The sequence below is a fragment of the Cupressus sempervirens genome, chromosome 6 (genome assembly GCF_028749045.1).
Source record: "Cupressus sempervirens isolate cs-2001-9-10 chromosome 6, ASM2874904v1, whole genome shotgun sequence".
In the NCBI taxonomy this organism is placed as follows: Eukaryota; Viridiplantae; Streptophyta; class Pinopsida; order Cupressales; family Cupressaceae; genus Cupressus; species Cupressus sempervirens.
In genome coordinates, this window is record NC_143123.1 from 292,182,976 (window position 1) to 292,759,691 (window position 576,716).

The following is a 576,716-nucleotide window of genomic DNA, read 5'->3' on the forward strand; positions in this document are numbered from 1 at the left end:
TTCATAAATGGCCCTTTAAAAGAACACTTTGTAGTTGTTCAAAGTTTATGTTGGAAATACAAGATGCATAACTAAGAGGGGAGGGGTGAATCAATTACTACAAAAATAAATCCTAGATCCCTTAGATGTCAATACAGAACATAAACTTCACTGAAAATAGTGATGCTCAGTAAACACATAGGCACTCGATTTACACTAGAAAATGTTGTAACTCAGTAAATGCTTAACATGCAAATCTTATGATATTTTCTATGATTATTCTTAATTAACTTAGTTACATACACATGAAAGAAATAGAATGAACATAAGTAACACCAAGATTTAATGTGAAAACCCAATTTGGGAAAAACCATCAATTGCGACTAGTTGTTGATTTTCACTCTGTTGAAGTGAGCCCTGTTAGGAGCCAACCCTGTTAATGTCTACAAAATGCATTGTTAGGTGTGACCTTGTTAGAAGGTTTAATCACCCTATTAGGAATGGCCTTGTTAGAGGTCTTTAGACACTTCAATCTAGAAATACTACCCTGTTAGAGGATTTACAAATAGTTGTTAAGCCAACTTAGTTAAGAGATTTAGATCACTGTTGCAATGGGTAGAGAGTAACAATGAGATGATCTAATTTCTAATGCAACTGAATTGTTGATTACAAAACTTAATTTTGGCTTGTATACTTGATCCTTTCTAATCAAATTTATCTTTGCAACTCCACAAGGATATTCTACTTATCCTTCTAATTCACTTCCTCTAAGCATCTTCAAATCTTCTATCAAATTGAACATTTTCAATCCTCTACTTGACCTTATATTTATATATTACACATTATCAAGTCAGCTTGAATACAACTTAGAATAATTAATATTCATCTCCTCAGTTGGCTACAACCAATAAACAAATCTATTACATTCAATATGCCAAAACAAGAAAATCCTTCATTGGTCAACCCTGCTTGGTAGATACTAACTTAGAAATAGTTTTCTTGTGTTAACCAAGTCAACTCGCTTAACACTACATCTTCAAAAAATTCCTTTGGTTATCAAGTGAGCTCGGTTAACACTAGTTCCATCCAACTTTTTCTTCATTAACTAAGTGAGCTCAGTTAACACTCAATCTTCTATGAATTTCTCTTTGTCACCAGAGTGAACTCGGTAGACATTGCCTTTTGAACTTGGCAAACTCTGGAATGCTCAAAAAACACAGGAAAGTTTCTTCATCACTCAAGTGAGCTTTGCATATGTTAATTGGCAATGATATGACATATTGTGTAACATCAAAGACAATATATAATTAACTAATTGTATTCAACAGTTTAATGCTAGCTAGACAAAACACCCCAAAGCCATTTTTGAAGAAACATTTTAAACCCCATCCATGTCCCTGTGAAAGATTGTTGATGAAGATGAAGAGGATTCTATGCTAAATCACTTTATGTCCATGATGGTCCAGATCCTTCATCCTATATTGTGGGTGTATTTTTTATTTTTCTCCCTTTTTTGTTGAATCGATACACAATTTCTTGATAGGTATTGAAAAGGAAAAGGTTGACCATCCATTTTAGTGGTATCTATGCTGATTTATATTTTTTTTCTCAAAGGTACATCTTATTTTGAAAAACAGGTGGAGTTGGCTAAAGAGAAGGATATGGAGGAGTTATCAGTGCAATTGTGGAGTGTAGATATATCCAAGGATAGGGAAGATGCTAGTTTTTTTAAATTTGATAGGTATTTTTCTTCTAACCCTGGAATCCCAAAGGTTCTCCTTGAATTTATCAGACCCAAGGAGTTTTCTATAGATTTGAAGATTGTGCACAATTTGGGGTGATATCATCCTTTATCCTATTTCTAGTATTTTTAGATTATATGGTTTTAGGGGAACTCCTCATGTGTTTCCGTATCAAGTTCCTATTAAGGTGGGCATCATAGAGATTTTATGGTAGATTCGTTGTTTGAAACAAGAGGGAATTGGCAACAAGAGGAAGAGGCATTATTTTCTTAGCCTTTACTCTAGAACATCAGTATGTAATCATCAACGGTGGGTAGGTAGAATCACTTGGATAAAATTTTGGATCCTTATGGGATAGAAACATCTGTGGCAAGATTTTTTAATCTTGAGAATTTTTTTGAGATATGTAGGGGAAGGGTTAAGTCTGGAGCTATAGCTCACCAATTCCATTATCTAGAGGATATTATTAGGAATGAATTCTCTCTATAAGAATAAGAGATTGAAAAGGAAATGTGGTTTGTTTAAAAGAATACTTTAGATTTTGTAAACTATTTAGATTAAAAAAATATAACCCGTTGGAATATTTTAAGCCTTTTGGTGAGAAAATTAGTAAATTAATGGCACATTTTAAAGAGATTATGAGTTCCTTGAATGAGAAGAAGACCATGGTCATGAATGCAAACCCTGACCAATCCAAAGTTGTAATAAATAAACTTGCACCTACTCATGTTATTACCCCAGGTCAGAACACTTTACAAAAGAAGATAGGGTATAGTGTGATGATAGCCAAAGAGGATGTCAGTAGGAAAGGTAAAGAGATAGAGAAAGGGCCCTCATCACCACATGTGGCAAGTGTAAACCTCCATGCTTAACACACAAGAGGCTTGTCTCTAAATATTTCCTGAAAAGATCCTCTCCTGAGAGGCAGAGGGTGGAGGAAAAAGTATTGCCAAGAGAAGAAACATATACTCTCTCTCAATCCCCATCCACTTTGAAAGTGAACATGCAGCAACAAAATAGTTAATGCAGTTGGTTAGCCTTGGGGATGTTGTATTGACATATACTAATTTGGAAGAAGGAGTGCCACAAGTACCTACTGCACCTGCCATGGACCTCACTATAGAGGATTTTAGAGGTAAGGAATTGGATTGTATCACAAAGTAGGTTGTGATAGATTTTTGGAGGATGAAAATTTTGTGAAGTGCAGGGATTTTGTTCAATTTTCTTGGAGAACCAATATTTTCTATTTTGAGAATAGATGTGAGAAAAGGCACACAAAGAAACCTGATAAATATTACTCTATCATTAGGGAAGAAATAAAGAGAGAAATACAAGAAGAATTCAACAATATTACCCTTGAGGAGGGAAGGAAAATGATGTAATAAGTAGGGGTTATGATTTTTCCTAAGTGGGAAATTATTTATGCAACGGTACTTTATGAGGTTAGAAAAGAGACCAAAGCTAAATATAGAATAGAGGAGAAGTCTCAATCATCTTCAAAGGGAATGGTGTATACTAATGATCATATTTCCCTTGTGATGTGATCAATTCAAAAGTGGGATAGATCTAAAAGGAATGAAGATTTTGGAAGAGATCTTACTGGGGGCTTGATGGTAAGAAGGGTAGGTGAAACTTCAAGGGTTAAGGTTACATATATGATCATTCAAGTTGTAGTTTTTGGTAAGGGTGAAACCTTAAAGGAAAAAAAAATTATGGATGAGGTTAGGCTTAAATATAAAAAGAGCATGGGAGTTTATGATGTAGAGAAGAAATGAAATAGTGAAAAACTAGGGAGACTTGCCCAATTTAAGAGTCAGCCAACTCGACGTATGCAAATGAGTGAGTCTTCTCAAGTATTAATTACATCATCTCATGCATCACCACTCCCCTAAAGACCCATTGATGAAATTCATCCATCCCTAATGATTTTGAATTGCAATTTGGTGAAGGATTATAAGAAGAAAAGGCCAAGCTCAAAGCCTTGGAGATAAATGGTGTCCAAAAATATGAGGAGAAAATCTAGGAAACAATGGTGTACCTCATTAGCACTACAAATACAAGAATTATTTATTATTGGGTATCAAAACTTGTTGATATCTCAAATTCTTTTAAATAGGATAAGATGTTACTCCCATAAACATCCATTTTCCCAATTAGTGCCAAAAATGTAGTAAAGAAGAAGTGAATGCTTAGTCAATAAAAATTGTCACTGAGTCACTATATTGATAGATCAAGGAAGGAAGATAAGTTTTAGTTGGCCAATTATTATCAAGTTCCAATTTATATTGAGTAATTCTATATTGAATGAGCACCTAAGTCACTGAGCATTTGCAAGCATAACCGAGTTCAGAGAATATCGAGTGACAACATATTTAGCTATCAAAAGTAGAGTGTACACCGAGTTATACAAAGGGTGCATATAAGTTTAAATTAGCACAAAATATGATGTGAAATGATCTTATTGAGAAGGAAACATGATTTTCATAGATCGAGGCAAAGGTTTGAAAATATTTATTGGTAAGTGTGAATTGATGATGCATAATTACAAGCCAAAGAAGGCCAATGAAATGTGGAGAGGAAAAGTATGGAATAAAAACTATTCTATATTGTTGATTGCAATCTATGATACATTCTAGAGGACTCCTAAACCCTAATTAGATCATAGATTGTAAGAGGAAAAAGTAAACTATTTAAGGACCTACAAATAAAAATTTATTATTGTTGCTAAGATGAGATATGTTGTTGTAGTAATATTATGAGGAGAGTTTAATACAAAAGGAAGAGAAGATATTTGAGAAACATAAGGACAAATATGATTTATCACTCACAAGAGTGGATATGTCAGTGATCATAAGAGGGATCTGAACTAGCAAAGTAAGTTGCATTATATAGATCAATTTACTACTATTCTCTAATAATTATAGAAGATTAAATCGTTTAACAAGGTAGACCAAATAGTCTTCTGTAAAATATCTTTATCAAGTACACACTAGTACAGTGTTGTAAAACCCTTTAAGAAGGTAGATACTAATATATCTAATTGTATACTATTAACAAAAAGTTACCAGAAGTGACACCACATTATAGCCCTAACAAGGTACCCTCTAACTATAGTAGTGATGGATTTTTTGGGTACCATCCCCACTGCATTTTCCCTCTTACTAATGGATTATGTGTGACCAAATGCTTGTGTTATGTGTAATGATCTTATGGTATATGTTTATTGTTTCATTCAAAACTAGATTAGATAAATTTACTCTCATTTACAAGTATTGTGATTACTATTATATGGTTATTGATTTGAGAAAAGGGATAAGGGAATTGTAAATTAGTTAATGAGTTAAAGTTTTAGAAGATATTGATTCACTGCCTACCCCCCCAAGCAACCAACCTTTCTATAATATTGAATAATTGGTATCATATCCTAGTTCTATTGTTGAGGTTTTTATCACCTGAGAGAAAAGATCCAAATAATGGAAAGGTACAATCTTGGCAAGGCCATTGAGAAATAGAAACTAAGGATTGCTTTGAAGCAAATCAATGACATGAAAGACAAGCTGAAGTAGTCACTAAGTAAAAGAAAGAAAATTGCTCAAAAAATGAATGATACAACATATCATGAAGATGTGATTGAGGAACTATTTGATGGAAACATAATTGATGAATCTGATGATGTCATAGCTGATCTATTGGAGAAAAATCACAACCTTACTGAGTATATAGAATCAAAGAAAGTAGGACAAGGGTTACAATCTACTAGGATGTGTAAAGTGTTGGAACAAAAAGAGACAAGTTGAAGATGAGAAAAGAATGATTAAAGAAGATAAGAAAAAAATGATTACAAGATTGGATGCTAAGGATGAAAAAATCATGAGGTTGACTCAAAACCACAATGATACGGTAAACCAACTAATTGGTGCAAATCATGAGATTGGCATAAAGATGGAAGAAATTGTTGAACTAAGATATAAGAATAAAAAGCTAAATAATAAACTAATATCAAAGAAAGATACCAATGGAAGGATGAAGAGATTAGAAGAAAGCATAAAAATACTAGATGAACAACTAAGAGGATAGAGGCAACTGAGAGACACATCTAGACTAGGATACAATGATCATTCCACTACCAAGAAAGGAGAATCATCTAAGAAATATTAACAAAGGAATGTCTATACAAATCCCAAGCCAAAGAATCCTAAATTTTATCATTATGGAAATTTTGGATACACAACAAATGTTTACAAGAGTAAAACTGGTGAGTCTAATGTTACTCCTAAATTTGATGTTTATTATTACAATTGCAAGAAGTATGATCACCAAGAATATGAATGATCCAATTTGAGTCAGTAACCTAAGAAGTATGCATTCAATGGTTATTTCCATACTTTTAATAAGTTTGGACACAAGTCACAAGACTACAAATCATAGAAGAAGCTTAACTGGACACCAAGAAAGAAAGGTAATATAGTCAATTGGGACTATGATAAATGGTATAGTTGTATTGCATGTGGAAAATATGGTCACGATGCTACTAATTGCATGAGGTTACACTTTGGAGGAAGATCTGGAAACTTGAGAAATTTTTGAATGACATGTTATCATTGTCACAAGATTGTCACTGAAGCAAGAACTTTAAGTATCGAGTATCAGCAACTAGAAAGGGAGATCCAAAAAGAAAAATAAAAGTCAATGTGGATGAATTTTGTAAACAGATAAACAAGAAGTGAATAATGAAGACAAAATAAAATGAGACATCAAATGCAACTGGTAGAGGAACCTCATCCAATGGATTAGGTAAAACCTCATCCAATGTGATTAACTTTAATATTAACTTAGTTGCATACACATAAATGAAATATCATGAACACAAGTGACACCAAGATTTAACGTGGAAACCCAATTTGGCAAAAACCACCAATTGTAACTAGTTACTAATTTTCACTCTTCTAAAGTGAGCTCTGTTAGGAGCCAAACCTATTAAAGGTTACAAAACATACTGTTTGGTCTAACCATGTTAGAGGATTTAATTAGCCTATTAGGAGTGGCCTTTTTAGAAGTCTTTAGACACTTCAATCTAGAAATTCCACCTTGTTAGAGGATTTACAAATAGTTGCTAAGCCAACTCTATTAAGAGATTTAGATCACTACTACAATGGTTAGAAAGTAACAATGAGATGACCTAATTTTTGATGCAACTAAATTGCTGATTACAAATCTCAATTCTGGCTTGAATACTTGATCCTTCCTGATTAAATGTATCTTTGTAACTCAACATGGATATTCTACTTATCCTTCTAATTTACTTCCTCTAAGTATCATCAAATCTTATGTAATATTCCACTTCTCATTCAATCCTCAACTTGACCTTATATTTATATCTTACACATTTTCAAGTCATCTTGAATAAAACTTAGAATACTTAATATCCATCTCCTTAGTTGGCTAGAACCAACAACTAAATAAATTGAACTCAATATGCAAAAACAAGAAAATCCTTCATTAGCCAACCATGCTCAGTAGACACTAACTCATAAATGATTTTCCTATGTTAACCAAGTGAACTCGGTTAACACTACATATTCACAAAGGTCCTTTAGTAACCAAGTGAGCTCGATTAACACTCATTCCATCCAACATTTTCTTCTTTAACTGAGTGAGCTCTGTTAACACTCAACTTCTACAAACTTTCCTTTAACAATTGAGTGAACTCTGTAGACATTGTCTTCTAAACTTTGAAAAATTCTAAAATTCTTGGCAAATACAAGAAATTGTCTTCATTACCTAAGTGAGCTCGGCATACACTAACTTGAAATGATATGACATTTTGTGTAACATCAAAGAAAATACACAATTAATCAATTATTTTCAACAATCTCCCTCTTTGGCATTGATGGCAATACAACATGTCATAATATAATGAATTTTTTAGAGCAAGAATAAAGTAAGGAACATATCCTTAGTTTCATTATGATTCTCATCCATGAGAACTCCCTCTATCAGTGTGAACTCCCTCTACCTTCAGTTTGTCCCTCTATCAACAAAACTCTGTATTCAACATCTTCTTCTGATAGAAAAATTTTCCTTCTTTGATATCAGACCAAGTTCTCCTTCTTTGACATCTCTAAAGTAATAAAACTTCTATGAAATATGACAACAAACTTCTCCCTCTTTGAAATCTCGTGTTGAAGACAATATTCAGTGAATATCAATGTACCTCATGTACTGATTCATTTTCAATGTCCCTTGTCAATACTGCATCAACTATTTGATCTTCAACATGCTTTGGTTGATGCATCACTAATCATTTAGTGAGCTTTAGATAGGGAATGACCCCTAACTTACCTCTTAGATACAAAAATGTATCCTTAGATAATGGCTAAGTGAATATATCTACAATTTTCTCTTTAGTATTCACATATTCCAATCTTACCTCTTTATCTTTTACCAATTCTCTCAAAAAATGATATTTTATAGCAATGTGATCGATTTTGGTATGCATCATAAGATTCATATATTAATTGCACTGGTGTTATCACAGAAGATAACCACTGGATCCTTGATCTCTATCTTTATACCTGCCAATAGTTATTTGAACCAAACAATATTGGAACAATTAACTACTACTACCACATATTTTTCTTCTATTGTGGACTAAGAAATACAATTATGTTTCTTGCTTTTCCAAGATACCAGTCTTTTACCAAGAAAGAATGCTCCACCACTTGAGCTCTTTCTATCATCAACACTTCCTACCCAATCAACATCTATGAATGCTTTCAAATCCAAATTTTGTCCTTTTTTGTACCATAATCCATATTCTTCAATACCTTTCAGATATCTCGTGATTCTCTTGATTTCCATCATGTGATTTTCTTTAAGATTTGTTGAGAATTTTGCCACCATACCAACTACTAATGCAATATTAGGCCTTGTGTGCACTACATACTACAATTTTTCAATCATTGATCTATATGTGGTTTGATCTACCTCTTTGGAATCATCATTTTTGGAAATCTTATGTTTAGTAGACATAGGTGTTCCAATAGGTTTTGAATCTTCCATTCAAAACTTCTTTAGTATCTCCTTGATATATTTGGATTGAGTAATATAGATGCCATCTTTCTTCTATTGGATCTGCAATCCAACAAAGAATTTTATCTCTCCAAACATGGACATCTCAAATTCTTTGCTCATCTCTTTTGAAAATGTCTTGCATACATCATCATTTCCTATAAATAAAGTGTCATTGACAAAGATTTCTGCCAATACAATCTTCTTGTCTAGTCCTTATTTGATATACAAATGGTTGTTATCATTTTTTCTTTGAAAACTAATCTTTATGAAGTAGTTATGAAGTCTTTCATACCAAGCTCTAGGAGCTTGCTTGAGACCATACAATTATTTGTGTAATTTGTAGACCATATCTCTTTTGCTAAGATCTACAAAACCTTCAGGTTGTTCTATGTAGACTTCCTCATCAAGAATTTCATTCAAAAATATAGATTTTACATCCATTTGATAAACTTTAAATTCTCTATGTGATGCATATGCTAGTAAAGTTCTAACACCTTCTGATCTTGCAACAAGAGAAAAAGTTTCACCATAATCAATACCTTCTTCTTGAGAATAACCTTTACAAACTAACCTTTCTTTGTTTCTTCAAACTTCTCCATCTTCATTTAACTTATTCCTGAATACCCACATTGTGCCAATTACATTTTTATCCTTAGGTCTAGGAATAAGAGTCCAATTCTTATTCTTCTTTATCTGTTCTATTTCTTCATTCATAGCTTCAATCCAAAGTTCATTATCCAAAGCATCTTTAACATTTTTAGGTTCAAATTCAATAAGCAAACATGTACCTTTCAATTTTTTTCTTGTCATTGTTCCATCTAATTTGTCTCCAATGATCTAATTAGGTACATGGTTCCTTCTGACACATCTTGCTAACACAGGTACTTTAGATTTAGAATATGTTCCACTTACCTCTTCACGATCTTCTATATTAAGCTCGGGTCTCACTATCTATGACTCAGGTCCATCTGACTCAATTTGTTAAGGCACTAGCTCGGTAGCTTTTGACTGTGACTTGGGTCCTTCAAACTATGACTTGGGTTGCACTAGTTGCAACTCGATAGCTTTTGGAGATTTTGGGGACTTAAGAGGTGAGCTCTCTTGACTTCCAAATAGATTTGGAAATGTATTAGGTTCATAGTAAACAAACCTTCTGCAATGCTTAGGTTCCTTGTTACTTTCCTCTTCACTCTTTACTACAAATTCATCAATTCTCACATGCGCACTTTCTATGATTTTATAAGTAGTTAGATTCAAACACATGTATGTTTTACTTCTACAACAGTATCCTAGGAATATTCCTTCATCACCTTTGACATCAAATTTACCTTTCCTAGATTCCTTCAAGATATAACATTTTCTACCAAATACTTTCCAGTAACTTACATTGGGTTTGTAGCCATACCATAGTTTATAAGGACTTTGATTTGAGTCTTTCTTCAACTATACTTTGTTCAAGGTATGCACTGCAATACTAATTACTTCCTTCCATTATTTGATTGCAACACTTTTTTCTATCATTAATGTTCTTGCACAATCCATGATGGATCTATTCCTTCTTTTAGCTATACCATTCTGCTGAGGTGTACCAAGGGTTGATACTTGTCTCTTAATTCCTCTTTCAATGTAGAATTAATTGAACTCATTGGAAATTAATTCACCACCTCTGTCTAATCTCAAACATTTCAGCTTATTTCCAGTTTCTTTTTCTACTCTTTCCAAATACCACTTAAACTTTTGAAAAGCTTCAAATTTTTCTTTTAGATACATTACAGTCATCATTCTAGAATAATCATCAAGAAATATAATAAAATATGTATCTCTGTTGTAGCTCTCTATTCCAATAGGTCCACATAAGTCTATATGAACTAGCTCCAAGACTTCTTCTGAAAGATAGTCTTTTCTTTTAAAACTTATCTTGCCCATATTACCAATTTGATAATTTTTGCATAGACCCATATCAGGTTTCCTTAAACTAGGAATACCTCTTACTCTTATGGTTTTTCTTATCTTCATTAGATTATAAAATTTCACATTACACAACATTTTATGCCATAACCAACTTTCTTCTACTTGAGAAATAAAACATAAACTCTCACTAAGATCTAGCTAGAATAGGTTACCTTTTGTTTGTTTGCTAGACCCCAACCAGATTACCTTTTCCATCCAGCAGCTTGGCCTTCCCATTCATGAATTCCACCTTGAATCTAATGTTATTCAATTGTGCCACACTCATTAGATTATGCTTTAGTCCTTCTACCCAATAAGCATTGTCACATATAAGTTTATTGGTTAATGAGATACAACCTTTTCCTTTATGCAACAAGGTTCACTATTTCCAAATATCACACTACCACCATCAAATGTTCCATGTGTTCAAAAAAAATTTATCACTAGTCATATGATGTGAGTAGTCACTATCAATAATCCATGTATCATTTTTTCTAACATGAGAGATAAGTGTCATTTTATCTCCTTCATCATCAGATTCATCTTTTATTAAAATATAAACCATCTCATCATCTTCACTGCTTTCTAAATCTTTAGCCATAAAACAAGATTTCTTACCTTTAACCTTGTAGTCCTTGAAGTTCTTAAAATCCTTCTTGCCTTTGTACTTTTTGTGCTTCTTTTCATCTTTTTCTTCTCTATTTGGGCACCTTGCAACAATGTGTCCAACTTCTTCACAAGAGAAATAGATTAGAGGAATCTTACCTTTATACTTTCCTTTGCCTTTGGGATACCTTCTTGCAAGAAATGATTCAATGGCTTCAAGATCACTATCAAAGTTGTCTTCCTCTTCACTTTTAGATTGTTTTCTTTTAGATATTTTAGGTTTCTTCTTGAGTGATAACTTGGCTTCAAATATAGACTCAAGATTGGTAGAACTAGGAGTATAGTTGTCATAGTTATCTAGTTCAAATGTTGACAATATTCCAACTAGAGCATCCAAAGTTATATTGTTATTTCGATCTCATCTCATCTCTTGAATAGAAGACACTCTAATTTCATAGATAGGAAGAAGGGATTTGAGTACCTTTCTTACCATTGTTACATCTTCAATTGTTCCTCCAGAGGCTTTGATAGCAATGGCATTGGCTTTGATTCTTTCAATATATTTTGCAATGTTTTCATCCTTTCTCATTTTCATCCGATCAAATTGTCCTCTAATAATTTTAACTTTGGCTCTTCTTACATTGTTATCTCCTCCATAGATGGCTTTTATCCTGATCCACATTTCATAAGTTGTTCCAAAGTCTTTGACCTCATCAAATTCAGCATAGTTGAGAGATGAAGCAATATCAATCATCACGACATTATGACTCTTCTTCTTTGCAATTTCTTCAATAGTCATAGTTCCACTAGGAGCCTTGTATTTTGCATCTAGATTCTTTAGCCTTGAATCTCCAATGGTTTCCAAGTGTAGCCTCATGAGTTCATGTCATGCATTGAAGTTATCTTTGTTCAGCTTTGGGATCTCCCTTTTGTAAGGCATCCATATCTTTAGCTTAGGTCCTTGAAACCTTTTCTATAAGCACCAAAAGCTCTGATACCAATTGCTGGAATATAAGAGGAGTAACTAAAAGGGGAGGGGTGAACCAGTTACTACAAAAATAAATCCTAGATCCTTATATATCAATACAAATCAAAACTCTAATTAAATTGTATTCTATTGTAACTCAAAAAACACACATGCACTTGGTTTACTCTAGCAAATATTATAACTCAGAAATAACTGAATATATTGAACTTAATGTGATTAACTTTAAGATTAACTTAGTTTCATACACATAAATGAAATAGCATGAACACAAGTGACACCAAGATTTAATGTGGAAACCCAATTTGGAAAAAAATATCAATTACAACTAGTTACTGATTTTCACTCTTCTAAAATGAGCCCTATTAGGAGCCAACCTTGTTAAAGTTTACAAAACACACTATTAGGTGTGACCCTGTTAGAGGATTTAATCACCTTATTAGGAATAGCCTCATTAGAGGTCTGTAGACACTTCAATCTAGAAATGCCACCTTGTTAGAGGATTTACAAATAGTAGTTAAGCCAACTTTGTTAAGAGATTTAGATCACTGCTCCAATGATTAGAAAGTAACAATAAGATGACCTAATTTTTTATGCAACTAAATTTCTAATTATAGATCTCACTTCTGGCTTGAATACTTGATCCTTCCTTATCGAACGTATCTTTGCAGCTCAACAAGGATATTTTTCTTATCCTTCTAATTCGCTTCCTCTAAGCATCATCAAATATTCTATTATATTCCACTTCTCATTCAATCCTCAACTTGACCTTATATTTATATTTTACACATTGTCAAGTCAACTTGAATACAACTTAGAATACTTAATATTCTTCTCCTCAGTTGGCTAGAACAACCAACAAAATCAATTGAACTCAATATGCCAAAACAAGAAAATCCTTCACTAGTTGACCATGCTCGGTAGACACTAACTCAAACATGATTTTTCTATGTTAACCAAGTGAACTCTATTAACACTCTATATTCACAAAGTTCCTTTGATAATTGAGTGAGCTTGGTTAACACTAGTTCCATCAAACATTTTCTTCATTAACCAAATGAGCTTAGTTAACTCTCAACTTCTACAAACTTTCCTTTGACAATCGAGTGAACTTGGTAGACATTGTCTTTTGAACTTTGGCAAACTCTAGAATGCTCAGCAAACACAAGAAACTATCTTCATCGCCCGAGTGAGCTTGACATACACTAACTGGTAATGATATGACATTTTGTGTAAAATCAAAGACAATACAAAATTAATCAATTGTTTTCAACAATATATTCTTTTAAATGCAAAAAATTTTCCCTACAATTATCAAAGTTAATTGGAAAAAAGATAAACCTGTCATATACCATATTAATGAGTACATTCAAAGGTTAGGTGGCAATTTTGAGAGCATCATGAATAAATATTTCACATCAAATTATATATAATTATACCGTCATTGGTTGAGAAGTGTGAGGAAGATATTTTTTTCTTGTTGATACTAATGACACTTTGATACAAGCAATCAAACCTACCTTTTGGCACATATGAAGCATCAAAGGAGAAAATTAAGATAGACATCACTACCCCCAGAATTGAGAAGAAAAATCAAAAGATGATAAGAAAGCTTGAGAAAAAATTGGTGAAGATGAGAAGGGGTCAGCCCTAATGCTTACTAAGGGCAAAAGTGAAGACTTTGAGTAGAAAGAAGGAAAAGGAAAACAAATTGTTCTTGTTGAACGTGAAAAGAAACTAGTGAAGAGAAAAGTATTAGCTACACCCTCTAGCCCTAAGAATACAAGGTCAAGGATATGTGTTCCTAATACCACAAAGTTCTTGTTGACATAATTGTTAAACCTATACCAAAGACATATCAAAAGAGAAAGAATGTCTCTAAACTTTCAAGCAAACTGACCAAGAGAAGAAGAAAGTTGATTCTTAAGGATGAAGAGGAAGATAGTGAGAAAATAGAATCAAATGATGTTAATCAATTCAGAGTTGTTGTACATAAAAGGCCAACAATAGTTGATGAAATGGAAGATTCACTGCGAGAACATGGAGGGTTTTCCACTTTTCAATATGTTAAGTATGATAAAATGAAATATGGAGACCAACAAAATATTGAAGATGCATTAATTGATATGATGGTAAAATTCAAAAACAATCCTATTGAAATTGCAAATTTGATTCCCAATGAAGTATAAAACAATATTGAGAATAGGTGCCAATATACCCTAATAACTAAGAATCAAATGAGAGAAATATCATTAGCTATAGTAATGTCCAAGCTTACTATTGAAGAAACAGGTGAAGCAATGAAAAGGAACAATCAAATATTTGTACCCAAACATAGAGCATTGAAATTTTTGAATTGAAATTACAAAATATTGATATAGAAGGCCAAAAAATTTGGAAACAAATATACAAAATCAAGGATGTTGAAGAAGAGTTGCAAAAAGAAACAAATACTGAGCACATTGAATTGGATAACAAATAAGATAAATATGATAAAATTTCCCCATAAATGTTGTTGATTCAATTCATGAAATGGTAGAAGATCTAATTAGGAAAAAGGAAATTTTTACTATTGAAGATCTAATAGGAGAAGATCTAGTAGAAGGTATAAAGAAATATGAAGATGTCATGATTGACACCGAGTAGCATAGTGAAGGTCTAGTATCTATTGAATTATTTCATGCTCATATACTAGGATTTGATCCTATTGTTGTTAAAATTAAAGAATAACCTAATTCTAAATTGAAAAATGTAAGTAACATTCCTAATGGTCCTTTACATACTTTAGCTAACACTATTCTAATGGACAGTGATGGAGAGCAGAGAGACATAGATGCAGTCATTGTTAGAGTGGGGTTGTCATTGCACCAATAAATCAATCATTCAAAGTATGATACAACCACTCAACTTATAGTACACAGGATGTAGTTAAGTCCTTGTCATGAATCCTAATGGGAGTGTTGAACAAATTACCAATAATCTCCCCTATAGTGTTACCCAAGCGTTTGAGGATTCAAACCTATGACCAAGCATGGATACCACTTGTTCGAGTGGAGTTTTCATTGCACCAAACTACTAATCTTTTGATGCCCAATATTATTGGAAATATAAGAGGAGTAACTAAGAGGGGAGGGGTGAATCAGTTACCACAAAAATAAATCCTTAATCCCTTATATGTTAATAAAAATTAAAACCAAACTCTATTAAAACTAAAAATACTATTGTAACTCGGTTAGCATTGAATCACTTGACAAACACTAAGAATTACTCTAACTCAGTAAGCATTGAAATATTAATTATTTAGATGTTTAATGTGATTAACCACAATTAACTTAGTTGTACAATAGAAAGAAAATAACATGAACACATATGACACCAAGATTTAACATGGAAATCCAATTTGGGAAAAACCACCAATTGCAACTAGTTACTATTTTCACTCTTCTGAAGTGAGCCTTGTTAGGAGCCAACCCTGTTAAAGGTTCCAAAACACACTATTAGGTGTAACCCTATCAAATTATTTAATCACCCTATTAGGAGTGGCCTTGTTAGAGGTCTTTAGACACTTCAATCTAGAAATGCCACCTTGTTAGAGGATTTGACAAATAGTTAATAAGATAACTCTGTTAAGAGATTTGATACACTATTACAATTATTATAGAATAACAATGATATGACCTAATTGTTGATCTACAACTATATTTTTGATTTTAGATCTCTATTCTAGCTTAAATACTTGATCCTCCTTGATTAGATAAAACTTTGCAGCTTAGTCAACTCAAGATACTCTATTATTCTTCCAATTCACTTCCTTGATTTATCTTTTCAATCCCATGCTTCTCTCTTTCAATCCCACAACTTGACCTTATACTTATATATTTTATATAGTCAAGTTGGCTTGAATACACTTACAAATATTCAATATTCATCCCTTAAGTCTGCTAAACTTAACAAATAAATTCATCAAACTAAATATACTAATTCAAGAAAATCCTTCATTAGCCGACCCAACTTGGTCAACACTAACTCAGAAAATACTTTCTTTAGACTTCCTTTATTGATCACATGAACTTAGTTAAAAATTCATCTTGAACTAAATTCCTTTGGTAATCGAGTGAGCTTGGTTAACACTAGTTCCATGCCATCTTTTCTTTGGTGCCTGAGTGAACTCAATAGACACTATCTTCCTGCAAACTTTCTTTGGTACCTGAGTGAAGCTTGACACATATTGTCTCTCAACTTGGTTTACTCTAGAATGCTTTGCAGACACTAGAAACTATCTTCATCACCTGAGTGAGCTTGGCAGACACTGACTGGTAAAGACTTGATATTTTGTGTAACATCAAAGAAAATATACAATTGATCAATTATTTTCAACAATCTCCCTCTTTGGCATTGATGGCAACACAACATGTCATAATACAATGAAATTTTAGAGAAAAATAAAATTCAAGATAATATCCTTAGTTTTATTTTGATTCTAATCCATGAGAACTCCCTTTTTTAATGTGAACTCCCTCTGATATCACTATCTAATTGTTGTGACTGCAATATCAAACTCTCCCTCTTTGATATTAACTCAAGTTCATTCTCCCTCTTTAACATATGTGACATATATAAAATTTCTCTGAACTGTGATAAAACTCTCATTTTTTGACATCTCATGCCAAAAATAACATTCAGTGAACTTTCATGTACCTGATGTACCGATTCATATGCAATATACCCTTTGCAATACTGCATCAACTTGACTGATCTTCAACATGCTTAGTTGATGCATCACTAAAATTTTATTAGTGAGCTTCAGATAGGGGAATGACCCCTAGCTTACCTCTTACATACAAGAATGCATCCTTAGGTAATGGATTGGTGAATATGTCTGCAATCTATTCTTTTATATTCACATATTCCAATATTACTGCTTTATCTTGCACCAATTATTTTAAGTAATGATACTTAATTGCAATGTGCTTGGTTTTGGTATGCATCATAGGATTCTTGGAAATTTTAATTATGCTGGTGTTATCATAGAAAATAATAGCTGGATCCTTGATCTCTTTCTTTATACTTGTCAATGATTGTTTGAACAAAATTATATTTGAATAATTGACTATTACAGCAACATATTCTACTTTTTTTGTTGATTGAGAGATATAGTTTTACTTCTTTCTTGTCTAAGATACTATCCTCTTTCCAAGAAAAAAATTTCCACCACTAGTGCTCTCCTATCATCAATGCTTCATGCCCAATCAACATCAGTGAATGCTTTCAATTCAAAGATGCCCCCTTTCTTACAAACTATAATCTTCAATACCTTTTAGATACATCATTATTCTTTTCATTGCCATCATATGATTTTCCTTTGGATTAGCATAGAATCTTGCCACCATTCCAATTGCTAATGCTATATCAGGTCTTTTATTCACCAAATATTGAATTTTTCCAATCATTGATTTGTATGTAGTCTGATCTACTTCTTTTGAGTCATCACCTTTAGAAAGCTTATGTCCAATAGACATAGGTGTTCCAACTGGTCTAGAATCTTCCATTCCAAACTTCTTTAGTATCTCATTGATGTATTTTGATTGAGTAATATAGATACCATCCTTCTTCTATTGAATTTGCAAGCTAGCAAAGAATTTGATATCTCCAAACATTGACATCTCAAATTCCTTACTTATTTCCTCACAAAAATATTTACACAAATCATCATTTCTAGTAAACAATGTATCATCGATAAAGATTTCTACCAACACAATCTTCTTATTTAGTCCTTGTTTGATGTATAGATTTTTATTATCATTAGTTCTTTGAAAACCAATCTTTATGAGATACTTGTGCAATCTCTCATACCAGGCTCTAGGGGCTTGTTTGAGACCATACAAATCTTTTTGTAGTCTATAAACCATGACCCTTTTGCTAGGATCAATAAAAGTTTCAGGTTTCTCAATGTAGACTTCCTCTTCTAATATTTGATTCAGGAATGTTGATTTCTCATCTATCTTATACACTTTGAATCCTTTGTGTGTTGCATATGCAAGGAATATTCTAACACCTTCAAGTCTACCAATAGGAGTAAAAGTTTCTCCATAGTCAATACCTTCCTTTTGAGTATAGCCCTTGCAAACTAGTCTTGCCTTGTTTCTTGATACTTCTCCATTCTCATTCAACTTATTTCTGAATACCCATTTTGTGCCAATTACATTCTTATCCTTGGGTCTAGGAACAAGAGTCCAGGTCTTGTTCCTTTCAACCTAATCAATTTTTTCATTTATAGCTTCAATCCAAGTTTCATTCTCTAATGCATCTTTTATAGATCTAGGTTCAAATTCAGTAAGCAAACATATACATTTTAACTTGTTCCTTGTTATTATACCAATTGACTAATCTCCAATTATTTTCTTGGGTGCATGATGCCTTCTAAAATATCCAGCAAGTCTCAGCTCCTTTTAAAATCACTAGGTTCACCATGATCTATTGTATCATGCTCGAGTCCCACTATCTATGACTTGGGTTTATCAAACTATGACTCAATTTCCTCTTCTTAAAATTTGGATCCTTCTGATTATGACTTGGATCCTTCTAATGACTTAGGTTACACTTGCTACAACTCAGGTTGAACAGGAGATTTTGGGGACTCGAGTGATGAAGGCTATTGATTTCCACTTGCTTGAACATTAGGAACAATATCAAGCTCATAGTAAATAAAATTTTTGTAGTCTTCAAGTTCCTTACTACTTTGTTCTTTTCTATTTTCTAGAAACTCATCAATCTTCACATGTGTACTTTCTATAACTTTATGATTATATAGATTCATACATTTGTATACTTTTCTCTTATTGGAATATCCCAAAAATATTCCTTCATTACTTTTGACATCAAATTTTGCTTTTCTAGACTCCTTCAAAATATACCATTTACTGCCAAATACTTTGAAGTAACATATATTAGGTTTATAGCCATACCATAATTCAAAAGCTATTTGATTTGAATCCCTCATCAACTAAACTCGATTCAATGAACTATAGTGTTGATTGCTTCTAGTATTTGGTAGAAATATTATTTTCTATCATATGGGTCCTTGCACAATCCATGATAGATCTATTCCTTCTTTCAGCAATGTCATTTTGCTAAGGTGTGCTAGGTGTAGAGACTTGTCTTTTGATTCCTCTCTCATTGAAGAATTCATAGAATTCATTAGAAATGAATTCTCCTCCTCTATTTGAACTTAAACATTTTAGTTTCTTTCCTATTTCTTTCTCCACTCTAGCCAAATACCATTTGAACTTTTAAAAAGCTTTTGATTTATTCTTCAAATACATAACAGTCATCATCCTAAAATAATCATCAACAAATAAAATAAATTATTTATCTCCTGTGTAGCTTTCTATGCTAATAGGTCCACAAAGGTCTGTATGGACCAACTCTAGCACTTCATTGGAATGATAGTTCTTTCTTTTAAAACTTGTCTTGCCCATCTTACCAATTTGACAATTCTTGCACATGCCCATGTTAGGTTTCTTTAGGCTTGGAATGCATCTAACCCTTTTGTTCTTACTTATGTTTACCAGGTTGTCAAAATTCACATGACATAACATCTTATGCCATAAGAATATTTCTTCTACTTGAGAAATGAAACATGAACTTCTATTAAGATCTAGGTAGAATAGATTACCTTTCTTTTGCTTGCTAGTCCCAATAAGATTTCCTTTCCCATCCAACAAATTGGCCTTTCCATTCATGAATTCTACCTTGAATCCAATGTTATTCAATTGAGCCACACTAAATAGATTATGCTTTAGTCCTTCAACCCAATAAGCATTATCATATTTGAGATCATTTTTTAGTGTAATGCAAACTTCACATTTCACATAACATGGTCCATCATTGCTAAATCTAACACGTCCACCATCATTGTGTACTAAGTTCTCAAATTGAGATTTGTAACGAATCATATGGTGAGAACAACCACTATCAATAATCCATGTATCATTCTTACAAATATGTGAGACAAGTGTCATTTTATTGTTATCATCATTTGATTCATCCTTAACAGCAATGTAAACCATTTCATCTTCTTCTTCACTATTTTCAAAATCTTTAGCAATGTAACAAGATTTCTTACCTTTGTCTTTGTAGTCCTTGTAGATTTTGAAGTCCTTCTTTCCCTTGTACTTGTCATTCTTATTTTCTTCTTTTCCTTCTTTGTTTGGACACCTTGCAACAATGTGACCAATTTCTTCACAAGAAAAGCAAGTCAAATGAATTTTTCCTTTTTACTTCCCTTTTCCCTTGGGAAATCTTCTTGAAAGTAATGCTTTAATGACTCAAGATCTTCATCAGAACCATCTCCATCCTCACTATTAGATTTCCTTTTATATTTTGTAGCTTCCTTCTTTAATGATAGCTTAGCTTGAAATATAGACTCAAGGTTGCTAGTGTTAGGAATATAATTGTCATAGTTATCTAACTCAAATGATGTCAATCTTCTCACTATTCCATCCATTGTTATATAATTCTTGGATTGTATTTCATCTCTTGAATTGTTGACACTCTATGCATATATAGGAAGAAGTGTTTAGAGAACCTTGCTTACCACTATCTCATCTTCAAACTTTCCTCCTAAAGCTTTGATTGCACACACATTGGCTTTTATTCTTTCATTGTATTTTGCAATATTCTCATCTTCTCTCATCCTTATTTGATCAAATTGACCTTTGAGGCTTTCTAACTTGGCTTTTCTTACATTATCATATCCTCCATAGATGGATTTCGGCTTGATTCACATCTCATAAGCAGTACCATAGTCTTTGACTTCATCAAATTCAGCATAGCTGAGAGTTGAAGCAATATTAATCATCATAATGTTATGATTCTTATTTTCTATAATTTATTCAACAATCATAGTTCTAGTGTGTGCCACATACTTGGATTCTAGATACTTTAGGCCTAAGTCTCCAATGGTTGCCACATGCAATCTCAGGAGTTCCTTCCATGCCTTGAAGTTATCTATGTTCATCTTAGGGATCTCCCTTCTATAAGACATCTTGATCTTTAGCTTAGGTCCTTGAAACCTTCTCTTCAAGTACCAAAAGATGTGATACCAATTGTTCGAAATATAAGAGGAGTAACTAAGAGGGGAGGGGCAAATTATTTACCACAAAAATAAATCAGTAATCTCTTAGATGTTAATAAAAATCAAAACCAAACTCTATTAAAACTAAAAATACTTTTGTAACTCGATTAGCACCAAATCACTCAGCAAACACTAAGAATTGTTGTAATTTGGTAAGCACTAAAATGTTACTTCTTTAGATGTTTAATGTGATTAACGACAATTAAACTAGTTGAAAAATAGAAAGAAGATAACAAGAACACATATGACACCAAAATTAAACTTGGAAACCCAATTTGGGAAAAACCACCAATTGTAACTAGTTATTGTTTTTCACTTTTCTAAAGTGATACCTATTAGGAGCCAACCTTATTAAAAGTTACAAAATACACTATTAGGTGTGACCCTGTTAAAGGATTTAATGACCATGTTAGGAATGGCCTTGTTAGAGGTCTTTAGACACTTCAATCTAGAAATGTCACCTTAGTAGAGATTTGGCAAATAACAGTTAAGCTTACTTTGTTAAGAGATTTGATACTCTGCTACAATTATTAGAAAGTAACAATGATACGACCTAATTGTTGATGTAACTGTATTCTTGATTTCATATCTATGTTTTGGCTTGAGTACTTGATCCTCCTTGATCAGATAAAACTTTTCAACTCACTCAACTCATGATACTCTGTTATCCTTCCAATTTGCTTCCTTGGTTTATCTTTTCAATCCATGGTTATCTCTTTCAATCCCACAACTTGACCTTATACGTATATCTTTTGCATAGTCAAGTCAACTTGAATACACTTATAAATATTCAATATTCATCCCTTAAGTTGGCTAGATTTAACAAATAAATTCATCAAACTAAATATACTGATTCAAGAAAATCCTTCATTAGCTGACCCAGCTTGGTCAACACTAACTCGTAAAAGAATTTATTCAAACTTCTTTTATTAACCACATGAACTCAGTTAATGCTACATCCTAAGCTAAATTCCTTTGGTAACTAAGTGAGCTTAGTTAACACTAGTTCCATGCCATCTTCTCTTTGGTTCCTAAGTGAACTTGGTAGACATTTTTTCTTGCAAACTTTCTTTGGTGCCTAAGTGAAGCTCGTCACGTACTATCTCTGAACTTGGTTTACTCTAGAATGCTTGGCAAACACTGGGAACTATCTTCATCACCTGAGTGAGCCTGATAGACACTGACTGGTAAAGACTTGACATTTTATGTAACATCAAAGATAATATAAAATTTGATCTATTGTTTTCAACAAAGACAACTGCTCAAATTATAGTGCATAAGAGACAGTTAAGCCCTTCTCATGAATCTCAAGGGGAGCACTGAACAAATTTCCAATAATGCAGTCAGACCAAGAATCAGAATCAGAATATGCAAGGGGGAGATAACATGGATAATGTAGAAATTGAGAAGAAGGATATTAATGCTAATGATGGAAACACACAAATAACTGAGGAAATAGCCAAATTTAAAGAAGATGATTCTTCTATAGGTGAAAGAGCACCAACACACAAACCTCTGAGTGAGGGAAATATTGAGAACGGATAATCAAATATTGAAAAGGAGAAAAAGAAAGAGGATTTTTCACAATCAAGATTTACACTAAAAATTGTGTATCATCCTATATTGATTGATCCAACTATCAAATGATGAGAAGAGGAGAATCAAAATAGATCAAACTAGTACTACACTAAAACAACCAAAGGATATTCCTCCTATAATATCATTGCAAATTATAATAATTTCAAGTGTTGATCAAAGTGAAAAGAAAGATGATGAGCATAAATAGATAAACTAGAACACCAAATCTCTATTTCTACCCCAAGTATCCATGAGTACAAGTACAGTTGACTCAAAAGGAAGGAAGTTGAAGAGAAAGAGGAAGGAGACTACACCAACCATCAGGTCCAATGTAGTCACATTACATGATGTAATAATAATACCTGAATGGAATCCAAAAAATTTCCATGTTGATGTCATTATGTGTAATAAATTTTGAGGAAGAAAGTATAAAGAAAGAGCACAAGTGAAAGAAAGTGCTCCATGATGTGAAAGACATATTGACGAAAGTTGTGCCAAATATTACATTGAATGAGAAGGCTCCAATCTTGGAGAAATTTGTGAAAATTATTGAGAATCTCAATGAGTCTGATATTGATACACAGTCTAAGCTAATGGAGAGAGATAAGAAGAAATTTGTGAAAGATATTGGAAAAGATTGCAAGTAAAATTGTCATACAAAAAGTGTGATTATCCACTATTGTTACCGTGATAGATATCATTATGTAAAATGTTTTAAAATTACTCAATAAGTTATGTGATATACCATTCCTCACAAAAGAAGTTAAAGAAAAGCTATAGAAATTGATTGAAGATATGAAAGCAAGTGTTAATGCACTAAAAGATTATCTTAGTTCCACATCATTTCTTTACTCCTGAGTAAAATTTCTTATAGGATTTCAACATGAATTGTTAAGAGAAGAGATAATATTTCTAGAGGAGATAAATGACATCCATTCACTACTACTACCTCATCTTAAGGTAATGCAAAAGCATGTTTATATTGCAAAGGACTTATTTTTTTGCTCCCATATTAGACATTGCAGATCATATGACTATTATGGCAGCTAAATTGCAGATAAGGAAGAAAAAAATTAAGTTAACAAAGAAAAATTAGGATTATGCAATGAACATTATGTTGAATCATCATAAAGATTTTGTTGATCACATTGAATTACATCCAAATTAAGTATTTCAATTTTTGAAGCTGTTTGACATAAGTGTCGAAAAAGGGTGATATTACATATTTTGTTTACTACATGAAGGGGGATATATGTTTGTATGTGTGTATATATAAATAAGGAGTTGTAAGAATAAGGATAGTTATAAGGATAAGGATATATAAGGAGGAGATATTACAGGTGAAAAAAATTAAAAATAAAGAGTTTTGAAAAAAATAAAATGAAAATCATAGGTTATATCGAGGAAGTATGTTTATAGGGGGAGTTGTACAAATTTCAAGTTATTTCTATGCATAATATAAAATTTCAAAGAGGGAGAGTGTTAATCCCATTAATATTCATGTTTCTAATTAGTATCAAAAAGACAGTGAAGGAGAAGTGAATGTGTTAGTCAGTGAATACTATCACCGAGTCACTATATTTCCTCAACAAGAAAGGAAGAGAAGTTTGAGTTGGTCACTTATTACCAAATTTTAATTTATACCGAGTAATTCTATATTAATTGAGTAGTGAAGTCACCAAGAATTTGCAAGCATAACCAAGTTTAGAGAACACTGAGTGACATCATATTTACCTAGCAGAGACAGAGTATACACCAAGTTGTAAAGAGGGTACATACAAGTTTGAATTGGTACAAAATCTTATGTGAAATGATCTTTTCAAGAGGGAAATGTGATTTTACACAAATTGAGGCAAAGCTTTGAAAATATTTATTGGTAAGTGTGAATTGACTATGCATTATTACAAGGAATATAAGGCTAATGAAATGTAGAGATCAAATGTATGGAACAAAGACTATTCTAGATCATTGATTTTGATCTATGATACATTCTAGAGGATTCCTAAACCCTAATTAGGTGGAATAGTTTATTGTTGTTGGTAAGATGAGATGTGTTTCTACAATTATGTTATGAGGAGGGTTCAATACATAAGGAAGATAAGGTATTTGAGAAGCATAAGAACCAATATGACTTATCAATCATAATAGGTGATATCAGTGAGTAGAAGAGGGACCTAAACTAGAAAAGTAAGTTGCATTACATAGATCAATTTACCATTATTCTCTAATTATTGTAGCAGATTAAATCCTTTTACAAGCTAGACCTAACACTCTTTTGTAAAATCTCTTTACTAAGTGCATGCTAGTATAGTGTTGTAGTATCCTTGAAGAAAGTATATACTAATCAATCTAATTGTATACTCTTAATAGAGTAAGTCATTGAAAGTGACAATACAGTGTAGCCCTAACAAGGCACCATCTTACTGCAATAGTGATAAATATGTGGGTACAATAACCACCACAATTTTCTCTTTTACCAATGGTTTATGCATGACCATATACTTGTGTCATGTGTGATGATCTTATGGTACATGTTTAATGTTTTATGCAAAATTAGATTAGATAAAGATAAGTTCATTTACAAGTATGGTGATTAATGTTATATGGCTACCAAGTAACAAAAAGGGACAAGGGAATTGTAAATTAGTTTATGAGTTAAACAAGTGGATTGGCCAAGAAAATGAGTTAGACATGATTTATTCAATGGCCAGGGAATATACAAAGGTATGAGCAAACATATAATTGTGTTATAGATTTGTTATAAATTGACATCAATTGAGAGTGTTGGTGTAAATAAGTACTTACTTATTACACTTACTTAAGTTTACTTAGGTTTATGCATTATTTAATTATTTTGCATTATTTTATTTGTGAGACACTTGGGAGTTTTTGCACTCTTGTGAGTTGTCATGATGGCATCATAGGGGTCTGCACCTCTTTCAAGCACATGTTGTCTACAACACAAGAATCTTCTACACACATATGACACTTTCTCATTCTTATCCATTCATCTAGAATGTTGGATCAGGTGTTTAGTTGTCTTATCTCCTGGTTGTTTCTAGAGACATTCTAGGTGCTTCTTGAGAGGCCTTTATATACAGGCACTCCTAGTGTACTCTTATCATGGCATATTGAATATATCATCATTCTGATCATACTCTCTCTCTCTCTCTCTCTCTCTCTCTCTCTCTCTCTCTCTCTCTCTCTCTTTGGTCTACTGTGTGCTTGTGTTTGAGTTCTTAGTTCTTGGGTGAATTTTCCCCTTAGAAAAATTCTTACATGGTATCAGAGCCAACCTATCTTCCAAGAGTTGCAAGGTACCAACACCTAGGCCTTGTACCTTCATTGGTTATGAAGATAATGTGAAGGCTTATAGACTGATGGATCTAGAGACTCATGAGATCTTTGTGGAGAAGGATGTACATTTTGAGGAAAGTTCTCCCAGCTTGTCCTCTACTCCTCTCCACACATCATATATAGTGGAAACTAATAGTGACAAAAGTGATGGTTCCTCAACAGGTTCAAACACGTGGGGTTCTGTCAACAGTTGCAGTGAGAGGTCACATCAGTCTAGTCCACATGCTTACATTGCCACAGTGAAAGGTCCATCACATAATGGTAGATCTCATCTTCTAGCTCCAGCTCCAGTTGACTTGGGAGACAGACTTGAGGACATATATCTTCTCATTAATGGAGGTGATCCTTCTACAGTTGTTGCGAGGGCTCACTCTGACCCTCATGTCCATTCTCTACATGATCAATCTTTATAGGTTGGCATGATTGTGGATCCTTATGAATAGCAATTAGTGGAGGTCTCTTTGTCATTTGAGGAGAAAAATGGTTCGGTGAAACAGGTTCAACAGACATCCTTGATAGATCTGCATTCATTCTTTTCAACATAGTTGGAAGGGGTGAACACCAGCATCAGCATAGGGATACTTCAGCAAGTTTCAGGGCCACAATACATCTTTAGGATTGTACCTTTTCCTTTGTTTCTTCCTAAGGGTAGGAACAACATTCTACATTCTTTTACCAGCTTCTACATCGGAGTGGCTTTCACTTGTTGGCATTCTTCTTATTCTTTTTTTGGGGTGGGGGGGAACCTATTCTATCTCTCTTCCTTCTCTCATTTTTCTCTTATGTATATACTAGATGTATGTCATAATGGGGGGGTCTTGATTACTCCATCCATCGATGCATCCCTATTTATCTCTCTTTTTGGGGGAGGGTTTTTTCCCATGAGGTTTTCCCTCTTTCTCCGCTTTATGAGAGATTGCATCTTTATTATGTACATAGGTACCTAATATGGCCTAGTAGTCGGGACCCATTATGCATCTTCATCCTAGTTTGTAAGCTTAAGGGCATTCCCCTAAGTTGCACTTAAGGGGGGGTGTTGGTGTAAATAAGTACTTACTTATTGCACTTACTTAAGTTTACTTAGATTTATGCATTATTTAATTATTTTGCATTATTTTATTTGTGAGACACTTAGGAGTTTGTGCACTCGTGTGAGTTGTCATGATGACATCACAGAGGTCCGCACCTCTTTCAAGCACATGTTGTCTACAACACAGGAATCTTCTACACACATATGACACTTTTTCATTCTTATCCATTCATCTAGAATGTTGGATAAGGTGCTTAGTTGTCTTATCTCCTGGTTGTTTCTAGAGACATTCTAGGTGCTTCCAGAGAGGCCTTTATATATAGGTACTCCTAGTGTAGTCTTATCATGGAATATTGAATATATCATCATTCTGATCATACTCTTTCTCTCTCTCTTTGGTCTACTGTGTACTTGTGTTTGAGTTCTTAGTTCTTGGGTGAATTTTGCCCTTAGGCAAATTCTTACAGAGAGTCTTTGTAGAGGAAAATAAAGTCTTTTCTCTCTGAGTATATCAATAAGAGCTTTGATTTGTTTCTTTGTATTTTAAAAAGTGCAAATATATTAAAAGCTCATGAAGAGTGGGTTGAAGGATTAGATGCCACCCTCAGCTCCAAAATCAACAATATCATAAGTAATGATAATAATTATTTGTTTACAAGGACTATTGAGGAGATTGTAAAAGCTGAAATATATTTTGATTCTTTTCGGGTAGAGTTAAAATAGTTGAAGGTAAAGTGGAAGGATATAATTCTAAAAAAAAAAGTAGTTCAGTCCCAATGGTCTGATGATATTGTGTTTAAGGAATGGGAAAAAAAATATGTTTCAAATGTTTTAAGTATATAGGTGGTTCTTGATGTTGAAGAGGAAGATAAAATTGAAGCTTTTGTACCACCACTTGAGGACAATTAAAGACAACGATGGATGATCAATATGAAAAGCCAATAAAGGAAGGACAAGTCAATTCAATAGGATGCTATACCTTTACAATTAATTTTCTATGAGCATGCCTATGTAACAAACCAAGACTAATCCTGAAGAATCTGGGCTGCCACCTATCTATTTTGGGAAACTATTTCCTTCTTCCTTTCTCTTTTTATGTTTATAAAGTTTTGATGTTGACACTTTGTCTCTTTTGTAAAAAATATTTTATATCCACTTGAAAAGTGACATGTGTCATTCTCCCATGTCTGAAGCTTGTTGCAATCCTTCTCTATGAAAGCATTACCAAGACTGGGATGAAACAGGGTCTAAATTCCTAGTTTTGTGAATGAGATTCCATATTTTTGGTTGGTCAACGTACAGTGTTATTGATATCATGTTTGTACTGAAAATGACAGATTAACAAAGAAAGAAATAATATCTTAATTTGTTGTTTCTATTTTGAATTTTGGTCATAATATGAGATGTACTGCATTTGAAGAAAGTTTAATACAAAGAAAGCATTATAAGGAGTTCTATCATTATGAATTTTGTCATCAAGTTGTTATTCTCAGATTTTTGTGTTTATGAAAAAAGAACATAAACTACAATTAAAATTTGTTTAAAATTTTATGTCATATTTTTCTATAATATTTATCTAAAAGATCAAGTAAATGCAATGTATGATTTGGCAAAATTGAAGGATTTTAGGATATAATTTCCCTAAGAAGAATATTCATTGTGATTTAATGAATTTCATTTGCAAAGTAAAAGAATGGATCATTTAACTATGATGTATGATCAAGTTTGGAGTAAATCAATAGATAAAGTACTAGTTATGAAGCTACAGTCAAGAAAAAGTCTAAGTCATTCTCATAGTCTTAAATCAAATTAAAATCATAGTTGTCTTATTATTTGTAGATCTAGAATATCAAACCTCACTTTTCTTATGGGTAGGTGACAACAAAGTAACTAGCTCTTATATTATGTGTTATCCCATATAAGTGCAAAATTCTTAAAGGGTTATTATCTACTAAATTAAGGATTAGAAGATAGAGGTTATTATAAGAAAAATTGATCTAATCTAAGGTATACCCACCTTGAATTTTGTAGAGTTTAAAAGTGTAGAAAGTCATATTGCTTTGTTAGTTGGTCCTTATACTTGTATAGATATGCTAAACATGAAAATTAGTTGCTTCCTAGGTATATTTGAAAACTTATAAGGGTTTTCAAAAGAAACAAAAAAAAATCTAATCAAAAGCCAAAAAACTCTCCTATCACTCCTAATCAAGGAAAGAAAATTGTGCTTCCACCTCCTAAGGTATTTGATCAACAAGAGTTGCATGTGTTGAACTTTACTCAAACTCATCCTTGGGTCCTATAAAAGGAGGCTCCTTAACCTTCATTTCTTATGTGCAATTTGAGAGTAAATGTTTAATGATAAATTTACTCTAGAGATAATGTGCATCACTTTTTATTGAGATCATTGTTATTACTAAGCTCATATATATTAATTGCATCATTATTTCAATCATCTATATTCATATATATTATTACATAGAAAACCCCAAGATAATTGACTAGATTGAATTCATAGTAAATATTTGTGTCAATAGAATCTATAGTCATCAAAAATGCTTGAAAATATAAGAGCATCATACTCCTATTGACTACAAGGTGATAGGTCACTTTATAATGATTTTATCCATATTGTTTGATTATTTGATTCTAATAACTATAAATCTAATGACTTAATGAGTATTTATAGTTGCAGATATAATTTTCATGCATACACAAGAAGGCAAGATAGCACCCAGGCCATTCATGACTTACTTCCTTGATAACTAGCCTATTATGTCATTGCAAATGCCACCTTTGGCTCCTTTACCTATTATTCCAACATTTCCTACTACTAGAAATCATGAAGTTTAGTTGTAGGTCCTTCTAATGAGCTGCAAGAACTCGAAAGTGATCAATAAAAGATAGAAAACATCTTGCAAACTATAAGGAGTGAGTTGATTAGCATCAAGAAATAGTGTCAAGGGCCTATGACAACATTTTGGCAATAGAACCAAGGGGTGAATCAATAGTATTAGGGTTAGTGGTATCAATATTAGCAAAGTAGATAGCCCTACCAAGGTGTTTATCAAGGAGCTATACAAAATGTCAGTAAAAGACCTTTTTGACCATACAATTCATCTCCTCTTAGTGTTGTTAGTCCAATAAAAGATATTGTTTCAACACAAAACAACCTAGTAGAAGAGTATGAATGGTGTTATCTATGCAATCAATCATATAACCAGGCTACATGTTTGAATGTAGTAATTAACTAGGAGCTCCTGGGCCAAAATGATGCAAGTTTTCAACCAAATATATCTTCGGATATATCTAAACAACAACAAGATGCACAAGCTAATAAGATTTTATTCCTTAATTGGAGAGGAGAGGAGTTTTATGGTGTAAATGGTGACTTAAAAATTGCAACCAATACATGGAAAAGAAAAGAACTCTATAAATAGAACAAACAACTAAAAAATATAAAGGGTCTCCAATTGCAGAGACATCATCTGCACCAATTTCAATTATACCAAGGAAAACACCTATTATTCCAACTAAAGAGAAGCCTCACAAGGATGTGGATCTAGTGATCGTTAAGGTCCACTAAAAGGTACATTCAACTATGAATTTCAACATTGTGCACAACATGAAGAAGATTAACATGACCATGACCATGTGGGATTCATTGGTTATCGCTAGACAAAATGACTTGCTATAGAAAGCTTTGTCTAAGGAGATTATTCCTAAGCTAGGCATTGATGAATCTCACAAGTTTCTCTTACAAAATTCATACTAGAAAGATCCTCCCCAAGGCAATAATAAATTCCAAGGTAAGAGTGAAAAAACCCCTCTATTTTACATTTCATTAATTATTCGTGATAAGTTAGTGCATAACTGTATGATAGATAATGGTGCTACCAACTTTTTAATACCAAAAAATATAGTTGGTTAGCTTGGTTTAGCATACAAGTCATTAGAAAAGGGGGTGGTTCAATTAGATGGTTCTACTATCAACACTATATGAGCCATTAAAGAGGATAATATGACTCCTCATGCTTGTCTTGACTTCTCCATACCTCAGAATATTTATGTGATCCAAATCTCCCCCCTTATTTTTCCCTTTATTTTTTGAGAGAATTTTCACCTAAGATTTGCAGTTATCTTTCCTGAGACTAGTATCAAATGCTGCTTAGGACCCATTATGGTACCAAGGTGACAGAATCTAAAGTCTTAGCAAAGGATCTTATTGATCCTTATACACCCAGTGCTATAACTTGACCTATGCGATGATTTATCCAAGTGATGACCCTATTGTTTTAGAACTTGACATCCAAATCAATGATATACCTGATGTTCTTCTAGATGACTGGGTAGCAAAGAATATTTCAAATGATGAAAACAACCTAGTTTTTGATCTTGGTTTGGGGAACCACATGTTTCAAGAGGATAATGTAGTGATGCCAAATTTGGTAAAAATGATATAAAATGGTTTTGAGTAGTAACAAGAGCCAAGAGATCTGGGAGATGCTTTTTGATGGTTCTAAGAGAAGACATGGTGTTGGTGGAGGTGTAATGTTAGTGCCTTGAAAGGTGAAAAGTATTATGCAACCTTTCATTTTGTTTTTTCATGCACTAACACTATGTATTTGAGGTCAATTTTTTACCTTTATTTTGGAGCAAAGCCTTTTTTGGCTTGTTTGATTTTTTAGTTTTTGTTTGTTTATGAGCTTGATTTGGTCAAAAATAAGACCAAATTAGGCTTTTAATGTTATGATCACAATTTGTTCAAAATTTTGACCAAATTAGGCTTATAATGTTTATGAGCTTGATTTGGTTGCATTTTTACCAATGTGGGCTCATTAAAAAAAAAGAGTCAATATAATCAAACGATATTATGGGTGGGAGAATTGGATGTCTGCGTATGTGAGAAAATTTGGAAGTGAGTGTGTTTTTATTCTTCATTTAGTCCATCATTTTCTTTCAATCATTTATTCTTCATTCATCCATTCCATCTTTAAAAATTCAATCATTTGTTGTCGGTTCTTACACTACATTGGCATCTTGCAAACATGTTTTTGGGCAACATTAATCCTTATATACCTATGCATTTTTTCTCCATTTGGTATGCACTCCTTATATACCTCTACTTTTTTTTTTATCTATTTGGTATATGACATCTCATTTTTGGGAAATATACTTATGCATTTTTGTCTTTCACATGGCTATGGTTCCATGACAACATTTTGTACCTCTGCATTTTTTGGGGTATTCTATTATAGAGTCATGACAATGGCTTTTCAAAACAAGAAGAATAATAAAGTTTGTAAATCTAGTGCATTGTTTTCACTTTCAAATTTTCTATATGTTTGTAATAATAATATATGATAAAGGAATAGGGGAGACTTAAATCATGAACAAGATGATCCTAAATCATATGACAATGACATATTGTAAATTATAAATTTTTGACTCAAAAACGGTGATAAATTTTATTGTTAATCAATATTGTATCAAAGTTTCAAACTAATTAGGTATTCAATTAAGATTGATAAACAACAAGCTGATACACAAACAAAAAATTGATATTAGAGAAGGTAAAATTTAATCATGAACACTATGATCATAAAATATAACAATGACATATTGAAAATTATAAACTTTTGACTTCAAATAATGATCCAACCATATTACAACTTATGTCATCATTTTCAACTTCAATATTTGCATCTTTAAGGTCTTCATCTTGTATAGTAGAGATGGATTATGCAACACTGCAATACTTTAATGTGTATGGAGATTGACGAGCCATACACTAGGGTGATTCTTCATTGACATTGATTGAGTTTCTTTGTAGGGGGTCATGAGTATATTTCTCATTTATATTATTTACTAGAGGCTAGACAAGTTTCCCATCCTTCCACTAAGTGCTATAAGGATAGTTTTGCAACCTAAATTTTCTATTAAAATTGTTACTATTAAAATGAAGTCTATCAATTGCAAAAATTTTGTCATTCATGGTATTTCCACTTTTCAAATCTTTTAAGATATTCAACACCTTTTCAAACTTTTCATCCTCCTATTTCTTCCCTCCTAGACTTTTGTCAAATTATTTCTTGTTTCCCTTGTTTCAAAATAGTTTGGGGTCCTCTCTTCTCCCCAACTTACTAAATTTCCTTATATTACTCTCAATATTTACTCCAATTTTGAAGGAATCCCTTAAGGTAGGTGGATTCTTATCCCTTAGTAAGTAAGCCATCTTACTATCGAAACCATTAAAGTAGGTGGTTAAACACACATTTTTATCCAATCTCATTACTTGGAACAACCTAGGCATACCTTTTTGAAATATGATATTTAAATCCAGTGTAGTTTTATTAGGTGTCTTCTTGATATTGTTAAATTGATTTAGCACAAAGATAGAATTGGTCTTATCCTCATACTATTCTGTGAAACAATTTTCAAAATCTTCCCAAGAACCAATGATATCATTTGGCACTACAACATTTGGGGTCAAATTGCGACGAAAATTTATGACAGTGGTGTAATTTGTTTTCAATTTCATGTGTTTTTTTTTTGCAATTATCCCCAATGTCATCACAATACCAATGTTTGCATCATAATTGCAACACCATCGTGATTATTAAATAAAAATAAGAAACATGACAATTATTTTCTATTTGTTTTGATGTTGGAGAGAGTTGCACGTGAAAGAGGTGAAGAGCTACGTGTGAAAGAGGTGGAGAGTTATGAACATTGTCATGGGCCTTGTGATTAGTGCATTTAGTTGTTGTGCCTTCATGATCTTTTTATTTTATTCCCTTGCTCTGCAATTTCATTATCATGCCATGCCCTTGCTCTGCGATTTCATTATCATGTCGTTCCCTTTCTCTACGATTTCATTATCATGCCATGTTCTTGTGATGTACATGCCTTGCTCTGTGATTTTCTTCAAGAAGAGGTATTTATGTAAATATTATTTTCTTTTCCTTGTAAACACGTATGTCTTTATATTTCCTTCTAAACATGTATCTCTTTATATATTCAAAGAGATCTTTTTCAAAGTGCTTATTACATATATGATCCAGCTTCATACGTATTCTAGAATCGAAATAATAAAACTCACTCAACCCATGCTAAATGACTTACATCAAGATCCTGCACAAAAATAATGCAGAGCACAAAAAATAGGCCGAGTTCACAAGAAATTTTACAAAAACATATCATAGCAGATATTTTTAGAAAGAAACAAGACATAACCAATTAAATAGGTCTAGTTCTTCATAAGCTAAGTTAATATATACATATATTTAACTAGGTTATAGCTTCTATAAGTGAATGAGCCTTTTAATTATGCATATGTGCTTGGTGCATTTCATTCCTATGATATATCTCTATATTTTGTTGTTGTGCCCTTACTCTACAATTTTTCTCTGTGATTTCATTGTCATGCCCTTGTGATATTTGTATTTCATTGTCATGCCCTTGCTCTACGGTTTCAGTGTCATGCCTTAGCTCTGTGATTTTTTTCAAGGGTATATAAATGTTGGTTTATTCTCCTTCTAAATGTGTATCTCTTTATATCTCCTTTTGAACATGTATATTTAGAGATATTTTTTAAGGTGCTTACTACATCTTTGCTACACAACAGAAAAATTGATCTAGCTACATACATATTCCAAAATCTTAAAAAAAAAAAAAAAAACTCACTCAACCTGTGCGAAGTGACTTACCTCAACATCCTGCACAAAGATAATATAGACTAGGAAAAATGGGCAGAATTCATAAGAAATTTTACAAAAACATATCATAGCAGATATTTTTAGAAAGAAACTAGTCATAACTAGTTAAATGGATCTAGTTGCTAATTAGCTAGGTTCATTACAATTTTTTGCAGAACTATCATCAGATTAGGTACAATCAAATGAACAATCATTTATTCCTAGCTAGTAGAATCAAATATAGTTTTCCAATGTGATAAAAATTGCATATGCAAGGAATTGAAGAATAACTTTAGTGAAGAGTTAAGTGTAAGGAGTTGAAGTAGCAAGTTTTGCTTCTATGTAAATGCCATAATTATGAGGCTCATTCCCTTGCAAAAGCCTCTACCACAATGACATTACCTCTAAACCATGCAAAGGATGTTGAAGTGGTTCCCAACCTTGAAACACTCTCATAAGCATTTGATACTTGGGATCATCAGAGGGAGATTGTGCCAATACTTGAAACACTCTTGTAAGAATTTGATATTTGGACTATAAATTCTCAAAGATACTTGCAAGTGATTGCAATGTCATAGTACCTACCACAACACTTTCCTGGATTCTATCTAGTGGCTCCCATAATATCCTCTATGTTGTCTAGTTGTTGTTTCTGTCGTGCAGTCTCTTTCTAAAGTCACTCCTTCTCATTCTCTTTCTAAAGCCACTTCATCTCCTTCTCTCTCCTACCTTAAATTTTGATTATCAGACTTTTGAATATCTACCTCTGCCTTATCTAAAATCAGCTTCACAGTGTGTTGTAACTCTAGCATAGGTGTTTGATCATCGATAGCTTTCATTTTAGCATTCAAGTTTTCAAGATTGGTCAATAACTTCACTTGTAGACCTCTCATGTCAAGCACTTTTTGTATTGTTTCAACACCATGTTCTTACTTCTGAGCTCACAATTCTTTAGATGCATTTTCTTGTAAAACGTTAATTTTGTTGAACGATTGTAAACTCTTAGAAAGTGCATTGTTGTTTTTATATATGTATGTATGTATGTATATGTATGTATGTATATGTATGTATGTATATATGTATGTATGTGTGTATGTATGTATGTATGTATGTATATGTATGTACATATGTATGTGTATGTATGTATTTATGTATGGATGGATGGATGTATGTATGTATAGAGAGAGATATTGTAGATTATGGATTATGGATTACAAACAAAAAAGAAAAGAAAACATGAAATTAATCATTCCCCATTTATTTTGGTTGATTGTGGAGAGTTGCATACGAAACAAGGTGGAAAGCTCTGAATGAGGGTGGAGAACTCTGAACGTTGGTGGAGATCAGTGGAGATCTAGGATTTTGTTGGCGTTCCCTTGTAATCTTTGTACCCTTGCTCTACGATTTTCTTCAAGGGGAGAAGAAATACCTATGTAAATGTTCTTTTCTTTTCCTTCTAAACATGTATCTCTTGTTCATATATAATAGCTTTGGTCAGATTCAATGATAACTAATTATGATGATTATATGCATATGTGCATGTATGTATGTAAATCAGTTCACTATGTGAACTTCTTTACATGCATACATACACACTTGAATAGTACTTGTGCTAAATTAAATTAATTATTGATGTCTTGAACTCACACAAGCAATTATCCTTACATTCAATCAAATTTATTCATACCAGACAAAGTATGCAAAAATTTGTCCTTATAAATTATATTATCTCTTGTTGATTGAGTAAAGATCACGTGCATAATATCATCCAAGTAATGATCAAATGCATTCACATTAAGTCATAATAGGATCGAACAAATGATCCATATTTGTTACTTCATACTTGTTTTATTGAACATTTTGTTTAATATAATTAGTAATACTAGAATTATATAGCTATAGTTAGTACTCTTGTTTATTTTATTTAATCATAAAGACTATTACTTTTCTTAAAATTAGATTGTATATTTGTTATCACTAAAACACAAATATATATCTTTGATAGTTATCTTTTTTAATTTCAAGATCTTCATATTTAACATTAAGAGTTTCCACTGCTAGACAGTGGAATAGCCACAATGTGGAGCCACATAGCTCATGGCTTTTTCCACCAAATTATATTTTTATTATATTTTTGTCCTTCAAAAATATTATAGGTGAATTTTCTTTTGATTTTCCATATATTTAATAGTTTGTCGCTTGTTGTCAGGTAATTTTCTATTATGAGATAGATACATCTATCATAAAGATGGACATGCCAATTTTGATCATCCTACTTTCAAAGATGATTCCCTTATCAAATTAATAAAACTACTTGCAATTAACACCCAGATTTTCTACAACTTGCTCAATCATCCATTCACAGAAACGAATCATCCCATATCCATAAACAACATCTAATCTTTTGTAAGTCTCTCTCCTCTAAAGACCCAATACAAGAGCCATTATCATCATGACTAGACTCACTCTCCTCAAATGAATTCAGTCAAAACTATTCATACCAAACTAAGTATACAGAAATATGTACTTACAAATTATATTATCTTTTGGTGATTGGGTAAAGATCAAATACAATTTTTCAAGGTGATAAAATTGCATATGCAGATGTATGTATGTATGTCTGTGTATATATGTATCTCTACATCTCATTGGTGTGCCCTTGTCATCTTTGTATATGTATTTTGTATGTATGTAGATACATATATACATATGTATATGTATATATATGTATATATACATGTTGCCCCACTTTTTACCATATAAAAATTTTGCAAAGTGGAAAACGAACTAATGTCATATTTTGTCTAGTCGGGTCAATAGTTCTTTCCTCTTTAGATTTTGAGTTTCTCAATTGGGTTTTCATCTTTCCCCTTCTCCTGTGTCACATATAGCCCGGGTGGGTATTTCTTGATTGTCGTGAGCCTTAAAGGGTAGTTTAGAACCATAATCAATGGGGATTCTCAAATTATGCTACATCAATTGATTTTCTTGCAGCTTGTTTGATCTGGAAATAGAGAAATTGAATTGGCAGAAAAACAGGTTCCGGCTTCTCCTTAGCAGGGTTTTCACACCCCAAAGGTGAAATTTTGCAAAGACTAGTGAATGCTATTGGAAAACTTTATTGAAGTAAGGTGAATCATGTTATGAAAAGATCATTCAAATGATGTCATGTTTTCATAGCGAGAATCATTTTGAAGTCCGAAAAATGATTAGAATAACGATTGGCGAAAAATTAGGAAAGAGCTTCTTTGTGGTAGATTCTGAAGTCAGAAATCAGTTTTTCGAAAAGATGTATGTAAAGGAATAAGGAGCGCCAGTGGGTCCCACCTCTCACTTGCGAAGCCGGTTTTTTTTTTTTCGAAGGCTTAAATTAAAGTGGATAGGTCAAAGGAAGTTAAAAGATGGGCATTGGCAGAAAATCAAATTTTTTCTTCTCCATAGCGAGTTTTCACACCCAGAAGGTGAAACTCTGTAGGGATCCATAGCTACTAATTATAGGCTGAAACAAGGATAGGTAAGCCACATTATGATTAAATCATTCAAATATCATCATGTTTTCATAGCAAAAATTACTCAGAACTCATTAAGATGATCAGGATAAGCATCTTCGGAAAACTCAGAAGTAGCTTCTCCTCAAACAGACTTCGAACCAAGAGGTAAATTTTTCGCAAAGGTCTAAATAGAAAGGAAAAGTTACTACCAGGCCCCATTTTTTTCTCGCGAAGCCTCTTTTATGTCTTTCGAGGGCTTGTAGTAGAGTGCTTAGGGTAGAAAAGGTAAAAATGAAAGCTTAAGAGGAAAATAAAAAATCAGCCTCTCTGCCGCGGGTTTTCTACCCTCGAAGGTCATTTTCCGCATTTGAAGAAAAATCATTCCTGCAAGCGTGGTAAGTATGTGAATTGATTGCAGATTATTTTGGGCAAGTAAATAGAAGCAAATCAATTAATTGATAAGGCTTTTGCAAGCAGAATTGAGTTAAGCGGATTTTTCCCTAGGAAGTTCTCCATTCTTATTTTTTTGAAAGCTGGATGAAATAGAAAGTAAACCAGTAATTAATGAGAGTTACTATTGAGCTGATGAAAATAGTGAAAAGACAAAGATAAATCCATTAGAACCTTTACATCCACCAATCCAACAGATTTACCCTTAATTTCGCTCGTGTGGCACAATTTATGAAATTCAACGGACAAATCTAGGGTTATTTTATAAAGAGGGAAGTAACAGATTTTCAAGCTACCATTTTACTATTATACTATTGTACTAGATAGTGCTTTCTATACACTAGAAAGTGTCCCAATCTAAACCCTTCTATCCAAATGATTCCATGAGTTTGAAATGCTTGGATGCCAGCTTAGAGCTCCCTATCCATGGAGTGCAAGAGAGTATATTTCAAGAATAAGAAGGCTCTTAGATGAGCCTTAGAGATACTCTTCTTGCTAGTAAACCATGCAATGGGAGGTTCCAAAGACAAGATGCAAGAATGCAAATGTCCCAAGGAGTTCCTCAAGAATGCAATGCAACTACAGATTAAACTAGAATAAATATGAAAAGTGCAGCTATTCTAAACATGTATGAGAGTGTTACAATATCATTATTAAGCTATGTGAGATTAAGCTACATGTAAAAATGAAAGCTAAGCTAAGCTAGAATGCCATGATGCCATGGATGAGAGAATGTAGACAAGAAATAGAAGTTCTCCACAAAGCTCCAAAGAAACCTGTTAGAAAACCTGCAACATAACAATATTCAGATGAGGGTTGGATTGAGGGGGAAAGCTCTCTCCCTTTTAAAGTCATACAGACGGTAGAGATCAAAATGGAGATGGTGGATGATCAACGGTGGAATTCAAAAAGAGGAGTGATCCATGTGTACACACAAGTCAACCAATAGAATATAAGTTGACTTGTCATATAAGACAAAAGTCACAAAGCCTTTTCTTTTAATTGCAAAATAGAAAAAGGACTTTATGTGTGCACTTTAAGTGAGTTAGAAGAATGGGGTCTTTTATTTAATTAAAAGGGGACATGTTATTTTAATCAAATAATGAACTTAGGATAGCATAGTCAAACTATAGGTTATAATCAAATAAATTGATTATTAGAAATTTGGTCTAGATAAATGATTAAATTAATTTAGCCAAAATGTTGAGAAGGGGGCTAATAGTCTAGATGACCATTTTTAGGTGATTACATTTGCCCCTTTTTGACTAATGCGTGATCGATCTGGGAACACATTATGTCAAAGAAAATCAAAGCCAAGTAGGCGATGATAGATATAGATATCTGATTTTAAAAAATGAAAGGCAGAAATAGATAGCAAGTCCTGAATGCACAGCCTGATATCGGTAGTACTAAACATTAGAAAGATGATGTTAGGATCTGAAAAGAATTCTAACATCTAGCAAAGCGAATAGATCAAGAGAAAGTGATAAGGTCAAACAAATGCTCCTAAGAAATAGATAACTGTAACAATCAGCAATAGAGTATTTCTGCCCTCTCGGGATCGAAATCGAAATGAGGTAAGGGGATGCAAAAATTGGCTAGACATGAGAAAATTAGAATATAGCAATGTCTGATATGATAGATAAATGATTAGAACCCAAGAATGACTATAAGAAACTGATAAAATGCCCCAGTTTGACAAGAGTTGACCTTGAAGGATATAGCATAAAAATTAGGTCAAAAATGAGTAGAAAGGTGATTTTAGACATGAAATGGTGAATTGAAGTAGATATGAAGCATAGAAATGATGAAGACGTGAAGAAATGAAGATGCCCTAGTGATGATTCAAAGATTAGACCTTAAACGATCAGCTAACTGCTCAGAAGAAGGTAAAATTTTAAAATGCAATTTTGACCATCAAGATGAACTCAAATGTGGATTTCGATCCCGAAAATGAATCTAAGACATTGAAATTATTTAAGAGGTCAAAACTTTATATAATGTGATGATAAGATAGAAAAGAGATGAAGTGAAATATTAAGAAGGTAAAGTACATGAGCAAGAAGAAAGTAAAGAAATATATGAAAGGAGTTAGTCGATATATCTATGAAAAGATGAAGAGAGAGCTCTCCCCATATGCAAGAATGCAAGACTAAGCTATAAAATGAACCGAAAATACAAGCTAATATGCAAAGTGGTTTACTAGCAAGAAGTGCATAACATTTAGACTCTTAATTTCATCATTGAGCATTTATTAGAGACATCATGAGATCATACAACCATCACTAGTATAACTATGAGGATATGAATATGATTGATATCAGATAGGTATGTGGAAATCCAATCTAAGCATCAAAGACATGTAAGTCAAGATAACTACGCGATTAGAATCCCTAAGTTTAATTTTGCAAGATTACACCTGTATCAAGGCATAAGTGCCAGGATAAACCCCAAGTGCAGTCTTGCGAAATAGTCAAGGATGATACATTTGTAAGTCAAAATGTTGAATAGGTCAAGAATAAATGCTTACAACACTATAGACAAACAAAGTATACCCACAAGTAGAAATCAAGAAAACATGTCCCATGCCCCCAGTCTTCTAGTCAACGACATCCTCGAAAGAATCTTCCAAGGGAGCAAAAGTTCTATTAGAAGTATGTCTAGAGTCCTTTTGTTGTTTCTCAAGTGAATGGTATACATCCATGTCTTTATCATTAGCTTGGTCAAAGATAGGTCCATCATGAAATTTTAGCATAGGCTCAAAGGAGGTATCACTTGCTTGTTCTCTTAAGAGGTCTTTAGATCTAGAAGATGAAGACATTTGATGTCTTGAAGTAGAGCATGTAGACCTAGAAGAAGAGGATGACCTCAAAGAAGGTGACTTACATGCATGTAAAGACCTTAAGGAAGATTCATGTAATGATGCAATCTTCTCCTCTAACCTTTTGTCAAGTTTAGACTTCATTTTTGTCATGGGCTTAGAGAAATGAAGGTAAGAAAGATCATTTGTCTCTTCTAGTTCTTTGTATTGTGCATATAGATCTTGAAACTCTTTATTGACATGAAGGATATCATGATCATCTAGATTTGGTTGAAGTTTGGTAGCACAAGCTTTGAATTCCATAGTGCTAGATAGATAATCAAGCATGAAGGAGACTAGAGGAAGCTAATAAGGTGACACAAGATAACTTGATGTCCAAACTAGAGAGGTAGATTATTCACTTGCCAATATAGTAATGATAGAGTAAAGTGACTTGTCAAGAAAGTGTCCAAGTTACTTATGACACTAGTGACTCAAGTCAAGAGCTAGGCAAGAAGCCAATAGATAAGTAGATAGAGCAAGTGGGGTGACAAGTGAACAACTTTCCCAACCTAAGAGTGCAGTCAAGAAATCAAGGTAACCATTTTAGCAAAAGGATGACTAGCAAGCGAACATAGACCATGAAGACAAAAAGACTAAGAGCACCAAGACCAAAGAGTCTTTTTAAGCATGTTCAAGAACTAGAGACATAGAAAATAAAAATCAAATGATGAGACTCCTCTTAGCAAGCAACACAAAAAAAAATTTGCATTTGATGTTTTGACTTGGTTGACAAAGTTTGACAATAGTTGATAGCATAGAAAGTTTGATGTTCAAAAGCAATTTCTTTCCAAGCAAGATAGTGACACATGGAGTAGTCTTCAAACAATCAAGCAAGGGACAAAGAAACTTTTCATGATACAAGCATATCTGAGGTCTCAAAAGAATTCCCTAGAATTATCATCATGTGTATGTTCAAAATATTTTCACAAGTATACCACATTTGAGAACACATCAAGCAATATCTACCTAAAGGACATGGTTCATTACTCAACAACTTGGCCCACGCTTGATGCTCCTTCGCCTCATAGCAAGTGGTTTCCCACAAGAGATATTGGCTTTGTCATGTAACTGCCATAAGCACAACCAAGGGAACACATATGGTGAGTGTAAAATCTTGGGGTGATCCGAGTAGTCCACTAGGATCAATCCTTGCACCAAGAAGTTGAGCAGCTAAAAAAGGGTAGTTACTAACTTAGGGTGTTTAGATAGGGATTCTGTTCATAGTGTTCCTCTTGCTCCCAATTACGGGACACCTCACCTTGCGATGAGTAACCAATCTCACGACCACAAGAGTACCTTAAGCATTCTTGCCTAGTGATCTCCCTATGGTCGAAATCTCATAAGTGATCACACTAGGCGAAGACAAACACTATGTCTACCAAAGTTTTGTGTCCTTGATAGCCTTGAGTTTATAGTGGGTTGGAAGAGCTGGGTAATCTTTGTGTCCCCACTTGGGTCATTCCTCTTAGGTTGTCCGAGAGCAGGCCCTCTAAAGGATTCTAACTACACAAAGAGTGGATCAACTTTCAAAAGTCAAGATTTTTGATTCACCACAAGGGTGAAGAGCATACTCTCCTATTCCAATCATTTTCTCCCAAACATGTTAGGAAGATTCAGTTGCCTCTTACTCTTGAAACCAAATGGTAAGTCAAGATTTTTAATTCACCACAAGGGTGAAGAGCATACTCTCCTATCACCAAAAGATTCCAATTGTAAGTTTTAATGTGCCTAAAAATAAACAATTAGTATATGCCACACATGTAAAAGTAAAGAACAAGAAAAATTGGGTTTTTATGCATAGGGCAGCCTTGCAAATAATCGTTAGTAGCCCTTGTGCATTTGAAGCTTTGACATGCGTTCTTTTTATGCAATGTTTCAATTTTTTTCACAATGATGGCAACCTGCAATCACAACTTGTTAGCACCACAAGTTAGTGTGAAATAACATAAAATACTACAATAAAAAGTGGTTAGTTGCTTCAAATATCCAAGTTATCTTCCAATCAAGTGTATACAAAGAAAGTGCAAACTAATCACAAATGCTCTCATTTTTACTCTTTGCTTTTGACCTAGTCAACAAGATTAGACTTTTTTGCTATTATTTTGAATCCAAAAATAGAAATGAAAACAAGAGACCCCTACTAAAAATTAGAGAGCTTTCCAAAAATGTAAGAAATTCAAAAAACTCTCTTCATTTGCGCCCTAGAGACCAATTTTGTCAAAACAGGCCAGATTTATCAAATTAGGTTTTTGATCCCTAATATGACCTCAAAAGTCAAAACAAAAAGATAATACCCCTCTTAGAATTCAAAAAAATTTCTGAAAATGTAAGTTTTTCTGAAAAATGCGCTAAGTTGTGATCAAAAATAGCTTTTTATAAAAAACAAAGAAAAAATCATAACTCTCGCAAATCACTTCAAAATGCTTTGAAAATCGGATTGAGACATTTTGAACACATAACCAACTTGTAAAAGAAAATTTAGAACCAAACTCCAAGCAGTTTAAAAGATATGATCAAATCTTTAAACCAACTAGATTTTTGACCTTCAAACCAATCTACTTATGGGTTGGCCTTAAAACCAAAGTGATAATTCTACAAAAGCACTTGATTAGATCCAATATGCTGCTGTAAAAAACTAGAGATAATAAATGAAAGAAAATGAAGCTAGAAACTTGATTGAAGCCCCACGGTGGGCGCCAAAAATGTACACTAGAAAGTGTCCCACTCTAAACCCTTCTATCCAAACGATTCCATGAGTTTGAAATGCTTGGATGCCGGCTTAGAGCTCCCTATCCACAGAGTGCAAGATAGTATATTTAAAAAATAAGAAGGCTCTTAGATGAGCCTTAGAGATACTTTTCTTGCTAGTAAACCATGCAATGGGAGGTTCCAAAGACAAGATGCAAGAATGCAAATGTCCCAAGGAGTTCCTCAAGAATGCAATGCAACTAAAGATTAAACTAGAATAAATATTAAAAGTGAAGCTATTCTAAGCATGAATGAGAGTGTTACAATATCATTATTAAGCTATGTGAGATTAAGCTACATGTAAAAATGAAAGCTAAGCTAAGCTAGAATGCCATGATGCCATGGATGAGAGAATGTAGACAAGAAATAGAAGTTCTCCACAAAGCTCCAAAGAAACCTGTTAGAAAACCTGCAACATAACAATATTCAAATGAGGGTTGGATTGAGGGGGAAAGCTCTCTCCCTTTTAAAGTCATATAGATGGTAGAGATCAAAATGGAGATGGTGGATGATCAACGGTGGAATTCAAAAAGAGGAGTGATCCATGTGCACACACAAGTCAACCAATAGAATATAAGTTGACTTGTCATATAAGACAAAAGTCACAAAGCCTTTTCTTTTAATTGTAAAATAGAAAAAGGACTTTATGTGTGCACTTTAAGTGAGTTAGAAGAATGGGGTCTTTTATTTAATTAAAAGGGGACATGTTATTTTAATCAAATAATGAACTTAGGATAGCATAGTCAAACTATAGGTTATAATCAAATAAATTGATTATTAGCAATTTGGTCTAGATAAATGATTAAATTAATTTAGCCAAAATGCTGAGAAGGAGGCTAATAGTCTAGATGACCATTTTTAGGTGATTACACTTTCAAGTAATTTTCAAAGTTACAGAGTTTGCTTCTTGTATCATCTGCAATCGTTTGAATTTTTGCTATCATAAATCAAATAAAATGGCAACAAGATTCGCGGGTTTTGATGGATTGGGTGGAATTAAGTCAGTGTGGTCGACTATCATAGATACTTCACTCTGTTTTTATGATATGCAAGATTTTTGAAGGAGATTAAGAGCAGAGCCAATTCATCCCATAACGAAAAATCTTTGGGGAAGTAGATTAGTAGAAGCAGTTGGCTTTCCTGTAGTAGTACAAGCCTCAGAGTTAATTTTGAAATGCATCAATCATTACAACTCAGATACAAAGCAAATTCTATTGCTTGACCAAATAGTGTTGATCTCAATTGATCGTCAAGCAGTAGTGAATTACTTGCGAATTCCAAAATGGGAGTACTTCTCTGATTTAACGATGAGTGGAGCCATGTCTGAGTACTCTTTGAAGAAGATGGTTTGGAGGAGGGAGATCATGCAGTCTTGGTTTCAAAAGCCAAGGGGAGCTAAGAGTAAATTCCCTAAAACTCTTTTTGGCATAGACCTCAAACTAGAAATTGTTGACATTTTGGTTCTGTTGCATCGACTCAAAGGTGAGGTAGAATCTTTTAATTTTGTAGAGCAGTACTTCTTTTTGGTACAATTTATTTTCTCAAACACACAGTATATTGATTGGGCATATGAGGTCAGTGAGCATCTTTCTAGAGCTCTCAGTGCAGCCAAGTTTTATAATTCATTTTATATGTCCTCTTTCTTGATATACATGTTGGCTTCTCTTCAATTGTGGCCGAGATTCCCTAGAATTGAGAATTTTCCTGATAATGTAAAAAGTTATGAGTTTTATCCATGCTTGCAATTACAGAATAGTTATGCAGAATACATTCGGGTAAATGATGCATTCACCATGAGGATTTGCAGGGAGCTCCAAGGGTGTCCAGAGTGGAGATTCAGTCCAGAAGCAATGGCGACCATCAGTCAATTTGGTAGTTATTTCATTCAGTTCTCATCATTTTCTTATTTGTGTCTTGCAGCGTTTGATGGATTTCCATTGAAGCTGCCTAGGTATCCAGATGATATGATCGTACTCGTGGAGATAGTGAGGCAAGAAATCCAAGTGAATGTGTTGAGAACCAGCTTGAGGAAGAAAGGGTATGAATTCCCTATAAAAGTTGGAGCATACAGTTGTGAAACTAGATCAGATGCAAAGAATATACTCAAAGCATTTGAGATTAAATAAAAATTAGAAGAGTATGAAGTAGTAAGGCCCCTATTTGATCCTAATGGATATGCCAGAGATGTGCTCCAAATTGGAAGCGTAATCAAACATGTGACAACCATGGAGGATTATTGGGCAGATTGTAAAAATGAATTGGAGAGTCGAGATCGTGCCTTTGCCAGATTTACAATTGATCAGGTAAAGACATATGGTATAAATTTAGATGTGGAGGGATTGGAAGATGATGGTCAAAATATGTACAGTAATACATATTTGACTAAGTTGAGGAATACTCCCATTAGTTTCAAACCATATGTTGACATAGAAGAAGACTTCGATGTCATGATGGCAAGAATTATCAAAAGTACTGGGAAGTGGGTTGAGTGGATAGCTAAGAAAGGCCAAAGAAAGAGTAAAACTACTCAAGCTTCTCTAATTGTAGCTACTCCTACTTCATCTCAAAGTGCCACACCCTGTGCTACTACTGCACCTGATCAAGGCCTAGCTCAATCTGCAGGTGGAGATGATCAACCCCTAGAGAAGAATGTTCCAATAGCCCCAACCTGTCAAGGCGGATCACTACCAGTCATTGGAGCTCAAGCTGAAGCTGAAAAAGAAATGGAAGAACAGAAAGATGGATCTCCTGCTCTAGTCTCACCTCCACATGCCACTCTACCCCCATCTCCTCAAGCTTCTCCAACTCCATCTCCTCATGTCACCCCTGTCTTATCCCCTCATCATATCCCTACACCATCTGTAAGTGCTCCTTTTCTAAAGCCCACTGGTTCTCCTATTCAAATAGTAGAGATCGAAGATGATAAAATTAGTAGTAGCGAATCCACTAAGTCTGATGAAGTTGCAAAGAAAACTCAAGAAGAGGAGAAAGCTCCAGGTACATCTAGGCTTCTTTCTCAAGATCCAAAGACCCCCTTTTTTGCAACTACAATGACAACAACTCCAGTGAAGAAGAAAATTTTCAGCATTGGATCACTTGGAACAACCTCCAAAGTGATTAGTACAGAGTCTTGGCTCGAGGATACTTTGGAGAAGAAGAGGAAAAGAAAAGATGAAAGTTTTCTTTCAAAGGATGTTGTACCTCAAGCGGTTTGCTCAAGATCTGCCATAGTAAAAGCTAAAAAGCAAAAGACCTAGTCAATATTGGGACAAGATCTAGAAATAGGGCACTTAACTATGGAGGTAGCAAAACCAAACAAGGTAGGGAGAATCGAAGATATGACACCAGAGGATTTCACTCTGCATTCAATTGATCTTGGAGAGGCTAGACATGATACAAAGTAGTAGGCCTATGGAAGTTGAGTAATGAGGTGATAGAAGAGCAACTAGAGAACCTCAAGTCATCAAAGATCAGAATGAAAGTTGAAATAGAAGAGTTAAGAAGGTTCATTAGGCAATTAGTTGTTCCATTGGCAACTATTGCTAGTGTGCTTGCCATTGAAAATCCTTTAGCAAAAGAGGTACAAGCCTTCAAATCACAGCTCCAGAAAGATAGGCATTTTGGTCAGATTGGAAAGGAATGGATCGAGAAACTCAATGTAGATGGAGTTTCCTAATTGATCAAATTGGGAATATTATCCTCTGGCTAAAAATTGAAAAGGATAATATTACGTCTAATAGTAATACCTTGGTTGGAGAAAGAGCGAGATGCATAGAATGTATTTCTCTCCTGATGATGGTTATTTAGATGAAAGCAAAGGATGCAATTGAAGCAAAGATTCTCAAGAAGGGAAATGAACCTCTGAATGAATGGCTCCAAAGTATGTAGTTCAAGATGAAAATGATTCAAGAGGCTGAGAAAGGACTCAGAGAAATAGGGGACAAAGTGAAGAAGGCCCAGGATAGAGCATTTGAGCTTACGTGAGGATTACACACTGAGTCACAAACCAATGGACAAGGGAAATCCTTTATTAATATAGAAGTGATGAAGAATAATTTTTCTATATATTTAAGTAACCTGTCTGGGATAACTTCAAGCAATCAAAACAGGGTACCAAAACTGCAAACACTTGGTGGATGTGTGCATGTGGTTGCTGAAGAAGTGGCAAGTCAGCTGAGTGAAATAAAAGAATTAGCTCTAGAGCATTTAAGGTGGCTTTTGAGATTCACCAATGTGCAAGTACCCAATCATGAAGAGTTGATTGCCATCATGGTGGCTACTAAAACATATAGGATGAAAATTGAAAAGGGGAAGAAGTCCAAGTGATTCAGATTCCCCCCTTTTCATTTTTTGTTGTAAATTTTGAAATCTTTGTTAATATTTTGATATGATAAATTGGCATCTTTCCATTTGTCATCAAGAGAAGATGAACCAATGAACATTTCCATTGTAATGGTCATCTCTCAAATCCTATATGTATGAAATTCAATGATTAATCAAAGGTCGGAAAATTTTTGGTGTGAAGTACTATTTGTTGCAGAGATAATTGAATGGCACTTTGTTTCAATCATTTTCTGTTCCAGTAGGTATTGTGATTAGTTAGTATTTCCTTTCTGTGTTACAGAGAACTAATGAAGAATAGAGTTTCGTTTCCTCTGTTTTACAGAACATGAACGAATGTAATAAGTATTGTTACAATTCATTTGATGAAAGGATGTTGTTAGTTTCTTTTTTTTTCCTATTCATCAGTTGTAGTTTAGATTTGATTTTCAACTTATTTTAGTTTTGTGCGAGTGGATTTATGAATTCGTAAGAAATGTGGATATGTGAATCCGTTTCAGTATTGTGAAGTATTCTTGCCTGAATTAAGTTCTAGTTAGGCTTAATTTGGTTTGCCTCTTCTGCTCTCGGGTTAAGAGCACATCCCAATTAGATAAGTAGGAGCAAACATAATTCATTGAGTATCATTCATAAAGGGAGCTATACCTACCAATTCAGAGAAAATCCAATAACTATAAAATGGTTTTTCAACTATTGTGAATAGATATTGTTCATAATCCAGGCATTGAGAGTCATATTTTCATAGAAAATAAAAGAACAAATCTATTTACCAACAATAGATACACACATATGTGTGTGTGTATACACCTACATATACATAAAGAGAAGCTTCTCTAATCACCTTATGGGAGAATACAAAGAGATACATTTTTGAAAGGAAAAGTTTAGAACATTTACATAGGTACCTCTTCTCCCCTTGAATAAAATCGTAGAGCAAGCACTACTACATTTAGGCCCGAACACCACAAATTACACCTTCATAGAAATTTGACCCCAAATGTTGTAGTGTTGCAAAGGGAAAAAAGATCACAAGGGCATGGCATGAAAATAAAATTGTAGAGAAAGTTCATGGAGATCAAAAGGGAATGACAATGAAATGCAGAGATCACAAGGGCACAACAACGAAATCCTAGATCTTTGTTGATCTTTGCCAAGGGCATGACAACGAAATGCAGAAATCATAAGGGCATGGAAATGAAATGAAGAAATCACAAGGGCATGGAAATGAAATATCCACCAATGTTTAGAGCTCTCCACCCTACTTTGGATCTCTCCACCCTCTTTCATACACAACTCTCCATAATCAAAACAAATGGGGAATGATTTATGTCATGTTTTTGTTGCAGGAACACCTAGGGTAAGGTAGGACCTAATCTAAAATATTGGTTTTTAGATGGTCTAACCAACCATTGGGGAATAAGTAGATATAAATTCCCCAGATGATTTTAGGTTGATTGGGTAGATAGGATGTGGAGTGTGAGTCAAATCTAGTCAATTAGGTCTTGATAGGCAAGATTTCTCAAAAGTTTCCCTAGGTAACAAAATGTGGTAAAATGATTCAATAAGGGGCACAAAGTGCATTATATGGATCCTTAGGTGTACTAAGGTCATTTTATGAGGTTTGGGAGCAAACTAGCCAAGTGTGAAGGTCTAATGAGCAAGATTGCAAAAGTTGTCAAAAAGTTGCATTGACAACTTTTCAATTTTGCAAAGTTGCTTAGCAACTTTTTGTGCAATTGTGGGAAAGCAACCTACTTGGGTAGTTATGGTTCAAAATTAAGGTAATAAGGGTGGGTGAATTTTATTTAAGCCTTTTCCAACTCATTTCCAAGGGTTGGATAGTTGGATATACGGACAACACCTATAGAGAGCAATTTTGTGGACTGGAACGAGGTTTTTGAGGATTGAGAAGAAGCATTGGATTGAAAAAGTGACTCTTTTTTTTAGAATAGAATCCTATGATCATTTTTTGAATATATTTACCACTATTTATTTTTAAGCTTTCATTTTTTAGGGTTTAGAAAATTAATTAGTTTCAAGGTTTATGTTGTCTAGTTTTGTAGTGCAAGCATGAAAATGGCTATGGCTTGAGTGTCCTTGGTCAAAAAATCATGGCTCTTGGACACCAAGTAATAGCCTATTTATATAGTGTAAATAATGTTTTTGGATTTTTTGGAAGGCCAAATGTTGTTTTTACAAGCGATCCCTAGGTAGGCAAGCAAGCTTTGTAAGGTGCAAGGGAATGCTTGTAATGGAGTTTTGTGGTGAATGGAGGATTGGAATGAGTCAATATTGAATTGTAAAATGTAGTGTGCCAAGGAATTAGAACTCAAAGGAGGAGGTTGGAGATGGAGTTTGACACCTGTGGTGAAGGATACATGAACATTGCCTTTGAAACCCTTAAAAGGAGGGTTTTTTGAAGTCGTACTGTATGATCAATCCTAGAGCCCAAGACCTAAAAAATATTCAAGGTTAGGTCATAGGAACAAAATTCCTGAATACCTGAAGGGGACTTTTTAAGGGTTTTTTTGATTTATTTCACATTCCTTGTTTCTAGGAAGGCAGATAAGGACTCTTAGGGCTACAAGGGCTTACTAGGTGATTTGGGGAAATATGAGTGGTAACTTGAAAAAATGATGCGTAATGGTAAGGAATACATCAAGAATCACATTATAATGGGTCAAGTGTGATTTTGACCCTTTGGGGTGTCTTTGGTGAAGATTTGGCAATCTAGGAAAAATAATACAAAATTGGTGTATTGAAGGTATAGTACTAAAACTTGAATTGTTGGGAGAGTTTCTTAGGGAAAGGGGATTAGAAAGGGATCCTCTAGGGTTAGGAGAAGTAACCCTAAGTAGGGTAGGTGTATCTTGGGAAGAGAAAGAAAGCTCTTAGTTGAAGAAACTCCCCATCAAAGTTGTATTAGATCCTTAAGATCAAGGCTTGTAGTGGTATGTTGTATTCCACATAGTCAAGTGGATCTTCAAAGATGGTTACCAATGTAGAGTTGGCAAAAGAAGTAGATGATAAAAAGAAGCTCCTAGAATAGAAGACCAGGATTCTTGATGAGGCCCTGGAAGAGGTGAAAGATAAATTGAAAGAGATAAAGGATGTAGCTCAAGCTAAGGAAGATGAAGACTTTGGCAAGGACAAAGAAAAGGTGAGTTTGGAGGATGAGATACCTGAACCAGATCCTCCACTTGGTGAGCAAGAATCATTCCTCAAAGCCCTCAAGGAATTTGGAGGAAAGATCCTAGAGAAAGTTTCCCTATTCCATGGAACTTGATGGATGCAGAGGTGATACTAGAATGGATTGAGAGCATTGAGAACTACTTCAAATGTAAAGGGACAATAAAGGCTCAAAAGGTGAGATTTGCAAAATCCAGATTGAAAGGTCAAGGTTTGACATGGTGGAAGTTTGTACATGAGGATTTAAGAGAAAGTGAAGGGAAGAAACTTATAGCTAATTGGAAGGCTATGGTGGAAAAAATAAAAGAAACCTATCTACCAGAAGACTATGAGATTCAAATTCACAAGCAGAGGCAAAATCTCAAGAAAAAGGATCTTGATGTGACTACCCATATTGACGAGTTTCAAAAATTGGCCTTAAGATCAAGGGTGCAAGAAGTAGAGAGAATCAAGGTGGCTAGATACCCAAATGGCCTTAAATGGTCTATCCAAGATGAGCTAAGCTTGCTTAGCCTCACCACTTTACAAAGTTGTTTTTAAATGTTTAGAAAGGTGGAAGATAAACTGAGGAAGAAAGGGAACTCGAGTTCCAAGAATAGGGGTAGAGGTAAAGACTTTAAAGGTGGCTCAAGAGGAGGTTCTAGTGGTAGGAATAATGAGCAAAAGATCTATGGGGATTCTAAGTGGAATAAGTAGGCTAGTGAGACTAGTCAAAGGGGAGGCTCTAGTAGGGGCAGAGGAGCCAACAATGGTGGGTAGATATGGAGACAATAGAAGAGGTTCACACTTTAGTAACATAAAGTGTTATAACTGTGGTAATTTGGGACACCCTACTTAAAGATGTCCAAAGAAGACATCATCATCCTATGGGGAAAATAAAATCACATACATCCAAGAGGAAGATAATCAGAAGGTAGGAGAAGTGGATCTTGATGTGGAAAAGGGGGAGAACCTCATGTTGAGGAGAGTATTGGTTAAGAAGCCAATCAAAGATGAGCCTAAAAAGAGAAGAGCATTATTTAGAACAACATGTAAAATATTAGGCAAGGTATGCAAAGTGATTATAGACTCAGGGTCTACTGATAATGTTTTTTCAGAGGAGGTTGTACAAAATCTTGGTTTGACCAAGTTTCCACATGTATGTCCTTATAGGGTAACTTGGTTGAATAAAGGGTAGAATATCCTAGTAAATGAACAAGTGTGGGAAAACATCACCATTGGAAAGTAACAAGATAAGATCTTGTGTGATGTGCTTCCCATGGATGCTTGTCACCTGTTGTTGGGGGGGAGACCTTGGCAACATGGTAGGGAGGCAATGCACCATGGGAAGGAAAAAAAGTATTCATTCAAGAAGGATGGAGTCACTTATAGGATCCACTCTATAATGGAAGAAGACAAGGTGGAAAAGACTACAGGAAAGAGTTCCTCAAGGACCTGTAGGAGGGTGAAGAAATTGGATATGTTATTATGGTGAAACCCAAGGAAGAGAAGACAACTTTACAAGCACTTATCCTTGCAGAGGAACAACACATATTAGACCAGTTCAAAGATATCATATGTGATGGAGCACCACCAACATTGCCACCTAAGAGAGCCATAAGTCATCAAATTAACTTCAAACCAGGAGCATCACTTCCAAAAAAAGTTTCATACAAGATGACTCTAGAGAAAAACAAGGAGACTGAAAGGTAATTCCAAGAGTTGCTTGATCAGGGACTAATTAGGAAGAGCATCAGTTCATGTGTCATACCAATGGTTCTAGCACACAAAAAGGAAGGTAAGTGGAGAATGTATATTTATTCTAGAGCAATTAATAGAATCATAATTAGGTAGACATTTCCTATTCCAAGGATAGAGGATTTAATGGATTTTCTAGGTGGGGCTAGGTACTTCTCCAAAATTGATCTCAAAAGTGGATACTATCAAATTAGGATGAAAGAAGGGGATAAATGGAAGTCTACATTTAAGACTATTGAGGGTCTCTATGAGTGGTTGCTAATGCCATTTGGCCTTACCAATGCACCAAGTACCTTCATGAGAGTCATGAATGAGGTCTGGAAAGACTACATATGGGTATGTGTTGTTGTATACTTAGATGAAATCCTCATATTTAGAAAGATAAAGGAGGAACATATGAAACACCTAGAATTGGTGTTGAGAAAGCTCCAAGAGGAGAAGTTGATACTAAACTTGGAAAAGAGTAAGTTCATGAAAGAGGAATTGGTGTATTTGGGGTTTGTAGTATCCCAAGGAAGTATTAAAATGGACAAAGACAAGGTAGTGGATATTTTGAATTGGCCTACCCCTAGATCTACTACTGAGGTCAAGATTTTTCATGGATTGGCATAATTTTATAGAAAGTTTGTAAGAAGGTTTAGTGAAATTTGTGCACCTATGGTGGATACCATTAAAGGGGGCATGAAAACCAAATTCATGTGGACCAAGTCTATAGATTAGAGTTTTGAGAGGTTGAAGAAAGAGATGGCAACACAATCTATAATTGTTTTGCCTAGTTTTGAGAATCCATTTGTGGTGGAGTGTGATGCTAGCAACATAGCAATTGGGGTAGTTTTGAGCCAAGAGGGCAGACTAGTAGCATTTTTTAGTGAGAGGCTTATTTAGACAAGACAAGGTACCTAAGGATTTTGTTGTCTTCACAGATAACCAAACCTTGAGTTTCATTAACTCATAGGAGAAGCTAAGTTTGAGAGGCATCAAGTGGATGGAGTTATTACAATCCTATACTTTCACAATCAAGCACAAGAAGGGGAAAAACAATAAGGTGGTAGATGCTTTGAGCAGGAGGTTGCTGATAGTACAAGAAGTCAAGTTGTAGAGAATGGATTGGAAGGGTTCAAATATCTATATGAGGAGGACATTGATTTCTTAGAGGCTTACAAGGTATGTACTAACTTTGATGATCATTTCCATAGTGATTTTATTGAATACAGCTTGTATAATGAATTTTTATTCAAAGGAAAATAGTTGTGCATCCCAAGAAGACCCATGAGGGAAAATATCATACAATAGAAGCACAATGGGAGCATAAGTGGGCACTTTGGTCTGAACAACCTTGTGGAGAGATTCTACTATTGGGCCAAAATGCAAAGGGATGTTAGGAGTTATGTGGTGCAGTGTAGCATATGTTAGAAGGCAAAAGGAACTTCATAAATGTAGGGATCTACCAACCTCTCCCCATTCCTAATAGGCATTGGCAATGCATTAACACAAACTTTATAGTGGGATTACCAAGGACTAGGACAGGGATGGATAGTGTGTTTGTGGTAGTAGATAGGTTCAGTAAAATGAGCCACCTCATACCGTGCAAGACAACACATGATGCAAGTAATGTTGACAAACTCTTCTTCAGAGAGGTGGTTAGGATACATGGCTTTCCAAGGAGCATAGTGGCTGACAGAGATGTCAAGTTTATGGAGCACTTTTGGAAGACCCTATGGAAGAGGCTTGGAAAAAACCAAGCACATAGCTCTGCCTACCATCTTCAAACCTATGGTTAGAAAGAGGTGATCAATAGGGTATTGGGAAACCTATTAAGGTGTCTCACTAAAGAGTATGGGAAAAGTTAGGAGCAATTCATTCCCCAAGCTAAATTTGCTTACAATAATAGCAAGAATAGGATAGTAGGGTTAAGCCCTTTTCAACTAGTGTATGGAACTCACCAAAGATGCATCATGGAGATAAGGGACCTACCTTCACAAGGAAAAATTAGTGGGCAAGCTGATAACTTTGTTCAATCAATGAAGGAGGTGCATGATCAAGTGAAGCAAACACTAATGGAGGCAAATCAAAAATTGAAGGAGAAGAAGGATAAGGGGAGAAGAGAGTTGTAGGTTCAATTTGGAGACTTGGTGATGGTGTATTTGAACAAGGCCAGGTTACAAAAAGGAATCCCTAGAAAGCTATAGATGAGGAGGATTGGGCCATGCAAAATCCTTGAGAAGTATGGACCCAATGCCTACAAGATAGATCTACCAAAGGACATGGCTCTCTCTCCAATTTTCAATGTTAAAGACCTAGTACCATATAAAGTTCCCACTATGGATGACATAGAGTATCAAGAAGAATAGAGCAAGGATATATTAGACCTAGAGGTACCTGAAAATAAGCAACCATAGGTTGAGCAAATTCTGGATTCTACGGTTAAGAATAATGCTTCAAGAAGGGGCAACAAGTGCATTAGAGGGGTTCTGAGGTGTACTAAGGTCATTTTAGGAGGTTTGGGAGCAAACTAGCCAAGTGTGGAGGTCTAATGAGAAAAATTGCAAAAGTTGTCAAAAAGTTTCTTCTGCGTAAATGCCATAATCATGAGGCTCATTCCCTTGTAGAAGGCATAACCCAATTAAATATACATATATATAAACCCAATTAATTAGAAACTAGACCCATTTAACTAGGTTATGGCTTATTTCTTTCTAAATATATTTGCTATGATATGTTTTTGTAAAATTTCCTGTGAACTCTACCCATTTTTCCTAGTCTGCATTATTCTTGTGGAGGATCTTGAGGTAAGTCACTTACAACCTTTAAAAATCTCTTTGTATATATATATATACACACGCGCGCACGCACACACACATACATACCTACATGTATGTATGTGTATATATATGTATGTATGCATGTATGTATGTATGTATATGTATGTATGTATGTATGCATTTGTATGTATGTATGTATTTATATGTATATATGTGCCATTGAGATTTTTTCATTTCCTTGTCGTGCCTTTGTGATCTCTACATCTCGTTGTTGTGCCCCTATGATCTTTGTATATGTATGTATGTATGTATATAAATAGAGAGATCTTGGCACAATAGAAAAATAATAAAACTCACTCAACATGTAGCATGACCACATATGCGATGGCAACAGCTATAGGTAAGTAGAGTCCTCTTTTTCTCTCTCATTTTTCACATGTTTATTTCACTTGAACTATTATTTCTTAAGGGGCATTTTCTAATATTGGACTCATTTTATGTAGGAGGCAATGAGGACATTCTTGGATGTACTTGTGTGATGAATTGCTTCTGAGCAATGAAGATGGACTTCCCCTGAGAGTAGCAAGAGGTAATGAGGACATTCTAGGTACTTTAAAGATTGATCATTTCTTAAAGATTAAATGTTAATGGGGAATTTACATTTGGGGGGGGGGGGGGGGGGGGGGATGAGCTTCCAACTTCACGTGGTTGGCCCTGATTAGTAGAGAATATTAAACTATTCTCGAAACTAAGTGAAGCTCAAAAATAACCTATGATTGTATGACAACTAATTTTGTGAATCTCTTGGTTTTAGGCAATGCAAAAGGATGTCATATTTCAATATGCAATGTCAATTCATATGCATACAACATTAGGCGGAGCTAAAAAGCATAACAGGTTTGCATTTTTGTTAGAGGTATTTAATTAGGTATTTTAAGTTATAGACCATCACGAACATTGATCATGATGATAGTCTATAATTTTAAAAACTTAATAGACCTATTAAATAAATGTAATTGTGTTTTTTTTTATCAGCTCCACCTATTGTCCATGCATTTGAATGCAGTTGCATATGCATTCTTGATTCAGAGTGGCAAAATCGTATATTGGATGCGATGGAAAAATGACATGCACCAAAAGATGAGAAAATAATGTCACTTTTGTAGGTCTGGAACCTTTTTTTGTACTTTAAATGTTGATCCTTTCTTAAATATTTTAGATGTTAATGGGGAATTTAGATGTTGGGGGGTGAGGGTGGAATGAGCTTACACCTTCACATAGTTGGCCCTACTTAGTAGAGAATATTAAACTATTCTCAAAACCAAATGAAGTTCAACATTAACCTATGATTGTATGACAACTAACTGTGTGAATCTATTAGTTTCAAGAAATGCAGAAGGATTCCATAGTTCAATATGCAATCTCAATTCATATGCATACAACATTAGGTGTAGCTTAAAAACCCATCAAGTTTTCATTTTTTTTAGATGTTTGCATAGACCTATTAAATAAATATAAATGTGTTGGGTTTTTTCAACTCCTTCTATTGTCTATGCATACAAAATGAAGCTGCATTTGCATTCTTGATTCAGAGTGGCAGAATCTTATTTTGGATGCAATGGAAAAATGGCACGCATTAGAAGATGGGACAATGATGTCACTTTTGTAGGTCTAGAACCTTTTATTGTACTTTAAACATGGATCATTTTTTAAAGATTTTATATGTTATCAAGGAATTTAGATGTTGGTTTGGGTGGGGGGGCACGAGAAAATGAGCTTCCACCTTCATGTGGTTGGCTTTGATTTCTCAAAACCAAGTGAAACTCAATATTAACCTATGATTGCATCATAGCTATTTGATGTTTGCCACCAATTTTTTTATTAATACAACACATCATCACAATTGCGTTGGATGGTCATCGACCCCACCGCATTCATGCCACATGCCCATCCCAATTGCAATGCATAGTTATGACAGCTTTCCATGGGGCCCATAGCATTTCTGCCACACAAACATCACAATTGTGGTGATGTCATCAACAAATTTTAGTTGCATTGTTACAATGAAAATGAACAATTTGCTAAAATGATAGCCCAATTTATGACACTTGTGGCCATCGCAACTTGCAACAACAAAAGTATGCACTGATGTTGGTTGGTCAATGGGTTATCATCGTAATTGTAACAGTCTGTAATCAAAATTTGAGCCCAAATGTAGTAGTGTGGTAGTCCTCTAAACCAAGCCCTCAAATCTTCAGCCAAATATCATATAAATATTTTCATGACAAAATATTTTTGCTTCACCTCATAGTCATTCAACATGTCAATGAAAGATCTAAGGTGTTCTTTACATGTTAGTGCATTGTTACCAACAAATTTGCTAGTCTTTTCTCTTAGCTTGTTTAGAACTACATTAGGATATCCATGGATTCCATCAAAGCATAATTTCCCATATCTTTTTAAGTGATATGTTTTCTCTTAAAATTATCTCCAATATTTCCACAAGATCCAATATTTGTGGCAACACCACTATATTGTTTGATATTCTCTTGATTCACTCCTTGAGATGAACTAGGACTACCCATACTAGTATTACCAAAAATTAGGATTGGTCCATTAATTCATAAGGATGAGGTAGTTCCCTACTCCACAACCCTTAATGTGGAATACATTAGTCCAAGTTGATCTTCTTAATTCTCATCTCTATGGATGAAAATTAATTTTCTATTCTCTCTAACGCCTTAGCAATATATTATCTCTCCCTCTTTTCCTTTTCTAATTCCAAATCTTCTTTGGATATTATTTTTGAAACTTTTAATGCCATGATAATTTCATTTATTTTGACATCTATAACCTTCTATTGTCCTTTATTATTTTCAACACTAGTGGCTTAGGTTACTCAATTTTCTTGTCTTGCATCCCCATATTGGGTGGGCTTCTCAAAATGATGCAACTATCTCACAACATGACCTTCCTTTTCAAACTCATTTTATTACATGAGGCGTTCCCTCTCTTGGCACTCACTTATTAAGTTTTTCAAATCTACCAACACCTCATAAATCAAATTCATAGGTCCTGCACTAGATTTCTAATTCCTTTCTTTACACACAATTATTCTCTTTAGAAGATTCTCTCTTTCAATGAGAGCATTGATGACTTCTTCTTCTCTTTATTTCTCCATCCTTTGTCTAATAGTCATAAACTCTTTTAGATCTCCTATAAGAGCATTCACATTTCCAAATAATTCATCAAGGTTGGGCAATGTTATCTCAGAGCTTTAAGAATCCTTAAGATTTATCAAATCTTTATTTTTTTGAACTCTTATCATAATATAAGGATAATTTAAAAACTTAGATACATGAGGATGTGTAGTATAAACACCTCTATGTTGACCTCTTCTACTATTTCTTCTAGCCCCATTATTTTCATTATATTGTACTTGTAATACACTCATATCCTACTTAGGAAATTCTCCCTGTACATGTGTGTTAAATAGACCATCAAAGAATCCTAGATTGTTAGATCTAGAATTCTTAGAAGATGAATTAGTCCCCTCAAGAATACAAAATATGTTTTTTCTTTACAAATATCCAAAAGAAATATTAATTGGGCTAACACTTATTTTCACAAAATACACATAAAAATAAGGTCTTTCAAAGTAGTCTCCACTAGAGCCTATATTGTTTTGGCTTTTGGCTCCTGATTTGACATGTTTTACACACGATCGATGCTACCAAGATCACAACATGAAATGCCTAAGGTATAGCTAATTGCTATGCTCAAAAAATTAAAGTATGCTTGGGCCAAATGACAAGGCTCTATGGTATGATACCTTATACTCATTTGGCTTTGCAAAACCAAGGTAGGTGTACCTACTTGACCTACAAAAATAACTTCAATTATTAGGTCAATTTATAGCGGATCATCTCACCATTCTTCTATGCTTATTGAAACAAAAATGATAAGTAGCTAACCTCCACTCTATCATAAGTCAACAATAAAGTATGAGATAACATTCAACTTACCTAACAACATAACAGAAAATGTAATAGATCTAGTTATTTTAAATGATGTTTATGCAAATATTGATGACCCTGATTGAAAAATCACTAGCTTAGATCAATGCCTTCTCCATGTGAAATAGAATCAAATTACCACTCATATAACGTAATGAAAAATTTAAAAGATCCATCCTACCACCTTGTAATAATATGTATCATTCATTTCTAAATTCTTCCTTGCTTATCAAATTCAATTCTCCTACCATATTTATATACTCTCTACCTTTGTCGATTTAATAAATTCTTTGAATTGAAGCTATGAATTAGACAATAAACACCATAACAATGCACTAAAGATAATTGAAAATTTTTTCAAATTACTCTACAACACACAAGTATGGAAATGAAAAGGAATAAAATAAAATAAAAAAATTGAGATTTTATTTTATATTCAATTAGTACATCAAATTTTCAACAATTGACTCATAGATCTGCAAGAAAATAAGATTAACATTCTAGAACAAAAATCATGGTCCTTTGTATTCACTATTAATAAATATGACATCATTTATCAATAATGGATAGACATAACCTAAGAAAATATGACTCATTTAATAAAATTATAAACCCTACACTCTGGTCTTGGATACTCTTTTATAGACTAAGGGTAACAACAAGCTTTAGACATAGAGGTAGTACACATGTCAAAATATAAATTACAAAACAATGACATACATAAATTAAAGTAAGTTACAACTACAATGACATATATTTGCTTGTACTTACATAGTCATATTCACCTTTTGATATTGACAATAAGGCCCTAGAAGCTCCAACTCATTTATCGTGTGGTACAATAAGGCCCTAGAAGCTCCAACTACATCATCACCACATTCAATCCCATCATGTGTAAAATAAGTTTTACTTGAGTCTCCAAATTTATACATAGCTTTGTCTTAGTGTCATACTCTTTGAATAAGTGTTGATCTCTCAACTTTAATTCTTCAATTTATTGGTTCTCCTTTGCTTCCTATTGCAGGAGCACCTAGGCTAACTCCTAGTCCTAGCTCTACACTTTAGTTTTTTGGCTTGTATTGACCTTAGCCAAGTCAGTTGATTATGTTTGGACCTTAGAAGATCATGTGTGTTTGCTCCTAGGTGGATTTGACTAGGCTCAATCCATTCTAGTTGTTTTGTTTACCTTGTGTTTAGGTTGTTAGGAAGCAAGACTATGGGTATGGGTCTTATGCCCTAGAAGCTTGAGGAAGATATGGTTTTGAATGTATTTTTTCCTCTATGATGTTTTTACATCCTTTTGCATAGGTTGGAGGTCATACGTTGTCATTTGGCAAAAATTTGAGAAAGATGTCAAAAAGATGTAAATTGTTGCAAAAAAGTTGTCAAATATGTCAAAATGGTCAAGATCATAAATGGGTCATAGTGGACCAATTTGGAAGTTCCCAAGTTATGGATATCAAAATTGCAAAGAAATGCAAAAGTTGTTAGCAACTTTGAAAAGTCGCTTGACAAAATGTTGCATTTTTGGGAGAATAATGTTGATAGTTAAGATACCTGTCTGAAACCTCTCAAGAAAAATATAAGACCATTAAGAAGATCCATTACAAGGTTTGGAAGTTGTAAGAAGTGAGTTTTGAAAATTGAAAGGCACAAGTTGTTGTTCCAGATTTGATAGTTTTGAGGTTTTTCATTGCAAGAGTGCTTCAATCAATTGAACCACTTCTATTTTAATTTGATCCTTGTATTTCAATATTTTACAATAATTTTTCCTTTATATTGAAAGTTTATAGGAGATCATTAGGTTACAATTTAAAAATCTTTTATTTCTAGCCAGTTTGCTAGTTTCATCTTGACAACTTTGTGAAAAATGACTCCCCCATGAATCCTCGCCATGGAATCATCATGAAATTGAGGGACATGGTATTGCATTCTTTTTATACTGTATATACAAAAGGAGTGGCGTGGACAAACTGGTTTTCCATATTTCAAGTGATGCCATAGGCAAGCTTTCTATGCATGGCTAGGCAATCACAATGCTAGCAAGTGGAATTTGGTGGATTGAATTTGTTAGATAATTCAATCTAAGAGTTTCAGAAGGAGGAGGGATGTGTGAGGAAACCATGTGCTAAAGGAGAAGGTTCCAAGACTATTTTTTCTATGTATTTCATCATACCCTAGTGAGGGCTATTTGGAAATGCTTAAAACCCTTGTTTTTAGGCATAAAATAACAAAGAAGTGTATGGATAGGTTGAAGACAAGAGACCCACAAAATATTATAGTATTTCCAAGAGGGTATCCATATATAGTATTTTTTTTCCACCTTGTTAAGAGAAATTTGGAGTTGTAGCCCAAAAACTAACTTTGGAGGCCTAATTCTACTAGGTATAATTAGGACATATTTGTCAAGTTTGAAGGAATCCATAAGGAGACCTATGGAATTTGAATCCAAAAGGATAGGGGTAGTATAAAAACCATCAATTTAAATCCCTCACTCTATGTTGAAGACAAAATGAATTTTGATGAAATTGTGAGTTTCAAGGACAAGGGAAGATGTCTCAAGGAAGGAAACAAGTTTTTACAACCTTGGTGTAGCTAGATGGGTAAGTGAAGACGATAAAATAGAAATCCTCTTGAGGTTAAGGTGACAAAGGATAACCCAAATAGGCTAGGAGAGAAGCCTAGCTAACTTAAGATAAATAATTTACATATGTAGGAAATTTAATACCTTTGACCAGGATCGTGCACACTAGCATGGATCGACCGGTATAAGTCAATAGACCCTATGGATACAATTTATTATTTCTATGTTGAATCTTTATTGTCCACATAAAATTTAGTCCTACTATGTCTCTCATTTGATGGATTTCAGGTATCACCAAATAGGTATTTGTCTGATTTGTCTTTCTCGAGTGAGGAAAATGCGCGAATAGAAGACAAAAGTGAGACATCTAGTATGTCTAAAAGAGGGAGATCAACTAGAGGTCAAAATATTAGAAGATAATTCAATAAATGAATGCAATTTTTTTGTTCCTAGAGGGGGGGGTGTCATGTTCTTATGACAATGAAACCAAAGGCAACAGGAAGGTTCCCTTAAGGTACACACATCTTTAGAAAGAATGGGTACCCAAGGAACTACCTCCAATTAACACTGATTTTTTTGTTAACGAAAGGATATATCACATTGCTCCATCTTCACTACATGGTTTTGGCTTATTTTCCATGGATGGCATAAAGGTCAGTTATAATAAAGGTATTGAATTGATGGAGTATGTAGGACCTTGTTGCAATTACAATAATTGGATGCGGATTGTGCAATATAAAAAAGTATGCATAGGTATGCATTGTCAACAAATTATATACAATGCAAAGAAAATGATCAAAGTAAAAGGCTCACTATGTATATTGATGGAAGGCCAAAAGCAACAAGGAATATTGAAAGTTTTATAAATAGTTATCAACCTATGTCAACTAATAAGTAGTTGAATTATATGTTCGTGCACACGAGGGAAATCACATTTTTGTATGTGCGATAAAATCAATATGTGCAGGGGAAGAGCTTCTAATAGATTACAATTTGAATCATGTAGATACAAAAAAAAACCACTATCATGGGACTGGTAAGTATAACATTTAAACCAATTGCCTCTAATTAATATTGACTCCAATATACAATCTATTATTTTATTAATATATTTTTTTGGTAAGTCTATTACTTTCATTTTATTGTTGATTCCTAAGAATTACTAATCTTTTTCATAGGGTGACATGGATCCACCACAAGGCATAGGCGGGGATGTTCCTCACACGCCTTCTTCAGCAAAGGCAAACCTTAATTAGTGTAATTGTATAAATTATATAGAAATAAATGTAATATTATTATGTTCTTTTCTTTATGGCTTTGGAGTTATTTTGATATAATGTTACCAATATTGATGTCACAACTTGATACTTATTGATGGGGAAAAGCAAAAATGATAGCAGATCAAATGCGATCTGAAATTGAGGCAGCATTTTTAGATGACATCACATATAATGTTGACCACGGCTTTATGGCTACTTTAATGATAAATAATTATAGTAAAGAAATTCTTACCCTTGTCCTAGAAAAAAATAGAACTGGGGACATAGAGGCACTCAAAGATGAATTGATACATAGAGTTAATTGTATAAAGGTAAGCATTAATTTATCTTAATCAATAGTAAAAGTTCAATAGATTTTTATAACTTATACTATCTTATGGATCATGATCTAAAATATGATGTGATCTTCTTACAGGAATTTTGGACACCTGTGAAATGTGGTCAACATGGTGAGGGTTGTAGTGCATAGCCTTCACGTAAATAATCCTTAAACCTTTAACCTTTCATTGAACCTTTGCATGCATTATTGACTCAACTTATGTTTGGGATGCTTCTAGTACCCCCATTTGATCTTTATCTATTGCAAATGTCTTTGTTAACAATGTATTCTTCAGCATGATGAAGTGTGGATGCCTCCTTCGATCACCACTCTAATACTGCCGAATGCATTGTTGACAACAAGGAGCATGCAGACATCTTCGTCTGTACCAACTACAATTGGTAAAACCTTGTTTTACTATTTTTTTAGTGTGCTAATCATGCATTGATTTATTTTTCTTGGGTGCATTTTATACTCATAGACCTATTTTGTGCACTAATACATACACCTATAACTAATACAAGAATAGAGACCAGTACTACTAAAGCTTAACCATTTCCTGGACCAGCCCATGTTACTAGTATTGGTTTGTTTGTGGGGTCATTATTTTTTAACAAGAAAACTATATTTCTGTTAAAAGTACCAAAGCTTCTAGGATCTTTAAAATTAGTATTATTTACATTGTAATTGTAGTTTACTTATACATGACTCATTTTGGATTGATAATCCCATGATGTTTTTGTAGGAAATAATATTTTTTATGATACTCTTTTTGAAATGACATTGAAGCTATTTGGGCCCACCATACATAAAAGGTACGTAGCTTTGTATCATTGGAACAATATTTTTCCTTTCTTCCATTTATTGTACTATATTAAAGTTATGTATCTAACAAAAAAAAAAATTCAAAAAAGGTGGAATGAACAAGGTCCTGAATTAAAAAATCAGCTCATTACATCTTTATAGGAATTCTTTGGGAAAAAAACATTTTTGACAATGCCCTACTTCTTAAAAGATCATCCAAACATATAAAGACTGCACGAGGGACCAATATAGAAGGGCTCTAAAGGATAGCCCAAAGTACAAGCATCCTCCTATAATTCCACTGATGGAATGGAATGAAATACTAGAAGATGCAAAAGAGGAAAGGCTATAGGGTAAAGGAATTGAACCAAAAGAGGGTAAAAGAAGGTATGTCATGATAGTATTAAGTAGAATGTAATCATGCACTAATTAGTGATCTTTGTAAATATATAATCTAACATGTTTAAAAAATTTCATAGATTGTAGGACACATGAAAAGCTATAGAAGTAGGAGTACAAAAGGTTGGCCAACACAAACTTGGCTTTGGTAGTTATATGAAACTTCACTCTTAACTTGTAAGTAGAAGAAATAGAATTTCATATCATTTTTTTCGTATAAGGTTGCAAACAATTTTATTTAATCAAATCATACATGCAAAACTGACGATATCAAGAAAAAAATATAGGGTACAAACTTTAAAAAATTGCCTTAAAGGAAGGCTATAAAGTTGTGGCTACATGCCTATGCCAAGTATCTAAAAGCCATACCAAAGAATCTGGTGCACCAGATGAGACATAGGTAAATTGGTCAAATGAAAAATAAATCAAATTGAATAGTTGAAAATTTTCATGTTTGGTGTTAATTTCCAACATAAATTGACTATTTTTATTTTATATATCAAACAATGATAACCATGCGCATGACATATCATTGCAACCCTCAAATCCTATCATAGAACTTGTGCATGATGAAGGCCATAATGTGCATTATAGTGGTGGAGGTATTAATTTCCAATTGGAAATAAATTATGTAATTATTAATAGAATTAAACATCTTCAATTACAATTGGTTGTGTGACCTTATTTTGAATATTTTAGAGCATCTTGAACATCATGGTGAATGAGTGAAGCATGTTCGAAGTGTTCAACATGTTGAGGTAGCAGCCGATCAAAATGTTACTATACATGATGTGACATTGTCGGGTAAAGAAAAATGCATGTTATGTTCTACTAGTTAATGAAATACTTGTAACGGTTAAAAAAAGTATGTGAATTTAACCCATTTGCTTGTTATTGGAACAAACCCCCCTTTAGTGAAGCAACCTCATGCTCCTCAAAGCATTAGGAAGTATCATAATCTGACATTATAGCCACAAGAGGAGGAGAATAAGGAAGATATCGATGCTCCTATCAGTCTTTTCCTTAATAAATCTAAGAAAAAAAGAAAAAAAATGATTTCTTAAAAATGCTCTTTGATAAAACCTTGTTTGATAAACTTTGTTGGATAATGAAAGAACATTGTTTTAAGTAGTTATTTGTGGATGTTGTGTATTAATATTGAACTTTATGTCATGTTAATTAATATTGTTATGTGTTAATGAATTCTTGATTACAGTTTAGTATTAATGAATGGTATGTGATTGTATTAATTGAATGTTATAGTTCATAAATGGATGAATGAATGAATGAAGTATGTAGTTAGATGTTAATGGAGAATTTAGTTTGATGTTAAGGGGAGGAGGGATGAGGCCAGATGAGCTTCCACCTTCACATGGTTGGCCTTGTTAAGTAGAGAATATTAAAGTATTCTTGAAACCAAGTGAAGCTCAAACTAACATACCTTCATTATTTAATCAATTTCATTTATTCTAGGTTTTTGCTAATAAACACATTTTGAATGTGTCATTGTCAAGTAACTATCAAATAACGAACTGTAAGGGCCAATACTCAACTTGTCTGGCATGATTTGGCTTCATTTTGTGTAAGTATTCTCTTCTTAAATGAGTCAAATCTTCTTCCACGTGAACTATTTAAGATCTTATTAGTCTATTTCACATTCCAGAACTCCCTTTGCTTTTAGAAAACTAACATTTAAACCATATTCGACTTTCAAATTATCTTTGATCAACTTCATCCCTAATTCATCTTGTTTAGTTATATCTAATTTAGAGATATATTATCATTATTTACTTCGGCATGAACTATTTGAGATCTTATTAGTCTATTTCATTTTTCAAAACTCCCTTTGCTTCTAAAAAAACTAACATTAAAATCATATTCTATTTCATATACAAATAAATTAGTATATGAACACATTGACAAGGCTTGCATATAGGGGTACTCTATGTTTAATCTTGAACAATTAATTTGTCCTTAGTAATGATGCTTGAGTTATTTTATCTAAATTTAACTATAAAAACATTTAAGTAAAAATATAAAATTGTATTTGAAAGGGTGATTGAAATACTCTATTCACACTTATGCTATATTGAACTAATTTTATTAGCAAATTATATACATGATGCAAACACCAATGTAATTTGATAGAGTTTTAGATTTGGGTAGATTAGTTTAGTAGCTATTTTGATGGTATGTTTGTTCAAAATGATTGAAAAGATCATGAGGGAGATTGTTGGAAATGATTGAAGAGATCATACATAAAAAGTAATGAAACTGGTAAAGAATGTTCTCAATCATTATTTTGTCATTGATGTCAAACTTGTTACTTGCAGGAATGACAATTGCTTTAGTGATCCAAATACTATCAATTGGTTGATTGACAAGAAGGAGGCAATCAATAAGATGTAACTAGAACACCTAGAGAAAGGTTGAACTTATGATGTTTCAATGAAGTACAAAGATCAGCTAAGTCATTGATGAAATAGTGTATTGATGACATACTCTAAGACACAGAGAATGGGCACACTAAAACACATCAAAGATGTAAGGTTTTAGCTAAGTCATTTGTAAAGCCTAACTAAGTTTATTAGAGAGAGAGTCGAGCAAGCTAGTTAGTGCCGAACAGATTCCTAGTTGAAGCTGAGCAAGTTCAACTTCAGTATGTGCCGAGTGAATATAAAGTGCCGAGTAAAGATCAAATGCCGAGCGAAGATCAGGTGCCGAGCAGGATTCAATTACCGAGTAACACAGAAGGTGCCAAGCATCAGTAAACCAATAATGCTAAGTTGTTGCATTATTTCAAAGATCGAAGATTCGCCAGATCTGAGCCGACAAGGTTGTTATCTAGAATTCTGTGAATCAAATAGAAGATAAGAGTAATGAGCTAGTGGCATGGAACACCATGTAAAACATTTTTGGAGAATACAACTGGACTCTAGACGAAGTTTCTAGATAAGAGCAAGATATGGGGTGGATACATTGTATCCTACCTAATCTATTTGAAACCCTAAAGTTGGAGAGGGAGAATCGAGCGGGTAAGGCAATCCAGATTTCTATGTAAGGAGTCATAAGGCTACGAAGCAAAAATAGGAGGAGGTCAAGCATGAAATCATAAAGTGCTGAAAGAGGTGCTAAGGAGTAAGAGAGAACAGTTACTCTACTTCAATAGATAACCACAAATATGGTTGCATTGGTATGATGAGTAAGAAGACTCAGGGAGACGAAGCTTGAGATGACAAGCTATCAGAGCTGAAGTGATTAAAAGCCAAGCAAAGGATTGAACTGAAGTGTGATCTAAAATTTGCAAGATATGTTGTAAGTTGTATCAGATCAAAAAGTTATTATTGTTACTCTCTAGCAATTGTAACAGTTAGTTTAAATCCTATGGACTTAGGTTGGTTTAATAGCCATGTTGTAAATCCTTTAACAAGGTGACATTCCAAGAGAATGTTCTAAAGTCCTTTGACCAGGCCCATTCCTAACAGTATGGTGAAATCCTCTAACAAGGTCACATTTAACAGTGTGTTGTAAGCCTTTAACAGGGCATCACTTTAGAAGAGTGAGAATTAAGTAGCATGTTACTGGTAGTTTTTCCCAAATTGGGTTTCCACGTAAATCACTGTGTCATGTGTTGATCTTGCATGTTTTATCCCTACATGTTGATTTGCTGTAACTTGCTAAGATTATTGATTTAAGCTTGGATGGATGAAAAGTTTATGTGGTCACTATAATAAGAGAGAAAGTATTATTAGGGCATTTAGACCTTGGATAATTGATTCACCCCCCTCTCAGTTATTCTAAAGAATTCTAACAATTGGTATCAGAGCTTTTTTGTTGACTTAGTTTAAAGGGACTAGAAGTAGAAAAAGATCAAAATGCCTAAGAGAGAAGTTCCCAAGCTCAACAAAGACAACTTTGTTGCATGGAAAAGTTTGATGAAGCTACATCTTGGATCTATAGGAGATTATGCCCAAAATTCATTCATTATTGAACATGTTGATCCAACTGGTACTCTTACTATAGAAGATTTGAAAAACAAAAAGGAACACAATCAGACAATGCTAGAGATTGCTTCAGCACTCAACTATGTTGAATTCTATGATATCAAAGGATGTGACACTGCATTCAAAATGTGGAAAGCCCTATCAGACATCTATGGAGGAGATCAGAATGTCCAAAGAGCAAAAAGAGAAAGCCTCAGAGAAAAGTTTGATGATATGAAAATGGGGGAAAGTGAGAATGTTGCTCAGTATGGCACTAGAATAAAGGAAGTGGTAAGTGCAATAAGATGTTTGAGTGGTTAATTGGATGAAGATATTGTTAATAGTAAGTTCTTAAGAACCTTGCTTCCTATCTATGCTATTAGAGTATCAACAATACAAGAACTAAGATGTGTACCAGGAAACAATCTAAGTTTTGAAGGTATAGTGGGTAGACTCACTGCATTTGATTTATCTAACTTTGACAACTACAGATCTTAGAATGTTGAATCTGCTTTCAAGGCCAAGCTATCATTGAAAGATGTTGAATAGGTGAAATCAAAGAAAGGAAGAAAAATGAAGCATGTATCTAGTGACAGTAGCATTGATGAGGAAGATGTGGAACAATTGGAAGCATTACTAGTTAGAAGATTTCACAGAGGCAAAGGGAAATTCAAAGGTAAGATGCCTATCATTTGTTTCAATTGCAATGAAGTAGGACATATTGCTGCTAGATGTACACAGAAAAAAGGATTACAAGGAAGGCAAGAATTACAAATATAGAAGAGAAGATGATAAGAGAGATTACAAAGACAAAGGCAAGAAGTGTTATATTGTTGAAGAGAACTCTGATGATAATGATGATGAAGTTGTTTATGTAGCCATGAAGGACCAATCTGATGAAGAAGAATCTACAGCATTGGTAACATGTATGAACAAGAATGACAGATGGATCATAGACAGTGGATGCTCACATCACATGACAGGAGACAAAAGTAAGTTTGTTAACTTTACATAGTATGATGGAAATAGTGTTAGATTTGGTAATGATTCTCCATGTCAAATAAAAGGAAAAGGCTCCATTAAGCTTATAGAGCAAATTTCATATGATAATGCATACTATGTTGAAGGATTAAGCTATAATTTGCTGAGTGTCTCACAGTTAGGCAATGTAGGATGCAAAGTAGAATTTGGAAACAAAATCGCAAAAATCTATGATACTGATGGTAAACTGATAGGAAAAGGAGATCAAACAAGAAGTAATCTATTTTACCTTGATATGGATGATGTTTCTTATTTTGTTGCAAAATTTGATGATGAATGGTTATGGCATAGAAGGCTATGTCATGTCAACTTTGACAATCTGGTCAATATCAATAAAATGAAGAAAGTCAGAAGTTTACCTAAATTGAAGAAGCCTGACAATATCATGTGCAAACAATGTCAGCTAGGAAAGATGACAAAGTCAAGTTTCAAAAGTAAAAACTACACATCTAAAGAAGTACTTGAGTTAGTCCATACTGACTTATGTGGTCCAATGGAAGTACAAAGCTACAAAGGAGATAAATATATAATGTTGTTTGTTGATGACTATTCTAGGATGATGATTGTTATGTTCTTAAAGAAAAAATCTAATGCTTTTCAAATGTTTAAGTGGTATGTGGCTAGAGTTGAAAAGGAAACAGGCAAGAGTTTGAAATGCCTGAGATCAGTTAGAGGTGGTGAATTCACATCAAATAAATTTGAGATATTTTGTAATGAAAAAGGAATCAAGAGACAAATATCAGCTCCTAGAACTCCCCCACAGAATCGAATTGCTGAAAGAAGAAATAGATCTATGATTGACTGTGCCAAAACATTAATGATGGAAAAGACTGTTGCTTTAAAATACTGGAGAGAAGTTGTAAGTGTAGTTGTTCATACACTAAACTGAGTACAAGCCAAGAAAGGTACAAATACAACACCTTTTGAATTATGGTATGGTCACTCACCCAATGTAAAACATTTCAAAGTATTTGGTTGCAAATGCTTTATCCTTAAAGACACTAGAAATGAAAATTTTGACCCAAAAAGTGATGAAGGCATATTCCTTGGTTACTCCACTAGAAGTAAAGCATATAAGTGTTTGAATACTAACACTAACAAAATTGTGGAAAGTGCAAATGTAAACTTTGATGAGCATACAGAAGTCCAAGTTGAAGAACCAAAGAGAATGAATGAATACAGAACCTTTGTGTATTCTTATGAAGGAATGTCTGTTGATGAGGATGATGTCAATCAAATTGGGATTCAACAACAAATTTTAGTTTTAGCCGAATCAAAACCAGTGAATGTCGAGTTACATTTAGAAGCCGAGTTGCAGAATGAAGAAAATGCATAATCTGATCCTGAAGTCAATACACATGAAAGAGATGAACAACAACCTAACAACTCAGTGCATAATGACCCTGAATTTGAAAGATCAAACATGGAAACAAGGACCAAACCAAGATTGTCCAAATATGTAAAAAGACGTCACCCTGCTGAATAGATAATTGGTGACAAAGATGCAAGACCAATGACAAGGAATAGATTAAGACATGAATCATGTCTGATCAGCAAAATCGAACCTAAGACAGTATATGGTGCGTTATAAGATGATGACTGGTATAAAGCTATGGAAGAAGAGATTGATCAAATAAAGAAGAACAAAACCTGGAGTTTGGTTCCCAAACTAGTTGACAAGAATGTGATTGGCACCAAGTGGGTATTCAGAAACAAGCTAGATGAGAATGGTGAGATTTCTAGAAATAAAGCTAGACTAGTATGCAAGGGTTATGCTCAAGAAGAAGGATTAGACTATGGGGGAACATTTGCTCCTGTTACTAGAATGGAAGGAGTAAGAACTTTACTTGCATATACTACATATAAAGGTTTTAAAGTCTATCAGATGAATGTAAAGTCTGCTTTTTTAAATGGTATATTGGAAGAGGAAGTCTATATAGAACAACCAAAGGGATTTGTTGATGAGAACAATAGGGATATGGTTTGTAAATTACATAAAGCACTCTATGGTCTGAAACAAGCACCCAGAGCATGGTATGAGAGACTTCACAAATATCTAGTGCAAATAGGATTTGAAAGAACTAATGATAACAACAACATGTACATCAAATCAGAAGAAGGTAAGGATATTATTGTATCTGAAATCTTTGTGGATGACATAGTTTTTGGAGGAAAGGAAGTGCTTTGCAAAGGCTTTGCTGACAAAATGAAACATGAATTTGAGATGTTTATGTTTGGAGAGATCAAATTTTTTGTTGGTTTGCAAGTACATCAACTAAAACATGGTATATTTGTGACACAATCAAAGTACATCAAAGAGATACTTAAAACATTTGGATTGGAGGAATCCAAACTAGTCAGCACACCAATGGCAACAGGAAATAAGCTATCCAAAAATGATGTATCAGCTGAAGTCAATCAAACAATGTACAGATCTATTATTGGAAAACTACAATATGTTGTACATAGCAGACCAGACATAGTATTAACAGTTGGAATAGTGGCTAGATTCTCTGCTAATCCCAAAGAAAATCATCTCATAGTAGTAAAAAGAATAATGAGGTATCTTAAAGGAACCGATAACTTTGGTTTATATTACAAAAAGAATGAGAAGTTTGAGCTCAATACATATACAGATGTAGATTGGGGAGGCAACATTGATGACAGAAAAAGCACAAGTGGAGGTGCATTATTTTTAGGTAAAAGGCTAGTTAGTTGGACTAGCAAGAAACAAACATGCACATCCCAGTCCACTGCAGAATCAGAATATGTGGCTGCAATAGTCAATTGCACAAACATTGTGTGGCTCACACATCTATTGAAAGGAGTGAAGGAAGAGGTAACCAAACCTGTGATATTGTATTGTGATAATACAAATGCTATAAACATATCCAAGAATCTAGTAATGCATGCAAAAACCAAGCATATTGCAATCAAGTATCACTATGTCAGAGAATTGGTAGAAGACGAACAAGTGAAATTGGAGTACATTCATACGAAGGAACAAACTGCAGATATCTTCAACAAACCATTGCCCAAGGATGCTTATGAATATCTTAGAGGCAAGTTGGGGGTAATGCCCCTAACTCAAGCAGTGTAAAGCAACAAGGAAGCTGCCCTGCATCAACAGGAACAAATCATTGAAATATTAGAAGAATGATGCAGAGGATGACAACAGGAGCAGAAACTCCAAATAAGTCAAAAGCATGGTGACAGAGGGAGAAGACATCAGAGCCAAAGCTTATATTTTGCATGCTAAAGACATCTTTGGCATTTATGTCAAAGAGGGAGATATATGTAGAAACTTGATCAATACAAAGCAAGAGGGAGATATATATGAAAGAGGGAGATATATGAGATCAGTAGCAAGAATGCAACAGTCAAGAAAGAAGCATAAAATGTATGTATATAATTTTGGTGGTAACTAAGTTGATGAATTGATCAGTTTGGTTTGCCATCAATGCCAAAGAGGGAGATTGTTGGAAATGATTGAAAAGATCATGAGGGAGATTGTTGGAAATGATTGAAGAGATCATACATAAAAAGTAATGGAACTGGTAAAGAATGTTCTCAATCATTGTTTTGTCATTGATGTCAAACTTGCTACTTGCAGGAATGACAATTGCTTTAGTGATCCAAATACTATCAATTGGTTGATTGACAAGAAGGAGGCAATCAATAAGATGTAACTAGAACACCTAGAGAAAGGTTGAACTTATGATGTTGCAATGAAGTACAAAGATCAGCTAAGCTATTGATGAAATAGTGTATTGATGACATACTCTAAGACACAGAGAATGGGCACACTAAAACACATCAAAGATGTAAGGTTTTAGCTAAGTCATTTGTAAAGCCTAACTAAGTTTATTAGAGAGAGAGTCGAGCAAGCTAGTTAGTGCCGAATAGATTCCTAGTTGAAGTCGAGCAAGTTCAACTTCAGTATGTGCCAAGTGAATATCAAGTGCCGAGTAAATATCAGGTGCCGAGTGAATATCAAGTGCCGAGTAAATATCAGGTGTCGAGTGAATATCAAGTGCCAAGTAAAGATCAGATGCCGAGCGAAGATCAGGTGCCGAGCATGATTCAAGTACCATGTAACACAGAAGGTGCCAAGCATCAGTAAACCAATAATGCCGAGTTGCTGGATTATTTCAAAGATCAAAGATTCGCCAGATCTGAGCCGACAAGGTTGTTATCTAGAATTCCATGAATCAAATAGAAGATAAGAGTAATGAGCTGGTGGCACAAAACACCATGTAAAACATTTTTGGAGAATACAATTGGACTCTAGACAAAGTTTCTAGATAAGAGCAAGATATGGGGTGGATACATTGTATCCTACCAAATCTATTTGAAACCCTAAAGTTGGAGAGGGAGAATTGAGCAGGTAAGGCAATCCAGATTTCTATTTAAGGAGTCATAAGGCTACGAAGCAAAAATAGGAGGAGGTCAAGCATGAAAGCATAAAGTGTTGAAAGAGGTGCTAAGGAGTAAGAGAGCACAGTTACTCTGCTTCAATAGATAACCACAGATATGGTTGCATTGGTATGATGAGTAAGAAGACTCAAGGAGACGAAGCTTGAGATGATAAGTTGTCAGAGTTGAAGTGATTAAAAGCCAAACAAAGGATTGAACTGAAGTGTGATATGAAATCTACAAGATATGTTGTCAGTTGTATCAGATCAAAAAGCTATTATTGTTACTCTCTAGCAATTGTAACAGTTAGTTTAAATCCTATGGACTTAGGTTGGTTTAATAGCCATGTTGTAAATCCTTTAACAAGGTGACATTCCAAGAGAATGTTCTAAAGTCCTTTGACCAGGCCCATTCCTAACAGTATGGTGAAATCCTCTAACAAGGTCACATTTAACAATTTGTTGTAAGCCTTTAACAAGGCAGGCTTTTAACAGGGCATCACTTTAGAAGAGTGAGAATTAAGTAGCATGTTACTGGTGGTTTTTTCCAAATTGGGTTTCCATGTAAATCATTGTGTCATGTGTTGATCTTGTATGTTTTATCCCTGCATGTTGATTTGCTGTAACTTGCTAAGATGATTGATTTAAGCTTGGATGGATGAAAAGTTCATGTGCTCACTATAATAAGAGAGAAAGTATAATTAGGGCATTTGGACCTTGGATAACTGATTCACCCCCCCCCCTCCTCTCAGTTATTCTAAAGAATTCTAACAATGTTTAGAAAAAATGTGGACATCAAATATTTTTTTGAAATTCATCTTATTCTCATTTTATAATCATATTGTTCCTTAACAAGATATCTGCTTGAAAAAATCTATTAAAAAAAAGGTTCTTTGTCTACAATTCCACATTTTTCATGATTTTCTACCACAAGATTTCCAACAATATTTTGTCACAAAAATATCCCTCCATTTTTCTTGGATGAATTTCCACACCCTATTCCAAAGCTCTTATGTTTGGCTTTATAAATTTCAATTGCTTTTGTTTAAAATTTTCATTCTTTTACATGTATTTTGTACAAAGCTTATGACCATTCAATTCCATGGGACAATATCTCTTTGACGCATTATACCATGCACCTTATTGATGCTTCTACATTTTGGATAGACATCTACAAAAACATTTGCAAAGGTGATACTTGACAAAAAATTCCACCTTCATCATGCTTTATGGATGTTCATACCTCTTTCTAAAGCTTCCCATTTTATTACTTGTAGGGAGGGCATTGTCAAAGGTCAATAAATCTAGCTTTATACAAATCACATAAATTTGCTATATTTTTCAAACCTTTTTCAACAAATACTTTTTTAAAAATATTCGGCAATCATTGCAATTGATCTTAATTTGAAAAGTTGTCAATTTGATTTCCTAAGTATTAAATTTTCAAAGGTCATTGTCAAAGGTCAATAAATCTAGCTTTATACAAATCACATAAATTTGCTATATTTTTCAAACCTTTTTCAACAAATACTTTTTTTTAAAATATTCGGCAATCATTGCAATTGATCTTAATTTGAAAAGTTGTCAATTTGATTTCCTAAGTATTAAATTTTCAAGTTTCCTCATAGATGATAAAAAAGATTAATTAAAATTTTAATTTTGAATAGATTAGTATACTAGTCATTTATATAATATAGTTGTGAAATAAATCAATCAATGCTTTGATGTTCTATAGAGCTTCCTTAAAAAACCATTCTCTGCACATTCTCTAGGAGCTCAGTGGGTTGCTAGAATTGAACAAGAATTGACATTTCTAACTTTGAAAATTTTGTAAACTGCAGTTTGAATGCACTAAATTGGAATTGGAATTTACATTAATTTGAATTTTGTATTCTCATTTACTCCAATACTAGAATTAAATCTTTCATTTAAACATGTGGAATTGGAAAAATTCTCCTTCTAAATCCAATTCCACGGAAATGAACATTAAAAAATTAAAATAAAATGAATAGTTTTTCAAGTCCATCTAGCTATTTTATCTATTTGGTTTTCATTTTTAGACAAAACCTGAGATTACCACCTTTACCAAGTTGCTCTGCTTGCTACTTACAACCTTACCTAATTGAATGTTTGCTTGCCCTTGCCACATAAGTTACACAAAATCAATCAGTGTACAAGGCAAAACTCAATGATACATTTTGACCTTTGAACACAAAAAAAAAGGATCATAAAGGATTACGATGTTTAAAAAAATCAATGACACGATGATCGACACATTTTTCATAAGTACCCTTGCAACATATGATAAATGTCAAGTAAAAAGAAGGAGAATTGATTGAAAGGTTGTTGCTACAAGCTCTCAAAAGATTCTCTACAGTCTCATTTCAGCTCAAATTCTCCACGAATAATATGAAATCTATGTCAGAGTGGAGGTCATGTAGTTAGGCAATGATTTTTGTGTGCAAATGATTTGTGTGTAATCAAGGTGGAAATAAGACTAATGGATGCATTGGCAGACCTATAGATTACCCAATAGATAAAGATTAATAATAGTGGACAAATGTATACACAAACAATATAAGAATGTTTATTCAGCTATTTAAAGCCTATTAGAGAATCATGTCCACGAGATCTAGAGGAAGAAGTACAATTCTACAATCAAAACACAAGGTACAATTTGAGTTTCTCCCAAAACCAAAACTGTTACATTACATTAACCTTCAAATCACCATCCTACCTCCCTCGTTGCTCTTCATTATAATGTATTGCATATACTATGCAATGAAAATGAATTTTCAACTTCCTAAAGACTCCTATCGAAGCATACAAGCTTGATGACCCTTCACATTCCAAAACTCTCATTTTGCAAGAAAATGTTGTTAGCAACATTTTTGACAACATTGCAACATTTTACAACTTTTTGCATTTTTGACATTTTATGCTACTACGTGCCTACTTGGAAACTTAAATAGGTCCAATGGCTTACAATGAACATATCCAATACAAATTTGAACATATCCAATACAAATTTGATGCATATGTGACCTTGCATAGCATTTTATATCTTAGGGGTATCTGACTCACTTTATACCTTAGGGGTCTCTGACTCAATAGAATTGTCCTGTTGCAATAGAGTTGGCCTTTCTTCAAATTATCCATGGCATCCGTTGTCATGCTATGGTATATCATTCTACACCATGTTTATTCGATTCTCTTATCTCAATTTAGCTACAAACAATTTTTTTTCAAAGGACTACATTTAAGTATTTATCTAGGCAATTAATTTACTTACTACTCACGTCTCTATTTGGAAATAATTTAGAAATATGGTACAATCAAAGCTTAGTTCTCATCTCAGGGCTATTGCCTAATCCAAAGGTTGCATTGGATTCTCTTTCAATTTGGTAATGCTATATATCCATAGTCTTAAATCTAAAGAAACTGTTCAATTGTCATGTTCTAAGCTCTCTTATATTATTGTATTTTTTAAATGTGTTGTTGTACCAACTCACAGGTCTAGAGATTTTACATTAATAAAAAAAAACAAGAGTAGAAGATTGTTCTTCATATAATTATGTGTTAGAGTAGAAGATTTATGTGTTTATAAAATAGTATAATGTGATTCTCCTCTTGTGCTTATTTCAACATAGAACTACTAGAGATTAAAAAAAGATCTCTCATACCATAATTAACTCAATTGTACTTGTTGGTGTGTGCAACATGACTTACTTGAACTGGGACATGCAAATAATATTGGGTATTAGCATTGCTGCATGGTTTGTATTTCTATAACCAAAGAAACTTTTGATTTCATCTAATCCAAACAAATAACCATCATCTCCAAGTTTATCAACAATTTGAAAATTTGAAAATCATATTTCTATCTTAATTCTTCTTTCCAGAAAAGATACCCAGTTTTTTATATAATACAAGTATGACTAAATATCTTTAAATACATATGTTAATCCAAAATGTTTATTCCAATGCAATTTGTAAGAACTCTCTGTGAATCGCATTAAAATAAATCATTTCATTTTGCACTTTCTTAGATGAGTTGAGGTTTTTACATTATTTTTTTGATTGTGTTGAGAAAATGCAACACAAGAGTTGGTAATGAGCTTGGAGGCAGGAAAGCCAAAGCTACATGTCTACAAAGCATGGCAATGTGAAAATGTAACACTCTTCAAACAAACCAACCTTCTTAAAATGTAAACTTTTGGAATATCTGATGGTTGTGTTCTACATGACCTTAATCAAACACACAATTGCACATAATTGAAATAAGATCTATTTCACTAATCTTATCATGACTCAAAACATACTAACATGACCCAAAATTCATTCGAGATGGTCAGGGTGCTCCTACACCATACTCCCTTTGTTGAAAAAACTCAAGTCCCTTGAGTTTTCTATAGGAACTTCCTTTGAGGGTGTAGAGATCATCATTTGATTGAAAAACATCATTCACCGCATCTTTAATGTTGCAGCATCCTATTGCTCTTATCAATTAAAAAATCTAAGGAGAGATAAAATATTTGAGATATTGTATGAATCTAGATCCGTTGAAGATGATATGGGAAATTCCAAAACTATATATGATCATCATCATGTTGGTATTAATAATTAGGTTGAGGCTAAAGACAAGAATGATGAGACTGACGAAATTGTAAAAGAGGTCTTCAAGACAACAGAAATTCTTACAAATCAAAAGGTACACCTTTCACTTCTTTCTAGGGTCAAACAAATTTTCCCTTGTGTTTATCATTTAGATTTGGGGATTCATTGTGATAGGTGTTCAATCTAGTTATTCTCACATAAAGCTTCTGGCACTTCAGCCAAACTCGAGCATCCATATTTCTCAAACATTGAAGGTTAGCAAATGAATTAGTCAGGTCTTGAAGGTAATTATTATCATGTAGGTCCAACTTTTGTAGAAAATACATTTGACAAAAACTTTGTGGGAACTCAATCTCATTCCATATACTTATTAATAACTCTCTTAGATTTTTCAAACACTCAAGGAGATGGGATCTTGACATGCCCAGGACCAAAAAATGATTTCAATTTCAATATTCTTATATCATATGCCAATAATCTATACTTCTAATGACTGCCACTGCCATCCTTCTTAGTTTACTTTATATCTTTGCAGATCCTGCATTGCATGTTATTGGACAAAAAAAAGAAATAATTGCTCAAGGAACCATCTTTGCAAAAGGGCTTATTCCTCAAATTTTTTCCTTTGATTTGATTTCTCCCTTGTAGAGATTTCCACTAGCTCAGAATACAGTGGCCCCTCTTGCTTATATTTTTGTAGCCACTTTTCTATTGTATCTTCTTCTAATTTGGGTAGTTGTTTACTAGCTTGGGTTTGGCCTGTTGGGAGCTTTATTAACCTTGAGCTTTTCATGGTGGATTCTCACCATTGCAACTCTTCTTTACATATTGTGGAGTCCAATTGTAAGGATACATGAAATGGCTTCTCATGGATTGGGTATTTAGAATGCAAAGTAACACCTGAAGATAAATATCCAGACTAGTCGCTGACCAGGATGTCGTTGGTCATTAGTCTGGATATTTATCTCTAGGTGTTACTTTTTTAAAACATTCTATATTCGTTAAACTTTCGACCAAACTTGGTTGAAACCTAACTAAGGTTGGTCAAACTTTCGATCTACCTTCATCAAAATTTTGACCAACTCATCGACAAGGGCACCGTTGTGGATTTGGCATCCTGGTCGAATGGGCTAAGCTTTTCGACCAACATTGGTTGACATTTCAACGACACAATGGCCAAATGTAAATGTTGATTTTGAAACATTAACCAAGGCTGGTCAAAATTTTGACCACCCTTGGTCAAAATTTTCACCAACTAACTAACTGGGATACCATCATGGGTTTGGCATCCTGAGAAGCCCACCCCATGCCTGAGTTGATTAGACAGTGTTGTCCTACCCCAACATTGTTGAGCAATGCACTCTGTTGAGAAATGACAACAAGGAAAGATCGCACACCTCTGCCTCTATAGCCTTTGTCTTTGTAGTCTCTGCTACTAGTCCTGGTTTCTGAATCTCCAATCTTATACCAGCATCCCCCTTGGTTCTTCAGTCGGGCCACACTTCTCGACCAACAATGGTCAATTTTTTGACAACCACAATGGCCAAATGTAGATGTCGATTTTGACTAGACTTGCATGGAAAGTTCAACCTCAACAAGGATTCATCGAAATTTCAACGGGAAAAATACCTACAAGACCATTTGTGGATCATTCGACCAATTTGGTAGAAAATTTAACCAATTTTTGTCAAAAATATAGGCCAATTCTACTAGTATAACAATAATGTTGTGTATGAAGGGTTGATTCAAGGATTGGATTGGGCTAGAAAAAGGTGAATCAAGTGTTTAAAGGTATTTAGCAATAATGATGCTGTGTTAGATCAAGTAAGAGGATTGAATATGGTAAAAAATGATGCCTTGAAGGTGTATAAACATAAAGCACAAGACATGATAGAGTATTTTGATGCTTTCAACCTAATTGTCATACCAAGAGATAAAAACTAGCATGTTGATAGGTTGGTTGTAGTAGGTGCTTGATTCAATATTCCTAACAACATTAAGAAGGGATGTGAGCTGTAGCATATTAATCAGGCCCTCAATTCCTAATAATAACCATAACTAGCAGGTATTTTAAAGTGATTATTACTAGAATTTCTATTGGAAGAAGATATTTTGCAACCTCCAATCAAGTAAAGATTAAGCAACAATATAATGATCAAATAATCCATATGAAATCAAATAAACTACCTAAGGGACTAGTCACCTTAGATTCCATGTATTTAATTCAAATGATCAAGTGAAAAAGAATAAACAACTTACTAGTTCAACAAGATCACTATAAGAATTTGGAAATCACATTAGGTAAGAATTTGAAGTTTAGCAAGATGAGTTCTCCTTTAGAAAAATAGTTTTATGTGTAGTTGTTTCAAGAGTTCAGTGATGTGTTTGCATGGAAATAAGGTGATCTTAAGGATTTTAACCTGCAACTAGCACAACATGCCATTGAGTTAGAACCTTATGCTAAATTCACAAGGCATAAACAGGGGCTTGTTAACCCCAAACTAGAGCCAAATTTTTAAAACTAATAGAACGTAGAATAATATTTCCTATCATTGGTAGATGGATTTGTCCTTCATAAAGAGATATAAAAAATGACTCAAAATGCTCAAATAGAAAAACAAAAGTCGCCAACAATTGGACAAGTTATCATTGGATTGATAACCCTCCTCTGAATTGTGAGGTACAACTCACTCCTAGAAAATATTCAATGATTTGAAAATAATTATGTCTTTTACCAGAAGACACGAAGGTTGTGCTAAGATTCACCCATCAACTATGGAATGAATACGATTATTAGATTTACAAACAAGACAAGGAGTGAAAAAATAGAAAGCAACGTCATGACCATTTATCAAGTCTTTCACATTACTGAGGGAATGAAAGGGATTAAATGACTTATTCTGCAAATGATGCTTTTGTGAACTGACTAGTTCACAATCACATAATCACTTGACATAATAATGCAGAATCCTATCTAAAATATAGAAAAGAAAATACCATAAGATCCCCTTTAACCTAAAAAATGAATGTTCAGACCTTACAATCTAACACATGCATATTTCTTTTTATTTGAAAAATGTAACAAAGCAATCCCAAGACTACTTTGGCCCTACTATTACAAATAGTTTGCAGAAAAATGAAAATAAATCCTCCTATTTCCCCATGTTACAATCAGTACGAATATGTTTTCCTTCCACTGCAGCGACAAGACCTGTGCGGAAAAAGAACAACCCCGCCCTTCTCTTTCTGGTGCACATTTATCATCTTTTCCCTCTGATAAACTTTTCTCAGTTTTAAGAACTGATTCTTTCCTTACCTAAAATGACCTTCATGTTCCTCTGCTTAATTCTTTTAAAGTTACTAAAGACCTTTTGATCTTCTAATGTTTTTGTGAAACATTAAGATTAGTAACCTCAATCTATAGCAGTGTAATTAATTGACGAGTGTTTGCATTTCTCAATTTAATAATCATCACCAGATAATTAATTTTGTGTATCCAGATTGACAATATATACTAGGCCAGTCCATGGTTCTGCCTTTGATGTTGGTCTTTGCAACGATTTCAAGAATTGTTTGGAGGTATGCTGGGTCTATGGTGTCCATTACTGGTCGACCATCTTTCATCCCTTTAACCATGAGACCATCTTCAAAACTGACATTGACAATGAATCTGAATCATGCACAATGGGTGCTCTGTTTCTTCTTCCTTGGTGCCATAGTGCTCTATTCAGGCTCGACTTTCTTCTAATATGGTTGACGAAGCTCTTCAACAGTGGCATGCCACTGTCATATGGATAATATGAGATTTCTGGACTGTCAAGACACTGCCAGAGGCAGATTTTAAAAACCGTCGAGCATCGACATGAGCCAATGTCTGTGACTTTGGCTATGAACTGGAAGTTCAAGCAGAGGTGGTTCAAAATCTTATGCTGAGGTGTTCAATTCGACCATGCAATTGTGAATCGAGGTATCACAACTCGTGACATTAGGAATTGCTAACAGTCATGACTATCAACACTAATTGTGTATAGAGTGCGCTTGGCTGACCCGATGGTATACATGGGCATTGCCACTTAGCAAGACTCTATGTCTAGTACACAAGAACTTTACACTTCGCCAACCATGCTCTGGCAACAACAATAAGACTGCCCTGACGTTTAGCTTCTTGGTATTACGTTATGAGGCATTCCATCAAACATTTGTCCTCCTTCCTAACTAACATGCGGTGGTCCATATGTGTTTCACGGGCTTTTTAGTTCCATTTCTCCGCGTATGCTCTAGTACTGGCTTTTTAGTGTGAACGATGCCATAGCTTGATGACACGCTACAGGATATATGGAACTCATTGGCAAATGAACATTAAACCTTGAACCTTGAACATTGGAATTGACAAACCTGCATTTTAAACTAACTACAAAGGTTTAAGCTCAACTTCAATATTTTGAACTCTGAACCTTGAACTACAAGGTTTAAGCTCAACTTCAATATTTCTTATCAATGACCCCTTTAAACAAAATATCAGCTTCACAACAACATTATTAACATAGATGAATACAAGATTTGAGAAAATTAAGAGAATTATTCTTTATGATTGGATCTTGAAAGTCTAAAAACTCAGGTGTAGAAAGCATGCTGACACCTATCAATTGCACCAGTTGGGTGACAAACCTTGTCCTTACTAGGAAGAAAATGGAGAGCTCAGATTGTGTGTATATTTTAGAGATCTAGATAAGGATTCCTTGAAATACAGTATCATCTCCCATCTATGGACTAGATACTACAAGTAACAATATATTTTTTGCTTCTAAGTGTTTCTCGCTCTTAGATGGTTATTTAGGTTTCAATCAAATTTTGGTAAGGGAGGAGGATCAATACAATACTTCTTTCACTACAAAATAGGGTACCAACACATACAGGAAGATGCCTTTTGGACTATCCAATACAAGGACAACCTTCTAGATAGTGATGAATTTGGCTTTCAACAATCTCATGGGCAAATTCATGTTGGTATACCTTGATGACATTATAGTATATTCTAGGAGTGCAATAGATCACCATGATCATCTCAGGCAAAATATTGAAAGATGTAGAGAATTTGGTGTCTCACTAAACTTGAAAAAAATGTATTTTTATTGTCCATATGGGCAAGCTATTGAGGCATGTGGTGTCCAAAGAAGATATCATAGTTGATCCTAAGAGAGTTGCAACCATTATGGAGATGCCTTTGCCACAACAAAAGAAGGGGCTACAAAGCTTCATTGATAGAATTAATTTTGTGAGGCATTTAATACCTGATATTGCCAATCTCCTAAAGTCTTTAGCAACCATGCTAAATAAAAATATTGTTTCCAGCTAGACTAAAGAAGAAAAGATTAGTTTCCAAGCTATTAAATAAACTTTAGCATCAACACTAATGCTAGTACACCTCGATTTTAACAACAACAACAAAATTGTATGCATATGGTAGTTATAAAACTATTTTAGCAATCTTGGTGCAGTGAATTTTTGAGGGCTTCGAGAATCCCATTATGTTCTTCAACAAAGGACTAGAGGAATAGGAACAAAGGTACAATTTTGTGGAAAAACATGTCTTTGTTGTTGTGAAAAGTTTGAAAAAGTTTAGGCATTTGTTATCTCATAATAAAGTTCATTTGATGGTAGCACACCCAAGTGTAAATGAGTTGTTATTGAGTAAAGAATTAAATGAGAAGAGCTTTGGGTGGATTATCAAGGGGATGGGGTATGATATGGATATCCATGTGACTAAATTGGTTAGAGGAAAGAATCTTTATGAGCATTTGGCTAAGGAACCTATCTCAGAAGATGAGGAAGTGACATAAACAATTTTAGTTAATAATGAGATAGTTGCAAGGGACCAACCAATAGATTGGTTGTAGGAAATGACACACTTCCTAAGGACCAAAGAGTGCCCTCCTAGTCTTGACCATGTAAAGAGAAGGTATTTCAAGCTCCAATCAATTCCTTTTGTTTTGATTGATACTATCTTGTTTAAGAGGGATCATAGTGGCATATTACCGAGATGCATTGATATTGATTAGATCAGCCAAGTGTTACATTAATTTCAAGATGAACCCTTCAAGAGGTCACTATGTTGTAAGGACAAAAACATTTAAGATCATGTAAGATGGTTATTACTGGCCCAACCTTTTCAAGGATGCATGTGCATATGTCAAAAAATGTGTTAAGTGTGCAATGTTTTTAGGTAAGGAAAAGTTGGTTGCATTGCCATTACAACCAATTTGAGTAGAACAACCCTTCATGAAATGGAGAATTGATTTCATGGGAGTGATTAATCCACCTTCAAGTGCAGACTATAAGTGGATAATCACTACCATAGATTATTTCACCCATTAGATAGAAGCTACAAAATTAAAGAAAGCTAATGTGTCCTATATTTTGAACTTTTATGAAGACATGATTTGTGGATTTGGGTTCTTGAATCTATCATATCAAATAATGCATTGAATTTTGCGAGATTTGGAGTGACTGATTGGGAATTGAAGCATGACGATCTATATGAATACAAGTTCCAACTATTATCCTCAGAGAAATGGATGGACATATTCCACAAATAAGAATCTAATTAAAATAATCAAAAGGACATTACAAGACATTAAAGGAATTGGCATTCTAAGCTAAAAGGTGTTTTATAGGAAGATAGGATAACTCGTAAGAAGGTTATTGGAACTTCACCTTATGTATTAGTTTATGGAAAGGAGACACAATCGTCAATATCATAGAGTTTTTAGCTTTGGACCTTGCCAGTAAGTTGGTTTTGTTTGAAGAAGGATCCCTTGCAGGTTGTAATGTCCCCTCTTTAGTTCGACATGGCATTGATCATGGATTTGCCTATTCCAGACTCTCGTAGGCAAATGATGTGGAAAGAGAGTCAATTCTGCGGATCAGATAGTCATATCTTGCTCTTGAAGAAGTGTTAAGAGGTTATATTTTATCATTATGTGATATTGGGGCCCACATGCTATAATTTTAATTTGAGTTGCACTTTTTATTTTATAAAATTACTTTATTATAAAAAAGTGCATTATAATGAGAAATTATAAAGGATGTTTCTAGAAGTTCTAGCAACTTCTTAGAAAAGTGAATAAATAGAGGGTTGGGCCTCTCATTTGGACATGCTTGGATTGGAGAACTCTTCTACTTCTTCATTGTGAAGACATTTGTGGACTTTGGATCTGCAAATTATTCGATCTTTGGGAACGAATCACTCCCTTGGATTGGCGACTTTGAGGGTGTGAAATATCACCTGAATTGTTGCATAATTGGAGTTGGTATTCAGCCATCTCATTGGAGCTTATTGAGAATTCGTTGTTAGGGTTTGTTTTTGGTTGGAATAAGGATTTCAGATTTTCCCTATCATTGGAGAAGCATTTGACAAGAGTTTGAAGACAGAATAAGTGCATTTTCAGAATTGGCAAAGCAGGGTTCGGAACCACATAATTGCTCATATCTCCTCAACCCCTTGGAGTTATTTTTTATGGTTTTACAGGGTTACTACCTAACCCTAGGCGCCCATTTTCCTTGCATTTGGGGGTCCCAAAACCCTAACATTATTTTATTTCAGCAGCCGTACAGGTACGGCCTGGTACGGCCCTGCTAGTTTGGGCAGCAGCAGCAAATTAAGGACAGTTTGGGGGTGCAGTTGGAGGTCTTCATCAACGATCTGCAGCAAAACGTGGTGTTCTTCCATAGTTCTTCAAACCAGGTTCTTGCATTCTGAAATATATGTCAATTTTGGGTAAATTTGCTGTCATACAGTCATTGTAATAATCAGTCCAGAATTGGTAATAAAATAATTTCAGAATTTATTGCATTGTAATTGAAATATAGTTCAATGGCTTTATATTTTGTAATTCTGTGATTATATTCTGAAAGTATCAAATCTGAAATTACCATATTCTGAATATTGTTACTGTTACACGCCAAGTGTTTGACAAAATTCCTAAGTTCAGTTTGAGGGTTTCTGTGGCCTTTATAGAGAGGGTCATTACAGTGGTATTAGAGCTATAAGTCCTGCCATCCTGTGGAGGTCTTATAGGGAATTTGGAACAGCTGGATAGGAGGGAAAGTGTTTGACGAAATGTCAAAACACTAAAATCAGAGCATGCGACAAAGGCCTTATAATTTCCGCAATACCAAAGCAAGACAAGATAGGATTTTTGACCTGCAGAGCGAACAATCTAGCTCATCTATCCAGGTGGACATAGAATCCAATCATACAGACACAGGGGAGGTATTTTTTGATCAAGACTACGACTACAATATGGATAGAGGCGGGAATGCCGGTCCAGATCCGCAAGAGGAAAGATTTTTACAGTTATTAGACACCCTGACACAGGGACAGCGATTAGCCGAACAAAGAGCACAAGAACAGAATCAGAGAATGGAGCTTATGATGCAGATGATGGCTCGACAAATGGGGTTGAACGCTAACATAGGTGGAGGAAATAATCAGAATGGTCACAATCAGAATGGGAATAATCAGGATGAGAGACATAATGTAGGCGAACAAATTGGGAACAATTTCGGTCATGCCCCCCAGCAAGCTCGGACAGTAAGTTCGAGGCCTATGATTCCTACGTTCCTTCCTAAAGCTCCAGAGCAGCTGGTACCAGAACCCCAGATCACTGACATACAGGATCAGCTGAGGAGAGATTGGGAAGCAGGAGGACCAGATTTTACAGCTGCAATCACCTTTAGAGAGTATATGGATGTGCAGATGAAGCATATGCCCCGTGGACAAGACAGGACTCAGAACTATGAGCTACGAAAGAAAGTAGGAAAACTACAGTTACCATATTATGATGGCTCGGGGAAGTCTACAGCAAGAGCTTGGGTTCAAAAGCTTGACACATACTTTCAATTGAATCCTATGTCTGAGGAAGAAGCTATTAAGTATGCAGCAATTCACCTGGATGGGTTAGCACACGAATGGTGGCATCATGGTATGATCACTATGGGTCATGCACACATTACCTCATATGTGGAGTTTACGGAGAGACTGATTGAACGTTTTGATAAGAAAGATCCAGAACTCCATTTCAAGGAATTAGCCCAGCTTAAACAGTGGGGCTCATTGGAAACATACATTTCAGAGTTTCAGAAACTTGCAGTGTTAGTAACAGATGTATCTGAACGAAGGCTATTGGTTTTATTTATGGATGGGTTAGTTGATCCGTTGAGAGGGTGGATTAAAGCTCTCAACCCTCCCACTTTGCAGGAAGCCATTAAGAAAGCTCGTGACATGGATTCCTCTTCAGCTTCTAAAAATAAATTTCAGGCAAAGAGTTTCCCTTCAGGAAAAGATAAGGACAGGAAACCCTTTCATAGAGAGGCACAGCTACCTAAGGAAGAAAGTAAGAGGCTGGACAAGGAGACACTTAATGACTTGCGTAGGAAGAAGCTATGCTTCTATTGCAAAGGCCCGTATGAGTACGGCCATGACTGTCCTATGAGGCCAAAAGGGAAGGCCAACCGGGCAATGTGGGCTTATTACGAAGGCTTAGATTCAGATGGTTCAGAACATCATGATGAGGATCCTGATGAAGCAGAGGGAGAGCAGGAGATAGACAGTGCAGGGCAAAGGCAGGAAACAGAGCTACATTTACAGGAAGCACGACTGTCTAGTATCCAGAGAGAGGGATCTTTCAGACTTCGGGGAGTCTTGGCTGGACAGAAGGTTATTACATTGTTGGACACAGGTGCCACGCATAATTTCATTGATGCACGATTTGTAGAGAAGCGTGGACTCATTACTGAGGAGTTCGAAGGACTAAGAGTCAAGGTAGTTGATGGATACACTCTTCGTTGTGACAGGATGGTACGAGACTTACCTTTGCGCTTGAACAACTATGAGTTTAAGGCGGATTATCATGTGGTCAACATGGGTGACATGGACATAGTACTTGGGATGCAGTGGCTACATTCATTGAAGGTGGTTACCCTGAGATTAGAGGATATGGAGATACAATTCGAAATGAATGGTAGGATTCATGTGCTAAAGGCTATCCGTAATGGAGACATCAGGACTATCTCATTTAGGCGGCTGGAGAGATTAACTAGGCATAATGATATAGAGTGGGCAGCAGTTTGTACTTTGATACCTACATAGGAGGAGCAACATAAGGCGGAATATCATCCTGATATTCAGAAGTTGAGGATTAAGTACGAAAAGGTATTCAGTGAGATTCCACCAGGCAGGCCACCGGACAGAGGTATTGAGCATATTATTGAACTGGAGGAAGGTGCTAAACCTATCATGATCACACCATATCGACATCCAAAGCGACTCAAGGATGAGATCGAAAGGACCATTGAGGAGTTGCTAGCTATGGGGCACATCCGACCTAGTAAGTCACCTTTTGCATCTTCTGTTGTTTTGGTAAAAAAGAAGGATGGAACGCTTCGGATGTGTATTGATTACAGGGCATTAAATAAGAGAACCATTAAGAACAGGTATCCTATTCCTCGCATTGATGAGTTGATAGATGAATTGCATGGGGCCTGTTATTTCACGAAAATTGGTTTGAGATCAGGATATCACCAGATCAGAGTCCGTGACCAGGATATTGAGAAAACTGCTTTCAGATGTCATTGTGGGCACTTTGAGTTTGTAGTCATGCCTTTCGGTCTGACCAATGCACCTGCCACTTTCTAGTCCACTATGAACAGAGTTTTCCACCATCAGTTGAGGAAATTCGTGCTGGTGTTTTTTGATGACATTTTGATCTATAGCTGATCATGGCAGGAGCATCTAGAGCATTTGGAGACGGTGTTGAGCATTCTACAGAAGGAGTCCTTGTATGCAAAGGAGTCCAAATGTGACTTAGGGATGACCGAGCTGTTATATTTAGGACACATCATTAGTGCAGAGGGAGTGCGGATGGATCCTGAAAAGATTCGCGCTATTGTTGATTGGCCTCCACCAGAGAACCTTACACAGTTGAGGGGGTTCCTTGGTTTATGTGGTTTTTATCGCAGGTTTGTCAGTGGCTACTCACGACATGCAGCTCCCATGACAAATTTACTGAAAAAAGGGGAATTTGTGTGGACTTAGAAGGCACAGGACTGTTTTATGAGATTTAAGGAGATAATGACTACGTGCCCAGTTCTAGCATTACCTGATTTCATGAAGCCATTTGAGCTTCAATGTGATGCATCTGGAGAGGGAGTAGGTGCTGTACTTATGCAGAATAAGCACCCCATAGCTTATGAGAGCAGGAAGCTCAGAGGCCCTGAGCGTTCATTCAGTATATATGATAAGGAGATGTTGGCCATCATGCATGCTTTGGCCAAATTCAGACAATATCTTGTGGGTAGCAAGTTTTGTATTAAAACTGATCATAACAGTCTGAGGCATTTCTTGGGACAGCAGGACCTGAATGATCGCCAACAAAAGTGGGTAAGTTGCAGGCATATGATTTTGACATCTCATATGTCAAGGGAACTCAGAATGTTGTTGCAGATGCTCTATCTTGAAGGCCACACCTCACTCTTATGGTTCAGATATCAGAGGATTGGCGACACTTGATTATAGCAGAGTATGCCAGGGATACATGGGCCTCCGATATAGTAGAGGGAATAGTGATTGATACCAGATACACACTTGTGGATGATTTGATCATTTACAAGAACATGATTTACCTGGTCCCAGGATCGAAGGTTAAGCAACTGATTATGAGAGCACTTCACGACTCACCGACAGCAGGCCATCCCGAGTACTTCAAGACTTACAAGTCAGTTCGAGAGCGATTCACTTGGAAAGGGTTGAAAGCTGATGTTTTGCAGTATGTTCGAGAGTGTCTTGTTTGCCAGCAAAACAAACAAGAACACAGCTATCCGGCAGGGCTCCTACAGCCACTTCCGATTCCCGACAGGAAGTGGGAATGCATCTCCATGGACTTTATCACAGGTTTGCCCAAGGTACAAGGACGAGATTGTATTTATGTGGTGGTAGATAGATTAACGAAATATGCTCATTTCTTTCCTATCACCACTACACATTCAGCAGCTCAGGTGGCAGAGGTTTTCTTTCGGGAGGTTTTCAGATTGCACGGCTTGCCTCAGAACATTGTGAGTGATAGGGATAGCCGTTTCATGAGTCACTTTTGGCAGGAGGTATTCCGGTTATGTGGCACGGAGCTTACACCTAGCACTAGCTATCACCCACAAACCGATGGTCAGACAGAAATTGTGAACAAATGGGTGGAAGGGTATTTAAGGAATTATGTGGCAGCTCAGCAGCGAGCTTGGGTCAGATGGATATATCTCTGCGAGTATTGTTACAATACTACATATCATATGACTATACAGATGACACCCTTCATGGCACTTTACGGTTATGAAGCACCTAGTTTCTTGGATTTGTTGTTGAGCGACAGCCAGGTACCCAGTGCAGGTGAATTATTACAGGAGAGTAAGGATATAGTTGCTACCCTCAAAGATAATATTACAAGAGCTCATAACCAGCAGAAGCAGTATGCAGACCAGAAGAGAACTGAGCGTAGTTTTGAGGTAGATGATATGGTTTACCTCATGTTGCAGCCATACAGGCAATCTACTCTTAAGAAGAGTGGGGCAGAGAAACTTAAGCCACGCTATTATGGACCATTCAGGATTATCAGGCGAGTTGGTGAAGTGGCTTATGAGTTGGAGCTTCCCGCAAACAGCAGAGTGCACAATGTGTTTCATGTGTCACGCCTCAAGAAGGCGTTGGGTCAGAATGTGGTGCCTTCTGCAGTATTACCTCCTTTAGACGATGAGGGAAAATTGATTTTAGTACCAGAATCCATCCTGGAGAGCAGAGAAAAGCAGCTTCGTAGAAGGGTGATCAGAGAATACTTGGTTAAGTGGAAAGATTTACCTGTTGAGGATGCTACTTGGGAGGGGGAGGCTATTTTGCAGCACCCGGCGTTGAGATTGCTTGAGGCCAAGCAATTTCAAGAGGGGCGGACTGTAATGTCCCCTCTTTAGTTCGACATGGCATTGATCATGGATTTGCCTATTCCAGACTCTCGTAGGCAAATGATGTGGAAAGAGAGTCAATTCTACGGATCAGATAGTCATATCTTGCTCTTGAAGAAGTGTTAAGAGGTTATATTTTATCATTATGTGATATTGGGGCCCACATGTTATAATTTTAATTTGAGTTGCACTTTTTATTTTATAAAATTACTTTATTATAAAAAAGTGCATTATAATGAGAAATTATAAAGGATGTTTCTAGAAGTTCTAGCAACTTCTTAGAAAAGTGAATAAATAGAGGGCTGGGCCTCTCATTTGGACATGCTTGGATTGGAGAACTCTTCTACTTCTTCATTGTGAAGACATTTGTGGACTTTGGATCTGCAAATTATTCGATCTTTGGGAACGAATCACTCCCTTGGATTGGCGACTTTGAGGGTGTGAAATATCACCTGAATTGTTGCATAATTGGAGTTGGTATTCAGCCATCTCATTGGAGCTTATTGAGAATTCGTTGTTAGGGTTTGTTTTTGGTTGGAATAAGGATTTCAGATTTGCCCTATCATTGGAGAAGCATTTGACAAGAGTTTGAAGACAGAATAAGTGCATTTTCAGAATTGGCAAAGCAGGGTTCGGAACCACATAATTGCTCATATCTCCTCAACCCCTTGGAGTTATTTTTTATGGTTTTACAGGGTTACTACCTAACCCTAGGCGCCCATTTTCCTTGCATTTGGGGGTCCCAAAACCCTAACATTATTTTATTTCAGCAGCCGTACAGGTACGGCCTGGTACGGCCCTGCTAGTTTGGGCAGCAGCAGCAAATTAAGGACAGTTTGGGGGTGCGGTTGGAGGTCTTCATCAACGATCTGCAGCAAAACGTGGTGTTCTTCCATAGTTCTTCAAACCAGGTTCTTGCATTCTGAAATATATGTCAATTTTGGGTAAATTTGCTGTCATACAGTCATTGTAATAATCAGTCCAGAATTGGTAATAAAATAATTTCAGAATTTATTGCATTGTAATTGATATATAGTTCAATGGCTTTATATTTTGTAATTCTGTGATTATATTCTGAAAGTATCAAATCTGAAATTACCATATTCTGAATATTGTTACTGTTACACGCCAAGTGTTTGACAAAATTCCTAAGTTCAGTTTGAGGGTTTCTGTGGCCTTTATAGAGAGGGTCATTACACAGGTTAGACATGCTCAACTCATGGAGTTAGACAAGACTAGAGACAAGGATATGAAGACTATAAAGTACCAGCATATGCAAATCAAAAGTACCTTTGGCAGAAAGGCAAGGTCAAGGAATTTTCAAGTTAGGGGCATGGTACTCAATTGAGGCAAGCTCAAAACCATGCCCAATAAGTATTCTAAGTTTGATGAATTTTGGAGTGGGTCATTCATGATTTCATGGTGCAAGGAGCATGATGCCTTTAAATTGACAACAATGGAAGGTGAAGTGATGCCTATGTCAATCAATGGGATACACCTCAAAGCCTTGCTTTGAGGTTTAATATATCTTTGTAAATAAGTTTAGCTTAGTTTTCCTACTTTCAAAAGTGTTGTTGCACATTTGGTTAGTGTTTTGGTGTTCCCCAAGTGTTGTTCCAGTACAAGTTTTCCTAGTTGTTATCCTAGTTTTGGCTTTCAACAAGGTTTTCAAGTTCTGTTGTCAAAATAAGTTGTTGTTGTACAATGCTTGGTTGTCAATTCATATTTGTTCAAGCAAATTTATGTGCATATCCTTTTGCTAAGAGTTCCCTTTCACTTCAAAAGGATACATACCCACTAGCTTTAGTGAAAAACAAACCAACACCCTCTTCATTGTGGTTTCCAATTATGTTTCAATGTTTTTTTGTCATAACAACTAGATATTCTATTATACTTGAACCTATGTCATTTCTATAATATATAATGATGTGTTTTGACTATATGCCACTACATATCATAAAGGACAAGTGAGTTCAAATGTAAGAAAATGCCTACTTTTTAGGAAGATTTAGTTGATAAGTAGGAGATAAGATAATTTCCACAGCTAGTCAAATTGTGATATGAATATCAGGATTTAACTGTGTGATTTTGAGTCAAACTCGATGACCCATGTTTCATGAGTAGTGATTTAACATGAATACATCTCTCATGAGAATAAATGGAACACTTAGCACTCATTGGATCTTCACCCCTGTGAGCATCACCTAGATCCAATGAGTGCTAAGTGTTCCATTTATTCTCATGAGAGATGGATTCATGTTGAATCACTACTCATGAAACATGGGTCATCGAGTTTGACTCAAAATCACACAGTTAAATCCTGATATTCATATCACAAGATTTAGTTGACTCAGCCCAATGGATGCTTTCTAGGCTACTAGTTATGTGTCTAGCAGAAAGAAGACTATCAAAGGTTGCCATAAATATTGCTAAAATTTTCACTACTTCTACAATTTTTTGCAATTTTTTGTAATGTTCTTATGTGAAACATTTAAGATTTCTTCATTAAACTCCTTAAAAACTCTATGCATATATATTTTTCTATCCTTTAAATCACATTCCTCCTAATACTTATATAGATTATTTTCCATTAGTTGCGACTCTTCATAATTTTAATCATTTATATAAATTTTATTAATATAGTTATTTATTAATATATTATCCCAATATAAAGATTAAATATTATATTATATCAATTTATATAAGTATTTTATTTATATTATATCTTTATTTATTACTATTTAATAGTAAACTTATTATTCTAGTATTATTTTGACTTTATTAGATTATTTATTATCTCAATTTTATTCTTCAATTTTTAATAAATTATATTATATATTATATATAATGACTTTATACTTCAATAACTTAGTATGTAATAATAATAATTATATAATCTTTTATATATTTATTAAAATAATTATTATAAGTATTTTATTGCTTCTTCTTCTTTTTATCCATATTTTCATAATTAGGGGACATGACAAGTCCACCCCTCTCAAATTTGCTTGTCCTCAAGCAACTAATGTGGTTCATAGCTCAAATTCATTCTTTTCCCTGCATATGCATTAAACATTTGCAAAGTATAGATGTTAGTATATGATGGTCTTATGCAAGAATATATTAGTGAAGATACAAAGTAGACACATGAATGCAGGAAGACACAAAGAAGACACGAAGCAACCATGTTAATACATGAAAACACAATGTAGACACATAGTATACATGTTAGAATATTGCTTACAAATTGAAATAAGAAAAGGTAAGGAAATGTTTTCCCACTTTGATTGTGAATGTCATGCTCCTTTCTCCTATCTCAAAATCAAAAGTTCTTGAAGATGCGCATTTTTAACAACTTTTCTATAGCTAGTACTATAATAGGGTGTATAATTCCATAGTGGATGGTAGATCTAGTGCTGCTCGAGTTTGGACACGCTCAGCTTGGGGCTCCCTCATATTTTTATCCATATTAGGATTCTCTTTCCCCAACATGACCAATTTACTCCTCCCCCTGTGCACACTCCCTACCCACTAGGAACATGTTTAATTTTGATGTTGATGGTAGATCTACTACTTCTCGAGGTTGGACATGCTCAACTTGGGGCTTCCTCAGATCTTTATCCATATTGGGATTTTATTGCCCCAACGCGACTGATTTACTCCTCCCCCTGTGCACACTCCCTATCCATTATGAAATGATACATAAAGAAATTTTCTTCTAGTTCACTAATACTTTTATCCTTCCAATTTATGCACAAAACCGATTAGACACATTTCACAAAACATTATATGCATATATCTATAATCATGATATACAATATATGCCATATTTATTTTTCCAAATTATCAATGACATTATTGATTAATCATCATACATTTCTAAAATATACATATAATTAAAGATTAGTGATGTTTACATATTTATCGTCTACCAAATCATAACACGTGTAATGTCAATATTTATTATAATATATGAAAATATATTGCATATATGCTTACCTCATATGAATTGGTGTCCCTTTACCATTCTTTGTGGTCACAATCACTACGCCTTTAATATTTCACCATATATGTTCTTTCACTTCCATAGTGGCAGTGTATAGTGTATTTTTAATTAATATAGAATCTTACATAGCTATCTAATATCTATATATCAACAAAAGTTAAACCAATTTTCCCCATTTAATAAATATATTGTGGAGTTTTGCACATAATGACCATATGTTACCCCTATACTAAGCAACATGGATGAAGAGTTCTTTGTTTTTCCTTGGATTCGTGCAACGGTTCCTGCTAATACTCTACAAGCTAATTATTCTCTTACTCCCCATATTTTTCATCATTTGTGGGATTTTATTGGTCACTACTTGCACTGATGAATATACCTTATCTACTTGCTTTAAATGCTTTAAATTTCTATTTTCATTCATTTCAACAACCTACATTATCTCCATAATTTCATATAATTCTTTTCTTAATTTATATATCTCCTTTACACTGCCTTTCATTCACTACCTCTACTTTTTTATGCCTATTCTTCTAACTGATCACCCTTATACTAAATTTGCTTTCAGTTACAATATATTGACAACCCTAATTAGGATATGCTCTTCCTTGTCACCTCAACGTATATTTCAAACTATGAGAGTTTCAAAAACTATTTAAAGATATTCATCAAACATTGCATGTCAAGAGACACATTTTACAAACAATCTATGCCATCATGTCCACCATGTGCAGAGAGAGAGATTGTTGGCAGAGGTGGTTTTGGCCATTGTATTTTCCTTCACCATGAATCTTTCAACTTGATGCTTTACTAGTACTTATTATAACTATTCTGTCCAACCCACCACAACGATAGAACATTTCACTTTGAGTGTTCTTCCCGTTCGTGGCCATCTAGGCACCTGCATTCATATAGAGAAATGCAGAGGGCTTCATGTCATTTTATATAGATAACTACATGTCGATGTTGGTCCTTTTACCAATGCATTTTCTCTGTGGTTTATAATGGCTCTGTGACTTCTAAACTTCTTGAATACTTCCTTGGTTCCGTATTGCTATTGCATTAAGTGTTGGACTAATTTTTTGGTTTTCTCGCCCTTTAATAGGTCAGTATTCTCAGTATATTTATGAATAATAGCAACCTTTTATAAGGTGAGGAGTTCTGATGTAAAATTCTATATACGTCACACAAATAACAATTTTCTTTCTCCAGTGCCAAGCACTATTAACTTCATTATATTTGTTTAGCATGGGCAGTAAGGTTGATCATATTGTCATAATGATAAGCCAAGCCGATGTCACGTATTGCCTCTACGACAAATTTCCTAATGAATTATATCTCATTACATCTGTTTATGTTTTGATAAATCTAAAATTGCCTGAGCTAATTGACTATTTTGCTGCTGATCTGTAATTTGTTTTGTTTGGTCATCATGAGATTCAATTTTTTTTCTTGTGTCCAATTCTTCCCATAGTATGGCAAGATTATGCTCTGATACCACTATAATATTCTTATGTGAAACATTTAAGATTTCTTTATTAAACTCCTTACAAACTCTATTCATATACACTTTTCTATCCTTTAAATGGCATTCCTCCTAATATAGATTATTCCCCATTAGTCACAACTCTTAATAATTTTAATCATTTATATTAATTTTATTAATATATTATCCCTTTATAAAAATTAAGTATTATGTTATATCAATTTATATAAGTATTTTATTTATATTATATCTTTATTTATTACTATTTAATATTAAACTTATTATTCTAGTATTATTTTGACTTTATTAGATTATTTATTATCTCAATTTTATTCTTCAATTTTTAATAAATTATATACTATACTATATATAATGACCTTATATTTCAATAACTTAGTATGTAATAATAATTATTATATATAATCTTTTATATATTTATTAAAATAATTATTATAAGTATTTTATTGCATTTTTCTTTTACTCGTATTTTTATAATTAGGGACATGACATTTTTACCCAAATAACAATAATGCAAGAAGGAAATGTATTTATCTTACAAACTATCATTAATTCTTAGATATTCAATTCAAACAAAGATTGTTGCAGTGAAAAGAGATCACATTTTTATTACATTGAATATGATATTGATATATTTATGATTATACATTCAAAAGACAAGAAAATGTATTGAATATGAAACATATTTCTCACACAAGTCATGAGATTAGCCTATCTATCTTTCATAAAAAATGTAGAACAAAAGGAAAGATAAAATAAGTAGAGTAAGGTGATCAAGAGTAACCAGTCATTGCTTTATGCTTTGATTGGTAGATGTCTTCTCATCTAGTCATATTTTCATAAATCTCTTGATAGCTCCTGACAACTCTTGAAACCTACACGAGTGTAAAAATTGGTATTAGATCCAATGGATCTAAGCGATGGTTGATTACTTCTAATTATCTATCTCTATGCCTTTGCTATCTATGCTTTCTCTAAATATAAATAAGGACTATGTAAGATTCACGAAAGAAATTAGAAATAGAATAGATATGAATAAGGTATATAAATGCAAAATAAAGTATTAAAGGGACATTTATTTGAACTATGAAACCTTTTACTTTGTAATCAACATTTAGAAAAGAAAAAATGATAGTGGATGAAGGGAGTAACTCAAGTCATAACATGCATGTGATGTTCAAAGGGACAAATCTTTCGAGGTTTGAATCTTGCATTGCATTCAAAGGTTTTAGGATTAGATAAAAGAGAAATCCAAACTAATAGAAGTCGGCTATATGAGGTAGTAATCTGCCAAGATGCATAAAGTGCAAGGATCAAGAATGCAACAAAGACATTAGAAATGCATCAATAGTGTATCAAGCTCATATAAAGTACAAGATGATTAGTAGTGCACAATAGATGGTTCAAGAAAAATAATTAAAATTCCATAACAAAGAACCAACATGAAGAGAGGAAAAATGTGTGCTACAAGAAGCAAAGGTACATATATGTGGTGTTGTTATAACAATAGAAGGGCAACAACACATGGTCTAATAATGACAGATACAAACATCTTCAAGGATGCCATAATATGTTGATCATAATGAGAAGGTCTATTGGTTATCAAAAGCTAAATGACAAGACATTTCTTTGTGAAACAATAAGGATAGCCAAGATGGGACCTACTCAGTTCTATTGCATGGTCTTGCTAAAGAGTAGGCATATCTTATTCAAAGCAGTGATATGAATTGATCACAATAATTGAATTAAAAGAATGGGTAATGTTAGAAGCATAAAGCTAATGGAATGGAAAGAGTCACATGTTGTTAAATACTTTTATGGCAGTGTAACAAAGCAATAAACAACCTTTTATGTTTGGAAAACTCTTCCTAGGATGCAAGCTTAAATTTTAGCATATGCATAAGAATATACATCAGCTAATAGATTTCTAAACTACTTATCATTACATCATGTCCATGGTCATTAAAATGTCCTCCTTGGAGTTCTATGTGCTAGTTGTGTGGTAGATTTTATCCCAAAATTCAATATAGGAGAGGTACGACAAAGATAGGTTGAGTTGTATCCTAGTGATAAACCAAATTTATAAAATGTTGTTACTATTTTAGAGGGGTCTCAATAGGGTATACCTAATTGAGTTCAATCTTACAAATAAATTAAAAATAGAAGCTCAAAAGGTTGTTGCATCAACAACACATAAATGGCCTCTTATGATGTGTATGTAATTAACACATCCTCACCCTATAAAAAATGAAAATGGAAAGAATAAAGGGTGTATCCTTTTAATTGCCATGGGATGACTTAGTTTCTATCAACCTTTTCAAATCTTCTTCATAGTGCAAGAAGATTGAGAATAGTTGGGAAACTTGTCTAGGGTTTTTTGTATTGTTAAGCAACATATGTAATTTTGCAAAGCAACAACAATATGGTAATATGCAAAGGAAAATACCAAAACATAAGCGAGGAGATGAATATTTGTACAATAGTAGCAATAGAAAAGCACCAGAGTTAGATTTTGAAGTTACCTTCTAGATGTAGGTATAACATTAGTGGTAGTTAATGCTTGAGCTTTGAGTTTCTTAGAGTTACATTCTAGTCATGATGGCACTAGTGGCAACACAAAATATCAAGCAATCAAGAAAGTACAAGAGGATTCCCATGTAAAATGATAAAGACTTTATCAAGATGACTTACCAACACTACATTTTGCAAATATCATAGTGAAAGATAGGGAAGATGTTGGTTCAAACTTGAAACCTTTGAGAGCCTTAATAGTAAAGCTTCAATGATGGCCAGATAGGGTTTCAAACCCCTTGAAATTCTCCTATTCAATTTGCAAATGTGAAAAATGCCAAGTGTTTTAGTGCTCACGATTTTCATAAATCCTTTAACCAAGTTAAGGTTTTTTTCCAAGTCTGTTGTCATTTAAATGCATTGACTTTATCATTTTCCTTTTATATTTTCTACTTAATATTATAGAAGTATTTATTAATATGTAGTACTATATTGTTAAGTAAAAATAATAAATTATTATTTTGTTTTCCATGCAATTAAATATTATTTAACTTAAGAATTATTAACAGATAAATATTATAAATCAATCAATATTTACTAAAATCTTTCAAAGGAAACAATTAATGATGTTTTTCCAAAGCAAATAAGGGTGTCTTTGAGTTCCAAGACTTCTTCTTGGAAGTTTAATTAGTTTGTGGACATTAGAGAGAATATAGGGAGGTCTAGTTTAACTTTCTCCTAAATCTTGGAGGTCATTTATGAGCATTTGGAGTGTTCTCAGAGGTAGTTTTCTTGAGTCACATGGTGATTTGTGGCATGGAGAGACTTTTCCATGTATTTGAATTCATTTGAGAGAGTGGAATGGCCTATTTTGGGGGTTATTTTCGTGCATCCAACTCTAGGAAGTTGAGGGCAATTTTTACTTAATGAATTTTCATAATAATTTTCAAGGAGTTATTTTTCATGTATGCAGAGTTCTTGAAATTTTCTTGAGTTATTTTCTCATCTTGCAGTTGAAACTCAATATTGGATATGTTGAGAATAATATCTTGTGATTTTGTATATAAATGAAGAGTTTTAAGATTCCTAACTAGTTTTCACTATATTGTATGCTTTCATTATGATTTAATGTAATATTTTTTGTCAATAATATTTGTTTAAATCCTGCAAGTTTATGTTTTAGGATTGTGTCTTTAAGTGAATAACCTTTTATATCTTGCATAGGTCATAGTTTGTGAGGCTGAGTCCATTAAGTTTGGTTGTTTGTGAAAGATTTCCTTTTTTCCTGTCATCTTGTATAAGTCCAATCCTCCTTTCAAAATTATTTAAATGTAAGTTATGCATGCACCAGTTTGTGTCACTTAATCACTGAAATTTTATTACGATTGCATTGCATACAAGATTCTATCATGTTCATATCAATTTGGTGTATCACCCAGTAATTAGTTTGATTTGAAGCATATAGTTTTATTTTTTTCATTTCTTCCCTTTTCCTTAAAAGTTTTTACAATTTTTTTTAAGCTTAGAAAGTGACCATCTAATGGGAACAAGCCTAGAAACTAGAATTTCACTCCTTTTTTGCATCTCCCACATTTGATGAAGTGTTTCCCATGTTATGTCATAATTTTTGAACTACTATAGTTCAGTCAAGGGTATAATTTTGGAGTATCACAATCCCATTATTACTTTGTTTTTTTTTCCAACATGATCCCCTTCCACCTAAAGAGAAAATAATCCTTCCAAGTCCCATTTTTAATCTACCTCCTAAGTGAGACCATCATGCCCTTTATACTTCATTCAATGATCCTCTTCCATGTAAAGATCAAAGTAATCTTCCATGTCCATCATAACATCTTATCAACTCTCCATCTCCATTTCATAGTCTTCTATGTCCACCACAAGATTCTATACACCCTCCATATCCTTGTCATAATCTTTTTGTGTTTACCTCAAGTCCCATCACCCTTATTTGGGTTAATAATGAGAATATTACAGATCAACTTAGTTCATCCACTTTATTCGGTCTAGTCTACTTTGTAATCCTACCATTCCTTACATGTCTTCACTACCTCAAAATGGACTAGAATATTATTTAAATAATAATTAGTATCCCTTTTCTAAGAAGATGTGTTAGAACATGTGGATTGCCAAGGAAAGGGGTTGGACCCAATGAACATAGAATATTAGAACCTCTTGATATTGTTAGGTTTAAACCTTAGACATAAATAACAATTACATTGCACAAATATAAACAATATTAGAAAATAATAGATCACACATAAAAGAACACAAGACACCAAGATTTAACGTGGTTTGCCCAAACCTTGGGCTATGTCCACCAAACAAAAGTCCAATATTATTACAATCTAGTGATTACAACTTGATTATAATCCGTAATCCCTTACAGTTCAATACCGCCGCAAGAACCAATTTTCGCATCACCTTATAGAACAATCCCTAACCCTAAGCCCTTTTATACAAGTATTTTTCCCACTTTAGGGTTAGAATTAGTTACAACATGTCAGGAATACATTGGCAAATATAAACAATAGCCAAAGAATTTATGATGTATGTACAATACTTTCTTGATCAATCACCACAAACTAACAAATATCATATAAAATCCATACTATTAGGACCCTGGCTATATAACTCATTGTCAAGATGTTGGTATCCCTCCTAAATCTGACATTCCTCCCATATAAACCCAAGAATAACACCTTACCCATCACCCATATCTATTTTGGGTCATCATATCCCACAGTCAAAGTATTATTTGCTTCCATCCATCTTAAGTCCTTATACTCCTCCATCAACTATGTATATCATCCCTAGTATACCATCCATTTATCCTTTCATAAATCAAGTTCAACAAAGGTACACATCCTTGAGAATCATCCAACTATCCATACATAAGAACTCCTTCAATAAACCTTGATCTCATCCCTATCCATCGATGAATTCCAATGTTCTTAGAAATGATTTGGATGCAGAGCATAAAATCTAGAATTTGAAAAATCCACATACATTCAAGGATCACCATTTCCCTTCTAAAATATATGTAAAAACAAGGAAAAAATTGATCTAGAATAAAATAAAAATAAAAAACCACATGGATTCCTAAGTCTCTCTTTGACATAATGCTTTCAAAGAACCACATAGGATACAAAGATAAAAAACCATGTGGATTTCCAAGTTACTCATAGAAGAGTTACATCCTAAAGAAAAATTAAATTGGCATCCATGCTTTCCATTTCAAAGACTTCCATCGATCCCCCACATAAATTTCTTCCATCTTCCAAATATATTTTGGGTCACTATGTCCCAAAATCCATTTCTTGTATACTTCATCACCCCCTTCATCCATTTTGGGTCCTTGTGTCCTAAAATCCATGTCCACTCCTCCATCTAAATCCCAAAATCCAAAATTCATTTTCCTTCCATCATCCAAATCTATTTTGGGTCACTATGTCCCAAAATCCATTTCCTTGTATACTTCATCACCCTCTTCATCCATTTTGGGTCCTTGTGTCCTAAAATCCATGTCCACTCCAACATCTAAATCCCAACATCCAAAATTTATTTTCCTTCCATCACTCCACCATCCCTCAAGGTGTGTGCTAATGTTGATCTCGCCAATATTTCCATGCACAAATACACAAGTATTCCAACACCCCATTCATTTTATAATAAAAAATTTCTATCCTTCCATCCCACCTACCCAATCCAATGCATAAACCCTTACCCTAGTCTATTTTATCACTCATTTAATCCATATTCTTCATAACCCTATACACATCTTTGAGTATGCTTTCAATATCTATGGTCCATTATAACACGCCCTTTGGGAGTACTATCCCAAGAGCAAGATGCTTGAGCCCTTTTGTCATATCACATCATACATCCATTGTCTTCAAAAAAGTCCCAAAAAAATTTTAAAAATTGCCTTGATGAAAACTTGGCAAATAGGTATCTTGTGTGACAAAAAAATAGAGATCAAGAGAAATAATTTGTCTAATGGTGAAAACCACTTCTTATGGCACCTTGGGCAAGTGTAATGATGAAGTCCTAACAAATAGGGGTCATGTGTAATACCATTCCCCTCTTGCAGTCTAACACTTGGGCGAAATTTTCATTCATGATATCTTACCTACCACATCCTTCATGATTGCACATCCATCCATATCCCTTTTTCCATTTTTTGATCTTGACAAGGCTTCATGCACTCTTTCCACTTCACTTTATCCACATCTTTCAGTTGCATGTCCTTTGTCGTTTCTATCCCTTACTCATGTCACTTATTATTCTACTTCATATTGCCTAATCCCAAATTCATTTCTTGGTCTTGATCAAGTTCAAGGACATAAACATAAAGACCATATTTTCATAAAACTCTTGATATGTCCTTTCTCATTTACCTCATGTCATTCAATTTGTTATGTCATTGTCTACATAGCCGCACATTTGATCCCTTAGCTTGCTGAACATGTTAACCCATTGTGAGATAGTTCCTGCATCCAAACTAACTCTGACTCCATAATATGCTACCCCTATCTTTCACCTATCCATTTTCATCCCATTTTCTCATTCATCCATTCATAAGATTCCATGACTTGCTAGACAACGAGGCAATTAAACACAATCATGTTTCATAATAAATCTTGACACATGCCTTTTAGCTTATTCAATGATTTAAAATATCCTTAAAAAATTGAAGAAATTAGAAGATACCCTAAAATGTCAATAAAAATAGGAAATATCCTAAAAAAAAAAAAAATGATGAAATGTCCTAAAAAATCAATAAAATTTTAAACATATCCTTAAAAGGTCCCTAAATGAGAAAAAAACCCAAAACAATTGATTCTCTTTCTCATCATTATCAATAGCATGATCCTTTTTCCATGGAAAATAGTTTGAGAAAACACAAGTAGTACATTAGATAAAAGATCAAGTTTAATAAATCATGTGTTAATAGGCAAACCTACCAAGCTAGTCTACAATCTAGTTATGATCAGTTGCCTATCAATTTTAAACATACCTATTAAAGTAATAAAAATAGATAAATTTGATAAAAATAGTAAGGATTAAATTTAGGTGTCTACAAATATTTTTATATATAACCTAAAACTCTACAAATACACTTATAATACAATGAGTATAACATTTACATTGTGTATAACACATTGATATTCACATGCATAAATAACATAACTTAAAACTCTATATATGCACTTACTTTACTGGCCAGAACTTTACATCACATAAAAACCTAACACTTAGAAGCGAATAAAATAATTTAAGACCTCATTATGCACTTACAACACACTAACTAGAACATTTACATCATATACAACATATTGACATTCACAATTTATTATATACCATGAGATATAACATAAACATCACATATAAACATAGATAGGCACATAGAATACATGTTATAATTGTAAAGTACTTGAAATAATGTGCAAATTACTTATGTTAATCTTCATTTGTCACCTCATCTTCTTGTGGGAATGCCTCCACTGAAATATAAGAAATGATAGAAAAACATGATGAAATTGGTGAGGGATTTAGATGAGAAATAAAAATGGATTGAACATTCATATGAATTAACAATATTAATGTTTCTTGAATGTTTTAGTATGGAGTCTAAAATCTTGTCCTCTTGTTTTGATTGTGCCACTTGTGGTTTGAAAATCTGAATTGTGCCACAAATTGCAAAGTTGCTTGTTTAGTTTGCATTTTCTTCTTTGGCGGATTCATTTGTGAATTTCACAATTTACTTATGTTGGATGTAGGTGGTAGTGACTAGTAGATGGACATTGAGTTTGTTGGATATGACACATGATATTGACTTTTGTTTGAAGAGAATTTTGCATTTAGAGAACTATGATATATGATGAATTGATATGACAATGTGATGACATATGAGCTTGGTTTATGTTGACATGGTAGTTATTTTTTTGACATTTTTGCATCTAGAATAGATGATTGAAGCACATGGAATTAAGAGTTTTATATTATTTTGTTAAATGTATGGATATAAAATTAAATGCAATCATTTAATTTACCTTTAAGATAAAATGTTCTAAAACATTTCATTTTAATGACAAATATAAATATATTACTAAACCCAAGATTGCTCATTTTGCTTGGTGCCTAGCTTTTCAAGGTCTTCCCCTTGGGCCTCAGCTTAAGCATATTAGGGTTCTACACCCTCGGTGTCCATTTTGTGGCCAACCAAAGTCTTTCCTGCATATTTTCTGGTTCTGTAGATGTGCCCAAAATTATCGGCACTAGATTCATGATTTTTTTTAAGTCGTTTCAGCCTAAACCATTTTCTTGGCATATGGCTATTTTGGTTGATTCTCCCAAGATCCCTAGAAAATTTACCAAGATCTGGCGTACCTTTAGAATTGAGATTTTGTTCACTCTGTAGAAAGATAGAAATGTTGTTATTTTCACTGACAATTTTCTTGATATAAATATTGCCATGTATACTAAAGTGTGCATTTGTAATAATGTAATGATGTAGATCCAAGTGCAAGCAAACAAGGTGGCCCACCTTCAAGGGCCTCTTAATCACTAGGGCAATGCCCCTTGTACTGTTGCCAGAGTACCTCCAGATACCTCAGTTGATACCACACCTCCCAGAGGCTCCCGTCAAGGGTGCAATTCCTTGGGCTGTCGCTCGCACATGCCGCGTTCACAGGCTTCCTGCCACATCTCTCCCAATGATGGTGATGGTGGTTGGTGACACTGCTTGGTTTCCCCGCACTATGGTGGCATAGGCTGGTCCCTGGATCCTCCTCCTGGTCCTCAGTGTGTGGTTTCTGAAAAGTGGCCCTTTTGCCTAGAATTGGCCATCTCACCTTCGTGGTTTGATATAAAGGATGCTGACCAGGCCCCTAATGATGTTGTTGATGACTGGACTATTCCTAGCCTGCCTGCCAATCTCAGGGATGACTGGGGATTTTATGACCGGGATGAACCACCCCCTCAACTAGCACTGCTTTAGCTGTCTGAAGGTTGCTTCTTATATGTTTTTTTTTTATGAATAGTTATTGATTCTGGCTTTGATCGTGTGAACTCTCGTAGGGTGATCTTGTATCCCCTGACCTTTTTTTGTGAATTGTAATCTTAGTATATTATTTATTAATATAAAAGGACTATTCATAAAAAATGTAATGAACACACCTTATACTCTAAATAAAAATGCAATTCCATTATTAAACTCATTTCTCCACTATAATAATCCACTCCTATAGCAATTGTCATTCTTATCCTCTATATATGCACTTACTTTACTGGCTAGATCTTTACATTGCATAAGAAACTAACACTTAGAATCAAATAAAATAATTTAAAACCTCATTATGCACTTACAACATACTAACTAGAACATTTACATCATATACAACATATTGACATTCACAATTTACAATATACCATGAGATATACCATAAACATCACATATAAAACATAGATAGGCACATTGGATACATGTTATAATTGTAAAGTACTTGGAATAATATGCAAATTACTTATGCTAATCTTCATTTGTCACCTCATCTTCGTGTGGGAATGCCTCCACTAAAATATAAAAAATGATATAAAACATATAAGATAAAATATGTTGAAATTGGTGAGGATTTAGATGAGAAAAAAAAATGGATTGAACAATGATATGAATTATTTATTGAATGCTTTGGTATGAGGTCCAAAATTTTGTCCTCTTGTTTTGATGAAGTGCCACTTCTGGTTTGGAAAATCTTAATTGTGCCATAAATTGAAAAGTTGCTTGTTCAGTTTGCATCTTCTTCTTTGGTGACTTCATTTGTAAACTTCACAATTTATTTGTCTTGGATGTAGCTGGTAGTAACTAGTGGACGAACATTGAGTTCGATAGATATGACACATGATGTTGACTTTTGTTTGAAGAGTATTTTTGTATTTAGAACACTATGATAAATGATGAATTAATAAGACAATGTGATGAGACATATGAACTTCATTTATGTTGACATGGTAGTTATTTTTTGACATTATTGTATCTAGAATAAATGATTGTAAAAAATGAAGTTAGAGTTTTAACTTACTTTGTTAAATATATAGATATAAAATTAAATACAATTGTTTACTTTACCTTTGAAAAAAATATGATCTAAAATATCTCATTTTAAGGACAAATATAAATATATTACTAAATTAATATAATGAACACACTTTATACTCAATTCCATTATTAGTTCCTGTGGAATCATTCAATTCAGTTTTTCAATTTAATTGACCAATCAACTCATAGGATTTAAAAGGTTAAAAGAAACTTCAAATGTTTATATCTTTTTAAAAAGTTTCATGGTTTTCTAAATCACATTTTCCATTGTTTTCTAAATCACATTTTCCATTCATTCTATTGGACTATACTATTTTTGGTAGGGAGAAAATTCAATTTTCTCCAACAAAAATACAAATATTTTCTAACAAGTCTATAGTGCATTAATGAATGCATTAATTACAACTTTATCTTTTCCACATTTGTAACAAGTGGATTAGCTTTTCAAGTTTTACATTCATATTTATTTTTGTCATTTGTAAGAAAATACAAATATTTTCTAATAAGTCTATCATGCATTAATTACAACTTTACCTTTTCCACATTTGTAACATGTGGATTAACTTAAAACAAAAAATCATTTTTATCTTCCACCTAACAAATGAATGTCTAATCAATATTAATTATCATTATATATTTTTCTAAATATAGAGTTAAATGTTTTATATTTTTTATTTTAAATATATTGATTAGTTTCACATTGATGTTTATTTTTGTCATTTATAAAATGTTATTTCCTTAAAATTTACACCATATTTTACTAGCTATTATTTTACCATTTTATTCTTATTTTTTTTATAGCATTTTACAAATTGTAAAACTAATATTACCCCTCAAACTAATTAGATATTTTGGTAATTTGAATTAAGTAATTAACAATTTTTTTTTTAAATCAAATATTTCAACTGAATTGGTAGAAATGACTAGTTAATTCATATAATATAATTTCTATTGTTATTTATATATATATTTAAAATAATATAATTATTAATATTTGAAAAATTCCTTTCAACTCTCTTTATCATTCTACTTTTAATTATCCATATAATAACATATTATTCTTTTTTTAAGCTTTTTCGTCATATCCTTCCTTTCTACCTATAAATTTTCATTTTCCTTTTTTTCTAATTATTGACAGAAACTTTGACGCATGACGTCTCTTGTTAAACTCATTTCTCCACTATTATAATCTACAACAATTGCCCTCTAAATTCCTTTCAACTCTCTCTATCATTCTACCTTTAATTGTCCATATAATAACATATCATTCTTTTTTTAAGTTCTTTCTTCATATCCTTCCTTTCTACCTATAAATCTTCATTTTCCTTCTTTTCAAATTATTGTCACGAACATTGAGGCATTGCACCTCTTGTTAAACTCATTTCTCCACTATTATAATCCACTCCTATAGCAATTGCCATCCTTATCAATATGATACAATGGATACAATGGACAAAGTGTTGTTGACTATGTAATATGCTCGCAAGAATATGTCACAAAGATAATTAACTTTGAGATAGATGACTGCCCCATGGAGCTAAAATCTGATTATAACCCCATTTTGATAAGGGTGGCCACTCACTTTAAAGATCAACATATTTTCCCAAAACCTTTACAAAAGAGGAAGAGGATTTCGATTGGCAAAGTTTTAATGACACAAGAAAACCATGCTACTTTCCAAAACTCTCTTCTGCGGCTATCTAGAGTTCCGGGAAACCATCCCGAGTCTGATAAACAACATTTCATGGACAAGGATAATCTTGTTCTTACTATTATTAAAGCATTGGAGGAGTGTAAAAGATCTAGAGCCACTAGAGAAGCCAAGAACACTTTACCAGCTAATCCGTAGTTTGATGAAGAATGCAAAACAACAAAAAGAAATTGGAAAAATAACATAAATAAAGAAAGTAGAAAGGAGTATGATCAGCTGATTAAAAAGAAGAAAGGAGAGTGTAAATAAGAGAAGAATCGAGTTGATTAATCTTGGTAAAAACAACTCCAGAAAGTTTTGGAAAGAACTTCAGCAGAGAAAAACTCAGATAGAGAACAACATAATAGGAACCAAATGGTTGGAATATGCCAAGACTCTCTACAAGTGTGATCTAGGAGAACGTAGAACCATGGAAACAGAGACTACAGGGGAGTTATTCAGCGAAAAGGATATTATCCAAGGCATAAGGAGGTTAGCTGTCGGTAAAACGCAAGATATAGATGGGCTTCAAGCTGAATATTTAAAATGGGGTGTTGAAATCCTCACACCACACATCACTAAAATTTTCAACAGTGTCAATAGAGAAGGTTTCCCTGTAAAATGGACAACAAGTGTGGTGATCCCACTCCACAAAAGTGGAGATATAAATAAAATGGACAACAAGTGTGGTGATCCCACTCCACAAAAGTGGAGATATAAATAATCCTTCTAATTACCAAACCATCATGATCAATCCACTTTTTGGCAAGTTATTTGGCAGCTTGGTAGAACAAAAAATCAGCAACTGGGCTGAAACAGAAGACAAACGTGCAATAGGGCAAGCAGGCTTTAGACCGAAGCACTCTACTATAGATCATGTCATCACTCTTAGATACTTGATTGAGAAAGTTTGGGACACTCTGGGGAACGAGGCTTTTTGTTGTTTCGTGGACTTTAAAAAAGCATTCGACACAGTGCCACGTAATAAATTATGGGATAGAATGGAAGAGTTGGAAGTTCCTAAAGAACTTAGGTCAGCAGCTTATAGATTATATGAGCAGGTCAAAGCTAAAATCAGAACGACAGAAGGGCTATTAGAAAATTTTGACTGCAACATCGGGGTTAAGCAAGGGTGTCCGCTATCTCCAACATTATTCGGGCTCTATATTGACAAGTTAGAAGAGTGGATAAACAAGACCAATGGTGAGGGGGTGCAGCTAGCCCACTTTGTGATAAGATTGCTCTTATATGCGGATGATCTCATAATTCTTGCTAGAACAGCTAAAGGTTTGAAAGAGCACTTGACAACGCTAAATTTTTTTTGTCATGAAGTAGGAATGCAAGTTAACACTAGTAAAACCAAAATTATGATCTTCTCGCTGAAGAAGAATAGGGGCATACAAGACGAGTTTCTATTGGAAAATAGCCCACTTGAGATTGTGGAAGAGTACAAATACTTGGGCATCGATTTTCATAACAAACTCAATTGGGATACTTGCAGATCAAAAAGGATCCAAGGGGGCTGGAAGACGTTATACTCTTTACAAAACAAGTGCAGAAATGCAGAATTATGGGATTGGACGACCATGAAAACTCTTTTTGGTTTGCTGGTCACTTCGGTTATTTTATACGGATGTGAAGTGTGGGGAGGTAGTATGTCCGAACAAAAATGGCAGCAAGTAGAAAGAATTTAAAAACACTTCATCACATGCAATCTTAAAGTCAAGACCACAGTTCCGTATGAGATCCTTTTGGCGAAGGTGGGTTCCTATCCATTAGAAGCTGTTGCTTTGGTCCGAATGATAAGCTACTTAAAGAAAACCCAAAGTCTGGAAACACATCGTTGGCCCAAGTTGATCATAGAGGAAAAACTTGTGAGGCGAAAAAACACATGGATGAACACAAAATGACAAATGGATGCGAAAATGAGATATCAACATCCAAACTTGCCCGGATAACATTACAGAAATAAAAAAGTTTGTCAATGAAAAATTTCACAATATTCTGTGGACAAGATGCATAGGGCGGAAAAAATCCTATTACATTAAAAAATTTAATCCCACTTATAGTCATGATGAAAAGGCCTATATAAGAGCACCTATTAATTGGAAAGCAAAAATGTTGATGGCACAACTTAGAACTAGTTCACATCAGCTGCGATGTGAAACTGGTAGGTGGCAAGTTTCAAAGGAAGAGTGGGCAGACAAAACATATTTATTTTGTAATATGGGAATAGTTGAGACAGAGTAGCACTTTGTCAAGGACTGCCTGGCTTACAATGACATCAGATCTGGTTATACAAAAATATTGCAGAACAAGGACTTCAACTATTTATTCGAAGAAGATCAAGTGAAGAGAGCTGCGGATTTGATTACCAAACTTTAGAGAAGGAGAGACAAGTTATCCAAAACTTTACAACTGACTAGTCCCGCTTCTGACTCGAGAGGGTGATTGCATGAGTCCCATAGACTACTTTAGTCTCGTAGACGTCATTAAAATCTATCATATCATATCATATCATATCCTACGGGACGTTTAAGTAATTTTCTGTTTTATTATCACACAAAATTGAGTGATTCAATGACATCATAGAGACGGAGACGAGAGCCTAAATTCTTGTGCGCTCTTGCTTAGGTTTGCTGGTTCTTGAGAATGGGCACAAGTGGGTCGAAGGCATGGGAGAAAAGTGGGACAGTAGGGGAGGGAGAGGAAGATATGCAGCTCTACGTTTCCCTAAACATGGAGTTGAAAGGAGTCAGAGATAGAGACAGAGACAGAGACCAGTCCTTTCTCATCCCACATGTCTATGGATCTCTTCCTCTTGTTGGTTCATGGGATCCATCCAAAGCTGTGAGTCAAGTCCTCCCCTTGCCAGCTACAATGACCCTCTCAATGCTATCTGCATTCTTTTTTGTTATATCAGCTTGCGTGGTTGGAGTTTCAGAATGACAGTCAATTTACGCCCTTCATTGTTATCGGATTAGAATCGCAAACTAATGTTAGTAACGGTTGCTAAAGTCTGCGATGTCATAACGGTTGTAAAAGTCTGCGAGCTCAATCCAAATTAAACGAAGTAATGCCAGTTTCCCCAGTTGTCTACGATAATTTAATGCTCGATTAAACCATTTAATTCGCTATAAATCTTGGTGAGGCCCCAATGGACTAAATATCCTTGTAAATGATTAAATTTGGGCTGCAAGACATGTTTCATTCGAATTCCAGGTGCCTTAACCTGCATACACCAAAAGCTGAAAAGTTCAATAACATAAAGCAATAAACTGAAATCAGGATAACTCTACGATTTTGGATTTATTTTTTATTATTTTAAAAGTTCGAGTGTAGAAAATATTGATGCCGAAGGTAAAAATTAGGACAAGTCTCCAAATTTAGATTTATTTTTATTATTTTGATAATTTGAGTGTAGAAAACAGGTTAATAAACAATCCATTAACTAACCACTGACAAAATCTGGCTTATTTTTAGATTATTTTAAACCCTAAATCAAACCAAGATGTCCAACCTCCAACCAATCGGTTTCACACTTGTGTGGAAGTGCCCGCTGTCCCAAAACAACTTACTAGATAGGACGCTTTACCCTAAAGATAACCTAGATAGCCTGAAGGTGACTTAGAATCCTGAAGTCACCAAAAGCGATTCAGGATTTGTAGGAAGCGACTTGGGATATCAAATGCGACTCAGGATCTCCCAGATGCAACTTTCTAACGTCTAACCTAAGAAACAAAGGTAAAAAGGTCAAAAAAGTAATTAACTCCACTCCCGGGAGCATCAGAAACATGTGGATCGAGGAGGTAGACACTCAAAATCAATACATAAATCACATCAAACAAAGCATCTAGATCATCTATCATTTCAATTACAAGTTGTAATCAATCTACAAGAGAAACTGCATCAAGAGTACAAGTACAATAATCAAGAGGACAATAGAGATAAGGAAGGTCAAGAAAGTCCTGCATCTGGACGAGAAGATTGTCCCTGTTCTCTGATCCCCAAGAGTGGTATACGTAGCAATGCTTCCCAACAATGTGGAACCCACAGGCCCACCCCACTATGCTCATGGAGATAATGAGCTGAACATAGTCACAAAAGACATGAACAACCAAAAGACTTACACACTAAACAATGCATGACACAAGTACACTTATAATCATGAATAATGCAGTACATCAGGTCATTAGTCAGAATAGTCTATAGGATAACTATTTAGGGACTCTAGTGGAGTGTAATTGCTTGGTTGTACTAGCCCAAGCTGTATATGGGTATGGTCACTCAACTCCCTCGGGAGGCCTCATACTGTGTCCCCGCACCAATTTTCATAGAGGACTTGCAACCGTACATACATCTCACCCTCGCATCGACTCCCTTGGGACGCTTGACAAACGTACAAATGTGTAGATCACTTATCTTATATTAAGTTTTATTATCCCATGTGTTTGATTATCAGATTTTAGAACCTCCTCACATTACCTTGTTGTCCACTTCCGCATCAGGATACTCGTGAGAGGCCATTCCGCCCATCCACCCTTCACACCCTTCTCATCATATGAGTGCCATAAGGCAATGCAAGTTCTTAAACCAACTCCCAAATGCACAAACACTCAATTGGCCTATATCTGGGAGTTTAGGTCTTGCAAGATCTTACCATAGGAACACTCATGTACATGTAGATGGGCATAGTCAACTCCGCATAAACAATGATAAACAATAATGCAAGGGTTGGATTCGAGAAAATGCAATCAAAAGATACAAGTATAAAATTCACTCAACTGGGCACTTTGCTGGGAGTATAGTTTTGCCAACGAATCTGAAAGCCATAAAGTAAATTCATGACATGGAGGACAATCCATTTCCATCATTCAAACTTACGCCAAGTAATCCCAGCTCAAATCTGGGCGACACACAAAACGAGACACAAGAAAAATGCCCAAAAATCAAATGTTATAGAATTCGATGAAATTGAAAATCCACTTCTAAAATATACTCAAAGTCTAAAAAATAAAATAAAAATCCTGTTTTGGACACATGGAAAATTTGACAGCATAACAACACAAAGACTTACATTTTAATTTCCAAAATCACATAAATGTTCATACCCGTCCAACCGGATTATGAAATTTCATGAAAACAAAGGGGAACACTAGTTCTCAACTTCCAAACATTTAGCGATAAAAAAATGCATTACAATGAAGTAAAACCAAAGAAATGAGAGAGCCCTACCTCACTTCGAAAGCGTGAAACCAGGAAATGAAGGAAATAATTGGAGAGAGCTCCGAATGCAATGAAAACACTAGGGAAGATGGAGAATCCCACTGCGAATCCAACCAGCCTACCCTTGGGATGATCTGACGAGCCAATCTCCCACAACAAATAAATCTCTAAAATCTCTAAAGAGGGTTTTCAAGCCAATTCACAATTTTCACAATAAAACTATAAGACGTTAGTGTAAAACCTCAGTTCTTGCCTAATATAAGTGTTCCATTTATTCTCATGAGAGATGGATTCATGTTGAATCACTACTCATGAAATATGGGTCATCGAGTTTGACTCAAAAATCACACAGTTAAATCCTGATATTCGCATCATAATTTGACTAGCTGTGGAAATCATGTCCTACTTATCAATTGATGAGCTTAAGGGGCTGTCTAATGAATGGTTCATAAGGCACAACACTTGGTGAAGGTTTTGCAAATGGGGTTGCAAGCTTTGGGTTTAACTGTGGAGGAAACTCCGTAGTTAAACGCGCTCAGGCTGGAGTAGTACTGGGATGGGTGACCTCCCGGGAAGTCCCGGTGCTTCACCCCTGTGAGCATCACCTAGATCCAATGAGTGCTAAGTGTTCCATTTATTCTCATGAGAGATGGATTCATGTTGAATCACTACTCATGAAATATGGGTCATCGAGTTTGACTCAAAAATCACACAGTTAAATCCTGATATTCACATCATAACTTTAAAAGTGACTTATAAATTATAGAATACTAGCCACCCTTTTCCCAAATTAATTAAAACAATTCCAGATATTTGGGATTCAACTCCAACAAGTCAGCTGGTAAATAAATAAACTAAATAAATAATTAAAATCCCCTAGCATTCAATTAAATCAACATTTTAAATAATATTATTCACAACTGTGGAACCCTAAATGGATAGGCACACTCACTAGTTTAATCACATAATGCATTATGAATCTGAATTTACCACGATAAGTAGAGGGTCAATAATAACAATAATATGGGTACGTCGCCCCATACAGGGACGACATTGACTGAGCATGAAAGGTCAATTATCACTATCTCCTGGTGCCATTGGCAGGGATATAGGTACACATTCAGATCCTGTAATCATTGTGAATATACCTGGTACTTGTTCAGTAAACAAGCAAACATCAAGTATAGATGCTCAATATATATAGCCGAAGCACAAACAAACACATAGTCATGTTGAAGGAGGTTGGGACAACGTGTAGATCTCGCAAGCAACTACCACTCCATTCCCACTTCGTACTAGCACCAACATGCAACAACACATAGTAGTAGTGCAATACAACATAGCAACATATCACATGATATAGCATTTAAATAATCATTTACAGTCACATGAGCATATATCTATTGAAGATAAAAGATAGATATCTGCAACATAAAAGCACACCAGCAATGAATCCAATAATATCCATCTGATACAAGTAAAAACCATAGTCCAAGTCTGGATAGAAAATAAACCAGGGATCATCATAAAGCATCATGTCACATTGCTAGCATCATCCTCTTGATATGATCAAACTGTACAGTAACATCATCTAGCATCTAATAGCTTTGATATTGGTTATCAAAGTAATGTACAGTCAGTGAAGCATCTCAACTTGCAAATAAGCAAGTAATAATAATCAAATCATCTCTCAAATCAAAATAGGCAAGGAATAGAATGCAAACACGGGAGGCACTACAAATGTGAATACCTCCTTGAAAAATATTAAACTTGTCTGGACCCTTCATTGTCTTGACAAGAAAGGTCAACCTCTTACATGCAAAGATGACATTACAAAGAAATTGAAGCGGCCTTAATGTGATGAATCAACTTCAGTAAAACAGAGATAATTATTTGAAATTAAGTGACACATCACAGAGACGACTCTATCAATTATTTATTTATTTTGAAAACATGAGAGAAAGATAACTTCTGCAGCTATAACATTCACACTCCCTCTTAGCTAGGGAGGTATCTTTCCAGATATTCATGTTATGGAGTATCTCAACATGACACCCACAAAGGCTACACCAATTTTTCTAAAATAGTTTATGACAGAATCTCTTATTGTCACTCAACATGACATCTACCATGACTACTCCCATGTGTGAAAAGAAGCGTGTGCACAAGTGTTCATCATGGAGGCATTCAACGGGGTGTCTTCATGGAGTCTCTCAATATGACATCCACCATGGCTATTCTCATGAGTGGAAAGAGCAACATCTCTATGTTGGCTTTCACCTCATATTTTTTTGTCTCAGAGAAATATGCATTTTAGCAAGTAGCAAGGAGCACTGATGTTGAGACTTCCTCTCAGTCAGCAAGGGCAATGATATCCATAATACCAAGCTTGTCGCAAAAATATCCGAATTTCACTTTGGATGGTCTTGGTGAGAATACTAGTTGTCTTGAGGCTTACCACAACTCCAGGGACGACCTCATGCTCGAGTCCTGACTACTCCTCCGTTGTATTCTTCGTAATAACAATAGTATGCACATTGTCATGCCTATTGAGTAGACTGGGAAGATTCACAGAGTGAACAAGCAATAGCTCCTTCCTGAGCTGCAAATTCAAGGAGCTAACGCCTCTACCTATAGGAGTATGAAGCCCGCTCTTGTGGCATATCTTGTTGTGCTTGATTGAATTGATAACCTCAACTGGGACTTTGTTCATGGTGCCCTTCATCTCGTAGTTCTTGAAGAAGATAGGGGCATGCATGGCCTCCATTACATTGACCACAACGCCTATAACTTGAGGGCCAATGCCTTTGCCTAAGGAGTTTCTTTTCCAGGCCCTGGCATGCATGGGTGTCTGGCAATTCTTTCAGGTTCTTCACGGCTTGTTGCACCATGGTGCCCAGCCCATTCCTTCACAGATTGCACGTTCAAATCTCAGGAATGATTTCTGCTTTATGCCATCACATGCTCTGATTTGGAGTCATTTCTCTTTTATACTCTCTTCCGTCTACTTTTCTCGTTCTAGAAAAGAATTTGACCGGAAGAATTCTAACCGTTGAGGCCGTCCTTGAACTTGCTGAGTAAAATTTGAACTTCGGACTGTAAACCATATCAGCAGGCCGTACTCTGATTCACTTCTTTTTCAGAATTCTTGTTGATCTGTGAAGGACAAAATCCTTGGACTTTTCTAGCCATTTCTAATCTCCGTCCATGCCATTGCTCAACCCTTTGTCATCAACTATGTAGGAGCACCCACCAACATTCAATAAATAAGTCAAGATTTTATTTACAACTCATAGGCAACCATCTCTTCTGCATTCTTTGGATCTTTGACTTTGATACCATGTTAATTTTATACCAGTAATGAAGATAAGCAGCAAAACAAAATAATGAACAATTAGACACAACAAATACCCTGGGAAAACTCTCCAACCTGAGGGAAAAAAGCCCAGCCACATATATATCTTTTATATATATAAAGAAAGAGCGGAAGACTGAATTATAATCTAGCCAACACTAGGCTGGACTGAAGCAATAATAATAACACCTCACTCTCAATATGAAAATGCAGACCATGATCAATTCTCCTTAATATTGACCTCCTTCAAGCAAAAGTATGAATCTGTGAATATTTGCGAATAACTTCTTGAAGAATATTAAACTTGTCTTGAACAGCCTCTTACGTGCAAAGATTATGTTACAAAGAAAAAGAAGTGACCTTAATGTGATGAACTGGCTTTAGTAAAATATAGATAAATATTTGAAATGAAGTGGCACATCACAGAAACGGCTCTATCAGTTATTATTATTTTTTGAATACAGGAGAGAGTTAACTCCTGCAGCTATAACATCAACAACACCAAGCTGAAACAAAACCTTGAAGTGCTCTTCGTAGTGCTAGCATCAGGTGCCCAATTGAAATGTACAAAACCATGCTACATTATCTTCTGATCTCCAATGTATTTTAACCCATATCATAGTATGTCCATATATCTGAACAAATATTTTGCAGTAGTTCATTGAACTTGCCTTGGCTCAATCATAAATTGAAAAAAAATATCAGGTTTTATATTTACTAAGTAAATTAGAGAACCAATTTTTTGCCTATATGCAAATAAGTACACCAAATCAGATTCTAAATCTGCAGTCGCCTTCAGATCTGGAATCATTGGAATACAAGAGGTTTACATTCCAATATCTGAAATCTTTTTAAAATTTTCTTCGTGTACTTTATCTTGATTTAGGAAAACCTCTCCTGCACTGTTAACTGCATTAAGCCAATATTTTTCATGTTAAATTCCGAGACCAATGCCCTCCTTTATTACGTTTTGAGCTTCTCATGACTGCATGTAAGAATAAGATCATATACACATGAGGCTGAAACCAATAGATCATAATTATCAAATAAATAATACAAAGTAGGATTTGTAGTAGTTTTAGTGAATGGAAGAATTCCACTATTAAATACCTATCAATCTGAGAGTACTAAACCCAAAGGGCTTGCTTCAGCTCATGCTGGGCTTTTTTCGGCTTGCATACATGAGTATCCTACCCATGCATCTCAAGTCTGTTAGGCTGATATTTTGTTAACTCTTCTTTTATGTTGACATTCAAAAACATTGTTTTGCACAGCATCTAATATTAACACCAACCAAATTGAGAAACAACATACTGTATACATGATTACTTGCTTAGAAGCTACGCTGCCGATTTGGGTGTGGATGCGGGAATCAGGTGCGTGTATGCGGAAATTAATTTTTTGGAGAATGCAGATGCATTTGGATGCTTATAATTGTGTGTGCAAAGAAATGCAAAAAACATACAAAATTAAATCATTTGATAGTATAATACTTCACTTATACCATTGATCAAGATATCTGATAGTTATCTGAGGCCCAAACGTAAATAAAAAATTTAAAAGGTGGTGTTATGGGAAATAAAGTAAACTTCTAAAAAGCTTGAAAGGTGATATAAAAAGGGGCTGCAAAGAGAAATTATATATCCCTTCGTGATTCTATTTTTTATTGTGTACTTTGGACATTTTGTTCAACTCAAATCCCTAGAATGAAAGCCTTAAAGATAATTGGCTCTGTAGAAGCATCTCTCCCTAGTCAATGCAGCGGTGGATTCAAACAGGATACACAGTTGTACTGAAATTTAGCAGTGAGATTGCCATACTAAAAAGGTTGTGGGTTTGCAGGTAACACATTTACTGAAATTTGTAATCAAAAGTAAGTTTGAAGGTGAGTTAATTGTTATGTTGGCTGTTCCGATTTATTCTCCTATTATTCCTACCACAGCCTTTCCTGGGCATTACCAGATCAAATACCTGTCGCAATAACCAGATCAAGTATTGCTGTACCATATGAAGTTAGATGGGGAGCATTTAAAAGTCATTGCAGTCTTTAGTAAGGAGTCTTAATGACAATAGAACTCTATTAAACTTGCTGTGACAGAGTACTGCAGCATATCTCTTTGAAGACGTGAGCTGTAGGGAGGATGTGGCATGGTACACAGAAGCCCAGGAACTTGGAAACCCAGGATGTGCTTCTGGAGGCATCCACAGGGCTTCTGTGCCTGCTTCCGCCTCCCCCAGCATCCGTGTCCGAATCCAGTACAGAACAGGCCACATCGGTATCTAAGCTAGAAGTATACTTGACAACTTGAGTAAAAGGCTTATCATAATCAACTCCCCCTTTCTAGCAGAGTCCATGTTTGCAACAAATATGGTCTTGAAATGTTTCCAACTGCCGCTTGCTTCACCTTGTACAAGTACTTTCATAAAATCATTGAAGTTCCTTCAGCTCTTTGCACAAATTCCAAAACATTAATTTTGAATAATGAATGAATGATTTTAATGATGTCCTCGAAACTGATCATCTACGGGACCAAGGGATCACAGCTATGAATCTTGACTAAGAAGATAGTAGTTTGGTTGATCTTATCCTCATCAAATAAACTGTGCATGTTTTCTGCCTTCAAGATGATTTCGTTTTGATCGTAGATGTCTTCAAGCTAGTATTCTGTGAGAGAATGAGCTATACACTTTTCCATGTTATCATGTCATTTTAAGAGGGAATTTGGAATGCCCTCTGGGTATGTTCTAAGGAATATATAAAACCCTTGAACAAAAAATCGTAAGGGAAATAAGTTTTGGTGGTGAAATATCTTCCCTAGCTGATTGTAGGTGGAATCATATAGGTTTCACACTTGGACTTAATGATTGAAGATTCTCAGAATTTGTGAAGGTCTATGGGCAAGATCAATTACTAGTTTATATGCATTGCTTTTAATAAGCATTGCAAGTATTTTTAATGAAGTTTTTTATGTTGTAGTTGGGCTTTTGAAGCTCGACCAAAACCATTCATTGTAACTTAAAGCATTCTAATGCTTGCAACTTGGTCCTAGAAGACTGACGTTACTGTTTTCCATGTCATATAAAATGCAAATGTTTTTAAAGGGGGCATTTTTCATATGTCATCGGGCTATAAAAGTCTGATCTCATTTGTTGTTTTTATTACAAAATGCTTGCAATCTCGAGCATAAAGCTTGATGTTGACACCGACGAAAGGTTTTACACAAGCACTTTATATGTGGCTGGGCTTGTAAAGCCTGACCATATGTATTAGCTTAATTTTAAAACACCAATGCTTTGTATTAAAACACAATCTCCCCTTGTAATCGTTGTTTTGTGTTGCAAGAAAATGTCTTTGAGTTGCAGCAATAATGATAAAGCTTGTTAGGGCATTGCTAAAACGTTTTTTTTACAAGAGCAAGTTCAAAGCTTGACCTTGGCCAAGATTAATTCATTCTTTTGCTTGAATTTACTTGAACAAAGCATGTTTTTTCCTTAGGTTGGCGTTTTCAGGAAAAATTGCAAGTCGGCTTGCAAAATCAATTTCAAGCCCCGATTTTTGGCGTTGAAAGAGTCTAGGGCGCTGCTATTTTCATTGCATTTCAGTTTTCATTCTTGGCAATTTGTCAAAAGATTCTCAAGGACTGAATATATTGATCGTAGAGGGGATTTGCTCAATTTTTATTGCCTGTATTGCCAAGATTTGAATTTCCTAGATTAAATCAGCAAGGATTTTGGGATTTCCTTCAAAGTTGAAGATGTCTTTCTTATTGCATTTTGGTTTTGCAAAAGAGGTATGGCTTTCTTTACTTGTATTTGTTCTTCATTTTTGAAGAGTATTTTATGAAGCCTTTTGCTTTGTTTGCAAAACGCCTAGGGATTTTGTATAGATAAGATAAGATAAATTTATTAATGTCCAACAAGAAACCAACAAGGGTCTAAGGGACTGAAAGTTTACAAACAAGGGAAACCACCCACAACAAGGACACCAAACAGTGCCCATGAAAGAACAAAGAACAAATAAACAAAGCAACAAAGAAGCAAAGGAAGACACCAAGGAAAAGGACTAGGGGTCCTTTCTTGGCCGGAATATATACATTTTGTATATATGTTTGTATCTTTGTTATTGCATTTGTAAAGGTTCTTATCTTTGAAAATTTGAATGTGTTGTTCTCACAACAATACAAGTTCTTTGCAAAACATGATGCAAGAATAGATGCAATTCATTCCCCCAAAGCAAAAGCTTCAAAAATGCATGTTCGTCCCCACTTGCAATCTGATTTAAAATCCCTGATTGTGAGGTCATTTTCCCAAAGAAAAGCTAAGTTCTGCTCCCCTACTTGCAGTCACACTTTAGAAACCTGATTGCAAGTGTTTCCCAAGCATAAATAAAAACTCTTTCCTACTTGCAGTTGGACTTAAAAACTTGGCTGCAAGAAAAATACCTTCCCAAATGCACTTGTAATCGGACTTTGAAACCCTGACTATAAGTGAAAAAGACCTCCATTGTATATATAGTATATACACATTTGCACGCAAAAGCTTCTCATTTTGATACCCAAGAATACCAGAGAATCACCAACTGAGCAAAATTCATGCAAGTGAAATTTGCTAATTGTTAGCTTCTCAATAGGCTGGCAAGACCAACAGCTCTGTTACCACTTTAATAAATCACCCAACATTTTGTTTTTGAGTTTTTTTGGAAATAAAATGCATATGCAATACCTCCATAGATCTGGAAGCGGGCAAGGTGAGAGTATATAGTTTTTTGAGCACAGTGCTATCTATAAATTGTTTGCAAACAAAATAAAAGGGTGGTAAACGGACCATATCATGCAGGCAGCACAACTGATATCAGTCAACACCTTTTCAATGAACTAACGTGTGCTAGTGCAAGCCACTGGTAGAATGTCTTTGTTGATTCAACCTAAATGGTTGTTTACACCAGTTTGTTCAATGCCAAAATGAGGTAATGAAATACATTGGGTCTAGTGGTCAACCAATCAAGGTATGCCAGCATGAACTGGCAAACTGTCCAACTTCACAAAATAAGATGTATACAAATATATTCCTTGGATCGTACTACCATCTAAGGCTTACAAGGTGGACGTGAAATGCATTATAATAGGCCATAAAAATGAAGTACACTGCTAAAACCAAGCTGATTTACTATTTTGGTCAGAGCTATGAACTACTGCAAGTACATATATTAACTCAATAAACCTATAAAACATAGATGACTCGTTGCTCACCAATCATAGGCTGAAAATGCATTGACATACAGTTTGTCCAGACTCCTAAATTCAAATTCCATGTGGTAAACTGTCCCTATGTTTGGAAACACTGAAAATCAGATCTGATCAGAAAATTTTTAACACTTAAGAAACTAGCACAGATGTACTCAACAGTGAACACACATCCGACAAGTATGAACTAATGTACTTCCCAACATCATGAATAAATTGAGTCCCCAACACATGAAACAAGTTTATGTCAGACTGAGTCAATCTAATGGCAAATATGAGACATGGATTAACATTGTTGGTACAACAGGTACAAATTCCATAAAAACTCACTAAAGTTGCCAATGTTCAACTAGTCGGTTCAGTGACACCAAAATCTTACTATCAAATCTTCTGAAAGCTCAAGTAAATATTACCAAGAAAACAAACAACAAATCCATGTTAAAACACACCAAAAAGTGTTGATCCCCAACACTGACTGGTACAAACTCTATAATTTTTACAAAGGTGATTTTTCGATGAAAGCTAGCTAGGAGGGTTATTGTCCCCAAAATTGGAATCACCAAAAGGTTTTGTCTCTAACCAAATAGGAGGACTCACTGTATTTCACTCAAGCTAATGAAATGAATAAGCAATAACCCTTCTCAAAACCCTGCCTCATTTTATAACCTTTTTAGAACAATCTTAGGAAAATTCTCTTTTGTATTGGCTGCTTTTAAAAAGCTTGGTTTTATTTCTTTCTTGCTTTTCTGAAAAAATACTTTGTACTATTCCATTGCTTTTTGTTGGAAAAAGTGATTTTCTGTAATAAAATAATATAAAGTGCCCTTATGACCTCTTTTCAACACCTTGAGCCTGGGGACACTTTATTTTGCACACTTAAAACGTTTTTAAAATATAATTACATATAAGTTGTCATTTAATTTTACTTTTTTGACAAGTTCAATAATTAATTATTTAACAACCTAGTTATTTTCTTCACAACTACCAAATTTATAAAAAATATTTAAGTAGTCTAACATTTGAATTCTAACTGCACCACCAATACCTTAAATGCATAGGATATCAGTGAATACAAAAGTTGGCACTCTCCCAAGATGACAAATTTTTCCAAGAAGTGTGGAGTACTCCTGGAATGTCATATTTGCAGACAGAATGTTCTAGCGTTCATGTTTTGTCTCTAGGAACTTGTTAGCAATGTGAGAACTTGCTTTCAAAAAGCTAAAACTCTCCAAGAAAGTTGGAGTTTCCAAGAATGTTGGAATGGATTAGAAATGGTGACATTATATAACCATCTTTAATCATCAAGCCAACATCCATTAGAATGCCACAGTGGATCAAAGTGCATACATGATATTGAATAACAGCAAGAGGATTACAAGTCCAAAATTTATGCTTAGGGCTCCAGAAATCTTCCTTAAACCAGCATCTCAACATCTTACTCAAATGGTGAAAACAAGAGTACATCATGGATCAATGACTATTCAACATTTATAGCACAAGGGATTTTTTCAAAGCTCAAGCCATATAAATATACAAGGAAAATGAAGCCCTTAATCTAGCATCTCTTCAATGTGTCTTAAAATCAGCAGATACATACTTTGTCCTCAAACATCTTCTTCCAAGTTTATCCTGTAGATCGCTACTTTAGTAATGTTTTGTTGTGAATTTTCTTTGTTGGCACTATATAGTAATAACTTCTCAATGTTCAATTGTTGATGGTTGTACCAACAATTTTTAGTATCGCCATTTCTAAGACAAGTCCATGTTTGGGAAGGTAGGGAGTTTTGGACCCTCTTTGCACCACATAATTGTAAAAACACTACTTATATGAAAAAATTCTGGTTATCTGGCATTCACTGTGATGTTGTTACTCCTGTTATCATTTATATTGCTGCAATTTGGTCTTGAAGAATTAATAGCAGAGATTCTGCTGTCATTGCCTTTGTAAAATTGGGTCATGAAAATGTGGGTCAGAGGGCACATCAATCAATATTATTGACAAAGACAATAGAAAGCTGGAAAATTAAATGATTCATATGTTTGACAAAGTAGTTAGTAAATCAATAAGGGGGTCTCAAGCTAGCTTGACTACAAGACAATAGAAAACAATTTATCTATTGATTATAACACACCTATCTTGAACATCTTTCACCCAATAGCATTTGAAGCTGCTATATTCATGTCCACATTAATCTTTTGATCTTATATTTTGGTCAGTTATTCAGAATTCTCAATCAATACTCATCCTTTCACATACTGTTTAACTCGAGCACAATCTTTTTCCCTTTTTTTTGTATACTCCTTTTAATTGTCTAGATTGAAGGAACCATCAATTCCAGGCTACCAAGAATAGTATTTTTAGTGCATATTCTTTTGCATAATGATTTCAGCTCTTCACATCGGAATTATTTGTTTTGATTAGGGTAAATGCTTTTGAATGGAGCTATGAACTGGATTACAGAAATGGTCGTGGAGGCAAAAGACAGCCAAGGAGGAAGGCAAAACAAGTCCCACAAGGAGCAAGACAGAGACCAACAAAATACAATAGAACTAGAAGAGCAAGGCCATGACCGCTACGATCAACAAACCAAAGGCCAGGTAGACAAATAAAAATACAACCAAAAGCACTTCTGACTGGAGCTATGAACGGAGTCCAGGTTTTGAAAGGATCCCAGAAACCTTTTACAGTACGATACACATGGAAACAGAATGAAGAAAGATAAAGACCATGCCCTCCTAACAAAGGTAACAGGAAAATAGGCTAACCACCCAGAAAAAACCAAACCTGCAGAAAGATATTTGAAATCAAATTTTAATGAACTGACTCTGAAAGGCATGACCAGAAGGGCTTCCACATTTTCTTTTCCAATGCTCCAGCTGTTAGACGTCCATAACAAAAATATTAGCTAGAGATCAAAGCAATCCAGCATAAGATCTGACCACAATACTTTCAGGGATCCTAAAAGAAGCAAAAGATAAATACAACTTAAAGCATGGCACAGAAGGGGAGTAATCCCCACAGCACTTTGAAACACCAAGGGGAGAAGGAACTCCATGTCCTCAGCAGGGAGAAACTCAGATGTATTCACCTCAGCAGTAAGAGACCTCTTCCACAGACTAATAACAGAGGAATGCATATCATTCACTCCTGTCCAATGTAGAGTCAGCAATGTTCACGAGAATAGAGTCCAACACAAGAGAAGCATGAGTCATTTGTTAATAGGAAATGCTTGATTTGCTTTGAATTGCTATCTTTGTTGTTTTAGATTTATTCATTTTAGCGTGGAGGATAAAATTCCTCACGAAAATAATGTTTTTTATGAAATTTTTATTTAGTTCCTAGAATATTACTAAGTACATACTATGCTATTTTAGCTTGTTTGATAAAGAAGCTTTGTGTTTCTAAGCTGTGTCGATATTCATGAATGGGTCAATGCAAACATGAGACATGGTATGACCTTCTAGTTACATTGGTGGGGGCTACCAGACATCAAGGGCCACTATCCACTAATCATCGTTATAAACATTGTATGCTTTATTAAATCTTCAAGTCCATACGGTGCAAAATATCTATAATAGACAGTTCAGGGCTACCAAGCACTAAGGATCATCATCCAATACACCTCCCTTTATTTTGTATAAAATCGGTAAGTTTTTGTGGTGCAGAATAACATAGCCTATTTTTAGATATATAAATGATCCATATCTGGTAGCTAATGCATTACTAAACTTCTCCAGGCTTCATGGTTCTTGCACATTTTTATGGACCTCTCCGTTCTTTCTGTTCATATAATTTGTTTTTATTATGTCTTATATCAAGTAGCTTTCTTCACAGATTGAACTATTTCTGTATTATTAATATCTCATGGACTTTAAAAGCACTGTACAGGCTACCATGCTTTATGGACTTTATGAATGTTTATATAAATGATCATTGCATTTCATAATTATTACGTAATTAGACATTGTCCAGCAATTACTTTAGAGGTACGCAGCTCCTCTGTGAAGAATTTTGTTGGTTTCAAAGCTCTTTGGGGGATGAAATTGGCAGAACGAGCTGGATCCAAAACAAAGCAAACCAAGTCTAAGTGCCCAATCTTCAAATTATTATCTCTACAGAACTGAATGTGTATTTAGAACTAAAATATTCAGCTTTAATGGTACGTGACATACATGCAAGAATCAATGTTTATTCTTAGGAGAAATTTTCCAGGCTTTGTGACCAAAATGTGCTAAGACTTTATGTAACTTCTGACTGTGATCACAGTTCTGTCTTGTAGTTGACCATGGAGCGTGAATCAACATTTAGGTGGGAGATAAGTTTTGTTGTCCCTCCTAATCATGGTAATATGTTTTTTTCACAATCTTGAAATATAGTCTGCTTTTTCCTCTAAGGACAAAAACCATATCGACCCATTTTGCAAAATTTCACTTAATCTAGAGTGTATAATTAAATTTCTTCTTCATAGTTTTCAAAGGTGATAAAATACATGCAACCCTTATTAACATAAAGTTTACAATTAGAAATTGCGTGAGTCAAGTTCAGAATCATTCAGAAATTTGTGCCTACATAAAATATTATGTTTAAAATTGTTGTGTTGCAGAAACCCTGGATTTCAAATTTCTACTCAAGACAAAGCATAGTAGTTCATCCTGTGTCATTGAAGAGGGAATAAATCGGCTTCTTAGTGGAGGGGCACTCCATGGAGATGCTGAGTCAGCCTTTTTTAGATTGCCTGAAAATAATGTGGTGTTAGAGTATCATGTCTACATCAAGGCAGAAAAAGTGTCTCCATTTGATCTTGCAGCTAGTTGGAGAGCATACCAGAAAATATTGAAGCAATCAATTGTGCGCAGAATACCTGATGTTAGTATTGATGCTATTCCTGTCACTGGCTTGGAGGTATGGATGTTATACTTTAAGCTCTGCCTGGAGTGGTTACACTTTTCTGCAATATTTTGATCTTCAAGACAATATGTAAAGTTAAAAATAATTTTATTTTTTCCATTATAAACATAGTTTGTTGTTTTAGGATATGTCATTGTTGGCTTCAATTATACGTATTTAATGGTATGTTGGATCACTTTCATTACTCAGGCTACTTTGTTAATCCTTAATGTGAAGTGAGCATTATTTTTATATCATTAGTTAGTGTTAACTGGCTCTGACATCAAACGGTTGGATAAATATAAACTGCTAAATAATATTTTCACATCAAACAATGTGATACAACATTTGTATTTTTGAGAAAATGGGTAGCTACAAACAAATTCAAGAACTATTTGGTAAATGCAATAAAATATTGCATTATATTCTGCAATGGTCAGACAATTTAGAGGTTGCTATGCAATAATTTTGAAAAATAGAATATTAGCCATCAAGTGTGATGCTTTGGAATATATAAGGCATAGTTAAAAAAGTTGGACTCAGCAATAACTTGCCAACCCAAATTTTTTGGAAAACTCGGAATTGTCAAAAACTTAAAACTATTAGATTTCCACAATCCACAATCTTACACAATCGAATCCAAAAACTATAAAACATTGTGAAAAACTTGGTGTAAAAACTGTCATGTCCTCTCTTTAGTCTGACTAGTAGAGTTATGTGAGTTAGCCTATCATGGGGGTCTCGTAGGCTAGCAGTTGTGGATAGAGACTCATACAGGATATTCAGTGTCCGGGCTTGACTTTATAGGGAGTTGGGAGCCAATTGGGTGCCAGTTGGGTGCAGTTCTTTGATTTTTGGGGGTATCCCTACTTTTTAGGAGGATGTGGCAGTTTCCAAATGTGAGATTCCACGGGACCATTCCATGGTTTCAGTTTCAGGATGATAGGGTGTGTTCCCTAGTTTCTAGGAGCATGCCTAGATTATAGAGAAGGGACTGCTAGTTTACCCATCTCGTCCGGTATTAGTCACAACATGGTCAGTTTCATGTTTATTTGGTTGCTTTGGGCTTTTAGAGGCAAAATGGGGAATATTTTAATATGTTTAAATATTTCCTAAGTTAGCATTTAAATAATTTATAATAAGGCTATTTATATAGCCATTTCAGAGTAATAAGGGGAATATGGCTTCGTTTGGTCAGATGTGCCCTTGTGTTATAGCTCATTGGAAAGGTCTTGGATTTTTATAAACTATTTTCACTATGCGAGACTTTTTGGCGCTTTGAGTTATGACATTTTAATAAAGTAATTTTTTCCTACAGCCTGGACGCCTTTATTTGGGAAAATGTTATTTTATTATAAAGTGCAAAGTGTAATTCTCATTTAGGGTTCGATTTTCACTTGGGAGGAGTTATAAGGAGATGAAGACCTAATTGTGGAGTATCTTTTGACATTTGAAACTTGTGAGATTGGAAATTTCTCTAGTGGAGCAATTTAGAGGCTTAAGATGAAAATCCTAAGTTTGGAGTGTTGGGACGCAAACCTCGACAAGGATTTGGTGATTCTGTATTGGAGTTGGAAGGTACTATTCTCTATGGCAAGGATCGATAGTCTTCATAGCACCATTTATCAGAAGGAAACATCACATTCAGCTAGGCGGCCAGCCTATTCCAGCTTGGGCATTTCTTCCAAAGGCAGCTCGGGCTTGTATTGTGAGCGCCATTCCTTGTTAGCAGCCACGTTTTGCAGTTTGGAGATCATACAGGGGTTTGTGACAGCAAGCGTTCCATCTTTTGTGATTGTAAAACCCTTTTACAGCTGGTGTCAGGTTCAATGTAGACATCAGCAAATCCATTTGATATATTTATTTCTTTGACTGCAAAAATCTAAATACTATGCCTGGTATGATATGAATCATTTTCAGATTGTTAAATGTTTTCAATATATGAATGCTGCTCATCATTCTTAGTTCGAAGTTATTTGTTATTGTCATTTACTTGCATATATCTTCGAAAACACCTAAAAGCTTGAAAACGAGAAAAAACCAAAAGAAATCAGAATTCTATAAAGTCTATTCAAAGGTACAAAATTTTGGTCAAAGTCTCAAATTTTGAAACAAACATCAATTTCCAAGGTCACTGGGATTGGTGATCTTTTAGTGGTATTAGAGCTTTGATCTTGCCAACCTGTGAATTTTATTGATACTTCTATGCATCCGGTTAGAGCTGAGGTAATTAAATTTTACACATGCAGAAGAGCTCAATTCGAGCAAGGGTTTGGAATTGAACAAGAAACTGTTATGACAGATGAACAGAGAGGTGCTAGACAGAACCAAATGAAGGAGGAAGAGAGGGAGATGATGTGAACCCTCATCACTACACAGCCCAGGATAGTTCAGACCTTGGAACGAATGGAGTTGGGTAGACATGGAGGTAGGCATGAGAGACAGGGGCAGAGTAGATTAGTTTCAGTCGCAGGAAGTCCTGATAGTTATAGATCCCCCACATCAGTTGGGAGCTTCCTTCATTCCAACAAATAGGCACGCCCTTGTACACCAGTTAGGGATAGACCCCTACTTCCGTTGTTTGTACCGGGTGAGTAGCCGACACAGGTAGAGCCACCTGAGGTGGGATTCCACGATTCAGTTATGGTAGCCACGAATGAGTGGAGAGCCCTACCTCCGGAGGTGAGGGGCGCTTTTCCTCTTCCTTGGTATTGTGCACAGTGGAGAGATGCTGCCAGGTTTAGAGGAGACAGGGGCCATAGGCCACAACAAAACAATGACCTCAGTTGAGGTTCTGGGAAGATCACATTGGCTACGTATGATGGTACTAGTGGGATGAGTACACAAGCTTGGGTGCACAAGTTGGACATATATCTATCTTTGAGGCCCATGCCTAATTGTGATGCTATTCAGTTTGCGGTTTTGCATTTAGATGGGGTTGCCTATGACTAGTGGCACCATGGATTGGTCACCTAGGATCACACCATGGTTCACTCCTATGTAGAGTTCACTGAGCGTCTCATTACCCAGTTTGACCGTAAGGACACAAAATTCTACTATAGGGAGTTGGCACATCTTAGACAATCTGGACATGCAGAGGCGTATGTTAATGAGTTCTAACATATCGTAGTTACTGATATGCTTAAGAGGCGTAGCATGATGTTATTTATTGAGGGACTGCAGGATAGGACATGCTTTAAAGCCGATCACTCTTAAGGACACCATTGATGTGACATTGAGACTAGACACCACCCCTACTTATTATCAGATAGATAAGAAGCCATTCAGGGATTCTCAGCCTCTATAGAAGGCCAACACTTGCTAGGGTAGAGGTGGACTATCACCTCAACCTCCCAGGATGGACCAAGAGACGAGGAATGATTTGAGAAGGAGAAAGCTATGCTTCACTTGTAAGGAGCCATGGGAGCCCGGACACCTTTGCCTTGGTAAAGGCAAAGTTCATTTGATTGAGGTGACATTTGAGATGGGAAATGAGGATATTCCTGACACTGATACTGAGGATAGTCCGGAGGAGCATCCGTAGTTGGAGTCAGACACTTTTGAGCCCTTGACATCAGTTAAAGTGACTATGGTTGCTCTATCTAGTTATCCTAGATTTCACGCCTTTCGTTTGAAAGGAATACTTTAGGTCTAGTGGGTTATGAGCTTGGTAGACACAGGCGCCACACACAATTTTAGTGATAAGAAATTAGTGGATAGGCGTGGCTTGCAGTATGAGGTGTTTGCTGGGTTTGGGGTGAAGGTTGCAGATGGCGCAGTATTGGGCCGTATTAGGAGGATTCCTCAGCTTAGCATTCAGATGTGGGACTATACCTTGATAGATGATTTCTATGTACTCCCACTGGAGGGCATGCAGTGTTTATAGGGTATTGGACGGTACATTATTGACCACCACCGTATGCATTTAGAGTTCCTTTCTGGAGGGAAGAAGATTATCTTGAGGGCAACATCAGATGGTGGACCTAGGGAGGTGTCTTCTTTCAGGATGGAGACTATCATTAGACATGATGACGTGATTTGGGCTACACATTGTTATGTGAAACCCAAGACACTTACACCTTAGGATGGCAGGGCATTTCGTGTTAATATACAGTCAATGATGGATCGACATGGTCAAGTGTTGGTTGATATACCCTCGGGTGTAACTCTTGACAGAGGATTTGAGCATGGGATAGAGATCATGGATGGATTGGTATAGGATAATAAATACAGGTGATTGATGATGTCATCTACTACAAAAACAGAGTTTATCTTGTTCCTGAATCACAGTTAAAGCGACAAATTTTGCATGCCCTCCATGATACTCCTATAGCAGGGCACCCCAGTTATGGTAAGACATATAGAGCGGTATGGGAGAGATTCTCTTGGAAGGGTCTCAAGGACGATGTCTTACGCCATGTTCGTGAATGCATTACTTGCCAGCAGAACAAGACATAGCATACTTTCCCGGATGGTTTGCTGTAGCCCTTGCCTATACTAGAACAAAAGTGGACGGGACTCTCTATGGACTTTATTACAAGTCTTCCTTGAGTGTAGGGGAAGGATTGTATTTATGTTGTGGTGAACAGGTTGACTAAATATGCCCACTTCTTTTCAATTGTAGTTGATTTCACAACATCCTAGGTAGCTGAGCTGTTCTTCAAGGAGGTGTTCAGACTCCATGGTCTCCCTAAGAGCATAGTGAGTGACAAGGACAATATATTCTTTTTGGCAGGAACCTCTTCAGGCTCGTGAACACAGAGTTGACATTGAGTACCAGCTACCACCCTTAGATGGATGGGTAGACAGAGATAGTTAATAAGTGGATTGAGGGGTATCTATGTAACTATGTGTCGGGGCAGCAGAAGGCATGGGTGCATTGGTTGTATTTGGGCGAGTATTCTTATAATACTGTGCAACACATGTCCATTGATATGTCTCCTTTTAGAGCTCTTTATGGCTACTACGCATTATCTTTTGTTGATCTGGCTTTGAGTGACAATAGAGCTCCTTTGGCGCAGGATTGGTTATAGGACAATCAAGATATCACGAGTTCTCTTAGGTAGAGCTTACAACATGCACAAAATCAACAGAAGATGTACGATGATCGGCATAGGACCAAGAGGGTATTTGAGGTGGATAACATGGTTTTCCTATGCTTACAGCCCTACTGACAAAGCATCCTTAAGGCGGGGGGGAGAGCTAAGAAGCTCAAACCTCATTTTTACGGACCTTACATAGTTCTCAGGCGAGTTGGAGAGGTTGTTTATGAGGTTGAGTTACCACCTAATAGTAGGATTCATAATGTGTTCCACGTATCATGCTCGAAGAAGGCACTATGGCAGCATATTATAGCATCGCCCGATTTATTTCCCTTGGATGAGGAAGGTAAGTTGACTTTGGTTCCTGAGGAGATTCTTGAGGTCAGGGAACAACGACTGAGAAGCAGGGTGATTCGTGAGTATTTGGTATGCTGGAGAGGTCTACCCATAGAGGATACCACTTGGGAGGGTGAATCAATTTTGCAGCATCCAACATTGTAGTTGCTTATCGGCAAGCATCTCTGAGAAGGGAGGACTGTCATGTCCCCTCTTTAGTCTGACTAGCAAAGTTATGTGAGTTAGCCTATCATGGGGGGTCTTGTAGGCTAGTAGTTGTGGATAGAGACTCATACAGGATATTCAGTGACCGGACTTGACTTTACAGGCAGTTGGGAGCCAGTTGAGTGCCAATTGGGTGCAGTTCCTTGATTTTAGGGGGTATCCCTACATTTTAGGAGGATGTGGCAGTTTCCAGATGTGAGGTTCCACGAGACCATTCAATGGTTTCAGTTTCTGGATGACAGGGTGTGTTCCCTAGTTTCTAGGAGCGTCCCTAGAGTATAGGGATGTAATGTCCCCACTTTAGCAATCGACCAAGTGTGCATGCATTAGTTTAGTTCTACATGGTCCCGAGGGCTAACGAAGGCGCTAAAGGGATCTTAGAGTGTTTTGGCCTAGTCATCTCCAATTCGGGCCAAAACAGAGTTGATTTACTTCGTCTCAAGCATACTTACTATTTTTAGGAAGTCAGTAGGATACAGGGGAGGCTAGTTTTGGGGATTGAATTTGATACTACTTGGGAAAAGCTTTCTGACGAGCTATCACTCGTGCTATTCGGAGTCCAATAGCTAATATATTTTTATGCTTGAAGTATTATTAAAGTAGCATTTAATTTAGTTGTAAAATATTAAAGTGTTACTTTAATATTAAATTTTATGGGAATGTGTGCAAATCAAAAAGGGGTGCCTAAGGGAGACATAAGTGATTATTTTTATATGTTTTATATTGCACATCTTTTATCCTACATTGCTCATGTGAGTTGAATCGACTCTTGGAGAAAGAATAAAAGGGAGCGTTAGTGGTTTCATTCGGTAGGTGGAATATGAGAAGAAAATTGATGTGTGAGTTGCAGATCCGTTCTTGGCATTAGAGGACGTCTATCCTCTCTTGTGACATTTTAGACGTCATTCCCTTGGGGTTTGGCCTTTGAAATTCATTGCTATCAACTTTATTAACAAACAGATTGGGTGCATTTCCAGCTACAGGTGGATTGGGTGTTTGCTCATATCATTCTCGCTTCTTGTCCAATGCTTATGCCATTATGAAGGGATGACTTTATGAGGGCTTTGGACTGATTAAAGGCAGATTTTACTGTAGCAGCACTGTAGCGCAACACTATTCACATTACTGTAGCATGGCACTATTCCCATCACTGTAGCATGATACTATTCATGTTACTGTAGCAACAAGATGGGAAGTCATTACTAGAACATTGTGTTATAATGCGGGAGTAATTAGTGAGTTGAAAAGTCTGCTATGTATCTGATTTCATTAGTTTGAAAATCAATATTATTTCAGCAGTAGTTCAATCTTCAATATGTATATTATTATAAATTCCTTCTTGTTCATGTTATGTGGTTTCAAATCTATGCAAAGACATTAAAACAAACAAACATTTTATTTCCGGAGCCATAAAGAGGGTTTAACATTTAACGGAGAAATTAAGAGTTGGATGCAAATTATTTGACTAAATTCCTATCAGCAGTTGGTTTAGTTTTTGGGCATTCCTAGGGTCCCATTTCCTAGGTATCAGAGCTTTAAGTCCTGCCATCCTATGGAAGCCCTACAGGGAATTTGGAACAACCAGATAAAGGGAAAAGTGTTTGATGAAATTTCAGAACACTAAAGTCAGAAATAAAAATAGGTTTAGAATGTATGCTTGTGCATACCGCAGAGGCCATTAACTTCCACCATACTAGAGCAAGACAACAAAGATTCAGACTCACAGAGCGAGCAGTCTAGTTCATCCATGCAAGTGGACATAGAATTCTTTCATATAGATGCAGAGGAGATATTCTTTGAACAAAACAGTAGTATGGGTGAACAAGATGATAGGAATATAGGACTAGGCAGAGGTAGGAATGCTGGTCTAGATCAGGAGGAGGTAATGTTCAGCTGGTTTTACTTGGTACGTAATAGGAGGGGCAACATTTGCAACAGGAGTAGAATAGGCGAATGGATATGATGTTGTAGCTTATGGCTAGACAAATGGGCGTCAATATTAATCCAGGTGATGAAAACAATGGAAATGGGGGCAATGATAATAATGGAGGCTGAGGCAACAACAATGGTCCTAAGAATAACATTAATGGTAATAATAATCGACATGGCAACAATGAGAATGAGGTTGATAACTTTAGACATGTTGCATGCCCAACTTGAATAGCGAGCTCGAAACCTCTTCTACCCACCTTCCCACCTAGAGATCCGGTTCAACCAGTAAACGAACCGTAGATTACCGAGTTATAGGATTAATTCAGGAGGGATTGGGAGGCTAGTGGACAAGAGTTTCAGGCGGATATTTTCCTCAGAGATTATATGGACTTGAGGATGAGACACATGCCTAAAGCAGGAGGGAGAAATCAAAACCACAAGCTTGGGTGCAGAAGGTAGATACATACTTCTAGTTGAATTTGATGCTTGAGGAGGAGGCTATCAAGTATGCAACTATTCATTTGGATGACATAGCGCATGAGTGGTGGCACCATGGCATGGTAACCTTGGGGCATAATTAGATCACATCTTACGAGGAGTTCATTGAGAGACCCATAGAGAGATTTGATACCAAAGATCTTGAGTTACAGTTTAAAGAGTTGGCACAACTCAAGCAGTGGGGATCAGTTGAGACATACATCAGTGAATTTCAGAGGTTAGCTGTGTTGGTTACAGATATTTTAGAGAGGAAATTAGTAGTGTTATTTATGGATGGACTCTCAGATCCCTTGAGGGGTTGGGTCAAGGGGCATGACCTAGCTACATTAATGGAGGCCACTAAGAAGGCTCATGACTTAACACCTTCTTTTAAGAGAAAATTTCAGTCTAGGGATTCATATACGAAGAAGGATAAGGATAAGGACAAAAAACCTTTTTACTAGGATGTACAACCAAAAGGGGATAATAGGAAGTTAGATAATGGCACCCTGAATGAGTTGAGGAGGAAGAAGTTGTGTTTTCATTGTAGAGAGCCTTAGGACTTATCTCATAAGTGCCCTCTCAAGGCTAAGGCAAATCAAATGGAGTATTTTTCAGCGGAGGAGTCACAGTCAGAGGGGGAGGATCAACACTCTGATTTAGATGAGAGTAGCACTCCAGAGGAGAACATCATTCCTAAGGATGATAGGTCATTGGCACAATTGATAGGGGCTCAAAAGGCGATCACATTTAGGGTTAGGGGTACTATCTAGGGGCAGAAAGTGATCTCTCTCATTGATACTAGCGCTACACATAACTTCATAGATGCACGGTTAGTAGCCACGAGAGGTTTACAAACTGAGGAGCATGCTGGGTTTAGTCATGGTAGCTAATGGTGATAAATTATAATGCACTGGAAATATATCTAATCTTCACATCAGGTTTGGAGATGGCTATGAGTTGGAGGATGAGTTCTATGTAGTAGACATGGCAGACTATGATGTCATCCTCGACATGACATGGATGGCCTTGCTAGTTAAGTTCACACTCAACCTAGCAAAACTAGAGATGAGATTCCAACATGAGGGAAGAAGTGTTGTACTCATAGGACTTTTGGATGGGAGTTGCAGAGTAGTCTCCCTAAGGAGAATGCAAAAACTTTTTCGGCATAATGACAGAGAGTGGGTAGTAGAATGTTTCATTATTGCCAGCCCCACAGGAGCCACAGGTAAAGAGTCATCCACTGGATATCTAGGAGATACTTGACAGGCATGCCAAAGTATTTGGCAATATTCCACATGGGGTTCCTCCTAATAAGGGAATAGAGCATGTTATTGAACTCAAGGAGGGAGCCAAATTGGTCATGATTACCCCATATCGTCATCCTAAGAAACACAAGGATGAGATAGAGAAGGCGATTAAGGAGCTATTGGAGATGGGGCACATTAGGTCTAGCAAAAGCCTTTTTGCTTTAATAGTAGTTCTAGTGAAGAAGGATGGGACGATGTGCATGTGCATCGATTACAAGACACTAAATAAGAAAACAATTAAAAATAGGTATCCCATTCCTAAGATTGATGAGCTGATTGATGAGTTGCATGGTGCACACTTTTTCACCAAAATTGATTTACGATCTGGATACCACCAGATCAGGATGAGAGCAGAGGACATTGAGAAGACAACCTTCCGATGTCACTATGGCCACTTTGAGTTTATGGTTATGCCATTTGGGCTAACCAATGCACTTGCCACATTTCAAAGTTGTATGGACCAGGTGTTTAGGGGGCAATCGAGGAGATTTGTCTTGGTCTTCAATAAGACTTGGGAGGAGCACTTGCAACATTTGGAGGAGGTGTTATCTATTCTAGATAGAGAGTCATTGTATGCCAAGGAATCAAAATGCGAGTTTGGCAAGATCGAGCTTCTTTAACTTGGGCATATCATTAGTGCTGATGGTGTTCAGGTTGATCCTGAAAAGATTAAAGCTATTGTGGATTGGCCTACTCCCACAAACCTCACACAGCTTAAGGGTTTCTTTGGTTTGTGATTTTTACAGGAGGTTCGTTAGAGGATTCTCACAAATTGCCGCACCTTTGACATATCTTACCAAGAAAGGAGCCTTCACATGGATAGAGGCAGCGGAGAGATGTTTTGACCACTTCAAACAGGTGATGTCATCTTGTCCGGTTCTAGCTCTACCTGATTTCACGAAGCCGTTTGAGCTTCAATGTGATGCTTCAAGAGACGGGATAGGAGTAGTATTGATACAAGAGAGACACCCCATTGCATTCGAGAGTAGGAAGCTCTGAGGAGTTATTCTATCTACGATAGGGAAATCTTGGCCATAATGCATGCATTGGCCAAATTCCGATCATATTTGGTAGGTGGACATTTTGTGATCAAAACTGATCACAATAGTATTAAATACTTCATGAGCCAACATGATCTTAATGATTGGCAGTAGAAATGGGTTACTAAATTGCAAGCTTATGACTTTGATATAGAATTTGTCAAAGGTAAGAAAAATGTGGTGGCTGATGCTTTATCTCGGAGACCTCACTTATATGCTCTTGCAGAGGTTTCAGGACATTGGAGAGATCGAATTGCAACGGAGTATGCAAAAGATGATTGGGCTTCTGGGATAGTTACGGGCATCATTCATGATGACAAGTATGTGGTGTTGGATGGGTTGATCAGATTTCAAGACAAGGTTTATTTGATCCCTATGTCACAGTTTAGAGAGGAGATTCTGAGGGCATTTCATGTTGCACCTACAACTGGGCATCTAGGGGTCTTCAAGACCTATAGGCAGATCCGAGAGCGGTTCTCATGGAGAGGGCTCAAGGATGATGTTCAGAGGTATGTCAGGGAGTGTGCAGTTTGTTAGCAGAATAAGGGAGAGCACACATTTCCTGCAGGTTTACTACAACCCTTGCCCATTCTGGACAGGAAATGGGAAAGTATTTCTATGCGCTTCATCATTGGTTTACCACGAGTGTAGGGAAGAGATTGTATTTATGTGGTGGTTGACAGATTAACAAAGTTCGCTCACTTCTTTGCTATTCCTTCTACTTTTACAGCAACACCGATTGCAGATTTATTCTTCAAAGAGGTCTTTAGGTTGCATGGGATACCAAGATTTATTGTTAGTGACAGGGATAGCAAGTTCATGAGTGCCTTTTGGCAGGAATTGTTTAGGCTGTGTAGTACAAATCTTACACCTAGTACGAGTTACCATCCTTTGACAGATGGGCAGATGGAAATAGTAAATAAATGGGTGGAAGGCTATTTGCGGAACCATGTGACTGTGCAACAAAGAGCATGGGTCAAGTGGTTATACATGGGGGAGTGTTGTTAAAATACCACATATCACATGACCATTAGGATGACTCCATTTATGGCATTGTATGGGTATGAAGCACCTAGCTTCATGGATTTAGTTTTGGAGAACAATCGAGTGCCCAAAGCCAAAGACCTGTTGCAGGATAGTTAGGATATCCTGAGAAAACTCAAGGAGAACATACAACAAGCTCAAAATCAGCAGCATAGGGTAGAGCACAGTTTCGAGAAAGGGGATACGGTATATTTGAAGCTATAGCTAAATAGGAAGTCATTGCCCAAGAGGAGCAGAGCAGATTGGCTGAAGCTTAGATTTTATGGTCTCTACAGGGTGATTCGCAAAGTGGGCGAAGTCGCCTATGAGCTTGAGCTTCCAGAGGACAGTCGAGTGCACAATGTATTTCATGTGTCGAGGCTTAAGAAAGCCATTGGTCAGGGTGTAGCTCCTATAGATTTACCCCCTTTGGATGAGGAGGGGAAGCTCGTGTCAATGCTTGAGGCGATTCTCGATACCCAAGAGAGGAAACTCAGACCCAGGATAGTGAAGGAGTATTTGCTTAGATGGAAAGACCTGTTGGAGGAGGATGTTACATGGGAGAGTGAGCAGGTTATTTTGCAGGCTGGACTGAGATTGCTTGAGGACAAGCAATTTCAAGGGGGGCGGATTGTAATGTCCCCACTTTAGCAGTCAACCAAGTCTGTGTGCGTTAGCCTAGTTTTACTTAGTCCCAAGGGCTAACGAAGGGTTTAAAGGGATCTTAGAGTGTTTTGGCTTAGTCATCTCCAGTTTGGGCCAAAACAGAGTTGATTTATTTAGTCTCAGGCATACTTACTATTTTTAGTAAGTCAGTAGGACACAGGGGAGGCTATTATTGGTGATTGAATTTGATACTACTCGGTGAAAGCTTTCCAACGAGCTATCACTCGTGCTATTTAGAGTCCAATAGCTAATATATTTTTATGCTTGAAGTATTATTAAAGTAACATTTAATTTAGTTGTAAAATATTAAAGTGTTACTTTAATATTAAATTTTATGGGAATGTGTGCAAATCAAAAAGGGGCACCTAAGGGAGACATAAGTGATTATTTTAATATGTTTTATATTGCACATCTTTTATCCCACATTGCTCATTTGAGTTGAATTGACTCTTGGAGAAAGAATAAACGGGAGCATTAGTGGCTTTATTTTTGGCAGGTGGAATATGAGAAGAAAATTGATGTGTGAGTTGTAGATCCGATCTTGGCATTAGAGGACATCTATCCTCTCTTGTGACATTCTAGACATTATTGCCTTGGGGTCTGGCCTTTGGAATTCATTGCTATCAGCTTTATTAACAAGCAGATTGGATGCATTTCCAGCTATAGGTGGATTGGGTGTTTGCTCATATCATTCCTGCTTCTTGTCTGATGCTTATACCATTTTGAAGGGATGATTTTATGAGGGTTTTGGACTGATTGAAGGCAGATTTTACTGTAGCAGCACTAGTCATGTTATTGTAGCGTGACACTATTCACGTCACTGTAGCACGACACTATTCATGTTATTGGAGCAGCAAGATGGGAAGTCATTATTGGAACATTGTGGTATAATGCTAGAGTAATTAGTGAGTTGAAAAGTCTGCTATGTATGTGATTTTATTAGTTTGAAAATCAATATTATTTCAGCAGTGGTTCAATCTTCAATTTGTATATTATTAAAAATTCCTTCGTGTTCATGTTATATGGTTTCAAATTTATGTAAAGACATTAAAACAAAGAAACATTTTATTTCCGGAGCCATAAAGAGGGTTTTACATGTAACAGAGAAATTAAGAGTTGGATGCAAATTATTTAACTAAATTCCTATCAGCAATTGGTTCAGTTTTTGAACATTCCTAGGGTGCCCATTTCAAGGGAAGGGACTGTCAATTGACCCATCTCGTTTGGTATCAGTCACAGACAGGTGACATGGTTAGTTTCACGTTTATTTGGTTCGTTTGGGCTTTCAGAGGCAAAATGGAGAATTTTTTAATATATTTAAATATTTCCTAAGTTAGCATTTAAATAATTTATAATAAGGCTATTTATATAGCCATTTCAGATTAATAAGGGGAATATGGCTTCGTTTGGTCAAATGTGCCTTTGTATTATAGCTCGTTGGAAAGGTCTTATAAACTATTTTCACTATCTGGAGACTTTTTGGCGCTTTGAGTTATGACATTTTAATAAAGTAATGTTTTTCCTACAACCTGGATGCCTTTATTTGGGAAATAATTATTTTATTATAAATTGCAAAGTGTAATTCTCATTTAGGGTTTGATTTGCACTTGGGAGGAGTTATAAGGAGATGAAGACCTAATTGTGGAGTATCTTTTGACATTTGAAACTTGTGAGATTGGAAATTGCTTTAGTGGAGCAATTCCGAGGCTTGGGACAAAAACCCTAAGTCTAGAGTGTCAGGACGCAAACCTCAACAAGGATTTGGTGTTTTAGTATTGGAGTTGGAAGGTACTATTCTCTGCAGCAAGGATCGACAGTCCTCATAGTACCATTTATCAGAAGGAAACATCACATTCAGCTAGGCGGCCAGCCTATTCCAGCTTGGGCGTTTCTTCCAAAGGTAGCTCAATCTCGTATTGTGGCCGCCATTCCTTATTAGCAGCCACATTTTTGTAGTTTGGAGATATACAGGGGTTTGTGACAGCAAGCGCTTCATCTTTTGTGATTGTAAAACTCTTCTATAGCTGGTGTCAGGTTCATTGTAGACAACGGCAAATCCATTTGATATATTTATTTCTTTGACTGCAAAAATCTGAATATTATGCTTGGTACGATTTGAATCATTTCCAGATTGTTAAATGTTTTGAATATATGAATGCTGCTTATCATTCTTAGTTTGAAGTTATTTGTTATTTGTCATTTACTTGCATATATCTTCAAAAACACCTAAAAGCTTGAAAACGAAAAAAAACCAAAGAGAAATCAGAATTCTATAGTCTATTTAGAGGTACAAAATTTTGGTAGAAGTTTCAAATTTTCAAACAAACATCAATTTCCAAGGTCACCGGGATGGGCATCTTTCAAAATTGACAATTTTATCGAACTTATAAAAAAATATAATTTCTTAACGTATTCTTAAAATTACACACTCATACACTAAATTAGATATACATTATAATTTACCCTTTTATACTATAATAATGTTATAATTTATAATTCATAATATAGTATTATAATATTATAATACATAATTTCTAATTTATAATAAATTATATATTATAATGGTATATTATAATAGTACATTTATAGTATAATATTATAATTCATAAATTATAGTATAGTATAGTATTATAATATTATATTATGTATTATGGTAAAAAAATGAATGTGTTATTAAACGAAGATCGTGAATGATCTATATATACAAGATACAAGAGAATGTTTCTATAACGAACAGGAGAGAGGAAATAGAAACATTCTTGTAGAGTGAAAAAGAAAGTTTCCATAACGAACAAAAGGAGTTCATGGAAACACTACAAAAAGAGTGACCATTAGAAAAAGACGCAAGAGAGAGAAAATAGAAACTATCTAATATCGTAATACCCTCCCTTAATGGTCAATCTATCTTCAAAAAAACAGAAATTTGCATGTCCTCAAAAAGCGTAAAAGGCAGCCTCGGGTTGATCAGAGAGGTTTGCATGTTCTGCAATGTTGGCTTGTGGTTGGGACCCACCCTACTTCTGCTAATCAGAAGCAATGCGAGTCTTGTATTCTTGGATCACGTGACCAAATTTGTGGCAATAGTTGCACCGGATTTGCTTCTTCTTGGAGCTATTATGAGACTGAGTAGATGACTGAGATGAGCCTTTATCCTTATGAAAGGATTGGGCTGAAAACGCTTGTTCAGAGGGGGGCAAAGGAGCACTGCTATTGAACTATTGTTTCCAATGATCCTGCTATAGACGTTCGGTGCACAGATCTGAGAACTTTAGGTCAACATTAGTTGCAGTAATGTTGAGCGTCTCAATAAAGTGCTCATAGGATGGTGGTAGGCTTTTTAGAATAATGATCACCACATCCTCTTCCTCCATAGTACGGCCAATGGCCTCAAGTTGATTGCTGATATCCTTAATCTTTAGAAGATGTTCTTGTAAGGACATGTGCTCATCTTAATAATAGAGAATAGCTGATTCTTCAGAAAGAATGCCTTTCTTTTATTTGATGTCTTGTGGAGATCCTTTAGTGTTGTCCAAATCTCTACAGTTGTCTTGCCAGACGACACTTGAGGCAGCTAATCATCAGTAACTGAAAGTTTAATAAGCATAACTGCTTCATGATTACGCTCATCAAACTTGTCTTGAGTAGCATCGATTATGGTAGGACGAGTCTCGGTACCCAGAACAAGCACCTCAAGGCAATACTCGAAGATCGTCGTCATTCTCTGCTTCCAGGTGTTGTAGTTCTTTTTGTTGAAACACTGTCTGCCTTCCCGAATAAGATTGGTGAGAGATGTGATTGCACATTTTTCAATGAAAAAATGTGAAAAAATTGAGATGGCACAAACTTCAAGGCAGATTGATGGAAGACCAAAAAATTTAAAGAGACCCAAATAAGAGCTCAAAAAACGCAGTTTGAATCTGTTGTTAGATTTTGATTCTGTTGGGTCAATAATTGAGGCATGGGAAAGGATGCACCTAGGAAAAAGCTGAGATCGATCCAGTTGAGATCTACAAAAACCCACAAGGAATCTACAATAAGTTTTTAAAAAACCGGCATGTAAAAGAGAGTTTCAAAAGAGACCCTAGCCATTTGTAAATAAAAAGGGCAGATTTGACTGTTAAAATGATGGTGAAAAATGAAACTGTTGGAGAAAAATAAGGGACAAAGGGTTTAAAACACCCTAGACGCTGCCCTTTGCAGAAGATGTGTAGAAAAGGTCAGCCCGAAATGCCCAAAAAGAAGGCCACGAAATTGCAGTAAAAAATTGGATGTCGAATCCCTAGTCAGGTTTGGAGGAAAAAAAGGATGCAAATTTTGAACACACGTAGGCAAATTTTTCGAAAAATTTTGAACCAATAATTTCAAAAAAGAAATTAAATTTTTTCGAAGAGGCTAGGAAGTTGCTCAGATGCCATATTATGGTAAAAACTTCAAACTTTAAGGCAGATTGATGGAAGACCAAAAAATTTAAAGAGACCCAAACAAGAGCTCAAAAAATGCAGTTTGAATCTGTTGTTAGATTTTGATTCTGTTGGGTCAATAATTGAGGCATGGGAAAGGATGCACCTAGGAAAAACTGATATCGATCCAGTTGAGATCTACAAAAACCCACAAGGAATCTACAATAAGTTTTTTAGAAACCGGCATGTAAAAGAGAGTTTCAAAAGAGACCCTAGCCATTTGTAAATAAAAAGGGCAGATTTGACTGTTAAAACGATGGTGAAAAATGAAACTGTTGGAGAAAAATAAGGGTCAAAGGGTTTAAAACACCCTAGACGCTGCCCTTTGCAGAAGATGTGTAGAAAAGGTCAGCCCGAAAATGCCCAAAAAGAAGGCCACGAAATTGCAGTAAAAAATTGGATGTTGAATCCCTAGTCAGGTTTGGAGGAAAAAAAGGATGCAAATTTTGAACACACGTAGGCAAATTTTTCGAAAAATTTTGAACCAATAATTTCGAAAAAGAAATTAAATTTTTTCGAAGAGGCTAGGAAGTTGCTCAGATGCCATATTATGGTAAAATAATGAATGTGTTATTAAACAAAGATCATGAATGATCTATATATACAAGATACATGAGAATCTTTCTATAATGAACACAAGAGAGGAAATAGAAACATTATTGTAGAGTGACAATGAAAGTTTCCATAACGAACAGAAGGAGTTTATGGAAATATTACAAAAAGATTGACCATTACAAAAAGACAGAAGAGAGAGAAAATAGAAACTATCTAATATCGTAATATTATGATAGTATTATATATAATAATATTATAATTTATTGTATAGTATTATAAGATTATAATTTATATTATATAGTCAAATATTTTATAACTGGGTTTTGCTTGGTTCTACATTTTTTTAATGACCTCAAAGCATTTATTAGCTTGTTCAGATTTACTGAGGTTTAACTTTTTGCCAATTCCAAGTCAAAAATCTGTCTTCCATGTTTTGCTGAGTCGCGAGTTTTGAAATTATAGTTTTAAGTCTTAACTATAAACTATCAATTCATTGAATGAAACTTTAATTTATAATCACTGTTTCTGAATTAACAATGTTGCAGCTTCTATGCTTAACAATGGTGGCACAGCTTCAGTGCCCAAGTATAATCTGACTTTCAATGGTGGATGACTTCCTTCTCAGCCGTCACATTTTTCATTCTCAGCCCTTTCCTTAGCTGTCTCAAGAAATACATTGCACAATGCAAAATGATAAAACCCTAATCGATATTGAAAACTTTATTGTTTCTAATGTTGACACTGATTAACGATTTTTTGACAAAAATATCACAGCAAGCCATGATTTTATCTGCCAAAAACTGCTGCAATTTTTTCAATGTATCATTCACAAGCTATTCAGCAATTATATTGCCTTGGTGTTTGTCTCGCGATATTGCGAGATTAGCAGTATATCGCTATTTTCAACCATTATAAGTATCATAATGTATATCAACTTAATATGCTTGGATCGCTGAAATCTATGTTGTACAGAACATGTACTAGAGATGATTTGGTGTGTAGTTATAGCTACCATTATATCTTTTTGAATCAGTAATATTATTCTCAAATAAATATATAGGCATTTGGATGGCTTAGTTAGGGTTGATCCTTGATAGGGATTGGTTCATCTTTTTTACTTGATAGGGTTTCATTGGCTTTCAATGCTACAAGTTGGTTTTAATAACAGGGTGTCTATTTTTCGTGTGTTATTGTGTATATAATGCCATTATACGTAGAAAATCTTATCTGCCCTGTTATCTTGGCTTGTGTATCTTTTGTTACCACCTTAAGCGTAATACTCACATTCATATTTATTGGATTACCGTTTGGTTATCGGCTACTTTCTAGTAAGTTATGCCACATATATGCTAAGGAATACTTTTAAAGGCTCTTAGCTTTGAAGATATCAATCGAGTAGTTTGCAATGAAATTAATATTTTTTCAAACCATCACCTGTGCTCAGATGAGAGAATCTTGAGCTTATGAAACAAAAGACGACAAAGAGGAATTTTCTCTTACATTGAGCTGATTTTAATTTGTTGTTGAATTTTTATTGTGGAATCAGGTTTTTTTAGATTATGAATATCCAAAGGGGCATTGATTTGTTTAAGTTAATTGTTTATAATATATATACAGTATTTGCTGAGATTTTCCCATCAAGTTGTTTTCCATATTATTCTCATTTTGTCATTTATATTTTGTAATACTAGCTAAGCTATGTCAGGATGTTAGAACTTTGTCAATAAATTTGTGGGTGTAATGGTAACTCTAATAATGAAGTAGGCATATAAACCTAGGTCTATGATTAGTTGATTGACGGTCAGAGATGCGATTGTAGCCATGTTATTATTTTGCTGCTATTTGACTTAAAATCAAGATCTGGCTTGAACTGGATCTGAGATCCAAGTTGATCTTGCCATAATTTCAGACTTGGGCATAAAAAACTGTAAAATCTCTGAATAAATTTTTCCTGAAAATTTTATGCTTGTCTTCTATTACAAATGAGGGAGTAGCGCATTTGTCAGTAGTTTTTTCTCAGATTCTGTGTAACATCTGCTGTATCTTTCTGTGAATGTCGCTTGGAGTTTATTGTAATCAAGTGCTCTCAAAGTACATCTATATTTAATCTTAATATGCATCAATGAAATCATACCACTATGCAGTGATAAAAACTCCTTAATAATAAACTGATATAACATAAAAGAGAGCAAAGAACCTTATGAATATCAAGTCTGAGATGCAATAATGTTTATTACAAGAATGCAAGTATTGGCAGGTTATGAAGGGATATTTATATAAATTTCTGACCTGCAGATCTTTGCAAACTTTAAATACAGTGCCTAGGAAAAGACCATGTTCAAGGTTCACCTCTCTTCTCCCTTCACGGCAGCCGAAAGACACTTGCCTTAATCTCTGACAAGTACAAAGATTCACATGCCCAATGAAGAGGGCATTTTCCCAGCCAACATGGTATCAATCTCCAGCAGTCATTGAGACCAAAGGATAAGCGTTCAGCAACTTACTATTATGGCATGGATTTATTTTCAGGAAAACCAACTTGTAAAGGTGTCTATTGACCTACTATATCTTTCTAATGGCGTCCAGTGAAATGCCAAGAAATACAATATAGACCACCTGAAAATTATTGCCCAACAGTTAAAATTGCTTGTCAATACATGGCTATCTCCTTCAGCACCTAGCCTGAAAAGCTAAAAATGGTATCCCAGAGTCTCTTGCCTGAAACTTTCCAGATTGACTTTTCAAAAAACTTCACATTTCAATCTTCACATGTTTAATGAAATGCGAAACCTAAGTGGCTCCATTGCTACAGCTACGGTGTATAGTTGCAGTCCCGTAACTGTATGCCCTTGGGGTTTCGGCTCCTCAAGAAGCTCCCCAAAATGTTGGAATGAGAAAATAGGCTTAAACATGAAGAAATGAGCTCCAAAATCAATTTTTATAAAAAACCATAAAATATTCTCGAAAACATTTTCAGACTCCTGCGTTAATATAATAGCCTCCCCTATTTTGTTTTCTGAGTTAAGCAACAACTGAACAAGTTCTCATAAATTAAAATAAACATGCATGCAATACGTAACACATTTTATTGTGCTGAACAGGAAAGCACTGTTATTATTGTATTACGCAAGACTCAACTAAAACACTTCTCAAACTTCTTCAAACACTCCCTGCACATTAACCAGCTATACAGATAACAACAATAAGTGAGAGGGATTTAAGTTTCAGAGCACACCAGCCTGTGGATTCTTCCTGCCATCGTGGCCACGACTGATCAAATTCTCCTAACTGACTCCATGTGGTCAAGATAGTTCTGTTTGATGCACTGGCTTCTTCTGTACTGGTTTGACAAGCTGTGACTAGTGTTGCTGTTTCTCTATTATCTCCCTGTGGTCGCTCAGCATATCTAAAATCTCATGCTCGCTGCTTCATTATTTGCTCCATGCAACTCCTGTGATCACCCGATTTGTGACTGGTGTTATATATCAAGTGTTCGCTACCCATCCTCAATGGTATCCGAGCCTACTCTAAGTTCTTTCACAGCAATCAGAAACACTGTTTCTCTCTTTCTACCAAACCCATACCTTTCCGATAGTTCTGAGTATCATTTTTCAAGTCGAGGGATTCCTGCTACACGTTTGCATATCAAAGCACAGTGTTGTGGCTCATGCAGATCTGCTTTAATAGCAGCTTCCTACCCGTAGATGCTCACTTCACTAATGCTGAGTCACCATTACTGTAGGATATTGCCTGAAGTATTGCAAAAGGCTCCCTTTGAATTTGACACACCTTCAATGGTCTACTAGTGTTCTACTCACTGTTGTCGGTAAATTCTATATTGTAGCCGACAGGTAGAATTGTATCCGAACGGGCGTGTGACGGTTAAAGCACGCCTTCGGGAAAGTATATGTACACCGTCCGGAAGGGACTTTGGGATCATCATTATAATCATCAGAATAATTGTAATGAGCATAATCAGATTATAAGCAGTGAAGTGCATATGGCGTATATGAATAAAGTATCAATTCTGTGTCATATCTTGCTATGCTACATATGATAAGTATCCTTTTACCTTGTAAGGTAAACACTCACCTCCACATCCTCCATCGATATGGATTCAACAGGGACTCTACGACTGCTCTTACTCTAATTAGCTACTCCCTAAATGTTATTTCGACCGGTCCTGGGTGTGTCTTCCAACATTGAAGACTGGAATCCTGCTGCTGATGAAGTGCTGTCACTACAGCAGTCCGACTCCAAAATTGGTAAACAACTACTATCCTGAACTTTTTTCTGATTCTCTCCTAACTCCCATTGATGAAAGCCATCTCTTTTATCCCCCACCAAATCCCAATGGCACAACTTCTTGTATTCTCTGAAGTTTCTCCCCACGTAGCCTGAGCCTTCCATCTGCTGAAGGTAACAGCTGAGCTCATGAACGCGATATTCAATTCCACATGTTCCTCCCAAACCATGGCCATGTTCGCCTCTCTTTTGCTTATTCAAGTATATTTTTGTCCTTACACAGCATGTTAGCAAAATATACTTATATATTGGTTCTATTTATTAAATTCTAAAAAGAGGGAATAGAAAAAACATTTAATAAATTTATGCTTCTAAATATCTTCAAGTAATGAGGGGGACATTACATTTAAATAATTCCTTAAAGTCCAGTTAATAATGTGACTTCAATAATTCCCCTTTAATATTTCACGTAAGTCGTTTTATGTTGCTTTATCAAATTAATTAAATAAATTGCCCTTAAAATGCACTTTATTAGACAATATAAAATAACTAATTTAATTTATTCCTTTATGGGAACTAAATAGGTAAGTGGTCAGTCCTGACTACTCCCCAAAAGGGGACATTATTGTAATGACCCTTAACTATTAAGGCCACTAAAACCCTCAAACTGGACTGAGACAATTTGTCAAACACTTGGCATGTAACTGAATAGAGCTGTGAATAAGGCTAATTGTTGTGCAATGAAACCACAAAGTACAATGCCAATGAACAATAACAGTACCAATAACAATATTCAGATTATGGCAAATTTCAGCTTGCTATTACTGACATTTATGGAATGTGGTGCAAATGTATATGATTATAGATGGAAGACCATATGTAACCCTCATAAATGCAGTCCTAATCTGATTACAACAAAGGACTGATCTGGATCGCTGCCTTAATTTGCTGATGACGGCTGATGAAGTCGACACCCCAAATCTGCCCAAACCGCCCTCCAACTGTGACAAATCTGCAACCCTGTGTTGGCCGTACCAGGTAGCTGGGAGACTGCGATTTCAATATCTGATTTTTTTTGTATTTTTACTGCTGACGAAAATGCCCTAATTGGGGTCGCCTAGGGTCATATTGTGCCCTCCCAAAAGCATAGAATAGTTCCCCAATAGGTTGAGGAGATATGAGCAAATATTTGATTCCAAACCTTGGAGTTGCAATTCTGAAAATGTGCCAATTATGACTTCAAACCCTTGCCAAAATGATCCACCAATGCTATGATGAATTCAAGCCCTTATTCCAACCACGGACAAACCCTACAACGGATTCTTGATGAAGTACCAATGAGATGGTTGAATACCAACTCCAATTATGCAACCCTTCAGTAGATATTTCACTACCTCAGTTATGCCAATCTAGGGGAGTGATTCGTTCCCAAAGATCGAATAATATTTGCAGACCCAAGAGACTACAAATTTGCTCCTCAATGGAAGAAGTAGAAGAAATCTCAAATCCAAGCCCGTCCAAAATGAGAGGCCCAGCCCTCTATTTATTCACTTTTCTAAGAAGTTGCTAGAACTTCTAGAAACATCCTTTATAAAATCTCATTATAATGCACTTTTTATAATAAAGTAATTTTATAAAATAAAAAGTGCAACTCAACTTAAAATTATAACATGTAGGCCCCAATAACACATAATAATAAAATATAACCTCTTAACACTTCTTCAAGAGCAAGATATGACCATCTGATCCGTAGAATTGACTCTCTCTCCACACCATTTGCCTACGAGAGTCTGGAATAGGCAAAATCCATGATCAATGTCATGTCGAACTAAAGAGGGGACATTACAATTATATTCCTCCCTTCCCAAATAGCTTGCCCTCAAGTAATTGTAGATTATGATGCTACTGAATTTGTTGTCCTTCCCAAGTGGCATCCTCAATGAGCAAGTCTCTGCATCCAATGATATACTCCTTGACTACTTTGTTCCTCAGTCTTCTCTCTTTGGCATCGAGAGTCTCATAAGGAATTAGAACCAATCTGCCCTCCTCATCCAATGGTTGAATGTAATGTCCCTTCTTTGGGGACATTAGAAATATTAATAAGGGACAAATTTACAATATTAAATTTGACTATGTAAGCTGGAAATTTATTATTAAAGGTCAAATTAATATTCCATGTGGTCACAAGAGGACGAGGAGAGATAAGGCGAAAAACCCAGAAAGGAAGTTGAAGGGTCACTGTTGTGAGAATAAAAGGAGAAGAGACCCCTTTCTTTTGGTATGCTTGATTTTATTATTCAGTTCAGTTTCCTCTCTTGTGAGAGTCTCAGAAAGCTTCAGCTTTCAGCTAGTTGGAGGACATAGCCCCTCGTGCTAGCAGACAGTGGACGCAAACCTATTGTCCCAGGAAACATCATTTTAGGTGTTTCATTCGCGCTTACAAGTTCTTATCCTAGCATTCCAATCTAACTGTTAAATCTGTATTTAGGATTGGGTTTTTGTGTATTGGTTTTTGTATTGCTGTTGTCTAATACAATAACGTATTTGCAGAGTTGTATGGAAGTTTCTGGTTTTAACATTATAAGTCTGTAATGCATTTCTATATGCTCGGAACTCTGAATTTTATTTTGAAAGGAACTAGTTATTAATTTATGAAGAATCTCCTGGTTTAAACATCATATTGTATTCCAATTGCCTATTTCTGAGTTTTGAATATTATTATTAAGAAGAACTGGTTAAACTTTTGTCGGCTATTATACTGGATTTGTTGTGCTGGAAGCTATTTGCAATGTTTTATTTTTGAGTGTATTGTTGAAAAGAAAAATCAGCAAATCCGGTTAGGGGATATTACATTGAAGCTTAGGTGCTGATGTGACCTGCTACCCAAGTGCCTTCTTAAGGAAAGAAACATGAAATATATTGTGAATTGTACTATCTTTCGGCAGATCTAGCTTGTAATCTACATTTCCAATTGTTTGAATAATCCTATAAGGGCCATAGAAGCAAACCTTCAACTTCTTTGCCCCAATTTTCTTCAAGGAAGACTATTTATACAGTGAAAGACACAAGAAATATCTTTTGTTAATTGTGGGCACTCTGAAGAGTATCATTACGTGGCTATAGGATGTCTTGATTCCTTTGAATCCAACCCTTAGCCTTTCAGCTCCATTGTAACCAAAAGATGAATCTACAAATGATGGAACATCATATAAATACAATGCTCTAAAAGGATCGATCCCAAATGACATTTGATAGGTGGTTTTGTAAAATTGCTCACCCAAATGCAACTACCTAATGCCTCCTGTCATGCTACATAGTTACACAAGTATCCCTCCACCCATTTGTTCACAAACTTTGTTTGACCTTTGATCTGAGGGTGATAATTGATACCCGAGGTCAATTCCATGCCTACCAACTTCAATAACTCTTGCCAAGAAGCATTGAGAAACCTACTATCCCACTGTCTATAATCTTAGGCAATCCATGGAGTTTGAACACTTCATTGAATATTTTATCGCAACATGTGGTGCCTTAAAAATTGATGAATGCCATAGAAGTTGCAAGCATGGTCAATTAATTAGACGTTACAATTGTACAATCTCTGGTCTAGACCTTTGGTGGACCTATTATAAAATCCATGGATATACTCTCCTACTTTTTCTCAGGAATGGGGCAATTGCTTTAACAATCTTGCGGGGAACGTGTGTTTCAACTTGTTCTACTGACAATTCAAACACTTACGCACATGTTACAAGACATCATCCCTGAGAACCTTCCATGATAATCTTTCTCTATTTGCTTATAGGTTTTGAAGTATCCTAGATGGCTTATTAGTGTGTATCATGAATGGCTATTAAGATCTCCTTGAGCTTCATTAAGAATCAAGTAGATTCTATCTTTGTGGTAAATGATATCATCCACCACTTTTACTTGTCATCGTGAATCTCACCATCCATCAACTTGCTTGCAAAAGTATGATGCTTCATCCTATTCCTAACCAATCAAGCTTAAGAAACATATTTTGGGTCTATGTGTAGCAGGCCTAGGACATCTTCAAGTTACATAGTCACGGAATTAATAATTATACATAGCAGAAACAATAAGTGAACTTAGCAAGTATAGCAGAATAATAAGTTATGACACAAAGATAATCTGTATTATGGACCATGTAAGTGATCAACAATGATAAGTGGACCCAGCAAGTATAGAAGCGTAATAGGTTGGAAGACAAAGATACTCTGTATTATGGACCATGTAAGTGATAAACAACAAGAATGACTTGAAAGACATCAAGGGAATCACCATGAAAGTTGAAGTGATATCACAACATGGAAAATCGTTTTACCTATAAGACATTGCAATTTCTTATAAGAAATCTTCATAAGGAAGCAATGGGAAGGCTATATATATATATAGGCAGCAAACCATATATATTATAACAATTATATATAGAAGATTGCATACAACATGTTACAAAAGAGATCTATATATCAATAAAAATTTTCCTTAATTTTTGCCAAGAAGTATAATTAACTAATTATTAATATCAATTAGTTACTCAAATGATGTGTAATTGCATCTTGAGATGCAACCTCTCACATTCATATCTCTTCACGACGTATTAAAAGAAACATTTGTCACTCCTCCAAAAGCATCATTCAGCTCTTTTCTTACTTACATTGCAGACTTACGTGCTCAAGGAGCCTTATAGCAGCCAAGAAGGGTGGAATTAATCCACCATTTGCAAGAGACAAAGATAGCATGTGCATATCACATCAATCAGAGACAGCATCATTAGAAGATCATCACATAAACAAGATAGACAAGGATCAGGAACATTGATAATCATATCTATCGCAACTCGCTATAATAGTGATTATATTTGTTATTCAGCGGATCCAAGAAAGAGTAATTGATAAACTCATCAGGCATCCATGTTGCTGGATCAGATTTTCACATCTGATTCATAAGGATCGGTCCTCAATTATATCAGAACTCTTGGTACTTTCAGATCAGTCATTATAACAAGTTATCATTCAAATCAAAATTTGCACTCATCGATCTCTAAGACCAATTTTAACAACATATTAGATTCATTGCCATCATAAATTTGATTTGTTATTCCAAGAATATTATCCATTTGTTCAAATAGTCGATATGGTTGTATAGATGTTTGCAGCATTTTTGATTTAGCAATTATCATCATTGATCTTATTTGGTTGATCTATCAAACCCGTGATATAATCAATTAATTCAGAAGAGTTGGCTATTGAATTTAGATCAGATATTTAATCAGTCTGAAAACCAACTTAGTACTAATTGATATAAATGACTGTGACATTATACATACTCAACATTCATATCAAATAAAAGGAATGTGTAAGTTATATAAAACGAATCTATTGCAGTTTGAATCAGAACAAATTAGACCAGATCGTAAGCAAATCTCGTAAGGGGACATTACAAAAAATGTTCGTTGAATACTTAACTAATAAATGAGTCTTCCAATAAACCAAAATTTCTATAGATAGAGCATCTTCATCAATATTGTTTTTCCTCTCAACATACTTAAGTCAAAATCATATTCTTGTACCTTACCAACCCACTTTATATGCTTTTCATTCATATGTTCTAACAACGATTTTTTCACCTACCAAATATTGCTTGAACTTCACCAATGCATGCATGATGGAAAGTATTTCCTTATCATAGGTGGAATACAGTTTCATTGCATCTCAAATCATCTGGCTCTCATAGGCAATAGATTGTCTGTTCTACATCAACAATACTCCAATTACCTCAACTGTGAAAAGCTAAGGTAGGGTCAACACATAAAAATCAAGGGTTTGTTGAGAGAACAAGTTGTATGGTCATGGGTTGAAAGTTTTCCTTTGCATAGCTTTGGTAGCAAAATAGTAAATATGCCCCAATTCAATATTTGAACTTTGAGCCTTATCTAGTTTGTATGATATCAAGATACAATAGATGTAAATACAAATCTTTTGTGGGCTACATGGAGAAGAAGGTCCACATCATATATCTAACCTTTAATCTTTAAGAATGTTTTGTTGTACCATATGCTTAAATATCAATGTAGAAACCCACTAACTACATCTACACTAAAGAAAAAAATGATATTGTTCCTTATATAGGATTAATCAAACCAACTTAGAGATTGTGAAGATGTAGGCCAAGGGGAATAGAGGGTTAGAAAAGCAATACCCAGTCTTAGAAGAATTAATTTGTATAATGGATGTTATTTGAAGTAGTTTGATTGGTGTTATTAAAATAATATTGTAATATTGCTATAATGGTCATTTTAGTTGATATTTGGGAACATCCTATTATGTCTTCCATTTTTAGTTACATTTAGGAAGTTTCTATTTTGTCTTTTGTGTTTCTATTCTTGATCTCTCCATTATGGTAAGATTGTTTTGTATTCACTTATTTAAGGAGCCTTTGTTTCCTTTGTAAATACATTTAATATCAATCGATTATCATTTCATAGTATCATAGTTGGTTAAGTAGTTTGATGAATTTTCTTTAAAAATCAATCGTGTGTACTAGGAATTTATTTCCATAAGTTTTTTTTATTTGATTTTTTCAAGGTTGCATAGGTAAGCATACCCAGACCCATAGTACACGTACTGGGTATTGGTATGCCTATCTTGTACTAGGTACTTGCCTGGGTACGTGCCCTGCACCCAGGAATACCACATCAGCTAACAAAATTCTTCCCCCTTGCAAAATGTTAAAAAACTGCCACATAGATTAAGATGTCTGATTTTTATTTCAGTTTTTCATTTGCACGTCAGCTTGCTGTTTATCAAGCTTAATTTGATACGTAATCAGTTTGAAACTTTGATATAATATTGATTAACAGTAAACTACTAAACTTTTTTCTATTCTCACTATTCAACTTAGAACTAGAGGTTTATCATTTGCAAAATGTCGTTATATGATTTATGATCTTGTTCATATTTAAAGTGTCTTCTTTGTTATGGATTAAAATTTTAAACATTAAGCATATATATTATGACTCATGACTCATATTTTCAGATTTCTTGTTTTTAAAAGCTCAATGTCGTGGCTCACGACTCATATTTTCAGATTTTCTATAAAACATCAAAATTATATTAAATTGTTTTTAGGCCCACCCATACCCCCATCCCCTGTTTTGATAAATGGCCCTAGCTGTAGCCGTGCAGCCTTCATTTTTTTTAATGAAAAAATTGTGAGTTTCCTTTTGTCAAATTCAAAGGGGTTTTTGCTGAATTTTTCAACTGAATCGTGGTAGATTGTGTTGGTTCTTAAAACCGCAGATTGGAATCCTACGAGCCTTGCCTGCTTGATGCTGGGATATCCAACTGGTCAACGCCAACATGATGAGATCGATAAATGCAATCCAAATCCCTTGCGCTTCCAGCTCTGCAAAATCGAGGCGGGTGTACTTGATCCTAGACAACAACCTTATATCCAAGATGCTTAAAGCAGATCAATTAGAACGCAAATGTATTGAAAGTTTCCCAGAGGGCAAGGATTATAGAAAACCTCAAATTTGCAAATTACGAATTAAGAATAATAAAAGAATATATGAGAGTTTTTTAAATAAAAGTGATTATTATAGATGATTGCAACAAATGAATATATTACTTCCTCGATGAAAAGAAATGAAATAGTTGCCAGCATATGGATTATGAATCAAGAATAAAAGACCAGTGCTTAATTAAATGGGCAATCAAAGTCAATATTATAAGTTGACACGCACAACTTTATAAAGTCTAATATATTTAAACTATAAACAATTTTAACAATTCAGACATGACAGATCAATTATATAAATGCATTTTAAACTAGTCTAGGATGCACTTTAACTCCCGCGGAGACAACCTAGACATAAATACAGAAACAATTAAATATTTCACAATATTTATGTTTATCAAATTTAAAATGCAATAATGACCTAGTCCACTTATCCGAATATTAAAATATTTATAGAAAATAATAAAAAACATTTATAAAAGACAGCTTAATAATAATTTAAAACTCCAAAATTTTAAATAAATAATTATGCTGAAAATAAAATTGCAAATAAAGACACTCCTTATAGAGGATCTATCTACTGCGCTTCAATTCCAGAATCGCATATAAATTTGCTCACTAATCTAGAATCCACAAGGTTAGTTCAAAAATTCATTTCTCCATCAATAAAAAAAATAAAATATCATTGAGCATAGGATAGGTAAAATTTTAAAATATAAATAATGAATTGTCTCCCTATTGTGTCTTTTACATCTCATATTTATAAGAGGGCAAGAGACGTCGGTTGCTTTCCCAAACTTTGCACCTCTTCATAAAAAACTTACTAGTTAATAACAATTAATATGATTTTAATTATATTGGAATATAACCAATGGTTTAATCTTTTCTGTAGCTTGTAACATCGGATGCCATCTCATTTATTCTCATGAATGTTTCTCTGTGCAATCTTCTATCCACTGAACAACTTTCTCCAAATCGTAATCTGTAACATTCCACTTTCTTTTCCACGCAATATTCAAATCATATACAGTTTAGAGCCACCGTGGTTATGACTTGGAACGGGTAGTGTAACTGCTTTCTTAAACATTCTAGTAAAATCATTGGCTCCTTTTGAAGAAGTCAAACCATCTGCACTAGAATTTCCACTAGCCCTATCTTTAATCAACACGTTAGGTTTTGAGCAATTGCTAAATTTCAGCTCTTCCTTTTGAAAAGATGATTTGAACACTAATCGTTTCCTGCTATATTTTTTGCCCAGCTTCCCTATTTCAGCAGTGTTACAAGTTGGGGGTGAGGTACTAGCAGAAATCTGTGGATTACTGGCATGAAGGTTTGAATCCTGCTCTGCCACAAATTTTCTACAATAATCTTGTTCATGTTCTGTATCATGTCCATTGACAAGGAACTCTGAATGATAAGGATCTAAATGTGGTGTGTCAATAGAATTTGAGGTCATCTACAAGGTAATTGGTCTCTGCAAAGATCCATCACATCCATTTTCCTTCAATGAAGATTCATCCAATCTACTTTCCTTTGTAGAATATTTGTCACATGTGGTTTCCTTTAGCAATTAATTCACCGAGGGAAGGCATGCTGTTCTGATCCTCGTCTGCAATCAGGCTGCCCTTTTTAGTCACAAAATTTTCTCCTCTCTCGAGCTTCCACTTGCCACTCTCCCCATCTACAGGGGTCACAGATTTGTGAAAAAAGAATTTCGTCAGTCCAATTCATTATGACTGGAAACTTTATCTCAACCTTATATACTAATAAGTGCCGCTTCATTCCTTGAAACTCAATCTAGTATTCTTCACAAGAAGAAACTCCATCAATTTTACTAACAACAATGAAAGCTTTATCAAGTCTCCAAAAAATGTTTTATCACAAATGGAGGCCACATTTTAGGGCTCCATCAGATTGCAAGGGGTTTTTTGGTAGTTTTTCTGCCTTAATCACGTAAAGGTTTTTGTGGTCCGTTGAAGGTTCTACCATGTGAAGTCTATGGTTTTGCAGATTCTTTTTGCACACTTCACAAAAATCGTAGGAATTTTCTATGTTCTGTATGACATGTTTTTGGTTTCACCATGCACTGAAGGGCTTTGGCTGCAATGCAAGGATTTTTCTGTTTTCTAGTGTTTTGCACAATTTTTAAAAGAAATTGTGGGCTCTTTCTTTGCTAGAGGTTTTTCTAATCTTCTTCCACAAAAAATCATGGGGATATTTTCGAATTTCTTCCACAAAAAAATAATGAAGGGTTTTTTGACTTTTTTCCACAATATTATGGAGGGTTTTCTATTTCTTTTCCACAAAAATCATTGAGGGTTTTCTGATTTTTGTCTACAAAAAATTCATGGAGGGTTTTTGATTTTTCACAAAAAATGATGGTAGAGTTTTGCCCAAATTTCCAAAATTGTGTTATTTCATGGGTTTTGTACTATTTTTTCCACAAAAATCATGGTGTTTTGCCTTGCCCTATGGGAACAGTGTTCTAGAAAAGTTTTTGACAATTTTTGAAGCAGATCTTGGTCCATCTAGATATAGGGAGGGATAGCTCTATTCTCCGAACTCATGTTGGAAGGATTGTGGTAAACTTGGTCATAGGTAGCAGTTTTATTGCAGCAGGGAGGGTCTCAACATCAAGCTCATGTCGTAGAGTGTTCTGAAGAGAAGGGGGCAGTGGGGCAGCCTTCAATGTATTAATGCCCTAATAACCTACAAATTACATCAAGTCTTCTGTAGGGTAGTTAGAAGGATGCCATTAATGGAGGGCCTTAAAATAATATTGAAATATTGTTATAATTGTCATCTTAGTTGATACTTATGAACTTCCTTTTGTTAAGGAATTAACCTAATAATCTACAGGTCTACGGGTATAGGTTGTGCCTAACTCTCATTTGCATATACTCCATTAAGAGGGCATGGTAATTACTTATACCTACTCTAGAGGTGCCGGCGATCAGAAAGAACAGGTTTTAGTATTACCTAACTAACCGTAGTTAATACTAACTAATGTTATCCTAAGGACACCGACTTTGAGTATTTTAATTACCTGTTAATGCTAAGGGTGATGTCCCTTAAGGGACACACCCTATGATATGGGTATATAGGTGGGGTTGAGAAGGCAGTCTGGGGACACGCAAAAAAAAAAAAAGCATCTACAGTCTGATCTCTAGGTCTTCCAGTCCTCACGTGTTATCTATTGAATTTCAGAACTTCATTCCAGTTATATATCAGGATCCTCAGTTGTATCTTCAGCATAACAAATCCTGAATATCAGTTTCATTGTCTGGGTAATTTTGTGCCTATTTTTCTCTGCATTAGAAGTCTGATTTGTCATCAGAATCTGTAGAAGTTTACATGGTATCAAAGCCAGGTTATTAGATCTAGGGCTCTGCAGATTGTCACATATCAGACCTGTTCATATCCAGTAGTTATTCTTCTTTTCCAATGGCATATACAATCAAGCCCGAGGACAAATTTGATGGAAAAGAACATTTTGAAGCATGGAAATTTAGAATCTTGATGATTTTCGAAGAAAATAATGTTAGATAGTTTGTTGATGGAGCATCCACACAGCCACCTGTTGAACCTTACAAATCCATATGGTCTAATGGAAACAGGAAAGCCATTCAAATCATCTTGGATGGAGTTAAGAATGACATAGTACCTATGCTTACAAAACACTTAACTACCTACGATATGATGAATGCATTATGAAATGCATTTGAAGTAAATAATGCAACGAGGGTCCTTGCACTAAAGAGGCAACTAAATCACATCCAAATAAAAAAGGGAGAATCAATAAACTCCTACTTTCTAAGAGTTACTGGTATTAGAGATGAATTGGCAAGCATAGGAACCATCATAAATGACACTGAATTAACGCTCATGGCTTTAGATGGACTGCCAGAATCATGGGAAACATTTGCACAAGGAATAAGTGCTAGAGATCAGCTTCCAGATTTTAATAGACTTAAGAATGATTGTCTTCAAGAAGAATCAAGAAAACCAAAGAAGGGAGGAAATCCTAAAATGGAAGATGAAGAACATCATGTTCTTAATGCCAACTCTTAGAAAGGCAAGAAAAAACATTTCAAGAAAAATAAAGGAAATCAGAAGAATGGAAAGTCCAAGAAAGACCTATCTAAAATAAAATGTTTTAAATGTGAAAAATTTGGATACTTTAGATCAAATTGTCTAGAAAACTCCAAACAACAAGTGAATTGCACAAACATTGTTAGAGAAGAAGAAAATTATGATCCAGAGAATCGGGTTTTGTATTCTTCCTTATCAAATGAAATCTCCAATAAGGCATGGGTAATAGATAGTGGATCCTCCAGGCATATAACAGGATACAAAGAAACTCTAGATTTCTTGTCCGAGAAAGTTAACGATGAAGTTACTATTGGTGATAACTTAGCACATTCAGTCAAAGGAATTGGTAGCTGCACTTTGAAGCTAAAAACAAGAAATACTCTCCTTCTGAAAGATGTACTATATGTACTAGGAATAAAAAGGAACCTAATATCAATTACAGCGTTAGAAGATGATGGACACAATGTTGCATTCATGGATGGCAAAGTATAAACTTGGGCTAAGAATTCTCCCATCAAGAAAGCTCAAGTAATTGGTCAAAGAAAGGGATATTTGTATGAACTAAATATAGAACCCATTCAAGCCCTTGTTCATAAAGCAGAAGATTCAAATGAAATATGGAATAGAAGATTAGGGCACCTAAACTTTAAAACACTATCTACTATGGAGAAGATGGTTACCAGATTACCAAAATTAGAACAAGATCACCCTAGTATTTGCAACGGGTGTGCCCTAGGTAAAAGTACTAGAAGACCTTTTCATGATAGTACCAGAAAAACAAATAATGTACTAGAATTAATTCATTCAGATTTATGTGGACCCATGTCCATTCCCTCCCTTGGAGGATTTTGGTATTATGTTTGTTCATAGATGGCTTCTCTAGAAAAACATGGATTTATTTTTTAAAATGCAAAGAATCAGAAGAAATCTTACAAAGATTTAAGGAATTCAAAGCATTAACTGAAAATCTTTCAGGACATAAAATTAAAACCCTTAGAACAGATAATGGAGGAGAATATACCTCAGATTTGTTTAAACTTTTTTTAAAGAATCAGGGATCAAGAGGGAGTATACTGTTACTTATAACCTTGAACAAAATGGGGTAGTTGAAAGGAAAAACAGGACAATTATAGAAGCTGCTAGGGCTATGATTTTTGACCAAAACCTAGAAACCTATCTTTTGGCAGAAGCCTCTTGTACTGTTGTATACATCCAAAACAAAAGCCCACACTCCTATCTTAAAGATCTTGAAGAAGTATTTACTAAAATAAAACCTAATATAAGTCATCTCAGAATCTTTGGATGTTCTATATATATTCATGTGCCAAAAGAAAAAAGAACCAAATTGGAACTATCTGGAAGGAAGGGTATTTTTGTAGGGTATAGTGAAACTTCTAAAGCATATAGGATTTTCATACCTGGATAGAAAACTATTGAACTTAGCAGGGATGTAGTCTTTGAGGAAGATCTTGCATTTAAAAAGGCAATAAATTCTCATGAACCCTCTTCTTCACCTGATTCTGAAAGCTTAAGTGAGTCTGAATCCCAGAGGGAGAACTTAAAAGAGGTCGAAGATGAAGTAAACCTTGAAGAAAGTTCAAAGAAAAGACCACTTTGGGCCATAAAAATAGTTGAAGCAGCTCAAGATTTTGCTGCACCTTCAGGATCAGTCAGAGAAAGTAAAAGACCTAAAAGATTCTCTGGTTATATAGCAAATATGATTGATTTATCCAAAATAGAGCCTACCAATCCTCTGATGCTAGTAAACATCCTGCCTGGAAAGAAGCTATGACAGAAGAATATTAATCAATTATGAAAAATGATGTTTGGGAAATAGTTCCAAGGCCAAAAGGAAAATCCATTGGTTCTTCTAAATGGTTATCCAAAATAAAGCATGCCACTGATGGAAGCGTTGAGAAATACAAAGCTAGATTTGTAGCTAGAGGTTTTTCTCAAAAAGAAGGAATCGATTATGAAGAAACCTTTGCTCCTGTAGCCAGATATACAACTGTTAGAGCTGTCTTAGCTATAGCCGCCTCTAAGGGATGGAAGGTACATCAGATGGATGTGAAGACAACATTTCTCAACGGGAAGATTTATGAAGAAGTCTTTATAGAGCAGCTAGAAGGATTTGAAACCCATGATCCAAATGCCTTTGTTTGCCGACTCAAGAAAGCTCTTTATGGGTTTAAACAGGCACCCAGGGCCCAGTATGAAAGGATTGATAAATATCTCACTGGCTTAGGATTCTCTAAGAATGAAGCTGATCCAAACTTGTATTATAAAAAGGACAAAGACGGTATGGTAATATTGATATTGTATGTTGATGATTTATTAATCACAGGTGATGATCACTTTATAGATTAGTGCAAGAAAGATTTTATCAGAGAATTCGAGATGAAAGACTTGGGTCTTCTTCATTACTTTCTAGGATTGGAAGTGCAATAGAATGCTGATAGTATCATACTGAATCAAAGAAAGTACACTTTAGATATCTTGAAGGAATTTAGAATGTGGAACTGCAAGTTCATGTCCTCTCCAATGGAGACCAATTTGCATAAACTTAAAGAAGCAGCTGCAGAATCACCTCCAATAGATTCTACTCTCTACAGGCAGATGATTGGGTCTCTGATGTACTTAGTAAATACAAGACCTGATATTTGCTATGCGGTTCATGCTTTAAGTCAGTTTATGTGTGAACCTAAGGAGATTCACCTAGTTGCTGTTAAACGCATTATGAGATACCTACAAGGTACTCTTAATTATGGACTCAAGTATGAAAGAATTGCTTTAGATTTGCATGGATTCACTGATTCAGATTGGGGTGGAAGTGTTAAAGACAGGAAAAGTACTTTAGGATGCTGTTTCAGTTTAGGATCGGCTATGATTTCATGGATATGTAGAAAGCAGTCTTCAGTAGCTCAAAGCTCCACAGAAGCTGAATACATTGCTGAAGCAATGGCCTTTTGAGAAGTGGTATGGTTGAGGAAGTTGCTTGTGGGATTATTTGGACAAGTCATGAATCCTACGATCATTCATTGTGATAATCAGAGTTCCATCAAGCTCTCAGTGAATCCAGTTTTCCATGATAGATCCAAGCATATTGAAATTCCTTACCATTATGTAAGAGATATGGTAGAGAGGAATTCTGTGAAATTGGAATACATTTGTACTACAGATCAGACAACAGATATACTCACCAAACCTCTATCTAGAGTAAAGATAGAACATTTCAGAAAGAGACTTGGTATGGTTGAGTTGTAATTCATTTGTGTACTATTTGATTATTGATAAAATTTTTAAATTTTATTTTGTCAGGCTATTGACTGTTATGGGCTCCACCATATGTAATCATTATTTAAGAGGTGACGATCTCTGAAATAATGAATACTTGTGCAATAGGCATTATGAGAGGTGACGATCTCTTAGATAGTGTCCTAATAGTAGATTTTATTGTAAGAACTAGGTGAATTTAAGATCGTCTTGTGACATTGACTTGTTCATGGGTCACAAATTGGATAAAGTAAGAATTTTGAAAATTCTTCAGGTTTATCCTGTATAATGGTAGATCTTAAATTCAGGATCTAGTTGTGATTTAGAAGTACCAGGTTCTATGAGTCTCAACATGTGTTTTATCACTAGTAGCAATGATTTGTCATATCACAGGTTTAGTAATATGACTTTGTATCATAACTGTTATGATACTATGTGGAGTTAGATAGATATAGAGTATTAATTCTTGCTTAACATCTACATTGATGTTACTAGTTATAATATCTCTCTGTAGGATTATTAGGTTAAGAGGGAGTGTTAAGGAATTAACCTAATAATCTATAGGTCTACGGGTGCAGATTGTGCCTAACTCTCATTTGCATATACTCCATTAAGAGGGCATGGTAATTACTTATACCTACTCTATAGAGGTGTCGGTGATCAAAAGGAACAAATTTTAGTATTACCTAACTAACCTTAGTTACTGCTAACTAATATTATCCTAAGGACGCCGACTTTGAGTATTTTAATTACTTGTTAATGCTAAGGGTGATGTCCTTTAAGGGACACACCCTATGATATGGGTATATAGGCGGGGTTGAGAAGGCAGTCTGGGGACACAAAAAAAAAAAAAGCATCTATAGTCTGATCTCCAGGTCTTCCAGTCCTCACGTGTTATCTACTGAATTTCAGAACTTTATTCCAGTTATATATCAGGATCCTCAGTTGTATCTTCAGCATAGTAAATCTTGAATATCAGTTTCACTGTCTGGGTTATTTTGTTCCTATTTTTCTCTGCATTAGAAGTCTTATTTGTCATCAGACTCTGTAGAAGTTTACACCTTTTAGGCTTTCATGTTTCTATTTTGAATTGTTTTAGTTATGGAAAGATCATCTTGTCTTCACTTAGTTAAGGAGCCTTTGTCTCCTTTGTAAATACATTTAATATTAATCATCATTTCAAGGGCTACATGTGTGTCCAACATTTGTATTGATGATAAATTCAATGATTGGGGTAAGCAAGGGGAAGCTTTTGATTGGAGAGAGTTGTTTGCTTGAAATTTACAAACTTATCTCCTTGAAAAAGCCTTTTTGATTTGGGCTGTTTTCAGATTTAAGGAACAATTAGGAAGTACTCGATGGTGACCTACAAGCATATACTTCGTATGACTTGAATTGGCCATCTATTTATAGATGAAGATTACTAGGAGTGCAATGTGTGAATGTCAAGGGCAAAGAAGAACCTACAGGGAACAATTAAAGTTTTACTAATTTGTTATTTAAATAGGTAGTAGAGGACACAACTTTCAAGAGGTTTAATTGCCTGTTGGTCAACACCCTATAAGTTGAAGGCTGGGGGCTACAAGATGGGTTACCTCAGTTTCTTCAACGTCTCCTCTAGAAGAACATTCACCTAGACCCGCCATCCACAATGGTGTCCTCAAAATGGTTCCAAGGATACCTATTTCTACGACTGCAGGGTGTCAACTATTATTCACTGCCAATAACATAGGGTGCATTCTCGACCCGCCAAGAGCATGCATTGGCTATACAGTGGCATCTTGTGCGGTGATGCTAGGTTGTAGGGAGAAGGTACTTAGTAATAATGTCCTCAAATGAGGCATCGTCTTAAAGAGGTCTTGGATTTTGAATGGTACCTTCGTTTGTAACATCTACTGTAATATATTATTTTCTGCTTCTGTTCATCCAAAAGTACTAGCCTTGTCGTGTGTATCTTTCCGAATCTTCATTGCTTTCTCAACCTCCTCTCGAGCCTTCCATACCGTCTATTTCTCCGTATAGGGTTAGGGTATGTGGCCTATATAGCTTGGTTCCCAGTGACGTTAAGCACTTTTTCTTCCTTGATGTTGAGAAGGTTTATGTTGGGTTTCAGATAGTTAGTGTCCTCACGATCTCTAGGGCCACACCATTGACACAACTTCTGTGGTGTCGCCCTTTTGGCAATCACGAGCAAAGTGGCCCCATTGGCCGCATGCACGATATTGAATCAACGGTTGTGTTGGGTGGATTTTTTGCAACCAATAGTTTTGGGTAAAATCCAGTCGCAAAATAGGTAGACTAGCCACAACATGTGAGATAGTCTCTCCTACCTTAAAGGGAAGGCTCCATCTTCCATTGACACAACTTCTGTGATGTCGCCCTTTTGGCAGTCATGAGCAAAGTTGCCCCACTAGCCACATGCACGATATTGAATCAACGGTTGTGTTGGGTGGATATTTTGCAACTGATAGTTTTGGGTAAAATCCAGTGGCAAAATAGGTAGATCAGCTACAACATGTGAGACATAGTCTCTCCTACCTTAAAGGGAAGGCTCCCCCTTCTCACCGTTCCTTGGATCAACTCAAGGTAAGCAAGAAGTTGAAAGATTTTAAAGGGTATTACCAATATTCTTTCCTCTTAGCTTTCAGGAAAGAATCCATTTATCCGCGAAGCGAGTAATGGGCAAGATGAAACCTTGAACTACACTTCTATCTAGAGTTGTAAACGGTGATACTGATAAACTAACATTAATTGAAAGGCTAGCTGAAAGCATACCAGTTTGGCTCTAAGTCCAGTCTTAATTTATGCTATAAGAATAACCTTTACTATTGGGGCACAAAGACTTCCAGAAGTAAAGAATTTTAACTATTTTGTGAATTAAGAAAGAGATACAAGCTATAGTTAAAGCTCCTCGTCTATATATCTCCACAACCACTCCCAATCAAAGCTTCGGTTCCAATTGCTTCCTAACTCTTTATACTCAATTGTCAAGAGTTCAAAAATACATGAATCAAAGATAACAAATGCAAATCACAGTCAAAGCTTCCAACTTGCACAAGTAACAATTGCATTCAATCAAAGTTCAGCTTCAATTGTTTCTTTGTATTCACTTTTCTTTCAAAATAGAACTACACAATCAAAGTTATGCTTGCACAATTTCTTCAGAGTTCTCTTGCATACAATAAAAGATGTTTTTTACAATGAGAGAACACCCCTTTATATAGGCAAAGGAGTTGAGGAAAAGGAGGAAAAAGTTGTTGAGAACGTAACCTGAATAATGCTACAGGTCTGTTAGTATGGGCTGTACATTCTTTTATGGATAATATATATCCAATGATTGATAATTAACACATTTATATCTTTCCTAGAGAAGCTGGCGATTTCCAAAGGGTGTTCTTGTTTACCATTTAACTTAACTAATGGTTAGTTTGTTAATTATATTTAGGCTCCTTGAAATTGGCGACTTAGGAATAATTTTGTGTTATTGCCATAACTAATGGTCGTGTCCCTTGAGGAACATACCCTCTAGATGGGATATATGTAGGGTTGAGAATGTAGTTTGGAGAACACACAAAATGCAAGTAGTTTGATCTACAAGCATTCTCCTTCCCGCAGATACATAGCAAAGTTGTTTAATCACACAAGTTCGAATTTAGAGGACTGGACATAAGGACATAAGGACATCTGCCTCTCAAATCTGAATATACATATTGCTGGAAAGATCATTCTCAGCATCTCTGAGTCTAGTTTAAGGCTCACGAATTTCCAAATCTGTACATGGTATCAGAGCCAAGTTACTAGATCTAGGGCTTTGCAAATTTTTCAATAATCAGAACTTTTATATATTTAGTAGTTGTCTTCCATTTCCAATGGCATATATAATCAGGCCTAAGGACAAATTCGATGGGAAGGAACACTTTGAAGCATGGAAATTCAGAATCTTGATGATTCTTGAAGAAAACAATGTTAAACAATTTGTTGATGGAGCATCCAACCAGCCACCAGTTGAACCTCACAAATCCATATGGACCAATGGAAATAGAAAGCCATTCAATCATCTTGGATGGAGTTAAGAATGATATTGTACCTATGCTTACGAAACACCAAACTGCCTACAATATGATGAACGCATTACGAAATGCATTTGAACTAAACAATGCAACCAGGGTCCTTGCATTAATAAGACAACTGAATCACATCCAAATAAAGAAAGGAGAATCAATAAACTCTTATTTCCTAAGAGTTGCTGGCATTAGAGATGAATTGTCAAGCATAGGAACCATCATTAATGACACCGAACTAACACTCATGGCCATAGATGGATTGCTAGAATCATGGGAAACTTTTGCTAAAGGAATAAGTGCTAGAGATCAACTTCCAGACTTTAACAGGCTCAAGAATGATTGTCTTCAAGAAGAGTCAAGAAAGCTAAAGAAAGGAGGAAAACCAAAAGTAGAAGATGAAGAACTTCACGTTCTTAATGCTGTCATGCCCAAAATACGAGGGCAAAAACACACAATTTTTTTAATTTAATTTAATTTTAATAATGATAAGGTTCACTACAATTCATCTTAGGTCTATAACCATGAGTAGGAATAAAACGATAAAATTTATACTCGTTATAAAATCGATATTGACATTTGTTTCGTTATTACATAATTTTTACTATATATATATATATATATATATAAAATTATTGGATAACAATTTTAATGAGTACGGGTCTAATTAAATAGAAATTTCTTAATCGAGAACCAATTTAAGAAATATCACATCTAGACATACACAAAATTATACTTTATCTAACTTGATTTAATTAAAATCTAAATTTAAAAATTACTAACAAACTTCTCTATTAATGCTAACTTAAAAAAAAACAAGGTCATAACTAACACTAAGTGCATAAAACTTATAAATATATTAATTAAATTTACTATTCAATTTAAAACTAATTTCCAAATTACTTTACAATCTAAACACTTATAATGAATTCTATTGAATAATTCAACTATCTTAAATTTAAAAAAAAACTTTACACAAATAAAACACACTAACACTAATATATTAACAAAAATCTAAATTAACTACATACTTAATAATAATAAATCATAACTAAACTGAAACTAACTATACTTATTAAAAGAAAACTAAATACATTTAAAATTTAAGATTTATTCTAAAATAATGATAACATTAATAATATAACTAAAATTTAATAAATCGAAATCTAACTAAATTTTCATTAGTAAAACTTTACTAAAACTAAAACTACTAAAACATGAACCATTTACTAACTAGTCCTAACTAAATTCCACCTCCTAACACAAATCTTCCTCAAAACTACCACTCAACCCAAAATAAATTTACTGCCCAAGATATAGCGCACTAACCAATGCTGATTGGGCATACCAAAAAGGTGGGTGTGCCCTCCCATCAAATACTGTGCATGACTTATATGGTGGCGCGCCAAGTCAAGGATGGAATTTGTTTAAATGTCAATGCAAGTTCATGGTTTGGGCATTAATGCCAAATCACATCTGCCCTTCCTTCATTCAAAAACGCAGGCCAATGTTATGATTCGACCCACTTGCCAAGGACATGTTTTTTGTATTAAAAAATGAAAAAAAAGAACAACAACAATCTAGACAGCCTGCGCCTAGGAAGAGATGGGGGGGGGGGGGGGGGGGGGAGGGTAGTTAATGTAAAAAGTTAAGTTGGTAAGAAAAGATATTTGCCTATGCTTTCATATTAATTTATTTATCTATTTAGTTTATTTAGTTATTCAAAATATGTTTATTTATTTATTTCAAGGATATTAAAGATTCCTTTAAGATTCTCTGTCACAAGGGGGAGAATTTAATTTGTTTCCCATACAAAAACCAGAGAGAGTTTTTACTCTTGGGGGGAAATATTTTTTCAAGTCCTTATTTTTCTAACTATAGATTTTCAATTTGACTAAATTGCCAAGGGGATTATGAATTGTTTTTTTTTTTAAAAGTTAGATTAATCATTGAGTGTAATGGTTTGCTATCATAATAAAGCAAGAGCAAATTTTTCTCCTAATAAGCACAAAGCCAAATCAAGTTCCCAACATGACAAAATTTTTGTCTTAACATTTTTTTAAAAGGTGAATTTTTTTGCATAATTCAACATCATCATTTATATCATTTTGATATTCATTCCTAAAACTGAAAAGAAAATACGAAAATCTCAAGAGAAGCGATATTACTCAATCACTATTTTATTTACAACCTGATTCAAAGGCTCCGCCAGGAAAGAACCAGAAAGAAAACCCGGCGTTGTTGCCATTACAAGAAGGTTTTTAAATACAATTTACATAGGATTCCAATCCCAAAATTACAACAATCAAATTAAATTTCTTTCATGGCCCTTAACAAGAGACCCATTTCATTTTCTGTAATACATTGCTGAGGTTGTGGAAGGAACGAAACTGTCCAAGTGACAAAACAACATAACAAGAAACTAAATAAGACATTCATATCCATACTAGGTTTTCACAATAGGATTCAACATTGAATCAAAACTAGGGAAAGGTGGATTCTTCCAACAGGAGATGTCAGACACAACACCAAAATAGGTGCCCAATTGGGGCTATAACTCAAGAACTTCCGTTCTTCCATTCTTACATGCCAAAACTCTTATGTGATTTGTGCTGATAGGTAGGGGCCCATAACTCCCTACCCTCTCTCCCTCTTCTCGTCCTGAGAAGAGACTCTACACTGTTGGAGTTCAACTGAATACTTTTCCCGCAATTGGCCACTTCTGCCCTATCTAAGGGTGACTAATGCCAAAACACCTATACAAGAAAACTTCGAAATTCAAACAAAAACATGAAAGAAAAACATTCAAGAAAACATGGTTTCAATCCTTCCCAAGCATACCCAACATACATACAAGCATACCAATAAACAACACAATAGCATAAGCATGAACCAAACATGAAACATCATGAAAAACATGAACAACATGAACAAAGAGATGAAGAACTCCTAACTTCACAAAGAGGTTATGGTAAAATGAACAAATTGAGAAGAGCTTTTCCTTCCTTGCCTTCAATCTTCCAAGACTTCTCTCTAAAAGTAGAGATTGGGTAACAACCAAAACTATTCAAAAAAGCCTCTAAATAAGATCCAAACTCAACCACCAAAAAGGGCAATAACTTTCTCCACTCACCTAAAAATCTAGAAGTTTCTAATTCAACCAAACCTAAGGTTAACCTCTAAGTGGAGTTGTGGTTATTCAACTCATGGTAACAACTTTCAATTTTCGCACTAAGGCAAAAATAGACTTTTTGAGTGACCTCAAAAGTCAACAAAAGGGGCTTGGGGGGTGGAAAATGCCCCCAACCCATACCCATACCCCTTGGGTATAAAGATTTTATGTTTTAAGGCCTTAGGAATTGATTTGGGACCGAACAAATGCTAGGAATATTTAGGACCATTTAAAAACTCCAAAATGCAGATTAAGCACTAATCCGGATTAGGGTTAACTAATCTCGATTAAAAACAAATTAGCGAAAATGACACTAACTTAGTGTTGTGAAGTTTTCACACCATCGCCCCAAAATTTTTGGGGACTCCCTTTTTTCAAATCGCCTTGGCAAATTTTTGGATTGTCCAACAATTTTGAGTTTTGAAAATTTTGAGCCTTGGACACCTTTAAGGCCAGTGGGGAGAAGGTTAGATTTATTTTCACCCGGTTTCAACTTGATTTTCTAGAGCCACCAATTTCATCCTTGAGCCAAACAAATTTTAAAGAGCAACACTTGGTAGGATAAAATTGTAAATTTTGTACTTAGACATTTTTCTTTTGAAAATTTGGATATAATTGTGTAAATTTGGATAATTTTCAAAAATGAAATTTTTTAAAAATTTGGTATTTTGGAAAATCTTGATTATTTTTGGTGAAAAAATTAATTTTTGTGATGGTGAAATAAAATTGCAAAAATCGATTTTTGGCTTTAAAAGAAATTTTATTTTATTTTTGTCAAAAAAAAAAAAAAAAAAAAAAAAAAAATTATTGGCATAGCAAAATCGATTTGGGTAAGAAATTGCAAAAAATTGATTTTAATAGATTAAAATTGTCTTGAAAACTTTTTGCCTTTAATGAAATTGGTAATTTAATATTGAAAAATGGCTTTTGGTTAGCCAAAATCCTATTTTAATGACGTATTAATTACTAAATCCTTATTAAATGGAAATATTTAACATCTTCAAGGCACCATTTAATTTCTTTTTGCAATTTAGAACTAATTGGCAATTTTAAAAGTTAATTTTCATCATGGCAAAATTAATTTTTGGATAAGTATTTAATTGTGGGCCATAATTTTGCATTAATTATTTGTTTTTCTTTCTCCCAGGGTCCAAGAAGAAAGTTGGGTATAAGAGGAGGCCTCTCTCCCATTTCTTCCTTACTTCTCACTTCTCCTTCTCAAGGCGTTGGTGATTTTGCAAGAGTAGATCTGCACTTTTCTTGCTTGGCGAATTTTGTGGAGGGCGAAATTTGTGGGAGCCGAAATTTGTGGAGGCCGAATTTTGTGGGAGCTGAAATTTGTGGGAGATAAAATTCTGATTTTTGCAAGTGGCTGCGATTTTTGCCCTAGGTTGGGAAATTTTATTTCGAGGTGAATTGCATGATAAATTTCTAATTTGCAAAGGGATTTGAACTTCTTGAAACTCATATCCTAGGTTCCGAAAAGTCGCTGTAAGTTTACTGGTTAAGGTGAATTTTCATCATCTAGAGTTGCAAGGAGTGCGTAAGCTGACATCCATCTTTCGTTCTAGTCTAAGGATTGCTCCACTTGGTTCTTCTTGCCTTTTGGTCCACCACTCTACCGTCTCGTAATAGGGTGACGAGCATAGAGGATGATAGTGCAAGTAAGAATCCCAAGCGGGCGAACACTAAGAAAGACGAAGAGGATATGACGCCCAAAACTTCCTTCTTCTTGAAAATGAAGTGAATAACCAACACCAATATTTGTACAGTGGACATGATACGGATGAGGGACAGATTGAAGGAAGGACAATCCCCCTTGGCAAAGAAGATGTCAACGAGACATATTTTGGATTGAAGTTGGATGAGTTGGGAAAGGTTGCTATGAAGAAAAAGTATTTAGGCACCCTTTCCTCTCTCAATGCTTTTATTGGATTTGAGAAAGAATATGAGAAGGATCACGAAAGCATACTACAAGCAGCAAGTGGCGTGGCGAAGTCAGCGAAACTAAGGGCAAAGCACACACCTTGTCCTCCTATGGAAGAAGTTAATGAAAGGCTAGCAAAGTTCATTGCCTTAGCTAAGAAAATGAAAGAAAAGGGAAGATTTATATTAGAAGATCATTTGATGTAAGCCCAAGTGGCAATTTCTCTTTCTTGTAAAATAGGACAAGTGTCTATTTCTGATTGGCCACCATTTTGGTGCCTTCTCATTGGTTGCCACTTTTTGCACTTTTTTCATTGGTCCATTGATGAGGTGGCAGCTTCTCATTGGCCAATGGGGTGGCAACCCTAATTAGGGTTTTGAGGATCCAATCTGGATCGTTGATCTTGTTTTGATCTCCACCGTCCATTGTATTTTTGGCCCCTATAAAAGGCCATTTGCTCTCATTTGTAAAGGGTCGGAGAAATTGTTGCGAAGATAATACCAAAATTGCTCTCTTTTTCATTGTTGCGATTTGCATGTTGATTAAGAACATTGGGTGTTATTGCATGTTTTCTACTTCCACATAGTTAGATTTTCTTTCAAGTTGTTTTAAGTTGGTTGCATTTGAAGTTGTTTAATTGAAGTTAAAGCAGATGGATAGTTGTATGGTAGCATTGGTAAATGTTTGATAGGGATCAATATTAGACCACTAGCATCCTAGCGGCTGGTTGGGAAGCTTTGTGTGGTAAACTAGTTTATTATTCCTTTGAATCATTGCACTAGTGGAAGTGAGGCCGCTAGTCAGCTCTCATTATGTTCGATCCCCGTCTGTTTGCTAACCTTCCATTCATAGGAGTAGGAGTAGAATAGTGAGTAGCTGGGTAGTCGAAGCTTAGAGAAGCAAGTTAAAGAAGTAAGTCAAATATCAGAACTCATCCATTCACCTCCCATAACCATCGCTTTCCCATCAACATCATCCTTGGCAGACACATCCTCCATCACCACCACCATCAACATTATCTGCCTCCGCACATTTCATAAACCGAGTCGTCATCTCCATCATTCCACCAAAGTCCAAGTCATCCTTGAATGAATAGTGTAAGGCCTCCTATGTGATTACCAGCAAATCACATCGATAAAACTGAGTGAGTATCCAACGGTGTAAGGAACATTGGAGCTATTGCTTATGTCTTAATGAGTAATAACTTTTCAAGAGAGGAGTTGCATGTTTGATATCCCATATTGAATATTCAAATCCTAATATGTTATGTAAGTGATACAAAACTCGCATCAACACTTAGTCCGACTTAGGTCCAAAGGTTACATAGTTAACCCTAACTAGCATGCTGAAATGCATATACAAATTCCCGAGTGTCAAGTGACACTATAAGAACACAGTAACTAAACATTAACATTTACTGATCACAGAAAGATACATTCATACATCTCACAGTACAATAAGATACAAACAACATGGTTTCCATGAATGGCACATAGGGATCAATTTCGTTCCTCCGTCGGGTCTCTCGGCTAAAATATCTTGCACACTCATTGCACACATCAGTAGCCCCATAAAATCACATGCACATATGTATATACGTATCAGGAAATCACATAAATTAAAACATACATCTTTCAAATCAATCAAGGTTTCTCTCGTCCTGCTCATATTCTTAATCATTACAATTTCATAATTAAAGTGTTAATCCTGCATTTACTTATTTCATCAACATACATGTTCATAAAACATTAAATGACGAACTCAAATATCTGAAAGTAAACATCACACAACATGAAATAATATAATATGTTCAAGTATCCGATAATGTCTCGACACCTCGAGTCGTGAGTATCAAAATAATAATAATGTATCACTATGCTACGATTGGTCGGGGCGAGGCCTCACAAATGCAAACTCCTATAAAGGCAAGAAAAAGCACTTCAAGAAGAAAGGGGAAAATTAGAAGAATGGAAAGCCCAAGAAAGATCTATCTAAAATAAAGTGTTTCAAATGTGAAAAATTTGGACACTATAGATCTAATTGTCCGGAAAACTCCAAACAACAGGCAAATTGTACAAATGTTATTAGAGAAGAAGAGACTTATGATCTGGAGAATCATGTTTTGTATTCCTCTCTATCAAATGAAATCTCAAATAAGGCATGGGTAATAGATAGTGGATCGTCCAGACATATAACGGGATACAAAGAAACTCTAGATTCCTTATCAGAGAAAGTAAATGGTGAAGTTACTATTGGTGATAACTCTGCACACTCAGTTGAAGGAATTGGGAGCTGTACTTTAAAACTAAAATCAGGAAATACTCTTCTTCTTAAAGGTGTACTCTATGTACTAGAGATTAAAAGAAACCTAATCTCAATAACAACACTTGAAGATGATGGACACAATGTTGCGTTCGTGGATGGCAAAGTATTAACTTGGGCTAAAAACTCTTCCATCAAGAAAGCTAAATTAATTGGTCAAAGAAAGGGATATTTGTATGAATTGAATACAAAATCCAGTTGATCCATTCAAGCCCTAGTTCACGAAGCTAAAGATTCAAACGAAATATGTCACCGAAGATTAGGGCACCTAAACTTTAAAATTTTATCAACTATGGAAAAGATGGTTACCGATTACCAAAATTAAATAAAGATCACCCTAGTATTTGCAAAGGGTGCTCCTTGGGTAAAAGTACTAGAAGTCCTTTCCATGATAGTATTAGAAAAACAAATAATGTACTAGAATTAATTCATTCAAATTTATGTGGACCTATGTGTGTTCCCTCCCTTGGAGGATTTTGGTATTATGTCTTGTTCATAGATGACTTCTCTAGGAAAACATGGATTTATTTCTTAAAATGCAAAGAATCAAAAGAAATCCTACAAAGATTTAAAGAATTGAAAGCATTAATTGAAAAATTTTCAAGATATAAAATTAAAACCCTTAGAATAGATAATGGAGGAGAATATACCTTAGACTTGTTTAAAAGGTTTTGTAAAGAATCAGGGATCAAGAGGGAGTACACTGTTCCCTATAACTCAGAACAAAACGGGGTAGCTAAAAGAAAGAACAAGACAATTATAGAAGCTGATAGAGCCATGATTTTTGACCAAAATCTAGAATACTATCTTTGGGCAGAAGCCTCTTGTACTGCTGTATACATTCAAAACATAAGCCCTCACTCCTATCTTAAAGATAAGACCCTTGAAGAAGTATTTACTAAAGTAAAACCCAATATAAGTTACCTCAGAATTTTTGAATGTCCTGTATACATTCATGTTCCAAAAGAAAAGAGAACCAAATTAGAACCATCTGGGAGGAAAGGTATCCTTGTAGGGTATAGTGAAACTTCTAAAGCATATAGAATTTTCATACTTGGACAGAAAACAATTGAACTTAGCAGAGATGTAATCTTTGAGGAAGATCTTGCATTCAAAAGAGCCTTAAGTTCCAATGAACTTTCTCTTTTATCAAATTCTGAAAGAATTAGTGAATCTGAATCCCAGAGGGAGAACCTAGAAGAGGTCGAAAATGAAAATATGAACCTGGAGGAAAATTCAAAGAAAAGACCACTTTGGGCCATAAAAACACTTGAAGCAGCTCAAGATTTTGTTGCACCTTCAGGATCAGTCAGAGAAATTAAAAGACCTAAAAGATTCTTTGGTTATATAGCAAATATGATTGATTTATCCAAAATAGAGCCAACCAATCCTTTTGATGCTATTAAACATCCAGCTTGGAAAGAAGCTATGATAGAAGAATAACAATCAATTGTGAAAAACGATGTTTGGGAAATAGTTCCAAGGCCAAAAGGAAAATCCGTTGTTTCTTCCAAATGAATATTCAAGATAAAGCATGCTGCTGATGGAAGTATTGAGAAATATAAAGTCAGATTTGTAGCCAGAGGTTTTTCTCAAAAAGAAGGGATTGGTTATGAAAAAATCTTTGCTCTTGTTGCCAGATATACTACCGTTCAAGCTGTCTTTTAGCAATTGCCGCATCTAAGGAATGGAAGGTACATTAGATGGATGTAAAGACAACATTTCTCAATGGAAAGATTTCAAAAGAAGTCTATCTAGAGCAACTAGAAGGATTTGAAACCCATGATCCTAATGCCTTTGTTTGCAGACTCAAGAAAGCTCTTTATGGGCTTAAATAGGCTCCCAGGGCTTGGTATGAAAGGATTCATAAATATCTCACCGGCTTAGGATTCTCTAAGAATGAAGCCGATCCAAACTTATATTATAAAAAAGATAAAAATGTTACGGTAATATTGATATTGTATGTTGATGATTTATTAATCACAGGTGATGATCATCTTATAGATCAGTGCAAGAAAGATCTAACTAGAGAATTCGAGATGAAAGACTTAGGTCTTCTCCATTACTTCCTAGAATTGGAAGTACGATAGAATGCTGATAGTATCATACTGAATCAAGGAAATTACACTTCAGATATCTTGAAGAAATTTGGAATGTGGAATTGCAAGTCTATGTCTTCTCCAATGGAGACCAATTTGCATAAACTTAAAGAAGCAACTGCAGAATCACCTCCAGTAGAGTCTACTCTCTACAGGTAGATGATTGGGTTCCTGATGTACCTAGTAAATACAAGACCTGATATTTGCTATGCTGTTCATGTCTTAAGTCAGTTTATGTGTGAACCTAAGGAGATTCATCTAGTTGCTGTTAAACATATTATGAGATACTTACAAGGCACTCTTAATTATGGACTCAAATATTGGAAAGTTGCTTTAGATTTGCATGGATTCACCGATTCAGATTGGGGTGGAAGTGTTAAAGACAGGAAAAACACTTTAGGATGCTGTTTCAGTTTAGGATTAGCTATGATTTCATGGATATGTCAAAAGCAGTCTTCAGTAGTTCAGAACTCCACAGAAGCCGAATACATTGCAGCAGCGATGGCCTCTCGAGAAGCAGTATGGCTGAGGAAGTTATTTGTGGGATTGTTTGGGCAAGCCATGAATCCTACAATTATTCATTGTGATAATCAGAGTTCCATCAAGCTCTCAGTGAATCCAGTTTTCCATGACAGATCCAAGCATATTGAAATTTCTTAACATTATGTAAGAGATATGGGAGACAGGAATTCTGTTAAATTGCAATACATTTGTACTGCAGATCAGACAACATACATACTCACCAAACCTCAATCTAGAGTAAAGATAGAACATTTCAGAAAGAGACTTGGTATGGTTGAGTTGTAATTCATTTGTACTCTTTTGATTATTAATAAAATAATAAATTTAATTTTGTCAAGCTATTGACTGTTATGGGCTCCGCCATGTGTAATCATTATTTGAGAGGTGACGATTTTTGAAATAATGAATACGTGTGTAAAAGGCACTATGAGAGATGACGATCTCTTAGATAATGTATTAAACAATAGATTTTACTGTAAGATTCAGATGAGTTTTAGATCGTCTTGTGACATTGACATTGCTATGTTCATGGCTCACAAATTGGATAAAGGAAGAATTTTAGAAATTCTCCAGGTTTATCCTGTATTCTGGTAGATCTTAAACTCAGGATCTCGTTGTGATATAAAAATACCAGTTTCTATGAGTTACAACATGTATCTTATCACTAGTAGCAGTGATTTGTCATATCACAGGTTTAGTAATATGACTTTGTATCATGTGTTCTATGATACAACGTAGTAAGAAGAGACAAATTTAGGTATCGAGTATTAATTCTTGCTTAACATCTGTATTGATGTTGCTAGATATGATATCTATCTGTAGAATTATTAGGTTAAGAGGGAGTGTGGAGAATGTAACCTGAATAATGCTACAGGTCTGTTAGTACGGGCTGTACATTCTTTTATGGATAATATATTTCCAATGATTGATAATTAACACATTTATATCTTTCCTAGAGAAGCCGGCGATTTCCAAAGGGTGTTCTTGTTTAGCATTTAACTTAACTAATGCTTAGTTTGTTAATTATATTCAGACTCCTTGAAATCAGCGACTTAGGAATAATTTTGTGTTATTGCCATAACTAATGGTCATGTCCCTTGAGGAACATACCCTCTAGATGGGATATATGTAGGGTTGAGAATGTAGTTTGGAGAACACACAAAATACAAGTAGTCTGATCTACAAGCATTCTCCTTCCCACGAATACATAGCAAAGTCGTTCAATCACACAAGTTCGAATTTAGAGTACTAGACTTGCAGTAAGCACATAAGAATATCTATCTCTCAAATTTGAATATACATATTGTTGGAAAGATCATTCTCAGCAACTCTGAGTTTGTTTTAAGGCTCACGAATTTGCAGATCTGTACAAAAGTGGGAGCAACTCAACCAACTTTGACCCCGTCTAACTAACAAAAGAATTTATTGGATTACATGTCATTATACATGTAAATTGTAACACATGTAAATTATATTACATGAAGTACACATTTTCATGTAATACATCCTCTTCAATCTACAAACATGAAAAAGGAAACAAATAAACAATCTTAAAGATTATTCTTTAGTGCCTTGAATTTGATGATGACATCATGCACTATAGGAAGATCTAAAATCTCCATTGTCTTTGGTATAGCTTTTATTCTTACTGTATCGACATATGCTGATTTCAAAACCTTGGAATTTGGTGCGAGAGAATCTTGCAAGTGCTTTGCTAGGGATTTGTACAAAGAAAACTTGTAAAATCTTCACAATCTAAATCGGCATTTACCCTGATTGTATTTTTTGAAGTCATCTCTTTAATTGCAACTAAGTAATCATGTTCATCAAGAACTTGACATTTCCATTTGTTCCATGTTGCACATGATTCAGTCTCTATTGTTTGACAATCTTTTAAGATTTCTTGTATTTTTGTTACAAGTTTTCTTGGTCTCTTCTTTTTAACCCATGAGTCCATGGCATCTGTAGAACATTTCACAAGATGGAACAATGTCACATGTGACCATGCCGTCCAAATCAAATTTGGCGATCACATCCTAGTCACTCAGAATTTCTTTTAGAGTGCTAGCTTCTTGATTCAAAGATGCTATCAAGTCATGAAGCATTTCTTCCATACATCTGATACATGCAAGGACTTTGACCGTATCTGCAATGGTCTGCACTCCTTTAGAAATGACTTCCCCAAAGCAAGACTTTGTGGCTTCTACTATTCTCTTTTCTCTAGGCGTCTGGGATGCAACGTGTATTTTGTGAAGATTGTTGTCAAATGACCTCATTTAAGCAAGCAACCTCTTTTATAAGCTGATTTTTCTTCTCCCATAATTCGTGATTACTCTTTGATACATTGGCAAGTGCATCCTGAGCATTTTGTAAACAACTCAGTCGTGATTGCTTTCCAATTTCAACTTTGGTGAACTTGTAATCAGAACGGTTAAGTTCTTCAACTGGTTTGTCCACCAATGGTTCAACAACTTCTACAAACTTAGTCTTTTCAGAATCAACTACGATCCTAGAAACAATCTTATCTTTTAAAGATTTAGACTTAGTTTTCTTAACAGGAAGGTTATCTTGGGGTACCATACCCTTTCTTCTCTTCATTGTAATCTTGCTCAACCATGTAGGCAAACTGAAACTTTCATTTGTAGAAACAGGTGCAGTGGTGATCATAGACATTGATCTTGATTGTATCTCTGTTGTGACTGAGTATGACTCAGTTTGCATAGCTGAATTCATGAGTGTATAATAGGAATATTCTGTCATAAACAACTCAAAACCAGTGATGAAAGTATCAAGTTGGGAAACTTGACCTTTTGTGAGGGTTGGAAAATCCTTAAACACATTCTCCAAATTTTCACATTGCTCAGTTTTAAAATGAGAGGAGCTGTTAAAGATATAGGAAGTGCCAATGTATTTACTTCTGATGTAGGGATAAAAGGTGTGAGGACAATGGAGAATGAATCTACATCATCATCTATTACACCCAAGAAAGGTGTTCCCTGTATAGATGGTCTTTGAGTATGTGTAGGCCACAAAGGAGATATGATCACGACTTCCCCTTCTTCCTCCTCGTCTTCTTTATCAAGTTCTTGATTGGATTCTCCTTCTAATTCTTTAGCTTGTTCAGGTGTCTGAGATGATTTAAATCCTTTTCCACCTTTCAATTTGAATTTGAGGGATTTCTTTATGTCCGAGGAAGATGCACTATCTTTGCCTACAACCTCTAATTGTGACTTCCTTCCAAGCGGACTAAAACTTCCACAATCCACCCCTGGGATTCACCCTTTTGAGACCTTTCATCTTCAACCATTTATTGGTGTTTGCCAAGTTGAATTGAAATCGATCAAGCATAAAAGTACCTTCGTTTTGTTGCTATTGTATGGAAAAAGGGCATTGTTTATCAAAACCAGCTTGATGATATTCTGGATTGAGAATATTACCATCATCTTCAATTTGAAGATAAGATGGAATTTCAAGCATATTAAAATCAATAATTTGCTGCAATGTTAGCCTGCAGTAGTCCATCTTCATAATATCTAGCTCTGCCCGCATATCAATCCAAATGCCTTCTATACAATGAACATGAGCGAATGCTCTCTTAGTTCTTGAATTCATCCCTCGGAAATCAAAATCATATCTGGCTTCGAACTTCTTTAATATAATCAAATGAAGTTCTGCTTCCATGGCCTTCGCTTTGTATACTGAACTGATCACATAATGACCAATTACTAAAGGTTTGGCAGAGGTGATACCAAAACCTGGCCTATGCATAGTGTTTTGATTAGACTGTACCTCATGAGTTGTCGAGCCAACTCCATTCGAATGATTCTGTCGGTAGCATACTTAGGTAAGCTATATGGTTCTCCTTTGAAGTACCCAACTCTCAAATAGGTAAAGGTCGAAAACTGAATAAAGATGCAACCGTATTGATTAACCTTATCCCAGGCCTCATTAGACACCCTTTTGATAGACAACTGTTTATCAAATAAACACTTGAAATGTCAAAAAATTGCATCTTGTACTCTCCTATAGTGATATTTATTATGTGTCAAGGTAATTTGATCATAGTGCTCCCAGACTAGAACTTGAAGACAATCTCCTTTGGTTGAAAGTCCTAAAAAAGACCCCATAGCAGCAGCGATGTATACAAGGTAGGAATTCATGTAGAATGGTGCTGAAGTCCCTAGATTGAGTAGCTGCTCACAAAGCGTAGTGCTGATAAAATCTCCCCAAAAGATATGTTTTTTAGTATTAATGATTTGAAAAATGAACTTATACATGCATGGTTCAAAATCACTGGAATCCTTGAGACTGCATATTTTGCTGAGGAGGGTAATCAAGTCTTTGTATTTCGGATTGAAACTGGAACTGTGAATGGTTTTAGGCCATCTTGAGAAATTGCTTCTCTTGGAGAAATTAACATATTTTTGATAAGGTCCCTTGTTTTCATTCCATATTTCCAAAGATGCTTCCTTTGTCAAATCTACACATTCTGCATTTTGTGGTACTTTGAAAATTTGTTCAATAACCTCAGGGTCAAGGATAATAATGATGTTACCATTTGCATTTTGATCGTTTTAGACTTTGGACTGCAACACTTTGGACATCCTAGAACAAATTCTAGTTCCAAGGCTTCATTTGCACGAAAACAAGCTGCAAGGGCAAGCTTCATATAAAGAACTTGGCATGGATGACATTGATCCATATTCAATAGATTGGATTGCTCCTCATGATGGTGAGGATGTAGATGCACATGTAGGTGATCCTTTATTGACTGATGAGCAGTTAGCTAAGTTTGAGAAGCCAGATGATTGGGATGCAGAAGTAGCAACACATGAGGAGGAACATGAGCCTGGTCATCCATTAGAGGCTTCTGTTGAGCTTGAGGCACCTATTTAGGCATTTGCTAAGGATTTTTCAACTGCAACTATTGTAACACCACCCACGCAACAACAACGATCTCTTTTGTGCTTTACTCGTAGAGGCAATTTATGATTTCTACTTCTAGTTTTCATTGATACCAAAACTTGAATTTAATATGTATTCAAAATTTGTAGTTTCATGGAGTTTGCCTTCTATATGTATTGAACTTATTTTTATTTAGATGTTGTACTTGTTGTTTGGTATATGGTTCTATCACTATGTTAATCTACTAAGTTTTATTTGGTATGAATTTCTATTTAACTCAAAACTTCGATCAATATATGGTGGATATCTCAAATCATTAAATGTTCTACAAATTTGGTGTGTATGTGTGTGTTTAAGAATATTTTAATAAAATGTATATTTTCAAATGTTCGATAAAATTTATTACTAAATTTTTTGCCGAATGTTTGGTGATTCCAAGATTTTCAATTTTTTTGGGTTGGCCGAGATATTGTTGAAACCTAGTTTTTCAACTATGGGTTAATATAGAATTCCAATAGTTTACATAGTGGCTCAATATTTGATTTAGTTTTTTGGAATCCTTCGGATAATATAATTTTTGGCATAGTTACGGGACTTTGCGAGTCTGAGTAGTCCGAGGTAGAGTCAACCTTTTCGAAGCAAATGACCTCTAGACTCGAACTTGGTCGAGTCCTGGCAGAGTCCACGTGGACTTGCCGAGTCCCAAGGTTAGGACTCTCGCCAGCGGGTGTAGCAAAAAAGAGCAAAAATGAAGAAGATTGACTTACTTTTTTTTGTTATGTATAACATCCACTTGACCTAAAAAGGTCATTCCACTCTCTGCTAATGCTTGTGATAGAGAGGAAAGAGTTAGAGAAGAGTATTGGGGTTTTGAGAGAGAAATTAGTGTCGTCGGTAGAAATTGTGTATCGGCCGACGGGTTCCTTCGGGAAAGTTCTTTGTATCGGCCGACGGGTTCCTTCGGGAAAGTTCTTTGTATCGGCCGACGGGTTCCTTCGGGAAAGTTCTTGTTATGTAGCCGACGGTGAATAGTTTGTAACGGGTATAATGTACTTAGTCGACGGATACCTTCGGGTACCTTCGGGAAGGTTCGTCGGAAAGTATTTATAACCCCTTCGGGAAGCATTGTAAGCATCTTATCATTATCATATCATATGAGAAAAGCATAATGTACTGTTGGCATATGCGAATAATAATAGAAGTTCTGCTATTTGTTGTTCAGTGTTCGTATCGGTTTTCAGTGTGCGTTGCTTAATTAATCCATACGGTAAACATTTGGCGCCGTTGCCCGATGGATCTGGCACGCAGGCAGGCGGAGATGAATTAAATGCCGAATCAGTTGAACAAAGACAAGAGTAGGCTAAAGGAAAAAGATGACATACGCGTTGCGCAGGAAAATTTAATTTTGGCTCAGCAGATAGAGCGTCGAAGGAGGTTTCAGAAGATTTCCGACAGAAGCAAAAGTGCGGAAGGATTGTTGAAAGAGACTCGACAACGGCTTGATTTGGTGGAAGAAGCGAGGGAGGAGTTTTTGAACCTGCATACGCCACGGGAAGAGAATCCTGACGGAAGCAGATCGACTCGCACGGCTCGGAGTGCAGAAGGAGCACGAGCGTGGAGTGACCTCTTCGTCCGAGATATACTTCCGGAACGGACAGCTACGGTTGACAAACCCTCTTCTTCACCAAACAGCGCGGAAGCAGAAAACAGCGCGGGTGTTGAAAATAGCGCGGAAGCAGAAAACAGCGCGGGTGTTGAAAACAGCGCGGAAGCAGAAAACAGCGCGGACGCAGAAAACAGCGCGGGTGTGCAAAACAGCGCGGGTGTCCAGAACAGCGCGGGTGTTCACAACAGCGCGGGTGCTCAAAACAGCGCGGGAGTGCAAAACAGCGCAGGTACACAACAAAACCCTGGACATACAGTAATAATGGCAGGTCCGAAGGAAAAATTGCCTAAATTTGATGGTGATGAAGCAGCTGATCCCATTCGACATTGTAAAACATGTGAAACGATCTGGAGGGCGAATGGCATAACAGATACAAACGAATGGATCCGACAATTTCCCGCAACCCTACGAGGTGTTGCCATTGATTGGTTTACTGATGCCGATCCCCAGAAATTGACTAGTTGGGATAACATTAAGAAGGAGTTCATCGCAGAATTTCAACTTTTGCGGGATGACAATGAAATTGTCGCAGAGATATTCAATACCAAGCAAAAGAAGAATGAAACTGTACGGGTCTTTGCCAGGAGGTTGAAGGACTTAATCAGTAAGATGGAGAATAAACCAGCTGACGGGTTACAGAAACGATGGTTCATTGAAGGCCTTCACCCGAAGCTGCGGAAAAAGATGAAGATCGTGCCGCCATCTACATACAATGAAGCTTACACCCGAGCACTGAACCTCGAAAGTGATCAGAAGACAAAGAAGCAGAAGAAGACCAGCTCGTCCGATTCAGATGACGATGCATCCTCCGGAAATGATAGCAGCGATGACGAAGGAAGCAACAAGAAGGTTCGTGCCCTTCAGAAAGACATGCTTCGGATGATGAAGGAATTCAAGAACATGAACAAGGAACCTAAGGGTAATGACTTATGGTGTACGGAATGTAAGAAAGAAGGCCATACGAAGGGATCTTGCCCAAAAGAGCAATTTTGCGAGATCTGCCAGATTATGGGACACTCAATAAAGGACTGCCCTTTCAATTTGAAAACAAGAACACCACAGCAGGTGTTCCTGACACAGGAGGCCTCTCCGTCCGGAGGGAATGGGAACACTAGTACGGAAGGTGCCACATCAGGCGGATATAGAAACAACCGGCGCGGTCCAAACAACAACAGCACTAACAACAATGCTGGCACCAGCAACAATGGAGGAAGGAGTCGCATTCAGTACGATGCAAATGGTCGGCCAATTGTTCAATGCCGCGCATGCAATTTGTGGGGTCACTTCGCCCGGGAGTGCACAACACCAAATACACCGAAGTTACTATGCCGCTGGTGTGGACCTGGTGATCATGATGATACCAAGTGCCCAAAGTCCGGAGTAAATCTGATTACTGTAGGAACGGAGGAGGAAGAAGTTCTGGCCATCACTCGGAAGCAAGCAAAGCTTTATCCTGACCCAGCAGAAGAAAAGAGGAGACTGGAGGAAGCAAGGGCAGAAATCCAGAAAGCAACACAGGCAGAAACGACACACCTGAAGGACACGCCGAGTACTTCCGTACGGAACTGCGCAGAACAGAACATTGTTCGGCAAATTTTGCAAGCCGAGATACCTGTCAGGATAAGTGATCTGTTGCTCACTATGCCTCAGCTCCGCTCGGCACTCACAAACATGGTTCCCGCTGCTCAACTACCAGGAGAACATGGAAGGAAGCAAGAAAGTGGAGCAAGTACAGTACACAAAAAGGAGAAGGAAAGTGGCGCAAGTGCAGAAGATCCAATGTTGTTGGCCCTCTCATCCGGACGCTACCCAGCAGTCGTCGAAATGGGCATTCTCGGGACTGTATTGACGGAAACAATTGTGGACGGAGGGTCCGGTGTTAATGTGTTGCCTGAAGACATTTGGAAAAAGTTGGGACAGCCGACATTATGGCCGCCTACATTCCAGCTACTAACGGCCGATCAACATGGAATCAAGCCATTGGGAGTCCTGACAGCACAACCAGTGACGATTGGAACACAACCGTTCCTGTTGGACTTTGTCGTGATCCCACTGAAGCGGAGGGGATATGATGCCATTCTGGGCCGGGGGTGGCTGATACAAGCCAAGGCAAAGCACGATTGGAAGAAAAATACTTTATCACTAGAAAGCAAAGGCCGAAAGTATGTCATCGATCTACACACTCAGATGGTTGGAGAAGAAGCTCTATCATCAGATTCCGAAGGAGAAGATGATGAGAGGGGGCAGAGTATGGAACCCGATCAGGAGGGAGTCCTACGATTGGAAGGAGATGACGATTTGGATTCAGTACATGGTCTGTACCATTGGCAGATAGAGGATTATGAATTGTTTCCAACCTGCAATATACTAACAATAGAAGAAAACAAGATCAATGCCTTCCCAAAAGAGTTTACTCAAATAAAGGAAGGAGATGCGTCACTCGATGTCACCCCGGCACATCAGTTCCCGGAAGGAGAACCCATCAAGTATAATGAAGTCGCCTTGCAGACCATGAATTTGGGAGATGACGCTGAACCAAGGACCATATTAGTAGGGGACAATTGGGACCCCGTACTAAAAGCAGCTGCCTTCAAAATATTTTTAGAATATAAGGATGTCTTTGCATGGACATATAAGGACCTGAAGGGCGTACCACCCGAATTATGTGTGCACCGCATTCCATTGATCGACGGAGCAATACCTGTACGGAAACGGCCTTACAGAATGAACAAAAATTATGCGGCCCAGGTTACGGAAGAAATCAATCGGATGTTAGAAGCTGGAATTATTTTCAAGGTACAAACCAGTGAATGGGTCTCTCCGATTGTGATCTCCCTAAAGAAGGACTCCATTCAGATACGCATATGTGTTGATTTCCGATGTCTCAATGCGGTCACCATCAAGGATCCATTCCCGATCCCATTCACGGATAGCATTCTGGAGGAGGTAGCAGGACATGAGATCTACTCATTTATGGATGGGTTTTCCGGCTACAATCAAATATCAATCGCAGAAGAGGATAAACTGAAGACGACATTTGTCGTAGAAGATGGAGTCTATGCCTACAATCGGATGCCGTTCGGCCTATGCAATGCGCCTGCTACATTTCAGCGGATCATACTACACATTTTTAACAAGATGTCCGTCGGAAACTTTGAGGCATTCCTGGATGACTGGTCCGTATTCAGTACGGAGGACAAACATCTGGCAGCCCTAGGCGAATGTTTGGAAAGGTGCCGTCGTGCACGGTTGGCCCTGAATCCGAAAAAGTGCCGATTTATGGTCCCACACGGAAGGTTACTCGGACACATCGTCTGTAAGGAGGGCCTAAAGACAGATCCGGACAAAGTACGGGTCATATTAGAGATGCAACCGTCCACCAATGTGACAGAGGTAAAATCTTTCCTTGGACATATCGGGTATTACAGACGGTTCATCAAAAATTTTGCCAAAATAGCATATCCATTGGATAGATTAACTTGCAAGACAGCATCATTCCGATGGGACAAGGAGCAGGATGAAGCCTTTGAAGGACTTAAAGTACGGCTGGCTACAGCGCCTATCCTAATATATCCAGATTGGAAGAAGGAGTTTCACGTGCATGTGGATGCATCGAACTATGCAATTGGAGCAACCCTCGCACAGACGGGAAGCCATGGCTTGGATCAGCCGATCTATTTCGCCAGTCGGTTACTATCAAAAGCTGAACAAAATTATAGCACCACCGAACGGGAAGCCTTGGGGATGGTCTATGCTGTACAGAAATTCCGACATTACTTGCTGGCCACTCCATTTGTGTTCTATGTAGATCATCAGGCCCTATTGTATATGATCAACAAACCAGTCATTCAAGGCCGAATCAGCCGATGGCTACTTCTGTTGCAGGAGTTTACTTTCAAAATCATTGTCCGCCCCGGAAGCAAACATGTAAGCGCAGATCATTTATCCCGTCTCCGCACAGGGGAACCGGCAGACGGTGTAAACGATGACTTCCCTGACGCACAGCTATTTCAGATTGCTGCACTCCCAGAATGGTATACAAGCATCGGCGAATACTTGTCCACAGGACAGTTTCCAAATACTATGCCACCTAATGAAAAACGAAAGTTGGTGATCCGAAGTGGAACATTTCAGCTGATTAATGGATTGTTGTATAAAATGGGACCCGATCAGATCCTGAGGCGTTGTGTTCTGAAGGAGGAGATTGCACGGATACTGCAGGAAGCGCACGAAGGACCGGCAGGAGGACACATGGGACCGGACACAACTGCCCGAAAAATACTTTTAGCAGGCTTATGGTGGCCAACCGTATACAATGACGCCAGGGAATGGGTTGTCGCATGCGATACATGCCAGCGAGCTGGAAAACCCTTGAAACGAGATTTCATGCCTTTGAATCCTTCTCATGCTCAGGAGCTTTTTGAACGATGGGGTTTGGACTTTATAGGACCCCTGAAGACCAGCCGAACCAGAAGATGCCATTACATTGTGGTTGCCACGGAATACTTGACTAAATGGGTAGAGGCGCGTGCACTACCAGACAACTCGGCGGTAAGTACAGCACAGTTTATTTATGAGCAGATTATTACTAGGTACGGCATTCCGTTACAATTAACCAGCGATAGAGGAGGGCATTTTGTAAACCATGTGATCCGGCTGCTCACCACGGAGTTCAAAATTTACCACTCACTGTCCAGTCCGTACTACCCAAGGGCAAACGGACAAGCCGAAGCTACCAACAAAATCCTGGTATCAATTATATACAAATCCTGCGCCATCGAAGGGGAAGATTGGGAAGAGAAATTACCTTCTGCTCTGTGGGCTTACCGCACGGCATACAAAGTCACAACCGGCCACACGCCGTTCCAACTGATGTTTGGACAGGAGGCCGTCGTACCAGCGGAATTTATGATACCAAGCTTGCGGATAGCACTAGCCAACAAGTTGGGCGACATGGAAAGCTTAAGAGAGCGGTTGTATAAACTGAACAAGTTAGAGGAAAAGCGATTATTGGCACAGTGGGCGACTGAAGTAACACAGAATAGGCGAAAGGCATGGCACGATAAGCACCTGAAGCTAAACAAGTTTCAGCCCGGACAGTGGGTATTAAAGTACGACGGTCGAAATGAGATCAAACCGGGTAAGTTCAAGGTTAAGTGGGTCGGGCCGTACCAAATTCGAGAGGTAGGGGATAATGGAGCAATCAAATTATGGACTTTAGATGGACATGAAGTGCCTCAAGCAGTGAATGGGTCAAAGTTGAAAATCTATTACGCCCGAAAGCCTTCTGCATCACAAAACGGCCTTCGCCAGACCCCTCCGTCACTGCAGACTAATGGTGACGATGGTCGAACGGCAAATTAAAAAAAAAAAAAAAAAAAAAAAAAAATTAAAAAAAAAAAAAAAAAAAAAAAAAAAACAAAAAAAAAAAAAAAAAAAAAAAAAAAGAGAGGACCGTACGGTTTTTACACCGTACGGATTTCTTGAAGGGAGTACGGGTTTTAAAAGGTACCGTACGGATTGCTTGAAGGGAGTACGGATTTTAAAAGGTACCGTACGGATTTCTTACCGTACGGATTTCTGGTGGATTAAAAGAGACCGTACGGTTTTTGGCATCATGCGGATTTTCCAGAGGAACACAAGTGTGAAAGACGTACGGTTTCTAAAAGCTGGGGAATGGTACGGTTTTTAAGAAACCGTACGGATTTCCTAAAGTGAAGTACGGTTCACAAAACGCCTTAATTCTCACCGTACGGACTTCTCTTGCACTGTACGGTTTATAACTTTTGTATGCACGGGCATTTCCACAGTTTGAACAATTTTCAGGCAGTGCGGATTTCATTAGAAATACAGTCTGTGGTGTACGGCTTTCAGGAAGAGAGGAACTGAAGGGATTCTGCATTTTTTCACAGGCAGGTAATGAAACCAACCACCGTACGGACTTGAGGAGGGAAACTTTGGTACGGATTTGGGAGGTACGGCTTCTTATTTTATTTATTTTTCTTCCAACTTCTACCTTGAGCAGATTTTTTCCTGCGTGTACGGATGGGGATTTGCCATACATATTTTTGAAGGACCTCTTCACCGTACGGCCTCATTTCTCACTGTACGGATTTGGGGAGACCATTACAAAGAGATAATGGAGTCTGCAGGTAAACGGCAGTGGAAAAAACAATTAGCGCAGGCCAGACTTGAGGAAGCCAGGAGGAGCATGGCAGGTACAGGCAAATTGAATATGGGTTCGAGTAGCAACAAGGAGAAGCGTAAGCCGGTAGCACCTCCAGCAGCAGAAGTCACACCACAGACTATACAATTTGAGGGATTAAATGGCACAGATTGCCGGAAATGGTGGCAAGAAACCCCTGAGGACCATCCGGTTAAAGCAAGCATCAGAAAAGCGCAGGTGGAATGGGCCATTCAGATGCCTGTTTTTTGCATTCGAGATTATGAAGGGTATCTGCGTACCATGATTGAAACATATGACAGAACCTCTTGCAGAAGCACATTTCAGTATCTGGGACGGAACTTAGTAGTATCATTCAAAGCAACAGATTTCACACGGGTTTTTGGCATTCCAGGGCAGCAGGGCAGAAAGATTCAGCCGAAAAAAATTCCAAAGGATGGGAAGCTATTTTTAATCAGGTTAGTTTGTGGGGATTTGACTGAAGCAGAACAGGCGGCATTAGCCGAGACATCCAAGGGAAGGGGTTTAAAGAAAACTGACATTCAAGAAGGGCCATGGCGATGTTTAATGGACTTGGTTAAAAGCAGGCTTACGGGATCCTCTAGGGCATCGGATATTACATTTCCGCAAGTATCTATGATGAACGGCATAATGACTGGAAAAGTGTATAATTGGGCGTCTGTACTAGCTGAGCGAATGCATGAATTCATGACTCTCCAGCACAAGACATTCTATATGCCTCATTACGCCATTGGTCTATTTTTGGATGCTATAGCACGGGTGATTCCATCAGAAGAGTTAGAGGCGAAGTCTGGACCATTGGTTCCAGGAGAACCTCCTATCATGCAATGGAAGCACTTGGACACAATCCCTGGGCAGAAGGGTTCAGCAGGTCAAAAGAGGCCACGGGTAGACAGGGCAGGAGATAGTGATAGTGGCCGACAGGAGACATCTTCTGAGCAAGACAGTATGGAAGAAGACGAGGGGGAGGGCGAGGATGATGAAGAGGTTCAGATCGTCACGGCTACTCCCTTGCTTTTTCCGCGTACTACAGTCCCTCTGACTCCCGCATTGACACCTCGGGGTCTGCACATCGCTCACATTCCAGCGTTTGGACAAACTCGGCAACCGATATTGATGACTGCAGGATCCCACCAGGCAGCTACACTAGCCGTACCATGGCAACATGGGGTACGGCCTTCTCCTGTCCGACCAGGGGCAGGATTTGCGGTCGGCTTCGCCCACCTGGCCGCACCTGTAGACCGTGAGACTTCGTCAGCTCCTGAAGCTCTTCCGGTAGCACCATCCGGGGCGTCTGCCCTAAGTCAGCCAGCAGCAGTTGTTACAGTAGCACCGTCAGCAGAAACCCAGATACCCCCAGTAGAGAACGTATCAGATGGAGGAGCACAGAACTGTACGGATCCAGCACAGCCAGAGGTTATGGATAGAGCCAGTATTTTTCTGAGGCAGCAGTTCCAACTCGTCCCTAACAAGCGTGGCCCATCCATTCAGTCTCCCAGCTATTCTGAAGTAACACCTCTTTCACAGCCCCAGTCTCAGGAGGAGGAAACGCCACATGCCGGGATTGCACCAACAGCAGCAGAGGTGGCACCAGATGTGGGCGTGACTCCCGCCGATAAGGGAGACAATAGTGACTCCGAGTGGTCATTCGAGGACTTCGCCAAGGAGGATTATGGGTCGGATGAGGACAGGTGCAGGGACTACCTCAGGACCATGAAGTCTGCATTGAAGAAGGGGCATGATGTGGCCATTCAGGCTCTCACTCGGCGAAGGGAGTGGCATTTAATTCGAACGTATATTCGTAGGATTTGTCCTGAACGATTTCAAACTTGTTTTGGAGATAGAGGGTGGCCGACCATTGAGACACCCGAGATGTTGGCAGACTGGGCCACTGAACCAGAGCTGGGACCGAGTGACACTCCAATGATGAAGCTGGCACATGAGATCGTGGGACTGTACAAAGAAGTTTACTATGCACGGCAGCGTGCGGAGGCGGATAGGGCCGCAGACAGTGTTGCAGCTCAGAGATCCCTCGCAGTTGAAAAAGAGGCCAGAGAAAAGTTAGCCACTGATTTTGCCGACCAGCAGGCAGCCTGGGTAGCAGAGCGGGCAAAATTCTTGAAGGATATGGCTGCAGTGGTACAGGAGAAGGACGCAGCTATCCGGGATAAAGAGGCAGCAGAGCATGCCTTACAGTTGGCCAAGAGACAAGCTATGGATGCTGCGCTTCTCCTGAAGGAGGCCGTAGAAGTTAATTCACAGATTCAGACAGATCTGCGCCTCCGGACTGACCAGGTGTATGAGTTGCGTCGTCAACTACACTCTTCTGGGACTCCTCCTTCTCTCTAGTATTTCTTCTCTTCTTTAGTATGGATTGTCTCGTAATTTTGCTAGTCGTCAGGAGACGACTTTTCTTTTTGGGGGGGATGATGTCGTCGGTAGAAATTGTGTATCGGCCGACGGGTTCCTTCGGGAAAGTTCTTTGTATCGGCCGACGGGTTCCTTCGGGAAAGTTCTTTGTATCGGCCGACGGGTTCCTTCGGGAAAGTTCTTGTTATGTAGCCGATGGTGAATAGTTTGTAACGGGTATAATGTACTTAGTCGACGGATACCTTCGGGTACCTTCGGGAAGGTTCGTCGGAAAGTATTTATAACCCCTTCAGGAAGCATTGTAAGCATCTTATCATTATCATATCATATGAGAAAAGCATAATGTACTGTTGGCATATGCGAATAATAATAGAAGTTCTGCTATTTGTTGTTCAGTGTTCGTATCGGTTTTCAGTGTGCGTTGCTTAATTAATCCATACGGTAAACAATTAGCAAACCAGTTGGCTCTCCCATATCGATTGCTGATGGTTTGTGAAACTTTGTAGCTTGCACTTAAGCATTTAGAGGAGCTTAAGGAAGCATTTGGAGGAGGCTTGTACAAACTTACTTGCATTTCCATTGTTTGTGTAAATTTGAAGAGGTAAGCAACAAGTTGCATTTCTTTGTGTTGAGAGACAAATTAGCAAATTGGTTGGCTCTCCCATATCGATTGCTGATGGTTTGTGCAACTTTGTAGCTTGCACTTAAGCATTTAGAAGAGCTTAATGAAGCATTTGGAGGAGGCTTCTACAAAATTATTTGCATTTCCATTATTTGTGCAAATTTGAAGAGGTAAGCAACAAGTTGCATTTCTTTGTGTTGTTTTCTAAATTGTTTTACATTCATATTTTTTACTTTCCATTTTGTTTACATTTGTTTTAGTCTCTACTTTTAGTATCTATTATTTAGATTTATTCTAATTTATCTCAATGACAAACTTGATAAGTAAGAACTAGAAGGACTTCAAGTTTAAAAATCTGATTTGATACTAAATTTTTTCTATTTATAAAATATTCATATTGCAGCAGCATCCACATTGACATCATGCTTCAGGGTGAGCCTTGTGGAAGTGGAACTAGGGCTGCATGTAACCATGATGCAGACCCAATTGCAATAACAAGAGATAGGGCTTGAAAACATGCCATCTTGTGTCACAAAAAGGGAGTTGTTACATGTTGGCATTGCGGTGTAATATATAATGGGGAAGGCATAAATAGATTGAAGTATCACCTAGCACATATACCTAGGCGTGAAGCTAAAAAATGCAAAGAAGTACTCTAGGATGTTATGCGAGACATGCAAGCTCTTCTAGAGGAAAAAATAGAGAAAAAAGAATTGAAAAAGAAGCAACAAGAAGAAATGACAAAATTAGCTCAATAGGGATTTTATAGTTTTTGCTCTCCATTATCCCCTATTCCACCTACTACTGTTATTGCTTCTATGAGTGTAACCATTGGGGTTCACATTCGTAAGCAAAGATCGACACTTGATTCCATCATTGTTTCACACACAGCTCCACGTGCACAACCAATGCTTGAGAGCATATGTTGGAACAAGGAGAAGCATGATAATGCAAAATTAGCACTTGGAGACTTCTTCATCTATAACGTTTCATTCAATACAGCAAGGTACTTATTTATTTAAATTTTAATTTATGTCTTATTTCTCTTGCTTTCAAGTTTCAAGAGACAATAATATGCTTATTTTGTTTATTTTAATTTGTTTTCAAATTTAATAATAAAATAATATATTAATTTGTTTAACTTTAAATTTTATTTTATTTGTTTTAGGTCCCCTTGTTGGCAAATTGCAATCAATGCTGTTACTGTTTGTGGTCCAGGGTTCAAAGCCCCTAGTGCTGATGAGCTAGGAGGCCCTATTTTGACCTAAAGGGTGGTTGATGTAGAAGGTGCAATTAAGGAGCAGCGTGAGGTGTGGAAGATGAAGGGTTGCACCATCATGATTGATAGGAGTAGAACACTCCTCAACTTTCTTGTCTCCTCATTAGGTAATTGTAGACATTAAAAATTTAGAAGTAGAACTTGTACTTACAAATTTAGAATCTTGATTAAGTGATTAAGTTTATAAATTATGAATTTATGATTGATCATTGATTATGATTCAAATTTTTTTCTTTTCTTTAGGTGCCATGTTTTTTTTGGAATCAATTGATACTTCAAGAAAAACAAAGAATGCTGAATATTTTTGTGAGGTAATGGATGAAGTGATAAAGGATGTAGGTGAGGAGAATGTGGTGCAGATAGTTATAGATAAAGTAGCAAATTATGTTGCTTCAGGAAAACTTCTTATGGAGAAACACCCTCACTTATTTTGGACCTCTTGTGCTGCTCACTACATTGACCTCATGTTAGAGGATCTTGGTAGACTCCTTTGGATAAAAACAATTATAGAGCAAGGAAGGAGTGTATGCAAATTCATATATAATCATACATGCGTCCTCAATCTCATGAGGAAATACATAGAACAAAATGAGTTGTGTCGTCTAGTGGTCACTAGATTTACAACCAATTTTCTCACATTGCAATCCTTGCTTGATTGAAAGGAGGTTTGAGAGGGATGTATGCAAGTGAGGAGTGAATCGCATCATCATATGCAAAGACCACTGCAGCGACTGATATAGCTGATCACATTTTTGATGAGGCTTCCTTTTGGACACTGATCGCTGAGATTGTGAAGGTAATTGTCCTTTTGTCCTCATTTCAACATTTTTGTTTATGAAATTATGTTATAAATTATTGTTCATCTTTTAAAGAAAAACTTAAAGGTGATTGTTTCTCTTTCAACTTTCATAATGAATGCAGTTCATAAAACCGCTTGTTCTCCTACAAATTGCTAATGGAGGGAAGCTCTCAATGAGCTACATTTATGAGGGCATGGATACGGTGAAGGAGGCCATTTGCTCCTTTTTTTTTTTGCAGGGAATTGAGATAGGTATGGGCCTATATGGGATGTCATTGACAGACGTTGGCACAATCTACTTCAAAGGCCTATACATGTAGCGGCCTACTTCCTTAGTCCAACATACCAATTTAGCCCACATTTCAAGGTTGTTGATGAGGTGTGGAGTGGCCTCTATGATGTTGTAGAGAGTGTCACCTGATTGAAGAGTTGGAACAATTGTAGTCCATGAGATTGAGTTATTTAAGAAAGTTCAAGGGGACTTATTTGCACGAGAGTTGTGCAAGAAAAATAGGACAGAATTGGTGCTTGGTAAAAAATTAAAATCTATGATTCTACATCCTCATTTTTAATTCTATTACCATTTTAATTTGATCAAGTCAAAGTTATTGAATTGATTTAAATTTTTCTTATTTCAAATCGATGGTGGGAGATGTTTGGCACTACGGTGCCAAATTTATAGAGGATTGTGATTCGCATCTTGAGCTAGCCATTTAGTGCATCAGGATGTGAACGGAATTGGATTTTATTCGAGCATATACACTCAAAGAAGCGCAATAGGTTGGCAATGCAAAAATTGAATGATATTGTCTTTGTTCACTATAACCTTCGCCTTCACCATAGATAGATCCTTGGCACTGATACATCATCAATTGTATTAGAGATTGTTGATCCACATGCAGAGTGGAACACAAAGATTGCTGATCCTGTCTTCAACGATGAAGACGTGGAGTGGGTTGATCAGGTGGATTGGGAGGTTGAGGCAGTCGAGGAGGCTAGAGCGTGAGGAGACAAAGTGCAAGACCCTAAGGCTAGGAGTAATGGATCTGAGTCTGATGATGAGGATTATGTGGGTAAGGGTGAGGATGGGGATGAGGATGAGGATGAGGTTCGGCCGTAGATAGAGGGAGAGAGGATGGCTCTACAGTCTTCCATGACTTATCTTAGGCATACTCGTAGAAGTACATAGGCTACTATGAGCCTTAGTCTTCTACTGTTCTACACTCTAGTTGTTATTTTGATATACGTTTTGAACTTTTGATACCATGGATTTCATAATCCATGAATATTCTAGATATTTGACACTGCAGTGACATTGTTTATTACTTTATATTGTGTTAGTTTTTTTCCTTCAAAAATTCACTTTTATACTTATGTGATCTATGCAAAATTGTGTACGTGTATTAATAAGCTTCTATTTATCTCAATTATTGTGTATTTGATATTAATTGACTAAAAGATGCATTAAAAAATCTTAAAATCTTTAAAAATATTTGAATTTCATGGGTTTTTCAATTTTCCGAGTCCTTGCCGAGTCCGGTTGCCAAGTTTGAGTCCGTGTCAGATTTTGACTTTCTGAGTCAGGCTAGTCTGAGTCCCATAACACTGATTTTTGGAACCCTTTTAATTATGTTTGTTTCTATTATATCCTTATTTCTCTTTATTAGTAGGCGTCTCTTATTAAGCATTCATTAACAAATGGCATTATCCAACAAAAGTATAATGAATAGCATAATGCAACAAAGTTAATAAGTATCAAATGGATCCACAATATCCGATTTTTTTACATGACAGACTACAATATGCTAAAGACTTACACCTAGATCATTAAAGGAAGAGTTGATTTTAACAGAACAACATTTTTCATGACTAGAAATAAATTTTCAGGTAAATAGGAAATAAACCTGTAGAAAGAAGTGGTACAGCTCAATAGTTATACATGAAATGAGATGTCCCATGATATGTACAAAATTTTGTAGGAAAAGGAAAAGGAAGAATTTGAAATAGTTCTCTGATCTTTTTCTTTGATTGTGAAGCCACCTCAAGGCTCATGTACTATATGACATGGTTTGTTGTTGGGCATAATTTGTTTTATCAAATATCTGGTCTATCACTTTAAGTATGCCTTGGACCTAAAGAACTTACTTTTACTCCTTGAATATTTGACACAGGACACAGATGTGCCACTTTCACACTCACAATGTGCATTTAAGTGAAGTGGCTGAGTACAAGTCTGTAGGCACAGATTCCAGTGCATTTAGACACAACAGTCAACAGGCATTACTTGCAGACAGGGGTGTTGGGAATTCCCCAAAAACTGTACAGTCAGTAAGTAATGTTATTTTTCAGCACATGAAGTTATAGTTGAATACAGAAAACAAGGTTGGTTATTGCTTGCATGGAGTGGATTGTCTATGCTTAAATTGTTCTCTGTTGAATCATCTATCTGCTTTTGATATTAACTAACAAAGACATCTTTTCTGGCTCCATGGAGTCTTCACATTTCATTATGCTACTTTTGTATTTCTTGGGGAATATTATTAACTAGATTCCAAACAATTATTCCAGTTGCTCTTATAAATAGATTTAGAGCATTCCTTACTGTCTGCCTTCCCAACTACCGCATTTACATTCATATATAAAGCAACTGCTTCACTATTATAGATGCAAGAGAACTACTTGCCATTTTCTCTTCTACTTTTACCTTTAGTATTTTTCTTAATGAAAATGCTGATTTTATGCTTGGCTTATCCGTGATTCTGAAATTCACTCTGTAATTATAACATATAGAATGCCATGCCAGAAGCGGCCGGAGCTGTTGCAGCTGCAGCTGTTGCAGATCGGATGCTTGGGCCAAAAGAGCACCAACAAATGGCTATCGTTTTGGTAGGTTGGAGATATTTCTCTTACTCAAGCTTGTCTAAGATAGAATTGAAAGATTATTATTGTTTGACATTGGAGGAAAGGAATATTTCAACATGAAGGAAGTACATCATATCACAATTCTCTCCAATTTTGTTTAGCCATTATTCTAGTTCTGTTATATCAAATGTCCTTGGGGTCTTTAATTTAGATAGATATCTGAGCATGGAACCGGCTTCTAGAGTTCTCATATTTGATGCAAAGGCATATAATATAAGAAGAAACATGTTAGGCCAGACAAAGCTGTAGAGAGAAGAAAACCATTTTATTATATCAAAGGTATTATATAGACATGTATTTTGTAATTAGTCCACCCAATCGATCTTTGGAATACACAATTTTTTGTAGATCTATGGGATCTGTACCTGCTGACATGGATTATGGTTGTGTATTTCAATGTTTTAAGTCTCAGCATGAAATCTGGTTTTGGTCAGATACGTGATTTTTTCGAGTCTTTAACAAAACAATATATGAGGATGACCTTGTAAATAACCAAGTTTACCAAACACTCTACATAGCCTGCTGTGTCTTTTGGTGCAAGACATGTTCCTTTATATTGAATTAATTTATATGATAAAGCAGATGTTGTTTATTTCTGACTGGTCTATGAAATGTTACGAGCTGCAACAAAGGAATCATATTAGTTCTTGATGCCACTTGAGAAGGAAATGCATCAATTTTCCTTTCATGATGAAAACGTCTTCATTGTCTGCAAAAAAATCCATTAAAAAACTGCCAAAAACCACTCATCACGATTCTTTTATCTTTTAATCATTGCCATTATTATTATTATGGTACAAAGCTAGTAATAGATTTAGATACCTGTTAGCTGTCATACATTTTAATAATTACCTATGTTCAAAGTTTAAACAATAAATAATCCTCTCTTGTTCATTGTGAAATTCTCATACCATGTATAAATTTTTACAATCATCTTCAGAGTTACAAGAACACTAATTCAGGTGCAATGTTTCTTAATTTGCTTCTCTTGCCTACATGAATCAGAGCTATGACTGTGTTCCATAACTTTTATTGATCTAGGTTGGGTTGCCTGCAAGAGGAAAGACATTTACTGCTGCAAAGTTGACCAGATATCTTCGCTGGCTTGGACATGAGACAAAACACTTTAATGTTGGAAAGGTGCGTCTTATGTACGTCTTAGCATTCTATATCATTTATATTGTCAGTCTAAGGTGTTGGGCTGTATGCATGGTTCTGTATTATTAGTAATGTTATCATGTTATTACTAAGATGGCTTTGTTTTTATTTTTCTGATCTACAGTATCGTCGCCTGAAGGTTGGTTTAAATCAGGTATTGGTTCATTTCAAATATACCTTTTTTTTCCTTCCAGAAAGTCTATTTTCATTTTCATTATTAAAGGATCACAACTTTTCAATCAACAGCTCATCATTAATGAGGTAAACATTGCTTTTATTATTAACCTTATACATAATTTATAATACTAAATAGAGATAGCTAAAAGCTGTTCTACTTGATTAATTAAATGAACATGCAAAAGTGATGCTGAATATGGTATGGCATTGGTTTTGTTGAAAAAGTTTTAGCTTTCTTCCTAATGTGTGCCTGTAGTCTCCAAAATGGTTTCAGTTTATTTCTTTCATATAAACCTAATGTTAATTACTAATGACAGAAAATTCCTTTTCTTTCTGAGTGAGGCTTTAATTTAAACCATAGTTTGCAAACTGGGACTCGGCAAGGCTGACTCGACTCATGACTTGGCTACGACTTTGCAAAATGTAAAAACCATTGAAATTTAGAGATTTTAACGAGTTAAAACTTATTTCATACACCCTTATTTGAATATAACTTCGAAACACTATAACATCATCATATAGAAGCTAACATACATAAACAAGAAACAAAAACGATAAATCCATTACATACGCAAAATGTAAATTTTCGCTGAAGTAAACAGAAAACATAGTGCCACAGTCACATATTTCCATTCTCTCAAGGTTTATGAGACCACTAATACACCTGACACTCTTCCATATATCACAAGAGAATGTTCATAGATTGTTGAGTGAAACTGGTAGGACTTCAGACAATGAAGATAGCATTTCACAGCCTGATAAATGTAGGTCTCTCAGGTGTAGCTGACTGAATGAAACAGGCCACATGCCAACCGCTTGCAGTAACTCAGAAATATGCTTTTCAAGCTTGATAAATTGATAAAATTATCTGGTAGTGAAGATAGCATTTCACAGTCTTATATGTGTAGAATTTCCAACTGGATCAGCTGACTGAAAGAATCAGGCAACATGCTCAACTAGTTGCAACTGCTCAGATTTATTTTCCTCAAGCTTCTTAAATTACCACAATTATTTAGTAGTGAATATAAAATTTCACAATCTGATAATTTTTGAATTTCCAAGTGTATTTACTATTAGCTGACTACGAGAATGAGGCAACATGCTCAACTGTATGCAACTATTCCAATTTAAATTCTTTAAACTTGTTAAATTGCCAAAACCATCAAGTAGATAAGATAACATGTCACGCCATGATAGATTTAGATCTGCTAGATGTATCATCTGGCTGAAAGAATCAGGCAACATGCTCAAATGTCTGCAACTCCCCAGATCTAAATTCCTCAAGCTTGTTAAACTGCCGAAACCGTCAGGAAGAAAATATAACATTTCACACCATGATATATTTAGATCTGTCATGGCAACTACCCAGGCTTTCCTCATTTATTGAATTGCTGATTTATGCCCCTGATCAATGGCAATTTTAGGCGATTAATGTTGTGTTGGGTGGATATTTTGCAACTGATAGTTTTGGGTAAAAATCCAGTCGCAAAATAGATGAGAGATTTTGTAAAATGGGTGTTACCAATATCCTTTCTTCTTATCTTTCAAGAAAGAATCCACTTACCCATGGAGCGAGTAATGGGCAGGGTGAATCTCTAACTACACTTCTATCAAGAGTTGGAAATAGTGATACTGATAAACCTTCACTAACTCAAAGGTTAGCTGAAAATGTACCAGTTTGGCTCTAAGTCCGGTTGTACTTTTATATGGAAAAACTTTACGATTAGGGCACAAAGACTCCTATAAGTAAAAGTAACTTAACTATTTTGCGAATTAAGAAGAAAATATAAGCTACAAACAAAGCTTTTAGCTATATATTTCCACAATTGCTCTTGGTCAAAGCTCTGGCTCCATTTGCTCCTTAACTCTTTTTTATTCAATTCACAAGATACAATTACCAAGAACACAAGATAACATGAATCAAAGATAAATGAATTATAGACAAAGCTTATAACTCATGCAAGTAACAATCTCACTTAATCAAAGTTAAGTCTCAAATGCTCCTTTGTATTCACTTTCTCTCAAAATAGTGCTTATGCAAACAAGGTTTTGTTGGCACAATTTCTCCAAAGCCTTGCATAAAGATAATGATGATTTTACAATGAGGGGGCACTCCTTTATATAGGCACAGGAGTTGAAAAAAAGGTGGAGGAAAAAGTGGGAGCAACTCAACCAACTTTGACCTAGTCTAACTACAGGAGAAAATAAAGGGTTACATGAAACTGCACATGCAACTCGCATTACATCCTTTTACATGCATGCAACTTGCATTACATGTAATTACACTTTTTCATATAATGCATCCTTTACAACTACTAACATGAAATAAAAACAAAACAACAATCTTAGAGATTGTTTCTTATTGCCTTGAATTTGACAACGATGTTACGCACTATGGGAAGATCAACAATTTCCATGGTCTTCGATATGGCTTCTACTCTCATTGCATTTGCATATGCTGATTGCACAACTTTGGAATTTGTTGCTGTAGTATCTAACAAGTGTTTTGTCAAGGATTTATACAAGAAAAACTTGTTCATTGTGTGCGAACCAAAGTCTTCAGAATCTACATCAGTATTGATCCTGATTGTATATTCTGAGTTTACTCTTTCTACTGCAATAAGATTACCAAAGTTATCAGTAACACGACATCCCATCTGTTCCAAATCACAAGTAACACTTGTTTCAACTGCTTGACAATCTCCAAAAACCACTTGCAACTTTGTGATCAGCTTCCTCAATGTCTCCTCTTTGTAACCAATGAGTCCTTGAAATCTGAAGAACATTTCACATGACTAAATAATGTCACATGAGACTAAGGCATCTAGATTCACCTTCACCTGTTCATCCCCATCATGAAGGATTTCCTTCAAGTTATCTTCTTCTTGAGTCAAAGAAGAGATTAAGTATCGCTCCATTTCATTCATCTCTTTGACACACCTAAGAACTGCAAATGTCTCCGTGATGGCTCGAACTCCTTCAAAAATGATTTCCTGTATCCAAGACTTAGCGGCTTTAATCAACTTTCTCTCCTTAGATGCTTGAGACATAACAACAACAGTCTGAGAAGATTGTTTCTGAATGACCTCTTTTAGACGAGAGACCTCCTGTTTCACTTGATTTTGCTTGTGCTTGTACTGTAACACAAAAATCCCAAAATATAAATACATCATTAGATAGAATTGCCATACAAGTTGATTTGTGATCAACAAAGCTTTGGAAACAAATTGGAGACTTGGTAGATCCAATGAAATGATCTCGAAGAAATCATATGCATATACAATGGATGAAAAATGAAATGAACGGAATGTGGAATGAAGTGTTATGAAAGTGAAAATATGGAAGATGGAATGAAACGGAATGAAATGAGAATTTGTGATGGGAATTCGTGCAAATGAAGATTGCTGATTTCAAAATGACTTAGTGTTTTCAAAGTAGTATTGCATGAAAAATGAGTACATGTAAGTGCAACATGTAACAGGAGATGGAAGGTGAGATGAGATGCGATTGCGGATGGAGGATGCACTTCACATGTAAGTGTGAATGGAGGATGAGATGGAAAGCATGGAAAACTGGGGAAACATGTATTTCCTCATGGAGGCGCAAATGTATATGGAGGGACGAAAACAGAAAGTGGAAGAGAGATAATGAGTTTTATAGTCACTTTTGGTGAAAAGGGGAAGTCAAAGTACATGGGAGATGAAAATGACATCTTTTTGACTTTTCAAAATGTGACTTTTAATCAAAATCGGATCTTTTGGATGCAATTACACATAAGACATTTCGTGTAGTCATGTCATGCGAATGGATGCAAAAAGTGAGATGAGTGAAAAATAGAAGCGGAAAATGAGATTACATGCATGTGCGGATGGTGAATGAGGTGGAAAACATGTAATCGGATTTGTTGAGTGAGAGATGAGGTGTTGTGACACGAAAACGGAAAGTGGAACGTGATGATGCTTTTGCATGAAATGAAGCAAGGACAAGTTCTTGGGAAAGAACTTGCAATTTCTCCAAGTGGAGAAAATTGGCAAGCAATCGCAAAGCACAAAACACAAGAAAAAAATGTACCTTTGGAAAGTGACTCAAACATGCCAAAATGCAATGCACTTCAACACAAATTTGAAATTGGGACTTGGGGAAGAACCAAAAACATAAAAAAGAACAAAAACTTCATTTTTAAAGGAAAATGCACTTTCCATGGCAATGATTTCAACAAGTGGCAATCATCAAGCAATTACGTGCATAAAATCAGCAAGATAAGCATGAATTAAAAACAAGAAAGAGTCCACTTACATGTGCCAAAAATGAAGGGAAAAGATGCTCCAATGTTTGAAAAATTCTTCATAAATGTTTGAACCTTTCAAACTTTCACAAATTCGAATGGGAGAAGGCAGCAGTCAAGGAGAAGTTGGTAAAAGATACCAAAACATGCCCTAAAAACACTCCAAGATCCAACATTTGTAAGAACATATGCTTGGGACGTTTTTAGCAAAAAACGTGTTTCTCCATGATGTAAGATCAAAATGTTTTGGTGTTTAAACACCAAAATATGCATCAATATGTAATGCAATCCCAAAAAGAAGCAAAATCAATTCGCTTTGGAGTCAAAACATGGAGCAAAAATGGATTTATTTGCTGATTTCTCCAAAAACGCACCCTAGATGGGAGCTTCCAAAAACATTTTTTAGCTTGTTGAATCCATTTTATGCAAGAAAACTCATTGCCAATAAAAAACGCCTCCAATAGAAGAAATCTTATGCAAATCCATTGAGAAAATCTCTGCTTCTGATCAAAATCGGGTTCTTGGAAGGCAAAAACATGTTTTTCAAAATCGGACTTTTTGAGTGTCATTGCATATACTAAAACATGTTTTTGGTCAAAATCGAACCTTTTTGGTTCACTTGCATGTTTTCAAATATGTATCTCATCAAGATCGCACCTTTTGGGTGTTGCATGTTTTAAAATATGCACACAAGCAAAATCAAACCTTTTGGGGGAGGATGCATGTTTTAAAATACATCTCACTTTTTAGATGTAAAAGCATAAAAACTTCACTTTTAATGCAGTAGCATAAAAAAGGTCCACTTATGATAGACTTTTGATGTAATGACATCAAAAAAGCCCACCAAAGTGAACTTTATATGTAGTGACATGTAAAATGTCCACTTTCGAAGACTTTAAGTCATTTAGTTCACTTAAAATTATAAAAATGTTACAAAATGGGCCATAAACAATATTTGTCTATCATATTTATAAATATAACATATAAACATCATTTAAAAAGTAACATTTAAATAAGCATTTGATTTAAAAACCAAAAATTAAATTGGAACTATATAGTGATATAGTTACTTTAAGTGAAAAATTAAAAAGTAACTCAACTTAAAATTATAACATAAAGTGCACTATATTCACATTAAGTTAAAAATTTAAAGTTAAAGTAACTTAAAAACATAACAAAAAGTGAATATAAGTTATATTTATCAAAAAGTGAAAGTCAAATTAAAAATATAACATTATATTTTTAATTTGTGTTGTTGCACCAAAAAGGTCCACTTTTGAGGCATTAAAACAGACATATCTTTTGACTAACAACTCCCATTGAGCTCTAGGTTAGACCGAATCGAAGGGAAAAGCGAAAGGCATGACTTGAGCAAAACCAAAGGACAAAAAACCAACAAATGCAAACTGAAAAGCAAAGAATGGATGATGAAGGCTTCAAAAATCAAGCAAAGGCTCGACAAAACGAAAAAGACTTGATGAAGGCCTTAAATAAAAAGATTTGATATGCGAATTAGAATGGATTGATCGATCAACATTAAGCGATTGAATATCAACTTCAAGCTTAGAGAAATGCGAAACTAGCTTGAAAAAGTTTCGAGCTGTTACCAACATTTTGAGGTGACAAAATGCAGGACAAGAGCTGGCTTTGTTTGGGGATGTTACTCGTTTGTTCTTGGAAACAAAAATTGAAATAGAACCCAGTTTTCTAAGTGTCTTTATCCACTCCATTGGGCAATAGAGTCAGGTGACAAAAGAAAACAAGAGCTAAACTACAACTCGAAAACCAAAACAATGTACAAGGGGTACTTATCTGATAATTACTGAAAGTAATGTTTCAGATGCTATCTAGTGTAGGGTAGTGGCATTGGTGTTCCATCACGATATGCAAGCCAAAAACTGTTTTCACCTACAATTTGATGAATTGTAAAAGGACCTCGCCAATGAGAATCAAATTTTCCATGCATTCCTTTTCATTCTCGCCCCTTGTCCCAGAGGAGGACAAGATCACCAATTTGAAATTCTTTATACTTGGCTTTCTTGTCAAAAAGAACTTTAACTTGTTGTTGATGAGCAAAAAGCGTGTCAACCACTTCTTTTCTTCGTTCCTCCAACTGCTAAAGAAACATAATCCTCTTATCCTATGCATCAGAATTAGTTTCATCTTCAATAGCACGAACCACCTTGAGAGCAGGAAGCTCTAAAGTTATTGGAAACTCAGTATTGATCCCGTATAACAATTGGAAAGGTGACATTCCAATTGCTCGCTTTGGAGTGATCTGATTTGCCCACGAAGTATCAAATAAAGCCTTGTGCCAGGTTCGCTGATTTGAGTCAATCAACTTCTTCATGATGTTCACCAAAGTTTTGTTGCTTGATTCCGCTTGACCATTACCTTGAGGTTAATAATTAGATGTATGTGCCAAGGTAACTCAATGATTGAAACAAAATTCAATAACCTCCTTGGAAGAGAAAGCAATTGCATTATCTGCAACAATCTTATTTGGAACACCAAAACATGAAATGATCTTTTGCTTCAAAAAGTCACAAATAATCTCTAATGTAGATCCTTTCACCAGAATTGCTTTAACCCATTTGGTGAAGTAATCTGTTGCTGTTATTATATGAGTATGACCATTGCTCGAAGGTTGATTAATAGCACCAATGAAATCAATTCCCCATTGTTGAAATGGCTTATCAATTACAACTGGCTTCAATGGAAGGGCAACAAGTTTTTGCTTACCAACAAACTGTTGGCATAACTCGCATTTCTTTACCCACTGATAAGCATCTTGAAAAAGTGTGGCCCAATAATACTGTTCTCTCAAAATCTTGTGTGTAGTGACAGGTGCTGAGAAATGTCCACCACATACTTGATTATGAACAGAATCCAAAAGTTGGACTTGCTGACTGTTGTCCACACACCTTAAAAAATGTTCCATCCAGTGCTCGCTTGTAGAGACCGTTTTCCCAAAGAACAAAATTAGAAGCTTTCAACTTGAGAGTCCTTCATTCTTTGTATGTCAAGTGTGGAGGACATTCACCATAACTTAAATAGTAAGCCATGTCGGAAAACCAATCATCTATAGTACTGATGAACAATACTGTAGGAAGTGAGGAAGAATTCTCATCTTCTATCTGCAATGGTTATTTTTCAGCTACAAGTTGACAAAGTCCCTTACCATGAACTAACTTGGTAGGGTGTATCTCCATATCATATTCCTGAATCTTGGCAATCCAATTCCCTCTTTTAGTACCAAAATCCTACTGAGTCAGGATAGTTTTCACTATAGTATCCAGAACTAGAGCAATGATATGAGAATTCAAAATGTAGAATTTGAAATGCTTCACTGCCTTGACAACAACATAAGCATGTTTCTCCATTTGACTGTATTTCAACTCATGAGCCTTCAGAGGACAACTCAATAATGAAATAGGTGTTTCAACACCTTCATTATTTTTCTGCATCAGAATCAGAATAGTAGAAAGAGTATGCTTTGAAGCATAGCTGTATATTATGAAGCTTTTAGTATAACAGGACATACCAACATTGGAGCATGTGCTATAGCATCCTTGATTTTTGCAATTGCTTTCTTTACTTTTTGGTTCCAATGGAAAGCTATCTTGCCTTTCATCATCTCAACAATATGACGAGTTTGTTCAGCAAAATCTGGTACAAATCTTCTTGGAAAATTCACCTTTTCAAAGAAAGAATGAATTGCTGTCTTACTTGATGACAGAGATAGGCTTTGAATTGCCAATACCCTTTTAGGATCAATCATAATACCTTCCTTTGACACAATGTGCCCTAGGAGTTTTCCCTCCATCAAACCAAAAATTGACTTTTTGGTATCCAAATACGCCATGTTGTCTGCACCTTTCTAAAACTTGTCATAGATGAAAGAAATGATTTTGACATTTCTTGGAATAAACAATCAAGTCATCCAAGTACATGACAATATTGTCGTTGATCAAACCATAAAAAGCAAGATCCATTGCCCATTGAAAATTTTCTCCAGCATTGATAAGACCGAAAGGCATCTGCCTATATGCAAAAGTTCCCCCTGGGGTAGTAAATGCCGTCTTATACTGATCATCTCTGCGGACCTCAATTTGATTATACCTAGAAAAGCCGTCTAACATAGACAACATCTCGAAACCTGTAACAGCTTGCAAAACTTTACTCATGATAGGCAATGGATGATTATCCTTAAGAGATGCTTGATTGAGATTACGAAAATCCACACATATGTGAATTTCCCCATTTTTCTTTCTGATAGGAACGATATTGGCTACCCAAGATGAATGATGAATAGGAAAAATGATACCTGCTTCAAGCATCTTTTGAATTTCAGCCAAAATAGTACCTGAAATCTTAGGATTATATTGCCTATGCTAGCAGAAAGGAGCTGCACCAAACTTTAGAGGAATATCATGTTGTACTTCTTTAGGACGGAAAGACTTAAGATCTTCATAAGAATAAGCTAGGACATCTTTGTATTCACGAAGAAGAGTAATAAACTTTTCTTTCTCTTTCTCTCTTTGGGTCCTCATCCGTTCCAAAATTGTGTTTCTCGTACTATTCCATAGACTTGGTCCTTGTCTTTTGCTGTTCTTTAATATACCTATCATGTTTGTCAAACAACTTTTCCAAAGAAATCAATCCTTTTGGAATCTTATTCCCTTTAAATTGAATGACTTCATGACCAATTTCCGGATCTATTTCAAAGAGAACTTCATTTGGGTCATATTCGCCTCCTTCAAAGTACATTTCATCAAAACCTTCCTTTGTTTCAAGAGAGTTGATGATCTGAGTATCATTGTTGAGCACTTGCCAATGTTCACAATTATCTGGAATAGTTGGTCAATAGACCAACTGTATTTCATATATGTTGTCTTCAAAATCCTGATGTGAAAGTAGAAGGGTGGCTGAAACAACAAGTGCATCAGCTCTATCATTCAATTCTCTAAGTATCATTGAAATATTGAAGGCATCAAATAGCTTGATGTAAGCCTAAGCTAAATCACGGTAGTGTTTAAGTCAGTCATTTTTGGCTTGATATTGACCCTTAACTTGGCACATTACCAATTCAACATCTCCTTTAACATGCAAGTTTTGAATTCCTCTAGCTTGCGCCTTGTTCAATCCCAATATCAAGGCTTCATATTCAGCCGTGTTATTGGTGTTAGGAAATTGCAACTTGTAAGAAAAAGGGAAGAATTCACCATCAGGAGAAATGAAAACAACTCCAACACCGAATCCCATAGAGGCATAACTACCATCAAATTCCATAACCCAAACAGTAGTAGAGCTACTTGTACTTGCACCAGAATCATTCGGAATAATTCTTCCTTCAAGAGAATCAGTAGAATAACCTTTAGAATGCATCTCTTCATCTTTAAAACAATTAATAGGATCATCTTTAAGAATAGCTTTTTCATTGGGAATGGCATCTTCCTCTATGGCATCAACAAATCTCTCAATGTCTGATGGTAGTGAAGAACTTTTAGAATCAGTCCAGTCTTTGGAAAATTCAGACACTTCATTAGCATGTAGATAATAGTTTCCCATCCTTGCTAATTCAAAAAGAATTTGAGCATGTGGATCATTGGACTTAACTACCACATACTTTGTTTCTCTTTTAGGATACAATTTTTGCATATCACCTTTAACAATTATTCTAGCTTCAATCATATCCATGTTGAGTTCTCCTCCTACATCTTTATAGAAATTGTGACCAAGTAATATACCAGAGGAGGCTGGTACATCAGCAACTAAGACCCTCATTTTGATCGTTTTGTCCGGGAAAGACGCAAACTGAGCAGCTTTGATTTTCCTTTTCAGAGGCACTTGTTTGTTCTCCATAGAATAGTAGCTACCAAAAGACTTAGTTAAGGTCAAACCTCAGGCATTTGCAACCTTTGCAGGCATGACATTATCGGAGGCACTTGAATCTATAATGCTGTTGCTTAACTTGAAACCATTGATCAAAAGAGAAAGATAGAAAGGCTCAATCTTTTCTGGAACAGAGGATGGAATGGTTACTAAGTTATTCGGCATATTCTTGACTTCAGGAGAAATCAAATGAGTTTGGGTAGACTAGGATTCTTTAACAAATTTAGCAAGTTTATCTAGTGGATCCAGATAAGCTTGTAGGTATTCTACCTCACACATTTTGAATTTTGGTCTTCTTACCATCACTTGGCAGCCTTTAATCAACTCGTAGAATCGCCTAAATCACGGTGATTCTGGGATCTTTGATTTAAACCATAAGTACATTTAGTTATTAGGGGCTCATTTTTGATTGTCTGCATCTTACTTTATTTGATAGTCTATTGTAGAATCCATATGAAAATTTTGTATTTGTGGTTGTGCCACTGTGGGATAAGATGGTTCTTGTAGCAGTCCATTTTCTTTACAATTTTAGTGCTGGGAAGCATATATTAAGTAGTTTATGAGAAAACTTTGTTTCATCAGCTTTGTAAAGCTTGAAAACTTCTCTTTCTAGTACATTGTGTTAGAAAACATGGATCGGTTTCTGCAAATGTAATTACACTGCCATTGTTATAGGTATTTTCCAAATGCAGATCCCAATCCCTTATAAATATAAGAGTAGGAGACATGTCTATAATTAATCATTATTAGTTAATATATATTAGCAATATAAATCACAATATATGTATTATATATAATATATATGTATAATATATAATATAATATATATAAATATTATATCAACATTGTATCTTATGATTAAATCAATCCGACTGTAGCTATAATCTTAATACTCTCTCTTAGTTAGGGAGGATTTGTTATGGAACACATTATGCTCTCAAGCATATGGAGATATATCATCTCAATGTGATATTCCTGGTACAACATAGTTAAGGATATCAACATAAATCCATCAACACACACACACACACATATATTTATTATTAACATATATTACATATGGAATTGGCTTCAATTCACTATGAGGCTAAATTTCTCAACACTCCCTCTTTAGCAAAGAGAGAATTAAAACAATTATAATACAAGATTTGAACACCACCTTAAGTGTGGTGTATGATAGATTTAAGTTATGGTATCTGGCAAGATCCGGCCTAAAGAACCATAAGAAATTGATTTTCATGGTGTCTGGCAAAATCCAGCCCGAAGATCCATGATGAGTTGATTATCAAGGTGTCTGGCAAAATCCCGCCCAAAGAATTATGATAAGTTGGTTATCAAGTGTCCGGCAAAATCCGGCCTAAAGAACCATGATAACACTTTCTCCTAGACATTCAACACATTTAGGTGCTACAAGTTAATGTAGTGTATCTAGGAGATAGGTCAAAGTTTCAAACAATTGATAAGGTCGTCACCTTACAATAGTTACCTTTTGGTTCATACATTTATTATCATAACTTTCAACACTTTGGGACAACAACTTAATGAAGTTCGTCATGGATCATTTATAAGATCGTCTTCTTACAGTGGTTACCTTTTGTTTATCTATGTCAATGAAAGATCGTCACCATTTATTACATATCATATGTGAAATAGTAACCACCATGAACCCAGTCATAGAGTGGTACAAAGGCGTTCACCTTAATTTTCTCTCATAGAGAAGAATGCATTACAAGGAGTTCCACTTAGAACTTCTCCTCATAGAGAAGATATCATTCACAAAAGGATTGCACCTCAAGAATTCTCCCTCTGAACAATGATCCTGGGAAGTGAGGTCTAGTAGTTACTCCCTTAGAGGCTCTCTTCCCGAAAGATTCTTGTTAGACTCACTTTGAATTTGATATTTGGTGATAAGTCTTCAATTCCTTGTGATATACATAGGACTAGGCCCATCAAATTCATGCAGTCATGCACACATATTTCTAGACTCCCCCCGAGTATCAATCTTCTAAGCTCCTATGTTGCTTTAGAAGAAGTGTCATACTCTCTCTTAATGTAGAAGACTCTCATAATCTCAATCATCAAAGATGTTTGCTTCAAGAGCCTCATTTTATCCATCTTGATCATCAAGGTCTTTGGAGCTACTATCATTAGATTGAGTCTGCACAATATTAGGTAGCATATGTAAAGTACCAACTTTCTTTTCTTATAAGAATATCCACAAACATAAAGGAAAAGATCAAGGCAAATAACCCTTATAGTATGTATAGAATTACAAATAAGAGAGAGACTACAAAGAGTAGATAAATGTAAAAGATAAGAATCCTTATCTGCACATGAAGATTCAAAAATTGTCTTTTTCGATTATTTGAGAATGGAACATCTCCCCTCTAAATAAGGTTCAAGTGGGAATAGAATATTGATTATTATTCCCCCCACAATGTAAAATTTCCACACATTGTTATATTGTTGAACAATTTTGTATCAAATATGACAACTCCTTTCTAAGTTCCAACTTGCTCTTTTCGTCCATTGAAGGTCCAAACATTCGTTTAGCTTAACAGTAGAAGCGAACATGTCCTTCCATTTTCTCAAACTCCTCCACAATACGCCAATATTTTGATTGAGTATAATTGTGCCACATGTATGAAACCACAACTCATACGTCGAGTTTCATTCATCAAAGAGAGACTCGTAGATGGTTCAAATAAATCTTGAAAGCTTCATTAATGTCTCACAAAAACTCAAATTTCCTTTGTTCATGCAAAGGTATTTGTTTGATCTTTTGATTAAACCTATATTATGCACATCTTGCAATCTGTGTATTCCAAATTTATATCATTAGTGAATCTGTCACAACGTCGTCTACTGCCTCTGAATTAATATGACCAAGATCACCAAAGGTTGACTAAATCATATCCTCTATATGCTTCCTCTCTTTTAAGGTTGCCTCAAATGTCAGTCTCCCTCTGAATCTCCCTCTTTTTCTTTTTTACGAACCGATCAATCTATTTGTCCAACAATGCCCCTAATTGTCTTGATACCTCCACATAATTGATATAATCTATGGGCATTAAAGGTGATGAGCATTAACCTTTTATTTATCTCGTAGTCCAACATCCTCATGAGTGGGATAAGGCACTTGTACAAACAACGTTCAAGGTTTGGACAATGTGGCAGGTGGATTTGGGAGTTCTCTCTTTATTGTCCGATCCACTAGACACAATGTCATGGCATAAGATCTTTCTCATTTGAGTACAATTTCTTATACTTCTTAATCCATCCTAAAAGTATTTCATTTGAAGAGATTACAAATAGTTCATAGAACCAAACTATCTGGAAGGAAAATATCAATGATGCAAGAATACAATATTTTATCATCCCATTATTATAACATGAATTAATTGTTACAAGCTAGAGTTGCTGTTGCACCAAAAGATCAACCTGTTAATGCCCAATAGAACCACTAGACTTATAGAACACAGGAGGCGATTAAGCCATGTCATGAATCCTGAAGGGGAAGGCTGGTGGTTAGTCCGACAATTCCCCCCTCAACGCTACCCGAGGAGATTCGAACCTGTGACCAAGCTCTGATACCACTTGTTACAAGCTAGAGGTGCCGTTGCACCAAAAGATTGACCTATTAATGCCCGATACAACCACTAGACTTATAGAACACAGGAGGCGGTTAAGCCATGTCATGAATCTCGAAGGGGAAAGTTGGCGGTTAGTCCAACATTATCTACATAAAATTCATGACTAGTAATCAAAGGTATAATCATAAAATACTTATCTCTTGTGGTCAAAGATTAATATACTCCAGATGATACTTGAATGGCTTTGACTAGGAATCTCAATATCTCCTCATTGCGGGTTTCCTCTCTTTCCTCCTTTTCAATGTATATCCTTTGATGTTACCAAAAGTACAACTTGATGCTACCTCACAAAGTTTTTCCGCAGCAACACATCTTTTTATATTTTTGGAAACGTTAGGATCCAAAAATCCTTTCTACAGATATTTGCAGGGATTTGCAAGATATATGATTCTTACATTCTGTTTGAAAGGACTACACAATCAAGCAACATATGCTAGATGATTGAAATAATTCCCAGGCTTGACTTTCTTCCGAAGGTAAGGTTTGCAATACCAAAGAATCTTCCCTCATCAATCCTTGCGACGATAAATCATTTTCTTTTCCCAAATCACTATGGGCCCCAACTACAAAAACTTTTGATGATGATCGAAGCCAAATTGCCCGAGTTAAGGATGTTGTTGTTCAAGGACAATCCGTCCCTTCTTTCTATTCAAGAAGACAACAACTAAGCACAAGGAGTTCACAAGTTGATATAACACCTTTTAGTAATATCACTCCCAGTTCTTGTTGTTTCAAATATACACTTGCTATAACTGCGACTCTAACTATTTCTAGCTCGGTGAAAACAAGGAACATGGACTCATGAAATAATCAGATACTGCTTAAGATCGTTGTACAACACTTTTAGAATCCCATTGATTGTCAAAATTTCTTGTCCCACATGAGTTCCTTCTCCCTTTCAATCAATACATGAACAGTGAGGACCACTCAAGGAGTTTAAGCTATCTCTAGCTTTTACCAATTCAATCGTTAATTTTCTCTCAAAGGTAATGATAATGCCGTCCCCGTCTTCGAAAGACTACGCACACTAATATCCTTTATGGGATGAATGATATTTAAAGCCATTCTACACAAATTTGGATATATTCTTCCACATCATGCTCAATTAATTTCCATCCATGTTGGAGGTATTACATCCTGATTGCATTGGTTCAATTAGTGACATTTGTCATCGGTAGAAATTGTGTATCAGCCGACGGGTCCCTTCGGAAAGGAAATTGTGTATCGGTCGATGGGTCCCTTCGGAAACGAAATTGTGTATCAGCCGACGGGTAAATAGGTTGTAGCGGACATAATGTATCTAGCCGACGGATACCTTCGAGAAGGTTCCTCGAAAAGTATTTATAACCCCTTCGGAAAGCATTGTAATCATCATAGGATATCTTATCATGGAAGCATAATGTTTAGTTGGTATATGCGAATAATAATAATAGTTCTGTTGTTGCTGTTTGGTGTTTGTGTCTATTTCCTGTGCGTTGCTTAATTAATCCATACGGTAAACATTTGGCGCTGTTGCCCGATGGATCTGGCACGCAGGCAGGCGGAGATGAATTAAATGTTGAATCAGTTGAACAAAGACAAGAGTAAGCTGAAGGAAAAAGATGACATACGCGTTGCGCAGGAAAATTTAATTTTGGCTTAGCAGATAGAGCGTTGAAGGAGGTTTCAGAAGATTTCCGACGGAAGCAAGAGCGCGGAAGGATTGTTGAAGGAAACTCGACAATGGCTTGATTTGGTGGAAGAAGTGAGGGAGGAGTTTCTGAACCTACATACGCCACGGGAAGAGAATCCTGACGGAAGCAGATCGACTCGCACGGCTCGGAGTGCCGAAGGAGCACGAGCGTGGAGTGACCTCTTCGTCCGAGATATACTTCCGGAACGGATAGCTACGGTTGACAAACCCTCTTCTTCACCAAACAGCGCGGGTGTCCAGAACAACGCGGGTGTCCAGAACACCGTGGGTGTACAGAACAGCGCAGGTGTCCAGAACAGCGCGGGTGTTCAGAACAGCCCGGGTGCTCAAAATAGCGCGGGAGTGCAAAACAGTGCAGGTACACAACAAAATAGCGCGGGAGTGCAAAACAGCGCAGGTGCACAACAAAACCTCCAACATACAGTAATAATGGCAGGTCCGAAGGAAAAATTACCTAAATTTGATGGTGATGAAGCAGCTGATCCCATTCGACATTGTAAAACATGTGAAACGATCTAGAGGGCGAATGGCATAATAGATACAAACGAATGGATCCGACAATTTCCCGCAACCCTATGGGGTGTTGCCATTGATTGGTTTACTGATGCCGATCCACAGAAATTAAATAATTGGGATAACATTAAGAAGGAGTTCATCGCAGAATTTCAACTTTTGCGTGATGACAATGAAATTGTCGCAGAGATATTCAATACCAAGCAAAAGAAGAATGAAACTGTACGGGTCTTTGCCAGGAGGTTGAAGGACTTAATCAGTAAGATGGAGAATAAGCCAGCCGATGGGTTACAGAAACGATGGTTCATTGAAGGCCTTCACCCGAAGCTACGGAAGAAGATGAAGATCGTGCCACCATCGACATACAATGAAGCGTACAATCGGGCAATGAACCTCGAAAGTGACCAGAAGACAAAGAAGAAGAAGAAGACCAGCTTGTCCGATTCAGATGACGATGCATCCTCAGGAGATGATAGCAGCGATGACGAAGGAAGCAACAAGAAGGTCCGTGCCCTCCAGAAGGACATGATGCGGATGATGAAGGAATTCAAAAACATGAACAAGGAGACTAAGGCCAATGACCTATGGTGCACAGAGTGTAAGAAAGAAGGCCATACAAAGGGATCCTGCCCGAAAGATCAATTTTGTGAAATCTGCCAGATTCTGGGACACTCGGTAAAGGAATGCCCTTTCAATCTGAAAGTAAGAACACCGCAACAAGTGTTCCTGTCACAGGAGGCATCCCCGTCAGGAGGGAACGGGAACACCAGTACGGAAGGTGCCACATCAGGTGGATACAAAAACAACCGGCACGGTCCAAACAACAGCAGCAATAACAACAATGGTGGCAACAACAACAATGGAGGAAGGAGTCGAATTCAGTACGATATGAATGGTCGGCCAATTTTTCAATGCCGTGCATGCAATCTGTGGGGTCACTTCGCCTGAGAGTGCACAACGACGAACACACCGAAGTTGCTATGCCGTTGGTGTGGACCTGGAGATCATGAAGATGCTAGGTGTTCGAAGTCGGGAGTAAACTTGATCACCGTCGGGACGAACGAAGAAGTTTTGGCCATCACACGGAAGCAAGTGAAAGTGTACCCCGACCCGACGGAAGAAAAAATGTTTACCGTATGGATTAATTAAGCAACACACACAGGAAATAGGCACGAACACCGAACAACAAACAGCAAAACTCTTATTATTATTCGCATATACCAACAGTACATCATGCTTCGATGATAAGATATGATGATATGTGTTCCTTACAATGCTTCCCGAAGGGGTTATAAATACTTTCCGACGAACCTTCCCGAAGGTATCCGTCAGCCAGATACATCATGTCCACTACAAATTATTTACCGTCGGCTACATAACAAGAACTTTTCCGAAGGGACTCGTCGGCTGATACACAATTTCCTTTCCGAAGGGACCCGTCGGCCGATACACAATTTCTACCGAGGACATCATCCCCCCCAAAAAAGAAAAGTCGTCTCCTGACAACTACAGAACAAAACTCAAACAACTAATACAACAATATTGATCTGCCATATTACTTTCACATTCATCCCGTTGCATCTATAGCCTTTGCTAAAACAATACTGACTCCTCAAGCTGACCTTGATAGCCACCTGTGCTGCTTCCTCTGCTTCCAACTCCTCGGAACCTTGAGCCAAGTGTCGCTACACTGCCTCCAACTGGATGATCAGCTCCTCTCGAGCTCTCTACGCATCCACCAAGACAGCCTCACGGCCAACACCTACTCTCAGTGCCTCTGGTAGACAGACACTCCATGCCTGCCACAGCTCCAAGTCTTCTCAACTGGTTAGATTGCCACGACTGATATCCGCAACGACTGGGGGTCTAGGGGGCAATGCCCCCGGCGGGGTCGAGGGGCAGTGCCCCTCGCCGCCAAGACCAAATTAGCACTTCGCAACCCACACAGAATTGCACGAAACACACCATTTCTGTCATTTTCTGCCGATTCTACACTCTTTCTGGCAATCGCTGATGCTTCCCCTTCCCTATGGCATCATCTGATACTCATTCTGAACAACTGGATTCTGTCGTCGTTTTTCTTTTTTTTTATTTTTTATTTTTTTAGAAAACCTCCTGTCACCCTTCTATGATGAAATCCGTACGGCTTCCAACTTGACACAATCTGGATTCCAATCTGCTTAAAAAAACCATACTGCAATATCCCACCGTCTTGGAAAATCCGTACAATGAAAATTAACAAATTTTGGCTCTAGAAACCGTACGTTAATCTTCTGAGGCATAGAGCAACTTTGAAGGTGGAAACTGTACTTGCTGTTTGAAACCCGTACCTTGTCTGAAAAAAGCCGTACTACACAAACCGTATTGCAAAATTGTACACCATTCTTCAATTGTTAAAACCGTACGGTATTCCTCCTTTACTATGAAATCCGTATGGTGGTGCTCCTTGTTTCATGTACTAAATACCGTACAGTGCTCTTTGCTGATATCAATAAAGACCGTATTCTGGCAATGAATTCCGTACGGTATCACTGAAATCCGTACTTTTAACAATGAAAATCCGTACGATACTATGCAATCCGTACCTTACAAATGGAAAACTGTAAGGTGCTGAAAAATCCGTACCTTGCTTATGAAAAACCATATGGCACTATGAAATCCGTACCTTGCTTATGAAAAACCGTACGGCACTATGAAATCCGTACTTTACTTATAAAAACCGTACGGTGCTTCAGAATCCGTACTTCACTTATGGAGTGTCTGTCTACCAGAGGCACTGAGAGTAGGTGTTGGCCGTGAGGCTGTCTTGGTGGATGCATAGAGAGCTTGGGAGGAGTTGATCATCTAGTTGGAGGCAGTGTAGCGACACTTGGCTCAAGGTTCTGAGGAGTTGGAAGCAGAGGAAGCAGCACAGGTGGCTATCAAGGTCAGCTTGAGGAGTCAGTATTGTGTTAGCAAAGGCTATAGATGCAACAGGATGAATGTGAAAGTAATATGGAAGATCAATATTGTTGTATTAGTTGTTTGAGTTTTGTTCTGTAGTCGTCAGGAGACGACTTTTCTTTTTTGGGGGGGATGACGTCGTCGGTAGAAATTGTGTATCAGCCGACGGGTCCCTTCGGAAAGGAAATTGTGTATCGGTCGATGGGTCCCTTCGGAAAAGAAATTGTGTATCAGCCAACGGGTAAATAGGTTGTAGTGGACATAATGTATCTGGCCGATGGATACCTTCGGGAAGGTTCCTCGGAAAGTATTTATAACCCCTTCGGAAAGCATTGTAATCATCATAGGATATCTTATCATGGAAGCATAATGTACTGTTGGTATATGCGAATAATAATCATAGTTCTGCTGTTGCTGTTTGGTGTTTGTGTCTATTTCCTGTGTGCGTTGCTTAATTAATCCATACGGTAAACAACATTGTACCACTCTTTCATCAATGATTTAAAAAAAAAAAAATTTCCCCCTCCATTCCCAATTGTCAACGTATTGACATGTCTTTATCTCCCATTATGATCGACTTTGTAGCTGTCCTTTCTTGAACTAATTGTATGAACTGTAATGATTTACCCTTTTCAAAGGATCGCATATATCTTAACTGGCATTTAGATCTGGAAACATCGCATATACAGATGTTAGCTATGTCTCTGTAATGGTAAAAACTCCTGCTATATGGAATTGAAAACACAGTAAACCATGGCACATAGATAAGCAAAATTATCAACTTTTCTAATGTCGATTCAGATCGAATAGTGGTTTGATCATGGATTGACATTAAAGACCGATTGCCGCCCAACTCATTCCGTATTTTCGCACTACTCCTTTTCTACCGTTGGGTGAATTTGAGTTAAAGTTATCCTTACAAATAAAAAATTAAATACAGATGTCAATTAAATATATTGCAGTTGATGGCTTTAGACTCTCAGTAATTTGTCTGGTCCTCCATTGCCTTCAAACACTTGCTTACAATTTCCAGCCTTGCTCTGATACCATGTTAGAGAATAGGGATCGGTTTTTGCAAATGTAATTGCACTGCCATTGTTATAGGTATTTTCCAAATGCAGATCACAATCTCTTATAAATATAAGAGTAGGAGATATGTCTCATGAAAAGACATGTCTCTATGATTAATCATTATTAGTTAATATATATTAACAATATAAATCACAATATAACATATGTAGTATATATAATATATATGTATAATATTTAAGATATATATAATATAAGATATATATGTAGTATAATTGTAATATTATTTATATATGATATATTATATCAACATTGTATCTTATGATTAAATCAATCCGACTGTAGCTATAATCCTAACACACTGGAAGTATTTTCAATTTGAAGAAGTTTAAAGCAGCCCATAGCTAACTCCCACCAAGGCTTGCCTTTGCAAGTCAGAGTCAGCTAAAATATGAAGAAACCACAATCTACATTACACCTACAAATATATATGATTGCTTGTGACTTTTTCAGGACACTTTAGGGTAAAGTTGCAGAGCAAGCTGCTTGGTAAAGATGCATCTACGTCAATCTGCTGGTTACCAATGCGTAATATCTATGAGACAACCAGATGGAAATCTCTAATTATAATATTAGACAAGCAGACTGCGTACAGCTGCTCAGATAGAGTTTTTAAAGCCTCCTGTACAATACAAAGGCCATTGAACAAATCTGTGACGACAAGGGAGGAAGAAAGCTTTCTAACATTAGTTAGACAATATGCGGAAATGTAACGAGCCCTGCTGGCTAGCCTCACATTTCAATTTTGCTTGCTTGAAATTTCGTCAGCAGTTGGAAAACAAAGTCAAGTTCTGATTTTTGTGTAAATGCAAGAGTTTGTTTTTGTTATTTCCGAAACTAATGAAATGATTAAATGCAGATGACAAAATAATGACTAACTCGGAACACCAATTCAACAAATATTCAGATTTGCAAATATTTACAATGCACAACACATATGCAATAAACTTAAATAGCTAAGAACCTGGTATTGATAAGTGACATTGGGAATTTGATGGAGACATAATTTGCAGTAGATGTTCAAACCCATGCCAATGATCTCTACCAATTGCAGCCTTAATACAGAGTTAACTGCCACTATTTGGTAAAGAAATGCTGCTGTAGACGAAACACGTATGTGTTTGTCTTACCCGCAACCCTCAGATTAGCCACACCACCAAATATGATTAATAGCAGATGATAATTGGCAAATGCTGCTTCAGCAGTTTTAAATGCAGCATCATATAGATGCCTCCCAATGGCAGTAACATCAATGATTTTTCAGAGAAAGTAGATGCCAAACTTAATTCTCTTCCTTACTCCAAATCGTAGCAATGCTAATTGATTAACCCTCAGCAAAAGCCTTCAAATTCAGCTTGGAAACGTAGATCAGAATTCAGTAAAGGCACAATTGATTGGCATTGATGGGCAATTCAAAGTGCAGACCACTAATGAGGAAATCTCAATTCATCCAAACCCCACATTGAAACCCTTAAGCATTTCAATTTCTTAAAAACATAAGCAATATGAATGAATCACTTTCTCACAAAGCATTGCTTTTATAATAATTAAAGATGCTTTCTTCAAGACACCAAAAGTAAGCGACTTCTCTCGCACACTTTTCACTGAAGAGGCTTCATCAATACAGTTTTCATTAATAATAATTTAATAAATAACTACCAAGCTAAAAGCTTCATGAAGACACTTTTCACTTAAAAGGCTTCTTCCACACACCTTTCTCTTAAGACTTAGGATTATATTCCATATGAATTAAAGATTAATACCCCCACTAGGTGCCCAAAAGCAATTTATAAAACTTTAACTCAATATATACCATTGAAAGTGTCAATATCATCACTGACTGAATATAGCTCCTAGGTGTTTGCCAGAAATGAAAACCACCATCACTGACTTACTAAAAATAGTAAATCGATTGCCATGGCATGGACCCTCTAAACATCCTGCCAGATCACAAGGATCACTATGATGGATTGACCTCACTGACTACCTATCAACTGCTAAAATTAGGGGACATTACAACTGTTCAGATTGAGTTTTCAAAGCCTCTTGTACAATTCAAAGGCCATTGATAAATCAGCGATGACAAGGGAGGAAGGAAGCTTTCTTGACATTAGTTAGAGAATGTGCAAAAACTACTTTCTAAAATAGTTATCAGAATGTCTAGATAACCTTCAATGGGGAAATGTAATGCTAATCCGAGTTTTTAATGTGAAGAGGAAGCTGCTGGTTGGAATTGTAACTCTGCTGCATATGATTGTCGAAATTCTGCCATCCACACTCATCAAATTGCACAACACCATTGCTCTCATGCTTGACCAGGAACGCAAAGAAATGCTTTCTATACTTATATAGTTGTAAATGCTATATATGTTAAATGATAAATCAATGCTGCAAGTCTTTGTAGTGTTTATTTTTATTGTCTTAAATCTCTTCTCTGCTTCTTAGCTTGCAATTGCCTTCTAATAGACCTATTGTGGTCTGAGCAGATGCATTGTTTTAATACTGTTTATTCTAGTGTTTTAATGCAATCTGTTCAAGTACAACAACGTCTTGTTTTATCAAAAACAAATCTGACTCATTCCTTTAAAATTAATGCATTGAATTTTGCTTTGATTTCTTATCAACGATCATCATGATAGACAAAGAGTGTAATTTATATCTTGCACGCAGCCATGTTTGAACCATTTTCATGTACCATTTTCTGGGTGTCTTAATATCAATGAAAAACTTCTTTAATTTCTAAATAAAAGGATCCCTTTTATCCAAACTGCTATCAATTTTCATGTGGCATGATTATTATTTCTATAGTTTCTTGTTGCAATTACAATAACTTTTGCTTCATTTGCATTCTTTGACATATCTCTTTATTATAATTTTAGACTGCAGATTTCTTTCGAGCTGACAATCAAGAGGGTGTTGATGCACGGAATGAGGTAGCTTGCATTGTATATAATTGCTTCTTTTTATGTTTTTACTGTTATTGGATGCAATCCTTCTGCAGAAGCCATTTTGAGATGAAGGACTTGGTGACAAATACATGCTAGTATAACTTATATTCCTTTTCAGAGTGAACTAGATACCCTTATTTGTGATGCAAGACTTTCTTTTGAACTGTTGCTAAAAGTACTATCTTTTTAGAATGACAATGATGTTTGAGCAAGATCTGTGAATCTGTTGCTGTTGAAGTTACCACTTGATCTCTGATATATGCTCAGGTGGCAGTCCTGGCAATGGAAGATATGCTGTCATGGATGATGGAAGGAGGGCAGGTAAATAATTGATGTTGTTTGAGGATTCTTAGGGTTCACCTGAATTTTTTACCTTATGTTTTCTTGCTTTCTGGTATATTTGTAGGTAGGCATTTTTGATGCAACAAATAGCACAAGAAAGCGACGGAACGTGCTAATGCAAATGGCTGAAGGAAAATGCAAGGTAATTTTTGCCTGCAATTTACTTTTCTAAAAGTGCATTGTGGTGAACATTCTTATGGACCCAAATATAATACCAATATTTAGAGGTAGATAGAAAATGTGGATTTCAAATATGTTGTGTGTTTTTCGTAATATGCTACCAGCCAACCATTGATGAGCATGAGAGTCATGATCCCACTGAAATTTTAAAAACTGTTTCAAACTCTGTAGTTTAACTAAGAACTTTATTATAATTTGATAACATCTGATCTACATGGCGGAGTGTGAATAATGTGCATTGATCTTTGTGTGAAAGAAAATTGTGTAGATTGGGAAGACAACAAAACTGGATCTTTCCTTTGGTAATGTATTATGATGTTATGGTTTTCAATCATAGTCCTCTTTAGCAATATTTTGGTACACTCCATGTGAGGGGCATGGTATTGTTGAATATGTATTTGTGTATCTCAACTGGTGTTGTGTGTTGTCTCATGCTTGCAAATGAATCATACATTTTCTCATATTCTAAATGACATGATCTGTTTTCTGATGCTCGCCGTTCTGTAATTTAGTGAAATAAATAAGGTTTACTAGAGACTTGTAAAATGATCCATATTTTGGATCAGCTTCTTTGTTTAGTAGACTGATCAAGTTAGTATCTGAACCAAACTACTTATCCTGTCGTTATCATGTTGATTTCTCTATTGGCATAACCAAATTAATCTTTTTGAATGCCCAGTCAAAATTCATGGACTTTTTTCCAATCAAGATTTGGATAAAAACCCTCAAATTTGTGGAAATTGGGGCTTTTGATGTCAGTATTTACAATATCATTCCTGAGATAAACAATAAATCATAATATGTAATGTCCCTGTTTTACGCCATCTAGTTCTGTGAGCGTTTGCTAGCTTTTAGGATTTTCCATAGGTTTCTAGATGCATTGGGAGAGTTCCAATGTTTTTTAAGATCCCCAAAAGGAATCTTGTCCAAATTAATACATGGCCTGTCATATCCTTCACTGTTATCTTCTAATTTAGACTCTTTCACTGAACTCTCAATGATTTAGTATTCGAGTATCTTATCAAACAGTTGGCAAGTTGAACATGATAACAAACAGTTTGCACACACTGATATGGTTACTTTGTGAAGCATGTTGATGTAGAGCATCTTAAAATCAACCAATCAGTGGGATACATTCTGATTCCTTCAAAATCTATGAAATAATTTTATTAATTAGAGGCATCTTATGAGGTAAAACACAACATATTTTAATACAAAAACATCAACCCTTCTCCATTTAGATATCCTGATTTCTATATTTGATTCCATTATTCAGAACTTTTAATCCTTAATGTTTCTTGCCAAACCCTTTGGTGAAATTGTTCCACATTATCCCTTTTAACTCATATCCAAATATGATAGCCATCCAATAAACCAATTACAAGTTATGGTCTTTGTATCAAGACCCATTTTCTATGTCATAAACCAGAAACAAAATTGGTAACCCTTCCTAGGGCATCAAATAACTTGCTCAAAATGACTCCAAATGAAACCAAACCAATTTAAGATTGATCCTATATAAATCTAGTTTCATACTCTGTAAGCCATTAATTTATCCAATACATAAATCATTTTATAAGATCAAATCTTTGTCTGCGCATTCAATGGAGATCCTTAAAAACCAGTCTTCACCCAGATATCCATAACTTACACAAATCTAAATGAAAATGATTCAAACCAATTGGAAATGAAAGCTAGTTCACATATCTTTCCAATGAATATAAATAGAGTTCCTGTTTCATCCAAATGTGTCCGAACCAAACATTTCAATCTAACCATAGTTGGGCATCCTCAAATCTGCAATTTACAAGCTTTGCCAAAACTTGCATAACTTCTTCATTTCTGCATGAAATAAATCTAAACGAAATCCAAAAGAAAGTTTATTCACAATTGTATCCACATATACAAATTTTACATGGTTTCCAAGCTGTACATGGCTGTATAAAACCTGGAACCAACACTAAAACTGAAAAACTAATCAAAATAACAACTCAGAATATTACCAAATTTGTTTCAAAATGTATCACTTCCTTTCATTAATGCTTTGGTTCAACCATACGTCCATTTTTATAGCTTTTGTGGTTGGTTATAACTTCCAAACCACCCTTTAAACCAACCCATTACATTCTTTTAACCAATTTGCATTTTGACAACATTTTATGCATTTTTGCATTACAACTTTCATACAAACCCAACCTATACCAAAATTATGACTCAAATGACTTTAGATGGATAGCATTAGATCCATTCACCTAATATATATATTATAGTAACGAGAATCGGAATCGGATCAGAATCCGCAAGGCTGAATCGAATCGTGAATCGGCCATGAATTGCCCATGAATCTGCTATGAATTGACAAATTTTAAAAAACCCTTTAAATTTAGAGATTTTAACAATCTAAAATTTATTTCATACATCCTTTATTGAATAAAACTTAAACACACTATAACATCATCAAATAGAAGTTAACATACATAAACATGGAACATAAATAATAAATCCATCACATACGTAACTATGTTACACGTAAAATGTAAATTGTAGGCTATAGCTGAAGTAAATAGAAATCATATGATCATAATGATTCAAAGTTGAAAAGCTCAAAAATCCTTGCTCTGAATGGCCCCATAAATGACACTTTTGAAATATTAGATACACAATAAATTACTCGACATTCTTATTACTTTGCTAACGCAATAGGTTTGACTTTTATCGCTGCATAGACATATACACACAAAAACTCGGGTCTTTTTATAGCTATTGATTAAACTTGGGAGATTTTATTGTTTTCGCTGATTACTTTATAACTTTTATTGCCACATCCTTAGATTTATCAAGTTCCATGTGTATGTCTCTGCTTGTATATTGAATTGTTCATATTAATCGTTGAGTATCTTATTGATTTCATCCTCTTATTTTGTTCCATATTAATAGTGCAAAACTAGTTGTTGTACATGGCATGATGTGTATCTAGTATTACGTTTTTCCACTAATACTTCATGATATGCTCATTGGAATATTTGTCTTGCTACAATATTTATATTGTGTACATTATATCTTTCAATGCTTCTTTAATACTGGGCAATATTCCATCACCCATATGCTTACAAAAAGAATGCAATACATATACCATCAGCACTGCATTTATTAGTTATAAGTCTCCAGCAATGAAGTTCCTGTTCTGAATCTGGTAAGTGAAGTATATATATAGTAATATACACAATGCCATGGATGTTATTTTTGTTCTGTCCATGTTTTCATGAATCTCCTGCAAGTCTGCTCAAACATACTATGAATGACGAATCTTTAATCCTTTGTATGTTTCTTTAATTGCTTTATGCCTTGCCTTGCCAATTCAGGTGATTTTTTCCATGAATTGCATGAATTGGCGATTCATGAGAAAAAATCGGCTGATCTAATTCACGACTCATGAAAAATTGCCCAAGTTGAATCCAATCACCAAACCGCCGATTCAGGCGATTCTCAGAACTTTGATATATACAATAATATGTATTATTTAACATGAATAAGTATATATAGGAAATGATGATTTACCAATAACAATAATGTATATCAGATCAAATCAATCTGACTGATGCTAGAACCTTAACAATTCAAACTTGGCAAATATGATATGATATATTTGTTTCTATCCCAATTATGCAGTAACGAATAGTAACGTACTTTCCAACTAAAAATGAGCATAACAATTTACCTAACATAAAACAATAGCTTCAAACCTAACCTATACATAGGCTGTAGATCTAAGACAATGCCATCCAGTGTAATGTTCCTTGTTATCAGTTTGAATTTTGCAGAGAAGAAAATCGATGGTTATGTGACTAGGATTGGTCTCGTACGGATGAGGAAGTGCCTGGAGTGCAGTGACAGAAGCTGCACGGTGACTATATGTTGCTTGTAGCAGTCCGTACGAGAGTTAACAAGAGTGCAAGATTCTTAGTAGGAAACTAAGTCCGTACGATGAGTAGGTGGGCCACAGAAGACCGTACGGTCTATTGCTGTACGGTGGTATGTTTGCCGAAGGGAATGAGAAGGTGTCTGTATGGTAGATCACAAATGACCGTACGGGAACCACATATCTAGCCGTACACTGCACCATTATTATATTATGAATTATGAATTATGAAGCGGGGCCAAATACAACACAGAGGAGCCATACGGGCATGAGGAGAAAGAGTGAATGATGGAGGCCATATAGTAACATTCCAGGAGGCAATTATCAATGCAAACTAATTGATAATCAATAGTTCAGTTGCAAGAATACTTACACAATTTGCACATGCAGAGACTAAGCATTCACCAACAGGAACAGAGATGAAATTTAGCCTTCAGATTGCTCGAAATAGACCAGGGACACAATTGAAATAGGGTGAGGGTTTTGTTCCCACCGAAACTGAGCGAGCCAAATAGGAAAGGTCTTTCACTTCCGAAATGGCGAACAAATTCCGAACTCCAACAGGAATCCACAGTACAGAGAAAATATGATCCAAAAACATACCTATCGACTACTACAAGCCGTGCTTAAATACCCATCGGAAAAAGCTTTCCGAGGGTGTACAAAGATTAGCTGACGGCGACACAAACTACTGAAAAAATTAAATTTGGGTTCGAGTTAATTTAAACAATCGGTCCGTTACACAAAAAAATAATTAAAAACATTTATTTCTGTTTGGGAACATTATAGTCCTCCCGTCCCGAAATTTGCTTGTCCTCAAAGAAAATGTAGTGCCGGATGCTGAAGGATGTGTTCGCCTTCCCATGTTGCATCGTCCAGCGATAGATGTCGCCAACGTACCAGGTATTCTCTTATTGTTTGGTTACGCAAGACTTTTTTGTGTACTTAAAAAATCTCAGCAGGTTCCAAGATGAGTTTCCCCTCCTCATTGAGTGGTGGAAGATTTGTAGTGATGGAGATGTTTTGCCCAGTAGCCTTCTTTAGACAAGAAATGTGGAAGACATTATGAATGCGACTACCTTCGGGAAGCTCCAGTTCGTACGCTACCTCACCAATGCGACGGATCACGCGGTAGGGACCATAAAACCGGGGCTCTAGTTTCTCCTTCCCTGTTCCCTTCAGTGATGACTGTCGATAAGGTTGTAGTCGGAGATAGACCAAATCCCCCACTTCAAAACTCCTCTCTAATCGATGTCTGTCGACATATACCTTTTGTTGGTTTTGTGCTTGCTGTAGGTTTTCTTTCAAACTCTTTAGAATGTCTTGTCCTTCTTGAAGTCAATCCTTTGCCTTTGGAGCGCGACTGTCACTCAACACTGTATCGAGGAAGGAGAGTGGTTCATGCCCGTACAGAGCCTTGAACGACGTCATTCCGATCGACATGTGATAAGTGGTATTGTAGCAATATTCTCCGAGGTGGATCCATTTTACCCACGCGTGTTGTCGCGCCGAGACGTAGTTCCGTAAATAACCTTCAAGCCATTTGTTCACAATTTCAGTTTGGCCATCTGTCTATGGGTGGTAACTTGTGCTTGGTGATAGTTCACTTCTTGCCATCCGAAATAGTTCTGTCCAGAAGATATTGATGAAGCGTCTATCCTGGTCGCTAACGATGTTTCGGGGTAACCCGTGTAGGCAGAAGACTTCTCTGAAAAACAGATCAGCAATCTATGTAGCTTGAAGGTCCGAAGGGATGGCAAAGAAGTGAGTGTACTTTGTCAATCGGTCAAGTACCACGAAGATGCAATCCCTTCCGTTCACCTTGGGAAGACCTGTTATGAAATCCATTGATATACTTTCCCACTTATATTTGGGAATCGGCAGAGGCTGTAGCAGTCCAGCAGGAAGAGTGTGTTCGGATTTGTTTTGTTGGCAAACAATACATGCTCTGACATGCTGCAATACATCCCCTTTCAATCCCTTCCATGAGAACCTCTCCCACGTACTTCTATAAGTTTTTAGGAAGCCTGGATGACCAGCCAGAGGGGAGTCGTGCACTTGCTTCAGGATCTTTTTCTTCAACTTTGATTCAGGCACTAGGTAGATCCGATCCTTATAATAAATGATATCATTCACCACCTTATAACGATCATCGTGGATGGGACCATCCATTATCTCACAGGCGAAAGTATTCTTGGAATATTTCACCAGCAATTGTGCCTTCCAATCAGTTGAGATCTACTCTAGTGAGCACATGGTGGGTCTTTGGGACAAGGCATCTGCAACAACATTGTTTTTCCCCTTTACATATTCAATATCAAAATCAAAAGATTGAACCTTGCTTACCTATTTTTGTTGCCATTCATTCAGATCCCGCTGCTCTAGGAAATATTTCAGACTGTTGTGATCCGTACAAACGACAAACTTGGCACCAAGCCAACATTTCCTTATCATAGATGGAATACAGGCGCTTGGCTGGTGTAAGCTTCCTGCTCTCATAGGCGATGGGGTGTTTGTCTTGCATCAAAACTGCTCCAATGCCTTCCCCTGATGCGTCGCATTCCAAAATGAATGGTCAAGTGAAGTCGGGCAATGCCAACACCGGACAAGTGCTCATGGCCTCTTTTAACCTATCAAATGTGAGTTGCGCTTCTTCATTCCACTGGAAAGCCCCTTTCTTTGTCAGATCTGTTAAAGGTGCGCTGAGATGAGAAAAACCCTTGACAAATCTCCCGTAGTAGCTACACAATCCGAAGAACCCTCGCAGGTCCGTGAGTGATTTCAGGGGAGGCCAATTGAGGATAGCTTGGATCTTCTCCTGATGCACTTGAACCCCATATTGACTGACAACATGCCCCAAGTACAATATCTCCGTCATTCTGAACTCACATTTGGATTGTTTGGCGAACAAGGACTGTTCTTCCATGATACTTAGAACCTCGTTCAAATGTTTCAGGTGCTCCTCCCACGTCTTGCTATAAATGAGAAGATCATCAAAGAACACCAACAAATACTTACGCAACTGCTTGTTAAAGATGCGTTTCATGCATGACTGGAATGTAGCAGGTGTGTTGGTCAGACTGAACGCCATGACCAGGAACTCATAGTGTCCGTAATGGCAACGAAAGGCCGTTTTCTCCACATCCTCTTCCCTCATTCGAATCTAATGGTATCCAGAACGGAGATCTATTTTTGAGAAAGACTGCACCATATAGTTCATCCAGCAGCTCATCTATCCTCGGAATGGGGTACTTGTTCTTTATTGTCCTCTTGTTTAGTGCGCGATAGTCCACACAGATACGCAACGTTTCTTCCTTGTTGATGAACACCACTGATGATGCGAACGGGCTAGAACTGGGACGGATCCATCCCTTATCAAGTAACTCTTGGATCGTCCTTTTGATTTCATATTTGAACTTCTTCGGGTGGCGGTACAGTGTGGTTATAATAGGTTTCACTCCTGGTTCCAACTCTATTGTATATTCAAATCCTCGATGCGGCAGTATGCCAGGAGGAATATCCATGAAAACCCTTTCATGCTTACTTAAAATATCCTGAAGCTCTTTATCCTGTGGAGGTGTTTGGTGCCCCTTAATAGGTTCTGCCAAGATGAAACATTGTGCAACCCACGCAACATCATCATGCCGTAGGATTGCCTCCATCCGATGCGCAAACACTTACTTCGGTCCGTCATTTGCCATCCCTCGGAGGACCACCTTCTTCCTGTCAGCCACGAAAGTGAAGTCCATTCGCTTGAAACTCTGAGTGTATTCATAAAGCGTCTCCATCCACTGTATGCCGAGGATGACCTCCATGTCGGCCAGATCCACTATGAAAAAGTCCTCTGTCACCGTGTGATTTGCTATTGTGATGCTCAGCTGAGGAACTAGGTGCATGCAGGGCAGGAAAGTCCCTTCGACAACTTTGACCTGAAAGCCCACGTGTGCTTCTGTTGGAAGATTTCTTCGCTGTACTAAAGATGAATTTATGAAATTGAATGTAGCTCCGCTATCCAGCATCACTGTGACCCTTTGTCCCTGAAGGGTACCTCGCACACGGAAAATTGTGCACCTGGGACTACTAGCCAAGGCAATGGATCCTCCACGTTTTATTAAAGTGGCAATCCTCTCCGTATGGTTGAAGTTGGCCATGTCAATGTTATCGCTAGGTTGGATGTCTTCCACTGGCGTTTCCTCTCGATCCTGCTCATCTTCTTCATCAGACATTACTTCGATGTAATGAATTTTCCCTTTCCCGAGGCATTGGTGGCCAGGTTCCCAAGGCCCCTTGCAATTAAAACATGACTTCTTTCTTCAGAGTTCTTGTCGGGATGCTTCATCCAGTGATGGCTTCTTGAGCGGAGGTTTGTCCCTCGGGAACGTTGGCGGTTTTAGATGTGAATGAATTCGAGAGGATGAGGATGAGGATGATACTGACAACGACGCCATGCTTCGTGCCTTACTGATTGCTTCTGTCAAGGTTGATGGGTTGAATCCTTTCACCCAACCTTTCAATGGTTTTGCCAGTCCATCCATAAAGAGAACGACCCGCCTTCATTCAGAGATGTCTGTCACCAACACAGAAAGTCTCTGAAACTCCGCGATGAACTGATCTACTGATCCCGTTTGCCTCAGCTGTGCCAGATCTTTGAAATTGAGCTCGGGGTCTTTTCCATCAAATCGTTCAATTAGTCTCTTCGTGAACTCAGCATAAGTCTTTATTTGATCATGCCCAAGAGTGATAGTGCTGTGGTGCCACCATTCGTGCGCAACGCCGTCCAAGTGTAATGCGGCAAATTTGATCGCTTCTTCTTCGAGCATAGGATTTAGTTGGAAGTAGGTGTCGGCTTTCATTACCCATGCCTGCGTTGAAATGGAGCCTGAACCGTCAAATGGAGACAGGTTCACCTTACTCAATTTTCTCCTTAGGTCATCGTTAAAAATTCCTCCTCTGTTTCCACCTCCTGTGTATCTCATTCTTAGATCTGCGTAATCCTTGTAGGAGATGTCTTCTTCAAGATTTGCATTCCGCCAATCCTCCCGTATTTCCTCGAAGGTTGGAAGTCTCTCTTCGTGATGTGTCTCAGTCCGTGGTGGGAAAGTCGGCATGGATGGTCGAGAGTGTGCAGTATGAGGGTGTGATCTGCCTATCACCGAATCTGCGCTATGTCCATTCGGTTCTCCAGAAATTTTGTTTTTCGCCAACTTTTTCAGAGTTTCTTCCATAAGCCGCTGAGTATCAGTGATTTGTGCCTGGTTCCGTGCAAGATCCCTCAGAAGTGCAATGAGTTCAGCACCTGTCAGTTCCCGTTCCCGGTCCTGTTCTTCAGCCATTCGATCAACAAAATGTGTCCTTCTCTTCCGGCTATAAACTTGCATTCACCGATCACAGGCTGGCAGGATCGATTGCTCTGATACCATTGTAATGTTCCCTGTTATCAGTTTGAATTTTGCAGAGAAGAAAATCGATGGTTATGTGCCTAGGATTGGTCTCATACAGATGAGGAAGTGCCTAAAGTGCAGTGATAGAAGCTGTACGGTGACTATATGTTGCTTGTAGCAGTTCGTACGGGAGTTAACAAGAGTGCAAGATTCTCAGTAGGAAACTAAGTCTGTATGGTGAGTAGGTGGGCCACAGAAGACCGTACGGTCTATTGCCGTATGGTGGTATGTTTGCCGAAGGGAATGAGGAGGTGGCCATACGGTAGATCACAAATGACCGTATGGGAACCACAGATCTAGCCGTACGCTGCACTATTATTATATTATGAATTGTGAATTATGAAGCGGGGCCAAATACAACACAGAGGAGCCATACGGGCATGAGGAGAAAGAGTGAATGATGGAGGCCGTATGGTAACATTCCAGGAGGCAATTATCAATGCAAACTAATTGATAATCAATAGTTTAGTTGCAAGAAAACTTACACAATTCGCACATGCAGAGACTAAGCATTCACCAACAGGAACAGAGATGAAATTTAGCCTTCAGATTGCCCGAAAGAGACCAGGGACACAATCGGAATAGGGTGAGGGTTTTTTTCCCACCGAAACCAAGTGAGCCAAATAGGGAAGGTCTTTCACTTCCGAAATGGCGAACAAATTCCGAACTCCAACAGGAATCCGTAGTATAGAGAAAATATGATCCAAAAACATACCTATCGACTACTACGAGCCGTGCTTAAATACCCATCGAAAAAAGCTTTCCGAGGGTGTACAAAGATTATCCGACGGCGACACAAACTACTATGACAATTAAATTTGGGTTCGAGTTAATTTAAAAAATCGGCCCGTTACACAAAAAAAAATTAAATACATTTATTTCTGTTTGGGAACATTACATCCAGAAATTAGCAACTTTATTCATACACAAATGGTTGATTCTTATGCATCAAACTAAACTCTGGCATTCAGAATATACTCAGCAGCAACAAGAGAGGACACAATAGCTATACTCAAAGCAGAATCAACTCCATTTACAAGTAACATTCTCAGGAGATGTGTAACCATGCTGAACAGGAACTATGGTGCATTCAGTGTAAGAATTTTGATGTCGTTAGTTTAACATTTCATGCCTTATGCACTACTAAAGCACTCCACAAATATTATGAGCTGCTCAGGAACAAATATCATCTCCAGTATGATTCACGCAAAATTGAGGATGCTGTGCTAGCTCCTGTCTTGTGCACTAATGAGTTTGACTCTGGCGTGATATGAAGGCCTCATAGAGTAAAAAGTATGAGTTGAGTACAACTCAGACTAACAATTATTTTTGTAACAGCAATGTAATGTCCCAAATTTAGCAGGTCCCAGCAGCTTGACGGTGTCAATTCATCATTGCGGCCCTCATGAGTTGACACTGTGTTTTGAGGGTCTTAGTTGAGTGACTTGCTATTTTTAGTAAGTTAGTACAAGCACAACTACTATTTATAGCATTGTAGTTGAGGCATTCGGTGGCTCGACTTTTTTAATGGTTGATTGGGTTTTATTGTTAAATAATGTATTGTAAGTAATTATATTAAGTTATGCTTAATGAATAACTTAGGAGACTTTATAATTTGATGGTGTGTGGTTGAAGACTCTTAAGTGAAAAATGTAGCCAAGAAGATATTAGGCATTGGGTGCGAATGAAAAGTTAAGTTTCATTTTATATTTTAAAGAGGTCTTCATGAGGAAATTGAGCCATCTCTTGTTATATTTCTTTTATTGAATTTGGTGAAGTTTTGAGGGTTTCAGCATTGGAAATTGGGAGAGGGATTAATTCCTCCATCTTGGTTGCACTTTGAGCCGTTGAAACATACAATGAATTGTATTTAGATTATGATTATGATTAGCCACCAAATTGATGCTGTTGTATATCAATTTGGAATTCATATGATCTGAAATTAGCTTTCAAAGAGAAGGGATTTTCATACTGCTGTAGCTGCGATTAAGGTGAAGGGAATTATAATAAGTTTGGGCGTTTCTTCCTTTCTGCCCTTTTCTATTGTTGTTACCACTAGACGATAAGTTTAAGTTTGGGCGTTTCTTCCTTTCTGCCCTTTTCTATTGTTGTTACCACTAGACTATAAGTTTAAGGACTGGTATTTTCTCAAAAGCAGTGTTATAAATAACTGAAGGAGCGATCTGTCATCAGCTTGATGTGGAGATATTTAAGGCAGTGTTTTAACTGGTATTGGCTGCTTAACATCATTGAAGGCTGCGGTGCATTGAATTGGAGTGGAAATTCACCATTCCTCTGCTGCAATATATCCAAAGCCACATACATTTACAGGTTCTATAAATTGGATTTTATCTATAGTTCATGTTTGTAAGAATTGAATATATTTCATAATTGAAATTGGAGTTTACATTGGTATCCATTTTCAGTTTGAATTTCATTTCTCGTGTAAGCATTATTATTATTCTAAAAAAGCAAAAAAAAACATATTTATTTCAATTTTTTTTTAAAAGTTAAAAAAAGCTTTGAAAAACAAAAGTGTTTATCCAACACGGTCAAGGGTGAGCTAGTAGAGCTCTTACGGTGGTATCAGAGCTTGCATAATAGGTGTTTGACAAAATGTCAAACCACTAGAATTGGAGTTGGACCTATTTGGGGTTCTTTATAGTGGTAACAGAGTGATACCCTACCAACTTGTAGGGAAATTGGGTCCAATATGGCACAAAGATTCGTACCTGGTATGCATTACACTTGCAGAGGTTGGAATTCTCCACTTGATGATGGAGAACTTGAGATGCAATTTGGCAGCATAGGTGGCAGGGGTGCTGGCAGTTCTAGTGGTACATGTTACAGGGATGCTGGCACTGGTTCTGATATTGATAGGGAGGATAGGGAGACACCGAGAGACCTTGCACATGTTCAAAACCATATTGCCAATGTGCTACAACAACTGTCTGAGACTTTGCATCCAATTTAACTCCCTAGAGGTTGGCTGATGGAATAAAGGATCCGTGACTTGCCCCATTTCTGTGTCTAATTGCTTGCTGCATCTTTTGGGTTTATGCATTGCTTTGCTGGTTACGTCTTTGATACTATGCATGCTTTAAGATTACCTTGGCTGAATTTTAATTCCGCATGGTTTTGGGAAGGTGTAGTCTATACTAAGTCTTGACATATTGAGCTTTAGAGGCAGTACGGCATGGGGGTTTACTCTAACCTCGTGGATCACAAATTGGGCAAGCAAGAGGATGATTTAGTAATGCAGTCCATCACTCCTTCACTTGCCTTCTTTTCCAATGGAGTAATTGTCTTTATTTTCATACCTGGAAGTGCAGGCATTACATAAGATGCAACAGGTTTGGAGGTTTTTTTTCCACTTCAGCAAGACAAATTCTGCAATTTCCTGCAATGAAGAGACATTTTTGGTAACATAAGCGTGGAGATGGGTATGGTAACATAAGCTAGCTTAAAAAAATCCACTCTTGCTCCAACAGGTTTGGTTGCCGCAACTTCAATCTGCACATTCACCTAGTTGCATTCATATTTTTGCTGTTGCCATGAATCAGATTGGGCATCCAGGTCAGCATTTTGTCTTTGCCGATGGTTGCAAGAAACATAGCTGACAGTTACATGGTATGGAGGAGGACCTATTGGTTCCCAAAACTGCACATTGGAAATGCAAGAGCTTGTCACTTCTCCAGTAGGATTCCACAATCAATTTTGGTCAACAAACAAGAATGACGTTGATTCCCCGGCACTTTAGGCTCCACTACACCTAGGCGGGTAGAGCTTCACCTCAAACCTGATCACCTAGTTCAAAGTTTTTATCTAGCGAATTTAAGCATGGTGAGTTCCTCAGTTGGAAAGGTCCTCGAACTTTGTCAAAATGGAATTGAATGATGAGTGCTTAAAACAGCTAGATGTTTTGTATAATGTTTTTTAATGGATTTGATGCTTGTAAGAAGGAACAAATAGATTTTCCGACTTCAATAATAAAAAGACCAGTGCCTCTACTCATCCGGGCAACAAAGTCAACTATAACGAAGATTTTCACAAACAATTTTATAAAATTCTACCCACTTATACTGTCAACAATTTAGTAATCGAGACGCGACGGATCAAATTAATATACACAATTTTAAACTAGTCCAGATTGCGCTTTTACTCTAAGGAAGGGAGACAAACTGAACATAGATATGGAAATGATTCAATATTTCACTATGTGTAGGATGATAAAGTTTAAAATGCCATAAATGACCCAGTCCACTTTTCTGATATTTAAATTGCTTATGGAATTTAAAGATGATTATAAAGGACAAATCAACTGCAGTTTAAATCTCCATGCCTTTTAAATAAACAAAATAACAAAAAGGCTTTTAGTTATCATTAATATATAATAAATAAATTTATATTACAAAGTCATCTTAAAGGCCGTTATTCCTTTGTACAAATGAATATGAAATACTTTTTCTTCAAGTGCTTTTGTCGAATGTCCAATATGTCTTCTTTCTTCTAAATCATCCATATTTATATCTTAAATATAGGACGTGACTTTTTAAATTGAAATAATGGTCTTCTAAACTCTTAATCACACCCTTTGAACAAATCAATCTCCTTAATGAAGAAAGCATATCTTATTACTGAATGAGCAACTTTTGTCTTTTGTAAAAATAATAAATATACAGGTCTTTTAATAATAATGTGTATCTTCCAATATTAAACCATTGCTAAATGCCTCTATTATTTTTATAAACATAGCACTTTATAATAGACTCACAACTCCAATTTTTCTGATTTTCGAGCTTCCTTTTCAAGGCGTTTTAGTCTATAGTTTTTCTTTTCATAAATCCATAAAAATCCATGATGGTATGAACAGAATCACTCTCGATGCCTGAGATCGCATGATGACTTCCTCTGTGTAGAACTGTAGTTGTCTGCTCTATTATCGTATTTTATTTTTATTGTAAATTCCACAGCCTTTGTGTCAACACCATCACTGTTTGTGATTCCTCTAGACGACATTTTGAAACAAAAAATGACTTGGAATCTTTATTTCTTTTTACCATTATGCCGAATGTGATGTGTGTTGTACACCTATAAAAGGTTGTCTCCAGGCTATGCGTTGTAAATTTACGTTCAACACTTCTCGTCAAAGGATAATTGACGACTCTGTATTTTGTAGCTTTCCTTATACAATTTATCCAAACAAATTTGATCAGAGAGATTTGTTGTTGCTTTGTCTTTAATATTTATTGCATATGTTCTGATTGGTTATCTCAAATATAAATCTTTGGAATTGAAACTCCCAAGAATATTTTCATCCTATAAAGGTATCACCTGCACAAGACAAATGATATTGCCATAGTGCCTTGTTGATCACTACCATATTCATACGATGATACTGCTCATAATTGTCTTTACCTCTGCAACATCCTTGTTTTTTGATGTACTCTAGAACATACTAATTCAGTATATTTGTATTTCATGACTCCTATAGACGGATCTATTACAACCTCACCATTTATTAGAGATGCATGATAAGGAGCCCTGTAAGTTAGATGCTTTCAATGGTATTCTTGTTTACAGTGAGACATGCCCTTCAATTTTGTAATCATGTTCTCTCATAATTTGGTTATAAAATTGTTTTTCTGCCTGTGTATCAACACCGCTTGTCTATGGGTCCATATGCTTTATATGCATACACCATTCAACATGTAGTGTCAAATGAGTTCATTTGTACAAAAATACTGGGTCATTTAGGATTATTTTTTATTTGCAAACAAGGTAAACATGTGTGTCCTTGAAATTTCAACATTTGGTATATACTTCAAAGCTAACTGTAGGAGTTTCAAAATGAGCGAACACGTTTATCTACTGGTGACGAACATGATGACATGAATATTTTTCTCATTTGGCATAGGATTCCAAAGGCTGCAAATAAGATTTTTTGTTTATATGGGGCTCTAGTTTATGCTAAAATTTAGAGTCCCAATTGGACCGACATACATAAACCGCATGTGTAATGTCCCCTTGTCAGATTCTTTGGATCGAGGGACAACTAACTTAAATTCCTTATATACCAATTTGAACTTCCATGCTATGTAATTGAAAATACATAATATTGATATTATGAGAGGATGTTATCTCTCATTGGATAACATGTTAATGCATGTAGCTTTGGTCTGACATTATTGTGGTAAGCACATATGTATGTATATATGTACAACAACATGATGCACACGCTGTTATACATATATGCATACATACATGCTGTTGTATCTTCCACAGTCTGAAACCGATGAGATATATATATGTTCCGGGATCATTAAGGTATGATCGAGATTATTTTTGGTTCCTTTGATGTTTAGATCATGATCGATCTATCCTTTATATTGGGCCGCTGATGTAATGATTGGTTATACATTTAATCACTGTGTTTATGACAATAACTAATCATGAGTAATAGTTAACAATGAATGGGTGTGAGAATGAATGTCCATGTCTCCAATTGGAGATAGGGCCGTTCATCACCACACCCCTTCCGTTGATATGTATCCAATCTGCTCGATGTAATCTTGGCATCAAAATATATTAATGCAAGCACTCCAAAAGGATCGAAGATAATGCTGAGTTTGATAATACTTCATTTCTGTTATTATTGCACTAACATTTGCAGATTCTGGAAGCAATTCAAAACATTGGTGTTATTGTTTGTACTTGTAACAAAAATTCTGCAGTCAATTAAATATGGTAATAAACTTTACATGGTATTAGAGCTTGGCTAAGGAAAGGTCACACTAAGTTTATAAGGATCAGACTTACTTCAAATAACAGTCCTCCCTCTTTCTACAAAGATGACAAACACAATGAGATTTGAATATCACCTTGGAAGTGTTGATAACTTCGAATCTTGGAAACTTTGATTAATGATGTTGTTAAAAGAAAAAAAATGGGAATCATTTGTAAGAGAGGAAAAGAGGAACCTAAAGATGATCCTGAGAAATCAGAATAGATTGAGAAAAATGAAAAGGCTATGAAGATAATTGTGGATGCTGTTCGAGACCACATAGTACCTATTGTGGCAAAACATATTGTATGTTTCGAGCTCTTGAAAATGCATTTATAATAAATAATATAGGTATAAAACTTGCTCTTAAAAGGCAGATGAATAATGTAAGCATGAATAAAGGAGAAACTATAAATGCTTTCTTTATGAGAATCACAGATTTTTTGCACTTGGTTATGAGATTGAAAATCAAGAATTATCCTTAATAGCATTAGGAGGACTTCCAAACTCCTGGGAATCCTTTTTACAAGGTATAAGTGCTAGGTCTAAAATCCCTAAACTAGATCGTTTAAGATCAGATTGTCTTCAAGAAGAATCGAGATTAGTGATTAAGGGAAAACCCAAAACCCTAGATGAAGATGTTCAAGTTCTTAATACAAATGCTCATAAGAAGGGAAAGAAGAACAACAAAAAGAAAAGAAATTTTCATGGAAAAGGACAATGCAAACAGAAGAAAGACTTGTCCAAAATCCAATGCTTCAGATGTCATCTATATGGACATTATGCAATAAATTGTACCAATAGATCTAAACCTCAAGCATCTTTTGCAAAATTTGAGAAGTCAAATGAAGGCAGTGAATATGAGAAATATGTCTTCTATAAAGCTCGTTTTGTGGCTAGATGTTTTTCTCAAAAGGAAGGAATTGACTTTGAAAAAACCTTTGCACCAGTCGCTAGGTACACTTCTGTTAGAGCTGTAATAGCCATGGCAGCAGCCAAAGGTTGGAAAATTCATGAAATGGATGTAAAAATTGGTTTTCTTAATGGAGAAATAGAGGAAGAAGTATACTTGGAACAACCATAAGGGTTTGTAACTCATGATGTTGCCTGTCATGTTTGTAAATTGAAGAGGGCTCTATATGGACTGCAACAGGCTCCTCGGGCCTAGTATGAAAGGATTGACAAATACCTTTTAAGTCTTGGATTCACCAAGAATGTGGCTGATCCAAATCTCTACTTCAAGGTAAAAGGTGATATGCTAATTCTAATTCTTTATGTTGATGATCTTCTGATTACAGGGGAAGAACATCTTATTAATCAGTGTTGGCTTCTAAATTCAAAATGAAGGATTTAGGAAATCTTAATTATTTTCTTGGTTTGGAAGTACATTAGAAGTCTGGTAATCTTTCTACATCAAAAGAAGTATACTATTGATATTTTGAAAAGATTTGGAATGTGGGATTGTCGATCTATGTCTACACCTATGGAAATCAACCATCACAAGCTAAAGGAAGCAAGTGCTGAACCCAGACTAGTTGATCCCACCTTATGCAAATAGATAATTGGGTCCTTGATGTATCTTGTAAATACTCGACCTGATATTTGCTATGCAGTGAATGCATTAAGTCAGTTCATGTGTGAACCTCGTGAGATTCATCTTGTTGCTTTAAAGCATATATTGAGGTATCTCCAAGGTACTATTGGGTATGAACTTAAATATAAGAATACTAGCCTGGAGTTACATGGATATACTGATTCCGATTGGGCCGGAAGTGTAAAAGACTGGAAAAGCACATCAGGATGTTGTTTCAGTTTAGGATCAACCATGATTTCTTGGATCTGTAGAAAGCAAGCTTCTGTTACTCAAAGTTCTACTGAGGTAGAGTATATTGCAGCAGCTATGGGAGCTAGAGAAATAGTGTGGCTTTGGAAGATGCTTTCTAACTTGTTTGGTGAACCTATGAAACCTACCACTATTCACTGTGATAACCAAAGTTGCATCAAGTGATGTGTGAATGCGGTATTTCATTATAGATCTAAGCATATAGAAATTCCTTACCACTACGTAAAAGACATGGTGGAAAGCTGAGCTATTCAATTAGAATATATTAATATAGGTGATCAAACAGCTAACATTCTCACCAAGGCTCTCCCTGAAGTGAAGGTTGATCATTTCAGAAAGAAACTTGGCTTGATTAAAATGTAAGTTTATGAGATTGAAAATAAAGATGTTTAAAGTGTAAACTCTTTTGTCATATGTGTGACGATATGACTCATGGGTCTACCCTGTGTTTATTATTTAAGGGGATAATATTTTATAATGAGATATTGATTCTGATAATATAAGGTGAGAACTTTATAATTATTAGATTACTATCATGTGACTTGATATTCAAGGAAAAATCATGATAGTTAAAAGAGCATGTTGATGGATACCATGTGACTTGATAGCTATTGAAGATCAATATGTTCAAATTCATGGTGGATATTATGTGATTTAATATCTATGGATGTACTATGATCTTTTATGGTGGATATCATGTGACTTGATATCTGTATACACACCATAACTAGAAAGAATATCATGAGACTTGATTTTCTTATATATATCTCGAGGATATTACTTTTCATATAAAGAACTCATATATATGTGTACTTTGTCTTCCCTAGCTAAGAGAGAGTGTGAATGTATGTAGCTTTAGTCTGACATTACTCTGGTAAGCACATACGTATGTATATATGTACAACAATATGATGCACACGCTGTTATACATATATGCATACGTACATGCTGTTGTATCTTCCACAGTCTGAAACCGATGAGATACATATATTTTCCGAGATCATTAAGGCATGATTGAGATTATTTTTGGTTCTTTTGATGTTTAGATCATGATCGATCTATCCTTTATATTGGGCCACAAATGTAATGATTGGTTATACATTTAATCATTGTGTTTATGACAGTAACTAATCATGAGTATTAGTTAACAATGGATGGGTGTGAAAATGAATGTCATGTCTCCAATTGGACACATGGCCATTCATCACCACACCCCTTCCGTTGATATTTATCCAATCTGCCCGATGTAATCTTGGCATCAAAATCTATTAATGCAAGCACTCCAAAAGGATCGAAGATAATTTTGAGTTTGATAATACTTCATTTCTATTATTACTGCACTAACGTTTGTAGATTTTGGAAGCAATTCAAAACATTGGTATTATTGTTTGTACCTGCAACGAATTTTTTGCAATCAATTAGATCTGGTAAGAAACTTTACATAACATTATGAAGAAATAAGATATTGTCATCTTGATATATTACTTGATTATATACAAGGATGGATCTGGTTGTGATTTGTGCAGTCGATTTATTTGATCAATGCTGATGGCTCTCTTAGATATGGCTCTTAAGTTGATACTATCTGTTGGGAATGGTGCTTGATAAACAAATAATCTTCACCACCCAAATGCTTTATGAGATAGATTCTGATATGACTATGGTGTATGGTCATGTGTTATCATCTATGTCACACATTCACAAGCTGATATGTATGTAGCTGGCATTGAAACATTCATTATGCTTGGAATCTTATCTAATCACTTCCTCTTTCCATGAGTATTCAGTCTAGCTATCAAGTACATTTTGGTCTTCATCTTAATCATTCCCCTTTGCTAAATCTATGTTTTAGTTGTCACAGATTGGGTATGCCCATTAGTATTATAAGATCCCGTGACGATAATTTATTCCTTTTTCCAACATAGTTGCTTGATATCCATTAGTGCCCCGTTCTTCATTTATATATAGTTCTTTGAAAGAATTCGAATTCCAACTCACCCTTCTCAAAATCTCCATGACTGGCTCACTTTGTGACCGAGTAACCTTTTAATTTATCTGTGTCCTGTGTTTTCCATTAAGACAAGGGAGAAATTCTTTCATGAATATTCGAAAACATGTTTCCATTCTCCTTCCTTGCTATTCGATGTCATAGGATGCCGAATTGGATTTCAATTAGTACATGCATGCTGATTAATACTCTTATTTGTTGGATTCATCTTCTCCCACATCGCATATTGGTTATGTCTATTAATTCTATTATGAAAGGATTTGAAATGAATATACATAAGCGTCCACAAATACTCAATTAAGTTTTCTGAATTGCCATTTTTTGTTCCAGTGTATCCTATTAGACCTACAAACATTAATTGAGATTCTAATTTGCTCAGTAGACCTTTGTTCATATGTCTCTAGTTTCAATGTTTAGTTGTTGTGTGTCTTGGCAAGTGATTTTTAATTTCTACTATCTCTTTCTTCATAAGCTCAAGCAAGGTTAATGTATTCTTTTCTCTTCATGGGCATCGTGGGTTCTTCCTGATGATGTAATCTTGCTAACACTGACTGTATCCTCTACAGTTGTTGATTGTATCCGTTAATCTCCTCATAGGCGACATACCCCTCACTGGCTAGGTATGCCTCTTCTGCTTTCTTAGTGTTGATGCATGATATAGTGGTTTGTCAGAATAGAAATTGAACTTCCAAAGCAAATCTGAATCTTCCGTGCCCTTGGGAGAGTGAATTAACCCTCATATTATACTTGTGAATCATGATTGAAACAATGGAGTGAATAGACGTGTCTTTTAATATAGTGTATCCCTTATAATGACAATTTCCTTCAATGACGTATCACACTTAATTAGGGAAATACAATAATAGGGTCTATTAGACCTCCATCTCCGTTTTTAATTATTCTAGCCTATGATAATATACTTATAATGATGTAAGATTCAATACTTATATTCTTATGCATTTATTTGTTAAAATTATTTATGATAATATTTCAATTTCATTATTTACTTATAATATTATATTTATTATAACTACAATTATCATTATATTCTATTATTTATTTAGTTGTTACTTTTATTACATGTTTATTTGATATATATATATATATATTGTATTATTGTATTCTAATAATATTCTCCTTATTATATTTATTAATATAATAGTAAATTACATTATAATTTTCTATTATTTATTCTACTATTAATTAATTTATCATTAAATCTTATAAATATGGGGACATGACAGTATGTCATGTTGGGAAGTGCATGCTTGGGGGGAATAGTCTACACGCAAGTGAGGCTCATGCGTGGATTCCACCTCACCTTGGTTACGAGCTGTAGAATGATGAGCTATGCTCGCTTTCTACTATCTGCTTTTATTAGCACTCTGCCGATCAATTTCTTGTGAATGGACATGGGCAAATTCCCCAGTCTGATCAATCTCATGATCATTATATATCACATCTCGAAACTTTGTGTTGATATGATTTCCACCAAACAATTTGTGTTTCCCCTTCTCAAACAAGCCAGAGCAGTCTGCTACTCTTCTTGTCCCAATACTGTCCGTGTCTCTTTCTCCTTCTGACAAAGGCATCCATCTAGACTATCGTTTCTTGTCACTATAAGGACATGTATCATGTCCCACAAGCATCTCATTTATTAAGTTCTCATCCTTCAACATCGCAACATGGTTGTCCTGGTCAACCCTATTTTCCAAATCATTGGGCACATTAAACCCTGCACTAATAGGAAACAATGTGAAAGAGTATGTCATTGCAGACCGACTTGGATTGTAGTCGACATGTTGCTCCATGTCTTTGGTGCGATTTGACTTTCCATTGTCTTGTGTTTCACTTCCAAAACCAATAACATTATCTCTGAAAATAACAAAGTGCAAAGAATGGTTTTGTTATCCATGGAGCCCAATGCTATCCACTGTGATGATTCTTGGTGCTGATTCTTTCTAGCTTGTTTGATGCCAAGTATGGAGAGAAAAATGTTTGTTACCCCTCAATATGGTAGTGTGAGGCAGGCTATCCACATCCATGGATACCAAATCATGCCAAGGTTGGACGACTTTGTCCACCACAATTTATAATTGTGTGGCAGGGAATGTGTTGGGTAAACTGCCGTAATCAATTGTGTTTGGTGTCAACCATGGTCTATTGCAAGAGAATAAATCTCCAACTCACTACATATTACGTGTCTATCCCTTCAACAAATTATCTTCTCCTTTGTTTGCCCTTTCACCTTCTTCCATAGTGAACTTTTTGGTTGTCCCTTCATTTGCTTCTATAGAGAACTTCTTGTCCATCCAAGACTTTTGTTCTCTAGGGACATATGTATAGTTTCCCAACTGCATCATTTTGTGCACTTTGAATGCAAAGATATTTGATCAAGTCTGAAGCTAGAAAAAAGAGAAGCCATGCAATAAAAGGCCAACACCAATTGTTTTACAAAGTTGTCAATCTTGTCCTCCTTTGCTGTCTTTCACAATTCTTTCATGACAAATTTCTTATGTTGTGCATCACCATCTCCCGTGCGCTAAAGAATTGCATTAAGCTCAAATTTTGGAGCTTTAAAATCTTCTTCCACTTCGGCTTCCAACTTATCAACCCAACCATCCCACTGATGCACATGACATATTCTTTTGTTCTTTTCTTGCACAACCTCACTCTCTACCAAGTTTAAGTTCACAAGAAATTCATTAATGACGTAATAGACTTCATCCTCATCCATCTCTGCTATAACTTTAGCTCTAAGACCAATTGTAACTTTTAAAGGAGCAAAGAAATGGAATAAAATAGTAAGCCAAGAATACGAACACAATGACTCAATGTTTATCGTAGTTTGACAAATCTTGCCTACATCCACACTCCAGTAGGGAACCACTTATACTAAACAATATCTGATATATCACATAGGGTGCATACAACCATTATAAACAACTCTTTGAATGTGAAGAGTTAAGGGAATGAACAGTCATGTGACTGTTGGGCTTCATACCCAACAAGATCATATGTATAGCTCTTCTCTTCCTGATATATCATTGTAAACTATGCGATGAACTTACTTTTATTGGTGTTAGCAATATTGGTATATGACATTGTGTCTGATATATAATCCTGCAAACATGAATGCTGTGGTATTTCTGATAGGAATAGGCTATAATGTTCCTGACCTGATATGTTGACAGTGCACTTGAAGGAGTGGAGAAGTTAGATTGTGTGATTGAGTTGAGGTGAAGTCCATACGAGTGACTTGTACGTATGGTAGGCAATGGAAGGAAATGAATTGTTTGAGAGGCTGTACAAATGGAAAGAATAAGATGTCCATATGGTGTTTGGGGTGTTGTATGTGGTAGTGTCCTTAGAAGGCCGATAGTTGTAAGGTGTGAGGTAGAAGGAGGGGAATGTTGTACAAGTGGAGGGGGAGGCTATACGGTTGTACAAGTGGAGAAGGATGCTGTATATGGTCTAAGTGGAGGGTGTTTGTTTAGTGGAAGGATTTCATAGATGGAGTGTGCCAAATGGAGGGTTTTAGGATTGTACGCAGTGAGTATGGGGTAAATACAGACTTCTGATTTCACTGTGACCTACGGTGATGTGTTGCTTGAAGGTGCAGTATAGGAATTAATAATATTATTGCACAAGTCCAAGTGTCAAATAATGCCAAGCACCAATGAACGCAGACAAAAAAACTCGAGATAATCATGAAAATGCCACTAACACAAATATATTAATCTCCAAGCGATAGTACTTGATCACATATGATGTGCATCGGACAAGATCCGAGCAGATACAAAGAAGTTTCGAAATGACAATTAGTATATCTAACGCATAGAGTGAGATATCCGAATGATATCTCCAACAATAGAATAGGGTGGTGTTGAACCACCAAAATTGCAACAGGTAGAGTAGGGAGGGTCTTCCACCTCCAAAACTGTGCACAAGTTGCTCAGCCTTCAGCCTTCGAAAATATAAAGAGAAATCAAATGTAGTCCATGATCCATTACAATGCCCAACCATCTTTTTACAAAGGCCTCCAAGAATCATCTAGAGTTTTACAATAGGCTAACAATATTAATTATTTTATTACTTTATTAATTTGGGTTCCGCGTTTATTAACTAATCAAATGCCCTTTATTATTTTATTTAATTTCTAGGACCAATTAATTGATTAAATTATTACATTAAAATTGGGGACATCACAAATGCTTGCTGCCCAAGAATTGCTTGCCCTCAAGCAATCCGTAATTAGACGAAAGGCCATCAGCTCTAAGGTCCCAAACCAAATGCATAGGTGGAACGAGTGAATTAACATCAAACCTTTGTTGTGTCACATTGTTGACAAACTTACGCTACGCCACTTTGATATAAACATTTTCATGTGTGTAGCAACCAAAATCCCAAAGACCTCACTCTTGAAATTTATCAATGTAATCCTTCATGATCTGAAATTTATTAATGTAATCCATCATGATCTAAAATTCATCGATGAAATCCTTCATTAGCACCACCGGAGGATAGACTTCATAATCAAATAATGGTAGTAATTGTTCCTGTAAATGTTTGTCAGTAATGCCTCTATCTCTAGGTTCATGATGCCATTTATGTGACTCTTGATCATTACTCATACACTCCAAAAGATTTGTGGTCTTCTTCTCCTTCCACACTTTGACATTATTATGAGGGTCCACTTCGACAGTGGCTTAGTTGTCATCTTGTTTTAGATCTTCTATTTTGTCTTGTTTGCTGACCTCAAATATTTTCTTCATCATCAACCTTGTTTGAATCATCATAGATTTCGCCATCTTCAATCTTCTGATTGACTTGAGATTTTGTTGTTCTCCATATAAAGGGGCAATTAAAGTTTTTTGTTTGTCCATATCCTTTGGTGTCTGTATGACTTCATCTTGTAACCACTTATCAATCTCTCGCTTCCATCCACCAATCGCCCAATCTTGTTTGATTTTCTTCAACCACTCAACAAAAGTTGGTGTTTGTAATTCCTGACGCTTGACCCTAGGAGTGAAAGTCACCATCAATGACCTTGTGCCCACCAAGAGATTGAATGCTTCCTTTGTTCGTTCATGGAGCTTCTGTTGAATTCTTCTCAACTCTCTCAACATTTCACTCCAAGCATTACTCGACACCATAATTCAATCTCAATACGCAACAAGATGGCAAGATCAACATCACTGATACGACTGTAATGTTCTTGACCTAGTATGTTGACGGTGCACTCGGAGGAGTGGATGAATTAGATCATACAACTAAGTTGATGTGATGTCCATACAAGTGGCTTGCATGTACAATAGGCAATGGAGGGGGCTGAATGGTTTGAGAGGCCGTATGAATGGTAAGAGTAAGATGGTTGTATGACAGCTGGGGTGTCATATGTGGGAGTTTCCGTATGAAGGCAGATAACTGTAGAGTGTGAGGTAGATAGAGGGGAATGTTGGATGGGTGGAGAAGGATGCGGTACATGGTCTAAGTGGTGGGTGTTCGTTTGGTGGAAGGATTTCATGGATGGAGGGTGCCGATGGAGGTTTTTAAGATTGTACACAGTGAATATGGGGTATACACAAACTTTCTATTTAAGTGTGACAACGATGTGTTGCTTGAAGGTGTTGTTGGTTCCCAAAACCGCAAATTGGAATCCTACGAGTCTTGCCAATTCGATGCTCAGATATCCAATCAGTTGTGGCCAACTTGATAGAACTGAACAGTGTGGTCCGAGTTCCTTGCACTTTTGGCTTTGCAAAACCAAGGCGGGTGTATCTAACCCTAAACAAAACACTTAAGTCTAGGATGCTTATAGTAGATTTGTTAGAATGCAAATATAATGAAAGCTTTCAAAATGGCAAAAATTATAGAAAGCTTTTAACTTGCAAATTATGAACTCAGAACAAAATTAGATGATTGTGTAAATGTGATAATGTTTTAAATAAAGAATAAATATAGATTAATGCAACAAATGAATATATTAATTCCCCAAAGAAAAGAAAAGAAATTATTGCTAGCATATGGATTGCGAATTATGAAAAATATAAAGACCAATGCCGAAGGGCAATAGATTTAGTATTATAAGTTTAAAACTTACAACTTTATAAAATTTTACGCACATCAATTATAAACAATTTAGTAATCAAGATGTGAAGGATCAAATATTTGGACGCAATTTTAAAATAGTCTAGAATTGTACTTTAACTCCTGTGGTTTGGAGACAAACCAAACATAGATTTGGAAACAATTAAATATTTCTCAATATCTGTGATGTTCAATTTTAAAATGCTATAATTGATCCTATCCACTTATTTGTCATATAGATTATTTATAAAATTAAAATAATAATTATAAAGGACAAAACTATATAATATTTCAACTTTAAAGCTTCATGCAAATAAAGTAAAATAAATCTCTTACTGATCATGCCGGAAATAAAATTGCATTGGAGACACTCCTTACGGATGATCCATCCGATACAATTTGACTCCAGAATCGCACAAGAATTTATTTGATAATCCACAATCCACAGGCTTAGTTCAAAAAATCATTTCTTTACCACTGAAAGAATAAAATATATCAAAGTGTATATATATATAACTTGGGTATGTAAATCTTTTAATATGAATATGAATTGTATTGTATCTTTGCTTGATTTACAATCTCCTATTTATAAAAGATGAAAGGGCATTAATTTAACCTTTGCACCTTTTTGAAGCTAATAGCCAACCAATATTTAATATACAATTTTATTTTGGTATAAGCCGCAATTATGATTATGTGCCTTATACTCTGAAGCGGTGGCCAAAACATGTTTTATGTAATGCACACATCTTACACTCCCTATTAACATAAGTAAATGCTCCTCCTTGTACCTTTATTAACGATATTATTTCTGTCCAGGTTCTTCTTTTTCTGTTCGATGCTACTTGGATATTAAACATTTCCAAGCGAATATTTGATTGGCATTTGTTCTTATAATGTGGCAGATTCACATGCCCCTCCTCGTTCGTTTGGATACAATAACTCCTCTATTCACAAGCTTCAAATTGTGCAATATACCTAAGAAAATGGTGTGGCCAAGTGCACCTTAGACTCACGAGAGAAATGGTGATGATGGATAAGTTTCGAGTCACCCTTGGCTTCATTCAAATCCTCCCATTATTCAGACACTTGCAACAAACATGACATGATAGATATTAGTAATTAAACCAAAACAAATAAATTGATTTGTGTTTGTATCTTTTTAAATTCTTCTTCTACGGCATCTGTTCCTGTACAGATTTATTTGGCTCACGATGATGTCATTAGAAGGCTCTCCTCTCTAAAATCTTCAACACCAGAACTGCACCTGAACCTTGCTCGAATATGGTCTTATTATGTTTGATGGTAACATTCATTGCAATATGGGCTATGCTGCATATTTTGTTATTAGAAATTATCTTACTCTTCGTCTTAGTAGTAGTTTCCTCAACTCTACAATGATGCCTCTGTATTAAGAATAACCATAATCTCCCATCGAAAACTCTAAAGTAACTCATTGGAATTCACCTGGGCATGCAGCCTACTTTTGGTGCCATATATACTATATACTCATTGCTCTTCAGTGATGATCTGTTTTGAATGATGGTATTATTAATGAGTTTTCTTTCTATGTTTGATAGCAGATTCCCTTGTCTCACCTTCATATTCTATTTCCTGTGTGCTATTCAAATAAATTTATCCTGTCATCTTGACCTGATCTGAAACAGGTATATATATCTCTAGTCATAGAAAAGTAATACACCAGAAAATAAATGCACAAAAAATCTGAAATACCAGTGCCATGATAGTTCCTTTTGAAATTTATGAATTTGACTTCATTAAATCCATTTTAGTCACCATATTATCATTTAATTTTTGTATACCCTCACAAAGAATTGCTGTTACAAAACACAAGTTTATGTGTCTCTTATTCCTCCATATTACAAATATGTCCTTTTTGTCATATATCTTTACTATATCTCATCCTTTGTTTATTTCAATTTCATGGTTGTTGGCAGCCATCATTAACAGAAAGGCCATCCCATGTCAATCGCTTGCTCATATAGCTTGAAGAAGATGTATGTTCACTGATTATTACTTACATGATTACTTTAATTCCCAGTGGTGTTGTACAGATATTTTATACTTGACCATTTTGCTAAACTTTACCCAATCCTGTTATATGCTGCTAGCACTGTATTTTCTGTAGTATATTTTTGTAACCATTCCTTTGCACATTTAGCATGGTGAATAACATCAGATCAATAACAATACTATCAAAGTCTTCAACATTATTATTCAAATGGAAGCCTCAAATTTTACAAAAAATTGTGGCACCATCAGGTGCAATATAGGAATTAATTATATTATTGCACAAGTCCAAGTGTCAATCATTGCCAAGCACCAATGAATGCACATACAATAGAACTCGAGATAGTCACGAAAATGCTAGTGACACAAATATATTAATCTCGAAGTGATAGTGCTTGATTGCATATGACATGTGCATTAGACAAGATTTGAGCAGATAGAAAGAAGTCTCTAGATGACGATTAGCAGATCTGGTGTACAGAGTGAGATATCCAAATTATATCTTTAACTACAGAATAGGGTGATGTTGAAACACTGAAACGACAACAGGCAGAGTAGGGATGGTCTTCCATCCCTGAACTTGCACACAAGTTCCTCAGCCTCCACCCTCCAAAAATACAAAAAGAAATTAAATCTAATCCGTGATCCATTACAATGCCCAAATATCTCCTTGTAAAGGCCTCTAAGAATCATCTAGAGTTTTACAACAAGCTGATAATATTAATTATTTTATTAATTTATTAATTTGGGTCCCACAATTATTAATTAATTAAAGGCCCTTTATTATTTAATTTTTGGGACCAATTAATTAATTAAATTATTACGTTAAAATTGGGGACATCACAGAGGCTGCTATATCTTATGCCCATATGTATATGCAGGGATGAATTGATTTTATCGCTTAAAGTGATAGAGTTTCTGTTTCAGATATATAGATGTATTCATGCAACAATAATATGATGTTGTTTCTAATCCGATATCTTGACTTCTGCAATTATGGTGCCTTCTCTAATTCATATTTAATTGATTGCAACTAGTTTATGCTAACTAGGCAAATGCTCTATCAAGCATATCCAAAATTGATACGTAAGATACTAAGAAGTTTTTGTAATATTCCTGTCAAAATAAGATCTATAAAATTATAATATAAATGAATAATTAATAAATAATAAATACATAAAACGATTACAATTTGTAATCATATTATAATATTGCATAATATACTACATTAATGTTAAAGTATGAGAATTAAATCCTAATATAGAAAATGATAAAATATGATATTATATAATGATTAGATTAATAATCATAATATATAAAGTGAATTGTATATATTATCTTACAGATAAAAAATTATTAATATCAATATCAATAATAGATTATTAATAAATAATATAATTAATTGGTAAAACACCTTTTCTTATAAGTTTTGGATTAATCTAAAAACAGGTTTTGAGGGTACCCAAAACCCCATATAGTAATTAACCAAGATAGAGCATTATGTCGAAAGTACCAGCATAAAAAACAAGTTTTACAAGAACCTGAAACCTCACAGATAATACATTACAATTCAGATCAAAATCCCCAAAGCGAAACACCTTACTACTACTGGAAAGAACAAAAACCAGCAAGCACAACCAAAACCAAAGATTAGAACCAACGACCAGAACCAAAGACCTGAACCACAAGAGCTCGATGAGCAACCAAAGAAACAAAAAGAGCAAAAAAGAAGCAGCACCACACTGTAAAGACCCCAACTTGGCCCAAACCATTATTATATTGATGCACAAATTGATATTTTGTATGCTTGATGATTTTCTGATTTTTAATAAAATATATACTTTGAAATTCTTTTTCAGATATAAATGGTAGACAAGAAAGAATATTGCAAAATAAGACACTTCCAAAATTTTGTAGAATTTACTCACTAAGGGAAGACAACAAATAAACTCAATTTTCCAACAGCAATGAACCTGATTATGATTTTGGATGCTGCTGATATAATTAACATGAAAATGTGGAACTCCAAGAATCGTGAGTCACAACTAGAAGAGATTTGCTGCGCTTCCAACTCGAAATGGCTGTGCAGCTAACAAGAATGTGCCACCCATTTGGTAAATGTTTGACCAAGCATAGACGTGTCCCAACAATCGATGAATTTCGGAGACCTGTTTTTAATTTGCAGATTGGTTATCACACCTAGGCCTGTCTACACTTCCTATGGCTGCTGTCCTTATATCAATGCCGAAATTGCCATGAAAGGCTAGCCACTGATGGTATTTGTAGGCTCTCCAATTACTAATGCAAGCCGTCTATCCAATGCCACAGTTACCTCAATTCAAGCTGCAACCCTTCAAACTCTACCCAGCAGTAACCCTGCGATTTGCAGATAATGATATCACAGGAGTTTAGGATATATCCGCCCAGTCTTGTATTGATTGGCACATGCAATTAAGGTACCAACCACTTCCTGTGGAATCCAAATGACATTCCCACAACCAATTCGATTCTAAATTGCAGTCTTACCGTATGAAGGAAGAACTCCTTCGATTTTCTCCACAATTCAGCCAACATCTCAATTTCCAAACTCCAATATCCAGTCTCTTCTAGACAAAACAATCATAGAGGAGGAGAAATGCAAATTATATAACTCAACATTATTTGCAGGACACCAACTCAGAATTCTCAGAATTATGATACCAATCTCCCAGTCATAGGTAATCATAGTTAGGAGATTTAACCAGTGAAACCATCGTACATCAATAGTGACTTCAAACAATATTTAGAAACTTAGAAACTCTTATACCTCGGCAAGGGCATAAAAAATTAGAACCTCAAAAAAAGCCACCAAGACAAAAAAAGCAAATAAATATCCAAGCATGCTTTTCCTAATGAAATGAGCTCCCATTTATAATCTTTCGTTGGCCAAAGTTTCCTAAAAAACTCCACTTTAGAAATTTTGGAAGTTTCCCAAAAGAACTCAAGACTTGAAACTTTCCAACATTTTTCTTAGAAATATCTCTAAATGTCATTATTATAATAATATAAATATCATTATAATAATGCAACTTAATAATTATTGAATAAATAAGAGCTCATGCAATTATTAACCTTATTTACTGTAGGTGACGACCAACTGCCAGAGCCATCCACTGCACTGCCAAAAATGACTACCAAAAATAGACTTACTAAAAATAGTAAGTTCACAACTGGGACCCCCAAAACACCCTGTCAACTCACGAGGGTCGCTATGATGAGCTAACTCCAACAACTGGACAGACCCGCCAAAAACGGGGACATTACACACACTCAGACAAGATCCTTTACAGCTTTAGCCAACTTCTTCTCAAGAGGAGCCACCTCCTCAATAGAATCTTTAGCATTCACACCCGGACCTGCCTCAATAGCCTTCTTAGTGCTCAACCTAGTACGCTTATTGGGACCCCCACTCAAAGAAGGGACCACTGGGGAAACTATCTCATCCGCACTTTTCCTTCCCAGGCTGGCAGCAACCGCACATAAACTAGAAGTAAATATATCCATGTTTAGCTCACTATTCTTGACACGCTGTCGTAATTTAGCGTCATAGTTAAGGAGTTTACCACGAATGCCCCAAACCTTTGCTTCCAACTGCATCCTTTTGTTTTTTTTTGCCTGAACACTGGCTTGCAAATACCTAACAAGCTTCTTAATAAATTTATCTCATTATATATCTACGTATCAGCCATTAGGGAAATGTTCGCCCGCATCTTAGCCTTATGGAGAAATTCAAGATTTGCACCATGCTCCTCCCCAACCATTTCATTAGGTTCATCAATAGTGTAATTACCATCCACATTGTCTTGACGCCTTTTAAGCTCTTCAGGCCTAGTGTCACTAGGCCTCTCAATCATGGTCTTCTCATTTTCAACACCAAAATTATCACCCAACTCTTCCATATTCTAGTCAGCATTTTGCACATTCTCTACGGAATTTTCCAATGGGCTGATCTGGGCTTCATTCAACTCATCCTTCTTTTCCTCAAGGGGATCCTTTTCCTCCTTATTTGTAATAACCCCAACCGGTTATAACTTCGTCAAACACCAAATTCTATTATAATTCAGTTGTTTGACATTTTGCCAAACACTTTGCAAGCAAGGTTTGATACCACTGTAATAACCCTAGCTAGGTTATAACTCCAAAATACAAATTTTATTTAGATGTTTGACAATTTGTCAAACACTTGGCAAGTGAACTCGAAACTCAAGCAAATGAATTAGAGATGGAGATGCACATAACTATATATAATACCAATATGAGAATTGATTCTCCACTCTTTCAATAATTTGATATATTCACAATTTGACTAGAAATTGATATCAGTATATTGACAAACAATTATTGAGAAACTTCCCACTTTATTAAATGCCTTAGCACAATTTCACTTATTGGACATGACACAATAGTGTTGTAGGTAGACACAATAAATCTGGAAATGAAATATACAATAACTAACCAGCTTCCTCATCAAATGCAACCTAGAATGTAATGCCAGGATGGATGCCAATCTCTTCAAATTCTAATCTTAGCATAGCCAAATGAATTGCAGCCTCCCAATTCTGCAAATCTGAAACTTATCTAACCAAATGCTGCTTGTAGGCTTCAATAATCAACCAATCCCTTCGAATAGAAAATGTAGGTGCAAATTTAATAATTTTTTCCAATGCCAATGAAATTCTTCAACACAAACTCTCCTTAGCTACAGTCAAAACAGTAGGAGAAATGGCGAATTGTACACCTCAGCACAATTGCCAATGCCAACAAAGAACAAAATCTCAGATTTGAATCTGCAATACTTCAGCTGTAGATCCAATGGAACAACTCAAAATTTAGACCCTTCTACTTGTGCAAGTGTAATATCCCTTCGAACCTCAACTTGTTGATTTGTAGATCAAGGAAAATTGTCAAACACTTCCAATACAATCTCTATGCTCGCTGTTTTTGAGTTTCAGACTGATTATGCTTGCTTGAAATGATATCAAAGGGAATCTAAAAGCCTGTAATTGATTACTACTATATTTAAGAAAAGAATTAAATGCACATGCAATTCTCTTTTGGCTTTTCAAATTCATATAGATGAATTCTAAATAAAAAATGTGCACTTACAGCCAATTGGTATTTTGTCAAACACTTGGCATGCATACTATTATGTCAATCATGAAAGATATAAATATGCACATTAGATCAAATATATAGATCTGCAACTTATCACTCCTTTAGTGAGATATTTTCTAATTCAATGCTTAAGATAATATTCGAAGGCTCTTGGCTTTGCAACCCCAAAAGAAACTGAGTAGAAATGACACTATAAATCTGATATAAAATGTGCATCTACAACTATTTATGAAAAGCATCTTTACAATGTCAAATGACAACTTTGAATGATGCAAATTGATTGTAGAACCTGATATAGAAATCACCCAATGAAGGAGATGAAATTGCAATCATAATCAAGACAAGCACTGTAGCGCGGGTACCATTCATGACACTGTTCACGACACTATTCACGTCACTATTCACGACACTGTAACAACTAACAATAAATGTATTCTCCAATTTAAGCACAAATAGAACTCTAGAATGAAGCTCTCCTGAATGCCAAATTTAGTGGGTATTTCACCACCTCAAATGGTTGCAACATTGAAGAATTGACGCTCTCCAATGGCTAACTAAAATTAGAAACCCTTAGTTTCTTCTCTCAAGTTTATATCAAATGCAATTGACAATAACTGAATGCCTAACAATGAAACTCTCATCTCTATTTATTATTTTCCTTAACCCTTCTAGAAGGAAATAAAATATTATTTAATCGCGCTCTCTAGAAGCTTCCCCCTTTCCACTACAATAATTAGTTGTGCTTCTAGAAAATTAAATTAATTAAAAATAAAGTCACCTTTAGAATTATTTATTTATTGACTTTAATTTAATTTTTTCTCCTTATTCTCTACTTAGCCTTTGGAGAATGAAAAGCTAAGAACTCCATTGAGGGTCTAAAAGATGGGGAATATTACAGCAAGGACACAAAAATCAGAACTCAGGAAAAGCCACAAAGGCAGCAAAAACAAATAAATATTCAAGCATGCTTTTCCTAATGAAATGAGCTCCTATTTATAATCCTTTGTTGGTCAAAGTTTCCTAAAAAACTCCACTTCAGAAATTGTTGAAGTTTTCCAAAAGAACTCAACACTTGAAACTTTCCAACACGCCTTTTAGGAATATCTTTTAATGTCATTATAATAACATAAATATTATTATAATAATGCAACTTAATAATTAATAAATAAATAAGAGCTCATGCAATTATTAACCTTATTTACTGCAGGTGACGACCAACTGTCAAAACCACCTGCTGCATTGCAAAAAATAGTAAGTTGACAACTGGGACCCTTCAAAACACCCTGTAAGCTCACGAAGGTTGCTATGATGAGCTAAACTCCATCAGCTGCATAGACTTGCCAAAAATGGGGACATTACATTATTATCATGCTCCGGAATAGTCTCTTTCATAGGAGTCTCTCTAGTCTTTAATAGGTTAACATCTTGAAACCCATTTTGAATCCTCTTCTCAGAATTTGTGGTTTCATCAATATTGGTCTTGTTTTCAGATTTTCATAGAAGCCTTCATCATGGCCTTGTTAACAAGATTTTAGTAAGGTGACTTTACTAGCTTGGTTAAGCAAGTTTCCTTTCCAACCAACCAACTTCATATTGAACTTATTCACAAGCGATTCCCAAAATGACTTAGGTGGCTTTAGTCCTAGGAGAAGGCCAAGATAAGTTCTAGGCAAAGAAGCAATAGAACAACCCATAATATTGGCAATCTTTACCTCTCTATGAATTGGAGTATTGATAAAAAATATGGAACTTTTTTCCCAATTTACCTTCTAACCAGAAGCATTAGAATAGAGATTAAGGGCCTTCTTAAAGTTTCTAGCTTCTCTAATAGATCCTATACCCATAAAAATTGTGTCATCAACAAATTGTTCATGGGAACATGATAGGGGGTTGGATGAAGGCATTATACCATGAATAGTTCCCTTATTCAGAAGCCCCCCAATATGTCTCCCTAGATATTCCACCATCATAGTGAACAAAATAGGGGAAATTGGATCCCCCTGCCTCAATCCCCTAGTAGGTTTAAAAAAGAGGGATGAGGCCTCGTTAACAAGGACCGCCAAAGAAGTAGTAGTAACCAATTGGGAAATGAGATGGATGCACCTTTCACCAAATCCAAAGGCCCTAAGAACTTTGAAGAGGAAACTCCATTCCACCCAATCATAATCTCTAGATACATCAACCTTCATCACAAAACCCTAAGAGTTAGAAGTAACCATAGAGTGGATGTTCTTATGAACAACAATGATTGAATCCAGGATCTACAAATCAGGGACAAGCCCATTCTGTTGCTCAGAGATAAGATTAGGGAGAATCTTAAAGATCCTTAGAGTCAACACTTTAGAGATGATCTTATGGATTGAGTCATTCGAAATAACTTTATAATTAACCTTCAGTTTGGAAATTCTATTCCCTGCCCTATGCTTCATAGTAGTTAAATGGAAGTACTTAGAATTTCTATTTCCTTCCTTTAACGAATGTCCCTTGATCTTTGTCTCTAAAAAACCTCTTCCCTGGCAACATTATCATGATACTTGACCAACTTAGCATTTTCTTCCTCAACAAGAGCAGCAGTATACCCTTCCACTTTAATTCTATCTTGTATCTCTTTGACGTCTTCTTTCAGAGAGGTCTTTTGCTGAAAAAATCCCCAAAGGAAGTCTTATTCGAGACTTTTACCATATCTTTAACCTATGTCACAAGTTTCGGCGGATTTCATGAATGAAATTCGAAATCTTGCGAATTTTTAAAAACCCCAAAAAATTCGTTTTTGTTCGCCATAAATTCGTCGCTGCAACAACTCGATCTGTTGTCAGTGGCTCTGGTTCTATCGTTGCCCCCTATGCAAATAATACTACTCGATAGAAGCTTAAAAATTGTTCTTTTTCGAACAGGGTTGAAAACTGGTACGCCCACACCTCTGCCTATGCGGCTTCCGCTTCTGTTCCGTCAGTTTGTGACTCTGAATGTGGCGGACGCATATAGAGTTTAATTTTTTGGGTTGTTTTTCAAAAATATTTAAGAGTATATTCTATGTTTATAATGATATAATTTATAATATTTTATTTATTTTGTATTAATGTTTAATATAACCATTTCATTATCAAATATTACTGTTAACTTTTCATTATCAAATATTAATGTTAACATTTCATTATTAAATTTTAATATTTTGTTATATGTCTATACATTAGTTAATAATGTATGAAATTAACAACATTTGAATTTAAATTAAAATAATTATCTAGTCAATTTATAAATATTTTAAAATTTGTTTAGTTTATTTAATTTTAAAACCGAATTTAATTTAGTAGTTTTATTTTATCTAAAATTATGCTTAATTTTAAATTTAGTTTAATTAAATATTTGTAATTGCAATTTCTTGTGTGCGTTGTGGTTTATATTTATATTCTTGTATACATGTAACAATTTCTAATCTATTTAGCTATGTTTAATTATTTGATAATTTGGTAGATATATTATTTATATTTTAAAATAAATAAATTATACAAAGGCGAATTTAGTGTCGAATTTTTTTCGAATTTCTTACCTTGTCGAACTTCATCCGAATTTTATAGTTCCCGAATTCGAACTCGAATTCGAACCTTGTGACTTAGTCTTTAACATATCTCAACTTCTTTGCCACTCTAAACAGAGTTGACTCCACCTTAATATTTCACCAATTTCAAAATCATGCAAGAAGTTCGGGTGCTAGGCTCACATTTTTTCAAATCTAAAGGGGAAATTCTTCTCCCTAAATAGGAATCAGCAACAAAAACCAAAGGAAAATGACCAGAAGCCACCTTAGGAATGTAGGAGAAAGAAAAAGCAAAATTTTGAATACAATCACGAGAAATGAGGACTCGATCCAGACGAGCTTGAATACAGTTCTCCCCCACTCTTTTATTACTCCAAGTGAAGTTAATTCCTTGGAGATTCATATCCACTAAAGTTTTATGATTTATAAAGTCAATAAGATCAAGTCTACCTTCCAAGTGACTCGGATTACCTCCCATCTTTTCATTATCAGAGAGGGGAACATTAAAATCCCTAACCAAAATCTAGCTACTAGCATCAACCTTACTCTTTAATGTAGTTAACTATTCCCAAAATTTTCTTCTAGTATTTTTATTATTTGGCGCATAGATATTAACTAGAATCCAGCTTACATCTAACTTTGAGTGGTGAAGCTTAAGAGCCAACAAATGCTTACTAGAATCAATGATTTGACCATTCAACAAAGACTGGTTCCAAAGCACCAACGTACCTCCAGAAACCCCTTGAGAACTACTCACCATCATCCGACAATTTTTAAATAGCCTAATCTTTTCCGCCTTTTCCTTATCCATCTTAGTCTCCCGAAGCACAAGAATATATGGCTTGTGGTCACGAACCAAATTTCTAACCACATCAACTTTATGGTGGCTATTCAGCCTCCTTATGTTCCAGGATATGATTTTCATTTCTTTCTTGGAGTAAATTGCAGACTAGTAGCATACTTTCCATCAGCTATATTCTGCATACTTTCTTGTTCTCTCTTGTTTTTTAGGCTCTTCCTTCCTACTTTACCTGGAAAATCGACATTTGCTTTGACAATAGGGGATAGCAAATCAGTTTTCTTCTTCTGGTTGACACCCGTACCATAGAGGACGAGGAAGATCCTTCCTTCTTTGTCTTTTTCTTGTTTCCACTTTTCTGCTTTTTTTCTTCCATTGCAACTAAGTTCCCTTTCTTAGTTGGTAAACTATCTTAAGAATCCTTAGTTCTAACAGAGTCTTCTGGATTGGTTAATTTCACATATTCAACTGAGGGGGAATCAAAACCCAAAGTTCCAACTATTTGTTCCTCAAGGAAGGGTTCTAAATCTAGAGGGTCACCTCCATCCAGAGAACCTTCCACTCTATTCATCAGCAATTGATCTTCATTGATATTGTCTTGGATGTCTCCTTCCTTAATACCTTTTTCCTGGCTAAGCACATCCCATTTATTCTGATTGTTTTGAAATTGCACATCCTTCAAGGTCTACTCATCCACCACATCATCCTTACCAGTAATCCCTTCCAAGGGAGGAGGGATGACCCCATTCTCAACTTCAACATTAACCTCTTTCTAGGCAACCGAGTCCTCTCCAGGTTTTGTGTCACCATTAGCAGCAACCTTAGTGGCTTTACCCTAGAACTCCTTTATAGATACAATCTTATCATCTTTAGCCTGCATAGACTTCAGTTTCCAAACCATTTTTTCCGCTTGGGCTTTCATCTTTTTTGAAACTTCCTTCTTGCTAGCCTTTGGTTTTTTCGGACATTTCTTCGCCCAATGCCCCACCTTTTTGCAGGAAAAGCAAGGACTGGGGAGGTCCTCAAACTCCACTTGCTGAGACCATTTTCCTAGTTTAGAAATAATATCAATCTTCTGGGGAATATCCTTAAGTTGATGTACCTTAACAAAAATCCTTGCAAACACCAATCTTGACCTAACAACTGTCTTATTATCAATGGCCAATAGTTCTCGAAAAGACCCAACCAGCCCCTTAAAAACATCTTCATGCCAAAACTCCAATGAAAGACTCGAGAGTTTGACCCATAAAGGGGTAGTTAAGAAAAAGACATCTGACAAATCCATATTAGGTTCCCATTTCTTCATAGTTAGAGAACTTTTTCCAAACGACCATGGACCACCACATCATACCATATTCAAATCTTCTTTGCAGGTGAAAAGAAATGAGAAAACCCTTTGGTCATGGCCGCAATGTCAACTTGACCATGAAGGGCCCATTTCCTTTTGACTAAGGACCTCAGATTTTCAATGTCAGGCCTCATCCCTAGAAATTTACGAACTAAGGTAAATTCCATCGAAGATATCGAATGGTCCACAATGGGATTTGGGACAAAAATTTGAAACTTGCCTTTTTCCCAACAAGAATTTGAAGTGACTGGTCGAAACGAAGACTTACCTGTAGGCTTTATCCCAAATAAAGAAGACCATAAGGGACCATTTTCCAAATCACACTGATCCACCTCACTAGATTCACATGGAACATTTGACTCTCGCGAAATATTATCCACATGTGAAGGCCCTTCCCCACTAGATTTTCCTTGTGGGGCCCTTGGAACCGCAAAAGCTGCAACATCTTTGACAGGAACCACCAGATCATCCGTGTTGCCATCATCCTCCGCCTGCTTCCCATCATAGTTGTAGTTCGAAACTCCATGACCGTTATCTGCTTCCAATTTCCTGCTCATTATTCCTGCCTTTCTAATCACCTTTTCTTATAAGTTATATCAATGTATATAAATACATATTCAAACGTCGAAAAAGGGATAGAAGGGAAAATTAGAATTGGTCTGCAAAAAGTTTAATGGAGAAATATAATAATTATTTAAGGTCCTAACAAGGGACATGAAAGTTTCAATTTGATCCTTGAAAGAATGAATGCTTGTTTAGCTAAACCTCTTCTAAATATATTCAACCTCTTCTAATCGTCTATGGACGGCATGAAGACTCCTTGATAGTGGGCGGCGAAGATGAATTAAAATATAAGATTTTGAAGAAAACCTATACAAGTTGGATATTGGCAGGAATGTGAAATAAAACACATTAGCAATCGTTAGTGAGGGACATTACATTAGCAACAAGGTCTGTCACTAATAATTATATTAATAAAGAAAGTATAATTAGCTGCTCATTAAGAGGGCACCTAGTCATGAAGAGACACAACAATCTAATTAATTTAATGACAAACCAATAAGATAGTTGATGGTAAAAATAATAGAGATGAAAAGGAAAGAAAGAAAGTAGCAATACCATTATAGTAATTAGGGCAATAATGACAAAACCAGTATATGCATTGAGTCACATTCAAATGCTGAGAGTAGATTTTTCACCCAACATATATGCAAAATTGAAAGAAAAGAAATCAATTACATATATCATTTGTAAAATTGTAAGTTAAATAGAGTCAAATCTCTTATACAGTTAGGGAACATCATTAGACAAGTAGGGAAGATACTCAGATTATTAAACATAGCTTCATACAACTCTATGTCTGGTACATACAATATTGTTTATTTTGATTATGCATAATAATAAATTATTTAAACATACATGCTTAAGACTAGTTGTTATTTCCAAGTCCGAAAAGAAATGAAGAGATACATTTAGGGAGAGGCTGCGTAAATCTAGCCAATTGGCTGTTCGCATGACAGAGTAGAGATCAGCAACCTTGAGCACCTTGCAGACATGTCCAAGAAAGGTTTAAGGGCTTGGATTCGTAAAACCTTGAGAGAAATTGTTGAGTTTGGTGTCTAAGCAACCTGGTGCATCTCAATAGTCTCATAAACTTTAATAGTAACCAAGATGGCATGAACTTTTCAATTCACATATAGTTTATTACTAATTTACCTATAAGGGTAGTCTTAGGAGAGACAACAAAGGTTTGTTTAGGGAGAGTCTAGTGTAAATCCAACCACTCAATTATTTCCAAGATAGGGTAGCGATCAATGACCCTGAGTGCCTTGTGGGCAAACCTTAAGAAAGGCTTAAGGGATTGGATCTGTAAACTTTGAGGAAAACGATTGAGTTTGGTGCCTAAGTAATCTATCTACATCCAAAGTGTTCTTCTCCACTAAGAATAATAATAAGAGAAAAATAAAACAAGCATCCCACTTAGTAGGCCACCTCGTGAGGATGCTTAACACCTGCACCAAGGCTAAGCGGGCCAAAGTTCCGCTCTTGGACATAGTATGGGATAGGCTTGGAGTAATTTATCATGACTCAACATACAAATATGTACTAATGATCACTTGTAGGTGCAAGATTCTATTGAAGAAGTAAATTTTGTAAATCATTTTCTTGGCTTTAGCTCATTTCTAATTGTGTTCATGCATTCATGTGTCTGCTTTGTGTTTTCATGCATTCATATGTCTACTTCGTGTATTCATGCATTGCTTTGTCTACTTTGCATTTTCATGTACTTGTGTTTACTTCATGTATGGTTTGTGTTTTTCAAGCATTAGGATGTATAATCCATGAATCCCTTACGTCTTCTTCCTTGCAATTGAATGTTTCGTATGTTGGCTCTACAAGAAAAGTTATGTATAAATGATTTTTGCTTGAGGACTGTAGTCTAAAATTTTTGTAAGCCATTGTGACCACAACTTACAAAATGGGAACTTTTGGGCAAGGGTGTAGTGAGATAAATCTCTCCTCTCAGCAATAGTGGAGGCTCCCTTCTTACTGTAGATAGCTACAACAAGGGCCTAATTGGAAATGACAAATGGATGGTTCATTGAATCAATTTCTCTTTTTTTAGAAATGATTTTCTCTTACCAACTACTACTTGCAATTTAAACAAAAGGAATCTATTGCTACGGTAATACCGGTGGCTTAAGTATTGACGTAAGAATGACCTTAAGACAGCAGTTATACTTGTGTGATTAATAGTAAGAACCCAAAGTCTCCTACAAACAACCTTCTTGAAAAAGGGCGAACAGCTAACAAAGGTCAAAGTGTTTGTTCAACTATCTAGATATGAAATATGAAATAATATACTAAGGAATCAAGCTCAAAGTCTTCACATCTTAGTACTTGTTGCCACTAACAAACTAGATTAATCTCATTCAAGGAAGCTCAAAGTCTTTCAAAAGCAACATCACACATTCAAATGCCTTAAAAAAGGGAGAAGTAATAAAGACAAATAAATCAAAGTAACATAAGAAATGATGATCAATTCCAAGTATCTCAAATTCTCAACACAAAGTTTGGGAAAACTTGCTTCTTTATTTACTTTAGAGATTTGCAACAAGAAATACAAAGCCTTCAAGTTTCAAGCCCAACCTTCTCTAATGAAGCAAAATATAGATTAGTTACAATGAACTCTCTCCTTTATATAGGAAAAATGAAGAGAGAAAGGTAAAGGAAAATGTGAAACAACCTCAACGACCGATACTTTTCCTAACTAATTATTTTGACTTTATTCAAAGTTGCATACCTAATGCAATTCCAACTTAACTACATGAGCAGATTGCATAGGTACATGTTATCCTCTACTTACAACAAATATGCTTTTTACATGTAGACTTCCTATCACTAATCTACTTAAGGCATGTTAAATATTATTTGGAGTTTTCACATGGAATCAACGAACTCTCCAAACTTTCGTAGGGACTCTTGTACAACCCCAACATCTGGTTCTCCAGTGTATTGTAAAATCATGGTAGCTTTCCTGAGTATGTTTGCTGCCCTAGATGTTTCCTTGTTAGAATCCTCCACTTGATTGTGCAAATTCTTCAATGAAAACTTTCAATTTGCAAATGTGTCAAGTACACGAATGTTGAAGTCATCCAACTCAAGTTGTAGGTTAATGGCTTTTGCAAACTCTATGAGAACTTCTTGTTGACTTCTTACTTTGTTGTCCTCATTAATGATTTCACATGGCAATTCTTTCAAAGCTCCTTTGATCTTATCTTCTTGAGTAGAAATTATGAGTACCACTGCCTTTATCTTTTGAATGAGCTTTTGGGGAACTTGTTACTTGTTTTCAATCACATGCATGAAGTCATGGTACATTTCAACAAATGTAATATTATTATACTCACATAAGAAGTCTAAATCAACTTCCATCATGCTGTTCCAAGCACCAAAATCACCGTCTATGAGCTCAAATTGATGTTTAAGTGATTCCAACATGTCATTGAGTTTAGTAGAGGTTTCATCCTCTTTCTTCAACTCTTGGTACACTTCTAGAATCACTCGGATTTCCCTTTTTTCAATTTTTCTGCCCCACTTGTCGAGACCATATGCCTTCTGCCTCTCCCTCTCTATGTATACAATTGAAACAGGTTCACTGGCAACAGAAGACCTCTTCGTCTCTGCAATGATCCCCAACAAATGAGCATTCTCTTCTATGAGCTTCACTTTCTTTTCCCACAATTCATCATTGTTTCGATAAAAAAGGTTTACTGCCTTATGTGCATCCTATTGATAATTTAGCCTTGTTTGCTTACCAAGTTCTGCCCTCGTGATTCTGTAATCAGCAGGATGCATATCTTCGGTAGATTTCTCCACAAGCAGTTCAACTACTTTTGCATACTTGATATGATTATCATCAACCACCACTCGAGAAACTGTTTTAGCTTTCTTGTTCTTTGAAACCCTTGGCTTGCTTATTTTTCTGTCATCTTCTTCAAAAGGAATTTCTTCTTTCTTTATTTTCTATGGAACAACACACAACCATGGAGGAAGACTGAAGGAAGATGCACTTGCTGAAGCAGTAGTTACCATAATCAATTCAGGATCACCTTGCATTATAGTAGTAACTATAGTTGGCATCTCAGTTTGAATGGCCACATGAGAAGTGCTATGTGTGACCTCAGTCATAAATTGTTCAAACTAAGCTGAAGTTACATTCAACAATATTGTAGACTGAACAGTAGAAGAAGGAATAGACAAAGAATATGCATCAAATATGTTTTCAAAATTATACTGATCTCCTTGTGCCTTTAATGTAGGAGCGACTGAGGATACAAGCATAGCAGGAGGAGTGCTATGTGTGACCTCAATTATAAATTGTTCAAACTAAGTTGAAGTTACATCCAACAATGCTGTAGACCGAATAGTGGCAAAAGGAATAGACAAAGAATATGCATGAAATACATTTTCAAAATCATACTGATCACCTTGTGCCTCTAATGTAAAAGCAACTGAGGATACAAGTATTGCTGGTGTAATAGTCATAGAATCTTCAAAAGACGAATGCTTAATGGAGAATACACCCATAGCAATGCCTAAGGGGGAATCATGAGATTCATCTGAAATTGGAGTTGAATCCGGAAAAGAGGTTGCAGCAAGAACTTCCAAAGGTTGTGAAGAAGAGGTGATGACTTCTTTGATTTCCTTGCTTCATCATCATTTGAGTCAATTTGAATTGATTGCGATCCAATCTCTTTCACTTCAAGTATTCTTGAATCTTTTCCTCCTTTGATAGACAGTTTAGACAAACTTTGAATAGGGGGTTCAAATGTAGATGAGGATGTACCATCTTTTCCTTTACCCTTTATCTCTGATCTCAAACCAATTAGACTAGTAGGATCAAAATCTTTGCTAGGCTTTATCTTTATACATTTAAGACCCCTTCTCTTCATCCATATGTTGGTATTAGCGAGAATAGACTGAAATCTATCCCAAATGGATGTATTTTCTTTGCATGACCATGTAGAAGGAAGAATGGGTAACTTCTCGACATCATGCTTAAAATATTCAAGATCCAGAATTTGATCATCTTCAAAACTACGGGGAATTGATGCCAAGTTGAAATCTACAATTTGCTTCACAGTTAACCAGGTATAATCCATATGTCGTATTTCTACCCCAGTATGTACATCGATCAAGAGATCTTCTAGACTATGTATGTGCAAGAATTGCTTCCTCATCTTGTTATGTAGTCCTCTCCAATAAAAACAACTTCTGGCTGCAAACTTTTTCAGCATAATCCTTTGGAGTTCAAACTCCATATTCTTGGCCTTAGTAACAGTCTCTATTTTATATCCTCCAATGTTTGAAGGGTTTCTAGATCACTCTGGGCCAGTGCAAACTAGACTGATAAGCCTGGACTTCCATAATCTATCTTGCCAATTCCATCAGTATAATTCTTTGAGTAGGATACCTTGGTAATGTTTATGGTTCTCCCTTGAAGCACCCAATTCACAAATATGTAAAGTTGGGGAATTGTAAAAACATGCAACCATACTCATTAATCTTGTTCCATGCCTCGTCAGATACTCACTCATTAGGGAGCTCTTTATCAAACAAGCACATAAAATGCCCAAAGAAGGCATCCTAGACTCTTCTGAAGTGTACCCAACTTTGTTTCAAAGGCAGTTGTTCATAGTATTCCCACACATGAACTATAGACCTATCATGCTTAATTGATAACCCAGAAAAGGTACCTAGAGCAGCAAGAATGTATACGATGTAGGTGTTCATGTTGAACACACTAGTTGATAGAACATTCACCAATTGTTTGCATATTGAATCACTTACCAATTCAACCCAAAACATGTTCTTTTTGGACTGTATTATGAGTGAGATGTACTTGTACATCTAGGGTTCGAAGGTGTTTGAATCCTTGAGCCCTGCAAGCGGCTGAGAAGTGTGATGAGGTCATTGATTTCCTCTTTAAAATCATCAGTGAACTCCCTTGACCGACCATGTGACAAGATTCAGTCTCTTAGTAATCAACTAGTTATCATGCATAAACTTGGTTCAAGATGAAGTATCCTCATTCCATCGCTACATAGCCTTCTTTCTTGTGATATTTGTAACAACTGGAGTGTGAGGAACATGAAATACACGATCAATAGTCTTGGGATCAAGACTAATGATAGTATTTCCGTCTTGACCTTTGATGGTCTGTGAAGCCACATCAAAATGTCTTGCACATGCAAGGATGAATTCCGATTGATGAGCTGCCAAGGGGAAGGTAGTCGAATGATGAATATGATTCTATTTGATCCATACAATCTCTTCGTTAGCTGAAGCCTCAACTCTTGCAAGAAAGTCTTTAATGTTCATATGAATAAAGTATCAGTATCTTGTACTTCATCATAGTATGAGGTTACTTGTGATGAAGGGACGAAGTTATGATATTGATCATATTGGTACTTCATCTTCTTTTTGTCTTTGTCCTTCGCTGGAGTAGATTCTCTTGACATTGCAAAATGGTACGCCTATGTAACTATTACATGAAAATCCCATAAAATGAGAACATCATCATGTGAAGGATCCATAACAAGATTTTGATGGATTTTGAACAAGGTATAAGTTGATAAATGGATGGAATGAACAAGGATAGATAATGAACAAATGGGTCGAACTCAGAATGGCTAAATTGTGAGTAAATTTGCGTCAAATGGGTTTTTTAGCATGAATTGCATATGCGACCAGCAAACTTGGTATTTAGTGAGCAAGGAGAAAAGTGAATAATACATTGAACACCTCATGTTTAAATAAGTGCAAAACGTGAGATACTATCTGGCAAGCATATGGGAATGACTTTATCCGTAGGGCAGCCATATGGAGATACATGAACTATGTAATGGTGGGATTTTAACTCGCATTTGCATGTAAGGGAAAAACAAACTTATCTTTCTTTTTAGAATGAAATTTTACACCCTACTGCATATGCAAGTAAGATGAGATCTTGCATATGGAACTTGGAGAAGAAGACAGAAGTTAGAAGGAACAACTTCAAGAATGAAAGTCATACAAATCTGAAAATGGAAATGTTAGTGACTTGTATGAACATTCAAACAAAAATATATACAAATGCCTTAGAGAAAATAAGCAAGAAAAATTATCTCCATTTCACCAAAACTGAGAAAGACGAAAACCTTGTCCAAACCTTGAGCCAAACTGAAAAAATTCAAGAGATGTTCGAATTTTAGAGTTGCCCAAACCAAGACTTAAATAGATTTCGAAATCCTCATTACATGGTTTGAATTTGGACATGTGGCTATGGTTAGAGAAATGCAATGCCCAAAATGTGGAACAACTTTTGACCTAGCAACTCCAAATGCAAGATCAATAAAAACGATGTCCTAGGGTAAAGATTAACTTTCAAACGCATGAATAACAAGCTTAGAATCGATTTTACTTATCCTAGATAGCCTCTTGAAGGTGTTTGATGCAAAAACGCCTTGAAATCACAAGGTATTTTGATAAAATCAAGACCCAAAATGGGTCGTTTTTGTCTAAACACATGGAGAATCATTTGCATTTTTTCCAACAATCTCCACCTATGTCTTGTAGAAGGGAAACACAAGTTACAATTGGCTTTTAGGAAGATACAAACATGTTATGGAAAATATGCAATCCTACCCTAAATCATTGCTTGTAAGAGATCGAAGTGTTTGCTAGTGTAAAACACACTTTTGATATGGTAATGCATCAACATAACTCATGCATTTTGGCCAAAATCACCACGTGCCTTGGATAGGGTAAACACATTTTCGAAAGATGAATACATGTGTTAAAATATGTTAATCCACCCAAAATTGCCACCATTAAAAACTTGCCTTCAAATGCGCTTTTGATATGTCAATACATAACTCTAAATGCATGCAATGGCATGAAAAATCACCACTTTTGACCTTATAGAGGAAGACACACATTTGAAGTTAAGTAACATATGTTTAAAACATAGTTTTGAGAATCGCTTGGCGATTCGATTTAGGCTAGGTAATTTTTTTGGAGCCGTATTTTTTGCCATAAATCGCCTGAATCAGCAACAAAAATCGGTACAATGGAATTTTGTCAAGCAATTCACATGCTTTGTAGTCGATTTAGGCGATTCATGGCGAAAATCGCCTGAATCAGCAGCAAAAATTGGTACAACGGAATTTTTTTCAAGCAGTTCACATGCTTTGTAGTCCTTGTTATATTAATACTCAGAGCAACCCTCACAGATTTGAAACACCAAATTCATTGCAGGCACGAATTACCAATCTCTAAAACAATGTAATGTCCACATGTGCCAAAGATGGGAGTGTTAAATGTCGAAGATGATTCCCCAATGCATGGAATACCAACTTCATTCTTGATATGGGTATCCAATCTTCTAACTCTGTGTGATGACTTCGAGCTAGAGACAAGTATGGGTCATTCCATATGTTCACCGAGACTTCCAGCTTTTCCAGCAAATGCTTGGAGATTGTCATATACAGATGAACATTATATCAAACAAATACCATGCATGTGCCCCCTGTATTGAGGATGTACTTGTCTTCATGGAATCTTATATATCTGTGGTTTGTATTTCTCCTTTTTAAGATGGTGTTCCCCCATTTCAGAGCCTACAACAAGCATTTGATTTCCCTCCTTTGAATGGCACTTTCCAAACAGATTATGTCAAATAGTTGGCAGGATCATGAATCACCACTATCACATGTAGATATGATCATCTATGTTTTCACCAGGTTACTTCAAGCAATGATATCCTATCAGAGATGTTACTTCGACCCTGATGTCTTATGGATCTTTATTTTACATACATTCTATGATTTGAATCATTATGATCATATGATTTCTATTTACTTCAGCTACAACCTACAATTTACATTTTACGTAGTTACGTATGTGATGGATTTATTATTTATGTTCCATGTTTATGTATGTTAGCTTCTATTTGATGATGTTATAGTGTGTTTAAGTTATATTCAATAAAGGGTGCATGAAATAAGTTTTAAATTGTTAAAATCTTTAAATTTAAAGGGTTTTTTTAAATTTGCTGATTCATAGCCGATTCATTGGCGATTCATGGCCGATTCACGATTTGATTCGGCCTTGCCTATTCCGATTCTCGTTACTTTGGTTTAAAATATGCAAAATGATAGAAAATCGGTGGATTTTACAAGGCAAAATGCACTTCTTTTAAGCATTTACATGTCCAAAACATATGTAGTTGGCTTGAAAAACACCACTTTAGCTTGAGCTTTAAAAGAAAACACATTTTATAATTAAAAACATATGTATTTGGGTCCAAAATCACTACTTGAAATTAAAATGAATAAAGAACTCTTTTCAATTTAACATTTACATGTAAATGAGTTTCAAAAACCCACTTTAAATGATGATTAAAAACACATGCATTTAATTATTAAAATGAACTTTAAGCACAATCACACCTGCAATCATATTTAAAAAGCACACTTTTAATGATGTTGGGACTTAGATTTTATTGAAAGTGGATTTTCGTGAAGTAATTTGCATGTGGATATATGCAAAATGAAATAAAAATCCCACTTTATGCACTTAAGCGGTCTCGTGTAATTATATTTAATATTTATCACTAGTTTTTGATAAAGTGACATGAAAAATAACCTAGAAAAAGGCTATTTTCGTAAAACATAAAAAACAATGGTCAAATCAACTCAGAATGAGCTGAAATTTTAAAATGAATCACAAAATCCACTTTAAGTATCAAATATAACTTTATATCGTGCAATTGCCAATAAAAACCCACTTATATTGGGTTTTAAATAAAAAATATGCAGTTGCCTTGAAAAACTCCACTCTTTCCCCTATAACTTGAGCTAGACAACTCCAATTTTAAGGGCTATTGACCTAAGGTAAAAAAAAAGAACAAAAACTATTTACAACACAAAGAAAAACAAAGAAAAGACATGAAAGTTAACCAAAAATCTAGTGTTTGAAGTGCAAGAAGGAAAACTGTTACATACAAACAATTGAGGATAATCTCGACAAAAAACTCTCAAAAGAACGCATAAATAAGATTACACAAAGAACAACTCATGGATAATGAACCGGTTTCATGATGTCTCATTAATGCATTGAAACAAAGAGGATGCACCTACTAATCCATGAGATAATTCTGTAGGGTTGCCTCAATTTTGTGATGTCAAAATTGGGGACAACTATTGGGTCTAATTGGGGAAGATACCTTGTTTTTTCTTAGAAACAACGAGGGATGTAGAATCCAGACCTCTAAGTGCCTTTATCTACTCTATTGGGCTATAGAGTCAGGCGACTTAAAACAAAACAAAAAATCCTAAGCTAAAACGACTTGGACATTATGTACAAGGGTACTTAGCTGGAGCTTATTTGAAATAATGCTTCAGATACTGTGTACTGTATGGAAGTGCTAATGGAGTTCCATCACGGTACGACAAGAAAATGTTTTCTCCTGCAATCGAGTGAATAGTGAAAGGACCGTGCCAAATAGAATCAAACTTGCCATGCATGCCTTTTGGTTGTCGTCATTTATCACAGAGTAAAACCTGGTCTCCAACTTGAAACTCTTTATGTTTAGGTTTTTTATCAAACAAGCTTTAACTTGTTAATGTGCAACAAGCCTATTTACCACCTGCATTCTTTGTTCTTCAAGCTATTGAATATACATGATTCTTTTATCCAAAGAACTTTCAAAAGTTCCATCCTCAATTGCTTTTACTAACTTGAGAGTGGGAAGCTCTAAAGTTATGGGAATTTCTACATTCAAACCATAAAGAAGCTGAAATGGTGATATCCCAATAGCTCTTTTTGGTGTGATTTAATTTGCCCACAAAGCATCTAACGTTGCTTTGTACCAAGTTCTCTTATTATCATCCATGAGTTTACTAATGATTGTAATCAAGTTTTTGTTATTGGTCTCAACCTGTCCATTACCTTGTGGATGATAATCAGAGGCATGATCCACAATAATACTATGTTCAAAACAAAATTGTGTAATCTTGGATTATGAAAATACTGAAGCATTGTCTAAAACAATCTTATTAGGTATTTCAAATCGAAAAATAATTATCTCTTTTAGAAACGGATACACCACTGATGATGTTGCATTCTTCACAGAAATTGCTTCTACCCACTTAGTGAAGTAGTTAGTAGCAGTCAAAACATAAGTATGTCCTGCACTGGATGTTGGATTAATTGCACCATTGAAATCTAGACCCCATTGCTGGAATGGTTCTTCAATTACTACAACTTTGATGGAAGTGCTGCTAACTTTTGTTTGCCCACAAAATGTTGGCATCTTTCACATTTCCGTACCCATTCATAAGCATCTTGAAAAAGAGTTGGCCAGTAATACTTTGCTTGTAAGATCTTGTGAGCAGTCACTGGTGCTGAAAAATGACCTCCACAAGTTGAATCATGAAAAGATTCCAATAATCTAAGTTGTGCTTTATCAACACAACGAAGGAAAGTGCCATCAATTGCACACTTATACAAACCATTGTCCCAAAGTACAAAACGAGCTGCTCTAAGCTTTAAACTCCTTTACTTATAATAAAAATGCGAAGGACATTCACCATAAGTAAGATAATATGCTATATCAGAATACCATTCATCAGTCGTGTTGCCAGACAAAACCTTTGGTAGTTCTTCGGGTACTTCTTCCTGCTCTAATTCATTTTCGGCCATTAGCTGACATAAGCCTTTACCTCGGACCAACTTTGTAGGCTTAATTTCAATATCACATTCTTGAAATTTAGCAATCCAATTGCCTCTTTTAGTTCCGAACTCCTGCTGTGTCAAAATGGATTTGACAGTTATATTAGGAACAAGAGCCACCACATGTGAATTCAATATATAAAATTTAAACGAGTTAACTGCTTTCACCACTGCAAAGGCATTCTTTTCCATCAATGAATATTTCAGCTCATGTGATTTGAGCAGACAACTCATAAACACAATAGTAGATTCTATATCTTCAGCATTCTTTTGCACAAGAAGAGGTGACATAGTATGCTCTGATGCATAACTGTACAAGATAAAATCCTTGGAAAAATTAGGACAAACTAGTACTGGTACATGTGCAATTGTTTCTTTAATCTCTTTAAAGGCTACCTTTCCTTCAGGACTCCAACAAAACATTGCTGATCCTTTCATCATATTTGAAATATGACAAGTCTTTTCTGCAAAATTTGGAATGAATCTTCTCAGAAAATTTACCTTCCCAAAGAAAGAATGAATAGCTATTTTATTAGTTGGTAGTGAAAGACTTTGAATAGATTTCACCCTTTCAGGATCAATCTTAATTCCTTCTTCAGACACAATTTGTCCTAGAAGTTTTCCTTTTGTAAGTCCAAACACAGAGTTCTTAGGATTAAGAGAGATCCCATGTCTCCGACAATTCTCTAATGCTTGATGTAGATGATGATCTTGTCTTTGTTTAGAATACACAATAAGATCATGCAGATACACCACAATAATTTTGTCCTTGATATCACAGAAAGCAAAATCCATTAAATGTTGAAAACTAGCACCAACGTTAATCATAAAATAGTAGATGCAAGAGCAGATTGATTTTAATGGATTGCTTGATATTTACAATGAGCAACATGCTCATATATACAACACTAGCTATTTGCAAAATAGCAAGTATCTAATATTAGACTGCTACAATATAGGAACAAAATAGAAAGTATCTAATATTAGACTACTAAAATACGGGAATCTATCTTGAGCATTAAAGGAAACATTCAAAATATTATAATACCCTCCCATAATGCTCAATCTATCAACAACACCAATAGATTCCCTAAATTTTACAAATTTATCAGAACTGAGGGACTTGGTGAAGATATCTGCGGGCTGCTCCAATGTAGGAACATACAACAATTGGATGGATTTGTCTTCAACCAGCTGATGAATGTAATGACAATGACTTTCAACATGCTTGGTAGTTTCATGGAAGACTAGATTCTTTGCTAGTTTAAGCACGCCTTGATTATCACAGAATTGGGGAATCAATCTTGTCGGAGGAACATGCATATCTGCAAGCATCTGCCGAAGCCAAACCGCCTCACAAGCTGCCTTAACTTCTCCCCGATAATCTGCTTCAGTCGAAGACAGAGCCACCGCCTGCTGCTTTGTATTCGTCCATCTGATAGCACTAGATCCCAAATTAAACACATATCCAGGGGTAGACTTATGGTCATCAACAGAACCGACGTAGTCTGAATTTGTATAGCCACATAGTGTAGGGTTAGGACTCTGAGTGTACAAAAGGCCATAATCAGAAGTACCGCTTACATAGTGCTGAACACGCTTTGCTATTGTCCAGTGATCATCCTTGCGAGTTGTCATAAAGCGGGATATGTAGCTTATTGCAAAGCTAATGTCGGGTCTAGTGGCAGTAAGATAAATGAGATTGCCTACTAGTTGTCTAAACAAAGATTCATCCACAACAGGTGAAGCGAACTGAGCTGATAATTTGAGCCCGGGTTCCATAGGAGTGAAGGCAAGTTTGCAATCCTGCATTCTGAACCTGTCCACAAGATTTCTGGCATACTTGGACTGAGAAAGGAAGATATTGTGCTCAGTCTGCCAAACCTCAACTCTGAGACAATAGTGCAAGAGTCCCAAATTTGTCATATCAAAGGTGCGGCACAAATCTTGTTTGATTTCAGTGATCAAATGTTCTGAACTGCCAGTAATGATCAAATCATCCACATAGACAACTATAAACAATATATCATCACCTACATGTTTGATATACAAATTCAAATCCGATGGACTCTGCTGAAAACCCTGATTGGTTAAGTATTTATCAATCTTCATGTACCAAGCCGAGGTGCTTGTTTCAGACCATAGAGAGCTTTGACAAGTTTACAGACATTGTGTTCCTGACCAACAACCTTAAATCCAAGGGGTTGCATCAGTAGACCTCTTCCTGCAAGTCAACATTCAAAAAAAAACTTTTAACATCCATTTGATGGACTTTCCAACCAAACTGAGCGGCTAAGGCAAGGACAAGCCATACGGTACTCATTTTGGCTATAGGAGCAAAGGTCTCCTCATAGTCAATGGCTTTTTTCTGTGAAAACCCACGAGTAACAAGACAAGCTTTATATTTGTCTAAGGTTCCATCAGCTTTGTATTTCACCTTGTACACCCATTTGCAGCTAATGGGCTTCTTCCTTGAAGGAAGATCAGAGATAGGTGTGATTTTTCTGAAGACTTTGGAACTCTACTTTCATAGCCTGTTCCCACTCAGGGATACCTTTAGCCTCAGAATAAGTCTGGGGCTCATAGACACTATGAATGTTAGCCATAAGAGCAAAATTAATTGTAGGTTGTTGTTTTCTCTTATTTAAGGAAGCTCTACCCTCAATGAGCTCATCATCCCTGAGATCACTAATAGTTTTAGCCCACCATTTAGGCCGGAGAGTGGAGGGTGTAATAACCCCAATAGGTTATAATTTCTTCAAACACCAAAAATCTTTATACTTTAGTTGTTTGACATTTCGTCAATCACTTTGCAGGCAAGCTCTGATACCACTGTAATAACCCCAATAGGTTATAACTTCTTCAAACACCAAAATCTTTATACTTCAGTGGTTTGACATTCCATCAAACACTTTGCAAGCAAGCTCTAATACCACTGTAATGACCCCAGCAGGTTACAACTTCTTCAAACACCAAAAATCTTTATACTTCAGTTGTTAGACATTTCGTCAAACACTTTGCAAGCAAGCTCTGATACCACTGTAATAACCCTCCTCAAATCTGCTCTCAAAGATGCTGATTGAAGGCTCAAAGAATTTTGTCAAACAATTCACATGCAAGAGACATATGACTGATATAGTATTTCAGCTTGCTTTAAATGACTTTTTTCCAATTTGCATCAATGAGAATCTAGTGATAGAAGATTACAATGAACTACACAATGACCTAACATGAGTGTGCTCCTAATTTTGACAATATTCAGTGCATATATTATGATCTAAGGATGAGAAAAGAACACCTACAGCCAACTGACATTTTTGCAAACAGTTGGTATGCAAACTATCTAGTTGATAAATAATGAGATTGAATTGCTTAAATGACACCAGCAACTATTATCTTTTTGATTGCAATCAAATTTCTAATACAATGCTCATGAAATATGGCGAAGACTTTGGCATTTACATGGATTACCAAAATGACAATGCTGGTATAATGCACACTTACAGCTGAAACTTATAATACCCTAAAAAAACAATACTAACAAGGGAACCTGGTTGTAGATGGCTGTAATAATTTTCCTTCAATGCTGCCCCTTCTGCTTTACTTTTTCGAATTGCTTTTTCGGCCTGCTTTTTCGATTCCGCTTTTTCCGTTTGCTTTTTCGATTCCGCTTTTTCTGCTTGCTTTTTCAATTCCGCTTTTTCTGCTTGCTTTTTCGATTTTGCTTTTTCCGCCTGCTTTTTTGGTTCCGCTTTTTCAGACTGCTTTTTCGGATTGCTACCCTGTTGAATCTCAAGACCATATCTTTCAATGGCGTCAAGATTTTCAGCTTGAAGGGATTTCGTCCTTCAAACTATTGAGACATAACCTCCAGAAAATTCTCCAATTTTATTGATATTTCCAACCATGCTTAAAAGCAGCTCTTCCATTTCTTTTATAGTGTTCTCACAAGAGCTCCATTCTTCGTTTTCTCAATGTGGGATAAAACATAACTCCCTTTATGTAACTTATGTCTCCAATGTGTTATAAAATAAAAGGGACTCTTTTAATTTTAATATTTCCCACAAACTATAGTCTATGTATTAATAAAGTTAAATATTTAAATTTAACTTTATAAAATAGCTTTATCAATGCAAAACAAATCTTATCAATGATAAGCAAGTCTTCTTGCTGATTTTAAACAATTACCATCGACATACCGCTGCCACTAGATGTCCACCCATGCCCAAGATGACTTACTATAAATAGTAAGTATGCCCAAAGTTGCCTCAAAACCCCTCAGAAAGACCTGCAACTGAAACTATCTAGGCTAAATGGCCTCTAAGCCCTTTTGATGTCCTAGTTAGCCTACGGGACTATGGGGAAATAGGCTAACGACAACATCATGCTATGAATGCTAAAAAGGGGATATTACAGTCCACCCTTCCCAAAATTGCTTGTCCCCAAGCAATGGTCGAACAACAACCCAATCAATCCACCTGGATCCCAAATGTAGTCATGAACTATAGTGCTGTTAGTCAACTTAGGCTCCTGCAACAGCCTGTGAAAATTAACCAAGAGGAATCCATAAATGAATCGTGAATCACAGTGCAACTGAACTCCAAATCCACTAGTGCCACAGTCAGGAACCCATGAGGCACAAACTCTCAAAATATTAGACCCCAAGTAGAGTAGATCACCCAAACTGTCAACATAATAAACACCATCCACACAGCCCACCGTGTTATGTGGAATGCACACTCCAACTCTGCTACAATAGTGACCACTCCCACATGAAACTGCACCAAATACAGAGAATCCACACACTGTACATTTTCTGCAGTTAACACAACTCTGCAGATTACCGGCCACTGTCTAATAACCATAACACCCATGCACTGCTGATGGTGAATAGTCATTACACGGTAGATAGCAAAAATGAGAGCCCAGTCCAAACCTGTCTGCCATCAACTCCTCAACACATGGATCAAAAGCAAACCGATGAACATATCCTTTAGTATAATGCCGGTAAAAAGAACCAATCTCAGTCAAAGACTCATCTTGCAGACGTGATATGACCAACTGTGACTGATCATTAGCTAAGTTAGAGGATGATATAGCCAAGAGTGCAGAATCAACAACATCACTAGTCTCTGTGCCCTCCAAGTCAAACATATCACAATGCTCAGCTGCAGTGCCTAACTCAGTTGAACCTGCCTCCAGTGGAAATGGACCAAATATGCCAATAGTAGTGTCGTGGACAGATATATCCTCATCTCCACTACCTCTATCAACCTCGACCATGGACATCCGCGGATCACTAGACACCACAGTCCATGATTGTACAGAATTTGGTAAAGACTGAAGTCGCTCTAACTCCATGGTCACTTTAGCCAAATGAAACTGTGACTCCTCGAAAGCCAACTGTGTACTCTCAAGAATCTCAGAAGTCACCTCGAGCTGCTGAGTAAGCTCACTCACCTCATCTTCCTTGGCCACTAATGCATCGTATGCTGTACTCCCCCACTCCATAAGATAATCTCTGTCGGCTACCAACTGCATATAATTTTGTCTCAGAATCCGGATAGCCTCCCATAAAGAGTGGATCTCTGTCAAGGAAAGATAATTGCCTCCCTGCTCATCACTAGTAGGAGAACCCCATCCATAAATTGCTAACAACTGACGAGCAGCATCGAAATGCTTGCAAGTGATAGAAATGTCTCGCTCGTCAACTCTCAGCTGACTAGACACATGATTGTGCCGACTGGTCGAACTTCTATACTCTATCCTTGGTACACTGTCCAAAGGAGTAACCTCGGAATAGCTATCATCTGTAATACTCAGATCCTGGGACTCTTCTGTAGACTCTATCATCTCTGAGAGATCATCAACCCATTCCAACAAGAATGGTCGACTGGATATATGAACAATGCCCAACACAGGTGTGTAAAAACTAAATCCAACATCAAACAAGTTGCTGACATGGATGAGAACTACACCTGGCAAACTACTAATCAAGTCCATGATGGTGCAATAGATACTACTACCAAGGAATGATAGATATCTCTGGTCAAAATGATCCCAAGTACTAAGATAAGGATCCCAACATCTAATCCATGAATGGAAACCAGCTGGCAATTCAAGTAAACTTCTCACCTGAGTAATGTGAACAATACCAACTGACTTCACGCACCTGTCTACAATGTTTGAATCCGGAGTGTGAATGCTAGACATACTCATATCATCATCATGTGACTCCACTGTAAAAGAAAATTGAGTCCCCGCTATACGCGCTAACTGAAATCACGTCAAGACAAAGCTCATCCACGTGTCTCTCAGAATCCTGGAGAGCCAACCGAGTACACACCAAAGAATTTCGAGTATCCTCCAGGTCATGAAAAAGCCAGTCAACCTCCTTCTCCTCCTTCACTGCATCTTCCTTGATCTGTGGTAAGTCGTCACAAGAAGAACCTGTTGTGACTCCTTTCTGTCTTTCCTCTATCTCATGTGAAAAAGCATCCAACTGTGCTTGGTACTCATTTTCTGCAAAGTCCTGAATGCTCACTTTTGGATCAACTGTACTATCCTCAAACATGATAGTATCCTCAACTGTTGTAACTTCATCTAGCCCAACTGTACTGGAGTCACTATCTGTGTCAATCGCACAATCCGGTGTGCCTGTGATATCACCTTCTGGCTCAACCTGCACAACCTCTGTAACCCTTTCTACCTGTGAAGATGATGCAAATAAACCATTACCTGAAGATGTGCTAATGTCTCCTTGTATTGAATCAGCATGTCTGTTAAACTCTTCATACAAATTTCTGGCTGTCATAGGGAAGGTACGATCCTTAGGCCTATCAAAACGTTCAATCAGTCTCTCCTTTAACTCCACATAGGAGGTAATGTGTGCATGACCCATAGTGACCATACCATGATGCCACCACTTGTGTGCTAACCCATCCAGGTGAATTGCTGCATACTTAATAGCTTCTTCCTCAGGCATAGGGTTCATTTGAAAATATGTGTCAAGCTTTTGAACCCAAGCTCTTGCTGTAGACATCCCCGAGCCATCATAATATGGTAACTGAAGTTTCCCCACTTTCTTTTGTAGCTCATAGCTCTGGTTCTTGTCATGTCCACATGGCATATTCTTCATCCGCACATCTATATATTCCCTAAAGGTAATTGCAGCTATAAAATCTGGACCTCCGGCTTCCCAATCTCTCCTCAGCTGGTCCTGTATATCAGTGATCTGGGGCTCTAGTACGGGCTGCTTTGGAGCTCTAGGAGGAAATGTTGGAACCATGGGCCTCGAACTCACTGTCCTAGTTTGCTGGGGTGCATGACCGAAATTGTTCTCAACTTGTTCACCTCCATTATGTGCCCCATCCTGATTATTACCATTCTGATTATTTCCTCCAACCACATTAGCATTCAACCCCATTTGACGAGCCATCACCTACATCATAAGTTCAAATCTCTGACTCTGTTCCTGTGCTCTTTGCTCTGCTGATTGTTGTCCCTGTGCTAAGGTGTCTAATAATTGTAAGAATCTTTCCTTTCCCTGATCTGGACCGGCATTCATTTTGTCAAACATTTTTCTCTCTCTGGCTAATCCAAATTCCCTATAAGACCTCCACAAGATGGCAGGACTTATAGCTCTGATACCACTGTAATAACCCCAATAGGTTATAATTTCTTCAAACACCAAAAATCTTTATACTTCAGTTGTTTGACATTTCGTCAAACACTTTGCAAGCAAGCTCTGATACCACTATAATAATCCTCATCAAATCTGCTCTCAAAGATGCTGATTGAAGGCTCAAAGAATTTTGTCAAACAATTCACATGCAAGAGACATATGACTGATATAGTATTTCAGCTTGCTTTAAATGACTTTTTTCCAATTTGCATCAATGAGAATCTAGTGATAGAAGATTACAATGAACTACACAATGACCTAACATGAGTTTGCTCCTAATTTTGACAATATTCAGTGCATATATTATGATCTAAGCATGAGAAAAGAACACCTACAGCCAACTGGCATTTTTGCAAACAATTGGTATGCAAACTATCTAGCTAATAAATAATGAGATTGAATTGCTTAAATGACACCAACAACTATTATCTTTTTGATTGCAATCAAATTTCTAATACAATTCTCATGAAATATGGCCAAGACTTTGGCATTTACATGGATTACCAAAATGACAATGCTGGTATAATGCACACTTACAGTTGAAACTTATAATACCCTAAAAAAAACAATACTAACAAGGGAACCTGGTTGTAGATGGCTGTAATAATTTTCCTTCAATGCTGCCCCTTCTGCTTTACTTTTTTGAACTGCTTTTTCGGCCTGCTTTTTTGGTTCCGCTTTTTCCGCTTGCTTTTTCGATTCCGCTTTTTCACCTGCTTTTTCAGTTCCGCTTCTTCCGCTTGCTTTTTCGATTCTGTTTTTTCCACCTGCTTTTTCGGTTCCGCTTTTTCGGACTGCTTTTTTGTTTCTGCTTTTTCGGATTGCTACCCTGTTGAATCTCAAGACCATATCTTTCAATGGCGTCAAGATTTTCAGCTTGAAGGGATTTCGTCCTTCAAACTATTGAGACATAACCTCCAGAAAATTCTCCAATTTCTTTGATATTTCCAACCATGCTTAAAAGAAGCTCTTCCATTTCTTTTATAGTGTTCTCACAAGAGCTCCATCCTTCGTTTTCTCAATGTGGGCTAAAACATAACTCCCTTTATGTAACTTATGTCTCCAATGTGTTATAAAATAAAAGGGACTCTTTTAATTTAAATATTTCCCACAAACTATAGTCTATATATTAATAAAGTTAAATATTTAAATTTAACTTTATAAAATAGCTTTATCAATGCAAAACAAATCTTATCAATGATAAACAAGTCTTCTTGCCGATTTTAAACAATTACCATCGACATACTGCTGCCACTGGACCTCCACCCACGCCCAAGATGACTTACTATAAATAGTAAGTATGCCCAAAGTTGCCTCAAAACCCCTCAAAAAGACCTGGAACTGAAACTCTCTAGGCCAAATGGCCTCTAAACCCTTTTGATGTCTTGGTTAGCCTACAGGACCGTGGGGAAATAGGCTAACGACAACATCATGCTATGAATGCTAAAAAGGGGACATTGCAGAGGGGCCAATGTCTGGAGGGGCTGGATGAGGATTAAAAGCAGCAACAGGAGCAGGAAGAGGATTATGTTTCGGAGCCTCAATAGGATCAGCGATAGGAGCCTCATGACAGGGTAATATTCTTTGCTTAATCTGATTAGAAAAATCTTAAATTTGGACTTGTGAATTTTATCAAACAGTTGGTGTGTAGCCCAATGTCAAATTATGATATCACTGAAATTAAATAAACTCTCCATAATACTATATTAAGTTTAGTTTGAACCTTAGCATACAATCGGATTTTTAGATTTCTCATCTACTATTAATTACACATAACATTTTACTATTGAACCAAACTTAATGGACATAATACGGTTGTTTCACATTTAATATCAAACACATATGTAATACATAACAAGAACCTGGTATGCCATCAGCAAATGGATGTTGTTGAATTGCGGAATAGACTACTGTAGTACTCACGCCCACATGAACTCAACGTAATGGTGGTTATCCAGCTCCTGGTCTACTATGTTTCACCTGGTAAGTCGACTATTGTTCATGAGTGTCTTTTAACCTTGTTGCTGTGATCAATGCTTCTGTCCGCAACCTTCAGATATTCCCCCGTACACCTTAGTGAATCATCCGAATGGCCAAACTCAGCTCAAACCACTTGCAGACTTATATTGGATTGCAACTCAAACACCTCTTATTGTTGTTGCTCAAATAACGTCTGTATATGTGACTCATGGAATTTTTGTTCACTGTATCTCAGATAGTCTTCTTACTCATGGTAGTCTAACCTCCACGGCTTAACTTCAGACTTGCTTCTAGGCAGTTTGAAAGTGATGACAGACGTCTCTGCAAGCTGATAATTAAGATACATCTACCCAAACTTGAACACAATCTACATAATCCAAATCCAATTTGAGCAGATAGGGGCTACGTCCCACTACTCCGATGCCTTAGGGGTTTCATCCTTTGGCAACCAGTCACAACTAGGCAACTGTTTTCAATAGTATTATATTGTTATTCTTTTTCATCCCTCTAATCCCAATGTAAAAGCCTTCTTTTATAACCTCAAGTTGTGGAGAGATATAGACATCTTAGCAATGTGGGATAAAAGACTATTTTGTCTTTTAGTCACTTAAGTAACTTTATAACTATATAACATTAAAGTATTCAAATAAATCACTTAAGTCGCTTGAACTTTAATATTTCTTGAAATACTTGTTTGATTGTCATGCCATTTGAAATAGGAATCTCTCCTCATTTTTCCCCATGTGACCAAATACACTTTCTAAAAATAGAAAGGGTTAATCTCTATTACCCCTGACTTACTATATATAGTAAGTATGGCAGATGGAGTCCAAATGACATTGAACGAATGCCAAATCCATAAATCGCTGAATGTTGGAGATGAATCAATCCTTAGAAGACCCTCTAACCATTCTCATTAGCCTACGAGGATCCAATATTAGGCTAATCCCTGAAATTATGATGCTAGCAACCAATCGGGACATTACAGCCAAGCATCTCTGCATCATCCCTCCCATTAGGTGAAGCTAGAGGAAGAGGAACATTGTGAAGCTGATCCTCAGAACACTGCACAAGAGAAGAAAGAAAAGGTCCGTGAGATTCATCAAAAACAACATCAGGACTGAAGATAGGACGATCAGTGTCGACATCTATGAGTCTATAGGCCTTATGATTGTCACTGTACCCTGTCATCATGAGTCTCTAACTTTTGGAATCCAACTTCGAGTGCTTAGCATCAGGAATCCAGACATATGCAAGAGAGCCAAAAGTCTTCAGATGACTGAAATCCTCTCTCCTTCATTAAAGAATGTGTGACCTGTCCATGGGTGGAGTAAAATATGGGGACATTACAGAATCCTTAGCATATTCTCTGAAATTAAATCTGTCCAGTCAGTAATAACCTCCGTTAAAGAAAATAAGTTAGGCTTAGTACAAAGTTCGTGAGCTATTACATTGTTTTTCCCTTTGACATACAATATCAAAATCATATGCCTATAGCCTACTGACCCACTTTGGCTACTTGTCATTAAGATCCTTTTAGTTTGTAAGGTACATGATGTTGTTGTGGTCTATTTTGATAGTTAACTTACCCTGTACTAGGTATGAGCTGAATTTGGCCAAGGCATGCATGATGGCCAACATGTCCTTATTATAGATAAACTCCTCTCCATGCCTCTCGGTTTCTTGCTCTCAAACACTATGGGGTGCTTATCTTGCATCAAAAGACTTACAATCCCCTATCATAAACAATCACACTCCAACTAAAAAGTTTTAGAGAAATTTAGTATTGCTAACATGGGATGTGATGATATCAACTATTTGAAGTGCTCAAAACTCAAGTGCACGAAACACTTTTATGCTGAATCAGAGCACTTAAAAGTTTCCTTCCTTGTCAAGTCTATAAATTGTGCTGTAATTTGTGAGAAAGCCTTAACAAACCTCCTATCAAAACTGCACAGACTAAGAAACTCCTTAAGCAAAGTGAGATTCGTAGGGGTAGGCCACTCAACAATAGTCTTGATCAATTCAGGATCAACTCTCACCCATTCTGCATTCATGATCTGACCAAGCTAGAGAAGCTATGTCATATCAAAGTCAGATTTAGGCTCCTTAGCATTTAGGGACTCACTCTCTAATTTGATTAAGACCTCCTCAAGATGTCTCATGTTCTCTTCCTAGGCTTTATAGAAGAGTAAGATGTCATAAAAAAATACCAAAACAAATTTCCTCAACTGTTGTATGACTGCCTGATATATATGACTCTGAATAATGGTTGGTGTATTTGTTCAACCAAAGGGCATAAACTATAAAAGGAACTCTAGGTGTTTGCATGTTTCCTAAAATTTTAAAAAGCACATAAACCATAAAAGGAACTCTAGGTGGTTGCATGTTTCCTAAAATTTAAAAAAGCACATAAACTATGAAAGGAACTCTAGGCTGTTGCATGTTTGCTAAAATTTAAAAAGAATGTAAGCTATAAAAGGAACTCTAAGTGGTTGCATGTTTCCAAGCTTCATCGAAAACCTCTGCCAGCTACGAAAGGGAACAGGATCTCTGTAAAACATGAACCTTATGCTGCTTTCCGCTGACTCTGCCTTGACTAGAGTTGTCCTGTCAAGAGTCTATCTACATCTTTCACATTTATCTCAATGGACAATTCATCACTTTTATCACCTAGTGAGACCCATATCCCATGCCTTATTGAGTGCAGTTTATACTTGAATGCGTCTTACGTAAAAGGTCAAAATTCAGACTATTAAATATTTAAGTCCTCTTTTTCCTGGGTGTCATATCATACTTCATCAAATGGATGAATGGTTAATTTTGACAAAATAGAAACAGAAGATATGATTGGTACTGATTGAGAAACAGTCAAGTTGTCTTTAGCATTGTGTCAAGATTATTTATAATCCATTGAAGTTGAAAGTTCAAGAAATCATGTTGGTTTCCTTGAGGATGAAAATTCAGTAGTTTTAGAAAGAAAAGTCATGATTTGACATGAAACATCAACAAACTATACTAAATACTACTGATCCATATGTCTCAGGAAGTGAAGTGTTATAGGAATCCTTGTTGACAAAGGCGATGTCTACTTGGTAATAAATTTTACATTCTTTTTCAATTGCATAGTCACAGTAAAAGAGGTCTATCTTTAGAATTAATGACTCATCAGCATCTGGATCTGAATGTAGAGGTGTAGTAATGTTGTGTTATTTCTGGATTGGTGTCATTAGGTTTTGCCAGCCCTAGTTATAGTGTTTGGCTAAATAGAATGTTTCTGCCAATTGCAAGGAAAATTAATTTCAGCTTGATATGATTAGTCTTATCTTTTGATGTACAGTTTGACTACATTAAATGTACAGACATTCAACTAATGTATTTGTAAATGGGATGAAACAGATTATATTTTTAGAGACCATATGTAATGATCAGGCTATAATTGAGCAGAACATTCGTTTAAAAACCTGCCAGAGTCCAGACTATGCAAATCAGTGAGTTGTCTCATACTTATTCAGTACAATTTGTACATTTTGTTTTCCTTATGTTTCAGGCTTAAGATTTTACAGTCATAAAATAAGTCCATTCAATACTTTTGAGTAAACTAACATCCAATATTTTCTTAGCAGACCTGATTTGGAGGCAGGAATGCAAGATTTCAAAAATCGACTTTCTCACTATGAGAAGGTTTGCTTCTCGAAAAGTTCTATGACTTCTGATTTTTCTGATGGTTTATTGTTCTGTGTTATATTTCTATTGTTACATGTTGCAACATTGCTTTGCTTGTATAGTGAACTTTTTGTAACTTTCAGGTCTATGAGCCTGTTGAAGAAGGTTCTTATATTAAAATGATAGACACAGTTAGTGGCAACGGAGGACAGATGCAAGTAAGTGGCAGATATTAGAATATTATTCTTGTATTACTTTAGTGGTCATATTTTTATATAATATGATTAGTTAGATAAGATCGATTACTTGATTTTCCTAAAGTTTCTTATTAGAAACTTTCTATTTTGTACATTTGTAGATTCTGTATGATAATCGTCTTGATCATTTGTTAATACATCAAGTATTTTACACATTACTTTGCATAATATGGTATCAGAGAAAAAGTTTATTTCTCAAAGAAACTTTAAAGTTTCATTTTCAAAATTATAATTTCATTGATTTTTTTTTTTGAATTTTTTCTGAGAATCACTCCTTGTTCCTCAAACCCAACTGGGGTTTCCGCTGGTATTTCTCTGCAGAATTGCATTTTAGGTTGGCAAATCCTGTTTGTAGTACTTTATTTTTAGGGGTGTTTTGCTGCAAATTATGTGTCGTTCCTTTTGCAAATCACATGTGGTTGTTTTTGGTCTGCAAATTATTTTATCTGCCAATGCAATGATATTTTATGCCCACATGATGTTAGTTGAGAACCAAATTTTTTTTGCAGACACCATTTTCGGACTGTGCGTGTTGGTCAATCTATCTTGTTTGTGTTTGTGATACTCATAGAGGACATAAGATTAATTTAGTTTCATCCCATGATGAACCTACACTTAATAATTTTTATCTATTGAAAGGAATATGCTTATCAATAATTCTATCTAGAATATGAATCAAGCTTATAATTGCTTAAATAATTTATGGTCAATGGTATAAACATTCTCCAAGATCGCCACCAAAGATATTTTTCAATGTCACATGCTGAGATTCAATGTTAATATTTAACACTTTTTGATTAAAATCCTTCAATAAGCATTATGCAAAATGAAATATAGCCTTAAATCTATGCCCGAATAAGCATTTAATAGATAATAAGAGCAATTGGTAAAAGCTACTAGGATGGAGACCATTGTGTGTAAATGTCGTAAAAAGGAATATATTGGTAATAGGGAACCAAATCTTCTACTTTCAATTCCTGTAGCATCTCTTTTGAAGCTTTTATGGTTCTCGTAGTATTTGTTTTGCATAATAAATATTATTACAAGAAATTTGATGCCTCATTTAGGTTTATTGTTACACCATGTTCTAATTATGCAAGATATATTACACCATTGATAAGTAGGAGATTTTTCATGGCAAGTCAAATTGTGATGTTTGTTGGGTGGATGTTTTGCAACCAACAGTTTTGTTAAAATCCAATTGCAAAATAGGTAGACCAGCCACAGCAAATGAGATAGAACTCTCCTACCTTTAAGGTAAGGCTCCCCCTTCCCACCGTTCCTTGGATCAACTCAAGGTAAACAAAAAATTGAGAGATTTTGTAAGGGGTGTTACGAATATTATTTTCCTCTTATCTTTTAGGGATAGTAACATGGGGAAACATCCCCCCCCCCCCCTTTTGCCCCACGCACCAGCAATAGGGATGCACCGGAGACTTTGGGACTCTGTTCCCCCATCCCTAGTGGCGCCACCAAATTCCACCACCTCCGCCGAGGATATGGGGATGTCCCAATGTTAACTATTTGCTGATTTGACTATTTATGTTCAATGTTCAATATTCGATGTTCCAATTCAATGGAATGTTCAAGTATTTACTCTTTTACATCTTGATATCTTATATTACAATACATCTTTTCATAACTAGTATTTTAAGTACCATATGTATAGTATATACAACCCCCCGCCGTCCCTGTGTTGTCCCCAAATTAAGGCCCCTTTGTCCCCTCGTCCCAAAAACTTGTTCCCCATTCCCTTGTCCCCCTATTCCCTAGGGCGGTGTAACTATGCTTTTAGGAAAGAATCCACTTACCCATGGAGCGAGTAATGGGCAAGATGAAATCTCTAACTACACTTTTATCTAATGACTCGAAATGGTGATATCGATGCCAAACACCAACTCAAAGGCTAGTTGAAAGTGTACCAATTTAGCTTTAAGTCCTATTTTACACGATTCTATAAGAATAACCTCTAATATTGGGGCACAAAGACTTCCAGAAGTACGGAGATGGTAATATAAGCTACAATCAAAGATTTTAGTTTATGTATCACCACAATCACTCGAGTCAAAGCTTCGGCTCCGATTGCCTCTTAACTTGTTATGCTCTATTATTTAAACGTACAACAACAACATGAATCAAATATAACAAACACAAATTACAGTCAAAGCTTCTAATTTGTGCTATCACAATTGCTCTCAATCACAGTTTTAGCTCCAGTTGTTTCTTTGTATTCACTTTTCTTCAAAACAATACTACACAATCAAAGTTATGCTTGCACAATTTTGTTAGAGCTTTTTTGTATACAATAAAAGATGATTTTTACAATGAGGTGGGGACACTGCTTATATAGGGAAAAGAAGTGAGAGGGAAGGAGAAAAAGGTGGGAGGAACTCAACCAGCTTGACCTAGTCAAACTAGGTGAGAAGAATTATTGGATTATGTGTTATGAGGACATGCAATCAAATTACTTGCAATTGGATTACATGCAATTCATATTCTCCAACTACAAGAATATGAAGAAAATAATGGAACTATTGAATCAATTCTGTAGATTGTCAATAAAAGCCTTTATACTTGGTGATGGAAACATGGATGATCACCGGATTGGAAGTTTTTGTATTTCATGCTATTGCAGTTTCTTTGATGAATTGCCTAAAAACCTTCTCAATGATGTCCGGATGTAAACTTGGAACAACTTTCCCATTAACATCTTCAATTGATTTTTTTTTTTTCATTTTTTTTATAAAGTGCTTCAGCGCATTTCCACATGAACTCAAGTTCTAGGCCAGCCACTAAGAAAGTGGAAACCAAATGAATTATTTCTTTCCCTGATTCAAAGCATTTCCTTGTTAGCAGGAGCTTCGATTCTGTGCAAGAAATCAACCATGTCTACATGCTCAATCTCTATATTTGATACATGATCTAGATGAGAGGAAACGAGCGATGTAGTTGTGTGGACCAGCTCATTATCATACTGGTATTTCATCTTTCCTTTGGGTTTTGATGATGTGGACATATCTTGTGCTATAACATGAAAATTCCAAAGAGTAAATACATCATATGAAGTGATTGCACCCACGAAGGCATTAGACATTGATTGGCAATGATAGAGCTAATGAAGAACAATGTTTTTGTAGTATTGATTAGACACTCATGGAACACATGTGATGGCTGGAAATGAACCGGAGAGCATATTTTTTGGACAAAAAGGGCCACAATTAGACTTAGAAGGATGGATTGCATGTAGGCAAAGATGGACTTTTGTTTGTATGGCCAAGAATGCAAGTTGGATGCATAAGAATGTGTTCAAAAGACAACTTTGGTATTAAAAATGTGACCTTTTACCAATATGGGTTTTGTAGAAGCAGTTACATGTAAAAATGAATCATCTTTACTTGAGTTTAACATGTAACTGGGTTCAGAGGATGTACTTGCATGTTTTGGAGAATGAATGAAGTATAGATTGGCATGGAAAGTGAAAGCATGTATGTGCACTTGCATAAAAACAAACAACAAACAAACAAGAAAAACTAAGAACAGAACAAAAACATACCTCTTGCTATTGACTTAGACGTGACAAACTTCAAGATATCCCTGTACATGCAATTTTTTGTTTTTGAAGTTTGAATGAGTTTTAGCATTTGCAAATGAGGAGATTTCACACCTTTTTAAAGACAAAATGCAAAAGACATAGGTTGTATTTGAAGAAATGGACAAAAACGAGCCAAAAAATGCAATAATGTACCAAAGCAAGTAAGAAATACAAGCAAAGTCTCAATGAGCCAAAAATGAAGGAAAAAGAAGTTTAAATGAAGAAGTCATCTCCAAAATCAGGTTCTCCAAGTGCAAATGCATGCAACATCTAAGAGCCAATTGGTTCCCAAAATCACAAATTGAAATCCTACGAGTCTTGCCAACTCAATGCTGGGATATCCAATCGGTTATGGCCAACTTGACGAAACTGAACAATGTAGTCTGAGTTCCCTGCACTTCTAGCTTTGTAAGGCCAATGTGGGTGCACCTGATCCTGGACAACAACTTAGATCCAAGATCTTTATAGCAGATTCATTAGAATACGAATATAATGAAAGCTTCCAAAATGGCAAGAATTATAGAAAGCTTTTAACTTGCAAATTATGAACTGAGAATATTAACTGAATATATGAATGTTTTTTAAATAAGAAGTACAGATTGATGCAACAAATGAATTTATTAATTCTTTAAAGGAATGATATGAAATAATTGCCAGCATATGGATCATGAATCAAGAGTAATAAAAAGACCAGTGCTTAATTAAATGGGCAAACAGAGTCAATATTATAAGTTGAAACTTGAAACCTACAACTTTATAAAGTTCAATGTACTTAAACTATAAACAAATTAATAATCTAGACGCAACAGATCAATTATACAGACACAATCTTGAACTAGTCTAGAATGCGCTTTAACTCTTGTTATATGGAGACAAACTAGACATAAATATAGAAACAATTAAATATTTCACAATATCTATGTTTATCAAGTTTAAAATGCAATAACAATTCAATCTACTTGTCCAAATATTTAAATATTTATAGAAATTAATACAAATATTTATAAAGGACACAACTTAATAATAATTTAAACTCTAAAAACTTTATGGAAATTTGATAAAATAAATATTTCTTACTAATCATGCCGGAAATAAAATTGCACTACTAACTCTCCTTACAGATGATCCATCTAATGCAGTTTGACTCTAGAATTGCATATAAATATATTTACCAATAATCTAGAATTCACGAGTTTAGTTAAAAAATCCATCTCTTTACTAATGAAAGAATAAAATATATCAAAGTGCATATAACTGGAATATGTAAAAATTGTATGAAAAAATGTTAATTGTGTCTTTGATTTTCTTTTTATTTTATATTTATAAGAGGCGTAGAGATGCAAGTCTTTTCTCAAAACAACATGCCTCTTCGTAAAAGACTAATCATTTTTTATTTGTATCTTATTCTATGGGAATATAATAATCTCATTATTCTCGATAACCATCTATCTGCTATTACCGAGTTCTGATTCTCGCATTAATCTTGAAACAACATTTTGGGTGCAATACTCCATCATGTTTGTAGCTGCTATAGCAATTCATATTAGGCGAATATTTTTTAATGCAAATTCAAAGATTTGTGGCCCATGTAGCCTTCAATATCACTTTGTTTTAGGTGCAAAGATTCATCCTCTGCTGACATTCGTACTCCCCCATACCTGCAAGGAACAATAAAGCACCATTAGAATTCCTGACTAATGCTCTTGGACTTAGCCATGGCAAGAATTATTCTCGAAGCATGAAGAAACTAAGGTGAAGCATCTATTCATTGGTGTGTGTCTTTAGGGGCTATCATTGGAGTGATGGAAGCGAGCGGCTGAGGTCATATCAGTTGCTTTTCTTAGAATAGAGTCTCCTACACAAATATCTTCATTCGTGTTCTACTTTCTTCTATGACATGCAGCTTCTTTACTTTGCTCCAACCATCGTTTCTTTGAGATTTGATGCTGTATAGCAACTTGACGCCATTCATGCTTTTTATGTAAACTTCAAATTTTGGAATTTCGAACACATTAGACTCTTATTGTTTCTTAACTCTCCATCGATATGTGTATTTGGTTGCCACTTCAATATGATTCTAACGCGGATATTTACCCCTGTATATTTTGCAGTCATAAAGCGGAGACCTCTTTTTAAACATGAATGCTAGACGAAAACACACTCGTGTTTATCTCAACATCGATGTAGCCATGATCTGAATTTTAGTTAAGCTTGATGAGCGACTACCTCTGAAGGAAGATGGTATATCTGAGATGAAACCCCCAATTTTTCAAGCTTCTTGGATGAATACATAATAACTCTGATAATTTCATATGCATGTGACAGCTCTTCATTTGTCTGGTCAAGTAAATTGTAACCAGTGAACAATATTTCAACATGTCTGGCACCGCTGTGTATGGTATTACTTCTAAGTAATATGTGTGACCCACTTGATACTCACTACATTTTTTTATTGCTGTTTGAAACTGTCATTGTTCACATAAATCTGATAACTCTACAACAATGGTGATATTGCCCTTAAAATCAATCTTGGTCAAGATGCTGCCACATGTCAATATTTGCAGTAGTTTGTTATGAATTCCTATTTATTCCGTCAATGATCTGCGAACTATATACACCTTCACTGGAATCATCCTCTATTCATCACTATTGACTGCTACTGCTGCTCCCTTACTATATATATGTGTGTGTGTGTGTGTGTGTGTGTGTGTGTGTGTGTATGATATGACTGACTGCTTTATTTTTCATCAATCCGACTTATGAACTATTCCCTTGTTACTGCAAATATAAGAAACATTGTGTCACTCCATTGCTCCAAGTGTGTGCCAATCAAAGGTAAGAATCTTCATGACTTGTGTCACAAGTTCATAGATGGCTTAGTGTCCAACTGAATCTGAATCAGCCATGTCTCTATCTACATGTCTGCTGCACATCATTGCTTGGTCTATGCCATATGTGACTCAATCATTCTATCCAATTTTATGACTATATCCTCTAATGGGCTCTCACAAAGAAGTAACTCCTGATCCTTGTGAAGAATACAAACATAAATTTCTGTACCATACCCTTTTTTATGTCTGCACAAATCTGCATGTTATCTTTCCTTGATCAACTTAGAAGGATTATCACCTAGATGCTTAATCTCCATGTATCTTTCCTTTGGAGGAAATAATGGGCAAGGCTATACACCTCTTGTAGCTTGGATCCTTAAAAGTAGAGTTTCATGTTTTATTTTCAAATATCATGCCTTTATGAAGATCCTAATTGCCTCTCCTTTCATGAGCGAATGGTCATCAACTGTTGGTTCACATTCTTATAAGAATTTCTATCAATCTTTGGCATCAATGATTTCCCAAGTCTTCAGCATTATAAATGGACACCCTACTCTTGCCAAAATTTGGGGTTCCATTAGAGCCTTTGACAAATTCAAAGTTGCAAATCGTGATCCCCAAGGTCAAATGCATGGATGTTTTTGCATGTAGATGCCAAAATGTGGTGTTCAATCTTCTGTAAATGTAAAACGTTTTTGAAAAACACATGTTCTTGCCCATTTTTGGAGAAAAATGTGCCCTTCAGATGCAAATACATGAGCCATTTTTGCTTGAAATGGTAAAAGCGTGGACTTCAACTGCATTTATATGCATTGAAATGCTAAAATGTGCCCTCCAAATGCAAATTGATGAGCGAAAATGATTGTCTTTGGGTGTTTTTGGAAAACATCATGCCCTTTTGCTGCCTTAACATGAGATGTTTGGGCATGAAATGGTCAAACCGTGGATTTCAATGGTGTATGCATGCATCTAAATACAAAATCACATTCTGTTGGTGGCATTGCATGTTTTATTTTTTCCTCAAACTCCAACGTTTTTGCTTGGAGAGCAAAATCGGACCTTCAACATGCCAACGCATATTTAAAATAAGTATGTATTTGAGTTGGAACTACAAATCTCACTGTTGGGGAGTTATTACATGCAACACCCAGCATGTAGAAGACGCTTTTCATGCAAATCAGAGTGTAGGAAGGGCAACACATGGTTAGAATGACTTAGCAATTTCATTTTTGGAAACTCTTGGTGTAAATCACACTCTCCAAGTCATTTGCATGTGACGTTTTTGCATGTAAAAGGCAATTATTATGCAAATTGAACTCTTGGAAGCCTTTGCATATTTAAAATGACTTGCTTTTTCATTTGCCTTAGTCAATCTTTCCATTCAAGTGCAAAATCGCACTCTTGAGGTGCATTTGCATGAAACGTTTTTGGCTTCAAGTGCAGGTCGCACTCTCCATGTGCATTTGCATTTGTTGAAATAGACTTTGACTTTACATGAATTTGGGTTTGCAAAGCAAAATCACACTCTGTGGATGCAATTGCATGAAGCATATTTGGAAAAAGACATGTTGTTGGGTTGAACAACTTAAACTCCCTATTTAGCACATGTCTAGTTGATTATTGAGAAAAAAACACTTTAAATGGGTCAACATAGAATATATACACTATATAGTTTACATATTGTGTAAATATTTATTTAAAAATATCATTTTCCTTAGATGTTTTCAATAAAACATTAAAAAAAATTCAACATTAAATTAGACTATATGGTGCACTATAGTCACTTAAGTGAAAAATTAATAAGCAACTCAACATGAAAATATAACATTAAGTGATAAAGTAACCTAAAAACACAACATAAAGTCATTTTAAGTTATATTTTTCAAAAAGTGAAACTCAACATAAGAATATAACATCCATATTTTAAATATGTGATTGCACCTCGAGAGTCCACGTTTTGGGTACTTAAATGGTCAAATTTTTTGACTAAGAAGTCTGATTAAGTCCCAAGATATACTGAATCGAAGGGAAAATCGAATGCAAGAGATTGAACAAAACAATTTTTTTAAAGAAAACTATACAAACACTTGAAAACGCAAATAAGGACTTTGAAGGCTTCAAAAATCAAACATAGGCTTAATAAAATGAAAAATGAAAAGGACTTGATAAAAGCTTTCAGTGAAGGATTCACTATAGGAATTGGGGACAATCGGTTGATCAACGTTGGCCAATTAAATAGTGAATTACTTCAGAGATAAGTGAAATTTAATTGAAAAAGTTTCGTACTGTTACCTCCATTTTGTGATGACAAAGTGGAGGACAACATCTAGTTCATCCAGGGAATGTCATTCATTTGATCTTGAAAACAAAGACTGGCATAAAATCCAGTTTCTCTAATTGCCTTTATAAACTCAATTGGGTTGTATTGTTAGGCGACCAATAAAAACAAAACTAAAAACAAAAAATCCTATGACGAAAAAAAATAAATAAAAACTATGTACATGGAAAACTTATCTGATAATTACTCCAAGTAATGTTTCAAATGTCCACTGTATGGAAGTGGCATTGGAGTGCCATCATAGTATGCAAGCAAGAAACTGTTTTCACCTGCAATCGTGTGAATTGTAAAAGGTCCTCGCCAAACAGAGTCAAATTTGCCATGCATTTCTTTTGGTTCCCGCATTTTCTCCAAGAGTGAAACAAGATCCCCAACTTTGAATTCTTTTGATTTGTCCTTTTTATCAAAGAGAACTTTGCCTTGCTGTTGATGAGTAGCAAGTCGATCCACCACTTCATTTTCTTGTTCCTCTAGCTGTTGAAGAAATATAATTCGGTTATCCAATGAACTTGAATAAGTTTCATCCTCAATCGACTGCATCAACTGGAGAGTGGAAAGCTCTAAAGTTATAGGAATCTCAATGATTCCATACAACGACTGAAAAGGTGACATTCCAATAGCCCGCTTCAGAGTAATCCGGTCAGCCCACCAAGCTTCGAACAACGCCTTGTGCTAGGTTCTTTGGTTTGCTTCCACAAGCTTCTTGATGATGGTCACAATGTTTTTATTGCTTGATTCCACTTGACCATTACCTTGTTGGTAATAGTCTGATGCATGTGCCAGAGTTATCTTGTGATTGAAACCGAATTCAGTTACTTCCTTGGAAGAGAAAGAAGCGATGTTGTCCCTGAAAACCTTATTTGGAACACCAAAATGTGAAATTATGATCTACTTCAGGAAGCCACAAATTATTTTTGACATAGAGCCCTTGATAGGGATTGCCTCCGCTTACTTGGTGAAGTAATCCATTGTCATGAGGATATGAGTGTGGCCTTTGGTGGAAGGCAAATTAATGGTACTAATGAAATCAATTCCCCATTGTTAAAATGGTTGCTTGATCACTACTGGCTTGAATGGAAGAGCAACAATCTTTTGTTTACCTACGAATTGTTGGCACAATTTGCATTTTCTTACCCACTGATGAGCATCGTTGACCAATGTGGGCCAATAATACTGGGCTCTTAGGACGTTGTGCGTTGTAATAGGTGCTGAGAAGTGTGCTCCACAGGCTTGATTATGGAAGCACTCGAGAATCCAAACTTGTTGAACTTTATCCGTGCAGCGTAGAAAAGCTCCATCAATCCCCTCCTTGTAAAGACAATTCTCCCAAAAATAAAATCAACAATCGTTAACTTTAGGGTCCTTTGTTCTTTGTATGACATATGTGGGGGCGCATTCACCAGAAGTTAGGTAATGAGTCATATAAGAATACCATTCATCCATTCTATTGAAAAATAGAACAGTAAGTAGAGAAGGGGAATTCTCATTCTCTACTTGCAAAAATACATTTTCAGCTGTAAGCTGACAAAGTTCCTTGCCATGAACTAGCTTGGTCGTATCTCGGTCTTATATTCCTGGATCTTGGCAATCGAGTTTCCTCTCTTCATACTGAACACTTGTGTCAAGATGGTCTTGACAATAGTAGCCAGAACTAGAGCAATGATATGCAAATTGAAATGTATAACCTGAAATGGTTCACTACTTTGACAACATAAGTATTCTTCTCCATTTGACTGTATTTCAACTCATAAGCCTTCAAAGGGCGAGTCACGAATGAAACGGGTGATTCAATACATTCATCATTCCACAACATCAAGATGGCAAACATAGTATGCTTGGAAGCATAACTATACATGATGAAGCTCTTTATGTAATCATGACACACTAGTACGTGTGCATGTGCTATTGCATTTTTTATTTCTGCAAATGCTGTCCTCCCTTCTTGACTCTAGTGGAAGGCATCTTTTCCTTTCATCATATAAACGATATGACGAGTCTTCTCAGCAAAATCTGGCACAAACATTCTCAAAAAATTCACCTTCCCGAAGAAAGAATGAGCTTTTGTCTTGTTTGATAGAAAAGATTGGCTCTAAATTGCTTGCACCTTGTTTGGATGAATTTTAATACCTTCTTTGGACGCAATGTACTTCAATGGGCTGAACTATACACTATGAAAAATGTTCAATACATCAATTTTTTTCATCTAGCAACCAATTGTCTTTCATCGAATCAATGTAGCAGGATTGATTAATTAGTGCTTGTATTAGAAGACAAGCTTTTCCATAATATCATCCAAACTATAGTTGCAAATAATAGAGTTGCCAAATTTCCTCCCAACAATCGAATTTCTCCTTCCAAGAGCATCTCACAAGAAATTTGTGACTAATATTTTGAATGGTGCCTCATATTCATTCCAGAATTTCCTTGAATCCATTACTATTGACACTCACAATATTTGACTAGATATCCTTCATAGAAGCTGGTAACATATGTTTCATAAAGTTTTAAAACTTCATTTAGATTTTGGAACATGAGCTTTTTTTATTTTGGCATTTCTCTTGAGTGAGTTTTCTGCTCAGAGCAGCTCCTTAGAGGCAAAATCCAAATGGGAAGAGTTCAACAGGTAACACTTTTGGGCACGTCCTCCTCGTTGCACAATTGCAACAAATATATGACATCATTAGACCCAAATTTTTCTAAGAAAAACCTTCGATTGATGATTGGAAAAAGAAAACGCAAGAACTCTTGTAGTCTTTACACTCTAGATCCGCATGGGCTTCTCCAACCTGCAACAAATACACAATAATGTTAGATGGATGATGATTTGCGATAAATAATATAAATCCTTTGTTTCAGGAGACCATGTTGTGCGCAAGGATTATCTGACATGGGAGATGTTTTATATCATCGTTCTATTGCTTTGTCTTTCTGATTACTGTTGCCATATGCAAACTATCACTGTGTAATATTGCCATAATTCATTTTGCAATTAATTTCATACTTTGTCCATTTAATCATAAAATAACGACATGCTTTCTTGTGTCGTTATGCTATATCTCCATCGCACGTCTTCTCTATCATCATTTGACCTCCTGAAGCCGATATACCTCTTTCAACGTTGTCCTTCTATTCACTATTGATATTGGTGATCTTTCAATATTGTGCTTTCCTAGCCTTTTGACTCTCATAAAACGGTGTCTATCGATACTTATCTTTGACGTTCCTTGTCTTTGCCATGTGATGAAGATTTCACTCTAAAGGTAATCTACACCTTCTCTTAATACATGTAGCTGCATATAATGTGTGACCTTTTGAAACACGTATTCCATAGACTTGTAAGATTCAAAATTTGGATTAAATCTTATACACCTTGTTGGGTGGATATTTTGCAACCGATAGTTTTTGGTAAAAATTTAGTCACAAAATAGGATGACCAGCCACAACGTGTGAGACAGAGTCTCTCCTACCTTAAAGGGAAGACTCCCCCTTCTCACTGTTCTTTGGATCAACTCAAGGTAAGCAAGAAATTGAGAGATTTATAAACTGGGTGTTACTATTATCCTTTCTTCTTAACTTTCAAGAAAGGATCCACTTATTCGTAAGGTGAATAATGGGCAAGGTGAATCTCTAATTACACTTCTATCATGAGCTGGAAATAGTGATACCGATAAATTTTAACTAACTCAAAGGCTAGCCAAAACATACCAGTTTGGCTCTAAGTCCTATTGTACTTCTATGTGGTAAAATGTTTACAATTAGGACACAAAGACTCCTAAAAGTAACAACAATCTAACTATTTTGCGAATTAAGACGAAAATACAAGCCACAGACAAAGTTTCTAGCTATGGATTTTCATAATTGTTCTTGGTCAAAGCTCGGGATTCAATTGTTTCTTAACTCTTTTCTATCAATCACAAGATACAATATCAATAACAAAAGATATTACGAATCAAAGGTAACTTGAATGAATTATAGAGACAACTTACAATTCACACAAATAGCAATTTCACTTAATCAAAATTAAGTCTCAAATGCTCCTTTGTATTCACTTTCGCTCAAAATAGTGCTACACAAACAAAGTTCTACTGGCACAATTTCTCAAGAGCTCTCTTGTATAAAGATAATGATGATTTTACAATGAGGGGGGCACTCCTTTATATAGGGAAAGAAGTTGAGGAAAAGAGGGAGGAAAAAGTGGGAGCAACTTAAACCAAGTTTGACCAAGTCTAACTACAGAAACTAAAGGGTTACATGCAACTGCACATGCAACTCGCATTACATTTTTTACATATATGCAATTCACATTACATTCAATTACACTTTATCATGTAATGCATCTTAAACAACTATGAAGTAGAAATTACATAACAATCTTAAAGATTGCTTCTTAATGCTTTGAATTTCACAATGACGTTACGCACTGTAGGAAGATCAGCAATCTCCATTGTCTTTGATGTGGCTTCGATCCTCACTGCATTCTCATATGCTGATTGAATAACTTTAAAATTTGCTACTGTATTATCCAACAAGTGTTTTGTCAAGGATTTGTACAAAACAAACTTGTTCATTGTGTGAGAACCAAATTCTTCAGAATCTACATCAGCATTGATTCTGATTGTATATTCTGAATTCACTCTCTCTGCTGCCAAAAGATTACCAAGATTATTAGTAACACGGCATTTCCAATTCCTCCAAATCACAAGTAAGGCTTGTTTCAATTGCTTGACAATCTTCAAGAGCCACTTGCAATTTTGTGATCAACTTTCTTAAGGTCTCTTCCTTGTAACCAATGAGTCCTTGAAATCTAAAGAACATTTCACATGACGGAATAACGTCACATGAGACCATAGCATTTAGATCAAATTTTATCATTTCATCCCAATCCTCAAGGATTTCCTTCAGGTTGTCTGCTTCTTGAGTCAAAGAAGAAATTAAGCTTATTTCCATTTTGTTCATCTCTTTGATATGCTTTAGAAGTGCAAGTGTTTCTGTGATAGCTCGAACTCCTTCAACAATGATTTCCTGTATCCAAGACTTAGCAGCTTCAATCAACCTTTTTTCTTTAGATGTTTGTGATGCAACAACATTCTAAGAAGATTGCTTTTGGATGACCTCATTCAAACGAGCTATTTCCTGTTTCAATTGATTCTTCTTTTCCCAAAGCTCATGACTTCTTTCTGATACATTTGCCAATGCATCATGAGCATCTTGCAAAGAACTCAAACGAGATTGCCTTCCAACTTCAACCTTAGTAAATTTATAATCAGAGGTTCTGAGTTCTTCAACAGGTTTATCTACTAAAGGCTCAACAACCTCAACATACTTGGTTTTGTCAGAATCAACCAAAATTCTAGAAACAATCTTGTCCTTCAGAGATTTGGATTTAGTCTTCTTTATAGGAAGATTGTCAGGAGGAACAACCACCTTCCTTGTCTTCGTTGATATTCGACTCAACCATGCAGGTAGGTTGAAACTTTCATCTGTAGAAGCAAGCACAGTGGAGACCATTGGCATTGATCCAGATTGTATATGTGTAGTGACTGAACAAGATTCAGTTTGCACTACTGTAGGCATAGGAACATGTTGTGAAGATTCTGTCATGAAAAGTTCAAATCTTGTCAAAGATGTATCAAGTTGGAAAACTTGACCACTAGTAAGAGTCGAAAAATCTTCAAACACATTTGCTAAGTGTTCAAATTGATCATCTGCAGGAACACAAGGAGCAGCAGATGAAATTGGAAGAGCCATGGTATTAACTTCTAAGACAGGAATAGAGTGAGTGAAAATAGTAGAAAATGAATCTACATCATCATCAACCTCATGCAAAAAGGGCTCTTCATGTGGAGAAGATGTGCAAGCTTGTGCAGGCTTGGGAGAAGATATGATTCTTATTTCTCCTTCATTTGAATCTTCTTTCTCAGATTCTGTTTCCAATTCTTCTTCTGATTTTGTCATTGATTCTTGAATTGGTTCAGGAACTTCGGATGATTTAGTCCCTTTTTCGCCCTTTAATTTGATTTTGAGAGTATTCTTGACATTTGAAGATGAAGCACCATCTTTCCCTGTAATTTCCAGATGTGACTTCCTGCCAAGAGGACCAAAGCTTCCACAATCCAGACCCATTTTAGGATTTACTCTTTTTAGGCCTTTACTTTTCAACCACTTGTTAGTGTTTGCTAAGATGGATTGAAACCTGTCCATAGTAGATGTACCTTCTTTTTGTTGCCATTGAATAGGAAAAGGACACATTTTATCAAAACTAACTTGATGAAATTCCGGATCAAGGATGTTGTCGTCATCTTCAACTTGGAAATCTGGAGGGATTTTCAACATATTAAGATCGATTATTTGTTGCAAGGTTAACCTGCAATAATCCATCTTCATAATATCAAGCTCTATTCTCATGTCAATCCAAATGTCTTCAATGTGATGAACATGAGTATAAGCCCTCTTTATCTGAGAGTTCATCTCTCGATAATCAAAGTCAAATCTAGCCTTGAACCTCTTCAATGTAATCAATTGCAACTCTGCTTCCATATTCTTCGCTTTAGGCATAGAAACAATTGAATAATTGCCAATAGATAAAGGCCTAGCTGAGGTGATGCCAAATCCGGGCCTATGTGACGCATGCTGAACATTCTGCACGTCCATGAGTTGTCTTGCTAACTCCATTAGAATAATTCGATCTGTAGCATACCTAGGTAAGGTATACGGCTCTCCTCTTAAATATCCAACTCTCAAGTATGTGAAAGTGGAAAATTGAAGAAAAATGCAGTCGTACTGGTTTACCTTTTCCCATGCTGCATTAGATACTCTTCTGATACACAACTATTTGTCGAACAGACACCTGTAATGTCCAAAGAAAGCATCTTGGACTCTTCTGTAATGATATTTACTGTTAGCCAAAGTAATTTGGTCATAGTATTCCCAAACATGTACTTGAAGACGATCACCTTTGGTGGAAAGCCCCGAAAAAGACCCCATAGCAGCAGCAATGTAAACTGAAAATGAATTCATGTAAAAAGGTACTGATGTTCCTACATTGCATATCTGCTGACAGAGTGCAGTACTAATAAGCTCTCCCCAAAAGATATGTTCTTTGTTCTCTATGATTTGAAACATAAATTTGTACATTTATGGCTCAAAGTTGGAAGAATCCTTAAGACCACAGACTCTGCTGAAAAGGATGATGAGGTCCTTGTATTCTTGTTTAAAATTGGACCAATGAAGAGTCTTTGGCCACCTGGAAAAATTACTTCTTTTGTTGTCTAACCAGTAAAGGTTGACATACTTCTGATAGTTACTTTTTTGTTCATTCCAACAAGCCAATGAGGAATCTTTGGTCAAATCAACACATTTTGATTTATGAGGAACTTTGAAGACTTGTCCAATCACTTCAGGGTCAAAGCTAATAGTAACCTTGCCGTTAGCATCTTTGATATTCCTTGTCTTAGGAGTGAAGCGCCGAGGACATCCGTAGACAAAATCAGGTTCTATGGCCGCAATGGAAAATGTAGAAACCAAATGGATGTTGCTTTTTTTAATACGTTTCATCTCATGTGTAGCTAGAGCTTCAATCCTTTGTAGAGAATCGGCTACATCTACTTGACCAATCTTGGTGTCTAGTATGTTATCCAGAACAGATGTAACTGAAGAAAGAACTGCATGAGCCAATTCTTTGTCATATTGGTATTTCATCTTGCCCTTGGATTTTGAAGGCGAGGACATTTCTTGTGCTCGTACTGTAATACAAAAATTTCAAAACACAAATACATCGTCAGAAGGAATCTCCATGTAAGTGGATTCCAGAGTAGCAGTGAAGATTCGAAAATGAGTGACTTTCGAAGAGAAAGCGTATGCATATGCAACAGAATGTGAAATGAAAGTATGAATATGGAAAATGGAATGAAAAGGAATGGAATGAAAATGCGCGAAGGTGAAACACATGGGAATGCGTGCAAAGTGAAAGTTGCTGATTTCAAAAGTGACTTAAATGTTTTCAAAGCTTTATTGAATGAAGCATGCATATATGTAAATGCAATATGTAACAGAAAGTGAAAAAAATGAAATGAGGTGTAAGTGCGAATGTGTATACTTTACATTTATGTGCGGATGTGGATGGAGGGTAACATGTAAAATATTTTATGAGGTGGAAACATGTATTTATTCATGTAAGTGCAAATGCGTATACGAAGATGGAACTGAAACAATGGAGGTGAAATAATGAATTATATAGTCACTTTTGGAGGAAGAAAGAAGTTCAAATTCATGGAAAGCGAAAATAACACCTTTTTTTGTCTTTTCAAAATATGACTTTTGATCAAAATCGGACCTTTTGGATGCAAGTACACGTAAGACATTTCGTGTAATCGTGTCTTGCAAATGGAAGTGAAAAATGAGATGGATGAAAATGGAAACGGAAAATGGGATTACATGCATGTGCAGATGGCGAATGAAGTGAAAAACATGTAATCGCATTTGTCGGATGAAATGTGAGATGTAATAACATGGAAACGAAATGTGAAATGAAATGATAATGCTTTCGCATGTAGTGAAGGAAAAGCAAGTTTTTGGGAACAAACTTGCAACTTCTCCAAAATGGAGAAAAACTGGCAACAAGCACACAAAACCAAAACAAAAGAAAAACATACCTTTGAAAACAACTCAAAACATGCCAAGATGTAATGCACTCCCAAAGATGAAATTCGAATTTCGAACTTGGGGAAGAACCAAAGACATCAAAATGAAGAAGAAATTCATATTTAAAGAAAAAATGCGCATTCTAAGGCAAAGATTTTCACAAATGGCATCCATCCAATGATTTCAAGCATCAAATCAGCAAGGATAAGCATGAATTAAAACACAAGAAAGAAAAAGTCCACTTGATGAATATGTGCCAAAAATGAAGGAAAAGATGCTCTTTCTTTGAATTTTTTTTTTAAAATGATGAGAATTTGTCAAATCTCCAAAATCCGAATGATAGAGGGCAGCAAACAAGGAGATTATTATGCAAGATCACAAAACGTACCCTAAATTAGCTCCTCATTGCCACATTTTAAAGATTGAAAATTCTTGAGCCGTTTTTGTCAAAACAAGCAAAAAACGTGATCTTCAAAGTAAAGTATTTTGATGATTTAACACCAAAATAATGATCCTCAAACAATGTAACCACCTAAAAAGGTAAAAACGACTTGATCTCATGCAAAAACGTGATCAAACTTGGCAGATTTATGAATTTTTATGCAAAAAAATGCCCTAGCTTGAAGTTTCAAACACGTTTTTGGGTGCAATAACTTGATTTTTGATGAGGGCAAAATGATCACCTCTCCAAAACATGATGAATGCAATTGATTTCATTCAAATCCATGAAGAGAATCAAAAGTTATGATCAAAATAGGAGGTTTTTGGAGCAAGAACATGTTTTCTTCACATAATAGGACATTTTTGTGTTCATTGCATATTTTAAAACATGTAATAAGGTAAAATAGGACCTTTTTGATGCAATTGCAAGTTTTAAAATATGTCTTTGGTTATAATCTTACTTTTTGAAACTCATTACATATTTTAAAATATGCAAGTCTCCAAAATCTCACTTTTTGGAGTCACTTACATATTTTATAAACATATCTCACATTTTTCATGCACAAGCATGAAAACTCAACTTTTCATGTCATTGCATCAAAAAGGTCCACTTTTACAAGCTTTTGATGTAATGACTTGAAAAAGGTCCTCAAAATGAGTTTCCGTATGCATTAACATGAAAAGTTTCCACTTTTCATAGTTTTTTACATGCATATGCACATAAAATGTCCACTTTTAGACTTTTAAGTTATGCATTTCACTTATTTTTATAAAAATGTCAACAATATGGGTCAAAAATAATATTTATGTATTATATTAATCAATATAAGTCATAAACATTAAGTTAAAGTGACATTTATATAAGTATTTGATTTAAAAATCAAAAATTTAAAAAGTAACTATATAGTTCTATAGTCACTTTAAGTGAAAAATTAAAAAGTAACTCAACTTAAAATTATAACTTAAAGTGCATTATAGTCACTTTAAGTTATAAATTTAAATGAAAAGTAACTTTAAAACATAACAAAAAGTGAGTAAAATGTTATATTTTCAAAAAGTGAATGTCAAAATGAAAATATAACATCATATTTTTAATTCGTGCTGTTGTACCTAAAATGTCCACTTTTGAGGCACTAAAATGACCATATCTCTTGACTGACAACTCCGATTGTCCTCTAGGTTAGACCGAATCGAAAGGGAAAACGAAAGGCATAAGATGAGCGAATTCAAAGGACCAAAGACAAGCAAAGAATGGACTCTGAAGGCTTCAAAAATCGAACAAAGGCTCGATAGAAAGAAAAACAAAAACGACTTTACAAAGGCCTTCATTAAAACAATTTGATATTCGTATTGAAATGGATCAATCGATCAACATTAAGCAATTGCATATCAAATTCAAGCTTAGAGAGACACGAAACTAGCTTGGAAAAGTTTCGTGCTGTTACCAACATTTTGTGGTGACAAAATGCAGGACAACACACCTATACTCGATTGCTCCTCACTAATTTTATACATACAGTGGCTTTCTTCCAATTAACAATTGCTTTTGGGATTTTACAAAATAAATGGTAATTTGACATGCAATGCAATTTTAAGAGTGTTTGCTTCATCATCCATTATTATCTTGATACTGTATTTCCTGCCCAGATTACAAAGGTATTGAAATTATTTTCCAAATATGCTTTCAGACTTATGATTTTTTATCAGACACCACTGGCAGTTCAGAGAATATTTCGAAAGTACTTTGTAGAGTATATTTTTCGGTTCTTGTCTTTCAAGTTTTCACCAATCAAGTATAATCTGCATGCTGAGTGTGAAGTTAAAACTCCTATATTTCGAACTTGTACTTTTGCTGGAGCACTTGTGTTTGAGAAGCTTGAAATTTGTATACAACTGGCAACGTTCTTGTCCAGATAATATCCTAGATAACTCTGAAAAGGGTGCTTATGCCTATTTTATATCGGATCATTTGTCTGCATGTATAAGCTATGGTTTTATTGTAACAACATTGCTTCATTGTGCATGATATCATTGCCTGAGTTATTTTACATATTGAAAAACACCATTCACATGTTGGAAAGTAATGTAGCATTTTTCACTTTTTGTATCTCACAATTTGTCTATCCATCTAGTTCTCATTCAAAAGTATCGTGACTACATGCTCCTTTTATCTCACATTCTATCACTTCTGCTTGAGGATGAACCACTGTTTACATATGCAACTAACATCAAAATTTTCAAGCCTATAAGTGGCACTTTGTCTGTTGCCTGATTCCAAAAGCTTGTTGTGAAGATGCACCTATAATAATTAAATAACAACAAAATAAAGATAAAAATGATGACAGTGAATAATATCAAAGTGGAGGATCAATACACAGATCTTGCAAAGTTTTATATGCAAAATAAAACAACCATATGAATCATAGAGTGAAAATATTAAGGATAGTGCATAAAATGGAGCCCCTAAAAATAGGGGTCCATTAGTGGCACTTGTTGGGGACACATTGCACTTGCGCGCATGATGAGTATCCTAGCTGTCTTTGGATGAAGTAGACCTGCAAAAGAATAACAAAAAGCAACAATTAGTCCATGTAATAATACCAAAGAAATCTCAAATATATATGAAAAAGAAAATGGAAAAAGGAAAGAAAACTCCCTGAATGTCTTTATTGGAAGAATGGCTTCAATTATTGTCTATGGACCAGAAAGTACATAATGTGTCTTTCCGTATCCTGCAAAAAATAAGTGTGCTGTCCTGCATTTTCTAGAATAATGAATGGTCCTAACCACAAAGCCTTATATTTACCATGTTTACCTTTATCTTGATCCTTGACGTTTGATTTCAGAACTCAATCACCTATCTTGAAAGATCTGTTTTGAGCCCTATTGTCATGGAGGAATTTGACTTCTTTTGTTTGTCAATATTCTAGTTCTTGTGCGAACCTCCTAATCTCATCGAGCTCAACTAGCACATTTAACCTTTCCTCCATAAAGTTAATATCTTGCACTTTCTCTTCATTCATAAATTTATATATTGGTATTAAGTTATTGAGAGGAAGTCTTGCTTCCTTATCATAAACTAAATTGAAAGGAGAGAAGCTACTAGACTTCTTAACAGTAGTTCTGTCAGCCCATAACGCCAAGTTTAATTTAGAATCCCAACCATGCTTATTATTATCCAACATCCTTCTAATAATCTTCAAGATATTCTTGTTGTTGGATTCGGCTTGTTTGTTTCCTTTGGGTTGATATGGAGATGAATACAACACTGTTATGCTATACTTAGTGCAAAAATTAGAAGGTTCATTAGACCTGAAACACATACCATTGTCCGCAATAATTTTCCGTGGAACTCCAAATTCGGATAATATGTTTTCCGTGAGAAACTTAATCACAACCTTGCTCATGGATTGTCGGTTAGGTATGGCTTCTACCCATTTGGTGAAGTAATCAGTTGCCACCAAGATCCAGTTGTGACCTCCACTTGATTGATCGCTTATCCCTCATATAGAGTCAATCCCCACATCTGAAAAGGTTCCTTTGCTTGCAAGATTCTTAGGGTTAGAGCACCATTGTATTTTAGTTTCCCGAAAAACTTCTGGCACGCTTCACACTTTCTTACATACGTATGACACTCGTTAAAGTGCTGTGGCCAATAATACCCTGCATGTAAGCTTTTATGCAATAGCCTTTGTTGAAAAGTGACCGTTGCAAACTCCATGCATTTCTTTGAGAATAGTTTCAGATTGATACATATCTAAACAGAAAAGTAAAACACCCTTTTGATTTTTCCAGTTTAAGTCACCTTGATTCAAGACATATTACGTAGCTTGAAACTTAACGGTCCTTTTTTGGTTGTCATTGAAATTATCGTTACATTTCATGTGCCTTAAGTAGTAAACTATGTCGGTGCACCAAGGACATATTTCAATACTAACTTCAGTGAGCTCAAGATTGACCAGGTTAACCTGTGCAGCTTCCAAATTTGTCTTCACCATAAGTTTAGCTAAACCCTGTCCTCTGACCAATTTTGTAATTTGAATATCGATGTTGAATTCCTGAATCTGATTTATCCATCTGCATGTTCTTCTAGTAGTTTCAGATTGTCTAAAGATGTCTTTGATAGCCGCATTAGGTACATAAGCAACTATTTTCGCTCCAACTATGTAAGGCCTGAAAGATTTGATTGCTTCGACAAGAGCATAAGCCCATTTCTTGTTGATGTCGTAATTAAGCTTGGCGGCTTGAAAACTCTTGCTGAAGAAAGCAATTGGTTGTTCATGACCCTCTTCATTCTTATGCAGCATCGTTGCTGCTATAATGTGGTAAGATGCAAAAGAAAAAATCTGAAAGAGGTTCTTAAAATCAGGAGATTTAAGAACTAGAACTTTTTTAATAGACTTTTTTATTTCTACAAATGCAACTATAGCCTCAATGGTCCATGATAGCTTAGTCCCTTTTTTCAGCGTCTTAGCTATTGGTTGGATGATTTCAACAAAGTTAGAAACAAACCTTCTCATAAAATGGGTTTGCCTTGAAAATGATTGGATAGCCTAAACCGTTTTGGGTATCTGAACATTATCAATGGTGGCCACTCTTTCGGGATCTATTCTTTCACCCTCTTTATATACAATATGCCCTAAAAGCTTCCCTTCTGTGACCCCGAAACGACATTTTTGGGGATTAAGGAAAATTTCATATTCAAGGGCTCTTATAAATTTTTTCTCTAAGTGTCCACAATGGTCTTCATCTTTCTTAGAATAAGCGGTAATTTTATCTTGATAGACCACCAAAATGAAATCAATTAATCCCTCAAATGCAATGTTCATTGCTCTTTGAAAAGTAGCCCCTGCGTTAGTCAAACCAAAGGGCATCTTGGCATAGATGTAAGTCCCCAAGGAGTATTAGGTGCTATTTTATATTGTTTAAACTCCTTGACTTTAACTTTGTTATATCCCGAGAAACCATCCATCATGGATAGTAACTCATTTCTAGTTACTTTCTGTAATAAAATCTCCATGTTAGGCAGAGCATAATTATCTTTTAAGGATGATATATTTATGTTCCTAAAGTCTACATAAAATTTAATATCATGGTTTTTCTTCCTCACTGGAACAAGACTAGAGACCTAGGTTGAATGCCTTATAGGTTTAATAATTCCAGCATCTCTTAACTTAATTAATTCTTCCTTCATTTTGGGGTCTAAAGTTGGGTTGATAGGTCGTTGTCTTTGTCTAAAGGGTTTAGCATCAGCTTTAAAGGTATTTCGTGTTGGAACAAATCCTCTTTATCGGCTTTCAACTCATTGTAGCTCCAAGAGAATACATTCCTATACTTTCTTAACAGTGAAACCAAATCAAACCTTATTTTAGAGGATAATTTTTTTACCAATAAAAAAATTCTTGGGAGCATGCTCAATTCCTAGATTAATTTCCTTAATATCATTCTGAATTTTTGTAGACTTGTTTTTACTTTCTTGCTCATCGAAAATTCTTTCTAAAGCTGCTAAACCTTTAAGAATCTTATTTGTTTTATGCTTAACTATCTCTTTACCAAATAAGACTTCCTTACCATATTTTTCTTTCACGTACCCATTGTGTGCATAAAATGTGTCACACTTTTATAAACCATTATACTCAAGAATACCCATGAAAGAGGGCATCTCAAGAGGCGGCTTACAGCTCTCTATCTATGACGTGCAAAGGTGCAAGTAGTGAATTGGTGACTCTCAAATGAACCAAGCTATGCAACGCTTGCAAGGTGCACCATAGAATGAGAGATTTGAAGAGTAGAGACAATGAGTGCCAATATCCAAGAATTCTCAAATGGGTATGGAATGCAAGTTCAAAGTAAACCAAAATGAAATGCAAGATGTAAGATAACAAAATAAAGAGTTACAAGCCTTCTTACTTAAGCTGCGTGAGCTAAACTATGAGCATAAAGAAAGACTAAGCTAAAATGCCATAATGCAAGTAGAGCGAGAGCTAAGCTAAATGCCAAAATGAAAGAATGCTCCAAGTCTTCAAAAGCTTCAAAGTCACTTAGAAATTCTATAGCATAATGTTAGCATGAGAGTCTAATATTATAGAATGAGGAGAGAGACCTCCTTTTTAAAGAAAAATGGACGGTTGAGATCAAGAGACGAGAGGCATAATCAAGGGAGGAGAATGCCCGAGTGATTCATGTGCACAAGTATCTCCGCCAATGAGAAACAACAGTTGATTTTTGAGAGGGAAAGAAATGTGTGGAGGAGAATTAGAGTTATTTTAAAAATAGAAGATTCCTCTCACATAGAATGTTGTGCATTCATGTGTAGACAAAAATGTCTTTTCCTCTTATTTTAAAAATAAGAATAATGCTTTATGTGTGCACACTTAGGATAAGTGGGAAGTGGGGCTTTTAATTTAATTAAAAGGGAGCATGTTCTTTTAATTAATAAAAGACTTAGGATAAAGTGGTCAAACTATAGGTTATAATCGAATAAATAGATTTTTGATGATTCAATCAAAGATACGCAATGGATAAATTATGCACAATTGCTAGAAAGGGGCACATAGTCTAGATGACCATTTTTGGATGATTACAGTTATTAATTAACAATGTTAAATAAAAAGGATCCACTTGATTAGGGTTTTTATTTAATGTAGCCCCTAAATATACAATAGGAGTTTCTTCATTATCCCTTTTATTATTTTCATCATTTACTTCTTCTATGCTAGATATGATCTTCACGGTCTCTTCTTGTAATCAGGAAATTTCATCATTTCCATTAGCGGGACATTATCTTTCAATTGAGACAATGCATGATTCATAAAAGAGTGAGAATTAGAAACCCGCTTACCAATATTCCGCTTGGTCGATTTCTTGATCAATCTAGGAAGTTGAGAGGTATCTACTTGTCTACCTTGGTTGTTGATCTTTCTTGACACATCTCCTTGTTGTGGGGTCTTTGCAAGCATACCAACAAGACTACCTTGATCTTTACCTATGGGTTTATGCCTACATTGATACATATGTTTGGCTTAGTCAATGACTGCAATAGTATAGGCTTTTCTTTCCTCACTTGTCAACCTTTGAAGAGTACGTATTTCTTCTCCATCAAAAAAAACTTGCAGAACATGATGTTGCTGTTCATGTTTTTTAAAATACAAATCTGAAGCATGGCCTTCAGAATACTGTTCATCATCTCTACCCCACTAAGGTTCGGATGACAAGGCATTAATTGTATGTTGGTTCTTACTCTCTTGATTTTCTTCTTCTAAAATAGATTGTGCTACAACATAGTGATTGGGTGCATGAGGTAACCTGTAAATCTTGCACCATGACCCATCTTCGACTATGTTAACTTTCTTCAAGGGATCAGGAGTATCCTTAGCATGATTTGGTCTCTTTGGCTTTCCATCTTTCCAATTTTTTTATATGGCTTATCATGTAACCTCGATCTGTCATTTCTTTGAAATGTTAGTCTTTCATTTCTGTTTTGCCTATTCTTTATATCCTTTAGCATATCCATAATCTGTTTTAACTCATCCATTTGGGAGCACATCATCCCTGTTGTTTACTCTACCAGCTCTCTTTCCATCATTTTCTATTGTTGTGGCTATCTTGAAAGCTTGTGGCAGAGAATTGGGCCTATGAGACTTATCTCATAATGAGTCTTACTATCAAATGCACTTAGGTAGAAGTCAATCAAAAAAGGATCTTCCGGCCTGATCTTTCTTGGGATCCTATTTAATACCTTATAGAATCTTTTGTTGAATTCCAAAACCGATTCATTCATATTGTTTTTTTATGCTTGTTAGCTCATGTAAAGAAAAAGAGGTATCATTGTGGTCACCAAACTGCTCTATGAATTGATCGACAAAATCACACCATCCAGTTATGGATATGTTAGGAAGAGTCCTATACCACTCTGCTGCATCTTCTGTTAAAGATTGCACAAAAAGTTTCATGATAACGTCCTCGTGATCTTCTTCCAACTCCTCAATTGTATTTTTCAAATTAATGACATGCTGCTCAATAGAGTCAACTCCATTGCAAGAAAACTTTGGAATGGCTGTTCTTAAATCGTTAGAAATTCGGTTGGGGTATCCTCTTATCCAATCAAAATCAAGTTGTCTATATCTTTCAATAACCATAGGTTGTCTTATAATATGATTTCTCATCCCTTGATTTTGTGTTCCATAACCTTGGTTATTTTGGTTGATATTTCTATTGTGTTGACTGCCACCATAAGGCTGCCTTGAGTTTGTGTTAGTGTAGAATACCTCTAGCATGCTGCCCTGAAATTCCAGCATGTTGGTTGTTGCTATAAGGTCTTCCAAAACCCTAACTCTACTTTCTATTTTTCCCATTATCATACAAAGGGTTAACATGGGTAGTGGCGAAAGGTGGGTCTAAGTTTTTTTGTGAGGGGGGTTGTACTTAGACGTTCTATTTACCTCTTCTTGAACATGTTCTCTCCTTTCTTCCCTCCACCTTTCTTACCTTTGCCTTTCTTCGTTGTTTTCTTTACATCGTGGAGAGATAATATCCATTCTTGATATTCCTATTTTCTCTAGGATATCATCAAGGTACATCTTAAGTAGTCTTGCTAATATTGCGTTGTTATCTCTAGATGCTCTAGCCATTTTTCTAATGACTGCATCCCCCTGTTGTAACTCTTCCTTGTCTACTTGAGTTACTTCACATTGTGGTTCTTCATCAACTCCAAGGATTCAAAAGAATGGATTAAAATTCTCATCTTCCTTCTCGGGACTATTATGATTTGAATTACTCCTTTCGCTTTGCTTACTAGTCCTCTCATGGAAATCCTTGTGTCCTAATTAAATCTCTTTTGATTTTTGATTTTGACTTTTATTCTTTTTTAGTTTTCTTTGACAGATTAATTCTGTGAATTTATCTTTTCCTTGATTCACCGATCTCCTTCCCCACATAAACTTAAAAGATAGATGTCTAATTCCTTTATATTTTCTTATACAAATTAACTGATCATTCATGAACAATGTATATATGATAAGAGTCACCACCCCTTAAGGGAAATAAAATAAATCTTTAGGTTCTTCCTCAGCAGATATGCCACAAATGCTTGAATTTAAGATACAGATTCTTGAAATGTATAATTCTGAAAACAATAATCAGAGCTTTAACAACAATTAGAACCTTTATAGTTTGAGATTTAAGAAATTATAATCTTTATATTTCCAGATTAAGGTCTGATATTTATGTGTTCACTCTTATATGCTGAAAAAAATCAGAACTTAAAAAATCTGAATAATATCAAATGCTGAATTTGACATGCTTTCCTATGTTGTTATACTATATCTCTAGCGCACGATTTCTATATCATCATTTAACCTCCTAAAGCCGATATACCACTTTCAACATTGTCCTTCTATTCGCTATTGATATTGGTGATCTTTAAATATTGTGCTCTTCCTGGCTGTTTAACTATTATAAAACAGTGACTATTGATACTTATCGTTGATGTTCTATTGTCTGTGCCAGGTGTTGAAGATTTCACTGTAAAGGTAAACTACACCTTCTCTTAATACATGTAGCTGCAATTATGTGCGACCTTCGCAAATGTGTATTCGATAGACCTGTAGGATTCAAAATTTGGATTAAATCTTATACACCTATACTCGATGGCTCCTCACTAATTTTATACATACATCGGTTTTCTTCCAATTAACAATTTCTTTTGGCGTTTCACAAAATAAATAGTAATCTGAGATATGATGAAATTTTAAGAGCGTTTTCTTCATCATCCATTATTATCCTGATACTGTATTTCCTGCCCAGATTACAAAGATATCAAAATTATTTTCCAAATATGCTTTCAGACTTGATTTTATCGGACACCACTGGCGGATCAGAGAATATTTTGAAAGTACTTTGTAGAGTATATTTTGCAGTGTTTGTCTTTAAAATCTTCAACAATCAAGTATAATCTGTATGCTGAGCATGAACCTATGTACTGTTGCTGGAGCACTTGTGTTTGAGAAGCTTGAAATCTGTATACAACTGGCAATGTTCTTGTCTAGATAATATCTCAGATAATTTCCAAAGAGGGTGCTTAGGCCTATTTCATATTGGGCATTTGTCTGCATGTACAAGCTATTGTTTTATTGTAACGACATTTCTTCATTGTTCATGATATCATTGACTGAATTATTTCACATGTTGAAAAACACTTTTCACATGTTGCAAAGTATTGTAGCATTTTTCACTGTTTGTATCTCACAATCCGTCTATCCATCTGGTCGTTCTTGTTCAGAAGTATCATGACTACATGCTCCTTTTGTCTCACATTCATTCACTTCTGCTTGAGGATGAACCACTGTTTGCATATGCAGCTTACATTAAATTTTTAAATCCTGTAAGTGGCACTCTGTGTGTTGGCTGATTCCAAAAGTCTGTTGTGAAGATGCACCTATAATAAGCAAATAACAATGGAATAAAGATATTAATGAAGATAGTCTAGAATATCAAAATAGTTGATCAATTCACAGAGCTTGCAAAGTTTTATACACAAAATAAAACAACCATATTAACCATAGAGTGAAAAGATTAAGGATAGTGCATAAAATGGAACCCTTAAAAATAGGGGTCCATCAGAGGGCAAGAAGTTCGTTTCATATTTCTGAACTAGTGGATCAGTTGAACTTGATGAAGAAGATTCTGTATAGGAATTGTCCTTGAACCGGCTAGAATCATTATGGATTTTTCCTGCAAGTATCAGGTTATCTTCAATCTTATTTGCTAGAATTTGTACAAGAGCCAAAGTCGCAAGAGCAGCCCTTCTCAGGAAGAAACTGACCTTTGGAAGTTGAGTGTTAATGAAGAAACACTTCAAATTCGCAACAGTGGGTTGAGAAGCAATGGGAATCCGGTTGGCCAGTTTTTTGAATTTGGCAATGAACTCCCGCATTCCATCTTGTGCCTCCTTCATTTGTGTGAGCTGTGCTAGGAAAGCATATTTATATTCTGTTGGATTGATTCTGTCAAGAAACTTGGTCTTCAAAGAAGCCCAATTTGTGATAGGATTGGATTTTAAATTTTAGAACTAATCAACAGCTATACCTTGTAAAGTCTCAATGAAGAGCCTTATAGAGATATCTTTGGGCCCATTTGGTTGTTGGAATATGATTTGAGAATTGGCATTCAGAAACCTTGATTTGGGATTTTGCAACTTGAAATCCAGTTTACTGTTTTGAGGATTTTATTTGGGACCATTTGGTTCACCAAGAATTCATTATGAGAATACACATTTCAACCGTTTGGTTGCACATTTCTGGAATTGGAATACCGACCACAATAAGCAATTTTTATTTATTTTTAAATTTCAACATGAATGAAATTTTTTTTTAATCCATCATTTTAGCGCGATTTAAAATGTGATAAAAATGTATCTTACACTAAACATGATTTTAGAGTCATTTTTTCAATTGTCACTAAAACAGTGCTACACATGGAAAATATGTGCTACAAAAAAAAAACTTCATTATACATCACATAAAATTTGTCAAATGTCTGTATACAAAATTATGAGATTGAGGTAACTCATAAAACATGTAAACTTTTGTCTTTATTAAGCTCATTGTTGCATAATGCAAGGCCGAATAGGAGGCCAATAATTACACATAGAAGGCAGCATACAAGGCAATGCAAAAAGACTATTTCAGCCTCTCACACCTTATACATTTTACACTCATGTCGTGCCTTACACATTTGACACTCATGTCCATCATATTTTTTAGCTTTGGTCATTGAACCAATGTCAGCCTTGACCACCTCTCGTGTCTTACACATTTTCCACTCATCTCCTTCCTTATGTGTAGTTGTAGAGCAAACATCAACCCACATGAAATGTCCGCAACCATCGTTCCTCTACAATACAAAATATACATTAGTTCATGCTAAAGAGGTTACATGTCATTAATATGAAACATTCAATACATAACATGTCATTAATAATCTTTTTCCGCTCGGGACCACCAAAACTGGTGCCCAAGATTTTTCTTTGTGCGTGACACTTTTAAATGGCATGGCCTAGAACCACGTGCAATTATGAATTGCCACATCCGTCGAAGCCATGAATCCTGTATCGAAAAACAATGCATTGTGAAAACTTATCAGAATGGCATGCAAGAATGAATCTTGCATCAATAAAGAATAGCGAATTACATGTAAGAGGAGCAAATTGAAAAGTCAATAGCATATTTGTGTCATCTTATCAATTGTCTTCAATTAAACAACACAATAGTAAATACATGCAAACAACAACAAAGACTAAGAAGCATAAGTGAAAAGTGTATCAAGTGCACAACCACACTGGACAAAGAACACAGAATAAAACAGATCAAACGTCATAGTATAGAAAACCAATCAGGTTTTAAACAAAACCAGTCAGCAGCTCCAAGAAAACATTGTCATGATTGCCCCCCATTGTAATCAGATCATTAATGATAACATAAGTGTTCCTCAATAACAGTTTTGAACCTGTAGTTAGTGAAAAATCTGAAATTTCAAGTTCTGGATTTAAACTAAATCTCTAAACATATGCAATTGGCTGCTGTATAAAACTTTACCACATAAGGTTTTTGAAAAGACTTGCTACAACAATCTTTGTCATTTCAACACTATGCACCAATTCAAGATAGATGCTTAGCTTTTGAAATAAGTATACCATTTATCTTATAAAATGCAATTCCTGAATTATAGAAAGAAATAAACATCATCCACACAAAAAACTAATTGTATGACATACAGGCCTCATATTGCAGTTAGTCAAATTTATACAGCCAGTCACTCAATTTTTTTTAATACAGATACATAGGAGATCATAAAAGACAGTCAGCATATAAATTTTAGATTGATATTAATGATTATAATTTACTAATATAACTACAATATTCATCTGAAAATCCTTTCTCATATCCATCAAATGGGATGTGGTCAACCAAAATTAAACATGTAATAGCTATAAAATCGATCTCAAAAGTATGTGAACAACAATAAAGTTACTAAAGCCCTAGAAACTTTATCCGAACGTATTCTGCTCTCTCCTCTTCGTTCATTGTCAAGAACCCTTTGGCTCTATCAGGATCAGACACAAAGGTGTCAAATGCTGCAATCAAAGTACTAATACTGAGTTCACCTGTGGCTTTTAGTGTAGTATAGACCTCTTGTAAATCTTTTAGCTTACGCTCTTCATCCAATTCAATAAATTGAGGCTTAAGAAGGGTATCATTTAGCTAATCAATCAAATGAGACATCCCATCCATGGAACTAGCCATACTGGCCTTCTTCCTCTTTTGCCTCTTTATTGATGATGCCGAATGACCATGTTTTCCACTTGCTGCACTGCGTTGATTGGATGTGGGAATACTCATATCTTCATCATCTAAATCAACAGCAGCCCGAATTGGTGTATGAATGTCTTCATAATCATCATCAATATCTACAGTCGCTTCCATAACGTGCCCTTCTTCCGTATCTTGTGCTGTTGTAGATGTGACACCATCCGCCATGTCATTTCCCACAATCAAGGCTAAGTCATTATAGTATTGAAATGATTGCCTCTTAAACACTTTTGCATTTATGAATTCTCTCCTTTGCATATTGTCATAAAAATTGGATTACTCATTTGACTATCATTGCTAACTTAATAACTTGTTAAATAAATACTAAACATTTGAATGACCATGTTACCTTCAGTAGCTCTTCCCAAACATTGTCATCAGCATCCATTGATTGCGTTGACTCATTCCACGCAAGCCCAGTGGTATACTTCAGCTCTTTCGTTATTCTATATCCCTATTTCCAATTTTTCAGCTTGTTCTTGAAATTATCCTTAGTCAAGGTCATGTTCATCTCTCCATTGAACTTTCGTTCAATGGCTGTCTAGGCTTATTTTTTAAACCCTCCCTCACCTTTCCTACCAAAAATAACTTGTTCATGCAACAAGTCTAAAAACTTCTGCTCCATGCGTGCCTTCCAAAATACCTTCTTGGAAGGTGTATCAACGACTTGAACATTATTAGTGTCCATGCTCATCAAGAGCACTGTGTATGACATTAAGGATCTGTTTAAACAAAAATTATCTTGAAGGAACAACCGTTATATACTGTTGTCGAATAGCCAAATTAGTACACTTTAAAACAGAAATGATCATAATTTTATATACTGTTGTATAAACAGAAATGATCACTATAAACAGAAATTTATACATTCTAAAAGCCATACGATTTTACCATTTTATCTCACCTCACTTGAATACAAAGCATTTGACAGAGGATTCAACAGATAATAATAAAAAATAATCTAGGATATAATGATTACAGCAGAATTCCCAAAGCCTACAAGTGGTTGGAACTATGGTAATTATTCATTCTTGAACTCTACATTGTCAACAATGAAACAGAATACCAGGTGCAGTTTTAATGCACATAGTGGTGATATGGCATATGACAGAGTATGTTCAAAATAAATAGTTTCAATCTAGCACAAAATAAATAATAAGACTCTAGTTCAAGGATTTGCCTATCATCCATGTAACATTGCAGAGCACTTTAACATTCTAGTCCTCGTAAGTGCACAAACCCATATATCCAGCCTATGTAAAACTATTATTAGAAACACAGGAAACAACAGCCTCACTCAAGTGAGAAACATTACTAAAGTTCATGCTGTAAACTTCATTTTATATCATTGCTGTAAACTTTAGCTGAATGTGCATGCTGTAAACTTCATTTTATATCACTGCTCCAGCTTTTAGTGTGATAAGGAAAATAAAATAAAATTCAAAGGCTATTTATTTCCCATGGAAACAACAAAGACAAGCTTAACTTGTTGGTTTAAAAAGGATATTATAAAATTAATGATAGGTCAGTCATACTTTGTGATGCTGATAAAGGACCTCTCAACTACGTATATGATACATGTTTCCAGCAAGTACTTGTCATCAAATCATGTCCTAATATGTGTAGTAGTTTAATCTGAACTATCTATTGAAGTATCCAAGGCAGAATTTGATTATCATCAGTGTTATTGCTATGTTGAGCATGGGTAGTCATATTTTATAATTGAGAGAATTACAACATCAGTTGTCTGTAATAACAAAGATAACACAATCTCAGATATTTAAGATAGTTTGATGCATTACATCCAAGGGCAAAGGATAGAGTTCAATCACTGTAGACCTAATTGAAATGATCTTTGTCAAATCTACCATCGACCATTGGAGATCTAGAGTTCCTATTTTCTAATACTTCACATTGATAATGAGCTGAAAGACACAAAGCTGAGCACCAAAAAATAATTAAATATTCGCAACAACTTTTGCTTTATGCTTTCTTATTTTTCTTTTATTAAGCTGTGTTGTAGGGGATGTGTACACATTCTTTGGCTGTACTGGGGATGGTCAGTGGTACATTATGATATATTGCATTTTATTGAACGTCTTAAGTTCTTAACACATTTATAACAAGCAGAAAATTTATTATTTGTTCTTCCACATAGGGAACAATCTCATTAATTCATCATAATCTTTTATAGCTTCTTAGTTAAAAAGGACTGATAAACATTTACCAGCAAATAAGAATTTGAAACAAACACTACTGTTGGCAAGGGAGATTTCATATTTATGTAAAACAGATTTGTTTTTCTTGTAAATAAATGTAGACAAATATGGCATCAAGTAGCATTCGAAAAAAGCAAAGCTTTCCATATGGCATTAACTATAATACATTTGAATCATGTTTCCATATCATTGGCCATAATTTGTAACATCATCTTGCCATACCACAACTAAGATCGAGTTTTTTAATCATCCCACATCCTTTTGGCTATATCGTCTCTAAATTTCCCCTAATTATCTCTATCACGCTGAGTCATCCCATATGTCTCAAGTATGGTACATCTATCCCATCACGATCATCTTCCTCTTCAACATTAACTTCAGATGGAATGCCGTCTTCTATGGTAATGCAGTTGTGTAGTATGCAATACGCCAAAACAATCTTTATTTGGGTTATGATTTGATATGACATCGCATGTCTTAGGATAGGAATTCGCTGGTCGCTGCTTCAAAATGCCAAAGGTACGTTCAATTGTATTCCTCAGGGATGAGTGGCAGTGGTTAAACAACTCTTGTAGGCTGTTTATTGGGTTTGCCCTCGACAACTCTTTTAAGTGGTAATGTGTGCAACGATAAGGCACGAGAAATCCAGGTACATTGGGATATCTAGCATCTACTAAATAATATTTTCCTACATAAAAATAATAGTTTGTTAATATAACTTTTTAAGAAAGTCACATGTATCACTATATAAGCATACTAGACATACTAGGGGGAACTACCAATTGATCAGATCTTGACAAGGCCAAAGATAGAACATGACTATCTATAGCTGACCCTTCCTATCCAGCAAGGACATATTGAAACTTATAATCAAATGAAGCCACACCCATAACATTTTGAGATAAATTGCCTTTTCTATCACGATATGGAGCTTGCTTGTCGACATCGATTGTGACTGGAATATGAGTTCCATCAATTGCTCCCACACAATCCTACATTGGGAAAATTTATAATTAAAGGGACGAAATAAAAGAACTAAATTCAAGGAAAAAAAAGTGTACCAATGGGGTAAGTACCTTGAAGTACAGATCAAAATAGTTCTTCCAACTAATTTCTGGAGGAGTGTTTGGACTAAGTGGCAAAAGATAATTTCCATGAAGTGCCAAAATTGCTGTCAAAACTTTGTGGAAATATCGGCTGATTGTCTTCCCTGAGTGACCAAAGTTATGAGCAATCTCACGATTCCTCAAATTGTGGCCAAGAGTATGGAGAAACATGACCAATTGTTCTTCTTGCGGTAAGTGCATCGTATTTTTGATGCTTCCTTCTTGCCTAAGAATATCAGCTAGATGAAAGAAAGCTTGTTTACTCATTCGAATTTAATCATGACAATCAGTCTCATTTGAATAGATAATATGTTTATAAAAGGGAATCTCGCCTCTTTTGCGCTTACACATTGCTCTTCTACCTTCTTGTGCGGTCGCTGCTATAGATGGAGCAAAGGCTGCAAGACCAACTACAAGAGCACAAATGACTCTTGTCTTCCTAGCAATGTGCCCTAGAATGTTTTTATCTTTCATTAGATCCATCAGTAACCTAAAACTAATGTAGAGACATGTTTCATTAGTTTGATGGATTTGGTAAAAATATGATGATGAACAACTTTCTGAGAGTAAAGAGTAGAAATCAATGAAAGAGCAGACCAGTTGCACCATATGAGAGGGAGATATATAACAGATTCAGTGATAAGATAATACAATAGTTAAGGTTGCATCAGAAGGAAATAGCAACTATGGTGTGATTTATGGCTGAAACATCTATGAGCTTCAACGATTTACTACATAGACAAATACAACACTAACAGAGGAATTGTGTAACATGAGTATAATTTTGGAATTTGCTAGTTTATTGCAGACAGGAGTTATCATTGAATCCAATGTAGCACTAATAGAGGAATCATGTCACATACGAGCATTATCTTGGAATTTGCTAGTTTATTGCAGATTGAAATTTTCATTGAATCCAATACAGCAACGGATAAACATAGCGATCAGAAAGAGGACAAAATCACAAATGATACAAAGCAAGTAATAATGTGCTTGAACTGTGAGAGCTATGGAAAATCAGGCATGTAATGTCTCATATACAAAATCCTCAACTTCGAATTGACTCTGACATTATGCCATAAAAATGTTAACAAATTTAACAGCGACTTGTGAGAAACAACCATCCCATAAACGTGGGTGCTAAATTTGATATTATGCCTAGGATTATGTATTTATGGGCATTGTGCGATAAAACTTTCATTGTCATTTAGTAGCACTTTCCATTTACAATTTTGATCACAAAAAATGAAATCAATTGGCACCAAACACAAGTACTCAAAAATGTCTGGACCCTCTGTTACACATTCTTTTATGACAGGGAGAATCAGCAAACCAATGACAAAATCCCCAAAAACTTTCAAAGACTTCTAGCAGTAAGAGGGCTACTATTAACTTACCAACTACAACCCAAGTTGCCCCACACTAAGCTTGTAAGTCAGGTTTCTAACCTATAAACATTGCCTATGTCAATTAAAAGCTCAATCATCCAGTCTAGCCTAGGGGCAACCCTCAACTTTAGAGTTATTAATGATCATTTAATAAATTAATACACTTATCACATCTGACTTAAATCTTTATACCTACTAACTTGAAAGTTAATCATTTCTTGAAACTAACACTCTTTGGTAGCATTGTTGCACTTGCAGGATTTTGAAATGGTAAATCTGCTACGAGTTTGGTAAACTTAATGTTTGAACACTGAAAACTGTGCGAAGTGAAATCACATAAACCAATATAAGTCCACAAAGAAGTATGATCCCTCTAATAGATCCTCTTGGTGAGTATGCTAGTCAAGCTTTTGTATTGGCTAACATTGCTGGTGATGATTCTCAGTTGATTAACTCTGATGCATCATATTGGTACATGAATCCTCTTAGGGAGTGGTATTCCAAGTATAGAGAGTGTGATGAAGGACAAGTTTTCCTTGATTGCGACTCTTTTCAAATAGTTGGTTGAGGAAAGGTTAAATCATCTTTCATGGATGGGAGAGTGAGGACATTTTCTATGTTTTGTATATACCAGGTTTGGCTAGAAATCTGATTTTTTTCTCTAAGATGATTGATTGTAGAGAGTGTGTTATTTTCTATGGAAATGGTTGCAATTTGTCTATAGGCAATTTAGTGTTGGCTAAGGGAGTGTAGAATGGAACACTGTTTAGGTTGGATGCATCAAGTCCATGCAATTCAGTCTGATCCAAATTTGTGGTGGCACCACAAATTTGTTACATGGGAGAAGCCTGAAAAACATTGGTAGGTTAAAATATGGTGGGAATTTTTTTATTCTCTTGCGTTCGAATTTTCTCAACATTGTGTAATGGAAAGAAATATAGGGTGCAATTTGCTTCAAGAAGTGCTGGAAGAAAGAAGATATTTAAAGTGTTCACAATGGTGTCTTTGGTCCTATAGATATGCACTCAATTGGTAATCCCTAGTATACTCTATTTCGCTGATGATTCTCTAGACATGCTTGGGTGGATTTTCATTAATAAAAAAATCTGAAGTGTCACAAATTTGAGTAGTTGAAAGCATTTATTAAAAATTTGACTGATTAGAAGTTCAAAGGGAAAAATCTGAACTGCATCAGAAGAGTTCAAAGCATTTATAAAAAAAATAGATTGTTGGACTGATAAGAAGTTCAAATTGTTAAGATCAAATAATGGTGGGGAGTTTTACATAGAACATAATCTAGATACTGCAACACAATAGAATGGCTGAAGGGTTAAATGGAACCTTGTTGGATCAGTTAGAAGCCTAGTAAGCCATGTCAGTCTGGACAGGAATATTGGGCTGAGTTGTTTAACATTCTTTGTTACTCAAAAAAACTAAACTTCTTGTCATGCTCCCACATAGGGAGAGGGCTCTTATCAGTGACAGAGGAGGGAGAAAATAATATCATCACATGAGGAAGGTGCCAATCAGCTAATAAAGCAAAAATGATGATCAGACTACAGTAATAATAATAATCAAGCCACAGCAAACAGCAATGAAAGATTACTAGCCCTCGAGGCAATAACAAATAATAATTAGGTTGATTAGAAGATCCAAAGGGATGCAGGAAGGGCGAAATAAACAATTAGTTTGCATTTAATAAAGAGTCATGTCACCTCTCAAGGATCACCACTCACCAAGAAATAAATAGGATAGAAAAGGGATGAGGATAGTAGGAGACATTAGTAGAGAAATAAATACACTCAGCAGGTTATATCATCAGCAATCGAATAAATGTAGCAGACCTTTACATCTGCAACCAACTACCAAGAAGTATAAGGATGAGTCACCGTCACCACCCAAAAGGACACGATTATAAGATTGATCAACACTCAAATCCATGAATTTATCTGCAGATCAGCAGACCAATATTCTATCAGATCTATGATTTTCAGCATCCATCCTATTTACAAGTGATTGTGAGATATATATATACATGCATTTGTGAATAATAGGTAATGCTGAGACGAATATTCATAGTACAATATCGGATGTGTTCTCAACTGTCTGCAACCCACTTGTGGGAAGGGTTTAAGGTGGAAAAGGAAGGTAGAGAGGATCATGTAAGGAGGCCAAGAAAGCACTTACATCTTGTAAGGAGGCCAAAAGAGCACTTGCATCATGTAAGGAGGCTAAATAGGCATTCCTAGAGGAACTATGATGACATCTAAAAGATAATGGAAATCACCCTTAAGGTATTGTTGTACTAATGACAAAACAAAGTCTATAGTAGAAGCTCTCTCTTCAAAGTGTTTAATCCTCTCAATGAGGGAGTGGAGAGAAATACAACAAACATAAGAAATGGCTCAAGAAATGCAACAAATACTCTGAAGCTGGCTTTGATCCGCCATTTTCTAGCACAGTTGCAGAGTGTTAATAGGGAACAGTCTCACAAAATACAAGGAACCCTAGAAACAGCTCAAAAAAAGCCTTCAACAAGAAACAACTCAAAAGAAAAAAAGCCCCAAAAAACACATCGCCACTTACAGGAAGATGTTACCCAATGAAGAATGAAGAATGCAACCTCTGTAACCTCTTGACAATCAAACACACTCACCTCTGCAATAGGGAGAAACTGAACAATAAGGAAGAATAGAACATATATAAACCCTAGCAAATCCAAAATGATAACAAATAAATCCATACCTGTTTGCAGACCAACAATATTGAGTAACCAAAGAAAATAAAATGTTGAGCAAAAATGACAACGGCAATATATTTTAGTAGACCAAAAGTGAGCGCCAAAAAAAAAAGGTCTATGGCAGACATGAAATAAAAGTTTCTTTCATTAATTTGCAATGCTTTTTTTTCCAAAATTGGAATTAAAATAGGTATTTGAGCAATACCAACTATTTGGAAGGAAGACCAAATCCTCGAATTGGGGGATAAATGTGGATACGAAATTCAAATTTTTTCAAATACCAATTCTCGTTTCGCCGACCCAAACAGTGGATTATGATTTTTTTAGAATTGCGAATTCTAATTCCTGCTAATATCGACGATCGAAACAGGCCCTTCATGTTCCACACTAAAAATTCCTACAACAATGTAGAAAGCTTTAATGTGTTCATCTAGATGTTTTCCATCCTTGTTGAATTTGAAAAAATTCTTATGGGAACCTTGAGTTAGTGCATGTAATGGTGTTGCAAGATTCAGTGGGCCAAAAGCTTGTCCCCAGGGTCTAATAGCCATATTGTAATTAGGAATATGAGTTTGGGAAATATGACTAGCAGAAATCAATAGTGCAATAGGAACAAATGGTTTGAGGAAAAATAAGAATCTTCACTGGGTATCTCGGTCTTCTTTTTGGAAGGTGAGTAGCTTGTAATTCGAGAGAGAGATGGGATTTTAGTAAGTAAATCAAAACGAGCTTGTTGAGCCCAAAATGATCCAGTAGAACTTGAAGAACTTTCGGCTTTCTTTCTCGTTGAATATGTAATAGCCCCGTCATTAAATCAAATAAATTTATAACTTTGTTTGGGGTCTCGATTGATTTAAGTATATCTGGGGCTCGTCTTTAATTTTCTGTAGGTGTAGGTGTTCTCCGTATCATATGTCAGCACGTTTCTCCCTCGAGAGTTTTCCTTTGATGGAGTATATATGTCTGTTGGATTAGTTGTAGGAATGTGAATTTGGATTATTTAATTTGTATTGTGAATTCCAATTGGTGTTCTACTGTTCTCGTCATTTTGGAAGTGAAAGACCTTCCCTATTTGGCTCATGTGGTTTTAGTGGGATTCAACCCTCACTCTATTCCATTCTGTATTCTTAGCTCGAATCTGGCAAATCAGAGCGTTATCTCTGTTATCATTGCTTCCTGCAATATATATATATATTGATTCAGATAGTGCTTGTACGCTCTATGCTTGTATTGATATCTTTATATTCAGTTAATTGCATTGTTATAGAAGGAATCACAATCCCTTGGGCCCATTTCAATTCATTTCTTCGTGCTTGCAGTATGACCCTTTGGCAATCATCATTCCGCATAGTTTGCACTTCTGTACACCATCATTCCTCCATCTTGTACGACCAATAGTTTGTACACCACTCCCATTCGCCAATACATTCAATAACCCCGTATGGCATCCTTGCTGCACCATACAATATCCTTGCCATTGGACGACATCCCTACCTCCGTAAGGCATCCATCCCCTTTGGACTGAGTTCCTCTTTGGGTCAAGATCCCCTTCAGATCGAGTTCCCCTTCGGGTTGAGATCCCCTTTGGACCAAGTTTCCCTTCGGATTGAGATCCCCTTCAGACTAAAATTTTTTCTTGGATCAATTTCCCCCTCGGACCGACTTCCCCTTTAGATCGAGATTCCTTTCGGATTGAGTTCCCCTTCAGGTCAAGATCCCCTTTGGATTGAATTCCCCTTCGGATCGTGATCTCATTCGGACCAAGATTCCCTTAAGATCAAGTTCCCCAAAATAGGCTTCGAACAGAGATCGCCTATGATCGAGATCATTTTCGAAACATTACAGTGGTGCTAGAGCCAGTGATTTTGTTAGCTTGTAGAAGTGAATACAAGTTTATACCCAAAAGAAAAGGCAAAATCATCTTGTTGGTAGAATGGTGGATTCCCAAGATCCTATGGCAGAACTCATTAATCTTTTAAGAGAACTCAGAAACCAAATGCAAAACAACAAAACCCAAAGGCTTATGCAGGAAACATTACAAAAATTGGCAAAGAAAAAGACAATGGGAGAACAAAAGGGGCATAGCAACAACTCTGTTACGGCAAGGACAAACCCTCCACCCTCTTACTCTTGACCTTTCGATACCCCTCTTCCTTCCAAGGAAAAGAGAGCCCACTTTTTCAGGAAATGCAAGAACAACTTTGAGAAGATTGGAGGAACGCTAATATGGAAGGTGATATATTGTACAAAGACTATGTTGATCTAAGAATGAGATATTCAGGTGGGGGAAATCGTGGTTAATTTAATGATGATCTCAACGAAAGATTGGAAAGTAAACTTATCACCATTTGATGGATCTGGAGCCATCACTGCTCAGGCATGGGTTCTGAAGGTAGACACCTATTTTCAGCTCATCTCAATACCTGAAGATGAAGCAATCAAATTTGTAGCGCTCCATCTAGGAGTGGTGTGAGAGTGGTGGCACCAGGATTGATCACTCTCGATCACGACCAAGTGACCTCTTATGTCGAGTTCATTGAGCAACTCATTGACTCTTTCGATGGGAAGGATCCTGAACTAAACTTCTAAGATATGGCACAACTAAGGCAAATAGGCATAGTAGACAATTACATCACAAAGTTCCAAAGACTATCAGTACTAGTTATAGACATCTGTGAGAGATGTTGAATTGTGTTATTCATGCATGGACTGAGGGAGCCCTTGAGAGGTTGTATCAAAGGGTTCAACCTGTGCAGACTCAATGAAGCTATTAAGATGGTGCGTGACATGGCTGCATCTTCCTCGTAAGCCACATAACTACGCCAACACCTTCCCCACGAGAAGACAAAGACAAGTATCCAATTCAGAAAAAACCTCTGTTGAATGAAGACTCTTGACAAGAGTTCCGGAGGAAAAGCTTTGTTTCATGTGCAAGGAGCCATGCAGATCGAGTCATCGTTGCTTTGGGAAGGGAAAGATTCATTACATTGGGGTGTTTCCTGATGATGACAAAGGGCAGGTATCTAAAATAGCTGGTGAAGAAATTAACCAAGAAGATAGAATAAATGCCCTCATACAAAAAGGAGGTTCCATTGCTACACTCACTACAATGGTTGGAAGTAGTATCATTAGGGTTTGTGGCACACTTCACAGAAAACTAGTCACAATCATGATTGATAGTGGCATCACACTCAATTTCATCAATTCATCATTGGTCACTTGTAAGGGCTTGTACGCAGTAGAGTATGTGGAGGATTCAAGGTTAAGGTTGTTAGAGGAACCTTGTTACCCTACACTCAAGTGATCCCACAGCTCAACATTTCCATGGGAAACTATAGTTTGACAGATGATTTCTTTGTCATAGATTTGGTTGACACTAATATCATATCATATTGGGCATCCAATACTTAGAGACCCTAGATCAATACACCTAAAGCTTCAAGAGGATGGACTTTTCATTCGAGACAGATCGCAAGAAGGTGCTGCTAAGAGGAATGTCAAATAAAGGACCGAAGGAAGTCACAATCTAGAAGATGGAGACCATTTTAAAACATGATATGATCCATGAATTTAACTTCGATGTTGCACTGGCAAGTAAAACATGACAGTCAACGCTTTACCCCATTCCTTGGATGATTGGCGGGCCCATTTGTTGGTTGAGTACTCTAAGAACACTTTTGCATGTTAGCTGGTGGATGGCTGTATACATGATGAAGGATACGTGATTGATGATATCATTTACTATGACAATAAGATCTACTTGGTGCTTGACTCCAAACTGAAGAAGTTGATTATAGGAGATTCCCTAGAATCAAATTTACAATTACATGAGGACAAGCAATTTTTGGGACGGGAGGACTATGATATCGCCGTCATTAAATAAAATAAATTAATAACTTTTTTTGGGGTCCCAATTGATTTTTATATATCTCGAGCCCATCTTTAATTTTGTGTAGGTGTAGCTGTTTGTTGTGTCATGTATCAACATTTTGTTTCTCCCTTGGGAGTTTTCCTTTGATGGGGTATATATGTCCATAGAATTAGTTGTGTAGGTATGTGAATTTGGATTACTTAATTTGTACTGCAAAATCCGATTGGAGTTCTGCTCTTCTCATCATTTTGGAAGTGAAAGACCTTCCCTACTTGGCTCACATAGTTTCGGTGGGATTCAACCCTCACCCTATTTCGTTCTATATTCTTGGCTCAATTTTGGCAAATCAAAGTGTCATTTCTTTTATCATTGTTTCATGGAAAATATATATATTTATTCAGATAATGTGTGTACGCTTTGTGTTTGTATTGATATCTTTGTATTCTGTTAATTGCATTGTCATTGAAGGAAGCACAATCCCTCAAGTCCATTTCCATTCATTTCTTCATGCTCGTAGTATCACTCTTTGGAAATCATCATTCCGCATAGTTTGCACTTTTGTACGCCATCAACCCTCCAACCCGTATGGCCAATAGTCTATATGCCACCAATCCCTTCCACCCATATGATCAATAACCGTGTACGATAGCCTTGCTGCATCATACAATATCCTTGTCACCACACGACATCCCTATCTCTGAATGACATCCATCCCCTATAGGCCGAGATCTCCTTTGGATCGAGTTCCTCTTCAGGTCGAGATCCCTTTCGGGTCGAGTTCCCCCTTGGAGAAAATTTCCCTTTGGGTCGAGATCTCCTTCGGATCGAGTTCCCCTTCAGATTGAGATCCCCTATGAATCGAGATTCCCTTCAGATCAAGTTCCCCTTCGGATCAAGTTCTCCCTTGGATCAAGTTCCCCTTTGGACTGATATCCCCTTCGGGTAGAGATCTCCTTCGGATCGAGTTCCCCTTCGCGTCGAGATCCCCTTCGGACTGAGTTCCCCTTTAGACTAAGCTCCCCTATGGATCGAGACCTCCTTCGAATCGAGTTCCCCTTTAGATCGAGTTCCCCTTCAGATCAAGATTCCCTTCTGATCGAGATCCCCTTCGGACTGAAGATTCCCATCGGACTGATGTTGCCTTCAGACCAAGATAGCCTTTGGAAAGAGATCACCTATGACTAGGATATTCTTTAGAACATTACATAATATACATGCTCAAAGCTTGGTGATGTGATAGCGTGGAATTTTCCAAACACCAATTAGAACAAGCGTACAAAACTTCAAATGAAAGCAAGTGGCCTCCGAATGTGTCCGTCTCCCAAATAGTCGCTAAAAATTGTTGGGTGGATAATTTGCAATTGATAGTTTTGTTAAAATCCAATTGTAAAATAGGTAGAGCAGCTACAACGTATGAGACAAAGTCTCTCCTACCTATAAGTGAAGGCTTCTGCTTCTCACTGTTCCTTGGATCAACTCAATTTAAAAAAGAAGTTGAGATGAGAGGTTTTGTAAGAGGTGTTACCAATATACTTTTCCTCTTATCTTTCAAGAAAGAATCCACTTACTCACGAAGCGAAAAATGGGCAAGATGAAATCTCTAACTACACTTCTATCTAATAGCTAGAAACTTTGATTTCGATACCAAACACCAACTCAAAGGCTAGTTGAAAGTGTACCGGTTTGACTCTTAAGTCTTGTTATAATCTATTCGATAAGAATAATCTCTACCATTGGGCTGCAAAGACTTGCAAAAGTAGAGAATTCTAACTATTTTTGTGAATTGAGATGACAAATACAAGCTATAGTCAAAGCTTCTAGGCTATTTATCACTACAACTGCTCCTAGTCAAAGCTTTGGTTCTGATTGCTTCTTAACACATTATGCTCTATTATTACATACAACAACAACATGAATAAAAGATAATAGACATAAATTAAAGACAAAGCTTCGAATCTTTGCTATCACAATTGCTCTCAATTAAAGTTTCATCTCCAATTGTTTCTTTGTATTCACTTTTCTTCAAAACAATCCTACACAATCAAAGTTATGCTTGCACAATTTTATCAGACCTTTCTTGCATACAATAGAAGATGATTTTTCCAATGAAGGGGAGGGGGGCCAGGCGAGGCACTCCTAATATAGGGAAAAGAAGTGAGAGAAAGGAGAAAAAGTTGGGAGGAACTCAACCACTTTGACCTAGTCAAACAAAGTGAGAAGAATTATTGGATAATAAGTCATGAGGACATGCAGTCAAATTACATGCAATTCATCTTCCGCAACGGCAACAATATGAAGAAAAAGTTGGAATTGTTGAATCAATCCTGTAGATTGTCAGCAAAGCCTTTGTACTTGGTGATGGAAACATGGATGATTGCCAGATTGGAAGTCCTTGTATTCCGCTAGTGCACTCTGTTTGATGAATTGCCGAAATATCTTCTCAATGATGTTTGGATGTAAACCCGGAACAACTTTCCCTTCGGCGCATTCCCACGCGAACTTAGGTTCTAGGTTAGCCATTAGGAAAGTCGAGACCAAATGAATTATTGCTTCCTTGGATTTGAAGCATTTCTATTAGCAGGCTCTTTGATTCTTTACAAGAAATAAGCCATGTTTACATGCCCAATCTCCCTATTTGATACTTGATCAAGACGAGAGGAAACGAGTGATGCAGTTATGTGAGCGAACTCCTTATCATACTGGTATTTCATCATTCTTTTGGATTTTGATAATGCGGACATGTCTTGTGCTGCAACATGGAAATTCTAAAGAGTAAATATATTGTTTGAAGGACTTGGATCCATGAGAGCGTTAAACTTTGATTGGCAACGACAAATCTAATGAAGAAGGTGTTCAACGTATTAATTAGATACTCATGGAACACATGTGATGACTGGAAATGAATCGGAAAGCATATGTATTTGGACAAAAAGGGCCAAAATTGGTCTGAGAAGGATGGATTGCATGTGGGCAAAAATAGGCTTTCATTTGTATTGCCAAGAATGCAAGTTGGATGCATAAAAATTCGTGCAAAATGATAACTTTGGCATTTAAAAGTGTGACCTTTTACCAAAATTGGCTTTTCTAGAGGTAATTAGATGTGGTAAAAGTGAATCATCTTTACTTGAGGTAAATGTGTAATCAGGTTTGGAGGATGTAATTGCATGTGTTGGAGAATAAATGAAGTATGGATTGGCATGGAAAGTGAAAGCATGTAAACACACTTGCAGTCTTGGGTAGGAATTCTCAACTTTTTTCCAAAAGGAAAACAAAACAAGCAACAAACAAACAAAAAAGTGTAAGAAGAAAACAAAAACATACCTCTTGCCATTGACTCAGACATGACAGACTTCAAAATATCCCTCTACATGCAATTTTTTGTTTTTGGAGTTTGGAAGAGTTTTAACATTTGCAATTCAAAAGATTTCACACTTAGCTAAAGACAAAATGTAAAAGACATGGGCTATATTTGAACAAATGGACAAAAATGAGCCAAGGAAAGCAATTATGTATCAAAACAAGAAATACAAGTAAAGTGAAACCTTCTGCTTACGTGGAGCTCAATGAGCCAAAAATGGAGGAATGAGAAGTTTAAATGAACAAGTCATCTCCAAAACTGGGCTCTCCAAGTGCGAACACATGCAACAACTAATAGCGTTTGACAAATTCAAAGTTGCAAATCGTGATCCCCAAGGTCGAATGCATGGACGCTTTTGCATGTAGATGCCAACATGTGGTCTTCAATCTTCTTTAAATGCAAAATATTTTTGAAAAAAACATGCTCCTGGGTGTTTTTGGAAAAAAGTGTGCCCTTGGAATGCAAATGCATGAGCTATTTTTTCTTGAAATGGTATAAAACATGGACTTCCAATGCATTTACATGCATTCGAATGCTAAAATGTGCCCTCCAAATGCAAACACATGGGAAAAAAACGATTGTCTTTAGGCGTTTTTGGTGTAAAATGTGCTCTTTTGCTGCCTTTACATGAGACATTTGGGCATGAAATTGTCAAAAACACGGACTTGAATGGTGTTTGCATGCGTCTAAATGCAAAATCGCTTTATATTGGTGCCATTGCATGTTTTATTTCTTTGTCAAACTCCAACGTTTTTGTGTGGAGAGCAAAATCAGAAACTCAACATGCAAACACATATTTGAAATAAGCATGTATTTGAGTTGGAAGTGCAAATCGAACTCTTGGGGAGTCATTACATGTAATGCCCATCATGTAGAAGACACTTTTCATGCAAATCAGACTCTAGGAAGGGCAACACATGTTTAAAATGACTTAGTAGTATCATGTTTGGAGTCTTTTGGTGCAAATCACACTCTCTGAGTGCATTTGCATGGGACGTTTTTGCATGTAAGAGGCTTTTCTTATGCAAGCTGAACTCTTAGAAGCCCTTTGCATATTTAAAATGACTTGCTTTTCATTTACGTTAGTCAATCTTTCCGTTCAAGTGCAAAATCGCACTCTTGAGGTGCATTTGCATGAAAAGTTTTTGGCTTGAAGTGCAAATCACACTCTTCAAGCGCATTTGCATGTGTTAAAAATAGACTTTGACTTTACATGCATTTGGGTTTGCAAAGAAAAATCACGCTTTATGGATGCAATTACATGAAAGATTTTTGAAAAAAGACATGTTGAGTTGAACAAAATGGGCATATATGATCCACACCAATCCCAGATTTAGTTCAGCTCCACATTGTCGTGGTTGGTGGTGAGTTTACTTCTATGGTTGGGGATGAGGGATGTGATGATGTGGTAGTCACATTTGTCCAGGATATGGGTGTAGTAGGTAAGGAGGTGATAGCATTAGTGGAGACGAGCTCTCATGGTGATTTGCTTCCTTCTGCCAAGACCAAATCTATATTTTCATTTCATACAACTTTTAGCGTTGGACAGTTGGCAGTGCCACGTTTTCAAAGGGTTACAAGGCATGTCTTACCTATGAGTTCATGGATTAAAACTTATAATTTTTCTAGGTATTGTTGATTTTGATAATAGTGGATATTTTATCAATGGGTTGTTGGTATTTTGTGAAAATATTTAGTATCTAAGTTGATATTGAAATTCAGAATTTTTCAGTTGTTTATTCGGTATGTAACATAGTAATGAGAGTCGCCATAAAATCGCTCGAATTGCCGGTTTTGCAATTCGATTCACGGTTCTTGATTTTTTGCAAACTAGTGAATCAAATCAGCGATTTCATGGCATGAATTGCCAATTCATGCAAAAAATCACCTAAATCATCTTGGCGAATCGTGAAAAATCGGTTGTGTGGCTAGGGATGTTGTTCGCGAGCCCGTCTTACATGTAGGGGCTATGGCTTAGTAGTCCTCTAAGACCTACCTTAGACGCCTTTGTAGAAGGCAGACATGATACTCAAAGGTTGAGGCTGAGGCTGCGACCGAGCTTAAGGATGATGACGAGGCTTGAGCTAGAGTCTTGTTTTTTAATTTTGTTTAGAGATAGTGATAGACATCCGTTTAAAATAAAGGGTGCATGAAATAAGTTTTAAATTGTTAAAATCTCTAAATTTCAAGGGTTTTTTAAATTTGTTGATTCCTGATTGATTCAAATCCGATTCATGGACGATTCACGATTCAATTCAGCCTTGTCGATTCCGATCCGATTCGAGTTGTCGTTACTTTGGTATGTAAAATCAAAATATTTGAGTTGGAATTATTATTGCAATATCTTATATTTTGATGCTATATTGTTGTATCAAAAACAACAAAACCTCAAAAACAAAAAAAGAAACTAATTCCTCACACCCAAAACAGTTTATCAGAGGTTAGAGTTGGTGATAGTGATTCAGGTACTTATGGGTGTTATCATCTCCATAGTGCAATTGGGTGTGAGTGTTAGTTTGATAGGGACTCAGATGTTGACAAAGTTATTATTTCAATTGGATTGAGTTCTGATGAGTTGTTATCGCCTTTAATGCTTATAGTTAGTTTCCAAATGATTATGTCATTAATATCAGTTATTTGGGTGTCCATGCTACAGGAGTTGCTTATACACAGTAGGGATAATACACCATTATAGCCCTAGGATCTAGGTGGACTATCATGTTCACTTTGCTTCGGGATTGCTTGGGGACAAGCAATCTTAAGGAGGGAGGACTGTAATGTCCCCATTTTTGGTAGGTTTTGCAATTGTCTTAGTTAGTTCACTGTGCAACCCTCGTGAGCTGATTGTGGAATTTGGGGGTCTCAATTCTAGAGTTATAAGCTTTCCAACAGACTATGGTGTGTTTTAGCTCTGTTTGAAGGACTTGATATTTATAGTAAGTCCTTCCGTTGAGCTCAGTTGAGTTAGAGGAGTTGAGTGATTATTGTTGTTTTCATTTCAGGCTTCTTGTTAAGTTCCAAGAATCTTGGAGGGAGCGTCTATTTATAGTAAGGCACTCTATCAAGTTCAGTCATCATCTTTCTTCATCAGGATCACTTTGGTGTTGTTAGATTTTAATTATGATGCTTCTGCAGTTGCTTTTGCAAAACGGGTGAATTATTATTATTCATCTATATATGCCGAAGTTGCTATTTTTGTTGGTGTTTATGTTGGTCACCTCAGTATCATAGCTTGTTGAAACCGGGTCGAAAAGTTTTAATTCGTGGGCACAAGAAACAATGGCCTTGTGTGTCAGAATATTATGTTATGGTGGAAAAGGCGATTTTTTGGAGCCAAAAGCAATCAATGAATTATGTTTCAATGACACTTTATTATATTTTAATGTTGTGGAGTTTATTTGGGAAACTTGTGCCATTTGGAAATTATAAATATGAGCCCATTTGATGGAAAAATGTAATAACCCCAACCGGTTATAGCTTCATGAAACAACACATTTTTTTATAATTCAGTTGTTTGACATTTCATCAAACACTTTGCAAGCAAGCTATGATACCACTGTAATAACCCTATCTGGTTATAGCTAAATCAAGCATCAATTTCTTTTACTTTTTGATGGTTTGACATTTTGTCAAACACTTGGCAAGCAGCTCAATTAACACTGAATTTATGATGTCTTAAATTTTCAAACACAATATCAAGATGTACAGCAAATTGATCACAAATTTATTTAATTTTGGCCTTATAAGTTTTGCATAAATAAATACCAAACGCCAATAAACAATTCTAAAATGATTCACACCAGCCTCTGAATGCGTTCATCAAGAAACCATATAGCAATATAATGAAAAGGGAATTTAATTGTTGGCTGATTATAAATCAAAATTTGAAGCCATCCTATTTACTTTCAAACTATGTAATATAAATTGAATCATACAAATTAAGAACTTGGTCTTTGCCATAGAATGTAATTGCAAAGTCAAATTGAAAGCCACCTGGTCCAATTTCAATCTGGCGTTCATAGTCTACTCTTACAAATGCTGCCCAAAACGAACTCCAATATGTAGACTAAACCCTCATCCAGCAATTCAATTGTATAAATGCTCGTCAGCCACAATTAATACAGAAATAGGAGATGATAATAAAATTCAAAAGTCCACAATACCTCAGTTGTGGATTCTTAGAATTAAATCTAGGATACTTCAACTGTAGATTTCAAACCCCTATACTTCAGCAAGGGCACAAACTTCAGACTCAGGAATGTCACAAAGACAACCAGAGCAAAATAAGATAATCAAATAATTGGATGCTTTACTTATCAAATGGGCTCATATTTATAATCTCCAAATGGCACAAAGTTTCCCAAATGAACTTCACTTAAGAAGCTTCCCACACACAATATTAAAACATAATAAAATGCCATTATAAACTAATTTATTAATTGCTTTTGGCTCCAAAAATGACTTTTTCCATCATAAGTTCAAATTCTAACACGTAAGGCCAGTGTTTCTTGTTCTCATGATTGTGCTTTTTGTCCTAGTTCCAACAAGCTATGATATTGATGTGACCAACCAAAAACACTATAAAAAATAGCAACGTTAGTGTATTTATATGAATAATAGTAATAATTTGCCCGTCTTGTGAAAATAACTGAAGAGGCATCAGAATCAAAATCTGACAACACTGAAGTGATCTTGATGATGAAAGATGAATGAACCTGATGGGCGACTTACTATAAATAGACTCTCCCTCCAAGATTCTTGGAGCTCAAACCGGAAGCCCGAAATAAAAACTGAGGCATCCTCCAAATCTTTTAACTCAACTGAGCTTATCGAAACCAACAAATTGACTTACTATAAATAGTAAGTCCCTCAAACGGAGCTAAAACATACCATAGGCTAGTAGAAAGCTTGTAACCACACAATTGAGACCCTCAAATCCAACTATCAGCGCACAAGGGTCGCGATGGTGAACTGACCTGGCCAACTGCAAGAACTTGCTTAAAATAGGGACATTACAATCCTCCCTCCCTATGGTTGCTTGTCCCCAAGCAAACCCGAAGCAAAATGAATACACCATCCACCTGGATCCCAAAGGTAGAACTGTGTACCATCCCTGTTGTTTACACGCATTTGCTGTAGCACCAACATCCAAATAACGGACATCAACATCAGTATCATTTGAAAATTGACCTGAGGTGCTAATGAAGGCAACAACCCATTGGAGCTCAATGCAACTAAAATACCAACTCTATCCACACCTAAATTCCCATCAAACTGATAATCACACCCAACCGCACTATGGAGATGGTAACAACCATAGGTACCTGAATCACTAACACCAACTCCAACCTCTATCAAAATGTTCAGCGTGTGTAGATACTGCAAGCAGCTATCAATCCCATCTGCAAAAGATGGTGCTAACCCATCCCATAATGGATGGTATGAAACTAGAGCCAACCCACACAAACATGAAACCAAATCTTCTATCTCTAGGTCAAAAGAAAAATGATGAGCACTCCTCACAGTGTAATGCCAATAAAAACCCCCAATCACTGTTAAGGGCTCATCATCATCAAACTGGGAATCAGAAGATGACTCCAATCTCTAACTTCGAAGTATTGGTCAGGCAGGATCCTGGGCAACCCTCTCGGCAAACCAAACCTCAAAATCCTTATGGGGAAGCATACCAAATAGAGTCTCTACAATTACCAACCTCTGAATAACACGAGAGCCTTGGATGAGAGTACCCTCAGACAGTCTGTATGAATCCTCCCTCACATCTAAACTTTCCAATAAATACTCCATGAAGGACTCTGTGCAGTAGAAATTATGTGGAAGCATCAACCTGCTCCCTTGCGACCCACAATTGATCCCTTCGAAAATGTGGCACTACCATTTGTCTAATGGTACTAGTTGTATGAAATGAAGAAATAGATCCGCTTCGGGAAGAAGGAATCAAATCACCATGAGAGCTCATCTCCTCTGATGCTCTCACCTCCTCTGTACCTACTGCACCCATATGCTGGACGGATGTGTTGGCCACATCATTATGTCCCTCATCCCCAACCATGGAAGCAAACTCACCACCAACCACAATATGTAACTGAATAGGGTTTGGGGCTGATGTCAACTATACTTGCTCTAACTCCATAGTAACCTCATCCAATTGTGACTGTGAGTTTTGACGAGCCAACTGAGTAGCCTGAAGAGAGTCCACGGTCACCTCAAGCTCCTTGGTAAGCTCAGCTACCTCCTCCTCTTTCCCTAACAACATCTCATAATAGGTGCTACACCACTCTAGAAGGTAATCCCTATCAACAACTAACTGAGAGTAACTATGCTTCAAGATCCTGACAGCCTCTCGAAGCATATGAACCTCTCCTAGGGAAAGACTACTATCATCGTGCTCATCTAACATAGGAGCACCCCAACCAGATGTAGCTAGCATCTGACGAATAACATCATAATTCTCAAGAGCTGAAGAAATGTCACTATCACTCACCTTTAGCTGACAAGTCACATAATGCCTCTATAACCCTTGCCTCCTATGCAAGCTGTCTGTCTCACTAACTGCATTGTGATAGGCAACCAAATCAGAATTGCCCACCACTAGATCACTCACTACGTGTGTGCTATTTTGACCATGCACAACTCTACATCCAAGATACAACTACTATGTACCTCAATCAACTCCTCATCTGAAGAAATAGAAGCCTTCAATATCCCCACATGTCTTAGCTTCCACCTCAAAGGATAGATCCTATAAACACTGATCCTGGGACCCATCCAAAACCTCCTCAGGGTCATCAGTTGATACCTGGCAAGGGATGTTGTACTTGGTGCAACTCTTAGCATCATCAAATGTAACATCGGATTTGTCCATACTATCTGCATTGACATCTATTAACTCCGCTGTAGCATACAAATCACCAACATCACAACTGGATGACTCCATACATGCATTGGTCTCACCTGAGGAAGCAACTACCTCCTATACTGGAGCAACACTAGGATAACTCACATACAAATCTCCAATAATAATCCCCTCCTCAAGAGAGCTAGAAGTGTCAGTGGTTACAACTGCATCAACGGTCTCCGCACTAACTGCAACAACTTTGGGTGTCTCACCCTGCTGAAGCTTAATGCCACTATCCACCAAGGGTACTAACACATCTACTGATCTCTATGAAATGAGTCCATCATCAACACTGTGGATTGGGCTAGTAGGTGTCGTACTAAATATAGGTACATCAACATCATGGACACCTATCGGGGAAAGCTCAAGCTTCCTTCCCTACATACTCGATGTTGGCCTTCTAAAAGCGAAAACCATATACCTCGCTGCCCTCTCAACTATCGCAATCTGACAAGCTCTCAACCAACCTCTGTTTATGAAGCTTCAGTTTCTCCAAACTCTCCTGCAAGGCATTCATTTTTACGCTAACTTCCTCATTACCCCACTGACTTCTAGAACTGCCAGTCCTATGTCTGTCCACAGTTGGAGGAAATAAAGTGCTAGTCACTCTAGAAATCAGATCTGAAAATCTTCAAAGTTAGCCCCGAACAAAATAAAAACTGAGCCGAATTCCTGCAAGCTGGCAGGAAACCGCTCTGATACCACTGTAATAACCCCAACCGGTTATAGTTTCATCAAACACCACATTCTTTTATAATTTAGTTGTTTGACATCTCGTCAAACACTTTGCAAGCAAGATCTGATACCACTGTAATAACCTTGTCTAGTTATAGCTAAATCAAGCATCAATTTCTTTCACTTTTCAATGGTTTGACATTTTGTCAAACACTTGGAGAGCAGTCCAATTACCACTGAATCGATGATGTCTTAAATTTTCTAACACAATATCAAGATGTACAGCAAATTGATCACAAATTTACTTAATTTTGGCCTTATAAGTTTTGCATAAACAAATACCAAACGCCAGTAAACAATTCTGAAATGATTCACACCAGCCTCTAAATTCATTTATCAATAAACCATTTAGCAATATAATGAAAAGGGAATTTAAATGTTGGCTGATTATAAATTAGAATTTGAAGCCAACCTCTTTACTTTCAAACTATGTAATATAAATTGAATTATATAAATTAAGAACCTGGTCTTTGCCGTAGAATGTAATTGCATAGTCAAACTGAAAGCCGCTTTTTCCAATTTCAATCTGGCATTCACAGTCTACTCTTACAAATGTTGCCCAAAACAAACTCCAATCTGTAAACTAAACCCTCATCCAGCAACAGAGAAATTATAATATTCAATTATATAAATGCTCCTCAGCCACAATTAATACAGAAATAGGAGACGATAATAAAACTCAAAAATCCACAATACCTCCATTGTGGATTCTCAGAATTAAATCTACAATACTTCTGTTGTAGATCCCAAACCCTTATACTTCAGCAAGGGCACAAACTTCAGACTCAAAAATGTCACAAAGACAACAAGAAAAAAATAAGATAATCAAATAATTGGATGCTTTACTCATCAAATGGGCTTATATTTATAATTTCCAAATGACACAAAGTTTCCCAAATGAACTCTACTTAAGAAGCTTCCCACACACAACATTAAAACATAATAAAGTGCCATTATAAACTAATTTATTAATTGCTTTTGGCTTCGAAAATGACCTTTTCCATCATAACTTCAAATTCTAACTTGTAAGGCCACTGTTTCTTGTCCCCATGATTTAAAACTTTTTGTCTCGGTCCCAACAAGCTATGATATTGAGGTGACCAATCAAAAACACTATAATAATAATTCGCCCATCTTCCGAAAACAACTGAAGAGGCATCAAAATCAAAATCTGACAAGACTAAAGTGATCCTAATGATGAAAGATGGTGAATGAACCTGATGGGGTGACTTACTATAAATAGACGCTCCCTCCAAGATTCTTGGAGCTTAAACCAAAAGTCCGAAATAAAAACTGAGAGTATCCTCCAAATCCTCTAACTCAACTGAGCTTATTGGAACCAACAGATTGGCTTACTATAAATAGTAAGTCCCTCAAACGGAGCCAAAACATACCATAGGTTGCTGGAAAGCCTATAACCACACAACTGAGACCCTCAAATCCCACTATCAGCGCACGAGGGTCGCGATGGTGAACTGACTTGGCCAACTGCAGGAACCTACTAAAAATGAGGATATTACAGAAAAGCATCCCATTGTATTTTATTTTTTTTGTTGTTTTTTGACACCTCTGAAGTTGTGAATTTTTGTGCCCTTGTTGAAGTATAGGAGTTTGGGATGTACAGTTGAAGTATTGTAGATTCAATTTTTCCGAGTTTGCTTGGCAAAATGTGTTGAGGTATACAATTTTTCATTTCTCCTACTATATTAACTATTGCTAAGGAGAAGCTTAATTTTTTCTTGCTGCTCGAGGTTGTTCTAGAATTTTTGAAGGGATTCACTAGAACTATTATATCAAATTGTGTGCTTGTGTTAATTTAGAGTTGGTTGAGCCCCCATTTATATCTCCTATTGGGCGTTATGTTCTATCTGCACTTTGGGAGCAATGTTCTCCATATCTGCAGCTGCATTTGTTTGTTGAAGAATTATTTTGTTGTTGATAGTCTTCATTTCAGAGGGTTTCAAGGCATGCTTTACCTATTGTTTGAGAGCCAGCAGGGCTCATTACACAATTGATGATAGAAATTGTGCAATTCCTTTCACTTTGAAGTCGGCCAATATTCTTTCAACAAATGTTTTTTCTTTCAGCACTCCTTACACTTCTTCTATTATTCTGATTTTATATTGAAATCGTTTACAAATCTTGTGCTCATTCAAGCAACAACATGAGATTTACAAGCTTATTCAAACTCATTTCGAGCAACCACGCTAGAAACAACAATTGGAAGACCAAGAGTCACAACTTAGAATCCACCTTTTACAATGAGACAAATACAACCAAAGAAGACCAAGAATCACAACTTAGAATTCCACAAAGATGTCCCTGTTGGGATTTGAACCAAGGTCTCCACAATGAGAATTCATCGCTTCAACCAACTAAGGTAAACCCCTTGGACATCTATTATTCTGATTTAAATATATATCAGATTAAAATATCTGAATATATATTTCTTTTATTTGTCTTCTGCTTCTCTTTAAAACTGTTGACTTATTTTCTTTGCTTATTACACTTATATCTATTTTATTTTTAAAGAGGCGACTTTTCAAAAAGTCATAAATATGGTTTACCGCTTCTAAGATTAATTGCACCTTTTCATATTTTCTTTAACTTATGATTAACTTAATTCTTGTGCATTCAATCCTTTTGCAATCGAAAATTTCTGCCATTTAATATTTATCACAATCTGTTATTACAAAAACATTTTATAGTTGGCATAACCATCTGTAAGGTTTAGATGGGTATTCTTCATTAACCAGTGATGTGGCATGTGAAGCCTATTTTGTCATTCCACATATATATTTAATTCTTCAGCGTCTCTGTGAGACTTTTCTTTTCTCATATGTCATGATACGTTAGAGGTTTATACATATGAAATATGTTGCGATAATCATGAGTCCTGGAGGTCTTTATGTGAGTGCCTTGAGACTTCCTTGTAGCTACCCAGGACTGTAACATTTGCAAAGCTGAGCGAGTTTTTCAAACATCTTCAATCATTAATACGTTTTCCATTCTATTCTATTACTTTTATGATATTAACAGCCCGTTGCTCATGCCTTAATCGCATTTTACAGAGTGGATTCTTATATGACTGCCCTGCCGTATAGACTTGGTCTTCGTTTTGTATAATATGTATAATATGTATGGAGTATCTCACCCGCCAGATATCTTTGTGTTTGAACATGTTGCATAGGATTGACATTTTTGTATCTTATCAAACTATATAATTTTTTAACTTGGGAATATAATTATTTTCATCATGACCCTTATTGCTGCTTCTGAAAAACAAAAAAAATTTCAGACCATCCCAAATTGGACTGGGTAACTTACGTCAGATATAACATTCTTTGTCAACATGCCATTTTTATTTTTTTATTTGCTTCTTTAAACGCACAACCTCTGATGCATATGGAAGACTGACATATTATTTTGTTGTATTGCTGCATATCTTCCTTTTAATAATTTTGATTTGTCTTTACTATCACAGTTCAGGTGACTCGTAATATGCTCTTTCCCTGTTTGTCGTTGACTCAAGGTGACTTGGTGTTCAACACATTTATTGGCTTCATATATTCATTTTCTGCGTAACTCCCAACATTTGATGTTATCATTCAAGTCTTCTCATATGCTGTTTGCTACAGCCATACCTCTGGTTTTTAAACATTCTGTATATCCCTGCATTTTTTGTTGATGAATAACAGCTGAATAACTTTCTTATTCCATTTAAGCCCAACTTGCTATTACTGATTCAAACAACAATACTTTCTGATTGCTTTATTCCGTGTATGTTTTCTGATCTGATGATGGCTCATCTAGTGTCAAGCTTGACTGATGTGCCAAGATGTGTTTGATACATAGTCTTCATCTTTATTGATTGGTTTAATATGTAATCTTGATGGTGCAATACTCTTCTGTATATACATCTTGAAACTTACGAGAATAGAGCCTTTTCTTCACCCATATGGTGGGTAAATGACATCAATGACAATATCTCATCAAAGGATGCCTAATCAAGCTTAGTAAAGCATGGTAGATAATTGCAAATTTTTTGACAAATTGCCGATGAAAAAGGAATCGAGATATGATGACCGAATTGGGAGATGTATGCCTTATTGGTCTCGATTGTGTCTGCAGACCAATTTATTAGCAAAAATGGCCAAAACACATAGCCTTTGTTCTGTAAGAAGAATGTTGATGATGAAGACCCCAATAGCCTGATAATATTCAATATTATAGCAGCATCGAATACCAGTGCTCTTTTAGAACCTAGTGAAAATGAAGTTGAATGATAATCAGTTCGGACTGAGTTCCAGGCAGAAGAAACTTGGTACTCGTGTCTGCATATGAATGATCAGAATATTGAATGGGCAAAGGAAACAGAAAACAACCTTGATGTTGGGTGTCCTGAAGCTACTGTAGCACAAGACGATCTCAGAAGAATGTAGAGACCAAGTGAGGAATTGCAGTAATAGTTGAAAACTTGTGTAATTAACGTTGAAAGACTCCGCAGTTATGTGTCGGATCAGAATTACAATGAACTTATCCCTAAGTTCCGAAGAATAGCCGCAATCTCAAATTATTCCAAAGAACCCCTTCCTCCCTTTCTTGTGAACTCAATGCGAAGGGTGAATGTGAATCGTTTGACCAAATGCCATCGAAACCAAAGTCCATACAATATCCTGCTTGCAATTGGAACATTGGAGGTGGAGAGTCAAGATCTTATGTATTTGACACAGAGCTACTAAAATGCTATCTGTGACAAGAACCTCACTCAAGAGTATAATTGTATGACAACCATGCCCGAGCCAGACACATCGAAAGTAGTCGCAAAGTCCCTCAGTAGGGAGTATCAAGCTTGGAGCAAGGCGCAGGTTGGATCGTGTAAAAGGCACATTCCATGGAGTGTATGTTGAGCCACAGTCAAAGGACTATCCCTTGAGAAATATGGAAGCCAAGAAATCGATTATAGTATCTCCCAATTTGACTCCCCATGCAGGGAGATACACAGAGCATAAAGAGTTATAGAGATAAAGAAGCTCCTATAACCCTTCGAAGATATGTTTGCCAATGTGTGTGGTCTATATAAGGGAACAAAGAGTGAAAGGGAACCCAATTTGTTAGATGAGATATCTCGTTGAATGCAATGCAAATCAGGTTGTGTTGGCTACTAAGGCAGAGTCCAAGTTGGTAGTAATTACATGCTGCCCATGGCATCAAATTCATATCCGGATATTCTCGTCGACTCAGAAAGGAGGGGAAACAAATTCCACATGCAGAAAAGATGATGCAAGAGAGTTGGAACAGGTCACTGGCTGCAGATATAAAGGTATTGATGCAGACTGAAGTACTTGGATCGAAAGTCTCAACACGAGCACAGGAAGAGACTGAATTTGTGAGATATCTACATTCTAGATAAACTTTGCAAGAAGTCATTCAACTTACAATCGTATCAACATATGCCACCTGTTTGTTAAAGTCATATGCCAGTTGAACATGATATTCTAATCATAATATTTCTGGAAATGACATATATTACAAGTAAAGGGCCCAACGAAAGTGTTTTTCTGAATTGGAAGAAATCTGCATGTCCACTTGTCATCATAAATTATAACAGAAGGATAGTTGCCTCATCACTTCCAATGGAAAGGGGATTTTAATCCATTTTTTTGGTGAAATAAAATGCCAAGGAAGAAGGAACTTGATATTATATCAATTAATAATATCTTCTTACAAGAATTGGTTATGAGGAACTGAAAGGTCAAGAAATGGCTATTTAGGAGAGAATCTTGGAGGAAACGGGGGTTCTTCTTATTCCAGCAGTTAAGAGGCTACAGGAGGGGGTAGAATACATTTTTTCTGTGCTATCTGTGACAGGGGAAGGGGGAAATTATTGTATATTTTCTGCATCTTGATTGTAATGGCAGGGCTTAAGGTGATCGTGTGGTCATTTTGTCATATTCAGAAACAAAGAGGAGTTTATGTTACTAATCAGTCAGTCAATATATTTACTTTTCTGATTGGGATTAATTGGGTGGTTGTCTCTTTCGTGTTTCCAGATATCAACCTACATAATTGTATCAAGTATATGTTTGTATGTAAATTGGGTGGTTCACATACTCATGTTTTGCAGAATAAGATGTTGAATTCCTTTTATCTTCTCTGTAATATGAAAGATTGAATAAATGGTTTGTAAGCTGTTTGTTTGTTTTTCTCTCTTCATTCAAGGTTTGTAAATCAAGTAATCGCATTCACTTCATATTAATCGGCGAATGTTAGTTGCTTTTGTGTCTTCAGGTCAAAGACATAACACATACTTAATTCATTGGATATCTTCTTGGAGGGAGTTGTGCCTCTCAATTCAGAGGAAAGCTATCAATCTCATGATAGCCTTTCCAACTGTTGGTTACGTTTGTTCTTCTATTTGGGTGTTTTAGGTCATTCTTTTTGAAAGAAAAATTTGTTTACCAACAATATTAGCAAAAAAAGATGGCACTCTAGATGTGCTAGACCTGAAGCAAAGTAATACAGAGAATTGGAATAGGGCGAGGGTTGAATCCCACTGAAACCATAATAGCCAAGTTGGGAAGATGTTCCACTTTCGAAATGACAAACAATACTGAACTCCAATAGGAATTGACAGTACAATAAAATAATCCAAAATCAAATACTAACGACTTCCTATATGCCTCACATAAATACCCCTTTGGAGGAAATTCTTGAGGGTTTACAAAGAATGCCGACATGACAAACACCTACGGATAATAAAATTGGTCCTTCTTTTTGATTAAATCAATTAATTAAATAAATCCTTGTGATATTATTTGATTTTAGGACCATTTAATTTTTAGGACCTAACCAAAATATTTTATAAAAAATTGGGGACATTACAAATCTTCACTGCCCAAAGATCGCTTGACCTCAAGCAATCCATCATCAAATGGTTTGCCCACTGCAACTCCAGGATCCCAAACCAAGTGTGGACATTGATAGTTGTATCTACTGAAGCCTTTAATTCACATCATGATCATGTACACGCACTTGAATGTAGGCGAGAAAACTAAATATCCATCAAGCTTTCGCTGTGCCACTTTGATACAAACATGGCTATGTCTAGAGCCATTAGGATCCCATTGAGACAACTTGATGATCAGATCCAAAGCCTTCATATCATCATGCTCATAAATTTTATCAGGGGTCTCATAGCTCAAGTACAACTTGTAGTTTCCTTGAGGATGCCCCTTACATGAAAAGGTGGCAATCATGTATGCCTTAGGCCCGGCCAAAGGCTAAACTCCATATTCAACTAATTGTAAAGATTGCTTCTCCAAGCAATCCTTGATCAAGTCTGCATCATTAGGAAGATGAACAACTACCGGTAGAGCCTGCTTATTCAAAGGGTCACTGGTACAATTCTTATTTTCATCAGGTCGGTTGGTTAAACGATATTTGTGGAAGTGTCTTATTCTAGAATTCTTTCCTTCATCTTGGACTTGGGTACCAAATAGATTGTCTTCATAGTAAATAATGTCCCCAACCACCTTGTATCTATCATCTTGCACTTGAACATCCAATAGTTGGCATGCAAAAGTTTTCTTGGAGTAATTGACCAACAGATGTACCTTTTAATTGGCTCGAAACTAAGATAGAGACCATATGGAATCGCTGGGTGCCATAGTGTGATCAAAGTCCAAACTCTTAATTCTCCCAACAGGTTGGTATGATCACTAGCTTTCATACGATTGTAATGTTCTGAAGACAATCTTGGTCCGAGGGCGATCTATGTCCAAAGGACTATAATGTACCGAAGGCGATCTTGGCCTGGAGGTGACTTCTATTTGAAGGCAATCTCGGCCCAAAGGCAACCTCGACCAAAGGCTATCTCAGTCCAAAGGAAAAGGCTATCTTGATCTGAAGGCAAACTCAATCCGAAGGGGATCTTCGTCCGAAGGCAATCTTGGCCAAAGGGTATGTTAGTCCGAAGGCAATCTCAAAAATAATTGTAGGTGTAGGTCCAAGAAATGAAGATTGTGCTGCCCAAAACAAATGTGCACTATTAATTGGATGCCCAATATAAACAAGACATTCACCAATAGAGATATTCGGTAAGGAAAAGAAATGTATGCAAATTGTCACCAAACATGGAATTTATATTAGCAGACAAAGATGGCGCTCTAGATGTGGCAGACCTGAAAAAAAGTAATACAAAGAATTGGAATAGGGTGAGGGTTAAATCCCACCGAAACCGTAATAGCGAAGTAGGGAAGATCTTCCACTTCTAAAATGGAAAACAATACTGAACTCCAATAGGAATTTGTAGTACAATTAAAAATTCCAAAATCACATACTAACGACTTCCTACATGCTGCACATAAATACCCCTTGGGAGAAAACTCTTGAGGGTTTACAAAGAATGCCGACATGACAAACACTTATGGATAATTAATAAAAATTGGGCCCTTTTATTAATTAAATCAATTGATTAAATAAGTCCTTGTGATATTATTTAATTTTTAGGACCATTTAATTAACTAACCTAATTAAAATATTTAATTAAATATTGGGGACATTACAGTGACAGCAATGAAACCTTTCTTCAAAAAGAATTGAATAAAAATAACGACTTTACAAAATTTTAATTCTAAGCATGCACCTACAATCTCAGCAGTTTGCAAGAACAATTTGAGTCTTAGCTTTCTTAACTAAGAGAGGAGACTTTCTTTGTACAGGTTAAGAGGTAGTCTTCAAACAGCGAGCAGAGAAGTCTCTTCTTTTAAACAAAGCCTAAAGAACCAAGAAGAATAAACTCCTATTGCATGTGATAGCTACCAACTAGTTCTTGAAGAAATAACAACTTTCTTATTTCTTTCAGAACAATGAATTGCTATGCAATCCATTTCAAAATAAGTTTAACACAACTACGGAAGAGATGCAGAACGATCATCATGTGTCTGTGAGTCTCAAAAGGCTGAAGATGAAACTAGCTGAAGGTGGTCTTGTTTATGTGCCTCTCTCCAACCAAGAGCCTTAGAAAAGAAGTCTATTTTTCAAAGCAACTCTATATATATTTCCCCATGCTACTCGAGACTAAGAAAGTTCCATGTGTGTCTTTCTGTTACCAGATAAACAACGAGCTCTGTCTAGACCACCTTGTTTTTGGACGAACCAAGAAAACAAATGAATATCCCAAAAATTTGTCTTGCATTTGAGAAACCATTCCCTATATAATTGAGCAAATGCTTCCCACTAGGTGTCCAAGAGGCAGTTCTATACAATTACCAATCATCCGTTGTGGGTGATGGAAATATCAAATATATCCAAAGATGTTTGATAAAATCGCTGTAGAAGAAATAATATGAGTTTCCCGTAATGTTTTGACCATTTTGAATCCAAAATTTATATCTTCCCAATGTTTCCATGGTTCCATTTTCATAAGTTGGTGCTCACATTGTGAACCCTTGAATTAATTCCCATTTCAAAGTTTGTAGTAATGCTGGGTCAAAGCTAAGGTTGCGGTCAAGCCAATAATGATTTGATAATATTAATCAAATGGTTTAAAATAACATAATGAAGGATTATTATTATTATTTATTTTTAAAATACTCAAGTCTCCTTATATTATCAATTAAAAGCCCATAGTTCTGGCCATGAAACACTAACCCAATCAAGAGCATGGTAACAAAGAGGGTGAAAAAGAAGAAATGATGGATTTTCTAGATTTAGACCAACACTGTACTTTTCTTCAAAGGAAGAACAACCAGTAAGCAAAGAACCCACTTTAATCAATCTACAAGTTCAATGGCAACAAGATTGGATAAAGTAGGGGCGGGGGCCCTAGCTCGGTTGGCTAAATCTTCCCTGTTGCAGGGGGTTGGTCACGGGTTCTAGTCTCCCTTGTCCTCGTGGTACCGGTGGGCGTGTCGCGCCAGCACTACCGGTCATGTTAAAAAGTTTACCAGGCGCACTGTAGTTTATAGGGGGGCTGTGTTGCACCGATTCCTGCAGTCTAAAAAAAAAAAAAAAAAAAAAAACAAGATTGGATAAAGTGAGGTTTTCAACAATATATATCCTTGGAAGACTATGTAGAAGACTACTTAATTATCAACCTAGATTCGATTGGGCTTTGTAAACATACAGATAAATTATGTTAACACTTCTCAATGAGAGTTGATGCTATTTTTATGTTGCCGAAGTTATAATGCCAGCGACTATCTTCTTTGTTAGCATGTATGATAATTTCATTTAGTATTTCAAAGGCTTGAAAGGAAGTACATAGTAAAACCTTAATGTCAAGCTTTATATTGGGACTATTTATTTGTCTAGTCTGTAGCTTTGTATGTAACTTAGTTATTTTATTCTTGGAGTTGTGTTGTCATTCTTATTATTCTTCTAAGCATCAGCTATTTGTTTTTTTCCTTTTAGCCAATACGGAGTTTCTGTTGTATTTAGGGTTTGTTGCTTTTATTTTTAGAGTAGAATTTTTGAATCATAAAATCTATATAACTATAATTGGACCTGCAAGAAAATAAAATATTCAGATCTTATGCTTATTTGCGGTTTAGTTGGCTATTTCAAGCCCCCAAAAGAATATTCTACATAGTGTCAATAATCATACATATATTTTTTATAGCTTAGCATTTAGGGTTAGTATTAGTTTTCAAGGATATTACCTTTATAATTGGAAGATAGGTTTTGCCTCACATGCTATTCTAGTTGGAATTGTTTAAATGACAAACTAAAATGCTACCAAGTCTAAATATAAAAATTGAATTAAATATACTATAGCACCTATAGTTTGTAATACTTAATCCTCCTCTATCATAATTCAATCATATTAATAATGAATCTCTTGTAAGTAATCAATAATGGAAAATATTAGTATGGAATAAGTAGATTTTTTTTGTTGGTATATATAAACAATGATATACCTATTTGCTTCACATATTTGTATCATGTATCTCTATTATATCTTTTTCATTTTTCTTTTGTAAGTTCTTAAGTGACTTGATTTTTAATTGTCTAACCTCTAACATAGCTTTTTTAACTCTTAACGTCATTGGCCTAAAACAGGTTGTGTCTTATTGCAGATAAACAATATTAGTGGATACCTTCCAGGGCGGATAGTATTTTTTCTGGTACCTGTTTTAAACTTCTTTGGCTGAAGACTGTCTTTTCATCACTTGTTCAAGAAATGTGCTTTTTTGTTCAGCAGAGAAATATATTATCATATGTGAAATTGTTATTTTATACTAAGTTTTTTGTATAATTAGAAGTGATACTTGTATAATTAGAAGTGATACTTGATACTTGATACTAAGTGGATGTAGTCTGGAAGTGATTTATATCTATGTATCAGCATGAATGAATTAGAAGAGTGAAATACATTTTGTAGATGATTTCTTGATTTTCATTATAAAGCTTTATTTGGTATAAGTCGGATGTTTTTGTTGGATAAGTATTGAGTGGATGTAGTCTGGAAGTGATTAATATCCATGTATTAGCATGAACAAAATCTGTAATATCCCCTGCTGGTGATAGCTTAATCAAACACCACTTTTCCTTCACAAGTCATGAGTTTGACATTTCGTCAAACACTTGGTGCACAACTCTGCTATAACTGTATTTGATGTTTTCGTTTTGTGTTTTATTGTTTTTTTTTGTATGAAGTATAAAGCTGAAGCAATACTGAAATATAAGAATTTATTGCTACTGAACAAGCCCAAATTTGAAACTGAAAATCAAACATGTAATTCTGGATATATCAATAATAGTTGTTGCATCTAAACTGAAAATACAGTGAAGTCATAAACCTGTAGGATGCTTGACAAATCCAATTTGCAGCAAGATTGGCCGATTGATGTGGATAGGTCAAACTTCTCCTTTGTAAACGAATTTCTCCTCCAATTAGCTCACACCCTGGTCAGGAAATGGACACGATTTTGCACAAATTAATACCCATGCTAGAACTACCTGAACTTAGGTAATGTCACCTGGTATAGGCGTTTACAAGGGCAGAATTAGTGACACCAAGGTTAACATAAGTAGCAGGCATAGACGCCTAACAGTAGCATTCCATTTTGTAGCAAACACACCCCTGACTTTCAGATTCTGCTTATCCAATGCAGCTACCCAGGTATATGCAACAATGTCCAGCTATGAGGAAAGATTGGTCACCAAATTTATACCGATATGAGACACCATAATTGGGAGCCAGATGCTAGGAAAAAACAGGCCGAACGTTCACCTTAAATACAGTTAAAGAATTGCACCAACAAGCAAGAATCTTGTGTGGCCAATTTCCAGAATTATCTTCACACCAATACTCACCACAAACTTTTCCCAATTTGCAGATTGAAATGCATTTAAGTTCCCACACAACAATGTCTTCCAGCTACAGTCAATACAGAAGGAAGATCAGATATAATAACCAGTCACAATCCACCTTACTTCAGCAGTGAATTGGAGTTCACAACTCAATCTTCAGACACCTCAGATCAAAACCCTTATACCTCAGCAAGGGAATTGGAAATCATAAAACTCAAAACTCTCACACAAATCAACAAAAGCAAATTAGATTATCGGATGCTTTTTCCTTCACAAGAGCTTAATCTTTAGACACCTCAGATCAAAACTTTTATACCTCAGCAAGGGAATTGGAAATCAAAAAACTCAAAACTCTCACACAAGCAACAAAAGCAAACTAGATAATCGGATGCTTTTTCCTTCACAATAAGCTCATACTTGTAACTCCAAATGGCACTTAATTTCCCAAATGTAACTCCACTTAAGAAGCTTCACCCACACAACATCACTTTATAATAAAGTACCATATAATAATGTAAACTTTAATAATTATTTAATAAATATGAGCCCCATCCAGCGCAGTTGGTCACTAATTGCCAGTGCCACCAATTGCATTGCCAAATATGGCACTTGCCTGAATTATAGTCTTACTAAAAACAGTAAATTTACAATTGAGATCCTTATATCTCACTGTCAGCTCATGGGGGTCGTTATGATGAACTGATCCAACCAACTATAGGAGCTCGCCAAATATGAGAACATTAAAATCCTCCCTCCCCAAGATTGCTTGTCCTCAAGCAATCCAGTAACACACTGAAAACTCCACTAGGATCCCATAAGAAACTTGTGCAATGTCTGTCCTCTCTAGATGTCTCCTCCTCAAGTCCTTTGTAGATGTATCATCAAACTTGCCCGCTGACTTGCTCTTCTCCTCAACAACTGGCAAGGACTCCTCATCAGCAAGTAGAGGAACAGAAGATATCGAAGCAACCTGGCTTCGAAAGGGTGACTAAATCTTGCGCTTTCTTAATCACCTCCTGTAAAGATGGGTCCAATGACTTTACCCATCCACGGAGTGGCTCAACCAATCCCTCCATAAATAACATCACTCGTTTGTGCTTGGATATATCACAAACCATAACTGAGAGACTTTGGAACTCACTGATGTAACTCTCTAATCAAATAGGCAACTTCAGCTTAGCCAACTCACGAAAGTATACACCAGGATCCTTTCTATCAAACCTCTCGATCAAACAATCCACAAACTCCTGATAGGAAGTGATCTAATCATGCCACAAAGAAACAATCCTATTGTACCACCAGTCATGGGCAACTTTGTCCAGATGTAACACTGCAAACCTAATAGCATCCTCCTCAGACATAGGGCCCAAAACTAGATATGTGTCGAGCTTATGGATCCAAGCTCAAGCTCTAACTCTCCCACTGCCATCGAAGTGCTTTAGTGTCATCTTATTGGAAACCTCTCGCAAATAAGTCTATTGAGGTCTCTGTCTCAGGGGCACCAACCTCGTTCTTGAATGCTCCTACTTCTAAGTTAGGAACCTATCAAAATTCAGATGCTTCTTTATCACCTACGATTATCCACTCCGCAGAGTGTGCCGCCAAATCATCAGCAAAAGGAGTGGCCTTAACTTCAACATTTATCGCATCTACCTCGGGTCTCAAAAATGTGGGCCTCTGTGGCCTATCATATGTGCCTACATCTCTAGTCTTGTCAACCCTATCAACTAACCTGCCCCCATCCTTTGCTCTAGTCCTATCGTCAACTTTGTACCTATTATTTGCTTAGGATTGATGTGAACTGACAAAAGCATCACGAGCACCTTGCTCCCTACTCCAAGCTCTAGGGAGGGCAATCATCTGCAACATATTAGAAATATGTTGTAGCACCTCATAAACATGGTGCTAACCATGCGTAATATCCTTGAATGTGTGTCAAACCTCTCTATCAACCTTGGATCCTGTGTCGGCATATCTGTATCCCATACCAGCTGAATCAACCAGACTATTAACAGCCTTGTTGCTAACAGAACCAAACTGAATATCAGGCTTGTGATCTCTAGGCGGTGAAGTACGCCCTTTGCGAGTACAATGTCTACTTGGAAAGAATCTCCTGTCACCATCCATGTCACTGAATACCAATCAAATATTAAGAATCACAGAATTAAGCACTGATCAAAATAACTGAGCCCAATTCTTGCATGTCGGGAGGAAACCGCTGTGATACCACTTTACTATCCCCTATTGATGATAGCTTAATCAAACACCACTTTTCCTTCACAAGTCATGGGTTTGACATTTTGTCAAGCACTTGGTGCACATCTCGGCTATTATTGTATTTGATGTTTTCTTTTTTTCTTTTTTTGTTGTTTTTTGCATATAAGATATAAAGTTGAAACAATGCTGAAATATAAGATTTTTTTTGCTACTGAACAAGCCCAATTTTGAGACTCAAAATCAAGCATGTTATTATGGATAAATCAATTATAATTGTAGCATCTAAACTGAAAATACAATGAAGTAATTAACAAGTAGGATACGTAACAAATCCAATGTGCAGCAAGATCGGTCGACTGGCCTAGATAGGTCAAACTTCTCCTTTGCAAACAAGTTTCTCCTCTAATTAGCTCACTTCCTAGTCAAGAAATGGTTGTGATTTTGCACAAATTAATACCCACAGTAGAACTAGTTGAACTTAGGTAGTGTCGGTGGTATATGCATTTACAAGGGCACAAGAAGTGACATAAAGGTTGGCATAGTTTGTAGGCACAAATGCCTAATAGTAGCATTCTGTTTTGAAGCCAAACACACCCCTAACTTTCAGATTCCGCTCACTCAATGCATTTGCCTAGGTATATGCAGTAACGTCTAGCTACACGGGAAGTTTGATCACCAAATTTGCACCAATCTGAGACACTATAATTGGGAGCCATTAACTAGAAAAATACATGTTGAATGCTCACCTTAAATGTAGTTAATGAATTGCACCAACAAGCAGGAATTCTGTGTGGCCAATTTCCAAAATTATCCTCCCACCAATACTCACCACAAACTCTTCCCAATTCACATATTGAAATGCAATTAGGTGTCTACACAACAATGTCTTCCAACTACAGTCAATACAAAAGGAAGACCAGATATAATAAACAATCACAATCCACTTTACTTTAGCAGTGAATTGGAGTTCACAACTCAATCTTCAGACACCTCAGATCAAAACCCTTTTACCTTAGCAAGGGAATTGGAAATCAAGAAAATCAAAACTCTCATACAAAGCAACAAAAGTAAATTAGACAATCGGATGTCTTTTCCTTCACAATGAGCTCATATTTATAACCCCAAATGACACTTAGTATCCCAAATTTAACTCCACATGAGAAGCCTCGCCCATACAACATCACTTTACAATAGAGTGTCATATAATAATGTAAACTTTTTTAATTATTTAATAAATATTACCTCATGCAATAATTAGCCCCATCCAATGCAGGTGTGATCGACTGCACTAGCAAATATGGCAACTACCCAAATTAGACTTACTAAAATTAGTAAATCCACAACTAAGACCCTTAAATCGCACTGTCAGCTCACGAGGGTCGCTATGATGAACTGACCCAATCAACTGTAGGAGCTTGCAAAAAATGGGGACATTACAAAATCAAAAGAATTGCTTGCCTTTCATTACAAAGCTTATTTTGTAGACCTCAGATGTTTTGTTGGATTGGTATTATTTCTACATTGTGAAAAGTAAACATTATTAGAATTTTTCTGATTGTAGAAATGAATCAGATCATAGCAAAAAATATATAATCCAAATCTTATACACATATTTGAATTGAATGCATTGATGGTGGAAATTTTAATGGAGATTTGTTTGTGTCAATGCTTATAACTTGAAATGGAAAGTGTTGATAGAGGTTGTTTAGCAGCTTGCTAGACAAGGAAAGTTTTCCTTAGGTTAAATCCCTAGATAAACCAAGTTAGTGGACCAAGTTAATTGATTAGATGTAATGTTCCCAATCAATTTTTAAACAAAATTATTTTTTCTTTGGAAATGCAAGAATAATAATCAAATAGGGCTAGGGTTCTGGCTTGATTGTCAAGAGCTTCCTGTGGTAAAGCACAAGGTCACGTTGTCTAGTCTTTTGCTAGCCCAAGTATAAATTGAATGGATAAGAATAAAAGAAAATTTTAGCTGAAGAAAATAACACATAAAATATATAAATAGTGATAAGTAGGAGATAATTTCTACAACAAGTCAAATTGTGATATTGCTATCAGGATTTAACTGTGTGATTTTGAGTCAAACTCATCGACCCATGTTTCATGAGTAGTGATTCAACATGAATCCATCTCTCATGAGAATAAATGGACCACTTAGCACTCATTAGATCTAGGTGATGCTCACAGGGGTGAAGCATCGAGACTTCCCGAGAGGTCACCCATCCCAGTACTACTCCAGCTTGAGCGTGCTTAAGTACGGAGTTTCCTCCATGGTTAAACCCAAAACTTGCAACCCCATTTGCAAAACCTTCACCAAGTGTTGTGCCTTATGAAACATTCATTAGAAAGCCCCTCCGTAGTTAAGCGCACTCAGGCTGGAGTAGTATTGGGATAGGTGACCTCCCGGGAAGTCCCGGTGCTTCACCCCTATGAGCATCTCCTAGATCCAATGAGTGTTAAGTGTTCCATTTATTCTCATGAGAGATGGATTCATGTTGAATCACTACTCATGAAATTTGGGTCAATGAGTTTGACTCAAAATCACACAGTTAAGTCCTAATAGCAATATCGCTATATAAATAGTGTCAAATGTCTAGAAAACTCATGGAATAGGGACTATGAAAACAAATGTTAGAAATCTAGTTTTTAATATTACAGGCATAGTTTTGAGAATCGCTCGAAAATCACCTAAATCGCATGAATCGTGATTTGATTCAACCCAGGCGATTTTTTCTGCCTCGTGAATTGGCAAAGGCGATTTTTTGGCATGAATTGCCAATTCAGGCGATCTATGCCAAAAATCGCCTGAATTGGCCACGACAACCCATAAAGTTGCATTGAATTTTTTTTTTTAAAAATACATATTTTTATTCTTTTCTTTTTAGCCTTTCCTCTTTGTTTTAACCCTAAAGGGCCTTCTAATTGTTAGGCATGACTAGAAGAGAGAAAAATTGAGAGAGAAGAAGAGAAAAGAAAAACCACAGGTTTCCAACCGGCAAGAAGGAAGAGCACCAAAGAGATCAGAAGTTCATCTAGGGAGGCCATAAATTGCATTGGGAGCATTAAGGAGTCAATATCAACACTCAACTCATTTGCAAGAGGTAAGTGCTACTTTTTTTTTTTTTTTGGTATGTTAGTGTATTACGCATTTTTTGTTAAATTTTTTTAATTTTCATTTGCAAATCTTGAACGTTTTTAGTTTTACTAAATTGCAAACTAGGGTTTGTTGTTTTGTAGCTTTTTTTTATTAGTTTCAAACTTTGATATTTTACATGAATTTTTTAATTGTAGCAGCCCTTTGCTTTCATTTTCTGCAATGGGTAAAAAAGATGAATGTTGAAAATATAACGAAGAGTTTTCTAGAAGAAGCAAATTTCAAACGAAATGTATGTTTTGTAAAGAAATAAATTCTAGAGGTATTTATAGATTGAAATACTACATTGCTGCTATACCTAGACATGATGTTACAATTTGCACTCAACAAACTACTGAGGCAAAACGCAGTTGTTTAGTGGCATTAGAAAAAATTGAACAAGACAAATTGAATAAGAAAAGACAACTTGAAGGGTTAAGGGCTATTGGCTCCCATGCTCCCATAGTCGCATCTACATCTGCATCAGTTTCTGCATCCATAGGTTGTGTTGGAGAGGGTTCTTCTAGGCCTTCTTTTCGTCCTAGTTCTAGTGCTCATGCGAGTGCTAGTGCTAGTCGGTCTTATACTGAGACTGAGTCCAACTCCAACCTATTGCGGCCTAGAGTGTGAAAAAATAGAATGGATAGTTACTTTGTGGCCCGCATTACTCTTTGCTCCCAACCCACGCTTGAGGGCATGGGTTTGAACAAGGAGATTCATGATGCTGCCAGAAAAGAGATTTGTAAATATTGGTACTTTTGCAACATTCCATTTGTTGCAGCCAGGTAATTGATTCTTTTTTCTTTTTCTTTAAGGTTAAACTTAAAACTAAAAGTAAAACTTTAATTATATCTACTTGTTTTATGATTCATTGACTAATCATAGATTCGCTTTACAAGCTTACATAATGATTTGAGTCTTTGACATCTAAATTTCTAATCATTATCTATTTGTGACAGGGCTCCTTATTAGCAAAACATGATAGATGCAGTTGTTATTTGTGGTTCAGGGTTTAAAGCCCCAACTGAGGTTGAGTTGAGTGGATACCTCTTGGATGATATGGTAGAGGATATGAGGGTTGAGCTTGAGGAGAACCGAAAAGAGTGGATCAAAAAGGGTTGCACCATCATGACTAATGGTTGGACAGATAGGAGGACTAGAACACTCCTCAATTTTCTTGTATCCTGTGGAGGTGATTGATCATTCTACTTTCCTACATACATAATTGTGAATCGTAATTGAATATTTCAAATTTTGATTTGTTGATTGCTAATTTGTTGATGATCCATTATAATTCGTTGTGTTGTACAATATACCATGTTTCTCAAATCCATTGATGCTTCCGCTCATATAAAAAATGCCACATACTTATGTGAGGTTATTGAGGAAGTCATAGCAAAGGTGGGGGAACAACATGTGGTGCAGGGGGTGACGGATAATGTAGCAAGTTATGTTGCTGTAGGTAAACTTTTAACTTTTCAAGTTTTGAAAATAAATTTATTTGAATTTTGAATTTTCTAATTATAAGTTTCCTAAGTTCTAACATGTTTGAATTTCTAATTAACTTAAAATTGTTGTAGGTAAACTTTTGATGGAGAGGCACCCCACCATAATTTGGTCCCCTTGTGTGGCACACTGCATTGACCTCATGTTGGAGGAAATTGGCAAGCTTGAGTGGGTCAAATCATGTGTCGAAAGGGCAAAAAATATATGCAAGTTTATTTATAATCATTCATTTGTCTTTAGCACAATGAGGAAGTACACAAGGGGCAAGGAGTTAGCTCGTCTAGGCATCATGAGGTTTGCCTCAAATTTCATTACATTGCAGTCCTTGTTGACACCAAGGGACGATTTGAGGAGCATGTTTGTTGGGCAGGAGTGGATTTCATCTTCCTATGCTATGACCACTGCAGGGGTAGATATGGTGAATTGCATATTTGATGATGATGGTTTTTGGAAACCTGCTACAGAAATCCTTAAGGTAAATTTATTGCAATTTAACATTTAGTATTTTACAATTTACTATTTAGTATTTAATATTTAATATTTAATTGTTTAATGATTTAGTTTTACTTTAAGTTATATTATTTTATATTTAAGTTTTGACTCATTTTTGTTTTACTTTATATGTAGGTCACTGAGCCCCTTGTATCTCTCCTACGAACTGCTGATGGGGAGAAGCCCTCTATGGGCTACATATATGAGGGCATGGATAGGGCCAAAGACACCATTAGAGCCTAGTATGCAGGAGTGTAGGAGAAGTATGCCCCTATTTGTGATATCATTGATAGGAGATGGCAGAATCAGCTCCACCAACCCATCCATGCAACAACTTACTTTTTGAATCCGGCATTTCGTTTTTGTCCTGACTTGAAGGTGGATGAGGAGGTTCTCACTGGCTTATATACAGTGATCTAGAGGTTGAGTAGTGATGAGGATAGTGTAGCTACAATCATTGAGTTCGACAAGTTCAATAGTAAAGAAGGGCCACTTTTCTTTGGCAGGATGGCCATAGATGCTCAGGCAACAATACAGCTAGGTAAAAATTAAATAATATATTCATGAATTTAAAGTTTATGACTTATAACTTGTGCATTTTAAATTTTAATTGTTGATTATGTAATTTTAAAGTTGTAAATGAGACTAATTATATTTGTTTTCCCTTATTTCAGATAGATGGTGGAAAATGTTTGGGCCCACAACCCCATAACTTCAAAAAATTGCCATCTGTATTCTGAGTTAGCCAAGCAGCGCTTATGGATGTGAGCGAAGTTGGTCCATGTTCAAGCACATCCACTCGAAGAGGAGAAATAGGTTGACTGTGCAAAGGTTGAATGATCTTGTCTTTGTTCATTACAACCTTCATCTTAGGATCAGACAAATTTTGGGCACTGATTCCTCTCCGATCATTTTGGAGGAGATTGATCCAAAATCAGAGTGGCTCACAAAGGCTGTGGATCTAGTCTTCACCGAGGAAGACTATGTGTGGGTTGACTAGGTGGATATAGAGGTTGAGGCTGTGGCAATGGCAGAAGAGGCATCTAGAGCACATTTAGGCATTGGTAGATGCACACGCACATGCACAAACACAGGCCGTAGCGATGTTCGTGAGCCCAACTTATGTGCGGGGGATATGGCTCGGCGGTCCTCTAGGACCTACCTTCGACGCCTTTCTATTAGGTAGATTGGATACTTAGAGGTTGAGGCTGAGGCTGCGACCGAGCTTGAGGATGATGATGAGGCTTGAGCTGGAGCCCTATTTTTTCATTTTGCTTACAGATATTGATACTGTAGACATACTTTTCATGGATCATCTTAGAGTCTTACATACATTTATGATTTGATGTCTTATGGATCTTCATCTTACATACATTCTATGATTTGAATCATTATGATCATATGATTTCTATTTACTTAAGCTAGCCTACAATTTACATTTTAGTATTTTACATAACATAGTTACATATGTGATGGATTTTATGTTCCACGTTTATGTATGTTAAGTTTTAATTTCTATTTGATGATGTTATAGTGTGTTTAAGTTATATTCAATAAAGGGTGCATGAAATAAGTTTTAAATTGTTAAAATCTCTAAATTTAAAGGGTTTTTTCAAATTTGCCAATTCATGGCCGATTCACGATTTGATTCGGCCTTGCCGATTCTGATCTGATTTCATTCTCGTTACTTTGATTACAAGAGCCTATATTCACTCAGTACCCCAGTCTTCCTACGTCTACATCTTAAGATGAATCTTAGATGATGTTGCAGTTGTAATATTTGTTTGTGTCTTAGTCTCAAGCTTAATGACAAGATAATCCTTAGCGTTAACTATGAAGATGCAAAGATTTCCAACAAAGGGTATGTACCTTGTAGAATATATGATCATGACTCAGAATTGGCCTATTACTTGCTTAGACTTATATTTTGATGGAGGTTGGGCAGCAACACCAAAGTGAAGTTGACGATAGCCCCCCTTGTGGGAGTCTTGGGATGAGAGAGAGAGAGAGAGAGAGAGAGAGAGAGAGAGAGGGGATAGTGGAAGAGTGATAAGGAGAGGGATTGGTCCAAAGTTTAGGGAAGATGGAGAGAGTGAGAGAGAATGTTGATAACTTGATAGGAGCCTATTGATTACTGAAATTTGACTGTCTGAAAACTATTAGATCTTATAAGCCTATAATTTGCATCATAACTCATAGAGATCTGAACCCACCCTTAAATGTCCTTTCAATATATACATGATAAATATGTATTGAAATGTGACAAATATTGTACTTCACATATATATTCTAATTAAGAGAGTGAGACTAACTTGAAGGCAAATATGGGGAGAATCCTGAATGGGCATGTCAAAAACCAAACAAGCATTGACATGTTGTAATGAAAATGTCAAATAAATGCTTCACTATTTTTTTTTAACTCCCCACCCCCACTCCCAATCCTAGCCAATTCTGGCTTGCATCACTCTCCGAGTCTAACAAGTCTTGCAGGCTTGCCAAGTTTGCCAAGACTCAAAGAGTCCGAGTCTAGAGTCTCTAGGACTTGACAAAATTGACCTACCTTTAGATTCACAAATTCTAGGCAAGTCCAAGAGAGTTTGAGAATCTAATGTCCCCTTATATGAGATTTGAGACACCACAAAGATTTCCACAATACTATGATTATAACTTAATAGAATGCTTTATTTCAATAGCCGATTCCAATTTTATATGCCGAGTATAATAGAGATGAATGGAAATTCCAAATGCATATACTAAATTATAATGGAAATAGTAATTAATTCCAAATGAAGATGCTCCCAATAGTTATCAGTGTTTGTATCTGATATGACAATGAAATATATGCTTAATAACCTAAATGGTCATTTCTGATATGTGCTATTTATCCCCACTACATATATAGGTTGATATAATGGAAGCAATATCTTTAAAGGCAAAGATTATCAAGTACAATAATGAATGGATATTGTATAAGCTGTGTTCGATCAATGTTTATCACTGTGTTGTCGATGAAGCCGTCTCTAATATATCTTGAATTGATTATGGTTTTGGATGATGTCATCCATCATTAATATAAATGCTTGCACCTTCTATTATTGTTGGCGATCAGATTCTCTAGCTGTGTGATCCACAAGGGACTGTTATATATTTAAATCTGTATTCAATAATTCTTGCAATGACATGATCTCCCATACACATGTCTGATCCATGGAAGAGGCACAATGGAATAACTACCTCTCATCATCATAACTGTGTTAATGAAGAGGCACTATCTAATTAGTTTTCTTATCTAATTGCTCAGTTATGTTTATTCAATCGTTGACTGATGCATGATTTTAATAGCTCATCTTCCATGTCCTGGCCAGCACTTCTATTTGATGTCACAGGCATGAATAATCTCCAGCAATGCTTCAAATGGTAAATTGGCAACTTTTTATAATATCATACTAATGGTTATTGTGCCCTTTTGTTATTCATAACTTTGTATTCTTATGTTTCCGTGGGAAAATGTCATGAGTTTAGTTAAGTTGATTTCTAAAGTCAATAGAGACGGCTAAGCTCCCTATCTTTGATTGCTTCTTCATATCGTGTCGTCATGCTGACAATATTGTTTTGTGATGTCCCAATTATAGGCAAGCCCTTGCAGTTGATTGAGTCAGCTCATCATAGAAACCCTTGTGAGCTGATAGTGAGATTTGAGGGTCTCAGTTGTGGAGTTACTATTTTTAGTAAGTCAAATTTGGGCAGTTGCCATATTTGGTAAAGCAGATGGTGGCACTGGCAGTTGGTCATCACTTGCAGTGGATGGAGCTATTTATTACATGGGTTCATATTTATTAATTAATTATTAAAGTTTATATTATTATAATGGCACTTCATATTTTATGTTATAAAATGATGTTGTGTTGGTGAAGCTTCTTAAGTTTAATTACGTTTGGGAAACTTGTGCCATTTGGAGATTATAAATATGAGCCCATTTGATGAGAAAAGTATCCAATTGATTATTTGCTTTTGCCTGTGAAGAGTTCCTGAATTCGATTCTATGCTCTTGTTGAAGAATAAGGGTTTTGTTCTTAAGAAGTTCATATTGATTCATAGCTGCTGAGAATTTCCCAAGTAAATTGATGAGGTTTTCCCTTCTGTTTTTTTGTATCTGGTGATATTGAAATTGCTGGTGAAGGCTGTTATTGGGTCTTGTAAACTGATTTGGGAGTCTTCCATTACTGTTTCTTGCTGTGTGTGGAAGACCGTTTTGTTAAGGTTTGAACTGCATTTGTAGTGTCTGTCATTCATTGGCATTTGAATAGTATGGACACTGCTGGAGGTTTACATCCAAATTATCAGACCTGCAGCTTGTTCTAGAGCCTGCAATTTGTGATTGTGAGGCAAGCTAAAGAATTTGGGACCCCATGTGGGTAAACTTGGGCATTGGGATAAGATAAAGGAACAGCGTATGTTTTACTGAGGCTACGAATAAGTTCCAGAGGACTGCGTTCAAGAATTTGGTGCCCGCATTTTCCCATCAGAGAGCCACGCCACTGTATTTGGCCTGTGTTTGAGAAGGTAGTGTCTTCAAGGAGTTTAAGGGGTCCTGCGACCGTGTTTGGTGGACTGCAGTGAATGTTATTTACAAACACTTGTCACACTGAGTGCTGCAATTTATGTAAATATTCTGCAAATTCTGCAACTAATTCAAACTGATATAATACCTTCTAAGTGCTGGAGATTGTCTTGATCAATTTCAGATTGAATATTGGTCCTTCTTTCTGACATATTAGTTCTGCAATAATATGTATATCCTGCTATAATTCGTATGAGGTAATGTATGCTAAAGGAGCAGACTTCGATTTGTTGTGTGTCCTTTATCCACAAACATAACCTCCATAAATATGGCACCCAAGGGGCATGTCCCTAGAAGGCACATGTCCCTCTCTAGGTCGGCCAGAGTTGTTCTCTCAAAATTGGCGCCTATTAGGGAATACATTAATTAGTAATTAAACTAACTAGTTTTGTTCAAGGTTAAACTAAAACAAGATTACCCCAAGGGAGACGCCGATCATACTTGAGAACTAAACAATTATATTTATAGGCCTTTCTTTACAAAGGCATCTTATGCATAATCAGATCTGTATGATCTGTTCCATCAGACCAGTATGATTTCAATGTTACAGAATTAACAATTTAATGGGAGGCATCCCTTGTTGAATTGCTACCTAACATGGGAATTGATAATCAGATATGTTGTTGTCAAACGCCAGGATTCAAGTTGCATTGTTATAGGTTTGCACACTCATGTGGCTCTCTGCTGCAAAGCGACTTGGAGCTGGGAGTTAGAGGTTCTTTCATGACATTTGTAATTTTCTAATGTTGATATAGATCATTGAATTGCAGTTCTATTGCGGTCAAATAAACATTCAGTATTAGTTGTTAAAGGATACTTTTAATTCAGATTTAAGAATGCAAACACATAAGGAAGTGTTATATATCAGTTGTTTGGTATTCATCTATGCAAGAGTCTTGCAGTCTGATTTATCTGGTAAGTGTGAGTTGTTCATTACACATCTTATTGTGTTTGAATTTTAAAACATCATATATACAGTGATAACTGAATTGCTTGCCAAATGTTTGATCAAATGTCAAACCATTGAATTGTGAAAAGAATTGATGTTTGATTTAGCTATAACCAGTTGAGGGTTATTACATATTTAGATTTGTATATTAATACTCTTTCATCTTGGTATCCAGTTCAGGTTTAGCATCCAATCATTTAGACTTATCAATTCATTGCATCCTTATTCTTTTCTAATCATATACCTTAAGTTATAGATGGTGTTTGATTATTGCTGTCTTTTGGTATGTATGCTTCCTTATTAATCCTTAATCATTGTTGACTAATTCTGAAGGAATGATGGTTTTTGTTCACGTAATCTCTCCACTATTAATTCCAACTTTTATGCCAATACCAAGATCCATATGTCTCTATGCTTGTCCACGTTATCAATGTCTAGATTTTAAATTTAAACTTATTTAGTTATTTATTGATTATCTGTCTCTAGGTCTGTAGTGGGGACATTACAGTCTCCTCCTCTTGGACCTTCTCTTGCAAGATGCTTTGCCACAAGCATTCTTATATTGTCATGATGATTCTTGGATCCCAAGTAACTATGTAGAAAGATACAACAAATATATGTTCTGTGTCATTGAATTCATTGTGCCAGTCATTGAACACAGGGATTTTGATTTTTAAGTCTCAAGAGTTTAAGCACCAATGGTTCTCAAAGTAGTCTGCAGTTCATCTTGCTAAAGGTGAGTCATCTGTAGTGGCATGCACTTTAACTTCATTGAAAATATCCGTAGAATTAAATTCTTAACACTATTCCTCGCAAATTCAAGAGGATAGTTTCTATTGTTCCTACCTCTAATCATGAATGCCTTGGAAAGCTTGTAGCAATTGTTGTTTCTGCTATGTGATGTAGGAGTCCTAATTTGATTTGTAACATTTTGCATCTTAGGGACAGATTATATTGTGTTACTCCTATTAGGTTGTATCCTTGTACTCAAACCTTGTCCCTAAAATGATTGGTTAATGGAGTACCAGGGTCCCAAGCCTTGTGTCCATATCTCCCAAGAATAGATTCTTATTCTTTATGTGATCTGAAAGGACAATATTTCATGTTGTCATCCCTTCTTCTGTGACTAGGCTTCATGAGATGTTTAATTACCATGTTGTGTCTTCTAGGTAGCATTGTACCCCTTTCTTTGAAAGGCCTTGGGTTTTCATGACTTGTAAATATTCTTCTATACTAACCTTGCTATTTTACCTTTCCATGTTTTTAATGTCAACTCCCTTTGTTTATCAACTCTAATTTTATGAGACTTGATACATGAAGTGATTGAATTATTTGTATTAGAAATTTTACTTTCTTCATTATCAACCATGAATGCTATATCTTCTTTCACACTTCTTGACTTGGTAGAGGCTGGTATGTACCTACTTGGATGTATGGAACAACCATGGTTGCCATTCAGTCTTAAGCTATCCTTGATAGAAGATGGAATAGGAGTGTGATCTTCATGCATCCAAGTATCTTAATTGCAATGGAGTCCTATGTGTAATATCTCAGCCAGATATTGTTCCCAAAAACTGTAATGCAAGGTGAACTCCGCTGCGAATCCACTTTGAAGATGAACTGGGTTTGCGTCAGATTCACCCAAGAAGCTTGAAGGGTTCTGTCCTCAGATTTTGAAAATGAAAGCTGCAGACTTCCACATTTCTCAAAGAGAAATCTAAAAACAATTTGAATAACTGAGCATGCTGAAATGATCTCCTTGTTTTACTTTTAAGCACAACCTAGTGACTCTTCATATTCGCCTCCCTATCTCTTCATTTTAAATTGTCTTTTCCATTTTCCTCTTAAGAGAATAATATAGCCTTATAAAGATAAAGTGACTTATTAATTTGCCTTTTAATTATAAGTCACTTTATCAAAACAATATAATATCTAGGCATTAAACTAGATAATTAATCGGGCTCAGAAAACCCTGTGCAATAGCTTGTCGGAAAGATCTTAGCGAGATACTCCAAGTCCCACACTAAAAGGAAAAAAAAACAGGAACCCCTATTGACTTACAATAAATAGTAAGTATTTGGAGACCCCCACTATATCAACACTGATTAGCCCAAATCTGAAAGTGTCTTGGCCAAAAATCATACTAATCCTTGTAAAATCTTGGTTAGCCCACAGGGCCATGGCGCAAAGGGCTAAAACGCATCAAAAAATAATGGCTAGAAAAAAGGGACATTACTGTCCTCCCTTTCAAAAGATTGCTTGCCCTCATGCAATCTGTATTTGCATGTTGTGACCAAAATGCTTGGATCCCATATCAACTTCAAGGAAGCTACTCCACCAAATCTCTGTGCTGCTCTGATACAAACCACATTTCTAGAATTGTGAAGCCACTCATCAGTCGTCCACAACAACATTGCACCAATCATCTGAATACCAGAATCACAAATCACTCCATGTGCGTGGTCTTTTGAGTTGAACTGCCATGTGTTGCTACCGTATACAGGAGGATCCTCAATCCAACTGGGAACCTCACTCCAATTGAAGTCACAAGCACCATCAAGGTCAAATTATGGTGGGAGCTCAACATTATGCCTTTCCTCAACTGCTGTTACACAAATAGCTGATCCAAAAGATGCTTTATCATCTCTATTGTTATCAACCAAAGGACATGATTTCGTTATGCATGGAGAATCCTTTGAGTTCCATGGTTGTGTCTTTTTCAACCCCTTGGTTCCTAAAATTACCATCAGCTTCATCCCTACTAGGCTGTCCATATGACTGAATTTTGTCTTTCTTTTCATGACTCTGAATAAGCTTAAACAAACCTTTCTCCCTTTCTACCTCGATCTTGCCCCTTATTAAGAATGGTTGCAATTTCTGTGCACACAGTTTGACAATTTTGTTAACCAAACTACCAGCATCAGAAGAAGTAACATGTGTTTCTTCCAAATCAGCTGATATAGTAGATAAGAGGTGTAATGAATTATCATCACTTTCCTCAATGATCAAATACATAATGGACTGCATAAAAGATAAAACATTTCTCTTCTGGTCCCTGTTAATGGCAATCAAAACTGATGGAGCATATCAGGAATTAAGTCTTCTTAACCAAGATCTAATATAACCACACAAGCTCTAAGTTTCGCAACTGTTTCTAAAATTCTGATTGTCTTACTAAAGGATGGATTCTGGATATTACTCAATCCTTGAAAACCTTCTACGATCAATTGGAATACCTCTTTCAGAACTTTCCCTGCTGTAAGGATCATGTGGGGCTGTTATCCTTATAATATGTACAATACACTAACTGCAAGTCTTAGCTCTCTATCAGTATGTCTCAACAGCATTTGGCTTAACCAAAGGAAACACACCAAGAAGAATGTTCACTTATTTACTCTTAGAACCTAGCTGTTCTATTGTAGACAAACAAATCTCAATCGCATTCAAATCACAAAGTAATCTATGTTTTGATTGAGGCAGACATGCAAGTTTCTTTTCTATATTGAAGATCTTGTCGTGAAGAATTTGTCCACTATCCTTGGTGATAAGTTTAGGTAGCTGCCTAAACATGATGATGGTAGAAAAAGTAATTATGTTCTGTTATATGCCAGACTGTTCTCGTTTAATTTTTTGTTTGCCTTAAGGAGGATACCAAGTGTAATGCCTAGAACCTATCTCCAATCTTTAGGAAATAGGAGGCGTATAAACTTTTCTATCTTTGAACAACTCCAACAATAGTCAACAAATTGGTATGAAGGATTTTTAATCCGCTTCTTAATCAATCCCGGTGACTGCTACATGCATCCGCAACCAACTACATCTGCTTCACCTTTGCAAAAAATATTATATCAGGAGTCTTCAACTAACCACACTATGAATTGATTCCTCAATAATTGGAAGACAATTTTCCTCAATTCTGTCCAGAATAAGCCATCATCAACACTTTATTGATGTAACAGAAGCTCACTGACATGCACAGAAATCTTGCTTTCAGTCAAATATATTCTGGAAAATTCAGGTCTCAGCCTTGCAAAAAAGCACAACAAAAAATATAGGAAAAATTGAAACAAAGGCTCAAATATTTTCTCTGCTGCGAGTAGGAATTGACCACAAATGGGTTAACTGATATAATTGAATCTGGACAACGGTAACCAAACTCCGCCATTAGGTCATGACCATCCACAAAGCTTCTCAATGAAATCTTGTGCGCAAATTGAGGTTATTGTTTGAACCCCATTTAAAATATGGGAAATAGTTAAGGACTGCAAGAATAATGTGTGCCAACCATAGACGTGCCACAAACTACAGAATAGCTTAACCATATTTACAAGAATCTAATACAGGTTTGGCCTGCATATATTTGTGTATAATTTGTGCTTGTGTTGGTCATTTAATTCTTCACTGGAGGGATATTAAAACACACGATCAAACCAATTTCCTTAGCAATGTTAATTGCAGACTATTGATTTGAATCTCAATACACATCACTTCTTGAAGCTTTTGCAATGACAAATTTAATCCCCATTCCTGTGGTATTACTCTGGTAGATGCCTGTTCAAACTTTGTGACCTCTCTCAGACTTTCAAAAATGAATTTATCAACATAAACCTTTGTTTGCAACATATGTTCATTCATGCTTGTGTTTGAGGAAGAGACTGTTCTGAAAGCAAGAGTCTCATGGCTACCAGTCTTAGCACAGATGCTTCTTTAACATTAACCCCGCCTAGTATAATTTCCTCTTCAACTCTAGGCTTCTACTATATATTGTATATATGCTCTCTGTCTAGTGTAACTAATACATTCCTTGCGGAATGAATCAGAAACAACAAACCCTACAAAATTTTTAGACCATATAACTTTGCATCAAACTTCCTTCAACCGTCGTCCAACTCCTTACAGCATATTTCCAATATAGAGGAACCAATCAACCTCCCTAATTATGCTAATGTTTAGCATTACAAGCCCAATTAATTAGTCAGGCCCACGTGTTTAAATTTGATCCTTGTAAGTTTTTGAACCCATTTGAAGCTATTTTCTTTCACCAAACAATATGAAAATTTCCTTAACCATAGCCTGCCGCCTCCTAATACAATATTTTATTTTCAGCCTGGACCACTGCCATTGACATGATTAACCTTATGATAATACAGATAAGGAAGCTTTAATCTCCATCTTTGTCCAAAAGAGATATAAATATTTTCAGAGTCCTTAGCGTGAATGTGGCAATAATTTCCTTCTTATATATATTTTGTCTGCAATAATACTTGCTGATATCCAATGTTGCACCCAATTTGATAATTTTCATAAAAATATTCTTCCCAAACTATACTTCCGCAAATGTTATTGGAATCACAAGATTAATAGTTCCTTTGTATCCATGACAATGACAAATAATAATGATGGCCAGGCAAAATCAATGCTACAATATTTTAATCTTCGCACTGAATATAAAAAGTCATGCAGTTCAAATGTTTGATTAAGTTCTCTACGAAATATGCGATTTACGAAAACTCTAGACTTTGCAATTTTTAAGCTTGTGCCAAAATCAGAACAGAATAAAATACTATTTTCCAAACAAACTCAGGCCAAAAGTGGAACGCCAAAAATAATCAAACTGCACTTTTTTTATTCATAAAAACCTCACTGACTTAATACACTAGTTCTGATAAATCTTTTTTTGTAAAATATGTCCCACAAGCTGGCATGATACACGACTTTGATACCACTGTATATCCGAGCCGGATATTCTTCCCAAAAACTGTAATGCAAGGTGAACTCCATCACAAATCCAGTCTGCAGATGAACTGAGTTGTCCAACTCACCCAAGAAGCCTGAAGGGTTCTGTCCTCAGGTTCAAAAAATGAAAGCTGCAAGCTTCCTTATTATTTCTCAAAGAGAAATCTGACAACAATCTCAATAACCAAACATGCTGAAATGAGCTCATCTATTTTCTTTTAAGCACAACCTACTGACTTATCATATTCCCTTGCCCATCTCTTCATTTTTTATTCTCCTTTTCTTTTAATTGTCCATTTTCCACTTAAGAGAATAATATAGCCTTATAGATAAAGTGACTTATTAATTTGCCTTTTAATAAAGTCTCTTTATTAAAACAATTTAATCTTAAGGCATTAAAAATGATAATCAATCGGACTTCGAAAGCCTTGTGTGATAGCTTGTCGGAAAGATCTTGGTGAGACACTCCAATTCTCACATTGAAAAGCCATAAATAAGGAACCCCTACTGATGATAAATAGTAATTATCTAGAAACGCCCTCTCTATCAACTCCGATTGGCTTAAATCTGACAATACCTCGGCCAAAACTTGTACTAATCCCTATAAAGTCCTGGTTAGCCCATGGGACCATGATGAAAAGGGCTAACGATGTATTGAAAAATAATAGCTAGAAAAAGGAGACATGACTCTATGAGATTGATTTTTTCTTTTGAGGTTGGATATTCATTTTTTTCTTTGAACAATCTTAGGATCTTATAGTTTGTAATGGTGTATCTCCTTGTTTTGATGTAGTCACTTTTAGTGTCTTCATTAACAATCGTTGTGAGGAATGCAGGTGTAAAACTTGTATTGCAGTCATTCATCTTATGTTCTTCAAGATGTTCATGTGCTCTACTTTACCTTCTCAAGTACAAGAGATGACTTATTTGCTTCTTAGATGAATACTTGATGCTTATCTCTATGTTGCCCTCTAGGGATATATCATCTTGAATGTCGTAGGTCAATATTGTGTAGCCGACAGGGTATGTATCAAGATGTATGTCATCAGTATCAGGATGTATGTTGTCAGTATCAGGATGTATGTCGTCGGTATCGGGATTTATGTCGTCGGTATCAACCGACAACATGTGTATCGGGAAGGTTCTACGTCGGTATCGGGAAGGTTCTTATTATGTAGCCGACATGTTGTATGTGGCCGACGGACCCCTTCGGGAAGGTTCCTCGGGATGTATATATACCCCCTCTGGGTAATCATTGTAATCATTAGAATCATCATAAGCATAATGTAATATCCTTGGCATATGCGAATAAAAGAAGTTCTGCTTTTCCATCTATGGTCTGTGTGCATTGATCTCTTTACCCAATACAATAAACCTTTGGCGCCGTTGCCCAATGGACCTGGAAAGGCAGGCGAATGAAGAGTAATGCTGAATCAACTATACAAGAATAAGAATAAGTTGAAGGAAAAGGACGAAATACGTGCTGTGCAGGAAAATTTAATTTTGGCACAACAAGCTGAACGCAGACGAAGATTTCAGCAAGTTACCAACAGACATAGAAGCGCTGAAAAATTGTTGGAAGAGACTCGACAGCAACTTGATTTGGTGGAAGAAGCAAGGGAGGAATTTCTGAACCTGCATACACCGAGGGAAGAGAATCCAGACAGAAGGGGATTGACTCGCACGGCTCGGAGTGCTGAGGGAGCACGAGTGTGGAGTGAACTCTTCGTCCGAGATATACTTCCAGAACAGACAACTTCGGTTGACAAAAACCCTTCTTCACCAAATAGTGTGACTGTCGAAAACAGCATGGGTGTTGAAAACAACACGGGTGTGCAAAACAACGCAGGTATTCCGAACAGTTCGGGTGTGCAAAACAGTGTGGGAGTGCAAAACAACGCAGGTGCACAACAAAACCCTCAACATCCACTAATAATGGCAGGACCAAAAGAAAAGTTGCCTAAATTTGATGGTGAAGGAACCGTCGATCCGATTCGACATTATAAAACATGTGAAACCATCTGGAGGGCGAATGACATAACAGATACAAACAAATGGGTTCGACAGTTTCCGGCCACCCTACTGGGTGTTGCGATTGATTGGTTTACTGATACAAATCCACAAAAGTTAAACAGTTGGGATAACATTAAGAAGTTTAGCGCAGAATTTCAAATATTGTGCGACGATAGTGAGATTGTAGCGGAGATATTGAATACTAAGCAGAGGAAGAATGAAACAGTTTAAGTCTTTGCCAGGAAGTTGAAGGACTTGATCAATAAGATGGAGAATAAGCCAGCTGACGAGTTATAGAAAAGATGGTTTATTAAAAGCATTCAACTGAAGCTGTGAAAGAAGATGAAAATCGTGTCGCCATCAACATACACTGAAGCTTACAACTAGGCAATGAACCTAGAAAGTGAACAGAAGACCAAAAAGAAAAGGAAGAATAGTTCATCCGATTTAGATGACGACACGACTTCAGGAGAAGATAGCAGCGATGATGAAGGCAGCAGCAAGAAGGTCCGCACCCTCCAAAAAGACATGATTTAGATGATGAAGGAGTTCAAGAACATGAACAAGGAGACTAAGGGCAATGAGCTATGGTGCACAGAGTGCAAGAAAGAAGACCATACGAAGGGATCCTGCCCGAATGATCCATTTTGTGAGATTTGCCAGATTATGGGACATTCGATAAAGGAATGCCCTTTCAACTTGAAAACAAGAGCACCACAGCAAGTGTTCCTAACACAGGGGGCGTCTGCATCAGGAGGGAGCGGGAACACTAGTATAGAGGGTGCCATGTCGAGAGCATACAAAAATAATCGGCCCGGTCAAAACAACAACAACAATTGCAACAATAATAATGGCGGGAGGAGTCGAATTCAGTATGATGTGAATGGTCGGCTGATAGTTAAATGCCGCGCATGCAATTTGTGGGGCCACTTCGCCCGAGATTGTACAATGGCGAACACATCGAAATTGTTATGCAAATGGTGTGGACCCGGCAATCATGAAGATGCTAAGTGCCCAAAGTCGAGAGTTAATTTGATCATCGTCGGGACGGACGAAGAGGAGGTTCTGGCCATCACACGGAAGCAAGCAAAAGTGTACCCTGAGTCGACGAAAGAAAAGAAGAGACTGGAGGAAGCATGGATAGAGATTCGGAAGGCAATGCAGGCAGAGAAAGCACACCTGAAGGACACTACTGGTACCTCCACACAGAATTGCGTAGAAAAGAACATTGTATGGCAAATATTACAAACTGAGGTACCCATCAAGATAAATGATTTGTTGCTAACTATGCCTCAACTCCGTATGGCACTCACGAATATAGCTCCAATTGCTAAGTTACCAGCAGAGCAAGGACAAGAGAAAGAAGGTGGCGCAAGTGCAGAAGATCCAATGCTGTTAGCCCTCTCATCCGAACGCCATCCAATAGTTGTTGAAATGGAAATTCTTGGGACTGTGTTGACAGATATGATTGTGGACGGAGGATTCGGTGTCAATGTGTTACCAGAGGACACTTGGAAAAGGTTGGGACAACCGAAGTTGTGGCCACCTACGTTCCAATTATTAACAGCGTACCAGCACAGGATGAAACCGTTGGGAGTCCTCACGGCACAACCAGTGACGATTGGAATACAACCATTCCTGCTCGACTTCATCGTCATTTTGTTAAAGAGGAGAGGGTACAACACTATTCTGGGTCATGGATGGCTAGTGCAAGCAAGGGTTAAGCACGACTGGAAGAAGAATACTCTATCAATGGAGCGCGGAGGCAGAAGATTCACAATTGACTTGCACACACAAATGGTAGGTGAGGAGATAGCATCGTCAGATTCAAAAGGTGAAAGTGAGAATGATGACGAGGGGAAGAAGAGAATGGAAGCTGATAAAGAGGGAGTATTGAGACTGAAAGGAGGCTCGGATGAGGACAACCTAGACTCGTTGAATGGCCTTTTTCATTGGCAGATGGAGGATTGCGAGCTTTTTTCGAGCTGTAATATGTTAAGGGTCGACAAAGGTAAGAAAGAAGAAGGAAATGAATGTCCGAAGGAATACAGAGAAGTGGAAGAAGGAAAGGCGGTTACAGCTGAAGCTGAAGGGAATAACACAGTGCGAACCTAGAAGAAGGAAAGATTTCACCGTATGACTGCATAGAAAGAAAGTGTTACATCGAACCACGGATATAGCAGAAAGGTGCCGGCAGTATGGAAGACACATCATACGATTTGCACAAGAAACAAAGAGGAAGGGTTTCATAAAAGTTGTAGCAGTATGGAGTGGAGGTGTTATTGACGGCAAGAAGGGGCAGCTGACGGAGTCCATGGTACCGAGCTTCAGGAACAAACTGGGCGATATGGAAATTCGGATGGAGATATCATGTACCTTAAATAAACTGAATGAGCAATGATTGCAAGCACAAGGGGTCACAGAGGTGACACAGAACAGGCACAAAGCATGGCATGATAGACACCTGAAATTGAACAAGTTCCAACTAGGACGGTGTTGAAGCATGACGGACGAAACGAGATCAAACCAAGCAAGTTTTAAGTGAAATGGGTTGGGTTGCACCAGATTCAGGAAGTGGGTGATAATGGAGCAATAAAACTATGGATGCTAGACAAAGAGGAAGTGGCCGACACAGTGCATAGGTCGAATATGAATGTCTACCATGAAAGAAATAACGCACCTCTGTGGACGAACAATTGAGAAAAAACGACTGTAAGTATTGTATATATGTAAATATTGTACATATGTAAGATCAGTAAGGACAGAAAAACAAAAAACAAAAAAAAGAAGAGAGGAAGCAGTATCGTACGGTCAAGTTACCATACGGCATCAGGGAGTTGAGCACCGTACGGTGTTTTTAGTGATCACCGTATGGCTTGGAAGTGATAACTGTACGGTTTGTGGGCAAACTTAATTTTCACTGTATGGCTTTATATTGTACAGCATAAAGAGGTTTAAAAAACACATAATCCGTACGACCTGTTTGCAAGGTAAGGTATTACGAGCTTCACCACCATACAGACGCATAAGTAGTTTTGGACGCATTGTATTTCTGGAGGCACATTTACTCGGTGATCACTGTACGGCATATCTTGTAGTGTTGACAGTATTTACAAATTGCAACTGTACGACATTTGTTGACCACACCTTCACTAGGTACTGTACGGATGAAGGAGGTAGTATGAAGATGGCCACTGATCACCATACGGCGGGAGCAGTGTATCACCGTACGACTTTCCCAGGTAAAACACTGTACGGCTTTCCCAGTTAAAGCACCGTACGACATTCTCAATTACAACATCGTACGGCAATTTCGGCATATCTTTGCAAAGTTTTTAAGTGATTAGGCATTGAGCCCATACGACAACAAATCGCTCTTGGAGGCATCATTCTGCTAACCGTACGACAAGTTTTCTGGCTTGCTAATGCCACCGTACGGTCCCATATTACAAGTATGGAGCGTAATGAAAGTATCAAGTAGAACAGCCCAAAGCATTTCACTGTACCTCTGGGTTCATTCCACCGTATGACCAAGAAAGGAGTTGAGAGGCCGTACGGCTTGACAGCATAGAAGAAGGGTGACAGGAGTTTTTCAAAAAAAAAAGTCGACAAATCGAAAATGTTCAGAATGCATAACGGATGATAAAGGGGAAGGGAAAACATCAGCGGTTGGCAAAAAGAGTGTGGGATTAGAAGAAATTGCAAAATAGTGTGTTCCATGCATTTTTGTGTGGGTTTTGGAGTGCTAATTTTGATGCCCTAGGACCCCGCAGAGGTGCTACCCCTCAACCCTGTTGGGGGCGATGCCCCCTAGACCCCCAGTCGTGGAAGTTATTAGTCGTGGGAAGTCTGACTAGTTGATGAGACCTGGACCTACAGTTGGAGGCCATTTGATCGAACAACGAGGTAGTCGAGGTACCGACATCACCAGGGGTGGAGGATCAGAGTGCAGCAGCAACAGCAGAGAAAGTAGATGAAGGGGTGTAGGTGTCAGACCAGTGGCGGAGGAGAAGGATAAGGATATTCATTCTCGCCTTGCTATCATCGCAGAACAGAGCAAGTTCCTAGCAGAGTTGGTGCTTACAGAGCGAAGAAGGGCAGAGGCTGGGTAGCAAGCTCAGGAGACGACCGAGAAGGCTCGGGACGAGATGGCCGATCGACTTGCCACCCAAAAAATCGGATGGGAAGCAGAGCGGACAGCCCTGTTAGCACAGCTCAAGGAAAGTGCATGAGGGAAGCAGCAGGCGAAACAATAGGTAGCAACAACGGAGCAATGTTTGGTAGAAGCTCTTCAGGAGAAGGACTCACCGAAGAGGGCTCATGATCAGAAAGAAGCCGAGTGTCAGGAGGCTGCATTGATGTTGAAAGAAGTTGTGGAGGAGAACTCTCAAATCAGAGCTGATTTGAAGGTCTGGACAGAACAAGTGTATCAGCTTCGACGCAGTCGGTCTTTACAGTTTGAGACAGCCTTCGGGTTCATGATGTCTATGTCTATGTTGTTTTTTATGTATAAATGTAGCTAGTTGTTTTTTTGAGTTTTTTTGTGTGGTCATCCGAAGACGACTTTTCTTTTTGGGGGGGATGATGTCGTCGGTAAATACTGTATAACTGACAAGGTATGTATCAGGATTTATGTTGTCAGTATCAGGATGAATGTTGTCGATGTCAGGATGTATGTCGTTGGTCTCGGGATGTATGTCGTCGGTATTGGCCGACAGGGTGTGCATCGGGAAGGTTCTACGTCAATATCAAGAAGGTTCTTATTATGTAGCCGACATGTTGTATGTGGCCGATGGACCCCTTCGAAAAGGTTCCTCGGGATGTATATATACCCCCTCCAAGTAATCGTTGTTATCATCAGAATCATCATAAGCATAATGTAATATCTTTGGCGTATGCGAATAAAAGAAGTTTTGCTGTTCCATCTATGGTCTGTGTGCATTGGTCTCTTTACCCAGTACGGTAAACATTGAAGACCTTTCAACTAATCCTATTGGCATTGATCTTGTAGGTTGACTACAATGGATTCTTTTCTTTGATGTTTTTCTTCTTTTGGAAGGAAAGTAAGGAACATTAGTCTAAATCTAATGGAATGATTTTTTGAATATTTATCCTTTTCTCTTTTTTTTCCTTGTTTTTTGTGATCGTTATTGGTTGGTGTTAGTAATACCAACAATTGATCTAACTTATTCTATGTGTTTCTCAACCATGCATTGAAGCATGTGCTTGCAAGGTTATCTTCTTTTCCCTTATTTTGAAGCTTCTTATTAAACTTGTGCCTCAATTGCTTCCATTTTCTTCTAGTCTGATTTTTCAACTCAAAAGCTAGCAGATTCTTAGCTCTAATGCCAATTTGCAATGTCCCTCTTTATGAGATTTGAGACACTATAGACATTTCCACAATTCTATGATTATAACTTAATGAAATTCGTTATTTCAATTTCCAATTCCAATTGCAGATGCTATGTATAACATAATGAATGTTAATTCCAAATGTAAATGCTTCCAATAATTATCAATGTTGTATCTAATATGGCAATGAAATATAAACTTAATAACCTAAATGGTTGTCTCTGATATGTGCTATGCTGTTCACATAGGTTGATATAATGGCAATGATACCTCTAATGGAAGACATTTTTGAGAATAATAAATGGATATTGTACAGGTTGTGTTTGGACAATCTATCTCAATGTGCTGTCAATGAAGTTGTCTCTGATATATCTTGAATTGATTGTGCTTCTGGATGATGTCGTCTCTGATATTTGTAACAATGCTTGCACTTTCAATTTCTGCTTGCAAACAGTAGCTCTAGCCACATGATCCACAGGGGGCTACCATATATTCAAATCTATATGCAATAATTCTTGCAATGATATGATCTCCTATATGTACATGTTCGATCCAGGGAAGAGGCACAATGGAACAGTCACATCTCATCATTGTAACAATGTTAATGAAGAGGCACCGTCTAATTAATTTTCTTAACTAGTCACTAACTGTTTGTTTAGTCAATCATCAACCAATGCTTGACTTTAATAGCTTGTCTTCCATGTCCCTGCCAGAGCTTCTATTTGATGTTGCAGGCATGGATAATCTCTAGTAATGCATCAAATGGTAAATTGGCAACTCTCTATAATATTGTCTTAATGGTTATCATGCCCTTTTTAAAACCATAATTTGGTCTTAATATGTTGTTGCAGGAAATTGCCATGGGTTTGGTTTAGCTGACTTATGAAGTCAATAGAGACATCTAAACTCCATATCATTGATTGCTTTTTCATATTGATATCGATTGCTCTCTTTCTTGTAGTGTCATCACATTACCGATATCATTTAGATTTGCATATTCATACCATCTTTCATCTTGGTATCTAGGTCAGGTTTAGCATCCAATCATTTAGACTTAAGTATCCTCTACATCCCAATTCTTTTCTAATCATATATCTAATGTTATTGACAATGTTTGATTATTGTTGGGTTTTACTGCTGACTTCCAAAGTTGACGATTGTGGTGAGTCATTAATATGGAATTATAATACTGATCAAGTCATATTAGATAGCTTCTGCTAGTATACTCTTGCCTAATCACTGTTCCTAATCAATAGTTTCCTTGGGGAATTAATTGGTATCTTCATATCTTTAGAATAACATTACTATCTTGGCACATTGCTTTCGATGCCTTATTTTTACTCCTCTATCAATGCCAATACAGATGATAAACCTATGGCATGTATGCTTCTTGATAAATCCTTAGTCGCTGTTGAATAATTCTGAAGGAACGATGGTTTCTGTCCACATAATCTTTCCACTATGGTTCAACCTTTATTATTTTAATACCAAGATCCTTATGTTTCTATGCTTCCCCATGTTACTAGTAAGTTAATTTTTTTAATTTAAACTTATTTAGTTATTTATCGATTATTTTTCCCTAGGTCTGGAGTGGGAACATTACGGAGAACTATGCTTCAAACTATAATTGTTGGTAAACCTTCAACATCGGTGTCTACTTATAGAGTGAAGATAGCAATAATAGCATGAAACATAATGAGTTAATTCCAACCTGCTTCAGACTCAATGCATCCAATAGAAAAGGGGTGATTAGAAATATAAATTCAAACCCTTCGAAATAACCTCTAAAAACGCACTTCATACTGCCCAATCCAAACAAGAACATTTAAAGAGTACTACAAAACTATCTTATGCTTTTGATCAAGTCAACCAAAAGGGTGAGTATTTTCAATGTAGACCAGCTCAACAAAAATTGCTAAACAATATTTTACCTCCAATCTCAACTCAACAAACGACACTAGCAGGATAGTGTATCAAACTCTTTGGATGGATAGAGCACACCATCATTAAAGACCTTTATTCGCCCCAACAAGAAATCAAAACTAATGCCAAAGCTGTACAACTGAAAGGAAGGCTGCGGTTGATCCTCAATAATCATCAATTCTATTCATTACCACTTCCAAACTTATACCAAAACTTATTGTATTTAGAAAACTAAGTAAATCTTCATCTTCCAACACCTGATAGGATAAAGCTAAGTTATCAATACTGGTTTTGATATAGGTTTAGGTACATGGGTTTAACAACTTTTTCCTTTGGGTTTGGGTTCGAGTTTGGGTTCTTCTCTAACAAAAATACACACACACACACTTATATATATTGAAATATTATAAATTTACATATACATCATACATGTTTAAACATATCATGATAATAATAATAAATTCGAAGCCTGATACTCATAAATACAAAAATTATAAATAAAACGCCTCATGTATCACATTCATAATTTGCAAAAGTCTCAAGATGAATTTGCAAAAGGATTTTTAGGGTGAAAAGCTAAGTTATCAATACTGGATATGATATAGGTTTAGGCACACGGGTTTGACAATTTTTTCCCTTGGGTTTAGGTTCAAGTTTGGGTTCTTCCCTAACAAAAATACATATATACACACTCACACACTTGTACATATAGAAATTTTAAATTGAAATATTATAAATTTATATATACATAATACATGTTTAAACATATCATGATAATAATAATAAATTAGAAGCGTGATACTTATAAATCCATAATTGCCACAAAAATTATAAGTAAAACACCTCATGTATCACATTCATAATTTGCAAAAGTCTTAGGATGAATTTGCAAAAGGATTTTCAGGGTGAAAGATAGGTTTTGAGCCACGTAGGACCCATTTTTTGGCACTTACAGCCATAGGTGCACTAGAGCTTGATCGAGTGTTCCCTAAGCTTGGCCTAGGCACCCTGATTCCTACCAGAAGAACTCAGGTCAAACCCAAAGGAAATATAGATTAGAACCAAAGTCCGACTAGAATTGGAAACCAAATCCAGCCACAAACATCAAACTTAGTAACTTAGGAATACTTCCTTGAGAGCTTACATTTGAAGTAATTAATTGAAAATGGTTGGATCAAACCCTTTTGAATAAAACCCCTCAAATATCCAATCATACCTACTATAGAGCTTCCTTTGCGCCTATCAAAACATTTACAAAAAATACTTTTGCATTACCTTCTAACTGTACTCTAAGATAGTACAGGGCTTGCCCCCACCTTGGACCTTATTCTTGGGTGCTGGGCTATTTCCCACCTAGGAAGGACCTTTAGTCATCCTTCATGGGTCTTTTGCTTTCTTGATTGTTCCTTTTCCGATCACCATTTGGTGCTCCAGCCGTTGGTTGTTGCCTTCATTGTATGTTTTCAGTCCCTTGCACCCTTTTGTGGTCTCTTGTTGGACATTAATAATTTATCTTATTTTATCTTATCTAGGGGTTCAAATAAAGTCATTTAGAAGCTATGCTTCATAAGCATGTGGTCCTTACTATAAGCTTTCCAAAACATTTCATTTAAGGGAAAAGAAGGACAAATGTTGAAGCATAAAACACAAAAATAGATATTTGTACATGTTGGATCTCTACTCTACAAAGAAAACAGAAATTATATCAAAGAAAGGGATGATTGGACTGATCTTCAAAGAGCGAACAAGGTTTATGCTAGGAAAATTTGTCAATATATTCAAGGAGTTATAGTATGCTTTCAGTTGTTTCAATCATATACATATTGGACACCTGATGTTTCATTCATTTACAATAGTTATTAATGATTACTAGTTGTAAAGAGAACTATGCAATAGTCTTATAAGACATTGAAAGTTTTAGCATTTCCATACCTCTTAATTCAAGGTGTTTTAAGGTCATTTCTTTGATTATCACCCTAGGAGATTGTTTGAAGGTTGTACTTGTCATCAAGCAAAGGATGAATAGTTAAGGATTTAGATTTCTTTTGAGAATTTGTCATAGTTAGAATAGAGGTGGTATGTCAAGATTTTTGAAAGGAATTCTACCACTAGATCAACTATTTTTAGCCCCAACTATTTTTTGTCTTTATTTGTGGGCAAAAATGATTTGCAGATGATCTATTTGAGGTTCACTTGTTTTTAAAAAGGCATTTGAGAACACTTTGTATTTATGACTTTCTTTGTGTGCAAGAAAACCATTTTAAGTGTAGGAAGTTCTAGAATGTGTTTTTGGATATCTTCAATAAATCACATGCAAAAGCTTTGTAAGCACCAAAAAAAAATGCTATAGGTACTTTAATTAGCTAATGATGATAGATTTTCATATTTTCTTTTGAGATTATTGTTCAAGTTTTTTGTGGTTTTGTGTATGTTTAAATTATATAAACTAAGTTGTTTTCTAGAAGATTGTAGGCATTCCATTCTTACTAATTTCAGTGAAGTATGGTTGTTGCAACTTTGTATGCAATTCCCCTCATTTCGTTTGCTTAATCTTGTGTGTTCAATGCAATTTCAAGCTTCTAGTTGTACTCACGATTTTTAGATCTCTGCATTCAACTAAAAAATGGGAGTGTGGCTATAGCTGTTGTAAGTTCTTATTTAAAAAAACAGACAAACCTTTCTCTTCTTGAGTAGAAGTGATGCTAAGCCTTGCGCCCTTGCTCGAGAACTAAGAGCATAGACAATAGCTTTAGTTTTTTTGCAATGCATGCTCAAAACCTGATTTGTACATATTGTAAAATGGTAGAGGTTGTCTTCTTACAATTTAGTTTTTAGTTTAGTTTAAAGCTACAAGGAACCTTACCCTTCGAATTCAAAGAAAGGTTTTCTCTTACATGCTGTTATGTTTTGTATTGTGCTGAAAGGGGAAAATTAAAACACCGATGAGCATGTCCTAGTTTTTTTAAAAATATGTGCAAAGTATCATTTTAGGCCATTTGTAATCATTGGATATATGTAATTAGAAAATCTTGTAGTAGGACGAGTTTTGAAATTTTCAGGAGGGCAAGATTGGCATGCCCATCTCGCTATATTTCGTGAAAGCTTTGTCACTTGAAATCTAGTGTGTGTGAGATGCCAACTTACTATTTGTGGAAGCTATGCATGAAAGTGTATGATATGTCAACTTACTGATTTCGATGTATATGCTTATTAGTGAAGGAATATTGTGGATAACATTTACAATAATTGATAAGGTTTATCTAAGAACGAAGTAATTTTGTAGCTCTTATTCAATTTAATGACAATTTTTTGTTTAATTGCTCAGGTTAATACACATCTTACACCACGTCCAATTTTGCTGACACAACATGGGGAAAGTTGTGACAATGTAAGAGGACGGATTGGAGGAGACTCAATTTTGAGGTTGGGATCAAGTTCCTTTTGGCATTGTTGTAATTTCTTTTCATTGCAGTTTTCAACAGCTAACACTAGTCCATAAGGGTCAATTGGTTTGGGTGATTGGACGTATAATATGTTTTACTGGCATATTTTTTGGGCATTTTATTATTATACATTTGAGGCACATGTCATCCATTATGATATTATATGTATTATGGTGGAAATACAAATATGGAAAACTTGCATCGGCAATAATATTGGTTGACTTTATATTTTAATAAATAACCTTATTAGGCCTGTATATTTTCTATAAATTCACTAATGTTTAGTTAGGTAATTGAATAATTTAGTCAATGCTTGAAAGAGATTGTTGGTAGCTCTACAATATTATTGGGCAGAGAGCTACAATGACTTGAAATCAAAGGACACCATTGGAAAGAATAGTCAATTATTAACAATGTGCAATGTCCCCATTTTCTCTATTCAGGATTGACTATTATTTCAATATTCCCTACTTAATATGGCAAATAGGTATGAATTAAGTAATGGAAGAGAAATGTGAAATCTGATCTATTTATGAGTATATTCAATGGATAATATCTTGCGTTTATTATGATTCTTACTGTAATATATATTTGATGCAAACTGAAATGAATATATGATGACAATGTATGTTCTTGAATTGTAAGATTGATAATGACAATTGCAATATCTGATATGCAACTGTGGCTCATACAATGGAAAATATCTTTCAACGATTGTTAGTATATATTGTAAGAATCCCAACTGGTTCTACCTCCAACAAACACTGAATTTGTTTCAATTTTGGATGTTCGACATTTTGTCAAACACTTTACGTGAAATTTTTATCTTGCTGCCAAATATTTTCAGATTGCTTTTTCTTGCTTGAAATGGTTTCCAATGTAGTTTAGACACTTGCAAATGATTACTAGATATCCAAGCAAAGTATTAAGATACAAATGCAATCTTTTTTAATCCATTGAATGCAAACATATGATTTTTACATGTAAAATGTGCATCTACAACCAAATGACATTTTCACAAACACTTGGCATGTTAACTTCAAACTTTCTTAGATCGAAAGAGATGCAAGTAATAACAATGCAAATACTTGCATATATAAAGAATAAAAAACCTGGAATTATCTGAAAACTCTTACGACAGCAAACTTCGGAACTACAAACCGGCAATCAAAGTCCCATAAATATTCTCCAACAAGTATGTAATCTGCACTTGACAAACTTTAATCATTGCTTGATATAAACCCCACATGCCAAGAGGAAATTACTGTAGCAGCCACTGTCCAAAGTACTGTAGCATCACTGGCCATGGGTTTTATAGCAGCTATTAAATAGTTAAGTCTGATATAGAATGGCTTCGAAGAATGAATCTCTAAGTCTGCTGTAGATATAACTTCCAATCCTTCAAACTCTAGATGAAATACTTCACTTTTAAGCACAAATGGAACTCTTGAATGAATCTCACTCGAATGCCAAATTCACTGGATATTTCACCAACGCAAATGGCTGCAATAACATGGAAGAATTCTCAATTCTTGAAGAAAATCCTGAAACCCTTGGAAACTCCAAGTCTTCACAAGAACACAAGCAAGATTCATCAATTCATAGTGAAATCCTTTCCATGAAGAGGCTTTATATATTTTTTCCCACTTGGTTCTATTTCCTTCATGTGCACTTATAAATCATTTAAAATGATATAAATTCTGTTTTCTCAACTTCATTGAATGCTTTAATAATTGCCCCTCAAAAGTAATGTTTTTAATCTTTTAAAACAAATTATTTTCTTCTTAACTTTATAAAGTGCATCAATAAATGGGCTTTTAAATATTAAGATCATTAATTGCACTTTGAGTCACTTAAATGGTTGGTTTCGTCCTCATTGAATATAAAGTACACATAAAACTCTATATTATGCCGTTAAAGATTAATTATTAATAAAGTATTACTTTATTAATAATTAGCATAGCATAACTCCATATATACTTATTATTTCTCAATTCTGTCTAAACTAGGAAGTTGACCACTACATCCTTTGTCAGTATGATTGCCTTACTACAAATAGAAAGAGTCCTTTTCAATCAACTACATGCTTACTATAAATAGTAAGTATATGAAGTTGATCCCAAACAAAGTCCAATCTGAGCCAAACGAAGATTGAATTGGAACATATGGAATTCTGGAGAATATAAAAACCTCTATTTAGAAAATCTCTACCTTAGAAGACCCTCTATGCACAATAATTAGTCTACGAGGGAAACAATAATAGGCTGATTCCTCAAATTCCAATGCTCATGAAAATATGGACATTACATAAATCTATATGTATTAATGTGTGTGTGTGTAGTGTTGTGTATGATGAAGCACTTAATATATGCAAAATCTATTGTAATATCACTATGACGACCTAGTTTATGTCTTTGATATGTAACTGTGTACTTGCAATTGTATTGTTGGCTATGTCATATGTAACAATAAATATATGCACTAGAGATGTCATCTTTGAATAAATCTTTATATTCCTACATCAAACTTGTCATAAGGCAACACACTCTAAATAGAGCAACAGAAAGGATAAGATAAGATAAATGTATTAATATCCAACAAGAGACCACAAAAAGGGTCTAAGAGACTAAGAGCACACAACCAAGGAGGCTAACAACAAGAAGATCACCAAACGGTGTCCGCAAAGAGCAGAGCAAAAGAAAACAAGAAAGCAAAAGAGAAGTAAGAGCAAGAACAAGAAATGAACAAGAACACCACCAAGGCAAGGACTAGGGATCCTTCCTTGGTGTAAAGAAGTCCAAAATTGAAGGGTAAGGCCCAGGGAAACCAAGAATCCTAGTGTGTCTTTGAGTACTCCTGGACGGGTGACACTACCAAGTGAGATTGCTGCAAGGTCTCATGGATCTAGAATGATTGATGGTAGAAGTGTCTACTGTATGCTTCTCACACTGAGCAGGAGGAGGCAGGAGCGAGAAGAAGGCAATGATAAGTTGATCCGAAGCTTGGCTCTAGGGAAAAAGAAGTTGCAAAGTATGATCACGGAGCTGCATGGTCTGTCAAAGGTAAAGCGCGAGACATCTCTGGTCTGTATAACTAAAGAAGGTGGAGAGAGACCGATAATCTCTAAATAAGTAGTAATATCTCCCTCTAATCTCATAGTAGGTGGGGTACCGGAAAATGAAGTGGATTTCTGTCTGTGCCTCTGCCAAGGGACATAGTCGACAAATCTGATACTCCCTATCAATGTGCTGATCGGTCTGGATCTGAAGTCTATGAGAACCTACCCGAAAGGAACCTAGAGAGATACATAGAGCATGGCTCCAGCACCATGACAAATAACTCGGCCGTGTAATATTCCCATCTTGAATATCTAGAAACTGCTCAGCGTAGAAGGCCATTTGCAAACATAAACCCCCACTCCCCCGGGGGTGATTACTCCAAATCGTGGCAATGTACCGTCTATAGATATCAAGTTTAACATGCCTATTCAACTCCTTCTATGAAGGAAGGAGGTGAGTGGGAATATCCAACAAGAACTGGAAGGGGAGGAGGCTGTCAATCCGAAACCCAATCAAACCTAGCAAAGTAGTGGCCTAAGCGTACCAACAACAGGCCCTAGTGGCAAATTTGACGTCATCTATGGTAAAAAAAGAGCAATAGGCCAGATAAGAGTAGTAGTGCTTACTTTTCGTGGAGTCCACAAGGCCACAAAGACTATGGAGAAACCAAACCAAATCAAAGATAGCTTTAGCCTGAAGGGGATTGGCCCCAAACTCAGCAAGAATAATGTTGTGTTAAGTGAATTGATGGCATCTAATAATCCACCGAAGGAGAAGTGTTGAACTCGCTCAATCGAGGCCCACTCTGAATCAAGGAGGGAGGAGCCGACACCATAGAGCCATAGAGAACAGTCGGCCTAATTGAGGAGTCCAGAAGGGACAACTTAGACCTAGTGTCCCAAAAATGATGTCTAAAGCACTGTCTCTCCAACATGGCAAGGGAAGCCCATCCCTTTGCCGATCCTAGGCTGAATGGTTGGTCTTAAGCTAAAGCAAGGTCGAGAGAACTTAACCATGAGGTATAAGAGGAAGTAGTCTCAACCTCCTGATCTTGAAAGTAAAAATGCAGATGCGAAGTCTACAAGTAGTTGAAGACCATGACTCGAGTTTTGCTCAGGTTCAGAACAAGCTAACGTAAGTCACAGAAGGATGCAAGTCCATCAAGAAGCCTCCAAAGACCCTCCGGAGAGGAGGCCATAAGAATCACATCATCAACAAAGAGAAGGATGGAGATCATGACCTAATGCAAGTAGCATCCATCACTAGGGAGCGAAGAGTCCTTGAGAAAAACCTCAAGCTCATCGATATAGATGCCAAATAAGGTGGGCAAGAGAGGGAAACCCTACTTCGCACCAATGATGCTCCAAATAAGATCAGAGAAACCCTCTGGGGACCTAAATCTGCCCTCAACAGTCTCATAGAGCCTCATAATAGCTATCAATAACATCTTGTCCCAATATCTCTAAGTCTCTAGAAGGCTACCCGTAGGATGGAATTCAAAGTCTTACGAAAGTCCAAAAAACAGCAGTAGACTTTCGTCAAACAATGCCAAGCCTCCTCAATAATAGCATGCAAGGTCAAGATATTGTCCATAGTCTGATAATCTATGCGAAACCCAACCTGGCGCCTAGCCCAACCAAGTCTCCTGTGAAGCACTCTAGATAAGAAGTAATGCATAAAAAAGATTTGATGATCCCTATGGAGTGAGTTTGAAGTTGAACTCCATATTATATCTTGCAATTATTGAATGGTTGCATCTATTGATGATTGAAGAGATGTATCTTTGCACTTTATGCAAAATATGCATCTTTGTGTTATTAGTAAATTATACTAACCAACTTAATTATTCGGTCATGATAGTCGAATCATCAACTTAACTTTGATCTGATTTATGACTTTATAGCTGATCAGCTAATATGAAAGTGTAAAGATAAGTGTGTCATCGATAGAAATTGTGTATCGGCCAACGGGTCCTTTCGGAAAGGAAATTGTGTATCAGCCGACAGGTCCCTTCGGAAAGGAAATTATGTATCAGCCGATGGGTCCCTTCGGAAAAGAAATTGTGTATTAGCCGACGGGTCCCTTCGGAAAGGAAATTGTTATGTAGCCGATGGGTAAATAGTTTGTAGCGGACATAATGTATGTGGCCGACAGACTCCTTCGGGAAAGTTCTTCGGAAAGTATTTATAACCCCTTCGGAAAGCATTGTAATCATCATATCATACCATCGAGTATAATGTACTGGGCATATGCGAATAATAATAAGAGTTCTGCTGGTTCCTGTTCATGTTCGTATTCTTTGTCTGTGTGCGTTTCTTAATTAACTTATGCGGAAAACATTTGGCGCCGTTGCCTGATGGACCTGGTACGTAGGTAGGCGGATATGAATTAAATGCCGAATCAGTTGAACAAAGATAAGAATAAGCTGAAGGAAAAAGATGACATACGCGTTGCGCAGGAAAATTTAGTTTTGGCTCAGCAGACCGAGCGCCGAAGGAGATTCCAGAAGATTGCCGACGGGAACAAGAGTGCCGAAGGATTGTTGAAGGAGACTCGACAATGGCTTGATTTGGTGGAAGAAGCGAAGGAAGAGTTTCTGAACCTGCATACGCCACGGGAAGAGAATCCTGACGGAAGGAGATCGACTCGCACAGCTCGGAGTGCTGAAGGAGCATGAGCGTGGAGTGACCTCTTCGTCCGAAATATATTTCTGGAACAAACAGCTTTGGTTAACGAACCCTCTTCTTCACCAAACAGCGCGGGTGTTGAAAACAGCGCAGAAGTCCAAAATAGCGCAGGTGTTGCAAACAGCGCGGAAGCCGAAAACAGCGCAGGTGTGCAGAACAGCGCGGGTGTCCAAAACAGCGTGGGTGTGCAGAACAACGCGGGTGTGTAGAACAGCGTGGGTGTCCAGAACAGCGCGGGTGTTCAAAACAATGCGGGAGCTCAAAATAGCGCGGGTGCTCAAAACAGCACGAGAATGCAAAACAGCGCAGGTACATAACAAAACCCTCGACATACAGTGATAATGGCAGCTCCGAAGGAAAAATTGCCTAAATTTGATGGTGATGAAGCAGCTGATCCCATTCGACATTGTAAAACATGTGAAACGATCTGGAGGGAAAATGGCATAACAGATACAAACGAATGGATCCGACAATTTCTTGCTACCCTACAGGGTGTTGCGATTGATTGGTTTACTGATGCTGATCCACAGAAATTAAATAGTTGGGATAACATTAAGGAGTTCATCGCAAAATTTCAACTTTTGCGTGATGATAATGAAATTGTAGCCGAGATATTCAATACCAAGAAAAAGAAGAATGAAACAGTACGGGTCTTTTCTAGGAGATTGAAGGACTTAATCAGTAAAATGGAGAATAAGCCGGCAGATGGGCTGCAGAAAAGATGGTTCATTGAAGGCCTTCACCCGAAGCTACGGAAAAAGATGAAGATCGTGCCACCATCGACATACATTGAAGCGTACAATCGGGCAATGAACCTCGAAAGTGACCAGAAGACAAAGAAAAAAAAGAAGACCAGCTCATCAGATTCAGATGACGATGACCCTTCAAGAGAAGATAGCAGTGACGATGACGAGGGCAGCAACAAGAAGGTTCGTGCTCTCCAGAAGGACATGATTCAGATGATGAAGGAATTCAAAAACATGAACAAGGAGACTAAGGGCAACGACCTATAGTGCACGGAGTGCAAGAAAGAAGGCCATACGAAGGATCCTGCCCGAAAGATCAATTTTGTGAGATTTTCCAGATTTTGGGACACTCGGTAAAGGAATGCCCTTTCAATTTGAAAACAAGAACACCGCTGCAAGTGTTCCTGACACAGGAGGCATCCCCGTCTGGAGGGGACAGGAACACCAGTACGGAAGGTGCCACATCGGGCGGATACAGAAACATCCGGCATGGTCAAAATAACAACAATACCGGCAACAACAATAATGGCGGAAGGAGTCGAATTCAGTATGATGCGAATGGTCGGCCGATAGTTCAATGTCGCGCATGCAATCTGTGGGGTCAGTTCGCCCGAGAGTGTACAACGGCGAACACACCGAAGTTATGCAGATGGTGTGGACCTGGTGATCATGAAGATGCTAGGTGTCCAAAGTCGGGAGTAAACTTGATCACCGTCGGGACGAATGAAGAAGAGGTTTTGGCCATCACACGATAGCAAGTGAAAGTGTACCCCGACTCGGTGGAAGAAAAGAAGAGACTGGAGGAAGCACGGGTAGACATCCAGAAAGCAACACAGGCAGAAACGACACACCTGAAGGACACGCTGAGTACTTCCGTATGGAACTGCGCAGAACAGAACATTGTACGAAAAATTTTGCAAGCCGAGATACCCGTCAGGATAAGTGATCTATTGCTCACTATGCCTCAGCTCCGATTGGCACTCACAAACATCATTCCCATTGCCCAACTACCAAGAGAACGTGGAAGGAAGCAGGAAAGTGGAGCAAGTGCAACGGACAAAAAAGACAAGGAAAGTGGCGCAAGTGCAGAAGATCCGATGCTGTTAGCTCTTTCATTTGGACGCTATCCGATGGTTGTTGAAATGGGCATTCTCAGGACTGTATTGACGGAAACAATTGTGGACGGAGGGTCCGGTGTCAATGTGTTGCCTGAAGACACTTGGAAAAAGTTGGGACAGCCGACATTATGGCTGCCTACATTCCAGCTGCTAACGGCCGATCAACATGGAATCAAGCCATTGGGAGTCCTGACAGCACAACCAGTGATGATTGGAACATAGCCATTCCTGTTGGACTTTGTCGTGATCCCACTGAAGCAGAGAGGATATGATGCCATTCTGAGCCGAGGGTGGTTGATACAAGCCAAGGCAAAACACAATTGGAAGAAAAATACTTTATCACTTGAAAGAAAAGGCCGCAAGTATGTCATCGATCTACACACTCAGATGGTTGGAGAAGAAGCTCTCTCGTCAGATTCTGAAGGAGAAGACGATGAGAGGAGGCAGAGTATGGAACCCGATCAGGAGGGAGTCCTACGATTGGAAGGAGATGACGATCTGGATTCAGTAAATGGTCTTTACCACTAGCAGATAGAGGATTACGAGCTCTTTCCAAGTTGTAATATGCTAAGGATCGACGAAGGTAAGAAAGAAGAAGGAAATGAATGTCCGAAGGAACACAGAGAAGTCAAAGGAGGAAATGAATGTCCGAAGGAACACAGAGAAGCCGAAGAAGGAAACGCGGATATGACTGAAGCTGAAGGACAAAACATACAGTACGAACCCAAAAGAAGGAAAGATTCTACTGTACGACTGCGCAGGAAGAAAGTATTACGTCGAACCACAGATATAGCAGAAAGGTACCGGCGGCAAGGAAGACACACGATACGGTCTGCACAGGCAACAAAGAGGAAGGGTTCAATAAAAGTTGTAGCAGTAGAGAGTGAATGTGTTATTGACGGACAGAAGGGGCAGCTCACGAAGTCCATGGTAGCGAGCTTCCAGAACAAATTGAGCGATATGGAGATGCCACGGAACAAGTGTAGTAAGTTTCAACTCGGACAGTGGGTGTTGAAGTACGACGACTGGAATCAGATCAAACCAGGCAAGTTCAAAATTAAATGGGTCGGGCCGTACAAGATATGGGAAGTTGGTGATAATGGAGCAATGAAGTTATCGACAGTCGATGAAAATGAAGTGGCCGACGCAGTGAATCGGTTGAAGTTGAATGTCCACCATGGAAGAAGCAACACACCCCCGTGGACGAACAACTAAGAGAAGACTGTAAGTACTATATATATGTAAATATTGTACATAATTGTTCCAAAAGTGAGATTTTCAAAACAAAAAAAAAAATTTAAAAAAAGTACCATACGGATTTTGTTTGTTCAACGTACGGTTTTCACTTGGTTTTTGAGTTGTACGGTTTTTAGTTGGGAGTTGCTGTACGGTTTGAAATTAAAATCTGAAGCACCGTACGGATTTAACCTACTCATCGTACGGAGTTTGGAGGAAGAGTACGGTTTTGCAGGTTGTTGTACGGATTTCCAACAAATGTACAATTTTTTTTGGTGTACGGGAATTGATATATAAATATATTAAATATCCCTTTAAAGTTAATATAAATAAAATATACTAACACCTAAAATAATAATTGACCTTATAAATCATACTTCGAATAAATATGAGTCTACAATTTGTGATGCAACAAAAGATGGATTGTGGATGGGACTCAATCTTTGCTTTAGGACAAGCAATATTTGAGATGGGAGGATTGTGATATCCCAATTTTGGAATAGAATCTTAGTGAATAAAAATACTAATAATAAGTAAAAATGTGGTAATCTATTCTTTTAATAATAATGCAATATATAAATATAATAATATTTTTGAATAATATTATATTAATAAATAAGTAATGATAGTTACATTATTAATTAAAACTAATAGTAAATATAAAAATAAGAAATAGTAATATTATTGAAAAAGTAACTTAACTTTATTAATAGGATTTAATAAAAATAAATGGTAATAAACTTTAAATAAATAAATAAATAATATAATATAGAATAATACAAACTAACTAAATCTAATGAAAGGTCAAGAGATATTTAATAAAGAGGTGTGACTCCTAATAAGATGTAAAAGGGAGGAGAGTTTATTTAAAATAGGGAGAAGAGGAAAAGGTAGGAGTAAAAGAAGGAAGAATGGAAGAGGAAAGTAATTTGAATGAAATAAGGAAGTGACTTTTTAAAATGTATGAATGATTTTGAAAGGATGTGACTCTTTAAAAATGTTGTAGGCTGTAGCAGGAGTTTATCATCTTAGCCCCAACTCTCTCTCTCTCTCTCACACACACACAAACACACATAAATCTAGATACATATTGGAACTATGATTTAAGATGTGCTCTACAAAAGAGGGAAATAGTCTAAGGAGACAGTTTAAGTCATCTCTAAGAATACAATGTAAGTTACTTATGACTTACATATAGTAATGGAGATGAATGAGGTTTTTGAGCAATAGTTTATTGTTGGAAAACTTGGTTTCAACAAGCATAGATTTAAAAAAGAGAAATAAATCATTGTGCTGAATAGCTGATATCATTTAGCTCCCTTGGACATGCAAGAAAAGAAGTATCTCAAGAGTACAATAAATAATGACTGTTTGCCAATAATTTGTCAAGATCTATTGATATATGTGACATTTTCATGAAGTTGCAAACGCATTAGGGTTGATTCTTTTAAAATTATTTTTAAGAATTTCAAGATTATATGTAGATAGATGGAAATTTTGGGCCTTTGGCATTTGAAATCAGATATTGAGAACTCTATATTAGTATAATTGTCGTAAAGTACTAAATAGTTTTATAATACGGAAATAATATATGATGCATTAGGGTAGAGATTCTTTTGAATTCCTCTTTAGAAGTTGCAAAATTATATGTATAGATGGAAAGTTTGGGCCTTTAGCATTTGAACCAGACACTGACAACTTTATATTTATAGTGTGTCAAAAAATTATTTTATAGTACGGGAAAAATATATGATCTAGGGCATTGAATAATAATTGAAAAGGTATAATGATATAATATAAATGTGATTTGACTATAGAAATGCTAGAAAGAGAATCCTACAAAGAGAAACATAGATTTGATTGAATTTATCCAGATTTCGTGGACTTATTTTTAGTTCATAGAAATCAAAACAAGGTAGGTAGTATTCTTCTTAAAAGTGGTACTGGTTCTTTGAAATATTAAGCAAAGTAACGAGAAACGGAATCGGATCGGAATTGGCAAGGCCAAATTGAATTGTGAATTAGCCATGAATCGGAATCGAATTGGCCACAAATCAGAAAATTTAAAAAACCCTTGAAATTTAGTGAGTAACTTATTTCATAAACCCTTTATCACTGATTCAATTCACCAATTCACAAAAAAACGTTTGGCTTGAATCAAATCACCAAATCGCGTGAATCGTCGTGATTTTGAAATAACCCTCAATAGGTGATAGCTTGATTAAACATCAATTTTCCTTCACAAGATTAATGGTTTGACATTGCGCCAAACACTTTGCATGAAATTTCTATCTCACTGTCTTTTATCTTTAGGTTACTTCCGCTTACTTGTAATGTATCAAATTTAATTTAGACGCATGCAAATGGTTATTAGATGTCGAATGTTCAAACAAAGAAGCTGAAGTACAAATGCAATCCTTTTTGACCATTCAAATATATACATATGATTTCAGCCTATGAAATGTGCATCTACTGCCAATAGACATTTTTACAAACACTTGGCATGCAATCTAATGACTGAAACACATAACTACAACTCTCATGAAATTTGCAATTGAAGGAAGAACCTGTAGGTAACTGCTGTAGATATCAAATTGCAGCAGATTTTATGAGGAAAAATGTACAATAGTATGCTCCCTCCAACTTAAGGCAGATTGCAGTTAGCATGTAATAGATGCTGCCCCAATAAAAAAAACATCAAACTCCAAAGGAAACACAGGTCTGCAACTTATAATTTCTACCTCCAAATCCTTTCGAATCAAACCAATTCACTCACAAACATCAGCTTCTCGTGCACAATTGTTACAGTTTAGAAGACAAATCAAATTGCTATACTTACACATCAATTTGCACTAACAATTTTAGACAATCTTCCACTATACTTCTGCAGTGGATAACAAATCCTTAGAACGGACCCTTATACTTCAGCAAGGGCACAAACTTCAAAACCTCAAAAAAAGCCACAAAGGCATCCAAATAAAATAAAATATCCAAGCATGCTTTTCCCAATGAAATGAGCTCATATTTATAATGCCTTTGTTGACAACAGTTTCCAAAAGAATTAAACTTCTAAAATTGCGAAAGTTTCCCAAAAGAATTCAACTCTTGAAACTTTCCAACTTATTCTTTTGGCAACATTTAATACCTGACTTAGGCATAGTATTAATGAAATAAATGGCCTCTTGCAATGATGACTCACTGTCAACTTAAGTGATATTATAAAGTTAAATTATAACTTTATAATAAGTTATTTAATGATTCAATAATAATTTGGCCACTAAAAATATTGTAGCTCCCAAAATACTCATCATTTAAATATGTCGTCTGAAATAGGAGTCACTCCTAATTTTTCTCTATGTGACCAAATGCACTTTCCAAAAATAAAAAGGGTCCATCTCAATCAACACCCAACTTACCACAAATAGTAAGTACACAAAACTAACCCCAAATGAATTCCGACTTGAGCCAAACGAAGATCAACCTGTAACTTATTGAGTTGTAGGGAACATAAGACCATCCCAAGCCAAGCTACTACCTCAGAAGACCCTCTATCCACGATAAATAGCCTACAAGGATCACAATAATAGGCTAATCTCTCAAACTCTGATTATGGGAAAAATGGGGACATTACAAGTTCTTGTTACTATGATATTAAGACATGTAATTTGATTAATTTCCCTCAGTTGTTTGATGTTTTGTACCATCATAAATTGTTTTCCTCTTTTTGCTCCGTCAAACACAAAATCACAGGGTTCTGATAAAAAACAAGTGGTGTAAGTTAAATTTACAATTGGACTATTTCACATTCTTTAAAAATGTAAGGTGTCATTTTAGGACAGAGTAGCACATGAAATTTTACAGTACAGATGTACACAACTTTTTATTATAAAAACAATGGTTCTAACTTCTCACAATCCTTTCTATTGAAGGGTTTTCTGAAAATTTATTCTCAAGATGGAGGTTCTTCCTAACAGTGGCATTTATTAAATTAAGATGTTTGTCATAGTCTATAATGGTAGGAAGAAGATTTCTTATTTTTTAAACCTTCAGAGTTTTGTATATATTAGCTCATTTAGTTTGATATATGAGTGTCATCCATAAGTATTAACTTACCATTCCACAATTGTGTATATAACTTTCCAATATAGTTCAATTGAGGAATATACAAATCTAATATTGGTAATCTATTTGATGTGTTCAAAATGATTTTTACTTGTGATCTATTGGGATCTTATGCAGTGAAGCTGGGCAAGAGTATGCACTGAAACTGGCAGATTTTGTGAACAAGCGACTAAGAAATGAAAGAACTGCATGTGTAAGTTTCTATACCAATTTACTCATAATGCTTTTAGTATGTGTTTCTGTGTAAGTAACAAATTTACCGAATTACAAATAGGTAGTCTATCAGAAATTACTACTGACTTTATATGATTTGTCCCTACCGGTGCCAATATACTCATTTTGTATGGATGTGTTTTTATGTCATTTCTCTTGGCAAAACGATTTTGTTCAATGAATATCAGATATTAAGTTTAGTAGTGTGTTGATGTGGAAGCAAAGTCAAGATTTATTCACTGGTGTTGCAAAAATTAATTTTTGCAGATATGGACCAGTACATTGCAGAGAACAATATTGACAGCACAACATATTAGTGAATTTCCAAAGGTGAGTATTCAACTATTGACTCTTAAACAATGAAAGATTATACTGCTGGAATAATTGATCTGGAGGTGTCCCAATGTGACGACATCATTTTAGCAAAATCTACTGATATTAACTGAACCACAATCAATTTGGATCCAAGAACAATTTACCAATATGGCACGTCCTCATCCAATGTTCAAACTTTTATGATTAAGATGCACAATTCTGCAGTTTCATATTTGCTATTATGGCTGTCATCTACTTGTTGGATGCATTTTGCACTTTTACAGATTTGTATGCATGGTTGTATTGCTTATTAACCACATTTCCTACCCATTGTGCTACCATCTACATCTGACTCTCCCAAACCATAGTATGAGTGAAATCTGCTCCTTGCTGTCATAAACAAGAGCTATAGATGTAGTTAGTTGAACATGTCAAACATATACCTGCTCTAAGTGCTTGAATTAGTGACTTCATGCATATTTTGACAAACGATCCAAGCACACATGAAGAAAAATAATTATACAGTGTTAACCTTGATAAATCCAATTTGGAGGATCCTGGAGAAGTTAGAGTGTGCCTTCTCACCTCCACTCATCTTGTTTTAATTTTATAATTTTTTAAAAGTGCAAAATCTAAGTCTTCAAATGCATTGAAGGACTTTTCTGTCACTTGCATACTGCTCATGGGACATAGTGAATTTTCTGCAGAATTCATACTAAACTCTGCCCTTAAAATTTTCTAACAGATTATCTTGTTGTGGATTACATGCTTATAGTAAATGCATGACTGCTACTTTCGGTGTTATAGTTACGTTCCTCCCCAACAACTTTCTCAATCATTTTTCAATTCCTTTGTTGGGTGGATATTTTGCAACCAACGGTTTTCAAGGATCAATTGCAAAATAGTGGTTCTATCCACAATGTATGAGACATAGTCTCCGGAACTCCTACTTCTAAGGGAAGGCTCCCTCTTTTTATTGCTACTGGAATCAACAAAGCACTTAACTACTGTTTGCACTAAGCTAAATTAAGGCGAGGAATTCAACCTATTCTATTTTTTCATAACAGATGTTACCATTACAACACAATCCTTAATGAATGGTGTGATTAAAATAAAAAGTATTATTGGAGCAATAATTTTGATAAACAAAAGACCAAATATAAGAATAATCTCTAGTATACCAGCATTTTATGTGACCTAGAAACTCATGAAAGCTCAAAGTCTTTTCATGGCTCTTTATGAGATTTTTGAGAACAAGAATGAAACATGTTTGTGTCTCAAAGTCTCCAACACTTATTTTACCTTGTGTGCACAAGCGGCACAAAATATGCAAGCTATTCCCTTGCTTGAGTGTCCTATGTTAATTTCAGACTTAATAAGCAACTCAAATTCTGCAAGACCAAATCTTAAGCTGAATTATAATTTTAAATATAATATGCAACTCAAAGTCTGCAAGACTGAATTCAAATCCCTTGTGAATGAAAGCACAAAACTCACGGTCAACATCCAGAAAATGTTCTCACATAACACCTGGAATCAACACAAATTTTGAAAGAAAGTTATCTTTTTTATTGAAAGCAATTTAAATTACATCCAAACACAAAGTCTTATAGTGCATATATAAACTGGGAGAGTTTTCTTGCACTGAAAGATGATATTACAAAGAGTACCCTCCTTTATCTAGAGGTGAGGGGATAAGAGCAAAAAGTGAGAGAAATCCAAATAATCGAGACTTATTCAACAACTACCTGCAATTGACGTATCAAACATTGCAAATCTTGACATCTGTAATGTGATTACATGTTATAACTTTGTAGATTCTATCACATGCAAATACATCTTGTTTTTACATTAAATGTAATTTGGTTGGCTAAAAATTTTGTGCGTCACTAACTACGACTTACGAAATTGTGACCTTAGGCAACATTTTATGAGATTTCTCTGCTCTTAGCAATAGGGGAGGCTCCCTTACCGTAGGTGGCTTTAATATGAACTTAACTGAAATTTCAAAAATGATGGTTCTCTTGATCGATTCCTTTTTTTCAAGAATGATTTGCATACAACTCTAACTTCTCAGCTTAACAAAAAGTGCCTTATTGCTACGATAATACTAGTGACCCTGAAATTGACGTAAGAACAACACTAGGGACAATAGTTTTATTTATTTATTTTGTGAACCAAAAATAGGAACCCAAAGTCTCTTGTACTTGTCTCAAATGAAAATTCAAGTAGAATAAATAGTAAGGCACAAAGTCTCTTACTAGATACTCTCAAATTTAATAAAAACACTTAAAACTGAAGCCCAAAGTCTTCAGCTCTAAGTAATTGCAGCCTCTACTATGTATTACAATTTGTCCTCCTAGAGCACAAAGTCTTCAAAAGTTCAAATTGACTATGAATGCAAGAAGCAACTCAAAGTTTGCTCTATTTAATTCAAATCCCTCTTTGATCAAAGCTCCAAAACTCACAATCAATATCCAAAAAATGTCATCACATAACACCTTGAGTCAATACAAAGTTTGAAAGCAAGTTGCCTCTTTTATTGATAGCAATCTAAATTTACATTCAAGCACAAAGTCTTTGAGTGCACATATAAACTGGCAGAATTTTCTTGCCTTGCCAAAAGATTATTATTTACAATTAACTCCTTCCTTTATATAGGAAAATAGGAGAGAGAGAGAAAGGTGCAGGAAAAAGAGGAAATCTTCAACTAACTTGAGTTATTCTCTAACAAACTTCTAACTAACTAATTTGACTTATTCAAAGTTGCATGCCTAATGTGATTGCAACTTTATTACATGTTACAACTTTGCACGTGATACTATCGGGTATAGATAATTATGATTGGGGCTTACTTCATATTGTGAAAAGGGCTTCCCTTAGATGATTTTGTGTTTTTGTCGATTGTGTAATGCTAAGATAAATGTGTGCACAAAAGGTAATATGAACACTAAGAAGATAAACACCAAATACCAATGAATTCCGGGTGTAATTATTGAACTCAAACAATGTTAGTGCTTCAGATTTGCTAGATTTGAAGTGTTGTCCTACATTTTGTCATCACAAAATGAAGGTAACAGTATGAAACTTTTCCAATTGAGTTTCAAATTTCTCTAAGCTAACTCACTATTTGATTGGCAAAGATTGATCAATCAATCATTCTCAATTCATATAATGAGTCTTTTTACTGAAGGCTCTCATCAAATCCTTTTTGTTTTTCCAGTTTGTTAGCCTATATTTTTCAGGCCTCAAAGTCTTTTTGCATTTTTGAGTGTTTTTTTGCATTGTTTTTATCTTTTGGTTTCCTTCATTCACTTGCTTTCAATCATACTTTCAATTCGAGATATCTTGGGGCTAAATCAAAATTGTTAGTCAAAAGATATTAAGGATTAAGTGCCTAGAAATTGGGGTTTGCAACTTCCATTGCAAATTTAAATATTGACCTTATATTTTAATGTTGAGTTGCACTTTTTGGAAAATGACTTAAAATCACTTTATGTTATGTTTTTAAGTTACTTTTGACTTTTAATTTATAACTTAAGTGATTTAAGTCATTATAGTGCACTTTATGTTATATTTTGATGTTGAGTTGTTTTTTAATTTTTCACTTAAGTGATTTAAGCACTTTATAATCTACTTTGATGTTGAGATTTACTTTGTTCTAATTTAAAACGCTTACGTGAAATTTCACATTTTGAACATATTTACACTTAGTATGTAAAATATTAAAATTTGTTAGTGTAAATATGTAATAGACCCTTTAAAGCAAAGTAATGGGAATCAGAATCGGCAAGGTCGAATCGAATCGTAAATTGGCCATGAATTGAAATCGAATCAACAAATTTATAGAACCCTTGAAATTTCAAGATTTTAACAATTTAAAACTTATATCACGCACCCTTTATTGAATATAACTTAAAAACACTATAACATCATCAAATAGAAGTTAATATACATAGGCAAGGAACATAAATGATAAAACTATCATATACGTTACACGTAAAATATAAATTGTAGCTAAAGTAAATAGAAATCATAGGATCATAATGAGTCAAATTATAGAATGTAAGATGAAGATCTATAAAACATCAAATCATAAATGTATGTAAGATGAAGACCCATGAAATGTATGTCTATCAGTATCTATAAACAAAATGAAAAAACAAGGCTCTAGCTCAATCCTTATCATCATCCTCAAGCTTAGTCGCAGCCTCAACCTCAACTCCTGTCTGCTTTCTGCAAAGGCATCTAAGGTAGGTCCTAGAGGACTACTAAGCCATAGCGCCCGCATGTAAGATGGGTTCACAAACATCTCTAGGGTTTGTGTGTGGGTGTGTGCGTATGTCAGTGCCTAAACGTTCTCTGGTCACCTCCTCTGCCATGGCCATAGCCTCAACTTCTCTATCTACCTAGTCAACCCACTCTTGGTCTGCCTCAGTGAAGATCGGATCTATAGCCTCAGTGAGCCACTGTGACTTTGGATCAATCTCCTCTAGAATGATTAGAGAGGAGTCAATACCCAAAATCTACTTGATCCTAAGGCGGAGGTTGTAATGAACAAAGACAAGGTCATTTAACCTCTGCACATACAACCTATTTATCCTCTTTGAGTGGATATGCTCGAACATGGACCAATTGCACTCACATCTAGAAGTGTTGTTTGGCTGACTCTGAATACAGATATCAATTTTATGAAGTTTTGGGATTGTGGGCCCAAACATCGGCTACCATCTATCTGAAATAAAGGAAAGCAAATACAATTAGTCTCATTTACAACTTTAAAACCACAAAATTAAAAATTAAAATGCACAACTTATAAGCCATAAACTTAAGATTCAAGAATATATTATTTTTACCTAGTTGTATTGTTGTTCGAGCATCTATGGCCATCCTGCTAGAGAAAATTGGCCCTTCTTTACTATTGGATATGTCTAGCTCAATGGTTGCAAATGCGTTATCCTCATCACTACTCAACCTCTGGGATCACTGTATATAGGCCGGTGAGAACCTCCTCATTCACCTTGAAGTCAAGACGGAAATGAAATGTTGGATGCAGCTAATAAGCTGCTACATGGATGGGTCGATGGAGCTGATTCTACCATCTCCTATCAATGATCTCTCAAATAAGGGCATACTTCTCCTGCACTCTTGCATGTTAGGCTCTAATGGCCTCCTTGGTCCTATTCGTGCCCTCATATATGTAGCCCATAGAGGGCTTCTTCCCATCAGCAGTTCATAGGAGAGATACGAGGGGCTCAGTGACCTGCATATAATGTAAAAATAACATTTGCTAAAACTTAAATATAAAAGTAAAACTAAAACTAAATCATTAAACAATTAAATAATAAATACTAAATGTTAAATTGTAAGAAATTTACCTCAAGGATTTCTTTAGCAGGTTGCCAAAAACCATCATCATCAAAGACACAATTTGCCACATCTACCCCTGCAATGGTCATAGCATAGGAAGATGCAGTCCACTCCCGCCCAACAAACATGCTCCTCAAATCTGCCCTTAATGTCAGCAATGACTATAGTGTGATGAAATTCAAGACAAACCTTTTGATGCTCAAATGAGCTAACTCCCTGCCTCCTGTATAGTCCCTCATTGTGCTAAGGATGAATGCATGATTGTAGATAAACTTGCATATATTTTTGGCCCTTTCTACACATGATTTGACCTGCTCAAGCTTGTCAATTTCCTCCAACATGAGGTCAAGGCAATGTGCCACACAAGGAGACCAAAATATGGTGGGGTGCCTCTCCATCAAAAGTTTACCTATAACAAATTTTAAATTAATTAGAAATTTAAATATGTTAGAAAACTTAGAACTAGAAAAAGTTCAAATAATTTATTTTCAAAACTTGAAAAGTTAAAAGTTTACCTGTAGCAACATAACTTGTTGCATTTTCCATCACCACCTGCACCACATTTTCTTCCCCTACCTCTGCTATGACCTCCTCAATAACCTCACACAAGTATGTGGCTTTTTGACATGAACGGAAGTAACAATAGACTTGAGCTAAATTGCCAGTTCGGGTTCGATTCCAAGTTTGAAGTTCGAGAACCAGTTCGCAAGTTCAACAAAATTTTGGAAAGGGATTTGGGTTCGTTTGTACAAAAACATGTAAAAATTATTTTATATATATATATATATATATATTGTGAAGCATGAGTTAAAATTAGAATGTAGCATAGTAGCATAAACACATTTAAACAACAAACTTTAAAACACCAACCACACACCAACACAACCAAGAACCCAAACACACCCTAGAATTCATTGTTTTTATAAAGTTTTAAAGATATCCATCCTTTATTTTGCCATCTAGTTCCCTTTCCCTCTACTTCTTCGTCTCCACTAGTCCCTATCCTGCTGCATCCGGTCCCATATATCAAACATTTATTGAAAATGATATATGTAAAATTATACCTTTACAACAATAGCATTTACACAACTGAGTGACAAGAAAATCCAAATAGTCTTGTGAATCGGACTAATAGCATCATCAGAAGAATGATATATCATGTAAATTTTTTTTAAAAATACAAAAAAAACAATTATTAAGATTCAAAGCAGCATTAGAAATAGTTAAGTATAAAATTTTCTACCACAGTGATCCTTGTTCCATAAGCTATTATAAAAATCAAATCTACACTTGCTGCATTACATATAATATTGAAGCAAGCTGTGTACTATGAAGTATAAAATAGATAACAGAATGTGAAGAAACCTAAGTGTGTTAAGCAATAATTGAGAGTCTTGATATACAAACCTCATAAGTAAACCTTCATCACAATAATAATAGAATTGCATAAAAATGATTTAGTTTAGTTGTGGGTTCGAACTTGGTTTGAAAATTTCAAGGTAGTTCGCCTAGGCTTGAACCCAATTCGAACCAGATCAACCAAGAGTGCAAAAATCACACCCTAGTCAAACCAAGTTTGAACTGGATCCAAACTTCGTATCGGTTCGAACTTTCCTGGGTCCAGAGGGGGGGGGAGGTACCCGTGCAACTTAGGATTTGAGGAACATGGTATATCCTACAAAACAATGAATTATCATGGATCATCAACAAATTAGTAATCAACAAATCAAAATTTAAATTATTCAATCACGATTCACAATTCACAATGCATGTAGGAAAGTAGAATGATCAATCACCTCCACAAAAAATAAAAAAATTGAGGATTGTTCTATTCCTCCTACCCGTCCAACCATCTATCGTTATGGTGCAACCCTTTTTGGTACACTGCTTTCGGTGGTCCTCAAGCTCAACTTTCATATCCTCTACCATTTCATCTAAGAGGTATCCACTCAACTCAACCTTAGCTGGGGCTTTAAACCCTAGACCATAAATAGCAACCACATATATCATGTTTTGCCAATAAGGAGTCCTATCACAAATAGATCATGATTAAAAATTTAGATGACAAATCATTATGTAAAGTGAATAGATAATTAAACAAGTAGATATAATAAAAATTTAACTTTAAACTTAAAGAAAACAAACAAAAAAGTATCAATTACCTAACTGCAATAAATGGAATGTTGCAAAAGTACCAAAATTTGCAAATTTATTTTCTGGTAGCATCATGAATCTCTTTGTTTGAATCCATGCCCTCAAGCATGGGTTGTGAGTGAGGAGTAGTGCAAGGCACAAAGTAACTATCCAATTTGTTCTTCTGCACTCTAGGCTGCAATAGGCTAGACTCGATCTTAATATAAGAACGACTAGTACTAGCATGAGCATTAGTATTAGGACAAAAGGAGGCCTGAAAGAACCCTCTCCAATGCAACCTACAAATGTGGATGGGGATGCAAATGCAGCTGCAGGAGCATGGGAGCTAATAGCCCTTACCCTTCCAGATGCCTTTTCTTATTTAGTTTCTCTTATTATTTTTCTAGTGCCATGAAAAAAGTGTGTTTTGCCTCAACAGTTTATTGAGTGCAAATTGTAATATCATGTAAAAGTATGGCAGCAATGTGGTATTTGAATCTATAAATGCCATCAGAATCTATATCTTTACAAAACATACATTTCGTTTGAAATTTTACTCTTCTAAGAAAGTCTTTGGTATATTTCTAACATTCATCGTTTTTAGCCATTGTGGAAAATGAATGTTAAGGCTGCTGCAATAAGAAAATTCAAGTAAAACCTTAGAGTTTCAAACTAACAAATAAAACAGAAAAGACTATTTTGCAATTTAGTAAAAGTTAAAAACATTCAAGATTTGCAAATGAACACTAAAAAATTTTTAACAAAAAATGAATAATACACTAACATACAAAAACAAAATCAACACTTACCTCTTGCAAATGAGTTGAGTGTTGCTATTGACTCCTTAATGCTCCCAATGCAGTCTTATGGACTCCCCAAATGGACTTTTGATCTCTTTGGTGCTCTTCCTTCTGATTGGTTGCAAACCTATGGTTTTTCTTTTTTCTTCTTCTCTTTCACTTTTCCTCTCTTCTATTCATGCTAAACAATTAGAAGGCCCTTTAAGGTTAAAACAAAGAGGAAAGGCAAAAAAAACATTAAAAAAAGATGTGTTTTTTAAAAATTTGACTTGACTTTTTTTCAAGCTGCACGGGCCAATTTTTCATGATTTATGCAAGCGATTTTTCAAATGATTCACTGAATCGACAATTCATGCAATTCATGGTGATGAAATCGCTCATTTGGTTCAACAATTCAAAAAAAATCGGGAAGCTTGAATCGAATCGCCAAACTAGAGATTCATGCAATTTCTGGGCGATTCTCATTACGTTTGATTCACTTAAAACAGACATGTGCTAATTAGAAAACTTAAGTGATGCAAGTGCATTACACATTATTTTTTATTGAAAAAAAATGTAGGTGCCCTTCCAAACCACTAGTTTCTCAACAAGACAATTTGTTGGGAGGTTGTACATGCAATTTAAAACATGTAATGCATCTTGCAAACCACCATTTCGGTCTTTGCATGCAAAATGCTAATATGTATTGGCATCCAAGAATTGCAATTTGCCAAAGAGATGAAGTGCATGTGTTTTTAAAACATGCAATGCCTTTTTCAAACTACATTTGAGCTTTGAGAGAAAATGTCACATGTAATGCACCCCAAGAACACCAATTTTGGCTTAGACATGGAATGCATATTTTGTACATGCATTGGGCTTGCAAACCACGATTTGGGATTTCTATGCAAAAACATTGCATGTAATACGGTATTCAAACCACAATTTGCAGAAAATTTCATCATTTTGAATATGCAAGCAATTCAAGAACCACATTTTTCTTAGGCATTTGAAGGGATAGACATTTGCAACAAGCATTTGCATCATTTCATGCACATGTAATGCAAGTTTCAAACCATGATTTGCCTTGAGAAGACATTTTCAAACATGCAAATTACTCCAAGAAGTGTAATCTGCACTGAGGAAAGTGTTGGCAACATCATTTGCATCATATTGCACATGCATTTGCATCTACAAACCATGATTTGGAGCTAAGGTTTGAATTTTTCAAAGACATTCGATCCTTGCAAATATACTTGTGAATTTTGATTTTGGAGAGAACAAGTTCATTCCAACTTCTTCTTACTCCAAATTGTACTCTTTGCTCTCCAAGTAAGTGTAAGATTTCGGATTTGCTTGCACTTCTTGAACAAATTGCTTATTTGTTGCATTCTTTTCATCTTTATCAACCATTTGTTAGAATGCGGCCCTACAGTTTTGTTTCATGTTACTTAATAAGTTTAAAACTCTCATTTCTTGTAAATGCAAAAGGTTATTCATCTCAAAAACGAAATTGCATGCCAGAATGAAGTTTTGGAATTTGTCAAGTTGAGTCAAAGCAAAAGGTATCTTCTTTTTCATTTTTAGATTTTGTATATACTCTGTTGCTCATCTTTGTTTGTTTTTGGTTTGTTTATGAGGAAAAGTTGGAGATCTTCCCTCAAGGATTGCAAGTAACTTTCCATGCTTTCCTCTTCCATGGTCAAACCATCATCCAAATTCGTTCGAACTCCATACTCCTAAATATGTAATCGCATTCCTAAGACCCAATTACATATCTACATCAACTAAAACTGTTGAGTTTTTTACCACATGTAAATGCATCTTTAAAACCTGATTTGGTAAAAACTTAAATTTTCAAAACATTAAAAATCTCATCCTTCACACGTCCATATACTTCCAAATCGCATTCTTCTCCATTCAAAACAAAAGCCCCATTTTTTCTATATTCAATACACCTTTGAAAACCTTATTTTGGCCTTTACTGCCCAAAATACAAGCTGTCCCAATCATTTCCAGCCTTCCTAAGCATTCAATAAGTATTTAAATCACACCTAGAATACTTATCCTTCATGGATCTCTCATTATTGTCCAAATCTTGAAACACTCATGGATTTAATCCAATTGAAAAATGTTTTTACTCTTTGGAATTCTCATGTTGCAGTGAACTCTTTAAGTCAAGATATGTTAAAATTTCTTCAAAGAATAGAGACATCCTGTCGAGAAGACATGCTTTCATTATCAAGAAGCAATTATACATTTGGTCTCCACTTTCCAAATGGCTGCCCTAGAACCTGAGTTCGTAGGGGAATACGCCAATCACTCTGAAAAGAAATAAAAATAGTTAAAGATACTAATGGGAAAGTTGTTCTAAGTTTACATCTGAACATCACTGAGAGGGTCTTCAAAGTGTTGGAAAATTCAGAATTCACAAACTTGACAAAGGAGAATTCACAACAAATATGGAATGAGAAAAGCTTGATTACGTAAAGTTTTCAACTGACAATTGGCAATTCATCAAAAAGAATTAGAAGCTATCAAAAGATGCAACACCATGGTTATCAAGGTGAATACAGTGGCACAAAATACAGGAACTCTAGATCCTATGATCATCCACGATTGCATCATCAAGTACAAGGCCTTTGTTGATAATCTATAAGATTGATTCATTTAGAATCAATAGTTTCAACATTTTCATCAAGTGTATTTTCATCTTTGTAGTTTAAGAAGATAGATTACATGTAATCCATGTGCACGTAACTTGATTACACGAACCTTTAGTCATGTAATCCAATAAATCTTCTTTCTTATTTGACTTAGTCAAGGTGGTTGAGTTTCTCCACCCTTTTTCTCATCTTCTCTAACTCCCTTTTCCTATGTAAAGGAGTGCATACCATTGTAAATATCTTTCTTTTTTATATGCAAGAGAGCTCTGCCAAACTTGTGCAAGCATAATAGTGATTGTGTAGTACTAATTTAAAAGAAAAGTGAATATAAAGAGAGCATTTTGTTTCGAAGCCATGTCTGGAACAAATGTGGTAGATTCAAATCGAAAGATGTAACTGCAGTTTGAGTTTACTACCTTTTATTCATGTTAATCTTGTATGTGTTTTAGAATAAGAGTGCATACAAGAAGCAATTGAGTTCGAAGTTGTGAGTGGAAGCAATTGCAGTAGAATAAACTAGAAGCTGTGAATGTGGTTTATATTACTATCTTATATTGATGCAATTTATTAGAATTATAGGTTAGAAATCCTCTACTTTTGGAAGTCTGTACACCCCAATGATAAAGATTTACCCTTAAAAGAATTGCATAGAGGTCTATGAGCTTCATAGTTGTTCTTATAGATTAGAAAAACTAGATGTAGATCTAAACCGGCAAGCTTTCAATCAGCCTATGAGTTGGTCTTTGATATCGGTATCACTGTTTCCAACTATTAGATAGAAGTGTAATTATAGAGATTAATGTTGCCCATTACTCGCTCCACGAGTAAGTGGATTCTTTCTTGAAATAAGAGGAAAGAATATTGGTTACACCCCTTTACAATATGTCCTAATTTCTTTCTTACCTTGAGTTGATGCAAGGAATGGTGAGAAGGGGGTGCCTTCCCTTTAAGGTAGGAGAGACTTTATCTCACACGCTGTGTTTAGTAACCCTATTTTCTGATTGAGTTTGCACAAACTGTTAGTTGCAAAATATCCACCCAAACATTCATTTGAGAGTCTCATGCTTCATTTGAAACATTCTTGTGTCCTTTTCATAGTAAATATTCATCGTAATTGTTTTAAGCATTTACCAAGGGCATGTAAATCGTCCAAGGTCCTTGGGAAAATGTTTTTGGATCGTTGAATGTTGTTTAACCTCTACATGATCTTCATGATGGCTCATGAAAGAATTTTCCCAAATTCTTCAATGATGAACAATGTCGTGATGAACATATTGTTGCTTTCTACATTGCATGTGGTGTTTCTGGTGTTGGATATGAGGATATGTCTGTAAGATTGTTTGTAGAAACTCTCCAAGGCATGGTTGCTGATTGGTTTTACCATTTACCACCACGTACTATCACAAATTGGGCTGCTTTCATAGCGAAGTTTGAGAAAAGGTTCAAGCCTCCTAAAGATGCTCATGCATTGTTTGTTAGAAATAATAGTCCACCAAGATAATTAAGAAAGGGGGGGGGGGGGGGTGAATCAGTTATCTAACAATTAAAACAGTTATCTTCTTTAAACAAACTTAACCATTCAACCAAAGTAAATAGCAACCATAATAAAATGCACATAGACAATTACACTAGATATGTTGACTAGGGAAACCCTTGATTAGAGGGAAAACTCCGATGATGCCCACAAGATGATGTACTAATATAAATATTCCTTGTTAAAGGATGGACCCTATTAGGAGTCTATTACAACATTTAGACATAGAGTCCCTGTTAGGAGACTTTGAATCCCTATTAGGAGTTGTGCCAACCTTGTTAGGAGTCGTAGTACAATGTATGCAAGATGAGCCCACTGCCAAAACATGCAATTTCAACTACAAGAAGAGCTCACTGCTCAAACAAGTAATTTCCTATTATCTTCCTCTTTCATTTGTTCAGTCAACCAAACCAATCACTGTCAAACATTGTAGACAAGGTCACCAACCAGGGATCCAAATATTAAACCTCGGATCACTCAGCAAAACCTCGGCAATGAAGTTTCCTTCACTTCCGCACTGCTCTGCTCAACTTCGCATTCTACTCTCTCTGCTTACAATCTCTTTTCATCAATATAATTCAAGTCATACTTGATAAAGGAAAATTTCCTTCCTTTATACCAAGTCCTCAAAACAATTCCCTAAGTTGGTTGTTAGACCACCTCAATTAATTATCATAGGACCACACTAAGAATACATTAAACTTAGCGATAACATCAATCTTCCGCCTTGCAACTTGAATATCTTCTGTACACACAATATTATGATGAGCAAACCTAGCCACGTCATCACCAACATGTCTTCTTCATGTCCTTAACCTCGATCCTCAAAATATCAACTCTGCTAAGAGATATAACAAGTTTACCAAAACATGCCTCTGTAAACTCTATCTCAGAATAGACATCACCAAAACTTACATAATTTCTTCTAGACTTATCCTTTCTTCTTCCGACACTAACTACATATACCAAATACTCAGAAGTATCTCCCATAACCTCGGGTAGTTAGAATACTCAACTAACCGTCCGTACCAACATGATCTTTCCATTGTTCTTCTATCAGATACCACAGAAAACTACTATGTTGACATCAATGACGAACTCAGTCATGAATGTAACATATGTACAGTACTCCCCCATTGGAATATCATTAACATTCATGCTTCCAACCAATCTTCTAACAATCTCCCCCTTTGGCATTGATGGCAACATAGATGAAAAACATCTAGTTCCAAGAATACCAATAAAAGATTGTTCATCTTTTCATATCCTCTTCATCAATCATTCTCGTGATTGATATACCTCAGTGTGCTTTCTACCAATTGTCATTCCACGTTGTGCTTATGCCGAACATACTGTACTTATGTCGAACATCTTCCTCAGCATAATGTTTTTCATGCAATATTCTCCCCTATTGACATCAATGTCAAAGGTTGCAGCAGCCAACATCTCTACGTCAAACTTTGCAACAACTGATACTTAGCTCAAGTGTCAAGACACTGTTCAAAACAACATCCAACAAGAGTCCTAGATGACTCTGTCCATCACATATACTCCCCCATGGAGGAAGCATCAGCATTCAGTCCAGACAACAATGGTGCTTTGTTACACTGGACTAATGCACTCTTGTATCTTCTATTTTGATGTAGGAAGGGGCATAACCCCAAGCATACCTTGCAAATACTCAAAAATCTCTTTGGGAAGAGACAGTGAATATATCTGCAATCTGCTCTTCAGTGCTCACATACTTCAATCTGATTTCCTTTTCTGCAACTTTCTCTCTTAACATATGATATTTGATAGAAATGTGCTTGGTCTTAGAATGCAACATTGGATTCTTAGACATATTTTCCATGCTTGTTGTCACAATGTATGACAACATGTTCATTGATTTCTATCCTTATATCCTTTAGCATCTACTTCATCCAAATGACTTGATTGCAACTATTTGTTGTTGCAACATACTCTGCTTCCGTTGTACTTTGTGATGTACAATCCTGCTTCTTGCTTAACCAAGAAACCAATCTTCCTCCAAGAAAGAAGGCTCCACCACTGGTGTTTTTCTGTCATCCATACTGCCTGCCCAATCTACATCAGTATAAGTACTTAGATATTTCATACCACAATCTGAACTCAGACGTTCCTTTCAGGTAAAATAAAGATTCCTTCTTTATTCTGTACAATCTGCAATCTTAGGAAATATTTCATATCTCCTATCATACTCATTTCAAAGTCTTTCTTCATCTCTTCAACAAACTTCTCACTTTCGTCATCATTTCCTCCAAATATGATATCATCAACAAATATTACCAAAGTCATCAAACTATCATCAAATTCTTTCCAATATAGATTACTGTGTGCCATACCTTTTCTATATCCAAGTTTTATCAAATGTCTGTACAACCTTGCATACCAGGTTCTGGATGCTTGCTTCAATCTATACAATGCTTTCCTTAATTTGCATACTATGTCCTTGTCATCTATCAAAGGACATCCTTCAGGCTGCTCAATGTATACCTCTTCTTCAAGTTCTCCATTCAGAAATGCTGACTTGACATCCATTTGATATACTTTGAATTTATTCTATGCTGCATAGGCTAAGAATAATCTTACGGCTTCTATTCTAGCCACTGGAGCATAAGTCTCCTCATAATCTATCCGTTCTTGTTGTGAGTAACCTTTACATACCAATCTTGCTTTGTTTCTTACAACTTCGCCTTGTTCATTCCTCTTTTATCTGAATACCCATTTAGTTCTTATCACGTTCTTGTCTGCTAGTCTTGGGACCAATTCCCATGACTCATTCTTTACTATCTGATCCAATTCCTCATTCATGGCTTGTTTCCAATAATTATCTTCACATGCTTCATCTTCATGCTTCGGCTCAACTTGAGATATCAAACATAGTTCTTCATTTACTCTGCTTCTTGTCATCACACCTTTGTCTTTTCTTCTGATGATCTGCTCGAATGGGTGATTCTCTATTATATTCTTTCCTGAAGTAGCAGTTGCTATCTCAACTCTTGGTTCTACAGAAGGTTTCGAGCTTTGTTCCTGCTTAGGCCCTCCTTTATTCTACAAATCATTGTTAGTCTCAAGAAACACCTCATTATTCCTTGGCTTAGTAACAACATCATCATCTGAATTGTAATCAACTATTCTCTCTTGTATCCTGAATTTCTCATCAATTCTCACATTTGCACTTTTCATAATAGTCTTAGTTCTTTGATTATAACATCTATAAGCCTTGCTTTTCAATGAATAACCAAGAAACATACCTTCATCACTTCTGGCATCAAACTTACCAATATCATCATCTCTTTTGATATAACACTTACTCCCAAAAATTCTAAAATACTTAACTATAGGTGAGTGACCAAACCACAGTTCATAAGGTGTCTTGTTTGCGTCTTTCTTGATTTGCACACTGTTCATAGTGTAGACTATTGTATTCATAGCTTCTCTTCAAAATATTTTGGATACATCATTCTCTATTAACAAAGCTCTTGTAGCTTCTGTAACCGACTTGTTCTTTCTCTTTGCAAGGCCATTCTGTTCAGGAGTTCTCGAAGCTGATAGTTATCTTTTAATTCCATTTTCTTCACAAAACATGTTAAACTCATTCGAAGTAAATCCTCTTCCTCTATCTGATGTTAAACATTTGATCTTCATATCAGATTCATTCTCAACCGTATTCTTGAATATCTTAAACTTATCAAATGCCTCAAATTTCTCTTTAAGAAATGCAACCCACATCATTCTAGAAAAATCATCAACTAGAATCATAAAATACCTTTCACCATAGAATCCTTTAGCCTTTGTAGGACTGCTAAGATCTGTGTGTACAATCTCCAACTTTGTTGTAGTGGTAAACTTTTTGCTGTGAAAAGAAGTTCTATTATGCTTGGCCAAAATGCACTCCTTGCAAATTGTGTTAGTAGGCTTTACAATCTTTGGCAAATCTCTAACTGCAAACACACTACTAGTCCTTACAATACTATCAAAGTTTATATGATGAAATCTCTTATGCCATAACTGACTGTCATCTACCTTTGCAACCAAACCTGTCATTTCAATAGAATTGAAGTGAAATACATTACCTCTAGATCTGGTTCTTGTTCCAATTACCTTTCCATCTTTATCTTTGATCATGCATGTCTTTTCTATGAACTGCAACTGATAACCTTTGTCTACTAGTTGTCCAACACTCAAAAAATTGTGCTTTAAACCATCAACAAAGTATACATCCTCGGTGTTAGTTTTACCATCAAGAGTTATAGATCCAATACCTTTAACTTAGCATGTTGCATTGTTTCCAACTCTAGCAATTCCTCCATCCTGACTTTTGAAGTCAACAAACTTGTTCATGTCACCTGTCATATGATGTAAACAACCACTATCAATTATCCAATTAGATTTCTTCTCAACCTGTGACACCAAAGCTAACTTTTTTGGACTTTCTTCTTTAATTGCCACAAATCCAATTTCATCATCACTAGCACTTAATGCTTATTCATCAGAATCATTATCTTCATTTGCATACATACACTCTCTATCTTTTCTAGGCTTATAATTTCTCTTATACTTTTTCTCTGTTTAGGAGACTTAGATGCAAAATGACCATATTCATCACAAGTCCAACATTTAAAGATTTTCTTACCTCCTTTTTCTATTTTTACCAAAAGGGCTACTCCTTCAATCTTTTTGTCTTCCTCAAATTTGGTGCTGCTAGCAAAATCTCCTTTAGCACTTGTGCTCCTTGATAGACTAGGTCGAATATTCAAGGCACTGAAAGCTATCTCTATTCTGGTCATTACTCTGGACTGTTTGAGTTCATTCTCAACTTCTTCAAGTCTTCGAAGCAATGACTCCTTTGTGAAATCTTTGGTACAAGATATCAACAACTATATCATCTGAACTACTAACTTAAATGGTGGTGTTCGAGTCTTCAATATCTTCCATATAACCTCATCATCTTCTTTGGTTCCTCCTTGAGCTTTGATACCTGCAGTAATTTCTGATATCTTGCCTATATATGTTCTTACATATTCATCTTCCATCATTTTAGCATCTTGAAACGCACAAATCCAACTTTGTAGCCTCAATCTCTTAGAATGTGTATCACCTTCAAAACTATTTTCCAAAGCTTTCCAAATCAAATGTGAAGTAGCAAGTGATTTTACCTGATTGTACTTAGTTTCAGGAACTGCAGTCAATAGTGCTTCTCTAGCTCTCATGTCACACATGAAAAGATCTCTTTCTGCCTCAATGCAAATTTCCAAATCCTTTTCAACAATTATTGTCTTCTCTAATTTTGTCAAGATCCAATATCCCGGACCCATACACAACAAATGTGTCTTTATCTTTTCCTTCCAACTGTCATAATTTGTTCCATCAAACTTCGGATTATCTTTCCTAAACATGTTCAGCATGGATCTCCAAAATTGTTAAACTTTTCCTTCAAGGACCTAATGCTCTGATACCAATTGTTAGAAACAATAGTCCACCAAGATAACTGAGAGGGGGGGTTGAATCAGTCATCTAACAATTAAAACATTTATCTTCTTTAAACAAACTTAACCATTCAACCAAAGTAAACAACAACCATAATAAAATGCACATAGACAATTACACCAGATATGTTGACTAGGGAAACCCTTGATCAGAGGGAAAACCCTGGTGGGAATGATGCCTACAAGATGATGTACTAATATAAATATTCTTTGTTAGAGGGTGGACGCTACTAGGAGTCTATTACAACATTTAGTACATAGAGTCCCTGTTAGGAGACTTTGAATCCCTGTTAGGAGATTCCAACCCTATTAGGAGTTGTGCCAACCCTGTTAGGAGCTCTAGTACAATGTATGCAAGATGAGCCCACTACCCAAACATGTAAATTCAATTACAAGAAGAGATTACTGCCCAAACAAGTAATTTACTATTATCTTCCTCTTTCCCTTGTTCTGTCAACTGAACCAATCACTGTCAGACCTTGTAGACCAAGTCACCAACCTCGGATCCAAATATCAAACCTCGGGTCATTCAACAAAACCTTGGCAATGAAGTTTCTTTCACTTCCACACTCCTCTGCTCAACTTCACATTCTGCTCTCTCTCTACTAACAATCTCTTTTCATCAATATAATTCATGTCATACTTGATAAAGGAAAATGTCCTTCCTTTATATTGAGTCCTCAAAACAATTCCCTGAGTTGGCTGTTAGACCCTCTCAATTAATTATTATAGGACCACACTAAGAACATGTTACGCTTAGTGATAACATCAATCTTTTACCTTGCAACTTGAATATCTTTCCATACATGCAATATTATGATGAGCGAACTTAGCCACGTCATCACCAACATGTCCTCAAACTCAATTCTCAGAATATCAACTCTACTAAGAGATATAACAAGTTTACCAGAACATGCCTTTGTAAACTTTATCTCAGAACAGACATCACCAAAACTTACATAACTTCTTCTAAACTTATCCTTTCTTCCGACATTAACTGCATATACCAGATACTCAGAAGTATCTCCCATAACCTTGAGTAGTTAGAATACTCAACTAGCCGTCCACACCAACTTGATCTTTCTGCAATTCTTCTGTCAAATACCACAGAAAACTGCTATGTTGACATCAATGACAAACTCAGTCATGAATGTAACATATCATCATAGTAACATATCAACAATTTCAACATTTTTTTCAAGGTTATTTTCATCTTTGTAGTTTCAGAAGATAGATTGCATGTAATCCTTGTGTATGTAACCCGATTACACGAACCTTCAATCATGTAATCCAATAAATCTTCTTTCTTATTTGACTTAGTAAAGGTGGTTGAGTTTCTCCCACCTTTTTCTCCTCTTTTCTCTCACTCCTTTTTTCTGTATAAAAAAATGCCTTCCATTATAAATATCCATCTTGTTTATATGCAAGAGAGCTCTGCCAAACTTGTGCAAGCATAATAGTGATTGTGTAGTACGAATTTGAAAGAAAAGTGAATACATAGAGAGCATTTTGTTGTGAAGCTATGTTTGGAAACAGATATAGTAGAATCAAATTGGAAGTTGTAACTGAAATTTGAGTTTATTGTCTTTTATTCATGTTAATATTGTATGTGTTTTAGATCAAAAGTGAGTATAAGAAGCAATTGAATTTGAAGTTGTGACTAGAAGAAATTGTAGTAGTATAAACTAGAAGCTATGATTGTGGCTTATATTACTTTGTTATATTCATGCAGTTTATTAGAATTACAATTTAGAAATCCTCTACTTCTGAAAGTCTGTACGCCCCAATGGTAGAGATTTACTTTTAAAATAATTGAATAGAGGTCTATGAACTTCATAACTATTCATATAGATTCAAAAAATAGACATAGATCTAAGCCCGTACACTTTCAATCAGCCTGAGTTGGTGTTTGGTATTGGTAGCATCATTTCCAACTATTAGATAGAAGTGTAATTATAGAGATTAATCTTGCCCATTACTCGCTCCAGGAGTAAGTAGATTCTTTCTTGAAAATAAGAGGAAAGAATATCGGTAGCACCCCTTTACAATATCTCTTAACTTCTTGATTATCTTAAGTTGATCCACAGAACGGTGAGAAGGGGTAGCCTTCCCTTTAAGGTAGGAGAGACTCTATCTCACACATTGTGGTTGGTAACCTTATTTTGTGGCTGAAATTGCATAAATTGTTTGTCGCAAAATATCCACCCAACACAAAGCCAACGAAGCACGGAGCATAATAGGGTGAGGGGTGAATCCCTCGGAAACTATACAACCAAAAAGGGAAGATCTCTCACTTACGAAATGACAAAACACGCAAAACTCTAACTAAAATTTGCATTACATTAAAACAATTCAAGTCGTATACTGAAAACATCCTACACGCCAATCATAAATCCCCCATTAGAGGAAAACTCTAGAAGTGCACAACAAGTGCCGACATGGCAACAAACACCTATCACTAAAAAATAAAAAGTGAGCCTACGATATACATAAATCAATTGGGACCCCAAAATACAATATTATTATTTATTTTATTTAAAGACAAGGACGTTACATAAAAAATATTTTGTCTGACAAAACATGACACCTATTTACATTTTGTTTGCCACATTACTTATGTTGCTTCAAGATGCTTGGTGATTGAAGTACTTAGATTTGTTCGTGAACTAGAATAGGAACTTGCATCCTTGATTGTTTGTGATTATTTGTGATGTTCATTGTTCATTTTTAAAAGCAAAACTTAAAGCTTAATGTTTCTCCTTTCACAATGGTTGTAGTTCATAGAGCCTCTTATTGTTCTCCTACAGATTACTAATGGAGAGAAACCCTGAATGAGATACATTTATGAGGGGTTGGATAGGGTGAAAGAGGCTCTTTGAACTTTTTATGTAGGGAATCGGGAGAAATATGGTTCCATGTGGGATGTCATTGAAAGGCGATGGCACAATCTGCTTCATAGGCCTATAACTGCAACTACCCACTTTCTTAATCTAGCATCCCAATTCAACCCAAGTTTCAAGGTTGATGACGAGTTTTGGAGTGGGCTCTACAATGTTATAGAGAGAATGTTACCCGATGAAACAGTTGAAGTTCGTGGGATAGAAATGTATAAGAAAGACAAAGGAGACTTATTTGCATGAGAGTTATGCAAGAGAAATCAGACAAAACAAATGCTTGTTAAAACTCTATGATTCCAAACTCTAGTTTCTAATTCTATTACTACTTTAGATTGATAAAGTCAAAGTTATAGAATTGATTTAAATTGTTCTTGTTTTAGCTGCATGGTGGAAGGTGTTTGGTACTAAGGTGCCAAATCTACAAAGGGTTGCAACTCGTATCTTGAGCCAGCCATCTAGTGTGTTAGGATATGAACGTTGTTAATCTTAAATAACTCTGATAACATAATGATCTAGACTATTGATCGTACGGATCTAGCAAAGCATTGATATCCTTAGTAAAGGATTTAACCTATTAAATACCTTATAGTATTTACCTAATCGGCATCCTTCTCGGAGCATTTGTTAATGTTCTAAATGACATATTTATTGTTAGTACATTTAGTAACTAAATTGTTTATTCATGAGACGTCGACCTGGGTAACATACTCTTTGGTTTGTGTAGGGCCAACCTAGGAAGAGTCATGTCCTTTCTTAGGACATGTCTCTTGGGTGCCTTATATGTATGAGATAGGAATGTGGATAAAGGACACACAAGTACAAAGAAGTTTGTTCCTTTAGCATTCTCTACCTCATTCGAATTAGTAGCAGAATACATATTATTGTAGAACTATTATCTCAGCAAGAAGGACTAATATTCCATCTGTAATTGATCATGACCATCTCCAACACTATAAAGGTTTTATATCAGTTTGATTTGGTGGCAGAATTTGCAAAAACTTTACAAACACAATTGGAGTTTTTTTAGCATGTACACTAGAAGAAGCGCAAAAGGTTGGCAATGAAAAAGTTGAATGATCTTGAGTTTTTTTACTACAACCATCACCTTTATTGCAAATAGATATTGGGCACCAAAACGTCACCTATAGTATTAGAGAAGGTTGATCTACAAGCAAGGTGGAATTCTAACATTGATGATCTTGTCTTCAGTGATGAAGACTTGGAGTGGGTGATCAGGTGGATTGAGAGGTTAAGATAGTAGCGGTAACAATGAAGGAGGCTAGAGCATGAGGAGACCTAGTGCAAGGCCCTAAGGCTAAGAGTGATGGATCCAACCCTCATGATGAGGATTGTGAGGACGAAGATGATGATGAGGAGGATGAGCATGTCATTCAGGTTCAACCTAAGACACAGGGAGAGAGGATGGCTCTAGAACTACCTCATCATGTCCTTTCAAACTGCCTGTATTGTGCGAGATTCTCCTTCATTGTGTTACAAGATTCAAGAATTGGCAGATTAATGGATTTTCAGATGATTGATTGATTAACAGAGGAACAAATGTGTTCCTTATAAAGAATTACAAGGACGTTGTTTCTAAAAGAAACAACATAGACTAAAGAGGAAATTAGAAACAAAATTGAAGACAAGTAGTTGACCATTATAGAAAGTATTTAACTAAAGAGATAATATCTTAATACCCTTCCTTAATGGTCAACGTACGGATGTTGGAACATTCTGGGATAACTAAGACCCTCCCTGGATCTACAAAATGCTGAAACCAAGAATCTTTGCTAGAAGAGTGCTATGACTCAAAATAGATTGCAATTACAAAACTTCGTTTTTGTGAAAAAAATGGTAAAACCCAGAATCTCACGCAACCTTGCGTGTTACAAACAACATGAAATGATTTTTAAGGAGAAAATCAACAAACCCAAAAAAAATAGAAACAGATTCAAAAGGCAAAAAATGCAGCTTCGCCTTGATCAAGAAGCTCGACAACTTGTGCTATTGGCTAGGAAGCATTTTGCCTTGCTTGGGCAGCCAAATGTTTCCAGCACTCAAACTTCATATGGCCAAACTTGTGACAATAATTACACTGTACAGTTTGCTTCGTAGAGCCATCTAGGGATTGAGCAGGAGGTTGATGCTGGAAAGGCTAAGAAGACTGATGGTTGTCGATGTTCTGTTGAAAGGATTTTGCAACAAATGCCTACTCTAAGGAGGTTGTAGAAGCACTGCTGCCAAACTGTTGTTTCCAACGATCCTGCTGAAGAAGTTTGGTGCATAATTCTGGAAACTTTAGATCAACATTGGTTGACATAATGTTGAGTGTTTCTGTGAAGTTCTCATAGGACAATGGTAGGCTTTTCAAAGTGATGACTACCATATCCTTTTCCTCCATTTTCCAACCGATAGCTTCGAGCTCATTGCGGATGTCCTTAATCTTTGTCAGATGCTCTTGCAAGGACATATGTTCATCCATCATAATGGAAAACAGTTGATTCTTCAAAAAGAATGCTCGACTCTTGTCAGGTGTTTTGTGCAACTCCTTAAGATATTTTCAGATTTCTGCAGCTGACTTGCCGGAAGGAATCTGCTGTAGTTGATCATTGATAACAAAGAGCTTAAGAAGCATAATAGCCTCTCGATTGCGATCATCAAACTTGTCTTGTTCTGCTTGGTCGAAGGTTGGACGAGTCTTTGTGCTTAGAACAAGTTCATCCAAACGACGATACTCGAAGATGGTTGACATGCACTGCTTCCAGTGGTTATAACTACAGCCATTGAATCTTAGACTACCCTCCAACATCAGATTAGACAAAGATGCCATTTTGAAGAATTCAGGTACAAACTTCAAGACTGAAATTCAACAAGCACGGATTTCAAGGCAAATTCCTAGCTAACACAAAAAAATCGATAGGTACCCAGAGGAACTGATACAAAACCCAAAAAGAATCTGAAGTCGTATTTCAAATCTGTAGGCTTGAAAATTGAGGCACGAAAAACAAGGCACCCAAAAAAATCTGATGAAGAGCCATTTGAGATCTCAAGAAACCCACCAAGAATATGTGATTAGAAAAAAAATTCCGAGCCAAAAAGTTAGGGTTTTCGAACAAAACCCTAGTCAGCAGCCATTGATGGAAAAAAGTTGCAAAAAAAAAGGGCAGAAACTGCAAAAAATGGGACTTTTGTTTTTAGAATAGGGACTGACGAACTGATATGGCACTAGAGATGAGGATTTTGACTCCAAAAAATGGTGTTACAAACACGCTTTTGTTGCAAATCAAAGTAACAAGAATCGGAGTCAGATCGGAATCGGCAAGGCCGAATCAAATCGTGAATCGGCCATGAATCCGAATCGAATCGGCCATGAATCGGAAAATTTAAAAAACCCTTGAAATTTAGTGAGTAACTTATTTCATAAACCCTTTATCGCTGATTCGATTCACCAATTCACAAAAAATCGTTTGGCTTGAATCGAATCGCCAAATCGCATGAATCGCATGAATCGCCGTGATTCTTGGAACTATGTTGCAAATACAAGCAAAAATGACTGCAAAAAATGGCTCACGATTTTCCAATAAAAAATGAGCAAGAGAAAAATGACGCAAGCAATAACAGACGCGAAATATTAGAGGTCGTTGAAGGGATGCAAAACATAACAGATGCAAGCAAGCTGAAGTTGTGTTTTTACAGATTCGAGCTTGAAAAGAAAGCGTGATTTGCAGATGGAATGAGCCCCTCGAGCAAAACTGAAACTAGGGCAAAAATTCGTGTCTTGGAGAGACGCGAATGCACAAAAAAAATTTGCCTTGAAACTTTGCTCATGATTTTTATCAATCAAATTTCTCAGAATGGAAACCCTTAGTCGAATTATAAAGAGAGTTGGAAGCAAATATGTATGTAAATAATTTCGAAAATAGAAGGCAGATAATTTCAACAAAGAAATTATAGTTACTTTCAAAAAAATTTAGATATTGGCTCTAATACCATGTTACAAGATTCAAGAATTGGCAGATTAATGGATTTTTGGATGATTGATTGATTAATAGAAGAACAAATGTGTTCCTTATAAAGAATTACAAGGACATTGTTTCTAAAGGAAACAACGTAAACTAAAGACGAAATTAGAAACCAAACAGAAGACAGGATAGGAAACATTCCTATCTAGACTGAAAGATGGACTACAGACAAGTAGTTGACCATTATGGAAAGTATTTAACTAAGGAGATAATATCTTAATACATTGTCGCCATCCGTACTATCATCATCACTCACTTTCTTTCTTTTGGATGTCTTATTGTCACTCTCAATATCCATGACTCAATTACACACCTCCTTGTAGGACAAAGGTACCACCTTCATATTTGCACGAATGATGTCAATCCTTCTATGAACCATCTCTTCTTCAAACTGTCGGTTGGCTAACTCTCTAGCTTACCAATGAGTTCTTTTAACCTATGATGGCAGACTTGGATTGTCTCATGTTTGCCTTGGTGAACATTATAGTTTTTTTCTACTAGCTCGTCATCACCGCGATGTGTTTTGATTTCTACTCAAATGCTTGTTTTAGATCATTCCAAGTTGTTATGTCTCCCATTGGAAGGTTGGTATACCAATCAATTGCTATACCTCATAAAGTGGCTGGAATGGATTTCAACCAATAGTCCTTGTCATTTTGACTACTCACCTCCCGTATGGTTACACGTCTCGCAATGGTGGGTCAAGTCGTTGGATTCATCCCCATAAAGTCTGGGAAGCTTTCGTTTGTTAGGGTTATTCATCATTTTTCTCCAGTGATTGACACCATATGCATCACTAGACTCAGGTGGGTTAGTTATTTTCTTTGCATCCTCGTACTTATCTTGTACGTTCAGGCACGCGTGAGCCATCTTCCCTTCCCCCTTCATTGTACACGCCTTAGTGGTACCTATGCTCCCTCCTCCCTTAGAGTTTCGAGTTTTTCCCCCCTACCCCCCATTCTTGGCTCTTCAGGTATGGCAAGGTTTCCAATGCTGTAAAGTAATTCTAAATAGGTTGGCTACCTTTCCTTCCACATCCCTTTCTTTGTTAGCAACTTCCCCCTAGCTTAAAAATGTATTTGTCCGCTCAGAGTCACTCTCGCAACAATTTGCATCAAACCCTTCTCATACCCAAGAGATGCTTAGGAGTTGCAATTCTCTTCCAATATCCTCCCACGCTTGTGTGTAGGTGGCACTCAATTGTCAGTGTTCATACAAGTGTCACTCCAATCAAGAGGATTGAGAAATCTTCCGACAAGTTGTTACACTTGCTATCGTCTCTCGATTTGTTCTTGAATCCGCAAAGTTCTTACCACAATTTCTACTTTCTCTAGTTCTATCTCTTTCCTCGTAAATCTTTTGACTTGAATTGGTAGAAGGGGCATTAATTATTGGATATTTCGAAAGTGGGGTGCCTACTTGTGTTGTGTGGTTCTTCATCCCTCCAACTCCTCTCCTCGTACTGTTGTGGGATTTGTTGTCTATGGTGTTCCCTCTCTCTTCATCACCTTGTTTTTCTATATCCAACAATGTGTGAGCCAACAATCTTGGAAGGCTACCCAAAAGATCATACACAACAACATTCATTGTGAGTTCAACACATATTGTGTTAGTTGGAACTAGTCTCTCTTGAGCATCTTGTTGACACATACTCATTGAACAACACATCCCATGCCTGAACTGAATTTTGTGTCAATTGATCTTCTCGGATTACTTCATTATTGTCCTCAAACACACTATCAGTTACTAGTATTTCTTGGTTGAAGGTACAACCCATTATGCTGCCATATTGCCTATTCTCACTTTTGTAGACCTCCAAATTTGAACTTAGGCAATAACACCACACTGTTAGATGCCTAACTCGCAATGGATTGTACAGTAAAACTCAAGAGGAACCATTCAATAGTATTAGACAGTATAAACTCTAAATGGAATAATATCAATAACCAAAGATCACATAGAAATCTTAGTTACTCGGGTTCGTTCTTTAGGCCCAAGAACCCTACCTGGGTTCAAACCAGTTCGAAATACTAGTCCAATTCGACCCAAGTTCAATCAAGCTTCGATTTTCCCTGGGCTGGTTCGAACCCGCAGTCCAAAATTCGAACCCGGGTGAATTTTGGCTGCCCATATCGAAATTGGGACTAATTTGGGTGAATTTTATATTTTTTGAGTTCGGGTTGCCCTAAAAAGTGAATGTAAGTAGTTTATTTTGGCTTCTAACATCATTTGTGGTGTGCAAATAAGTGATTTTGTGAGCAAATATGAAATATCTGAAATGGATAGTGAACTGATTCCTTCCTCAAAAAATATATTCAAAACTTTAAACATAGGCAGATGTATTACGAAACCACAACAGAAACTAGTAGATATCCTATAGATATTAAATCATTCTTTCTCAAAATAATATTCAGGATTCAAGCATATGAAAAATGCGTAAAAGCTAACAGTATAAAAACGGTAAACTCTCATAAAATTCTTCAAAAACATGTTACAACAGCAACACAATAACCAACATTCAAAATTCAATCTTAAACACAGTTTTATAGTCGGATTGGAACACTAAGAGAAGAACCTATAAGTGCATACGAGACACCTATTAAAACTATAAATACGATCATCATATCGGTCTGACTGTGCAGATTGCATAGACTTCATCTTTCATGTAATACCGTCTGAAGGCTTATTAACACATTGCACCTTGTCTAGGCATGGTCAGCGATTTATTGTGATGAGTATATGTTAGCATTAACCTTAACTAAATTTAGTTATGTTTGTTTGTTAAACTATATCTCCTTCTAGGCACTGATTATGAGAGAGCATTGTGGGTCGACCTAGATAGTGTCAAGTCCCTTTAAGGGGTATGCCCTTTGGTTATGGTATATGAGTAAGGTGTGGTTGTAGTTAAAGAGCACACAATAGAATATCAAGTCTGCTCCTTTAAGCAACTTTAACACAAATCGAATACTTGCTGAGACAGATATATTTCAGAATAATAATTAATATTGACATCTCAGTTCAAGGTTAGATAGAAGGAAGATGAGAACAACAACCATACAGAAAGGCGTTATCTCAGATTTGATTACTTAGAATTTTCAGAAACTTTACATGGTATCAGAGCTGTGGTATTCGAACCTAGGCTCTGCAAATTAAATAATCAGACTTAGTATATCTAGCATCATTCTCCTATCTTCAATGGCATACACAATTAGACCCGAGGATAGGTTTGATGGGAAAGAACACTTTGATGCTTGGAAATTCAGAATCATGATGATTCTTGAAGAAAATGATGTGAAACAATTTGTTGATAAAGCATTCAAGCTACCTGATATTGAACCTAATAAAACTATCTGGAGTAAAGGAAACAGGAAAGCCATGCAGATCATATTAGATGGAGTAAAAAATGAAATAGTACCCATGCTAACGAAACATCAAACATCATTTAATATGATGAATGCATATGAGGTTAATAATGCAACTAGAGTCCTCGCACTAAAAAGGCAACTAAATCATATATAGATAAAGAAGGGAGAATCAATGAATTTTTATTTCCTAAGAGTTGCCTGTTTAAGAGATAAGCTTGCAAGTATAGGAACCATAATTGACGACAAAGAATTAACACTGATGGTTATAGATGGATTACCAGATTCATGGAAGACATTCGCACAAGGAGTAAGTGCTAGAGACAATCTTCCTGACTTCAATAGACTTAAGGGAGATTGTCTTCAGGAAGAATCCAGAAAACTTAAGAAAGGGAGAAAGTTGAAAATTGAAGATGAAGAACTTCATGTTCTCAACACAAATTTCTATCAAGGTAAGAAGAAGCACTTCAAGAAGAAGAAGGGTAATAAAAAAGAATGAAAAACCTATGAAAGAACTATCCAAAATAAAATGCTTCAAATGCAAAAAGCTTGGACACTACAAATCTAATTGCCTTAAGAATTCTAAATAGCAAGTAAAATTTACAAACATTACTAGTAAAGAAGATAATTATGATCCTGAGAATCATGTACTGTATTTGGCACTATCAAATGAAGTCTCAAGTAAGGAATGGGTGATTGATAGTGGATCATCTCGACATATTATAGGATATAAACAAGCACTAGACTCTATATCAATAAAAGTTAATGGCGAAGTCACCATCGGTGATAATTCAACACATTTCGTCAGAGGAATTGGAAATTGCATCTTGAAACTAAAGTCAGGTAGTTCTCTTCATCTCAAAGGAGTACTCTATGTACCAGGAATAAAAAGGAATCTAATCTCGGTTACAACACTTGAAGATGATGGACATGATGTTGCATTCATGGACGGTAAAGTAATGACCTACGCTAAGAACTCTTCATTTAAGAAAGCAAAACTGATTGGTCAAAGAAAAGGGCACTTGTATGAATTAAATTCAAAACCTATTCGATCTATTCAAGCCTTAATTCATAAAGCTGCTGATATAAACGAAATATGGCACAAAAGGTTAAAACGTTTAAATTTCAAAACCTTATCAACTATGGAGAAGATGGTTACTGGTTTACCTAAATTGAATAAAGATCACTCAAGCATATGCAAAGGATGCGCTCTAGGTAAGAACACCAAAAGTCCATTTCGTGATAGCACTAAAAAAACTAACAATGTTTTGGAATTAATCCACTCAGATTTATGTGGATTTATGTCTGTTCCTTCTCTTTGAGGATTCTGGTACTATATAGTTTTTATAGATGACTTATCTAGAAAAACTTGGATTTACTTTTTTAAATGTAAAGAATCAGAAGAAATCCTTAAGAGATTTAAAGAATTTAAAACCTTAACTGAAAATTTATCAGGACATAAAACTAAAACTCTTAGGACTGATAATGGAGGGGAATATACCTCAGATTTGCTTAAAGAGTTTTGTAAAGAAATAGGAATTAAGAGGGAGTATACCGTTCCTTATAACCCACAAAAGAATGGGGTAGCAGAAAGGAAAAATAGGACAATTAGAAAAGCTGCAAGAGCTATGATATTTGATCAAAAATCTAAAATATTATCTTTGGGTAGAAGCCTCTTGTATTGTTGTCTATATTCAAAACAAAAGTCCTCACTCTTACCTTAGAGATAAAACTTCTGTAGAAGTCTTTACCAAGGTTAAACCTAATATAAGTCATCTTAGGATTTTTTGGTGCCCAATATATACACATGTTCCAAAAGAAAAGAGAACTAAGTTAGAATCTTCCAGGAGGAAAGGTATTTTTGTAGGGTATAGTGAAACATCTAAAGCATATAGGATTTTCATACTTGGTTAGAAAAATATTGAACTTAGTAGGGATGTAATTTTTGAAGAAGATTTAGCATTCAAAAGAACCCCAAGCTCTAGAGATCCCTCTCCCTTACCTAGTTTTGAAGGAAATACCGAATCTAAGTCTCAGAGGGAGAATATGAAAGAAATTGAAGATGAAACTCAAAATCTCAATCTTGAAGAAACTCAAAATTCTAAGAAAAGACCATTTTGGGCCATTAAGACAGTAGAGGAGGCACAAGGCTTTTTTGCACCATCTGAAACTTTTAGAGAAAGCAAAGACCCAAAAGACTTTCTAGTTATGCAGCAAACATGAATGATTTGTCTAAATTAGAACCAACTAATGTTTCAGATGTTATTAAACATATGACTTGGAAGGATGCCATAACGGAAGAATACCAATCCATTATGAAGAATGATGTTTGGGAAATTGTTCCCAGACCTAAAGGAAAATATGTTGTTTCTTCCAAGTAGATATTTAAAATCAAGCATGTTGCTGATAGTAGCATTGAAAAATATAAAGCCAGATTCGTAGCCAAGGAATTCTCTGAGAAAGAGGGGATTGATTATAAAGAAACCTTTACTCCTGTTGCCAGATACACTTTTGTAAGAGCAGTCCTAGCTATTGCAGCATCGAAGGGATGGAAAGTACACCAGATAGATGTAAAAACAACATTTTTGAATGGAAAGATTATAGAAGAGGTATATTTGGAGCAACCAGAAGGATTTGAAACTCATAACCCTAAAAATTTTGTTTACAAGCTCAAGAAAGCTCTCTATGGGCTTAAATAGGCTCCAAGGGCATGGTATGAAAGAATTGATAAGTATCTCACCAACTTAGGATTCTCCAAGAATGAAGCTGATCCAAATCTATATTGTAAAAGGGATAAAGATGATATGGTAATTTTGATACTATATGTTGATGATTTACTAATAAGAGGTGATGATCATCTCATAAATCAATGCAAGAAAGATCTAATCAAAGAATTTGACATGAAAGATTTAGAACTTCATTACTTCCTAGGACTGGAAGTATGGGAGAATTCTGACAACATCATACTCAATCAAGGAAAGTATACATTAGACATCTTGAAAAGATTTGGAATGTAGTAGCAGTAGAATCACCTTCCATAGATTCTACTCTTTACAGACAGATGATTGGTTCCCTTGTACTTGGTAAATACAAGACCTAATATTTGCTATGTTGTTAATGCATTAAGTCAATTAATGTGTGAGCCAAAGGAGATTCACCTAGTTGCAGTCAAACACATCATGAGATACTTGCAAGGCACTCTTAACCTTGGTCTCAAGTATGAGAAAATTGAATTGGACCTACATGGATACACAGACTCAGATTGGGCTGGAAGTGTTATTGACAGGAAAAGCACTTCAGGATGTTGTTTCAATTTAGGCTGAGCAATGATATCATGGAAATGCAGAAAACAGTCTTCAATAGCACAAAGTTCCATAGAAGCTGAATACATTGCAACAGCGATGGCCTCTCGGGAAGTAGTTTGGCTTAGAAAGTTACTTGTGGGATTATTTGGTCAAGCCATGAATCCTACGATTATTCATTGTGATAATCAGAGTTCAATCAAGCTTTCTGTGAATCCAGATTTTCATGATAGATCCAAAGATATTAGAATTCCTTACCATTATGTAAGAGAGATGGTAGACAGGAATACTATAAAATTAGAATACATTTGCACTGCAGATCAGACAGTAGATATTCTTAGCAAATCTCTCTCTCAAGTGAAGATAGATCACTTTAGGAAAAGACTTGGTATGGCTGAATTGTAATTCATTTGTATTCTTTAAATTATTAATAAAATAATTTTATTGTTGGGCTATTGACTGTTATGGGCTCCACCATTTGTATTCATTATTTTAGAGGTGACAATCACCGAGATAATGAACATTTGTATGAAAGACATTATGAGAGATGACGATCTCTTAGATAATGTGCTAAATAGTAGAGATCTACTGTCAGATCTAGATGAGTTCAAGATCACATTGTGATGTAGACATTGTTATGCCTATGAGCCACAATTTGGATAAAGGAAGAATTTTATTATTCTCCAGAGTTTATCTTGTGTTCTAGTAGATCTTAACTCATGATCATGTTGTGATATAGGAATGCTAGTACCTATGAGTCACAACTTGGATAAATGAAGAATTTAATTACTCTCCGAATGTTATCCTATATATTGTATTCATTGCAATACTGTTATCACTAGTATCAGTGATATGTCATATCACAGATATAGTAATATGACATAGTATCATGTGTTCAATGATACCATATGCTAAGAAGATTCAGATAGATATAGAGTATCATTCTATACTTATACATCGTAATTGATGATGCTAGATATGTTATCTCTCAGTATGATTATCAAGTTAAGAGGGAGTGTTAAAACTATAACTACAATCATCATATTGGTTTAATTGTGCAGATCGCATAGACTCCATCTTTCATGTAATACTGTTTGAAGGCTCATTAACACATTGTACCTTGTCTAGGCATGATCGGCGATTTATTGTAATGAGTATATGTTAGCATTAACCTTAACTAAATTTAGTTTTGTTTGTTTGTTAAACTATATCTCCTTCTAGGCACCGATTATGAGAGAGCATTGTGGGCCGACCTAGATAGGGTCATGTCCCTTTAAGGGGCATGCCCTTTGGTTATGGTATATGAGTAAGCTGTGGTTGTAGTTAAAGAGCACACAATAGAATATCAAGTTTGCTCCTTTAAGCAACTCTGCCACAAATCGAATACTTGCTAAGACAAATATATTTCAGAATAATAATTAATATTGACATCTCAGTTCAAGGTCAGATAGAAGGAAGATCAAAACAACCATACAGAAAGGCATTATCTCGGATCCGATTATTTAGAATTTGCAGAAACTTTACAACACCTGAAGTGACGTCTCCACGGACAATGGGTTTGCGTCCACTATCTGCTAGCACGAGGGGCTATGTCCTCACACTGGCTGAAAGCTGAAGCTTTCCAAATAACTCTCCCAAGAGAGAACTGAAATCTAAATCATAAATCAAGCATACCAAATGAAAGAGTCTCTTCTCCTTTTATCCTCACAGTTGTGACTCTTCGACTGCCCTCCTGGTTTTTCATCTTATCTCTCCTTGTCCTTTTTAGCCCACTTATAATATTAAATTGACCTTTTATATTTTGAGTCCATGCTCTCCAAGTCAATTTTAATACTATATATAATGTCTTTAACTTCTCTAATGTCCGAAAAAGGGGACATTACAAAATAGGTGATTGAGCAAAAGAAGTTTGTGCAAGGTGGAGTTTACATCATATGATTTTATGATACTCTATGCTTCTAGGCTTCATAAATATGTATATATATAATTTTTACACGTTTTTGTATGAACGAACCCAAAACACTTTCCAAAATTTTGCCGTACCGGAAAACTAGTGCTTCGAACCTGTACTTCGAACTAATAACTAAGATAGAAATACATAACCCAATAAAGGGAAGAATGACATATCTTTCATTGCATAATAACCTCCAAAATTCACCACCTTTACTTTGTTCTGGCCTGGATACGAATGGACTTGACAATTGGTTATGTTTGTCAACCAACGGTAACTAACATAATTTTGGAACAATTACTTAATGTAGTACCCAACGATGAACAAAAGTATTATAACCTAATTAATATTTAAAGGCAATTTTTTTGGTATTTTGAGGGAAGAAAAATATATACAAACTTGAAATGAAATTCCACAACTATGAAATGGAGATGGAAATTAATTGCTTTCAATTTATTATTAGCAATACATGTGAAAGGTTGTTCAACTTTTCATACCTAGAAAGCAACCAACTCTTTATTCAATGACTAAAATTGATGAAAACAACTGATAGAAACCCTCTGATTGAATAAGGACAACAAATATCTATATTCACATGCACTATTGTGATCACTATTCATGTGCACTATAGCAATCGCTATTTACAAACACTGTAGTGATCACTGTTCATGTGTACTGTAGCGGGTAGAGTAGCAGCCAAAAAATTTGTCAATGTATGCTAGTAATCTGTCATTAATGGTTGCAATAAAGAAGCTATAGGTGTGCACTTAATTAAGCTTCGATTTTCTATAAACCTCAGATGTATTTCCTTAATTTGAAGCATAAATAGAACCTTTGTATGAAGCTTCCCTATTTGCAAACTTTAATGAGTCTCTCACCACCTAGAGTGTAATAAAAATGAAGACTGCACAATGTCCAAAGCACGGGTACAGCTGATAACCCTGTTCTCAAGCTCAATTCTGAAATGCCAAATAGCATTGTAAAATATCTTTCAGTGAGGAGTTGGAATTGCATTTGAATAAACTCCACGTGAAAATCCATGACCCCCTTTTCTTTCTCATATTTGATTTTGTTTTCTTTAGTTGCTTTTATAGTTGACTCGGGAAAAATACTCAAATTAGACTCTCGTAACATTCAATGTAATATCTTATATCTAATGTAAATAACACTTTATCATAGCCGACTAAAATAATAACATTATATTATAATTGCAGTTTATAAATAATTATTAATAAAGAAATCACTTTATTAATAATTAAAATAACTCCACAAATAATCATTATTTCTCAATTCTGTCTGAACCTGGGAGCTAACCATTGTGTCCATTGTGCATCCAAATACCTTACTAAAAGTTGTAAGGGTCCTTCCCTATCAACTACTGACTTACTATAATTAGTAAAACCCTAAATATCTGATCAAATCAATGACACCAGGGTTGACACTACAACGGAGGCTTTCGAGGTGCCCTGCCAAATATAAAAATGTTGGATAAATGACTTATTATGAATAGTAAGTGTACCAAACCAAACCAAACAAAGAGCAATCCTGATTACTTATGTACCTCAGAAGGGAAAGAACCTTCTATTATGCCGATTGGGACCCTCTAATCAACAACCTTAGCATATGAGGGCCAATAATTGGCTAATCCAAACAGAAAACATGAAGAGCTGAAATTGGGGCATTACAGTAATGTTCCTGACCATCGCAAAGAATTCCCACATAACTATCTTCCAATCAGTAACCCACTATATATTCATTTTGAGAATCAATATCTAGTTGCAAGAAGCATGTGGCTGCTCTAAAGCACTGCTAAAGCATGTGCACAACTTTTGAACCATCCCAATCCAAACTACTCAAATTAGCTTTGGATCATTTCTTGATAGAGCAACTTTCAAATAGCCAAAGAGAATTCAAGTTCTGCTCAAATATATTTTGGCAGAAGCTTAGGTTCTTTAACTCTTGCCTCTCAAATTCTTTGGTGTTAATAGGCATTGTTAAGTTATAAATTACGTGGAAGTTTCATGCTGTAACAAATATAAACACCTGGCTTTAAAGTCATCAATAAAAAATATTCTGATACAAAATAGATCTCAAAATGACAGCTCAAAAAATTGTTGAAAATCAAGAATCTTTGTAAAACTTCGTTTGATGGAGGCAATTTGTGGATGCATGATTGAACTATTGTATCTCTTTTCATTTTTTAATTTCAACCATGATTTCCTTAAATATGCAATTCGGCTGACTCAAATGATAAATGTATCCAGTTGCAACATCCACCATACCCTTCCTAATCCCATAAAGTCTCAACATTACCTTAGATAGAGAAAATATATGGCTATTCAACAACCTTAATAACACACATCCTTAAATGCAGAGGCATTTAATGCTATATATTAACATTGCACATGTACAAAGAGGGGACAATATTCATGTAAAATTACTTTTTGGCTAATATATTTCTCTGTTTCAAGCAGTCATGGATGGTTGAATGACTTGCAATTATCCTGTACAATTACATTAAATGTACTAGAATACTGAATATAAAGTCATGACTTTTATGTTTTCATTAAATGCATTTACATCCTCTATCCAAGAGATATATATTTGTGTCTCCCCTGTGATTGTCATCAATGAATGTATATTTGCTTCACTTATTATTTGTTATTCACAATATTGAAATATATTCATGTAGATGTAAATTAAATTAGAATTTAAAATAAACCTATCTTTAATGTCATACTGATTTTAATGTGAATGATGACAAGCTTGTCTGATTGTTAGCACTAATAGTTTAATATCTTGAAGTATAAATATTTTCTCAGATAGTTATTCTATGGCACAGATACAATGGCGTGCTTTGGATGAGATAAATGCAGGAGTCTGTGATGGAATGACTTACGAAGGAATAAAAAAGAACACACCAGAAGAATATGAGTATGAATTACTTGGGTTGCCACTTAATTTTTTCCTAAATAGTAGTGTCAGCAATATCCTTTTAAATAGTTGCCGCGGTTATAGCTAAATCAAACATCAATTTCTTAAATAAATCAACAATTAGCATTTTTGTCAAACATTCAACAATTATCCTCTACCGTACAGACCCAAGGTTGATTTCAACTGCTTTGTTGTTCAAGTTAAATGATTCTTGTGTTTTTTGGATATATGAGTTTTTGACTTTCTAAGAGTATATCAAATGCTGGTAATTATCAATGAAACTCACAACTAGAAATTTAAAACTGAACCAACTAGCAATTCTGTGATAGACAATTTATTGCTTCAGCAAGTGTGATAATTACAATTTATAATTGAAGAACCTGATATCTCCAAATATGATTGCAACAAGATGAAATGCCAAGGTTTTGAATAGCTTGAGAGCAGATGGCACTCCTCCAACCTTGCATGTCTTCCTTAGTAGTTTCCCAATCAGTTAGCAGACCCAAATTTCTCCACGCAGCCCTCCCAAGTTTGACCTGCACCTACAACTGATAGTCACACCCAGACTGCCACATAAGCCCAAGTTAGCGTCCAATGTATGAGGGATCTGGTGCATAGATAATGCTGCTGTTAGCTGATGAAAATGTCAATTAAAGCAACTGCATATGCAAGACTCAACCACCCAGATATGGCGTGAATTGAGATCCAAACCCCCACTGGTATGCACACAGAATATTAATGCCAGGTAGGGAATTTCAAGCACTAAAGCAGATCATGTAATCACTATAAAATCAGAAACTAACTGCATCAAGTAGAATTATTGTTGGGTGGATATTTTGCAACCGACAGTTTTGGGTAAAAATCCAGTCGCAAAATAGGATGACCAGCCACAGCGTGTGACACAGAGTCTCTCCTACCTTAAAGGGAAGGCTCTCCATTCTCACCGTTCCTTGGATCAACTCAAGGTAAGCAAGAAGTCGAGAGATTTCATAAATAGGGTGTTACTAATATCCTTTCTTCTTAACTTTCAAGAAAGGATCCACTTACTCGTATAGCGAATAATGGGCAAGGTAAATCTCTAACTACACTTCTATCAAGAGCTAGAAACAATGATACTGATAAACTTTTACTAACTCAAAGGCTAGCTGAAAATGTACCGGTTTGGCTCTAAGTCCAGTCGTACTTCTATATGGAAAAAAACTTTACAATTAGGGCACAAAGACTCCTAAAAGTAAGAACACTACTATTTTGCAAATTAAGAAGAAAATATAAGTTACAAACAAAGCTTCTAGCTATACACTTTCACAATTGCTCATAGTCAAAGCTCTAGTTTCAATTGTTTCTTAACTCTTTTCAATTCAATTCACTAGAACAATTACCAATAACACAAGACAATATGAATCAAAGACAAAGCTTACAATTCACTCAAATAACAATCTCACTTAATCAAAGTTAAGTCTCAAATGCTTCTTTGTATTCACTTTCTCTCAAAATAGTGCTTACACAAACAAAGTTATGCTAGCACAATTTCTTCAGAGTTCTCTTGCAGAAAAAATAATGATGATTTTACAATGAGGAGACACTCCTTTATATAGGCAAAGAAGTTGAGAAAAAGGGGGAGAAAAAAATGGGAGCAACTCAACCAACTTTGACCAAGTCTAACTACAGAAACTAAAAGGTTACATGTAACTCGCATTACATCTTTTGTATACATGCAATTCGCATTATATGCAATTACACTTTTTCATGTAATGCATTCTAAACAACTATGAAATAGAAACTATACAACAATCTTAAAGATTGCTTCTTAATGCCTTGAATTTCACAATGACGTTACACACTGTGGGAAGATCAGCAATCTCCATAGTCTTTGATATGGGTTCAATTCTCACTGCATTTTCATATGCTGATTGAACAACTCTGGAATTTTCTGTTGTATTATCTAACAAGTGTTTTTTCAAGGATTTGTACAAAACAAACTTGTTCATTGTGTGCGAACCAAAATCTTTGGAATCTACATCAGCATTGATCTTGATTGTATATTCTAAATTCACTCTCTCTGCTGCCAAAAGATTACCAAGATTATCAGTAACATGGCATCCCAATTGCTCCAAATCACAAGTAAGGCTTGTTTCAACTACTTGACAATTTTCAAGAGCCACTTGCAATTTTGTGATCAACTTTCTTAAGGTCTCTTCCTTGTAACCAATGGGTCCTTGAAATCAAAAGAACATTTCACATGACGGAAGAACGTCACATGAGACCATAGCATTCAGATCAAATTTTATCATTTCATCCCAATCCTCAAGGATTTCCTTCAGGTTATCTGCTTCTCAAGTCAAAGAAGAAATTAAGCTTAGTTCTATTTTGTTCATCTCTTTGACACGCCTTAGAACTGCAAGTGTTTCTGTGATAGCTCAAACTCCTTCAACAATGATTTCTTGTATCCAAGACTTAGTTGCTTCAATCAACCTTCTCTCTTTAGATGTTTGTGATGTAATAATAACATTCTGAGAAGATTGCTTCTGGATGACTTCATTCAAACGAGATATCTCCTGTTTCAATTGATTCTTCTTTTCCCAAAGCTCATGATTGTTTTTTGATACATTTGTCAATGCATCTTGAGCATCTTGTAAAAAACTCAAACAAGATTGCTTTCCAACTTCAACCTTAGTAAACTTGTAGTCAGAATGGGTAAGCTCTTCAACAGGTTTATCTACCAAGGGCTCAACAACCTCAACATATTTGGTTTTGTCGGAATCAACCAAAATTCTGGAAACAATCTTATCTTTCAAAGATTTAGATTTAGTCTTCTTCACAAGAAGATCGTCAGGAGGAACAACCACCTTCCTTCTCTTTTTTGGTATTCTACTCAACCATGCAAGCAGGCTGAAACTTTCATCTGTAGAAGCAGGCACAGTGGAGACCATTGGCATTGATCCAGACTATATATCTGTAGTGATTGAGCATGATTCTGTCTGTACTGTTGTAGGCATAGGAATATGTTGTGAAGATTCTGTCATGAAAAGTTCAAACCCTGTCAAAGATGTATCAAGTTGGGAAACTTGACCACTAGTAAGAGTTGAAAAATCTTCAAACACATTTTCTAAGTGTTCATATTGATCATGTGCAGGAACACAAGGAGCAGCAGATGAAATCAAAAGAGCCATAGTGTTAACTTCCGAGACTAGAATGGATTGAGTGAAAACAGTAGAAAATGAATCTACATCATCATCAACCTCATGCAAAAAGGGCTCTTCATGTGGAGAAGACGTGCAGGCTCGTGCAGGCTTTGGAGGAGATGTGATCCTAATTTCTCCTTCTTCATCTGAATCTTCTTTCTCGGATTCTGTTTCCAATTCTTCTTCTGATTCTGTCACTGATTCTTGAATTGGTTCAGGAACTTGAGATGATTTAGTTCATTTTCCGCCCTTTAATTTGAATTTGAGAGTACTCTTGATATTTGAAGATGAAGCACCATCTTTCCTTGTAATTTCTAATTGTGACTTCTTGCCAAGAGGACCAAAACTTCCACAGTCCAGACCCATTTTAGGATTTACTCTTTTTAGACCTTTACTTTTCAACCACTTGTTAGTGTTTGCTAAGATGGATTGAAACCTGTCCATAATAGATGTACCTTCCTTTTGTTGCCATTGAATAGGAAAAGGGCACATTTTATTAAAACTGGTTTGATGAAATTCCAAATCAAGGATGTTGCCATCATCTTCAACTTGGAAATCTGGAGGGATTTCCAACATATTAAGATTGATTATTTGTTACAAGGTTAACCAGCAATAATCCATCTTCATAATATCAAGTTCTGTTCTCATGTCAATCCAAATATCTTCAATGTGATGAACATGAGTATAGGCCCTTTTTATCTGAGAGTTCATCTCTCGATAATCAAAATCAATTCTAGCCTTGAACTTTTTCAATGTAATCAATTGCAACTCTGCTTCCATATTCTTTGCTTTAGGCACAGAAACAATTGAATAATTGCCAATAGATAAAGGCTTAGCTGAGGTGATGCCAAATCCAAGCCTATGTAACGCATGCTGATCACTCTACACGTCCATGAGTTGTCTTGCTAACTCCATTAGAATGATTCGATCTGTAGCATACCTAGGTAAGGTATACAGCTCTCATTTGAAATATCCAACTCTTAAATATGTGAAAGTGGAAAATTGAAGAAAAATGCAGCCGTACTGGTTTACCTTTTCTCATGCTGCATCAGACACTTTTTTGATACACAATTTTTTGTCGAACAGACACCTGTAATGTCCAAAGAAGGCATCTTGGACTCTTCTGTAATGGTATTTACTATTAGCCAAAGTGATTTGGTCATAGTATTCCCAAACAAGTACTTGAAGACGACCACCTTTGGTGGAAAGACCTGAAAAATACCCCATGGCAGTAGCAATGTAAACTAGATAAGAATTCATGTAAAAAGGTAATGATGTTCCTACATTGCATATCTTCTGACAGAGCGCAGTACTGATAAGCTCTCCCCAAAAGATGCGTTCTTTGTTTTCTATAATTTGAAACATAAATTTGTACATCCATGGTTCAAAATTAGAAGAATCCTTAAGACAATAGATTCTGCTAAGAAGGATGATGAGCTCCTTGTATTCTTGTTTAAAATTTGACTGATGAAGAGTCTTTGGCCATATGGAAAAATTGTTTCTCTTCTTGTCTAACTAGTAAAGGTTGACATACTTTTGATAACTATCCTTTTGCTCATTCCAACAAGCCAATGATGATCCTTTAGTCAAATCAGCACATTTTGATTTATGAGGAACTCTGAAGATTTGTTCAATAACTTCAGGATCAAAGCTAATGATAATCTTGCCGTCAACGTCTTTGATATTCCTTGTCTTAGGAGTGAACCGCTGAGCGCATCCATAAACAAAATCAGGTTCTATGGCTGCCATGGGAAATGTAGAAACCAAATGGATGTTGCTTCTTTTAATACGTTTCATCTCACGAGTAGCTGGAGCTTCAATCCTTTGTAGAAAATCAGCCACGTCTACATGACCAATCTTCGTGTCCAACCCATTATCAAGAACAGATGTAACTAAAAAAGGAATTGCATGAGCCAATTCTTTGTCATATTGGTATTTCATCTTGCCTTTGGATTTAGATGGCGAGGACATTTCTTGTGCTTGTACTGCAACACAAAAATCTCAAAACACAAATACATCATCAAAAGGAATCTCCATGCAAGTGAATTCCGGAGCAGCAATGAAGATTCAAAAAGGAGTGACTTTTGAAGAGAGAGCATATGCGTATGTAATGGAATGAAAAGTGAAATAGAATGAACAGAATGTGGAATGAGATTATATGAAAATATGAATATGGAAAATGGAATGAAAAGGAATGGAATGAAAATGTGCAAAGGTGAAATGCATGGGAATGCATGCAAAGTGAAAGTTTCTGATCAATTTCAAAAGTGACTTAAAGTTTTCAAGGCTTTATTGTATGGAACATGCATATATGTAAATGCAAATATGTAACGGAAAGTGGAAAGTGAAATGAGATGTGAGTGCGAATGAAAGGTACACTTTAAGTGTATATGCAGGTGGAGGGTAATATGTAAAATATGTTATGAGGTGGAAACATGTACTTATTCATGCAAGCGTGAATGCGTATGTGAAGATGGAAATGAAAAATGGAGGTGAGATAATGAGTTATATAGTCACTTTTGGAGGAAGGAATAAGTCAAAGTACATGGAAAGTAAAAATGACATCCTTTTGTCTTTTCAAAATATGACTTTTGATCAAAATTGGACCTTTTGGATGCAATTACACGTAAGGCATTTCGTGTAATCGTGTCGTGTGAATGGAAGCGAAAAATGAGATGGATGAAAATGGAAACGGAAAATGGGATTACATGCATCTGCGGATGGTGAATGAAGTGAAAAACATGTAATCGCATTTGTCGGATGAGATGTGAGATGTAATGACATGGAAATGGAATGTGAAAAATGATAATGCTTTCGCATGTAATGAAGAAAAAACAAGTTTTTGGGAAAAAATTTGCAATTTCTCCAAATGGAGAAAAACCAAAAAACAAGCACACAAAACCAAAACAAAAGAAAAAAACATACCTTTGAAAACAACTCAAAACATGCCAAAATGCAATGCACTCCAAAGATGAAATTCGAATTTGGAACTTGGGGAAGAACCAAAAATATCAAAATGAAGGAGAAGTTCATTTTTGAAGGAAAAATGCACATTCTAAGGAAAAGATTTTTACAAATGGCATCCACTCAACAATTTCATGCATAAAATCAGCAAAGATAAGCATGAGTTAAAATGCAAGAAAGAAGAGGTCCACTTACATGAAGAATAAGTGCCAAAAATGAAAGAAAATATGCTTTTTGTTTGAAATCTTTTTCAAAAATGGTGAGAACTTTTCCAATCTTCAAAATTCGAATGAAGGGCAGCAAACAAGGAGATTATTGTGCAAGATGCCAAAACATGCCCTAGATTGTCTCCTTTTTGCAATGTTTTGAAGATTTCAATCCCTTAAGACATTTTTGCAAAACGTGTTCTTCCAAACAAAAAACGTGATTCTCCAATCAAGTCTATTTGGTGTTTAAACACCAAAATGATGATCACAATGCAATGTAATCAGCTAATGAGGTAAAAGCAATTTGATTCCAAGAAAAAACGTGATCCAACTTTGAAGATTTATGGAGTTTTATGCAAACTCGTGCCCTAGATTGGAAGATTTGAACACATTTTTGGGCTCAATAAACTGATTTTTAATGGGGGCAAAATGATCATCACTCCAAAACGCCTTGAATGCAAGTGATTTCATCCAAATCCATGGAGAAAATCTCTAGTTATGATCAAAATCAAAGGTTTTTGAAGCAAGAACATATTTTCTTCACAAAATAGGACATTTTCATGTTCATTACATATTTTAAAACATGTTGGAAGGCAAAATCAGACCTTTTAGAGTCCATTGCATGTTTTAAAATATGTTTTCATGCATAATCTCACTTTTTGAAGCTCATTGCATATTTTAAAATGTGGAAGACTCCAAAATCGGACCTTTTGGAGTCACTTACATGTTTTAAAAACATGTCTCACCTTTTTGATGCACAGGCACAAAAACTCAACTTTTCATGTCATTGCATTAAAAAGGTCCACTTTTACAAGCTTTTGATGTAATGGCATGAAAAATGTCCTCAAAGTGAGTTTTTATATGCAATAACATGAAATGTTTCCACTTTTCATAGTTTTTTACATGCATATGCATATAAGAAGTCCACTTTAAAGCTTTTAAGTTATGCATTTCACTTATTTTTATAAAAATGTCATCAATATGGGGTTAAAAATAACATTTATGCATCATATTAATCAATATAATTCATAAACATTAAGTTAAAGTGACATTTATATAAGTATTTGATTTAAAAATCAAAAATTTAAAAAGTAAGTATATAGTTCTATAGTCACTTTAAGTTATAAATTTAAATGAGTAACTTCAAAACATAACAAAAAGTGAGCAAATGTTATATTTTTGAAAAAGTGAATGTCAAAATGAAAATATAACATCATTATTTTAATTTGTGCTGTTGCACCTAAAATGTCCACTTTTGAGGCACTAAAATGACGATATCTCTTGACTGACAACTCCAATCGACCTCTAGGTTAGATCGAATCGAAGGGGAAAATGAAAGGCATGACATAAGCAAATCCAAAAGACCAAAAACAAGCAAACACAAACTCAAAAGCAAAGAACGGACTATGAAAGCTTCAAAAATCAAGCAAAGGCTCGACAAAAAGCAAAACAAAAACAACCTGACGAAGGCCTTCAGAAAAACAATTTGATATTCGAATTGAAATAGGCCAATCGATCAACATTAAGCAATTGAATATCAAATTCAAGCTTAGAGAAATGCGAAACTAGCTTGGAAAAGTTTCGTGTTGTTACCAGCATTTTGTGGTGACAAAATGCAGGACAACAATTATCACAAACGCTCAAATATCATGCAAGTTGAATCTCCTCAATGAGCAATGGTAATATAATCAGATTTCAACCTATGTTGTCTCCTAGCAACAGGATAAACAGCAGGAAGACATCCAATAATTTCATACTTGTAATGCTCTAAATTTGACTTGCTACAATTCTCAACACAAACTTCTTCCAAAGCAACAGACGCACAAAAATGGAAGACTAAAATAACTTTCAGTAATCCACTATACCTCAGCAGTAGGAACAAACCAATTAGCTTCAAACCCTTATACTATAGCAAGGGCATTAAAAAATAGAACCTCAAAAATGTCACCAAGACAACAAAAGCAAATAAAATAATCAAATAATCGAATGTCTTTTCCTTTACTATAAGCTCATATTTATAATCCTTGTTGACAAAAGCTTCCTAAAAGAACTCAACTTCATAACTGTGAAAGTTTCCCAAAAGAACTCAGTTGTTGAAACTTTCCAACACAACTCTTGTGGTAACATTTAATATTTGGCTTAGGCATATAATTAATTAAATAAATGGCTCCTTCCGATGATGACTCACCCCTTAAGTGAAATTATAAAGTTATAACTTTATAATAAGCCATTTAATGATTTCATAATTATTTGGCCACTAAAAATATAATAACTCCCAAAATACTCCTCATTTAAATATGTCGTCTGAAATAGGATTCACCCCTATTATTTCTCCACGTGACCAATTGCACTTTCCAAAAATAGAAAGGGTTCATCTCAATCAACACCCGACTTACCACAAATAATAAGTACACAAAACTAAGCCCAAATGAAGTCCAATCTGAGCCAAATGAATACCAACATGTAGTTACTGAATTGTGGAGAAGGCAAGACCCTCCTAAGCCAAGCCACTGCCTTAGAAGACCCTCTATCCACGATAATTAGCCTACGAGGATCACAATAATAGGCTAATCTCTCAAACTCTGATGCTACAAAAAATGGGGACATTACATGCAGTTTTTTAGTGCTTTCCTTTTGCCAAACTAGCTATTTTCTTTAACAACAAGTTACTTGCAAAGTTTTCCTGTTATTATTGTGTATTCTTAATCAATACATTTCCTACTTGGTGTGCTTGTGATGATTATACCTTCGACCATATAAAATTGGAAGATCATGCAGGCAAATTAAGCCTTGATAATTAGAGGGCCACATGTAGACCCAAAAACACAAATAGGTTTAAAATTTGAGGACGGAATTTATTATGTAGAAGATGCTTCTATAACACAAACTAGAGATATTCTAAACTGGGCTAATAAAACAAATATGTACACTTGAACAGATGAAAGACATCTTTGGTGAATAATAAATTAAACAAATGCTGTTTGTGTTGTTTTCAATTTTGCATTAATTCAAATATGTGATAAACCACTGATATTTTATATACCCTTTTAGCATACAGTACCACCTCACTGCTCTATTTATCAAAGGGATGGTGTGTCTTTGGGGGGCAAGGGACTTTATGGAGACTTTTTATTGTTTATACATTTGGTCATTTCCAATATGTGATACTATGTCTTAGTTATTTAGAGTGCATTACTGCAATTGTGACAACTATCTTGTGGCAGCATAATCATTTTACTGTATTTCTACCTATTGACAATTAACCTACATATGAAAAAGTTGTTGTTTCTGAGTCCATCTGAAACTTTGCTGATAGTCGGTGATGTACACTTTTTAGCTTATTGCAACTGAATGTTAAGATCCTCAATGCAGTGCTCGAAAAGCTGACAAACTGAGGTATCGTTATCCTCGTGGAGAATCCTACCTTGATGTCATCCAGAGGTAATTCTGATTTCGTTTTATTTTGATGTTGGTGGATCAGAACAAGGACTTTGTCATTAATCAAGAGTTTCATATTTAAAACCTTAAATAATGCAGATTGGAACCTGTCATTATTGAGCTGGAGAGACAGCATGCTCCTGTTGTGGTGATTGCCCATCAGGTGGGAACACTAGCAAACAATGCAATTATACATGCATTATTTGAACCGTTTGACCTTTATGTATTTATTTACATGACAAATCTGTAAGACTTGGAGCTTTTTTGATGTCTAGGCTGTTCTGCGGGCCTTGTATGCATATTTTGCTGATAAGCCCTTGAAAGAAGTTCCACACATTGAGGTATCATATCACAATTAGTAGCTACTTGGAGATTATAGAGTCTGATGCATTCAATGTCCAATAGTAAATGAAACAGTTAATGTTGGGTTTCTCACTTTTACAAGATCATATCATGTTGCCAGGTACCCCTACACTCAATGATAGAGATCCAAATGGAGGTAACTGGCGTCCATGAGAAGATATACAAACTCGTGAATTGATATTTAGAAGAAAATAATCAATGTATTTCTTATTGTAGCTGACATATGCTTGCCTCAGAAGATTGCGTATCTTGTAGTATACTGCTCATCCTTACACCAGTAGAACATGTTTTAAGTGCTGAAAGAAACAAGTTCTGATTGCTTGTCACCATCAATAAAATCCTGTAGTTGTTTGATTATTTTCAATTATTTACTCTTTACTGTTGTAGCATATAATAATTGTCACTTTATGTAATAATGAAAGGTAAAGTGGGTTTATTGTCGTATATACATAGTTTCCCTCTCAATTTGGTCAGGTCCATGATTTGGTGTTAGTTTCAAACTGTTACTGATGTATAAATTGTGGTTTTCATTATGTTTTTGAGTTGTAACATTTCAAACAACATATATGATGTATGCTTCCATTTTTAGGATTTGTTAAAGATTTTGTTTATATATTATTTTATTAATCTAAAGCTTTTTTATAGTGTGCCAAGGAAGCAGCTCCCATAATATAAAGATCCAATAACTATTAAATGTATGCCCTTCGCACTAGGGTGCAACAAAAAAGCAGCAAACAGCTATGCTGTCAAAAGTTCCTACCCAAATAACACAAAATTACAGCGTACTGTTAATTTGTTGTGCTCTTAAGAAACTCCTGCACATAGAAATTTTCACTGTCCTCTATTTCCCCCTTCTACGGAGGACCTGAACAACATTGGATTCTTTCCTAAGGAAGCTTTTTCCTCTTAACCCTGTCCATCCATGCTTAAACTTGGAGGTGCCCAAAGTGTTTTGATCCACCTCGTTTAAGGGTACATTCTCTTGAAATCTTTTGTCCTTGCCAGATTAGCATGAATGTCATCCTTGGCACCAATTCCACCAAGCACTTAGGATTCCAAAGGAGCAACTGCAGGCACTAAAAGGTCGGAAACCTTGATTGTTATCTCTAAAGGCATAGCATATTTAATATCTTGAAAAGAGGCCCCATAAACCCCACCTAGGAGATATTATGGAGAAGTAGAATTTGCATTTAAACAGATCAACAAAAGGGGTGCTAAACAGCTCAACAATGTTTTACTGAATATCAAGTATGGTGAGATTCAACACCAATCGCCACGTGGGAGTGCTATGAGTGGCATGATCTCTGTAATCAAGGCGCTTTTTACTTAAGTGCATTAGGATGTGTGATAGATCATACATCTGAAAGCAATCTTTTTGTAATCTACTTGCTACATCTAGCAACTCTTGTCCACTTCTAATGAGACAGCTGGAGACCTATGGAGAGATCCATCTCCACACAAACCGGAGAGCGGTTCTTGCTTGCATAAATTGATTATTTCCTCTGAAGCACATACAAACTTATTCAAAAGATTGCCAATGGTCTACAGACAATCCAACTCTAAGAACTAGATATGGTGGTATGTTAATAGAACGCAAAGACCGGTGGAATTGAAAGTCTATGTGAGGATTGAATGAAGGATGCTAGGCTTTCATGCATAAGAGATTTCTCTTAAACAACCATGGCCCATTTTTTAAAACATTTTCTTTATCCTAAAGGAATTCAAACTCAAGGTAAAAGAAACCCATAACAGAGGAAGATATTGATCTCATCCTTTGGCTCGTCTTTCTAGTTTGTAGTCATCCATTCATGAAGATAACACATCTTAGGCCAGGGTTCAACAAATCTTGAAATAGGAACATGGACTTGTAGGATGTCCTCTATAATGAACTAGACCATCAACATAGATATCTGCAGCATGACCAACATATTGCAAATAGAGAGAAAAATGAGCTTTACCACCTTGCAACAATGGGAAAACCAACATCTTTCCATCAATCAAAGCCATCCTTCATCTTGGAATCTAAAGCCCCAAGAAAAGCATAACATAGTAAATTGCAACCTTGAAAAGGAAAAATCCACTTGACAAACCTTGACAAGTGTAGCATTAAGCATAAGGATGGGAGGTGACCCTACTAACCCTATCAACATCTTGAAGGGTGTTTGAAATGCTTTCTTCTATGTTCCATGCATGAGGAAGTAAGGATAGAGCCATCACCCAACGAACCCTACCCTACAAGGCCACTGCCCCTATTTTCCCCAAGCCCTAGTCACCTGGCAACATGGAAGGAGTGTCAAAATTTGCACGACAGAACATTGTAGAAAGTTGTAAGAATATTTTGAATATGGTATTTTTTTATCTACCAAATTCACCAAGGACACGATCCTGATTTGGGCCTTCAATGTCGAGCCTTACACTCAACAGGACTTGATCTCTAATAGGCTATTTAAAATTCTTTCAACTTCACTGATAGACCAAGGGTGGGTCCATTGACAACGTGTTTTATTTTATTTTTTTGTAGTATAAAATCATGTTGGTGAGGCTTCCGAACACATTTCTTTATAAGATTAGGGGCTTGATGCCACTAAACAATGGCCTAATCATTAATCTACCTTCCAAGATTGGGATTTCTTAACGTGCCTCAAATTCGGAGCATGTGCATTTTAGGACATATTCTCGAAAACCCTAAATCACATAGGGCTCTTCAAAGTTGTCCTCATCATCTCATAGGATATAATAACACTTTGATTCAATCCTAGGCGATTTTGGTTAAGAACTCCATTATCGCAAATAGAAACCCTGGAGTTTCCTTGAAACCCACATACAATGAGATTCATAGATGGAACTTTGACAGAGACAAGATTACAACAACTACTATTAACAACACATATACAGAAGGTCTATGGAGGCATTGTAAGAAACATGATCTATATGTTGAATGGTGTGCCCCTAGTTCCTTGATGAACAACATTGTGGGCTAGCTTCAGATAGCGCTAGATGAGCAAGTATAACTACCCTCTTAGATAATTGTATTTACTTAGATTTCTTAGATGCTTCCTTTTAAAAAGCTTTGTTAAATGGTAAATATTTTTTTTATGAAGGTTACTGTATTAAATTATAGAATGGAAGTCAAATTTTGACTCTAATAATTTTGTTTTTGTTATTGCCCCAAGGTGGATAGTTGTTCATCATTTCCCTAATGAATTGTTGTATAGCAAAATCCATAGGAAAACTGTGGACTTAATGGGTTGTAGATATCAATGCAAACTATCTCCAATCCTCATTTAAAGTTTTTATAAATTTAGAACTCCAAACAATAAATCTAAGTTACTAGTCAAGATTATCACCAACCAATCTAGTACTTCAATCCTAGCATTTTTTTGTTCAAATAAATGACATAGCAATCATCAAAAATGAAGTTGATCTTTAAAATTGCAGAGGAAAGTTTTATAATTTTGCATTTAGAACCTCAAATCTCCACTCAAGATTCCCTCCTAAAGTTCATGTCTCACTAAGAGAACAAGGAGGGCTCATCATTAATAAAGCAACAAACATTGAGAAACTTGTTGACCTTGACATTCTTCCAATAAGTGAATTTGTAATACCTCTAGTTTTTGAAGTTGAACGGATTAATAATCTCCCTAATGAATAAATCATCACACCACTGGTAGATTTGGATGCTAAAGAAGGTAAAATAGTTGAATGAAGAAACCTTCCAAAGTATATGGTATCAATAATACCATCTTTTACTAATATGGAACTCCCTACCATTAATAAGGAGATATGCTTTAACCCCCATTTGGATAAATTTAAGGAGGATAAAATTATGAAGAAAGTTGGATTCACTAAAGAAAACCTTAATGACGGTGTTTAGAATCTTAGCAAAGAAATCTTAGAAACTGCTGCCAAGGGTTTCTTGAATGACCTTAATAGAGATAGTTTAAAGAATGATGATGATGTGTAGATATCAACTGAACAACAACTGACTTTTAGTACTAACATTAAGAACCCTTGCTCCAATTTGGTTAAATATTACTAAGCCCAAGCAAGGATTGTCAAAATGATGGAGAAGAATATAGAATTTTTTGAGGGGGTGTTGAATAATGTCCATTATACATGATGAAGACAACAACTTATCCACTAGCATAATCTAGAATTGCATACAAAAGATATAAAAGAGCAAGTCAATGGGACAATCCTATTTGTGGGTAACAATCTAGCAGTAATACCTTTTGAACAAAGCCACAAATTATAAACATTCCTATAGAGATTGAAATAGTTTATAACTACCTAGGGATACATCTTGGATTTGAATCTATCTCTTTAATAGCGATCTATTGAAGGTTAAGAAAGGAAATTATGATTAGCTAGAGAGTTTGGCTATGATAATAAGAATGAATTGAATGTTGGGGAATCAAGTGAGGAAATTGTTTAGCAAGAAGATGAACTCCATCACCTTATTAGAAACCAAATTCTTAGAGTTAGAATAAAAGAAGGGGTAGGAATTGTCCCCCAATCAATGCCATATTCTTTGAAAAACTATAAAATGTCAAGGGAATCTTGGAATAAGTGTACATATTGAGGGTGTTAATCCAATTTGTGGGAAACCAACCATAAAAAAGGGAGTAGGAAATCCCTTAAGGAATTGATAAATAAAGGTGGTGAAGTTGATAACCAAAGAAAACTAACTACTCTTTTTCATGTAGGGAATGGGAAGTCCCTTCCCAAGGAGCAATAAAGCTCACTACATGGACTATCAGGGGCCTGAATGCCCTTAACAAATAGTGGTTGCTCAAATGCAATTAATCTCTCTTTGAATCTAAATTAATTATCCTCCAAGAAGCCAAATTAAGGAAGAAGTAAATACTCTTAATAAAAAATTTGGGTATATGGAAATTAGAATAGGTAGAGTAAAATGGATCCTTCGGTGGGTTAGCCACTTTATGGGACCCTAGGAGAGTAAATTATGTGAGTGAAACACAAAAAAGGCAAGTGGATGGGAAGCTAATTACAGGGTACGCAAAATAAACATATGTGGACCTATTAATACTATTTGTAAGGGAGATCTAAGGGCATTTAACCTAATCTATCTACAACAATCTTAATCGTTGTTGTCTCTGACCACCTCCTAGTAAGACTTATGATTGAAGAATAAGCTAAACCTTGTAGAAACCCCTCTAAGTTTGAAAATATGTGGTTCTTAGATCAAGAGTTTCTTAATAAGTTAGAACTATGGTGAATGAAGAATATATTAAGGGTTCCAAGGTGTTTTGTTTTGTATCCAAGCTCAAAGCTAATAATAATAAAATCTTAAAATGAAATAAGGAACACTTCAAAAACATTTTTGAAGAAAAACTATTTGTAGAAAATGTGATCAATGAATTAAATCTGGAAGTAATAAAATCAAGAATGGGCAAAACTAAATTTTATTAAAAAAAGAACTATTAGCTTAACATGAAAATCTATTAGCAAACAAATAGATTCTAGAAACAAAAATCTAGAGAGAGATGACTCTCTTGAGACAAAATTGCAAAAAAAATTCATAATGACACTAAAAGAAGAAGGAAAATTAATAGAATCACAATACAAAAAGAAATCAAAATGGTGAACTTAATGGGGTTAGTAAAATTTTGTATAACAAATATATTCAAAATATAGACCCTATAAGCCTTTTCAGAACTATTAATCCTCCTAAGTGCTCTAGGATTTGGACTTCGTGGTGTATTATAGAAATGACATTGGTGACAAGCTAACCTAGGACATTGGAAATGATTTGTCTATTTTCTTATTGGTTGATTCTTGGGTTGGATGACCTCCCGTTAGCCACCCTACAAACCCACCCATGGTTCATTAGAGGGTCCCACCCCAGCATTAATCAACCTACTAGCCCTACTATTCTCAGCGGGCAGGGTGGGAATTAATTTTTAAATCAGCCCGGGGGCCCCAGATTGAAAAGAAGAGGCCACCTTGACCTCCCTCCTAGCATCAAAGAAAGAGTATACAATCTATGGGGTGAGGAACTTAGTGATTAACTGAAAGTTCCCTCTAGAAATCCCATCCTAGGACAGCAATGAAAGTCACTAGCTAACACCCCTTTGTCCCAATCGAAAGCCTTTTGAATTGGACTTTATCCTTCAGTCTAGAAATGTCACTTCAGAAAATAGGGATAACACATCATGTGATGGTTTGGGGTTGTTCTTAGAGTGGTAAATTCAAGGTCATAGATGGTAATGATAGGATTATTAGTGATTAGCATTGGGAAGGAGTGGATCTTCCTCTCAATCTTTGTTGGAAAAAGGTTGACTTGCCAAAAGTAGGTGTGTTCCTTTGGGCTGCCCTTCAAAATAGAATTTTGATAGTTGAATATTTTGAAAGATAAGATTTGAAAGGCCCTCAAGATGCCCCTAGTGTGAACATCATGATGAAACCATTAACCACATTTTCTTTAGTTCCTCTTACCCCAAGGACTGCTCAATTGGAAACTGGCCTTTCATAATAATCCTAAAGACCATCTCAAAGAGTGGCCCTCTCATTTAAATAGCAATCTTTATAGAGACTAGTGATCAATATCCCCATCTATTGTAGTATGGGAATTGTGGAAGGAATGTAATAGAAGAATTTTCCAAGATAACAAGATGGAACCAAATAACCTCAAAAATAAAACTCAAGCCAACATAGTGAAAGTCATTAATGATAGGCTAAGAAATACTCCATAGATTGAAGGAAATTTCTCCCTTTGGAATGGCATCATAAAATAAACTCGACATGGTCTAACTATTCCTCCTTGATATGGGAATGGGGCAATCTAACTAAGCCAAAAAGAGGTGAATGCAAATGGGGATCTTCACCATATGGCAATCTAAATTAAATTTTGATGGTATGTCTATATTGTCGTGATTGGATGTACTATTCACTACTGTGATTGTAAGACTCAAACAAAATTAGCTCACCCCTTGGATCACTCCACAAATAATATGGCCGAAATAGAAACCTCAGTGGAAGGATTTCTTCTAAGTAAAGAACAATGGTATCCAAAAGCTTGACATTGAAGGAGATTCTCAAATTATAATTAATGTCCTTAGAACTAGTAAAACTCCTAACTGGAAGGTTAATTTTAAACTAGAAAGAGCTGGAGATCTTGAATTATTCTCCCATATTAATTTTCAACATGTTTACTAAGAAGGCAACAAGTTGGTAAATGCCTTAGCCAGTCTCGACGGTGTGGCAACTGCATTAAAGAGGATTGTCTCCACCCTTATAAGCTTCTCTAATTCTTGATTTTTTTTTCCTGACTAATTTTTATAGTTGAGATAGGATCTTCCCCTATCTTAGCCTCTTCCTCGGTGCTACTTGTAGGTTTTCTTTTTGTCTTCTACCTTGTTCCTTTTATCACGTGTTGCCCTTGTTGGCAGTGGGTCAACAACCCTCACTAGATTCGCAATGTGGTTTAACAACATCTAGTATCTTCTATAAGTCTAGTGGTTGTAATGGGCATTAATAGGTTGATATTTTGGTGCAACAACCCCCCTAGCTGCTAACAAGTGGTATTAGAGCTTGGTCACAAGTTCAAATTATTGGAGGTCATAACGAGTAACATTTGGAGGGGGATTGTTGGCATTGGGTCAAAGTCCCTCAATGGATTCACGATGTGGTTTAACAACCTCTTGTGTCTTCTACAAGTCCATTGGTTATACCATGAATTAACAAGCCAATTTTTTAGTGCATCAACCTAGCAGTTAACAAATGGTATTAAAACTTGGTCACTTGTTCAAATCCTTGTAGGTTGCAGTGAGTAACGTTGGGAGGGGGATTGTTGGCACTGGGTCAACATCCCTCGTTAAATTTGTGACATATCTTAACAACCTCATGTGTCTTCTATAGATGTAGTGATTCTATCAGACATTAACAAGTCAATCTTTTGGTGCAATGACAACCCTAACAATTAACACCCCCTTCCTCTTCTCTCCCTCACTTCCTTCTTGGCTACTTTTTCTTTGTCTTTGTTCTTGTCCTATTTTCTTTTCCTTTCCTCTCTTATTGTCTTCTTTTTATTTCTTCCCTCCCTTGTCTTTCTTTTTCCTTTCATGTCTTTTGTTCTTCTTCCCTATTTATTGTTTTATTTATTTTCTTGGATTATTATATTTCCTAATTTTTTAGTTAAGCAGTCTTAATTTATTAGCCAGTCATATGCTAGCTAAGCCATAATGATGACACAATGGTTCTTTGGTTGGATATTGATCTCTCTTTCCTTTTTTCGTTTCGCTGCACTACAACATTTGGTGTCAAATTGCGACATCAAGGTAATTTGTGGTTGATTTTCATTTTTATTTTTTTGCAATTGTCCCTGTCATCATTGCAATACTGATGTTGGTGTCACAATTACAATGTCTGCATGAGTATAAACGAAAAAAACAAAAAAACAAAAAAACAAAAAAAAATGACATAAATTATTATGCATTTGATCGATTGGGATATTGGAGAGCTCCAATATTGGAAATTTGTGAAGCTCTTGTCGTGTCCTTGCCGATCTACCATTACCTTGTCATTGATTACCTTGCAATTACAATTTTGATCAATTGATAAATTATTTGATATTGGAGAGTTGTGAAGGTCTTGTCATTGAAATGTCCCTTTCTCTAATTTTATATGATATTTCCAACCTCTAATCAGATCTTTAAGATCAAACAACTAATATCACAAAGATCCACCAAATTTCTCCAGAAACCCCAAATCGGGTATGCTAAAAATAGTGCCAAAAGCTTCACAGCTTCACCTATTATTAATAAATCTGAAAATGGACATTTTTACAGAAATTTCAGCAGCATAACAACCTACAAAATGACATTTCCAGATCTATATAGCCTTTACACAGCAGCTCACAAATGTAGGACAAAAACTATGCTCATCGGGCTCCCGAAATTAACACAAAAATGCTCGGAAACACCACAAAAACACTAATAAACTATCTCAGAAGTTTAATCACGTCCCAATACATATATTCAGCTCTATTTTAACAGCTTAAAGTCTGAAATACAGCAGCAACCAAAACTGATATGAAATGCTCAACTGAAAACACCAAACTCATGCAAAAAGCACACCCAAAAATCCACAAATCTACACTGTTCAGCACAAAGGCAAACTCTGTATGAGCATGCACATGGAATGGCTTCAAACTCCCGTCCTTAGCCTTCCTGGAAACCTACAAACTCATGTTCTTGGGTCTCCCTGGAAACCTGCAAACTCCCGTTCTTAGGTCTCCTTCTCCACAGGTTTGGCAGCCTCTGAAGAATAACAAAGAAATCAGCAAAATCAAGTTCTGGAATGAGCCCAAAATGCCTCCAAACCCCTTAAAAGAGGGCATAATTGTAACTCACGTCCAAGAGAGGTTAATGAAACTTATTTTAATAATAATTTTCATTTATTAGTCCAACGGTTTCCAAAGATTAACCCCTTTTTTCTGAAACTTCACTTTCTTGGGCCTGCCTGCCTTAGCAAAGATTTTCTTTTTTAATTATTTGAAAAGGGGACATGACAAGTCCTCCCCTCCCAATCATTGCTTGTCCTCAAGCAATGGCTGAACAATAAACCAATCAATCCACCTGGATCCCAAATGTAGTCATGAACTATACTACTACCAATTAACACAGGCTCCTGCAATATCCTCTGCAATATGACCAAGAGGAATCCATAATCAAATTGACAATTATAGCTCAACCAAACACCGAAATCACCACTACCACAATCAAAAACCCATGAGGCACAAACTCTTAGAACATCAGAACCCAAGTAAAGTGGACAAATCAAACTACCAACACAGTAAATACCATCAACGCATCCCACTGGCCTATATGGAATGTACAATCCAACTCTGCAACAATGGTGAACCCTCTCGAATGAAACTGTACCAAGTATGGAGAATCCACACACTGTACAACTCCTGCAGTCAACACAACTCTGCAAATCATCGACCACTATCTCATAACCATAACTCCCATACACTGCTGATGGTGAAAAGACATTACAAGATAAAGAGTAAGACATGGAATCCAAACCAAATTTTTCTGCCATCAACTCCTCAGCACAAGGATCAAATGCTAACTGATGTACATACCCTGCAGTATAATGTTGATAAAAAAAACCAACCTCAGTCAACAGCTCACCATGAAGAAGTGATACAACCCACTGTGACTGATCACCAGCTAAGTCAAGAGATGTCATAGCCAAAGGAGTAGAATCAATAACAACACCTGCTAAAGCATCACTCCAAAACTCCTGCTCTAAGTCATGTATTATCAACCTCACAGTGTAATGCCGATAGAATGCACCAATCTCAGTTAGTGGCTCAGACTGCAATCCAGATGTAACTAACTGCAATCGATCATTAACCAAGTTGGAACTGACTACTACCTCTGAAGACATTGCGAAGGGAGTAGTATTACTAGTAGGAACCATGCCAACTATCAGCTGACCAACATCACACATGGTCTTTGATACAACATCTGTAGTCTTCGTGCCATTAGTACTAGAGGTCACCACTATGTCAGGCACACCACAAAAATTTGCTACAGCACCCAACTCAATTGAACCTGACTCTAGTGGGAATGAACCTGATATGCCAATGTTAGTATCAAGGATGGATGCATCCCCATCTCCACTGTCTCTAACAATCTCGGCCATGGACATCCTCGGATCACCAAACACCATAGCTTGTGACTGTATAGAATCAGGTAAAGATTGTAGTCGCTCTAACTCCATGGTCACCTTAGCCAAATGAAACTGTGACTCCTTGAGAGCCAATTGTGTACTCTCAAGAATCTCAGAAGTCACCTCAAGCTGCTCAGTAAGATCACTCACCTCATCTTCCTTGGCCAACAATGCATCATATGCTATACTGCCCCACTCCATAAGATAATCTCTGTCGGCTACCAACTGCATATAATTCTGTCTGAAAATCCGAATAGCCTCCCATAAAGAGTGGATCTCTGTCAAGGAAAGATAACTTCCTCCCTGCTCATCACTAGTAGGAGAACCCCATCCATAAACTGCTAACAACTGACGAGCAGCATCGAAATGTTGGCAAGTGATAGCAATGTCTTGGTCACTAACTCTCAACTGATTAGACACATGATGGCACTGGCTTGACTGTCTCCTACAAACCTCCTCTGATGCACTGTCTGAAGGAGTGTCCTCAAAGTTACTAGTCTCTAGAGTATTACCATCCATATCTTGTGAATCAAATCTAAAGCTCATATCAACATACGGAGTATCAAAAACATTAGCATTGCTGTCCAACTCCTCTATACCCAAGGAAACTAAGTCTTCAAAACTGCCCATTGCATCCTTCTGGATGTCATCAATGCCAATATGATCCTAGGACTCATCTATACACACTGCCAAATATGAAATATCATCAACACATTCCAGTAAGTATGGCCGACTGGATATATGAACAAAGACCAACATTGGTGTATAAAAACTAATACCAACATCAGACAAGATACTGGTACAAGAAAAGACAACACCATGTAATCTGCTAATCAAATCCATGATAGCACCCAAACAAAAACTGCTACCAAAAAGTGTTAAAGATCTCCAGTCAACTGAATCCCAAATGCCAATATAACAATCTCGAGTCCATATCCGTAAACTAGAATCAACTGGTAACTCAAGCAAACTCCTCACCTGAGTAATATGACCAATACCAACTAACTCCACATACCTGTCATGATGAGATAATGAAGTCACACTACTATCTTTGTTCACCTTCAGCTGGCTGGACAAATCATGTAAAGTACTACCAGCCTCAACCTCATGTGATGAAGCATCTAACTGTGTCTGGTACTCTTTCTCAGCAAAGTCATGAATGCTCAATGTCTGCTCATCTCTACCAGGTATCTCACCATCCTGCACAACAACATCCTCATAATCATCATCTGAATCCACTACACTGTAGTCACTGCCTGTTGTAACTATACCATCCTGAATACCTGTGGCGTCACCCTTTGATGACCTGTAAACAATTGTCTCAATTTGAGTATCAAGTTGACCGTTACTATCAATCTGTGTAATATCCTTTCCCACCACCTCCTGTGGCAGAGTAGAATCTGAGACCTCTACCTGGCTATCAGCTAGTTTCTCAAACTCCTCATGCAAGTTCTTGGGAATTGTGTCATCTGTCCTGTGAGAAAATTTGCGAAATAGAAATTCAGTCAACTTATCCACCTTAGCCGAGTCAGATAACATGTCATTCATTATACGGTGGTGCTCAACCAACTGTTTAGACATGTCATGGCTTATTTTCATAAGTTTATCTCGAATGTCTAAATAACCATCCTTTCTACTGTTTTGACTCTGGCTATCAATTGTCCAAGATCGTTTTCTCTGAGACTCTGTACTATACCTGTCCATTCTGGATAAAGTAGAGTGTAACCCCAATAGGATATAACTTCTTCAAACACCAAGAACTAACATGCAAATGATTAGAAGTAGCATGCAACTGATTAGAAGCAACATGCAACCACCAAATTATGACATGCAAGATTTGGGTAGTTGTCAGAACTGACATGCAAGATCTGGGTAGTTGTCAAAACTGACATGCAAACTTCTACAACCACCAAATTCATCAAGAACTAACATGCAAATGATTAGAAGTAGCATGAAACCATAGATTTTGACATGAAACTAATTAGAAGCAACATGTAACCACCAAATTATGACATGCAAGATCTGGGTAGTTGTCAAAACTGACATGCAAGATCTGGGTACTTGTCAAAACTGAAATGCAAACTTCTACAACCACCAAATTCACCAAGAACTAACATGAAAATGATTTGAAGTAGCATGCAACCATAAATTTTGACATGCATTTGATTAGAAGCAACATGCAACCATAAATTATGGCATGCAAGATTTGGGTAGTTCTAAAAATTGAAATGCAAGATCTGGGTAGTTGTCAAAACTGACCTGCAACTTCTACAAACCCTCAGGCTGGCAAGATCATGGCTCTGATACCACTGAAATGTCCCTTTCTCTGATTTTATATGATATTTCCAACCTCTAATCAGATCTTTAAGATCAAACAACTAATATCACAAAGATCCACCAAATTTCTCCAGAAACCCCAAATCGGGTATGCTGAAAATAGTGCCAAAAGCTTCACAGCTTCACCTATTATTAATAAATCTGAAAATGGAAATTTTTACAGAAATTTCAGCAGCATAACAGCCTACAAAATGACATTTCTAGATCTATATAGCCTTTACACAGCAGCTCACAAATGTAGGACAAAAACTATGCTCATCGGGCTCCCGAAATTAACACAAAAATGTCCGGAAACACCACAAAAACACTAATAAACTATCTCAGAAGTTTAATCACGTCCCAATACATATATTCAGCTCTATTTTAATAGCTTAAAGTCTAAAATACAGCAGCAACCAAAACTGATATGAAATGCTCAATTGAAAACACCAAACTCATGCAAAAAGCACACCCAAAAATTCACAAATCTACACTGTTCAGCACAAAGGCAAACTCTGTATGAGCATGCACATGGAATGGCTTCAAACTCCCGTCCTTAGCCTTCCTGGAAACCTACAAACTCCTGTTCTTGGGTCTCTTTGGAAACCTGCAAACTCCCGTTCTTGGGTCTCCTTCTCCACAGGTTTGGCAGCCTCTGAAGAATAACAAAGAAATCAGCAAAATCAAGTTCTGGAATGAGCCCAAAATGCCTCCAAACCCCTTAAAAGAGGGCATAACTGTAACTCACGTCCAAGAGAGGTTAATGAAACTTATTTTAATAATAATTTTCATTTATTAGTCCAACGGTTTCCAAAGATTAACCCCTTTTTCTGAAACTTCACTTTCTTGGGCCTGCCTGCCTTAGCAAAGATTTTCTTTTTTAATTATTTGAAAAGGGGACATGACAGTCATGCCCTTGCTCTGTCATTACCTTGTGCTCGTGCCCTTGCCTGTTGCATTAGGTATTTTTTGTGTTTATCATTCTGGTTTTGGTTTAGGTATTAGATAGCTTAGGTATTAGTTAACTTTTGGTTTATTTAGGATATTAGGTAGCTTAGGTATTAGATAGCTTAGGTAATAGAGACTTTCTAACTTTGCTACCAAGAATTTGCCACATATAAATATTCTAAGCCTGGTTCTAGACATATACAAAATGAAACATATCATGGATCCATAGTTACTACTGGTGCATCTTATTAAACCCAAAAACAAATGAAACACTATTTTTTGTACTCATCAAAAAAGCAAACTGAGATGGACAAAATTTTGATATCTCGTATACAAATAAGTCCATACCTTTGATGTTACAAGAATGTTAGAACAAAACTGAAATGGTTATGTATTTGAATGGATAGAAACGACCTCTAATTCCTCTCGTAACGGTTATAGTTGCTTCATCAGCACACAAGTTGGGCATGTAAGGAGATCATTTTGCATAGTTGTTTTTATACTTACCAAGCATGGATTCTTCTTGCACTACTCCAAAGTAACTTCACTGCTATAGTAGATAATTGTGTTTTATAAATTCAATGATTGCTCGTGTGATTTATCATTAACTGAGATAGTTTTGGCAATCGATGCTTGCAACATTTGGTTATGTTGTTCTAGTTGAGCAACCCGCAACTTTAATTCCTCCAAATAGTTTGTAGTAATTACAATTATTGAGTTCCTACTGGGATTTCTATCATTCTGTTCATACCATATTTAAAAGTCAAAATCAACAACTGTTGCTACAATATAAAGAAAGACAGTGCAATACTTATTATACCACTAACTAACCAATGTTCAACACGGTAGAAAATGTAGATTTTGCTATCATACCAAAAGTATGTAGGGTGAGATCTTATATAAATATAGAAGATATAGTTGCTATGCCAACCTAAAAAATTCAATGCAATGACATTAGATAACTCAATATAAAATCCTAGAAAACTCAAACCTTGAAATTTATAAAAGTGCACAATTTTTTAATTACTAACATTTTTTTCAACTATGAAATATACAAATAGATAGTTATTGATCTAAAAAATTATTCATATTCCAATAAATGATTATCAAAACATGATAATAATAAGGAGCCTCTCAGAATCCTTTTTAAATACATTGAATTTTTTTTTTAGAATGATATAAAAAAAATTAAAATATGAAAGCAAATAGAAAACCTAAAACCAAACAATAATTAGATTGATTCTATCATATTTATGAAACATCATAAATATGCAAAATTTACTCATTTGATGCTTAAACATATTTTTTTCCCAAAAAACAAATAAAAACAATGTATACAAACAAATAAATAATGATATACAGTGCTTTTGAAGAGGATTTAACTTAACGTCTTATAATTTAGTCTATCATTTAATCACTACACTCCACTTTATTTCTGTATGAATCCATGAAGTATTTGAATTTAAAAAATTACAATTTTACACACATTTTAATTTATGTTGATATGTATAATTATGATATTTATCGACTAAATTATTAAAACTGAGTGTTATCCCTTTCATTTTATCAGCTTAGTGGAATTTGTACAATAGTACACACAAAGCAATTGTCGGTTGTCCCTTTCCCTCTATCAGTGTATTGGAGCTTCTGCAAAAACATGTAATTCATGCAAAATGGAAAAAAATAAGGTTTTCATATTTTTTGTCACCTCACTTTTGTAGGCATAAGATTGGAAAAATATTGTCTAATTCTCATTCTTCTTCCCTCTTCAGCTATCGTGTGCTCTAAAAACTAGGATAGTCACTAGGACTATTGTAATAATGTGGGTTTGCAGATTGCAATTAGGCAAGAATAAGCATCTTTGGTAGTCAGTTTAGTTTAAGGACTAGTGCCTAGTTTAGTTTAAGGGCTAGTGTGAGAATGTTGGTTGAGCTCAAGCACTTTAGTTGAGTTCAATTAGAACATATATCTACTCTCTAAGAGCAATCTAGAATAATATAATGTCTAATAATTTGTTTGAGGACTTAGCCGTAGTCTTCCTATAGCCTACCGTAATTGCAAAGCATTCCAGTCTTGAAACTGAAAGCCAAAATATTCCATAGAATTTTAAATGGAGTTCACAAAGATCCAAAGTTAGACAAGAGTAGACCTACTTGCATAACTTGAATTGGTGAGAGGGGAATGTGAATATTAATGTGGGGTTAGTGATTAAATTATAGAGAAAAAGAACTGAATAGAATAGTGCTCACATAGTCCCATCAAAGGGAGGCAAATTTGCAAGCTGTGCATAGTTTATGCCCTGCATCAATCATGGAAGATAAATACATTTAGCATACTGAAATTGAGAAACACAAGCACACTAAGACACCCACATAAAGAATTTCCAATACAAAAATCTCTGATGATTCTATGAATGATCTGCACATTGAAAATCTCCAAACACGGTTCACACAACAATAGAATCAAATAAGACCTTCCTCAAGAATACAAGAAGGAATTGAATAGTTTATTTTCTCAAATGATCAAATGTGTGAGGATATATGAATGGGAGAAAGATAGTCCAAATAAGTAATCAATATGAAATGGAAGTTGTGTCGATGTGGTAGATGGAGATATAAATGGAGCATATTTATAGGGGTGAGATGGGATCATTGGGTGAGAAATGTGAAGAAGAAAGAGTGATAATATAGATAATGCTTTGTGTTTGATCACACTCTGTGATCAGGATGAAAGAGTGCTTAAGAAGAAGAAAAATGAAAAATGATAGTTTTTATAGTTATCATTTGTTTATTGTAGACAACGTATATAGTGTTTACGCAAAACATATTTCATATTTATATCAAGTTTGCCAACTTACTTATTGGGATTCACAAAAACAAGATATATTTACAACAAAAAGTACTCAAATGATACCATGTGGTCAAACTGAATTTATATGTCAGGTGTCCTACAACCCGCAAGCACATTTTAATGTAGTTCATTGAAGAAATATATGTCGATTTTAATGCAATTCAGTGAAAAAATACTTTGTTCAATAATTTTACCATCTTCAAAACCATATGTGCATATATAAACATTAAGTACATGTCCAATATTTTTGTAGATAAACACATTAATTACATTGAATGTTTCTTTCAAAACCATATGTGCAGATATAAACATTAAGTACAACATATCCAATATTTTTGCAAATATACACATTAATTACACCAAATTTTTCTTTCAAAACCATTGTGCAGATATAAACATTAAGTAAAACATGTCCAATATTTTTGCAGATATACACATTAATTACACCAAATTTTTCTTTCAAAACCATATGTGCAGATATAAACATTAAGTACAACATGTCCAATATTTTTGCAGATATACACATTAATTATACCATATTTTTCTTTCAAAACCATATGTGCAGATATAAACATTAAGTACAACCAACTCAATAAGGGTACAAGAATAAGTTATTCCTGTGAAGAAGGATCATGTCAGATAATACAAGGGAATTTCATCAAAATAGAGAGACAATCACTAGATTGTTGTCTAACTTTCAAAGAGAAGGCAATGACAAATGTTATTGTCCTTGCAAGAGTTGCAATGGCTTAAAGACAAGAAGAATCGAAATCAAATTTGGTAAGAAACATTGTAGGGAGAATGGTCACATTGAAGGGGGGTTTGATTATCATCCATTGGTAAGTTGTTTATTATATTGTTTTCACAATTAATATACATATGAACCACGAAACACAAGTTTGATTATCATCATTTTTATATAGGTCGATCTCCCCAAGGTAGTACATGATATGGACCACCACATCTCGAAGGAACATGGAGGTGTGAATATGGAGCAACATTGAGGTGTGAGTATTGAAGGGGAAGATCGTGATCCCATAGAAGATGACGATCATGTGCCAGAAAACACATTTGAAGATGATGGTATGAAAGCATTGATCCATGACACATTTGGTACTGGTGTTGCTACTGCTGATGATGATCATGATGATTATGATGAGGATGACATTCAAGTTGTCCATGATATATGTCAAGCCCAAAATTCGGGGCAAAAGCACACCAACAAAAAAAATTTAAAGGTAATAACAACTACACTAATACACATACTAACATCGAAAACACTATGAAAAGATGTCGACATGACAAAGATAGTTTTCAAGTCACAAGGTTTAGGTATAATTGAGTTTCGATTACTTATCAAAACGATGCATCGTCAGTATCCAACAATTGCATTGGTTCAAAACCTATGAATTAAGTGTTACAGAAACACTCAGTTCGGATTGATTAAGGATGGTTGACCAAATCATTATTAAAGTATGACATCATGTTTGAGAAGAATTAGGGAATTTTTAAGTATCTAAGTTGAATCTAAGATACATAGGTTTAGTTTAGGTGAGGTTTGATTCACAAGTTTTCACTTCTGACATGAAGATGGGAGATCACCACAACATTGATACATTCAGGTTTTAATCATAATGAATGGGTAAAAAAACCCTATTTAGTTAAATTTCATTTCAAAACATTGCAGATGATCAATAATGTAGTTCCATTACGTTGATATGATACGTTATATTCATTTCTATATGCCAATTCAATCCCCTAGGTGAACTAGTTTTGCACCTTTAAGACGTTGATCTATCACCTTAATACTTGATCTCGATAATAACCATAACCTATTCAAAACTAATTAAAACATTAAATATTTATCCTTAAAACAAATCCTATACCACTATCAGGTTATCTACATAAGACCCCTTCAATAACCCTTCAAACCTATAACCTTGGCAATTCAAATTAATTAAATCCATAATTAAAATACATGAAAATATTATTTAAATAATTTCCTTAATAAAATAATATAGTTTCACATAATATTATAACATTTGAAATTAAACTAATACATACCCCTTACTTCCTAACATAACTTCTAGTCCTTGACCCCTTTTCTAACCTATACCCATCAATAAGCACTAATTTTAATAAATTCAAATTCAAATACAACATAGAAGAGATTCATAAATACAGCTAAATTATATTTACTATATCTCATTTACAACATTTAACTACTAAATAAGAATAACAAATACCAATACTAAACTTTCTACCTCCTAAACCTACTTATTTAAAAACTCCATTTTAACTCTACCTTTATTATTCTTATCTAATCCTAATTAACATAGTGCTAAAACTCATTATAATTTTCATAATCTACATTACTAATATCCCTTACTACCTTTATTAACCACTAAACAACTACACTTAACTACTAAATTTATACTAAACACCTTATACCTTACTTACACTACACACCTACTTCCTAACCACTTGCCCACTTGCCTAGACTATACCCTATAGTCCTTGAGCACTTCCCAAGGGGTAAGGATGTTGATATATCCCTACCCCACATTTCCCAAGGCCTGCAAAGCCTTCCTCCCTCCTTGGTATGCATGGGTTGGCAAAAAGGTAAGTAAAAAAAAGGTTTGAGTGTAAAGTTTAAAGTTTATTTTAAATTGAAACCTTTTCAAACTAACAAATTCTTTTTGCCAAGTCAACGCTTAAGCAAGGATGACCATCAAAGAATTATATGGGGTAGCATGCTGGGTAGACAAGATGCAATTATGTTGAGGTGGAATTTATAGCATAAAGTTTTATAGGTGGGTATTTTGTGGAGGACGTAGCTATCCTCCCACAAAAATGTACAGTTGACCAATTTACAAAAGATCGAAAACATCATGGATTTTTTTGAAAATTTTAGTGTTTGATCTTCATGATCTGCATAGTTTGTAATCGAAAACAACAACAAAATTGGAGAAAAATCATTATCTTTTCATGAATCTAGAAAAAAAAAGTTTGACTTTCTTTTGTCTTTGGTACTTTTTTGTGGGAGATTAGCCTCTACCTTTTGTGGAGAAGGGTCAATTTTCATAGGATATTACACACACACACACACACACACACATATCTTAAGGAATTTTCCTTGTCTCAATTTTGGGAATAAAAGTTTTTGCCCATGTATTTTCCATCCTATAGATGAACCTTTTGGAGATTTTTTTGACAATCTTTTTTTTTCATGGGTTTAATTACTTGGATAATTTATGTTCTCTTCTATGTTAGGGATGATTTAATAGGTAGAATACAATAGTTCTAATCTCGATATAAACATATTGGTCTAACATTAATTACTATAGTAAAACTAAGGTGCTAACATAGGAATGTTTGTCATTTTGAACATTGGATTTGATGTATGAACTTAAGTAAATCTATCCACAATTTGTTTTGATTTCTTCATGCAATACCATGACTATACTATAATTAATCTACTTGTATTCATGATTGAATCTAGGGTTACAAGAGGTTGAATTGTAAAATATCTAGCTTTTGCATTATGTTATTTCAAAGCATTTAAAAGAAAAACTTGAAATGAAATCAATTTGATATCTTCTCATCATACTGTACAATTGGTTCATGACCATCTTTCTTCTCATTATAATGATAACTACAACATGGAATACAATCCAAAAGATCACAATAGAGATACAATTCCTTTTCCAATACAAGGATGCAAGATGCAATAAGAATTGAACACAAGGAGAAGTCTCCAACAACATGGTGACTCAAGATCCGCACCAAGAAATATATTCCAAGTTTGCTCCCCTATTTGGATCGAACTTAAAATCTACAAATACACAAACAAGGTACCATGGAGAGCTCACCTCTCATCCTAGGCCTCAAAAGGCCACCCACCGAGCTAGGAGGAAACTATAACCGACCAGGTGACATTTAGAATCCAAACACTAGACATAACTCAACATATAATTTTCATCCAAGTTATGCACAACAAGATTCATCTTGAACCTATGGCAAGGGTGAATGTAGATCTTTCATGCAAGAGAGGCCAGTGCCAAAAACATACAGAACATGTGTCTCTTCCAAGGCTAGAACCTCACATGGATTCCCAATTTTTCATATTCCTTTTCTCTCCAAACAAAATCAACAGGCGATGGCATGCAAGGGCCATACACCTTCATTTCATCCCTCTTCTCATCATGAGAAGAGACTCAGCACTGACATGAAGTCCAACTAACCCCTTCCCCTTATATGGCCACTTCTACCCTATCCAAGGGTGAGTAATGCTAATACTCCCTTCACAGTTTTGCCAACAAAACAAGGAAAATAACAAGAAAAGAAAAGCAAGTAATAACCCACAACTAGGGAGATAGAGTTGTGGATTATGTGTCTCAAGTGGATCCTCTCTCTAACAAGGTCAGTTGGAAAGATCCTTCTAATTTTCTTAAACCATATCATATTGTTGTTTTATTCAATCAGGTTGTTAGTGATAGGGATGTGTTCTTTCTTGAACAAGAAGATAGAATTTTTTGGGCCCTTGCTATTAAGGGATGCTAGTTAATCAAAAATGGATATTTGGCTCTTAGCAGTTTAGAGAATAATTTGATTAAGAAAAGGGCATTTTTTTTTGTTGGAATGATTGTACATTGCCTAAAACAGGTTGCTTCTCTTGGCTAGCACTTCGAAAAAGGTCATTAACAAGTGACAGGTTAGAAAGATTCAATATTGCCCAACGATTTAAATGCCTTCTATGTGGGCAGTTTTTTGAAAATTTTGATCATGTTTTTCTTCAGTGTGCATTTGCCCAAGATTGTTGGTTGTTTCTTCTTGGAAAACTTAACTTTTCAATGCTGCTGCCAAACTCCTCGTGGGATTTATTTGAAGCCTAGCCGGTGTTACACGCAAAATCTCTTTTAGCACCTATTTGGAAATGTTCCCCATCCTTGGTTGTTTGGGCTTTATGGTGGGAAAGGAACAAGCGTATATTCGGGCAGGAGCAGTCTACAATTAGTGTTGTCACTGACATAACTAAAAAATCAATTTTTGAATTGGTTATAACTAATATTAGGAAGAGGTCGCTGCCAATTGTTTTCTCCAATTGGGATAATCAAATTCTCAAAGACTGGAAGTTTATATCTATCCATAATCTTTTAAGCCTCACAAATACATTGAAGAAAGACAGATTGAATGTGATATGGCATCCTCCAAAAGAAGGTGTTATTAAGCTAAATTTTGATGGTGTATCTCGTGGCAATCCAAGGATGTCTGGTATAGGTGTGTGTTCACGTAATCATTTGGGTATAACTCTTTATATAAAATCTTCACATATTCCATGGGGCACTAGTAATAATGCTGAGGTTTCAGCTTTGCTCCTTGGCCTTGTTTCAGCATTATCTATGAAGATATCTCATCTCCAAGTGGAAGGGGACTCTCTTATTATTATTCAGGCATGTATTAAGAGACAAATTCAATGTAGAAGTCTGGCTTACAAGCTAAAATAGGCTTGACGCCTAATCGATGCTTTTGAAAATTGCATCCTCAATCATACTTATCGTGAAGGTAACCAATTGGCTGACTACCTCTCAAATTTAGGATGTGATGGTAAAGATCTAGACTGTTGGGATCCAACTACACTGGCAGAGCTATACTCAAATTTATTGGATATCATTTACAAGGAATCAAGTTTATCATGATTTTTCATTTGGCACTCTCCAGAGTAACAGGGGCAGTCATCATTTTTAATAGGAAGTAGATTATGGCATAGAGTTCTTGACACAATCATTTGGTATGCCAGTAGATGAAGGTGCTGGTACTGATTTTGAACCAGTTGGAGATGCTCCAAAATATGAGGCTATTGTCATAGATGGGGTTGACAATCATATTGCAGTAGACTGATTCTTTTTAGTATAAATGATACTTTTGGCATGATTTGTGCTTCAGCAATATCTAATGGTAAACTAGACTTTGCAAATAATATAATTGCAAGACTAAGAGAAATAGTTTCTATTCAAGGAGACCCAACACAAAGAATTGCAGCCTACATGGTTGAGGGTCTTGTTGCACGCATAGCATCTTCAGGACAAGGGTTATATCATGCTTTGAAATGTAAAGAACCACCAGATACTGACAACTTCTCTGCAATGCAGATATTATTTGAAGTTTTTTTGTGTTTCAAACTTGGGTTCATGGCAGCCAATGGAGCTATTTTTGAAGCCTTTAGGGAGGAGCAGAAAGTGCATATTATAGATTTTGATATTGGGCAGGGCAGTCAATACATGAATCTCTTAGAGATTTTCGCAAAAGGGCCTGGTGGACCTCCGCATGTACGCATAACAGGGGTAGATGATCCTGAGACTATTAAACGCCCTATTGGGGGATTGAATAATATTGGTAAGCGGCTTGAACAACTTGCATTATCATATCGAGTTCCTTTTTAATTTGTTTCCATTCTAGAGAAAATTGGAGAGTTTGAACTTCAAAGGCTTGACATTAGACCAGAAGAGGCTCTGGCAGTCAACTTTGCATTCCAGTTGCATCACATGCTTGATGAGAGTGTATCGACAAGGAATCCCCATGATCGACTTTTAAGGATGGTAAAGTCTCTCAATCCTAAAGTGGTCACTATAGTGGAACAAGAGGTAAATACTAATATTACACCTTTCTTGCCTTGGTTTGTGGAAGCTTTAAACTATTATTCAGCAGTCTTTGAATCTTTGGATACTTCACTTCCAAGGAATAGCAGAGACCGGATGAATGTTGAAATGCATTGCCTCCCCTGAGATATTGTCAACATAGTTGCTTGTGAAGGAGCAGACAGAATTGAGAGGTATGAGTTAGCTGGAAAATGGAGTGCCAGACTAATGATGGCAGGTTTTAGTGGGTATCCACTTAGTGCCTCTGTGAATGACATAGTCAATTCATAGCTACAATCATACTGCAGTAGCTACAAGCTTAAGGAAGAAGGGGAAGCTCTATATTTTGGATGGCTATACAGAATTCTCATTGCAACATCCACTTGGCATTAAGAAACTAGTAACTTATTATTGTTCTTGTACAAAATATTCTTATTATGATTTATAGACAACATTGTGGAGGTTGCATATGTTTTTGGCATTGACGTTGACAATTAATTTATATCAAACAACCATGCACAACAGTAACAATCTTTTGATGGGAGCATTGAACCTGGCATCAAGAAAACATTGCCTTTTCTCTATTGTGCAATCAGAGAAAGTATTAGGGAAGGCATTTACATTTAATAAATATTTATCATGATGATGATGCTTGTGAAAGTTAGTGATGGAGATATAAGTTTCTAAATAGTCAAGACTAGAAAGTACCATTTAATTAGGGCAATCAATGGTGGGATCTAATAAATCTACATGGTCACAAGCATACAGTCCTCGTTGTCTAATGGATTCAGAATGGAATATAGAAAATTGATCATTTCTTCTCCATTCTTAAGGGTCAGAATGTGAAAACTTATACGGCATCTAGTCATCACCAGAAGTCTATCAAGTTCAAGAGAATAACACAACCAAGTAATGATATCCTCAGACTAAACCACCACATTAGATGGTGTTGGGTTCAACACCTCAAGGTGTGCAACCAGGAGGGCCTCATCCTCCTCTTGCTCCACATCCATCAATTGCTTCATCAAGTCAACAAATGTTTCAGAAAATGCAACATTTCTTCATCACTACAGAAATAGCAGCATCAAATGATTCCTCAACTTATTGGAAAATTAAAAAAATTCAGTTGGAAAGGTGAAGAAAATTCTTAAAATGACGAGGTGACTAGTATGGTATGCAATTTTTTGAGAAAGATCTTATCTGTTGTGGAGATTTTAATACATTGTTGTGTAGTCTTTTGAGACCATGACCACCTTGACATTTTGTATGGAATCTCTAGGTATTTTTGTATTGGGTGACGAGTTCGGGTTTTCTTTCAGGTTCTTTCCCAAATGAACCCTTGAACCTATTTTTATTTTAATAATATATATAGTGGCTATGTCCATTTAAAAAAATAAATAAATAAATAACCCACAATACCCATCCCTTACATGATAACAACACAAAACACAACTCCAAACATGCATGAGATTTACACACACTTAAGCAATGAACAAAATGAACATATCCATGGCAATGGAGAAACCTACCTTTACAAAAGTTATGCCAAGAATAAGTTTTGAGATGAGCTTAATCATTTCTTCCTTCCAATTCCAAAGCTTAACTTCTCTAAAAATAGGTAGTGGGTGAACACACTCCAACTCTTCAATAGCTTCTAAACTCACCCACACAAAAATAACAATAACTCCAACTTGACTCTAAGCCTCCTTTGGTCTCCCCACTTGCCCCTACCATAAAGGCAACCTCTAAGCAAGAGTGTAAACTTGGATAACCTCATGGAGATGATCCATTTGGGCAATAAAGGGAAATTGGAATATTTTAGGGGTCATAAATGTTTCTAGGAAGTTCTAAAGGGTGGAAAAGGTTCCTAACCCATACCCCTACCACTTGGGCAATTGGATTACATTAAATTTGGCTTCTAGGATCAATCCATGACCTATACAAGTGGCTTGAAATATTTGATCTCCAAAATCCTAAGGATGTAACCTTTCCACTAAACCCTAATCAAGGGGAATTAATTTATGTTACTAACTAAATTAGTCTTCAATTAATGGGTTACATTGCCAACCCTAATTGGCATGTCAGTACACATGCATATAACAAGTGTCAAGTGACACCATAAGATTTACTTTTACATAACATTCAACACGTCACAAAATACAAAATGATACACACATTCAGATACAATACAAATTAAACACTTGACAACGAGGTTCAAATCACTTTATTGGATTCAACCTTGGTCTTACAGTTTGCACATAGGGTCAGTTATTGCTTCTCTAATTAATTCCATGGTTAAATTTCCTACACACTTAATACGGATATCAATAGTTCAAAAAAATCACATTTATATATTAACCAAATTTATATAATCAAATTGATCAAAACATTATAACTTTCATTTAAATAGACTTTTTCCATTTGTGCAAATAGATTAACATCACTAATCTCATAATTGAATCATCATAACATATTCATCAGTCCAAATTAAAATACTAAGATAATCATCATTTTGCATCCGTACACCTAAAAAATCATAAACATCATCAACAAAGCATATTGAACTATCTAAATGCATATAACCTAATCATCAGGGTACCATAAATAACATCATCATCATAAAGAACACGAAAATGCAACAGAATGCCTCGAATATCATACGAGTAGATATCGAAATGATGACAAAAAAGGTGTCTTGCAAGGTTCTTCATTACATCTTCATTATTCGAGTCTTAAACAATTATTTAGGTGTAGTAGCTTGGCATAATATATGGATTACCATGCATGCAATAGCTGTTGAGGTGACATTATTCAAATGCCTGCAAATGGTTTAGCATTTATGTATGAGGCCTCGCTCTGATCCATCATAGCACATCTAATACATCTTTATTTTGATACATTATGACTCGATATGTTGAGACATTGTCTGATGGACTAGATATTATTATATTATTTTATGTCGTGTGATATTTTACTTTAAAATGCTTAATCATGTTATTTGATGTTTTATAAGCATGCATAATGATGGTGTATTAGAGTAAATGAATTCAGGATTAGGAATATAATTAATACTTTAATTATGTAATTTTTAATGGTTAAATATGTGAGCAAAAAACAAATAAAATTTATTTAAATGAAAGATTGATGTTTTGATTAATTTGATTATCCAGATAAGTTTTAAATATATACATGTGATTTTTCTTGAACTACTAATGTGTGAATTGAGTGTTTAGGATTATTAGCCAAGAAATTCAACACAGAATTGGTAATCGACCCTATGTACACTCTGTGAAACCCAGGATTGAGTCCAATGAAAGGTGCAAACCCCATTATTTTATATTTTATTTGTATTATAATCTAAATGTGTGTATCATTTTGTAATTGTAATGTGTTGTGTTTAATGTTATGTAACAGTGAACCTTATTGTTGAAGTTGATGAAAGATCAACCCCACAACTCCCAAGAATCACCTGCATGCAGACACTTGTTATCGAAGAGAGAAGCAAAAAGCTATGGAGGCAGAAATTGCAAGATCCATCGATGAGACATTCTTGATGAGCAAAAAGGAGATTTCTATAATCAAAACTAAATGAATAAATTACAAAGAGATCAATCCTTATAAAAGGAGATCAAATTCCTAATAGGAAAAAAGCTAGGTTGCATGATAAAAATTGATAAAAGAATTAATTACTATATGCCTAAATTTTAGCTTAAGTAAACTAGAGATAATAAGTGACTTAATAATTAAATAAAAATGATTTAATTAATAAGGCAATATATAATTACTCTAACACCCCCCCTTAAGATAAACTTAGGGAGTAGCTAAAAACTTAGAAACTACTACCGAAAGAAAAACACATATCTGAAAGTCAAGCCAAACTTCTCATAAATAGAATAGGGGCATGAATATTTGGAGCTCTGATACCATATTGAAGTTGATAAAAGATCAACTCTACAGAGCCCAAGAATCACATGCATGCAAACACCTATTACAGAAGAGAGAAGCAAAAAGCTATGGAGGCAAAAATTGTTAGATCCATAGATGAGACATTCTTGATGAGCAAAAAAAAGATTTCTATAATCAAAACTGAATGAATAAATTACAAAGAGATCAATCCTTATAAAAGGAGATCAAATCCCTAACAGGAAATAAGCTAGGTTGCATGCTAATAATTAATTAAAAAAATTATTATTATATGCCTAAAGTTTAGCTTAAGTAAACTAGAGATAATAAGTGACTTAATAATTAAATCAAAATAATTTAATTAATAATGCAATATATTATTACTCTAACACTTATGGTGTCACTTGGCACTCGTAATTTGTATATGTATATCAGCATGTTAATTAGGGTTATCAGAATAACCCGATAATCTAGAATTGATTAAGTTAGTAATCTAAGGCTAATTAGTTGGTAACCTAAATGAATTACCCTAATTAGGGTTTAGTGAAAAGGTGTCATTCTTAGGTTTTTAAAAACTCAAATATTTCAAGCCAAATTAATAGGTCCTAAAATGATCCTAGAGGCCAAAATTAATGAAAACCAACTACCTAGGGAGTATGTGTATGGGTTGGGGACATTTTTCACCCTTCTAGATCTTTCTGTTGACTTTTATGACCTCCTAAATATCTCATTTTTTCTTTAGTGCGAAAATTGAACTTCTCCATGAGTTTGCCAAGTTTACACTCTACCAAAAAGGTTGTCTTAATGGTACGTAGGATCAAGTTTGAAAACCCTAGAAGGCCTTAGTCAAGTCTGGAGTTATTAAAATTTTAGGTGGGTGAGTTTAGAAGCCTATTTAGTTGCAAATTTGAGGGTTAAAGGGTATTCACCCATTCTCTACATTTAGAGAGAGTAAAGCTAGGTTGAAGTAGGAAGAAGGATTGTCTCTTCTTGAAAATTCTATTTGTCATAGCTATTTGTGAAGGTAGGAATCCTTCAAGGTCTTGTTCTTCATGCTGTGTTTTTATTTGTTGAAGTTGACCTATTGCATGTGTGATAAAACATGTGAGGGTTGGGTTATTGTGGGTTTTTAAATTATTTTCCTTTCCATATTTTACATTTTATTTTGTGGGAAAAACTGTAAGGGTTGTGTTGGCATTACTCACCCTTGGATATGGCAAAAGTGGCCATGTATGGGAGGAGGGCCTAAGTTGGAATCCAGGTCGGTGAAGAGTCTCTCCTCATGATGAGGAGAGGAAGAAAGTAGGGTGTTATGGGCCCCTACCTATCAATACAAACCATTTTGTGTATGGGGAGATAAGGAGTGAAAGAACGGAAGTTCTTGTAAAATTTTAGCCTTCGAAGAGGTATTTGTTTTGGTGTTATGATTGACTTCTCCTATTCTGGAAAAATCAACCTTCTCCCTAGTCTTGGTTCGATAAGGAACCTATTTTGAAAACCTGGGATGGAATTAGTTGTTTGCATGCGTCTATGTGCTAAATCTAATTGTCAACCAGTCAATTTCAACTCTCCACAGTTACCTTGATGTAAATCTATAAATTGCATACTTGATAACTTGATATGGAGCCAAACTGGATTTAGAGTTTTGGTTTTTTTATTCAAATGTTATGGAGACTTCTCCTCAAGATAATAATCCTAATGTAAAATTCATTGTTAACCTTATTTTTGAAATGACTATGATATTAGGTTTTCTTCCCTGATTCTTTCCTTATTGAGTCCTTGAATTGGGTTTTCAATAAAATAAATATGAAGTGGCTAGCCCACATATGTTGAAAAAAAAAAAGAAATTCCTTTCTTATGGCATTATTTATTATTCATTTCGTATGCATATGATCAATTGTGTTAGATACAATGATGTCACACAAAGTTATGCAATTTGAATATGATTAGGGGTTAGAGGAAAATTTATTTATATGGATGTTACTTCATTTTTCTTTGATTAGTAACTATAATATATATATATATAGACACATGCGCACACGCGCACACACACACACACACACACACACACACACACACACACACACACACACACACACACACACACACACACACACACCTACTCGAATGCATAATATAACATCAAAAGAATCTATGATTAAACTCATCCATGAAAATGAACAAAAAAATCCCTTATGCCATGCAAACAAAATTGCATATGAAAACTCAACACTTGGTGAAAAAAGATCCTTAGGAAATTTATCTTTCTAGAGCGAAAATGCTCTCTGCCTTTTGTATGTAGAAGCTTTTAATGCTCTTTTAGAACAAAGAATGTATACACAATCGAATCAATAAGCATATATACAAGAGAATATACTTTAAAAGATTCCCTTCTAAATATTTGAAAATCATTTAAAATAAAGTTTAAATAAATATAAAATGCATCAATTATAAATATCAATGAAAAGAAAGAATATCATTCTATCCTATCCTAAGATACACCCACAAAACTTTAATCCATAATTGTTCCTTTACCTTGCTGATGTCACCCCATTTACATTCCCCATCCTCCAAAGTCGATGCAAACCTACAAACAAAGAGCCAAGTCAACATAGAAATTAGATTTTAATAAATGCAGATTATCCTTTTAAAACTAACCTCAACTACCTTCAACTACCTTGTTGTTTCACCTTTCTCTCTTTCGATGGGAAGACAATTAATGGATTTGAACCCCATGACCATGTAACCACTACCCTCCCAACTTCCTACCTGATGTGCTAGCATGGGTACGATGGATGGAAAAGGTGTTTTAAGTGGGGAAAAAACTTAAATGTTTATTTGTATACAAGCCACCCTTTTTACCCCTTACACTTGCCTTCCCATACATACCTTTCCTTGTAGCCTTGGGAAGCACATGTTTTCCTCCTTGGGCAGTGCATAAGAGGTTAAGAGCAACATGTGAGCCTTGGTGGAATGTTGGAGTAAGGATAAAGGGGCCACTTGTTAAGGGTTAAGGATAGGTAAGGTAGGGGTCATGATGGGTTATCATGCTAAGATTAAGTTTTAGATTAAGGTAAAAACAGGTTTTGAAGGGACCGGAAACCCTTTAACAAAAGCAAAAGATTAACATTAAGAACCAACCAGGTTTTACAAGGACTTCAAATCTAGAGTAAAGCAAAAAGACAAAAAACTAGGTTTTACAAAGACCTAAAACTGCAAATTATAACCAAACACCCCTAGGTTTTACAAGAACTTGGAACCTAAAAGTTTTAAATAGAAAGCTAGAAATAAAAAATAAAAAATAGAACCAGCAACAACACCCAAATCAGCAACCAGCACACCATGCTAAGATTAAGTTAGTTATGTTTAAGGGTTAGTAAATAGATTTTATTAAGGTGGATGATTCCCTTTAGTTATCATTTGTATTAAAATAGAAATGTGAGGTAAGTTAGTATGTGTTAAGATTAGTTAAGTTAGCTTTATTAGAGTGTTGATTAAGTTTAGAAATTATGACATAAAGTGATGTTGGGATGTGATGGTGATTTAATTATATGGTTAGTAGTTAATAATTAGGTGTTAATAAAAAGAAAGAAGAAGTAATGTTATTTTAATTTGTTTAAATTTTATTAATGTTTTAGATATGTTTAGTTATTTAAATTATTTAATTAAGTTGTAAATGTTTGATGTTTACCTTATTTTAAATGTCGTAATTATTTTTAAAATGAAAGTGGTAGATTAATAATGCATTGAAGGGTCGCATTTTTTTTTTGAGTGGTAGTGGTATAGGGTCAAATGTAATACAAATAAATGACGAAATCGATTAAAAATGAATGTTTAAATGTAATTATTTAATCCTACATGATTAGTTATAAATTGAGACGAAGTGTTAAGGTATTGTTAGGGAAACCTATGTATGCATTTCAACACACCTATAGTTTTAACTTGAAAAATGAATATTTTTGAATCATGTCAAAACCTAATGTGACTTAGGTAATTAGTCGAGCATATCAACTCAACTATGACCCAAGAACTTAAGAACCTAATGTTTTGCCCAAATTATGATATCACTCTCTAACTAAGATGTTGACTGTACATCATGTTGAATCACAACTAGAATTCATTTCTAACCTTCTCATAACCTTTTAAGTGACTTGTTTTAACATAATGGATTAATTAACTTTCATTATATAAAAACTATGTGTTTTTGCCCTGATATTTTGGGCATGGTGTTCATTCATTTAGGTAGGTACCAAGTGAAATATATGAATGTATATATTGTGCCTCTTATCAAAGAGTTTTTGGTGTTATGGAATGGTTTCACTATGTATGATATCTCTAGACCAATTGGACAAAAATAATTTCAATTCCATGCAAGGCTTGTGTGGACAATTCCTGATGCCCCAGGGTTGAAACATTTATGTGGTATTTTATGCTAAAATCTAGTTGTACATGATAATACTAATTCCAAAAAGGAACATATTTAATCCAATTGTGTTGTTATCTTATAGGTCTTCAGACAAAGAGAAATTTTGCATGTCCAATGTGTGGTCCAAAGATGAAATCTCGTCATTCCAAAAGTTTAAGAAAGTAGGTGTTCGATGAGAATAGGCACTTCATCCACAAAAATCATAAGTATTGAAGTGCCAAAAAACATATTTCCAATGGGAAAGAAGAGACTACATCAAAGCCATGAAGAATGACACCTCACCTATGATAGTTGGAATCTAATAGAATTTAAGGTAGTATCGCTCCACCTAATGGTTTATGTTTAGAAATTATATAGTTGGATTGTGTTTTGTTGGCTAATTATGTAATTGATGATCATGAAGGTCGTCAAGGTATCACTAACCACCTTCCAAAGGGACTAAAATGTTATCCCAAAGAATTTAGTAGGCTTCCCTACTACGAGCATCTACAAATTGTGCATTTTTTTGATACTATGCATATTGGAAAGACTATAATAGAGACACTGTGAAAAATATTGGATGTCAGGCATAAAAATAAAAACTTTCCAAAATTTGTAATGGCATTCATGATTCTAGTCATGCAATGAAAATATCATTGAATCAAATAGAAATGGAGATTGGATTAATGCAAGTGTCCTTCTTGGTTATTAATGGGGCAGAAAAGTAATGCCATAAAATAAGTCATAAAAAAAAATTGATTTCCTATAGGATTTGTTGTGAATATAAGCAATCTCATATCAAAGAAAAGTGAATTTGGGCAAGGGCCAAAAATGCGTTCATCAAGGTAAGTCACAGTCTTTTGTATTTACAATATATTTGTGAAGTTGCATTCATTTTCATTGTATTATGTTAGCAAAGAATGATATGATCAATTAACAATTGTTGCATTATGCACTACCCCTATCGCTCCCAAACAACTTCGACAATAATATCAAACAAGTGATATATGATCTTGGAAAATACATTAGGTAAGTAATGATATTTGTTCAATATATCAAACAAGTAATCTATTGTAAAGTCTCATATTTATGTGTTTTGTGTCTTGAATCCCTTGTAGGTGGTTGTCATCTAAATAAATCCATAAAGAAGATATAAAATATTGGAAGAAAAGAATTCATCTATTAATGTGTAAAATTCATAAGTATTTACCTTCAATGTTTTTTAATACACAAGAACACTACCTCATAGACCAAGTTGAGGAGATTGAATTGTGTGGACTTGTACAACTTCAGTCAATGTGGATGGTTACAAGACAATTGAAATTTTTAAAGGGTTTGGTTCGAAAAAGAGCATATTGTGAGGGTTATACGGCTGAGGGATATATGGTATACTAGATGATGGTGTACATTACTCAATATCTTCCTAATCTTGTAGCAAAGACCCATATAAATTGTATTTGGGATCTCAAATCCATTAAAAAAATTGAAGGGGAGTATTTGGTGGGGAACAATAGATTTAGGAAAGTGAAAGGTAATAAATTATGAGATGTTATTATAGTTAATTAATTCTTAATCTTCAAAATAAATTTTTTGTAAGTCATCTATTTACTTTTACATAGCTGCTAAAGAGTGAGATGCAATACATTTGTTTATTGCAAACAATCAAAGATTGGATGATGGTATGGATTGAACAATGTCAGCACTTTTGTCATAGATTAAAATTGGAATCTATGTCTTCATTATTTAAACAAGCTCATTGTAATGGAGATCCTGATCTTACACAAAAGGAAATAGATTTAGCATTTGGTTTAAGAGATCTCGAGGTACTTATAAGTTTGTTAATCAACCGTATGTTTTTGAACTTGTGATGCAATAATTTATACATGTTTGACATTATTATAGGTGAAACACCACAAGGTCATGTTATGTAATGGTTATAAATTTTGTATCATATATTTTGATGACACAAGGAGAACTTGTGATTGTGGGATAAGTGCAGTCTTCCAGGTGACCAATATTTCATCTAGAAATGACTTACATCCTCAAGAATCTCAAAATTGATACTATGGCATTTTGGTCGATATACTTGACTATGACTTTAATTCCTTCAAATTAGTTCTCTATTTCATCAAATGATACAGATTATGACTCAATCAAAATGATCCTGATAGAATTGTTATTGAGCATGACAATGAATTTCCAATGATTAATACAAGGTTGTTTGAGCCAGTTGGGGATAAGCCCTATGTTCTTCCAAGTCAAAGTGAGTAGGTATTTTACTCATAGGTTCCACATAAATCAAGTTGGTCATTTTTTGTTAAATATGATCCAAGAGGAAGGTTGATAAAGTATAATGTGATGGAAGAAGAAGATATCGAGGAAGAGGAAGAAGTGGATCATGATTGAGAGTTAGTTCATGATGATCCTGATGCTGCTACTAATCACAATGATGATGCTTCTACTAATCATGATGATTAGGAGGAGGAGGAGGAGGAGGAGGATGATGATGATGATGACCACCACCACCACAATAATGGTGGTGATGATGTCGACGACGACAACGACGATCCTGATGATGAGATGGATGAAGAATAATATCAATGATGGGGGGGTTTGATTAGCTAACATTGAAGGGGGTTTTGATTATCAATGACAAGAATGAAATGTACAGTTATGTGATCAATGCCTATGATATTCAATATTGAGTTCTTGATAGATCAATGATTAACTTGTCATGTACCTAATACTATTCATAATTCATATGTGATGCTAATATTTGATCTAATTTTGAGTATATGTATCATGAATTTTTCAACTAACATAAGACAATTGATTTACATATGTAGAAACATGAAGCCCTTTCACGAGCATCCCACACAATCTCATGGATCATCAGGTATAAGTCAGTACACCCCATAGAGATTAATGTCTTTTACCATTTTTAAAATATCTCTCTCGTTGCCACCTATCTCTCTTGTTTCATGGAGTGCAAGTACCTACAAATAGGTATCTGTCAGAATCTTCCTTGAGCAAGGAAAATGTAGGAATGGAAGAAGAAAGTGAGACATTTAGTATTTCTAAATCAAAGAGATTGACTCAAGGTCAAAATATCTAAAAGAAATTCAATAAGGGCATAAAAAATTTCCTGCTGAAGGGGGGTCATGTTCTTATGATGATGAGAGTGAAGGTGACTCTGATGTGCCCTTTAGGTACAAACATCTATAGAAACATTGGGGCCCCAATGAATTTCCTCCAATAAACACTAATTTTTGTGTTGGAGAGAGGATATATCACATAACACCATCCTCATTACATGGTTTGGGCCTATTTTTCATGGATGGCATAAAGTGTTAAAAACGGATTGATACAAGTATGATAAATATGTTTCAATCATTGTTTTGTCACTGATGTCAAACCTGCTACTTGTTGGTAAGATAATTGCTTATATGATTTAATTACTATCATTTATTTGATTTATGAAGAGGATTTGATCAAATGAGTTAACAATAGAACCTAGAGGAAAGGTTGGGTTATGATATGAAAAGGAGTACAAGAATTAGTTAAGACAGTGATATTATAGTGCATTGATAATCTACTTAAGGTTGCAAAGGTTGGTTGCATTGAGTAAGTTTAGAAAAACAAGTTAAATGAATTTTTTCTGTCAAGATTGATCAAGTGGACAATAGGTGCCAAAAGCAAAGTTAATGCAAGCCGAGCAGAAAATCAATTGGAGCTGAGCAAAGTCAATTTTAGTGTAAGCCAAGTGAAATAGTGTAAGCCGAGTAAAGTTTAATTGATGTCGAGCACCAATAAACTTTAGTTCATACCGAGTGTTTTGACAATGGATACCAAGCAATGCAGTATGTGTCGAGCATCAGAAGCCAGTTAGTGTTGAGTGTCAACATTATGAGAAAGATCAAAAATTTGATGAATCTAAGTTGACAAGTTTGATTTCTTGAATTGTGTGAACTATGTGGAAGATACGATTGATGATTTCATGACCCCTTCTAAAAGGAAATCCTACACTTATAACTAAATAAAATTATATAACAATAGTCCATTGTACGATTAAAATACATATACAATTATCGATTATTCATAAAAGATAAATATAGTCTATTTACTTAATTACTTAATAATAATATAAGTTTATATTTTTTTAATAATAATAAACATTATTATTAATATGTATTAATGTCTATATATTATAAACATTTAAATATAAATCCAATAATCAAAATACATACTAACTTAAAATCATTACATAAATCTATACCCTAATAAATATATTTAATAATACATAAACCCGACTATGAATTGAATGACACGTCCTTTCAAGACAAAGGTAGTGGTATTTACGTGGAGTTGAATGATAGTATCGAGGGCATCACTACTGAAACAGGGATCCACCGAGTTGTAAGCAAAAAAGAATCACATTAAGGGAATTGGAATTAAAGTCATGAAACAAGCGTGGAACAAGGTACAAAGGACGTCATCAGATTTCACATAGGAATAGGATAGGAGGAAGCTGTGGAGCATCTGCAGATGTTTAAGTTGCAATAAGAACATCATCTCGGTGGCATAGAGGAAGAACCAAGGCATCTAACTCTGATTTCATATGTGATATCCATCAAAAGGACATTGATCGAATCACACTCACTAAAGTACAAGGAGAGAGGAAAATTAAAGAAAGTACAAATAATTAGACCAAATGCCACATCGACATTAATAGAAAGGAACAACATCAACATTAATAGAAAGGAACCAAGAAATAATCAAACACGAGAAAGGACGTAGTCATCGGGTCTGACATCAATGCTTTTGGAAGGGATCGAGGGAAGTACGAAGAATGGCATCAACATCACTTTCACAAATAAGGGGATCTAAGAGGATATCATTGAAAGGATATTATTATAAGAGAATATTATTAATAAGTTGTGAACTTAATTTACTTAGGAAAAAAAGGCATAAACCTATAATAAAGAACAATACAAACTAATATATGATTAGGAAAGATTCATAATTACATGAAGTTATCATTCCCTAGATGTGTATAGATTATCAAGAATTTGGAAACTCTTGGTAATAAGTACATACTAATTTCATATATTTGCAATTAGAGAACACAAATTTAAAGTTATTTATAAGATCTTAAATTAGGAAACAAAGAGCAACTTGAAGGGACAATAAAAATGGGACATTACAGATGAGTTGGTGGCACAGAATTCAAGATGAACCATTTTGAAGTGAATTTTAAAAATATTGAAAAATTTTCTAGAAGGGAATGAAATGAAATGAGGGATAGATTCATTGAATCCTACCTAATCTAACCTAACCCTAAAATGGAGAAAGAAGAATGAATGACAAAATATCTTAATTCTCTATTTATAGAGATGTCTAGTTAGAAGCAAGGGTTGTTGTGTGTGAGAACCTAAAGAAGAGGAGGAGTCTAAGGTATTTTCTTCATTCAATGACCTAAGAGGAGACCGCATTGGCAAACAAATCAATAAGGCTTAAGGGTATGGATTCGTGAAGGGTGAACAAGCTATCAGAGCTGAAGAGTGTGAAAGACAAGAAAAATAGAGGATTGAAATAGAGATCTATAATCTGCAAATGAAGTTGTAAGTTATTGTTAGATCAAATCTTATTGTTACTCTCTAATCATTGTATCAGTCTAGGGTAAATCTTTTGGATTAAGATTGACCTAACAGTCATTAGTAAATCCTTTAACTTAGTGACATTCCAAGTGAATGATCTAAGTCCTCTAACAAGGCTCACTCCTAACAGGGTGATTGAAATCCTTCAACTAGGTCACATTTAACAGTGTGCATTGTAACCTTTCATAGGGTTGGCCTTTCATAGAGCGTCACTTCAAAAGAGTGAGAATGAGTCGCATGTCATTGGTGGTTTTTTCCAAATTGGGTTTCCACATTAAATCATTATGTCAAATGTGTTAATGAATCTATTATGTTTCATATTTACATTTCTACAAATTGATTTGACAGTAACCTACAAGTTTAAGTGATTGCATAAGCTAATGGATGCATGCATGATGAAAATATTTTATGGATATGGGTTCACTAAACTGTGAAAAGTTTTAATTGTAGATCTAGACCTTGGATAATTGATTCACCCATCCCCCACACCCCCACCCCCCCCCCCCTCCCCAGTTATTCTATTCCAACATAAAGGTCTTTTACAACAAGGTTGTTGAATTGATGGAGTATGTCAAACCTTGCTATGATTACAATAGTTGGATGTGGATTTTTAGATATTAAAAAGTATGTGTAGGTTAAAATAAAATCAAATGCACTAACCTCCCATGCAGTCCCTTGCAATAACTACTAATCCCATTATTATTTTGCAGGGAATAATCTATTTTATGAAACACTTAATGATGAATGTTTGCATATATTTGGGTCGACCATATGCATAAGGTATCATATTTTGATTTCATTTTTAGATCATGTTTCCTTTGATCAATTTCTTAAAAGGTAGCTTCAATTCATTTATGAATCTAACAATTATTTTCTTTTCTTAAAAGATGGAATTTGCAAACTAAAGAGTTAAAGGATAAACTCATTGATGTCATGACAACACTTTTTGGACCCAACATCTTTCAAAGACTTAGGCTCCTTGAGAAAGAGGGCCAAGCTTTGAAGTATATTAGGTACAACTATAGGACCCAAATGAAAAAAAAAAACCTTGTTATGAGCGACCCCCCTATATTCCTATTATTGAGTGGGAGAATCTTAAAAAGGATGCCACTGGCAAAAAAATAAGCGATGGTGGAGAAATGGTACTACCCAAGGAAAGAAGGTATGTCATAATATTAAGAATGAAATTATGTAATAATTACTCTTAATACTTATGTGATCTAACATATTTCAAACTTCACATAGGTTTCCTGACACATCAAAGGCAACTAAAGCAAGAAAACAGAAGCACAAGCTCAACTCAAGTGGATATTCAAAACTTGCTACACAAATTGTAAGTATAAGTAAATGAAAAATTATATGAAAATATTTATAAATTGTAAACAATTTGGTCTTTTATGAAATTGATTACAAAAAAAAAAATCATGATACCAAGCAAAAATGTAGGCCATGGAGTTTTAAAAAATAACTTATGAAGAGGACAATAAATTAGCCTACAGATGAGGCTATATAGTCGTGGTTGAATGACTCCGAGCAATGAGTGTGCAAGGTTCTTTTGTTGGATCTATCGATGAGGTAAATAAGTCAATTGATTTTTATTTCAAATTGAATACTTTAGGAATTATTGTATTTGATATTAAGTTTCAAAAAATATGTCATTATATTTTTTTTAAGTAAAGAAACAATGATTATATATTTGTTTAGAACTTTAAAGTGAATATATTTATATGTATTAAAATGAATGATTAACATTTTTTAGTATTTTTCATGTATTTTTATGTATATATTGTTGATAAATGCAATAATTATTTTCATTGGATTGTAGCTTGCTAATCCTGATACACCCATCGAGCACCATGGAGGTGTCGATTCGAATGTGGATCATAGTACTGAAGGTATATATTTTCTATGGATTTTTTATTTCTGAATTATTAATACAAGAAAACATTTTAAATTGAATTTGGAGAAATACAAATTTAACTATAATATGTGTTGGGATTAAGAGAACATCTTGTATTACAATTGCAAGGGATGTAGAGGTTGTTCCTAGTGAGTGTGTTGAGGTCCAAACTAATGGGAAAGATGATGTAGTTGGACAAGGTAAAGAGTGCTACAATTTTCTTTAAAAACTTTAAAGTCTCATTTTTTTTTAATTTAACTCTTTTATTTTTTGTTGTAGAGGACTCACCTTTACAAAGGACAGTGAGATCACATCCACAGGTGAAAATAAATATCGATGACAACATGGCTATGCCTCTGCAACAATATAGGGAAGGATAAAAAAAGAAAAAATAAATGATTCAAGTGAACTTATGTAACTTATTTGATAATGATTGATGTTTGTGTCTAGATGTTTTATTTATGTTCTAGTGAATGTTCATGTGAAGCTTCCACCTTCACATGGTTGGCACTGATTAGTAGAGAATATTAAACTATTTTTGAAATCAAGTGAAGCTTAACATTAACCTATGATTGCATGATAACTAACTGTGTGAATCTCTTGATTTTAGGCAATGCAGAAAGAGGCCATAGTTCAATATGCAAACTCAATTCATATGCATACGACATTAGGTGGAGAATGCAACAGGTTTGTATTTTTGTTAGAGGTCATTAATTAGGTATTTTAAGTTATAGACTATCACAAACATTGTAATTTTGACCCTTATAGGCAAGGGTAATGTCCTCAACATGCAAGCAAATCAAGACTTTCTATGTGTTGGCTTGCTGAGGACATTCTTTTATCCATAGCAGCTAGAGTTCTAATGTTCATGATGGCCTATAATTTAAAAAACTTAATAGACCTATTAAATAAATGTAAACATGGTGCATTTTTTTAGCTCTGCCTATATTCCATGCATATAGAATGCAATTACACATGCATTCTCAATTCAAAGTGGCATTCACAAGTTTATCAAATCAATGGTATGATGTCATTCACATCTACAATTTTGTATTAGAAAGTTTAGTTAATTTCTAGGCTACTATTGTAAACTATACATATGCTTAAACTTAGTTTTGTGCTATAGAATATTTTCTCAGGATTCATGATCCCTCATCAGGTAAGTTGCCTTGTCCCCCATTAATAAATGATTGACTTATGTTGAAGTACAATCCAACAAGTATCATGGGTACCTGGAACTTGATAGATGATTTCTCTATTGGGGAGATGGTATTATCGGTTGAACCTTGTAGCTTGGACACTCGATGGCCTTTTGTCTTTTCAAAATGGAGACATGGAGACCAATTTAAGGATGACCTGAAAAAGAAATGGTTAAGTGTATAAATTTTCTAGAACTTATGTCAATTGTTTTAATCTAAAACTTATGTTAACTTTTTAAATTATGGCATTTTTCTAACATTAGATTTTGTTTCTCCAATGCTTGTTGATGGTGACAAATGGATTGTGCTTTCCAGATATAATGCAAACAAGTTTACTAGGATTGCATCAAAATATGAAGTGAGGTATGTAGTATTTGGTACTTTTCTAATCTATATAGATAATGGTCATCAATTTTTTGAAATTGTAGATGAGTTAACTTTTTTTTTTAATTAATTTAATTGGGCATGTGAACTTTATTATCACATTCTCATTACAATTTTTGTTTCTAGTTGATAAGATATGCAGATAATTGTAAGTTTGTATTCAAACGCCAACTATGAATGACTTCATAAAAACTTGGTTTGAATGTTGTAATTATTGATAATCTCTTGAAGTTTTTAATTTCAACCTTGTAAGTGGAATTAATTCTCATATATCAAAGTAAGGTAGAGGTCAAGTACTCAAGAAGCAATGACTGATACTATTATAAAGAGACTGAAAGGTGTTGTTTCTCAAATTGATAAGTGTGGGATGTAATATTAATGTACTCAATTAAAAAGGATGATATCTACATCAGTGGTAAAAATAGTATAATATTAAATGGCATAATGTTTAGGACCATGACTTATTCAATTATGGATATATATGTTCAGATTATGCAACAAGATAGAAACTAAGATTCTATAATGCAAGCAATTGAAATAATTTTTTTTTCAATAACTCCAATTCATTAACAAACAAATGTTCAAACCCTCATTGGATCTAATTTTCTAGCTTAATTTTGAGTTCAAAACATAACTTTCATAATTGTCATTAGACAAGGCACTTAGTTGATCAATCTATTTGGTGCATGTCTTGAATATAGTATCAGATGGAATGAACTTGAGGATAAACCTTCATCTTCCAATGTTTGTTCTTGTAACTCTTTTAATTTCCTTATAAATGCTAATTATTTAGTCAAGGAAACATTGGAAAAATGGCTTAAGATTGAAGGAATTGTTGATTTTTCTAAGTCAACAATGAAACCCTTTTAATAAAAATAAAATTATGATATTTTTTGATATTGATTGCTTCACAATAAGTTCGACAACTGTAATTCATTAGTTATTTTTCTAAAGTGGTGAAGATGTTGTGATAACATTATCTAAATCTTGTGTAATTATCTGTCTATACATGTTCCCCTCCTATGTAAAGAAGGTTGTTGTGGTTGCCTAATTTTCTAGCATGAGAATCACATGTTGGCTCCTAATTTAGCTAATCTGTGTAAAAGAAATCGTACATATATTGTGCCAATTCTTGCTAGACATAAAAATATTTTCATGTCATTTTGGAGATTTTCGTGGATGAAGTTGATTTCCATACATCTATCTATCGTAATTGCCAGTTATAATGCAATATTGATGCTTCAATTTTCTAACAAGCTATCTTCATAAATCTCCTTATTCTAACTGATTCTCAAATCATTTTGTCCCATTTAGAGTTTTGAGGTAGCTTCCTTGAATTTATTCTCCTTCGCTAAAATTAATGACAGACTACATTTTAAGACAGTCGAAGGGTGTTAAGTACTTAGCTTGAAACCTCAACATTTTATTTTCTCTTTAGTGAATCTAATTGTTTATACCTAAGCTAGATCTAGATTTGAAATTCTAAGGGATTTTTTTTTTTATAGAATCTTATTGTGGCTTTCATCTATAATTGCTAATTTATATGCCTTATTATAACTTAGCAAGATGAAGAAAATGTGAAGGCAATGGCTCTCCTATTTGTTGAAATGGGTGACTAATATGTTGAATTAATTGCAAGTGGTAGGATAGAAAAGTTTAGAAGGCCCCTAGCTTTGAAGCTATCCAGTTATTTAATTATTTTGAGGAAAGAAGTTGTTCATAGTTAGTGGTGGTTCATGTTGGTTATTTTTTATTTGGTAATGTTATTCAGGTTCAAACGAGTCAATGATGATAATTGAAGCTTTAGTGGAAGTTTCATCTCATCCAAAATATGACATTGCTTCTATGAAATTCAATTTTTGGCATAGCTTTCAAACTATTCTAACAAAAAGGTAACTTATGGAAGACATCTTAACTCAAGTGATTGTGGTGTAAGGGATTTTTTAGCAAATGCAATTTAAACCCTTCTTGATATTATGTGCTACTAAGCATTATTCTAATTTGATAAGATATTAAGTTATTATTTTTCTTGGTCATTTTGAATTTATTGAGAGTATCTTTGTATGTAGTTTATAAAATACATCTTCAGTTGAACTTGTATTTGAACTAACTCAATAACATGCACAGGGAATATTATACATCATTTGGAAATGAAGTTGCAATTGAAGCTGAAAAGGAGAGGAGGTTGACAAGTTTTTGTCCAACATTTGAGTTATTAGTATCACTAGCAAGTGAACCATAATTTTAATGTGCTTTCTTGTCTATGAGAGAGAATTTTTTTATTAATAGTATACAATATACAATATACTTTTTATTTTTGTGTACTTTGGATGTTGATGGGCCTTAAAATGGATACATGTATTATCTGTATTTTCATATAATTTTCTGATCAAGAGCTTCTTTGAAATGAAATAAAATTTATCCCTATAGGTTAGCTTTTGAGTAATGTATCCACATAACTATGAACAATTGTCCAGAGAAGAACTTGTTGATTTCAAGTGAACCAAATATGGTGAGAAGTTGAGAACATTATGACTCTTTTATGGTTGGAATATTTTCTGGTTGACAAAAGATATAAGAAATGAAACTTTTAAATGTTTGCTAAGGTTTCATGTAGGAGTTTTGGTTTGTTCTTTTCCACTGGTGTAATCAACATATGAGTTATATAATTTGAACTCTTGGTGGGTGCTCATTAGACACACATGTTTCTATAGAAAACAAGTAACACACCAAGCTACTTAGCATGTCTCTACTAAGACACACTCCCACTCAGAAATTTTGTCAAGAGAACTAATTTTTTGGAGAAAACCACACCTCCTTTTTTTGTGATTATTCTTGCCATTTGTCTTACACAATTTTGATTACAATGAGTTGTTGGGTGATTGGAAGGAATCATGAAATGTGTCCTAACAAGTGACTTATCTAAAGGGATTTCCTTAGGAAGCTTTGAAGAGTATGCCTGCACCTAAATATTGTTCAAGGTTAGCTCTCACATGCAATATAGATTTTGCTAATTGATTAGATGTTACAGATTACAATGTGTAATATATACTCATCTATGTTCTAAGTTTTATAGATTACAAAATGTGAACTACAAAGTAGTAAAATAGATAGAGAGCCTATCAGGGTCTGATCCACAAGTATATTACATATCATAATCTTTCAAGGGAATTATCTCTAATACACAATATTTCTATGTAGGAGAGATTTCCAATATACTGAGGGATGTTACCAGAAAAGGTATTAGAGTCAAGAGAAAGGAAATGGAGATTTGTAAGAAGAACCAACTATGAAGGAATTATTCCAATCAATTAATTGTCAACTAGTAACAATTCTTGTTTTTGCAAGATGTTAAATTCATTCGAATGGAGCCCTATAATAGATTGGTGTAAAGATTTTAAAAAACTTGAAGCTTTGAAGTCTCCCTATTTCCCACATAATTGAACCTAGAAAATTTTTGTTGTCCCAAGATCAAGTTGTGTGAGGAATGAGAGATTACCAATTGAAGGGGAAATGGAATCCTCTAATTACATATCTTTTAGCTCAAGCAATTGTACCATGTTACTTGTTGGATATAGTAACACTAGTGCAATTGTAGAAGTGAACATTAGGGACCCATTTTTGTATGAAATGGAGAGGATCCAATATGATGGCATTCTTAAAGTCCATAAGGATTTTCTCATCGGTGATTATGTAAGTACAAGAGTCTATGGCAAGAAGCAAAATAAAACTTATCCTTAATAGGGTTTGTATCTTGCTTACTTGAGTGCTATGCTATTCTCCAAGGATTTAAGGGTAAAACTCTTGAACATATAGGCATCTTCTCTTCTATAATAACCATCCAATATTGAACAACTCCAATTTGGGGAGTCCTTTTAGATGCACTAGTCCCCCATGAATTTGTATGCATCACTCTAGATCCAGGCTTTTCAGTTTCACAAGGCCCACCAGGGGAAGCAAGCCAGCTGGAGTTATTGCATTACTTCTTTTAAAATTGATGGAGGATTATTTTTTAAAATAGTATTTTAAAACCTTCCACATATCCTAGCTGATCAACATTAGAAATGCAATTATAGTAATTGAAGTTGAGAAGCTACAAATTTTCTCACAATTTGTTTTCCTAGAGATATCCATAAGGGTTCATTTGGTTCATGGAAGATGATAGGAATTGGCTTTTGCAAAATCTAGATTTGAATAATTTTGCATTTGTTTCAAAAATGGAAAAATGGAATTAAACTACTAGACTTCTAATTTTGTCTCAAAACTAGGTTTTCTAACTTCCTACTAGAAATTAGGAATTGAAAATCAAAAATTTGCTATGTAATATCTTTGAGAACAGGTTGTGCAATGTTGGGATGCTTGACCAAACTAATCTTAATGTATGACTTTTTACAATTGCCAACATTGCCACCTTGAATGTAGTTGTTGTGTTTCTTCTTCAATCCACCGGATGGAGCGCTATGTTTAAATGGCCACAAAAAAGTTGTTGTCTTTCATGAAATTGGGTCCAACAGTAACAATCTCGTGGATAAGATCTTCAATACAGATTATGCCATATCTACCTAAAACCTATTCACAAGCAATAAGGTAGAAATAATAAGCATTGGGAAAGCATACTGACTAACACAAAAAGACATCATGAAAACAAGTACCTTTTCAATGAAGTTGTCACTCAAAGGAATCTGATGCTTATCAACTTTTCCATAACCTCTCTTGTAAATAAGCTCTCTTATGCTTTTTAAATTTAGATATCTAGACAGAATTAAACAAGAGAATTAAATAATAGTAGACACAAGAATCTATGAAATAAGAAAAAATTGATCTACATAATGCTTATAACTAACCAAGAACATACCCAAAGGTCACATATGGCTCAACCCAATGCAACATGTTCATTGTTGCTTCATTCACTCTTAGAAACATGTCATTGAAGATCTAAAATGAAGTGCCATAGCAAGTCAATGTCATTGGAATAATGTATATACATCCAAAAGTGATCACTAACCACTATTTTAGAAATAAAAAGTGCAAAAGAGATAGGTCAAGCTAAAAAAGGACCAACCTACCTCAAACACAAAAGTTGCAAAACTGTTCATCTTTGGATGCATATCATTGATACTGAATTAAAAAAATAAGAAACTCAATATATGAAAAAAAAAAAACGTTAAAATTTATATTAGAATTTGGGGAAGACTAATAATATTTTTTTCCTCTTTATTTAAAATAGAAGAAATGTAAACATATTATAACAAAATCTAGAAAAAAAAACATTTGCTCTTTTTTATGAAAAATAGACTAGAGAGCTAATAGTCTACCAAATCAATCACTATATGAAGACCAAGAAAGTATAAGGTAAATAAATACTACATACTAGCTACTTACCCATGAATATGAATAATGAACAATAGCTTAGCTTTTGCCTCAACATAAAATCCTCCTTTCATTTTTGCCTCTCTCTTTAATCTAATAGCCTCTTGTTCCTAATTTTTTTCACAAAGTACACAAGAAACTTACTAAGGAACATTCCTCAACCCTAGATGGAATGGTAACACATCAATCAAAAACCAAGCAATTTATTAAAGGATCCACGTACTCCTCAGTGACTCATAAATTGATATAAAACTTACCAAAGGAAACGAAGGTACACACTTAACACTAGATGGAATGGTGACACACCACTCAAAAATTAAGCATTTTATTACATGCTCCGTATACTCCTTTGAGTATTTCTTAGCCTTCTTAAATATCAATTTTTGGTTTGCAACATTTTTTACTTTTGTAACTTCCAACGATTGCTTCTTATCATTCTCCCATTTTTCATTTATTTTCCTCTTCTTGAGAACTAACTCAAGCACAAGCTTTTCCTCCTCTAAACTCATATCTGAAATGACAAAAAAAAAAAAAATTTAATTAATAATTTGGCTAGTCATTGCAATTGCGACAACATGTTCCAAGGGCTAGTTGTCACTTGCACAGCATAGTTGTTGCAATTATGACAACTAGATCCGATGGATCACCGTTGCTTCCACAACACAACTATCAAAAATATACCCACAAATGCTCTTCCAAATTTTTATGGCCTTCTAACTAAGGATCCTGATACTTTCTTGTTTGAGTTTGACATACTCTGTCATAGCTTTGACTATAACATCGATGCCCACAAGCTCAAGTTGTTTCTAGCAACACTGAAAGAGTCAGCCTTACGATGGTTCATGGCCTTTTTAGCCAATACAACAGATACCTAGGATAAGATGTAGACTCTAATTCTAGAGAAATATAAAGATTACTACAAGGGGAGAGGTCCAAGGGGAGATGAAATTTTTAGAATGTCACAAAAGGAGGATGAAACATTGGAAGACTATGTTTCACATTTTTTGTACACACTGCAAAAGAACCCCCAACATGTACTGGTAGAGGATTCACAGAAACTATTCTTCTTGAGAGGGGTAAATGATAATTGTTTGGAAGCATTAGACTTGATGGCTAGTGGTGATATATACCAATCTTCTTACGATGACCTCAAGAAAATCTATCTTAACCACTCAAGGTCAACTATGAAGAAAGGTAGAGGATACCAATCCATAGTCACTAAAGGGATCAGTTAGGGCATTTCAAAGCTTGAGATATCTAATTTTCTCTTAGATTTCAAGATGGACATCATAAATGATGTTGCTACACATCTTAAAGACATGACTGCAAAGAAGAAGCATGCAGAAGCAGAATCATGATTGGCGGAGTATTGTCCTCACTATCGCAAAAAAAAGTAAGACTGCAAATGTAAGTTGGTAGCCAACCTAGAGAATCAACATATGCCAATTAAGTACATGAAGAGAGACAGGGACAATGATCAAGTGTTCTTCATTGCTCAATGTCGACCATGGGCTTCAAGACAAGGTATGCCTCATGATCCTCTACAATTTTTATATCCTTACAATAATTAGTGGAAAAACCAAAGTTATCAAAATCCTTCTTAGTACTCCCAACCTCCCTGGAAAAATCAGCAAAGCAACTAGTGGCCTAATCAACAAAATAACCAGTGGCAAAATCAACAGAATCAATGGAAACCACTGTAAGGAAATTGGCAGCAAAATAACCAATGGAGAGGACCTCCATAGTTGCCTAACCAAAATCTTGGTAACCCATAACTACCACCTCTAGTGTAAACTCTTGCAATAATGCTACTTCCTACAAAAAATAATGCTAATCCTAAGCCAAACCAATTGCCTACTCAATCTCAATCAAATCCAAACAACAAGAAACAACAATAGCAAACATACACTATTGATACTCAGTAGTCCCCTACTTATTCACTAGAGATATCTAATATCCATTTGAGATCTAGTACAACTCTACCTACACTAGAATATCCTATTATCACAAAATTTGCAGGCACTCTTGTAGCACCATTTCCAGAAGCTACACTACCAAATACCAACCTGCCAACTGATGTACCCAGCAGGACTACTAACTACACCTTAGTGAATCCTTCCTTTCCACATAGGCTAAATAAAGACAAATCTATATCCCAAGAGGAAGAGACAGTTGATATATTTGAGCAGTTTAAAAACATGCACATCCAAATCCCTCTATTCCAAGCTATTAAGGACATCCCTCTTTATGGAAAGGCTATTAAGGAAGCATGCCTTAAGAAGCTAGGACGAAAGAAGAAATATCCTCAAATAGTCCATGTTGTTGGGAAATTAGCAAATATCATGTTAGAGAAGGTAGTGATACCAAAGTTTTCAGATCTTGGTAGTCCAGTAGTTAATCTCATCATAAATGGACAGGTTGTGAAAAATGCTTTAATTGATTTGGGAGCAGCAATAATTGTGATGAGTAAAGATACAATGCATAGGCTATGCATAAAAGACTTAAGGACAACTCCCACAGTGTTACAACTTTCTAATAGTTCAATTGTCACTCCAGATGATCTCATAGAAGATGTTATAGTGACTTTAGATTCATGGGAATACCCTGCTGATTTTCTTATCCTATCACCTAAAGTAAAACTTGATGGCTATCCTATAATGTTATGGCTAATTATGGCCGACATGTTATAACCCTAAAATGGTTTAATACTTGTATAAAAGGGTTTAGGGTTGGGTATTTTTCATTATGTTGTGATGCGAAATTGGTTCTTGCGGCGGTATTGAGCTGTAAGGGATTACGGATTGTAATAAGGTTGTAATCACTGGATTGTAATAAGATCAAACTTGCTATTTGGTGGACGTATCCCAGGGATTGGGTGAACCACGTTAAGTCTTGGTGCCTTGTGATCATTTCTGTGTGATCTATTATTTTCTGTTATTGGTTATATTTGCATGTAGTTTTTATTTATGTCCGTAGTTTATCTTAACAAGTGGTATCAGAGCCTGGTTTTGGCCTAGTCATGGGTTCAAATCTCTTCGGTGCCTTCCCGACCTGCGTAAGCACCTGGTATGTGTGTCAAGGGAGAGATTTTTGGGTGATGTGACGCGCTCCCCTACCCACAGGTGGTTAATTATGTGGTGTTCCATGTTCACTAACAGTCATGGCTTTTGGTGCGACAGAAAATGGGCCCTACAATTGTATTAGAGCGAGGTTTTCTTTTGGTTATTCTCTGCAAGAAATTCTCACAATTAAGTGGGAGTCTCACGGTTGAGTGGGAGCAATGGCAGATGAGGGTAAGCTGAGGGTTGACAAGTTTAATGGGCAGAACTTCTAGTTATGGAAGATGCAAATGGAAGACTATCTATATCAGAAGGATTTATGGAAGCCGTTGGAAGGCAAAGCCAAGAATCAGGAAACTATGTCAGAGGCTAAATGGGATCTTTTGGACAGAAAGGCACTTGGAAGCATTCGATTATGCTTGGCTCCATCGGTGGCATTTAATATTACAAAAGCAAAGACGACAAAAGATTTGATGAAAACCCTAGCGACACTATATGAAAAGCCCTCCGCTTCAAACAAGGTATTTCTCATGAAGTGTTTATTTAATATGAAAAGGGCAGAAGGTGGATCTATTGCAGATCATTTAAATGAGTTTAATACTATTACTAGTCAGTTATCTTCTGTGGGTATCAATTTTGATGAAGAAATTAGGGCTCTCTTGATTTTGTGTTCTTTGCTTGAAAGTTGGAATGGCTTGGTAATGGCAGTGAGTAATTATGTTCCTAGATCTAGTACCCTAAAATATGATGATGTGATCAGTTTTGTTTTGAGTGAGGAAACTCGTAGGAAATCCTTAGGTGGATCTACATTAGGAAGTGCTTTGAATGCACAAAGTAGGGGCAGAATGACTAAAAGAGGAAGTAACTCTAAAAATCGTGGAAAATCAAGAGGAAAGTCAAAGGGGAGGAGGTCTCAATCGAGAGGACCAAATGATTGCTGGTACTGTGGAAAACCAGGGCACAAAAAGAAAGATTGCTGGAATCGAAAGGAAAATTAAGGAGATAAATTAGATGGAGACAAGGAGGCAAATGTGGTAAGTAACAAATCCGAAGAGGATGCTTTCCTTCTGTCTTTAGAGAGTGTTGATGATTCATGGGTTTTAGATTTTGGTGCTTCATTTCATGCTACACCTCATAGAGGTTATTTCATTGATTATGTCCAAGGGGATTTTGGACTTATTTATTTGGGGGATAATGAACCCTGTCAGATTGTTGGAAAGGGAAAAATTAAGATTAAGTTGCAGAATGGGAATAATTGGCTACTACATGAGGTAAGACATGTTCTAAGGCTGAGTAGAAATTTAATTTCAGCTGGGCAACTCGATGATGAGGGTTGTGTAGTTACTTTTAATGATAAAAATTGGAAGGTTTCAAAAGGTTCCCTTGTAGTAGAAAAGGTGTGAAAGTAGGCACCTTATATCTTTGTACAGGTCATATTGTTCCTTCTACTTTGATTGTTTCAGAGAAAAATGAATGTTTAGGAACAATTGTTGCAATTGAGCAGGGAGAACAAATAGCTGCTGTATATTCTGATACAGCGATGTGGCACAATAGACTTGGGCACATGAGTGAGAAAGGTATGAAAGTACTTCATTCAAAAAAAGTTTTACTAGGTCTGAAATGTGTGAATATGGATTTCTGTGAAAGTTGTGTGTATGGAAAACAAAAGAGAGTGAGTTTTGTAAAGACAGGGAAGGAAAACAAAAAGAAGAAATTAGAGCTTGTGCATACAGATGTATGGGGACCAACTCACGTATCTTCCCTTGGTGGCTCTCATTATTATGTTACATTTATTGATGACGCAACTAGAAAAGTATGGGTTTATTTTCTTAGACAGAAATCTGATGTATTTCAAACTTTTAAGAAATGGAAATGCTTGGTTGAAAATGAGACTGGTAAGAAATTAAAATGTCTCAGATCTAATAATGGTGGTGAGTATTGCAGTCATGAATTTGAAGATTATTGCTCCACTAATGGTATTCATAGACAGAAAACTGTTCCAAGGACTCCATAGGAAAATGGAGTGGCTGAACGCATGAACAAGAGTATAATGGAGCACGCAAGGAGCATGAGGTTGCATGTTGGGCTGCCCTTACACATGTGGGTGGAGGCTGTCAAAACTACAGTATATTTGATTAATAGAGGTCCCTCTACTCTTTTGGGCTATGGTATTCTAGAGGAAGCATGGACTGGTAAGAAGGTGAGTTACTCTTTTCTCAAGACCTTCAGTTGTGAAGCTTTTGCTCATATAGACTCTGAAAATAGAACCAAGCTAGAAGCTAAATCAAAGACATTTGTCTTTTTTGGATATGGCATTAATGAATTTGGTTATAGGCTTTGGGATTTTGAAAATCTTGAAATTGTTAAAAGTCAAGATGTCATATTCAATGAGAAAGTGTTGTACAAAGATCTGTTGCAGCAACATGAGAAGAAAGAAGATGATTATGTAGTGTTGGATGATACTCCAAAAGCTGATGTTCCATCCATTCCTTATGATGTGCAACAACTGCAACAAAAAATACCACACGCACCAGTAAATGTTAGACGGTCAATGAGGCAAATTAGACCTCCACAAAGGTTTTCTCCCTCTTTGTATTCTATTTTACTTACTGATGCTGGTGAACCTGAAAGTTATGATGAAGTTGTGCAGGTGGATACTAAGATTCAGTGGGAGTCTGCAATGAAAGATGAAATGGACTCTTTGCTGTAAAATAAGACATGGGATTTGTGTAAGTTGCCTGCAGGTAAAAAGGCTTTATAGAATAAGTGGGTTTACAGGTTGAAAGAAGAGGAAGGAGGCAAGAAAAGATTTAAGACCAGGTTATTTGTAAAAGGATTTGCACAAAAAAAGGGAATTGATTTTGATGAGATATTTTCTCTTGTTGTTAAAATGACTTCTATCCGTACTATTTTAAGTGTTGTGGCTACTGAAGATTTGCATTTAGAGCAATTGGATGTTAAAACAGCCTTTCTTCATGGTGATTTGGATGAAGAAATATATATGGCCCAGCCACGAGGATTTGAGGTCAAAGGTAAGGAGAACTTAGTGTGCAAATTGAAGAAAAGTTTATATGGCTTGAAGCAAGCACCTCGGCAATGGTATCTGAAATTTGACAGGTTTATGCATGAGCATGGCTATAACAGGTGTCATTCAGATTATTGTGTTTATTTTAAGAGGTTGGATGATGATAGCTACATTATTTTATGTCTATATGTTGATGATATGCTTGTAGCTGGGTCTAACATGGATCATATTAAGGGGCTCAAATGCCAATTAGCACATGCATTTGCTATGAAGGATTTGGGGGTAGCAAAACAAATCCTTGGTATGAAGATTTGCAGAGATAGGAAGAATAGAACCTTGATGCTATCTCAGGCTGATTATGTTGAGAAGGTGTTGCAACGTTTCTCTATGGAGAATGCTAAAGCTGTCAGCACACCTTTACCTGGTCATTTGAAATTGACTAAGGAGATGTGTCCCAAGACACAAGAAGAGGAGGATAAGATGTCCAAGGTACCCTATGCTTTAGCTATAGGAAGCTTGATGTATGCTATGGTATGCACTAGGCCAGATATTGCACATGCAGTGGGAGTCGTTAGCAGGTATATGAGTCATCCAAGATTTGAGCATTGGAATGCTGTCAAGTGGATTCTCTGATATTTGAGAGGAACATCCAATAAGTTTTTACACTTTAGGGGCTCTACTACTGATTTACAGGGCTATGTTGACTCAAATTTGGCAGGGGATATTGATACCAGGTGGAGTACTACAGGCTATGTCTTTACTGTTGGTGGGGCAGCTATGAGCTAGGTTTCTAGGTTACAAAAGATTAATGCTCTATCCACTACAAAGGCAGAGTATGTTGTTGCTACAGAGGCAGTCAAGGAGATGATATGGCTTTAGTTCTTCTTGGAAGAATTGGGACATCCTCAGAAGGATAATTATTTGTTCATAGATAGTCAGAGTGCCATTCATCTTGCTAAGAATTCAGCTCTGCATTCTAAGACCAAACACATACAGTTGCGGTACCATTTCATTCGGTCAGTTTTGGAGGATGGACAGTTAAAGCTGGAGAAGATACATACCAATGACAATCCAGCAGATATGTTGACAAAGGTTGTAACAAGGGAGAAGTTGAACTCCTCTTCAGCTTCAGTTGGTCTTTTAGACTGAACATGAATAAAAGAATAGCAGAGTCTAGGGTGGTTTGATCCAGTGGGAGCCCCATGTGGTAGTGGTATTGGTACAGGATTAGTCTCCAAGTGGGAGATTGTTGTTTAGTGTGGAGCCTAATCAGTCCCCAAGTGGGAGATTGTTAGATTATGGTGACTGATTAGGAAAGTACTATACATACATCATTATTAGTGGAGGAAAAAAAAATTGGTACTATTCACCAATCATTTTGGTACTATTCGCCATTCGTAGATTCGCCACTAAAGTTATGGCTAATTATGGCTGACATGTTATAACCCTAAAATGATTTAATACTTGTATAAAAGGCTTTAGGGTTGGGTATTTTTCATTATGTTGTGATGTGAAATTGGTTCTTGTGGCAGTATTGAGCTATAAGGGATTACGGATTGTAATCAGGTTGTAATCACTAGATTGTAATAAGATCGGACTTGCTGTTTGGTGGACGTAGCTCAGGGATTGGGTGAACCACGTTAAATCTTGGTGCCTTGTGTTCATTTCTGTGTGATCTATTATTTTTTGTTATTGGTTATATTTGCATGTAGTTTTTATTTATGTTCGTAGTTTATCTAACAGATGGCAGATGAGGGTAAACTAAGGGTTGATAGGTTTAATGGGTAGAACTTTTAGTTACAGAAGATGCAAATGGAAGACTATCTTTATCAAAAGGATTTATGGAAGTCGTTGGAAGGCAAAATCAAGAATCAAGGATCTATGTCAAATGATGACTGAGATCTCTTAGACAGAAAGGCATTTGGAAGCATTCGATTATGCCTAGCACCATCAGTGGCATTTAATATTACAAAAGCAAAGACAACATAAGATTTGATGAAAACCCTAGTGACATTATATGAAAAGCCCTCTGCTTCAAACAAGGTATTTCTCATGAAGCATTTATTTAATATGAAAATGGTAGAAAGTGGATCTATTGTAGATCATTTAAATGAGTTTAATACTATTACTAGTTAGTTATCTTCTGTGGGTATCAATTTTGATGAATAAATTAGGGCTCTCTTGATTTTGTGTTCTTTGCCTGAAGCTGGAATGACTTGGTAATGGTTGTGAGTAATTATATTCCTAGATCTAGTATCTTAAAATATGATGATGTTGTTAGAAATATAGATGGAGTAATTGAGAGTGGGGTGGGGGGGGGGGGGGGGGGTGTTGAATCAGTTACCACAAAAACAAATCCATAGATCTCTTAGATGTCTTAAAACTTAATTACTATTGTCACTCAATAGCCACATAGAGAAATGTTGTAACTCAATAGATTAACTTGTTACTAATCTTTAAGCATTCACAATTATTAACATGCATGCAAAAGTAAATAACATGAACACAAGAGATACCAAATTTAACGTGGAAACCCAATATGAGAAAAACCACCAAGTAACTAGCTACCAATTTTCACTCTTCTGAAGTGAGCACTATTAGGAGCCAACCCTATTAAAGGTTACAAAACACATTGTTAGGTGTGACCCTATTAGAGGATTTAATCACCCTGCAAGGAGTGGCCTTGCTAGAGGACTTTAGAACAATTCAATAGAAATGTCCACCTTTTTCGAGGATTTAAAAAATGGCTATTAGACCAACTTTGTTAAGAGATTTAGGAATTACTATTACAATAATGAGAAAGTAATAATAAGTGACCTAAATGAGATGCAACTGAACTTTGCTGATACAGATCTCTACTCTGCTTCAATAGATCCTCACTAATTAAATACAACCCTACTGCTCCTCAAGGATATCTGATCCTTCTTCAAAATTTTCTCTCACTTCCTCTTCACACAGTCAACTCATTTTCATGCTCACTCATTACAACTAGAAACCACAACTTGACCTTTTATTTATACATTACAAATTGTCAAGTTAGCTCAATTGCAAGTTACATTTATCAATAAACCATACATCAGTCGGCTACAAATTTTACATTTATAAAATAAACTTTATTTTCCAAAACAATGAAATCCTTCATTTCCCGACCCTACTCAGTAAACACTACTCTAGAAAATGATTTCCAGTGTTAACCAAGTGAAGCTTGGTAAACACTGCAAACTCTGTAAAATATTTTGGAGACCAAGTGAACTCGATAAGAACTAACTTTCCTTCGTTGACCATGTGAGCTTGGTAGAAATTGATTTCCCTTTGCTGACCTTGCTAGCTTGATAGAAACTGATTTCTGCCACAAGCCTTCAGTGCCCGAGTGAGCTCGATAGAAATTGTTTTCATAGTGTAACCTTTAGAAATGCTCGGTAGACTCTGTAATTCTTTTTGCTAACCTTCTGAGCTTGGTAGACTCTACCTGATAACTAATATGACATATGTGTAACATCAAAGACAACACACAATTGAATGATTGTATCCAACAATCTCCCTCTTTGGCATTGATGGCAACACAACATGTCATAGTAGAATGAAATTTGAAAACAAGTCTTTTTCTGATAGAATATTTCTCCCTCTTACATTTCATTCTACAAACTTCTCAAATATAGTAATCTCCCTCTGTGAAGGAATTACATAGCTTTTTTTACAAACATCAAACTCTTCTCAAAAAAAATCAAATTTTAGAAAGATATGATAGTATGCTCTCCCTCTTTGACAACACATGCCAGAGACAATGCAAACCAAATGAATAGCAATGTACCTGATCTACTAATTCATATGCAATATTTCCATAATTATTTGACATCAACTGAAAGATCTTCAACTTGATTCCAATTGATGCCTCACTAAAATTTTATCTTAGTGAACTTCAGATAGGGGAATGACCCCTAATTTACCTCTTAGATACAAAAATGCATCCTTAGGTAAAGGCTTTGTTAATATGTCATGGACATTTTCCAATCTGATCTCCTTATCCTGTACCAATTCTCTAACAAAGTGATACTTTATTGCAATGTGCTTAGTTTTTGAATGCATGACTAGATTTTTGGATACGTTAATTGCACTTGTATTGTCACAAAACATAAAAAGATCTTTGATTTCCTCCATCGTGCCTTCCAATAATTGTTTGAACCAAACAATATTAGAACAGTTTACTATTGCTACAACATACTCTACTTCTGCTGTGGATTGGGATGTACAATTTTGCTTTTTACTTATCTAAGAAACCAACCTCTTTCCAAGAAAGAATGCTCGTCCACTTGTACTTTTTATGTCATCAACATTTCCTGCCCAATTTTCATCAATAAACACTTTCAAATCTAGATTACCTCCAAATTTGTACCATAATCCATAACTTTTAGTTCTTTTCAAATATCTCATGATCCTTTTGATTGCCATCATGTGATTTTATTTTGGTTTTGCTGAAAATCTTGCTACAATACCAACTGCAAGGGCAATATCTGGTCTTGTGTGCACTACACATTGCAATTTTCCAATCATAGATCTATACAATGTCTGATCTACCTCCTTTGATTCATCATCCTTGGTAAGTTTTAATCCAATACACATAGGAGTCCCAACTAGTTTACAGTTTTCCATGCCAAACTTTTTCAGTATCTCCTTGATTTATTTGGATTGAATGATGTAGATGTCATTCTTATTCTATTGAATTTGAAAACCAACAAAGAATTTAATTTCACCAAACATTGACATCTCAAATTCCTTGTTCATTTGCTCTAAAAATTCTTAGCAAAGATCATCATTTCTTGTGAACAAAGTATCATCCGCAAATATTTATGCCAAGACAATCTTATTATTTGGTCCTTCCTTGATATACAAACTATCGTTATCATTAGTTCTTTGAAAACCAATCTAAATAAGATAGTTATGCAATCTTTCATACCATGCTATAGGGGCTTTTTTTCAGACCAGATAATTTTTTGTGTAATTTGTAGACCATGTTCTTCTTGTCTGGATTAACAAAACCTTTAGGCTACTCAATGTACACCTCCTCATCCAGTATACTATTGAGAAATGTTGACTTGACATCCATCTAATAAACCTTAAATCCTTTGTATGCAGCATATGCAAGTAAGGTCCTAACACCTTCCAATCTTGCAACAAGAGAAAATGTCTCTCCATAATCATTTTCTTCTTCTTGAGAGTATCCTTTACATACCAGTCTAGTTTTGTTCCTTGATGCCTTACCATCTTCATTCAACTTATTTCTGAATACCCACTTAGTTCCAATCATATTTTTGTCTTTAGGCCTGGGTACAAGAGTCCATGTTTTGTTTTTCTCTGTCTGCTCTATCTCTTCATTCATAGCCCCAATCCAACTTTCATTTTCTAATGCATCTTTGACACCTCTAGGTTCAAAATTAGCAAATAAACAAGTACCTTTCAACTTACTTCTTGTCATAGTTCCTTCAGATTTATCTCCAATGATCTGATCTGGTGTATGATGTCTCTTGACATACTTAGCTAATACAAGTTCCTTACCTTTTGAATGCTTTGCATTTTCATCCTCTTGCACTTTAGCTTTAGGTTTTGGCTATTATGTCTACTGCTTAGGTCCTTTAGACTCAGTAGGCATTGGCTTGTTAGCATTAGAATGTGACTTGATTTCCTTTAGCTCAGTTTGAACTTCCTGCAACTCAGTTACTAAGGACTCAGGAGTTGAAGATTCCTGATTGACAGGTGTATCTGGTACTATATCAGGTTCAATGAAAATAAATCTCCCGTAGTTTTCTAGTTCCCTTTTCCTTTCTTTTTCAGTTCTTTTTGCAAACTCATCAACTTTCACATGTGCACTTTCTATGAGTTTATGAGTAGACAAGTTCAAACATCTATATGATTTACTTTTGCAAGAATAACCCAAAAATATTCTTTCATTACCCTTCACATTAAATTTACCTTTTCTAGATTCTTTCAAAATGTGACATTTTCTTCCAAATACTTTTAGGTAACTTACATTAGGTTTATAGCCATACCATAACTCATAGGGAGTTTTGAATGAGTCCTTCTTCAGCTGTACTTGGTTCAAGGTATGAATTGCAGTGCTGATAGCTTTCTTCCAGTATTTGATAGAAATGCTCTTTTCAATCATTAGGGTTCTTGCATAGTCCATGATAGATCTGTTCCTCCTTTCAGCTATTCCATTTTTCTCAAGAGTTCCAGGAGCTGATACTTGTCTTTTGATTCCCCTTTCAATGCAAAAGTTATTGAATTCATGGGAGATGAATTCACCACCTATGTCTGATCTCAAACATTTCAGTCTTTTTCCCGTTTCCTTCTCAACTCTGGCCAAATACCACTTGAACTTTTCAAATGCTTCTAATTTCTCTCTTAGGTACATGACAGTCATCATTATTGAGTAATTGTCAACAAAAAGAATGAAGAACTTTATACTAGTATAGCTTTTGATTCCAATAGGTCCACACAAATCAGTATGCATAATTTCTAAAACTTCCTCAAACTGATAGTTCTTACTTTTAAAGCTAGTCTTTCCCATCTTACCAATCTAACAATTCTTGCATGGACCAACCTTAGGTTTTTTTATATGAGGAATGCCTCTTACTTTCCTGAATTTACTTATTTTCACAAGGTTATCAAAGTTCACATGACACAACCTTCTATGCCATAACCAAATTTTTTCAACTTGAGCAATAAAACATGAACATTCACCAAGTTCAAGATAAAATAAGTTACCTCTTGTTTGAGTGCCTAATCCAGTCAGCTTTCCTTTGTAATCTAGCAATCTTGCTTTTTCATGCATGAATTTTACTTTGAATCTATTATTGAGTAGATGTGCCACACTCAACAGATTGTGTTTTAGTCCTTCTACCCAGTATGCATTATCACATACAAGCTCTTTGGTTAGTGAGATTCTTCCTCTTCCTTTTATGCAACAAGGTTCATTATTACTAAACCTCACACTACCACCATCATAGTCTTCAAAATGTTCAAACTTAGTTTTGTCACCAGTCATATGATGAGAGCAACCACTATCTATTATCCATGTATCATTTTTTCTCATATGATAAATAAGTGTCATTTCCTCATCATTATTAGACTCATCTTTCATAGCAATGTAAACAATTTCATCTTCTTTTTCATCATCAGAATTATTAGAATTCTTAGCCATGAAACATATTTTCTTACTTTTGTCCTTGAATGATTTGAAGTATTTCTTGCCATTGCACTTGTGACCTTTTTTCTCATCTTTGTTCTGCTTATTTGGGCACCTAGCAACAATATGTCCAATTTTTTCACAAGAAAAATAGATTAGAGAAACCTTACCTTTGTATTTCCATTTGCCTCTTGAATATTTCCTTGCTAGTAGAGCTTCAACCACCTCAAGATCACTGTCTAAACTTTGTTCTTATTCTTCTTCACTTTCTAACTGAGAATCCTTTATCTTCTTGCCTTTCTCCTTGAGTGAAATCTTGGCTTCAAATGCTGATTTAATTTTCTTAGTATTTGGAACATAGTTATCATAGTTGTCTAGCTCAAATGCAGTCAATCTTCCAACTATGGCCTCTAAATTTATCTTATGATTTGCTTCACATCTTCTTTCTTGAATTGCAGAAACTCTAATTGCATAAATGAGAAGTAATGTTCTAAGAACTTTACATATAACTATTTCCTACTTAATATCTCCTCTAGAAGCTGATTGCACTAACACTTGCTTTGACTCTTTCAACATATTTTGCAATGTTTTCATCCTCTCTCATCCTCATTTGATCAAATTGTCCTCTTAGACTTTCTACTTTGGCTCTTCTTACATTATCATCACCTCTATAGATATCTTTCAACTTGTCCCACATTTCAAAAGTAGTTTTCCAATCCTTGACATCATCAAATTCTTCATAGCTTAGGGCAGATGCAAAGTCTTTCATCATGGTGTTATGAGTCTTCTTCTCAGCAATTTCATTTGTAGATAATGTGCTAGTAGGAGTTATATATGGTTCATCAAGATATTTTAATCCTATGTCTCCAATGGAAGCCAGATCGAATCTCATGAGACCTTGCCATGCAAAAAATTTATCCCTATTAAGCCTTGAAATTTCCCTCTTGTAAGACATCCTAATCTTTAGCTTTGATCCTTGAAATCCTTCCTACAAGCACCAAAAGCTTTGATACCAATTATTGGAAATATAGATGGAGTACCTTAGAGGGGAGGATGAATCAGTTACCACAAAAACAAATCCGCATATCCCTTAGATGTCTTAAAACTTAATTACTGCTATCACTAGGTAGCCACACAAAGAAATGTTGTAACTCAATAGATTAGCATTCACAATTATTAACATGCATGAGACACCAAATTTAATGTGGAAACTCAATATGAAAAAAACTACCAAGTAACTAGCTACCAATTTTCACTCTTCTGAAGTGAGCCCTGTTAGGAGCCAATCCTATTAAAGTTACAAAACACACTGTTAGGTGTGACCCTATTAACAGATTTAATCACCCTGCTAGGAGTGGCCTTGCTAGAGGACTTTAGAAAAATTCAATAAAACTGTCCACCTTGTTAGAGGATTTACAAAATGGCTGTTAAACCAACTCTGTTAAGAGATTTAGGAATTACTGTTACAATGATGAGAAAGTAACAATAAGTGACCTGAATGAGATGCAACTGAACTTTGTTGATACAGATCTCTGCTCTACTTCAATAGATCCTCACTGATCAAATACAACTCTACTACTCCTTAAGGATATCTGATCCTTCTTTAAAATTCTCTCACACTTCCTCTTCACACAATCAACTCATTTGCATGCTCACTCATTACAATTAGAAACCATAACTTGACCTTTAATTTATAGATTACAAATTGTCAAGTCAGCTCAATCGCAAGTTACATTTATCAATAAACCATACATCAGTCAGCTACAAACATTACATTAAATAAATAAACTTTATTTCTCAAAACAATGAAATCTTTCACTGGCCGACCTTGCTCAGTAAACACTACTCTAAAAAATAATTTTTAGTGTTAACCAAGTGAAGCTCAGTAAACACTGCAAACTCTATAAAATCCTTTGGAGATCGAGTGAACTCGATAAGAACTAACTTTCCTTCGCTGACCATGTGAGCTCAGTAGAAACTGATTTCTACCACAGAAGCCTTCAGTGCCCAAGTGAGCTCTGTAGAAATTGTTTCCATAGTGTAACCTTTAGAAATGCTTGGTAGACTCTGTAATTCTCTTTGCTAACCTTCTGAGCTCGGTAGACTCTACCTGATAACTGATATGACATTTGTGTAACATCAAAGATAACACACAATTGAATAATTGTATCCAACAGATGTGATTGGTGGTATTTTGAGTGAGGAGACTTGTAGGAAATCTTTAGGTGGATCTACATCAGGAAGTGCTTTGAACACACAAAGTCGAGGTAGAATGACTGAGAGAGGAAATAATTCTAGAAATCATGAGAAATCAAGAAGAAAGTCAAAGGGGAGGAGGTCTCAATCGAGAGGATAGAATGACTGTTGGTACTATGGGAAACCTAGGCATAAAAGAAAGATTGTTGGACTCAAAAGAAAAATGAAGGAGATAAACCAGATGGAGACAAGGAGGAAAATGTGGTAAGTAACAAATTTGAAGACGATGCTTTGCTTCTATCTTTAAAAAGTGTTGATGATTCATGGGTTTTAGATTCTAGTGCTTCATTTTATGCTACACCTCATAGAGGTTATTTCATTGATTATGTCCAAGAGGATTTTGGGCTTGTTTATTTGGGGGATAATGAACCCTATTAGATTTTTGGAAAGGGAAAAGTTAAGATTAAGTTCTAGAATGAGAATCATTGCCTACTACATGAGGTAAGACATGTTTCAAGGCTGAGTAGGAATTTAATTTTAGCAGGGCAACTTGGTGATGAGGGTATTGTAGTTACTTTTAATGATAAAAATTGGAAGGTTACAAAAGGTTCCCTTGTAGTAGCAAAAAGTGTGAAAGTAGACACCTTATATCTTTGCATAGGTCATATTGTTCCTTCTACTCTAATTGTTTCAAAAAAAAAAAGAATGTTCAGAAACAATTGCTTTCAGTTGAGCAGGGAGAACAAATAGTTGTTGTAAACTCTGATATAGCATTGTGGCACAACAAACTTGGGCACATGAGTGAGAAAGGTATGAAAGTACTTCATTCAAAAAAATTTCTACCAGGTTTGAAATGTGTTAATATGAATTTCTGTGAAAGTTGTGTGTATGGAAAACAAAAGAGAGTGAGTTTTGTAAAGACTGAGAAGGAAAACAAAAAGGAGAAATTAGAGCTTGTGCATACCGATATATGGGGACTGGCTTAGGTATCTTCCCTTGGAGGCTCCCATTATTATGTTACATTTATTGATGATGCAACTAGAAAGATACGGATTTATTCCCTTAGATAGAAATCTGATGTATTTCAAACTTTTAAGAAATGGAAAGCTTGGTTGAAAATGAGACTGGTAAGAAATTAAAATGTCTCAAATCTGATAATGGTGGTGAGTATTGTAGTCATGAATTTAAAGATTATTGCTCCACTAATGGTATTCATAGATAGAAATTTTTTCCAAGGACTCTATAGGAAAATGGAGTGGCTAAATGCATGAACAGGACTATAATGGAGCATGCAAGGAGCATGAGGTTGCATGTTGGGTTGCCCTTACACATGTGGGTGGAGGCTATTAATATTTTTGTATATTTGATTAATAGAGGTCCCTCTACTCATTTGGGTTGTGGTATTCCAGGAGAAGCATGGACTACTAAAAAGGTAAGTTATTCTTTTCTCAAAACCTTCGGTTGTGAAGCATTTTCTCAGATCGATTATGAAAATAGAACCAAGCTGGAAACTAAGTCAAAGAAATGTGTATTTGTTGGATATGGCATTAATGAATTTGGTTATAAGCTTTGAGATTTTGAAAATCATAAAATTGTAAGAAGCAGGGATGTCATATTCAATGAGAAAGTGTTGTACAAAGATTTGTTGTAGCAACATGAGAAGAAAGAAGATGATTATGTAGTGTTGGATGATACTCTAAAAGATGATGTTCTAGCTATTCATCATGATGTGCAACAACCCCAAAAACAAATACCACACACACTAGTGAATGTTAGATGGTCAACAAGGCAAATTAAACCTCCAGAAAGATGTTCCCCCTCTTTGTATTCAATTTTACTTACTGATGTTGGTGAACCTGAATGTTATGATGAAGTAGTGCAGGTGGATACTAAGATTTAGTGGGAGTCTACAATGAAAAATGAAATGGACTCTTTGCTGAAGAATAAGACATGGGATTTATGCAAGTTGCCTGTAGGTAAAAGAGCTTTATAGAATAAGTGGCTTTACAGGTTAAAAGAAGAGGATGGAGGTATGAAAAGATTTAAAGCCAAGTTAGTTGTAAAAATATTTGCGAAGAAAAAAGGTATCAATTTTGATAAAATATTTTCTCTTGTTGTTAAAATGGCTTCTATCCATATTGTTTTAAGTGTTGTGGCTACTGAAGATTTGCATTTATGGTGATTTGGATGAAGAGATATATATGGCTTAGCCATAGGGATTCGAGGTCAAAGGTAAGGAGAACTTAGTGTGCAAATTGAAGAAAAGTTTATATGGCTTGAAGCAAGCACCTCGGCAATGGTATTTAAAATTTGATAGTTTTATGCATGAGCATGGTTACAGTAGGTGTCATTCAAATCATTGTGTCTACTTTAAGAGGTTGGATGATGATAGCTACATTATTTTATGTTTATATGTTGATGATATGCTTGTAGGTAGGTCTAACATGGATCATATTAAGGGGTTGAAACACAAATTAGCACATGCATTTTCTATGAAAAATTTGGAGGCAAAAAATTAAATCCTTGGTATGAAGATTTGTACAAATAGGAAGAATAGGAAATTGATGCTATCTCAAGCTGATTATGTTGAGAAGATGTTGCAATGTTTCTCTATGGAGAATGTTAAAGCTATCAGTACATTTGAAATTGACTAAGGAGATGTGTCCCAAGACACAAGAAGAGGAGGATAAGATGTCCAAGGTACCCTATGCTTCAGCTGTGGGAAGCTTGATTTATGCTATGTTATGTACTAGGCCAGATATTACACATGCAATAGGAGTCATTAGCAAGTATATGAGTCATTTAGGAATTGAGCATTTGAATTTAGTCAAACGGATTCTCAAATATTTGAGAGGAACATCCAATAAGTGTTTACACTTTGGGGGCTCCACTACTAATTTACAGGGCTATGTTGACTTAGATTTGGCAGGGGATATTGATACCAAGTGGATTACTATAGGTTATATCTTTACTGTTGGTGAGGCAGTAGTGAGCTAGGTTTCTAGGTTACAGAAGGTTAATGTTTTATCCACTACAAAGGCAGAGTATGTTGCTGCTACAGAGGCAGCGAAGGAGATGATATGGCTTTAGTTCTTCTTAGAAGAATTCGGACACCCTCAGAGGGATGATTATTTATTTACAGATAGTTAGAGTTCCATTCATCTTGCAAAGAATTCAACTCTGCATTCTAAGACAAAACACATACAATTGCGGTACCATTTTATTCGATCAATTTTGGAGGATGGACAGTTAAAGCTGGACAAGATACATACAAATGACAATCCAGCAGATATGTTTACAAAGGTTGTGCTAAGGGAGAAGTTGAATTCCTCTTCAACTTCAGTTGGTCTTCTAGACTAAACATGCATAAAAGAATAGCAAAGTCCAAGGTGGTTTAATCCAGTGGGAGCCCCATGTGCTGTAGTATTGCTACAGGATCAATCTCCAAGTGGGAGATTGTTGTCTAGTGTGGATTCTAATTAGTCCCCAAGTGGGAGATTATTAGTTTGTCGTGACTAATCAAAGAAGTACTGTATGTACTTCATAATTCTTTAGGGTTAGGGGTAGTGCCCCAAAAAAAAAATTGGGTCATGGTCAACGTTGTGGCCAATGTATGGCTGACATATGGTCAACATGTTGTAACCCTAAAGTAGCATAAAAATACTTGTATAAAAGGGCTTAAGGTTAGGGATTGTTTCATTGTGTTGATGCGAAATTGTTTCTTGCGATGGTATTGAGTTGTAAGGGATATTAGATTGTAATCAGGTTGTAATCACTGGATCATAATAATATCGAACTTGCTATTTGGTGGACGTAGCCTAGGGATTGGGTGAACCACATTAAATCTTGGTGTCTTGTGATCTTTTCTGTGTGATCCATTATTTTTTGTTATTGGTTATATTTGCATTTAATTGTTACTTATGTCTGTGGTTTAGTCCTATCACCTGTCGAACCCCAACTAGACTTGGGAGAACCTATTTGGCCAGATTTAGGGGATAAAGAGGAAGAGCTGAATTCTATATCCCATCTCATGATGTTGCATAGGCATTCTTTTCTAAAAATGCAGGAGGAAGATGATGTAATATAGAGCATTCTTACCAATAAATGTATAGTGGCCAGAGATATTGCTAAGAGTTATGTCTTAGAGCTATGTACCTATGAAGACTATGTCTACCCAACAAGCCCTGAGATAATTGATCAATTATTGCCAAGTGAAGTACATACAAGTCCAGTACTAGAAGTGTTAATGGTAGAGTTAACAACTTCCATGGAACTTTCTCCTAGTTATAATCTCCATGTAAACAACAAGTTATCCCAATCACAATTGGGATTGTTAACCAAGCTCCTCAATCAGCATGAAAAAGCCTTTGCTTGGGATTATGGGGATATGGTAGGAATGAGCCCTAAAATTTGTACCCATAGGATCTACATCAATGATGGAAGCTTGCCACTTCATTAGCCTCAGAGGAGAAAAAATCTAGCATTGTGTGAGATAGTTAAGACTGAGTTGTAGAATTTGTTGGATGTTGGATTCATCTATCCAATCTCTAATAGAAAATGGGTCTATCACCATTAGTTATTGTACCTAAAGAAAGGAGGTAAGTGGTGGATATGTGTAGATTACAAAGAGTTAAATAATTCCACAAAGAAGGATCACTTTCCTTTGCCCTTTATTGACCAAGTTTTGGATACTTTGGCTAGAAAGAAATACTTTTCATTTTTAGATGGATATAGTGGTTACAATTAGATAAGTATTGCTCTAGAAGATTAAGAGAAGACCACATTTACATGTCCTTGGGGTACCTATGCTTATTTTGTATTACCATTTGGCTTATTTAATGTACCTACTACTTTTCAAAGAGTTGTAATCAGCATCTTTGCTAACATATCACATGATTGCATGGAGATATACATGGACAACTTCACTACATTTGGTGTCACATTTGAGAATGCGCTAAAGAACTTGGAGAAAGTACTAATCCAATGTGAGGAACACAACCTGTCTCTCAACAATGAGAAATGCTTTCCTATGATGCAGGAAGGTGTGGTCTTGGGACATTTTATCTCTGAAGTTGGAATCTAGGTAGACCCTACAAAAATAGAGGTAATTATCATACTCCCTATTCCCACAAAGAAAAAAGAAGTTAGATCTTTCCTAGGACATGTTGGCTATTATAGGACTTTTTATCCAAAATTTTAGTCAAATAGCTAGTCCTCTATATACTTTTCTTACCAAAGAGACTGAATTTTCCTAGACAAAGGAATGTGATGACTCCTTCCGATAGCTCAAGTCACTATTGACAAATGCACCAACACTTAGGGGTCTTGATTGGAATTTTCCTTTTCAAATACATATAGATGCTTCTAACTATGCCATAGATGCAGTCCTAGGATAAAAATTTCAAATCCTTGAAAATGCAATCTACTATATCAGTAAGAGCCTTCAAGGAACAGAGTTAAACTATATAGTGACTGAAAAAGAACTATTAGTAGTAGTTTATACTCTAAACAAATTCTAGCATTATGTAACTAGCTATCCCATATTTTTTTATACTAACCATGCAACAATTATCTCATGAACAAACCTACCATCATAGGCAAGTTAGCAAGATGGCTACTTCTTTTGCAAGATTTTGATATCGCAAACATTGACAAACCTAGGAAAGTGAATGTGGTAGCTAATTATCTATCCAGAATCCACCATGATGAAGAAGATACTATTTTGATACATGATACATTTCTAGATGAGCATTTATTTCATATTTTTATCCAAACCCCATGGTATGCAGACATAGCTAATTACATTGCAACTAACAAAATGCACGCACATTTCTCTTACAAGGATAGGAGGTTTCTTGTAGAGGAAAGCTTCCATTTCTCTTGGATTGATAACACAATATTTTACACTAGACCTAATCAAGTTGTGTGAAGATGTGTGCAAGAAGATGAGACATATGACATTCTACATGCATGTCATAATGAAACATGTAGGGAGCACTTTGCAGCAAAAAGAATAGTGTTGAAGATTTTAACAACAGGTTACTATTGGCCTACACTTCATAAAGACACAACTAGTTATACACAAAAGTGTGACAAATGTCAGAGGATGGACTGACCAACAAGATCAGATGAAATGCATATTAATCCATAGGTGGTGGTAACACCATTCAAAAAATGGGGCATGGACTTCATTGGTCCAATAGATCCTCCATCCAATGGGAAATCATACATCCTCATATGCACTGACTACCTAACAAAATGGGTTGAATTCAAAGACATGATGCATGCCCACGACCATAAAGTTGCCGAATTTCTATATGAAGAAATCTTTACTCAATATGGCATACCTAGAGAACTTGTTACTGACCAGGGTGCTCAATTCACTTCCAATTTGATAATAGAACTCATGAAGGAATATAATATCAAATATCAAAAATTAGGCCCCTATCCTCCTCAAACTAATGGACAAGCAGATGTTACAAATTGGGAGATAGAAGCCATCTTGACAAAGACAGTTCATTTGCACCATAAAGATTGGAGTAGCAAACTACTAGAAGTTGTCTGGGCATATCGAACAACATGGAAGACCACCATAGGGTTCACACCATTCGAACTATTGTATGGAAAAGTAGCAATGCTACCCATTGAATTTGAACACAAAACTTTAAGAATAGTGTTGGAGTTAAACATTGATCTTCCTGTAGCATGGAGTGCACTTACTACATCTTAATTCTTTGGATGAAATGCACAAGTTTGCCTTAGAATGCACATAAATCATACAGAAGCAAAGGAAACAATGGCACAACTCCCACATTAAGAGTAAGAAATTTCAAACTGGAGATTGGGCATTACTTTATGATTCTAAATTCAAAGAAATAGGAGGCAAGCTGCAGACACAATGGTTAGGTCCCGATGAAATAAGCCATGTATTTGCAAATGGAGCAGTCCAGTTAACCACAATTGATCCAATACACTTCAAGTTATTTGTCAATGGACATTGGCTAAAGTTATATCACCAGCCCCAAATGAAAAAGACTTCCTACAATAATTTCAATAGCCAGTTTCAAAGGAACAATAGGTAACACTTACTGCAGTAGAGCGTGCCAACCTTCTTCCTACAGCCCTTCAATAATAATTCCTTCGAGCATGCCCATAATAAACACTTTATGTTTACATAAAGTTTAATTCTCCATTCACTTTCTATATTCTTCTTTTTCAACTCATTTCACTTCTTTCTCTATCACCTACCCACCTTCCACATCATCATTTTTCTATGCTTTTAATAATATGGTGAGTTCGTTGACATATGTTGTCGTTGTAATTCTTCCACTCTTTCCACCTTTATCTAGCACATGTAATGATCAAATTGATAGGTATAAGCTTTTCAAATTTCATTCATTTTTAGCACATAGATTTAGTTGGTTATATCTACTACTACATTAAATATATTGTTGCAGCATTACGCCAGTTCTGTACCTCATGCCAAGTATGTCAAGTGAGGATGCTTTTCCATGTTTCGTAGGGGGTAGGGAAGGTTACTAATTCCAAATTATATTTCTATTTTCTCATTAAAGATCCTCAAATCTATATTTTCCCTTTGTTTGATTGAAATCCAATTGCCATACTATGCAAGTGTTAAGTGTTGTACCTTTATTCCCAAATAATCCCTCATTGTCAGACTAAGATGTGACCCAAATTAAATTTTAAAGCAATTATCACATATCTATGATTCATTTTGTTAAAATCACATTATTACTATTCATGATGGAAACACCAGAAGAATGTGAAAAGGGTTCGTGGTTTTATAAAGAAGAAGTCTAAAATTCACAGAAAGGAAGAGGGTAATTGTTGATAACGAAGAAGAGGTTGAGATTAGTAAGCACAAATGGGAGGTCATTTGCAGCGATGTGAACTAGTAGATCATAGTGTTTTACTTTCTAATGTAGAAGTAGTAAGAAGATTCAATGCATATGGTTGGCTAGAATATTTCTTGAAATTAATAGAGTTCGATGAAGAGGCAGCTACTAAAATTTACAAATACATTTGAGGAAGGTTAAGCAATAGTATGGGGATTCATAGTCATTGCCATAGAGGAACAAATAGTGGAAGTAATCAAGCTGATAGTAGCAAGGGAACACTACCCCAATGGGTACGATGTCAGATCAACTAGGGCCCGGTTTACCCTACTAGATGACCCTCCATTGGAGATTACTAAGTAGGGGTGCAAAAGAATGTCTCTTCCTCTATCATACAATGAGTTGGCTATGCATATTATCAGGTATTTTACCTATGAAGGAAGATTATCTAATTTGCATGCACATCATTTTAAGTTACTAAGTTATGTAAGGCATAATCTTCTAGTAAATATCTCCAATTTCTTATTCAATATATTATGCATTAGTGCTGAGGAAACCCAAAAAGGAAAGGACAATTTTGTTACTCACCATGCCCTAATTAAATTGCTCATAGAAAGATCTCTTAGGGATGTATCTTCTATCGCATGGGAAAAAATTTTCTAACATAAAACCCTGCAGCCTCAAATTGCCCCTAATGTGTAGCCTAGCCAAGACAATGTAGTCTCCATTGACATGGCTATTGAGCAAGGCACTTGAGGTGTAAAAATTGAAAATGTGCAAGAAAATGTGCCTTTACTTGCTCAAATGAGAAATGTACCTACTTCTTCTCGAGAAAAAAGGAAATAGGAGTTACAAGAAGAAACTTCTATTCCTACACTAGAAAAATGAAGCCATATAGTCTCAAAATGGGAGAAAATAAAGTTAATTCCTACAATAGCTACTCCTACAGTAGGGACACCGAAGAGGGTTAGCAAGAAAAAGGTCGTGGTGCTTGAAGAAACCCTTGTGCGAAGAATCCCTAGAAAGAGAGGATGAAATTCCTAAAGTGCCCTTAGAAACCCAATCCACTTTACCTAAAAAATTTGATGAAGAACCTCTAGTACAAGTTATCCTAGATGATTCCCCCAATCAACTTGAAATTCCAAACATTCCTTAGAATCCTGATGAGAAATGTAAAGTTGAGATGAATGAATGCCAAAATGATTCCCAAGTAAACCAACAAGATACCCGAAGCTATGAAGAAGAAGAAGACCTGATAACACACCAGCTAGCTTGTTCAGAAATTTCCCTAATTTCCTATAAGAAAACATGGTTTATAAGCTTTTTGGAACACTCATGGAGGGAACAAAGGAAGAAAAATAACAAGGATGAAGAAAGTGGCCCAATTACCTTATAAATGCTTCTTTTTTAGCTATATAATAAAAATGTATTAACAACAACCCTATGGGAAGAAGAGAAAAAGAAAATGAAGAAGGTAATAATAGACCAAGGTGAAGAAATTGCAGAATTAAAACAGCAATTGGCAAGACAGAAGAAAAAGAAGGATCATGCCCTTAAGCTAGCTGACCAAATAATTACTTGTAGGCCGCCACCTAGGATCGATGTCATTTGTTTAAAAGAAAAATTGATATTATTCTAGTTGATGATGACCCTCAAAGATATAGATACAAAATTCAGGTCAACTCGGGAATTGTATGGCTTGTACCAGACCCTTCCATCATGGCAGTAAAATTTACTTTGTGAATTGTATATTCATAATTTCATTATCCCTACCATTAAGAGTAGAAAGCAATACACCAAAATAAATCCTTGGGGATTGGTTCAAGCTGACCTATGGAGATGTTCACAAGGAAATAAGAAAACAAATCTTCAAGGCTAGAACCAAAGTGTATGCAGAGTATGATAGCATGCCTTAATTTTTCTTTCAAAGAGCCATGGCTAGTGTTAGAAGAAAATGGAATAGACTGTTCAAGGGATTCAGAAGGTTAGAACCACACAGCGCTATTAACCTTGAGGTAGCCCTTCATCAGACACCAAAATACATGCAGCTGGGAAGGCAAATTAGACAACAACTCTGGTGTCCATTAACGATGCAGCCACCCATGCTCCTTTGGCACCTGTATGACATCAACTCTGAATGACTTGACAGGTTGTAGGAGCAACATAGGAGAGAATTATAGGAAAGAACAAGAGGATTCTACTACACTTTCAAGAGTCATAGGCAAGGGAGGACTGAGGTTGGAGACTTTTGATCAATTTCCAAAAGATGCAATGCTTGAGAAAAAGCATTAAACTTACCATGGGGCAGATGATGAGGCCAATTATTGTCTCTATTTTATATTAATTTTAATACTCTATTTTTAATACTACTAGAACATTTGTGAACTCATAACTAGTTGAACTTATGATAAAGTCCAGATAGAACTATTAAACCATGGGTAGATGGTTATGTCATATTTTGCTAATATTATACATATAATGCAATATTTCATATAATCATCAGAATGTGTGTTCTAATATTTGGATTTAGTTTGATTATGCTTATTTGCATAAATATTTCTACATCATGACTAACTAATGGAAGAAGTTGAAGAGTGGTCGATGGCATTCAAGAAGGAGCATCAAGGCCCAACTGTGGTAGAGGAATAATTATGGCACCAGAAGACACAGTTACTACAAAGGAGGAGCCATTATTCCAGGAATGTAGGGATGAAGTGTTGCTATATTCCCTTTGCGTTTACTATTGTGTTGAATTGGTCGCCCAAACTTTATTGCTTATTTCACAGGTTGTTATATTTCCCTCTTCTTCTCTGGCGGATTGTCAATCAGTTTGTTTTGTTTTTTGTTTTAGAATAAGTGTCAATCTTCTATTTATAGGGATTGGATTGAAAGTTTAAAGAGGTTGGAAAAATTTTATGAAAAAACATTGTTGTATCATACAACAAGTTATCTACAATTTAATGTATTGTTCTTATGTAAGGAGTTTTTGAAATATAATGAAGTAATTCTTGGTTTATGTTCTATGTTAGTAGATTAGAAGAAGCCAACCAAGGGGGGCCACTTGGGAGGTGGATTAGATTAGAGTAGTGTAGATTTACTTCCATCATTTCTAGTATTTTAGATAGAAGTTAGAGTTTCTTCCTCTAGCATCTACAAGAGCAATTATAGTGGATGGTCTAGGTTGAAATGAGCATAGAGTTACATTTCTAGCATTCATTTTAGTAAGGAGTTAAGTGTGTTACTTTCCTGTAGCACAAGTGTAGGTTCTTTATATGCAATTTATTTTCCTACATCATAAGCATAATGACTCTTCAAGGAACCTAGTGCACATACCATGCTAACCATTTCAAGTATATGTCCTGGTTTGACAAATTAAATGCACCTCATGGTGGGAGAAGTAATACTTAGATTGAATAAACTATTCTTAAGTAAGGCTTATGGCATGATTTTCATACACCTATTGTGAAGTAGACTGGGCAAGACTAATGAACCCATTGTCCAAAAGATCTCTATATTATTCCTTGCAAAATAATAAAAATGAATAGTACTACTCCTTTCTCTTTCTCTATCCTATCAACTAGACTTCTACTCCTGATCTTGTAACCAGATCACAAATCTTACATCCAATAATCCCTTGGATTTCTTACTTGCATACACCAAACACTATGCTCCTTTTTGTACTATGCATTCAATACAATGATTTTTTTCTCATTACAAACAAGGAAAATATCTTTCCTTTATACTGTATCTTCAAAAGAATTCCTTGAGTTGGCCTTGAGGCTTTCCCAATTAATTATAATAATATAATTAATTAATTCATAATTCCAATAGCACTGTCAGCTCATGGTCTATACAACTTCTCACACATGTGACACTAGGGCTTGCACATTAGTTGACATCCTCATCATACTATTGTATGTCACTAGCTAACCACACATCTCCAAATTATATCTATGTTAGAAGATATAATAAAAACATCATAAACTTATACTTGGGTACTATGTCTTTGTACTACTCTCTCTAAATTAGGTATATCTTCTGTACATCTTCGACTCAGATACTACGCATTGAACCTTAACATCAAGACACCATATAGAACATTTCCATGAATGTGCATCACTAGACAATCAAAACATTTTCCATACAACTAACATCTCTATTTTCTACTCTGTCACTCTTCACAGACTCACTGCTATGTTGACATCAATGAAAAACATTGTCATGAATGAAACATGTCAATCATGATAACAATCTCCCCAAGTGTTTTAGCAATGCATAGGATACTCCCCCAAACGAATACCATTAGCATTCATGCTAAAATTTTATCTTTAGTGCATTTTCTGCTAGGTATAGACTCATTCTACAATAATCCCTTATTTGGAAATCGTAGTCATCTATTGCATTCATCCAATGATCCTCTAGGGTATCAACATGTATGAATTGTTTCCCTACTAGATGTTGTACCATCCCAATGTTATCAAAGAATGGGCGAGGGGAGTCGTACTCTTCTAAGATATATTTAACCTATTTAGAATCAAAGGTGGCAATATCCTAATTTTGCTTCACCTTGAATGCACCAATTGTGATGGGCTAGACCCATTTCTTCTAATGGTGTTTTCTCACTCTATCATATGCAAAAGTGAGTTGGCATTAAATCTCCAAGAGTATTGATGGCTATCTTGGGAGATTCTTGGGGCATTCAAGAGTACCCGCTACCTAAATATATGTGAAGGTTTTAAATTGAATGTAGTAGGCGTCGATCTCTATAGTTTTTTTTGTTGCCTCTACTAAAATTCTCTTTACATAGTCTCCTTCTATGAAACTGATGATTGCAAAAATAAACCTGTCATTCACCACTTTGTATTCCACACTTTGCAATGAGAGCTTCTTCTTTACCAATTGTGGATATACCACATAGGGCCAAGCATTTGCATCCTGCATGTTTCCCTTTCTATAAAGGCCTAGGTAATCCATGGTAAGTATGCCATGTATGATGTCATATAGAAGCATTGGTTAGCTTTGAAAGCTACTAATTGTTCATCCAATTTTTCACTTAGGATGATAGCCCAATCAATTGGTATCTTTTTCGTTCTAATGGTTTCAATGAAATGGACCATCCAAGTCTGAAGTTGACCTATTATTGGGATGCCCATGACTATTCTTAGAAGTACAATTGCATACCTAATATCATCCTTCATGTATCCCCTTTTCATATCAACTATTCCCACTTGGCATCCCACTAGTGTCTTATCAATCAGGAAAGAGGATTGAAATTTTTCCTTTGCCTCTTTATCATTTTCCCTGTACCATCTCTCTACCCCTTCATATAAGACATGTAAATAATCATCTTCCCTTGGGAGATGAAATACCTTTTCTATGTTTTGGGGTCAGAGGTCTACAACTATCTCTCTTGTGATGCTCTTAACAACCTTCTCTTCAATCACATAGTGTTCTGCAAGGTTCATTATTAGTTCTAAGGATTGAACCAATTTTAGATGAGATACTACATACACAAGGTCCAACCTAATGAGTGTCAATACCATATCAGACATCTCTTTGGGCTTATTTCATATTGTGAGGAATATGTTCTAGTCAATTTTGTTAGAAATAGATAGTACTGAGAGGGGGAGTGAATCAAAATTATACAAACCTTTGCATACAACTGAATATTGTTAATTGTTTTATAACTTGCATATGAAAATAAACCAACATTATTGAACAGTAAATATAACCATACACAAAGATTTCTCATAACACCATTATTTGTTATCTAGGGAAACCTTGGCTAAGGGAAAACCCTAGTGGGGATGATATCCACTAGATGATCCACTAAACAAAAGAATCTTGTTAAGGATATTGACTCTATTAGGAGTCTATGAAGTACATATAGTGTCTTGAGACCTTGTTAGAGGACTAGACCTTGTTAGAAGCCTCAACCCTATTAATACTTGCTTTAACCCTATTAGTAATTGGTAGATCAAATACAATGTATGCAAGAAGAGCCCACTGCCCTAACATGCAATAATCAATAAAGTTCTTCACAAGTATAGGTATACATATAATACTTTTTCACTACCAAAACTCACACTTTATCTCATCATACATTAGATCTCACATCACATAAGGCTTGTATATCTTTCAAGATATCTTCACAATAGTTCACATGTCACACATCTTTCACATGAACTTCACATTATTTGTGCAAGGTAAGATCTCTACTTATATCTTGCAAATTAACAAATTTATGCGTAGTCATCCTTCATGTCTTCACAAGTTTGACATAATATAAAATCACTTATGGATTAATATCCACAATGTCAGCTCATCATGACTTCATAATTATTTTGTCACTAAAATAATTCCTTAAGCCATACAACTCATATTTCTAATATGCTCTATTAGGTTTTGTCAAATACCTGAATTGGTATTTTAAAACTGTAAATTGCATCATACTGTCTATACACATCTGTGCACTAAATTACATCATCATAAAATTTTCATAAAGCTTACCTCAATTGCACATGAGCTAACTCAAAGTGTGTTATTCGTACACATTGCATCTATCTATGTACTATTGCAAACTATCTAACACTTAGAGAATTTTCTATTTGTAATTGCATAACTGAAATGTTGAGTACATGCTGTGACAACTCTCTAGACATCTAACTAACCATATTGCCAACAATCTCCACCTTTGTCATTGATGGAAACATTTGAGAAAATTGGCTAAGTCCTAAAATGATGTCATACAAAACAAAACAAAGAAAAGTAACTGCACAAAATTGCCTTCAAAATATAACAATTTTATTCATGTTTTGATGGATCATTACATTCCTTATCACTCCTTACATTGATACATAAGTATACTCCCCCTTACATATAAATATACAATTTCCTACACATATAATCCTCCTTGGTACATAAAATTTTCTTTACACATAATACTCCCCCTTTTCCATCAATGGAAAAGGTGTCAAAAACTGTACACAAAAACTTTGTGGGCTATTATTAATCAACTTGATATTCTAGAAAAACAATCTGCATACACAAGTTTCAGTCCCTCAACTTTTTTCTTCCAATTTTCCTTCATTGTATCAAATATGTTGATTAGTGTGCAAAGTGCATAAGATGCTACTTTAACTGTGCTTAAGTTAGTATAGGCCAATTTTTCATAGCAGGCTTTAGCTACAAGACACTCTTCCAATTGCCTCTACAAAATATTAATCTTAGATGAAAAAATCTCCCTAATAGTAGAGAACCTTTTTATCACCTTTTCTTTATTAGCCTCTATGCCTCTTATTGCATTATGGATCTTCTCAACTTCAGTTCCAAAATCTTCAATGTTGGCCTCTTTAAACTGTAACCTTATAGAAAGTGTATTAAGTTCACTCATCTGACCCTTTAACTAGTTCTCAGAATCTATCACATATTTTTATGACAATTTACATTATTCATACAACTTCTTACCTTCATCAATATGTTTTATTAACTCCTTGATGCATACATCAAGTGCCTTCAAATAATTCCTTACATTTATGCATATTGTATCAAAAAGTGATGCATCATGCTTTGTCTTTGCTTGTGTTGAAGCAACTTTAGACAAGGTTGTGACTTCTTCATCAAAATATTTCACCAATTCTTTAGCCTTTGACTACAATTTTGGATTAGTTACAGTTGTAGTAACTATCTTCTACATTCTCTCTAGTACTTTAGTTAATGTCTTCTCCAAAGACTTCACATATTTATTCTTTTCAAATAACTTGCTCAATGAGTTCATTAACCCTTTATGGTCATCATCATCATCAGATAGTGTTGCCATGAGCTTGACTGTTGATGATGGGCTAGGTGCAAGTGTTGCAATAGATATAATTGTTGGGGCTCAATGTTGTGATGTGTGGCCTAATCAAACTCAGAGGTTTATTCAGCATGGTTTCCCTCCATATTATTTCTATGAGATTTTGGGGGTGGTTCCCCCAAGATGAAGTCAAGGGGCAGTGCCCCAAGTGCGCTTCCTATCACAATATAGTGTGGGGTCAAGGGGCAATGCCCCTGTGGGGGTTTCTGAGGGTAGTGCTCTCGAAGCCAAAAATGAAGTTATATTGTAAAAGGCCTTGGCTACTATTTTTATATTATTCTATCCCTAATTTTGTAAGTGGCAAAAAGCTTGTATAAAAGGCTTAGGGTTAGGGATTTTCATAGTGTGTGATGCAAAATTGGTTCTTGCGGCAATATTGAAATGTAAGGGATTAGAGATTGTAATCAGGTTGTAGTCACTAGATTGTAATAATATTGGACTTGTTGTTTGGTGGATGTAGCCTAGGTTTGGGTGAATTACGTTAAATCTTGGTGTCTTTTGTTCTCTTCTACGTGATTTATTATTTTTAGATATTGTTTATATTTTCATGTAATTGTTATTTTTGTTTGTGGTTTAATCCTAACAAGTGGTATCAAAAAAAAGTTATTTTTTTTTAGTTATCCTCTATAGGAAAGTCAAATGATTGAGCAGAGTTCTCATGGTTGAGTGGAAGCAATGGCAAATGAGGGTAAGCTAAGGGTTGACAAGTTTAATGGGCAAAACTTTTAGTTGTGGAAGATGCAAGTGGAGGACTATATTTATTAGAAGGATTTATGGAAGTCGTTGGAAGGAAAAACTAAAAATTAGGGAACTATGACAAATGAGGAATGGGAGATTCTAGACAGAAATGCACTTGGAAGCATTCAATTATGCCTGGCACCATCGGTGACATTTAGCTTTACAAAAGCAAAGATGATAAAAGAGTTGATGAAAATCCTAGCAAAATTGTTTGAAAATCCCCCTACTTCAAATAAGGTATTTCTCATGAAGTATTTATTTAATATGAAAATGGTAGAAGGAGGATCTATTGTAGATCATTTAAATGAGTTTAAAACTATTACTAGTTAGTTATCTTCTATGGGTATTAATTTTGATGAAGAAATTAGGGCTCTCTTGATTTTGTATTCTTTTCTTGAAAGTTGGAATGACTTGGTAATAATTGTGAGTAATTCTATTTCTAGATCTAATACCCTAGAATATGATTATGTGATTGGTGTTATTGTAAGTGAGGAAACTTGTAGGAAAATCTCAGGTGGATCTACATCAGGAAGTGCTTTGAACACACAAAGCAGAGTTAGAATGACTGAGAGAGGAAATAATTCCTAAAATCATAGAAAATTAAGAGGAAAGTCAAAGGGGAAGAGGTCTCAATCTAGAGGATCGAGAGATTGTTGGTACTATGGGAAACTAGGGCATAAGAAGAAAGATTGATAGACTCAAAAGAACAATGAAGGAGATAAACTAGAATAAAACAAGGAGGCAAATGTGGTAAGTAACAAATTTGAAGAGGATTCTTTTCTTCTTTCTTTAGAAAGTATTGATAATTAATGGGTTTTAGATTATGGTACTTCATTTCATACTATGCCTCATAGAGGTTATTTTATTGATTATGTCCAAGGGAATTTTGGGCTTGTTTATTTGTGGGATAATGAATCCTGTCAGATTTTTGGAAAGGGACAAGTTAAGATTAAGTTGTAGAATGGGAACGTTGGCTACTACATGAGGTAAGACATGTTCCAAGACTGAGTAGGAATTTAATTTCAGTAGGAAAACTCAGTGATGAGGATTGTGTAGTTACTCTTAATGATAAAAATTGGAAGGTTTCAAAAGGTTCCCTCGTGATAGAAAAAAGTGTAAAAGTAGGAACCTTATATCTTTGTACAGGTCATACTGTTCCTTCTACTTTGATTGTTTCAAAGAAAAATGAATGCTCAGGAATAGTTGTTGCAGTTGAGCAGGGAGAACAAATAGTTGTTGTAGATTCTAATACAACATTGTGGCACAATAGACTTGGGCACATGAGTGAGAAAGGTATGAAATTGCTTCATTCAAAGAAAATTTTACCAGGTCTAAAAAAAATTAATATAGATTTTTGTGAAAGTTGTGTGTATGAAAAACAAAAGAGAGTGAGTTTTGTGAAGACTAGGAAGGAAAAGAAAAGTGAGAGATTAGAGCTTATGCATATAGATGTATGGGAACCAGCTCAGGTATCTTCCCTTTGTGGCCCTCATTATTATGTTAAATTTATTAATGATGCAAATAGAAAATTATAGGTTTATTTCCTTAGACAAAAATTTGATGTATTTCAAACTTTTAAGAAATGGAAATGCTTAGTTGAAAATGAGACTGGTAAGAAATTAAAATGTCTTAGATCTGATAATGGTGGTGAGTATTGTAGTCATGAATTTGAAGATTATTGCTCCACTAATGGTATTCATAGATAGTAAATTGTTCCAAGGACTCCTTAAGAAAATGTAGTGGTTGAACACATGAACAAGACTATAATGGAGCATGCAAGGAGCATGAGGTTGTATGCAGGATTTCCCTTAAATATGTGGGTAGAGGCTATAAATACTACTATATATTTGATTAATAGAGGTCCTTCTACTCCTTTAGGTTGTGCTATTCTAGAGGAAGCATGGACTGGTAAGAAGGTAAGTTATTCTTTTCTCAAAACCTTTGGTTGTGAAGCATTTTCTCATATAGATTCTAAAAATAGAACAAAGCTAGAAGCAAAGTCAAAGAAATGTATTTTTTTGGATATGGAATTGATGAATTTGGTTATAGGCTTTGGGATTTTGAAAATCATAAAATTGTAATAAGTAAGGATGTCATATTCAATGAGAAAGTGTTGTACAAATATCTGTTGTAGCAACATAATAAGAAAGAAGATGATTATGTAGTGTTGGATGATACTCCAAAAGATGATGTTCCAGTAATTCCTCATGATGTGAAACAATTGCAACAACAAATACCACACACCCAGTGAATGTTAGATGGTCACCAAGGTTAAGTATACCTCCATAAAGATTTTCTCCTTCTTTGTAATCTATTTTACTAACAGATGTTGGTGAACCTAAATGTTATGATGAAGTTGTACAAGTGGATACAAAGATTCAGTGGGAGTCTGCAATGAAAGAAGAAATGGACTCATTGCTAAAAAATAAGACTTGGGATTTATATAAGTTTCTTGTAGGTAGAAAGGATTTACAAAATAAATAGGTTTACAGGTTAAAAGAAGAGGATGGAGGTAAAAAAATATTTAAAGCCAAGTTAGTTATAAAAGGATTTGCACAGAAAAAAGGCATTGACTTTGATGAGATATTCTCTCCTATTGTTAAGATGACTTCTATTTTCACTATTTTAAGTTTTATGGCTACTGAATATTTGCATTTGTTGTAGCTTGTTGTTAAAATAGCCTTCCATCATGGTGATTTGGATGAAGAGATATGTATGGCTTAGCTATAGGGATTTGAGGTCAAAGGTAAGGAAAACTTAGTGTGTAGATTGAAGAAAAGTTTATATGGCTTGAAGCAAAAACCTTGGCAATGGTATCTGAAATTTGACAGGTTTATGCATGACCATGGATATAGTAGGTTTCACTTAGATTATTGTGTTTATTCTAAGAGATTGGATGATGAAAACTACATTATTTTATGTCTATATGTTGATGATATGCTTGTAGTTGAGTCTAACATGGATCACATTAAGGGGTTGAAATGCTAGTTAGCACATACATTTTCTATGAAGGATTTGGGGGCAGCAAAACAAATCCTTGGTATGAAGATTTGTAGAGATAGGAAGAACAAGAAATTGGAAATCTCAAGCTGATTATATTGAGAAGGTGTTGTAATGTTTCTCTATGGAGAATGCTAAAGCTGTCAGCACACCTTTACCTAGTCATTTGAAGTTGACTAAGGAGATGTGTCTCAAGACACAAAAAGAGGAGGATAAGATGTCTAAGGTACCTTATTCTTTAGTTGTAGAAAGTTTGATGTATGCTATGGTAAATACAAGGCCAGATATTGCACATGTAGTGGGAGCCATTACCAGGTATATGAGTCATCCAAGAATTGAGCATTGAAATGCAGAAAAATGGATTCTTAGATATTTGAGAGGTACATCCAGTAAGTGTTTACACTTTGGGGGCTCTACTACTGATTTATAGGGATATGTTGACTCAGATTTGGTAGGGGATATTGATACCAGGTAGAGTACTACAAGTTATGTATTGATTGCTAGTAGGGTAGTGGTGAGACGTTGGGTTTCTTGATTACAAAAGGTTAATGCTTTATACACTATAGAGGCAGAGTATGTTGCTACTATAGAGGTAGCCAAGGAGATGATATGGCTTTAGTTCTTCCAAGAATAATTGGGACACCCACAAAGGAATAATTATTTATTCATAGATAGTCAGAGTTCTATTCATCTTGCAAAGAATTCAGCTATGCATTCAAAGACAAAACACATACAGTTACAGTACCATTTCATTCAATCAATTTTGGATGATGGACTATTAAAGCTGAAAAAGATATAGACAAATGATAATCCAGTAGATATGTTTACCAAGGTAGTAACAAGGGAGAAGCTGAACCCCTCTTCACTTTCGGTTGGTCTTCTAGACTAAACAAAATAAAAGAACAACAAAGTCCAAGGTGGTTTGACAAATTCCAGTGGAAGATATAGGATTAGTGGTTCTATGATCAGTCTCCAAGTGGGAGGTTATTATTGTGAAGTCTGATCAATCTCCAAGTGGAAAATTATTTTGATGTGGAGCCTAATCAGACTCAAAGGTTTATTTAGCGTATTTTCCCTCCAAAATATTTCTATAGGGTCCTGGGGTAGCACCCTAGGTCACTCACTATCACAGTACAGGGTGGGGTTAAGGGGAAACACCCCCGCAAGGGTTTTTGGGAACAATGCCCTTGAAGCCAAAAATGACCTTATATTTTAAAAGGCATCGACTAGTATTTTTATATTATTCTAGCCCTAATTTTTTAAGTGGTAAAAAGCTTGTATAAAAGGCTTAGGGTTAGGGACTTTCATAGTGTGTGATGTGAAAATTGGTTCTTGTGATGGTATTGAGTTTAAGGGATTACAGATTCTAATCAGGTTGTAATCATTGGATCGTAATAATACTAGACTTTTTGTTTAGTGGATGTAGCCTAGGGTTTGGGTGAACCACATTAAATCTTGGTGTCTTATGTTCTCTTCTGTGTGATCTATTATTTTTTGATATTTTTTGTATTTGCATGTAATTTTTATTTCTCTGTATGGTTTAATCCTAGCACTACATAAGGTATGTCCACTTCAAATACTACCTTCCCAAGTTCTGACTCCACATATTTTAGTCTAGGAAAGAATGTTGATTCTTTCATCACAATCTTCCACCTCTACTTTAGCTCAGAATCTTCTTCTATTTTTTTCCTTTTCTCTTCCTCTTGGTTCTTTTTCTTTTCCTCCTCTTTCTTCTTTTCCTTTTCTCTTTGTTTCTTTTCTATAACCTTTCTTTCTTCTTCTCTTTTCATCTTTCTTTCTTTCTTTCTTGCTTCTTTGTGCTTCTTCTCTTATTTACTCTTTCTTCTTCTCTCCTCTTTACTTATTCTCTCCTCTTCTCCTTTGCATGTTTCTTCTTTTCCTCTTCTTCCTCTTGTTCCTCATCAGAGCTAGTGTAGGCTGTAATATTGCCATAATTGATGACCAATAACCTATAGAAGGATTTTCATTTGCATCTATCATTATGTGTGTACTATCATACTATCCACTTGCATGGATTGAGTCCCCATAACTATGTGAGGAGATGATGGTGCTTGTTGTGTCTCATCAACATCTTCCTCATCACTAGATGGTGTACTTTCTTGTACATATACTGGGCTTACTGGTTTAGACTATGCACTTACTTTTGGCATAGAAGTCATATGTTTTACTATGGCTTCCTCTGTCTCCTTCTTAAGTTCTTCATAATTGCCTCCCATCAGAAGAATTTATCTCCTTTTGTTCCTCAGGAAGGGCTCAATACCCTTCCAAATTATGTCCATATCTTCCTTAGAATTAACTTCACACGATTTGTTTATCATGTTTTCTCTTAGCTTTGTGTCTTCTTCTGTTACTCTTTTTTCCCTGTTTAATAACCTATTATATAGGTCTTCTGGGATCTTGTTATGAATATTGTCAAACCTTTTTTTCCTCAAGATCATGTTTTTTACTATGGAACTCTTTAGTTGTCTTCTATCCATATTATTATACAAGCAATAGAATTTATTCAATTGTACAAAATTATCATCATTTATAATTTTCATGTTTAGGTTTTCTACCTTTGGTTTCAATGCCTTCTTTCCTACTGGTGTTCTACCCTCTTGTGTTTCTTGCTCCACTAGTTTGTCCTCAATTTTATCCTCTAATTCCTTTGAATCATTGACTTGTAAGGTCTTTCGCCTTTTTTCGGGTCCACTAGAAGTTTTCCTAACCATTTTTTTTTGTAGATGGTGAAGGTTCTTGATTTACCTTTACCAATCTTTTAGACTTCCTCTGTGTAATAGGTGAGTCATCCTTTGATTACCTCCTAGGTTGATCATGATGAATTCTAATTGGTTACACTTATGCAACTATTGCATAGGGTGCAAGTGTCTATGCACTGAGTTTTACAATTGTTACACCCTTAAAAGGAGCTGCAATAGCAATTGGTGTTGTTGTTATCACCTCAGTCTATTTCTTGTTCTTCATTTCTAATGCAATACCTTTTATTTCATCAAACTCCTCTCAAGTCATACCAAATTCCTTGAGGATGGAATTTATCTTCTTCTCCACTTTCTTCTTAATATCTTTGTTGTGAAGTTCATAATGAATTTCCCTTACCTTGTCATCATAGGTACCCCATCTAGGGCACCTAGTGTCCTTTTCTAACTAGAGTATGATCTACACATACCTTCAATGAGTTCAGCACTCATCTCATATCCCATGAGCTCAATGAATTTTACCCTTGCTTCTACTAATTCCATGTATGTATTGTCAGTTTCCACCATGAAGCATTCATTTTTGTACTTCTCCACCATGGAGGTAGGTATTTTGTACCTCTATTTCATCTCAGTATGAAAAATCTTCATCATCCTATGTCACTGCCTTTGACATTTTCCAACTTTTCCCTATAGCACTATGTCACCAACTTCATTGCCCATTCATTGCTTTCCCAATTTTTCATTCCTGGAAACTTCTTGGTTGTATAGAAGAAAAAATGTGTCAATAGAGACTCAAATCTAAAGACTACATTCTTAGTCTTCTTTAATTTTGCAATGTTGTCCAATAATTGAGTTTTGACTATCTCAAATAGGTTCACTTTTATTCTCTCAACTGCCATTACATAGGATGTATGTAAGAATCTGGCTGGTACTGAGTTAACCTTTCAACTATGGTTAAGCTTGTGCCCTAAAATTTTACTTAACACTTTAACTACTTTGTCCTTAATCATGTCCGCCTTCATATTTCTTCCATCAAACCTAGTGTACAAATTTGTCTCAATTTTCTTTCTCACATTTCTATCACTTATTGGGTTGCACCCTTCATTGCTAAAACATGTGACCTTGTGAATTAGGTCATTATCAATTGCCACTAGTACATCACCTATCCAAAACATCTCATTACAAACTCTACTCAAAATGATATTGGTCCAGTCATGATTGTCAAACTCTATGTAAAACATATACTTTACTAGGTTTAACTCATCCAAATGTGCATACTCAGATTTCAAGGTTAGATAATTGTTACACATGACTCCTAAGTCCTTATGTATATCCTCATCTCAAATACTTTCAAACTTACAATGGATTCAACTTTGAACATCTTCTACATGAAGCACATTCTACGAGATTTGTGAAAATGTGCCTAATAGATCATCCACTAAAGAAACAAATGGGTGTTTCTTGAAATTATACCTCGATCTTTCACTAACATCATATACCATTTGACTAGCCATAATTCTTTCAACTATATGCATTGAAAACTTAATTCAAGCTCTATAAAATACCTTAAAATGTTATGTTTAGGGCTTCTGCAATTTTGCACTCTAAAGTCTTCTTTACACACTTCAATTCACTATCAAATTGCTCTTTAATTGCTTTAAACTCTTCACATAAAAAAATGGTTTACACAATCTTGTTCACAATCTTTAAATCACTTCAAATCAGACTCCACATTAAATGTGTATCTACCACAAATTCAAAAATTGTCACTGATTACCAGTAAACTTGTTTTTTGTCTTTTACCTTACTACGATCATATCTATACTTGCACACTCAACCATAGCTTTCTCTCTATTTCCTCTACTTTTTCTTAACTATGCAACTTCTAATTCACTCTCTAACAATAGTTCTAATTAACTAATGTTTTAACTCTTCTGAAACTGCTTAATTTAGATAGGATGAGTCACAAACAACTTCTAACTTCAATCTCTCATTAGGTGCATGAAAATATTGTTCCTCTAAAATTGTATAAGAACTTTCTAGATACTTATCTTTCACAAATAGTTCTTTGAATTCATTAACATGTTCCTTGATTACTTCCTTCTGATTGTTATCATTGTTGTTATCATTCCTTATGTCATTTTTGTTATTGTTTCTTCTATGATTATGATTTTTGTTGAAGTTTCTTCTGTCCATTCTACAATATCCCACTATGTCCAAAGTTATTGCATAACTAACATATAGGTCCATTCATCCTTTGATTGGTTCCATTCTAACTATCAGGTGCTCTACAATTTCTCGCAATGTGTCCAGGATTGTTACACTTGTAATATATAAAGTTTTCCCTCTCTCTTATAGATCTTCCTCCATCATTAGATTTTCTTTTTGATCTTCCTCTTTCATTACCTGTAGGGTTAGTGTTCCTAAACATTCTACTATTTACATTATTACTATCAAAATTAGGTTTCTTATAATATATTTCTTTATGTCCATAACCATGACAATTATAACAATAGAAATTAGTAATAGATTTAAAAGACTTACGTGTGCAATCTCTTTTCATGTGACTAGTTTCATTGCATATGAAACATCTACCTTTGAGTTTATGTCTGACTTTCCTAGGTGGTTCAACTTGCTCTACTTTCTTAGGCTCATCATGTTTTGTAGACAAATCAACTAGTTTAATCTCTTTAGATACTTTAGTAGTAATACTTGATTCAATCTTACTTAGATCATATTCTTTAGGTGATTCAACAACTCGATCTAGTTCTTTTCTAATTTTAACTTTCTTGGTAAATTTCAACTTACTTTGGCTTATGTTCATTAGGAATTTTCCCTTTCATTAATTTTTTTCAAATCTCTTGTTACTCTATATTTATTATTTTATTTACAAAAACTTGGTTAAAATAGAAATTCATATAGTTGCATTAATTAGAAATTGCATTCATCATAAAATAGAAAATACAAAAATATATCTCTTTTGTGGATATATTTCAGCAAAGTCATGTAGATTGGTAGGTACTAGCAAAGGCCTCCTTGTGAAAATTCACATTTATCTTCAATTAAGTAACCCAACAGGTTGAAAAATAGCCATCCAAAACCTTGGAGTTGGTCATTGATTAGTTTTTCAAGAGAGATTCAAAAGGATTTATGTCATTAATCATCATGCAAAATGAGCGCTCAACAAAAGTGGCACTAGAAGGAGGGTCGAAAACCATTTTTCTCAAAAATCCAAGTTGTTGTTTGAAAGTTCTGTGGTTCTCAAAAGTTATAAAATTTTTCAACTCTATCCATGTTACAAGGTCTACTTTTTCAAGGTGCACTTTTTGAAGGTGCATTTTTCAGAGGTGCACATTTTAGAGGTGCACTTTTTGGAGGTGTGCTTTTTCTAGAATAAACACAAATAAGAAGATCTTGATCCACCATCTCCATTTCAGTGAGCTTTAAGGTCTTCACCCGATGGACACAAGTTCCTAAAATCAATCACTTCCATAAACCTCGTAATGATATAGGGATACTAAGAACACTACCACTCCCATTTCAAATTTCACCATCTTCCTCAATTCCACCCTCAAAATTACTTCCACCTATCATTCTGCCTAATCCTCCATCTATGGTTTTCTTTGCAAATGGAATAGATTCACTAATCAATTTGCAAGGTCCTCTCAAGGACCTTCCCAAGAACCCTGAGAAATTATGTCCAAGTCTCATCTATGGATAAACACAAATAGCTGAGGATCTCATTAATTTTTTTAAAGAAATATGCAATCAAAAATAGATTCAATAAGAGAATTTGGTCCTTCGTTTGTTCCGATATACATTGGGAGAGGTTGTATTTAACTGGTATGTGAATATGTTGTTGGAATCTATTCAAAACTGGGAAGCTTTTGAAAATTTGTTCTTAGATCAATTCAAAACATTCATCAACTTGATTGTGATACACCACCAATTCATATCTATCAAGAGGGATCCAGCAAAGACCATCTCATGCTTAAATAATCACTTTCACATGGCATACCACAAGTTCGAAACCCCTTACACCATACTAGTTGGGGCTATAATTTAGATTTATCTAAACTCTATAAACCACCTCATTGTTATCTTTCTAAGGATATTTCCTATTACAAATATTGATACAATAGAAATGGTCTTTGAAGAAGCTATCACCTTTACTAAATAGGCTAACCCTGGTGGAGGAGGGATGGTGGTTCAAACTAATGCTAGTATGATAGTACCACCATACCATCCTGGAGCGCAAGTGATGCCTAATTAATTTATTACATTAATTCCAATCCCACTACAACAAGCACCAGTTGTGCCAACTCCAACTATATCCTACCTAGGATATGAACCTCAAAAAAATTACTTTCTTTGAGAAAAAGGTAGCACCATCCGCTAAGGCAAAAAATAAAGTCGCAACTGAGCTAGATCAAATGAAAAAGACCAAGTCTTAGATAACCAATGAGCTAACTTGTCTAAGGTTCTCACAAGGGAAAATAACAATTTCCAAAGAACCAATACAATCCCTTACAACAATAACTATGGTCAAAATTACAAAAAAAAATTCAACGAAAATTATAATGCAAGGAACAATTTCAACCCACCAAATCGTAACAACGGTTTCCAAAGACGGAATCAAAAATGGAATACCCATCCAAACAATGGAATTATCTCAAAAGACAACAATAACAATGCTCAGTTCATAAACATCAATCAACTACACATAAGTCAAAATATACCCATTAATGATGGCTCATTTTTCAATGGAGTTCAACAAGTGAACATGAATTTGCAATGCACTAATAATGAGTCCCCTATTTAGTTTAATGATATGTTGTTAGAATCTTATGATTCTCCACAAAATAGTGAAATGGGAGACCAAGACAATGAGGAATTTATCTTTCCATTCAATTAAGAATCAAACCCTAAGCTAGCAGAGATGTTCATTTTTTGAAATGACAATCAGAATACTTACAACTTAGAAAATTGAATGGAACCCATGACTGGTGGAATTCCCCCTGGATCGTAGCCAATGCCTCCAAACCCAAGAGCAAATCTATCATTTGCAAGAGGCACCTTTCCTAGACAACAAATTCAAAACCAAGGAAATATATCTACAATACTGAAGAATCTTTCCTTGTCAACTAAAAATTAAAGTGTCATTGAAGAGTTAAAGAAGACAAAATCCAATATCTCCATGTATGATATGCTACAAAGTTGTCTCAATCAAAAAGAAGCACTATTGAAAACTCTTGATCATACAAAGACAATGACAGGTGCAAGCCCTTAGTAGAAAGTATCATTATAGGTTAACACCTTTGAGGCAATGCCTACCATGTAAAAAGACAAGGCCAAAGTGCCCCCTTTCTTTCTCAACCTCAAAATCTTTGGAAGAAACCTTCACAATTGTCTCATAGATTTAGGAGCTTCATACAATGTCATGTCACTTTCAATAACTCAAAAGTTGGGAGTCACCCCACAACCCATGAATTGAATAGTGATTCGACTTGAAAAAATAGAAGTCAAGGTCATAGGACTATTGAAAGACATTTGCATACAATTGATTGTAGACCCCTGAATCCAAGATATCATAGACATACATGTGGTTGAGATTTTAGAAACATTTGGCCTATTATTGAGTAGAGAATGGACCCAATGCCTAATGGGATGGTTCTCAACTAACTTCACCCAGTTGTGGCAGCGTTGGAAGGGATTGAATAACCAAATTAAAATAGATGTCAAGCCAAAACTAAAGACAATGATAACAGAGTACAATGCTCCAAATGAAGTAGCATTTCTTCAATCATACTTAGGCTCTTACAAGGTAATGACTCTTTACATAACTTTGGTTTAAAACTTGATAACCTAGATGTAGAGTCACTAAGCCCTACCACATGGGAAGAAATTGTGGCTCAATTCATAGATACCATAGTTGTAAATTTGCACTATTTAGGAGAAGTAGTGGATCTAAATATCTTTCTCCTTCTAGGATTTTGTAGCTTGCATAAAGTGAGCCATTTTGAGTTTAAATTCTTAGATTTTCAAGAAACAATTGCTCAAGTATTAACTCTAATAAAACACTCTACAATTGGTCAAGCCACAAGTGAAATACCCAAAGGTTTAATTCAAGTCCTATGTGCATATTTGAAGTCATGAATAATGAAGATGAGATCATAGGAGATCTAAATTTGTCATATAGTGACACCTCTTTAGATGGGGGAGCTTTATCTTCTCCTCCAGAAGGGATGGTTAAAGTTATTAGGAGATGCTTTATGAAAGGCCAAGGATGAACTTCAGTGGTTGTTCAACCTAAACTAAAAATTGATAAAATCACAAAATAATTGGGTAAATCAAAGATGAAAAAAATAAATGGACACTCCCTATATCAAAGGTAAAAAGTAGTAACTCATCAAGCCTACCATGTGAAAGAATGCAATGGATCCCAAAGAAACAATCCTTCAAAGTCCAAGTGAAAGAAAAGATTCAAAAAAATAAACACAAGTCAAGGAAACCAAAATAATAACCAATATGGACAATTAGGTTTGATGGTGCTAAATGTAAATTAGGAGCCAAAGAAGGTATTGAACTAATTAATCCCAAAGGTATTTTTATGTTACATATCATTTACAATTCAAGTATACTAATAATGATGCAGAATATGAAGCCTTGATACGTGGACTTTTCTTTGCATTAGAAAAGTATGTCAAAGCTCTCATAGTTGAAGGAGACTCTCAGTTGGTGATTTGACAAGTCAAATCAATCTATTCTTGTAATGACAGAAGACTACTTTCTTACTAAAAGAGATTTTGGGACTTGATGGAAGATTTTGAAGCCCTAAACTTAAGATCTATTCCAAGAAGAATAAATGCAATATTTGACACTATTGCAATCTCAGCCAATGCATTATATCCCATTGAAGGAGCAAAACTCAAAATATTTTTAGTAGAGCTTGTATCTACCCCCATCTATTCTGGATAACATCACTAACTTCTAGGTATTCCAAGATGACCAACATATTTTGGAGTTCATTATGTGCAATGGTTTGTTCAAAGGAAAATAAATTGATGACACACCTAATGATAAACCCAAAGAAGATAAAATGGAAGATGAAGATGGGATCATAAATCTAAAAACTAATACTATTCTTAAGGGGGTGGTGGAGCTAGAATGTATCTTTGACCAAGACAAGTCAATGCATAGAAATAGAACCATTGAAGAAAAGGGAATCAAAGAATGTGACTCTTGTAATCTAGGCACGGAAGATGACCTTGAGTTGGTGAGAATTGGGAAGGCATGTAATTCCCAAGAATGAGAAAATATGTTCTAGTTACTCATAGAATACAAAGATATCATTGCATGGTGTTATGAAGAGCTCAAGACATATGATCATGGCATCATCACTCATGATATTCCATTGAATCTTGATACTAAGCCTTTTCATCAAAGACAGAGACCAATAAACCCCATCATTGAACCATTGATAATGAAAGAGGGCCAAAAGTTTCTTGATGCCAAGATTATCTTTCCTATCTAACATTCTACATGTGTTTCCAACTTGGTACCAGTAAGAAGGACTAGAGAGATTTTCCTTTGTGTATACTTCCAAAATTTGAATCAAGCATCCCAAAAAGATAACTACCATTTTCCTTTGCTTGATGAAGTATTACAAATTGTAAATGGATCTAAGGTAATGTCTTTTCTAGATGGATATTCAGGATATAACCAAGTAATGGTAGATGAGGAAGATAGTTTAAAGACTGCATTCACAACAAAATGGGGAACATTTGCATACATAAGAATACCCTTTCGATTAATCAACGTAGGAGCTACATTTCAAAGAGAAATTGATGAGGCATTTAAGGGATTGATAAAAAAATGTATGGTAGTAGACATGGATCAGCAGAGGCTATGACCTATCAGATTCTTAGATCAAGGTACTTTTGGCCTACTATTTTCAAAGACACATTTGAACATGTACGTTCCTATTACATCTGCCAAACAAGTGCTAATAGAGAAAGGAACCCAACTATGTCATTACAACCAGTATTTGAGGTGCACTCCTTTTCCAAGTGGGGCCTATATTTTATTGGACCTATAAATCCACCATCATCAACTAGACATATATTTTCCCTCATAGCTAAAGATTATTGTGCATGATGGACTAAAGTTGAAACTTTTAGGAATAGTACAACAAAAGTGGTCACTAACTTCCTAGAAGAACATATTGTGACTAGTTTTGGAATATCATTCATCCTATTGTGTGATAATGGTTCATCATTTGCATCATTTTTTCTTAATCAATGAGCATTAAACAATAAAGGTATAATTAAATCATCATCCAATTATTATTCGAAGGGAATGGCATGGGCAAGTCCACCAACAAGAATTTGATTATAGTCATAAAACACTTGCTCACAAAGAATTCAAAAGATTGGCATACCCAATTGAAATATGCATTATGGACAGACAAGGTCAGGATAAAGAATGCTTTGGAAACATGCTTATATCTATTAGTTTATGACCAAGAACCAATATTCCAGCTCAATCTCAAGCTTCTACTGTTGAAATTCATCAAATGGTATGTTGAGGATTCTCACAGGGTCTAAAGCAAATTGATGAATCTCTTGGAATTGTATTAGAAAAGGACAACAACTTTAGAACATATGTCAAAAAATCAGGGTGTCATAAAATGTTGGTTCAACAAGAAAGCCACGATCAAATCTTTCAAAATCTTAGACCTTGTTCTCTTGCAGGATAAGGCAAAGGAAAAACCAGGTAATCATACCAAGTTTCAACACTTGTGGACTGGTCCTTGTCAAATTACAGAGATTTTGGGGGAAAATACTTTTAGGCTAAGTACTTTAGAAGGGGAATTGGTCCCATTACCAATAAATTGACAGCTTCTTAAACATTATTTGTAAGCCTAACATGCACACACACAAAAAAAAACAAAAATTTTTGTTTGCTTTCAGCATGTTTGTTTTCTTTTAGTATGTGTGTCTTCTTTACGTTGTGTGTGTGCTTTACATTCAGTTTGTTTGTTTTCTTTTCATTTTGGGGGTTAGGTGTAATCAAGATTCCTTCTTGATGTATAACCAAGACCAACCCATTTGGTTTTGACTTTATGGAGGAGATATTTCTCTATCAAAGCATTCAAATAACTTTTTTTCTTGTACCAATTTAAAAATGGGTGTTACTTATAGTCATAAAGGACTTCTTTCCTTAAAGTCAGGATCTAAGATTCATCACTCTCAACACTTCAAAAATTTAAAGTATTGATCATCTTGGTTGTCTTCAAATCTAGGTTGGCAGTAGCAAGAGATAATTCAAAACTTACCAATTCAGATAAAGGGTCTCTTCAAAGACCTGTAAAGATCATTATTTGGCATGAGATTTTCCCAAAAGGTTCATTAAAAGAGAAACACAAGAGTTATCAAACTAAAAATCAAACTAGAAAAGAACACCAATTCCTTGGCCATATAATCTAAATGCGGTTAGGATAGAAAAGAAAGAAAGAAAGAATCACAAAGGTGTCATATATATAAAAAATTTAGGACAATTGTAAAAGGTAATCAAATATAGCGACAAGAGCATTAGAATTTCTATCCTAGTCTATACAATGAACAAAAAACTTCAAGGAAGAACCAAGTGGAAACACACCAGCTCTACAAAGTAAATTAAAGAAGGCTACCAAAGACTCAAAGAAAAGAGATTGATAACTCGTTAAGAGCCCTTAGAATGGATTCTCTCATCTGGTCATAGAGTGATGGATAAAGGAGTTGATGAAGATTTCCAATGTCTGTGCCAATTAAACAAAAGATTGTTTCTGAGTTGCTACACACTCATGATAGATGACACCTTGAGACGTCAAAAGGAATTGGAACACTAATCACACACTAAGCCTGAAGATTCAATATTCTAAAGTTTTGGCTTTCAAAGGACTTGAGAGATGCTTGTAAAATTTGGAATCTAATTGTCACTTGACACATGTTAGAAGAATTCTTACTGATGAATAAATACCTTTTTCATTTCTTCCCTTTTGTCAAAGCTATTTGTTGTGGTCCCACAACACACACCCCATTTTGAGTCCCAAAATACAGGCCCCCTAATTTCAAAATCCTCTTAGAGGACCTAGTCAGGTGTCTTGATCATCTAAGACCCTCATCTAGGTTTAGGTCGATCCCTAATCCTAGATCAGACATTATTGAGCAGTAACAAGGGTTTAAAAAATCAATTTTTGGCTTCTACGTGCATAAAGTGTGCATATGTGCACTCACCTCCATCCGAGGATGCATACATGTACACTTATACATGTGCACACCCTTGATGGTGCACAGCTTTAGAGGTGTGCACTAGGCCACCCCAACCTATAAATACCCCTTTCCCTTACTTCATATCTCACTTGTCTCCTCCACTCCTCTACTTTTGTTGCACTTTCACTCCTATTAGATATTCACTAATCTAAAAGGGCTTCTACATTTCAAAGGTAAAACAACAAATATTAAGGTGCGCAGGTGTGGATGTGTACACCAAAACTAACTAGTTCCCCCCACACACACTTAAATATGAATCAAGTGCATTTTTACACACATGCACATCTTGCATGCGTGCACAGCTACACTAAGTGCACAACTACACACTTATACACAAATATATTCAAAAGGAAATTATGTGCACATGCACATAATGTGCACCTATAAAGGTGCACATGCACACAATGTGCACTTGTAAAGGTGCACATGTGTGCATATCAAACTCAATATGGGAATTCAGTCAATTTTAGCATGTTTTTGTTCAATTTCTCATTAGTATAGGTCTTGTATGAGGTTCATCATAGTTTTCCAACATCAAGGATACTAAAATCTCTCCCTTTTGAGTAGACATAGTGGTGTCATCCTAATCTTCTATATCCACAAAGATAACACCAAAGCCGGTTGCTTACAAATATTAGGGAGCACCAAAAAAGTCTTGGTTTCAAGACAAACATTCAAAAATCTGAAACACTGAATTAGGGCACATTGATTGGAATGTCTTTTTGACCCAATTCATAAAATAAAGTCATTTACTTGCAATTTTTTCTCTAAATGGTTAAGTAGGTCTCCACCCTTATTTTTATCAATTAATGGGTGCATGAGCCTATACATGACTTAAAATAATAAAAGAAGAAAGAAATAAGAAGATAGAATCCATGGGATGATTTGAGAGTCACTAAGAGCTCTAAAATGGAAGCTCAACCTTCTCCTTGTGTCTCTAGGAGTTAAATTTCCCTCAAAGCGTGTTTCGGATGCATGGAATGCTCTAAAATAGCAAAAGGCAATTAATTGTAGATACACTACTTCTTCTTCAAAATTTTCAACGCACCTCTTCAAAAAGTGCACCTTCAAAAAGTACACCTTCAAGAAGTGCACCTTGGTGAGAGGACCCAAAAATAAAAAAATTCTTCTAAGTGTCAAAACTTGATTTTTAGCATCTTGGTTTTCTTCCCATTTATACAAAAATGAAGTTTGGATGCTTACTTTTGAATTTCTCTATGATCTTCATTACTTCCTTACCCTCTAGTAAATAGAATGACTCATATTTATTTTGATTTACTTTCTAGTAGTTACTTATTTCTATCCTCATATTAGAAAAATCCTCAAGCTTAGAATCTAGTTCTAACAATGCTTCTTCTATTTTGAATGCTTGTCTGACATCATCTTCAAATGAAGTATTTTCAAATGAATCCTTGAATTGTTGAACAATTTTTTTCATTGAGGAACGTTGATTCCTTCACTAATCTTCAAAAATACCAAGGATACTAGCATTGTAGTATTTATCCGCCTACAAAAATTGCTCTTGAACCTTTTTCTTATCCATTGAATATCTTTGTATAGTCCTTCCATGACTTTATTTCTTGAAGATATATTCTCTATTAAATAATCTAACTTATCTAATTCCTCTGTCAAATATATATCCATTAGCATCTAATACCTTTTCCCTTTTATAGATTCAAGTGCTTACAAATCTTTGGCCCAGGTATGTACTTCATCCATCAACCCAAAATCTTGGTTTATAATGGTGACCAATTTTTCAAAATTAGTCTAGATGTTGTGCAAAAGCTTCAAATTAACTAGTATTATTGCACTCCCTTTTGCTCAAATATGTGATGCCACCTCTAGCAAGCATCCAAAAATGAACCCATTGGTGGCCCCATTTCCTTTCTTTCTACTATAGCTCTAAGAGAAATTTTTGGATTTCCCTACAACTTCATTCAAGTATCCCCTCAACAATTCATTCTATTTCACAGCATTAAAAGCTCTGACTCATCCTTGTCAAGGTGTGAAAACACTTGTTTGAGGCCTGTGGTAATCAAGACTTTTGCAATATCCACTATGGGTTTTCCTAGTATGACCTGCTAATTCATTTGATAAACTTTAGGAGTCAACTTTTAGGTGTTTACATGGGGAAATGGAATGGTGATATGTGCCAGAAGGTCTAAATCTCGATTCTTCATTATGAAGGCAAGTGTTTTAGCATCACCCTTAGGTGGCTCAAGTTTCTTAATCACCTTTATTAGCTCTACCATGTCTTCATCTTCCATTAATTTTATATGTATCTTTTGTATTAGCATGACCTCTTTCTTAAGCCATAATGGCATTGTTCCCATTGGTGACATTAACTATGATGAAGAGGTAAGTTCTCTTGTAGGTTCCTTTCTCTTATCACTCCTCTCTAGAGTCTTCTCGTGTCAAGGAAGATCTTCATAGTGAGCTTATGTCTCATGTCAAGCTTTTGTATCAAGAGGAGGTTGTTTCATTTCATCTATAGTTTATCCTTTCTCAAATACTTCATTGGCATATAACTGCACATATTCTCCTTCCTCTAGAGTTTGACTCTCTGGCTCAATAGTTAGAGGAGGTAGGACCATTGATCCTTGACCCCTTACTTTTGGCATATCTTGTGCCCATAGAGGAGGAATGCCAAGAAGTCCTTGTGGTAGAGGAGTTTGTTGATTCCAATCTTCTCCTAATGACTCATTCTGAGTAGTATATGGTATCCTCTCTACCACCATCTCAATACCCATAGGCATGAACTAAAAATCAGAGAGGTCAAAAATATTTGAACCCTCACTTTCTAGGTCTTCAACCCACTTTCATTGCTTTTCTTATGAGGTCTCAACTAGATAGTATCTCATGGTGCAGAAGGTGACATCTGAATCAAACTTCTTCTCCTCTCTTCTTCAGTTGTAGTAGTTGAGTGAGTCCTCTTATTCAAAGGGACAAATTCTATTTGTTCCCCTTTCTCCTCATCTTCCACCTTAGGGATGGTTTCTAGCACTTGTGGCGAGGGAGTGATCTTTTTCTTTAGTTTTCTCCTCTTTACACCTATCACCATCATCTCTATTATGGATCTTTTGGGTACTGATGTGAAGGCTTCTTCTATCGGGGCTTAAGGTGGTGGAACTCCTTCCTATGTTGGTGAGCTAGCTAGCCCTACTTGGGCTTCTTCCTCCTAATCTCCTCTTCAAGGGACTCCCTTTCTCTTATTTCCCCTACCCTTTTTTGTCTCAAAATACTCAACCTCCCACTCATGTTGGTGTATCATCTCAAGACTCATTGGTGATTTGGTAGGGTAGGTTGGTATGGTGACCTTTGTTCCTTTACCTTTCTTCGGTTGAGTTGTAGACTGAAGAGATAGGGCTTGAGGAATTGGATCCATTTAGAAAGGCTTCCTAATCCATTCCCTTATTATTTCAACCACATGTCTCCTAGTGATTGATGTCATCATTCTCCTCATGCCCAATTTAAGCATTCATAATGAGCCTTTCATTAATTTTATCCCTATTGTACAAGGGATCTAATATTTTGGGGACATCCTTATCCCATTCTTTGAGGGGTATCTCCATGTTCAACAGCTTTTCTACAAGTTATAGACTCATCCTACAATAGTCTCTAATGCAGACATCTTAGTCATCTATTGCACTCATCCAATGATCTTCGAGTGCTTCTTTAGGCACAAACTTCTTACCCACCAAATGTTTTACCATCCTGATCTTATCAAAATATAGACAAGATGCTTGGTAATCTTCCAAAGGATACTGATCCCAATGATGAGGCCAATTTAAGGCCTATTTGGTTCATGTTTTTATATGTTTTTTATAACTAGGACCTAGAAACTTTATGAGTTTTTGATGGACTTGTTCAGACTATCTATTATTATACTACTATATGTGTGTATATTTCTAAGATTGAATGGATATGTTTTACATATATGCTATATAGTTACATGGAATGAAATATTATATCTTTATATATTGCATTGATTGGGTAGTTCTTCCTATAGCCATGTGATAGGAGCAAAGCTAATATAAGAAAAACTTATTATGAATATTATCTTGGATATGTGTTGCAAATTTTGCATGTGCACACTAATCTTTTGTAGATAAATGGTGAGTCGGCAAGGGAAGAAGAAGCCAGCATCAGAAGACAAAGTGTTAATAAGAAGTTGATTGATTACTTTTAGCTCATAATAATTCCATTACTTTTAGTTGTCTACAGTTACCATTATGGGCTGAGTCAAAGTGGTTATCAACCATTATGGAGTAACTCTAGATTTCATGAACTCTTGAATTCATGTGCAACTGAATGCAACATGCTCCTGTATTAAATGATGATTATTTTGTATCTTCAATATTTTCATATCCCTGACATTGGAGGATCCTAGATTTAGGGAGTTTTTTTTTTATGTTGAAATTATAAATAATCTAAAGTTTGGATTCCTAAGATAGCTAGTTTTTGTGAGGAATTCTCTTGTAATCCAATAGTAGTGATAAATATAATTATGTTGCTAAAATATATACTTGTGCTTTATTCATAAATGAATGATATTTACAATTCTTAATCTCTAAATTGTTATTCATTCACTCTTCTATGGTGGCCTACATGGGAGGTGAACTTAGTTCATAGCTATGTAGGAATCATTTTTCAATTTCAATAGAAGTATCTAGAAATTTGGTGCTCCTACAGCCATATGGTAAAAGAATTGTTGGTTGTTTCCTGTAGCATAGGAAAATAGTTTAGTTTCCTATTTGTAGCATTATTCTAGAGTACAAGGCTAGATTATTATTTCATTTCTTAGCTTATTATTCCCTTTAGCATTTCAATTGCATAGTTGTGATGACAATTAAGATGGGTTAGAGCATATACTTTGTGGGCACCATTTCAAGCTTACGTCCCTGGTCAATAATTTAATGAGCTTAGTATGTTATTTTAGTATGATATTTGATACTACTAAAATACATAGTCATTATAAGAAGGATGTCCAATCCTTAGTTATAGATTCATTATACTGATGAACCATTTTTGGCATCATTGACAAGGATGGTGTCAATCTAATCCAATACTAGAGTCATTGCCTTAGTTTAGTTTGTGCATTTTTCCCTAGAAGAAGAAGAGATCATCTTGGGATATTCCTTCCTCAGAATATCTAGATTGAACTAGAAGATATCTTTAATCCTAACCCTAAGGAACCCCAAGGTGAGAACGAAGAAGAAAAAGAACTATTTGAAAATCTATTTGTTGATGCACAAGAACAGATACCTTCACCATCTGAAGAATCACTACACTTGAATGATCTTTATACTAAACCTGAGTATCAGGACAATCCATTAGATCTTGTTATTTATCAAACACAACAACCAATTCCACCACCAAGGATAGCTCAACCTACCTTTCCTTTCCCCATCCCTGATTTGAATGACAACATTAATCTAAAAAATATACCTACCTTTGCACTTCCCAAGTTTTATGCCTTTATCATTGAAGACTTTGAAACCTTCCTTTTTGAATTTTACATCCTTTGTAGGATTTATGATTATACATTTGATTCCCATAAGCTAAAATTGTTTCCATCTACTCTTAAAGAGGTTGCTCTAAGATGGTTCATGGGATTAGGTGCCAATGTTGTAAGGGATTGGATGCAATGAAGAATATATTTCTTGCTAAATATAAGGAGTACGATAGGGTTCATGACATGAAAGGGGGTGACATCTTCAAAATGACACAAAAAGAGGATGAGACCTTGGAAGACTATGTCTAAAGGTTTTTGTTTAACTTGCAGCTCAATACCCAAAATGAGTTGAATGAAGAATCACAAACATGTCTTTTTCTAAAAGGTATAAATGATGAAAGTATAGAGGCTTTAGATGAGATGAGACATTACTCAAAGGAACTAGGTTGATATACAAAGTATATTTCTAAATTACACAAGAGCTACTTTGAAGAAAGGCAAAGGACTCGGGGCCATGCCTAGTAAGTGTAATGGCTAAGGAGTATCTAAGGTGGATTTGTCCAATCTTTTGTCTAATTTCAAGTAGGACATCATTAATGATGTTGCCACCTAGTTGGACAACATGCAAGCAAGAAGGAAGAAGGAAGAAATTGAAACTATGTTGGTTGAATATCATCCACATTGTAGAGAAAGGAAGAGGAACTGCAAATGCAAGACTATTGTAAGTCTACAACCATAGCTAATGCCTATTAAATTCCAAGCTATTAATGAAAATGGAGAGGTTTGCTATGTTTCTCAATGCATGTCATGGGCCCAAAGACCAAGTATGCCATAGGACCCTCTAAAAAATTATAGTAACAATAGTCAATGGAAAATTTACCATAATATAGGCCCCCAAGGTTTTAATAGGAGTAACAATTGGCAACAACCTCAGCAAAGTTGACAGCAACTTAATGAATGGTCTAACCAACCTAATTAGTAGGCCTTAATGCCACCACCTTAGTAGTAGCCTATAATTCCTCCTCATGTAGTCAATAAAAATCTACTTAAGAAACCCCAACTACCAACTCAGCCTAATCCTAATCTTAATAATAGCAAGTCATCATCTCAACAATAAAGTCATGTTATTTCTTTGAATGATAATCATTTAAGGTTAGGAACTAGTCTTGCTTCACCTCAAGGGCCTGTAATCACATAGGTTGAAGATCCTCATATTGAAAATGTAGATGTGCCCACTCCACAAGCTTCTCCTACAGAAAAACACCCCCCATTTCCTCAAAGGCTAGTAGATCCAGCTATGCCTATAGAAAACCAAGCTATAACAGATTTGCTCAACCATCTAAAGCATATGACTATAAAAATACCATTACTAGATGCTATAACATAAGTTCTTATCTACACTAAGGCTATTAAAGAAGCTTGCATAAAAAAACTAGGGAGAAAGAGGAAAGATCTTAAAACTATTCATGTCTTAGGATAATTGTCTCACCTTATGTTAGAGAAGTTGACGGTACCTTAATATTTTGACCCTAGGAGTCTTTTAGTTACTATCACTATTCAAGTAATTCAAGTACAAAATGCCTTGGTTAATTTATGAGAATTTATAAATGTAATGACAAAGGAAGTATTGTCTCACTTGCATATTATTGGCCTTAAAGAAACACCAACCATTCTACAGCTTCATGATAGTTCTACTATTAAACTAGATGGGATGGTAGAGGATGTTGTAGTTACACTAAACTCTTGGGAATACCCTATAGGTTTTTTTGTCCTTTCCCCAAAAGCCAGTATGGGTGGGTATCCTCTCATTCTAGGGAGACCATGGTTAGCTACTACAGATGCTTACATAGCTTATAGGTCTGGAAAGATGACAATATCTAATGGGATGAATACTAAGAACTTGACCCTATATTCTCTTGCTTAGCCTCTATTGCAAGATGATCAAGTAGTCTAGCATGATTTTGGAGATGATGAATTAGAAATAAACTCAATCCATCAAGTTATGATGATAAGTAGAGATCCATTTGTAGCCCCTCAAAAAGATGATGATGTTATTTCATCCATCGTCACAAATGAGTACAAAGAAGATTCTAAGTTGTGTTCATAATAGAACTGTATCTTGGAAACTATTTTGCCACCTCCAAATGCACCTCAATACTTAGCATCCTCCCATTTAATTCATTCATTTCTACCCCATGAGATGTATTCTCCTTCAATTGCTCAAATATCCATGATATAAAAAGTAATTAGGATTGAAGTGATCCCAAGGAAAGAATTGAATGTTAGTAGTGCTTTGTCACCACCACATTAGAAAAGTATACTAAAGTTGTTGCAAGAGAATTAGCAAGAGTTTGTTTGGAATTATATAGATATGAAAGGATTGGATCCTAAGCTTTATGCTCATAGGATTTACATCAGCCTAGAATATAAGCCTGTGAGGTAGCCTCAAAGGAGAGTTAATCCTCTCTTGAGAGACATTGTTAAAACTGAATTGCAAAAATTGTCAAATGTGGATTTTATCTACCCAATCTATGATATTCAATGGGTTTCACCTTTAGTCATAGTGCCAAAGAAATGATTAAAATGGAGATTTTGTGTAGATTATAGAGAACTGAATTTAGCCACTAAGAAAGACCATTTTCCATTGCCATTTATAGATCAAGTTCTTAATAATTTAGCTAGCAAGAAGTATTTATCTTTCCTAGATGATTTTAGTGGTTATAATCAAATTCAAATAGCTCTATAAGACCAGGAGAAACCTACCTTTACATGCCCATGGGGAACTTTTGCATACTCACACTTACCTTTTGGCTTGTGTAATGCACTAGCTTCATCCCAAAGAGTTATTATCAAAAAAATTTCTGACATATCTACTAAATATATGGAAATATATATGGATGCTTTTACTACTTATGGGACCACTTTTGAAGAAGCTAAAACCAATTTGGAGAAGGTTCTAAAAATATGCGAAGACTACAATCATTCTCTAAATAGTGAGAAATATGTCATGATGATGGTGAAAGGTGTTGTATTGGGTCACTTCATTTCATCACATGGCAATCAAGTAAATCCAACAAAAATTGAGGTAATCAGCACTTTGCCTACACTTGAAAAGTAGAAGGATATGAGAAGATTTCTTGGACATGATGGTTATTATGGAAGATTTATCAAGGATTTTAGTCAAATTGCAAAAGCTCTATAAAACTTGTTGAAAAAGGATTTTGAATTCTCCTAGGATTCCAAGTGTGACAGGACTTTCCTACAGCTTAAGGAGGTTCTAACAAAAGCACCAGTATTGAGAGGTCCCAATTGGGGGTTTTTGTTTCATATTCACATAGATGCCCTAGACTATGCTATAGGAGCAATGCTAGGATAGAAAGAAGGAGTAGTAAAGCATGTGATTTATTTCATAAGTAAAAATCTTCAGGGATCATAATTCAATTATACTGTGTCAGAAAAGGAATTTCTTGAAATTATTTATGCATTAAATAAGTTCAAACATTATATTACTAATTATAAGATATTTGTCCATACTAACCATTCAGCTATTAAATACTTGATGAATAAAACCATCATACTAGGGAGGTTGGCTAGATGGTTGCTTCTTATGCAAGAATTTGATACAACCATTATGGACAAACCTAGAAAAACAAATGTAGTAGCTGACTTTATATCCCTTTTACATTTTCCTAATGATCTTGCAGACATTGATGATAGTTTTCTAGATGAACATCTTTTTCTATTATTAGCACAAGATCCATGGTATGCTAACATTGCAAATTACCTCACCATAGGTAGGACACCAACTCACTTTTCTCCCAAGCAAATAAAATTGTCAGCAAAGAAAAGTTTTAACTTTTCTTGGATTATTGGATTTATTTTTTACACTAGCCTTGATCAAGTGATGTGTAGCTATGTCTGAGAAGGTGAAACTTATGATATCGTTCAGGCATGTCATGATGAGCCATGTGGAGGTCATTTTGTTGCCAAAAGAATAGCATTCAAGATCTTGACCACCAGATACTATTGGCCAACTCTCCACAAGGATGCAACTAGGTACACAAAGAAATGTGACAAATTTTAAAGAATGGAAAGGCCTACTAAATTTGATGAGATGCTCCTACAGCCACAAGTTGTTGTAACACCTTTTGATAAATGGGGAATTGACTTTGTTGGGCCTATTGAACCTACTTCACAAGGTAAATCTTATATTTTGGTTTGTATTGATTATGTCACCAAGTGGGGAGAAGCCAAGCCTATGAAACATCCTAGGGATAATAATGTTGCTAGATTTTTAAATGAATCCATTTTCACAAGATTTGGTGTCCCTAGAGAATTAGTATCTGACCAAAGATCTTAATTCACTTCAAATCTCATAATTGCTTTCATGGAGGAATACAAAATTAGGCATGTAAAATCTTCTCCCTACCATCCACAAGCCAATGGCTAGGTCAAGTTAACTAATAGGGAGATTGAAGAAATCCTTACCAATACAATGTCAGTTCATAAGAAGGATTAGGCAACAAAACTTCCTGAAACATTGTGGGCTTAAAGGACTACATGGAAAACCACTACTAGATTCACACATTTTCAGCTTGTTTATGGTAAGTCAACTATGATGCCTATGGAATTTGAGCACAAGACCTTTAGGAAAGCATTGGGGCTAGATTTGGATCTTACTATTGCCCAAAGGGAGAAAATTTTTATTCTGAATGGACTAGATGAATGGAGGAAATTTGTCTTGCATAACACAGAGATGGTTTAGCAACAAAAGAAATAGTGGCATGATAAATTTATAAAGAATAAATAGGTTGCAGTTAGTGACTGGACTTTGCTTTATGATTTGAACTATCAACATACCCTTACAAAATTTAAAACTAGGTGGTTGGAATCTTAAGAGATTGTTGATTTTTTTCCAAATGTTATTGTTCACTTGTCAACTGTTGATCTTGTTCATTTCAAATTGTTGGTAAATGGACAAAGGCTTAAGTTTTATCATAGGCCTCAGAGTAGAGAGGAGTTCTTGTAGTAATTTCCATCTAAATTTGAAATTCAACCTCCTATAGCATCTAGACTTGAGCCTTCCGCTCATGTCAGTTCTTCTCTTTAATATTCAAATCAGTTCATAATAAATACTTTCTTTATGAAAGTATATTCTCCATAATAAAATCCATCTTTCCACCCCATCATTTCTTCTCTATCCACCTTCCCTCCTCATCATTCTCCACCAATGGATGACAATTTGTTGCTTCTGTCAGTAACTTGTCAGGTTCGTACATACTATCCAAGGTATATATTTCATTTATTTATTTTTCAATTCGGTTGTGCTCTTGTCACATGTGCAATTGTAGGACCAACTACTCAATTAAGTTGGGGGGATAGATATCATTATTTTTATGTGACGATAATTATTTTATATGTTATTCTTTTAAATCTTGCCACATTTTCACTTTCATATCCAAATTTGCACTTTCGCAAACTTTTGCCAAATTTTTGCATGATGTGACAACTGTAAAGGAATTATTTACTTCGCACATAATTTGCTAAGGTGGCTGGTATGAGAAGTCTAAAGGGGTAATTATGAGTAATTAACTTGTGATATGTTGAATATTTTCAATCATGTTTCCATGACAACTTAACTACAAGAACCTTTGTATTTCTCCTATGACTATTGCCTTTGTTATCTCCACATTTTGAATTTCTCTACTAAAATTCCTTGCTATGATTGTAAATTTCATCTTGAATTGATGCCAGTTTTTTTTTGTATTTCTTGGTACTCTAAGAATATGGGAGGACATTTGGTTCAATATGAACCCACAATCCATAATGTCTTGTTAAGCAACCAGGCATGCATGTCGCATTTTCAAGCTAGGGGTTGGATTGACTACATTCATACACTTACCAAATGGGATGGTGAAGTGGCTTCTTAGTTTCTAAGCACATTGAAAGATAGTTTAGCTATGGTCAATGGATTGAGGGTGTCATTCACTCAGGAAATTATGAAAAAAGTCATGGGGTTGCCACAAGAAGGGGAAGGATTTTTAGAAAAATTTGATTCTACAACTACTAGAGGTCAATTTACATTACATACAAAATCTATTGTGTGAGATTTTTCTTCATAGCTTTATAGTACCCAACAATAGAGAATAGAATATTTTGTTGTATGTTGGAGATATTTAGTTAAGATCCCTGATGTCATGGATATTGAATGAAATAAGTAGGGAAACACAAGCTAAATCCTATAGGGAATAAGAGGAATAAATTCCCCTTTCCCTAAGGCCAAAAGCTCGAGATCTTAGAACTTACTATTATGACTGGTTGAAAATTGCTCCATTGAATACAAGAAGTCATGTAATTTATCCCCTTAGAGATGTAGCATTTGGTGGATATGGTGAAATGGCTGAGATCGAGATGCTTGAGGCTGTGAAATCAATACAATGGTGTTAGGCTAGCATGTCTAAGGATCTAAGAAAAAAAGAGCCATACTCACCCCTTAATTTTATCATGTCAAACAGAAAAGCCCCTTGGTACATTCTATTAGGGAGAGTTAGACAAAGTTCTTGGATTCCTCTCACCTTCTAGCCACCCATGCTTCTTTCTCCCTTACTAGAAAATGCAAAAAAATTGGATGATTATGCTATGGCAGGAGAGGTAAGGAGATGGGAAAAATACAGAAAAACAAAAGGTTTTAACTGGAGCTTTGCAAAAGGAGGTGTGAGACAGAAAATACTTGTAGATTATAGAATGACATCCAGGGTCAAGAATTTCATGTTTTTTGGAGGACCAACAAAGAGAAAAGTAGGGGGGAGATGATGAGGCCAATTTAAGGCCTATTTGGTTCATGTCTTTATATGTTTTTATGACTAGGACCTGGACCCTTTATGAGTTTTTAATGGACTTGTTCAGATTGCCTAAGTTTATACTGCTATATGTGTGTGCACTTTGATATTTCTAAGATTGAATGAATATATTATACATATATGCTATATAGTTACATGGAATGAAATATTATATCTTTCTATCCTACATTGATTGGGTAGTTCTTCCTGTAGCCATGTGATAACAGTAAAGCTAATATAAGAAAAAATTATTATAAATATTATCTTGGATATGTATTGTGGTTTTTTCATGTGCACAATAATTTTTTGTAGATAAATGGCAAGTCAGCAACAGAAGAAGAAGTCAACATCAGAAGAAAAATTGTTGATAAGAAGTTGGTTGATTTTTTTGAGCTCATAAAGATTCCATTACTTTTAGTTATCAGTAGTTACCATTGCAGGGTAAGTCAAAGTGGTTATCAACCATAATGGAGTAAATATAGAATTCATGAACTCTTGAATTCATGTGCAAGTGAACGTGACTTGCTCCTGTATTAAATGATGATTTTTTTGTATCTTCAATATTGTCATATCCCTGACATTGGAGGATCCTAGATTTAGGAAGTTATATTTTATGTTGATGTTCTAAATAACCTAGAGTTTAGATTCTTGAGCTAGCTAGTATTTGTGAGGAATTCTCTTGTAATCTAGTAGTAGTGATAAATAAAATTTTGGTTCTACAATATGTACTTGTGCTTTATTCATGAATGAAATGATATTTACAGTTCTTAATCTTTGAGTTGTCATTCATTCACTCTTTCATGGGGCCTCACATAGGAGGTGAACTTAGTTCATAGCTAGGTAGGAATCAATTTTCAATTTCAATAGAGTATCTAGAACTCTGTTGCTCCTGCAGCTATATGGTAAAAGAATTGTTGGTTGTTTCCTACAACATAGGAAAATAGTTTAGTTTCTTACTTGTCACATTAGTCTAGAGTACTAGGTTAGATTGTCATTTCATTTCTTAGCTTAGTATTTCCTTTAGCATTTCAATTGCATAGTTATGATGACAATTAATATGGGTTAGAGCATATACTTTGCGAGCATTATTTCAAGTTTACATCCCTGGTCGATAATTTAATGAGCTCAGTATGTTATTCTAGTATGATATTTGACACTACTAAAATATAGAGTTATTATAAGAAGGATGTCCAATCCTTAGTTACAAAGTCATTATACTGACCAACCACCCACTCTGAATCAAATGTAGAAATGTCATGTTCTTCTTTACCTCAAAGGTCCTGATGGTGATTGGCCATTACCAAGTCTTCTTATGGTGCTTCCTAACCTAGTCATCTATAGATGTTAATTTTTTTTCTATCTCTAATAATATAATCCTATCTGATGGATATCATGGAAGCTTCTTTGGGCATAAAAGGAAACAACTACCTACATATAGGTGAATGTCTTGAATTGTATGTAATTTGCACCAACATGTGTTATCTATGTTGTAGCTTCTACTGATATTCTCTTCACATAATCTCCCTCAATGAACCTGATGATGGAAAATATAAAATCATCATTGACCACCCTTTATTCAACACTTTGCAGTGGGAGATTCTTCTTTACCAACTGTGGACACACAACATAAGGCCAAGCATTTTCATCTTCCATGCTCCCTTTATTGTATAATACTGGATAATTTGTTGTTCTTTCCACCAATAGATACACCATAAAGGATGTCATATAGAAGCGGGAGTCATTCTTCACTAAAATCAACAGCTCATCCAAGTTATCACTTAGGATTATAGCCCAGTCGATAGGTATCATGTATCCTAGTTATTTTTCTTTCATTTATGTATTAGTTGTCCTTACTATTGGTCTTTGGTTGCTGGCTTTTGTCTTCTCTATGTGCCTTTCTTATTTTAATTCTTTTTCTTTAATGTTTTTACTTTATTTTATGATTTAGGGGTCTTCCTTTTATTGGTTGATGTCCTCGATTCATGTGTAGTCTTCCTCCTCTCCCTCCACCCTCTCTTTATTAGAATCTCGATTTTCTATATATCTCATTTCTCCTTCTCTTCTTTTGCATGTATCCTGATGACAGATCACAAAGTGTGATCTGAAATGTTGATGTAAAAAATTGTTCACACAATCAAACCCAAAAAAACAAATTACAATCTCAGAGTTGTCTTTGAAAATGTTAAAAATGATGTTGAGGGTAAAAGAAATATCTTCACCAATTTCTTAAAAAATCTTGCTATACAAATTTTGAATAAAGTACAGAGATCCAATGACAGGGATTTGGAAAACCAAAGAATAAACAATTGCTTGGATGCCTCTGTAATGATTCTTTGTTGTCTATCACAATTGTGAACAATTAATGGAAATAGATGAAGCTCTCAAATATGCTTCCATAGACTTGATGAAGATGAATCACAACATACTGAACTTGCTAAATGTTGGATTACCAAATCTAGCTTACTCAGGTGACAAATTCATTGGAAAAGAAGATTACATGAAAAAGTTTCACAACACCATGAATTTTCATTTAGACAACTTGCCTAAGGAAACCACTCCAAAAAGAATTGCAAGTTGCATCAAACCACTGTCAACAATGAATGCAGTTATAGATAAATTCCTTGATTCATGTAAAAATATATCTTCAAAGTATTCATCATTGATGAGGTTACATCTATTTAGTTACAACCTCAAAAAAATAGAGCTTCCAAATGATGTAGAATGGATCACCCTAAAGAACATCATTGGAGTTGGGTCATCTTCTCAAACTGTTATTGTTAGTGTCAATGATAGTCATAGTTGATAGCACTAAGTAGTAACAACTTAGTAAGTGATAGTAATATAATCATTTTGTTACTTGTTGCTCTTTAATTTCAAATTTTGGATTTAATTTTAACTTTGTTTAATGTTAATTGTTACAGGAATCAAGAGCCAGCATATCAAGATAGCTAGATAGCCAAGCACTGGCATACTATTACTACACGGGGCAGATGGAAAAAATTTCTCTACTCCTTGAAAAAATTGTACAATTGGCAATGTGGCAATGTGATTGTACACACATAATGTATTATGTAGTAATAATCTAATTATATATACAATTACAAACCAACCTACAACTATTTTTGCTCTCTTGTATCTGTAAAAGGGAATTCAGGGTCATTTGACATTGAGTCATTTATAAAGGGTTGTAATTGTTTGTAATTGTTAAATGTATTATGTTACAAGTTGATTTATTATTATAAATTATAATACAATTTTTTTAAAGAAAGCTTATTTTGTTAAATGCATTATGTTACAATTTCTTAAAGAAACTAGAATTAATGAAAATCTAAAAATGTCTAGAAACTAGAATGAGTGAAAATCTCAAGTTCAACATGTATTATTTTATTAAAACTAGAATCAATGAAAATCTCAACATGTTCAAAAAATACAATCAATGAAAATCTCAACATTTATAAAAACTAGAATCAATTAAAATCCAACATGTGTAGACTCTAAAAGTAAAAACTAGTTTCAATGAAATCTCAACATGTAAGTTTGTAACATCAAAATGTTTTTAAAAAAATTTAAGCATCTATAAAAGGACAGTGAATGAAGGTTATAAATTAACTTCTACAAACATTATTAATTAGTAGATAAAGTCTTAGATAGTGGTAAGACCAAAGAACATAAATTAATTTGAATTGAAATGGGTAAGACTAGAGCTACTAGTGTACTACTTGACTCATGTAGAATTTAGAACTTGAAGTTGAGAAGCTGCAATAGTTGTCACTCCACCTGGATCGGCTCAGCGTCACTATCATCAGAATCCTCCTCATTTATTGCATATAACATTTTATTATTCATTATGTTATCTTTAGATTCATTGTAAGTGCCAGTATGCATGCCAAAGTCAACATCATATTCATTGCTTGCAATATCAAGACATGAACCACTACCACTGCCACTGCCACTACCACCACCACTTCCACTGCCACTTGGGTTTGAAATGTTGGCCATCCCTCTTCTTTGAAATTTGTTTCTCCAAATGTTGAGAGCTCTATCATAAGAGAATTTATCTATGCCATACCTAGAATTATAGAGCCTCAAACAATTATCCAATTTTTTATCTAATTTGTTTTTAACATTTGACTTTAGGTATCCCAAAGTATTGAAAAATCTCTCATCCTCCACTGAACTTGATATCATTTTCAAACATAAATTAGTAAGCTTGAAATATTTTGTTATTGACTCTCTCAACTGATTTCTCTGACCAAAGTTTTTCCAAAGTTTTTTTATCGCTCCCTCTTTATTTGGATTCTCTATAAGATCATATTGTTCCCTCATTATGTTTGCAAAAGAATATGATTGATCTCTCAATTGAGATTCATCTAAAATTCCATTTATAGTTACTCCATCGATTACTTTAGGTTTGTAAAAATGTTGAATAAAAGTCATCATCCTTCTTCAAAAATCACTTTGACAGTTTAGAGACCAATATTGAGGAAAAACAATAGATATTGCTTCGAGCAGTTCATCTAGAGGGAATCTAAATCTAATTTGTGATGAAAGATTGTAGCAAACTATCTTGATAGAGTCAAGTATAGAGTCTTTGATCTTCTTGAAGTCTTCACTTGTAACATGTGAAAGTACCTTCTCTAGTTCTAATTCCACTTCACTTCCTGCTTCATTGGGGTTGGAGTCAGGGTCAATGTGGGGATAGTACTACATTGGTATGTCAATTCCACATACCTTAGCACATATCTCATCGTTTGCACCAATATGTAAAAATTTCTCAAGATTGTTCAAATCTGTGATTTCTAACCACTTTGTAAACTTTGATTCATCTAATGGTAGTAATTGATATAGAGTATCTAGGCTGCTACATGTCATTTTACATAGCTTATTATATTCTACAATGTACATAGCTCTTTGTTGAACCTTTTTCATAATATTTCTTATGTCTTGTAGCATGGGGAGAATATTTGCTAAAGTTAAGAGTATCTTAACATTAGTTAGACTTGAATATAGCTAAGGGAATCTATCTCACATAGAGTGGATTAGTCCAAGCAATGACAAAAATTCAAACAATACTCAATGTGTTGGTCCATCCAAAGAGATCCATTTGGTATCATTGTTGATGCGGGAACATCTCGACCCTTCATACATTATAATGAATTGCATAATATTGTAATATTTAAGTCATTTAGATTTCATATAACCATGTTGAAAAAATGGTTAAAATGTGTAACTTTGCATTGTGATGCATAAAAAAGTAGAAAAAAAAAATATGTTTTCATTGTAATGGGAGTGCTTCAAAAAGCATTGAAAAATGTACAAGGGTTAAAAGATTGTGTTGGGTTGGTTAAAAAGGTGGTTGGGAGGTTGTAAACCACTAATTCCACTATAAAATCATTGTATTGGTCATTCCAAAGAGATAAGGTTGAATGAGAAGAAGAAAAAGTCATTTTTGAAGCAATTGGTTTTCAAGAATTTGTCATTTTGATTGGTTTTAACTGTTTTAGTGCTGGTTCTAGGTATTGTACGGCCATGTACAGCCTATAACCCTTGTATTTTTTGTACATTTGAATATTAGGATGAATAATAATCTCTCTCTTTTTGGTTTGGAACAATTTTATTAAATTTTGAAGAAGTTATGCTAGTTTTGGTAAAAGTGGTTATTTGCAGATTTGAGGATGCCCAGCTACAGTTGGATTTATATGTTTGGTATGGGCATATTTGGATGAAACAGAAGTTCTAGTTATATTCATTGGAAATATATATGAATCAGATTTTATTTACAATTTTTTTGAGTCATTTTCATTCAGATATGTGTCAGTTATGGTCATTTTAATGAAGACTGGTTTTTAAAGATTTGTTTTGGAGTTACAGGAAATGATTGGTGCTTGTAGAACAGTTTATGAATTGGAAAATTTAATGGCTTATATATTCAAAAACTAGACTCATATAGGGTTTATGAAAAATTATTTTTGTTTCATTTGGAGTCATTTTGAGAAAGTTATTAGGCTCCCAAGGAAGGGTTACTGGTTTTACTTCTGATTTATGACAGAGAAAATGGGTCTACATGCAGAGACTATAACGTCTAATGGATTGGGTTATTTTAGCTCATCTTTTGATATGTTTCTAATTTATAACAAATAATCCAAATGTTTTTTCAATAAAATGTAAGGATTGAAAGTTATGATTAATGTACTCGGGTATAGCAGTCAGACCATGTGAATGGCAAAGTATTGTAAACCAATGTTGGAAAGAGTTTTGTTTTGCCTCATGAGATGTCTAAAAATGGAATTTATTTCATGAATTTTTAAAGGATACTCATGTATCCCAACATGTGGTTTACTACATTGCTTCTATTTACATCAATTGTCTTTAAGAAGCTTCCTCTCATTAGTAAGTCCTTGAGCATATTGTTGAAATTTTTGAACTCATTTTGGATGTCGACAAAAGTATTGGTAAATCTTTCCACTTTACTTACACAACCAAAATTTCTAACAATTTCAAAAGCTAGATTCATTTGATGGGCCATGCAATGAATGGGAATAGCATAGGGTGTCAAATCATTCTTAATCTTTTTGCAAAGACTGTCTTTATGACCTTGCATAACTGAAGCTCCATCCACTCCAACACACACCAACTTTTTGGCAATCTCCATATTATCCATACCTCCATAATCAATTAGAGTACTCTTTAATAATTCATATAAATTTTTGGTTGTCACACTGTAATTCAATTTAGCAATAGATAGTAGAAAGGGTTGATGACAAAGATCATTTACAGTATAAATATGCATGCAAACCCAAGAAGTATTATCAACTGTTGTACCTTCATATAGAGACAATGCAATAAAATTTGAGTATTTTATTTTTTTCTTCATATCTTCTTTTTCAACATGTGCCAGACAACTAGCCCATTCCCACCCATTGTTTATTAACCAATGATTGTTCAAATAGTTTCAAACTTTGAAAAAGTGCAATAAAGCATAATTGGAGGGTAGTCCATCATAGGATTCCCTCTACTCAAAATATAAAAGACCACACTTAATTGAACTACTTTTCCCTTATTTTGCACTTCTATTGCTTTCCCAATGAAATCTTCAATGGAACCTTTTATTGCAAAATGCTTCTCCTATAATTTCTTATGTAATTCGTATATTTTAGCATTCCTGATATGTAGATAGTTGTCCTTTGTTTTCCAAATTAGCACATTTTTTTCAACTCCATTTATAATTTCCTTTTTGTAAACTTTACTGACATGCTTTTCTATGGTATCAAATTTAAGTTGCAACCTCTTCTCCTTCTTTGTTATCTCTATGTAAATCTTACATCTACATTCTATAGGAGGCTCACCATCAATTGGATTGGCCACCGGTTCAATGAACCAGTACTTTTCCACCCATTCTAATTGAAAATTCCTTTTGGATACATCCCAGCAAGATTGATCTTTTTTTTATTCCAATTTTATGTTTGCCTTTTATGCATGAACATGATTTATGGAACCATTTTTTATTTTCTCACACAACTAATCCAGAACTGACTCCAAGTCTATAATATCAATTTTTGACTCCCTACTCATGGGAAGTGCCTCCAAATCATGTTTAAGTTCATCCTTGACTAAGATATCAGGTTAGCCAACTTGAACTTCTTTAATATGGTCTCCAACTTGTGATGAATCTACTTTTTCAATAAGCACTAGAGATCTAATTTGTGAATCTTGTAGGTTGCCAACATTTCCACCACCAAAATATGTCAATATGGTTTTGCATTTTGGTAATGGTAGCCTCTCTTGGCTTTCAAGGATCCTACTAGAACCCCTGTGTTGGTTTAAAGAATAATTTTGACAGTTGAGTGTCAATACACTTAACCATTTTTCACTATACATGCCGAGCAAAGAGTAGGTGCCGAGTGATATCAAGTGCTGAGTGATATCAAGTGCCGAGTTATTCAAGTGTCGAGTGATATCAAGTGCCGAGTTATTCAAGTGCCGAGTAACATAAGGTGATGACTGATACAGTTTTGTTTAGGTGTCGAGCTATCCAGGAAATAGCATGTGCCAAGCATCAGTAATGCTTCAGGAGCTGAGTAACTCAGGATATCAGCATAAGAGTTTGTAATTGCACAAACTATGATGTAAACCATTTTTGTAGCCGACATAAGGTAAATCTCGAATGATCTAGAGATAAGAACGAATCTTTTACATTTCCTATGCAATCTACATGCAGCCAATTGGAAAATTGGAAAGGCATGCAACCAATCAGCAAAAAGGGAAGTATTGAGCGAGAAATTGAGATTCAATGTGGATCGTAGATCCATATCTAACCCTAAGTCTTCAAAGTATTTTTAAGGAAGACAAAAGATTCACTGAAATGATGATGAGAGAAGGAGAATAGTGTTAAGGGAAAAACATAATGGAATTCAGTGAAAGAAAACATAGAGAGTAAGAGCAGCAATTCAATATTTAGTTGATCAAAACAAAGCAAAGGAGACAAACAAAAATTAGATCTCAGAGGATCGAAATCAGAGAGAGAGCCAGAACAAGTGCCTATATTCAGCAATCAAGGATTGCAAACTATCAAGTTTATAATACCTAATACTCTCTTACCATTGTATTAGAAAGGAAATCCTATGTAGATAGGTTGGCTTAATAGCTATTTGTAGATCCTTATCAAAAGGTGATTAAATCCTTTAACAGGGTGACACTTCATGTTAAGTGTTTGTAAATCCTCTAACCAGGTCACTATTGACATAGTCTAAAGCCTTTAACAGGGCAGACCATTAGAAGTGGTTGAACAATATTACTGCAATGAATTTTTGTGGGTATCATCCCCACCCCAATTTTACCTTCTTATTTCTCGAGGGTTTCTAGGTTACCAAATTTGAGTGTTATGTGTTGTTGATGCATGTTTTAGTTTCATATTTTTATGATGTATTTACATGCATGCAATTTACTTTTAGATAAAAAAAATTATTGGATAAAGTGTAATACTTCTGATTCACAGCCCCCCCCCCCCCCCCCCCCCCCCTCTCTCATCAGTATTCTTTACATATTTGAATATTCTAACACCCTATTACCCCTCCTATTTGACATTGCAAACTAATAAAGGCTGCAAAAAAAAATCAACTTAGTTGTTGAACAAAAGACTCAAAGAGTGATGAGTCAAATATTGTGATAGTACACAACTTAGACTACATATAATAACAATAATATGATTCATTCTCATAAAAAGGGTAATATTGCTATGGTAATACAATCTATGGTACTACCTAATAAAATTTGCAAACCTATCTTAGCATGTGAGATGTCTAGTCACCAGTGGACATTGGATAGTAAAAAATAACTAGTACCAGTACCCCTGTCCACATAAAAAATAAATTAAAAATCACTTACCTTTTATGAAAACTACGATCCACAAATCAATGGGCAATACACTCGACACTCTAAAACTTCAATAACAATAAGAAATGCTAGTCTCCAAACCAAAAAAGAGAAAATTGTGTAAATAATAATATCTTATAGTCCAATCTAGGTTGGAAAATTATGCAGGATTAACAAGTAGGAATGTCAAATGTAGGCAAAATGCACCATCCTATGCAAGTCCACAATAGAAAATAGTTGGTTAAATGGGGCTGGTGGTTGACACACATCAAGAAAATGGTAGGTAATGTCCAATCCAAGGGACAATTATTTGGTTGTAGTAATGGTGAAAGAATGTTATCCAATAAGAAACAACTTGCAAAGGATGGCAAAAAATTTTAAAATAATGTATCCAAAATGTATATTACATTGACAATTGGACCAAGATTTTTGACCAATCATGTGATAACTAATGGGAAACTACCACGAGCATTGGACCCAAATCTGATAAATATCTGATGATACAGTTGACCTACGTTACATGCATTATTCGCCAAATGATGATCAACCCATGAGACAGGATTGCTAAATGGTGAAGAGTCACCACTAAAGTAATCCCTACACCATAATAGATTTTCACTCCAAAAGGACCACATAAATCAGTATGAACCAATTCTAAAGTATTATTAGAACAATAGGTATTTTTCTTCCAACTAGACTTTGTCATTTTACCCATTTGACATTGTTTGTGCATCACTTTGTCAAGTTTTCTTAATCTTGCTAACCCTCTAACTCTTTTCATCTTACTAATGCTTACCAAATTATCCAAATTCACATGAAATATCCTTTTATGTCATAGCCAAACATCCTCAACTTTTAAAAATAAGCATGTACCTTCAAGTATGTCTAGTTAGAACAAGTTTCCCTTGTTTTCTCTCTACTTCCAATTAGTTCACCAATAGCATCATAGATCTTTGCCTTCTTATTTTGGAATTCAACTTGATAGCCTGCATTATTCAATGGTGCCACACTCAACAAATTGTACTTTAGTCCATCAACGCAATATGCATTATCACATATGATCTTATCATTTAGTATAATTCATCCTTTACCTTTCACAAAACATTGTTCATTATTTCCGAACTTAACACTACTTCCATTATAATGTTCCAACTTCTCAAACTTACTTGTATCACTATTCATTTCATGTGAGAAACCACAATCAATTATCCATTTGTCATTCTTACTCACATGTGAAATCAATGCATTTTTCTCATCTTCATCAAAATCATCTTTCATTGCAACATAAACAACTTCTTCATCATGATCATCATAATCACTACTAGAACCATCTTCTTCAACAGTGTAGCAAGATTTCCTACCTTTCTCTTTATAGTCTTTGTTACCTTGATTGTCTCTATTATCTCTCCTTCCTCGATACTTGAAGTCTTTCCTTTCTTCTTTCTCATCTCTATCAAGAATCTTGCAGCAATATGACCAACTTTGTTACATGTAAAATAGATAGTATGGATTTTACCTTTGTATTTGCCTTTTCTTCTTGGTAGTCTTTTGGCCAATAATTCCTTAAGTTCATCAAGGTCATCATCTAATTCACTATCACTTTCCACAAGTTTACTCTTATATTTTTTCTAGATCCATCAAGGGTTAGTTGAACCTTAAAATTGCTCTTCCATATCCAAAGAGAAAAGTTGGAGAAAAGTTCCTTTTTGTGAGTTGTTATTAGGGGACTTTAAAATTAAGATTTATGGCTCCAAAGTATTTTCTACCATGTGGAAGGCTTGGACTCATTCAAGGATATTCTTACCATCTAGAACTATTGTGGGCTTCTCTCCATCTTATATTGTTTCAGGTAGATCAATTTAGTGGGGATTATATCTAAATAGACAATCTTTTGCACTTACACAAATTTTCTCAGCAAAACATTGGAATGTACTAGGTGCTTCTATAATCAGTGATTTAACTGTGGATAACTAGCTAGGACATGGGATGAAATTAGAACTAGTTATGGAATCCCACCCACTCAAAAGAAAACTTATACACTCATTACCAAGGTAATTGATAATTGTAATTTTTCAAAGGTTATTGATTTTGATAACTTTTTCAAACAATTGATGTAGTGTGATGGAATAGTGATTAATGAGGTCTCTATGAAACAAATATGCAATATGCTTATCTCTGATCTAGAAATCTACCAAAGAGTGATCCAAGGGTGGGAATGGTGCTCCCCCTTCTTAGATTGGTGTTTATTTTTCTAGTACTTTTGGCATTCAAAGGTTGAACCCAAAAAACTATGTTTAGATGGTTACTTTTACTTTAAAAACTTGTCTTAGGATCCAATTTGGATTCATTGGGTCTTGCCTCTGGGAAATGAAAGATTTTTTATTCAATTGAATATTTTGAACATGTTTTTTTTTGTTGTGATTTTTCTATCATGATCTAGTCCATTTTTCTCGGTAACCCCATTAGGTGGAACTCCAGACTAGGTCTTTCTTGGAGTGAAATTTTATTTGGTTATGTTGAAGCTTTTGATTCTAAATTCAATTCCTTTTGGTATGTTCTCACATGTGAAATATTATGGTTTCTCTAGACAGTGAGAAATGAAGAGGTCTTTCAGTAGAAAGATAGAAGGCTTACTAGGTTTACTTGTAAACTCACATATTTTTCTATTATCTCTCAATTTTCTCTCTCCTTGGAGATTTCTATGGCCCAATTTATAGTGCTAGTTTGGGATGGTATACTTCTCATTCACCAAGAAGAAGTCAAGGCTATATAATATCTATTGCAATACAAAGTTATGTTGGATCATGTTGATTATTACCAGTTAGAGAAGATTATGAAAGAGTTCACAATTTCCAATGATAAACAAGATTCTACTTCTACTAAAAATTCTCATGAAGTTTTCATTAACTCTAATCATAATGCACCTGAGGAATATGTCCTGGTAGGCTAGAATGATGAATTATCTGCTACAATTTTTTTGCAATCATTGGGAACCAATGATGATTGGGGCCCAAATGAAGGATGGTGATTATCTCTTCTATCAATCTCAATTTCAATCTCAACTCTTTGATAATGTTGATACTCTCTAAGGTTTATATTATTTCTATAAGATCCATATGCTATATATACTTCCCATTTTTGATACATGGGATAGGAATTTGATATGTAACTATGTTTAGTGCTTAGATGTTTTGCAAATACTTAAAATTTGATACTCTTTTTTTGAGTATATTCATCTAAAATGATTGTACTCAATGTTTAAAATATTATAATATCAAATATGTAAAACTATGAAATATCGATATGTGATCAGTTGATTTCTTTTTGATTATGCAATACAAAAAATTGGTGTTTCTTCAATCCTAATGATATCTATCTTTCATTTTCTTTGATTGGTTCTCTATGATAAATCTATTTAGTAGACTTTTTCAATGTATTATCTAATGATGTTATAGTTTAAGTACGGCTTTTAGTTTGAGAAACATATTGAAATATTGGTTGACAAATTTCATTTTGTCTTATTGACTTTTGGAGAAAAGTAAAAAATTAGTAAGAATGGCTATGAAATTTTACTTATATTGTAAAATATTTGGTTTCCTTTGAAGTGATTGCTTAAAACTATCTCTAGGGTTATACATATTGTCATTTAAACTCATCTGATATAAATTTCAAAAGGGATTAAGGCACTGGTCTACAATATTAATTTTAGAAAATATTCAATCAAGCATTTTCAAAAACACTTCCAATCCATACTTCATATCTACATTATTTTAAGAATAGGTTTGCAGTATTTCAGCACTAAATAATTAGATAATTACAATGTGACTAAATTCAAGATTTAATTTTTTGACTTAAAGAAATCATATAAGTATTTGAAATCATTAAGCCAAGATTAGGTTTGAGAAATAAGTTGACTTGCTTAGGTTTTGTTGAGCCTAAAGTGCAAAGGAATGGGATTGCTTCAGATCATTCCCATCATTTGTCCAAATTGAGTTTGAATATCACAACTTTGAGCAGGCAAGCTCATAGGATTTCCAACCAGTCAATTTGAGTACCAACAAATTGGTGACTCTGTTGGAAAGAACATAGGAGATCATCTTTGGGAAGAGTTAGGAATTGTGTAAGTAGTTTTTAAGGTGAATTTGTTGAAGTGAAGAACCTAAAGTACCACGTAAATTTTTTCCTCGTCAAGAGGTGAAAAATCTACAAAATTAAAATGTGTCTATAGCTACAAATTTTGAAAGTATAAAATGTGTTCATATAAACATTCATGTGAAAAAGAAACTATTTTGTTTGATTAATCTAAGTTGCATAATAGGAGAAATTTCAAAATTTAAAGATATAAGGCTTTAGATTTTCAAGATATATTTGGTCATCCAAATTCTATCTCATTCAATGCCAGGAATAAGTTACCAAAATTATATGGTAAAAAGGATGAATCAACAAGGAAACACTTGCAACAGTTTGAATATCCCATAGAAGACTATAAAGTTGATCATGAAAATGTTGTCATGGAACTCTTTATACAATCATTAAATTAGGATGAGGCAAAAGATTGGTTCTCATATATACTACCATCCTCGATTTTTTCTTAGGAATAACTCAAAATGGATTTTATTTTACAATTTGGTGAAAGGGTCAATGAAATAGTTTTACTCGGAGAATTCACCAATGTTTATATTAGGGAAAGCGAGTTGGTGATAGTGGTTAATTTGAATTTTTTTTTAGTATGATTCAAATAATTCCTGAATACATAAGGCTTGATGCATTTGTAAATTTTTTTTTACTTAGGTTCCTTTGAAGAAGAGATGAGTTACAAATTAAGGAAGGAAAAAACAAAACATTTGCATGAGGCATCCAAAAAAATTGTGGATATTGAACATGAGGAAATTTGGAATATGGTCAAGACTCCCAAAGAAAGAAGTCATTCATGAAAATAAGCAGTACAATAAGGAAGTGATTGAAATTCCCAATTTTCCACACCACCTAACAAATCATTTCCTACAAACAAAACTTATTACACTAAACAAATATGTGTCTGGATTTAACTTAGGAAGTAATGAATCATATGAAGATGGATCTTATGAACCTCAAATATATGCATGTTAAAAGCCATATGCTAAAAATTATAGATATATGAGTAACTTAAATGAAGGTCGTAGAATTGGTTGTAAAGGAGCTTGATTTTGAGCACATGATGATGAGAACTAGGGTTAAGAAAATAGTTATGTTGATGCAGATAGCAAAGAAAGTAAGGTTTTTTTGTCTTCCTTCCACATATGAAGATGATTTTCATAGCCATTAATGATGCATTACATATGATTGGAATTCAAATACGCATGAACCATTATATAGTTCCTCAAAACAAGAGTTTATTGTCTATAATCACAAAATAGTTGAAACTATAAATCAGATCAAGCCTAGGGGTTCTTATCAAGAAAATGATAACATAATGTAGATGAATGATGATGTTCTATTAGAGATTAATTAATATGTACATTCTAAAAAGAAAAAAGAAAATGGATGTGTACTTGAATGCAATTTGAACAATTCAAATTTACCACATAGTGAGGGAATCAAGGGAGATCAAATAATGTTATGTCAAGGAATATTAGAAGATACTTTTTATATGTTCTCTAATCCACTATATGAAGAAGAAAAGTAATTTTCAAATAACCAGAATGTTAAGTCAGCCTATCATAACCAACCATATAGAGTTGAGAATGATGATACTACAAACAGTCTATCATATGATGAGGACATGGACATAGATTCGAATGTTGATTGTGAACCAAAGCACTGTTATGAGAAAGAACTAAAGGAAATATCCTATAATCCTAGGGAGGAATTGTATTTAGATATTAAAAAAATATTGACTACACAAAACAAAGTTCATTCAGAAATGAGAACTGGGATAAGGTTTTGGGAAACATGTCTTATGATCAGCATTCACAAGAACTAGTAAAGGATGATTTCTTAGGTATGATAGATAATGCATCACAAATTTCTTCAAGCTATAATCATAATAAAGGAAATGATGAAGCCAATATAGAAGTTTATTTTTTGACCAATAAAAAATAAGAATGGTGTGATGAGTATAGTAACATACATACATAGTTTTCAAAGTGCACCAGCACTACCAGCCAGACAAATATGAGTGAAGATGATTTTTTAAATGCATTATCAAATATAAATGATATTTTTGTTGATGATATTGAAGAGAATATTGATGCATATTTATACAATGGGGAAAATAATTTATAGATGCAAGATCAAGTCATTGATGGTCATGAAAGAGCCATAGGTATTTTTGGATATGGTTTTGACATATTCAATAATGTTGGGCATAGTAGCTCAAGAGAAAATATAAATATTCTTTATCAAACATATTTTAATACCATTTATAGATTGAGGCTATTATAGAGAAGTAAAAATAAGATTTTTGTAAGAGAAAAATGTGAGTCTTTAGGATAATAACTACCAAATAATGTTGTGATCTACAAAACCATGCAATAATTTCTTGACATCAAGTTTTCTTCTCCAGAGATAACTAGGATCTAGCTATCACATGGAGCATATGTCCCTAGAAAAAGCCACTAATGGAATCCAAAAATTTTGCAAATTCAAAAGTCTGAATCTATCCCCACAAGAACAAATTTATCTATACTTTCAAGATCAACGTGAAGAAAGTAGTCGCAAGCAATCTTAATCATACTTTCTAAGTAGTACAAAAATTTATCCAGTTGTTTTTATCGCATGTGACACACTTTGCATTATAAGAGTAAGCATATGCATCATGTTGGCCAACTAGCATCATCGAAATCACATTGATCAATAACTAACGAAGACAATAACCATGAGAATACTATTGGAATAAGTTATAACCTTGTTTAATGAAGCAAGTTTAAAATGGATCGAATGTATTAGTATCTATCACATCAATAATACTATCATCCAACAAGCAGTGATCGTTATAAGAAAATCTAGCTATACCAATATTTGATAAACGTATCGGCGTACCCTTTGGTGATAGTCTATTAGAGTAGCACATGGCATTGGGATAGTAAACAATGTATAGAGTGATTGGGAAAGAATTACCGCTAAACATAATCAATTAGAGTTATAACCTTTTTGGAGGAAGGTCTTATCAATAAAGCTATCAAGGTAGGAACAAGTGATCAATATAAGTGATTTTTGTAAATATAAAACTGATCAAAGAAAAGATGAACACCAAAATTTAGAAGGCAAAATACAAGAACACAGATGTTTATCATGGTTCACCATAATTGGGGCTACATCCACACTCAAGTAGGTAACTATTATATTGATCAAATAATTGAGTTGATACAGTACATGATAGTATATGTCTATTTATATATTTACATATAGCCTTAAGTGAATAACCAAGGAAGTTGAATAGTTAGTGAGATTGTTGGACTTCATATTCCAACAATCTCCCCCATGAAGTCCAATCAGCACCACTATGCACTGCAACATTCCTTGCTCCCTTTTCTAAATTTCAAAGAAGAAGGCCTTGAGATGATCTCAAGGTTGCTAGACTTTGCTCCAACACACTTCGAACGAGCCTTTTCCAAGTTAGATTAGAGTCAAAAACATCTTCTCCAAGTTTTGCATGTGAAAACTCACCCATAAATCCATGGTTGAAATTATTGTTTTCTGCAGATTCAAAATATGTTCCTCTATGCATAAAAGAACTATTATGCTTGCATACAACTATTTTTCTATCTCCTCCAAAAATAACATCAAGCTTCTGAAGTTTCTTGGATGTGTTCATTACATCCATATGATCACCAATTTCTACGAAGGCAAATCCACAGTTTGATCTATTATTCTGATAATCAGCATATCTATTCCTGTCATTTTCTTCCACTGCACATGAATATTTTTCATCATTACAAGGTTGGAGATCTACAAATAAATATTACAAAAGGGCTCAGATTACTCGTGTTCTTCTCCTCTGTCGCTGTCGTGTTCCATTGCCCATATACCGTAGCAACATCCTTGTTAGTACTCTTGTTATTCATATTTAGTTTTTGGAGCCTCAACCAAATGGTGAAGCACAACTCCCTATCTAGAAGAAGTGGTGCCACTACAATCAAATCACCCTTGTAGTGGCTATGCACTATTATATCATCATAATGAGGTGGGGACATAAAAATAATCTCTGCGCTACACAACAGAGAGCTTTGGTCCACTATGTAAGGCGACTAATGATACTCACTCACTTTTTTCTCAATCTACAATGAGGAAATAAGAAGTACCCCAACATCATCTTTGATCGTTCTTGGGCCAATTTTAGATGGCCACACAAAACCATTTGACCTGACATACCCAATTTAATGTTGGGTGGATTTGGCTTCTTTGACATGGAAGTTTTCCTAGTATTGTAAGAATGGTCAATCATGAGAGGAAGGTGGCTTGCATACTGCTTTTTGCCTTCAATCAACATCCCAAAATCCTACCTAGTTGAGCACATTAGTTGTGGAGGTTTGTCAAAGCTATCACTATCATCTATTATAGTTGGAATCTCCTCTTGTGGCTATGGAGGCAACTAGGTGTAAGAACCATGTCCTACTTAACATTTGCCACATCATCAATTATGGGAAAAATAGAACAGAACCATCAAAACATAGTGGAATGGTCAAGCCATTTAACCATTAACAATTTGTTTATTCACATAACAATAACATTAAGATGTTGATCAAAAATTCCATTTTTAAGCATAAATTAGAACTATAACACATCTCATGTTTATATTTACATTTCCTCATATACAATGTACATATTTCAGTTCATCTCATGGATGAAAATTACAATAGAATGATTTTAACCTTTCCTGTTGTTTCCTTTAGCGTAACTTGTCTCCAAAGTTGTAGGATGTTGTCCATCTGCTATCTAAGACAGGAGTGTGGTCCAGGCACTTTAACCTCACCAACCACGGAGCGAATACTCCCCCAGGATTCTTCCTGACATGAAGAACTCCCCAACCCTGGCATGAGAAGCCTAGCTTCCCAAAACAAGATGCATTAGATGGATCCAGTGCGGCCATGAAACACACTACATTGCAACCATGTGCCTAGTAGCCTAATCATAGAATGTAGCAGGGAATAAAAATCATCTACACATATGTAGTAAAATCAAATAAGCATAGCCACATACACACATATGTATTATTTGGAAAACCAAATGGCTTTGCCAAACACTTTATAAGCCAGATTTAAGAGTAAAGAAACAAGAACAACATGTATCCATTCTATAGAACTTGTAGATAGAAGAAACTAAATGTGAAGTATCCATCTATCTTTCCAATAATTGCTACATTACACCTAGCGATGAAGGAAAATACACATCTCAATGCTACTCTACAACAAGATGTTCAACAAAATCTATTTTACATCTGAGAAGAAAACACATGAATTCTTTTGCAGATGAGGCATGAAACACTTATGTTCGTTTTTTTCTATGGTTCAGCCAATCATGTTGAAATTGAAAACTAATGAAGAACTCATAAGATTACCTCTTTCATATGGTACAGTCAAACATTTTCATGATGTATTTAGGATTCAAACATCTAACAACAATGTATTCACACTCATATGTAAGAACAAGGAATGAAAAGCACCAAAATATACTTAACCTTAAGTACACTGGAATTCACTGGTGAAATCATAACACTAACAATAGTACATTTGAAACTGAATTTCTTTGGAACATCAACAGTTTGCCAAAATTTTATCTTACTGTTGGTTACTATACATAATTCAAACATTAATAGAACTTTCTTTCAGTCACATGCCACATCTCATTTGTTTTACTCTAAGCTTTTATGCATTAAAGAAGAGTCTGTAATGGTAGGAAGTTCAATTGTCTGGATAAGTTTTATTCATGTCACATTACACACAATTCAACTTTTATCTGGCTAAGTAGAAAAATGGTGATAATACTCTGTCATACAGCTCAAACAGTTATCAAATAACCCCTAGTTAGCATATCGAAGTGGTTTGAATTATAAAAATTCAATGGAAAGGGGCATGGTTATAATTGTGGGTTTTAATCAATTTCAAAAATAAAAATCATCAACGTTGGGGCCCTATCCTTAATCAAAAACCCCATTTATGAGGTCTGTGCGTACAGTACAGGACCAACTGGTTAGTAAGGAACCCTTCCTCTTATCCAAAGTTCATGACCATGAGAAAATAGAAAAGAAATATTTCAGAGTGATCGTCATTTTTTACACATTTACTTGAAATGGATGAAAAAATATGACAAATAAAGATGCATTCTAATAGTAACCATTGGCATCTAATATTATGAATTATCCTCTAGGGTTTTTTTTATGTATAAAACTCATAACCAAGACTTCATACCAACGTGACCCTAATAGTATTGCAATAGTTCCAAATAGATATAAAAGAATAATACACAGGTTAGGGTTCACAGGCAGGACACTCCTTTGTAAGTTGTACAACATTTCAAATTCAGGCCTTAAATTGTTTAAATTTGCACGTGAGTTTAGATGTTACTATGCAAGTTTATGACCTATAGGTTACATGAAAGGACACTTATAAGACTGTTGGTTGTTTTTCCTCTATTCTGTGTCCATTGATAAAAACATATGGCCATGGTTGAATACGAAAGATGTAAATAACATGCAGTAAAAATAGCAAATTACAACTGTAAATTAGCTTCTCTACCTTAACAAATTGAATTTTAGAATACATTGAAATGTTGCACAAAAGGAAACTGCACTTATCAAACATATAAACACTTAAATAAGAAGGGAACCTAATCTATTATCTTGATCTTGTTTCTTTGCTCACCTGGCTTTACCTCTATTTGAGTCGCCGTGCCCTCGCTTCCCAAAAGCACTTCCCTTTGTAATCCCTCCTCTAGTAACTGACCTAATGTCAATTCCTTTTGCTTTTTTTGTTTTGTTTTAATTAAAAGAATAAAGCATTATTTTTATGAACACGTATTTATGTGATTTCTTAAATAAACAAAATACTTCTAGGTTCCTATTAAAATCAATATAGAGCTTTTAATTATGTGTAAAAAAAAATCAAATATCAAGAATCATCATCAGTAACTTAATATAATAAACAATTCCTTCTTTTTGTCTTTCATAAGCAAATTTAAATTGAAAACTCTATATTTCATGTAAACTTTCAAGATTAACTAGTAAATGTTAGAAAAATATAAACAATCAACATGAGATTCTACATGATGTGTGTGTGTGTGGCAGCACAACGTCTGATGCATCCCCTTCCAAGAGGCTAGCCCTTGATCTCTACCTCAATCACACCCTCATTGTGCTAATCCCTACATCCACTCAGACACTTACAACCAAAAACAAGTCAGTATCCATCATAATCAATATATCACATCTTAAATATATCATCATTTAAAAATAAACATTGGCATAACCATTTTACAAATCATGACATTTAAAAAAGACACTTCAAATGGCATCATCATCGTAACGTAATATCTCATGTATTTCCATATTAAAATAACTCATTTTATTTTGGTATCATCTAAGATGTTAACTTTTATCAAGATTAAACCATCTTTGACCAAGTCAACATTTGACTATTCACCACATAAGCAAGAAAAGAAAATGATTCTAGGGCAAGATGTGACACTGGGACTTCCTGTTATCCAACATCTCTACATTGTGGGTCAAATACTCTTTCGGATATGCCTCTAATGGGAGATTTCCTTCAAAGAAAGTCACAAATATTCCTTCCAAAGATATTGCTCCATGGGCTCTGCTCGTCTCTATACAGTCCTATGCCTTTGATATTCTTGCATATGAGACCACCATTTGATATTTCCAAATGAATAGTCAGGTTTGGTTCCTCTTCATTTTTTACCATAAATAATTTGTTGTCTTTTGTTACAAATTTTTATGTATTAAAAAAGTTATCGACTAAACCTGTGTGCAAAGAAGAACCACTTTTACTCCCAAGAGAGTGTGACAGACTATCCACATTGGTGGATTCCAATTCATGCCCAAGCTGGACTGCTATGTTCACCATTATGGTAGCTACATCTTTAGCCCCTTCATCGATTGTCCCTTCATCTTCTTCTGCAACAAACTTCACATCTGCCCTTCCACCATTTTTCATGGTGAACTTCTTGTTTGTTCCTTTATCTTCTTCTATTGGAAACTTAATATGCTCCTCAAAGTACTCTAATTGCAACATCCTATGAATCCTAGATGCAAAATTATTTATATCTTTGAGGTTGAAATGAGAGATAAGAGAAGCCATTTTATAATATGTCAACACCAAACATTTTATAGACTCACCAGTCTTATCTCCTCTTGTTCGCTTCCACAATTCTTACATGGCGACTTTCTTATGCATGTTTGTGCACTCAAGAATTGTATTAAGCTCAGATTTAAGAGCTTTTAAATCTTCTAGTTCAACTTCAATCTTATATTCCTAGCCATCCCACCAGTGCACATGGTGGATTCTTCTACTCTTAGTAGGCACAACCTCATAGGATTTCCAACCAATCAATTTGAGTACCAACAATACTCATCATACATGTAGAGTACTTTTGAACTTTTATTAGGTTGTCAAGTTTAGGATAACTACTATTGTACCTTAACATGATCAGAACTTTTTCCAACCCATTCATTTTTTGCATATCTAGATACTACTTTTCTTTTTAAGTGAATGTTTAAACTAGATACATAAATTACAAATATTTTGCATGCAGTTGTTTCAACTTATTGAGCACAATGTACAAAAAAAAAAGAATATCCAACTGAAATAGTAATTCTGAAATAATATTGTATTTACATTTTAGAAGAACAACAAAAAAACATTGACCAAATGCAACCACAAAAATTATAAACATATTTGGATAATTAGTAGTATGAAAATTAAAGCACAAACGAGAGACTTATGTGATATCTCTAACAGAAAATGTATTTTCATCCACTG

General features: G+C 35.5%; 3 pseudogenes across 1 annotated transcript; 2 read left to right on the forward strand and 1 right to left on the reverse strand.

Annotated features, from left to right (window-relative positions):
- Nucleotides 1-113,654: 113,654 nt before the first annotated feature.
- On the forward strand, nt 113,655-448,217 carry LOC149552361 (6-phosphofructo-2-kinase/fructose-2,6-bisphosphatase-like; annotated as a pseudogene). Its single transcript, XR_016352907.1, has 22 exons — nt 113,655-113,852; nt 129,107-129,170; nt 129,431-129,729; nt 200,053-200,209; nt 200,672-200,767; nt 201,845-201,943; nt 202,086-202,115; nt 225,089-225,142; nt 225,425-225,478; nt 225,564-225,641; nt 289,977-290,068; nt 290,204-290,261; nt 290,387-290,461; nt 355,124-355,171; nt 387,634-387,731; nt 400,837-400,912; nt 401,200-401,262; nt 437,616-437,707; nt 447,432-447,500; nt 447,597-447,660; nt 447,773-447,838; nt 447,961-448,217. The product of XR_016352907.1 is annotated as a 6-phosphofructo-2-kinase/fructose-2,6-bisphosphatase-like (transcript).
- A 21,728-nt stretch (nt 448,218-469,945) lies between these two features.
- On the forward strand, nt 469,946-471,709 carry LOC149552362 (scarecrow-like protein 21 pseudogene; annotated as a pseudogene).
- Nucleotides 471,710-493,228: 21,519 nt separating this feature from the next.
- On the reverse strand, nt 493,229-575,891 carry LOC149552363 (large ribosomal subunit protein uL30y-like; annotated as a pseudogene).
- Nucleotides 575,892-576,716: the final 825 nt, after the last annotated feature.